The 576,716-nt window shown below is 41.5% G+C and overlaps 24 protein-coding genes, 2 long non-coding RNA genes and 1 other non-coding gene across 40 annotated transcripts; 12 read left to right on the top strand and 15 right to left on the bottom strand.

Annotated features, from left to right (window-relative positions):
* Nucleotides 1-1,038: 1,038 nt before the first annotated feature.
* Nucleotides 1,039-5,285, bottom strand: LOC124997117 (zinc finger protein 703-like). The gene is made up of 2 exons (XM_047570706.1): nucleotides 4,489-5,285; nucleotides 1,039-3,800 (listed from the first exon to the last, which is right to left on the bottom strand). Exons 1-2 carry the CDS (start codon nucleotides 4,729-4,731, stop codon nucleotides 2,235-2,237), a joined length of 1,809 nt encoding a protein of 602 aa, XP_047426662.1. The 5' UTR covers nucleotides 4,732-5,285; the 3' UTR covers nucleotides 1,039-2,234.
* Nucleotides 5,286-115,533: 110,248 nt separating this feature from the next.
* c19h2orf42 (chromosome 19 C2orf42 homolog) lies at nucleotides 115,534-122,330 on the bottom strand. 4 transcript variants are annotated; one of them, XM_047569064.1, is made up of 9 exons: nucleotides 122,227-122,330; nucleotides 120,838-121,941; nucleotides 119,440-119,568; nucleotides 119,196-119,282; nucleotides 118,930-119,034; nucleotides 117,869-117,976; nucleotides 116,777-116,877; nucleotides 116,205-116,367; nucleotides 115,534-116,110 (listed from the first exon to the last, which is right to left on the bottom strand). In XM_047569064.1, exons 2-9 carry the CDS (start codon nucleotides 121,901-121,903, stop codon nucleotides 115,872-115,874), a joined length of 1,998 nt encoding a protein of 665 aa, XP_047425020.1. In that variant the 5' UTR covers nucleotides 121,904-121,941; nucleotides 122,227-122,330; the 3' UTR covers nucleotides 115,534-115,871. The 4 variants fall into 4 exon arrangements, with proteins under 4 accessions (XP_047425020.1, XP_047425019.1, XP_047425021.1 ...); XM_047569063.1 differs by having other exon boundaries at nucleotides 120,838-121,914; nucleotides 122,224-122,320; XM_047569065.1 differs by lacking the exon at nucleotides 119,196-119,282 and having other exon boundaries at nucleotides 120,838-121,914; nucleotides 122,224-122,320.
* A 1,014-nt stretch (nucleotides 122,331-123,344) lies between these two features.
* On the bottom strand, nucleotides 123,345-134,485 carry LOC124997011 (cytotoxic granule associated RNA binding protein TIA1-like). 2 transcript variants are annotated; one of them, XM_047570472.1, is made up of 12 exons: nucleotides 134,282-134,485; nucleotides 132,770-132,866; nucleotides 132,377-132,475; nucleotides 130,453-130,507; nucleotides 130,276-130,363; nucleotides 129,206-129,281; nucleotides 128,971-129,076; nucleotides 128,720-128,818; nucleotides 128,551-128,635; nucleotides 128,309-128,450; nucleotides 127,889-128,037; nucleotides 123,345-125,557 (listed from the first exon to the last, which is right to left on the bottom strand). In XM_047570472.1, the coding sequence occupies exons 1-12, from the start codon at nucleotides 134,305-134,307 to the stop codon at nucleotides 125,419-125,421; spliced, it is 1,161 nt and encodes a 386-aa protein (XP_047426428.1). In that variant the 5' UTR covers nucleotides 134,308-134,485; the 3' UTR covers nucleotides 123,345-125,418. The 2 variants fall into 2 exon arrangements, with proteins under 2 accessions (XP_047426428.1, XP_047426429.1); XM_047570473.1 differs by having other exon boundaries at nucleotides 127,889-128,034.
* Nucleotides 134,486-135,576: 1,091 nt separating this feature from the next.
* Nucleotides 135,577-141,022, bottom strand: dtwd2 (DTW domain containing 2). 2 transcript variants are annotated; one of them, XM_047569402.1, is made up of 7 exons: nucleotides 140,693-141,022; nucleotides 140,182-140,395; nucleotides 138,813-138,903; nucleotides 138,561-138,655; nucleotides 138,260-138,458; nucleotides 136,800-136,928; nucleotides 135,577-136,277 (listed from the first exon to the last, which is right to left on the bottom strand). In XM_047569402.1, exons 2-7 carry the CDS (start codon nucleotides 140,340-140,342, stop codon nucleotides 136,101-136,103), a joined length of 852 nt encoding a protein of 283 aa, XP_047425358.1. In that variant the 5' UTR covers nucleotides 140,343-140,395; nucleotides 140,693-141,022; the 3' UTR covers nucleotides 135,577-136,100. The 2 variants fall into 2 exon arrangements, with proteins under 2 accessions (XP_047425358.1, XP_047425359.1); XM_047569403.1 differs by lacking the exon at nucleotides 140,693-141,022 and having other exon boundaries at nucleotides 140,182-140,567.
* A 145-nt stretch (nucleotides 141,023-141,167) lies between these two features.
* si:ch1073-398f15.1 (cardiomyopathy-associated protein 5) lies at nucleotides 141,168-144,633 on the bottom strand. Its single transcript, XM_047569400.1, has 2 exons — nucleotides 144,068-144,633; nucleotides 141,168-143,835 (listed from the first exon to the last, which is right to left on the bottom strand). Exons 1-2 carry the CDS (start codon nucleotides 144,193-144,195, stop codon nucleotides 141,654-141,656), a joined length of 2,310 nt encoding a protein of 769 aa, XP_047425356.1. The 5' UTR covers nucleotides 144,196-144,633; the 3' UTR covers nucleotides 141,168-141,653.
* Nucleotides 144,634-145,790: 1,157 nt separating this feature from the next.
* Nucleotides 145,791-164,977, top strand: LOC124996410 (homer protein homolog 1-like). The gene is made up of 9 exons (XM_047569401.1): nucleotides 145,791-146,863; nucleotides 155,485-155,641; nucleotides 157,216-157,347; nucleotides 157,431-157,523; nucleotides 159,131-159,273; nucleotides 160,045-160,252; nucleotides 160,365-160,475; nucleotides 160,558-160,638; nucleotides 161,340-164,977. The coding sequence occupies exons 1-9, from the start codon at nucleotides 146,859-146,861 to the stop codon at nucleotides 161,526-161,528; spliced, it is 1,119 nt and encodes a 372-aa protein (XP_047425357.1). The 5' UTR covers nucleotides 145,791-146,858; the 3' UTR covers nucleotides 161,529-164,977.
* A 1,882-nt stretch (nucleotides 164,978-166,859) lies between these two features.
* Nucleotides 166,860-185,218, bottom strand: jmy (junction mediating and regulatory protein, p53 cofactor). Its single transcript, XM_047570763.1, has 10 exons — nucleotides 182,956-185,218; nucleotides 176,400-176,573; nucleotides 170,206-170,356; nucleotides 169,803-169,972; nucleotides 169,047-169,212; nucleotides 168,779-168,972; nucleotides 168,617-168,691; nucleotides 168,076-168,168; nucleotides 167,299-167,872; nucleotides 166,860-167,203 (listed from the first exon to the last, which is right to left on the bottom strand). Exons 1-10 carry the CDS (start codon nucleotides 183,832-183,834, stop codon nucleotides 166,893-166,895), a joined length of 2,787 nt encoding a protein of 928 aa, XP_047426719.1. The 5' UTR covers nucleotides 183,835-185,218; the 3' UTR covers nucleotides 166,860-166,892.
* trnal-aag lies at nucleotides 181,213-181,294 on the bottom strand. The gene has a single exon. It is a non-coding gene; the product is annotated as a tRNA-Leu (tRNA).
* A 1,939-nt stretch (nucleotides 185,219-187,157) lies between the features above and the next one.
* On the bottom strand, nucleotides 187,158-191,788 carry bhmt (betaine-homocysteine methyltransferase). Its single transcript, XM_047570382.1, has 8 exons — nucleotides 191,623-191,788; nucleotides 191,381-191,513; nucleotides 191,179-191,291; nucleotides 190,833-191,024; nucleotides 189,727-189,874; nucleotides 188,030-188,212; nucleotides 187,704-187,932; nucleotides 187,158-187,617 (listed from the first exon to the last, which is right to left on the bottom strand). The coding sequence occupies exons 1-8, from the start codon at nucleotides 191,641-191,643 to the stop codon at nucleotides 187,437-187,439; spliced, it is 1,200 nt and encodes a 399-aa protein (XP_047426338.1). The 5' UTR covers nucleotides 191,644-191,788; the 3' UTR covers nucleotides 187,158-187,436.
* Nucleotides 191,789-195,362: 3,574 nt separating this feature from the next.
* Nucleotides 195,363-211,030, top strand: dmgdh (dimethylglycine dehydrogenase). Its single transcript, XM_047570601.1, has 16 exons — nucleotides 195,363-195,673; nucleotides 195,922-196,090; nucleotides 197,339-197,437; nucleotides 197,508-197,672; nucleotides 198,526-198,730; nucleotides 203,015-203,263; nucleotides 203,355-203,553; nucleotides 203,991-204,160; nucleotides 204,280-204,433; nucleotides 205,866-206,031; nucleotides 206,133-206,263; nucleotides 207,300-207,517; nucleotides 208,789-208,946; nucleotides 209,512-209,571; nucleotides 209,659-209,793; nucleotides 209,894-211,030. The coding sequence occupies exons 1-16, from the start codon at nucleotides 195,552-195,554 to the stop codon at nucleotides 210,104-210,106; spliced, it is 2,613 nt and encodes an 870-aa protein (XP_047426557.1). The 5' UTR covers nucleotides 195,363-195,551; the 3' UTR covers nucleotides 210,107-211,030.
* A 475-nt stretch (nucleotides 211,031-211,505) lies between these two features.
* On the top strand, nucleotides 211,506-230,340 carry arsb (arylsulfatase B). The gene is made up of 8 exons (XM_047568984.1): nucleotides 211,506-212,048; nucleotides 212,937-213,123; nucleotides 214,137-214,330; nucleotides 214,425-214,632; nucleotides 218,383-218,665; nucleotides 220,206-220,276; nucleotides 226,553-226,687; nucleotides 228,309-230,340. Exons 1-8 carry the CDS (start codon nucleotides 211,770-211,772, stop codon nucleotides 228,572-228,574), a joined length of 1,623 nt encoding a protein of 540 aa, XP_047424940.1. The 5' UTR covers nucleotides 211,506-211,769; the 3' UTR covers nucleotides 228,575-230,340.
* A 6,266-nt stretch (nucleotides 230,341-236,606) lies between these two features.
* Nucleotides 236,607-281,729, top strand: lhfpl2a (LHFPL tetraspan subfamily member 2a). Of its 2 annotated transcripts, XM_047570347.1 has the most exons (4): nucleotides 236,607-236,811; nucleotides 256,595-256,684; nucleotides 273,506-274,299; nucleotides 280,454-281,729. In XM_047570347.1, the coding sequence occupies exons 3-4, from the start codon at nucleotides 273,879-273,881 to the stop codon at nucleotides 280,708-280,710; spliced, it is 678 nt and encodes a 225-aa protein (XP_047426303.1). In that variant the 5' UTR covers nucleotides 236,607-236,811; nucleotides 256,595-256,684; nucleotides 273,506-273,878; the 3' UTR covers nucleotides 280,711-281,729. The 2 variants fall into 2 exon arrangements, with proteins under 2 accessions (XP_047426303.1, XP_047426304.1); XM_047570348.1 differs by lacking the exons at nucleotides 236,607-236,811; nucleotides 256,595-256,684 and adding an exon at nucleotides 268,043-268,134.
* Nucleotides 281,730-289,102: 7,373 nt separating this feature from the next.
* Nucleotides 289,103-300,857, bottom strand: LOC124996817 (secretory carrier-associated membrane protein 1-like). 2 transcript variants are annotated; one of them, XM_047570145.1, is made up of 9 exons: nucleotides 300,499-300,857; nucleotides 297,747-297,824; nucleotides 296,966-297,073; nucleotides 296,411-296,522; nucleotides 295,246-295,374; nucleotides 293,426-293,585; nucleotides 292,569-292,670; nucleotides 291,918-292,035; nucleotides 289,103-291,817 (listed from the first exon to the last, which is right to left on the bottom strand). In XM_047570145.1, exons 1-9 carry the CDS (start codon nucleotides 300,553-300,555, stop codon nucleotides 291,668-291,670), a joined length of 1,014 nt encoding a protein of 337 aa, XP_047426101.1. In that variant the 5' UTR covers nucleotides 300,556-300,857; the 3' UTR covers nucleotides 289,103-291,667. The 2 variants fall into 2 exon arrangements, with proteins under 2 accessions (XP_047426101.1, XP_047426103.1); XM_047570147.1 differs by lacking the exon at nucleotides 300,499-300,857 and adding an exon at nucleotides 298,341-298,710.
* A 1,489-nt stretch (nucleotides 300,858-302,346) lies between these two features.
* On the top strand, nucleotides 302,347-364,122 carry ap3b1a (adaptor related protein complex 3 subunit beta 1a). Of its 2 annotated transcripts, none has more exons than XM_047570149.1 (27): nucleotides 302,347-302,669; nucleotides 311,889-311,964; nucleotides 312,060-312,134; nucleotides 314,906-315,001; nucleotides 315,086-315,246; nucleotides 317,278-317,344; nucleotides 323,044-323,226; nucleotides 324,417-324,575; nucleotides 325,207-325,304; nucleotides 325,390-325,444; nucleotides 325,524-325,595; nucleotides 326,124-326,186; nucleotides 326,278-326,410; nucleotides 326,786-326,895; nucleotides 326,979-327,155; nucleotides 329,368-329,554; nucleotides 330,168-330,298; nucleotides 331,601-331,769; nucleotides 332,788-332,989; nucleotides 335,656-335,812; nucleotides 339,710-339,758; nucleotides 340,598-340,701; nucleotides 348,841-349,069; nucleotides 352,371-352,455; nucleotides 352,871-352,968; nucleotides 355,265-355,403; nucleotides 363,340-364,122. In XM_047570149.1, exons 1-27 carry the CDS (start codon nucleotides 302,539-302,541, stop codon nucleotides 363,491-363,493), a joined length of 3,360 nt encoding a protein of 1,119 aa, XP_047426105.1. In that variant the 5' UTR covers nucleotides 302,347-302,538; the 3' UTR covers nucleotides 363,494-364,122. The 2 variants fall into 2 exon arrangements, with proteins under 2 accessions (XP_047426105.1, XP_047426104.1); XM_047570148.1 differs by lacking the exon at nucleotides 302,347-302,669 and adding an exon at nucleotides 309,655-309,885.
* A 43,654-nt stretch (nucleotides 364,123-407,776) lies between these two features.
* tbca (tubulin cofactor a) lies at nucleotides 407,777-419,188 on the top strand. The gene is made up of 4 exons (XM_047570355.1): nucleotides 407,777-407,932; nucleotides 413,983-414,088; nucleotides 416,894-416,980; nucleotides 418,672-419,188. Exons 1-4 carry the CDS (start codon nucleotides 407,880-407,882, stop codon nucleotides 418,750-418,752), a joined length of 327 nt encoding a protein of 108 aa, XP_047426311.1. The 5' UTR covers nucleotides 407,777-407,879; the 3' UTR covers nucleotides 418,753-419,188.
* On the bottom strand, nucleotides 419,029-424,678 carry LOC124996931. Its single transcript, XR_007110904.1, has 2 exons — nucleotides 424,540-424,678; nucleotides 419,029-421,488 (listed from the first exon to the last, which is right to left on the bottom strand). It is a non-coding gene; the product is annotated as an uncharacterized LOC124996931 (long non-coding RNA).
* otpa (orthopedia homeobox a) lies at nucleotides 423,805-428,178 on the top strand. Of its 3 annotated transcripts, none has more exons than XM_047570352.1 (3): nucleotides 423,805-424,036; nucleotides 424,561-424,997; nucleotides 427,111-428,178. In XM_047570352.1, the coding sequence occupies exons 1-3, from the start codon at nucleotides 423,961-423,963 to the stop codon at nucleotides 427,630-427,632; spliced, it is 1,035 nt and encodes a 344-aa protein (XP_047426308.1). In that variant the 5' UTR covers nucleotides 423,805-423,960; the 3' UTR covers nucleotides 427,633-428,178. The 3 variants fall into 3 exon arrangements, with proteins under 3 accessions (XP_047426308.1, XP_047426309.1, XP_047426310.1); XM_047570353.1 differs by having other exon boundaries at nucleotides 423,832-423,997; XM_047570354.1 differs by lacking the exon at nucleotides 423,805-424,036 and adding an exon at nucleotides 424,189-424,423.
* Nucleotides 428,179-430,952: 2,774 nt separating this feature from the next.
* LOC124996984 lies at nucleotides 430,953-450,574 on the top strand. The gene is made up of 3 exons (XR_007110909.1): nucleotides 430,953-430,963; nucleotides 432,738-432,740; nucleotides 449,790-450,574. It is a non-coding gene; the product is annotated as an uncharacterized LOC124996984 (long non-coding RNA).
* Nucleotides 438,124-449,057, top strand: wdr41 (WD repeat domain 41). Of its 2 annotated transcripts, none has more exons than XM_047570440.1 (14): nucleotides 438,124-438,269; nucleotides 438,408-438,474; nucleotides 440,461-440,576; nucleotides 441,389-441,437; nucleotides 441,798-441,926; nucleotides 442,008-442,070; nucleotides 443,012-443,123; nucleotides 443,268-443,330; nucleotides 443,422-443,526; nucleotides 444,464-444,648; nucleotides 444,747-444,868; nucleotides 445,808-445,893; nucleotides 447,825-447,958; nucleotides 448,049-449,057. In XM_047570440.1, exons 2-14 carry the CDS (start codon nucleotides 438,427-438,429, stop codon nucleotides 448,187-448,189), a joined length of 1,353 nt encoding a protein of 450 aa, XP_047426396.1. In that variant the 5' UTR covers nucleotides 438,124-438,269; nucleotides 438,408-438,426; the 3' UTR covers nucleotides 448,190-449,057. The 2 variants fall into 2 exon arrangements, with proteins under 2 accessions (XP_047426396.1, XP_047426395.1); XM_047570439.1 differs by having other exon boundaries at nucleotides 438,131-438,290.
* Nucleotides 450,575-452,292: 1,718 nt separating the features above from the next.
* pde8b (phosphodiesterase 8B) lies at nucleotides 452,293-506,751 on the bottom strand. 3 transcript variants are annotated; one of them, XM_047570776.1, is made up of 22 exons: nucleotides 506,532-506,751; nucleotides 484,687-484,743; nucleotides 477,028-477,218; nucleotides 474,924-474,983; nucleotides 473,800-473,857; nucleotides 473,440-473,528; nucleotides 473,261-473,339; nucleotides 471,425-471,565; nucleotides 471,256-471,344; nucleotides 471,119-471,173; nucleotides 466,770-466,821; nucleotides 465,696-465,773; nucleotides 463,739-463,815; nucleotides 461,855-462,019; nucleotides 459,678-459,723; nucleotides 458,745-458,874; nucleotides 458,340-458,538; nucleotides 456,996-457,213; nucleotides 456,762-456,900; nucleotides 455,603-455,770; nucleotides 455,354-455,483; nucleotides 452,293-452,727 (listed from the first exon to the last, which is right to left on the bottom strand). In XM_047570776.1, exons 1-22 carry the CDS (start codon nucleotides 506,577-506,579, stop codon nucleotides 452,618-452,620), a joined length of 2,379 nt encoding a protein of 792 aa, XP_047426732.1. In that variant the 5' UTR covers nucleotides 506,580-506,751; the 3' UTR covers nucleotides 452,293-452,617. The 3 variants fall into 3 exon arrangements, with proteins under 3 accessions (XP_047426732.1, XP_047426731.1, XP_047426733.1); XM_047570775.1 differs by lacking the exon at nucleotides 506,532-506,751 and adding an exon at nucleotides 502,196-504,158; XM_047570777.1 differs by lacking the exon at nucleotides 506,532-506,751 and adding an exon at nucleotides 484,830-486,317.
* Nucleotides 506,752-520,499: 13,748 nt separating this feature from the next.
* On the top strand, nucleotides 520,500-525,305 carry LOC124996715 (corticotropin releasing hormone binding protein). Its single transcript, XM_047569991.1, has 7 exons — nucleotides 520,500-520,668; nucleotides 520,765-520,858; nucleotides 521,090-521,247; nucleotides 521,462-521,672; nucleotides 522,125-522,270; nucleotides 524,422-524,539; nucleotides 524,640-525,305. The coding sequence occupies exons 1-7, from the start codon at nucleotides 520,579-520,581 to the stop codon at nucleotides 524,792-524,794; spliced, it is 972 nt and encodes a 323-aa protein (XP_047425947.1). The 5' UTR covers nucleotides 520,500-520,578; the 3' UTR covers nucleotides 524,795-525,305.
* Nucleotides 525,306-533,464: 8,159 nt separating this feature from the next.
* On the bottom strand, nucleotides 533,465-536,596 carry s100z (S100 calcium binding protein Z). The gene is made up of 3 exons (XM_047570008.1): nucleotides 536,240-536,596; nucleotides 535,990-536,134; nucleotides 533,465-534,704 (listed from the first exon to the last, which is right to left on the bottom strand). The coding sequence occupies exons 2-3, from the start codon at nucleotides 536,128-536,130 to the stop codon at nucleotides 534,549-534,551; spliced, it is 297 nt and encodes a 98-aa protein (XP_047425964.1). The 5' UTR covers nucleotides 536,131-536,134; nucleotides 536,240-536,596; the 3' UTR covers nucleotides 533,465-534,548.
* Nucleotides 536,597-543,961: 7,365 nt separating this feature from the next.
* ch25hl2 (cholesterol 25-hydroxylase like 2) lies at nucleotides 543,962-546,049 on the top strand. Its single transcript, XM_047570021.1, has one exon. It carries the CDS (start codon nucleotides 544,740-544,742, stop codon nucleotides 545,637-545,639), a length of 900 nt encoding a protein of 299 aa, XP_047425977.1. The 5' UTR covers nucleotides 543,962-544,739; the 3' UTR covers nucleotides 545,640-546,049.
* A 3,827-nt stretch (nucleotides 546,050-549,876) lies between these two features.
* On the bottom strand, nucleotides 549,877-552,625 carry f2rl1.2 (coagulation factor II (thrombin) receptor-like 1, tandem duplicate 2). The gene is made up of 2 exons (XM_047569329.1): nucleotides 552,383-552,625; nucleotides 549,877-551,817 (listed from the first exon to the last, which is right to left on the bottom strand). The coding sequence occupies exons 1-2, from the start codon at nucleotides 552,453-552,455 to the stop codon at nucleotides 550,739-550,741; spliced, it is 1,152 nt and encodes a 383-aa protein (XP_047425285.1). The 5' UTR covers nucleotides 552,456-552,625; the 3' UTR covers nucleotides 549,877-550,738.
* Nucleotides 552,626-554,420: 1,795 nt separating this feature from the next.
* On the bottom strand, nucleotides 554,421-557,704 carry LOC124996386 (proteinase-activated receptor 2-like). Its single transcript, XM_047569330.1, has 2 exons — nucleotides 556,584-557,704; nucleotides 554,421-556,230 (listed from the first exon to the last, which is right to left on the bottom strand). The coding sequence occupies exons 1-2, from the start codon at nucleotides 556,654-556,656 to the stop codon at nucleotides 555,164-555,166; spliced, it is 1,140 nt and encodes a 379-aa protein (XP_047425286.1). The 5' UTR covers nucleotides 556,657-557,704; the 3' UTR covers nucleotides 554,421-555,163.
* A 2,326-nt stretch (nucleotides 557,705-560,030) lies between these two features.
* On the bottom strand, nucleotides 560,031-562,887 carry LOC124996384 (proteinase-activated receptor 1-like). The gene is made up of 2 exons (XM_047569328.1): nucleotides 562,640-562,887; nucleotides 560,031-561,883 (listed from the first exon to the last, which is right to left on the bottom strand). Exons 1-2 carry the CDS (start codon nucleotides 562,728-562,730, stop codon nucleotides 560,628-560,630), a joined length of 1,347 nt encoding a protein of 448 aa, XP_047425284.1. The 5' UTR covers nucleotides 562,731-562,887; the 3' UTR covers nucleotides 560,031-560,627.
* A 10,104-nt stretch (nucleotides 562,888-572,991) lies between these two features.
* LOC124996157 (proteinase-activated receptor 3) lies at nucleotides 572,992-575,867 on the top strand. Its single transcript, XM_047568920.1, has 2 exons — nucleotides 572,992-573,408; nucleotides 574,550-575,867. Exons 1-2 carry the CDS (start codon nucleotides 573,342-573,344, stop codon nucleotides 575,581-575,583), a joined length of 1,101 nt encoding a protein of 366 aa, XP_047424876.1. The 5' UTR covers nucleotides 572,992-573,341; the 3' UTR covers nucleotides 575,584-575,867.
* The last annotated feature ends 849 nt before the right edge of the window (nucleotides 575,868-576,716 follow it).

The following is a 576,716-nucleotide window of genomic DNA, read 5'->3' as shown; positions in this document are numbered from 1 at the left end:
TAAAACTAATAATTTATCTTCATTTCACAAGGGAATGATTTAATAAAACTGTAATCTGGGACCATTCATCCCTGCCTCAGTAATTTTCACGCTACCTCAAGCGTCGCTTTATTATTTTAATAATTAGCAGGAAAAACACATAATTATTTTAATGGGTTTGGACAGGTTCACGTCAGCAAAAACCTTGAGGAGGTGTCACCAGTCGCCAATAGGTGGCATCACACTCCAGCTTTACGACGCCTCTGACTGGAATCACCTGAGCAGGAGAAGCTCATTGAAATCCAATAAAACCACTTCAGCTCCAGAGTCTGACAGTGACAGAGAGGAGGGGGCCGACACTCGGCGGTGTGATTTTTTTTAATAAACTAAGTGTTTCCTCCTCCTGGAAACATCTCGAAACCCCTGAAACGGGAGCGCTCACTCCGGTTACAGGCGGCCGTGACCCCTGTGGGTCCCCTGTCAGAGTTGTGAGTGACCACCGTGGGACATCTACACCCCCCGTCCAGGGTGTCACAGTGTCATGTTGCTAGGAAATGGGGTATTACGGCTGCCAATCACGCGGCTGCCGTGGTAACGTGATCGGCCGTGGGGGCAGGAAGCAGCTTTCGATGCTTATCAGGATCATACAGTACGTATACGTTACACCCTCGTTGCTGCTCTCGATTGAGCGCACAAACCTGGGAGCATGAAATCTTTGTGCTGTCGGCGGTAAACCACACCCAGTCTCATCAATCATCCGCTAAAAGCAGGCGCATCCGGATCACGCACGCCGACAAAAAAGTTTACATCTTTCCTTTCACCTGTTTTCCCTTTCAGAAGAGCTGTAAACTGGCAGAACCGGACGGGAGAATATGTATCCCACGTTTTCTTTTTGCTCTTCTGAGAGGAATCGGAGAAGAAACGTCTGCCGTAAATCAAGACCTGTCACTTTTCAGAGTTATTGGATCATTTCCAACCAAATATAACACCTGAAACTCTCTGATGGATCTGACGTTAGAGCCGCGTCACTGAAGTCGCATCAGAAATGAAGACAACCGCTTACACATCTTCAGTGTGATTTATTTACCAAAATATGACCTCCCCTGTGACCGGACGGCGCCACGTTGGGGTGCTCCAGTTTTTACAAAAAAATATCACATTATCTCAAGATTTATTGATTTGCTGTTGAAAATTAAAAAAAAAGAAAAACAAAAAGGAACAATCAGAGGAAGTTCAGAGAAGATTTGAAACATTCGAGAAGTAAAAGGTTAAGACACCTGTCAGCTGCTGTGTCCGCTCAGACGGCCGCAAAAAACGAGAAAGAGTCTGATGTGGTGAACATTAAAGCAAGTTTCCCCGTGTAAAATAAATACTCAGTAGGAATAAAACGAAATTAAAACGTAAGCAACCAAAACATATCATTACACACCATGGAGCAGTTAGTGGTGTAACGCTGTGAATTTACATGCATCTCTAGGAGGAGGAGGAGGAGGAGGAGGGCGATTTGCAGACTTGCATCAGAGGCGAAGCTGCAGCTCGCTGACATTTCTCTGCACTAAATCATCGTCATTTAGCAGCGAGAGGCCCCGAAACATCCAAAGAGCTTTTTTATGCAGCGTCCAACCGTCAATTTGCAAACAAAAAAAAAACAAAAAAAGAAAAAGTCAGCTCAGCTCAAGGCGGTCGAGTATCCGAGCAGAGCGCAGACATGCAAGGACGAGCCACGTGTCCTCTGACGTTTGATTGGAAACACACCGTTTATAAAATAAAGAGTGAAGATGCTCTCAAGTGAAAACCCAGGACTCCAGCGCCGCTCTCACTTCTCCGCTCAGCAACTCGCCGCGATTAACGTAACGGCTTAACTTTCTGGATGAGGAAAGACACCGCTCTCAATGTCTGCCCGCTAAATATGCAGCTACAGCTAGTAGCCTGTTAGCCTAGCTTAGCATAGAGGCTGAAAACAAAAAAAAAACAGGGCTAGCTTGACTTGTTTACAGGTAACAAACACGCTTTAGAAGTTAGTTAACTAGCACCTTGTGAAATTAATTTTTGTACTCATACTGAAATTGATTTTAGGGTTTTTATCGTCACATGGCGCCAGGCTGCCTGTATGCTAAGCTAACTGTCTGTAGCTTTACATTTAACAGACGTGACATGAGAGAAGGTGTCAATCTGCCAGAAAAAAAAAAGCAAAAAAAGGGCTAATTTCCCAAAATATCTCAATGTTCTTTTAGTACATTTAAGTGGGCGCTGCATTACTGGTATCCAAGAGCGGACGCAGATCCAAGTCTTTGACTGTAGAGAGCGTAATGGGGGTAGTACGGCCCCGTGGTGGGCAGAGAGTGCAGGGAGATGGAGGACGGCCCGGAGGGGAGGTGGACCTTGCTGTAGGGGTGATAGCGAGCTAAGCCCAGGCTTGGCGGGGCCCTGAGAGAGAGGGAGCCCGGCATGGAGCCCGGGCTGCTCTGGTGCGGGAGGTGGAGGTGGCAGGAGGCCGGTCCGGAGGAGGACACGGAGAGCAGCTTACTGTCCATCCCCACGGGCAGAGCCGTGTGCGTGCGGAGGTGCGCCAGGAGCTCGTCCGACGTGGTGAAGCGCTTGTCGCACGGCCCCGCGGCCGAGACCCAGTTGCAGGCGTGGGGCAGGGGGTCGTTGGGGAGCATGAATCCGTACGTGTAGAGCGGGTGGGACAGGGACGGGGACACGCTGGAGGACAGGGAGTTCTGGTGGAGGGAGTGGAGCGGGTGGGAGGGGTACACCAGGGGGAAGCTGGACTTGAGGCTGGAGGAGGGGTCGTGGATGCAGGAGTTGCAGTTGCTTCCGCCGAGGTGGGACACGCTCGGGTAGCTTAGGCAGTAGGGGTCCCTGCACAAACCCTGCATGAAGGAGGGAGGGGAGGCGCCCGTGAGGGGGCTGGAGCTCGGGTGCTTCCCCGGGACCCCCATGCTCCCCACGCCGAGGCTCGACTTGGTCGGGTCCAGCCCGGGGACGAACTGGGACGGGTAGCCAGCGTAGCCGCCCACCACGGACCCGTGGTAGCCCATGTTAGAAGAGGGCAGGGGGAAGAGCGGCTGGCTGGTCTTGTAGGGGGAGATGGGCGTGATGTGTCCCGGGCCGAGGCTGGGCGGGGCCGACTCTGCTTTGCCCCCATCGTGGTTGGAGCCGCCGTCGGAGCTGTCGTTGCTGCAGTTCGTGCTGGCTCGTACGTGGCTGGAGTTCGCGTGGTGCGGACTGTCCGAGCTGGCCTTGGTCACGTCAGCGTCCTTTTTGGGATTGTTATTATTGTTATTGTTGTTGTTATTATTATTGCTGCTCGTGCTCGTGGGGCTGCCGTGCTCGTGCGCAGGTTCACCGTTGGGGGTCTGGGGGTGCGACGTGGTCTGTCCGCCGGGGGACAGGCCCTGTTTGTGGCCCGGCGGGGGGCTGCTGTTGGCTCTGGAGCCGGGCGACGCGGCGTGAGGCGGGTAAGGCTGCTGGCCGCCGCTCGAGCTCCCGTTCGCGGCGACGTTATTGCTGCCGGGCACCCTGAACCCGACTTTGTCGCCACCGGAGCTGCTGCTGCTGCTGCTGCTGCTGCTGCTCGTGACACCGTCTCTGCGGCAGTCCCCGCTGCTCTTGTTGTAAGGCTTGAAGCTGGATTTGTCGTCCAGGGAGGGGCGGTGCTCCCCCAGCTTCAGGCTGGAGGAGGACGAGCGAACGCTGCTCTCCTTGTCCCCCTGGCTGCAGGAGGATCCCAGCTTGGAGGAGGACGGAGGGTCTGGTTTACCAATCTGGGAGCATGTCTGAGCCAGCAGGGCCAGGGGACTCTTCTTGGCGTCCAGCTACAACAACAAAACACTCAGGTCATTTTTATTTGAATTATTCGAGCTGTCATGTTAAAAAGAAAAAAAAAAAGTAGTGTAAACTAAACTAACCAACAACAGTCCTCTGTTGACATGCACATTATTGTTCTGTCATAACTGGGGAAAATCCCTAACCCTAACTTCTCATAAGCCAAGACGACATTTTTGAGCTTTAGAGGAAAGAAAATTCATCTGAATTTCACAGAAAACTGTTAATTTTATAAAATATTCTTTGCCTTTGTTTGCCATTGTGGATTTTGTTCAATATTTTTGACGTCTTGGCCTTAGTTTGAGCAAAAGCAGACATCACCCTTTAATGCTCCAACCTCTAAAGCTAATCTTGCAGACAAAAAAAAAATCTGGTAATTATATAATAAACTTTAGCTTTAATTTGAGGCCTGGGTTAAGACCAGTAGTATGTTGTGCAATTTGCATGAAAACAAGGCACTGAAGCAAAGAATATGACATTAACCACAGCTGAAGGTTTATTATTTCACTGTCCGTCTGACTACTGTGGGGTTTCTCTCCGGTGTCATAACAGATTTTATAATTTCACCTCACTGTTGCGAAATCCGGAAAACAGCAGCGCGAATGACCTCTACAGAATAAGATAAGCTTTTAAATTGTGTTTAAAAAAAAAAAGAAGAAAAAAAAAGTCAATAAATACCTCGATGCTCACTGGCGCGGACGTTAGAGGCTGTAAATATTCCGGGTGCAGCAAGTGTCCGGTGTGCGCGGTCAACATCTTGAGGACGCGGATGGGAAGCCGCTTCGCCTGCCGAAGTGGGTCCAGAGGGGTGAGCAAAGAGACCACGGCACCGGGACGAGAGTTTTTAAAGTCGGGGGTCTCACTGAGCGCGATCAGCTTACTAACTCGATCCGTGGCTGATCCTGGGGGGAGATATTTCATTTGAGAGAGGGCGCAGCGGATTAAATTGCGCGTTAGTCTGGTCCAAAACAAACAATATGACGCGTAAATGTAATCCAAGCGGGCGTCCTTAAATGTCCCGAAGGACGGTGAAGCCTTTTAGACCCAGCGCGCTACTTGGTTTTAAAGCATCCTCATCTCTGTAAAAACTCCCGATTTCAAAATCCCCCAAAAAGGAAATTAAAAAAAAGAAAAAGAAAAAAAGAAAAGTCCAGGAAAAACGGCACACGGTGTTCCTTCCCGTCGATGCGTAAAAAGAGCGGAGACGGCTTTATAGAGTCCGAGTGTTTGGAGGAAACGTCCCACTGCGTGTCTTCTCTCCGGACTTCAGCAGCTCACTGATCACAACAGGCGGACTTCAAAGTGCAGCAGCCGCTGTCTGTCCGCTGGGTGGCCGCATGGGTAATGAGCGGGGCGGGCAGGACGTGCGTAAAAGGCGGAGCGACGTCAGCCCGCGACTGACAGTCCTCACTCCTTTGATTCATTTACTGTGGTTATCCGGTTACAGATTCACACAAGTACAATTCTGAAGTGCACTTACTCGAGTATATCTTTTTTTTTTTTTTTTTTAATGTCAAGTGTTTTGATTTTGTTTTGGATTTTGACGAAAATGGTTCAACCCCTGGGGACCAACAATGACTGTAGAATGTTTGTGCCAATTCTTTGAATAGACATTGAGAGATAGTCACAGGATAATAACAACAATGAATCCTCTGGAGACCATGAATGTATGTCCAAATGCCTGTGCCAGCTCTTCAAACAGATGTTTTCTCTGGCTAATCTTCAACTGTCTGTCCACTAGTGCCGTTAGGTCACACATTCCTTAAGAGTTATCCTCTGGGGAACATAAACAAATGTTTGAGTCCATTCTTTGAATAGATATTGAGATGTGCCACTAGATAATCAACAAATTTTAATCTACTTGTCCAGCTACATGATACATTCCTTAGGATGTATCCACTGGAGACCATGAAGGTTTATACAAATGTTTGTGCCAATTCTTTGAATGGATGCTGAGATATGGCTGTTTAATTCGAGTTTATACAAAAGAGAAAAGAATTACAAATAAATCATGCATTTATTTTGATGGCGAATTAATAATTGGGACCGTTTTCCGTGTTTGTAAACTGGAAAATGATACGTTCCGAAATTCTGAACAGATGTTACCCTTATATCGATAGTCAGGGACACACGGGCTAAAATTGTCGGGCATTAGTTCCAATGGTTGTCAGCTGAGATTAAGACAAAAGGTCTGACTTCATGTGAGGTTCCAGAGAAACAAGCAACAAGAAAAAAATAAATAAATCCGTGGAAATCACAAGCGATGGTCATGAGGTTGCGTGTATCAAATACTTGACATATGACCGCGCCGCCTTTTGAATAAAACCGCACAATCACAAATGAGTTTGGAAAAACTAAACTTTGCTCAAGTGTCATTTGGAGTCGTATAATTTCCAGCTCATGAAACACAGATCAAAGGGAAAAGAGCAGAAACTTTCACCAAGAAAGAGGAGTCTGCTGACAACTTCACAGAGAGCCGTTCTATGAGAGTGCAGGGACATAAACCCCTTATTAAAACTAAAAATGCTCTTTTTGTGAGGGTAATGGTGCGGAGAACAAAGTGAGCAGTGGAAATAAGTCACATGAGTCATCATTCACTTTGTTGTCAACAAGCAGATGAGAGCATGAAGGGCAAACACCAGAAGAGGTTTACGAGTCCAGCTGCTTGTTTTTCAGAGCGAAGGGTCACGGTAGCTCTGCCGCGGCTTAAGATGTCGTTCTAGGAAAAAGAGGAAAAGAAAAAAGAAGGTCTGTGATCAGAAAACCACAATTTGCGTCAAAATCCTTCTCGTCATGGTCGTAACTCAATCGAATCTGGACTCGATGCAGCTTGGTTTCCCGAACATATCGTAATCTGTAAGAAGATCTTCATCAAAGATTAATTATCCGCAAAATCCACTGAGGAAGAAGACGCTTTTTGTTGCAAACGGGAACTGATAACAGCTGATTCTGCCGACAGTTAAAGACAATCCATTAATATTATGTTGGACGTAGTCTAATGCGTGTTAGCATGCTAACATTTGCTATGCAGCACTAAACTGAAACCAAAACACTGAACACGATTGGACTTGATGATGGAGTGAACAGTTGAGGGATCACCAACATATTTAGTTCATCCCGATGGGAAAAGGAACCAAATTTACCAGATTTGACCGATGTTTTTCGCGCTACGACCTCTGGAGAACCGATACTTTGCTTTGTGCCAAATTTGGCTGAAACGTTTCACTTTGAAGTTGACATTTTTAAACCTGTTCATGGCACCACATGAAAAGTCAAAATGAAAATGATTCATCGTCTGGAAACCATGAACGTCCGTGTAAACGTTTGTGCCAATTCTTTGAAAACTTTATTGGAAAATCAAAAAATTATATTGATGGCAAAAGCCTTAGGATTAATCTTCTAGGGACCATGAATGTGCAAATGAATGTTTGCACCATTTAACAGATTTAAACAGTTTCAGTCCTGGTCAAAGCCGGGACTTAAGCATTAGCCGCTAGCAAAGCTAAAGACTCCAGCTGACCGTATTTTTACGATATACATCTGTAGAAAATTAGATCAGACGTTGAGATAATACGCTATAAGTAAAATGGCATGACCTACTTCTTTTTTCTTCATCTAATTGCCTTATTGCGTGCATACAGTAAACAGTAGATAATGTTCTTTTTCCACTTAACGTTTACATAAAGGCAGGTTACAGATGACATGTTTCCTACATTATCATCGCTGAACCATCTGAAGTTCACAGTGAGACATTCATTATTACATTAAGGATTAAAAATACATCTATTCATCTTCACTCTGCGTCTGCTCGTCAACCTTTTCACTCCCAGGTACGATTTTTATTTGTGACATGTGTGCAAAGGGGCTTCATCCGTCTTCTGCTCCGGGCCCGAAAAAATAAATCAATAAAGTATACGGAACATGTCACAGTCGGGTCTAATTTCTTTTTATTAATTTATGCCATTTTTACCAGTGAAGAAAAATGTGATAAAGACAGATCACCTCTGCATTAATGGTTCTATAAATCTGGAATGTTAATAACTTTATTGCATTACCGCCTGCTGACTGACTTTGCAATGAGCTAATTTTGTTAACCTAATTATACAATGAATTGGTTAAAGTACTTAAAAATTACGGCTGACAAGAACTATTAACAGCAGCCCAAAATAGTCTCGGTCTGAGGGGCTTTGATTCTCTGAATCCTCTGCAGCCTCAATTGAGTGCGAAATCATTCCTAATCCTTCATAACCTGTGGGCAAAAAGCTGCATAATGTGAATTAGCTGACGGGTATTTGTATGTATCTCGCAGGGTCCTCCTTAATCTTCAAGAGCAATGGTTTCCGTGCAGATATAAAGAGACGGCGATGATGAATTAATACTCGTGTAAAAGCAGAATTCCTTCAAAACGCGCTGTTTGCGTTTGACGCCCCTTTAAAGCCTTTTGTTAATGATACGAAATCAGCGTCGGGGTTTGAAAATAAAATAACATTTGGTTAACTGGTCGCCTTGACCTCGTGAACTGAACGGTGGAGCAGCTACTCGCGGCCATCCATCAACGTCGCATCTGCTGTGATAAGAAGCAGAGAGTGGGAGCAGCCGTCTCATCAGGAAACAAGGTCACAGTCTGCACCAGCGTAGAGGAGACGGGAAAGAGCAGCAGCAGCCGTTTCATGTGTTCGCTGTTGGAACAGGACGGTCCAGTGTCACGTTATGGATTAAAAGTCTTTAAAATTTAAGTAAACGCACAAACCTAATCGATTGCATCAGACTCGAGTCTTTCTCTGCAAATGAAACAAGGTCGAATAGACTTGTAGTAGGTTTCTTGAAGACGTTTCACCAAATATCGACTGTGGACGGGTTGGATCACAGCAATGGTGGCTCATCTCAGACAGTAGTGTTATGAGTTTTTTTTTTTAAAACAAAAAAGCTTAAATTACTCTTATTTACCCAGCAGGTTTCATTAAACTCACTTGCCACTTTATTAAGTTCACCTGTTCATTCGCTACCAATCACATGGCTGCAGTTTAATTACAGGTGGACAACACACATAATCAGTGCGTTTACATGCAGAGCTTAATCGAGCTATGCTCAAAATTCGACTTTCTCACTAGAGTCCTTGTCCCAGTTTACATGCAGCGCAAGAAAATCGAATAACTGTTCTCCTCCTCCACACTAGGTGGCGATACATGTCTTTTCAGCAGGTTAATACCACGTTAATACGGGACCTATTACGTGATATGATAAACAAGAGTCGTTCATGTTCACGCGGCAGACCAGCATTTCAAACAACAACCAGACAGATGATAGTATATTTTTTAATCTCGTACGTAACATCCGCGCTACTTCTGGCGCAGGTAAGATTCGCACTATCCCTCAGACGGTTCTTCTAGCGGCTCCGTTTCTCCTCTTCTTCTACGATCGGTTTTCTTGGACGTTTTTGTTCCGGGGTCACATGGCAGCGCAGCGGTGGTGGAGCATGCGCACACGCATTATCCGATTTAATCGATGATAGTATTATCGTGGTTCAATCGATGACGCACATATAATTCTCCTGTTATAGTCCGATTACGGCAATAATTCGTTTTTTTTTTCACGTGCATGTAAACGCACTGATAGATGGTCCTGTCTTTTAAAACCGGAGACATATTTTCCTTGCAGATCTGCACGTGGGCGTCTTTGTGCGAAACCAATTAAAGCATCAAGCGATGTTAAGTATTAAGCTTAAACACTAAACCCAACACTCATAAACACACTCATAGGTAACAATATGTACACACAAGGCCGGTGTAAAGACCAGTAAAGAGACGTTGTTATGTATAATATTGGTCAATAATTCACACTTCAACAACGAATTGGTGACATTCCAAATGCGTGTCTTAGTAATATACAGTACAGACTGTGTGTGGCTCTGTTAGACCTCACTAATAAAGGGAAAACTCATCTGAAACAAAATAAAGTTGCTTAAATGCTTCAAAACCCATCAGCCCAGTTGGCGCCGCATTGAACAATACTGGGAAAAATGAAAAAGGTCAGGATTAAGAGGAACGACTGCGTCTCAGTGGGTACAAATTATTAGTGGTGATGGCCATTACTAATTGATTTGTCAACCTCTTGAGGTCAAAGTAACTAGATACGACATACACATGTTATCCTGTTCATGTTTTTACACTTTCAACAGTTTTTATAGTCAAAGTCCACTTGCATAACCTGAAATGAAAAGCACATTTTTGGATTGTGGCAGGAAACCGGAGAGAAAGGTCCCATTGACTGTATCTACTATGGACAAACCCATCATGACAATTCTGAACCTCGAAAATGAAGCATAAAGTGGGCGCCATTTTCAGCTTTTTCACTAAAAATAATGAGCCAAGGCAGTAAAATATCCTGAAAGCCAAAAAAACCAGCTGAAAGATGCTAAAATGCAATTGAATCCACCAAAATGATATATACAGTGACATATATACTGCTTTCTTTATACCTATAATCCTATTTTATATTAATCTGTTGGCGTATACAAAAAGTGACCTCAATGTCATCGACTTCCTGGGAGATTTGAAGCTCAATATGTTGCCTCCGGCCGCCGCCATCTTTGTATTGCCTGACTCCACTTAATTAAAAAATGGTTTCCCCCCCCAGTTATCTGTGAATGTACCCACCAGCCACTCAAAGCAGTCACAGCTTAGATCAGGCCTGACTTTAGGCTTTTAAGTGTGAGTTATATAAAAGTCCACACCTGTACAGTTCATGAATGGAGAAATTAGGTCTAGCCTTTATTCTGGGCTATAAACATGTTTTATTTGTGCTATAAAGTTTAGCATTTTGATACGGAGACACGTCGGGATCAAGGAACTGCGGTCTTTCGGATTTCGGTGTTGACCTTATTTATGACTTTATAGTTATTATCAAGGAAATTGCTGATAAACACGATAAATCTAAAAAGGCCAGTGGTGCAACCACTCTTCAGATCTACCACAATGACACTTTACAATCCTGATAAAATGATCTTGGTTTATTTCCAGCTTGTTTATTGCTACAGCTTCATGCTAACTTTGCACTCTCCACCTCCGTCGTCGACACCTGGGAGAAACAAATAATTACATCGTCCATCCTTCATGACATAGTTGACCGGTGCTGAATAGGGTTAGATACCGTGATTCATTTACACAGGTTTTTCCTACTTTCCAGGATGAGGATTATTAGCAGGAGAAATGTTTATAAAGACAGAGGAAAGACAAAAAGAAGGATAGCACAGGAGAAGCCAAATAAGGTCAACCACTACGAAAGAGGCTATAATAAACAATAGAGCTCTTCTCTTTAATTCCTCATGACTTGCCTTGAAGTTGGCCATTAACAAGCAGTGTCACAGTCTCTGTGAGTGATTACAGTTTCCTGTTGTTGGTTAATTTGAGACGGGTTTCCTCTTGTTCCCTTATCTTAAAAACATAATCAAAGCGGCTACACATGGCAAAACAATGGAACCAGATTCAAAAGACGGACTGAGGTCGGCCTTAAAGGCTCCCACTGCGACACTATCATAAACGGTGTTTGTACTGCACTAAAAGGCAAAGAGTGATTGATAGTGCATTCAGTTTTCCCCTTTGATGTGGTATTTAATAAATCTATAGAGCCCTAAAGAGCAGATGTGTCCGCACTGTTTTGATCTTTGGTTCTAAAATTGGACGAAATGTGTGAGGTTGTTAAGCTTTTGCCAGAAACACTACTAAAAGTCAGTTGACTTCAACCGCACAGAGCAAGATTTATTCTCAAACTATAAAGCAATTTTTTAAACTGTTTGATGACAGACAGAAATAGCAGGCTTCTCAAACCTAGACAACCACGTTTTTGTTAGTCAGGATGACAACTGGTGGCAGCAGCTATCGACTGATAAAATTAGAAATAGTTTTAACTAGAAAGCTACTGATTCAACCTGCAACACTCATGGCCACTTAGCTATTAGCAAATTTGCAATTTGACAGTCACAACTCGTCAGCTACTTATCAAACCTGCTAGAGCAATTGTAGCTACTAAGCTACTGGTACTTAGCTATTAATATAACTTGCAAGCCACTAGTAGGCTATTGATAAAACCTGCTAGCAACAGTCGTATATTCTTAGCTACTAATACAACAGATGCAGCTAACTAGCTACTGAATAAACTTCCTGGCAACAGTTAGCTGTGTAGCTACTGAATAAATTTGCAATGGTCACATTGGTAGACAGTTAGCTACAAAGCCTGACAAAACCTGATAAAACTTGCAGTTGTAGTTAGTTACTGATAAAACCTGCTAGCAATGGTCGTAGCTTCTTAGCTGCTAATACAACCCACTAAGAACAGATGCGGCTAACTAGCTACTGAATAAAATTGCAATGGTCGCCGCTATTTAAGATAAAACATGCAACCAACAGTGGTAGACAGCTACCTACAAAGCCTGACAAAGCCTGATAAAACTAGCTAATTGGCTACAGACAAAACTTGCTTGCAACAGTTGTAGTTTGTTATTGATAAAAACTGCTAGTGCAATTGTAGCTACTTAGCTACAAAAACCTAGCTATTAATATAACTCGCAAGCAACAGTCTTGTCTCATAGGCTACTAAAACCTGCTAGCAAGGGACGTAGCTTCTTAGATAATAATACAACCCACTAACAACAGAAGTAGCTAGTTAGCTACTGAATGAATTTGCTAGTAATGGTTTCAGCCACTTAAGATAAAACGTGCTACCAACAGTGGTAGACAGCTAGCTACAGAGCCTGTCAAAGCCTGATAAAACCTGCTAACAACAGCTAATTAGCTACAGACGTTCTTTAATGCTTGGATTATGCACATGCCTGAGGACTAATGGGGGGGTTGTCCCACCATAATGTTATCTGAAATAATGGATGACAACTTGAAGGGAGTTTCTCTCGGTAGTTGTAGTTCTGTACACAGTATCTACAAGCTAGCACACAAAAAAAGGTGAATCTCAGATATTTTGCAAGATAAAATGTGTTTATAGTGGTGAGGGAAAAAAACGTCTAATCTAAATATACCACACACACACACCGCCTCACAAAGATGACAAGTGCAGTTCAGCTTTCAAAATAAATGCTAATTTATTTGAATACTCCTCAACTTCAAGTTAACAATTTGTTTAATGGCCAACCCTGTTCACCTGCCCCGATCACTTTACCCTCAGACATTAAAATCAAAGCAGCTCGTTTGTACAGGCGCATGCAGACATGAAAATAGACGCGCACACTTTCTCAGTAGCACAGATGCATTTTGCATGTCCTGTGGGTGGAACGATCCGGAGAGATCAGCCTGCCAGAGGACGCCAGCCTGCAATCAGATTGTACTCTGCTGTTCAGTGAAATTTCATCTGACATCAAAGATGTTTTTTCACACCCTTCTAGATTTGGCTTTTCTTGTAGATGGATGTTATTCCAAAAACTTAAAACTGCCTGCTGGCTACTGTACACTAAAATAAAAAAAGGCTGGAGCACCACAGAAGGATTCAGGTTTTAATGCAGCTCGTTTGATTTGAATAAAATTATATGTCAACCCACGTAATATTGCAAGGGTAGCACGACTCATGTGCCATGACGGGGTTTAGGACGATTTATCTCTTTTTTAAAATAAGCATTTCTAAAAATCAAAACAGAGGAAGAGGAAAGTTTATGGTATGGATAATGTACAGCTAATAACTAAGGAATAACAAGTAATATAACTATTGCATGGTCGGATAGACAGTCAGAAAGACGGTTTGCATTCAAGCTCTCTTACTTTCCATTTGAAGTTGATGTGGTAAAACCTCTCTGATGGCCTACTTTTTTTTTTTTTCTTCTCTGCTTTCCTATTTTATTTGGCCAGGAAGCCATTCTGAACTGGACACGTGGAGCCAACATGCAGCTATATCACAGTTCAGAGGAATGTTAGCATGTGCTGCATATTGGATTTCAGGAAATTTATGTGCAGCCAAACTAGATGCCATTGAAAGTGTTACATTTTCTAAACAAATTACAAGCAATCAAGCACATATAACCTGATATAACAGTGATAAAAACCGACTATTAGATAAAATGAATGAGCCTGTCACTTCTCATGATTAACGATATCCATTTTTATCAATTAAATCCAAAGCTAATGTTAGCTAACGCCTGACTCTATTATAGCCAATAGTGTGAACACAGACCTCACAGGCAAAAATGCAACGAGCTACAAATCATTTTGCCAGGAAGGAAACTGAATATGTATAGCTACTTGTCACAATGTTACAAAGTAAAGTTGAGCTTCATACAGTACGTTTCTCAGTTATAAAAGGTAAATAAAAAAGTTTTATATGAGATTTGTGATTAAATAGGTGGTTTAGGCTTCTGTGTCAATTTGACGTTGTAACTATGGCGACTAGCCCAGGCTCTAACGTCATAGTTAATGGTCATCTGATGTTAGTCTTAGCTGTATTTATATTATTTAAATTAATGTTCTCGTTTTAAGACAAAGTTTGTATGTTTTTTTATTCTTTAACATTGGTTTGGGAACCGTTTAAGCACCGACACCGACACAGTCAATACTTGCAAATGATTGTCTCACTCCAATTCTTTCTTTTAATTGTCAAAGCCGAACCAAAGTTGTCTACGACTGTCAGCGGCTGGTACGTGATAAAACTTATCTGATGTTGGCACCAATATCAGATAAAACCTTAACGATGACCATCCTTAGGTAATAACTGAGGAGGTTCGATGATACAAACATTTGTATGACTCGTCTTGGGCAAAATTTCAGCGAAAGTTTCAGTCGCCATCGTTGAAAGTGAAGCAGGAAGTAGAAACAAAACTTAACCCGACTGGCAAAAAAAGATACAGCACCAACTAGTGTTTGGGAGGGTTTTTTTACAGAGCGAGCCAGACTGACAAACACACAAGTATAAATGGATCGCAGTAGCGTAGGCTATGTGCGCAAGTTACGCCATCTATGTCCATGTACATTGTTACTTGGCGCCTACTTTCAAAGTGAGAGAGTCACTTCACAGCTTGTTCCAAAATGTGGATCATCTCCACACGTCATGACCAGGCGGCAACTTCCAGGTCTGAGCGATGAAGCTCATGCGGAAATTCAAAAAGCTGCAGTTCATCGAGTGGCCACTTGAGGCTGTCAAACTGTAATTAAGGGCGTTTCCTGCTTTGGGTGACAGGTGTTAGCCTGAGCTAACAGGTAGAGGAGAGATGGGTGGGCGGGTCTCAACGTCCAGGCGGCATTAGGCTCCGCCCCAACACGAATGGAGTAAAACTCAACCAACATGGCGACGACAGGCTCCACCCACTTTAGGGTTCATTTTCGAGGTTCAGAATCCAATGGGTGACGTCACATTGGGTTTGTCCATAGTAGATGGAGTCAATAGTCATGATGCACACACAACATACAGCTGTTCCAGGTTCTGATACAACAGTAGCGACCTATATGCAATACAATAATATGCTCCCATATAATGTTGTCAATGTTTATTTGCATGCAAAGAGCAAAAGAGATTGGATGTAGAGTAGCAGAGTGGTGCCTGGGGCGCATTTTAATGCCAGGTGTGCACAGACGTACTTAAATATGTCCACCTGCAATAGGATTCCCAAGGACGGATATTAACACAACAGTATGTGAACGGCTCCTTTGTAAACTACATAAAAACAACCTGGCATTTGGATTCTATACTTTCCAGAACTCAACTGTTTTTGACACAACTCCAAAAACAATGTGTGTAACTAAGCTGACTCCAGCGCTTAACTTACACAGATCTGTCGTCCACACTTTAAAAATCGCTTTTTGACTTTCTCTCTTCGGGGTATTTTAGCGGTGCGGTGGACCTTCTCCTGACGATTGCAGGGAAATTGATTGTGACGGCGCAGCCCTGGAGGTGCTAAACAAACCTTTCCACTGCTCCCTGCAGCCCTCGCTAAGTAATCATTCACCATCGACGTCCCCTCCGTTCGAAACAGATGCAAAGTGGAGGTCAGGGCTTATCACATCTGTCAGGGCTTACGCCGCAGATTTATCTTAGGCCGACGTCCATCTTCTGGGAGAATCACACGAACGGGTTTATGATAATGCTGCCAGAGGTACGAATAAGAAAAATAAATAGGCTAAATTGAAGTTAAATATTATAAACAGTGGTAAATGGTTCACCACTTTGAAGTTTTATGAAGGAAATAGACCTCTTCAGAAGTATTCTGAGGGGCGACCCTACACTCTCAGTCACTGGATGGACAATTTGACCAAAGGGCACAGAGGGGACGAAGTCTGGTCTGTCTTTATCAAGTGAAGCCTCTCCAACAAAGATATTACAAGAAGTAAGTGGAACCACTGTGGAGGGTAACGCAGTAAATGCAACTTCTGCTTGGACACCCCTGATACATACAACTAATGTTGAGTTAGCTAGCGGTTAGCATTAGCATTAATGTGTAAAAAGAATCCCTCAACTTAACGTAATTTCAGTCACAATTTATTCTAACCCATAACGTTTTCCAGGCTGAAACTGATGAGGCATTACATATTAATCTTATCTGATATGAAGTGTGCGCATTGTTGATTGTTTCTTGTCTTAATCGACAAAGCCAAACCAACGTTATCTACGACTGGCAGTAGATGGTATGTGATAAAACTTTCAAGTAAGTGTTTTTGATATTTCGTGTTTTGTATCCAAAAAAATACAGCATGACGACGTTTCCATGTTTGTAAGCGACAGTGTTCGCCTCAAGCTTCCCTCTGTTTTGCCTCCAGCTAACATTGTGACATCACAGTGACGCTCTAATTATCTTTTAGATGCTTAATAAAAGGAGAAGATGTTAAAAACAAAAAAATTACTACTGTATTCAGTTCTTAGTCAAATTAAACCAGTGCAGAGAATAATTAGGGTAAATATCTTGATATTAAGACGAGGCAAGGTGTATTTAAGTAATTTCAGAGGCAACAAACTATAAAGCATATGACCTGTGAAGCACATATAAAGACCTAGACACATAAAACTAGCATCAAAGAAATATGGATATCGATGGCTGATTGTGGCCCTTAAACACAACACAAAGACTGTAACCATAAGGGTACAATATTCTGCTCCTGCATGAAAGGAAATAAGGATTCATCAATCAAAATGGGAAAGCGCTAAGCTAAGACGCTAGGAAGAGCTACCAACTGTTGTTACTTATCGTCACTTCTTCTGGTTCTCTGGTTCTCTAAGCTGAAGAGCCAATCAGAGGAACTTTTCTCTCCGACTTGTTTCTCGGCCAATTCAACAAATGCTGAATCAGATTAAAAACCCCCAGACAGGCCAAAGCTAAGACTGGAGACGGGTTATTTACGACCCGTCGTCCTTCAGCTGCAAGTTTACCTCTGCAACACCACACAGTCTGTGAAATTAAATTCTACTGAGTGTGAAATGTGTCCTCTTGGAGCCATTTTGTGATTACTAACGATTCCTTGTACTAATAATGGGAGAGAGGGCAACGCAGGAGTCAATTGCTCTCATACTGGATCCCCATTAATCCTCGAGCTGTCTATAAAATCAAAGAAGAAGCAGTTAGCTGTAACAGAGCACTGGACCATGATCTATGTCACGCATTGATCTTCCCCCTGTTCGATAAGTTACTTTGATAGGAAACCCTGTGGGTTGTTTAAACAGAAAGAGGAAAATGAGAATGAGAGGAAGCAGCGGAGGCGACTCTCTGCCCCTCGCCTGCTCCCAGCTTTGATGGCTTTATTTACTTAACCCTCGGCTCAACCCTCATTCATAAATGTCAGGAACGAATCCACGCACCATTTAGAAACCCAAATGCGAGCTACACCAAACATAGGCCGTGTTCCTGCGTGCATACGGCTGCATAATCACCGGTCAGAGGCAAACATTTCAAACCCAAAACGCACTATTACAGAGCGAGAGGCGCATTTCAGCGTTCGTCCCACATCTGTCATCGCTCGGCACACACCACACGCCTCCTCTGCTCTCCCCCGAGACATGCCAGCAACGCAGACAAAGTCTGTCATAACACTTGACTTGTGGTTTAACACACTATGGCAACACTGGAAGGTGGTAAATGAGATTGCTTTCTTTATTTGTATTTCTGTCCCTGCAAATAAATCAAACCGCCGGCGTGCACGTTGCCTCGGTTCGCCTGATGCAGAGACGAATGGAAGGAAATAAAATAAAACCGCGGTTACTCAGTAAATGGATTAATCTGAACTTGTGCTGGTCGCACAGTTTCGTCCCTCAGGGGGGGAAAAGGTGTCCACTTTCAAGCTGGGTGACAGTTGGAGGAAGGTGAGCTGCGATGAGGGCGACCATATTGTCCCTGTCAGTCGCAGGAGGAGGAGGAGGTGGAGGAGGAGGAGGAGGAGGAGGAGAGGGGGTGCTGTTGTCAAGCCGCTTGTCAGGCTTTGATGTAACAAAGGACGGAAGAGCTCAATTAAAAGGCCATTATTGTAAAGTAAATCAACGCCTAGCAGCCTCGCCACTTCCAAACAAACGATCCTCACCCGGCTACAATTTATTTTTCTGCACGAAGTTTTGACTCCGGAGCTCGAGATAAAGGACGCGGCTGCAAAGTTGCATCGGGATGAAGAATTATTTCAAATTAAAGCCCGTGTTTTGTCTTCCTGTTGTCTCCTGTGATTATTTACAATATATTCTACATGTTAAAAAAAAAAAAATAATAAAAGGAAATCGTGAATTATTTTGCTGATCGCCCAACAAACCCCCGCCCTTTAGTTAGTGATGACAAAGTGCTCTATTTAGGAAGTTAGATTGAAACGTCTGGGGTCTAATTTATCTCTCAGGGATGAATACATGAATGTGAAGCAGCGCTATATTTCACACACAGCCGCACCACTGCATGGAATATTATTACCGCTGCCCCAGAAAGTTGAGGAGGGAACCGTTTTTCACCTGAACAAGCATTACGGTGTCATGTTGGACATTATTCACTGGCGTGCAGAGCGGCTCCGACGCGCCGTGAAATATTTTCTGCGCTGACCTCAGATTTCTGCTGAAGTAGGACGGTTTCCCCTGCAGCTCCGAACGTCCGACCAACTCCAGAGAGCGAGAGACAGAGAGATGATGTCGTGATTTTCCACAGCATCATAAATACAGATTACTCCTGATATCTCTGAAATACGGATCGCTCCTCTTTCCTTTCCCTCCACGTTTCACCTCCCGCTATTTCACTCCCACTTGCTTTCTGTTAGTCATATCCATGCAGGATGTTGACTCAGTTATTTTCCTCCTCGGTGTCACTCAGCTCGTTGGCAGAGGCACCGATAACTTCTGCTCGCAGACACATCTGGTAAAGAGATCACACGTTAGAGGTGTTGTTTAGCGGGTAAATAACACCTAGCAGTTTAAAAAAAAGAATTAATAATCAAACATTGACGCTAAGTTATGGGTTATTTAAATACGAGAGAGTTTACAAGGTGTGGTAAAGTTTACGTGGTCATTGAAAAATGTGTTTAAAGTGTTTTTTTGAGAATCAGTGCGATTGATTGCACCAGTTTCTGGTTTCCTACAGAAACATGTCCAGCAGGTTTTTGATGGGTTTTACCCGCAGAGTTTTTCCTATTTAAACCTCAAACTTCCCATCAGTCTCTTAAAGCTGAATAACCTACTTGGATGAAAACGTCTAGAAAAAAAAGTTGCCTTTTTTTTTTTAAAAGCAGATAATGGATAAAAATGTGGAAAGTGCACACGGCTCTGCTTGTTTTCCACTGTGCTGCATCTTGAAGGGCTCTAATGTTGGTTATGAAACAAAGTGGGTGATTTACATAGATGTATTTTTTGTCTTCTAGTCACATGCTGTGTTTCCATTGCCCCTAGAAATAAGCTAAATCTAAATATCACAATAAAAACTGGTAATGGAAACGCCCACATTTTGGAATAAACCTCTCAAATATCTAAAGCTAAAACACTCTAAACTCTCATCAGGTGGTTTTTCAGACGTATCGGTATAAAAGTGCATCGCAAAAGTGCAACGGAAACACTTTTTTTTTCTCATTTCCCCGTCAGCGGCGTCACTGGAGATGTGACCAGTTCATCTGAAGTCCATCTTCCTCAAAGTGACGAGAATTTAAGAGAATTATGGGATATCGCAAGAAAAGACTTTACTAGAGTTACAGCTCATTCCCAAAACACCTTTCAATTAGAAACACGTACAAAGCACTTAATCGAAATTTCAGAAATATCGCTTTTATTGAACGAAAAACTGTCATGGACATGCAGCTACGTTCAGGGTGAAATGAGTAATGACTAAAGCAAAAACAAAATAAAACAATGAAACGTTGTGATAAAGATAAAATCTTTGTTTTAGATGTATTATGACCTGAATGACTAGGAATCTTCATGCAGCTCTAAGGAAACAAGTGTCCAGGATAAGGTTTATCAGTAAGAGAGCAAACATTTTGCCAACCATCTGTTTGTTGCCTTCGGTGTTGGTAAGAAGGATTCAAAAGTTTGCATGTTCTCGATGTTCCTGAGTGGGGTTTCTCAGGGTTTTTCTGGTTTTACTGCCACACTTCAACCATTTATCATTATTTTGTGGAGTTTCTGCTCCAACATCCAAGAATGTCACTTGAATGCACCACAATGGCTACCGTCAATGGTCAGTTGGTGGATAACGTTTTACGTTTACAAATTCTCATCTTGTGTGGAAACAAACTGAATGATATGGTCTGAAGTTGGGAGGATACTGTTCAGTGTTGTTCCTAAGTGAATTTTCTCTGGGTGTTTTGGCTTAAGCTTGGTTTATACTACCTGCAACCAGTCTACACGAACCAGTCATTCATAGGGGAGGTTTAGGTGGGTGAAAACGTTTCTACCTGTGCGTTTGTGCGTCATTTAATCTCAATAAATCTAGATCAACAGTTACATTTGATGAAATCTCTGCAGCACAAGACGTAGAGGAGACGTCTGAGTCGATGGTGTGAATTTATGAGATTGTCCCGGCGCTAAGATTTTGAACAGGGAAATGCATTTTGGACCAGTCGTAGACGTTTACATCTTTGCTGCAGAGATGCATAGTTATATTTCTAGCATAACATCAGGCTATGGAATAAAAGTGACGTGCAAATGTAAATTTAGCTTTACTCCCATGCAGGCCAGATGATTGCTTAGGCCTACAAGTCTAAACACAACATCAAAGAACTAGAAAAGGGCAAAAACAAGTTGCACTTGAACATACCACAGAGACTACCGCCAAATTCTAGCTTGAACATATGTTTTGTGCCTGTATGAAAGGAAATAACTCCTTATACCAGCAGGTGGCAGCAGTCGGTATTAGTCACTCAAAAAGGGGAAACAGGAAGAGCTACAATTAGCTGCTTGGCTAAGAAGCTAGCAAGACGTGACGTCCCCTGAATTAACCAATCAGCTGGTTTACATTTATGGTGCGTTCCGTTTGTACTCAGAAGTCAGAATTTCCGAGTTCTGCGTTGGAATTGTCACTGCCCGTGAGTTGAGTTTCCAAGATGGCCGCCCCGTGTGTAAACAGTAATTAAAAGCTCCCGTAATATTCCGTTTATTATCACTTCTGATTAGTTTTTGTTGCATTAAATCGGTCGTACAGACAGTGTTTTTTCACATACATATGTTGAAATGCTGTTACATTGTAATTTAATTTTTTTTGTGTGTGTTATATGGGAACTACAAGCCCACGTTGCGCTAAAAATAGCTAAACACCAAGTTATATTCGAACCAGGCAAGTATTTTCATGGACACATCTAGTTTTCTGACTTCTGTAACTGGAACGCCGGTAACTCAGGCGTGACGTCATTCCCAGTGCCAAATTCTGCCCTCCGAGGTAAATTGAACGCACCATTAATTCATTTTAGCACCAACGGCCAATAGCCCTTAGCTCTATGACACCCTGGCTGCACCCCACCACTGTCCAGCTGGTATGAGCCACCATGACTCTCTACCAGATAAAAAGTTATAAATGATGGATAAAACATAAGTTTGGGAATCACTTTATGTACTGAAGACCATTTTAGTGTCAATAAGGCTAATGCTAATTAGCTCAAATTTGGTGTTTGTCTTTAATCCAGACAGAAAAATCTACTGTCAATATTCGTGTTAATTGAAAGTATCAGAAATCAAAACTTCGTCATCAACCGGCTCCATTAGCTTGAACCCCACAGCAGTAAAAACTTAGCAGCAACAGATTTGTCTGAACCTGACAAAAAGAAAATTCGCTGACACAAAACGATGAGTCGTACGACACGTGTGGTAAAAAAGACTTGCACTTAAAGGTGTTATTCTGTCTTCGCCTCACTTCCTGCCACATGCTGCTGTAAATTACTCACAGCCGGCTCCCACCGCGTTTGGGTTTGCAGCTCCTCGCGTATCCATGTACGTTTTGTGTATACATGTGGGTGGTGCTGGCGAGAGGTTGCAGCGGATTGTCACAAGGATAACACAACTAGCACTTTTCTCCCCTCCACTGTCAGCCGTGATAAATGGCTTTCAGAACAAGACTGAGCGTATATTATATCACCTGTAAGGTGCACACACTGCCGGGGCCATAACTCTCCTTCTTTACCGGAAAAAAAACTGAAGTATGGCATTGTATATTTCCCCGCTCGACATATTTACGAGGCCTCCCTGTTGTATAAACTCAGTGATTGGTATTTCAAAGCACCTTGTCAGGCTGAGTGCTGAGCCCTGCCAGCCGCCTCAGCTACCTCGGCAAACAGTGGGAGCATTTCTTTTCGGAGGGAAAGTAAGACCCGGAGAGTTATTGCCTTTCCAAAGTTGAGTGCCTATTAAAAAAACTCTCTCTAGTGACTGTAAATTTATAGTGTTTGTGCTCGCTGCTGTTAAAATCAAAAACTGCGGCCTGGCCAGAGTCGCTCATTCCACTGAACCAGTTGGGAAAAAATGTGCGCATTATTACAGGAAAGCCCTTAAAACAGCGGTCCAACAAGGGGAAAAAAAGCTACGATGTTTTCTCAGATAAAGAGCCTTTTTTGTATTAACATGGACAGATGACATTAATCCTAAAGTCAGAATGTCATAACTGAGGCTCTGAGAGGATTTTTGGCCTCATATTTTTCTGGCTCTTTCCTCTTCCTCTTCATGTCATCGTGCGCTGTACTGTAAAGGTCCGTCGCAGACTATCTGGACTCTTACTTAGGGTTTATTGAGCCGAGGAGAATTATTGTTGTGTAAAAACTCTGACAGTTCACATGTGCAAAGCAACACTATCTGCACCGTGTGAAGGAGACGGAGGAACAATTTAGACTTTATAAGATCTCATCTGTTATTTATGGGAGCCCATATCTGCCAAAAGGGGAAAAGTGGGGGGGGAAATAGCCTCAAAGGTATGCAAGAAAAGAAAGATGTGACTTCTATAGTCAATCAAAGAGCGATTTTACAATTTAAGATGTACAAAGGCGACAGCCAAGACTGTGACACACATGGAAAAAAAAAAGGAGTAATGCAAATTTTCTTTTATTTATAGGGTTTAATTTTGGCATTCTTATACTTTCATATATATATATACATATACACACACACACACATATATATTACATAATTCTTCTGTTTTCGCGCTCATTAAAATATCCTTCAACAAAATATAAACTTATTCACTTTCTTTATTGGTTATATTTTTAATTTAGTTTATTTTTTTATTTTTCAATTAAAAACATTCAAAATTAATAACACATGTGGTCCTCCATAGGAGTGTGAATATGGCTGACTTTTGACTCAGCAATATAAATTTAACTCTATAACTATAAAATTTAAAAATCACAAAATTTCAAAAAAAAAAAAAAATTTAAATAATAAAAAAGTCTTAACCGACTTGTACTATTTTCCATTTTTAAATCATTACAGACTAAATGTATTATGATACTGCTGATCCTCCATACATAAGGCACTAGTTTGAGCCTTTTTTATTTTATTTGATTTTTTGACCTAGTAAATTAGTTTCATTTTGCCAGAGTTTTATATTTTTCTCATATTTTTATTTATTTATTCACTTAAACTTTTTGGCAGGAATGTGCTTCCATAGTTATCCAATGACTCCAAACGCTGCAGAATATTAACTGCATCTACTTTTATATTCGTCAATATGACCATCAAACAAACAATTTATGTCGCATCTACTGTTTTCTATTCATTCATATTTAGAGTTGTTGATTTTTTAAAAAAAATTACAATCATTGTGAATATTTATTTGGACCCTCCTGGTCCTCCATAGAGAAGCGCTAGTGTGATGGTGACATTTATTTTGGACTAGAAAATAAAATTACAAAGTTTTGGTCATTTATAATCAGCTTTTTTCCCCACCACATTTTTTTTATTTATTTATTTACTTATTAATTTTATTATTTTGGCAGCAATGGGCTTCCGTAGTTATGTAATGACGCCTATACTCTTACATTTGCCTACACACCTGTTATATAGTATAAAGTATGATACGGCTTTTGTTATAATCACTATTTATTAAATATTATTAAATAGTATCAGATATTAAAATTATCTTCCCTCTATATTTTTTCTATTTTGTTTCTATATTTTTTGGATTTTCTCAAACATTATTTCGTGCAGAATATCGTTTATGTCTGTCTAACTTTAACTAACTTTTAAGTTTGCTCCCATACTCAGAATATGAGACAATCCAGACATTACATTCATCCTGAAACATCATGTAAATGGCTACAGTCGTCAAATGAAGTTTTTAAATTAGGCTGCCACCCAGAGCACACAGAGGAATATGATTTTGACATTTCGTCACCCTCCGGGGGGAAATGGACCTTTTTGATGTGCAATCCGCCAGGGCTTGCATCGGCTGGCAGATTTTATCAGCAAACAAGACAGGCAAGCAGAGCACAGACTAAATAAAAAGGGGGGTGGGGGGGGCTGAATGATAAAAATGTCAAGGATTATCTTCACTTTGCGGGGTGCTGTGATGTCGTATCAAAACGGATTTGGTGGAAATGATTTGGCAGGAGGAGAAGAGATGATGGGAGGGGGGGATAGGCCAGATACAACAGGAGAGCGTTGTGCTGTCTGTTTTCCTCGAATATTTTTCTGTCCCGACAATAATCTCATTATTGAAAAATTACATTCACGGCAGCATAAAGCGGCAACACACGAACGTCTCTTCTACTTTTTATTCCGGCTTCACACTGTGGAGGAAAAAAAAAAAAAGAGACAAAAGGTCTATTGTGGACGAGCAGGAAACTTACATTCCACTTCACAAGCTGAAACTATCAACCACGTATCCTTGTTTTGACCTCTGCACATGTGAATTTAAATTCTGCCAAACTCATGAGCTGTGGATAAATCAAAGCCATTTTTCTGCTCATCCCTCAAACACAGGCGGCGTTTGTTCCAGACTGCTCCATCCAGGGATCCAGCCTTCTTTTATATCCCCAGCAGCACCAGCTCTGCAGCCATCTTTCTGACAGAGTGACAAATGAGGGTGTTGCCTCTGGCACAACGACCCATGTGGAGAGTACACAAGGTATTAGGGGAGCTGTGACTCCCAGCACTGGTACTTCGCTGGAATCGTTAAAGGTTTTATCATTCCCAGTTGGCTGCCGGTTCCAGGAAATGACTTGCAGGCGGGTGAGGACAGCGGTCCGCAGAAAATAATTGAGGAATTTTGAGGTGAAAATTGAAGCCGATGTCTGTCAGCGAGGAAAATAAAATGGGTGAAAGCCATGTGAAACTTTGACTGTATAAGTTTAAGTATATATCAGTATGAGTTTGAGTATAAAAGTATGATGCTAGGATACATGTTTGACTTGTTAAACCAAAGTACAGACTTCAGGTTTTTAAAGTCTTGATTAGAATTATAAGATTAAATTTAAAATCCTGATTTTAAAAGTCACAATTATGACACATTTTGGAATGTAAATAACAACTAAAGAATATGAGATGTGAGACATTTACAGAGTTGCCACTGTGTGCCACACTGAGGGCGATGGAATTACCACTGCATGCCACACTGTGCACCACTGCGTACCATTGAGGTGCCACTGTGTGCCACACCGAGTACTGTGGAGGCACTACTGTGTACCACACCAAATGCCCTAGAGGCGCCACTGTGTGCCACACTGAGGGCGATGGAATTACCACTGCGTGCCACACTGGGTGCCGCACTGAGTGCCATGGAGGCACCACTGCATGCCACACTGCGCGCCACTGTGTGCCCCAACGAGTACTGTGGAGGCACCACTGTGTACCACACCAAATGCCCTAGAGGTGCCAGTGTGTGCCACACCGAGTACCGTGGAGGTGCCACTGGGTGCCACACTGAATTCCACCAAGTTGACGTTAGTCCAGCTTAGTACTCATCCACTTCTTGTCCATTAATTTAATATTCACAAGTTAAGCTCTTGAGATACTCATCTCTTCTCATCTTTAGAGTCACCAATCAGCCTAAAGAGCATGTCTTTGGAGGTGGGAGGAACCCGGAGAACATGGAGAAAAACCCACGCAGACACAGGGAGAACATGCAAACTCCACCCAGAAAGGCCCGAACTGGACTCGAACCTGGACCTTCTCGCTGGGAGGCATCACTGCTGACGAGCCGCTGTGTCTAAATTTTGTTTGACTGAAACGAAAATCTGAGATCATCCCCACCAAGTCACTACCAAGAGGTACTAATTCAAAACTTTGAATTTATGTTTTGTAATCATAACTCAGAATAGATTTGTGGGTGTGAATGTCTTTAGAGATGGTTCTTAGAGGTTCTTAGAGGTTCCCTTTGCACCTCACTGATATATTTGTTTGATTAGCTTCTTTTTATTTACACTTTTAGGATTCTGATGTTTAGTAAGTTAATTTTGTTATTAGCTATATATTTTTTTATGCAATGTCAATAGAAACAGCTATTTTGTTTGTTCTGTGTCATAAGAGAGAGTGTGAAGTGTTGAAGGGATTGCGTGATTATTGTTTTGCTGCGGTTGCCTCAGGACTGTCATTTTGCTGTCACCCTGCCACTTAACATTGAATACCCGCCCCCCCTCTCTGCCCCCCATGTCCATCATGTTGTCACAAATTTTCTAACAGAGGGGATTTGAGCCGTACACCAAGAGGCTTTATGTGCATTTCTTTGCAACAGAAGTGAGACGTTGTAGTCGTCACCCATGACCCACATACTTATTTTTTTCTTTAAAGAAACTTCCAGTACGCAGCCCAGAGGCGAATGACTTTCAGGTAATGTGTTTTTGTCAGTGTGTCACTCCGGTCTTGTCATCTATGGTCGGCTGAATCCAGACTGCCTGTGGATTATCACTGTCATCACCTGAGAGGAATGCAACTCACTCTGTCATGTCGGCCGTTTTGATCTTTGCAGAGTGGCAGGAACACACACGGCAGCGCTGGCAAACTGGTTGAAGGCTCAATTTTTCGAGGGGGTGGTGGAGTTGTAATGGGAAGTGGAATGCGTCTGACTCTTGCTTAACCATCCAACCCGAGGCGAAAAAGAAAGCCGTGGAGCAAGCCCAGACAAAAGAAGAAGGGTTAGGAAGAGGAGCTGCTGACACACACCGAGCGAAGGTATTGCTCAAAACTGGAAATCCCGTTATTTGGCTTTTTGAAGTGAATGAGAGGATGCATGTTAAGTCACACCTTTCACTCAAAGCACACACTTTGGTGCTGTTTACACTCGTGGAGGAGCCATCTGGAAAAGACGTCTCCGAGCTCTCTTTGGTCTTTTCAGGCCAGAAGAAAACATTTTCTGTTTCGCTGGAGATCGTTTCCAAATATTTACCTGGAACTCTCTCTGGTCTTTCAGCATCAACGGCGTGATGAAAAGAGGTCGTGACAGACTTGAGTTTAGATAACGTCGGAAGACTGAATTAGTGGGGAGGCAACAGCAACAGAAAACAAGATGTGACAATGACATTGGCTTAAACTTGCTATCAGTTACAAAGCTACATTATCATTCATTTGGAATTTTGTTTTTGGCCACATACCAACAATGAGTCCAATGTTTACCCCTTTTCTAGCTCTAGCTAGGTTTTTGGTCTCCACCACCCTCAAGGGATAAACGTTTGGCTCTTAAGCTTTTAAAAGTTAAACCATATTCGAAAGCTAATCGCTAGCCGTCATTAAGTAGCGAGCAAGTGAAATAAACACTGGCATAAATGATTATGTTATTACAGCTTAAACATGCTAACAAACTGTAGCTCATTTACACATCTAATAATTACAAAGACACGTTATCATTCATTTGGAGGCGCGTTTGTGGTCACGTAGCAACAATAAGTCAATGTTTGCTCCTTTCAGCTCCATTTTTGGTCTCCACCACCCTCAAAGGAAAACATCTGGATTATTAGCAGCTAAAACAACCACCTCTAACTTTGCTTTTCATTTAGCGTTTTTAGAGCTTTCCCAGCTTGATTAAGAAACAATGCTACAAATGCTATCGTTCATTTGGAGGCGGGTTTGTGGTTGTCACAGGAAGTCCAATGTTTACTTCATTTAGCTCCATTTTTGGTCTTTACCACCATCAAGGGTAAAACGTCTGGGTCTTAAGCTTCTAAAAACTCAACTATATTTAAAATTGCTTTGTCTTTCATTTAGCACTGACCAAGTGGTGTACAGTTTTTTGAGCTTACCCAGCTGGATCAAGAATCTACAAGAGCGAAGACCGAACCGAAAGTCATTTTTTGCACCATTTGATGCAGAAGAAACTAAATGTGGACATTGATATACATGTTTACATTAATAAAGCCTAAACATGCTAGCAAACTGTAGCTTATTTACACATCTAGTAGTTACAATGCTACATTATCATTAATTTAGAGGCGTGTTGGTTGCCTGCCATGAACAATACGTCCAGTTCCACTCCCTTTTAGCTCTGTTTTTGGTCTCCACCACCACCAAGTTCTGTGTTTTTGCACAACTGAGCAAAGTGAGTCCATGTGTGTGCACACATACTTGGCTAATAAGGCTGATTCGGATTATGGGGGAAATGTCTGGATCTTTAGCTGCTAAAAGCTTTGTTTTGTTAAACATCTTGTTGCTGCCACTTAGCAATGAGCAGGTAACGTAGAGCTTTTAGGGGTTTTTCCTGCTGAATCAAGAAAACTGTTTTATTAGCTAAATGATGAATGGTTTTAAACTTAACCTAGCTTTTGTTGGAGAATGACATGAAGTGATACGGTGTACACTTGTTGTTACAATCATATTCAATTTCCTGTTAGCTCTGTTTTTGGTCTCCACCACCGAAAGAGAACGAACCAAAGTGGCCAAACAATGAACTAGAAAGCTCCGGAAAGCTGAGGGGAAGTGCAGATTCACTACAGATGCATTGTGGCATTGTTTTGTCAGAGTGTTTTCTTAAAAGTATTAATTATAGGAAAGTTATATGAGATGGGAAGTCTGCCTAATGTTTCCTTCTTGTTGTTTCTTACCTTCCTAATCCCCGTCCTCTGACTCTATTTTGACTCTATCCCCTTGTTACACTGCCCTGCTGTCCAGGCAGCACTTCAATAAACAAAGCCCGGGCAGCAACAAGCTTTTGAATGGATGCATCCTGCTGGCAGGATCTGAGCAGGCTGTTTATAGAGGGGCTTGTCAGCTGTTACCACTGGGATGTTGCAGCATGTGGAAACAGTGGGGAGAATCGGCCTTTGATGCCTCCCCCACTTGGTTCTCCTTTCTCCGCTCCTCTGTTCTCCCGTTTTCTCTTTGATGGAGCTCTGTGAAGTGTTTGTCGGCGACGGGAGGCCCGACGTATCGACACCCACACAGGAGAGTGGAACAGTGTCAAACAGGGGAGCACCTGCACAACTCAAACTGTTCTGTTTTTGCTACAGAGATCATCCTTGTTCAACTGCTTCAAAATGACAGATGCATTTAAAATGAATCAATCATGCGATGGCAGATGATTTGCTACATTCTTAAGTTTGATTTATAGTCCTGCAACCAGCCTGTCTGTAGCCTACACCATAGGGAGCTACGGCGGTGAAAGCATTTATACCTGAGCACTGGTGTGTTGGCAAATTTATTTCACTCGAAGGCAAGTGTGGAGGAAGCTAAACAAAGCAAAATTTTCTAAACTGAGGAAACGCAGCACGGACCAGTCGCAGCTAAGATGGATAGACACAGCAAAGGCTACGGCGTAAGATCCAGAGATATGGTGTAGAAGTGACACGCCACTATAAATTAAGCTTTAGGGACTGCTAAGCTAATATAAGAATCTGGTGATTGCTAACTTTTTAGCCCAGCCACATAATGCAACAATAAGGCTAAACATCCAAAATCAATGTGGGCCAAAAAGTTTGTAAGGCCTCAAAAAACTACAGCCAACATTCAGCTGTGAGACGAAATAACTCTTCCTACCAGCAGGTGGCAGTAGTCTTTATTCCTCCTTCAAAATTGGAAACAGGAAGAGCAACTATTAACTGGGAGGCTAGGAAGCTAGGAACGATGTTGCAGGACACACTGCAAAAACTCAAAACACAGACGCTCATAGATACGACATAAGGTTCAGCGATATGGCGTAGAAGTGACACTATAAATTAAGTTTTAGGGATTGCTAAGCTAATGAAGGATTCTGGTGATAGCTAACTTTTTGGCTCAGTCACATAATGCAACAATAAGGCTAAATTCAGCAAGATGCATTTATACCATAATGTCCGAAACTTGGCAAAGCTGAGTTAAATAAGTGAATGGTGCAATACAGCCAATAGACTAATAATTTCTAGTCCGTCTCTAAGCTAGCTAGCTATCTTAAGCTATACGGACTCCAAAAAAATACTGGTGATGAAGGCTGACAGTGACGTATTCAAAAAGTTTGCAGCGCTGCATAAAAACTATAGCCAACGTTCAGCTGTGACACAAAATAACTCCTCCTACCAGCAGGTGGCAGTAGTCTTTATTCCTTCTTCAAAATTGGAAATCAGGAAGAGCAACTATTAGCTGGGAGGCTAGGAAGCTAGGATGTTGACACAGACACTCATAGATATGGCCAACCATCAGCTTAAGAGTGTCCAGGGAACTTTCTGATATTTGAAGTTTGGCTTTGAATTCTAAAATAAAATAAATAAATACATAAATATATATATATTTTTCATTTATAAAAACCAAAACCAAAAAATGCTAATCAAGTAAATTTTTGTCCACTGTTTCTGTAAATTTGTTTATAATGATAATTCTGTACGTGTTTTGCTTAAACCATTTTCTATTTAATTTTACAAGATAATATTCATATTTTATATTTATTTAATTTAATTTTATTTCATCTTTCTTTTTCTGATGGTTTTTAAGAGTGAATTTTATGTGCAACTAAGCTACTGTGACCAAGCAATTTTTCTTTGTGGATCATTTAAGTCTAACACAAATAGAACTAAAGGAGAAAACAGGCATTTTTTGATTCAGATAAAAACCAGAACTCTGGGACAATATTCAGATGTAATTTTAGACTTTGTGACACAAGTTTTGTCATCTGAATTCATTTTTTTTTGTTGTGAAGCTGGAGAAGCACCAGGTTTATTTGGTGCTGAGTATAAAGATCAATGCCTGAGAAAGCACTGAAAATTCCACATCTGGGCCACTTCCTGTTTGGGATAGTACTTTTATTTTTGTAAATCGTGTAGCAGAAATAAGATTAAATTTTAATACTGTTTTTGCTTTAGACTACAGAATTTAAACTTTAAGACACCTCGGCACCGAGAAGAAAATAGCACCGTTCATGCATGCAAGAAAAATTCAAATTCGGTGCAATTACAAGCTTATGTTGATGACATTAAGCGCCAGAGAAAACAATCTGCCATGTGAGCTGAGTGACTTCTCGTAAATGTCAGATTAAAGAGAAAGAATAAACGGAGAGATGTCACATGAAGCAGCGAAGTGGGACAATTTATGAAGTGGCAGGAGAGGAGAGCGCAAAGAGAGGTCAAAGCTGTCCTGTCAACAGCACTGTTGGCTTAATTTTACATATTAACACGAGGTGCTGATGCCAACAGCTCGGGTCAAACACGGAGCAGCTCAACATGCTGCCATATGTTCTCAGTTTTCTGAGTTCATAACTTCAGCTCAGCTCATAAAACATTTAACTGGATCAACGCTGAGTCTGTTTATGAAGCGAAGCTCCGTCCAGTGTTTTTCATCTGCTGCTTGTAAAGAGAGAGAGAGCTCATGCGACTTAAGACATGGCTTCATGTGTGTTGCTTTGTGGATGTTTCTTCTGTATGAATTAATTTCTGCAAAAAAATATTTATTTTAATATTAATATAAATATAATGTCAGAACGACACTCATGTTAGCTTACACATGCTAACAAACTGTAGCTCATTTATACATCTAGTAGCTACAAAGACAATGTTTAATCCTTTTAGCTCCATTTTTGGTCTCCACCACCCTCAAGGGAAAAACGTCCTGATTATTAGCTTCTAAACACTCAACTATATTCAAAAGCTAATTGCTAACTTTGTCTTTCGTTAAGCAGTGAGCAAGTAGTGCACAGTTTTTTAGAGTTTTCCCAGCTGGATTAAGAAACAATACTACAAAAGCAGAGAACAAACTAATGCATTTTGTTTTAACTATTTAGTCTAGCAAAGATAAAATGTCAGAACACTGACGTTAGCTTAAACATGCTAACAAACTGTAGCTCGTTTACACATCAAGTAGTTACAATGTTATTGTTAATTTGGAGGTGTGTTTGTGGCCTTTTTAACTCAATTTTTGGTCTCCACCATCCTCAAGGGAAAAAATGTCTGGTTCTTTAGCTTCCAAAAACTCAACTATATTCAAAAGCTAATTGCTAATGTTATCTTTCATTTAGCACTGACCAAATGGTGTAAAGTTTTAAGAGCTTTCCCAGCTGGATCAAGAATCTACAACAGCGAAGTGATGAGCAAACCGAAGTTTTTTGAACCATTTGTTGCAGCAAAAACTAAATGTGGACATTCACATACATGTTTACTTTAATAAATATCAAATACCAGTAAAATAAACTAATGCATTAACATGCAGGCAGCATTTGAGGGCTGTAACTAAACGAGGTGACGCTTAACACCCAATATTTGTATCCTCCAGGCTCAGCAGGCCGTCAAAAGTCAAACGTGTTCAGGTTTAAGCAGTTTCAGACGTCGGTTGCTTAATGCAAACCATGAGCTCGCTTTGTGCTCGTCTTCCAGATGGGACCAACCTCTGACGGTGAGCAGCTGAGCCGAGCTTCTCTCCGGGTGAAAAGTTCATTTTCAAAGTGTCATAAATCCACGTGAGAAAGCGGAGCGTCACCTGAACTTCACGCAGGAGGTTTCGTCAGCGTTTCTTAGCATCAGATGACTGAAACTCATCCAGCGACTGTGCTGCGAAACATGAAATATGTTGCTGTGTTGTCGGGATTTGTCAGGTCTTTGAATCTCTTTGTTTGTCTGTCATAAACCCACGAGAGACGTTACTGAACCAGCAAGTCTGCTCACCTGCATACAGTATTAGTTTGTAGAGGACCTGGCATAACATTATGACCACCTTCCAAATATTGTGTTTTGTGCCTCCAAAACAGTTGAGACTCATCAGACTTGTGCTGTTCTTCACATTTTCTCGTGTTGTTCCTAAAACGTTTTTGTGTTTCAGGCTGCTGCCATCAAGGAGTGTCATTGCTACGGGGTGGGGGGGTGTCTAGTCTGGTATAAGTGGGTGCTACATGTCGAAGTAACGTCCACATGAATGAATTCCAGATAAAAAGTTTCCCCACAGAACAATGACTTGTCACAAGGTGGTCGATGTTATTTACTTCTCCTGTCATTGGTCATAATGTTGTGGCTGATTGGTGCTTGAGGTCGTTTTCACACCTGACCAAGAGGACTCGTTCGACTGGGGACCTTTGTTATTTATTTATTTGTTTTTTCATTTTCTGAGCGACGTCACATGGCTGAAAGAGGCGCTCGTTGATTGGTTGATGTAGGAAGGGGAAGGAGGTTAGCCATTAGCAAGCCGTGTTGTAGCATTTGAAGTTAGCTGTTTTAAGGGATTGTGTTTCTTTTCTTTATTTGTCAAATTCACATCGGGCCGTAGTAACGTTAGGTTAGAACATGACAGGGTCCGACAAGTTACATGGGTGCTTCACAAAATACAAGTGGAGGCTTTTCTAGAGTGGAGGTTAGCCATTAGCAAGCTTCAATAGCTAGCTTCAATACAATGGCTGTCAATAAAACGCCACACAACACAAATCGGACTACCCGTTTAAAGCGGACCAAACAGCTCTGGTGTGAAAGCCACCTTAGTTTATAGAGGGTATGCATTGACGTCGCTGCTGCCTGAGGCCACGCCCCCTGAGTGGCAAAAACATGGTGAAATGTATCAGTAAATACAGAGAAACCAGGAAAAATGAGAATTATCAGATAAAATTAAGGACAAATGTACTCAACAATGATCCATATGAACTAGTATGTGGATTAGCCTCAGTTTAAGTTAGTTTTAGTTATATTTCAGTTATGATAAACGTAGCTAAATAAAAGATGCTAACGCTAAGAGCTTTACTGAGAAACGTAGCTACGATAGCCACCAAGAACTCCACAATGTTCCCCAGCTTAAGTCTTTTAGCATGGATTAGCATCCACATTGTTCTCATGTGCATCCATTTACTTCTCTTTTCTTTGGCAGATATCTGTAAAAATACATTAATTATAAAATTTAGATGCCATTAAAGTCTATGATTCAAACTAATGCTGCTAATTTCCATGTTCACCTGTCACTTTTTTGCTGCTCAGTGGCCGTAACCATGGAGACCTCACCGGCTGTGACGTCACTATTTATACTCCAATAAAAGTGGAAGCTGCCATGTGAGGCGCTAACTTCCATCCATCCCATCCAGTTTGGCCAAGGACTGATAAACCACCAACGCTTTATTTTATAAAGTGCGCTAATTTTAATTTTAAGGGTCAATTGTGTTTCGCAGCTTCAGATTAAGTTCATTCAGTGGGAGAGGCAACAGGATTTTTACATCAATAATAACTGTGAGCAGTTTTCCCAACAACTGAGAAACGTTTACCTCCAGGAAAAACCGACCAACCAACGCCGGCCGCTGAATAGGAAGATGATGTTCCAGGAAGAGACCTGACTAAATCACCGGGACAGCGCTGTAATGGACGAACCCTTGAAGTATTGTGTGACGAGAGCAGAGCTCGACACCTGACAGAGACGGGGGGGGGGGGGCGGATGATTCACTCCAGATTAAAGAACAACACTCGCATTGTTCTCTCATCTTTCCGCCTCTCTCCTGTCACCCCCGTTTATCCCCCTCAGCGAATCATTGATGCCATTCATTCATTCATGCCCCTGAAATGCTACGCCGTTGTGATTTTCCTCTCCTTCTCCTTTCTCCTTTGTTTCTGCCTCTTCTTTTTTTTTCTTTTTTCTTTCCCCCTCTCCCTCCCAACCCCAAGCCTTCCCGGGGCACTCGGAGGCTCTCCTCTTTAAGTTTTTCTTTCCGCTCAGATTAAGTGTGACAGATTGGCGAGAAGGAGCACATGACAGGAGTTCAGATGGCAGACAAGAATAAGATCAGACATGTGATGCGATATTAAGAGGTCACAAGAGTTGGCGCACACACACACACACACAAACCCTTTCCATGCGCACACTGATATGATCAGAGGACATAGGTGCAACCATTCAGATCGTATCTTGGTTTTATCGCAACAACAAAAACAAAAAAATAAATAAATGAAAAAGGGAGCAGGAGAAAATCTAAAGTGAAAGTTTGACGTTGGCTATAACGGCCGTAATTTGATTAGACTTGGGTGACATTCTTCCGCACAACTGCGAAGAGGGACGACATCTGCTACTGCCAAACGCATTAACTCCTGTGAACTCGGGAGACAGGAAGAGTGAAGCATTGTTTGAGTCCGCTCTCTCTTTCCATTTGGTCAAACAACAGGCATTTTAATGCTTTCAAGACACTCGTGACAGCTCCGCGGCGAGATTTATAACGCTTAAGAATTGCGAACACATGTAGCCGAGGAGGGTTAGATAATATTACCCGGAGGAGATAGATGGGTAACGAGAAACTTTAATAGTAAATATGCAGCGGGACTTTTTTTTTTTAGCATGCTGGGTTCTTTGGCTTTGGTTTATTATAGATACAGAAACGGTGAAGGGCTGGAAGGGAGAAAAAATAAATAATAAAATAACAAAAAAAAAAAAAAGGTACCGGCGGCGGCGGCGGCAGCAGCAGCGTCCAGCAGGAAATTCAATAAAAACTCTTCAAAAGGCCCGGCCTTGACATTGAAAAATAGTGAAATTATAAAATACAGCAGGGGCAAGCGAAAGAGAGGAGTTATTGTATTTGGCACAGGATGGGGACGAGGGAGCCCAGGGCCGCCACGTCAAATGAGCCGTCACTGACGGAGGAGGGAGCCGGGCCTTGTGGTGATTAAATATAGGCCTCGAAAACCTGCTGACTGCGAGGCGGGCGGACGTGTTTGTGCACAGGCGGCGAAACGAGCAGAAAAACAAAGAGCGGGAGACGGCGGCGGCGGCGATATCGAAGCGGAGGCAGAGGGAAACCACACAGCTGTGCGGGAAAGTGAAGGGCTAATGTTCACTGATGAAGAGAAGATGAACTTAGAGCACAGGTCTAATACAGGGGGTCGCAAAATCTTTGGTTGATAGGACATGTTTTATATATTTTTTTTTAATTTTCACGCACATTAATAGTTTATTTAATTATAAAACAACCTGTTGAATCAGTGCATAAAAAAAATCAAAGTTCAACATTCACCAGTCTGAAGTGTCCACTAACTCTAAGACAAAAAAACTACCACTACCTTTAAAATTATCAGCAGCTGCATTCCCACTACAGTTTTTTAGCAGTTTTGATAAAGTATAATAGGACGTGTTTCCATTTAAAAGTGTCTGTGACTCTCAAATTCTCGTCACTTTGAGGAAGATTGACTTCAGATGAACTGGTCACATGACCCCATGATCATCATCTCCAGTGACAGGAAAAGTGTTAAACTTTCATATGTCTGAAAAACCACCTCATGAGAGTGTAGACATGTTTGTTAGAAATGCAGGTGTTTCCATTACCAGTTTTTTTATTGCGATATTTGGGTTTTGCACATTTCTAGGAGGAATAGAAATACAGCGAATATTTTGTTTCCATATATTTTCAGGAAGGGGGGGATTATGGGAAATGGAGTTTGTTAAAAGAGCGTTAACGAATTAAAACAGTTATTAAATTAAAAAAACAAAGTAAAAGTGGTCGTTTCATTAAAAGTGGTTGGAGCCAAAAGTTTAATTAACTTTGAGATTCAAAATTCAAAGCTCAAGTTTTGATCTCGTAATTAAACATAATATATGATTTAATAAACTTTCCCTACACGTACATTAAGTTTAAGTACTTTGAGATCAAATATATATATATATGTAAATAAAGTTTATAATTTGAAATTTCTTGAATTTCGACTAAAGAGAGTCTGGAAACAAAGGTGAAAGTTTATTCCTCGATGTTTTGTGTCTGTGTTTCATCTACTGATTCCACATGATTCGGTTTCTCGTCGTCCCACCTGGGCCTCGTTAGCCTCAGTGTGAATGTGTCGTCCCGGCTTTTCCCTTTTTCTCTGTCTTTTGGTTCAGTTCCAGTGTTTCTTTTTGGACTTTTCGGTTGGATTAACCTGCCACATTTTTGTGGCAGCACCTTTTGTTTCCTTCATAAAAATAATAAAGCCATTAAAATAAATTATTGTTTAACTATTAAAAAAAAATGCCTCGTATTCTGTGTTGTGGTTTAACCTGAGGTGTTTCACAAAGTTTGTTGTGTTGCTACAACTTAATAGTTTAGTTACTTTTCACTGTGTTCATCACTACATTACCTCCAATGACTGAAGTGTCGATATTTTGATTTGAGAATCAATTTCAGAGCATAAAGATCTGGTATCGGAAGTATCGGTATTTCAGAATTGATCATCACTGATAAAAAGATGGACAGTGTCATAAAACGCAAAGCACAGCGAGACAATGCAAGTTAACCATCCAGTCTTTGGGTTTGTGTCCTAGCTCAAAGCTGCACTCGTCACAGTTGAAGGTTGAAGGTTGAAGGAGGCTCATTCACACAGAAATGAACCAAACACAATTTCAAAACTATTCTAATAAACGCTGACACGCCTCGAAGGTTCGCATGATTAAACAATTCCCCTTTCAACACCCAACAAAAAATAAAAAAATAAATAAAAAAACATTTTCAGGTGCATTAATTGATGATTTAAAATGAGGCAATCACAGAGATAACGACCCACAACCTGTTTTTTTTTTGTGTGTGTTGCTAAAACACATTTTAAAACATCTGGCCTCATTAGCAGCAGCCGGTCACAGGAGACAACAGCAGCTCCAGATTGACACCATCAATCCCCTCTCCTCCTCTTTCAACTCGTCTCTCCTACTACTTTTCTTTTTTTTTTTTTCTGTGGCTCGCCCTGACGAGGGGTTACTGGATACTGTGTCAGAGTCTCCAAACTCCACCTGACAGGGTGTCGCTCCAAGCAACACGGCTAATGTTACAGCTCTGCTCAGGAGTCAGGAACGAGGGGCGGCGGCGGGGGGGGGGCAAAACAAAATAATAATCAAGGCTCACATTCGGAGTTTGACATTAAAGACGACATCTTACTTCTTTCCTTTCCTTCTATCACTTCTCACATCTCTGGATATTAAAAAAAAAAATAATAAATTTTTTTGGCACGGTATCTGTTGCTGCTGGAGTCTGGCCTGAACGCATCGTCTCCAGGAAAAAGGCAACAGAAAGAGACAAGCATGCGGCGTCGTACATGAAATCTGCCACGACACCAGCTTGGGTTCACACAGCTCAGAGCTAAAGTATGACAGCGGCGGCGTGAGTGTTTGGAGACGGCTTTTTTTTTTTTTTAAGGGCTCTGAAAGCTCCTGTCGTGGCAAACGTCTCTCGTCAAAGCTCTTCAGATCTGCCTCATCCTCCTCTGATTCCTGGGAGTTTTTGATTGATGAGCTGTGAAGAGGAGCTCCGCGGCGAGGACAACAAGGAGGAACAGATTCCCCGCAGCGTAATTAATTCAGAAGATAAAGACGGATAACGTTGTCAGCGTCTTTCTCTCTGTGGCGTGTCTGGGCCGACTCGTCTACCCGTCTGTCTGAGGGCGCTGAACCGTGATTGCTCTGCTGATTTGAGCTGGATGATCCCCGTTGTCACACCCTGAACTGAATCCTCACATGAACGAGGCCTGGGGGGGCTGGAGGGGGCAATTTAAAGACTGTGGCCTGTCTCTCAACCTCCGGATGACGATGATGGGAGAGGAAAATGTCAGAGAGGAACAATCCGACGCCAGTATGTGCCAACGGAGAGCTGTAGAGTTTATTCTAGTGCTGGTAGTAGTAGTAAAACACCTGCAGTCTGTTTGCTACTCATTCATTGCCCCTCTGACTTTTTGTTTAGGTCAGTTTTTGGTTGGACTTCCAAACAAAATTCAAGATTTCAGCCACAAATTGGCTTAATTACAAAATACCGTATTTCCTCTAATAGTGGCCGGTACTAGGTGGTTTACAGGAACAAATAGAGGTCAGGTGTGTTAGATGTAGTAACACACAGGTGCCACAGATGGCAGTAGTTACATTTGAAGTGCCAAAAACAACAGAGACCTTCAGCAGCGTGGTGCAAAGAAGAAGAATTTGAAATATGCGAAGTAAAATACCGAAGAGGAAGCGACGAAATACTTTAATATTGACCCATGAAGAATAAGTTGTTCTGACACTAGGACGGTTAGCCTCTGCTACGCTATGGCCATTTAAGTTGTGGCAAATTTTTCATGTGTCTATGGTACCGTTTTTTAAAAAAAAAAATAAATAACTTGTCAAATTGCCCAATAAATGGACCCCGTTTATTTTTCAAGGTTCAAACTGAAATGTATTTGTTCATCCATTCTGACCACTCATGCTTAAATGGTGGGAAAACCTTGAGTAAATATACCAGTATGAAAGAAAGGGAATTAGAAATAAAGGCCTTCCTCTTATATAAGATGGGCGGCCACTATTAAAGGAAATACCTGCAAAACTAATGACATTCATATGAGCCTCTGCTAGACTTTGTTTTTAGCACTAATTAGCAAATATTAGCATGCTAGCACATGTAAACCCATTATCTTTGTAGCCGACAGCTGGTTGCCAGTGGACGTTGCAGGTCCTGGAGCATCGCTCCACACTCCGGTCCTGATATTAGCGTGGTGGACATGATGCTAGCAAGTGAAGACGTTTGACCCGTTGGTCGTCGTCTCAAAGTTTCGATCACTTCAACTTGACAAGTTTGCGTAAGATGTTTTTAATCTCTTGTTTCTACATCGCTGATCATCTCTACCTGCGTGAGCATTGTCGTTTTGAGGAGATTAGCATGCTAACCTTAGCGTTCAGCACAACACACACACACAACAATTTAAGATGGGGTTTCGTGATTGGTAATGGGGCTGATCCAAGTATGTTAAAAGGATCAGATTGAGCTTCAGCCAGGACGCCATCTTTAGTAGTTATTTATTTTAGATCTAGCATAGACAAAACCACGTCCCTGTAGCGTCAAAGCTGCCAAAACTAAAAGAAGAACAACGACGTCTGCAGTGTGGAAGAACTTTACTCAGTTGGACCTGGTGAGGTAGTAGTAGGAGATCGTGATTCTGTGCTACCAACTGAATCCAAACAACAACATCAAACACTGACAGGAGACAAAAGTTTCCTGGAAACAGCGTCAAGGAGAAAAATATTCCAGAGAGGGGTAGAAGATGTCTGGAGTAGAGAACCCAGGTTATCTGAAGCCAGACTTTAGGAATATACAAGGGAGGAACTTAAGATCGGATCGGCCGATACTCAATATTAAAAGGTTTGGATTGGATCAAGGGGCAAAACAACTTGATCAGAAGATCCCTGAATTTAAGTCAAATGACATCACCCCAAGTAAGCAGATGTACTCCACAGGTAGAGAGTCATGGTTCATCCATCAGAGTTATGTACCTCTGTGATTTTTTCTTTTCTGAACATTTTGGACTCTTTTGTTTTATTTGTGGAATATCTCCTACACCTAGCAGCCCAGCATGCAAAGCAAATCTAGTTACATGAGCCACTTAACTCAAATATGCAAAGTATAGCTTGTGTTTAGGTCAAACCTCGGTCAGAATACCTTCCCACCAGATACAAACCACTCCTGAATTTGTTAGGGAACCAAAGTAGAAAACAAACCCTGGGTCCGATTCAACCTTATAAGCCATGCTGAAAACGTCTTTTGTTTTGTTTTCTTTAACTCAGTTAAATGAAACCTTGACAGCGGCCGCCTGTGAGGACGTGTTCAAAGGCGTAAGAAGTATCACGTTAAATAATGTCTGAATAATTGCATTTTCAAAAATTCAGTTGGCGTTCTCCATTTGGCATCAAAATCAAAAAAACCGAGCCTTGATCTGGCCCGAGCTGCAGAGCCATTGTTCTCCGCTCTGCTTTAATCAGCTTATGCTTTTCAGGGGCCGATCGCGATAAATTACAGTTTATAAAAAGCCGTGCGTTGGTTGTAAATCACTCGCTACTGCATGGGACTCTTTGACAAAAGGAGTGGTTAACACAGTTTATCACGGTTCTTTGAGCCGGTCAAAGGTGGGACCAAATCCAAGAGACCTCACAGCCAGCCGGCAGGTGTTGAGTCAGTCCGAGCGAAGCAGATGTTGGACCTTAATTTTTCACATTAAAACAGATCTAGGACTCGCTTCTGCTCGGATTAAGTGTGTCTCAGAGAAACTTTCCTGGCAGGACGAGATCTTTAAAAAGTTGTTGCACCTTTAAAAATAAAGCTTTGTCCCTGAATATCTCGACAATGACCTCTCGGCGCTCCCAGCAGAGTAAGTTTCGGTGTCTTCGCGTCCCTCTCAGGTAATTTATGGCTTTCCACCCATCAGAGGTTACCCGTGAACTCTGCAGGAATTCAGGCGCACACACAAACAAGGAGGTTGTTTAAAAGGAGAGTCGAGCAAATGCCGAAATCTTTTGGACACACGCTCCAAGAAATTTCCTCACTAACCAGAAGTAATTACGGAGACAAATGCAAACTTGTGGACTTTGCGCTGGAGATGACAGACACATTGAAACCATGTGTTTCCACTCTTTGCCGTGACCTGAGGAAGTCTCGCAAAATCCCCGGCAGAAGCCCCGAGCGCCTGCCACCAAGCATAGAGTCAGCGGCCTGCTCAACGCCTCGCTTCAAACCAGATTTTCTACTCCCCGTGCCAAGCTGCTGCCATATCCCATTTCTCATCAGACCTTCAAGGACCTAATGTTGGAATCCATTATCACACCCGTTCCCTTTTGCGGTTTCCCTCCGATCTCTCTCCGGCCTCGTTGACTGTCATGGATCTATGCCTCCGGGGGCCCCCCAGCACCCTGTCTAGTCTGAGCTGGCCCAGCCCTGGGTCATCCTCCGCTTTAGTCCTGTTCACCCTTGTCAAAAGACATTCACACAGTGTCAGCACACAGAATAAGAGACAGTAGGTTCAATGTAATGGGCCGGGCTCTAAATAAAAGATGTTTTGTTGGGTAGCCACACTTGGTTTTTGAAGATTTTGAATAGATGCGCTTGTGCTACAGTTGCTTGACCTTTCCGTGCCCAAGAGTGCGAACAAACGCTCCAGTGTTTTGCAAATTGTCAAACTCTCAGATGCTTCCTCTTACTATCGTTACAGAGTTTTACCACTATACATAAATGCGGCCCGTATACAGTAAATCTAAACTGCGGCAGTATGTTTCTAGCCTTTGTGTGTCTTCAACACACACGGCGTCTGTTTCTCTCCGTGAACTATTCACCCCCGCTGCCTCCAGAAGGCTGTCATGCTCAATTATACCTATGTTGGTTTTTTGCAGCCCCTCCCTTCAATTGACAGGCGGGCGGAAAGTTCACAGATACAGATTAACTGGCTGTTTGTGCCCTGAAAGTTTTTCCCTTCAGTCAGATTACAGACGATGGACAGAAACCTCCTCATCGTTTAGTTTAGCGGAAGCTGGCAAGACTCAAAGTACAGCACTGCCTCCATCATCTGGAAAGTGGTTAATCCTCTTGCGACTCCCGCTACTGTTCCGTTCTCAACTTAAAAGGCTTTTAATTGAGTTTTGATTGTCATCAAGGCTTCCTCTGATGTTGAAAAGTTGCAGGTTCTTTGTGCCTCGAGCTCGTAAGAGTATTTTCAGGAAGTAAATTACCACAAAGACGCAGCATTCCCTCGACAACATAAGCAGCTTCAGGAAACTCCCCGACATAATATCTGGGTACGTCCAAATGGCAAACTCCAGTTCAGCCACAGAATTCAGGAGGACTCGCATCTTTGGATTTTCTGGCCAGTTTCTTTTCAGCACAAAGTTCCTTTCTCTTTTGCAATTAATCTGAACCCAAAACCACAATGTTTTTTTTCGAAGCTTTCTCCTGCTTTGCCAAACCAAACCTTAGCCACAGCGTCGTCGTATCATAAAACAGGTTTCTGGAAGACGCCGCTGTGAAGAATCAGTTACTAATTTCACTTCAATTAAAGTAGAGTCGATTGGCAAATAATGGCAGGTTTCAGGGATTTACGTATATTTAACAGAGTGGAAGAATAAAGTAGATTAAAATTATAATATCTACTCTAGAAAACGCACCACAAGCTTATCTTGGCAGTTCCAGTGAAATGTCCACTGATTTGTACTTGCTATGTTGCTACACAATTTGGTGCAGAGATTCATGGTTACCACATGATGTACCCTACCATCTTTGGTAAGATTCTGACTCTTCCTCTGGTGCCACCACAAAGTTAACAAACTTGCTTAAAAGTAAACAATCTTGACAACTGCTGAATGAACAACTATTGTGAACTTCATGGTCCTCTACCATCTAATGCCAACGATCCACTCTTCCAGTGGTGCCACCATGCCAAATTAATGTTTACAAGTGAAATACTGTATTGGATGGACTGTCATATGACCAAAGGGTGAATTCTACCGACTTTGAGATCCTCTGACACAACCGGTGCCACCAGGAAGTCAAATATTTAGATTTTACAGTGAAATATCAACTGTGGTACAAAGTGGTGTAATTAATCTTAACCCAACTCACAAGGTTTTTCTAAAAGTCTGTTTCCCAAACGAAACTTAAATAAAAGTAAATCTAATTAAGAACCAAAATTAACTTGAGATAATATAGTTGAATAGCTTGAACTAAAGCAAACTAACCTGGAAGTATGATGCATCTTTAAACTGACACACCCGTTGCCCTACAATCAGATTTGGTGTTCCTAAATATAACTCCTGCACTTGCAGTTCTGAGAAGTATTTCCACGCATTTACTGTCACATGAGCGCGCGCACACAGTGGAAAACGAGATCCAGGTGGAAGCAGCAGTTTTCATTATCTCTCTGGCTCTCTCACTCTGTCTCGCAGCATGGTGTTTGCAGAGTTCAAGAGGTGAAAACGAGACTCTCACCACACAAGACACACACACCTTTCGAGACAAGGGTGAAGAAAGAGCCGACCTTTGACTGTGTTTGTTGGTCTAGGCCCAGGCGTGAACTTCAAGCCCCCAGGGCATGCTGGGAGTTAAAGCAGAGGACAGGGGTCAGCGAGGCGGTCAGCACAGCAGCAGCAGCAGCGAGGTGACAGAAGGGTTAAAGAGGGGTAAATGAGAAGCACAGCTCTTTTATTTTCCCCCATGACACGGTTATAGTTCTCTTTATAACCCATTATAAGTCACTGCTAGTCTTTTTCTACAGTCGCTCTGTAAATTATTTGGTGCAGACTTTCGTGGTCCCCAGAGACCAACTTTCTTTGTGATCCTCTCACTTTCCAGCTAATGCCACAGCAGGTAAAAGCTAAATTTCCAGTGAAATATCTGAACATGTGCTCAGTGACTCGCTACGGAACTTGGTGAAGAAATTCACGGTTCCCATAGGATGCACCCTGCCATGTATTCACGATTCCAGGAGCAACGGTTTAAAAAGATGCAAGTGAAATGTCTTAACAACAGCTTCTGGATGGTCTCCCATTGAATTTATTTCCGACATTCGTGGTCCCCAGAGGAAGACGCCAACTGTTTTTGTGATTTTCTGTCAATCGGTGACATCAGCAGATCAGAGTTTTCCAAATTTCCAGTCGAATATCTGAACAAATACTTGATGCATTGCGATGAAACTTGGTACAGAAATTCATGGTTCCTATATGATGCACCCTACCATCTTTTAATATAGTGCCACCATGATACAAAATGGTTATAAGCGAGACACATTACATGGACTGCTGTAGATTTTGGGTCAGACATTCATGGTTCCCTGAGGAAGAATCCCTCTGACTTTCCAAACGATGCCACCAGCAGGTCACCATTATCAAATTTAAACGAATATATGCATCAATCTTTGCGATAAATTGGCACAAAAGTCAAACGAGAGACTCATGGTTCACAGATGATGTACCATCTTTGGCTTTTTTTTACTTACTTTTCTCCTGGTGCCACCAGGACATGAACGTACATAAATGAATACAAGAGAAATATCTTGACAACAACTACAGGATGACCTGCCATTGAATTCACTTCAGACATTCATAGTTCCTAGAGGAGGACGCAAAGTGTTTCTGTGGTTTTCTGACTAGTTAATCAGTGACACCAGCAGATCAAAGCTCTACAACTTCCAGTTGCATTTCATGGTTCCCATAACGGGTTATAAGTGAATTGTCCTGGGACTTATTGGATGGACTGCCACAGAGTTTGGGTCAGACATTCATTATTGCCAGAGGAATATTGCTACTGACGTTGTGATCTTCCAACTTTTCAACTAGTGCCACCAGGAGGCCGAAGATTTCAGCTTTGCTGCAAAATATCTAAACATTAACTGTGATACAATGTGGTGCGAATTTGGTGCAAGGTTCCCACATGATGTAGCCTTCTATCTTTTGACGATCCCTTGACTCGTCCTGTGGCGCCACCGTGACACAACGTGGATTATATTGAAACTGAACTGACTTTATGATCCAGGCAGTAGCATCAAAGAGTTTTTGTTTAACTGCAAAATAGCTAAACACAACAACTGTGATACAAAGTGATTGATTCATGGTTCCCGGATGATGGTGTCACACCATATTTTGATGATCCCTTCCTTTATTTTTCTCCGACGCTAACATAATATTAAGCAGTTTAAACTGAACTACTGACAATAGATTGTCATAAAACGTGACACGTGAATTTATGTTCCCCTCAGGAAAAAGACAGTGAAGCATGTGAGTAAAGCCCTTAATTTGTGTTCCAAGCGCCATCAATCCGAGTTTTAAATTCCACCTTTATGGTGCATAGTGTAAATTAACTGCTAACACCAACATTTCATTTTCATCTATTGGTTTACTTTGTCGAGACAGTGGATATTAACCTCCTGAGACCGTGTGTCCTCATATTTAGACATTAAGTTTTAGATTTATGGCAAACTTTGATCTTCTTAATTAGATATTAGTTGGTGTATGAAGATGATAGCGGGCATTTCAGCAGACTCAAGTGGACAAGGTACAAAACCTCATCAGATTTTACAATTTAAACTTATTTATGGTTATTTTCTTTTCTAGTTTAATATTACGCACAATTTTTTATCAATATTAACGGACTATGACTTTGCTAATTATCAAGTACTCGATTGAGGACGTTGGGACTTTGTTATTTGCAATCCTGCTTTTGCACAACCATTTTCCTGTTCAAAGATGATGCTTAGTTTTTATCGTTCTTAGGTCCTATTAATACCAAAATGAAAAGAAACGGAGAAATTTAAAATGCATACTAAACGGAAGTTCAGGTCTTAGGAGGTTAATGGAGTTAGCATAGCATGCTAAATTTCATGCACAGTCCCCAAACAACATATATATGTACATAAAAGTTAAACACAGTATAAAACAATGTACAATATAAGATGTAACATGCTTGCTACAATCGCTACCGTGCAATTTACTGCCTTATTCCAAAGCTAACACGGCTGCAGTTTAATTATTAAATCCTGTGTCGGCGTAGACCGGCTAGCTGCAGGCCTCGTGGACTCCGTTTGCATGAGATGAGTCAATACCCGGTCTGAACAAGGTCCTCACATCACACACCCATAAATCCTCTTTATGACAGATTAGAGAGAGCAATGGCTTTTCCACTCGTTTACCCATAAATACAGCAACACGCTCGGCTGGTTTATGCCTCTCCTCTTCAGATGATGGAATGGCTGAGCTGATGTTTATAGCTGTCATGGACCAGCAGTGAATATGTCTCTTACTGGCTTCGGTCCAGCTGAACTTCAAAGCAATAAGAAAAACAGCGCAGAGCTGCTCTGTAATGGAAAAGCAAAACAGCTGTGTGCGATATGATTTAGCTTTGTTCCTCGCAGAGTGCGTTTTGTTGTGAGAAAGTACAAACAAGAAAATGTGGAGAAAATGTCCCGCTGCACGTCAGACCGATAATATTTCCCACGCCAGTTTTTTAAAAGTTCACGTCTCGCATATTTTGGATTTAGAGGAAGCGAGTGGAAAAAAAAAGAAAAGGGAAAAGGGTTTTGTGAGACAGAGAGCAGGTTAGGGAAGGAGCCAGGCGAGCCGTCAGATCTGATGTAGGCGTTTTTTCCTGACAGCTGTAATTCTCCAGCCTACAGAATTTCATCAACAGCAGTTGCATTTAAGCTTTGCCGCGGGGCAGCGGCCCTTTCAAGTCTCCTTCCTCTGACAGGTAGATTTATTAGTCCTGAAATTTGTACAGATCACACGTCACTCATGGCAAGCTGTCAGCATGTCAGATGGGCCTCCTGGCTTTTTTTTTTCTCCTCTTCTTTTTCTTTTTTTTTTTTAAGGTGAATCTGCCAGGAAGAAGTTTAACACCCACCACCTCCTTTCCTCTCTCCTCCCCTCTGACTCACTCACTTCATACCTTCTTTAAAAAAAGAAGCTAACAAAAAAGGAGGAACTTAAAACTGTCATTTGTCTTTTTCCAAGTGAAGATCAATGCCAGAGATCAGTGCCGCTGTCGGTGTGATTGATGAGAGAGAAAAATGAATGATGTGTGAATAGCACTTAAAGGAGAATTTCCCCCTTTTTTTTGACATGCTAGCGGCGTAGCTCTTAAGACGGTGTCGGCTAGTTGCTTCATGTCAAAGCGAAATATCTCAATAAATAATAAGCCGTATTTAGGACATGCTAGTATGCTAATGCAATAAAATAAATGGTTGGAGGTTAGCATTTAGCTTAGGACAATCTTATGCTACGTAACACATTTAAATAAAAACTAATTATGCATTTGATAATGTTTCTTTTTACTTTTGTTTTATGTGCATGTGTGCTGCTGTGTCACTGTTTTGAATTGCTCCTGCAATTTCCTTGTATTACTCATACAATGACAATAAAGGCAAATTTCAAATTCATAATAACAACAACTTTTTCTCTTGTGCAACCACAACTTAAACTAACATCAAGGCTTTGTTTCAGACATTCATGGTCCCCAGTGGAAAAATCATAAACGCTTTAATCTAGTTATAATATTAGTCTTTACATTTTTTAAACTATTTACGGGCCGATATTGGTGGTTGCTGTGGAACTATTAGCTAAAAACTGCGCTAACACTGGCTAGCTTGTAAAAATACTACTTTTTAAGAGGAGAGAAAACTTCAGACTGTGGCTCCATTAATTAATTTGACATCTACGTATGCTAACAGTAATACTACATATTATGTGAAACTGTAAAGTAGTAGCTGCTAGCTAAATGCTAAGATCGCGAAGCTAATGTTAATGTTTAGCAGGTGTTTAACCACGCTCACTCACTGTATTAGCATGTCAGCATGTTAATATTTAACAAGAATGCACAAAACTTGCGTTCAGTGGCACAATGACATGCTATATCGTGTTAGCTAGGTGATCTTAGCGTTTAGCCAGGAGCTAACATGTAAATATTTAGCAGGTGTTTAACCACACTCATTATATTAGCATGTCAACAGGCTAATTTTTGACAAGAATGCACAAAGCTGGCATATATTGGCACAATGAAATGCTATACCGTGTTAGCTAGGTGATATTAGCATTTAGCCAGAAGCTAACATGTAAATATTTAGCAGTTGTTTAACCGTGCTCATTATATTAGCATGTCAGCAGGTTCATTTTTGACAAGAATGCACAAAACTGGCGTGCACTGACACAATGAAATGCTACATCGTGTTAGCTAGGTGATCTTAGTGTTTAGCTGACAGCTAACATTTAAATATATAGCGGGTTGTGTTTCTAGCCAGGGTTATTACTCATTTAAGGTCATTTAGCATATTAGCATGCTAGCATTCAATAACAGCTCTATATAAATGCTACTTAACAATCCCTGTGTTAGCCAAATGAGTTAGCATTAAGCACTGCTAGCCAAAATACAGTCTCACAGAGCTACTGAGATGAAATTATATAAAAATTAAATAAAAACATGAAAAGTTGAGGAAACAGGGACAAAAATTATTATTAATTGCAGTGACATTTCTATAAAGGTTGTTCTGCGTCAGTTTACTGAGACACCAACTCCTAAGTTAACGCATTTCTTCAATGTTTAAGTAATTATGAAACTGTGATTCAGTCAAATGAAAAGGTTAAAGTTGCTCCAAAAAGAGTCTGGGTAATAATTGTGTCTGTTTGCGCCGTTGACCACAAAATTTATTGCTGTGGTTCAACTGGGATTTAATTTCAAACCCGTGTGATCAGTTAGTTGTAAATCAGCGTGGAACAAACCCAGAAAGAAAAAAAAGTTCCTTCCAGGCAAACACATTTATTTGAGCTGCCTTCAAAATCAAAAACTATCAACTGTGTCAATTTGCTATTTCAGTCAGTACAACATTTACATTCCCCTTAAACACGCTGTCATATTATCGGCAGAAATTATAGACGAGTGTTGAGACGGGGCAAAAATAAAAAAAAAAAACGACGAAGAAAAATCACAAGCAACAGTTGGAAAAAATAAAAAAAAACTAAAAAAAAATAGCACGACGGAGCGGGAGAGAAAGCACTCTGGGGTCCGTCTTTCAGTTCCACATCTGGCCCTGATATTTCAGAGTTAATTAGTCATGCAGGGGTTGTGTGTAGATAAATCTATCATCCCGCGGTGCACAAACCATTTGAGAAATGAAAGGAAGTGAGGAGATATACACAGTCCAGGCTCCTCCATAAATCACTGGCCCAGATTAAAAACAGACACTGCGGTGATGAGAGGGAGGGATCTGGACGAGGCCCGGCCCTGGACTCTTTCGCACAAAGGAACACTTCCATGCACGCACAAGCAGGATGTACTGTGAAACGCACTTTACTGCAGCGGGATCAGTGTGTGAGGAGAAGGCAACGAGCGGGAGAGCGTCGTAAAATACTAATAATTTCCTAATAACTCCTTATTTATGAGCGACTTTTAACGGACGGGGGGTTCGCAGATACTTGCCAGTTCATTAGGTACAGTAGTGAAATCATTCTAATAAAAGGAGCCCTGCACTAAATCTAAGCTTCATAAAGGTTCTGGTGTTCAGAATCAGAATAACTTTATTAATCCTGAGGGGGAAATTACTTTTCTACTCAAAGCGTGCTTAAGTGTTCAGAACAAAGAGCTATGTAGGTGATAAGAATATGTAAGAATAATTAAAAATTATAATAAGAATACATGCATCAGTATAAAAGAAAATATTTAAATATGTACAAGTATAAGTGAGCGACTATGTGGGTATTTACTGCACATGATGAGTCCAGAGTCTAATAAATATATAAAGAAACAAGTATATGAAAATAAAGTGAACATGTTGCAAAATATCAGCATAAATATGGATTATTGATTCGGCATTAGAGAAAGCAAAGAAAGAGAAATGCTGCTGCTAAAGATATATAATTTAAATTTGTCAAATCATTAGGAAAAACTACTGGAAACAATGTAACACAACAAGTACAAACAAGCTTCATGAAGGTTCTGCTTTTCAACGTGACTTTAATTTCTTAGTAGTGTTGAATTGTCCTGTATCTTGTTTAATTACCACCTTTCTGGCTCAGTTTCACCGTTAAAACGAACGTTATAAAAGATTCAATGCATAAGAATTAAGTTAGAACGCGTTTGTTTTTTACCTAATAAACTGGCAACTTGTGTTTATTTATTAGTTCAATCCGTTTTGGTAACGACTGGGTCAATTAATGTCACATATTCTCGAGCTCAAAACGAATTTGCGTCATGGAAATATCTCCCAAAGGTCCTGAAATAAGTGCATCACTCACAGATACGTAACACTGGCTCGCTTTCCTGAATAAACAACCACTACCCGTCTTATCAGAGCAGTCAGCTCCATTTAATCCATTAAAAAAACAATTATTCCAAAAAGGAAAAGGGTGATAAATTTATCTTGGATAAAGCTGCACTTTTTTTTATTTTCTTTCACTGATTAAGTTGTACTGTGTTTATTTTAACGATTAATCAATTGACTGTTAATGTGTCCGAGCGTCGGTTAGGAAAATATATTAAAATGTGCCGCTTCCCCCTAAAAACAGAATCCAAAACTTCAACCTCCCCAGATTTTCAGAAATCCTCTTCCTCTCGCATATTCCCCTCTTTCCTCCACTTCGTTCTCATGTCCTTGTCTTGTCGTCCCTCCTCTCCTCCCACTCCTTCCTCTGCTGAGTGAGGCACCGTGGGGACGGTCGCCATACATTCACCAGGCCTCTGGCCTCCACCGTGGACACGTCCAGCGGCTCCTTACAACTAATGACGCTATCGGACCAGAAGAAACACCACAGAAGAAGAAGAAGAAGTGGTGCTAATTTACAGTAGAAAACTAGTAGTGATAAATTAAATAGTAAAGATAAAGCACATATACCTGGTTAAAAATCATTGGTGGTATAATCCAACCCAGGGATTCATTAATACACCTTTATATGATCCCGGTGCTGTTAAAAAGCAAATTTAACAAAGAATGAATAACTTATTTGAAGATTCCATATGAAACATCTTAAACTTTTCTCTTATTTTTCATTGTTTTAGTATTTTAGAACTTTAAGGAGAAGTTTTATTGTCACTGAAATGCAGATTTGCAGCTTCAACAGCAACACAAACTACTGCGCAACATATACAAGAAAGAGCACACGAGAATATAATTAATATATCACAGTCATCAATTTAAATGGCAGCGATAGAGGATTTAGACAAATAAACAGGTTGCTGCTGTCAAATATTTCAAATTTAATCCAGAAATGTAGTTACTCATTAAATATTTTTAACAAACTGTAAGAAATAAATGAACTGGTTGTAATAATAATAAAAAAATAATAAAACCGGTACCAAAACGTAAAAAAAGCATAATTTATTTCTCTTTTTATTAACGATCTCTGAGTTGCAGTCTTTTAATTGGAGTTCACTTAAACACAAGAAATGACTTCATATCCAAACAATTAATACAAAATGAATAATATAGACCTCCATAATAAGCCGTATATCTTCTTATATAGTCCAAACTTGATAAAATTTACCAGTTATTCGCCTCTAAACTAGTATTTCAGATATTGAATGAGAAGAAAATTGAATATTTTCCCCAAAAACCAAGTCCAGTTTCATCTCTGCATCTTATTCCTTTGGGTTGAGGCGATATCTGAAATATTGTTTTTGAAGTTTAGTCCAGACATTAGAGCAGCGTCCTTTGAACAATTAATAAATCAAAGTGTCTGTTCAGAAATTGGAGAGAGTAAATTTACTTAAAAATAGAACAATGACGATGCAAATAAAAGTGTAAACTATTGTTACTACTAACCAGGGTCGTTTTATTATTATTTCTGCTGCTACCTCAGTAAAGATGAGTTATTAAGATTATTTAAACTGCAGGTGATGAAAACATTTTTTTAAATAACATTTCATTTCTCCGTGTCTTGGCCGACAGCCGCAGAAGTCCGACTGCTCCAGGAAACGATCCCTCGGCAGCTGTACAGATGTTACTGTCAACTCGTTCGCGTCTTAATCTGGACCTTGTTTTTGCTGTCAACGCGCTCAAAAAGCAACAAGCAGCATTTAACGGACGTCTGATCGACTCCAAACTCTAAATCACCCCTGTGTTTAATTTAAGGCTGGTTTTAGGATTCACAGGTTTAGAGAGAATCAGGGTGGGGTTTGGGTTAATGTGAGGGGCGAAGGTTAGGAAAGGGACGAGGTCAGAGGTTAAGGCAGGGAAAGTGCTGAGTGTTAACAGGAACATATGTGTCGGAGAGAGGTGACAACGTGCAATAAAAAGTTGGTCAAAGGATTAAAAATGTTAGAAAAACATTGTGCCAGACGCCATTAGAAACTCTGACTCTGGAGGCTTTTAAAATCCATCTTTTGTTTCTATTTATTTCTATATCATGGCTTTTTATTTGATCTGTGTTTTACATGTTTTATGTTGAATGTGAAGCACTTTGGTGCAAATGCCCTTTGCTTTTAATCTCCTGAGACCAAACGTCCTCATATGGGGACGTTAAGTTTTAGGTTTGTGGTAGCTTCTTCTTCTGCTTCACCGGCCACTTTATTAGGTACACCTTGCTAGTAAAAGGTTAGACCCCTTTTACCTTCAGATTCTTGGTGGCATACGTTCAACCAGGTGTTTAAAGAGGTTTTGGTCCATGATAACATCAGTTGCTGCAGATTTGTCGGCTCCACATCTATGGTGAGAATCTCCCGTTCCACCACATCCCAAAGGTTCCTCTATTAGAATTGAGATGTGGTGACTGTGGAGGCCGTTGGAGTATAGTGAACTCATTGTCATGTTCCAGAAACCAGTTTGAGATGATATGAGCTTTGTGACATGGTGCATTGTCCTGCTGGAAGTAGCCGTCAGAAGATGGTCCACTATGGTCATAAAGGGATGGACATGGTCAGCAACAATCCTCAGGTAGACTGTGGCATTTAAAACATGCTCAGTTTTTACTAAGAACAACACCAGCACCAGCCTGAACCGTTGATACAAGGCAGGATGGATCCATGTTTACATTTAAAGTCACTTAAAACCCCTTTCTTCCCCATCCTGATGCTCCGTTTTAACCTCAGCTAGTTGTCTTGATCACCTCTACCTGCCTAAACGCATTGAACTGCAGCAACGTGACGTGATTGGCTGATTAGCTATTTGTGTTAACAAGCAATTGAACAGGTGTACCTAATAAAGTGGCGAGTGAGTGTAGATGCCAGTAGCAAAAATATGCAAAGACCTCATCAGATTTTACAGTTGGAACTCGGACACACAAAGGTAACAATTCTATCAATAGTAACGAGCTATAACACCACTAATTAGCTAATACTCGTTTGAGGACGTTGGGAATTCATTATTTGCACAGCCATGTTCAGTTTTACGTTTTTGTTACATATTGGTGACTTTATTATAATATACAATGAAATAATCCCTGTGTCCAAATATGAGGACACATATTTTTCTCAAAATCTACTTCCTGTTCAAAGATGATGCTTAGTTTTTATACTTCTTATGTCCTACTAATGCTAAATATCAGGTTTCATGAGGTTAAGTTGCTACATAAATGAAATAAACTTAAAAGAGGAGTAAATTTGAAGTAGAAATCTCAGACTTCCCTTTATTATCTGTCTGAAACTCGGATACACAAAGCCCCGGACTCTGCCGCTCTTTTTTCCAGTCGGTGTCCTACAAAAGCCAGAGAGGACATGTAGAGCCATCTGACCGGGAAACACTAAATCACAGATGAAACAGCGGGCAGGAAGCTGTAAATCACACGTTACAAAGAGCCCGGTGAAAGCGCAGGAACATTGCTCCGCCATGAGATCGTCCCTCAAACTCTGCCTTCAAAGCTTTCGCAGGCAGGAAGCAGTCATTCCCATTTCCTGTCTCCCGCCCCTCGGGGGGGGCGGGGGGGACGAGTGCACCACTGAGGTGTGAAGGAAAGTCACATTTCTTTTTATTATTTTATTTTTTTGTTTGTCATGGCTGGCTATATTCTTCCTCCCAAGGACGTCCCAAAGAATCTATTGTGATTGTGCTCACGACTTTTTTTTTTTTTCTCTACCCGAGCTGATGAAAAGGGATTACAATAGTACAGGAATCACATTTGTATGAATGTGAACTCTGGCCGTGATAGAGCTGTTGTCGTGGAAACACTGATGATGGGTTTGTGGTGTCAGGGTTGGCCCGGCTGAAAGTTAAACAAAAGAAGACAAAGGTCTTTTCCAAACTATAAACAGCCCCTCATTTCATACGGTTTCATACAGTGTGTGCACTTATTAATAAATGTGGCGCCGCTTGGAGGTATTTCAAAATTTTCTACATTTTTGCATAAAAATGACTCAAAAACATCAAAAGATTTTCACACAAGTCATGAACGTGGATAAAGACAACCCAATCGAATAAAATGAAAATGAATTATTGCTTTAATCTGACATTAACTGAGCAGCTTAAGTGCATGTAAATATGTTACTCCGACTAAAATCAGAGTTTTCCTTATCTGATTAATTTTCTACAGCATGTTTACACTTAATTGGACTTTAACTGGACAACACGTGCGCTGGCATATGACCCCGAAACAAAAACATCCAAGAAAGCCGGTCGTAGAAGAAGAAGTAGAAGAACAGAGCCGGAAGAAGAACCACCTGAGGGATAGCGCCACCTTATCTGAACCATAAGTAGCACATTACGTACAAGATTAAAAAAGCTGAACTAGTATCCATCTGGTTGTTGTTTGAAATGCTGGTCTGACACGTGAACGACTCCAGTTATTTATTATATGATGCAATAGGTCAACCGGAAAGTGGGCCGTATTAACCCGCTGACGAGACACATATCGCCACCTAGTGTGGAGGAGGAGGACATGTTATTCAGTTATTTGATTTTCTCCATTGCTTGTAAACTGTGACAATGACTGCATTCAAAAAGTTGATTTTGAGATTAATTCTTAGGTTTATAAACAAACCAGAGCTGTGAAAATGAACGTGTTAACGCAGATTAATCCATCATCATGGTTAATCTTATTAAAAGTTTTAACGTAATTAACCCATCTACAGTGCAGAATGACTGAGCGTCTCTGGCAATGCTTATTCAAGCAGTTTGTCCTGTAACTGTCACGCATGCTAATTTCTAAGTTCTGGTAGTGACAGGCAGCAGAACCAAGCAATAAAGATGGAAGATGCTAAACAGCACGTTGGCGCCCTCTATGGCGGAACAGTGGACCGACATGAAGTGTTATGAAAACTCTGCAGAAAGGGATTTGTTTCCACCAAAGTGCTTCCATCTTAAATTACGACATTAACGCGAAGAATACGTTAGTCTGGGGTTCTGTTAGCACTTCGGCTAACAATGCCCAACTTGAGGTAAACCAAGACAAAGACAAGCTGGCAATGCTAGTTTGCAAATATCTGTCCACTCCTGTAACCACTAGGGGTTTTGTATCAAGTAAATACAGGACTGGAATCACCAATACTGATACTTTTATACTTTAAATGTCATGTTCATAATAATAATTGCATAATTTTGCCTTAAGTTAGATGTTTGTGGTTATCTACAATATCTGGTACAACCGAGCTGCTCCGAGCAAACTGTTCATGCATATAAAACGGCTTCTGTTGGAGAGTACTAATCTACCAGTTGCCATTAGCACTTGGAGCTAATTGAACATTGTCGCTAATGGTTTGAACGGCCATTAGTTCTAAGTTTTGTTGGGGTATGTCGTTTAAAAATGTGCATTGAGAGTCTGAGCTGATGCTGCCATGACGATCCAGCTGACACATCCTGACACGACGACGTGACACTGTCGACGGCGTGCTAACAAGTTCACATCACCCAACGCTCCTGGTGATTTATTTCCCAACATGTCTTCCATAGCATTGAATAAAAAACAAAACAAACACAGTTACCTTTATTTAGTAACAGTGATCCATCTTCATCCTACTCAGAATTACTGTAAGCAAACACGATGATGATGATGATGATAATAATGCTCATTTGGGTGCGTTTGATTTGTCACATTGCCGGGACGCAGTTGGCGAATGTGAACCCCCATTAGCCGCCAGGATCACCAGACTTGTTAGCAGCGACACCTTCCTGCAATAATTTACAACCCCTTCATCCGGACGGAACGCGTTTCTTGTAGGGTGTAATGGAAGTAATCCATTCTCCCTGTCAGCACCGGACAGCACTTTGTTTTTTCAGGGCAAATTGTGTGTTTGGGCGGAGGATGCTCGTTGGGGTGAAGACGGCAGGAGGAATTTGCCTCGTGCAGTTTTGAGGGCAGGAATGTTTCCATTTATGTGCAGCACCAGCATGTCTGGTCTGTGTTATGAACTTTATAGTCATTTTAAAGGTCATTTTATATACTATTATACATGCAAACGCTACTTACATACTTGACAAAACAATACTATAACAAATACTGATACAAATTCTGCATAATGCATTGCTTTGCTGTGTATTTTCTGAAAATAAAGGCATTTGTACATCACTTTTTAAAGTTTAATGTTGTTGGCAGACTTCATTTGGAGTTCTGCTTTGGTCTCTACTACTAAAAACGTACAATATCTAGGTTTTTAGTATCTTTTTAATCTGCTGATATGTCGGTTGCCACCTGAATAGATAAAATATATTGCACTGTTTGTTTATTTAGTTTTGAGGGCAGGAATGTTTCCATTTATGTTCACAGAGAATGTACTATGTGTTGTACAGAACTAGCATGTATGGTCTATATGATGAACCTAAGCTTTTCTTTTATATACTATTATACATTCAAATGCTTATTATATACTTGACCAAACAATAATACGAGAAATAGAGATATAAATTATGCATATTGCATTGTTTTGCTGTAGATTTTCTGAAAATAAAAGCATTTCTACATCACTTTCAAGTTCTGCTTTGGTCTTTACTGCTAAAAAAGTACAATATCTGTCTTTTTAGCTTCTTAATATTGGTTGCTCCCTGAATGGATAAAATATATCGCATTGTTTTATTTATTTATTTAGTTATTTATTAATTTTACTTCTTTACTGGCCACATTAGAGCATCGAGCCTACACATTTACAAGGAATTATAAATCACCTTTGGAAAATATTAGATTTCAGCTTTGATTCATAATTCACTGGATTCCCTGACTTTTATTTAAGGCCATTTCTGCTTACTTTTATTTTTATCCAAAACTTTCATACCAAAGCGAAACCCCCAAAAAACAAGAATCCATCCCTCATCCTCTCCAGTATATCTGCTCCCTCCTCCTCCTCCTCCTCCTTCCTCATGTCTACCCTCTCTCTCCCTACTTCTGTATCTCCCCCAGCCTCCTCCATAAATCCTGGGACAGCGGCGCTTTAATGGATAATTAATTGATGCCGCTGCAGCACTGTAATAAGACAATAAATTACGACACAGGCTGGTGTGCTGTGTCAGTGTGTGTTGCTAATGGCCCTTCAGGGCTGGGGCAGGAGGCTAATAAATTAGACAGGTATTAACTGTTGTGCACTAAGTAGCCCTCCAGCACTGACTGCTGTGAAAGAAGAGGAGGAAGGAGGAAGATGGAGTGGAATAAAGAGAGAGGGTGTGACGATTACGCTGTTGTGTTAAGTTTGTGAAATATGCTGCCTTTTTTTCTGCGGTGGAAAATTGGATGGAAAGATTGACAGAGTTGCAGGGCCTGCTACACATGCAGAGTGTCTGCAGCAAACCTGGTAGATAGAAGTGTCAGCACAAGAGGACAAGTGCCGCTAATCACCTTGAGGTTTCAAGTGTTGCGAATTGAATTTGTAAATATTGAACTCGCCCCCCATCATTACCTTCCCGTCCACACTCCCCTTTATCAACACAGCTGTGGAGGTGTGCAACCTCTATGTGTTACACACACAGACTGCATATAAAGATGGATGCTATGACAAGCAAATCATGCAGAGCTCCCCCTGGTGGCTGGCTGCAGTATAGAGGGAATGCATGTGGCATCGCGGCCAGCTAAGTCTCCATGGTTACGGCCACTGAGTTGTAAAAAGTGACAGTTGAACATGGAGATTAGCTGCATTAGTCTGAATTTTAGGCTTTAATAGCCTCTAAACTGTAAAATTAATCAAGAAAATGGGGAAGTGCTGTTGTGCGATTGACCGTGTCAACAGATTTGAAAAGCAGTCAGAGATATATTTTTACAGAAATCTCCGACTGCAAGAAAAGAGAAGTAAATGTGTCGCTGCATTAGAAGAAACAGAAACCTGGTGTTGTGTGGTTCACATTTAGTGTCAGGTAATATTAATTAATGCTGTATTTTTTGATGAAGTCAGACCTTAAGTTACTTCTTAAGTTACATTCTGGAGGGCTGTCAGATAAGTTTGTGGATGTTGTTGTTTTTGTGTAGTTATGGCCGATACAACAATAAATAACAATAAACTGAATATTTGTGATCACTTCTTGTCGTCCTTTTAACGCTACAGTATTATATGGCTAACGTTACTTCTCAGTAAAGCTCTTAGCGTTAGCATCTTTTATTTAGCTACATTTATCATAACTGAAATGACCTAAAACTAACTGAAACTGAGGCTAATCCACTTTTCCAAATCCATGCTAGTTTATATGGATCATTGTCGAGTCCAATTGTCCTTAATTTGATCTGATAATCCACATTTTCATTGGTCTCGCTGTATTTACTGCTATGTTTTTGCCCTCGATGGGTCATAAGCTCCGCCCCTTTTTCTGAGAGGTCTTGTTTTCGTTAGTAACTTGATGCTATCAAAACAGACAGATGCCATTGACAACCGCCCTGTGAAGCATAAAGTAGGAACACGGTAGTTGGGAAGAAAAATAATGCAAAATCCCAAACAAATGGTTTGGGATCAACAGTCATCTCAGCGTCATGGAGTTTAATTTGTGTTACCAGCTTCATATTCTGATAAGAACTAAGCAGGAAAATGCTTTGAAAATGGGAAAAACATGCAACAATCCTCCTGTACCTTAGAGAATATTCCCTTTCCGTGGGGAGAAATCCAACTACAGAATCATTATGTTAATAATCCAACGCTTAAGGTGAGTTTAGTATAATACGCCGCTTCAGTATTTTATGCTTTTAGTGTGGCACCAGATTTAGACACACTGCATCCTCATATCCAGCCTCAATGGTCTGAATCCCTCGGCTCTGCTGAGTCTAAGGGATTGTGTCGCTTCCCAAAGAGGAAGATCACAGCTTAGTAAACAAGGACAACATCTCCTGCTTGGAAATGTGGAATTTCAGCAGATCAGTGTCTAATCCCATTTTAATGGTTGTCTGATTACGAGGTGAGAAGGATTAGTGTGGAAGTGTGCATGTGTCGTGTTTTTTTTTTTTTTTCCACACGCACAATCCTTCGACTGCAACGCAACATGTACTACTAAGAAAACAGCTTGCAGGAAGAAAAAAAAGAATGATAAAAGAGGCGAAACAAAGAGATTAGAAGGGAGCGGAGAAAGAGAAATGGCCGCTCAGTCACGCCGTTCCAATTAAAAATGCTGCAAATCTCTCATCTCCTACTGTTAGCGCTAACGAGCGGAGCTTAGTGGCAGTTATGTAGATAAAAAACTCTTTCTGATTGATTCCAATGGCCCATTGAAATTTGTTTCACTCCACCTTATTGATCACACCCAGCTAATTAATAATGATAATAAAAGTGTCACAGCTCATTAAAATCAACCACACAAGGCTGAACCCCGGCCCCTTTTATCTTCTTCATTGCTTTCCATTAATCTTTGTCCCATAAGGCTTCATGTCTTAAATTTTAAAACGTCCAGCTTTAACGTCAGTTATGTTTTCCAGCCAAAACATCCATAACGTCACATTAAACCTTGTGTCCTGGGGTTACTTTTTCCTCTTTTTCCTCTGTATAGCAGCAAATTTAGTGATTTTCGGTGAGGAACCTTAATTTTTACATATATTTTGAAGTCAGCAGGTCAATAATACACTGTGGGCAAATGTACTAAATATATCAAATACAGAAACTTTTCATACAACAGGTCAATGTAATGGACAAATGGCGCAATTTGGTAAAAACTGCCAAATTTGAGTCGTTCTCCTTACATGTCTGGATTTATTTATCACCGACGTGGTGGCTTTGGACTTTATCTCTCTCTTTGGCACTTACTGTATATCTCACATTTTAGCATCTAGCTAGCATCGGGGGAAAAAAACATAATTATTAGGCGAACTCCTGCAACATCCTGAAACAAAATGTACTGCAGTCATTCAAGTCACTTGTATTACTTTGTGTGTTTTGAAGTGACAACAAAATGATTTGGCTTTTGGTAAAAAACACAGTAGTTTAGTGGCTTTAACCAATAACTGTATATAAAAAAGTATAAACCCTCCATGTTGCCCCCTTTAGGTTTTGAAGCTCAGTGTCGTGACCCTGGTAATCGCCATCTTGGATCCTACAGACTAACTTCCTGCTTGTGGTTGTTGCTTATTTTTCTGATATACTTTGGGTCGATTAGCAATTGGGTTGATGCGATAAAACATGAATTTAGATTTTGTTCATTTTAGGCTGTAAAAATTACATGGTTAGGTTTTGGAAAACACTGTGGTTTAGTGGTTTTGAGGCTCAAAGTGGGGACTCCGATGGTCGCCATCTTGCTAACTCAGAAACGGGTGTTATGTGAATGGGTTTGAGGTTTGTGGGTGATACGCAGACACACAACTAACCTGAGAGGTGCTATGCCCTTAATTTCAGTAATAATTCAAGCCTTGATATAAAAAAACATGTCAGATATATAACAATGCAGTTGTCATTAATGGGGAAATTAGCTACTTAGGAGTCAGACTCTAGTGGCCCTTTGAGGAACTGCAGTTTTTAGCTTTATTTTTCTGGTTTCGAGATTGCCGTGTGTTTTTGTAGTTACGCCATTTAAAATCTCACATGTTAAAGTCTGATGTTTTGTTGATCCAATCATCCACCCCAGTCGTAAGGTGACTTCCTTTTTTGTTTTGTTTCTGTCGCTTTGTGAGCGATCCTGTATCCATGTTTTGGTACGAGTATTGAGGTATGACTCCTGGGGGGAGGGAAACCTTTCTCCTGCAGTTTCTTTGTTCTCAAAAAGTATCCCGGTAAGGGTGAAGAGGGGTGAGGGGTAGCAGGGACTGTAGATGGTGATAAAGCTGTTTGACTTTGTCATAAGCAGCCTCTGCTACTACCCCACTCTGCAGAGAAGTGGAGCGCTTAATATATTATCAGTGGACACGACTGACACCACCAAAGACAGAGTGCCCAGTGCTGAGCTCTCGCAGCCCGCGACCTGAAACATTCCCCCATATTTTTCGCCGGCTGTCAGGTCGTCTAATAAAGCGGGGCAGAACGGAGGGACGGTGCAGGAGCTGAGGGTGGATGAAGTATCTAGCACTGATGTAATATGGCTTATAAATCTAATTTAATTACCCTGTGTGGGGACAGGCTGTAGAAGCCATGACTGGATTTATTGTGTCTTAACTTGGCATCTTAACGACTTTGTGCTTTTAATATCATTACCCTGTAATTTATTCTATATTCGTGCGCGCACCATCACACTGTATCACCACAGACGCCCAACACCCACAGTGCAGTCATAATCTTTTTAAGCAGGCAGCTTTACAGATCATAGGAGTCCTGAGCTGTGACAGCTATTGATCCATAAACTCCCACTTTGACTCATCCCGTGCCGTCGTTACAGTATGTCATCAAGGTGATACCAGCAATACTGGCTTCATTAAGGAGCTGCAGTTACATGTCATCACTGTAATGTCAGTGAGCTCAAAAGGCAGAGGGCAGCTTTAACAGCTGCTTTGACATCCTGTTTCACATGTTACTAATCACGCTGCATAAAAAAAAAAAAAATGTTGTAGATGTTCATCTATGCTGATAGAAGGTGAGTTAAAGTTTTAAAGCACGTGGAGACTAAAAGATTGTTTAAAGAAATCCCCAAACTGGCATCAAAGGACAATTGTGAAGTTGTCTACGTACTATGTGTAACACAATGCTCTTTAAGGCACCCAAAGACTACAGCAACAAGCTAGCAGAGAGGAATTAACTCTTCATACTGCTGGCAGCTGGGAGGTTAGGAAGCTAGGAAGAGTTACCATTAGCTCTGAGGCTAAGAAACTAGCAAGAGCTGCTACTGATAGCTAGGAAGAGCTACTATTAGCTGGGAGGCTAGGAAGAGCTACTATTAGTTAGGAGGCTAAGAAACTAAGAAGAGCTACTATTAGCTGGGAGGCAAGGAAGCTAGGAAGAGTTACCATTAGCTCTGAGGCTAAGAAACTAGCAAGAGCTACTGATAGCTAGGAGGCTAGGAAGAGCTACTATTAGCTGGGAGGCTAGGAAGAGCTACTATTAGTTAGGAGGCTAAGAAACTAAGAAGAGCTACTATTAACTGGGAGGCTAGGAAGCTAGGAAGAGTTACAATTATCTCTGAGGCTAAGAAACTAGCAAGAGCTACTGATAGCTAGGAGGCTAGGAAGAGCTACTATTAGCTGGGAGGCTAGAAAGAGCTACTATTAGTTAGGAGGCTAAGAAACTAAGAAGAGCTACTATTAACTGGGAGGCTAGGAAGCTAGGAAGAGTTACAATTATCTCTGAGGCTAAGAAACTAGCAAGAGCTACTGATAGCTAGGAGGCTAGGAAGAGCTACTATTAGCTCGGAGGCTAGGAAGAGCTACTATTAGTTAGGAGGCTAAGAAACTAAGAAGAGCTACTATTAGCTGGGAGGCAAGAAAGCTAGGGAGAGCTACAATTAGCTAGAAGGTAGGAAGTTAGGGAAATCTATAATAGCTGGAACACTAAGAAGGCATGAAGAACTACTATTAGCTAGGAGACTGGGAAGCTAAGAAGAGCTATGCTGGTAGAACCTGTTCCCTTCAGAGGTTATTCCTCCTGATGAGTTTAAGTTTTTAAAAGACTTGGAAACTAATAATTTGTTTACCAAAATCACCAAATTGGCATCTAAGGACAATTGTGAAGTTGTCTACGTACTATGTGTCTGATCCAACACAATGCTCTTTAATACACCCCAAAGACTACAGCAACAAGCTAGCGGGAGAGGAATTAACTCTCCATACTGCTGGTAGCTGGGAGGTTAGGAAGCTAGGAAGAGTTACCATTAGCTCTGAGGCTAAGAAACTAGCAAAAGCTGCTACTGATTGCTAGGAGGCTAGAAAGAGCTACTAGTAGTTGGGAGGCTAGAAGAGTTACTATTAGTTAGGAGGCTAAGAAACTAGGAAGAGCTACTATTAGCTGGGTGGCAAGGAAGCTAGGGAAAGCTACAATTAGCTAGAAGGTAGGAAGTTAGGGAGATCTATATTAGCTGGAACACTAAGAAGGCCTGAAGAACTACTATTAGCTAGGAGACTGGGAAGCTGGGAACATTTTGGCAGTGCAGGAAGCTAAGAAGAGCTTATTCCTCCTGGTGAGTTTAAGTTTTAAAAGAGGTGGAAACTAATAATTTGTTTACCGAAATCACCAAAGTATAAGGACAATTGTGAAATTGTCTACGTACCATGTGTCTGGTCCAACACGATGCTCTTTAATGCACCCCAAAGAATACAGCAACCAGCTAGCAGGAGAGGAAATAACTCTGCACACTGAAATTAGCTGGGAGGTTAGAAGGCTAAGTAGAGATAGTATTAGTTGGGACGCTCGGAAACTAGGAAGAGCTACAGTTAGCTGGAAGGCTGGGAGGCTAGGAAGCATTACTGTTAACTGTTAGCTAGGTGATTTTATTTATCCAACAAATCCAAAAACAATAATTAATCTACAAATACAAGTAGTGAACTGGGCAAACTGACCAAAGACCAATGAGTGCCTTTGTGTGTGTGAAATAAATGCAACATCACAGTATGCAAACATGTGGCATGATATTTCATTTATTTCATATATATTTCATAAGACACTGGGTTCAGGGAGGCGGAGTTGTGTAGAATCCTTCTTTCCATAAAGCCAAATGCGCAGGACAACAAGATAACAGCGACCTACACTTCATCTCCAGAAACACGAACACTGATTCACTAAAGTGACTCATTTTTCACTCAAGAGTGTCCTTTGTTTTCTCCTCCACAAGCTTTTCTTCTGTCCTTTGTTTTGCAGTTTGTCTTTATCTCATTTCGTCTGTCTTGTCCCTTCACCCACCGTTCTCTCGTCCTCTCTCCCCCCACCGGCCATCCCACGCCCTTCAGTTCAGCCTGTCGGCTTAAATAAAAAAAAAAAAAGACAAAAGACAAAAGGTGGAAAAATAGAATTAAAGAAGAGATAGAGAACGAGGGACGGGAGAATGAGGGCAGCTTCTACTCCTCCGTCCTCTCACCCTCCGCCTCCCACCGCGTTGAGCAAATAGTTTCCAGAGGCCCTGTTCCACATTAGCTTAGCTTGCTATTCAGCCGAGCCATCGACTTAATGCAATCTCCTAAATGCCTGCTGTATGGCCTCACTGACAGTGACATATTTGTTTTGCAGCCTCCTGCAATCTGATGTCTGCCACCGTACGAAGAATTTGATTAATGTCTCTCCTTTTGGGGCCTGTAATTGGCTGCGACTGTGCTGGCAAATAATCACAATAGTCTTTCCTGCCTGCCATTGGTTGGCAAGGTGTTGGGGAAACTAATGAACCAAAGGCTTTAATCCCGCTCTACTCACCGGAGGCGACGTTTGACAACAAACAAAACAATCAGTCAAAGACCATTTGTTGAACATTTAATTGACTGATCTGGTTTTGTCCAGGAGGCTGTAGCATGAGAATGACGCCGGTCGTCTTTCTAAAGAGTACGGAGAAGAGGTGTATATTTTATTTACATCACAAGAGCTTCAGTTAAACAGGGGGGTGCCAAACACATGGCCCGGGGGCCAAAAACCGTCCCCGTCAAAGGGGTCCGATCTGGAACCAAGATAAATTTGCAACAATCGCCATTTTTTTTAAATAAATGTGACTGCTATTCCTAATGTGTCCACTAGGAGATCACACTGTTTTGTTAAGAGCAGAGCTGAATATTAGAGAGAGTCTGACCGACTCAAATCATGGCGCCATGATTCTACAGTGTAACCCTATGGGGCAGCTGAGCTATGTTGAAATAAATGTCTTATTTTCACCATTAACGAGCCCGTTAATGTCATTTTCAACGTCTGTCAATATGTAAAAGACCCCTCACTTATATATACACATATAAATATACTTATATATAAAGCAGGGACAGAGGAAAGGGAGTGAAAGTAATTTCTTTGGGTATATCCTAAAGATAAGGGAGGTGCAAAAGTATATCTTTATTTTTTACATAATTTAAGAAACATTTTAGATGTAAAGTCACTAAACTTTACATCTGTAGTGTCATATCTCAGGTGTATCTATAAGAAGGCTGGAGAAGAAATGGAGGATAGGTCAAGAAACAAATCACTGACCCACATTAAAGACAGGAGGAACAAATAAGAAGTCAAAGAAGAAGCCGGGAATTGAAATTCTTGACGTTCCCCGTGACGCCTGGTTGTAAATTATTCCATTTGTCCTCATTTTAAGGCTTTTAATACACAAGATATAGTGCACATATTTCCTCTTTCGCATTTTAAAAATACTCATGCGTGGCTTAAGAGCGAAGATCGATCACGCGGGACTCGATTTATGAGGCTCCGCTGTATCTAAAGACCCCCACGTTTCTAATGGGATTCATATGTTTTGCACAATTATGTTGTTTGTGCTTTGGTCCCTTGAGATGCTGTTTGTTTATTTAATTATCGAGAAATATATCTTCGTTTCGCAACTTTTCTGTTTTTTGTTTTTTTTAGTTTATCACACACACTAGTGCACACGTGAACTGACTTTACCATAAATGATACAATGTCGTCTACTGTCTGAGGGTCACATACGTTGGGTCGACCTCAGGATTTACTGCATTTTCTGTGGTCGCTGTAAACACACGGTTATATTTACCACCGTGAAAACACCAGCTGTTACAGTGGTGCTGTTATTACAGATAATAGGAATATTTACGGTGCACACAGCATAGACACATATGAGACACATAGGAGACACTTGTTCAGACCTGGTTCATCCTGAGGGATCTGCTCACAAGTGATCAGATACTGAAATATCGATACCACATCTTTATTCTCTAAATCAGGGCTCTTTTTTCAAGCCAAGGACCCAAACTGATGGAGAGATTAAGTAGGGACCCTTTCCTCCTATATGTGTTCTATATTAAACTAGTGCTATTTATAAATATACATTATTATCATTATTTTGCATTCAGTATTAAGCTGTCCCTTATCTCTTCACTAAAATATGTTGGATTCATGTTAATGTGTATTTAAAAAAAATTAAATTTGTGGGGGAAAATTAAAATATATATATATAAAAAAGGCTAATCAACCAAAGATTCTTTTTTTGGTTTTCTGTTGTTGTATTTGCTCGGCTATATAGTAAATGAGGCCACTACCTCAATATACTTCCAAATAAATAAAATAAATAAATGACTCTGATGTTTTGTATTTTTTATGGAGCTGATTTGAAATACACTTTTTTTAGATGTGCTAGAAACATTAGATTGCATTTTCACAAAGTATCAGTATTTGATCGGTATCGACGATACCAGCCTGAATTTAACTCCGTATCAGATTGGAAAGGAAATCGTTGGTATCAATCTTTAAATACGGATGTGACAACACCCAAGATCCATGGTGGACACAGTTGAGATAAAATGGGTTTGCTAATTAAACTAATACATACATCTAAATAAAGGTTAACGAAACAAACACGCATATGAAAATAAATGGGCCGTGTCTATGCAAAGAAGCCACGTATGTTTCTATATTTAAATTTATATATTTTTCTTTCCCCACTGCAAACAGCTCATGTCCCGACACTTTCTTTTAGAAATTATACCAGTTATATGTTATTTTCTGTGCTGTAGAACATAGTAATCATGTGGTGGGGGAGCAGATGTTTATGTTTTTGATTCAAGATACGTATAAAAATATGAAAAAACGTCACAAACGTTAGGATGTTTTCCTAAAGGATGTGTGTGACTTCACAAACCCACTAAAAAAGTTTGTAGAGTGTTGTAGAGGGTTTAATCGTCCTAATCAGTCACATGTGAGGTGGTAGGAATAGCTCACCATGTCTTTCCAGTCACTTTTTTTGCCTTTTTCTTTTTAAATTAAATAAGCCACCTATTTTGTTAAGTGTCCTCTTTATTTCCCTGGAGCCAGGTCATAACAATAAGAGCATAAAAACGCCCATACAGTGCTCAGAACCTAAATAATTCAAGGTAAAAAAAAAATCCTCACCCTGCTAATTATCTGTAAAACAATAAAATCACGAGTGTGGCCGCTGCACCGTGGTCAGCGCGCTGCCTGCTGTCAAAACACGGCGGCATGCATGTCTGTGCAGAGGTCAGGGCTGGAGTGAAGAGGAACTGGCACTCCTCACCCTCGCTGGGTGGGAAGGAAAGCGGGAGGTTTTTTATTTTTTGTGAGTGACAGAACCCACAGAGAGAGTCGACCCGATCGGTCACGATGGAGCAGCCGGCCTTGGCCGAGGAGAGACGGCCGTGTTACTGGACGGCGAGCGGAAATCTAGAAAGGTTACAGGAATATTTACTGCTTGTTTTTTTTATTATGGCAGAAATAGAGTTAGCAGACGTAGGATTCTTTACGCAAATAAAACTACCAATAAAACAGCAAGTATAAAGCTATAAGGCATGAAAAAAGAGTGTAGCCTGAGTAAAACGTGCAATTTAAAGTATAGTTTTGTAACTTTTAATTCCATTATGGTAATTCCATTTTCAATACGTAGCTAGCAGCTGGTTAGCTTAGCTTCACTGTCATGTAATCCAGACTCGTTGTCAAATATTTTTTGTCATTTTGGGTAGTTAAAATAACGTTGAAGTGTCATTTGTTTTAGTTTTGTTTTAGTTGGTTATTTGACGCTAAAGAAACAGGATGTGATATAATGGCGACCAACAAAATGGCGAACAACGTGGGACAAAGTGAGAGTTAAAAGAAGAAAGAATTTAAAATTAGTACATTTCCCGGGAAAGTAGAGTCAGTTTGGCCAATGCAAGGAAGTCGTGTCCATATTTACACAGTCTATGGTTTTCAGTCTTAATGCTAAGCTAGGCTAATGTTTTCTATGCAAACATTAGCGATGCAGAAAAAGCATGAAATATAAACACGGTGACAGTAAAGATTTAAAATGTGGAGCACAGGAAACATTTAAATCTACAAATAAATTAACTTAATAAAACAATTAGGTGAATTTTGAGTATCCAGACATTTTATGTGGTTTATTTATGTGAGGCAAATAAATTAAATTCCTCCATCAAAGAATGCATTTGAAAGATTTGTTGCATTTACAGCGCGTTTCAAATTTTAAAGCTTATATATGACTTTCATTTATTATTTTATATTAGCCCAAGCCCCGCCCACTAACATGGAGGGGCCGGAGCTTATGACCTATAGAGAAAATTTAGTTTGAGTCTAAATTGTAAAACTAAATTACAAAAAAAAAATGGGAAAGAGTTGTTGTGCGATTGACCGAACAAACAGATTTGAAATAAACGTTCCTAGTTCACACGGATCATTGTCGAGTCCAATTATCCTTAATTTGATCTGATAATCCACATTTTTCCTGGTCTCTCTGTATTTACTGATACATTTCACCATGTTTTTGCCCCTCAGGGGGCGTGGCCTCAAGTGGAAGTGACGTCAATGCATGACCTCTATACCGCAGCCAGTCACCAGGGGGAGCTCTACTTGCTTTGGCTTCACTTTAGAGGAGCTTTTTCTATCGTCCATATTTATACAGTCTATGCTGAAAACTAGATTCATTTAGGAAAAGTTACCTCCTTGTTATTGGTCAATTAATGTCCTGACACTGTTTTTGTTTTATTGGTTTACAGAGAAATATAAACTGAAACAGTCTGCAGCCTTGGAAGAAAAAAAAAAAAAAAAACAGCTTTAATAAGGTTCCTCAAAGGTGTGTTAAAAATACTGAGTTACTTTCCACTGCAGAAGTACTAGAGAAAGAAAGACAGACACCCAGATGGTCGTAGAGGAAAAAAATAATAAAAAAAGAAGAGAGAGAGAGGCAGACCTGGCTGGAATAAGCTGTAGGAGATGTGTGTTTTTCTGTTCACATGTGGATTTGTGTGTGGCCACGAATGTGTTGCAGTGTGTGTGTGTGTGTGTGTGAATATGTGTGTGTGTGTGCCGCCGTCGAGTGATTTATGGGGGCTGTCTTCCTCTGCCAGCAGTTTGTCTCTTCTAGCATGGAGGATGAATGGCCCACTGTCGGGCCTGCCTCAACCTCTTCCACTGCTCTCTCTCAAATTACCTTTCTTCTTCTTCTTCTTCTTTCCTCTTTATCTTATCTCCCCACATGCTCTTCCTCCCCGTGCACCTTGTCGTCCCCACTTCCCTTTTTTACCCGTCCTCTCCTCTGATCACTTAGTTGATTTGATGACCCCCCCCCCCATCCCTTCGCCTCGTGACCCCGGCCTTTCTGCCAACTCTCCTCTTCATCAGTCACGAGCAAACCGCCTCGTCTCCTCCGACAAAATCCTGACCTCCGACGTGACCTCGGGTTTCAGCGACACTTCATTCTGATGTTCCTGTCCTGAGATGTCGAGATGTTGATGCAGAACAGTTATTGACTTTGTATTATCAAATATTATTTGTAATATTAGGTGAGAGAAAAAGAGAGACGAGGAAAAACTCGGGCTGCAACAAACTATAATTTCTTCAATTAACAATCGACTATTTCCTGACTTGTCAATTAGAAATATAACAGGAAACAACACACTCGTCACCCTTTATATTCATTATACCACCCCCCACTTAAGACTGTAATGCTGATTTCTATTTAGGATAAACCCAAAGAAACTGAATACTGTTCATGAACATCTTGGAGCTCATTCATAGTCTTGGTCTCTTTTGAAAGACAAGACTCTGACGTTTCTTTCACAAAAGTCAGAATAACTCGAAGTGGTTTTGTTCTTGAGTAATCAAAGTTGGCACACAGTAAGAAGTTGTTGGGTTCACCTGTTTTGTTTTTGTTGTTTAATGCAGAGGTCTTTGAACCCCAAACTGATGGAGAGATTAAGTAGTGACCCCCTACCTACTATATATGTTCTATATTAAACTCGGCCTAATGCTATTTATAAACATACATTAATATTATCATTTTGCATTCAGTATTAATCTATTCAAATATTATTTTGTTTATTTCAAACATGTGCAACAGTAGGGTACTTGTGGGGGGAAATTAAAATATATATATATGAAAAATGTCCAATCAACCAAAGATTTTCTGACCCCCTGTTGAAGACCTACATTATAATGGCTTCCATTAATGAAATGAGCATTTACTCAAGCACAACACGTGTACAAAGCTCCGATTGGCTCAAAAAGCTACTGCTGTCCCATATACGACCCAGCGGAAAGTTAAATTTTCATGCAAGCAACTAGCATCATGGTTAGCATCTGCACTCGAGTCTCCCATTTCCTCAAATACAACTGAAATGGACACAACTCCGTGACCACTAACCACCTATCACGACTAAATTCTCTGAAATAGTCCAAATATTCAGTGGCTAAGCTTCAGGGGTTGGGAGGAGTTTCAACTTTAGCACCAACCAATCAGGGGCTCTGTTGAATGAATTTCCTCACTTGTGATATTTGGATTCTTTCTTTCTCCACATATTCTCTTCAAATCGACATATTTATGTCAATAGACAGAGATCTGATTACAAATAAAAGATTTCGTCTGTATTCTGTGTTTTATTGGACCAGTTTTAACTGAGAGTTTTGGTCTCAGTTTAAAAGCTACCTAGGCTAACAATACAGGAAGCTAACGACCAGTTGATTTAATGCAGCAAATACAAATGTGCTCCGTAAAGATGAGGCAGTTGGGAATGTTAACACTTTAATGTGTGAGAATATGCTTTACACTGAGGTGTATGGGAGGAGGTCAGGGTTGTAGATGGGCATGTTGAACAACCAGCATTTGGAAACTGGCTTCTGTTTCCCCTCATGGACTGTTTTTATTTACTATAACACCAATGTTTTCTAGGGTTGTAGCTGCCAAATGCTTGACTTTACATTCACCATATTATGCTGGTTGACAAAACTAAGTTATTCACTGTTGGAAGTGGAGAATACCACTGCTAGCAACTGTTGGTGTATAGACGTTATCTAGGCTAACAATTAAGCAAGGTAACGACAGAGTAATTTAATGCAGGATATAAAATGAAAAGATGAAGAAGAAAGAAATTAGATGTTAGGAGGAAAAAACTTTACAAGTAAATTGCAAGAAAATAACTTAACGTCCGTTTCTAAACACATCAGTGTAAATGTACTTTACGCTGAGTTATAGTGCAGGTATGTGAAATGTTTGGACAGGTGTATGGGAGGAGTTTAGGGTTCCGTCATAATCCAAGTAATCATATGTAATTTAGGTGTTATAGTGTTTTAGGAGCCAACCTCCATTAACCACAGTTGACATAACCACAATTTCCTTTAATAACATTAACTGACACTGTAGAAAGCTAGAAATTTGCTCTCTCGGGAGTTGAAGTCCAGCCAAAGTTCTTCACTGGTGAGTTATTTACAAATGTACAACGAAAAGATGAGGCCATTGGGAATATCAACAATTTCCTCAGATATATTATTAAATACTATAAAAGCTTTCCAACTAAATTACGATATGTTCTACCACCAACTCTGAAAACCTCAGAAAACACTCGGACCTTTAATTTTTTTGGGGGAAAATTCATGTTGTGAATATCGCAAGAAGGCGTCACATCAACACAACACCACTTGAAGGGAACATAAGATGCGGAATACATTCTAACATACAAGGCCACTTGTGCGTAAACAAAGACCTTGTAGTGGTTTTTGGTCTGAGTATAAACCGTGTGGTCGTAGATGTCATCTCTCAATTCCAACTCTCAAGTCTGTAAGCGATGACTCTTGTCAAGTATCAACTACCAACAACTAAATCCCCCAAAACATTGGTCTCGGAGGCTAAACCATCAGACATTAGCGTAGAAAACATCATACTTTTTGTTGCTTCATCACCTGCATAAAAACTGGAGCAAACACTCAAAAATTGAAACAGCATGAAGTACGTCTCCACCGCCTCCACCAGCAGCTGGGATGTGCCAAAAGGTTGAAGAACAATGCCTCCCACCGTCATTAATTGCGCTGTCATTATCATAATTTAACATCCTGCTCTGCCCTCTCCATCTTTATCACTGCCTCTTCTGTACGGCCATTAATCAGACGCAGAGGGGAGGGAGGCGACCAGGCAGACAAATGAAATCAAAAAAATGACCTCTCTATCAATCCCACTTCCAACACATTAGACAGGAAGCACTTTTTCTTCCACTCCTCTTCCTCCCTTTAGCGCATCCTCAGCCTTCTCGTGCTAATGGGAGATATACAGTGACATGGTAATGATCTGGCCACGGCTGCAGAGCACAGGCAGTATTGATCGGCGGCTGATTTATTGCAGGTTACGGCTGATTATTGGGCCATTAATCAGTCTGGGATTACCCTATCAATAAAACTGCTTACGTTTGTTTGCAAAGTGCTTGGCAGGGTGCAGGGGGAGGGCGGCGTGCGTCCAGGCTCCAGTGACACTACTATTTCAACTCAAACATGAGCTATTTCAGGAGACATATTCATCTGAATGCTAGCGCCGGCTATAAATAAGATTAAAGAGGTTAATGCGCCAACGGACACGTCTCGCTGACACTTGTAAATATGTCAAAGTGCACAAGATATTAGCTTAGCCTTCCAAAAGTACTTAAACTCCCAATAAAAAAAAAAAACACTCTCTTTGAGATTTTTTCAGTGGCTTGCCATTTGGTTAATGTTTTGTTCAGTTTAGCCACAGAAAGAGTTTATTAAAGCTGCACTAAGTCACTGTTTTGGCCTCTTTGGGGCAGTTAAATGAGACTCGCTTGACCACAATTTGTACCACTTGGAGACAGCACTTCTACAGGAAACAGGGTGGAAATATTCTCATCTATAAATGGGAGGCGTTGCAAAAAGACTCGGTGGTGACCCTTTGAGACAACTATATATAAAACACAACAACTCTGTCAGCATTGCCAGCAACATCGACAGGGTTGTGTGGAACAGGTGAAGCAACCAACTTCCCTATTAGTCCTTTCACATTGAAAATACAGGGTTGACACAGGATTTTCAGAACCTGGTCGATCTGCCTTTGGTGTGTTTTCACATTTCCGCTGTGAGAGCTGTTTTTTGAGTGTTTTTTCCTCCCTCTCATATGTCATTGTGTCGACAACGTCATCATTACACATTGAAGTGCACCAAATCTCCTCTTCTCCACGGATGCAGAGCAGCTCGCGTATCTCACGGTCTTGCCAGTGCACTGGCATGATCGATAAAAAAAGTGTGCGATATCGCTATACAATCTCTATATAAAGGCAGCCACGAATGCGCAGTTCACGTCAAGACACAGTCAGAGTGCGACAGGCAGGTACATCAATGTCATTGTGTAAATTAGTGGGTCGACGTGGCATTTCTGTTCACAGTGAAGCCGAGTCGGTAAAATCCGGGTCGATTGCTGGGTCGACCCTTTCACATTGCATGTTCTTGCAGGTTTTTTCCACTTAAAGTTTTATTTAGCTTGTTGGGAGGTACCAATCAAGTTTTGTTTGCCCCCTGATCTTTTAAACCCAGCGTTCAGTGTTTGTTGATGTTGTTTGGGTGCAGCCTTTGTCAAAAGTAATTTTTTTTGTAGGTACTACCACCTTCCAAAACATCCACACTGTCTGACTGACCTTATTTTCCAGAGTGAAGTATTTCCAAACAGCAGACTTGTTTAGTCAAGTGATTTTGGGTCTTCTTCTTCTTCTTTGTGAATTTTTGGCAGCTTTGACGCCAGCAAACCGCCCCTAAAACAGAAGAAGAAGTAGTCGTCTTCTCCTTGTTCTTGGCAACACGCACCAGCATTCATAGTTTGCAGTAGTCAAAAGTTTCCATTAACCACTGTGTCACTGAGTTATGGTCAAGTAGCAACCTCCAGGTGCGCGATGAAGCCCAAACTGCAGTTCATCAAGTGGCCACTTGAGGCTCCAAAAAGGAGCAAATCCCCATAGACCCCCATGTTGAAAAGCCCAAATTTACAGAAGTATTAAACATATTTACAGCCTGGTACTGGTTAATTAAGGTTTAAAATTCTGCATAATTAAGGCACGATCACGAGTGACATGCAGGAGTGGAGAGTTGAGTGGGTGGGTCTCAGCATCCAACACGACCCCGCCCCCATGTCCATATTTGGAGTATCCGCGTGTGGGTGGAGTAAAGCTCATCCAACATGGCGACTGTGGGCTTCGCCCACTTCGAATTAATTTTCGAGGTTCAGAATCCAATGGGTGACGTCATGATGGGTTTGTCCATAGTATATACAGTCAATGGTTACGGTGCAGGTAAGTAGTATGCTGTATATCTAGATACATGTATGGGAGGACGTCGTGGTTCTGGAGGGGCATTAAAGCCAACATTATAAACAAAACTGCTGGCATACTGTATTCATGAGTACTCCCCGTCACTGCATTGTAAGGTCATGCTACTTCTGAATTTGTACAAGTAAAATATAATTATATATTATATAATATATAATTATTGCTAATAAAAGATTATAAATTTAACCCTCTTCCTTTAGTCAAGTAGAACAGAAATGAGTCAGAGATGCTTAATAGACCTACATTTCAGGTTGCACGAGGTCCATTTTTAATGGAACCTTTTAATTAGGTGAAATCATACCATTAAAATGTTGTATATTGTTCAATTTTACAAGCTGGTACGACAAAAACAGTTTTTATTGATGTTGGATTTATAATATGGTAGTAAATGCTTAAGTATCTATGAATAAAGTCAAATGTAGAACAAATCTGGAACCAATAGAACAAAAACAAACAAACAAACATATGTTTGAGTACATTAAATCAATTATGAACGGTGATTTAACTTCACGTATTAGAGAGAAACAGCAGGAATAAAACATCGTAGAGACCTTCTTTATGCGGCACATGCCTCACACCAAACCTCTTTGTCACCGACAACAACAACAACCACCAGAAGAAAAAAAAAAAAGCCAAAGCCATGAATGTAATTCACAACCTTAATCCCCTTCCTTAAATTAGCAGCCGGATAAAAAGATACTGCCGCTGTCGGCCTGCCAGCAGCTTTACGGCGTGCCATAAAACCGGAGTGAGGGGGATGTTGTGGTGTTGCTTAAGCCCCCACCAGAACCCACAACCACTACCTGGGACACACTTTTACAACGGCCAGCAAATTGAGAATAGTGATTTTCCTATAAAAGCCCTGAAGAACAGGGGAGCCGGGATCCGGGGAGTTTAATGAGAAGGTTTGATGGCTACCCCCTGTCAAACAGGCCGACGTCCCTGCCAAACACTGCGCTCTCGTTTTTATTTGTGAGTGTGTTCGAGTAACTGATTAAACATCCCAGGACCTCTAGAAGGACTGGCTGCCAGCGGTCGGCTGTAAAACCCGACTTGACAGCGGCCTCGTAAAGCAGACATAATGCCATCATAAACATGTCCAGCACCTGTCATAAACATTAATGACTGTTTATGAATGACGATGATGAATTGGAGCGCGCTGGCTGTTTCTGGAAGACGTTCAGCGGGTTACGGCTGGAGAAACACAAAGCTGAGCCCGTGATCCCAACTTTTTTGGCAGGACACGCAAAACAAAGGAAGCAGTCCAGGGGAGAAGTCAAAGCAAAGTCGTCAAGTTCAGAAGCGAGAGGCCTTTTTTTCACGTCCACATTTAAATCTATAATTAACAATAACAATAATAATTCGCTCTTGTCGCCCAAATAAACCGACACGCTCGTCATCTTTTTTTTTTTTTTTTTTTTGAGAAAGCCAGCTGTTTTCCTAACACCTTTGCATAACAAAGCGTCAGCCAGCATGCGAGAGAGCGTCTGATGGAAACATGTAGCTGCAAAAAAAAAAAAAAAAAAAAATCACAAGCTTGGCTCTCAGCACGCCGCTGAGGAACAGATAGCTGTAATCCCATTTTCCCACCAGGCGGTCCAGCATGCCTGTCTGTGGTACTTAGAGATAAACATCACTGTGCACTCTGCGTGACCCAGCACACACCTGCTCGTCACACACAAACACGCATGCAGGTGCAAAAGATAGCAAAGGCTGCTTTATGCGCTCTGTCAAAGTATGAATTATGGCACATGGCGTGACAGTTTGTATTTAAGTGATGTCAGCAGATCCAATGAGGCTATGTGGAACAGATGTATGTGAGCTTTATATACTTTGTGTGTAGCTGCGCTGTCAGACATCCCTAAGGGGACAGTCTAAGACAAATGTGTTGGTAATTTACAAGTGTGCTTAAATACCCATTATTCTTTCCTCGGCGAGCTCTCTCAGGATCCGCCGAGCTCATTTATCATCGGCCACACGGAGACGCGCAGAAACAAAAAAAACAAAAAAAAAAAAAATGGAAGGGCTGCCGGGGTTGCATCAGAGCGGAAGCTTTAAAGGATCGCTTCAAATTTACTGCGGCCTCCTCTTGTTGTTCTTAGCCGTCGTTGCAGAAACGCCGGGATGAGCGGATGAAAGCGAAAAGTTAAGAGCTGGCAACGATCCGTCATTCTGCTGGAAAACTGGAGGTATGCGTGCATAATTGGAAGGGCAAACATGTCATGGATGCGGCACTCAGATAGTAATGTTATACACAAATCTTGCAAAGATTTAGCAAGCTATTAAGTACGGTTAATGGGGGAACTAGAAACTGTTTTCAACAGAATGCAGGACTGAAGTAGCCCGGAGGCCAGAACCATGTCTCTGCCTATGACTGTTTTGCACTGGAAAGCTGATCTGAAGACTTTGGAAACGGCAAAGATCTGCCAGTAGTCACACATGTCCTCTGGGTACTGTACCGTTCAGCCACAACATTAAAACCCACTGACAGGAGGAGTAAATAACATTTAAAACCATCTTGTGACAATTCAATGTTCTGTTGGGAAACTTTCGGACCTGATTCATGTGGATGTTAGTTACACATGTAGCACCCACCTAGACCAGACCAGGCCTCCAAATTCACCAGACCCCAAACTTATCCAAGTATCTGTGGGATGATCCACCATAGAGGACCCTCCCCTCAACCCATAGGACCCCCACCAAACACCAAAGGACACCCTCCCCATGTCCATTCACAGGGGAGTCCTACACAATATTTGTAATTTTATTCCTGATTGGTGTGTGTCTATTAACACAGCCATGAACCATGATGAGTCCTTCTGTGTGGAGTTTGCATGTTCTCCCTTGCATGTGCAATGGGTTTCCTCCCACCTCCAAAGACATGCTCGTTGGGCTGATTGGTGAAACTAAATTGACCCTAGGTGTGAGTGAGAATGGTTGTGTTATAAACTGTGATAGACTCCATCATGTCCAGGGTGTTGTTTGCCGATGACAGCTGGGATAGGCTCCAGTAACCCCTGTGACCCTAGTGAGGATAAGCGGTAGTAGAAGATGAGATGAACACGACTGTTCATTATGAGCATCATGGTGCAGATAAGTTTGACATCAAGTTTGAACTGGGAAACTGATCTTGATGTATCTGAGCAATCATTCTGGCTCAAAAATGTCCATCACCTGCTTGATCAAACTCTGAAACCCCAAGTCCACACATCCCTCTTCAGTATTTTTGGTCCTTTTGCTTCATCCATTCATTGGTGAAGGGAGGTGCCCACTTGAAAACCCAGATGATGTGCGGCAAAGCGCCTGCTGCCATGGCTAGGCTAGTTAGCTGGTGTCTTCTTGTTGATTGCTAGCTGGTAGCTGGCTGTTAGCCTGCTGGTCAGTTTTGAAGTTGGACCAGGCTCAAAGAGATTGTAACATGTTATCGTGTGCAGTAATGAATGGTTGTTTCGACCTTAAAACCTCTTCCCGCCGCACACCGAACACGTGCCCCGTGTCGCTCACTGCTGTTGTTATTGCGCAGAAGGCAAAATGAAATGTCTGATGGCGTGACAACACAAAACACTCGCTGGCACATCAATCACAGAGTCATGGCGGCGTTTACAAGCGAGGGCTACAGTAAATCACGCGGCGGCCGTTTAATCCCGAGGAGAGTTTTACAGGAAGAGTGGGAATTCAATTTTCCCAGCAGAGGTATGCAAATACAACACAGGCGGGGGATGCTCGGCCGAGAGGCTGCACAGACGCGGGGGTTTCACACCTTTTCACTCCGCTCAGTGGGATTACATTTAAAAAAAAAAAAATAAAAAAAATATTCCACTGACAAGACAGACAGGATAATCAATCACGGGGAGTTCAAAACACACACATGGACATTTCAAGATGTCTGCTGGCTGTGTGTGTTTGCAGGAGTCATAAATCAACGCTGCGTTGTCAGAGAGTCTAACGCGAGCTGGAAAGAGAAAGAGCAGCGGTGGAGTCTCCACCTCCCGCGCTCGGCTGCACTCTCTCCTCGGCGCTGTCCGGACGCCAAGCCAAGCGGCGGAGGACAGATAACGCTAGGTGATCTACCGGGGCCCGTGTCCTTGTAAGCTGGCCACTGTGGAAAAGACAGCAACCTCATTAACGTAACACAGCGGAGTTGGCTCGTAGACGACCTCATTATTCCTCCACAACACCACACAATCTCGCAGATAACACAAAAAAAAAAAAAAGAAAAAAGAAAAACAGTCGTGAGGCGTTTGCGTCCTACTATTCAAGTGTGTCATATTTTCACAGTCATGAATCAGCGCTTCGAAGCAGGCGTCACACTGTTTTGATAGCAGCTCTCCCGTTTAGCTCAGTAATTATAACACCCAGGCTCATATTGCTCCAGTAAATCTCTTAGGACAGTTCCAGTGAATGAGCGTCACAGCTCCAGGGAAACACAGGTAAACACAGAGTAGCAGGGGGGAGGATGATTTAGGAGAACATGAGGATTATCACTTTGGAAGGAGGAAAAAAAAAAAACAGAATCACTTCTTAATGCTGATGTTATCGAGCATGGAGATAATTTGACTCTGGTGCTTAATCTTCTGTGCCTGGCATCAAAGGTGTCAAAAATCAAAGCAGCAAAAATCCTGAGACTAGTCAAGTCAGACCGCACTTTGTGAATTGTGCAACGTGCATGTCAATGCTACAACCTTGATTCAAAGCCGTAATAATAAATAAAATAAATAAATCACAAAACAGAATCCATGGAGTCCACTTAGAGAGAGGCTACACCCAAAATAACAAAAACAAACACTGGACGTTTAAAGGAAGAGTTTCCAGGAAACTGCGTCAAGGAGAAGGTTAGGGAGTAAATGGAGTTGGATCTATTAATACAGTTATGAACCATGATGGGTTCATGATTGGTTGGCAACTCCTGGTAACTTTGATGTTCTGCATGCCCCTCCACAACCCCGACCTCCTCCCATAGCTCTGTCTAAATATACTCCTTACCTGCACTATAACCCAGTGGTACAGTGGTTGATGGAAACTTTCGGTTTCTTCCTGTTTAAAGGAAGTTTTACCCCTTTCAGGTCGTTTTTTGTAAAGCGTCTCGAGACAATTTGAATTGTTATTGACGCTATATAATTAAAACTGAATTGGATTGGATTGAGTTGAACCCGAAATGAGCAGTAGGCGATGCAGACGAGTTTGACATTGAACCGGGGAAACTGGCTTTGATGCATCTGAGTAATCATTTTGGCTCAAAATGTCCGCCACAGCATGTCCACACATCCGTCTTCGGTGTTTTCAGGCCTTTTGCTTCGTCCAGACGTTTTTAGTTTTTAGTGCTAGGAGGACATCATTCAATACTGCAAACTTGATTCAAAGCCTGCAGAAAAAATAAATAAATCGCAAAACAGAATCCACGGAGTCCACTCAGACAGGGGCGACACCCAGAATAACAAAAACAAACACCAGAAGTTTGAAAGAAGAGAAAGGTTTCCTGGAAACTGCGTCAAGGAGAGGGTTAGGGAGTAAATGGAGCTGGAGGACGAGAACATTTCTGGAGCGGAGGACACAAGGTACGAGCTACCTTCTCCACACTACATTAACTTAGACAGAAATATTTACTGGACTGAATCCAGTCGACTCTACAACTAATCACAGCAACGAATTATATGACATTATGCAGTTACAGTTTTCTTGGGTATTACGCTGCCAATATCTTTTACAATAGAAGCGATAGTGGACTCTGAATGAGCTCGCCACTCCTACGTCAGCCATTTTGTTGTAAGCTAATTCAAATTTCATATTTTTCAGATGTTGTGTAAGAATACGTCACATAAGCCCCGCCCCAAATGATCCAACTGGTCCAGCTGATCTTTGCAGGAGCATAATCATCTCCCAACAGAGACTCTACACCATCATTCAACCATAATAAGTCAGGGAAGCTCTTCCTGTTCCCCTTTTGAATGATGAATACAAGCTACCGCCACCTGCTGGTGTGGAGAGTTATTTCGTCTCATGCAGGTGCAAAACATATGCACCAACTGGACAGTGGCTCTGGTGTTTGTGGTGTGTTCAAGTGCAACTTGTTAGTCACCGGTAGACCCTTTGATGTCAATTTGGTGTGTCTGGGCCTTTAAGCTAATGCTAGCTAGCTTAAACAGGACATTGGGACAGACACCAATGTAGCATATGTGTGCATATTTTAAACATAATGCTGAAATGATCAAAAAAAACAGCCGTTTTGAAGAAAATCTGCTTTTTTAAATGCATTTCTGATGCGTTTTGGTGCATATACTCTCCGCAATTTATTATTTTTTGCGTCCATATGTCATCGGACGTGTTAGCTGGTTTGGTCACTATCAGAGAAGATGCAGTTTAGGAGAAAATATGTCAGAGGACGAGGCAGAAGGGGAGATTTTTTACAAGAGAGAGGATTGATAGACCCATTTTTGCAGGTCTTTTGACATCTCAATTAGATCATAGCTCAAAGCCTAAAAAAAAACCTAAACAAAATGATCAGAAGACAGTCCACCATTCAACCTCAGCTGATGAATGAACAGCTTGTTTCTGTTCAATTCTTATTTGCTCAGAATATTTGGCCTCTTGCTTCCATTTCTTCTTTTTACATTTTAAAGCTCCACTTAGAACCTTCTTAAGATCCAACACATTCTTCCTTTTGAGTGTCGCTAGCCAACGGTGGACAACAGGTGGTGGTGTCAGTGGTAAATGATGGAAAAGAACAGGTTTCTCCTCCCATTGTTTAACTTTATAAAACTCATGTGAACAATCAGGAGTAATGCCTTTTACTGGTTTTGTAATCTGCTCCTCTTTCCCCGTTATTTTCAATGTCTAGCTTGACAAGTTGAGCCGACCGCTCCAAAGACGTCACGTCCAGAGACACAACAGCAACGGAGCCGCCCTGCGTTTTAATTCCTTTTGCCATCAGTGTCAAAACTTAATCTTTTTAAACTACAACATTTAGTGTTTCATGTGCTCTTTAAGCTAATGTGGCAGCAGCATCGGAAACCAAGCTGAAAGTTGGGTTGCAGCTCCTCAAATGGCCACTTGAGGCTGTGTCGAAAAAGTGAGTCAATCCCTGTAAGATCACTGTGTTAAAATGTGCAACTTTCCAGCAGAAATCAACAAGTTTACAAAAAAAGTGTGATTTCTTCACACGTACCAGACATACAGAGGAATCGAAAAAACTTTCTCACTGTCCCACAGTGATGAAGGGACAACAGATAAGGACAGACATTATCCTAACACTAAAGTCAAAGTTTATTTCTAAAGCACTTTTAAAAACAACCTCTGTTTAATCATAGTGCTGTGAAGAGGTAAAAATGATGATGCATACACTAAATAAAACGGTAACAGAATAACAATTTTAAAAGCAAAAATTAAATCAATAAGAGTCAAAGAGAAGAATAAATAACAGATAAAGAATAAAAAGTTCACAGTAGAGATCGATCGATATGGATTTTTTTTATACATTAGTCGATGGTCGATACGTGTTGCAGATTTTTCTGAGTTGATATTTGGAGCCGATTTACATGATACAATGATAAAAAATCAAGTTAAAAGTCCCAATTTAACCAAAAACAAACATTTATAGAACAAATCCAAGGATATTTAACGCTCTTCATGCATCCAAATGAAAAAATAAACAGGTAAAAAGAGCTCTCTACTTCACAGTGTACATGTAGACATAGCAGGTTTTTCTGTACGAGGTGGAGTTTGTTAATATAGAGTTTTTCCATTTAACGTCTACTGTTTTTACTCCGAAGCAGAAATCTGCGTGGCTGTGTTGCCCCGAACTTAAGTCCAAACTTTTTTTTTTTTTTTTTGTAATTTGGGGCGAGCACGTCTTTCAAGAGGATACAGTAAAACAGCCAAATGATTCTTTAATGCGAAACAGTCAAGTGCCGTGCTCTCTCCGAGTAAAGTACATGTTTGTGCTGTCAGGGCTGCGATGTGGACAGCTGAGAGCTGTTGTAAGGAGATCTGCTGCTGATGACGGTGATGATAGTGCGGCTTATTGGCCTGTAACTCCGCTGTCTGCTGTAATAGCGGCGCTGACAGATACAGACCACCCACTTTCCTCTGGCCAGAACACATTCATCATACTCTTAACTTCTTTTTCTTTTTTCTCCCTTTTCTCCCTTTTTTCCTCCAAACCGCAACATCTCAGCCCGAGGCAAGAAAAATATATACACAGAACATGCAATCCGCACACGTTCCACTTTTGAAGCGAAAGGGGATGTTATAGATTTACAGGACGGCCAGAATAATAAAGTATCATGATTTCGAGTATCTGGTTTGTATTGAAGAGGCGACCGCAGCGTAGCAGGGCCAGAGTCGCGGTATGAAATGTGGGCAAGAGAAATGAGTTACCATCACGCTCATTCCATCACAGCTTTCCCTCTCCACCCCGGCTGCTTTTTTTTTTTCCTTTATAATTTCAACTGAAATTAAATTGCAGGGTTTTTTTTTTGTTTTTTTTTTTCCCCCCAACTGCCACGGCACATAAATCACTTGTCCCGAGTTTACTTTGAGAAGAAAACGGAAACCAGAATGGAAAAATTGCTATTTTGTTTTAACAGTTTTGTGCTACTGACGTAACGCATCGTGGAGTATGAATAGCCTCGAGTGGAGACGGCCAATCAAGTCGTCTCTTTCTAAGCCACATTTGAGCCTTGAATCGTGGAGCGAGGCTAAACTTACCTGGCTGAATGAGGCTAGATTGCTAATTAGCATGCGAGGAACATGAAACAGTGTGAGTCTGCGCTTGTGTGGTCTTTGAGTTCGGCCTTCTGCCATCTGCCGTCAACCAAAACACAGACGAGCCCATTCAAGTGTAATATGTTTGAATTAAAATGATTGATTGTTGCTTTCAGCATGAATTAACGCACCCGAGGATATAACACGGTTTTATGTGCCGCAGCACATTCAAATGCTACTTATAACCCAGGGCAGAAGTCACACAGACGGCAACTGAATGTTTTTGTTTTAGCTTTTATTTGGTCTCCACCAACTTCTGAAGAGGAAAATATCTGTATTTTTAGCCTCTTAATCCACGCATCAACTAAACTAAACCTAACAAAAGAAAATAGAGCACAGGAAAAACTAAGGGATCTTTGACTGTATGGGCGTCTTGGTTCGGTCCGTTTGTAATCGGAAGTCGGAACTTCTGAATTGTCGGTGTGCAAGACGTAAACTTGGTAAAGTAAGTAACTCGTGAAGCTAGAGTTTCTGATGAATCCAAGACTGTTGAGGGAAGTTTTGCACGTTTTTTCTTATTTGAATAATCAGACAAACGGGTTTACAGGTGTTTTTAAATGTCCCCAGGGTTTACAAAATGTCCCCACAGCAAGAAGAGTTAAAAGTTAAGTTCTTTATTTATTTAGTTCATGTTTTAAAAGTTAATCTGTTGCACAAAAATGCGTTAATTCTTAATAAAGCATTTTTAGGTTATAAGTATTTACTAAAAACACCTGCAGAAAATAAATCATACCACTGCAGCAGGACATCCCATATTTTCATTTCTGATTGTGGTAGTGGTTAGCTGGTAACCGTGGCTACATTGACATGGACAGTTTCATCATTTCATCAGCTAAGCTGCAATTACCATAACTGTTGATATGAACGCTAAATACAATTTACATGCCCCCAAAGAAGAAATAGGTTTTACGCCAACGTTATTGACAGAGGTTTGCATCACTACCATCGATCTGACTTTAACCAGTCTCTTATAATTTAGGCTTTTTAATTCTGATTATTATATGATATATGGTAGTATATTTTATAACCCTCAAACATGTAACTCTGCAGGAAAAGAAAAGAAAATCACCACTGAAAGCTACTACACGTCAAATTACAGTATTTTGTGGTGGAACTGAAGTGTCATAGTAGATGTTATTTGAATAAATCAGTTTGTGTTACTAAACAGTTTTGACAGTGTTCACTGACTGACAACCAGTAAAAAATACACCACAATACACCAGAAGGATTCAAAGAATGCACAGACAGCTGCTCCTGGTGCTACTCTGCTAAGCTAGGCTAGCTAGCTTTTACCAGGGCTGTTTACCTGCTGTTTGCTTTACTACCTTAATTAGCTATTGAGTTTAAGTAAATTAAGAAAACAGGGATTAGCTTTACTGTGGCTCAAGCTAACAGCTAATCCTAACTAGGCGCTGTAGTTTAGCACTTATTTCTTGCTCTTGTGTTTTTGTTTTTTTGATTCGGTTTTCCCCCCATACACACACACCCCCAAAAGAAAAACATTTTTATGGCAAAACGTCAAGAAGTCAGATCCTCGTCGTAACTCAGTTTGGGCCAAACATGTAGCCACTGCTTTTTTGGCTTTGAAGGGCAGCGTGCATGTCAGCGTTGGGTTTGATAATAAGCTCTCCTTCCCCAGCGGACTCTGAATATTTTCATGATCCATAACTCGGCTGTCTCGGCGAGGCGTTCGGGGACCCTGGGAGCCGCCGGACTGGCAGTAATTCAATGCACGATCCATATGCTTTTGTCGGTCGGAGCGTGACGCGTCCACTTCCTGCTTCGCTGAGCAGGATGTGATGTCACAGCCTCGTATCAACAACAAAGAGAAAAAGGGGGCTGAATGGGGCCGATTCATCCCGCACTCTGGAGAGAGGGATTCCTGCCATGTCTGCCGCGCTCCAGCTCTCACGTCTTTCATCCGCCATCTCTCTCCGTCATGACAGTGATTAATGACCCTCAGCTGCCGTGTGCTTCCTCGCTGACACTCCCATCTTTCTTTCCCCCCTCTCGTCGTCTCACAAGAAGAACGATTAAAGCGGGGGAAAGAGAGAGAGAGTCGGGCCAAAAAAATGTAATAAAAAGTAAAGAATTAATGCCACATGTTTCGCAGAGAGGGGAATAAAAATAGGGAGAGAAGAAAAAAAAAAAAAAAACCCTGATATTGGTCAACGAGAAGAAAGAAATCAAACATAAATATCTGCGGGCGTGCAGGAATGTCCCTGGGCTGTGTCAAGACTTTGTGAGGATCAACAGGTCGGTCACTGATACTGTGTGACAAACAGTATCAGGAGTCACTGATGGGGTGCAATGATCCATCAATCACTCGGGCTGTCAAAACGGTTTAAAAACAAGAAACCCGCACGTCATTCGTATTTATGGAGAGGCAGATGGGTTGGCCAACACTAACCAATGCTACAGAGTTCCAGATTAGATTTCATGTGTTCACTGACTGCAAAACAATGATAGCATTGCTTTTAATACTGTATGCTGGAGGTGTAAGTAGGTAACTGTAAGCTAACATTTAAGCTAGCTGGTTGTTTGAAATCCAGACCATTGATATTGATTCTACCACCGTTGATGTCACCAATGGTTTTCCTGAAGAGGAGCTTTGAAGCTCAGCGTGGCGGCCATCACCGTCGCCATCTTGGTAGTACATGACTCTAGCTAACTGTCAGTTAATTCAGAAATGGGTAGAGCATAAATTGAGCTAATGCAAACAGCTAGCGACCTGAGAAGGCACCTAGTTATGCATGACTTTAAGCCTTGATACTCGGGTTGGGTATTGCTACTGATTTCCCAATTTAATAGTCTGTGTACGTCAACTGCAAAACAATGCTATTTCAGAAATGGGTCGAGCATGCTAACGCACACAGCTAGCAACCTGAGAAGCCACCTAGTTATGAATGACTTTAAGCCATAGGTCTTCAACAGGGGGTCCGTGACCCCTAGGGGCTCTGCATAGGTACTGCAGGAGGGTCACAAAATCTTTGGTTGATTAGACATTTTATTTTATATTTTTTAATTTTCCCCCACAAAGTTAACTTTCTTTAAAATACACATAAACATGAATCCAACATATTTTAGTAAGGGAATAAGGGATAACTTAATATTGAATGCAAAATGATAACAGATATTTATAAATAGCACTGGTAGCACTTTAATATAGAACACATATAGTAGGTAGGGGGTCCCTACTGGTTTGATTTCCTGTGTACGTTGACTACACATCAATGCTAATATTGCTTCATAAACTATGCACTTGACGTATAAATAGGTGGCTGTAAGCTAACATTTTGGCTAGCTTTTCTGTCTCAGTGTTGTGGCCATGGCTGCTGCCATCTTGGTTGTACCTGACTCTGCACAACCGAATTTGGTTCAACTTTTATTTATTGGTCTTTACATTTTGAAACAATTTCACTAATGAAACATGTTCATTAAACTGTTTCTGTCGCCGAGATTTGTGGTATTTGCACAATATTTGTGGTATTTGCACAATATTTTCCGTCTAGTTTCACATCTTTCCAACGTCTTTGCTTTTGTCCAGCTCTTCTCTGTCGTCATGCTTTTTGAATCCAAGCTTCCGTCATATTTTGGATCTCCAAAAGAAATGTCTCCAAACAAACAAACAAAAAAAATCAATTCCAGAATTTTATGAATCCATATCAGATCTTTAAAATGGAAACTGATTTTTTTTGAAAAACCCAGTCCTGCTCTTTTATGGCTCCCATTTACAATGTGTTTTGCCATTATACTCCTCAAAATAAGAGCTGGCATCTGGACTTACAGAAACACTGATGCTATCTGATGCTGCTCAAATGGATCATAAACTAATTTAGTCCATATAAAACGGAATATGAGCACCACCAGAAACATCGTTAACTCTCCCTAATTACTAAACAAGTCATAAATAATTAGAAAATCTGATTATCTGTTGCTCACATTTATTCTCTCACATCTTTCTAATTAAGAAGAAATGATTTCAAGAAGAAATTAGTATTGATTAATTTATTAGTCGATAAAAAAAAAGCAAATAAATCATTAATCAAAAGTTAATTTACTCAAAAAGTAGTGAAAACACATCTGATACCAGCTTCTCAGTAGATAACGTTGCTCAAGTAAAGAGAATATTTTTACATTTTGGACATTCGCAGGGTGTGAACTGTGATTTTCCTGCTGTTTAATGGACTAAATGAGTATTTGATTGAGGGGATTAATCAATCAAGAAAGTGGCAATTATTAGCAACATTAAACCCATTACACAGACGCCGCCAGTCGCCTCAATTAACCAGTTACTTTCTGGAAAAGAGCTTCATGTGATGTAATTTATTAACATTAAAATGTGGGTGTGGTAGTTTGGTTGATAGGAGAAGTCTCAGTATTAATTCAGTAAAAAAAAATATATATATATTCCATTACAGGTTAAATATTGAAAACGTGACTTACTTATAGTGAGTTATTACTGATGAATTAAGTAGTTTTACTGGTGTAAATGGTCACGGTGGAGATTAATTTGAATTATTTCATATCAAATTGTGACTAATCTTTCACAAGTTCCAAATTATTGATTATAAATTAAAACTACTGAAAAATAAAGAAAGAAAAAGGAAGTTTAATAAAGCTGTCAGTAAAAAAAAAAAAAAAAAAAACATTAATTCCTTTTGAAATGTAGTAATGTAGTGTAATAAAATACTTTTGCGTCCTCCGTGTCACTTCCTGTTTCACTGTCACTCCACTTCTTTATTTATCTCCCTCCACCTGATCCCCAGGTGTCAGACAGGAGCGTCGCTCTTCACTCAGCGTCCTGACAGCCGACAGACAGCGGAGGCCAAGGGCAGCCGGGATACTGACACAGCTGATGCATCTCTCTGTTTATCTCCATCCTTCCATTCACTCCTTCTTCCTTTTCCTTTCTTTTGAAGAGGGAGTCAAACTCTGCCAGAACACGCTTTCTGTCTCTAACATTCAATAACTTCTCTCACTAACATCACAGCAAAAGAAGTAAATGGTTTAATTTGAATTTTATAATAGCCCTCAGGTTTGATTCCAGCCTCTCATCTTTAAAATATAGTGAAATAAAGTTGATAAAATCATTTTTCAGGCCACAAACTGATGGAGAGATTAAGTAAGGACTACTATATGTGTTCTATATTAAACTCGACTTCATGCAATATATATATAAATATACATTATTATTATTTTACATTCAATATTAAGCTCATCAATTATCTCTTTACTAAAATACGCTGGATTCACGTTCATGTGTGTTTAAAGACATTTAAATTTGTGGGGGAAAATAAAAAAAATATATAACAAATGTCTGATCAACCAATGATTTTGCAACTCCACCTGCAGTACCTCTGCGTTCCCCCTAGGGGGCGCGGACCTATGATTTAAACGAAAATATAGCATAATGTTGATGAATTGTAATTTTTGTTTCTTTAAATTTAACATTTCCTGGTTTATTGGAGGCCAATGTTCAAAAGACCAGTCCATTAAAGGTCCATTAACCTTTTGAGACCCTGTGTCCTCACATGGGGACGTTAAGTTTTATGTTTGTGGTAGCTTCTTATTCTGCTTCATTTAAACTTGTATCCTCATAACTAGATGCTGGTTGGGGAACAAAACCTCAATTTTACAGTTTATACTTGTTTATGTACGATTATTAACTTCTCTAGTTTAATAAGGCACACAAATTATATCAATAGTAACAAGCTATAACTTTGCTAATTAGCAAAGTACTCGATTGAGGACATTGGGACTTCATTATTATCAATAATATTGTCTAAAATAATCATATTTTTTTTGCTAAAAACTACTTCCTGTTTCTGTTCTGTTAAAAATGCATACGAAACAAAAGCTGAGGTCTCAGGAGGTTAAACATAAATAAAAGAAAAACTACTGCGTCACACAAATAAGACCAGAGGACCAGAGCAGAGGAAACCGCACCTGCCCGTTGTTTTCCGACACTCGGGGACAAATCCTGAATAAATTACCGAGACGACCAGAAGAGATAAGACGGCTGAAACAGACACAAGGGTGTGACCTCGGGATTATTTCACTTCAAAAAGCTCCCAATCAGTGTGAAAGAGCAGTTATCTGAGGACACACACAAAAAAAAAAAAAAAAAAGAGGTGGGGGGTCCTGAAGAGATTAACCCCAGGTCACACCGATACGTCTGCAGAGATAGAAACCACAAAGGTTTGGAAAACTTTCCCAGAATGGATCATAATTTCCTGTATGAAAACAAGCCCCTTTTATTTCAGTCTCTCTAGTCCTTCACGTTCTCTCAGCTGTTCAAACACAGCTCTTCTATTTATACGCGTTAGCCAGAGAATATATTTACTCAGGTCTATTGGAGCGGTCTGGTGAGAAAGAGCATCAGTTTAGCTTGTCAAATTACCCTGCAGCCTGGGCCGAGCCGCCTGCTAATGACAGATAATTGAGCGGCTGGAAGGTTCACCTGCTCGGTTTAATGCGGAGATCGGAGCCCTCTGTTGTGACTCTGGGGTCGGGACAGTTTACGCGGCTTTGTTAGCAAGTGTTAGCAAGACGCAGCTAGCTCTGGGAGCTTCAAGTTATACAGCTGATTGCTGGCTTCTCGTTTGCTTATATCAGTTTCTAAAAAGCTATTTATCACTCACATATTTCGTTGAGGATTGTTAAAATAGCATTGCAGGGATCGCCAAGTAATTATTTATTCACTTATTTATTTATTTACACTCATCGGCCACTTTATTAGGTACACCTTGCTAGTAAATGGTTGGACCCCTTTTAGCTTCAAAACTGCATTAATTCTTCGTGGCACATGAGATTTTGGTCCATATTGACATGATAGCATCAGTTGCTGCAGATTTGTCGGCTGCACATCTATGATGAGAATCTCCTGTTCCACCACATCCCAAAGGTGCTTTGTTGGACTGAGATGTGGTGACTGTGGAGGCCATTGGAGTACAGTGAACTCATCGTCATGTTCCAGAAACCAGTTTGAGATGATCTGAGCTTTGTGACATGGTGCATTATCCTGCTGGAAGTAGCCGTCAGAAGATGGTCCACTGTGGTCATAAAGGGATGGACATGGTCAGCAACAATACTCAGGTAGGTTGTGGCATTTAAACCATGCTCAGTTTGTACTAAAGGGCCCAATGTGAGCCAAGAAAATATCCCCCACACCATTAAACCACCACCACCAGCCTGAACCGTTGATTCGAAGCAGGATGGATCCATGCTTTCATGTTGTTTGCACCAAATTCTGACCCTGCCATCTGAATGTTGAAGCTTAAATCGAGACTCGTCAGACCAGGCAACGTTTTTCCAGTCTTCTATTGTCCAGTGTTGGTCTGTGTGAACTAGTCTCAGTTTCCTGTTCTTAGCTGACAGGAGTGTGGTCTTCTGCTGTTGTAGCCCATCTTCTTCAAGGTTGGACGTGTCGTGCGCTCAGAGATGGTGTTCTGCATTCCTTGGTTGTAACATGGAATTATATCATTATTTCATTTGTATTTTACTCTTTTATCATCTTGCAAATTGAAGCAGCTGCAGCGAAGCCACTTCCTTGAAGGATCAATAAAGTTTTCTGATTCTGACTGATTCTGATCGCTTACAGAAGTCCTGGTGAGTCCAATTCAATACACGAGAGGTATAAGCCAAGGTGAAGCCTCGCGTTTTCTCTGCCATTTACATTCGCTGTGCAGCTGCAGCCAGTTAACCGGGGTATTCTCAGCTTTCCACCTACACCAGCGAGGGCAGCAGAGTTCAATTTATGGTTAGTTTGCTCAATACATCCAGTGTAATTTAATCCATCGCCAGCAAACCTGTGAAAAAGTCTAATGGCGGTGTAGAACGAAAAGAATTAGCGATACCAAAGGAGATTAGAAAGGCATTAGGATGTGGGAGGCCCGGCCGCGGTGCTTAACGACTCCTCTGTCCCGAACAAATCAGTTTTACTAAGCAAAGCTGCTCTCAGCAGAATTATAGCCACTGTTAGCCTCTTATTGCCTGCCCCCATTAACTGGGTCCTACCTGAAGAGGGATTGGTGGAATAACACCATCAATTCAGGCCGCTGCTTAACAAGTTGGTCCCTGAAATAAAAAAAAATAAATAAAAAAAAGTTCTGCTGCAGTAAAATAATCGCTCTTCTTGTAAGGGAAGAGGGAACTCTAGTGGTTTTCTATGTTTGGTAGCATTGGTTTGTTTGGTCCAGACTGAAAAATCTCAATAATTATTGGATGGATTGTCAAGAAATTGTTTATGGACATTCATACTCCTCACATGTTGAATCCCACCAATTCTGACGACTCTTCGGCCTTTTTCTACGGCACCACCATGACGCTAACATTTATACCAGGATGCTAGCAGCCTGGAAGCCAGACCAACTTCTCTTCTTCTGTTTGGAGAAAGGTGGTTTGGATTCTGTGTGTGGATGAAATGGTTTAACGAAATGTCCGCTGTAGGAGTAACAAGCTGTTTAGATGTGAAACAACTTAAAAGGACACAGATTAAATCATTTATTCAGAATGTCACATTGCTCTGATTGTTTGTAGGAATCTCCAATTGTGTGCAGAGCTTCCCCTTTCAACCTGAGATGCAAACAACACAAGACAGAGCTGAAGAAGCTACTCGGATGAACACCTTTTGGTTTACTTTCTGACTAACTTCATTTTCCAGAGTGAAGTTCTTCCAGTCACGTGATTTCGGGTTGTCTTCCTCAATTGTTCGGCAGCTTTGACGCTAGACAACCACCGTTAAGGTGTTCAGACGCTACAGGGTTACATTGGTTTTGGTTTATGGCAGACCTAAAACAAAAAACTACAAAAGATAAGGCTTGGCTGAAGCCCAATATTGATCCAATTCGATCGCTTTGAAAAGCGCCTGGATCGGGGCCCCCGATACCGATCAGGACGTCCCGTCTTTAAAGCAAGATTAATGGGTCGGCGTCAGATCAACGACAGCTTAGTAGTCATTTTCATAAGAGGCTAACTGGCTACTAGCGTTTTAGCAGTATATTTAGAAACCAATGCTGTAGCCGGCGTAGCCTGAAGATCTGTTGCAGGGATATAAACCAAGCTTAAGTACACTAATCATAATAAACAATATGACATACAACATATCACTCTGGTCTTCTCCCACGTTCCCGGTGTCTTAAAGAGCTGACAGATTAGGTTTTCTCATAAAAACTGCAGAGAGTCGGACGTGAAGGAAATACAGTGTCTAGTAAAGGAGGAGGAAGAGGGGGAGGAGAAAGGGGGAGAGAGGGGAGGGGAGGGAAGGGCTGGTATTGATCATCCGCCAGGTGTGATGGATAGCGCAATAAGTGGCAGCGGCCAGCGGAGGAGAGGAGAGAGTGATTTCTGCTTTTCAAAGTCCTGATGAATGAGAGCGTCAGACGGAGGCCGGCGTCCAGAGCCCGGCAAATGATGGACTGCTGTGTCAGGCGGAGAGAAATTGAAGGAGAGGTGGGTGGGGGGGGGAGGATAGAAGACAAGAGGAAGAGGGGGCGAAATGGGAGGATGAGAGGGGGAGATAAAGGAAAATGTAAAGGACAGGGAAGGGAGTAGGTGAGATCGGGAGGAGGGGGAGGATTTTAAGAAGGGAGGGGGGGTCAATAAAGAGAAAGAAGAGATAGAAGGAGGGAGATGAGAGCAGGAGGCGACAGCAGAGTGAGTTCATCTTTATTAATGGCCAAAGAGCAGAGAGGGAGTTATTAAAAAGGAAAAAGATGAATGAAAGAATGAGTGAGAACGAGAGGGGGGGGGGGTGAAGATGGAAGACGTGATATATGCCCCCTCCCGGCTTTCTGAAATCCAATAATAACACTGACCAATGGGCCAGCTGGTGGAGCTGAGGGGAGGAGGACGGAGGAAAGGAGGGAAGGAACGTTTTATAGGAAGCAGCCGGCGACGAGAACCAGGAAGGGGAAAGACTCACGGCTACTGAGAAATAATAACGGCAAAGTGAAATAAAAGGATTTAAGTTGTGATGTTATGCTGGTTTTTGAGGTACTTAGATAATCCTCCATGCACGTCCAACAGAGGAACCCGAATGTTTATTAGGAATTTACAGGCGGATATTCAAACTTCTTCAACTGTAATCAAGTTTAATCCTGTAGCATCAGAATAAATCCTGCGATATTTGACATCTAACAGATATTTAAGACGACAATCCTTAAAAATATCCCAAATAAGTCTCTGAATCTGAATCTACGTTTACAATAAATCAGATTTTTGGGTAAACCCAAGTCTGTCACATTTAGGTCGACCCGTCATGATGGATCCGGATTTTTCGGTGACTTGAACCGTTTTGAATCCAGGTCTCAGGGTGAAAAAGACAAATAAGGAACAGTTTCTTTTTTGTCATTGGTGTGGATGCCTGATACGAACCCCACCCTTCAACCTTCTCAACAACAACAACAACATCAGTGGTGAACTACAGGCTTGGGACGGTGCTGCATTAGATATTGACTCTTGTTAGGTCCAATATAAAGTATTACTTCGCCACTATGACGAACTAAAAAGGATAACGACTATGACTGTAACACCGATTGTATTTTTGAATGTGGTGCACATTGTTGATGCACATCAGAGTTGCAAGATGGGAAATGACAAATTGTCGTATCAGAAGCGAAAAGTTAGCATATTTTGAGGGAAATTAACGTACATACCCGATTTGACGTTACCTATAAAGTATGGCTTATAATGCAGTTTTACTTAAACTATCAACTATAACTGTTTGTGTTTGCTAACAGCCATGTAAGAGGTCATCTTATCGTACATTATTGGATTTTTGGAAATATTGATCGTACAGATGGTGACATTATCGTACAAATACGATAATTATCGTACGTCTGGCAACGCTGATGGGCATGCAGTGCCTCTTCTTCTTCTTTTTCTGTAGCAGAAATTGCACCATGCATAAGTCGGGGATATGCACCATAGCCTTTTCTACAACTAGAGACGGTTTTGCAAAGGATCCATCTTTATGGAGAAGTTCTCAAAAAAACGCCAAGGAAAACGATCGTCTTGGACTGTGTGAACGTGGCCTAAAAACTTGGAAAAACTTCTGGTGGAAATGCAGCTCAAGACTTTATGTACAAGATCTTTCTAACAGCTGTGGATTAATAAATTACTAAAAGTGCGCAAATTCCAACATCAAGGTGTCGCCAGTAGATAAAGAAGAGACAATTTGGATCAAGCAGAAAAATTAGGCAACTCAATAAATACAAATCTAATCTGGCCCTTTGAATCAGAATCAATTGGAAAAGGAAATTATTAAGATGGCGACTGCCTCAAAGCTGCTCTTCAAGAAAGCTATTGGTGACACCAGCAGTGGTTGAGTCAATTGTAAACCCTCTTTGTCTGATGATGCTACAGGTAGTAGTAGGTTTCAGTTTTAGTTCAGGATTTGGACCAGTATTGGGATTTCCAGTATATCGCTCATGGAGGCCAGGAGGGATCATCAACATTGAATTGACTTTTTGAATATGTATTGTTAGTCATCAGCAAGAACAACATGACAACAATACAATGGTATTATTAAATGGACAAGAAAAAAAAATGTGTGCAAAATAAAATGTGACTTTCTTTGTTGTGTTTTTTTTTTGACTTTGTTACTGAGCTCAGAATTTTTATTTCGTTAGGGCCCTTTAATTTGTGTGCGTTTGTGTCCTACCACACTGCAGGTGTTTCTCAAGCAGATGTCCTCTGAAGTCGACCCCCGGTGCAATGATGTCCACTCTCAACATCAACCATCACCAAATCAACCCAACCTATGGAACAGGCCACATTCAATTGATTCAATAATATAAAATTGTTACAGGCCATGAATTTGTAGTAAAAACAAACAATTCAAAACAAATGTAAATTCAAAATAATCTTACAAATAAAATATATCTTTCTATTCTTTCTTTGCAGGTCTCACTTTACCAGAGTAATACAACTGAAAATTCTCAAAAGTAACTTAAATTAGGTTTTTAACCATCAAATATTGGGATAAAAGATGAAATAAGGTACGTTTTCTCCCATTTTCTCCACAAACACACGCAATAGTTTAGCATTTTGTCCGCATTATCCCACAATGTTACCCATTAGCTCAGCTGTTAGCTCAAGTCAATACGAATTCACAGTTACTCTGGCACCTAACACACAGGAGGCACTAAATTAGCATTTAGCGGCTAACATTAGCTCCGCGGCTAACCCGCTTTTACTCGACGCTCTTTTTCTCAAAACACACAATAAACTCACCTCCGAGAGGTAAACACCAACTGAAAAACTCTGCGGATTCAGCCGACGATGAATTTTAACAGTTTCACTCGGTTTTAAACAGTTTATGGAGTTTTTCGCGCAGAGCCGTCCTCACACACCCCTCTCTGTTCTGTGACTATATCCCAGAATGCTTTGCGCAACTGCAGCGCGGTTGACCGTGACATCATGGCGCAATGCTACGTCTACTCGGGGACGTGCAGTTGACCCTATAAATGCCAACTATCACTCATACACATTCATTCAGAAAAACTGACTTCTGCTTCTCTTTTGGATTGATAGCATATTTGCCATAGTTCTTCAACAGGGGGTTTGTGACCCCTAGGTGGTCCGCAGAGGTACTGCAGGGGGGTCGCAACGTCTTTGGTTGATTGGACATTTTTTTATACTTTTTTAAATTTTTCCCCCACAAATTTAAATTTCGTTGAAAATACATTAACAAAAGGCCAACATATTTTAGTATGTTAGTATTAAGCTGTGTTTAAAGTCAGAACTGTCAAGAAAATAATTATATGTATATAAAATTGGCAGATAAAGAAAACAATTGACAGTTTTAACTTTAAACATAGCTACAGTAAATGTTTTGTCATTAGGGGAAACTGACAAGAGTTGTGGCGTTGTGATTGGTACAGTAGCAGTAGGGGGCGGAGCCTACTGTGTACAGGAGGCTTAGATTGAAATAAAAAATAATAATAATAATATCTGAACCTGTGCATTATTTGAATAGCTGACTATTGAATGCAAAATGATAATAATAATATATTCATAAATAGCACTAGGTTAATATAGATCTCTCCATCAGTTTGGGGGTTCTTGACCTAAAAACGATCCTTGATATATATAATATATATGTTCTGGAGAGAATAACATCCAAACAAAGGAACAAAACTTACATTTTCGTAGGGAACTGGTCAAAATGGCTCAGCTTTGTGTCACGAAGGTCTACCCTTTAATAAGTAATGTTTTTCCCTCTTATTTTTAAGCAGTATTTTTATATCCTTATGCATAATGTGTTTATGTTGACTTAATGAACCAATCGCCCTCCTCTCATGTAATGTTATGTTGTATGTTTTGTGCCCACTTGGCACATGCGTGTACTTGTTGAAAGAAAACGAATAAAAAAATTGCTGCCTACGAAATCTGAAAACAACAACTGAGAAGAAAAATATTTCTGAACGTCGGTGTCTTGAAAAGACATCTGCGAACGGTAATACATACCTGCCAACCCACTGGAGGAAAGCTTATCACGAAACCAAAACTTAACTGTAGCAAAACAATTTATGAGCGCATGCAGCAATAACATAATCCCCGCGATGAAAGATGGCCCCTATCTTATGGAAGAATCAGTGAAAGATGACAGCTTGTCCTCGCGTTGCCAAGTACCGACAGACAGTCCTGAATCACCTCCAATGCAACGTGACCCACACTGGCAACAAAAGAGCGGCGAGTTTGGCAAAAGGAAGGTTTTTACTGGCGATTCATTAAAAGAGAGACGAAGCAGTGCGTTGGGCAGGCGATGACAGCCACGCAGCTTTAAGGAAATATGAGGAGAATAAAGTTCTTCCCTGAATATACACTTTTACTGCCCCCTAACTGTCTGAAGAAATGAGGTGTAATGTATGTATAAAAGTTAGGATTACAGTCTCCCTCTCAAATGGCCAGACTCCTGTATAATCAGCGGAGTATCGGTGCAAACTCCAGAGAGACGTCTTAGCTGTTTGGCTGATAGATGTATCTGGAAGCTGAAAAATATTCTGAAATCTCAGACCTCATCATGTCATTTGATGGCATTAGTGCGATAAATACGCCAATAAATAACAAAATGGCTCCAGGAAAACAACTTAAATCACCAATAGTTTTTCTAAAAAAAAAAAAAAAAAACGCATTTTAAGCAGTGTCTCAGGGATAAATGTTTCCCTTAAGTCTCACTCCTCTGCAGCGAGTGGATCTGGCATCCTGTTCTGCCGGTCTTTATGTCTCCGTATCCACAGGACATCGTCCATTACGGCTTGCGGTTCCCATAATGTCTCATACATCACTCATCCTGGGCTGAGATGACAGCAGAACATAAATACAACATGCTGCGTCTACCCAGCACAGTTCTAAAAGCGCTCGACGTGGAAAATCTTGTGTTAGTTTGACTTTCCTCCCAACTTTCCATGAAGAACAATGAAGTACTGCACTGTTGAGGGGGTTAATTAGGGCTTCATATTGTGATGTGCTATGTAGCGACACGGCTAGTCGTTAGCATCCCTTTTCTTTACATGGCTTCAGAAAACAAAGGTAAGTAGTCGTCATTCAAAAGGGGGAAGAGCTAGGACTAGCTAGGAAGTCTCTCACCACTTAGCTAGTCTTCATCGTCTCTATTCCAGATGTGTTGGTGTTATGCGTTCGCTCTCTTGGCTTCATCGATTGCCAACTTTCGTCACATCCAGTTTCTCTTATCGTGTACTGGGTCCAGCCAATCTGCCACAGAGTCAGTTTCCCAAATCGTTACCAATGTACCACCAGTACTAAAGCTGCAGGACACGCCAAAACTAGCATCTAAACAGGGACGCTCAACGACAGTCCAACACTGGCCAATGTCTGGGTTTTTGTTGCAGGTGGAAGAGGAACACAATCCACTACGTCGTCTTGCGTCCACTAACGTAAGACAACGCACTGTTACGTACTGGAAGGAATGAATATATAGAAGGGTAAAAATGTTTTTAAAATGAACGGGTGAATGGATGTTGATGGGAGCGAGCTGCTAATATTGCAAATATATATAAAAAATGTCTAATCAACCAAAGATTTTGCAACGTACCTCTGTGGACCATCTGTTGAAGACCTATGGTTTACAGCCTATTTTTATATAGTGTCCTGTAAATAAAACTTTGGTTAGTGGTATTATTGGTAGTTTAATTGTTGTTGATTATTTATTTCTTATAGCATAGAATAGAATAGAATAGAAAGCTTTTATTGTCATTGTACAACAGACGTACTGTAGCACAATGAAAGGGGCTTCAACGAGGCGCAGGTCCCAACATAGGCAACAGTATAAAACCACAATATAAATACAAAATAAATTATTACTTTTGTTTGTTTTTTTTTTGTGTGTATTTTATTTATTTATTTATTTTGTGCATTGCAATGGTGACTTGTGCGGACCCCAGGAAGAGCGGTTGTTACCTTTGGTAGTGAATAATGGCACCAATCTAAATAAATGAATAAATAAATAATCCAACAACAAGATTGCCAACAACTAGCGGACGGAGATAAACTCTGCACTGGCAGCAGACCAGATGAGCTAATGTCGCACTGACAGGCTCGATTTCTGTCCATGGACTAAAACTATGAAGTGTGTCTCTCACAGCGAATATAATTCAACATAATTCAAGATATTAAACTAAAGCTGTGTGACAGTATACTTGCAGTATAGTAATGTACAGAAAAAACATGCAATTCATGCAACCAGAGACATTTTGTTGTAAACACATTCAACTCCACTGCTCTCAGGTGAAGATTGCGAGCACTAAACTCTTCGACTGGTTGGGCAGAGACTCTGCACCAAACAAACAAAATAAAAAAATGCGGATGGGGAAAGTCAGGCCGGCGACCATAAATCAGCAAACCCACGTGTACACCTGTGCAGAGCCACACCAGCTGATGAGGTGTTATGTTCGGGATCCCGGGGCCCCATGCATCAACTCTAGTGCGACATGTAAGGTGACTCCTACAGCTCGACAAGAAGTGGCACCACATACATCTCCTTACAGAGTAACATACAAGCTGGTACAAGGTACATTCATTTGGTCTCCTTAAGACACATTAGCTGCTTAGGCGCCATGGCAACCACTCCTTTAAGATCATTACCTCCAACCCCACAGCACCATGAGGATCATCCAGGACTGATAATCCAATACACTTAACAGATTAATACTTTCAGATTAAATTCATGTGAGATTTTACATGAATTCTTCCCTAAAATGCTATAATAATTTGATGAATCGGTTGCAACTGTCGCGAAATGTGAGAAATTTCAGTGAAATGTCGACTTGAAGAGTTGAATGCCGTAAATTTAATTTGGACTTTGCAAATCTACTTTCAGTTTAATCAAAGTCGTCTGCAAGTGTCTCGTCTTGTTTGTTTGATTCAAATTGGTTAATTACTCCCGAATTAGCTCCTCATTTAACACGAAGCTTTGGCTGCTCCCGCTGCGCCAGCACAAACACAACATCTTAAACTGTCCCTGATGACTTCAGATTAAATTAAATACTAACCTTCATCAAATTATCATCATTATATATATATATATATAAAAGACGGCCGGAGTTTAATTTATCCTTCTATCAAGTGTTTTTTTCAAATTAAGATATCTAGATATCTTTGACGTAAAACTGGATTATTATCACCTTTAGTTGATTCAACTACATGTCGAGCTTTGCTAAAGACGAGTCTATCATCTCTACTGACATTTATTTATATAAATTTACCCCAAAGTTATCAAATTTTAAAACCCATGACCCAAAAAGTTTAAATATATTAGTGGCATTTTTTTAAATCAGAAGTTATAAAGGTTTCTTTAAAGTCGTGTTTTCTTAAAATGCAGATTATTTTCTCCAATAAAATCTCATATGATGTTTTGAAATGGGTTAAAAGCATAGTAGCTAGTATTTTAAGCTAGTAATCATGGCTTGTCTGGTAACCTGACTCGTCTAAAGATCTGCTCTTCAACCTGTCAATCCGCCCTAACTGATACCAAACATGTTTAAAATCTTTAAAAGCACACGGCAGCAGATGGTTAGCTCACTAGGCTAACTCTAGCTAGCATACCAACGTTTAAGATATTGAATCGGCGTCGCCTCCAATTTCACATCCACACTCGTTTAGCCAACCACCTTCTTCTAGTTTGTTCTTCTTCATTTGGTTTAATCTGCAGCTTTTATACAGGCTTGCAGGTGCATTACTGCCCTCTACTGGACTGGAGTTGTTGCACCACTTTCCCCATTTTGTTTACATCCCGTTTTACCATGAGATTATGTGGGATGGTGCATTCAGTGTTCCCCAATCCGCCACAAGCTTAATCGTATTAATCGTGTAGTGTGTAAGTCTGAGACTAGAGAGAAAAATATCTACAAAGTTTTTCATGCAACCTGGTTTCTGAATTGGGAACAACGCTGGCAGTGTTGTGACATTTTTGTGACTAAATTGCATATTGATGCTAATACGGCTGCATCTTGCAGGATTTTTTTTAAATTCAACTTGGAGTGGTGCAACTTGTGGTGCTGTGCCGCTCCCTCCACCGACCATCACCTCCTCCCACTACAGAGCACAGTCCGTGCATCATTACCTAAATAGAGAGGAAGTCAGAGGTGGCTGACAGCGCGACAAGTGGGAAGAGAAGTGGTTCTACATGCAGCCGAACCCAGTTAAAAGATTGAAATAGTCAGCTGAGCAACGGATGAGAGGCGAGGAGGAAAAAAGGGAGAATGAAAAAGGAGGAGGAGCTGAAGCCAGACAAGCTCATTAAAGGGAGGGCAGCGGTGTGACAAATGATGCATGGCGCTGGCAGCATTGATCTCCCCACTCACAACGAGGGTGTCTGGGCCGAGGAGATGCATGGACAAGAGAGTGTGTGTGCAGCACTGAGAAATACTCAGGTGCCACGGCTCTAATGGAGAGGCCAGAGCCGGCAGCCTGTTGACAGATGACTTGTCGGTGGAGAGGAGGAAGAGAAAGAGGAGAGCTAGTGATTAGATAGTCGTGCTAATGCTTGACCTCCTCTACCTCGGCGCCTGTCCTTCATCAAGGAGGAGAATTGATTTTTTTCTTCTTTTTTTTTTTAGGCAGGACGGAGGATAACCGACTTTCTTACATCAGCACAATGTTCAGCTGCAGTCTGCACAATGGTGACCTCCAGGCGAAGCTTGCTGCCAAAAACTGCAGTTCCTCAAACGTCCACTCGACGCTTACCCCCCCAAAAAAAACAACTCCCATAGACTTCCATGTTAAAATCGGGTTAAAATGTCCAACTTTACAGCAGAAATAGACACGTTTACGGCTGATTTAAAGGCTTAAAATTAAAGTGACAGATAGGTGCATTTAGCTTCAGAACCACTATGAGTTACATCACAGGGTTTATCCACCTTTATACACATAGTCAGTGGGTTGAATTCATGCTATCCTCCCAGAAATACTTAAAACTATAAACTAAAAAATACTGGGATAAATTCTTTCAAAAGAAAGAATTGGCTTATTCACCACTTTTGGTTTGGTTTTTATTAGACTGTGAGAGGGGATAAGGACGGGAAGGGAGGGAAGACACAGAGTTGTGTTCTTTTTGGTTTGTTTGTATGTATAATGTGTGTTTGTTACATTTTTTGATTCAAATTAGTGTTTGTTAACTCGTCCACGTCGTGTCGTGTGTCTGCACACTGACCAAGCCGTGCAACTTCTTGCCTGCATTTGTCTTTATGTTGAGCTGTTTTTTTGTTTTTTTAATTATTCCTTCATTTTAATACACTGTAAATAAAATCTGCACGCAAATATATGAATTAAACTCCGTATACGTTGAGTTATATTGCTCTGGGTGTCATTATATGTTTAAACTACAGCCTAAGAAATGTGTGAAGAGATGTACCAGGCACGCTGCCACCGGGATTGTGGTTGGCAGCACAAACAGGCAGCTGCTGGAAGTAACATCCAATTTCTGTAGATCTAAATGTTGTCAAAAATCTGATTAAAGGCCCTTTTTAAGCATTTTATGAAATAACTGGAGACTAAAGAACAGAAGGGAACATAATTCCTCTATATAACGGTGGTAAACATATAAGTACTCATATTCTGATTAGTTCATGCTACTTTAAGCAGGGGCCCGTATATATAAATATATTTAACTGTCTTTGCTTTAAAAGTGAGACGCTATTGCAGCCTTTGTTTCTGTTGCATCATTTGGATCCATCTCTCAGCTCAGCACATGCACACTTAAAGAACTACCTACACAAAGTTGTACTTGAACGCACCGCAAACATCGGAGGCAACAGTGTGAAAGGAAAATCTGTGTGAAACGAAATAAAGCTTCACAGCAGTGGGTGGTAGTAATCTGAATTCATCACCAACGATTGGAAAAGGAAAGAGCTACTATTAGCTAGGAAGCCAAGGACAAGACGGAGCCGTATATTAGAGGGAGTCTGGTCAACTCATATCATGGGCGCCATGTTTTCTACATCAGAGGGAAGATTCTACAGTGTAACCCTATGGGGTGGATGAGCTATGTTGAAATAAAAGTCTTATTTTCACCATTAACGGGCCTATAAATGTTATTGCGAACATCAGTCAATATGTAAAAGGCCCTCACTTAAATATCCCAGCATCTACTTCCTTTAAATATCTTAAATGAGTCTGTAAAATGCTTTGTAGCCCAATCGCCTCATCAGTCATGGAGCTGTGTTTACCTTCTCCTCAGTCTCCGTATTCATCCATCACTGTTAAAAGGTTGAAATTACTCAGAAATAGTGAAAATGAAACTAGTATTATCATTATAGCATTAGCACGTTAGCCATAATAACTTAGTAGTAACTGAGGTAAAGTTACGTGTCAATTAAATGTGTCTATCTACATACATAACATACATAAATTACATGAACACATGGTTTCACAGTATATATGACGCTAGCTGCTAATTTTCTATGCGTTTAGTCTAGATAACTAGCTAGCATAAGGTTAGCATAAGGCTAACTTCAAACTTCATTCATTTGTAAAGTAGCGTTTGTTTTTGAGATCAAGGTTCACATTAATGATAGTATGACTTTATTTTTCTATATAAAATCTTCTCAAAAAGAGACTTGACATTTACCTCATCACATAATAGGGAGAAATCCTGATCCTGTGGCATATTTTAACTTTTAATCCAACTTTATTCTCTGTTATTTCCACTTCTCTATGGACGAACATTGGTTAGATGTATCCAACATGGCGCCCATGAAACACATGACCAGCTCAGAACCAATCAGCATAGAGGGACAGCTTTAACTCAACGCTGGAGAGTCCGACGCTAATCTTAGCCGCAGAACTGCTTCAGCAACTTCTGCAGAGGTTTTTAATGTGGCCCAGGACTCATTTTGTGCTCACACTGTAAAAAAAAAAAGGAATGAGGTCAAATGCAACAACACACAACCTCCACATGTGGTCTGATCTCACAGATGTTGTCCTGGGTGCGTTCACATCCGTCTGTACTTGAAGCTGGACATCTTGGACCAGACTCCCAGGACGGATGTCGGTGCAAGGTCTTGGCAAAGATTATTTACATAGACTGTGCACATTTATAGGACGGCCCTTAACTTCATCATAGTCTGTCATTTCAAGATGAAATAATTAAAATAACAAAAAAAAAAAGTAAGTTTGACATTTTCTTACAAATAACTTGTCAAACTATTGTGTGTTTTTAAAAGTCAAAAATGTGTAACTGTAAAAACCACTAACGCTCCAGTTTTTACGTAAATTCACTGACAACTTGCCACTTACTAAAACGTGACTGTTCTGAAGGCTTTGGCAATTTCATTATAGGTTACAGCGAAAGGCATTCGCCAAGAGGACAGTTTTACAAATTCGCCCACTTTATTGAGAGATGGGCCGAGACAATTGCAAAGTAAAAAGAAAACAGTTTGCAAAGGAAAGGCAATCATGAAAGAGGAAGGAAGGAGGGAGGGAGGGAAGAGGGAGGAAAAAAATGAGTGGGTTTGTTGCGATTCAGGCAGCCACACCGGGACTATCATTACCATACATCAGGACAATGAATGAGGCTTTCAGCAAGCGGTAATAAGAATTTGATAAATCATGAGCCGAGAATTAACTAGACGTCACAACAATGAGAGCACCCTGATGGATGAAGAGAGGATGATGGCGTAGATTAGTCAGAGGCGAGGAGCAAAAGGGAAGGAGGAGAAGAAGAAGAAAGTCCAAACGGGGTCAGGGAAGGTCTGAGACGGGGTCGACGTTGAAGACAAGTGTGGACAAAAAGGTAATCGGAGAAAGGGAAGCGGTGAAGGTTGAATTTAACGACGGAGACGAGGATCTGTTTAGAGGATCTGTCACGGAGTCCACCTGAATAAACTTTCCTAGGTTTTACACTCTAGATGACAGAGATGATCAGAGTAAAAACACTGGTTGCTAGATTTCAACAATTCGGAGGCTTCAGATCATCATGTGGCTGCTGGGGGATTAAAAACAATGAATCATGTGTGGTAAAACTATAGTTATAACATCAACACAAGGAGCTGCTATTAGCTGGGAGGCGAGGAAGCTAGGAAGAGCTATTATTAGCTTGCAGGCTAGGAAACTAGGAAGAGCTACTATTAACTGTGAAGTTAGGAAGAGTTACTATTAACTGTGAAGTTAGGAAGTTAGGAAGAGCAACTACGAATTGGGAAGCTAGGAAGCTAGGAAGAGGTACTATTAGCTGGGAGGCTAGGACACAAGGAAGCATTGCTATTAGCTGGGAGGCTAGGAAGATAGGAGGGCTACTATTAGCTGGAGCAGAAGCATAGGAATACTAGGAGAGCTACTCTATTAGCTGGCAGAAGGCTAGAGAGCGCTGAGGAGGAATCTAGACTACTATTAAACTGTAGGGGTTAGGAAAAGACTAAATAGGTAGAAGGGCTGCTATTAGCTGGGAGGCTAGGAAGTTAGGAAGAGCTACTATTAATTGTGAGGTTATGAGGTTATAAGTTTGAAAGAGCTACAAGTTGGGAGGCTTGGAAGGGCTACTATTAGCTGGGAAGCTAGAAAACAAGGAAGCATTGCTATTAGCTGGAAGGATAGGAATGCTAGGAGGAACTACTATTAGCTGGTAGGCTAGGAAGCCAGGAAGAGCTACCCTTAGATGTGAGGCTAGGGAGCTATGAGGGCTGCTAATAGCTGGGAGGCTAGGAAGTTAGGAAGAGCTACTATTAGCTTGCAGGCTAGGCATCTAGGAAGAGCTACTATTAACTGTGAGGTTATGAGGTTACGGAGTTAGAAAGAGCTACTACAAATTGGGAGGCTAGGAAGGGCTGTTATTAGCTGGGAGGCTAGGAACCTAGAGGAGCTACTATTAGCTGGGAGGCTAGGAAACTCAGAAGAGCTTCTTTTAGCTGGGAGGATAGGAAGCTAGGAAGAGCTACTATTAGCTGGGAGGCTAGGACACAAGGAAGCGTTGCTATTAGCTGGGAGGCTAGTAAGCTAGGAGGGGCTTCTATTAGCTGGGAAGCTAGGAAACAAGGAAGCACTGCTATAAGCTGGAAGGCTAGGATGCTAGGAGGAACTACTATTAGCTGGGAGGCTAGGAAGCCAGGAAGAGCTACCATTAGCTGTGAGGCTGGGGAGCTATGAGGGCTGCTATTAGCTGGGGGGCTAGGAAGTTAGGAAGAGCTATTAATAGCTTGCAGGCTAGGAATCTAGGAAGAGCTACTATTAACTGTGAGGTTATGAGGTTATGAAGATAGAAGGAGCTACTACAAGTTGGGAGGCTAGGAGGAGCTAATATTAGCTGGGAGGCTAGGAACCTAGGATGAGCTACTATTAGCTGGGAGGCTAGGAAACTCAGAAGAGCTTCTTTTAGCAGAAAGGATAAGAAGCTAGGAAGAGCTATTATTAGTTGGGAGGCTAGGAAACAAGGAAGCACTGCTATTAGTTGGGAGGCTAGGAAGCTGGGAGGCTAGGAAGCTAGTAAGAGCTACTATTAGCTGGGAGGCTAGGAAACAAGGAAGCACTACTATTAGTCGGGAGGCTAGGAAGCTGGGAGGTTAGGAAGCTAGTAAGAGTTACTATTAGCTGGGAGGCTAGGAAGGGCTGCTATTAGCTGGGAGGCTAGGAACCTAGGAGGAGCTACTATTAGCTGGGAGGCTAGGAAACTCAGAAGAGCTTCTTTTGGCTGGGAGGATAGGAAGCTAGGAAGAGCTACTATTAGCTGGGCAGCTAGGAATTGTTACTACATTTTCCATAATGAAATGAGCTAAAACTAACTGAAACTTACTGAAAACTGGGGCTGATCCACTTTTCCAAATCCATGCTAGTTCGTATGGATCATTTTTAGATTTTTACTCAGGGGGCGTGGCCCCGGGCAGCAGTAACGTCAATACCCTCTATACTGCAGCCAGTCACCAGGGGGCGCTCCACATGCTTTGGCTTCACCTTCAGAGGATCAGTCAGTGTGTAAACTTGTTTTACCTTCTCTGGTTGAAGCACATGATGAAATCCAGATAGTGTGTAACTAGACTCATATTCTGACAAGAACCGAGAACTGCTACGTCATGATATACGGCCAAATCCATTAAACCCGATTAAAGTGGTGGACGCAGATGGCGTCTTGCTAACGCAGCTAAAAAAACCTAGCGTGATAAGCTCCTCCGCAGAAAACGCCAAGTCACATTTTTACAACCGATGCGACTTTGATTGACAAGTTTTTTTTTTATTAACACTCAACTTTATTGTCCCGTCTCCCATCGTGCATCGTACTTCCCACCTACACCACCACCTCCACCACCTCCTCCTCCCGCCTCGGCTGCTCCTCCACTCTCGGGGAGTGAGCGATGTGACAGGAGGATGTTTATTTAATGAGAGCAGTCTGGAGGGGGTAATGAAATCTACCCTAACACCATTAACAACCGGGCTTATCAGCTCCCGGGACACACGTCAGCACGTCGCAGCCTTTTGTTCTCTCCGGCTGGTAGGCCTCCGCCGGGCCCGGCGTCCCCGGAGGACTCGATTAAGTATTCTCAGAAAGACACCTCTGATGAGAAATTAAAAACTGACCGCCCAGTCTGCGAATCCCGTGAAGTGACTCTTATCATTTTTCAGGCCGCCCCGGAATAAGTGGTAAGACAGGTGTTTGACAGGCGCGTGTAATGCATCTGTAGTGGCTGTTTTGTTACCTGACCGCGCAGACACAATCAATCCCCGCTCGCACGTCGCCGTAATTGATGCTGACGGATTGACTTCTCTTTGTCCGACACACGGCGCATTACAGGAAGTTAGGCCCGTGTGTGTGTGTGTGTGCAACATTTAAATTTAAAGGGATCATTTAGACCCTCTTGTTTCCCGTCCGTAGCCGGCTGAAGTGGCGCCCCGGCGCTTGTTTTTTTTTTTTTTCCATCCTCGAATCGTACAATATTCTCTGAAAGCCTCATTTGCCGAGCATTACATTAGAGCGAAGCCGCTGATGGCCACACAAAAGCCATGTAAATGAGCTGTGAGAGAGGCCCATCAGTCATCGTGCCAGATGCGCTCTCCCATTATTATTTATGGCCATTATTGGCCCCCGTGTTTCCTCAGGCAATGACTGCGCACTGATGGATCCGATGATGACTCCGCTCGGCTCAGCCCGGGCGATCAGGAAGCCGTCTGAAGGGAAGGGTTGGGAAAGACGGAGGAGAGACACATTCGCATGTATCACGGGAGAAAGAAAAGGGGGCCGTGTTAAATGATGCAGAGTGGCTGTTGAGTTGCACAGAAAACGAGCTGCTTTTTTCCAGACGCCGATGGAAATTACAAACGAATCGCTTTGTTTCTTTTTAGCGAGCGAGTTTGAAGATTCGAGGGCGAGTTTTCAGCCTAAACTTTGGCCAAAAACTCGGTCGCGGTGTTTGTTGATTCGCTGCAGAAAAAGAGGAGGAGGAAGAAGAGCGATTTAAATTATGGAAAACGTTCATTCAGTTTGTTTCTAGTGTTTCTAGTGTTTCATTGTAGCTTGATTAGCTCAAATGATTCTTGTGCATTTTTCCATTGCACTTCAAAAAGTTAAATCTTTGCGGATGAGGAAATGTAAGGAAACTGGATAGTAAACATTAAACAAAAACACAATATTATGACGGAGACGACGTCAGACTGGATGGTTTTTAAAGCTTCAGTTGAGCCCAAACACATCGACTAATGTCATTGTGTGTTACATGCGGCTGCCGTTAATTCACTGCAGAAGAAAAGAAATCAAACTAAATTGTGGAAAACACAATCTGGTTTTTGTGTTTGTTTCGTCTTTTCATTTGAACTCTTGCTCTCGCGACTATTATTCTGCATCTTCTTCTATTTGTTATGTCGGTTTCTGTTGTAATTCTTAAGTGTCGTTGTGGAAACTGGGAAACATGAGGCACCAAAACACAATATTAAGAAAGAGAAGACAACAAACTTTTACTAAATCTGTAGAAAACTGTCTTCTAATGTTGTGTGAATGGGGCAAGTTGTTGGTTTATTCACTGCAGAAGAACTTTAAATTGTGGAAAAACATAATGTGGCATCGGTTCGAGCGCTTCTTGTACATCTTTAACCTTTGGTGCCGTTTGCTATTGAACTTCTCTGAAATCATCAGGATTATAAAATGCACTGTTATTTAGTGGAATGTCTGTGCTTTTAAAAAAATGTAGTTATAATGGGAGTCAATGGGGCAAAAACAGTATGAGAGGAGGTTTTAATGAAAATCTGATGCTGCACAAAAACTAGATACATAAAAGTCAGAGATGTTACTAATCTTTTTTCAAGATTGTGAAAATGTTTCCAATATATTTTTTTTTTTACATTGATAATATGTCATTTTGTGTTTATTTTTCTGCATATCTGTGCCTTTTTTTAAAAAGGCATTTAAAGGGTAAAATTTTTTTAATTTTTTTATTTTTTTAAAAAAAAAAAATATTCAGTAGTTTTGGTACCGAGGTTGCTATTTGGAGGCTAGGAAGGGTTACTATTAGCTGGGAATTATTTGAATTGTTTAAATTAATCTAAATATCTTTTTGCTTTTTCAAACTTTTTGCCAAAAAAAAACAAAAAAAAGAGATATTTTCTGCAGATTCAAAAAAATAAGTTTGGATGATTTTTATTTAATTTGATGACGGATTACACATGACCGCAAATTACGTCAATTTGAACCCGTTCGCGGTAGATAATTAATAATTATTATTTATTAATAAATAAATAAATAATAGCACATGTGTAACATACTTGAGCAACGCTTGGGCCGAGGAAATTTATTCTCAGACGAATCACAAATCTTAAGTTTAGCAGACAAAATATTTTTCTGTTCATTTACTAATAAATATATCAAATAATTGCTTCAGTCGTGAAATATGTAGTGCAACATTTCAGAAGTGCTTTTGAAAACCAGTTTAAATCCATCAAATGAAACATGATAAATATGAATCTAAATCAAGTGTCCAGGTGAATGTATTTAATTAGACGTCTAAAGGTTTTCATGCTCGGCTGTGGACTCGATCGACTCCCTCCCCCGCGTTCATCCATCATTCAGGGCTGATTTAACTCTCCTAATATGAGTCAATACCAGTTGCTGTGAAGTCGGGAGAACCAGCGGAGAGCTATTGAGATGTTTCTGGATTTAGTCGGTCGACTCGAGGATTGACAGACGGGGCCTTCTGGGGTCCTGTAATGACTTTCCGTGAATCGAGGGTCGGGGGGGAAATTGTTGCGTGTTGCGGTTTAGTCGTCAGCCCGACTCGGACGTGTTGACAATTCCCGTCAGTCGGCCTCAACCTCTTCCAGTTGGCAGGTTAACTTCTCCGCTGGCAGCTCCGCTTCCCCCCTCGTTTGATCATGTGTTGCTGGCGCAGGTGCACAGAGTATGTCGGGGTTTCTTTTTTTTTTTTTCCTTGTTCATTTGGCCCAGAAAACGCTGACCTCTGGAACTGACGATCAGCGTTTCCTTGAGCTTTTTCCCTTTTTTAATGCATTCTTTCCCTCCCTCTTGCCTCGGATATAAAGACATAAAACACGCTCTGTTTAGCTGTTGCGTGCGGACGGCGGCGACCTCCGCGACCTCCTCGTCCCGCGGAGTCACGTGATGAGGATGCAGCAACAACAAGGAGCCGAAGTGAGGACGGATTTACATTTACAAGTGCAACAACACATGAAGCCATATCTCACTAAACGCTACTAAAATCATATTATTTTGTTGAATGAGTGAACACTTATTTATTGCCACCAATTAATGATCTTTAACTGTGGAAACGGATGTTGTGCATAAGAACTTATGTTGAGTATTACTCAAAGAAAAAACAAAAAAACAAAACAGAAAACTGGCGTTCACAGCTCAATGAATCAAAATCCAGGAAGTCTACGACTGGAAAAAGAGTTCAGAAGATAAACTAGTCCCAAAAGGAGGCGGATAAATCTGGCTGGACGATGTGGAAGATGATGAGTCCTGCTTCTCCAACCGCAGCCACCAGAGGGCGACAAAATCTTGACTAGGAAAAAAAAAGGAATTTAACTTTTATCTCGCAGCTAAATAGAAATCAGATTATGTTTTTCACTGACTCTCTACTGTTTTCTGCACACTTATTGCACATTGTATGTCACTCTCCATTTTTAATTTGTTGCATTTGCGCTATTTGCGTAATTTAAACTCCGCCCACATACAAAAACGACTCAGTCGCCTTCTGGCTTGTTTAAGAAAATACAGTCAGTGCTGCTGCTCCATCTGGGTCTTAGACTTCTACCAGAAAGTTGGATTTGATGGTAGGAACCAAAGTCGCCACTGGTGCTAACTTGAAAATGTTTGCGTCACGTGTCAAAAATATTGGATTATTCACTCCCGTCGGTCAACGTCTCAAAGCTGAGGTCGGTTCAACTCAACCTTAATGAACTCTTGACTATTTTCTGCACGTGGATGAAGAACTGAGCAAGAATTTTGAACCTCACTTTTGCCATTATTCCGATTTCTGTTCCAGAAATGTGAGCAAATAAGCACATATGTTGTACGTAGATAACTCCTCATTTGCATATTTAAATAAAAATGTGTAATCCAAAAACATACTGTTTTTATGTAAGTAATCAACTGGAGAAGCTTCATAGTGATATCTATTAGTTCTCTATTCACCTGTAGTGTCTCACCTTAAGTTGACGCTAAAGCTACTAGCGTAACAGCTGTGATTGGTCCATGAGGAAGCAGCGTGTTTCCGCTTTAGCATTTTCGGCTTCTTCTCCATCTCTGCAGTTTTGATTGTTTTGGATCAATAAAGAATCAATAAGGTTAACTGAGGAGGTTTGGAGATACAGACATTTGTACAACTCGTCTTCAGCAAAATTTCGGCGAAAGTTTCAGCACAAATTAGTGTTTGGGTGGAGTTTTTATAGAACCAGACTGATGAGCGCCAAGTTTAAATGGCGTTGGCTACGTATTCACTTGGCAGCAATCTGCAGCTTCACCACTAGGTGGCACCAAATCAAACACACTGGTCCTTTAAAGCTGAATTCAGAATTGGTGCAATTTTGTAATCAAAAGTAAATTTGCCACATTTGAACTTCTCTGAACAGGGGAAAACATCAAGATTGTAAAATGCATTGTTATTTAGTGGCAGGTCTGTCGGAGACACACCGAAGAGAGGAGTATTCACCTGACTGCAATCTGCAACTTCACCACTAGGTGGCACTGAATCAAATACACTGGTCCTTTAAAGCTGAATTTAGTTTGTTTTAGCAGCCAGTTACTTTTTTTTTAAAAAGAATTATGTTTTACATTAAATGTTTTTGTGCAAATTACATTTATAGTCGTGTTGAAACGACGTCTTTAAATACGGACAGGAGTAGTGACATACCACGTGTAGCCTCGATATCTGCACAAATATTTAGCCCGGTTTTAATTTTCACTCCACTACTTTAGCGCAGCTAACTTTCCTGGCTTCGAACTTCATATTTCCTCCTCATCCTCTCAGGCCTTTTGCCATCTCCGCCTGTAACACATCTCCCTCCTTCACCTCCACAGTGTGTTTGCTATTTTCCTCTTCCAGGATGGAGGATGGATGCGTCTCAACCCTCCCTGTGACTGACAGACTACATAAACAGCTAAATGCGAAGCTCGGGAGATGTCTGGCAGCCGGGACCCCCCCCCCTTCCTCCTCCCAACCACCACCACCACCACCACCACCACCACCTCCCTGTGTGCAGGCATAGACTGTACCCACACTGATGTCCTGGGGGCCTGCGAGGGAAGACGAGGCCGGGGGGGGGGGTTGGCACTGTTCTTAAACGCCTACACCCCCCCCTCCCTCCCTCCTCCTCCCCCCTCAAACCTCTAATGCAGATAGACAGCGTTCAAGCTGCTATTCTGAGCGGGTTGCATGTAATCTAGCGTTATGTTTCTCACGGTATTAACTTGTAATCTTAATTAATTCATGAGCGTTTGGACGCGTTTTTTTTTTGGAGGCATGTGTGATGTTTCCAGCGATATATATCACACAGCGATTTGTGATGCCCAGAAGGCAGGAAAAAAAAAAACAAAAAACAGATCGAGCCAAATCATGAAACGCAGTTATACACCTAATTTAGTTTGTTCTATATTAGCTCGCTTCCAAATGTAGGAACAGAGTGAAATGATGATGCGCCGTTTACACCGATTTATGATCATATTTTACACTTTCTCAGTTTGTTTGAGCGGAGTCTCAGTCACTTTAAAGAAAGGTGGCTCTACATGACTGGAGGTTCCCCTCTTTTGAGCATTAACGTGTTTATGGGGAAGCATTAGACGTGGGAAAAGAAGAAGTTAAATCTGAAAAACAGACGAGTGTCGGCCGGTTAATAGAACCTCAGGGACGAGAGTTTCTGGTGTAAAAAGTAAAACCAAAACTCTCCCACCTGTCGTTTAGAATTAAACAAGCCACTTGTATAAAAAGGGTCTTCGAGAAAAACTGGATCAAGTGCCAGGAAGGAAGTCGGTTTGTGTCGGTGAGGGTGAGCGCTCGGCCGCTGAAGAAGAAGAAGGCGTTTGCCTCCACCTGCAGGTTAAAATGTGTACGTTACTCTTCTTCCTGCAAAGAGTGAACCTCAAGAGACGGCCAAATATAATTTATTTATTAGAATTTGATGGGACTTAATGCAATTTCCCCACTTGCAGGTGAAGAGAGCACATTCTCCAAATACAAACTACTTCTGTTGACTTCTGCTGTCGTATCCGGCCCCGAGATATTATCAGCAGATCCTTTAAGTTGAAGCTTTATGCTGAGAGGTGGAGGCCTCTGTGGTTCAGAATCAGAATCAGAAAAAACTTTTATTTATCTTTATTTAGGGGGAATTAGGAGAGCAGAGAACAGTACATAAAATTAAAGAGCGAGAGAAGAAATAAAGAAAAGTGTCCTTGTGCCAGTAACAGAAAGAGTGGAGATGAATCATGGTTAAGTATGAAATAAATGTAAAATAAACAAAATAAAAGATCCTCATCGGGACTTAAACGCCAACATCCTGTGTGTTAGCCACTAACCACCGTACTATCCATCCGTATTTGGCTCAACCCAACCGGATTAGATCGAGATCTGCACATTCCTGAACTACTTTTGCTTTGTGGCAGGAAGCGTGATCCCAGTAGGTGGTTTAGCTACAGCGACAACACCGACGCCAACGCTGTAGTTTGACGTGCAGCTCCTTTAGAAAGAAATTGGTTCACTTAGTAGTAGAGCATGTTTCAGTCAATTTTCAGATTGATTGTTTGGGATCAATTAAGAAGGAACACATCAAGCAAAGGTTAACTAAGGAGGTTCGGAGATGCCAACATCAGGTTTCAGACGCCATTGTTGAAAGTGAAGCAGGAAAAGCAGGAAAAATTAACCCGACTGGCACAAAAAGACAAAGCACCAGCTCGTGTTGTTACAGAATGAGCCAGGTCACGGTGTCAATGTCCCTCAGAACCTTAAATGAGCCTCAATGTCGTCATAAAACACTGTTTAACCCTTCAGAACCGAACGTATCATCAGCAAAACATTAAAACTCCCGGGGTTTTTGAATTACCGTAACTCACAGTGTATAGGGGCATTGACAAAATTCAAAGTGTTGCTGAACACTGGGAAACAACTCTTTCTTCCTGGGTCGCCCCGGTCTTGCGTCATCATTACCGTAATGGCAGCTTTTTTTCCAGAAAGTGCAACTTTCCAGGGTTCAGCTTTGAACTTTGTCCATTGGTGAATTACGGTATTTCAAATACTGCAAGCTGTACTCACTCTGCAGCGATTAGTTTATAAAGGAGACCGGATGAATGAAACCACAACTCTGAAAAGAGCCTTTCACATTTTTAAATTGAAGTTACAGCCATCCCAGGTTCTTTTACATAAAAAGGGACGTTTTTTCCGTCGGTTGTAATCTACAACTCTACCACTAGATGGCCCCAAATACAAAGCACTGGTCCTTTAACGTTTAATTCTCTTTAATAATGACGTATGTTTTACAGAAGAGACAATGAGATAAAACTCAAACCATTTAATTTATATTATATTTATTTTTAGTTCATTGTGACCTCACTGAGACAAAGATGTTTTAAGGGCAAATTGGGACGAATGGAAGAGACAGATTTTGCTTGAATAATTAAAAAAAAAGAAATGAATCCAAAACTTTAAGGTTTATTTTTTATTTCCTCCACTGAATGTGTTTTATCTTCCTCTGGTTTACAAAGCAAAACAAACAGGACAATAATACTTAGTGAACTTGTTCTATTTTGCTCGATTACATGTTTGTTTGTTCTTTTTTTTAATTTAAACACTCACACGATTAATATCTGCTCGTAAAAATAGAATCTGTTTCAAAAATATAAGAGTGTGAATATTTAGCTTTAAGGAGAAGATTTTAACTTGCATAATAATAATAATAATAATAATAATAATAATAATACTTAACACTGAGTTGATTATTGCAGATGTCACACGACAACTGTGGGACCGTTAGACGACGACCTGCAGGATTTCGAGGCCCTTTGTGAGTTTGGTCTGGCCGCAGTCCGTCTTGTTGCGACCTCCTTTCTCCGCGGCGCTGGTTTTTTCGTGGGGCTCCGCGTGGCCGCTCTGCTGGTGGCCGAACTCGAAGCCGATCCTGAGCTCGCCCATCTGACAGCGAGGCAGGACGCCGGGGATCCACTCGATCACGAACGGGCTGACGTCCTTCTGGTCGGCCGAGCTCGGCCCTGGAAGAGACGGGGAGACGGAAACGATGTCAACGTGGACGTGACTTAACCGGGCGCTAGTTCGGTTTTAAAACAACACGGAGGAGACACCCACCGACTTTGAGGAAGGTGCGGAGGTCCATGGGTCGGATGGCGTGGGGACGATCCGTCCTGTGTCCCTCCGTTAGTCCGGACTCCGGCGGCGGCTCAGGGCAACGGAAACGCGAGTAAGAACCGTCCACGTTTTTCACAAAACTCTGAGTGACCTCCAGCGGCAACTAAGAGAATATAAAGGTATTAATGATAATAATTATAAATAAATGTTTTGTTTAATCCTGTGTTGTGTTGCAGAATTGACAGTAAAGTCGATTCGACTCATTAGTTTTTACATTATTTCTACTTTTACGTAAACGTTCTTGTTTTATTTTAACTCCAGAGTCTTAGTCCAGTTGTTTTTTTTATCTTCCATGTATTTTATTTGTGTTGTTGTGCGCGTTGCTGTTTGTTCCTAATTGTTCCCAGGTTGTTGTTTTCCCTCATTGTATCTGAACATGATCAGTCTCGTTAAATGAAGGTTAATATGATAGAAATTTGATTTGTAAATTAGACCAAACAAACAAAACTAATTTTTAAAGCATCTTTCTTCCTCTTAAATCAGAATGTTTCCCTCTGTGTGTCAGGATTTACCTCCGGTGTGTCGAAGATGCGTTTGACCTGCGTCAGGCTGGTGATGTGCCAGGTGAACTTGGAGAGGGAGCCGAGAGGAAGTCCGTCATTCCTCACAAACGCTGACAGCAACAAAGAGACAAGACGTTTATTCACACGCTGAGACAGAGGAACTCACTTAACATCACTTACATTTAAATGAAAAAAAAAAGAAAAAAGTAAAGCTTCTTATTCTGCTTCATTTAAACCTTTATCCTCATAAGTAGATGCTAGTTTCAGTGGATTCATTCTACAGTCGATCATTTAACAAAAGTGGACAAAAAACACTATTTTACAGTTTAAAATAATTTATTTACGCTTATATGACACAAATTCTATCAGTAGCATCGAGCTATAAATTCACTAATTAACATGTACTTGATTGAGGACACTGGGAATTTATTATTAACAATTATGCTTTTGCACAGACATGTTCAGACATGAAAATTTCAATTTATATGTATTTATATTTTATGAAATAATCCTGTGTCCACGATTATGACGACATAATTCCAAAAACTACTTCCTGTTCAAAGTTGTTATAGTTCTCAGGTCCTAATAATCCCAAATAAAGAGATATGGAGAAATTAAAAATGCAAATAAAAGCTCCGGTCTCAGGAGGTTAACTTTGCATTTATTTATTTATTTTTTTTAAACATTAAAATAGTTTGATTGAAAATTTCTATTCTATTTCTATGTGCATCAATCATGTTATAATATTTTTTTTTTGGGTATAATAACTTGTAAACTGTAAAAGCATCTCCTTTAAAAACGCAGGGAAGCAAAAGTGTGAAGCTGCAGAAAAGAACATTTCTACTTAAAAACAAAACCTGACTGTGTTTAGCTCAGGTATCAGCGTCTCATATAACTTCTATGTCTAATTCTGGCTTCATTTAGTTCATCACCAGCCTGGCAGACATAGTTTAGTGGAGTAAAGTTAGTTTGTAGTTATACACATCGTCTAAAGTGGCGTCATATTGTCAGTTTATTGCCAATAAAACGTCTCTGATTGGTTCTAGGACGTATATTTAGTGACCAGAGTCTTATTCTGTTCGAGTCTAGTAAAATCCTCACCTGATGTGAAGTTGGGAAGCCTCTTCTTCTTGGAGCCGAGCGACAGGCGCTGCTGCAGGGCGTTGAAGAAGTCCTGAGGAATGTGGTAAACCAGAGGCTGCGGCTTCCCTGACGAATGTGGGCGATAATCAAGCATCTTTAATTCATGGTTATTCGTTTATTCCCCCCGACAATTAAAGACAATTAAAACCATCGTCAGGAGCAGAATAGTGACAGTTGTTGCTCTGGAGCTGCAGCAGTTTGTTTGCACCGCCCCCTGGTGGCAGATTAAATATTAACAATAATACATCAAGTGTTTAGCTGAGACTCTTTTCCTTTTTCAGAATGAGTCAAATGTTGATTATTTATAATAATGGCAGCAGGTTTATAACAAACTAGCTGCTGTGCCTCTTGGTTTAATCATCTTAATCTCACACACCTGAGAAAATATAAATTAAGAACATGAACTAACCTCGACAGTAACGTCAGCTCTAACTTTAAAAGTCGCTCAGTGTCGGAGATATTTGTTATTCTTTTGTAATCTTGTTTAAATATGAGTTATTTATTTTTATTTGTTTAAACAAGTAGGTTTATAAACACATTAGTATTTATGTTTATTTGGATTATTTGTTAGTGCTTTTATTTTGAAGGTCAGTCTAAATAAACTGCACCAAATGTCATTTTTTTTTTGCCTGGACTTTTTTCCTCTAAATCCCTGAGTGGCCGTTTAGTTTGTTTATGTTTGTTGTTAGTTTGAGACAAATAGCCACTAAAACTCCGTTTTCCTGAGAAATTAAAAACTTCTGACAAGATGTTTTTCCACTTCATCTGAACCTGATACCGGGAGAAAACCCACGCAGACACCAGGGAGAACACGTCATTATGCTAAGCTAAGCTAAGCTAAGCGACCTGCATCGCACAGATCTGAGTCTAAATCAAGAAGGACATTTTGCGAAGGTTTGATGAATAAGTTTGCAAACGTTTAACAGTGGTCTGAGTTCATTCTGTGTGTGTGAGACAATAATAAAACCAAACAAAAGATGGAAACTTATATAAATAACGTTTAGTGGGTGAAACTTTACCGTCGTGCTGGTAGTTCATGGTGTGGTGGATCCTCTCCGTGACGCTCGCCAGCCACTGGTGGAAGCTCATGGCCACCGCTCGCTCGTCCACGGCCTGAGCGCTTCCTGACGAACACATCACAAGTTTAGTCCGTCAGCTTTAATTAAAACTTAAAATATGCTTTTCAACAGGGTTAGTGGAGCAGAGTTAGACAGAGGGACGGTAGAGATACAGAGACAGATGTCTAAGGACATGGACGGAGGGAGGGGGGGGGGGGACTCAGCACCTGGAGCCTTCATCCCACCAGCACCAGGGCTTTTCCTCTGCCCGGCTTTCCTCAGGCCGGGGTCTGTCCCCGCCCCAGAGGACGGGGCTTCGCAGAGACAGCGAGTTAAAGACGAGGTGGAGACACAAAGAAGACAAGAAGGAGAAGGAAGGACAGCGGGAAAGATTTAGACACAACGCCCACGAGGAGGGATATAAAAAAAAAAAAAATAAAAATGCTTCGACATGAATCAAGATGGAGCCACCGGAGACGGGGTCGTCCAGGCGGAGCTTCTTGGGTTTGTGGTGGACGGAGGGGACGAGTTCGAGCGGCGGCTGCTGAAGAGGCTTCTCACCGGGATTTATCAGTCGGCTGGAGGACGTCTGCTGCAGAGCTGGAAGGAAAAAAAAAGTGAAAGGATAAACGTTAGAAAAGGTAGTAGCTTATCTTAGCATAAAGGCTGCAAACAGGAGGATTATTATTATCATTATTTAATGGATTAGTTGTTTAATTTTTTAATTTATTACATATTAATGTTATTTTTATGGAATTTTATTTTTATATTTATTCTAATTATTTATTTTGCCACTAAATCATTTTAAACCTATTGATCTAATTATAATATAGAGAGTATCCAAGTGAGGTCTCCATGGTTACGGCCACTGAGAGGCAAATAGTGACAGTTGAACTTGGAGATTAGCAGCATTAACTTGAATCAGAAACTTTAATAGAGTATAAATTGTAAACTTAATTTAAAAAGCTGAAGAGCTGTTGTGTGATTGACTGAACCAACAGATGTGAGAAGCAGTCAGAGATATATTTTATATTTTTACAGGTATCTGCCAAAGAAAAGAGAAGTAAATGAATCACTGCATTAGAAGAAACAACTGGAATCCAGACACAGAAACCTGGTGGTGTGGTTCACATTTAGTGTCAGGTTATTATTAATTTATGCTGTATTTTTTGATGAAGTCAAACCTTAAGTTACTTCTTAAGTTATGTTCAGATAAGTTTGTGGATGTTGTTGTTTTGTCGTAGTTACATCCGACAGTAACTATTTCAGTTCCAACAATAAATAACAATAAACTGAATATTTGTGATCACTCCTCGTCGTCCTTTTAACGCTACAGTATTTTATGGCTAACGTTACTTCTTATTAAAGCTCTTAGCGTTAGCATCTTTTATTTAGCTAAAACTAACTAAAACTGAGGCTAATCCACTTTTCCAAATCCATACTAGTTCATATGGATCATTGTCGAGTCCATTTGTGCTTAATTTGATCTGATAATCCACATTTTTCCTGGTTTCTCTGTATTTACTGCTGACGTCAATGTTTATACACAGTATATACTTACATTTAGGACATTTATTTAATATAAGATACTGTTTTATTTTTTTTTAGCTAAAAAAATAAAACTTAATGTAGTTGAAGAGATGTTGCATGACTTTATAATTTTTTTTTAAATATTTTATACTATTTTTTTATACTACATATTCCACTTGTTTAATGTTTCCTGACAAAGAAAATAAAAAAATAATTTAAATTAATTGTTTAAAGCACCTAAAAGTCAAACAATCCCTCCATAAAGTTGTTAAGTGTGGGTGTATTTTTATGTGTTATCTGTCTGGGTCCTTTAGGAGGAACCAGGTTCAGCCTCCGTACCGCTGGAGGTGTAGCCGATAAAACCCGCGAACTCCGACGCCAGCTTCTCGTCGCTGGCGAAGGCGCTGACGCAGGCGTAGAAGTGAAGGCAGGGGGATCCGGGGGGAGGCTGAGAGCCGGACGCCGCCCCCTCGGCGCCGCCCCCTTTGTGTCTTTTAGCGTTAACCTGGCAGGCGCAGGTGAAGACGCTCCTGTCGCCCCTCGAGGCGTCCGACGCGCCCCCTGCAGCCACGGTGAGGTGCAGCAGCCCCAGAGGATGCTGGGAGTCGGCGTGGCACTTCACCACCAGCGTGTCCTTGGAAACCCGCTGCACCAGGGGCCCCGGCGACTCCGTGGCCAGCCGCCACAGCTCCTCCCTGGCCTGAACGGAGGCCTGCAGGCCCTCCAGGGTGGAGCTCTTCAGGGTGAGCGGCGTGGCGCGACTCTGGCACTCTATGGCCTGCTTGATGTGCGCGCAGAGGCTGTCGGGGGACGGCTTGGCGGCCGCCACCTCGGCGTCGCCCGGGTTCGACCTCTGCCTGCAGGAGGGCAGGAAGCAGCGGCCCAGGTTGATGCGGGTGAGCAGGGTGGCCCCGTCCCCGGTGGCTATCGCCGTGTCCGTGGGGACGAGCTGCACGAAGCCCCACTGCGTGGCCGTGGGCCCTCTCCCCCTGTGGCACACCGAGAACACCTGCACGCCGCCGCCGCCGCCGCCCGAGTCGCCGCCGCCGCCGCCCAGCAGGACGCCGTCCCCCTCCTGCTCGGGCTCCTTCCCGCCGCGCTCCTCGCTGTCGATTATCACCTTCACCGCCTCCACCGCGCACCTCTTGGCGCCCCGGGCGGACGCCGAGGCCGCGGCGTTCCTGAGGGACACCCCGCAGGCCTTGTTCTTGCAGCTGAGCCCCCGGGTGCCGTTGTAGACGCCGCACTGGGGGCACCTGCGAATGCCCCTCAGCGTGGCCCTGCCCAGGTTGGAGAGGAAGGCGGGCGTCGTGGACTTCCGGCCGTCTCGCTTCGCCGGGTTGGGCTGAGCGGGGGACGAGGAGGGGACGATGCTGGAGGAGGTGGACACTTCGGTCTCCATCATCTCACTCAGTTTTACTTGCACATGAAGGGGATACGATCCTTACACAAGAAATACAAAAAGAGGAAATAAAACACCACCTTATATCTCATGTTGTCACTTAAACAGCCAAATCTGTTAAGTTATTAATTATAATTAAACTTTAATTACACTGCATATTTTTGCTAATATTTCTTACTACACTGTAAATGTTTTAAAAACTGCTTCAAAACGAAACATGCATCTGTTTAAATGCTGACGCTGCAGAGAAGCTCTCGTCTCTCAATATTTCTGTGTGGGTCCATGTTTTTTTTGGGGTTTTTTTTTGGAGTAAATGTTCAAACTACCTGTAATTCGCTTCTGTTTGGTCAATCCTGCTCCGCTCTGGCCTCCAAAACCGCCTCGACCGTCGCCATTCCTCCTTACATCCCGACAACCGCATTGCGCCTGTAACGACACTCCCCATTGGTCGGAGGCGATCACGTGGTAGAGGAAAAAAAGCGGGCGGCCTCTCTGGACGCGTTGCATTCTGGGTGATGGAGTTCGTCTGAGTCGATACGACTGTAAGTGCGTTTTCCATTTAATGTTGGGCTTTTTTATGGAATATAACACTTTTTCTTCTTTTCTTTTTACAACAGGAGTCAATATATTAATTATCTAATAAAGCAATCAACTATATTTAATCAGTTTTAAATAATATTTATCAGAAGTGACGGTTATGTGACGGTTACTTTTACCCATAATCCTCAGCTGTACTGGCTTGTATTTGCTAATTGGCAAATATTAGCAGGGCCGCTAACTTTTAAAAGTTAGAACTATATTTTGTTTAATAACAGGGCTACAACATACAAAAATCAACTATATATATATATATTTTTAATACATTAATTATAATTTAGCCTAAAAAGCGAGAGTACAACGTGAAAACTTGTTGAATTCTTTATGCTAGAATGCTAACTGATAGAGAAAGGGATACTTGTAGATTATTAATTTACGTTCAGTACTTTAATTTCAAGTATCAAAAGGATTAGCTTGATTTTTTTAAGTGTTTCCATCATTTTGAGTAAATTTGAATATGAAAATACACTAATGGACTAGATTTAACACATAAAACAAACCCCTAAAGGTCAAGTTCAGCTAATGTGTCGTCTTTTACGCAACGGATAAAAAGGATAAATTTGCCACAAACCATTTAATCACAACTGACCAGCTTCTATGGGAGAAGCACAAAATAAATAAGATTCTTTCATGGTCGTTTTGCAGATATTTGCCCATTTTTGCATTTGTTTTGGTTTAATTTATAGGACATTGAAGCCATTTTGAAGAGCTAACACTGGACTCTTGGTTTGTGCTCTACAAACTTATTCAATAACCCTTCAAACGTCCTATTTGGGCATTAAAGAAGTTAATATCATCATCCCGTCTGTTCTCTGCAACACAAACTATAATGCAGTTTAAAAGTGACTTTTTTTTTTAAGCAATCAGCATTTTAATGGGACAAAGCAAAAAAAAAAAAACAAAAGAATAAACATAGACCATGGTACTGAAGCATCAACAGAACTTCCCTTGCCTTTAACACAGGCTGAAAACATTCCCAGGCACTGCCTTCTCTCAGATGATTTTTGGTTAAATTAAAAAATAAAGGATAAAAGGTAATTCACTGATAATAAGGCAACATGATGAATTTCTCAATGATTACTTAGTGGAGGCCGCAGTGCAAAAAAAAAAAAAAAAAAAAAAAAAATCGGATCCTTGCGAGGCCGTTTCTTAATCTATAAAAACGACTGTTAAGTAGGTCTAAAACTGAATAAATTAGGAAGTACTCTTCAGTCAATCTAAAGGCGTTCGCCAAGGATCTGAAACAAAATGCTGCACTGTCTCTACGGTATCTAGACCCCCCCCCGTCCCAAACCCAAACCCAAACCCCAACCCCAACCCCACCACAAACCCAACCAGGAGCAAGCACGCTTCCTTAATTAACATGTCGTCTTTATACAGATTCACTACAATTGAACAGACCGTCTGTGACTTGGTTATTTACATGAAACAGACTTTCCAAATGAAATCACAAACTGGAATGCAAAAAACATTAAAACAAAAAAAAAAAGAAAACAAAGAGACCCCTAGTTATTTGTGCAACATTTGTCTGCCTGTAAGTACAATAAGAGTGGCAGTAATCCCTGCAATTGGTTTTTATTTGAGATATTTTAATTTAAAAAATAAAGTTGACAGTTGACAGCCACTTTTTCTTTTTTTTTTTTATGAACATAAAATGTCTCACATGATTTCATTGTGTGTCTTCTCAACACTTCTTTATGAAAACAGTCCCGAAATTAAACACAAAAAAAAAAAAAAAGGCAAAAGCTCTTTATACAATGTCGGCATTTTAAAGATGCTCAGAAAAAACAAAAAAAAAAAAAAAAAAAAAAGAAAGGACACTATTATATTTGTTATATTTGTTGCAAAAAAAAAAAAAAAAAAGGAAATAAACATGGCATAGTCCTTTGTGTTTCAGGGGAAGATGACCTGGACACTGTCTTGTGTGTAAAAGCATCAGTCCATGCACACACGTAAGCAAACACACATATTTCTTTATCCACAGACGGGATTCACGTCCGTTCAGTCCGATCCTGGAGATGAGGTGAAGGAGAGCTGAAATTTTTACTTATTATTATTATTATTATGTATTTATTTTTTATTGGATCCACTTTCCCCTCAAAACTGCCGACTTCTTCTTCTACTACTCAGTGTTTTCCTACGTTTCACAGAATGACTCAACAACACCCTGAGAGCTCGCCCGGCCTCGCGTTTATTATTATTATTATTTTATTTTTTTTCCCGCTTTTCGGCTTCCGACTGAGACAAAAATAAAAACCTCCGTTGACCCGATACACGTCTTCGTGGCTGCGCTGCAATACTGTGGACTATTGAGTGCTTTTATTTTATTTTTTTATATTTTTATGTGGCCAGAGTTCGTAGCCTCTTCTCCCTGCGTCATGATCCTTAAATAACCGGTATAAAAAAAAAAAAAAAAAAAAAAAAAAAACGTCGGCCCTTGCTCTTTGGCTCTGAGGAGCTAAAAAAAACAAAAAGATGATATTTTAATACGCTTTTAAATTCATCGGACTTTGAAACAAAACTGTGGCTGTGTTGGAAGTATTTTTGACACTTTTTTTATTTTTTTTTACCGAATGCAAAGTGCCTCAGCGTTTAACAGTGTGTTTTAAAGTGTGGATGGTTTGTCTTTACACTTGCGAATCTGGGCAGTGGGTGAGGAGTTTTGTTTTGTTTTGTTTTTTGGGGGGGAGGAGGATGGGGGAGGGAGGGGGCTGGTAGGGTTGATAAAATGGCGTACCAGCTACACTAATCTTTGTGGAGGTGACAGACAGAGCGCGTCTAACGCACTCTCTTCCCCGGTGGAGCATCATCCTTGTGGCCTCGGAGGCTCAGAGATAGATAGATAGAGATAGATAGATAGATAAAGAGAGAGAGGGGGAGGGAGGGAGGGAGGGCTACTGGTGACCGGTGACCGGGGGGGATCAGTGGGTGTGGTAGCCGGCGGTGCTCATGCCGGCCTGGTTGGTTAGCACCGTCCCGTTGACTCCCTGCCCGGGCTCCACCATCCCGCCGTTACTCACGGCGCCGACGCCCGTCCATCCAGCTCCAGCGTGTAACTGACTGCAGGACAAGCAGAGGACAGGAATTAATTAATTAATCAATTAATTAATTAACCATTTAACATCCTGATGGGTCGTACAGGAATATGTTTTCAATCAAGTACCGTATTTTCCGGACTATAAGTCGCGTTTTTTTTCATAGTTTGGCCGGGGACTTATACTCTGGAGCGACTTATGTGTGAAATTATTAACACATTATTATATCATTTCACATGTTATTTTCACACTAAACCGCAGGAGGGCGCTCTAGGCCTGTGTTGATAATTTCAACATTGGCGGTAACTTTTAAAAACAACTGAGAAGGGCTTAACAAAAATGGCACCGAAACGAAAATCATATTCTGCAGATTACAAGCTGCAAGTAGTAAAATATGCAGCCGATAATCGAGCAGCAGTTTGGAGTTAGCGAGAAACTTGTAAGGGAACTGGAGAAAAGCGGAGGTTACTCTTACTGAAATGAAGAAAACAAAAAAAGCCAATCGCGGGCTAAAAGCTAGGTGGCCACAGCTAGAGGAACGAGTTCGCACACGCGTTTGGGTGTTTGAACATCGTGCGCGACGTAGAAGAGGAAGCGCCGCATCTTCTACCTCCGGAGTTAGCGGAGTTGTTTAAAAGTGACACCGAGGATGAAGATTTCATTGGATTTTAGTTATTTGGGGTGACACGGATGGTTTGGTAAACTTCTTAGCATGTTATTTATGCTATACTTATCTGAATAACTCTTCATATGTTATGTTAACATACCAGGCACGTTCTCAGTTGTGTCATGTAACGTAAGAACAATTATTCAGCCTGTTGTCGCCTCTATTCTATTTTTATTTTAAATTGCCTTTCAAGATGACATGTCTGTTCTTGGTGTTGGATTTTATGAAATAAATTTCCCCCAAAAATGGGACTTATATATGTTTTTTCCTTCTTTATTATGCATTTTATGGCTGTTGCGACTTGTACTCCGGAGCGACTTATAGTCCGGAAAATACAGTACTAGTGACAAATCTGGCTCCCTGATACCTGACAAACACTAATCTTCTCAAATGCTCCGTTATAAACATATCTCATTCACAATTAACTTTTAAGACTCATATAATTGCAGTAAAATTTACCAATCTATTGTACCATTAGAGCTATTATCGTATGTTTGCATAATTATAATGCTAATATATTATGAAATTATGCACATATATATATACATATACATATATATACATATATATACATATACATATATATATATATATATATATATATATATACACACACACACACACACACACACAAACACCGCGTGTGTGCACGTGTAGACTTAGACTTTAATGATGCAGATTAACTGGTCATAATTTGTAGCTTAGTTGTTACAAAAAGAAGTTTAGTGTAAAAGTTCTGTAGTAGCTCCTCTGTCCCTCTAGTGTTTGGTTTAGTGGATGGGATGGATTGTCCATAATATGAAAGCAGTTTGTCCAGTGTCCTCCTGTCCCTCCCTGCCAATCACACGTCCAGGCTTTCAGATCAATTTGTTGATCCGATCGGGCGATTGTTGTTGTTGTTGTTGTAGATATGTGAGAAATGTATGAATGTTTGACTGTCTGTATGCTTCAATGTTTTCATTTACGTTATATTTTATGTCCTTTGTGGACCCCAGGAAGATTAGTGGTTGCCAAGGCGACAACTAATGAGGATCCAAACAATAAACAATAAACAATACGGGAGAACAGCAGGTTTTTGGACCAATCAGAGTGTTTGAGTAAATGCTGCAATATGTAATTTTCTTCTGATTTTGTTGATAAAAGTCATTAAAGGATTAAACCAACAAATTTTATTCAAAAAAAAAAGAAATAAATTCAGGCGAACCCAACAATTTCTTATTTTTTAGTAGGACCTAAGAAGTATAAAAACCAAGCGTCATCTTTGGACAGGAAGTAGTTTTTGGAGAAAAAAAAAATGATGTCCTCATATGTGGACACGGGGATTATTTCACTGTATATTATAATAAAGTCACCAATATGTAACAAAAACATAAAACTTAACGTGGCTGTGTAAATAAATAATGAATCCCAATGTCCTCAAACGAGTATTTGTTAAATAGCGAAGTTATAGCTCGTTACGTTTCTGTGTCATATTAAACTAAAACAGTTAATAAACATAAATAAACAAGTTTCAACTGTAAAACTTGATGAAGTTTTGCACATTTTAGACCACCTAGTATCTAGTTATGCAGACGAAGCTGCCACAAACCTAAAACTTAACGTCCCCACATGAGGACGCCGGGTCTCAGGAGATTAAACGAAGCAAACCTTTCACACAGACACAAAACTTTAAAAGGTTAAAGTTCTCACTTGTAGCCCTGCTGATCCCAGGTTTGTCCGTAGACGCCGTAGCTCGGCACCTGCCACCCGTTGGGAACGTACTGGCCGATCTGCTGCGTGTTGCTGTACCACTGCCCCCACTGGTTGTAGGGCTGCGCCGCGAAGCTCACCGTGTTCTGCTGCCGTACAGAATACATCAGGTTACACTTAGCTGGTAGCTTAGCTTAGCTTAGCTTAGCTTAGCCCTGGTTCACGCAGGGTTTCTGCACGTGTGAACAAGTGGAATTTAAGGCTTTTTTAAGACCATTATGGGTTAAATTTAAGATCTGCACCAAGCTAGACCTGGAATTACTTTGAAAATAACTAAATTTATTGTCATTCAACTATCAAATCAGGACATCATGCTCATATTTAAGACTGTTAAAGGTGTTAAAGCCTCCCCGTTCATACCTGTGCCATCTGTACTTGCTGTATGGGGCCCTGGACCATGTCCGTCGTCTCTTTGCCCCAGTAGCACTTGACGACGTAGCCCTCGATGGCCGTGCCGTTGACCGAAACGATGGCGTGAGCCGCTGCCTCGTGGGAGTTGAACCTGCGCACAGGAGGGAGGGAGGGAGGTGAGCTAATTATAACTCATCCGACGACAATCGCCCCGAAATTAAATCATCGCACAATCGGAGGCGTCGGTTTACCTCACGAACGAGTAGCCTTTCTCCGGGAAAACACGGATTTCCATGATTTGGCCGAAAGGCGAGAAGGTCTGTCTCATAATTTGCTCTGTGAACAAGGAAAGAATGCATTTTTTTTTTCTTTCTATCTTCCATTTGCTGCACTGCTGATGTTATTGTTGTGTTGACTCACCAGTGAGGCCCGTCGTGACTCCTCCACAGTAGACGGTGCAGTTGCTGGGACTGGACTGGTTCACCACCTCGTCAAACGATAGCTGTTTGGTACTAGGCGCTAAAAAAAAAACAAAAAAAAAACAGAAATGAATGGGTGGTTACAATAATTATTTAGATATTTCACTCTAAAACCCAACAATGGATCGACTAACGCGCAAAGAGGAGAGGCAGCGGTGAAAATAAATGTTGTTATAGAGTCGAATAACTCACTTTCGTTTGTGGTTTTAGGCGCCGGCTTCCTGGTGGCCCAGTTGGTCCTGATCTGCCGTCCCCCCAACCACTGACCCCCCATCTGCTGAATGGCGTTTTCTGCATCCTGGTCACGGGAAGAAAACATTGGTAAAATACACCAAACACTTGATGTAAATCCTGGCTTTTAAGCAAAGCTACACCCAAAGTTTTCTGTGTCCTCTTAACTCAACGGTCTAACCACTGGAAAACTTACCCATTTGTTGAAGAAGGAGACAAAGCCATAGCCTTTAGATTTACCTGTGGCCATGTCTTTCACCACTCGACAATCCCTGCACACAAACACAGTTAGATTAAGTTCCCACTCTTATCAGCTAATTCAACACTAAATAAAATCTAAATATTCTGGCACACATCATCCATATTTGACTTTGTTTGAGATGCTACACACTGACGTCTCAACTTTGCACCCAAATATCAGTCCTAACTTTGATTTATAACAAATTCTTTATAATTCTTGAATGAAAATAGGCAAAAAAAGGCAGCAAATCAAACAAAAAAACACTAATATATTAAAATATAAAAGACGCGGCTGGTTTATAAGGAGGATTAAGAGCACAGGCGACTTCCACAATTAATACAGATTAGCAGAGGTGCCCTTAAGGTGACTTAAGCTGAACACGCTGAACTGTCTGAAAAGCTCCCAGCAGGGGTCCAAGACGTTACCGAAAACAGACACCAGACGTTCATCGACGGCCTTAAGACTCGTGAGGACTTGTGTATTTTAATTCTGTAGCTTAAACTGTAGCTTATTTTGACACGAAAACTAAAAATAATCAACATTTACTACAGTGTTTGCTAAAAATGTACAGCATAGGTCGCAAAATCTTTGGTTGACAGACATTTTTTATATATATTTTTTATAATTTTCCCCCACAAATTTAAATTTCTTTAAATACACATTAACATGAATCCAACGTATTTTAGTAAAGGCATAAATTGAGTCAGAAGACATCATCTTTCAGTCACCACTTCACTCATTCAGAGATACAGGAGCAGTTTCAGAGCTCCACACTAGACCTGTCAATCTAAGCTTCTGTACACATAAGGCCCCGCCCCCATCACCCTTGAGCCAATCACAAGGCTGCATAGTACACGCCTATTTAGCCCCCAGGTGAAATCCCAGACAAACACTGCAATGTTAGCAGCTAAGTCCACAATATAAACAGCTATGTTTAGCTTTATGCTAGCTGCTTGATAGCTACTCTGTAACTATTTGAACCTGTGTATTATCTAAACAGCTTAAGACGATAAGAAAACACTCACGATATTTTCCCAAACGGAGCAAACGCTGCCTTTATGTCGTCTGTGGTGATTTCAGGACTTAGGTCTCCGACAAAGACGTGGAAGTGACCTTAGAAGAAGAAGAAGAAGAAGAAGATGATTCATTCACACTTTAATCCACAGAAACCAGGTTCGATCTGGTCGCAATCGTCCACTCACTGCTTGTGTCTTTCTTTTGGCTGGTTGGCGTCGTGGCCCAGTTGACCTTTACCTCCTGAGAGAGAGACAGATGCAGAAAGCGAGGGAAGAGGAAGAAGATGAGATATCACCGCACCCTTTGCAGAAAAGAGGAAGCTTCTGTTTTTTCTTTGATTAGAGATTCTGTCACACACACACACACCACTGTTACTTATTCGGTGATTGAGAACTTTTCTTTTATTTATTTATTTATTTATTTAATAAGATGGTCATCTGGGTTCTTATACAAATTTATAAACCTTTGCATTAATTAGCACACAGTAAAACACAGTGGAGCATATAAAAGGGACATATCACCTTCATAATTTAGGAACATTTTTTACTCTGTCAAGTCAATAATTTGGAGCAAAACTGTAGGAAGTAAGGTCCAAATAACAAGGGACTTACAAACAAGTGATTTTTACGAACTTGTTATACTCCTCAAATGGTCCTTCAATACCTGTTGAGGATAAAATATTTTTTTTAACTGGAGCGTATTTTTCTCGAGGTTGCTCTTAATGTGGAGTCTTTATGTCGTAATAAAAAAGAACACACAGCAGTAGGAGATGTGGAAAAAAGGGGGGAGGAGGAGGTGGGGGCAGAGGAGCATCGATTAAAGTAGATCAGAGAACATGATTAGACAGCAGGGCCTCGAGATGGAAACTCATCAGACAACATGAAGAATGACGTGAAAAAGAAAAGAAAAATCCAAACAGCACCGTATTCATAGCTTTAAAAAAAAAATAAAAAAAAACATTTTCTTACTGTCATTTAACGTGTTTTAACCCATTTTTAAAGCTTAAGATACGGAGAAGTGTTAAAAGTGTGTGTCCTTGTTTATTAAAATAGATGAAAATGTGTGAAACATGTTTACCGACTATCGGGAGGGCGAATTCGGGCATTAACTCGATTATAACTCCTTTCGTCGGAGCCCATAGACTGTACAAAAAGTGGATGCCATGACATCTAAAAGTGAAACCAAACAACGCAGAGTCCCGCCTCTTCCGTGTTAGTGGATGGGCCAAACTAAAACCTGAACTGGTTTCCGTCATTTTAGGTATTTAATATAATGATTTGTAAAAGTTTGTTTTACTTTTGATGCCACAAAAACAGGATGTGACATCATGATGATTGACAGTTGCCACTGACTCCGTCACCCATATTCCAGGAATTCTAGTTTCAGTTTGAGCAACGGGGGGGGAAGTGAAGACATGTGGTCCATTTTTTATACAGTCTATGCGTGAGCCCGACTTAAGTCTGTTAAACTGAACGCCAAACCTTTTGCGTACATGACTTTCCAGGTTGTAATCACAAGGTCCATTTTTGAAGGCAGCAATAGTCGTACTTTCTTTCAAGTGGTAGTGGAGTTTGAAACCTAAACCTGCAGAGTCCTACAACCAATCAAGAGCAACAAGGCGCCACATTCAGCAGTTAAGTCTTTTAAATGTTTGTCCTTTAAAGTAGCTGTCGGACTCTAAACGACTCGCTTCTCCGATGCCAACCATTTTGTTTTAAATACGTACGACTACGTTATCGTTTCACTTCTGTCCATCACCACACGATGGACAGATAAAGATATTTGCTGGACTATAAACAATCCCCAACAAAGAGACTCCGGACCAAAATATCCACCACAAAGAGGTTGATTTAGCTTCTAGGCTACGTTACCACACTACACCCATCAAATATGTTTATTGATTATTGTTGTTTAAACAGTAACAAGCTCACAATGAGAATCAAAAACACAATGTTTTTAAGATCCGTGTGTGACATTTCCATCCCGGTCATTTTTAGACCAAAAAAATAAATAAACATATTCAATAAAAGTGTCTCCGGTCGCTTCATGTCAAACTCTGCCCACCCAGCCTTCCCTCAGGCGACTCACCCAGGAGATATGATAGCTTACCTTACCCAGTATTTTCCGACCGTTCATGGCTGCTATTGTGGCAGTGGCATGTCTATGTTCATAGAACTCCACAAAGCAGTACGGATCATGTCCTGCTGTCTGGAGTGGACAGGAAAAACACAGATGTTAAGTCACTGTTGATTTAATTTAGCATAAAAAACAGAGATGTTACTACTGCACACTGGAAAAAAGAGCTGTGGATGAGGAGGATGAACACGAGAGGAGTCAAGACAAGTGCCTAAATCAGATAACGAGGATGGCAAACAAAAGCAGGAATTCTACGAAAGGAACAGTTGAGATTATACCACCACCACCACCACAAGCATGCGCTGGTTTGAGGATTATCTCATGATACGGGGGAAAAGAAATAAACGAATCTAAGAATAAACTTACATCTACTATCATTTTACAGCTTTTGCAGGGTCCGATCTGGCCAAACAGCTCCAGGATGAGAGCCTCCGTCACGTCTCGGGACAGATTTCCCACATACCTGGAAACAAAAACACAGACAAGAGTTAGAAACTACGAACCAACAAAGGCTGCACAATTTGGGAAAATACAATTTCTGGAACGTCGAGCATTAGAAGACAAGCTTTAATTGTCATTGCACACAAATTATAACATGTTAAATTAAAGAAATTCACTAATAAAAATAGTAAATGACACAATAACAATAAGAAAATCATTGGATCTTTCTGTAAAACCACCTGACAATGAAACTAATTATAGTTAATTTACTTATCATAAGTATTGCAGTTAGACAATTAATTAGAAAATTCATCAAATTAAAATTTTAGGTATTTTACTTTGGAAAAATGTGAAAAATATCTACAGTAGCTGCTCCTCCAGAGTGAGTATTTGCATTTTTGACCATTTATCCCTCGGGATAAATTAAGTATTTATCTAATCTAAGTGCTTACTGGAATAAAATGTGCTTCAGGCTACTGAATAATGTAAATATGACCTGGAATACTCCCATGTTTACACAGCCTTTAAGACCTTTCAGGTTGCTTTTCTTCCTTGTAACACAATAAGTTTACAATGTCCTGTTAACATCGACTAGAACAAGAATGAGAATCAAACAATACACCAATTAAATGTGCTCACAATGTGTGAAAAGGAGCATATTATGCACGCTCACCATGTGATGCCTCAAGAAAATGAAACCTTTAGGTTGTTAATACCAAATAATTCTGTATTTGTAATATTTAAGAATAAGTCAAGCACATAATGTAGCTACAGTGAAGAACCACTGTTAAAAATGCAGCTACTGACCTTGTTTTGCTTGACTGGAAGCTTTAAATAAAAACATCTCATCCAGGTAATATAAATATACACTTTAACAACATCGACCTTTGTAATATTCATCAAGGCTACTGATGGAAAGAACGTATATCCTTAAAAATAGCTTCCTAGGCCTGTGCAATGATGACTCCACTAACCAAGTAACGTTATGGAGACAGCACGCGAAACTCCATTTAAAGACTGGCACTTTAATGTTCTTCTGCACATCTCAAGGTTTCTCTACGGTGTAGAGCTGCCTCCCAACGCCTTATAGAATAATTGACATACACATTTTTATTCGGCATAAATAAAACCTATGAAGCAGGGTTTGTTTTTATTGAGAATTGAACTTTTGTGTCAGGTTTTCCTTAGCGAGCACCGGGAACGTACGCGTTAATTTGAGATTCTTCTGGAATTAGCTAGCCAGCCAGGTAGCATTGCCATATACTGAAGCACAACTACGGGTTTAATTGTTACTTGAGATGCAACAAAAACTAATTTAGCAGTTAAATGCCTTGATGATTTCGAGGCCCGGTCAAAAAAAGAAATGGGCTCTGGGATAACCAGCCGCTGCTGGACGTTACGTGACGAACAGAAGCTAGCGGTAACGCAGACACTTACAGGGTTTTGGGCTGGTCATCGTCCATTTTGCTCCACTCGCTGGCCGAAAACAAGACGCAACCCTGAGAGCAAATCCACGACTGTTCGCGGGCAAGCTACCGGCGACACCGTCGAGATAGTTTAATGCAAAGTGTGAACTGGTTTTTTAGCGCCGCTGTTAGCTCCTGAATGAACAATGGAGGCAGCCGACAAAGATGGCGGAGCGACCGGGGCCGACTCATAACGCGCATGCGCGACAGTTCAGCCAAAGGCAATTTCTGGGCAGATTACAAAACCGTGCAACCTGGAAAACACAACAAATAACACATTACATTTAAAAAAAAAATACAGATATTTTCTGCCTTCCTTACTGGATGACACCAAAACTTGGAGCTTATGCAATCTTGCACGAATCAAACTATTAAAAAGTGCTGATTGTATTGTTTTTACAGACATTTAAAACCTGTACTCACTGTTTGTTTATGTATTTACGCTGCAGGGAAGTAACTAAGTAGAGCTTTTAGATACTTTAGTACTTCTCTTATTTATGCAACTTAATATTTCTACACTTTTGTACATTTCAAGCAGATATTGTCCTTTATTTTTCATTGTTTTATTTCCATAAGTCTAATTTATGCTGTTCAGTTTTATTTGTTATGCTTTTATTTATTTTTTTTTGCACTTATTTAAGTTCTATGTTTTTGTCCAGGTGAGCAAAGTGACCAGAGTCAGATTCCTTGTATGTGCACACATACCTGACTAATAAAGCTGATTCTAAATCTGATACTCGTCAGGTTAAAGGCACCTAAAGTGATCAACAATTGAATTCTGATGTTTTATTATAGATTTATAAGTTAAGTTGAGACTTAAAAGGAACAGCTGTAAAATAACAGTGACATATGATCTGATCTTTAAACATGTTAGTGTGTTTTCCATAATTAATATTTATTTCCATACGTAATTAGAAGTGCTAATATATGTTATATATATATATATATATGCTATTATCTAATCAATTCTGCAAATATATGGAAGAAACAAATGATTTTAACATTATTTACTTGAAATGTTTGTTCAAAGTTGAACCACAGCTTTAACTGTGTTCGTTTACAGGAAGTAAATTGTGAACACATTTAATCTAATTTGATTCATAAATATTTTTTACAGTTTAAAAAATTGCTCTAATCATCTACATATAAACATATTTTATATTTATTTAACAAACAATATTTTCTTAAGATATAAATGATTTAATTCATTTTTATTTTTAAAACTTATTTGAGCCTTAAAATGAAATGAAATAAATGATCCTTGTGTATTTTTACTGAGTTTTATTTATGGCATAAAAAACCCTTCAAACGCTTTACGTGATGGTGAATAAAAGCTCCACATATGCCCGCAGATAGAATTATGACAAACATTTACAAAAACATCAGAACTTCACATACAAGTATAATACAAGTGTCACCATTTTTCGCGGCCGTGTTGTGTGTCTTTGGTAGTTTTGTGCGTCGTTTTCACTCCTCATTCTCTCAGCCCTTCCAGATGTGATCAGCGGTAGAAACACAAAGTCACTCATAACAGAATCACCCAAGAGTTTTTTTTTTAGAAAAGGTGGAATCATGTAAACTGTTTTTAAATAATCCAAGTATCAAACCTGATTCACATGGTGCTTCAAGTACAACTCAAACATGTCACCAATTTATTTTAAATTAATGACAAACAATAATAATAATAACAATAATAATAATAATAATAAAAAACGGAAATCACATTTAAATAAATCCCTTAGAGTCCAGCGGTTTCCCGGACGACGCAGCGTCGGGAGTCTCTTCCTTCCTCATCTGGGACAGACGCTGTCGGTGAGCAGCTTCTCCATCCTCTTTATCTTGCGCTTGTTCTTGGGCATGGGTTTGTCGTACATGCCGTTCTTCAGTAGATGCTCTTTGCTGTGGTGAATCTGGGCGCCGTGCTCCAGCTGGAAGGAGCACAGGGCTTTCAGAGGCCTCAGCAGAACCTGCAGAAAAACAAGGCAGCGCAATAAATTCATTTATTTACCACTGAATCCTCTCTTTGAAATGAAACACGACGCAATAACATCTCAGTAAGGAGGAGGATTCACAAACTACATATGTGTTAATGGGTCTGAAAGCTGTGCAGCAACATCCTGAATGTGTATCCAAACTTTGATTTAATTTGATTTGATTTAATAATGACCAACACAACATTTGTAGTTCTCGTAGTGCAGAAAATATGCAACAAAACAAAACTAAAAGTTTTGTTTGTCTAACTGGAAGTACGTTAGCAATGGTAAAAAATCAGGACAACAAATGAAAACATAGAGAAGGTGAGATGTTACTAGCAGCTCTCAACCTCCTGAGTTTTTATTCTGATGCAAACCTGCATAAAACTAAAGCAGAAACATCTCATTTTAACGTAGTATTCGTTACGGAAGCAGCTGGAGGAGACCAAAAATGGAGCAACAGCTAAATTCTCGTGTAGCCAAATAAATAAATAAATAAAATAAACTGCATTTCACCTCTTGGATGTCGTCGTTCTGCTCCAGGACCGACAGGGCGACGGCAGCACATTCCAGCGTAGACAGACAGATGTTGGAGGGTTGTGTGCGGATCACGTACTGACTGGAGAGAGTCCTGTTCAGCTGCACCTGGTCGATAAACGCAGAGGGAATCACTTCAAGTTGTGATTTTGATCAAATCTTTTTTTTCTTTTTTTGCCGGGGTTGCAGTCATTTAATGTGTTAACGCTGAAGGATTATATCTCTATGTACACGTTTATCTGTTCATTTGTTTATTTGGGTTCACCTGACACCAGACATACGTGTAAATAATTATTCGCTTATTCAATAATAATTTAGTGAATAATATGAACCAGTTCATTAGGTAAACTAGTGACAACACCCTAATAGAGGTCAGATAATTGATTGTTGGGTTTTAATAATAAATTACGGAAGAGGATTAGGGCTACTGGAAAAAAATTATATATTTTTTCACAATTCTGAGAGCTAAGTCAAAATTTTGAGAAAAAAGTCAGAATTCTGTGATTCAAATAAGAATTCTGAAAAAAATGTCAGAATTCTGACAGTAAAGTAAAATTCTGAGATTAGATTAAGAATTCTCAGAAAAAAGTAAAAATTGTGAGATTAAAGTAAAAATTGTGAGATTAAAGTCAGAATTCTGAGAAAAAAGTCAAATTTCTGTGATTAAAATCAGAAATCTGAGAAAAAAGCCAGAATTCTGACAGTAAAGTAAAATTCTGAGATTAGATTAAGAATTCTCAGAAAAAAAGTAAAAATTGTGAGAGAAAAGTCAGAATTCTGACAGTTAAGTAAAATTCTGAGATTAGAGTAAAAATTGTGAGATTAAAGTAAAAATTGTGAGATTAAACCCAGAATTCTCAGAAAAAAAAGTCAAAATTCTGAGATTAGAGTCAGAATTCTCAGAAAAAAAGTAACAATTGAGAGATTAAAGTAAAAATTGTGAGATTAAAATCAGAATTCTGAGAAAAAAGTCAAATTTCTGTGATTAAAATCAGAATTCTGAGAAAAAGTCAGAATCCTGACAGTAAAGTAAAATTCTGAGATTAGAGTCAGAATTCTCAGATTAAAGTAAAAATTGTGAGATTAAAGTAAAAATTGAGAGATTAAAGTCAGAAATCAAAAACAAAAATTAATTTGCTCTAACTACAATTTTTTTTTTCCAGTGGCCCTAAACCTCTTTCGTAGATTAGTTAATTAAATCATTAAATAAACAGTTAAAATAATCTGCACATCTTTGCACATTTGCAAATGAAATGTATATTAAGGATTTGATTGTTAAAAACAGCACAAAAGTGAAGCGCTGGAGCCAGAGCTGCACCGACTGGCTGCAGATAAATAATAAATCAGGTTTTACAGCCGGTTATAAACTAATTGAAGCAGCAGTTTCAGTGGCAGAAAAACCACAATTGTTTCCGTGTCCTTCATGCGAGCGCACACACCTGTTTGGGCAGGTGGAACAGGCTGTTCTTCAGGAACATGTTCTTGGCCTGGCTCCAGGTGCCGTCGATGATGATCACGTTACGTCTGACGCCGCCCGTCTCCTGGTTCTGCACCAGCTCCTCCAGGTTCTGGGAATTAGGACCCGGGTACAGGATGAGAGTCCTGGTGTCCCGACACACCGCAGCCAGCTCCGGGTGTCTGAGAGGAAAAACAAAAACAAAAACAACAGAGCCACAACATTAAAACCACCAACCTGATGAAAAACAATAAAGATATATTCTATTCTACTGCGTCACTTACTTCTCCTCATTAAACCTCCGTCCAACTATAACGTTGCACTTTCCTTGTGGCAGACAGGCTGCGAGTAGAGGGACGGTGCGAAGTACTCGGCTCTCCTGAAAGGACAAAAAAGCCTCAGGTGAGCTCCAAGAAAACCAACGAAGAAGAAGAAGAAGAAGAAGAAGAAATGATGTTTGTGCAGAGCGAGAAACAATAAACTAAGCAGTTTTTTTAAAAAGGACACTTACTCTCGTTTAACATTTGGTGGCTCACCTCTGCAGGATGCTGCACCACGTAGAGACACGTGGACACGTCCAGGGGTTGAGGTGGAAGGAAAGGACAGAGACAAACCTTCTGAGGACGACTGCATGGGAGGACGGACGGATGGAAGACATGAGATATTAAAAATGTTCCCATGTTTCATGTGTCGGGTACTTTATGTACATAGCAACACCCCCAGAAGAAGACAGGAGGAGGAGGAGGAGACGAGGAAGGAGGAGACGAGGAAGGAGAAGGAGGAGGAGGAGAAGGGGAAGAAGATGAGAGAGGAGGAGAGGAGGGAGAGGAAGGAGAAGGAGAGGAAGAGAGAAGATGGAGGAGAGGAGGAGGAGGAGAGAGGAGAGGAAGAGGAAGGGAAGGAGAGAGAGGAGAAGGGGAGAGAGAGAATGGAGGAAGGGGAGGGGAGGAGGAGAGAGAAGAGAGGAGAGAGGAAGGAGGAGAGAGAAGGGAGAAGGAGGAGGAGGAGAAGGGGAAGAAGATGGAGGGGGAGGAGGAGGAGGAGAAGGGGAAGAAGATGGAGGGGGAGGAGGAGGAGGAGACGAGGAAGGAGAAGGATGAGGAGGAGAAGGACAAGAAAAATGAGGAGGATTAGAAGAAGCAGAAGAGAGAGGAGGAGAGGAGAAGGAGAGAGAAAGAGAGGGGGAGGAGGGGGAGGAGGAGGGAAGGAGGAGAAGAAGGAAGAAAGGAAGGAAGGAGGAGGAGGAGAAGAGGAGGAAGAGAGGAGGAGAGAGAGAGAGAAGGAGGAGAAATGGAGGAGGAAGGAGAAGAAGGAGGGAAGAGAGGAGGGAAGGAAGGAAGGAAGGGAAGGGAGGAGAGGAGAGAGGAGGATGTAGAGAGAAGGGAGGAGAGAGGAGAGGAGAGAAGAGGAAGGAGAAGGAGAGGAGAAGATGAGGGGAGAAGAGAGAGGGAGAGAGAGGAGGAAAGAGGAAAGGAGAAGGATGAGGAGGAGAAGGGGGAATGAGAAGGAGGAGAAGGATGAGAAGAATGAGGAGGATTAGAAGAAGCAGGAGGAGGAGGAGGAGGAGACGAGGAAGGAGAAGGATGAGGAGGAGAAGGGGGAATGAGAAGGAGGGGAAAAAGATGGAGGAGGAGAAGAATGAGGAGAATTAGAAGAAGCAGAAGAAGGTGGAGAAGAAGGAGGAGGAGTTGGAGGACAAGGAGAAGAAGAATGATAAGAAGAAGAAAGTGGAGGAGGAGGAGGAGGAGAAGAAGGGGGAGGAGGAGAAGGTGGAGGAGTAGTAGAAGAAGAAGAAGGTCGAGAAGCAGAAGGAGAAGAAGAGAAGAAGAAGGATGCTGATGGTAAGAAGAAGAAGGGTCCCTGTTAGCTTTAGCATTAGCCTAGCTCCGCTCTCATTCATCTCACCGGCACCGTAAACACGTCGGCCTCCGCTCCTCGAGCTCCACCGGGAGAGCGGCCAGGTCTCCGAAGGCGTCCACCAGCCCGTCGTCCACCGGGGACCCGTCGCATGTCTCCGGGGAGGTTTTCTCCGAGATTTTCGCCTCCGCGGAGCTCAGACGGTCCATCTCGGAGTTAGCATTGATGCTAACTTTAGCCGAGAGACCAGCGAGAGGCGCGTCTGGTGTAGAAGTAGATCCAATAGAGAGGCTGATTTTTTTTTAGTTATTATTTCTAATTTCCGCTTTACCTCATGATTTTGTGTTATTTTAGTTTCCCATACTTCCTGTGTATATACTACTTATGTTTATAATATATATTCTTCCGCCTCTAGTTCTTGTACATTTGTTCTTTCTGTATATAATTTTGTTTACTATTTTATTTCATTAGATATTATTTATTTATTTTTCATTTTATTTTAATTGTATCGTTTTATATAATTAAAACCTTAAAACTGACAAATAAAATCTTACCTTACCTTGTGTCTACCTGCATGTCCGCTCTATCTGCACCACTTCTATGCCTGAGACACTTGTTTTGGTTGTTGTTGTTAATCCATCGACTCTTTGCTGCCACCTGCTGATGCGGAGGAATAACAACCAAACCCATTTCAAACGTGATTCTTATATCCTTAAAAGTAGCTGTCACTTTAGCCCCAACTACACATTTATATGCTGCACATTTACATTCGATCACGTTTGATTTTTGAGAAAAAAAAAATAAGTCTGAGTGTATTTCTCGGTCTTCTCTCCTCAAGGTCAACAGGAACAGGATCACTGCTGAGCTCCAGATGGCATCTTTTGGATCCAAATGTGCAAACCTGGACACGGACCTGTGCAGAATAATGTGTGTGCATGAGCTTGTTGTGCTCCAGTAACACATATGAGCTAGAATTTGGTTGTTTTAGTGAAACAGGAGACATACTTTGAATGATTTAAGGTACTTTTGTTGTCATGGTAACTATTTTATTTATGGAAAAACCACATCTGACACAAGCTATTTAAATTTTCTGTGTCGAAACACTTTTTTTTGCAGGAACAGGTGCACATAAATAAACAGAGAATGAATAGAGAGTTAAGTAATCTGTCAAAAAAAATAAAACATAAATCGAAATGTTTGTTTCGGTGCAAGCGGGAGCTCAGAGTCCTACTTGAGACATGGAAGTGTCAGGTTAAACGGGTTTATTTTTAGCCGAAGATGCACCCTAACAGTCAGGAAAGCACCGACACATGCACTCTCACCCCTTTTTTCCTCCGCTCATGACGCAAACCTCTCCTCTCAAACACATTTCATGCACTAGAACCTTTTTGATCAGTGTGCTAGCAACTGGAATTGACAAAAAAGTAGAGACGTATGTGTGTGCTCATTTGACTCTGATTTCATGTCCATATTAGGTCGTATCTATTGCAGCACGTTATATCAAATTTACTTAAAATAGACTAAAGTATTATACACTGTCCTTTGTTCTTTGCTGGTTCGGCTGATGAGGAAGCGTCTCCTTGTTTCTCAGGATTATCTGATTCTAGCGACTTAACGTCTTTCTCCTCTGGATCAGTTTGTTTCAGTTCAGTCTCGTTTCCTTGCTCTTCCGTTTTGGGGTCTTCCTCTACAGCTGGTTTCGCGACACTTGCACTTATTACGTTTGTATCTTCTCTACTGTCAGTTTCCGGTGATTCAGGTTTCTCGGGTGGAGCCGCTTCAGTGGAGGCCTCCGTCGTTTGGTCTCCGTCTCCATCGCCCTCGTCAGCGGTCTCCGCCGGCGACGCCGTCTCCTTCTCCTCCTCTCGTTGCTCCTTTCCTCCGGCCTCCTCTTCCTCCAGCGCAACTGGAGTCAGAGGCGTTAGATCCAGACACATCTTAGGAGAGGAGGCTGCCTTTCTCCTCGGAGGTGCGACAGGTGTATTTATTTCTGGAGCCTGTCCCCGGTCTGTACGCACATGTCTATCATCATCCAGGACCGTAGGATGATCATCTGTAGTTAACCAGTCTAGTTCCTCCGAGGGGAAGTCAAAGCTTGAGAGGCTGAGTGGATCTACTGGGGTTTCTGGAACTTTTGCCACCACTATGGAGACACTTTTCTCCGGCTTGGCTTTAGTTTTTTTAGTCGTCGGTTTTGTGTCTTCTTCTTCTACCGATCGAGGGAACGGGTCTATATCACAAGGAGACGAGTTGTCACTGGACCTGAGGAAGTCCGTTAATTCTTCCTCCGACTGCGGCATCGCACTTTGTTCACCCTTTGACTGAAAGTTTCCCAAATCGTACACATCCTGGGTCAACACCCGTGGTCCTTCCTCGGGACGTTTTTCTTTGCATGACGGTTCCGCCTCCACCACGGGAGTCTCGTCGATGAGGACGTATTTCTCTAAATATCCCCTGGCCTCTCGATCCGAGTGCCTGCTGTGGAAGGACTTCTCCGACGTCATGCTTTCTGTGTCCTCCTCTTTTTTCCGGCTGCCTATCGCCTCCTCGTACAGGTCGGTGTAAAGAAAGGCCATGGCTTTGGGCTCTTCCAGCAAAATGGGGTCGATGATTTTCGGGGGACCGTCCGGTAGAAAGATTGGAGTCAGGACGTCCTCTTGGCTTCCAAACAGATTTGAACCACTCGGTTTTGACGGAAGTCTCGTGGGTGCACCATCGGCGACGACTTCTGTCTCCAGACTTTTCATTGGGTAGTTATCTGTGCCACCGTAGAAGACTTCATCTAGAAGCTCACTGGTGAGCTCCTCTAGACTGACGGCGTCTGACTTGTCGTTGTCCACACCGGTGATGGTGCTGGCGAGAAACTGCGGTGGATTCTCGGCGTCCTTTCTCTCAGCCTCAAGCTCCGCTTCCACCTGTCCTCCCACGATTACTGCAGGACTTCCTGGAGCCTGAGCATCAACCAGGGCAAACGCCTCGAAGTAGTCCACGTTTCCAGGAGGTCTTCTCCCTGGAGGTCTGGCCACGGGAGCTCCCGGTGGATCCATTGCACGTGGAGGTGAGGGTCTAACGTGGTCGGCCACCGGTGCGCCCACTGAGATCAGGAACTCGTTGTCCTGAGTGTTCTCACTAGCTTTAGGAAGGGGGCTCTCCTCCAGATAAGACAGATTGTCCACCATTTCTTTGCTCTCCTCTTCATCCACAGTGAGTTCAAGTTCAGAAGGAACAATAATGTTGAGGATTTCAGAGCCTTCAGAAACCAATCCAAACAGCTGATCAGTCGGTTCCTCTTGGTCGTCTTCTCCCTCGGTTTTCACATTTGGTTGAGAGACTTCCACCAACTCTGGCCGCCCCGAGACGTTCTCAGAACTTTCTACCAGGACCTCACGTCTGCTTTTTTGACCGTTGCCCCTCTCTTTAGTCTTCTTCCGTCTGGTAATCAGCTCCTCGTCCATGACGAATATAATCTTTCCCGCCGGATGAGACCCGTGGGGCGTCGCCGGTCGTGCCGCGGCCTGAGAGCCGAGATCCACGGAGAGGCTTCCGGCCTCAGACGCCCACGGCGTGGTGCAACGACTCGGGGTCGTCTCCCACGCGATCCCGCTGTCCTCGCCTTGCACCGTCACCATGGAGAAGGAGGAGTCCATCATCAGGCACTGCATCTTAGGTCGGACATTGTCATCGTGGACGGCCTCGCGCAAACTGAAGGCACAGTAACACAAACAGTGAGAGGAAACTACACAAACCTGAGGGTGTCAAACTGCCTTGACTACACAGGAATCCTTCATCAATGCCAGTTTAATTCAGCAGGACTTTAGCTTTGTCACTTGTAACATGAACACACATTTTACGAACCAATGCATGGACTTATCCAACAAGTCATTGCCCCTGAGCTACTTAAAGTTTGAGCTGCAGAACATCCACCCATGAATACCTGTTTCTGAGGTTCTCCACTTCATCGCTGCCATCGAGGTTTTGTCCCGTGATATCTTCAGGCGTCAGCACCGTCATCTCGGCATCGACATCTGACCGTGCGAGATCCTCTCTGACTCTGGAATCCATTGTTTGAATCCTCGGTGAATTTGCTTTCGGCCTCTCGGCTCAGCTCAGCTCAGCTCAGCTTCTCTGCTCTGTTGATCACGTTCTAAGCAAGCACGCCCGACTTCGAGTTTTCCTGCTCAGCGTAATCTTGAAATAGAAAACTAGCCTTCCACTGTTTCATGTGAAGCATTTGCAACATGGAGGGAAGGTTCTCATCTCTGCTCTCTGCTCTCACACTGGATTGGAACCTCACATTTGGTTCTAGTAACAGATTTGATCCTGGGTTAAAGTGTTGTAGCCTGTGAGCGGTTTGAACTTTAAAAATACGATTAAAAAAAAATGCAGCAACCTTAAGTAAATGCCTCCGGGTTATTTTTCTTGCCAGGGCTATATATAAATTTGTGCTGGTAGCCTGTATCCAGTGTCATGAGCCGCCTATAACTCTGTCAGAGGTAAGAATGTAAAAAGTTTTGTTTTTATTTGTGCAGAGAAGTCACAAAAGTGTGATAAAAAGAAACCCTGCTCCTCGTCTTCTACCTTTATAACAAGTATTTAGGAGTTAGAGTATTACATAATACATAATAATTACTAAAAATCCAGTATTTTTGTATTTAAAAACGTTTTAACCACTTCAGCTTTGATGAAAATGTCAGTTTCACACCTGTTCGTGTCCGTCATGCAGTGTGACGGGGATACTGCGTGGGAAATGAAACGCTAGAGGAGTTGGCGAGGTTTTAGTCAACATGTTGCATCTGGGCCAATGTTCTCGTGTGTGTAAACAAGTCTGACAAACCTTCTGTAAATCATAAGCTTCCCCACCGCACATGAAAAACACGGGCTAATAAATGTACACTTTGTAATAAATAAAGTTATCCATAACATTTAGTTGAACCAAACTGTTTTATTCCAGTACAGAGTTATGACACCAAGTCACATTTTTGATTTTGTGCAGTAGCTAAAAGTAAAATACACACAAATAAGTCACAGTTGGCCCTGAGAATAATATCCCAAAGTTCTTAATTAACACTTTCTGCATTGAATTCTAAGAAATGTACTTATTGTACATGTCAGTCATTTTCTTCTTCCTCACATTCATCTTCTTATCTCCTTCAATAACAGTGTTATATTGATAGACAGGTAGCTAGGTACTGTTTATAACAATCAACAATGGTTTGATAATAACATATTTAGTAACATGACACTAGTGAGTTTACATTTGTTCTCCACTCAAGCACCATTCTGAATACAGTATTAATTGCAGTAAAAACTATTTATAATACAACTTTACTAAAGCAGATGATCTGAACATCACTGGCTGTATTAGCAACTGTCCAGAAGATGGCAATCAGATGCACACAAAGAATCACACACTATTATTAATGTTTAATTCTGCACATTAAACAAAAACAATTAAACAACTGGACTTTGATTAAAAATATAGTGTATTATTAATATTATTACTACATTTAGTTTTGCACAATATATATATGCAAAACCTTTGTGCAGTTCTTTAATTTTATTGTTAATACACATTTTGAACGGTAACAGTCAAGCCTTCTAACAAACAATACCTACAAATATGTTGTTCCAAAAAAGCTATTCTTCTAGGAGTTACTCTTTATTTGGGTTGCTTCCACAACCGGATGTGACGACACAAACAGGCTTTACGTCAAAAAATCTCGGACGTTAACGTAACGTAACGTGATGACGTCGCCGACTTTAGCGCTGGTCCCGGAGCTCTGAGCCGGAGACTGAGAGAGGGGGAAAGGAGGCAGACGGGGCGCAGAGAGGCTGATGAGGAGAGAGGATGAACCGGCCGAGGGAGCGGCAGCATCAGGACCGCATCCTCGTATCGACCGAATCCCGGCGGTTTGAGCCAAACGACCACAAACGAGATTTCTGTCACCACCGAGCGGCTTTAAAACTGACTAACGGACTTTAACGGCTCGGCGGACTCCAACGGCCGAAGAGCTAACGTCTGAAAACTAAAACTGAGATTTATTCCGAGTTGTTTTTACACGGGAAGTGGATGTTAATGTATATATTTGTTTAATTATTTTTTTATTTTTATTATCTTGAATTAAAGTTCACACCAGCCAGCCAACGGAATATTCAAGTAGGCTAACATCAAACATTAAAAGCTTATTTAGAGACTATTTTAACGTTTTTTTTTCTTTTTCTTTTTTTGACGTTACTTTTATCTCGACGATACGTTGGATTTAAAACCAAAACTTCCAAACCACCGGGTTCATTTGGATATAAATCAAGCTCCCTCTCTGGCTCTCTCTCTCCGAGTTTAACCCTCCGTAATCCTGCATCACCGCGGAGTTTCATTGAGCTAGCGGCGCCCGCTGCTGCTAGCGCTATGCTAAGCTAGCGGTGTGTTCCCTGTTATCATGCATGCACAGACACGTTTGCTCGGATGAAACCAACACCCTGCCCGAAAAAGGAAAAAAGAAAAGATGCACCCGGCGAAGGGCATGACACCAGCCCCGACAGTAACAACAGCAACAACAACAACAACAACAACAACACAGCGAGACATGTCGGACTGAACTCACCGACGACGAGCAGCGGAGCGTCTTTATTTAGAGGGAGAGCGGATCAGAAAAGCTCGGAGCTTCACGCCGCCCTCAGGAGACCGGGATCACTTTCGACTCGCTGCAGCAGAGGATCCAGCTAAAATGGGGTATGTAAAGTGAAACCCACGGCTCAGTCTCGACGCGTCGGGGGGAAAATGCTCGTTTTTCTGCAGGATCGTGGAGATAGATCGATGTTTTTAATTTGTCCTTCACAGCAGCGCCGAGGATACAACATTTCACCAAACTAACACATGCAGCATATGCCGTTTACCCTCCCGAAACATCAAGGCAACAAATTCCAGCACCATATGCAAACCGCCACACATGTCCCACTAACACATTACAGTCTCCGGTTAACCCTCCTGTTACCTTAAGGCATTTATGTCCAATTGGGGTCAGTAAACCTCACAAGTTTATGTTTATTTGTTGACTACCTAAATAGCTCCTTAAATGAAACAACCCATCCCACCCAGAATCATATCCATGCAGAATACCTGTTACACAACTATGGAGAAATACGCAGATCACCACAGATTTTATGGCATAAAATCCACCTGATTGATGTTAAATTAGAAAGAGATGTGTTTAGGTGACTTTATATCATTTCTATGTACAAACTCATATTATCTGTAACATCTGGTGTGAAAAACTAGTCATCAAAACTATTATCATGATTAATAATATATATATTATGTCTGGGCCAGTGTCTGTGTTTATGTCCCCATTACGTTAGGAGAAGTAATTAAATATGAAGCAAAAAAAAACTATGTTAATCATATAGTTAGAGACGATAATCAGTGGGATAAACACCACTAAACGCTGCACCTACTCCCAAATGTGACTGTCCGTCATTATACCGCCTCCATACTCTGACGTTTTAGATTACAGAACACACAAGATTAGGCTACAGGCTGTGAACTCTACAAAGCACGATATTATTATTTTATTTATAAGAGGTAAATGTTTTTTGTTTTTAAATTTTAAATCACCATCACTTCTGCTCATCTAACGCACGCAGCCCTGAACCTGCGGATGTACAGTGGGGGAAATAAGTATTTGATCCCCTGCTGAATTTGTAAGTTTGCCCACTTCCATAGAAATGATCAGACTCTGGTTTTTATGGTTGTTTACTGGTTATGGGTATAGACAGAATATCAGTCGAAAATGCATGAAAAACACACAATCTAAAAGTTATAAATTGTTATGTATTTTATTAAGGGAAATAAGTATTTGATCCCCAAGCACAACACAAGTCAGTACTTTGTAGAGAAACCTTTGTTGGCAAGCACAGCGATGAGACGTTTCTTGTAGTTGGTCACCAGGTTTGCACACAGCGCAGGAGGGATTTTGGCCCATTCATCTTTACAGACAGTCTCTAAATCCTTCAAGTTTCTTGGCTGCCTCTTGGAAACTCGGAGCTTCAGCTCCCTCCACAGGTTTTCGATCGGGTTAAGGTCTGGAGACTGACTAGGCCACTCCATGACCTTAATATGCTTCTTCTTGAGCCACTCCTTTGTTGTCCTGGCAGTATGTTTTGGGTCATTGTCATGTTGGAAAACCCACCCACGAGGCATCTTCAGTGTTCTTGCTGAGGAAAGAAGGTTTTTGTCCAAGATGTTACAGTACATGGCTGCATTCATTGGCCCCATAATGCGGTGAAGTTGCCCTGTACCCTTTGCTGAAAAACAGCCCCAAAACATGATGTTTCCACCTCCATGCTTAACCGTGGGTATGGTGTTCTTTGGGTCATACTCACGTTTTTTCATCCTCCAAACACGGCGGGTCGAGTTAATGCCAAATAGCTCAACTTTGGTTTCGTCAGACCACAGCACTTTCTCCCAAGCCTTCTCTGAGTCATTTAGATGTTCACTGGCAAACTTAAGGCGGGCCTGTACATGTGCCTTCTTGAGCAGGGGGACCTTGCGGGCACTGCAAGAGTTCAATCCATAACGGCGCAGTGTGTTGCCAACTGTTTTCTTGGTGACGGAGGTCCCAACTGCTTCCAGATCATTAACAAGCTCTTGCCATGTTGTTTTAGGCTGCTCCCTCACCTTTCTCATCATCATCCTCACTCCATGAGGCGAGATTTTGCGGGGAGCTCCAGACCGAGGACAGTTGATGGTCCTTTTATGGGTCTTCCACTTGCGAATAATGGCACCAATAGTTGTCACCTTCTCACCAAGCCTTTTGCTGATGGTTTTGTAACCTATACCAGCCTTGTGCAGGTCTACAATCTTGTCCCTGACATCTTTTGACAGCTCTTTGGTCTTGCCCATGGTGCTGTAGAAGTTGGAATGTAAGAAACTGATTCTTAGAGCAGGTGTGCTTTATATACATGACGAGTTAAGATCAGGAGTATTGGTAATTAGTTGACTGAGCACAGCTGTGTGCCACATGCGCACCAGCCAATCTGTAGGAGCCTGAATTCTAAGTGAATTGTTGGGGATCAAATACTTATTTCCCTTAATAAAATACATAACAATTTATAACTTTTAGATTGTGTGTTTTTTATGCATTTTCGACTGATATTCTGTCTATACCCATAACCAGTAAACAACCATAAAAACCAGAGTCTGATCATTTCTATGGAAGTGGGCAAACTTACAAATTCAGCAGGGGATCAAATACTTATTTCCCCCACTGTATATGTGTGGTGAGTCTCCTGATGAAGAGCCGACCTAGTTCTTACTCCAGATGATGTAGCACGTGATTGGTTTGTTGTCATGTTGTGGTTGGAGGAGGAGGAGGAGGAGGAGGAGGAGGAGAAGGAGGCACATTCTCAGTAATTCTCAAGGCCAATGGTCATAATCCGGTCAACAATCAGTTCCTCAGACGCACAGAGAGAGAGAGAGGGAACATGCTTTATATGTGTTCCTCATCCTTCACTTACCTTCTTCAGACTGTAATAAATGATGGTGGGAAATTGTTGAATTAAACAGGGAATTATCTCCCGGTTTAGGCCAGAGGTCAACTCGTGTTAGCTGCTTTTTGACAGTAAAAAAACAACAAAAAACAAAAAAACAGATTTAAAGTTGCAGTAGTGTATGTGTAGGAGATAATAGCAAGATCATGCATTTGAAAAGACTTACACATGTGTTATAAGTGGCTAAATCTACTGCTACTTTCCACGAGCATTCAATGTGCAACTACTGGCGACTTTCATTAGTGTCATTATCAAAATCTAAGTGGTGGCTGCTAGAATAAACTCTTTAAAATCAGTGTAAAGACTAAATCTAAGTAATAAATGTAAAGAAAAGGTCCAAAAGCATTATAGATGTATAAAAAAGTAAACCATTACCATAAATAACATTAGTGTAGTTAGTGTTGTGTAGTTTAATGCATTCTTTAAATTTTTTTTATTCTCATAATTTTGCTTGAATGCTCATCTGTTTACTTCGAGGAGCAAATAGAGTCACTGTAATGGTTTGATTTGATAGAAAATGATAATTTTTTTGTAGTTGATTCTATTTTTACAACTATTACGATGATGGACTAATGTTATCAGCTGGTTCAGCTTCTCAAATATGAACATTTATCATCTGATAATAATGATCATAAACATTTAAAGTTGAGGAAGAGGAATAAATTAGAGACATTTGATGAACTGAAGATGTAGATGTCCCATATTATTATAAGGTGGCACTGATGGGCTCAGGCTGATTAATAGAGACAAACAGTTTAAAAGTGTCGTCTCATCTATCAGCTGTGTGAAGCAGTGAGGTCTGTGAGCGGCATATGGGCGTTTCAGCCCCGTCCAGCCCCCCGCCGCCTCCCTCTGTGAGCGGGTCAGCCCACAGGGACGCTGGCATCAGAGCCGGAGGATGCTTCACAGCTCATGTCCAGCCCGTGAGTCACATGGGCCGTCACCATGACGACGCAGCAGCAAAAGTTAGTGATGCAGGGTTGTTGTTCCTGCACATAGTGCAGGATGCAGAGTTTTGTCTCGCTGTGCTCAGATTCTTCTCCTTCTGATACCGTGATACAAGAGAGGAGGGATTAATGTTTGGTCATGACTCATGAATGGATTTCATGTATTAATATGAGAATAAAAAAGGAGGAAATAGGTTTAGAGAAGTCATTCAGAAGAAAAAGTAGAAACTTAAAAGAACTGTGTTTCTCAGCTGTTTATCATGTAGCTTACTTCACATATGGAAAGTTGTCTAATATTTCTGCTTTTTATTGTAAACTATTTATTGTCCAAGATTAATTCATCACCAAAAATATAATGTGTTGTAATTTGCATAACAAAGACATAAGCGAGTAGAAGAAATTCCAACAAGTTGTGCATAATGTATATAGAATATATACTTTACAGTTCTTTAATCATTGTAGCCCTATCTAAAAAATAGGACTAGTATCTGGTAGTTCATTATGTTAGTATGTAATTTTTTTGTTTCTTTCTATGTTTTATATCAATATAAATTACGTTTGTTTGATTTACAGACAATACATAATATTTGAACTCTGGGCCATTTTTTCCTGAACTCATTAAGATTAATTAGAATAATCAACCATAAAAATGTTCATTAGGAGCAGCCCTGGATAAAATGAATCTCCACCTATAGTATAATAAATAACCTTGTTAATGAAAGACTCAGGATGTGGCATAAGTTTAAGACAGATTATTTAAACCTACTACTGAGACTAGTGAGTGTTGGTGGCAGTAACGTGTCCTCGTAACACGCTCCATGTCACTGGGAGCCAATCTGAATATTATCAGTTGTTTCACGAACAGAGGACGTCTTTGTTTGCCACCATGAAAGCGCCAGCGTCAGTGTGTGTCTGCTGCGGTGGGTGAATGTACGTGGAGATCTGCTGATCTGATATAATCTGTGGTCAGATTCCTGTCATTGAGACGTGAACGCAAACAATACGTTTCATTGTGAGGAGGGATTAAAGGCTAACAATGGCCGCACACTCTCACGCAGACACGTCGCTGGGCCAGATTCTGATCTGGGCCACGCTATCACACCAATGACAATCGGGTCTATGCTTTACTGATCCATATTTACATAACTCATTTATTATATTAACAGTATTAAATAATAGCTCAAGACACTTTAAGAGGCAGGTTCAGTCTAAAAAAATATGATTTTTTTACCCTACAAAATTATAAGTTAAGAGTTTTATAACAGAAGATGAGCGGAAACTTTTTATTTTTAAATCCTGTTGGGACGCTCTGATGTCATAAAAACATAATTGTTGACTTGAATTGAATCCTACAGAAAAGTCTTTGCATGTTGTTCTGCTTCCAGTGAATTTTCAGATACACACTCAAAAAACAGCTGGACTTTTTATCGCTGATTGCACAAAAATCAGAACATATTTGGGAAGATATTTAGCAGTTTAATGCTCTATGATGGAATCTGTTTCATGAAAGACAGCTGGATACGTCTGAACTGGTTTCTTATGGATTGATTCTGCAATGAGAAAACAAGCTACCCTACAATCTTCTAGCCTTAAAGGAAACTTTCACTTCAACAAACTTGTCACTGTTAGCTTAACTAGCGAGTTAAACAAAACATCGGTTTACAGCAGTTCATTTTGCCGCCAAAAATAAGTAAGAAATGAGGACTTTTGCTTCTGTTTAAGGACTCTTTGTTTAAAAGTTAGGAATAAACTGGCAAATTAAGAGCATGTTTGATCCCGTCCACCCATCCTGTGTTAAACCCGTTCTTGTTTTACATAGTAGCTCATCCTGAACATGAACAGGTAGATATCAGGGAAGAGGTGCTGTACCCAAATCAGAGGAAGTAAAACACTTCACTGCTTTTGCTCTCAGCTTCACCTTTAGCGTTGTATTTTTATACTCTCTACTTTCCTGTTAGCTAGTACGTCCATGTTACACCAGCCTGGTGTGAATCCTGTGAACTCACCCACAAATTACCACCGTCTCTCTGTGATTAACCTCGTCTGTCTTTAAATAACATCTGCAGAGCCTGAACCTAATTAACACACTGAGCTGAGAAGAGAGTTTCCCAGAGACGGGGACAATAGCTGGGTCTCAGAAGAGCCATGGGACACTCTCAGCTCATATCTGCTTCCTCTGAAAGTGGGACAGATAGACGTTTTAGAACCAAATCTGTGTTAAAGGAGCCCTGTGTCCAGATAAAGAGCAGGCTGTACCAGCCATAATTAAATCTGTTGGAGCAGCTTACTGACGAACTGTACCATGACCATAGCTGGCACTCCTCGCAGGATTGTTATTTCTGTCTGGTAGGACATAGGACTGTGAAAGAGGATCTCAGTGATCCTTGAGTCAGACTGGAGGTGATATCAAATTTGCATGTGGACATGTGTCAGATATGGGTAACCAAAGCATTTACAGACATCTCGGTCGCCTTCCTTTTAGCTGTGCTACTGCAGCGTAGCAAGAAGATTAGATTTACAATGGCCACATCAATTGCAGGGCTTAAAGTAAAAAAAAAAATTCCTGAGCCTGAACTTTTTTCCGCGGGGGGGTTTGACAAATCACAGCTCATGTTTTCGTAAGTTGTCTTGAATTCAATCGACTGCTTGAATCTGACAATATCCCACATCAGCAAGTTTTCTTTCCCCTAAATGTTGATTTTTTTTTTTTTTTTTTTAAATTACAATCAAACACCACACGCTGCAGATCCAGCACGGTACTGGAATACTTTAAGCCCTGCTACTGAAATAACGCGAGGCTTAAGTAAAAGGACTTTTCCTTTAATACCATATGTAAAGATGCTACTGATCGGTTTCCTGATAGGGTTTTGAAGCTCGGTGTGGTCCCTGCGGCCGTCGCCATCTTGGCAGGACTTGACTCCGCCCAACTTCTCAGTAATAGAAAAATGGGCTGAGGTTGAGTTTATTTCTGCTGTTTATACATTTGGAAAATTTCTTTTATGTAATTGTTAACTGTTGCAGTACATTAAAAAAATATTCTGCCTTTTAAGCTGGAGTTCAGATCAGAAAGATGCATCAATTCGTTCTATCTTTCGATGGAGCTAAGGGAAGACAGCTTGTTCAAGCGTCGGCCCTGCGTCGGTGGAAAAAAAAAGAAAAATGAGAAAAATTGGGACATTTCCAAACAAAGCAAAACTCTGCTCTTAGTTTCTTGTGGATTTCCATCAGCGATGTTACCAGTAGGAACCGCAAACAAGCAATGCTTGGAAGTCCTCCAGTTCCTGCTGTGGCAGCACATGTTGCTCCCGGGTCACGTTTGCCACGGCCACCTCGACTGGCCGCACACACACTGTCCCATACAAGGCAGAAAAATCTAACACCCGGACACTTTTTCAGCCAAAAACCATCGGGTCGTGTCAGGTGGAGCTGCCTCAGTGGTTAAAATCAAAGCCAAATGCCGGGAAGTGGCTCCGTAGCTCCACCTGACAAGTAAATATGGAATCAGATCTCTCAATATCTGAACCCACACGACCCTGTTCTCACCAGTCTCTCTTTTTAAATGAGTTTTATCTCTTCAGTGTACAACTTTGCCGTGTATTGTCCTCTGCTTTTCATGTTGCTCTGCTGCACCGTTCACCTCTTGCCATTTTAAATGTGGACGCAAATAAGCATATCTGGCTTCGCTGTTGCTGCTCCTAAAAACTGCATAATTCCTGCCTGATTTTATCTGCACCGCCCACACAGGAGGCAGGAGGTTTCAAGACAGTTGGCCCCATCTGCATCTCGCATTTTCTCCGTCCTCTGCCTCTCCTGCATCCACGTTACAGTCGACCGTTCTTTCCCTTCGCTTCTCGTGTCCATCGTTATCATAAATGCCTATAGAGTCACTGAGGAAACGGTATAAAAATCCTCGTATTTAAAGTGTTTTGAACTGTGGAAACAGTTAGTTATGCCTGAAACTATCATTCTGCAAAAGCCTGCAGGCAAATCAACACCACAGTCTGGATCCCTGCAATCTGAGCTACAAAATCGAGTCTGCAATTACCACTTATGGCCATAGGTGTCGCCACAATGAACAAAACAGAGCTCTTTAAATTTTTTATATTTTACTTTTTTAATCAGATCTTTTTCAGATTCAGAGTCAAATAGACCAGAATGAGGTCTCAATTATGGATTAATTGTTTATACATTTCATTTATGAAGTATATTAAAATAAATAAATAAAGCAAACACAATGCACACTATTTTCCAAACACCAAGGTAACATCTTCAAATGACTCATTTCATTCAGAAGATCTTCAAGTTACAAATGATTCAATATTTAACCTAAAAAACATAGCCAGAAGTGAACCATTATAACTTGAGATCTGCTCTGGTTCTCCTGTTTCTATCCTACTTTTTCATCCACTATGATATTTCATCTCCTGTGATGAGGCACAAACCAGAACAATAAACTGTGGAGGGAGCAGCGTGAGAACAAAAGACGTCTCCACAGTCGAGACCAGACACAAATCCGATGTCGCAGTCTGTCCTCGAGGCTAAAAACTATTTAGAACTCAAAGAGAAGAAATTTCCACTTTTGTTTATTACAGAAGAATTACAAAATTAGTGTTGGTTTAAAATTCTCATCTGCCAGTTTATTAGGTGCAGTTAGCTCACACATAAGCAGTTTAAATCAATGATGAAAATGTGGAAAAGTGTTGTTCTACTAAAAAAAAGTTGTTCTTCTTCATCTTCTGCATCTTCTGACAATACATCCCGGAAAAAAAAAGTTCCAAACGAGAAAACTTTCATACAGACTGGTGTTCAATGTCAGCCTTTGATTGATCCTCGTCTGCTTCCTCCCCCGTCTGTGTAGAGAGCAGCCGATCTTCAGCACCCGGGCCCACGTCTTCCAGATCGACCCAAACACCAAGAAGAACTGGGTTCCCACGAGCAAACACGCCGTCACCGTCTCCTACTTCTTCGACAGTACCAGGAATGTCTATCGAATCATCAGCCTGGACGGATCCAAGGTGTGTGCAGCGACGCTTCACAGATACAAACGTCTAATATTAATGATTACTTTCAAAAACCCCAAGGATGCTCAAAAGCATTAAATACTACAAGTATAAAATAAGCTAAAAAGATAAAGGATTTGGTTAAAAGGATAGAAAATCCAGACAGAATGACAGTCAGGGCGGGTTGACTTGTAGGAACGACAACTAATAGTTGGATCAGTAAAGTTTAATCTTATTGTGAAAACGATCAGGAAGATTTGGAGCTTTGTGTTTTGGAGCTTCGACTCTTACGCCTCGGCTCGGCCTCTGTTTGCCGGAGCAGCGAAGGGGCGGTCGGACCCGTCATATCTGTGGTGGCAGTTATTATTTAAGCCTTCGCACAGAGGTGCAGAGGTGGAGTTAGCATGGTTATGTAAGAGCCTGTCTCTGGGTGACGAACCAGCAGTTCGCTGAGCTCTGCTGGAAATAGCAGCGTTGTGGTGGGCTGGTGCTGGAGGACGTTGTCATCCCGACAACAATAACTCGTCTCAGCACAGACAGATGCCACAGAATGACGAACTGTGATTGTGCTTCTCTGCAAATTACAGAGTCAGGAAACTTTTCAAATGTTTTTCAAAGGGAAAATGACTCAGAAACCAACGAGATGCAGCTATAATTTACATTTAAAATAACAGTGTGGGAAATGACAGTTCTACCCGACTTTTTTTTAGATGACTTTCAGCTCATTCTTCTGCTGCAACTTTACTGTTTTTGTTTTATTCCAGACTTCTTGTTTTCAGCATCAGATTCTCAGTCGTCCAGGTTATTATACGTCTAAAAAGTTTCTGGAAAATGTTTCTTCAAGTAGCTTCTTGGTTCTAAATACCTGCTGTGGTTTTATCAGAAACATCTGTGTGTGGAAAACTCTTCTAACTCCGGTAACTCGGGTAGATACTGGCCTGTAATTGGAGGATGTTCAGATTTACATTTAGCTGCTTAAACACGCTCCAAACTATTGAGAATATTTTTCCCTCTCTGCTGCCGAGTGTTTAAATGAGCAGCTGTTCGCTAAAGAGTTTCAAAGAATCAATTAAAAATAAGATTTTAAGTCAGTTTCACTTGTTTCTGCTGCCCCCATGTGGTCTGAAAAAGTTTTACAACTACTTCCATGTGAAGAATAAGTTTTTCCTTTAAAGTAATAAAGTATTGTTTTCCTTCGTGTTAGTTTTCATCTGCTTGTTTTTTTATCTCTATGTCATGAACCATTTTACCAGTTTTCAGTCGACTCGCTGTTAATTCTTCTTTATCTTTACATCTGTTTATTCAGACTTTAAACATACATTTCATAAATATCAGCTATTTCCCCAGAGAGGTTTATATTCTACATTTTCTGTATTTTTACATTAAAAAGCAGAGATTTTATTGCAAACAAAAAGGACGACAAAAACAAGTTTCAGCTGCTGTTTCCTCAAAATAATTCTGTCAAATTCAGCCGTCAACAGAAAAGATGTGTTGCTGCTTCCACTGACATCTTTACTGTGACTGTTAAATCGACTGTTCCTCCACGTTTACCTTGTACGACCCTGTCACGTGTTCCCTGTCCCTCACAGGCCATTATCAACAGCACCATCACCCCCAACATGACGTTCACCAAGACATCGCAGAAGTTTGGCCAGTGGGCCGACAGCCGGGCCAACACGGTGTACGGCCTGGGCTTCTCCTCAGAGAGTCACCTGGTGAAGGTGAGACCATGTGACCGTCCTCTCCAAACAAACAAACAAACATCCAAACCGCGCTGCAGCATCAGTTAATCGTCTTATTTCAGTTTGCAGATAAGTTTGCGGAGTTCAAGGAGGCGGCGCGTCTCGCCAAGGAGAAGTCTCAGGAGAAGGTGGAGCTCACTAGCACCCCCTCTCAGGTGACAAACATACTGTTATACACGCTTTGTGTCAGGATCCGTCCTCTGTAGAACCAGAACCAGAACCAGAACAGCTAAAGTGGCCCCGCAAGGATTTAGGTAAAGCTAAATTATAGGAAACAGGATTCATGTGAAGTTTATCCGAGATGGTTCATCAGTTCCTCAAGTGAAGAAACCTCAAACTAGTCCAGAGGCTTTTGTTTCAGCTTATTTATGGGATTTAAGCTGCTTTTTGGTGAAGATCAGCTGAGTGAGATGTTTCTTTCTCCGGATATTTAAAAAGTTTCCTATTTTTGCAAATGTTCCACATTTCTCACTGGTTAAAGTAAAGATGTTTAACATTTAACTTACACGTTCATTTTGACTCGACTGAATCTCTGCTCGTTAATGAGTGATACGTCCTCGGGCATTTTTGTATGTTTTTTTTTCATTAATTGATTATTTTGTCTGTGTTACAGCTTGTGGCTTAATTTCTGACATAAAATCCTTATACGTCGGTATTTTTTTTCAAATTTTTATGAATCACTTAAATAGTTTCAGACCTGCTCAAAACTACCAGTTCAGTAGTTTTCAGGATTTAAATTCCAGTTTGAAAATGTGAAGTATTTAACAAATGTGAAGTTTATTTATGAAAGAAACTGAATTCTTTTCCATAAAATAAACAGTAGGTAGATGGGACTTTGGTGGTGATTGGACTTGGATGTGTCAAAGATTAACAATGAAACTGATTTGGTTGCATTAGTATTTTTTATGTAGTGTCTCACTCAAAAAGGCCCCATTGACCATTATAACTACATTTATTTAATCATCCCAGGATAAACTTTGCATTCTGTGGTGTTAGCATTTCATTTAGAAGAAATTTTTGCTGATCAGATTCAACCATTTTCTCATTGTCGGTCGATGCATGAAATTCTTGTAAATTTTCCGTTTATTAAAATGGAGCCATGTGACCAGAGTGTGTGCATGTGTGATTAGCCGCTAAGCTAACACTCTGTGGCCACTTTACCTCCTTTTCCTAACAATTCCTCCTCAGGGTGGCGCTGTAAACAGGAACACGTTATCAGTCAACAGACCCGTTAAAAAGAAGGTAAAAAGGAAAGAGCAGCGTTTCCCCCTCAGGCTTTTCCTCCTGTTCTCAGACTCTCACACATGGATCCTCACGTCTTGTTGCGTCTTGTTGAGGACGAACCTTCATCTAACGTCACATTCACCTCCAGACAAACCCCGTCTCTGTTTCCCAGACAAACTTCCCACCGACTTCCTTTTGTTCTGTTCTCTCAAAAACTGACAGTGGCAGCTGAAAATCACAACTCAAAATATTTAAAAACTTTCAGCATTTGAGTGAATTGAAAAGACGAGAGATAAAGAAATAAAAATTGAAGAAATTCAGCAGATTTCAGCAGAAAACCCTGTTAATTTTTGAGAGCACGAACATGATTATTGAGAAGAAATAACTTGACGCTGTGGAAAATGAAAACATTGTGTTTGTAAGTGTTTACTGGCTGCAGGTGTGACGGGTGGAAATAACTCTCAGCCTAAATCAACTTTTCTAAAAATATGTCTGTTTTTTTTCTCTTACTCTTTTAACCACGTGTTAAAAAAATCAGGAGTCGGCTCCAGGAGACCTCCTGTCTCCTCTGACGTCAGAGAGCATCAACGGTACCGACGATGAGCGAGTCATCCCCGTCCCCCCCCAGCACATGGAGGCCAGAGCAGAGCCTTCCCAGAATGCACTGCCCTTCCCACACAGGTGAACCAGAGCAACAACAACACCAAGCCTCAAACAGCAAACATTCAAATCCTTCAAATGTTTAGTGTCTCACATTAATTATTAATCTATTATAATCACAAAACACACGTTTTCTTGATTATAAATGTAACACACTTCGCTCCTTGTGTTTAAATTCAATCAAAACATGAAATGGTTGTAGATCGATCTTGTTAAATGAAAAACGCATCATGACCTGAGCTTTAATTCACACTCAGCCTCCGTTGGTCTAAAAGTAGCAGCGTCTCTCATTAGACGTCTGATCTGAGAGTGAAAGGGCTTATGGGTAATGGACAGATGTGACATCTGAGCCTCATGCTCCGAACGTCTGGAACATTTTAACCTGATCACGTTCCAGCTCCACACGTCCACTCGTCACTAGGACTGGATTTGTCTCGAGGCTCATGAGCATGAAGGTGAATTAACGAACATCCAGTTAGAAACTAAACCACTGCAGACACTAAAATAAACATGGAAAGTGATTTAAGTCCATTACTCCGTCCATCAGATGTTTATGTTTTACTAAATGTTGTTAAAAGATACGAAAGCATGACACGTTCAAGTTTAAAACATCCAGTTTTGTGACTAATAATCAGATAAATTCATTCATAAAATGACAATCTGTCAATCAGACATTAAACAGTTAAAGTGTAAAGTTTTAATAAATTCATTCAGATGCTTTTTAAACCTAATCTGTCAATAAATTCTGAATATTCTTCTGTATTTCCTAACTCTTTACTCCCTGACAAACAGAGACACCACGGAGCAGATTGACCCGTGTCCTCCTCGGCCCGTCTCCGCCTCCTCCAGCATCAACAAGCACTGGGAGGCGGAGCTAGCGGCGCTGAAGGGGAACAACGCCAAACTGACGGCGGCTCTGCTCGAGTCCACGGCCAACGTCAAGCAGTGGAAGCAGCAGCTGGCGGCGTATCAGGAGGAGGCGGAGAGGCTGCACAAGAGGGTATCTCACACACACACACACACACACACACACTTAGACGCACACACACACACAGACACGAATACCTGGTTTTACGCCGTCTGGAATTAAACGCGTTGGTTTTACGCTGCAGGTGACGGAGCTGGAGTGTGTGAGCGGACAAACGACGGCCATCAAATCCCAGAAGACAGAGCTCAACCAAACGATAGAGGAGCTGGAGGCGGCTTTAAAGGCCAAAGAGCAGGTGAGAGGGCGGAGCTAAGTCTTACCTCTGATTTATCTCGTCAGACGGTAAAATAAAATTTGATCTTCGTCTTTTCTCTCAGGAGCTGGAGAGACTCAAAGCGGAGGTGGAAAGCGCCACAGAGTTTAAAACGCAGAAAGACTCACTCGCACAGAAACTACAGGTGAGTAACAGAGGAAAGACTTTTATTATTTAACCTCAAGAGTCCAGTTAAGGTCAAAACGTGAACCAAAGCCACTGTTTCTATGATTTAAAATGAAATATCTACATCCATGTGCTCGGTAGATATTTCAGAATGAGCCAAAACAGACTTTACATCTAAACTACACGCACTTTATTTCCTGTAGGCGATTTAAAGGAAGCAGAATCTAAAGAATCATTTTACCCTGCAGGGGGCAGCACTGCTCCTTTTTCATCAAACCTGACAAACAATACTCAAAGAAAAATGGAAAACCAGTAACTTTCTATTCAAAACGTCAAAATATCCATTCACGCTGCATTTAAAATAGATTTTAGATTCATGTCTGTTGACACGGTGAGTTTCATGTAAACACCACCCACAGACGATTAAACACACGCTGTGTCCCACCGCATCCTCTGGCTAACAGCCACTAGTTGTGCGATATTGTGCAACGAGATTAGTCCACGTGTAAGAAAGTGAGAGTTGAAGGTGACTGAATGGAGATTAGAGCAAAGCTGCACGAAAGACGTGCAACTAGAGGTAAAAAAAAGCAGAGGAACAGTTCAAACTGAACAATTCCTCCTCATTTTCTTACACGAAACCATGAACGACGACTTTCTCCAAACCCAAACTCCACATTAGGAATCAGTGAACAGACTGTTTTCGTCCCTGTGTTGCGTCAGGACACGGAGTCGAGGAACCAGGAGCTGGAGGCTCAGCTGAGCGACCTGGAGCAGCGGCTGGAGAGCAGCCAGCTGGAGAGGGAGACTTTCCGCAAGAGCCTGCGCTCTCTGCTGGAGCTGCTGGACGGGAAGATCTTCGAGCTGACGGAGCTGAGGGACACGCTGGCCAAACTCATCGAGGGAAGTTAGACGCTCTGAACATCTCCACTTGAATTCTTTCTTCTTCTTCTTCTTCTTCTTTTTTCTCTCCACATGTTCACGTGTAAAAGTTTACACACGACTTTATGCATCAGCGGTTTCACACACTCTCTCTCTCGCTACGTCCGTGCACTCAGATCGTTTACAGCCAAGTGAAGCCTTCCCTCCGCTCCACTCTGGAACATCTACTCATCCACTTTCACCACCACCGAGTCTTCTTCTACTCTTTCACTAATTTATTTATAAAATACCAAATTAACTAACTCCCTCCACTTTGTTGGGGTTTTTTTTTTTTTTTTTTTTGTGAACTCTTGGGATGTTAATCCATTGGAGGGACTTGCCAAACGAGGCCGGGAGGACGTCGCCACATCTTTTTATTCTTACGACACTTAAACGAGCAATACAAGTAAAGAAAACACTAAAAAAAAAAAAACAAAGGGAGCATCAGAGGGTTAACGAACACTTTCCACTCTCACTTTCAGGTAATTTTACTCGTCTCTCGGACACGTTTCAAACCACAAGCGAGGCGGGATTTTATCTTTCTTTGGACTTTTTATTTTTTAAACGGATTCATAGTGCACTTGTAATAATGGAGTCAGTGTGTATGTGCGTGCGTGAAGCAGATACTTTTCTTTCCCACTCTCGTCGAAGTGCAATCCTTTTATTATTATCGTTATTGTTATTTTTGTTTATTTATTACTAAAGTTACAGACGGTTAATGGATTAATTGCAGCCATTTCTTTACATCTGGTTTCGAACCTTTTTTTACGGTGCGTTCGCGTTGGGAGGACGATGGTTCATGAGGAAATAAAATGGCAATATATTTTTAAATATTTATGAGAGGAAAAGGAAAAAATCAAATAGTTTTCTTTTGCCAAATAATGTTTTCCTGTACAGATTAGATTTCACTTGTTTTTTGTTGCTCATGTTGCCTTTGGTACAGAGATGCATCAATGGTAGCGAACATAACGGTACTTTTTTATTTTTCTTTGTGGGACTTTAAACTGTTGCCAAAAAATGAGAGGATCGTGGTTTAGTTTGGACACATGAAGAAAACTAATTTAAGGGCTTGTTGTTGTCGTTGTTGTTGTTGTTGGGAGATTTTTGGATGATTTTTCTTTTTTCTCTTTTTTTTTTTTTGCGGTGACTGAAAATTTAACATATTACAGCCAGAAAAGGGGGTAAAAAAAAATTAAAAATAGAAAAAACTTTGAATAAGAAACTCTTTTAATTGTTGATTATATCACATGCTTAAAAAAAACAACAACAATCACAAATTGTAATTTTCAGTTTATAGTAAAAGAAAAACAAAATGAAACGTGTGTGATTGTGTCTTTATTTGCCCCAAATTCATTATTAACACTTCCCGTTTGCTATTTATTATTACAGGTACGAAAAAATATCATTTCATCTTTTTAATACTTATATTTTTACAAAATGTCACAATTCTTGGGCAAGTTCTGGTTTGTGTTTGATTTTTAAGCAGATTCACAGACATGTTTGCTGACATTTTAGAAACTAAAGTGCGCTGAATTTGCTGGTATGAGCCCCTGGTGGTTAACTGGACACGGATGTTTCTGACAACCCTGAATTAAATTAACTTTAATCATGAATAAACTGGAAAACTGACATTTTTTCTTAGGCGAGTTCAGAACATGTCCAGTGATTTCTACACGAGTTTAGAGACGTTTATTTGTGTTTTTGTTTATGTTTTGGAAAATCAACTACGCCGAATTCACTATTAGGAGTTATTACTTACTGTTTACTAGGCGACATACTGACAAAGGTCAATTTATTATTGTCGCAAATAAAAATAAAAAAATGTGACGATTCTCAAGCAAATTCAGGGGGCGTCTTTTTTTTCAGCACATTTGGCGCGATTTTCCACGTTTATCTGTAAATACCTGTTAACATTCTTGTAAAAATACTTTGCCGAAATCACGACTAGCAGTTTCTGAACGACATATTTACGTGTCTTTTCTGATAACGGAAGTTTAATAACTTTAATATTAAAGAAAACCTAAAAACCCGACAAATCTCAACGAAGTTCTGGGGCTTCTCTCTCGGATTTCTAAGCGAGCGTCTTTTTTCTCTGACTTCTAAACAGGTTTGTGGATGTTTACTTCAATGGAGACCAGAAATAGCGGTATCCTCGAATAGACCGAGTCACCCTGAATCTATAAATATGTGTATAATACCCGTGTGTCAAGATTTTAATCGGTTACGAGTGTTTTATTTAAACGTAAAACAGCTGAAACTCACCACTGTTGATTCTTGGTCGTTTGTGCGCAGGCGCAGTGAGGCGGTTTAAAAATGGCTGCGTTCCTTTTAGAAAATCCAGCTTCAAGATCTTAAACATGTTAAAAAAAATGGATCGAGACATTTTGGTGCTTCATTTTATTTTAAAAGGGGGGAAATAATGTATATGTATATTTATATATAATTGGGATATAGAAAGCAGGAAGGAATGTCATGATAGGAAACAAAAAGAGAAAAAAAAACATATAAAGTACATTTACATTTGTTTTAAAAATTCTTTAAAATGTGAAGTTTCAATAAATACTTCAATACATTTAGGCATGCGGATATATTTTTTTTTCTTTCTCATGATTTACATTTCATTACAGTATAATTCAATAAAACCACTGTTTTCCATCTTCATTATTGCACTTACGTTGTGATGGGTTTGTCCTCAAACGTGCGTAAGGTCTGAAACGGTCAAAGGTGACGATGACGAAGGGAAAATCGATGCGTTAGAGGTTAAAAAGTTTCACTCGACTCTCATCTAAACTAAGGCTGTAAAATAAAAGTGACCCTGCTGTTAGCTTAGCTTAGCATAAAGTGTTAAATCAGAAGGGAAACAGCTTAAGAAATGGCTTGAAACTAGAAAATCAACTAAATTCCTCAAATTTTTCAAAAGCCAGATTAGAAATTATTAAATCCTCATCACTGATAACTAACAATTAATTACTTTGATAAGGAGGTGAACATTAAAATGTTATTTCTATGACATATCTAGGAAGGTTTTCCTACAATACCCATAAGCCCCAGTGGTATCAGAGCAGCATGTTTGTAGGCTAAAGCGTGCGGCGGCCATCTTTGTTTCTTTCAGCTACACAGGCACAAGTTTGTGAATGAAAATCTCTGTGTTATCACTCAGTAAACGATAGTTTTTTCCCCAAAAACGTCTAATATTTTTTTTTTTTGAGGGGAGTTTGTAAAAAAAACACAAGTTAATTTTACTTTATGGGAAACTGATGGTTTGGCACAAACTGGGCGGAGCAGAAAGGCAGATGTTGTTGCTGTTTAACCCCTTCCCGGTCTTTATGCTAAGCTAATATAAGCTAATGGAAAATAAAACCAAACTATTGAACCATTCTTTTAAATTAAGCCGTTAAAAAACAAGTCTGACAACAGATATATCTATATAATAATAATAATAATAAAAAAAAAAAAGAAAATCACACACAAACTCAAACAACGTCAGTCGATTAGTAAGAAAACACAGGGATGAAAAAAAAAAAACAAGGCAGTGTAGATTTGTGACGGAAAAACAAATAACAACAACAAACTAGATCTGCAAAATAAATATGAACATCAGAAGGTTGAATGTGTTTGAAGCTTTTGGTTGTTTTAGTCGTAATCGTTGTGTTATTTCTTGGTTGATCCGTGGAGCTTTAATCAGACGACGACAGTGATCAGATTAAATATTACAGTAAATCAGTTTATCTGTAGGAGTGACAGTAAAAAATCATCCGATCACAACAAAACGACCGAAGTTAGATTCAAGTAATTATTGATCCTTCAAAATAAAATAAAAAAAAAAACAAAAAAAGGAGCTGAAGTATAAATGTTGTGTACAGACGATATATATATATTTTGGTTAGTTTCGTTTAAATACTGCCTCAGCGTCGTTAGTAGAAGAGCTGATGTTTGTGTCCAGTGTTGACGATGGAAACGCAGCAGGAAAAAAAGTTCCTCTCAGGACGTAAACATCTGGGAAACGAGCTTCCTGTCGTCTGAGCCGCAGATTAAAACTATTTATGGATCATTTTCTCTCATTTTATAAACATCTTTTACTCCCAGCGGAAGGAGGTCAAAGGTCACGATCAGAACGGATGCGTTTGTATTTAGATCAGCCACAACATTATGACCACTGACATGGATGTATGAGGCAGCAGGTGAACGTTTTGTCCTCAGAGACGATGTTAGAATCAGGAGGATGGGGAGGAAGTGGAGGATGGAGATGAGGCGATGGAGGTGGAAATGAGGAAAGAGGAGGGAAACCGTAGGAAGGAGGAGAGAGGAGAAGAGAGGAACGAAAAGAAGGAGGAGGAGGAGGAAGAGGAGGAGGAGGAAGAGGAGGAGGAGGGCAAATATGGTCCAAAGAAGGAGATGAACCAGAGATGCGTTCATGGACTGAGGAGCATTAAGGAGGAATAAGTGGCATAAGAAAAAGGAGAGAAAAGGAGGTGGAGGAAGAAGAGTAGAAGAGAAGAGGAGAGGAACGGGGTAGGAGAGAAGAGGAAGAGAACAGATAGAACGGAGTAAGAACGGAGGAGGAGGAGTAAGAGGAGGAGGAGGAGGTGGAGGAAGAAGAGGAGGAAGAGGAGGAGGAGGAGGAACAGGAGGTGGAGGAAGAAGAGTAGGTAGAGGAAGAGGAGGAGTAGAGTGAAGATGATGAGGGCTGTTCTTGTGGTGGTCATAATGTAACGGCTGATCCATCTGTCTGTTTAGAAAAAGATCTTTTACCTGAAAACGACTTTAACGTTTCTGTAAAGTGTCTTGATACAAGTTTATATTATTATTGACGCTGTTTAAATAAAACTGAATGAATTTGTTGGTGGAATCTGTTAAATCCTCGTCTGTTGGACGTGAAGCTGAAGCTGAAGCTGAAGCAGCAGCAGCGATGGGACATTATTTTAAAAAAATAAACCGATGATGAACGTTTGCAGTGTGCGCGGTAAAAAAATGTAAAAACGTTTAGCGTCTCCCTAACACTCACCTCCTGAAACAAACCCATCACAGGCAGCTACAGTACGACATAATGAGAGGTTAGAGGTTGTTTCCTCGACGACGGCGGCGCCGCAGCAACGATGTAAAAAAAAAAAAAAAAAAAAAAACTATCAGTGGTCTGTCTTTACAAACAGCACGAGTATGAAAAAGAAACATCTGATATAAAAAGAAAAAGTTGTTGTTTGTTTTTGTTCAAATTGCACCAAGGTTTCTCCAGGTGACGTGTCCCCAGGTGACGTCGTCTTCTCGTCTCTCTCTCTCTCTTGGTTTTGGCTCTTCATCGTGTGATAAGTTTTACAAAAAAAAAAAAAAAAAAAAAAATAATAATTATATTCCAGATCAGTTTTCCCAGTCGGCGCAGGGCAGGCCCTCGTCCTCGGACTCGGACTCCGGGGACGCCTCCTTGATCCTCCTCAGGGCCTCGTGGATGCTGCGTGTCAGGGCGTCCGCCGAGTGGCTGAAGCTCTTCGGGGGGCGCTGCTGCTCCGGCCGGGTCCGGACCTTCCTCAGCCGGACGCCCTGCCGGATCTGGGCCAGGATGTTCTCCCCGTCGTCGTCCGGGTCGGGCCCCAGGACCCTCAGCTCCGCCTTCCTCAGGTGGAAGCTGCCGCGCTTCAGGGAGGCCAGCACCTCGTCCATGGGGGAGCTCGCTGAGGACGCAGAGAGAGACGGGGACGGTTAAAGTCTCACGTTAAAAAAATCAAAAGAAATTTGAGATTTGAGAGCGTTCACTCCTCCTCCTCACCTCTCCTCCACTGCGTCGAGTCCAGAGACGCCGTCTTCCTCAGCTTCTTCCTCGCCGTCAGGAGTTGGCTGCTGTCAAAGAAGCGGGGGGAGAACGGGGCCAGCGGGAGGGAGGAGGGGGAGTCGGACTCGCATTTATGGAGGCGCGTCGGGCTGTTTGAGGAGGGATCCTTCTCCCCCTCATCAACCTGCTGCTGGTCCTCCACAGGTGGAGGTGGAGGAGGAGGGGGAGGAGGAGGTGGGGGAGGAGGTGGAGGAGGAGGGGGAGCACCACCGAATGAGAGAATAGACGGGGGAGTCGAGAGGGGAGGCAGCGAGAGGAACGGAGGCGGCGAAGAGTGGAGAGTCTGCAGATCCGCGGGCGGCAGAGAGACGCTGTCGCAGCCGAAGGCGTCGGGAGGAGGAGGAGGAGGAGGAGGAGGAGCAGAGAGTTCTGGGAGGTCGGAGACGAGGACGACGACCTCGGTCTGGACTCCGGCTGCCTGGGTGCTGGGGGGGTGAGCCGCTCGTCTCCGCCCGGGAGGCTGACTCAGACGCAGACGGCTGGACTTCAGAGTCACCTGACCCGGATAACGCTGAGACGAGACGAGAGACACACAAACCATTAACGCAGGTGTGCGTCCACATGTGGACACGTTTGACCTCATTCCTTCCCGGTCACATTAAAGACCCAACAGATCCAGTCCGGACAGAACCATAACATTCACATGAAGTCATGACGTCCGGCTGGAGACACATTTTAAATACCAGGTGTGTCCTCAAGGAGACGAACTCTCACCTGTCTCATGCTGCGCAGTCTGTCCAGCGTCCTCTGTCTCTCCTGACTCACTCTGGCGTTCTGCTTGGCTTCGTCGTCTTCGTCGTCTTCTCCCTTTTTAAAAGCAACAAGTGGAATCGGACGGGATCGATTCCAGGTTCGTTCATTATTCAGAAGCTTTTTATTTAAACAGTGAGCGTCGATCTTTATTTTTTTGAAGTACGTAAATATAAAATACAGATGTGTTACAGCTGTCGGGGTGAAATCATTGAGTGAGTTTATCAAAAAAAAAGTGTAATGAAAAGTATAAAATGACTGAAGATTATAATGAAAGGAAATAGAGTTTGAAAGGACATAAATGAGACAATGTAGCAACTGATTTAGTTTTTTTTCTATATTTCTATAGTTAATTTGACTTTTCTCCTGTAGATATTCAGTTGGATTGAATCATAAGTTAATTTAAAGACATAAACTATCAGCCTCGTGCTTCTGCCTGAATGACAGACGTGTTTTTCTGTGTATTGAATCGTAGAAAACGAAGCGGCTCAATGATGAATCTCACCAGTTGTAGCAGCAGAGATGTGCCGTCTCCTTGGCGTTGTTGGATCTTCTGGTTGTGATTGACGATACAGATTTCCTGCCCAAGAGAAAATAAACACGATGATGAATCTGATCTGATCTGATCTGATCTGATCCGATCCGGCTGCAGGTACGAAGGTCTCACCTTCTTGTTTTTGAGGTAGACTTTCTTGGCAGTGATGCGTCCCCGTCGCGCCTCCAGCTGCCGCGTCCTCTGCTGCAGGACGCTGAGCTCTTCGTCTCTGAGCGGCGACGGCGGCGGCGTGGCCGGGTCCTCTAGGCCCTTCATGGCGTCGGGGCTCTCGAAGGCGTCGTAGTACACCACCTCATCCTGACGCTCTGCAAGAGGAGAACGTTCGGTTTCAAATAGCTGAACTTCTTTGCACATTTCTGCTCAGCGACAGTGAACTCACCCGTCATCTGCCGGCGTAAACTCTGCAGCTGAGCGTTCAGCAGCAGCTCCTCGCAGCGCAGCACCTCCGCCTGGATGTCGTACAGCTGCAGCTGCAGCTCGTAGTACAGCGCCTCCAGCTGGTCCAGGCGCAGCATGGCGTCCTCTCCGCCCTGCAGACTCTGCATCTACGAGACACCAGCCGGGCAGCGGCGTTACTCTTCCACGGGCCGTAAAGCACAGCGTTAATTATCACACAGCTCTGCCTGACGCTGAGTCAGGGTTCACGATCTCGCTGAGAAGGTGCAGAAAACATTCGGACCTGCGAGTCTCTCCCAGTGACTCACTTCCACTGTTTAAGAGCAGGATGTTATTCTCTCCATTACAGGATGCCGCAGCCATGAGCTCACTTTCCCAGCTCGGCCCTTATCTCAGATTTTTGTTCCCTTCTTCCAACTTTTAACGAGGGATGTCCAGATAATGTCATTTTTTTTTTTTTTCCCCACCAATCTCAATCATTTAAAATCGAGTATCTAGCTGATCCGATCTTAAATAAACAAAACTTTCTCGTCTTCCTTGTTTTTCTCTTAGAGTCGACCGGACTCTGTGATAAATAAATCTGTCTGTCTCAGTTAATGTGGTGTGGAGACGGGAGCTTGTATATTTCTCTTAAACAAGAAGAAGTTTTGACCTAAAACAAACTAAATGCCTGGATCGAGACAATCCCTACTTTAAACCAACACCTGATAGAAGCCTGACTCAGTGGTTCTGGTTCTACCTCCTCCTTCAGGCCGTGCTTCCTCTGCTCCAGGCAGATTTCCTTGGCTCTCATCAGCTGCAGCGTTTCTTTGGAGACGCCGTACTGCAGCCGCTCCATGCGCTCCACCGCCGCCGTCCACGCGGACTTCCCAAACTTCTTCTGGTCCGCGCGCATCCGCTCGTACAACGCTGCAACACACACACACACGGTGATAATGACGGACTCAAAGTCGGTCTTTTTTTAGAGACAGAAATGTTAAAAACCTGCCTCAGACCTCACTTTAAAAGTCTGAAGTCTATTATTTGAGTAAATGATTAACAGATTCGTCTGTTAGAAGCATAGCTGAGATGTTTTGAGGATTAAAACGCACCTTCAGAGCAAAAGATCAAAGATCCTGCGGAGAGGAAATAACCTGGTTTACCTTTCTGAGCTCGAGTCGTGGTTTCAAAGAACTTGACGGTCAGGTCTTGGATGGAGAGGACGGCGGTGTGAGCCTTCTTCTGCCAGTCCTCGTCCTCTTTCCTCAGGCCGTCCACGCGACGCGGCCCCAGACGCTCCGTCTCCAGAGAAATCTGACGGGAGGCGGCGAAAAAACAGGCATCAGGCGCCACCGACCAGGAGTTTGACACGTCAGAGAAACACATCTATGTTTGGTGGTGTGTCGTCTTCGCTTTTGTATTTACGCTGCTCGATTTTAAACAAGTGTAGGAGGGAGAATCTTCTGAGCTACCGACACGTGGACAAGGAAATACATTTTGAACCAGGTATCAAGCTAATGCTGCGTTCACACCAGAACTGAAAGAGCAACAATTAATTTGTTTGTTTACATTTAGTTTTTGTTCTTGTGTGCAGTGGATTCATGGTGTGTATGAACAAATATATATTTTCATAGAGAGGAAACTCATCCCTGTGCTACGTCAGTGAAGATCAGTCGTCATTGACGTCATGGTTTCACTAAAATACAACAACAGAGACAACTGGACGCCCTCCACCAGTCACTCAGAACCGAAGGAGCCACTTAGACCAAACTCAAACAAATCAAGTTCCCTTTGTTTTGTTTTTTGTTGGTTGTGAAATGTGAAGCTGTGGTTAAAGGAGGTGTGGACACAGAGTATTGGATCATCATCCGAGATGATGATATTCTCAGAAAAGTGACGGGAAGCGTCACGCCGAGCCTAAAAATAACCGAAACCTCTTGTGTATTTAGACTAAAACGGGTGGAAAGAGAGCAGTAAAAAAGCCGCCTCTTTGTCCACACTCAGCACTACCAGCGAAATACAGCAGATGGTGGTAACGCTGAGAAGCGGCGTTTATATGTGTGTGTGTGTGTGCACGTTCGCAGTGACACTAACCCAGTGTCCTACTAAAGCTGCTGGAACAATAAATAAAAAATTAAAAGGAAATCTAAACACACTTGAGGAAAGGAGGGGGAAGGAGAAGGAGGAGGAGGAGGAGGAGGGTTAAACTCCAGGTCATTTTTCCACCGGCTCGTGTCCAGGCCATGTGAATGAGGGGAGGGGAGAGCGCTGCCACGTGGTGTCCTGTCCTGGTGTTGACTCAGAAACACAACCCCTCACAAGAAGCAGAGGAACAAAATGTACACGGACTATACGCTTAAAAAAACTCCCGACGCCGGCCCCGGTGCAGCGGTTTATTCACGTTCCTGATGCTAAACAGATGTGTGTAGGTGCTCAGAGAGAAACAAACTTCAGACGCTCTGACTTACAGTATGTTATGTGCTGTGTATGTTGTTAAGTGAGTCTGCACGTGAGCGACGAGAACAGGGAGTGTGTGTTTTTTTTTTTTTCCTCTCTTCTTTCTCGGGGTGAAACTGAGAGCGAGTGGGGGAGGAGAGATTACATCAGAAAACCAGAAAGAGGAGAATGAGAGGAAGGAGAAAATATTGGAAAAATGAACCGTGATCTTATGGTTTAGGCATCTTTTAACGAGAAAACACGCCAACGCATCTGAAAACAGGAGTGAGGGAGAGCGACCTTTGACACTTCAGAGCAACAAATGGCTGGAAAAACTGGAGTCGGATCAGACGGACGTCTGCGAGCATCTGCTGTTTCGCCTCTTTGCATATTTTTGGGGGGTTGGGGGGTTAACAGATTCAGTGACAGTCTGCTGAACTGGTTTTTATGCAAAGCAGGAAAACGTCTCGTGCACAATTGGCAAAAATGTTCCTTTCTCTTTTCTAGTAAAGTTGACTGAGACCTGCTTTCACTGTTCCACAATTAAACACTTAAAGTTTGCTAAAGTGTTAAAGTTTTACCTTAAACTGTATAAATTCAGGATGAAATATGTGAAACACTAGGATTTATTTTATTTTATTTATTTAGTCTTGATTTAAGCAGGTTAGTCCCAAAGGAGATCTGACCCACAGTTATTAAAAGATAGAAACAAACCACAAATAAATCAGTTACATAAGAACATACTTAATTGAGACACTTGCATACAGAAAGTATCAGAACAGGTATAAAGTTTCATAGATGGAGTTCGGATTAAAGCTTATTCCAAACATCCAAAAACCTAAAAACTTTCTTTCCCAATTTGTTTTATGTTTGGAAAAACCAAAAGCAAAATGTCCATTAAGCGGAGATTTAACCTCCTTGTTTCCACATGAGAAGGAATTTTACCTAGAACATACATACCAACGACTACATTACCCATAATCCAAGTTGCCTAGTGACCGTTCTATCAGAAATTCATATATGCCACTAACAGAACCTACAATAACTTTGAAACCAATGTTCAAAGTCTGTAAATACCTGCAAAATAAAAGAAAACTACAAGTCTGAGAGTATGTTTCCACAAATCAGCAAATCTTTTCAACCACGCCTCCTGAATCCAAAGTTAAAGATTCAGGGAGGGGGAGTCATGTGTCTGTTTTCTTAACACCTCTGGCCAACAGCTGTGAAGAGACAAAGCACAGAGGCGTCAGTCTGAAAATAGAGGTGACATCAGTTCCCGCGGTGAAGAGCTGGGATTACAGCATGGACGCGGTCACGGTGGAACTTTATCTCATCGGGTTAAAACAGGAATTAAAAGGAAAGACACAAGGTTTTTATCAGAGGAAACACAATCCTACAAGGAGGAGACGACGGCAACTAAACATTAAAACATTTAACACAATTCAGTTACTTGTTGAAAGATGCAGAATTCTTTGATCTCATGATTTATACGTGTAGATGTATATTAAAAAAAAAAAAAAAAAAGACGTTTCCTCTGTGTGTTTATGTAAATAAAGTAATTCAGGAGGATCGTTTACTTTCAATCCAAGTCACAGAATCACCTCATTTGCATTTTATCCTAATGTGCTATTCCCACATTTGTATAAAAAAATTTGCCTGACAGGTGTATCACAGAGCGCCGTGACGACCGTTGCCAGGTAACCGACGCCACCGGCGACGACGACGATGTGAAACAACCGGTAACCGGAGATTCGAGCATCTCAGAGACGTTACAGCGAAACCACATGTTTAATTCACGGCTGACCTTTGACCTCCCACACAACAGGACACCCCCCCCAATCACCCACCCCCCCCACCCACACAGCGCCGTCCCACAATGCACCATTCACCAAACTACCTGCTCTTTCATTCACTGATTTGCTAAAGCACAGATCTATACGCAATAACAATAATCAAAGCTAAATAATCTCATAGAAGATGGATATTTGATTCAGGATCCAAACAATCGCTGCATCCAAACGAAGCTTAACCCTTAATTGTAGCTCGTTACAACCCTCCAGGTGAGCTAGCTCGGGGTAACACCCCCCCCCCCCCCCCCCCCCCCCCAGCACCAAGGAGGATGCAAACTGTATGGAAATAACCGTCTCCTACATTGCTGCTAATTCACACCGCTCCCCCTCTGTCCCTCCACACAATGAAGAAAGTATGGAATCCCCCACTGAATCACCGCTCCCTCATTTCCTTCTTTTTTTTTTTTTTTTTTTTTTGACAGGAACCAACTCCACCTGCTTTGTTTTTCAGCCGTTGCGTCGCCCTGAGGGGCTGCAGGTGGTGGAGCTGGGAAACGCCGGCTTCCTAGAGAGTTCAGACTCTCAGAGCGATATATCAGATCTATAAAACATGTCGGGAAGAAGCAGAATTGAAAAAGTCTTCGGGCTAAAGCTCGTCTTCGCCAAATAAAACTAACCTTTTCACTTTTTTATGCCAAAAAAATAAAGTACGGAGGTGGACATACACAGCTAAAGATATTAGTATGTAATGCATAAAGAAGCTTGCGGTGTGTAGTTTATATTTGACTCTCTTATAAGCCTCCTTTACCTGTTTTTAAGCCCCACATTTCTATACTTTTATCAGTGCAGTCGTCTACACAAACTTGGAAAGGTTTCCCACATTTTATTTAACAACTACAGATTCCTCCTTCGGAAAAAAACGACTTCGCTCAGGAGATGAGGCTGGTGATGCAGCTTAAAGGATTAGCTCATCTGCATTAATGGTTTACAACTATTTTCTGAGCAAAAACACACCAAACAGTCGCAGTTTAATCCCAGTCGAACGTTTTCAATTTGACCGAGATTTAAATGTGTCGACTGTGGCAAGTTGAATACGCTTCATCCAATTTCTGACAATTCACAGCAAAAATGATTAAATGGTCAAATAATCTGCAAATATATCAGTTTATCTACATTTTTGTTATTGTCAAAATAAATAAAACAGAAAGACCTAAATGTTTTCCAACTATTCAACAGGTTACGAATAAATAGCTAATTAAACATTATGTTCATTTCATATGTTTTGCATATAATTTGTTCTCTTGTGTCGACGTAACACAACCAGACTTTGAGAAAGTGCGACATACATCGTAGCGATTCCAGTGAAAGTCCTTAATTTAGATCAGCACCCGCCCTAGAACCCAAATACCATCATAACGCAAGACTCATAAACACGCTCATAAACACGGCCGCAGTCATTCGCGTCGGTTAGCGCCACACAACGCGTGAGGATGAGCACGATGTGGACGACACAGACCGAGTCTGACTGAGACGGGGGGACGACAAAAAAACTGTTTACATGATGAAAGTTGAGCCAGATCCAAAACATGACCGAGCGTCGTCCGGACCGAAAAAAAAAAAAAAGTGTGACGACAGAGAGGAGCTGCACAAAATCAAAGCCATGTGAAATGTATATATAGGGGAAAAACAAACTTCTTTGTACACTTCTTTCTGCTAAAGCTATTTATTTCATAGCTGTACCTGTCAGTAATCTTAGTTTAGTAAAACGCAGCTGAGGTTTAAACTCTGGCAGGTGTGAATAAAGGCACATAAAGGTTCAGTAACACAGCAGTAAACTATAGACACAGTCTATAAACTGTTCAGCTGAAACTCTTATCAACAAGTCATAACTCAAATCTGAACAGACACGACACGATAATAATGTGACTTATTTACTTTGTCTGGAGCTTTGTAGGTTTCAACCAACTATAGAATAAAAAAAAAAAAAAAAAAAGAGGAGAGGCTTCAAAGAGTAAAAGCTATTTAAATGGACAATGTCTCTTCAGTCCTTTTTTTTTTTTTTTTTTTAAACGTGAACAACATTGCTCTGTCTCCTGTGTTGAGTTTCATTTGTTGGAAATTCTCTGTTCATAAGAAAAAGATGAGGTTTCGAAGGTTTCTGTCCACGTGGACTTATTTTCACTTGTTTGAACAACTGCTTGTTTTTCTGGAAACTCCTCACCTGATTTTTACCCCACGCGGGGCAAACATGCTCAGAAACAGTGGATTTATTCCAACCAGATCATGCGTTTACGTGGTTATCGTGAGCTAATGTTTTCCTACTGAACGGATCAGTAAAGGTTTGCATTTTTTATTACTTGTGTTCTTGCAAAAATGTCCAGAACTTTATGGTTTCAGGTTTTCAGAAACACCTACAATAACAAAAAAAAACACCTATAGGACCCAACCTAAAGCCAAAGTACGCGTCTTACTCTATACGGGCTGTTGAACAAGTGCACAAGATGCAAGTAGGACTCTGACCTATCGACTGAACCGGGCAATGTGTCAACACTGAGTGTGAGAGACAGGAGACAGTAGAGATTAGCCGGCGGAATTACTTCCCTTTTCAAGCCTCTAATGAAGAAAAAGCAACAAAGATGGAGAGCGGAGAAAAAAAAAAAAAATGGTGGAGTGTGGAAAACAGAAGAGTGTGTGCTGAAGCTGCAGAATTACTGAGTGGTTTAGTGGTTGCTGTAATAATACTTATGCTGGTTGTTAAGCTGCTCTGGGCAGGATGGGGGGGGGGGAGCCTCTCTGGCTGATCCTCTGCCCCCAGATGTAAAGCTGAAGCATAGAACAGACCGGCTACTACACCACCACCACCCTTACTACTACCACCACCACTGCTACACACGGCCTAAGCTAATGCTAATGGGCTTAGGAGGCTCAGTGGAGGACATTTACGATTGCACTGCATTTCCAAAAGCACAAACACGATGTAACTATAGTAGACAGGCGTCCTGGCACACCTTTAAAATAATGTGCTCCAGGACAGAGCTACGTCGAGGTCTAAACCTGCTTAAATCAAGCCCCTAAAAAAAAAAAAACCAGATGGTATTTGTATCTGTGTGTGTGTGTCTCGTGTGCGTTACCTTAATCTGCTGCCGCCGCAACATAGCCAGCTCCCTCATGTCCCTGAAGGGCTGCAGCAGGTAGTGGTAGAGCTGGGTGGTGGCCTCCAGCAGGTCCCCGTACGCCTCGTCCTCCTCCGGGTACACCTGCAGCAGCTCCACCATGCTGTCCATGGCTCTGTGCTTGTCCAACACCTGGGACAAACAAACAAATAAATAAATAAATAAATAAATATGAGGCTGGAGACTGGAGACAAAAACCTCCAGAAATACTTCCTGGTTTCCAGTTTCAATCGTCTGAACTTTAAAGGAAGTTCCTCAAACATTTTACCTCAAGGAAAACATCATCCATGACCAAGTTCCTGGTACCTGGAGCGTTAACAGTATTTTCCTTTTCAAATATGACCAGAGCTACTTCCGTGCATAAATTAAAAATATCATTCACGTTCTGCTTGTTTAAACATTTGCGTTGGGATTACTTGCGTAACCGAGTCTGGGAAATCCATTAATAACCAACTATTAACGCTACAGTTTCACCCAAATCTTTAAAAATGCATAACAAATGTTTATGTTTTATGTATTTGTTAACTGGCTTTTTTGTTGTGTTTTAGATTAAACAATTAATTGATAATCAGATAAAGTTTAATCAGCAATGAAACTATGGGAGGGTTCAATGTGCAGACATTTAGCTTTTTAATTAACTAACTAATTAACGTAACTCATTCATTTTAGTGTTTCCTTGAGACCACTAGGAATCATTTTCAGGTTAGTTTGTGGTCTTTTAAAAAACTCAAACAAGGAAATGAAATGCAGCACACAGAGTGTGCATGTTTAACTTTGTGGTGAGGAATGATACCATAAAATACATTGTGTGTATGTACATTGTGAGTGTCGTACAAGCAGAATAAATAGGCCCCAACTGTTGCTGATTCGTACCATATGTCCAACCATCCACAACAGAACTGCTCATTGTTGCCGAGATAAAAGGCCATTAAAAAACAGCCATTGTTCAAAGAAAACACACACAATTCATCAGAAACCAGCAGCCTCCGATTCACACGGCAACAATACTTCTCCTCTTCACGTCTGGCCCTCAGATAATGTCGAAAATGAACGACGCCACCCAAACCGAAGACGTGAATAAAGTGCTCTTCTCTCTCCGAGCGCTGCCACAGATATGAATAGAGACTCTTATATTAACTCGGGCGCTGCTTTTTTCCCCGACTCGTATGAAGACACTACACGATTCAGCCCCAACACTGCTCCTACTGTTTACCTTGGCTCTGTGTCGCCCTGGTAACCACTGCCCCCCCCCCCCCCCCCCCCCCAACCCCTTAGCTCCAGTCGCTACCCGGGCACGAGCTAGGCACTTAAGATTTAAACTGTCTAGACGGGAGAATATCAGAGCACTGACACCATCACAATGTTTTTTTACTTTTATTTTAAGGACGTGAACAAGCTTTGTTTGCAATGTTTTATTATTATTTTACTTCATCAAATCTGTGTTGTCGGGCGCAAGAAAACAAGAGAAAAGTGCAGCATTTGCACTTCACGGTCAAGAGGATTACTTGTCTTAATTAGAGCTGAAACAATTAGTTGATTAGTCAATCTGCAAAATTGTGTGTGCAGCTACTCTGATAATTGTCTTTAAGGTGATTTAGAAGTAAAACATGTCAAATGTTTCCAAGTGTCTGAAGAATCTGACGCTTGTCGTTGTCGCAGCTGATGATTAACTTCATATTAATTATTCTTCTTATTTTTAAATCGAGGATTAATCGGTTGGAAAAAGTCGTTACTTGCGGCAATTATTATTTAAAAACATCCTCATATTTATCCTACTGAGTTACTGTTCATTATATTACATACAGAAAATCTGGGAAAAGATTAGCATGTTCCTCGTGCTATTTAGAGTATGTTATATATAAATAAATAAATAAATTACAGACATGTATGCATGATTTAACCTTGCTGAAAATCAAAAAGATAATGAAAAAGTACATTTCCTCCTGTGCTTAGTTTGTAATTACAGGACCTCCCTGGTGATGATATGAGCCGAAGTGTATCTTCTTCAGCTCTGTCATCAGGACTAATGCTTCTTTGTGCTCAAGTAGTTTCCCTCTGTGCCTTTTAATTGAGATATCACACACAAGAGGAACACGCCTCGACTGTGAATACAATTCAGGAGTCATAAAATGCTAAATGAGTGCACCGCCTACGAGTATGAATCAACAGACCTGCTAAAAAAAAAAAAAAAGAAATCCTTTAGTGCTCGTTTCATTCACAGGCTTAGAGAGATTATTTTAATAATTTAAAGTCATTTAAACCTTTTTTTATTTCAAACAAGTAAACAGCTGTAATAATATCTGCTGTTTTTCAGTCTCAAAGGAGAGAAAACTGAATATTTAGACAGACAAAGGACTCATCTTTGGTGGAGTCCAAACTTAAGATTAATTGGCTTATTTGTGACTAATAGTTTGGAAAGTAAACAAAGCGATAAACTGCTTCGGTTCAAACATGCCACAATTAAATTTGACTATGTCATGTTTCGTGTCCACATTAACTTGAGTGCAACCTGATGTGAGTGAGTGACACAACATAATAAATACCCACATGGGAACTGTGCGATGTAAACAAACAGTCACGCGACCGTAAAGCAGATTAATACCACAGCTGCATTTGTGGTGAATATGAACTATGATGCACACACAACATAGAGAAGTCAACACAACATCGTCATGTGAAGTCACTCAGTGAGGAACTCAAAAATCATTTTACACATTGGTTCAAATAACCAACCATCCATGGCTGAAGTGCCCTTGAGCAAATCACCTAAGCCCCAAAACTTCTCCCTAATATACATGTCAATGCATGTGTTATGTGTAAACAACTGATTTCCCCACTGTGAGATCAAATGTTGTCTGGTTGTCAAACAAAGACGAAAAGGGTTGAACCCAACGAATCAACATCAAACAATACTGGCAACAAAGGCAAAGACTGTGTTGTCTCCTGTGTCTGGACAAAAACACACCACAAAGACTAGAACCAACAACCAGTTAGTGCACTTTGCTTCCTGCTTAACCATTTTCTGAGGAACCAAGTCCAGGACACGACAAACTAACGTCCAAGAACTGTCAGCAGACGAGGGAGTTGCACTTGAAAATGTCGCTAAGACGCATACGTACGTTCTGAGTAACAGGAAGTAACTCTTCATACCAGCAGGTGGCAGTGTTCATTATTTAAAATTAGAAATATTAGAGGCTACTGTTAGCTGGGAGGCTATGTAGCTAGTAAGAGCTACTGTTAGCTGAGAGACCAAGAAGAGCTACTATTAACTGGGAAGTTAGGGAGAGCTACTGTTAGCTGAGAGGCTATGTAGCTAGGAAGAGCTACAATTAGCTGGGAGACCAAAAAGAGCTACTGTTAGCTGGGAGACCAACAAGAGCTACTATTAGCTGGGAGGCCAGGAAGAGCTACTGTTAGCTGGGAGGCTATGTAGCTAGGAAGAGCTACAATTAGCTGGGAAGCTAGGTAGCTAGGAAGAGCTACTATTAGCTGGGAGGCTAGGAAGAGCGACTGTTAACTGGGAAGTTAGGAAGAACTACTGTTAGCTGAGAGGCTATGTAGCTAGGAAGAGCTACTATTTGCTGGGAAGCTATGAAGAGCCGCCGTTAGCTAGGGGGGCTAGAAAGAGCCACTGTTAGCTAGGGGGCTAGAAAGAGCCACTGTTAGCTAGGGGGGCTAGAAAGAGGTCCTCTTGGCTGGGAGGGTATGAAGCTAGGATGAGCTACTATTAGTTAGTCTCTGGTTCAATGACCATATCGTGGTAAAAATGTCTGTGTATGTGCAACGATGAAGATAGAAACAGGAAGTGCCTCTTTAAACTTTGATCTTATGTTTACTTTCATCTCTTCCTTTTCTCTTCTCTTGATGTGGTTCTCTGATCTGAACAATCAACTTCCAGATTCAATGGTTCAGTGTTCAAATCCTGGATTATCGTGGTTACAGATACGTGCACTCGCCCACTTTATTTCATATTTGCTTCCTCTAATTTCACGCCAAACTCTGTAACTTTATCCTCTGCATTACAATCCAAGATAATGTTTCATCACTTCTTACAAGCATTACATTATCCCCCACCCAGAGAACGACAAACAAAAATCCCAGATAAGCCATTCAAATTTAACTATTATCTCACAACGTGTCAGGTTGACTTTAGACAAGCCGTTAGCGCGATGAAGCTCAACAACCAACAGATGAGGGGGAAAAAAAAGGGAAAAGAGTGTTTGGTCAATGATCGACCGGCTGCACGGGCGCTATTTTTACCACAAGTCAAGCCTCCAGCATATGTGGGCTCGTTATCTTCAAGAACGAGGGTCTTTAGGTTGAGATGGTATCTTTGCTTTCAAAGACGTGATAAAGACACGTTTGCACAGACCAAACAAACCCGTACGAGCTGGTAACTGTCGATGAAATTCATCAACTTGATAAGCGACACTTTGAAATATTCAGTTAATCGTTATATATATATTAACAGGGTGATTTTTCGCATCTTTTTTTTTTTTTTTTTAGCATTATCTGACATTTTATAGACGAAACTGGAAACAGATTAAAGGCTAAGATTAGAAGATGGTGAAAATAGCTGTTCAATTATCTGTGGTGTGGTTTGTGACAGGAAGAGTCGCACATAAATAGGAGAGGTTGTGCAAAGCCCTTAGTGAGTTATTTGTGCTTGAATGAATAAGGAAATATTGAGGTAATCGTTATATATTAACAGGGAGAGTAAGAGATTGTTGGTGATTTTGTAGCAGCCACTCATTTAAACACAAAAACAGCCTGGCAGCGGTGGGATTCGAACCCACGCCCCCGAAGAGACTGGAGCCTTAATCCAGCGCCTTAGACCGCTCGGCCACGCTACCACATACCCGCATCTTATTTTACTACATTCCTCGTGACCCTGTGTTGATTATACTTCTTAGGGTAAAAGGTTTATTATGAATGAACTTCAATCCACTGAGACGAGGAAAACGGACAAAAATCCCATAAAACTGAGTAAATATTACCTCTGTTGTTGTTGTTGACACTATCTCAGCGTGGTGCTGCAACCTTTGACGACTGAGCTTGGATGTAAAGGCTGCACTAACTCAAACTAGTTATACTAAGAAGTGGACAGGGAGGTAAACACTGATGCATCATCTCTTTAAATGAGGAAGGAAATAATTCGATCATCTTGTCACAGTCTTGGACCTCAAGGTCACACACACCACATGCCTGTTTGTTGATCAGGAACAATGAATGTAAACAAAACTTTTTCTTGAGACGTGATGCACTAAGCCAACGCTCAGTTTTAGCCTCAACACACAGTTTGATGTTCCTGCGTTAAGTTTACGAAGGGGCTACGGCGCTAACACGGATACCAACGCTTTGAAATTGATTGTTTTGCATCAGTAAAGAAAGTTGGATCAATGAAGTTTCAGCCTCCATTGTTGAAAGAGAAACAGGAAATAGAAACAGAAATTAAACCGACACAGCGCCGACTAGTGTTTTGGAGGCGTAGTTACAGAGCGAGTCAGACTGATGAGGCACAAGTATAAATGACTCCTGCGCAGGCTACATATTTAAGCTACAGCGTCTAGTCCTGCAACACTATAATTAGTGAACACCTGTAAATGATTCACCTGAAACTCTTCTGATAAACTGAACAGTCATTTCAGTCATTCGCTTCAAAAAACAAAACAAATCTGGTTTGGAAGTCAGGAAATCATCTTTTTTTAGCATTATCTGACATTTTATAGACAAAATCATGAACAGATTAAATGCTAAGATGTTAAATTATCTGCGGTGTGTGTAGGTTTGTCCCGGAAGAGTTACACATAAACAGGAGATATTCAGCCACTGAACAAGGTGTTCGCGGTTGTGCAAAAGCCCTTAGCAAGTTATTCATGCTTGAATGAGCTGAACAAAACAAGAGACGAGGTGAAATATTCGGCCCGAGGCATCGTCTCCTCCTATATTTAGCCCCGAACAACTCGTATCTACTCCAACAACAAAAGGTAACAAAACATGTGGAACTGCAGACCCTTTCGTTTCGGGGCTAAATATACACCCTCAGCTGCCTTTGGATAAAAAGCACGAAACAACCTCAACAGCTGTAGTGACACATCATTTGCGCTAACTCCACCTCCATTTGTTCTCCCCCCCCCCACCCCTGTTTCGTGCAACTCCCTTTTTCTTTTCGAATGTCGCTCAGCCAACTGGAGTGAGGTGTCTGGCCAGAGCAGATCATGTTACTGGCCTGTGAACGTGAAGCAACAGATGGTAGATCACAGAGGAGGAGGGTGGAGGGGGTAGGTGGGGGTGGACAAAGGAAGAGGAGGAGGAGAATAAGCAGAGAGCATGGGGCACAATTATGTTCCAAAAAAAAAAAAAAGAGAACATGCACCATGTCTGCGGTTGTCCTGCTAAAAAAAAAAAAAAACAGCATTCCTGTGAAATTGTAAGGGGTGAGATTAAAGAGAAAGCCACAACATCAGCAATTAAAAAACTTCATATAATAATAATAATAAAGTGTTTATTTCACCTCTTGCATGCGTCTTTTGGCCCTCTCCAGAGCATCCTCGTAGCCTTTCTGCCTCAGCTCCCCCAGGCTCTCGTAATACTCCTCCGCGTCGTCGCTCTCGGAGAAGAGCACCTGTGACAGGATCTTCCAGCCGCAGGTGTCCAGGGCGTGACCCAGGTACACCTGCAGCTGGTAGCACAGGGCGTCCGTGTCCCGCTGCGGCTGCGACTGCGACTGCGGCGACACCCCGAAAAGCACCGTCCACACGCCGGCCTGGTCCTCCGGGAAGGGGGGCAAGCACGGCTCCAGGTCGGAGTTGACGGCGCACAGCTGGAGGTGCGCGGCCCGCAGGTCCTGGAAGGAGAACAGCCCGGCCCAGCTGAAGTCTTCGCGGGGTCCGGGGCTGCCGTCTCCGTCCGCGTCATCCGGAGGAGACAGGGGGGCGTCCAGGGGGTCCAGGATCTCGATGTCCAACACCTTAGCTGTCAGGATGTCCCAGGAGCCCGATGCGGGACTCGCGAACGTCTTACCCACTTTCGAACCCGTGCAGTCTCCAGCGGTGGTAGTAGTAGTAGTATTATTATTATTTGTTGTGTTTTTGCCTTTGGGGTCCGAGTGAGGTTTTACTTTCTTCTTCGACGTGACGGGACTTTTTGAGGGTTGTTTTTTAGCCGCCGCCGCCGGGGCAGGAAGTGCAGCGTCGCGGGGGGGGCTCCAGTCGAGGTCCAGCGCGGCGCTCCGTCTCTGCACGGTTCTGTTGTGGCAGGTTATGGCGAACTTTCCCTCGACGTCGTTCCAGGCCACGATGAAGACGAATTTGTGTCGCTCCTTCTCGTCGAAGACTTTGGGCCGGACGGACACCCACCCGGACTCCAAGTTATCCTCCATGGTGAATGACATCTCATCCAGCCAGTAAACACGTAGATTAACCACGAACAAAATAAAATAAAAAAATAAAATAAAATAAATAAATATAGAAAAATAAAAAAACGTCTTCTGGTGTCGAAGCTAAAATGCTACAGCTAGTTAACGGCTAATTTAGCTAAATATCGACGGGAACTCGCTGGAAATTAGAGGCTGAAACAAAGACTGCGTCGTCCCGAGACACGGTTTCGGGTTTCGGGATCCGGGACATGAAGAGGTTCCGGTGGCCGGAGGTTGCTCGGACATCACGGTGTAACCGGACTCGCTGCGGACCGGACAACGTCCGTTGTTGCCATGACACCTGGCCGCTCACCTGCTCGCGCTCCGTGGCGATGCGTCGCGTTCTTTTGTCCGTTTTTTTTTCTTAGACAATGCGATCGGTCGCGCGGCTCCGGGTGTCACGTGTGAGTGTGAGCCTCTTGTGTTTACAAGCACAAGGTGCGTGCGCGTGTGTCAAATCCGGGGAGGGATTTAACTCGCGCGACCCCAGACCCCCCTTTTTTTCTCTGGTGCTGCATTCACGCTCCATGATGAAAATAGGAAATAAGAGACTAAGTGATTTAAACACATTTCTGATTCTTTCGTTAAGTACATTGTTTGTTTTTTTAGCTTTAGCAGAATTAAATTTAAGACTATTTCAAACTTTTTAATAGCAGAACAAGTATGAAATACATATAAATGAAAACAAGACGTATAATCAGACGCACGAATTTACAGAATAAATCACTGTAGTATCTGCAACTTTCAGTTAATTAAATGTAAGACCAGCACAAGTGGATTTATCTTGTTCTGGTGTCTAAAAAACGCCACAAAGTCTGGTTTTGGAGAACCTTCAACCAATTTACCAGTTTACAGACGTGTACCATCTATTTTTCGTATCCGCTACTTTTGTTTTAACCAATCTTTTAGTAAGTCAGCTTTTATTTGCTTTTGAGTTATGAGAAAATGATTAAAACAACGACTTCTCTTTGGAATTTTTGACGTCCTTTCATCCACGCAGCAACTTTTAGACGTAGACAGTTTTTTGTCCTATGAACCCTGAAAGCACCATAACGATCCCTTTCCTTTAAGATCTTATTAAGCCTAAAAAAACCGCACAGAGACAAGAAACAGATCCACGTAAATTGGGGTTCTGTTTCTAAATGTTTGTATATAACTAATTTAAACATGTGTTTGTGAGTCTGCTTCGTTTTCTTTCTCTCTGTCTCTTTCTCTCTGTTCCTGTCGTGCACGAGGAGCGTAAACATCTGCACGTGGGTACATCCATGACGCAAGCACGTAGAACGTGCTGAGGCCCGGTTGGTGTATGGAGGACCGAGTGGGACGAAATATATTTTATAAAAAACAAAACACCAGATGACGTTAATCCTATTTTATTTGTATTTGTTTTAATTTGAATAAATAAATAAATAATAATGAAATAAAATACTAATTACAAATATGTTTAGCATTTTTATTTCGTCGCCATTTAATAAAAAAATTTAAGATTTAAAAAAAAATTAATTTATGTTTTTGTTTATGTCGTTTTTATTCACTGCTGTATCAAGGCGTTTATTTGTTGTTGTTTAAAAATTCATATTTAAAAAGATGCAAACTAAGAAAAATATGCTTAAGTCGGCTTTAACAATTAAAAAAAAAAAAACTGTAAATGTAAAAAACAATAGAGCCTAAATTCACAAATTAAATTTAAATGCAACTTCATAGAAGGTAGGAAGTGTCTGTTAATGGTTTTCAGTAAAAAGGTTTAATAAAAGTGCCAAAAGTTAATTTACAGTTTTATTGGAACTGTCGACATTTAAACTAGAAATAAATATAATAAAACCAGTGATATATCTAGATGTATTTATGCTTTTCTCCCATATTTTTATATTTCAACAAATATCTTGATCAAATATATTAATTATTCTTATATTCTTAAACTTTTCTCTGTGGTAAAACTAAAAAATAAATAAATAAATAAAAAAAGATTAACAAAAATGTGTTTCCTGCCTTTGGTTTGGGCCTCTGGTTTAATGAAAGCCTGTTGAAGACAGATTTAAATACCATTCAGTGGGTGAAGGTCGTGCATTATTTGAAAACTGTGCCAGTAGTAAGTCCTAGTATTTCCATGCCACTGTGTATTTCAGCTGAATAAACACAGGAAATCAAAACTCCCCTCGGACCTACAGGATTTAAAAAACACACACAAATACGTCATGGTTTCACTGATTGTTTTCACTGATGATATGGAAATTACTGCACTCACCATGTCTCAGGATAATCTGTGAAACTGACATTTTTTAAGCCCAGTCTACTAGACTTTAACCAGACATAAATTATGCTGCTCTTGTAAAATTAAGAGAAACACCATTAATGGCTTAAACTAAGGAAGACAGTCCTACTTTAAAATTTATAATAAAAAAACAGCATAGATCATTTTCTTTGGCTTTTTCTTGAAGCTGTGGGATAAATTAAAGCATTATGTTATGTGTATGAAAGTTAGAACTTATATAAAAGATTTTATAAGGACAGATGTTGCATTTAGTTGCAATAAAAACAGAAGTAAGAAAATACTCGCATTACAAAACAGTAACCTCTACAAATGTCTGATTGCAGATATTTATAGCTGGTACGTTTAGTATGACACAGTCTATAGCTGAGGATAACCAACTCGTTTACATGTTAAACTGTAGATGCTGACATTAACATACAATATAGACTGTAAAGATGTACAGCTCCTCTACAGTGAAGCCACGGGAACTAGAGCTCCCCTGGTGGCTGGCTGAAGTATAACTCTTAAGGCAGGACTTTGGCCAAACTAAATAAAGGATGTTTTCTGTAATTTTAGGTATTAAACATAATGTCAATGTTGAAATGTCAGTTCTTTGGATTTGTTTTAGTTATTTGACAATATATAACAGGATGTGGCATAATGGCACTACCAGTTACCATGACAACCACTCCATAAAGTGAGACAAGTTTGCAAGATGGCGCCACCCATATCCGCATGAAAATAGCATCAGTTTGGCTAATGCTGAAAAAACTGGGGACATGTTGTCCATACTTGTAAGTTGGAGCTGCAGTTTGGGGCTGATAAACCTTTATGTACAAGCACTAATCAATAAAACTGACTGCAAGAAGGATTTCAACTGTCCACTAGATGGAGCCATGTTTGTATTCAGAACTACAAACCTGCTTTTATTTAATTTAAATTAACCAGTCATCACAGAGGCTGAAATATCAAGTGAATTCTGCAAACTGAAGCTCCATTCAGTCATGTTTTAAACTTAAAGTGAACAAAAACTACTCATACATGCTGGTTTCATTCAATTGCGGGTTTATTATTTATTTTCACACATGACATCAAACACTTCTGGAGTGTCGAGGCATTTTTCTTGGGTGCACACAGCTGCTCGTTGGAGCTTCGTTATCACAGTATTAGTCCACACAGTAAAAATGGTCCTAAAAAGACAAAAAGCTTCAGCATTTGGATGTTTGGGTGGGGGGGTTTTGTTTTGGTTATGGGAATGTGAGTATGGCTGCTCACACACTACTCCTGGATTATCCTCTTTCAATGGAGGAGTCAAGAGGGGGGGAGCTTAGTGGCCTTGGCCTGCCTTGTTGAAGAGAGCCTTCATCTGCTCCTTAGAGGTGGCCTCCTTCTGCTGCATCAGGTCAGCGTGGCCCTTGGTGACGCCCCAACTGTCAGGTCTTGACATTGAAGGGCAGAAGGGACGTCCGGACGCTGGCTTCAGCTTCTCCCAGTAGTCACGACGGGCCCTGCACATGCAGAGGAACATGCTTAAAAAAACCTTCAAAACGTCAACAAAAAAGGGTTAAGATGAAGTGAAAAGACGTATATCTACCTTGCCCTGACCCACGGCTTGGTGTGCATCTCCAAGCCACTTCCCCAGCTGCCGTGCTTCTCAGAGCCAGCGGGCAGGAAGCCCCTCTCGGGTGCCAGCTCCTCGGACACGGCACGGATGTGGTACGGCTCGAATCCACAGCATCCACCGATGTAACGGATGCCGGCCTTGTACGCGTCCCTGGCATATTTCTGCATGTCCCATCTGGTCAGCAGCCTTGGCTCCAGACCTGTGGGATGACAGATTTAAAAAAAAAATAAAAAAATGTGACCTCTCCAGGGTGAAACGTCTGGCTTTATAAAGAGGCGTTGAGTGAGTGTACGCACCGAAAGGAAACTCGGGCAGGTCGATGAATCCCTGGCGGTTGCAGTCGGGGGTGTGGTAGGCCAGCGGTTGGCACATGTAGTGAGCCTTCAGCCCGGCCCTCTCCACGCCGGCCTTCATCATCTTCACGGTCTTCACACAAGTCTCCGGGTCAAAGTGACAGTTGACGCCCACGATTTCAGCGCCTACAAAAGCAGGAAAAAAGATGGATCTTAGTTCAGATGCAATATATTCCACCTCCACCTGCTCTAGAGGGATGTAGAGAAACAATTTGTCTGAAGGTTTAAGTCACCAGTTCTAAAATACATGTTTTAGAACTGGATGAAACATCTTCAAGAAACTCTACAAAGTCCAGTTTCCCTTATTTCAGCTTGACTTTTGGATAAAGTTACAATATTCCAAGTCAAACCTAAAACAAAAACATCATTATTCTTCAAGTCCAACTGGTGGAGAGTGTAGTTTTGTTTTGTTTTGTTTTTTTTTTAAATTAGGAACATCTACGGGTCCATTTAAAAGTTTCCTAAATGAGAAATTTTACAACTAACAATTTTAGTTGTGCAGATTCTTTCTACCACTAGATGGCACCAAACATCTCAAATAGGAGCTTTAAAATAAGACCTGGATTATTTCTGAACTGTGTTAAATTGTGGGAAATCACAAACAATTGGTAAAAAATGTTAAAGGCTACTGGTGCTTTGCATAATCTCAATAACCAACATGTAGCTCTAATTAAAAGTATGCATTAGCAATATATTTGACCTAGATTTACATAATGGAACACATCATGACATCTTTTTTAGGCAGAATGTGACCTCCATAGACAAAGTTGGCACAAAACAGGGACTGTCCAGTTTCTTCAGATGTGTCCCAGGAGCAGCAGAAGTGTTGCTTGTTTTCGGCTACTTGCTGAATAAAACCCTTTATCCCATATCCGTTTCCAGAATCTTTTACTGGCAGACTTTGTGAACTGGGAGAAGATTAACTACCAGGGCTGTGGTGGAGTTCGAGCTCACTACTGGTCCTCAACTGAGCAAATTCTCCGATATGAATCAATATGTACAATCTGGTGTTTAAAACGTTCAAGTATTTTGGATTCACAAACTGATTGCAAAGCTAGATTTGAGGCATTTAACGTCCATCTATACTTTTGTGCAGTTAGTTAGGAGCTGTTACTTGTCTGTTATGGTTTAATCTGACCACAAGATGGTGCTACAAAGTGTGAATGAAAGAGTGATGGAAACCCAGGTGATAGAGTAAATGGTAAATAATGTAAAAGTTTTCTAAAACCAGTCTGGGCTGAACTATGGGACCTGTATCTGAATGTATGAACATCCAGGTTAGAGGTTCAAGATGCCATTTAATTGCAACTCTGCATTCGTCTCATTTTACAGATATTTTAGCTCATCACAGTAGAAAAGTCACAGATTTATCGCTGCTGTGGCTGAATGTCAAAATCGTTTGCACCTGTGTTCTTCCAGCAAAGATGCATTCAAATGTTTGCAGAGACAAATGTATTCAGTTGCACAATTGCGTGCATTTCATTTATTTTTACTCCCTTCAGTGACACATTGTATGAAATGAGCTATATTAAAATTTGCAAGGGCATCTTCGCAACATTTAAACTGAGGTCAGAACACAATGGGAACCCCAACCAGGTCAACCTGAGAGTTTATCTGTTCGCTCGAGTGTGTCGTCCTACCAGCTTTGACGAGTTTGACAGCACAGTCTGCAGGGCTGACTCCGTTCAGGTCTCCTTCAGGTCCGATGCACAGAGTTGCAGCCACAGGTTTGCCGGTGGTCTTCAGAACCTGGACTGCCCACTCGGCCTCTTCCACATGCTCAAAGTACTGGAAACAAAAGGACAGACAGACAACTGAAGTACTGAACTTTAAAGCTGCAGCGTAAACTTTCCCAAGAAACAATTCGGTCGTACTTCACTTGTGTATTATTTGAATAGCTTAATATGGAATGCTAATAATGCATATTTATAAATAGGTTAAATTTACTATACAACAAATAGCAGGTACGGGGTCACTACTTGATCTCTAAATCAGTTTTGGATCCTTGGCCTGAAAAACGTTGGAGACCCTCACTCTACTACATTGATTTCATGGGACAGCTTAGTGTTACGTTCACTGCCGCTCGTTTATGCTGCCCTCGAGTGGCCAAAACACAGAGTTGCAGCAAATATCACCAGGTGCCTTCAATCAGTGTTGACTAGTGTTTGTTCAGCCTCCAAAACCATGGATGCAGAGACCCAACATGCTGCTCAGATACACTCATTAGATGTTTGTGAGAGAAATTCAATCAGCTGCCACTTTGAGTTAAATTAGATTTGCATTAATGCCTCATTGACTTTAAATTGCACATATTTTGGAAGAACAGGAAGGTGAAGATTTGCACATAGAGTGTGTCTTAAAGGAATAAGACACTGCACAAAAGTCTAAAGCTCAACTCCAGACTGCAAAGTGATGCTTTAATAAGTTTCTGGAAGATGCACAGCTACAGCTTCACTACACTTCACCCAAGAACCAAAATTGCAGCTCCACTGCATTTGTTGCATCGATATTGACAGGTCCTTTTCAAAATTGTCTCGTCCCAGCTGCACAAAGTTTTAAGTAAATGTAAAACCATGCAAGGACATTTTAAGGGTAGAAGGGTAAAATGAGTACAGTGAACTAGAAGAGTTTAAACACATTTAAATCCACGAATATTGACTCCAAAAGAAGTACCGCACAGAAATGTGTATTGCACTTGAGACGAGGCCAGAATTAAAATGATAAAAATGCCGTAAAAATATTTTACCTCTGCAATCAAGAAGTCCACATTTTTCTTCACGAAGACATCAAGTTGTCTCTTGAAGATGGCTTTGACCTCGTCCTGGCTCTTGCAACTGAGGTAAGAAGGAGTCTGACAGACTCCTCCAGCCACCAGAGCATCACCCTCATTGGCCACCTCTCTGGCCAGGTCACAGGCCGCCTCGTTGATCTGCTGGCCCTGCGCATCAGTAGAGAGGAAATATATAAATATAAGTGGGTTCGACTTTCACCTCGTGGGAGCACGGTTTCAGCCTCCACGCTTTGCCAAGCCCTTCCTTCGCCATGCGTCAAGATGAGGCTTCAGAACAGCTGCGGCCACGCAGATTACTCACACTGAACCTCTGAGTGTTGCCCCTGTTCTCCAGTTTGTCATCACTGGCGTAGAAGGTGAACGTCTGCATGACATTGGCTCCAGCTCTCAGGAACTCCCTGTGCAGCTGGCGCACTGCAACGACAGGAAGAGTCAGCGACAGTCCCCCAGAAAACAACAACAACAAGAAGAACAACAACAGGTTAGGAGAGGAAAAGTGATACCGGCTTCAGGGTGCTCAGCCGCAGCCTCGGGTGTCCATGGTCCCGCTTTGACGTAGCCTCTCTTCTCCAGGGCGAAGACGAAGCCTCCGTCCCCGACAATGACATCTCCTGCGTTCAGGCGCTCCAAGATACCCTGCGCACAATCAGAGCGTGAAGTTTTCTTGCAAGAAAGTGCGCAATTTTTAATCTTCAGAACCCGAATCGTGCAACCAAAATAACAACAACAAAAAAAAATACCTTACCTTCTTTCCAACTGGTGCCATGATGAGTGATGATCGCAGCAGTGACAGGCCCACACTTCTTAACTACAGCGTTCTTGTGAGTTTGGAAAGGGATTTGTACATGCGTCCGAGCAGCATTTATAATCCGAGAAGGGCGTGGGATCTCTGATGTCACTGGCCAAGAACCGCCTGCCTCTTAATAGGTCTCATTTTTCGTCTCCCTCCTCTCCTGCCGCCGCAAGTTTGCGCAAGAAGCAGCCGATTGTTCGAATATCGGAGACGTACGCTGCTCCATTGATTGAAATGTTTTGAGGTTTTGCTGATGGAATAAATCAATAGGATGGTTGTGGATCAGGCAAAGAGTCGCGCCCCACTCCTGCAGTCCAGTGATAAGAGTCTTAATGTGAAGCCTGCAAGCCTGAATTTTCTAGATTTCATAAAGCGGTGTTATAAAATGACTATTATTCCGTATAATCTGACAGGTTTGACATCATTTAGGAAAAGTGTACATGTTCTCCTGCGGTCAGGGGATAATTTAGTAAGAAAACATAATGGGGATCACGAGAAAACAAGAAAGAAGCTGCAAGAAAATTAAAGAAAAATGGGGAAAACCTGACAGCCAATACGAACATAAGGAGTTTATTCTTTTAATTTATTAATAAAATAATGTTATTTTTATTATTTGAGCTTCTCTGTGCAAAAGTACGCATGCACTGGTGCATGGAAACAAGTCACTACTAAAATGTGACTGCAACAATCCTCCAGGAAGATGCAAAAGTGGACGTGTGTTTTCCCATTTTCTGGATTTTCTTTCCAGAAAAAGAACAAAGAGTAAATGCAAAGTTAAGTCTTCAAGATTAATAAAGTGTCCAGTTTGATTTTTGATACAAAAAATGTGTGAACAAGTAAAATCCACATCCCAAAAACATCAATTCAGTGCCACACAACACAATGAAATACAACAAACTGAGAAGCTGAAAAGATACACAAACTCATAATGTCACCGCTGAACTAAGAATTCCTGCTCTTCTATAACATGTAGAACAGTTATATAAGGTGCTGATGGAGCTTTGTTTGTACAGTATGCATTCGTGCTGAGCATTTGTTTATCTAAAACAAGAACAATAGGAGGAGGAGATGATCTGTCAACATGTAAGTGTCAATACAAAAAGATAAAGAGCAGGACGGGTGACGCCTTAAAGCTGGACCAGGAATGTGCAAACCAAAGGGCTGTTAAAGCAAATAGCAATTTAAAATATGTGTAGGAGGCTTAACCAACCCAGTGGTAGGACATGAAATGCATTAAATATGATGCACGTAAGAGGAAGTCAGAGAATGCGACATAACACTTTATTAAGATGAATCAAAAGACAATAAATGAACATGCACATAGGTCAAAGGTCGGCAAGAGCTTTAATCCCAAACCAGAAGTGAACTTATTTTGTAACTGTAACACTGACAAAGCTGCATTATCTGGAAGCTCTTCCACCCTTGTCATTCCTCAACTGTCCACCAGTTTGCGTTTCATCTGAAACTCTTGTCTCCCTGCACACCTGTCCCTCATTGCCCCATTATTTAAAATATACCGAACCCCCGACAATAACACCAAGACTCTGAAACCTTCATGCACAAAAAGAGCTGCCCTCTCTCCACTATGTTTATTTATCTTGAACAGAGTGCTGGATTAGTCACAAATGTTGGCAAAAAAACATCCTTTCATAGTGATTTCTTTTGACACTTTGACCCAGTTTTAGCATGTTTACACAACCAAATATGTAGAATGCAAGAAAGCGTGAAAACCGATGTTAGTAACCAACAAACACTCATGGAAAAGCAGAGAAACCGTAGTTGACATTTCCATGGTGATGTCCTCCTCCACTGAACAGGCTGAATCCAGGCAACCGCCAGTGGTATGTAGAATAAAGGGGCCAGGGAAGGTTTTGCCTTAATTAATTGAGGACAAACCAAAACACAGAGCTGGGTCATGAAACGTGGGAACACAAACGCACATTTATGTGATTCTTATGGGGAGACGCGCTGTTTGATCTGTTAAATTTGGGAGCATCGTGACTTTAAAGTGTATTATAAAATCAAATGCAGTAAGTGAAATTGAGTTAAGTGTGCAATTGAAATGTAATCTATACATGGACAAATGTGTAGATACATTTTTAACTACCAAATTAAATAAAACTCCAAAATTTAGACTTGGTACTTTATGTACTTTGCATTCCAGTGTGTTAAAAAAAAATAAAATAAATAATCCAAATGTAGTTAAAAGACAGCAAACTAAGCAGCAAACTAGTCACCGGGCAAATCAAGCTAAAGCTATTTATGTAAAATCAACCTTAAAATATACATATACATATTTTAACTATGAAATAAATTAATTTGAAGAAAATGTAAAGTGTTGCACTCACTCATATATTAACAAATAATATTGTTCAGATGCTAACATTAGCATGCTAACATCACACACGTTTGGATGTTTCACTGCTTATTGTAGCCTACATATTTTTGCTTTCATTTTTTTGGCTGTTCATAGGGCAAGAAGCTAACAATAGCATGCTAATATAAAACGTTTTTGGACGTTTTACTGCTTACTTCACATATTTTTTGCTTAATCATAGGGCAGGATGCTAACATTAGCGTGCTAACATCACACACTTTTGGATGTTTTACTGCTTACTGCACATATTTTTTGCTTATTCATAGGGCAGGATGCTAACGTTAGCATGCTAACATCACACACTTTTGGATGTTTCACTGCTTACTGTACATCTTGTTTTTGCCTGTTCATAGGGCAGGATGCTAACATTAGCATGCTAACATCACACACTTTTGGATGTTTTACTGCCTACTGTACGTCTTTTTTCTTTCTTTTTTTATTTTTTTTGCTTGTTCACAGGGCAAGATGCTAACATTTCATACCACTTCATGCAATAGTGACGATGAATGCCTTGGTAGAACCAAAAGTAACAATATGGAGAAGTGATCACCAAAACCAGCCTGCTTCATCCTCTGGAGAACATGAATGTGTCAAAATGTGGTGATAAAACATCTGGTAGATGTTGAGATACTTCAATAAAAGCAAAAATATTAATCTCGACATTTGAGAACAAGAGGTTACTGAAGTCAGTGAGCTTTACAGATTACAAATCTGAATATCACACCACTTTGTGCAATAGTTGTTGAGATAATACAACCTGCAAGTAGAACATGAAACTTTACAAAACATTACAGTACAAATAACATGTTTTAAATGACACAGAATTTCATGTTGCTGTGCAAATTCAGTGACTTATTTCCAGTCTGCAAAGTTAGCTAATGCACTTGTTGACTTACCTCTATGTAAAGCCTCTGTTTATTCCCTGTACACGCATCTAAAATTAAATAAATTCACATAACGACAATTTTAGTTATTGTTCTTTATGTGCTAATTATTTGCTCAATATAATTGGTAATGGGAAAAAAATAAAGATAAGTCTTTATTATCACATTCACAGCGCAAAATGAGTTCAGAGATGTGTCCCTGCTGCATCTCAGTGTTTATACAAACCAGACACCAGGATAAACGTCCAGTTCAAACCTGCTGCAGCCGTTCCAGTTGGGTTAAAGTCTGTGTTGCAGCGACAGGCTCAAGGACCGCTCACAGATAAATGTGTCCCTGTAGATTGCTCAGAAACCGTTAACAAACATTTTTTTTTCTCTCTCTGCAACCACCGTGTGACCTACATCCGGACTCTCGGCGCATAAAGCGTTAACTTGGCTCGAGGGCTTGGGTAAAGTTTCGCGCACACTTTGGTTCTCGGACGGACCTGTGGGCGTGCCAAAGCGCGTGTCAGCGCAAAAGTGGGGATATTTGTGACTTCTCTCGGCAGTACGGGGGTCCACGCAGAGGGGGGCTGGTTATGCTTTGCGTTGCTTTTGCTGTTTTATTTTAAACATTAGTCATGTCTCGGTTACTAAACCTCGTCAGCGGCCAGTTGCGGAGAGATTTATCCGCGCGTCGTGGAGTTGCTCGGCTTCCTCTGAGGACCATCTGCAGCACTTCATGGAAACAAGCAGAACAGAGGTGAGATCTGTTCGACTCAGATGAGTTTTAATAAGCCTCGGGATTAAATTTGGTTGGCACAGCTGATTCATTTATGCGTCAAAGCTTTAAATGACAAGCAGGCGTCATGCACAGTCACGTCCAGTAACCAATCCTTACGTGCAGGTATGAAAAATAGTTCACTGCACACCTGTGCATGCGGCACGGACGTGCACGTCAATGAAAACCCGCGACTAATAACTTTCCCAAACTGTTCCTGTCTTTTTCAGCGATGCAAACACTGTTTTGGGAAAGCGGTGGAAGGACACTGCAGACACCGTCATCATCGGTGGCGGCTGTGTGGGCGTCAGCTTGGCCTATCACCTGGCCAAAGGGGGCATGAAGGATGTGGTGCTGCTGGAGAAGTCTGAGCTGACGGCTGGGTCCACCTGGCACGCTGTACGTCTGCGAAAGTTGAAATTAGTGTAGGAACTCAGCCGGTCGGATGGTCCCCAGGTTAAATGGAGGTGAAGGTGGCCTTGAGACACCAGGTGGCCTGTGTCCCATGGTATCTTCACGGCCGTTTTAACCGTATTCAGCACATGAATATTTCTGTTCTACATGATGATTTTCATTGTCCAAAAGTACAAAGTGAGCACCTGTTCCAAAAATCCACACATCACATAAGACAAAAGCTGCAACTGACAACTAATATTAACATGTGTTCCTTTTAATTGACTATTTTCTTAATCATTTGGTTCATAAAATGTAAAAACAAACACACACACAAAAAGACACTCATACCCACATGGATCATTATAAGTATTATTTTTTGATCAATTTTGCTTCAAACATTTAAACTTTCTCTCATTTCCAAAATAGTCTCAATGCTGATTTATATTCAGTTTTCATAATAATAAAGGAAAGTAGCAAATACTCACAATTCAAACCCTGGAAATAAGGAATAGTCTCAAAATTACATCCGCCACTCATTGAACTAAGTTATTTCAATTAAACTTTTCCCCCAGTCATGTTTGTTATATATTTAATTAATAAATTAATAAAAATCAAACTGTTTATTAATAATTTTAAAAAATCTTATTAAAGCTTATCGCCAAGGGTTTTAGTTCTTCCTCGACAGTCTCATTTAGTCGAGGTGTTAACAGCTGTTTCTTGTTCGCCTCGTCCGAAGATTCCACCGAGTGCAGCTGCCACGTTATCGGTTTTCACGGCATTTGAGGTCTTGACCCACTTGTGCCCCTACGAGATCTACACGCTCGTGCTATTAATACACGTTTGACTCGTCAGAGTGAAGTAAACCGGTGTCTGGAACCTCTCCCATCATGCACCAAGGAAGACATGTGCAACTTAGTTACTCTTTTTTCCCCCACAATATTTTAGCAGAAAATGATATTCGCTAGGTAGCTCTTTTTTTTTTCCAGGGCTACCTAACCAGCACTAAACAGCATGCAGTTAGCTACAAGCTAAGTGGTTGAGCTAAAACAGCTAAAAGGGAGTTAAATATATATTGATTAGGTGTCCAAAAACATGATTTGTATATCTACATAGCAAACGCTTAAGAAGTTATTATTATGATTCCTTTCTGCTGCCCCCTAGTGGCCGACAATAATTTAATGCAGCTTTAAGTTAAATTCTCTGTTAATTAATGTTTTTTTCCCCCTTTCATCCATCATGACTGTGTTTCAGGCTGGTTTGACGACATATTACCATCCAGGCATCAACCTCAAGAAAGTCCACTACGACAGCATCAAATTATACGAGAGCCTGGAGGCCGAGACTGGACAGGTGAGGTGCATCGGCGCTTGTACATTTTAAGCGTGTAGGTGCATTTCATAACGTCTTTCTCTTTGTGCAGGCGGTGGGCTTTCACCAGCCCGGCAGCGTCCGCATCGCTTCAACGGCAGCTCGAGTGGACGAGATGAGGTACCAGATGACCCGCACGCACTGGCACGTGACGGAACAGTACTTCATCGGACCGGAAAAGGTCCACGAGCTCTTCCCTCTGCTTAATATTGACAAGGTCTGTATGAAACACTGAGGCTTTATGTGATTAAATAAGACACTGATTGGTGGAAAATTTCTTTATATGGACAAAAAACTGGACAAAGTCTCCGTGGCATCACCCATGGGATAAGTGAAGAGTGGTTCTGAAGCTCAGTGCGGTGACTGTGGCCGCCGCCATCTTGGCGCTGAAGGATGTGGAGCTGATGTCACTTAAAGCAGCAGTGACTGGGTTTTATTTTATTAGTTTGGTGTTATTTTGTACCAAACTTTAAACTAGGTCTAGTTCTGCTGTAGATATTTTACCCTGGATGTTTTTGCACCGAGCCTTTAGTGGCCATTTATTAAATTGCAAGTGCTTTGTTTTCATTATTTTCAGCCCCAGAGTTTGTCACTTGGATGCAACTTGCTGTTGTTTTACAAAAAATTTTTCTTAAATAGTGCCTATGGAGCCAAATAACTGTTGTTTATTTAATCTATTAAGTGGTGTGGAGACAGTAAATATGCTACATTTCTTCTTCATCTGCAAAATATCCTCTTTTAGGTATATTTTTCTTTTTTAAATGATAGTTTTTGTCCATTTGTTTTTTCTGTCTAGTGCATACAAATACATCCACGTATGTGTTTTTTCAGCATTTTAGCCTTTTAGATCTCATTTATAGTTCAACGGGATTTTGAGCAAATTAACTGGAGCAGCAGTTGTTGTGCAAATTTTAATGAAGTTTGTATCAGAATGCACAACTTTCAAGAGAGGAACTACCTTTTGGGTGGAAGAACCCGGTCCATTTTGTGTCACACACTGGTTATAATGTAAAAATTTGACAAGAATAATACTAGTATGAGTGTAAGTAGTATCATTTGTGTGCTTTCAGGTGTTGGCTGGTCTTTACACCCCAGGAGACGGTCACATTGACCCTTACTCCCTGACGATGGCTCTGGCTGCTGGAGCTCGCATGTACGGGGCCCAGATCTACAACCCAGCTCCAGTCACCGCCCTCAACCCGACATCCGATGGCAAGTGGGACGTCCAGACTCCTCACGGCACGATTCGGGCGAATCGCATCGTCAACACGGCAGGTTCGTGCTGTTGAGCCTTCGTATTCTGCATCCACGTTCACTCTGAAACCGAAGATTAAAAAGAACATCAATCCAGTTTAGGCATGAATTCATGAAAGTATGTTTGTTTTTTATCTTGCACTAACAGCAGAATGCTGTTCAGTTGATATTTGGACTCTGCAGCAACGTTTACAGCTCGAAAATAGTTAACAAATTGAGCTCGGGTGCAGTTTTTCTCATCATTTCAGTGACTTTTGTTGCATCAGGCATCAAATAAGAACAACACCTACTGTATTTGTTTTTGTTTCATTGGTTTTGGATACTCTAAGTCAAATTTACCAAGCTAGGTACATGACTCATTTGAGCAAGATGCATGAAGGAGAAACCACAAAGCCTGTCATTCCTCTTTTTTCTATGTAGAAAAAGGTTAATTATATATATATGAAAATTGGTATTGATGTGACTGTTTTGGAGGAAAATTGGTGGATTCCACCAAATATCTGATTCGTTAGTGGTGCAAGATTAATGCAGACAATAAAATATCTTATCTAAGTCGGGAGACCTTTGCCCGCACAGACCACTGCTTACAGCGTTCAGGGAAGTGAGTGTTTGGCTTGAACTGGGTCATACCAGTTCTGGGGAGATTTAGTTGGCAATGACTCCTTTCATTCCTGTGTCCTCACTCTTGCTTTTGCTTGTTTTTCTGGCAGCCGTTCAGGAATTTGCTCTAGTGCATTATAGTTTATAGTATATAGGCTAGAGTAGGGACAAAACACAAGAAACTATTCATGAGTCATCATTTTCTGCAGAACCTGTGCAGCTTAAATGGACAAAAACACCTAAATTGAATTAAATATTAACTGCACTTCAAACTTGCAGACTTCTTTGCAATGCACGATTTAAATTTGTGCATGTATTTGTGCATTTCTCCCTTGAAATGTTGCACAGACACAAGCATTAAGCTGTAAATGGTATAGAAGAACAAAACTGTGCAGCAGAACAAATGTTCTCCAGCTGCATACACATCTTCTTCCTAAATTTGCACATTCTGTACTCTGGTTAAAGCCAGCCGTGTTGTGGCCCTCCTGACCTTTTGCCGTCACTGTGTTGGACAGCCAATCCAAACGAGCCAGTAGTTCAGATTTCATCCAATCTAGTAGCAGCAGCACATACACTCCTCCTGTTAGAAGGGACTTTTTGTTTTGCTTATTGCTGCTGCAACTGCTGTGCTGATCTTCTGTGTGCATGCAAGAATTTGCAGTTTACCTGGATTGCTGTTCTGATCTCTAGTGGATGCATCACATGGGTGTGTTTGTTTACACTCATTCCTGAGACGCAATTATCACACATGCAGATTTCCGTTCTTGACGTTTTGAGGACGAATGTAGGCTTTTGCAACCACAAACACGCTGCAGAAAATAACCCAGTGGGAAAGAAGCAGCTAGTTTAAAAATTCGTCCTTAAATATCCACACACCATGAAGCCTCAGCTTTTTCTTTATTCACTGTGCTCACGTTAGTGAGTGGTTCAGAACCCACACAATAACCAGTTTTCTTGAGATTACATAACACTTTTTATGTCAATTTTCACATAGCTACACCTCCTCGGGGCCTCACCCGAGAAGAATATCCTCTTCTTCTGTGCAGCCATTCCCTCCCCCACATCTAGTTTTTGTAAAAGTTAGTTCACTGTTGTAAACCCTGAAATCTGTGGAGTTAATGAGAGTGTAAATCAAAGCCAGAGGTCCTGTTCTCTAGTATGTGACCCCAAAGGATGGACTTTCAGAAATAAGCCAGGGAGGGGCAATGTTTTGACTATATTTTTCATACCTACAAGTCTGCAAATGCATATGTTTAGCAGTAATGTTCTTTGCCAAGCTTCATCTGCAGCTTCTTTTTGTGTGACTAACCGCTGTTTAACTGCGGTTAATCATTATGAAAAGATAAACTTTTAAAGCAGATTTGTCCATACATGTTAGCTCATACATGTTTGCTTAAGTTTGCATTTGTTATGCAGCTTGGATTAGTAGAGGCTTGATGTTTCAACCTATTTATCCATTTAATACACAACTGTTCATCAATGCTAATTTTTTGAAATCTTTAGCCAATTTAATTTATGAGTCATAACTGTTTGACCATTTTAATTTATTATTTTTATTTAGCTTTTTCAATCATTTATCCATAACTTGGCTAACAAACAAACTAACTGTTTATCCATCACTTCGAGCAAACATTTGAGTAATTTTGCTTACATTTATGTTAACAGTTCAGTCATTTATTTATTTTTGCGTACAATTACAGCTGTTTGTCCATTACTCAAAGCCAACAACAGTGGAGCCATTTTAACTCAGAAATGTATCCATTATTTGTAGCTATTTTAGCAGTTTAGCAATTTTAGCTCACCAATTCAGCCCCAATAAATTTAGCTTATCATTTACCCCTGGCTAACACAGGTTTATTTTTAGCTAGCTTTTTGAAACATTTCCTTTTTTAACCTAAATTGCGTCATTGACAGATTACCACCCTTTGTTAGCTATTTTCACTTTTTTTTTTTTAGCTAACTTTAATCGGTTTAGCCTAATTCTAGCTAGCTACAATATATACAATAGGCTGTTTATATGTGTAGCTAATTATTTGAACTGGGCTAACTATTAAACTACTTATCCATTACTTTAAGTGAACTATTCAGACATTTTATTTTGGCTAGCTAACATTTGAACTGTTTATCTCAGCTGTTTACTTTTAACTCACACAGGTTGCATTGACCTGCCCACCACAAGTTTGGACTCGAGAATAGGGAAACTGATGGTGTGGATGGAGTGATGATGATGATGATGATGATGTGGAAATACCAAGGCTTGTCTCAAAAGTTGCTTTATTTATGATGTGCTGCATTTATCGTCTTTCTCCTTTGGTAACACTGAATCGGTCCTGTGCACAGTTAACCATGCTTCTGCAGCCCTGCACTTAGCATAAGCAGCCTGGGATTTTGTGTGCATATAGAATATTTGAAAAAGGTAAAGCACTGTTTGTAAGACTCACCGTGTCAACACATTGCTGAAGATAGCAACAGAGATCAATACTTGAGTTTACTTATTGATCTTTGTTCACATTTCCCACCAACAGACCCAAAACATGGCTTATTTGTTTTGAGGCTGTCAATCTATAAAGCAAACTTTGTTGTACTTCAGGTGGATCCAAAGTTTTATTGTGAAGTTTATTTATCAGATAACTGATTCAAGAAGAGATTATACATCTGTCATTTAATGTATTTTACAGAGCTGGAGCAACACAAACTGCTGCTGTTCCATGATCTATATGATTGTAAATCCTGAGGCTAACTGTACTCTCATGTCAGGTGTCTTTAGGAAATAACAATGTGGCTCAGTTTTCAACTCTTTGATCTCTCCGGGTTTATAGACTGTAAAATCCACCGCACATTTGGTTGCAATTCATCTTGACTTTTCCAGGTCCAGTGTTCTTGTTCAGCTTGTAAATGCTCCCATGTTTATACATCAGACACTTGTGGTGTGCCTCGTAAATTACTTCCTCGTGGCTGACATTAAAATCGCTGCTATTTTCTCAATATAATGTGTGTTTCAAAGTGTGGGGCTTGTTGCTCGGTTTTTGCCGTGTGTCTATTTTTGCTACTGGCTGTTTGGATGTATCTGTGTTTACATGCGCTATGGAAAATTACATGTCACCCTTTAAAATCAGCTGGCTAAATCTTGTTTTCTCATTCGCTTCTGATTTTATTTAGGTAATCATAAAAAAAGGGGCGGGGGCCTGTTTCAGGTGGTGGAGCTTCTAACATACAAACATATCCATTCACCTAAGATTTGTGCGTCCACCAGGAGACATAAACCCCACATTATATGCTCCAATAAAACATGGAGGCTTATTTAGAACGTTCTGTTACCAATTTTCCAATTGTTTTTTGCGTAGAAACGCATAATGGAAAAAAAGATGACCTTAAATTAATAATTTGTAATTTTTGGAATTTCCTATTGGACGTTAGACGAAAAGAAAGCAGCTTTGTGTCTAAATGTTAAATATGAAGTCTCACTTAAGCGAAAGACTGGAAACAGACGGAAATGCCAAGTCTTGCTCTTTTCAAGTAGAGCAAGACTTGAAGTATAACTTCTGTTTTCACACTTTGGTGTTTGATTAAATAAGTTTCTTCTGTTTACAGTTGCTAAGCTAAGCTAAGCTAAGCTAAGCTAATCCTAGCCATATAATAACCCAAAAAGAAAAAAAAGGAAGGGACCAGCCTTTTTTCAGCTAATTTGCTTGATGGCTTTTTTAGGTTTCTGGGCCAGAGAGTTGGGCCAGATGATTGGTTTCGACCACCCCACCATCCCAGTGCATCACCAGTACGTCGTCACGGCAACCGTCCCAGAGGTGAAGGCTCTGAAGAAGGAGCTGGCCGTCATCAGGGACCTGGAGGGCTCTTACTACCTACGCCAGGAAAGAGACGGCCTGCTGTTTGGCCCGTACGAGAAGATGGAGAAGATGGTGCTACAGGACTCCTGGGTCAGAGATGGAGTCCCTCCAGGTCTGTTTGCCATGGATGAAGACTTGTGAATTATTTCTTTTATTTCTACTTATTACCATATGTCCATCTCGTCCCCATCTGGTCTCCTCAGGTTTCGGTAAGGAGCTGTTTGAGTCGGATCTCGACAGGATCATGGAGCACGTTGAGATGGCCATGGAGATGGTCCCGGTGCTGAAGAAAGCCGACATCATCAATATTGTGTCTGGACCGATCACGTACACCCCCGACCTGCTGCCCATGGTCGGACCTTTTCAGGGAGTTCGCAACTACTGGACTGCCATCGGCTTTGGGTGTGTGGGTCGCATCAGGGTTTTTAAAACTGTGGTGAAAGGAATGCGTGCAGATAGTTGTATAGTGAAAACGAGAGGTTAGATATTGTCCAAACCTAAAATTAACCCCATTGACCCATGTTGGGCGGCAGTAGCTTGGAGGTAGAGGTTTGTTTCCGCCCTATCTCTAGTCTGTCCATTGTGTCTTTAAGCAAGACACTTTACCCACCTTGCTTCTTGGTGTATGATTGTGGTGGTGATTGAAGAGGCCATAGGCGCGAATTGGCAGCGACTACTACTGAGGTAGTTTACCACCATCAGGGTGTGACTGTGTGAGCGAATGAATAATGCCAACAATCTAAAAATGGTATAAAACCAATGCACTATCATTTATTTTATGCTCTCAGTTTTGCTGAACGCTCACCCTGATGGTTTTGCTAACCTCTCTCTGTGTTCAGGTATGGCGTTATCCATGCCGGCGGTATCGGTAAGTTCCTGAGCGACTGGATTAGGAACGGAGAGCCTCCCTACGACCTGATCGAATGCGACCCCAATCGCTACGGGAAGTGGACGGACGTTCCCTTCATGTGCGCTAAAGCTCGCGAATCCTATGGCTTCAACAATGTGGGTAAGAAGAAGATAAATATGCCGACCCCAGCGGAAATTCTTCAAAACCTTCTCATGTTTTTTTCACTTTAAAAAAAAAAAAAAACGCTATGTCCTCCTTATTGTGCTGGTGTTTTTCAGTCGGTTACCCCAAGGAGGAGCGTTTTGCTGGTCGGCCAACCAGCCGGACAAGCGGTGTTTATGAGCTGCTGAAGGACAAAGCGTCCATGGGTTTCCATGCAGGCTGGGAACAACCTCATTGGTTCTACAAGCCTGGAGATGAAACTGGATATAAGTAAGACTTGTAAATCTTCTCTGACAGCCAAAATCCCTACCGCAACTGTTAGGCTAGAACAATAGCGGTTGTTTCCAGAGTTAGACGTTTGAACAAAATGCTCTTTAGCTTTTGGTTTTTATAAAACCTCTCCTAATTAACAAGCAATTGCACCATTCCTTCACCACATCCACTCTCTCTGTTTTCTTTTTACAATAGCCTGTCATCACTGTGGTTAAACAGGGAGAATATAGTAACAGTGCATGAGTACAACTTAGCACATCAGTAACACAAATCTTTCTCTTACATGTTAGAGTAAAAATTCCTTTCAGTTAGCGCAGAGACAAGCTCAGCACATATTATCTAACAGTGCCGCTAACTCAAAGCAGCAGCAGCGTAAGGGAACCAGTTAGATGCACTGGAAAAACAGCTGCTAACATTCAGCAACACATGCAGCTGTACACGTAGGATCTCAAGAACCACACAGACACTGATTCCTTGAGATGATCCACTGAGCATTTGGACTTGTGACAAACCCTGAGTGTGCAATCCAGTTGTCTCTTTCAGTTGCTGCGTACTTGGCTTATATGTGTCATGGACACGGATATTGCTGTAGTCAGTAGGTCAGCTTTAGTTCTCTAAAAGCAGGAATGGTTATAACTTTGTGATTCTGTCCGTAGCAACAACATCTAGGCCAAATTTCTACTTTTTTGTCTTCCTTAAATGCACTTTGTGTACTAATTAGCTTATGTTAGCATGCTAAGAAGCTAAATTAATATGGTGAACATGGTAACTATGATAGCTACATGCTAAACATCAGCATGTTAGTGTCCCTGGGAGCGTCTTAGCATGCAAATTTTAGCATTTGGCGCATTTTGAGCGTTTTAAAATATCATAAATGATAGTTTTTCATTGTAAGCACGTTAGCATGATGATGTTAGCGGTTAGCACACGGTCACTCTTTCAAAATATCACTCAATGAACGTCAGTGTGTTCATTGTGACTGTTAGCATTTAGCTAACGCTCGCCATTTTAAGACGTCGGATGTTAGTATTGGGTAATTTGGAGCATTTTTAGCATGATAATGTTAGCATTCAGCTTAAATTTACCATTATAAACCATGAGACATACATTATAATATTAATATTGTGTCATTGTGAGCTTTCCTAATAGGCTAATCTTAACATTTAGCTCATGTTCACCATTTTAAGGTGGTTTATGTCGGTACTGTGTCCTTGTAAGTGTGTTAACAAGCTAAAATTAGTAATTAAATCATACTTAAGTTGCCTGTAGTTGACAGTTGTGGCTTAAATCCTTGTGAATATGCTACTTTATTCCTCCCAGCCTTATATAAGTCTGTTTGAACAAGTAACATTTATTACGCCCAATAAAATTTGCCAATACAAAATGTTCTGCTTGTAAAAACAATTGACCCATTGATTTTTGCGCTCAGTCCCAGTTTCCGACGCACCAACTGGTTCGGACCAGTCGGCCGAGAGTGCAGGCTGGTGATGGAGAAGGTGGGCGTGATCGACCTGACGCCTTTTGGCAAGTTCATGGTGAAAGGGAAGGACTCGCATAAGCTGCTGGATCGACTGTTTGCTAACACCATGCCGAAGGTAGAGCACATGTGTTGAACTGTTGTTCACTGCAGCTGCCACAGACTGAGTGTACACATTTAAAACGGTTGTTTCTGACTTTTTGTCCCATGTGTTTTCAGGTTGGCCTCACCAATATCAGCCACATGTTGACCCCCGAGGGGAGAGTCTACGCCGAGGTCACCATCACACAGGTGGCACCAGGAGAGTTCCTGCTCATCACAGGGTCGGGCTCAGAGCTGCACGACCTCAGGTAAAAATCATCAATCCGTTCACACTTGAGCTTATTTCCTAGATGCAGTTAACTTTGCAGTAAAATCTCAAAATGTTTGTAGTAGCTTGGGGTAATGGATAGCTCCTAAAAACACAATGATTTCATTCGCGGTGCATTTTGAAAGCTCTGATTGGACGATTGTAGCAACGTTTTTAGACAGCTGCGACTCTCGCCAAGGTTTTCCAGCATGTCTATGGTGACTCCTTCAAAAATAATAATAATAATAATAATAACAGTGAGCTAACAAGACCATGCCACATTGCATTGAACAATTGGGTTTTCAATGTTTAACTCAGGTTGTGATACCACCAGTCACCACTAGACGGCTGCTGTTTATCACTTATTAATTTTAGTTGAAACATGTGCATTTAATTCAAACATTTACAATCTAACCTTTGTACTTAAAGGCGAGACACTACGGGTGAATAGGGTAAAATTTTTAACTGATGGATATCACCATGAAACAGTTTTCTGTGAATTTATACTTAAATATGCAGATGAGGAGTTATCTACTTAAACATGCGCTAATTTGCATACATTTCCAGAACAGAAATCTGAATAATGGGTAAAGTGAGGTTCAAAAGTCTTGATGCATTAGATTTCCAGGTATTTACAGAGGGAAATTTTCATCATTTTCATGCATATTTGCAGAAATTAATCCGTGCACGCTCACACATGCAAATGTTTTTATTATTCTGGTCGTAATATTAACCAAGAGGCAAAACGTCAGCGAACCAATATGGGCCAGAGTTGAGTCTCAAGCTGCGCTGGATAAAACTCTCTCGAAGTCTGTTTTATATCTCAGAAACTTAACCCCTTTCAGCAGCTGTTACCACGACACCCCTCCATCTGCTCCAATAGGACGACTGAATGTGCGACCACTTCACTGATCTCTGCTTCTACACAAGTCTCAATTACAGCCTGAAAAAAAAATGAGGGAGTCTGCGACCTCTAGTGGTCACAAACAAGCAACTGCACCGATCCTGATAACTTCAATATGTGAATTTGACCTCAGGTGGATAGAAAAAGAAGTTGCTGAGGGAGGATACGACGTCAACATCAGCAACGTAACGGACGACATCGGCGTGCTGGGCATCGCGGGACCGAACGCCCGCAAAGTTCTGCAGAAACTGACGGACGAGGATTTGAGTGACGCCGGATTCAAATTTCTCCACTGCAAGCCTATCCAGCTGGCCGGCATTCCTGTCCGGGCCATCAGGATCTCCTACACGGGTAACGCTCGCTGTGTTTGCTTTGACAGTTTCTTTCAGACAAACTACGACCAAACTGGAAACTAGACAGAATGAAGGAAACGGATAAACAAGTGAAATGATCTAAGTCTGTGGACGTGCAAAGCTGAAAAAGAAGTAAAGAAAACATAAAATATTAAGCAAGGTACAGAGAAGTACTCACCATGAGTTAAGTAGGAGCTACTTGACTTCAGCAAAGAGATGCTTAGACATTATTCTGACTTATTTAGACTTAAATATGAGATTGTAACTCAACATTATGAGATACTGGTCGTATATGAGGCTCTAAGTTAATGTTATGACTATCTCAGACATGTTATATACAAGTCATTAATGATGAGTTACTCTGGAAAAAATAAAAGATTCTACATGAAAAATAGGATTTAATGAGACAAAATTATGACCGGCTTTTAAAAAATATTAAATATTATGTCAATATTATGGATTGCATGTACGAACTTGTACGAACTCTATTAACTAAATGTTAAGTTTTTCTCAGACTTGATTATGAGATGCTGGTTTAAAATTATTAGGTATTAACTTAAAGACTGCGACTGATGCCAAAATATGAGATATTAAGTCAAATCTTTAAGTTTCTGATGCTAAAATGTGAGACATCAACTCAAAATTATACAACAAAATATAAAATGTCAAGACAATGTTTGAGTTACTGATGGAAAATATGAGATCAAGTCAAAATGATGATATATTTATACGAACATATGAGATATTGACTCAAAATATTGAGTTAATAGACAAAAGTTGGCAAAAATATGAAAAGAAAACGAGTTGTTGAGTTAAAATGACGAAATGTTGAGTCAAAATTGTGAGAGACAAAGATGGAAAACTATAAGAACAAGTCAAAACGGTGATATAATAACACAAAAATATAAATAGTTTGAGTTACTGGTAGAAAACTATGTGATCAAGTCAAACTTTGGAGGCGCTGATGCACAAATATGAGATATTAAAATCCAAGTTAACAGGCAAAGATTAGACAAAAATTAGTTGTCAAGGTAAAATAATGACAGATGAATATGAGAACAAGTCAAAAATGATGAGATACTGATCAAAATAAATGGGATGTGAAGCAATTATTGTGAGTTGTTGTGACAATTTGTTCCCTTAAGGAGAGATTTTGAGAATTAGTTTTTCTCTATAAGTTAATATTTTCCTTGCTTGACGCACTCGGTTCTGGGTGTATCTCAGCATCCTTTAACATCTTGTATTATGTGTGTGTTTGTGTTTGTGTAGGTGAGCTCGGCTGGGAGCTGTACCTTGACCAGAAGAACATGGCCGCCGTGTACCAGGCCATGATGGAGGCGGGAAAAGACGAGGGCATCGACAATTTCGGCACCTACGCCATGTCCTCGCTCAGGCTGGAGAAGGGCTTCAGAGGCTGGGGCGCTGAGGTGCAAATAAATATTTATAGGAACAGTTTAAGAGGGAAATGCATCAGTTCACTTCCTTAGTGTGAGTTAGAGGATCTGTTTGCTAACGGTGAAGCATCTGCGGTGCTAGCTTCCTAGCCTTCCAGCTAATAGTGGCTCTTCCTGTTTCTCCCCTTTGAATGATGAATACAGACTAGCGCCACCAGCTGGTTTGTAGAGTTATTACTTCTCTCATGCAGGCTCAGAACATACACCGATCCGCCACAACATTATGACCACTGACAGTAGAAGTTAATAACATTTAAACCATCTTATGACAATTCATTGTTCTGCAAGGACACTTTTGGACCTGGTATTCATTCGTGTGGATGTTACTTAGACATGTAGCACCCACTTAGACCAGACCAGGCCCCCCCCAACTCAACCCACAGAAACCTAAAGCCCCCTCCTCCCACTAACAACATTACAGGAGCCTTCATTGCCGGTGGTTCTTTGATGTTGGTTTGACGTGTCCATATCTTGCTGCCACACAGTCTAAAGGAGCCTTTAGTACATAAAATTACAACTTGTCAATCGATCTTCACAGATGAACTGCGATACCAATCCTCTGGAAGCTGGGCTGGATTATTTCATTAAACTGAACAAGGTGAGAGTGCTCTTCACTTTCCAGACTTTCTTTCTTTCGTAGCTGGGAATAGGATCAGAAGATGTTTGTGTTTGTGTGTTTGTCCAGCCTGCAGACTTTATTGGCAAAGCAGCCCTCCAGGAGATCAAGGCCAAGGGCCTGAAGAGGAAGCTGTCCTACCTCAGCTTAGACACGGATGACATCGACCCTGAAGGCAACGAGACGGTCTGGCACAATGGAAAGGTTTGCAACAAGTCATAAAATCACTTCACAGATTTGGTGTATTACGGGATTACTCTCGCTCAGCTGGAGCCCCTCGTTTTTTTTTTTTTTTCCTCTTCAGGTGGTCGGCAACACGACATCCGGAGCCTATAGCTACAGCTCCCAGCAGAGCCTGGCCTTCGCCTACCTGCCCCTGGACCTCTGCTCTGTGGGCCAGAAGGTGGAGGTGGAGCTGCTGGGGAGGAAATACGCCGCCATGGTCATCCAGGAGCCCTTAGTCCTCACCGAGCCCACGCGGACCCGGCTGCAGAAGAAGGCGAAGGGCAAAGCATAAACGCAGCTAAACCGCTAACTCAGCAGCTAATGAAGAACGACCCTACTGTGAATTAAAAATGAAAAGGTCCACGTGCTGGACTGTTTGTGTCTGCAGATCAGCTGAAGGAAAAGAAACGTGAAGGTGAAGTCATGTAATATTCAGAAACAGAAACTTGTTGTGTGAATTTACATCTTCTGAATGTGTTTCTGAGCCGCAACAACGGTTAATGCGTCGCCCTCGCACCACAGTGTCTTAAAGTGTTTGAAGAGTGATTGATTTTTTTTTTTTTTTTTAATTCCACAAATGGATGGTAAAAGTTTACGGGTCTAGTGAAGAATAATTGATTTTCAGTTAGAAAGGCGGCAAATTAAACCTTAAGTAGGATCTCATGAACGATGCTGTAAAAGGACATTGAGACTGTGCCAAACAAACTATATGAACATTATAACCAAAAAGAATCCTGTACAAAGACTTTTGTAAATGTCTTTTTTTTTTTTTTTACTAATGTGTACATTAATACATTGATAATTAAAGCATTGCACTCTTTGTTGTTCATTCTTGCTGCATTGTTGTAGTATATACAGCAAACTGTGTTAAATGTATACAAGAAAATATCATGACAACGATATTAGAAGGCAATAAATAAAGACAGAAATAGGAACATGTTATGCTGTTGATGTCACTATTTCACCATTACAACCAAATTAGCAATTAACTGACTGTGACTATAATTTAAAGTTTTCTGTGCTCTCGTTTTGGCATCTTTTATCTTTTATATATTGTTTTCTACATTTATCAGTCATGTGGTTATTGGGATTATCATTACTGGAAAACAAAACCATCCTGGCAATGTATCTAACCAATTAAACCAATTAACAATTTATAAAAGCAGGTGTCATGGAGATACTGATAATATTAAAGTTTTGAATTATTTAATATGAATCATGTTTTTATTTATTTGATTACTTTTATTCATTTTTTATTAGATTTATGATGGTTTCCAATAGCTCCCATGTGTCACATCACGTAATTTAGTCATTAGTATTCTTATTATTGCTTTTTTATTTATATTACATTATTATTAAATATTTTACGCATCTAGTATTTCATATATTATATAATTATAAGCATCATTTGTTATTATTCTCGTTATTATTGTTTGGGCAGCTACACGTGTATATTTCTTTGTAATTTGACGTCACGTCACGTGATTTACCGTCTTCGATCTGATTGGTTGCAGCGACCGTTTTAATTTAGTAATTTTGCTATCATTAAATACAATGTTATATTTTTAGTATTTTATATGTTGTATTATAATTAATTAATATTGATCAATATTGTCGTTAATTATATTTTATTTTATTTTTGTAAAAAAAAATAATAACAGTTTCCGTTTGGGCTATCAGCTGCCCCACGTCACATCACGTGATTCGCTGTCTTCCATCTGATTGGCTGCTGCGGTCCCGGCTGTGTTTTCAATCTGCAGAACAAGGAAGTGACCGCAGAGAGTGCTCAAACTTCAAAACTCCTTCATTTTTTTCAATCACAACTAAAAAAAACACTTGTTAGGACAAGTAATTCACAGCTGGAGCTTCCAGGAGTTTCTCCTCCACCGTTGAACGCAGCCGGACGCACTTCCTTATTGACTTAAAGCAGCCTCGCTCACGTGGTAAATAAGAAAATGGGGCTGGATGGTAAAGTTAAACTCCAGGCGGTTTACTGGACCGTCACAGCGGCGTTCATCGCTAACTTTCTCGCGGTTGTAGCCGCTAAGCCGCCGCCGCATATCGTGTTCATCCTGGCCGATGACTTCGGCTGGAACGACGTGGGCTACCACGGCTCCGAGATCCGGACGCCACATCTGGACAAGCTGTCGGCCAAGGGGGTCCGTCTGGAGAACTACTACGTCCAGCCTCTGTGCACTCCCTCCAGGAACCAGCTCATGACCGGGAGGTACCAGGTGAGATCCGCATCCTGTTTCAGGTGTGTCAGGTGTCCCAGACATCAGGTGCTTCAAAAAGCAGCAACAGCATGGGAAATATGTTGTTACTGTTCCCCTAGTTCCCCCAACTTTACATGCAATCGTGTTGTAATCTTATAATTAATAATTGTTATTTGATTGGGAGATTATTATATGTCAGGTATTAATTCATTAAAGTTGCCCACAGGTCATTGAAGAGGCTGGTTTCTTAGTTTTTACTTGAGATTTCACTGACATCACACATAGAAAACAGACAAATGGTGCAGAAAACGAAATATAACGTGTCAATAATAGTAATAATAATAATAATAATAATAATACTGAGCTTTGACACAACTGTGGATAAACTGTGGTGGATAATGACAATTTTCTAACTCAGAAAAAGTTCTCAAACTTCTTCAGATATGTTCAGTTTACAACAAAAGCCACTTTATGGAAGTGCTTTTTCAAACTAAAACCTAAAAAAAGGAATTTTTTATTCACACAAGACAAAGAAAATGAACATTAGAAGCGCGGTAGACCTGTTCAACCACCTGAAGTAAAATCATGCAGTGGAATGGGAGCAATGTGCCCCCCTTTTTCCAGTGCCACCCCATAAAACAAGTCAGACCGCTTATGAAAACATGAGGGAAATAGTTTTTTTACTGCATAAGAACACACACTGCAAACCTGTTTAATAAAGGAAGCCACTCAAGTGTAGACAGACAACATGACAGGAAAAAAACTGTCTAACTTGGCTGCTGGTGGAAAGAAGAACAAGACTTTTTGCATCATTGTCGCCACCGTTGGTTTCCTCTAAGTTTGTTCCATTTCAGCACAAAGCCGCCTCGTTTCCTAACAGCCCGTCCTCGTTTCTTTAACCCTCAGATCCACACGGGCATGCAGCACCAGATCATCTGGCCCTGTCAGCCCTACTGCGTGCCCCTGGATGAGAAGCTGCTGCCTCAGTTCATGAAGGAGGCCGGCTACGCCACACACATGGTGGGCAAGTGGCACCTGGGCATGTACAAGAAGGAATGTCTGCCCACACGCCGAGGCTTCGACTCCTACTTCGGTTTGTATAATGACGAATAAACACCGCTTTCTATTAATACACCGTCTTTGATCGACCATCTGGTCCAGAGTCTTCTTAAGAGGAAAGCTGTCAGTTATATTTCTCCGAAAAGCTGTAAAGAATCTGCAGGACTTTTCTGTCCCTGAATCATGTCTGCAGCCTTTCTGACGATCTGAGTGCAGCACGGAAAAACTTAAACAGGGAGGCAGGTAGAAAGAGAGGTGAGAAGAAAGGCAGAAAACAATCTGAAACCTTTAATAAAGGGTATGTGGCCTGAGAGGCAAAAAGTAGGGCAGAGAGCGGTCTTAAAACCAGGTTTAAATTAGGTTAGAGGCAAAGTCCAAGGCAGAAGAAAACGTTCTGATAACCTCTTGTAAAAATGAAACTGAAATCCAGGATAGAAAAACAATTATTAAACCACTCGTCAATCAGACAGTTTGTAAACTATTTGTAAATGTTATGCTGCCTGTGACGCAAAATCCAGGACAGAAAAATGGGCAGAAATAACACGTAAAAATCATGTGTTTCTCACAAGGCAAAATAAAGGGCACAAAGACTTACTGAAAAAATATCTCGTGCGCTGCCTGTAAGGCCCAATGTTGGGCAGAAGAATAATTAGATTTATGTAAATGTTATGGTGCCTGACAGGCAAAATCCAGGGATGATAAATGAATTTTTTTATTTTTTGTTCTAGAAACATTACTCTACCATTAAGTCACCAGACACACACAATTTGTAGACTCTGTTCATTAATAATAACAAAAAAAAAACTATGTTAAATTTCCAAATAAACGATTTTTAAACCATTTATAAAACGTATGTTACCTGTAAGGTGAAATTCAGGGCTCAGAATCGTTCTGAAAACCCATTTTTCAATCGTATGTTGCCTGAGAGGCAAAATCCAGGGCAGGAAAACTGTTAAAACCACGTAGAAACTTTCAGTTTTTGTGTTTTTAAATCCTGTTTAATAATTTTCTAGTGCACATAAATTGTGATTGATTGTTTATCTCCAGGTTACCTGACGGGAGGGGAGGATTACTACACTCACATCCGCTGTAATGCCATCGCCGCCCTGAACCAGACTCGCTGCGCGTTGGACCTGAGGGACGGGGAGGAGGTCGCCACCGCGTACAAGGGGGTTTACTCCACCGAGCTGTTCAGCCAAAGAGCCATCACCGTCATCGAGAAACACTCCAACTCCAGCGAGGTGAACGCACACTCTCAGATTGTTGCTTTTAGTCCAGAGAGAGAAACATCAAAGCGTCTAATTTCCGGTTCGTCTCTGTTCTGTCCCGGTGCAGCCTCTCTTCCTGTACGTGGCGCTGCAGGCCGTCCACTCGCCCATGCAGGTGCCGGATCGCTACACGGAGCCCTACGGCTTCATCAAGGACCACGACCGCAGGACGTACGCCGGCATGGTGTCGGCCATGGACGAGGCCGTGGGCAACATCACCCTGGCCCTGCAGCAGAGAGGACTCTGGGACAACACGGTGCTCGTCTTCTCCACCGGTACGTTCCTACGTTCAGTCCCATGCTTTAGTTTAATTCAGGTTTGACTGAAGCTTTAACATTTTCTTTTATCAGTTCAGTTTAATTCAATTTAAAACGCTTTATTTTGATTTAATAAACAGCGCAACATCTTAATCAGTGACCAGAAGGCTGAGGCTCATAGTATAAACCTACTTTATATAATCAATCTGACTGAATATCTACAGAAAAATACTAAACTTAAAATATTCAAATAAAAAACAAACAAAATCAATCAATTCCTCTTCTTACAATCTTTTTACATTTCTTAATTTTTATTCCTCGCTCGAAAATTTATTTCTAATATTTTTAATCGAACTGTATCCAAGTATTTTAATGTGCCGCGTTTTTGTAGTCTTTAAAAGTAGCTAAAAATAGACACAAAAACAGCTGATTGTCTTCACACAATGTGGAGTTTCCATAAAAAAATATAAATAATTAAATAATTTGTCTACATAGAAGTGGAGAAAGGTGTTAAAGGCAAATATTAGCTCCTAATAAACCATGTAAACTCCTGATCTGATCAGTTTGGATTAAATTTAGTGTCATTAATGAGTTTTTGGGAGGAAACCAGAGAAAACCGCTACTAATTTAGTTTTATTTGGATTGTATTATTAATTATACATATGAATATTATGATAACAGTGATGGTAGGTGAATAATCCAGGCAATTTGTTTTAAGTCTGCCATAAAAAAATAAAATAAAACCAAGTCTCTGTAGCATCAAAACGTTCGCTTGTGTCAACGCTGCCAAAACTAATATTAGTAGCGGCTGTAGAAGAAGAAGAAGAAGCAGAGTCATGCGACTTAACGTGTGCTCTACGTGAACTTTACTCTGAAAAATGAAGTCAGTCAGAGAGAAATGAGTTAATTATGGAGTGTGGTAGTAAGAGATCAAGATTCAATACACGATCCGTGGAGTCCACTCTCAGGTTAAGGCTGCACTTAATTAAACAACAACAACAACAAAACGTTAAAAAAGAAGAAGAGAGAAAAATGTCTCCCGGAGACAAATTTTCCAGAGAGGGTTAGGGAGTTTGTGGAGCTGGACAGAGGAGAGAACACAAGGTACGAACTCCCGTCTCCACACTACATTAACTCTGACAGAAATATTCACTGGCCTGAATCCAGTCGAGCCGAGGAGAAGACGAGGAAGGACTTTATGAGTCCACGGGAGGAGGATGTTTAGTTTATTTAAGATCAGTGAAAAGTGAGGCATCCCTAATAAGGACCAAAAAAGCTGGAATCTGAATGATTTCAATTGATTTCAGATAAAAAAAATGGTCGCGTTCATGTTGCCAAACTTTTGTCATACTCTAGTTTGTCCACAAGAGGGCGCTGTTACGCTTCAATTAGATGCTTATAGATATTTTATTTATCCACATCTGTACAGGCACTCAGCACCACTACCAAACATAATCTATTACTAAAGAATAATCTACATACGCCCTATTTACAATAATAATTAAGTTATTTAATATTAAAATGGAACGAAATGAAGTATAAGACGAGGAGCTGCACAGACTCATCTCGTGCTTCGTATATAAACACGCGGCCGCTCGCAGGTTTCCACATGTGGAACGGTTTCAAGGAGGTAGGTGACTCCTTTGAAGGGCTATTTTTAGGGACTTTAAAGGGCAATTAGAAGACAGGAACAACAATGCTGTGAAAGTTAAATGCCAGTGTTTTCATGCCTGCGGTAGGTGGCCTGTTCTTCATTGTTCTTCCACACATTTGGCTGGATTTTAGGTGGTGGGGGGGGGTGTAGAGGCAGCCATATGTTGGACAGACTTTGCTCATGTGGAGCTGAGGGGGGGAAGAAAACTCACAATACTTCCTGCTTCCGTGTGAATACGATGCAGAGGTGATGTAATCCGCGAACCCACCTCCCAGCGCCCATAAATTGTTCTATCTGCTCGCAGCTTTTAATTTGAAATTCGTCACGGTCGAGTCTGCTTTCAGCAGACTCGGGGCCCCGGCGGGAGAGCAACGAGAGCCCTGAACTTGTTGCACCTCCCGAGTTTTCCTTTCACGATGAAAGCTCCTGCGAACTGGACGGCCGGACGGCCGGCGGCCTCCTCGCTGCTGGGACTCTACTGTAAGCGAAAGGGGAGGCGGTAGGTGGAAAGTTTGGGCCTGCAAAGAGCCAAGGCAGCTTGAAAAGACATTAAGGAGCAGACGGTCCTTTCCAGAACGGTTTCTGGAAGCCGGAGCAGGACTACTTCCTGGACTTGCATGACAGTGAAAGGGGAGCCCTGGTGGTTGGATGCGATTGGTCAAAGTGTGTTTACACTGGACGGACGTGTTGGGATGATGACAGCGGGTCTGTGTGTGTGTGTGTGTGTGTGTGTGCGGTTGTGTAATGGTTGGATTTAATGCAGACAGATGGATGAGCGGCGTTTTTTTAAGCCAAGCTGGGGACTCACTCGGGGGGGGGGGGGGGGGGGGGGGGGGGGGGGGGGGACGGTGTCAGCCGGTCACTTCTCGTCCAGACTGAAATATCTCGGCCGTGTTTCCCAGAGGACGAATCCTGACCGACAGTGACGACCTTTTCCTCCCTCAGTCACCGTGAAGTTCACATGTGTGATTTTAAGTGAAATTTATTCCCAGTTATTGGACGTGAAATTTTGCACAGACGTTCGTGTTTTCCCCCCCGGTGGAACGTTAATGATCCTCAGAAACAACAGTTTAGATCAGGGACACATGAAGTCATTAATTTGGAAGCCTCCCTTATTAACAACACACAATAAATAAATAAATATAAAAAGCTACAAGAAGAAGAAGAACTAGAAGAAGGGGAGGAATAAGAACGAGGAAAAGAATTAGAAGAACTACTGGTAGTCTCAGTAAAAGAACAAGAACAAACACGGAGAACAGGAAGAAGAACTTGAAGAATGATTAGTAGAAGAAAAATAGGAAGATGGAGGCGAATAAGAATGAGAAAAAGAACTAGGAGGCAAACTAGAAGAAGAATAAAATGAAAATAAAAGGAGAAGAAGAACTAGAAGAAGAGAAACTTGATGAATTAGTAGTAGAAGAAGAATAGGAAGAAGAATTAGTCGTAGAAGAAGAAGAACTAGTAGAAAAAGAGGAAGATTGAGATGGAGAGGGATGAGAATGAGATAAAGAATTAGAAGAACTAGAAGGAAAGAAACTAGATGAATTAGTAGCAGTAGAAGAAGAAATAGAAGAAGAACTAGAAGAAAAAGAGGAAGATTTAGATGGAGAGGAATAAGAATGAGAAAAATAATTATAAGAACTGGATGACAAACTTTGTAGTAGAAGAAGAAGAAAGATCTAGAAGGAAAAGAGGAGGAAAGAAATTAGAAGAAGGAGAATGAGAGAAACTATTGAAAAACTAGATGAATTAGTTGAAGAGGAGGAAGAAGATAAACTTGTGCAAGATGAACTAGAGGAGAAAAAGTATTAGAACTAGAACAGAAAAACTACATGAAGAACTAGTAGAAGAAGAAGAATGCAAAGTAGCAGAAGAAGAAGGAGAGAGGAAAGCATTATTAGAAGAAGAATAAATAAATAAATAGTGTCATAACGCTCCCTCATCAAACAGACGTTGTGTTACACTTTGTGTCCTCAGACGTGTCTTCATGGTTCTGCTCAGACTGAAGCAGAACACGGTGGAAAACCAACGTTTAGACACAAACGAATCGATTAGTTCATCTGTCTCGTCTCTGCCTCCTGACCACGTCGTCTTCCTCGTTCGTGTGTCGACAGATAACGGAGGCCAGACGCTGTGCGGCGGCAGCAACTGGCCCCTGAGGGGGAGGAAGTGGTCCCTGTGGGAGGGGGGCGTCCGGGGGGTCGGGTTCGTCTCCGGCCCGCTGCTGAGCCGACCCGGAACCGTCAGCCGCGAGCTCGTCCACATCTCCGACTGGCTGCCCACGTTGGTCGGCCTGGCCGGGGGGAGGAGCAGCGCGGCCCCCACCACCTCCAACACCACCACCACCACCACCACCTCCAGGCCTCTGGACGGCTTCAACGTGTGGAACACCATCAGGTGAGTCCTGGACCAGAGTTAATGTGGCCTGAGCACCGAGCCAGACCAGCTCCGGAGGTTTTGACAGCCTGCCCTCTCTTTGTGCCTTTTTTCCGATCCCCTCCTCCCCCCCCAACTTCACCACCACCACCACCACCACCACCTTCCTCAACTCACTCCAGCCTGTTTCTTGCAGGAGCCCCCCGCTCCTTCAATAAGCCCTTTGTTAATGTGGCGATGGGAGCTCAAAGAGAAGGAAATTCCATCAGTCATTCTCACACAAATCTGCTACTCCTTCCATCCCTTCTGTTTGTTTTCTCCGTGCTAAGATAGCCTGCGCTCAGATCCGCTAATTAGCTTAGCCACGAGTCCTTTAATGTGCAGATTATTATAAAAATAATATGTTAGAATTCGTTTTTTTTTTTTTATTCAACTTCTTGTACACGAGCTTTAATCTTAAACGGAATAAACTCCATTTAAGACTCTTGGTAATGACACTTTCTTGAGTTGAGAACTGAAAAGAGACCGATCAGCCACAACATTATGACCACTGGCAGGAACCCCTGTTTATTCTCTGATTATTCAGTTGTTTTGGAGGCACAATATTAGCAAGGTGGTCATAATGTTATGCCTGATCGGCGTGTGACACAATTTCTTTGCATCCACTTCTTCAGTAATGACACATTCCTGACTTGAGAACTTAAAAGATACCGATCAGCCACAACATTATGACCACTGACAGAAACCCCTGTTTATTCTCTGATTATTCAGTTGTTTTGGAGGCACAATATTAGCAAGGTGGTCATAATGTTATGCCTGATCAGCATGTGAATTTCTTGCATCCACTTCTTCACATCTGGACGACTTCAGCTTCACTAGAATCTAACATTACCTCCATATAACGACATTATAATCGCAGCTAAAATAACCAGCTCATGCATAAAAAAATAAAAATAAAATAGAGTAAATAAATACTCTAAACTCATCCCTACATTGTTTTTTAACCGTAAACCGATATGTGACATAATAACATGTGTGTCCGGGTCGTCGGGCAGCTGTCACCGAGCCCCCGGGGCTGACTGACACTTTAGATTTGTAAACTAAATGCGGACACAGTGAAAGGAGGTGAAATTGAGGGCTGCAGCAGAAAATCGAGGCTTAACCGGTGACCGCAAACTACCGCTCACGGCCTCCACTTGACGCGATTGGCTGACGCACGTCAGCTGACCGCCGGGGCTCTTGGGTTTTCTGCACTCTCAACTCGGAGCGCTGTTTGTTTTTGCAGCTTTTACAGTTTGATTTGGTTGTAACGGTCTCGCCTGTTACAGTGAGCGTCAGCTTCGGGCCGGGGCCTGGTTATTTTAGTTGTGTTATCAGACGCTGTGGTCAGTGAGAGCGGTGCGGTCAGAGACTGTGACTACCAGCTGCTTCACATTTACAGACCCCGCTGGATTTCACTGTGCATGAGTCAGACTCGTGGTGGTGGTGCTGGTGGTGGTGGTGGTGATGGTGATGGTTGTGTGTCCATGACTTTATAAGTAACACTGCTTTTATCTTACAGCAAAGGGTACGCCTCGCCCAGAGTGGAGCTGCTGCACAACATCGACCCTCTCTACTATGACATCGCTCCATGTGAGTTCACATTCAATTGTTTTGTGTAAAAAATCCCCAAAAGATGCTTCTTTTTACCAACGAAACATCTCTCAACCTTGACATAAAACACAGATAATTACAAACTTTAAATAGAAAATTTGCCTCTTTTCTGGAAAATATATTGACTTAAATGATTAAAAGATGTGTTTTGAAATCTGAGCTTTGCGCTCCGGCAAATGAAACTGAACAAGGACAAATCCTTTGCTAATTTTGTCACTTAAATAAAGAAAACACAAATTTTAAGACTTAAATTAACATCACTGAAGGATTGTGAGAGTTTATGAAGGAGAACAGATATAATACAAACAGTTTTTCATACTTAATAGTTACATTAGTTCAAAAACTTTAAAATGTAGTTGAAGGCGTCCAGTATTTATGGGTGTCAAACATAGGGCCCGGGGGCCGAAAACTGGCCTAGCAGAGGGTCCAGTCTGGTCCGCCGAATGAAGTTGCACAAAAGTAGAATACATTCACAATTTTTCAATAACATTTAACACACTTGTCATTGAGAGGGTTGTTGGGGTTGATGAGGGGGTAGACCTTGGACAGGACCAGCTGTTTTAGCTTTAGCCATCAAAGTAGCTGCTATAGCTAATATTTCTACAAGCAGTTGTACTGTTTTAGTAAGAGTTGCAACAAAACAGGCCCAGAACTAAAATGTTGAAATTCCACTTATTGGTGCTGGAAGTCGATAATGAGCCGATAAGGATGGATATAAGAAAGTTTTTTAAGAAAGTAAGTGTTCGTCACTGCTGGCAGTAACGCTTAGCTAGCTCCAGCTAACAGCTAACAGCAGAAAGTCCCATGTAATTAATGAATTAATTAGGCGTGAAACAGGAGCTGAGCTCTTTGACATGACGTGCGAATAAATATAATTATTTAAATAAATTTTCACTCTTTGTTAGCTGTTTGTGACATTTTATTCTCATGTGCTATGTTCGCTTACATCTTGTGCATCTCCTTGGGGGCTAAGCCTCCCCGTGTCTTTAAAACCTAGTGACACCCCTGGTTACAGATTAATGTTTCCGATATAAAACAAACAAACAAAGCAACCAAATAAATAATTGCAAATACACCTTAATTTACCAGCTTATGCACAGATAATAAAACATTTTTCTTTCTCAGATTCAGTGCAGATATATGAGAAAGAATAAAGGTTAAACTGATCCTGATATTGTTTTGCACTTGCATACCTCTCTGCTCCTCCAGTGCAGAGTTGCACTTGGTGGGAGTATGAAGCCATCGTGTTGGACTCTCAAAGTCGTAATTCATCGACAGTTTTCTCTCTCGTTTCCACGAGTGCGTCTGACCCAAGTAAAAACAGACCCGAGAGCCCGAGAATCATCCGTTATGTAACATTTGACCAAACCTTTTTATTGAAACTTGAGCAACGTGTGTTTTTAAATTACCTCGATTGGGCTGCGATTGTGGATGATCTCAGGTTTGCCGGCTTGTATCGGTGGACGTCCAGTTTCGTTTCATTTAATCTAGACAAATTTTACTTCCTACTCCTATTTTCCAGCGGTGTCAGCGGTGTTGAAAGCTGAGATAGCTGGGAGTGCAGGGTGGGTGTGCGTCCTTTAACCTCTCTGTGATTCTAGGGAGGATTCCAGGAAACATGTCATGTGACTTTTTTTTTTTTTTTTCGTCTAAACCACTTAATATTTGGCGAACCAAACCGCTTCCATCTCTGAGGAGCTAGTGGGGCTCTGGTCTGACTATTTTCTGACTCTTGGGGAGGACCCCTTCACCTTGGTCAGAAATAGCATAGGAGGAGCTGCTGTTTTCTTTTTTGTTTCCAAAATGTTTCACAGATGTGCCACAGTGGGCATCGTGATGAGAGCAGATGAAATCCATCGTGGAGGTGTACTGGTACAACATCTGTAGGAGTTTTTTTTAAAAGAATAATCACAAAGTGCAGCAAAAATAAAAATAAAACATGTGTCTTGTTTTTTTTTTTTATTATTATTATTTTAGTCTCCACCAACTCACAGTGAAAAAATGTGGCTCTTTTGTTTCCAGATGTTCCAGCTAGCTGCTAATCCTTTTATGCTGCATTAAAACGTTCCCAAAACCAAAACATGAAGCTAAAAGACACTAAAATCATCTCAATAGGTCGTGCTGGTTTAGGAAGGTTTAGGTCAAAAATAGGAGCATCTCAGTTAGTGGATCGGCTCTATATTGAGTTTATAGTGGTAGTGAATGGATGTTCTTAATGGAGAACTAAAACAGCTCATAGGTCTTGGAGCTCTCATGTCCTAGGACAGAGGTCTTGAACATTTAAGTAGGGACCCCCGACCTACTTTTTGTGTTCTATATTTACTTGGCCTAGTGCTATTTATAAATATACATTATTATTAGCATTTTGTATTCAGTATTAAGCTATTCAAACAATACACAGGTTCAAATATTTAGTTTTTATTTCAAATGTGCAACATGTCGTGGCATAAACATGAAATAAACATACCTAATGGATATATATGTGTATATATATATACATAGCTAAATGTAGTAGGGTCAATGAATCACCTGGCTTGGCTGATGGAAGCGAGCTGCACTGTTAGCTTCTCCTCTGCTAACTGAATAAGTTCTCAACCAATTGCGGGGACCCTGACAGAGTCGCCGTGTAATATGCAGCCTTGCGATTGGCTCAGTGAAGTGATGGCTGAAAGGTAACGTCTTCTGCCTCCATTTATGTCTTTACAAGTCATTATTACACAAGATGAGACGTTTCAATCTCTTGTGCCAAGATGAAAGGCAAAACGCAAACCGAACAGCAGGTTAGCAGTCGGCTACCAGCTAGCAACCAACAAGAAGACACCAGCTAACTAGCCTAGCCAACAGCAGTAGGTAAGAAGTGATGGGATATGTAACTACATGTCAACCAACACATCTCCCCACTGCAAAACACAATTAGAAACCCAGTTGTCAGCTACCACTAGCAACAAACAAGAAGACACCAGCTAACTAGCCTAGCCAACAGCAGTAGGCAGTATGCAGCACATCATTAGGGTTTTCAAGTGGGCACCTCCCTTCACCGATGTTTTGTTAGTTAGACCCACGACACCTCAAGAACGATTAACAGTGCGTTCCAGCATCCTGGTGGATCACCCCTCCATTGACATGTGTGACTTTCAAAAGACATTTAAATTTGTGGGGGGAAATTGAAAAAAAATATATATAAAAATGTTTTATCAATCAAACATGTTGCTGCAGTACCTCTGTGGACCCTCTAGGGGTCACGGACCCCCTGTTGAAGACCCATGTAATAAGGTCAGATAAAAAAAAAAAATCTCTCTCCTCTGCAAACAAAAACAGTTTTGAAGGAATTTAGCCTCAGTGCTGCTTCAGTCATCCTCAAAGTTTACTGATTTCCATCTAAATAGTCGGGACAATAAGTGGACCCGGTGAAGGACGACACCGCCGCTCTCTTTACAAGCTCTTTTCCTCCCCTCATGCCCTCATGGTTTATGTCTGAATCTTTATTGCCGGCCACCGCGGTGACAGCCACCCTCCTTTGGCGCATTCCAGGCTGAGATTCTCCTCTTTGAAACCTCGCTCTCCCCCCTTTTTTTTTTTTTTGTTTTTACTCTCAGGCTCTCCTCATGCGTCCTTGGGTTTCTCTGTTTAGCTCATGAAAAGACTTTTCTTTCCTTTCATGTCGCTTTCCCCCGTCGCCGTGTGAGAAGAAGGACTAAACGGGTCACAGAGGGGTCCCTGAACTTCTCAGAGAAAGAGAGAAACACTGGACTCGGCCCCAGGCTTTAAATCACTCCCCCCCCTTCCATACTCCTCCTTCGAGCAATTTCTCTTCTTCCATCTCTTCCTCCCTTTTTTTTTCTTAAGCCCAATAGTGGCTCATCCTGCTGTGGGTCCAGATGAGCTGCAGCCTGCTTTGAGGCTCAGGCAAAAGAATGAATGCTAAGAAATGTGCACACAGAGAGCTCCTGTCGGGGGGTTTGAGGCCCAGCAACATTAAAAGAATCCCGTTCACACCTGATTCTGAAAAGCCCCACCCCCCGACTCGTACCCAACGAACCCTGTTGTTTACACGAAGCAGGGAGCAGCTTATTGCGAGCGACAACAATTAACACGGCCACATTTCATTTGCAATCACCAAATAATTAAATGTCAGAGCTTTTATTGTGCGGTGGCTAAAAGGCTGAGATCGGAAATGTTTCACTCCTTCAGTCATGTCCCTTGTGGTCGAATCGTCTCATATTAAAACCGCTCCTATGGGAACGTCTTTATGCAAAGGATGCAAAGAAATGGGTGTTTTCTACAGCTTTAGGAGGACGATTATAAAGATAAATTAGCCACAAATCTGCCTAATCACAGTGATTCAGATTTGGAGACATTTGTTAAATGGATTCATGTTCTCTATACAAACCACAGAGATTCTGACCAATAGCTTTGTCTCAAAACTTCATTCAGCTTCAACAGCGTTCAGCCCAACAAGGCTGTCATCTACCACCGATGCTATTCACTTTAGACATTGAACCTGTTGCTGTGGCTCTCAGAGCCCACGAGGGCATTCAAGTAGGCAAACAAGAACACAGGATATCTTTGTATGCCGATGATGTCATCCTTTTTCTTACCGGGCTTAAAGATAGTATAAGTATATAGAAAGATAGTATATAGAAAGTAAAATCTAATTGCATTAAGCCTCTGGAGCTGACCAACACGTAGGTGCGTCCAGATCACATGACCAATTTGAGACGACGTAGCAACAAGGCGCAGTGTCACTGAGTCTCCATTTCAACTTTTGTAGAAAGTGCTAACTTCAACCTATATATGAGTGTTAAATAGTGTGGATAGGCCAAGTAAAACTACACTTATTATACATATTATACATATACATATTGTTGTTATACTTACTATATATATAACTTGCGCCACTTTTTCCTGAATATTGCCGTTGTGTTGGTGCACATCTGATGAACGGGAGAAATGGTGAAGCAAGCAGAGATCGCTAGCCAGCTTCAAATGAGGGCTGGATACCAAGGCCAGTATCGGTATTGGATCGATACTAACGTTCTGAGATCGATACTTTTGTTATAGTTTTTCTTCTATACGTCCAGTAAATGACTCGTCACAGAGTTCATGCAGATTCTCTCTCAGTTTGTTGTTTTTGACTGACTTTGTTACGGATTTTATTTTCCACTGTTATTTACATTGTTGTATTTATATTTTTGTTACATTGTTCCTTTGTCTTATTTTGCACTAATGACTTTTTTCTAAAACAATTGTGTGTAGTAAAAGGTGAATTATTTAATTGTTATACTGTTAAATTGCTTAATATCAGTTTAGTTATATTTTATATTAGTTAATTAGTCAATGGAAACAGGTTTATTAGACTAAAATATTTGTCTTGTATTTTATCATAATCATAATCAACTAACTAAAGGCAGAATTGCAAACTAAGCTAGCCCTGTATTTACTTGGTATCGGATCGATACCAAAATTCCCAGTATCGCCCAACTCTCTGCAAATGCTGAAAGCAAAAAAACAAAACAAAAACAAACACACAACAACAAGAACATAGGATATCTTTCTATGCTGACGATGTCATCTTTTTCTGGCCAGGTTTAAAGATAGTATGCAAATCAAAATTTGGAGAGTTCTCTGGATATAAAATAAACTTCTCTAAGTCATCACTATTATTTCTAAATAAAAATGAACATCTGACGCCAACTGTAAAGATTACAAAGTAAAACAATTGTTTGTCACCTGAAATCAAAACTATCTTTAAATTATGACTCGCTAACAGAAAACTAATTACCATTTGTTTTTTGTAGACATGTGCTTTCACTTCTTGCAGATATTTTCCTTAAGTGCAGAAATAGCTCGTAGAAACTATACGTATTGTTATTGATTAGCGCAGTGTTCCTATCGTTCATAGCATATTCGTGGAGGCTGGTGTCGAGTCGACCACATTTCCACCATGTTTTGTTCCGTGAAATAATTTCTGTTCTACTCGATTCCCGCTGATTTTTACGGGCACAATAAGAAGTCTATCTTCTGTTTATTTTTGCACCTTCACTTGATACTGAGGGCGATTTCCAGGTATGCACCAAAAATCTGGTGCCAGTCTTCCTTACCCGTATGGTTTACACCGACGTCCACAGAGGACGCTTTGTGTCCACTAGTAGACTAATAACATCTTAATCTGCCATTTTTTAAATTCTTTTCTTTTTCTTCTCTTTTTGAGGTGGATGACCTCCATGATCAGCTCTGTCCTCTGTGTCTCTGCAGGTCCTGGCAGGGATCCTCGGTTAACTTTGGCTCAGGCGGTCAGCGGCGGACCCTCCTGGGCCAACTCCACGTTCAATGTGTCCATTCACGCTGCCATTCGATCCTCAAACTGGAAGCTGCTGACTGGGTACCCAGGTCAGGAACTCGTATCACCTCTAACGACATGTTTAGTCTAAGCGGGAAGTGGAGAGTCGAGTGTAATGTGCACACAGACACATAATAATAAGAAGAAGAATAATAAAGGCTTGGATTTACGTAGCGGCTCTTGAGGTACCCAAGGTTGCTTCAACTCTTATCGCTGCTGTGGTGGAATGACAGCAATGTTGACCTATCAGGCATAACATTATGACCACCTTCCTAATATAGTGTAGTTCTCTCTGCAGTTCATCAGGCAGGAACCCACAGCTTGACAGGGTGGTATCAGCAAAGCAGCAAAACCTGCTGAGGTGTTCAGGCACTTGACTTTAGCCAGGTTCTGTGGTCCTAGGTGTGCAGTTAGCTAAAAACATGAGCCTGTTGTGCTAGGCTAACGTTAGCCATCCAGACCAGAATGTTATAAAATCTTAGGATCCAAGCGAGTGATGAATGAAAAGCTTTAGATTAAGAGATGATCTTAATGGTGCATGGCTAAGGAAGTGACTAAAACGCATTAAAAAAGTGGATAGATGTCTCTTTGTGCCAGGGATGTTTGTCAAGGTAGAGTTTCTGTTGTGTTTCCATCCATTTAGATTAGATTAGATTAGATTTAACTTCATTGTACTTCACAGGTACATGTACAGAGCAACAAAAAGCAGTTTAGCATCTAACCAGAAGAGCAGTGTAGTGGTATATAAACACACAATGATTGACTGAGGTATTATGGACATAATATATAGATGGATTTGTGCGTTAAATTAAGGATAGGAACTATAACATAACTTTAGAGGAAGTGGGAAGATGATAAATTAAATTAATTGGGGGGATCAGTTTTGGATCTAGTGAATCTGGAGGCCGGGTCAACACCTTGTGCTGTTCTTCATGTTTTTTTTGTTTTTTTTTGAGTGTTTTTGTGTGTGTGCTATTAAGGAATGTCATTGCTATGGGGTGGGGGGCAGTGGTCTTCTGACAATGGTCATAATGTTGTGGCTAATCGGTGTATAATGCACACAAGGGGTTAATGAGACGCAGGTAAAACTAATTAGAAGGAAAAACCAATTAACCAATCAAATTGGAGAAAACACAGGAAGTGACACAAGAAACAAAACACCAGGAAGAAACCGAATCAGAAATAATAAAACACAACATCATAACAAAATACTGGTCTTATTGTAGGTGTAGCAGCATTGGATGTTTTTACTGTTGCATTAACATGCTCCGCTCTAATAATACGTCCACGAGCCACCTACGGAAAACCACAGAAGAAGAAACTGAAAATAATCTTTCTGCCTGTTTCCACTTCCTGCAATTTAAACAGTTTTTAAAAGACGTTGTTTGTCGCAAAAAGATAATAACAATGTCAGTTTTGAATTGCGGTTTTGTCTCAGAAGAGTTTCCTTTGAGTCTGTAGGAGCATTGTTGCTATTTTTTTTTCTTTCTCTTCTTCAGTTCCAGAAAACTAAAAAATAAAACGCAGAGCTACCGTCAGCTGTCACTGGTTTGCTCTCAGTCGAGTTGTTTCCAAGTTATGGGTCTAATTTAATCATTTTTATCCACTTTCAGCCTCATTCGTTTCCTTCCCTTCTCTGCTGCTAATGCTCTTCATCTGCGTTCCCTCCAGGTTGTGACGTTTGGTTCCCTCGTCCCGGCTTCAACACCTCAGACTTGGACCCCTCCAGGACCGACCCGCTGAAGCCCGTGATGCTGTTTGACGTAGAAAACGATCCGGAGGAGAGGAACGAGGTGTCGGCTCAGTTCCCCACGGTGGTCGAGTATCTCCTCACTCGACTCCAGCGCCTCCAGAAAGGCGCCCTGCCCATAACCTTCCCCGACGACGACCCCAGATGTGACCCGGGCCCCACCGGAGCCTGGGGGCCCTGGGCTTAGACGACATCTCCGCTGTCATCGACAGACGTTGGGAAGGTTGTTTTTTTTTTTACTGTGAATTATAAAATCAGGGAGTTGTCTTCTGTGGAGAAATATGAAGTTTTACAAATCTTTTATTCTGTCGTGATTCCAGTTTAACACATATCCCGTCACACAGTTTGGATCAGGAAGATTTGTACTAGGAGATGTAAAAAATGTGCAGGACGTGTTATTCATTCATTCATTCGTCGTTACTGATCACAGCTCAGTTAATAGCTTTTCGTTACACATGCTGCTGATTTGTAAGAACTACTGGTGCGTTTCATTTGGACTCGGGAGTCGGAATTTCCGAGTTCCGAGTTGGAATTTCCAACTGGAACGTCCCCAAACTGGGATTTTCTCCTCGGAAAGTCACAGAATCCTCACTACCCTCGATATTCAGGTTCCAAGATGGCCGCCCCCGTGTGTAAACAGTGATTAGAAGATCCTGTAATATTCTGTTTATTGTCACTTGTGATTAGTTTTTGTTGCATTAAATCATTCGTACAGACAGGATTTTTCCACGTACATATGTTGAAATGCTGTTATAGTGTAATTTTATGTGTTATATGGGAACTACAAGCCCATGTCATGCTAACAACGGCTAAAAACAACAGCCTGGTAAAACCAAAACAGAGTGATTAATAGTGTATATTTTTCTACATTTAAACAAAACGTTTTAACATTTTTATAAATTTCTGCCTCATGTGGTGTTGTAGATTAATAATTCTGGTTAAAAAAACTCATGAGTTGGTTCAAGTTATCTGTTCCACAATTTGTGCAACTTAAATAGCCTAATTTTAGTTTAACATTATAGCAATAATATCAAGGACAAGTCGAGAGCTTTCACTGCCAACTTGTTTTCCGACTTCTGTAACTGGAACGTCGATAACTCAGGTGTGACGCCGTTCCCAGCTCCGAATTCCACCCTCCGACTTTAAATGTAAATGGAACGCACCATTAGCTTCCTCCCGATTCAGGCATTTGCACTTTGTTGAGGAGAAACAAGAGGCTGCATATAAGAGAGAGAGAGAGAGATGAAATAATGTCAAATGACTGAGTGCACTAATGAACGTGGAATAAAGTGAGTAAATCCTCGTCTGACTGGATTTTAGGGTCTTTGAGCTTCTTGTTTCGGTTTGTCAGCACTTTATATGTAAAGCTTTTCGTCCACCTCTTTGCAGTTTAGAACTAGCTGCCAGTATGGGTTCGCTGGCTGTTTTTTTTTTTCTGTGTGCAAACAAATCTAGTCTTTTTTTCAATCAAATTGCCAACGTCCAGCTCGTCTCATTCTGCTGCACCTGTTTATTCCTCAATTTAAAATTAATATATTGTCCAAAGCTAGTTTATAAAGATGGATGACATCCCCCCTGAGGTGCCATGAGGTAAAGCCAGAATATTACAGTTGCCCCCTAGTGGTGGGTTGCCATGTTGGTCAAACCCAATCCAATCTGTTTGTTTTAAGGTTTATGTAGCTCAGGAGCTAGCTAACCAAGATGAGGTTCACACATCTCATGGTTGCAAATGCCCGTTGTCTGCAATATTTTGGCTTCACCCTTTTTTTTTTTTTTTTCTCCAATTGAGGAGGTTTTTACCTGTGTATAAAATCTATGCTTTCTACTTTTGATATCTATCTCTTCTGTGGATATTTAAAAATGAAGTGCTTTAAATGAATCATGCACAGTCACTGGTCAAAACTTTGCCACTTGAATGTATTTGATAAAAAGAACAATAAAGAAACTAAAATAGAAAGTCGTTTAGTTGCTTGTTTTTCCTTCGCGACGTCTCCAAGTTACAGACTGGTTGCTAAAAATACCAGCAGTCGGTTTCTACTTAGGTTGAAAATGTGAGGAATTTCATGTACACTTCAGGTATTCTTGATATTATGGCTTCGACAATGGCTCCCACATGCCGTGTGTCCGTGAACGCGTCGTTCCCACAGAGTTAGCCACGACTGCTGCTATAGCAAATCAGTTTGAGTACAAAACTAAAATGTATTAATCAGATGCTTCCAAATAGAAGCATTAGCATATTTAGAATCAGGAGCAGGAGAAACTAATTTCCTTAATAGAAACAGGCTCTCTGACCTTTTGGCCCTCGGTGTTTGACCTCCCACTGGCAGCAGTGTGCTGACTACCACAGGAAACGCTCCCTGCAGAGAGCGGGCGGCCCCGTCCTAATGTGGACCCTGACCCTTAACCTTCCACGTGTATTGACTGGGGTAAACAACAATGCTGCTGCTGCTGCTGCTGGAATAAGAACAGTGACGCTGTTTAGCGGTAGCAGATTAGCCCTGTCACTGCAGAACATATAGAGACGCATAAAGGTTGTGTCACGGCAGTGGAAGTGATTGGAAACGACAGCGACTCAGACACGACGTGTGCAGAGGTCGCCGACTTTCTGAAGAGTCAGTGGCTGCAGATCTCCAAGCTTCATGTGGCCTTCAGCTCAATGGGTTTCCATCTAAGCCAAACATCACTGACTGCAATGCAAAGCATTGGATGCAGAAATGTAAAGCCCACCGCTGATGAATCACTCTTCTCCATCTGGCAATCTGGTGGACCAATCTGGGTTTGGTGGTTACCAGGAGAACGGTACTTGTCTGACTCCTCTAAAATGTGAATTTTAGTTAAGAGGAGTGGGGGGTAATGGTGTGGGTTGTTTTTGAGAAGCTGGACTCTTAGTTCCAGTTAAAGGACCTTCGAATGCTTCAGCATATCAAGAGATTTTGGACAATTCCATGCTCCAAACTTTGTTGGACCTACTTGGGGACGAATCCCTTCCTGTTCCAACATGACTGTCCCCCAGTGCACAAAGCAAGGTCCATAAAGACATGGATGAGGGAGTTTAGTGTGGAAGAACTTGTCTGGCCTGCACAGAGTCCTGACCTCCTGATAGAACACCTTAGGGATAAATTAGAGCAAAGACTGTGACTTTCTCACCCAACGTCAGCGTCTGACTGGTCACAAATTCCCATAAACACACTCCTAAAGCTCGTGGAAAGCTTTCCCAGAAGAGGTGCAGCTGGTATAACTGCAATGGTTGGTCTAACGTCAAATTAAACTCTATGGATCAAGAATGCAATGTCATTTAAGTTCATACTTTGGCAATTTAATGTAGTGTGGACCAGTCGGCCATTGGCTTTTAGGTCACATTTCTCTGAATAATTTACTCAGTAACAAGCCGCCCATGTGTCCTGCCTACGGCATACTTCTGATGCCAGTCTCTTGCTTAAATTTTTAAAATTTACTCCACTTTTTCATGTTTGTACATTTTTTATGCTTTTTAAGAATATGTGGTTTATAATTTTGTCAACGTGTGCATGTGCTCAGGAAAAAGAAGACAGTTTTCCACCAAAGCGGTTGTTAAATAGAATTTATACTGGGATTTCTGGTAACGCCGAATAGCAGAACACCACAGGATTATTTTATGTTTCTGAGAAAGCGTCTCTCTACATCTCTGAGGATATAAATTTATTGCTCGTCTCTTCTGTTAGTTTACTCTGCAATCAAAACTCTGCATTTCAGGATGATGGGATGGCTGGTTTAATTAGACGTTTGCCAGTGTTTGCCATTCATGTAAAACCAGAGCCTGTGAGTTTCTCAGCTCTGCCTTCAGACCACTTTTGCACTTCTCATAGCCCGTCTGTGGTGAACTGTCCCTCCATCTTCCACCCCCCTCTTGTCATTAAGAGCCGTCGGCCTCGGTGGTGTCTCCTCCTCTAGCTTTTCAAAGTGGTTTCTGGTGTGGCTTTCACACTTAATCCTGTGAGCGACAAACACACTCTGACGTTGCCTCTGCTGAATCAACGCCACGATTCACCGGCTCTGACGTTTTTTGTTTTTCCAGCTGTGACAAAAGCCATGTGTTTCTCCACAGCGATGCCCCTCGAAGATATGACGGTATGTGAAGATATGACAGTATGTGAAGGTATGTCGGGCTCGGGGTGAAGCTCGGCCAGTGTTTTCCAGGGTGAGCACATGCGGGACTCTCCAACGGCTGCCACCCTCGATTCTCCTCTGGCATTTTCACAAGGAGCGACTGAAGGTCTCTCCACTCACAGTGAAGTGGGACTGGAATTCCAAACAAGATTGTGTCTGTCTGTGCCGCCTGGCTGTGAAAACAGATTAAAAACGTACTGACCGATGCAGCCAGGAATGCGTTGAACCTTGAGCCTGGAAGGGGGGGAAATCCAACAGCTCATCACGCCTAATAATAAGAATAATAATAATAAAAAAAAGAGACGGCCCTTCACACAGTATGAAAACCACCACAGAGAAGATGTGGTAACAAGTACACGAAATATTCTGAGACTCTTGAACTGTTAATATAACAGAAAATCTCTTTAAAACACTTATTAGGGCAAGGAACCATATTTGGTAACTTAGAAGCATGTGGTTTTCATTGAGCCAATCAGAGAAGATCAGGGAAACATTCTCAGGTCTAATCAGGGTGTAATGTCATCTACAAGGTCCACCTCAGCATGAACTCTGAGCTTAACTCATTTATTAGGTACCATGAAGAAGAAGAAGAAGTGTCCTATTGTTGTCTAATGTGATAATGTTGATTGAAAGTGTCTGAATCAGTTCTCATGTTCTAATGCTCTAAATACATGTTTACATTTGTTGACCACTTAATGACAAGGAATTTTTCACAAAGGTAACAAAGTCTTTTCATGACCTACAATAACACTCTAGGACTGATATTTATAATTCCAAAGTATTTCGATTAGTGTCCTATAAAAGGTTAAATACTGTCAGCAGTCTTCGTTTATCCTTCAAAAACCTTGAGTTCAGTTAGCTTAAAGCTAGCAAATGGCAGCGTGAGTATAATAAACCAATCACATGTACTGTCTTCAAATGTGGATTACTTATGTCTGTTATATTCAGAAATTACACAGGTGATTTATTGTGATTTAGTTTTCTTATAGGTTTCGTCTTTTTCATTATGTCTTACCTGGTTATTAGCTTGCTAACTGTTAGCTTCAGGATCTTATGGATGCCACAGTCCTAGGGTGACCAGATGTCCTCTTTTCCCCGGACATGTCCTTTTTTTGAGACCTAAAAATGTGTCAAACTCAAACTTTTCCTGTGCTCAGAAGTTTTATCAGAACTTAAATTGCATGATGTTCAAGTGGTGACATCCAACAAAATATGTTGTGAGAAAACAACTCCTAGCAACATGTTAGGGGCCATTGAGGCTAATGGTTTAGCATGCTAGCAACAGGCTAACTTACCACACACTTCTGAAATATCTGAAAACATTAGAAAACTTGTTGGTTTGTCTTAGCTTAGGTTTGCTTTGATCTAATCCAATACAAAGCAAAACAAAGCTAATGTTAGCTTACGGATTGATAGCATAATACTTATTTCCTGTCATCAAATGGAACTCGTGAGCTTGTGGTTACGACGTGGAAAGTCATGTGCACAAAACGTTTGGCGTTCAAAAGGAAACATAAGTTTGTAAGACCACTGATTGGCAACTGCTAACAGCTAAGCAAACTAACACACACCAAACTTGTGAAGTTTTTCCAGTTACGAGGTGAATACCACAAGTTGTAAACACGGATTCATGAGTTCTGTTTTAAGGCAGAATTTATTCAGAGGTAAAACGAGGTGTTTTGTTAGGATTTAGAAATAAATACTTTGTAAAGCTAACTTTCAATCATGTGTCAATTATTTAAGCTACACTATCTACATTTACTGACCACTGTGACCTAGTAAAAAAACAAGATGGCTGCTTAGAAATACTGTAGGCCTTAAGCTTAATGCTAAACGTTGCTAATTATTTAATTCGTGTGACTTATGCAAAGCCAAAATCAAACTTCCTCTTTGAGTTTAGTGTCACAGTCCAGTGATTATACCTTGGGCATGTTATCATATACGTAAAACAGTTGCTACACTCGTTTAGTGAAGCTATTCACACAGTATTACATGAACATTTGAGGCTACGTGTCACATTCGCTCTAAATCCGAGTGTCAACCTTCAACGGGAGGCCAACAGCTGAGCCGAAGACCCGAAGATTGTTCACATACTGAGGGTTCAGTCTATTCAGGTCCAGGATGTCCGTGTGAATGTGGCACAGCAAGAAAAGCCATATTTAGCATTAGATTTAGATGTGTATCTTTACGTGCACCATCTCCCAGCCTCCAGTCTTCTATTGTTGCTGAATAAAAGTATTCGGCGCCCTTACACTTTCGTAAGGGAAAACTTCAAGGCCCATTTGAAGGAACAGGAACGGTTCGAAACAACAACTTTTGTATTTTCATGTACACAGTGATCGAGCATGAATGGACTATTTTGAGAGTGTTGTGACTGTGAGGGAAACAACTGGTGCCGGGCCCTCGATGCCCACTGGTTTGTGCTTCTTGGTCAAACAAATGAGACTTGAATAGAGTGGAAACACAAGGGAAGTCTCATGACTTGCTCGGGGGAGTTTTTTTTTTTTTTTTGGCTAAACAACTGCAGTTACTGTCAATAATGACGGCCCTGATGTTATCAATCCTGTTCCTGGAATCATTGTTAGTGTGACTGACCTTTGGTTTGGACTGTCAAACTGAAAGCACAATAGTCTGCCGCAAAAAAAAAAAAAAAAAAAAGTGCCAATTTCCTATAATGGATGACCAATTGGTCCAGTAAATGTAGTTTAAGTTTCAAAGTGTAGCTCAAACGTCTTGGATCTGAGGTCGTCTCCTTATCAGGGAAGTCACAGGGCCATGTTTCATTTGGAGCAGCATGACTTTCTTGATTGTTGTCAGTATTAAGAGATTAACTGAAATAAAATGAATAAAAAAATGATAACGTAAAATAAAATACGACTTTAAATAGATTTAATTATGTCATAGAGTAATGTTAGAGTTATTAATCTGATATATACAAAGCTAGCTACACAACATAATCTCATCAACAAGGCTATGCTAGGTACAGTTTTACCTAGCGCTAACATTGTAACATATTCAGTGATCACAACTCTTCAAACTACACTGAATGAGAGTTATGCTATTTGTAATAGCAATGACTTTTTTTGCCCTTTAATTTATTGCACTGCCCTCTAGTGGCCTAAATAATCAGTTAATGTAGCTTTAATGATTAGTTACTAAAGAGAACTAGACAAATACTAAAGCCTTTGTGTCAAAGTGCCAAGTTAACAATTTATTTTTTTCGCAAAAATGATTATTTACTGCATATTTATTCTTAAATTTACGTATTTTTCTGTTGGGTAATAAAGACGGAAGACGGAAGAAAGACGGAAAGGAAGATATCATGCAGTCCTTTTTATTTGAACATTATTCCATTTCTACTAAACTGATTAATGATGAGTGTGAAAAAGTAGAATGCGTAGTATTTTCTTTGACTTTTTGTCCATGTATTGATTTACTTAGTATTGTACTGTTAATGTATGTAGCCAACAGTGTACCCAAATTACACTGAAATGTATGGTGGCCCCGAAGGTCAAAACACAGTTCAGAAACACAACAACATTGCAAAAAACAACAAAAATACAGAAAACACAACGATATAACAGAAAATACAAAAGTTTTTTGTAATGTTGTTGTGTTTTTTTTCAATGTTGTTGTGTATTGGCCTTCAGGGCCACCATACATTTCAGTTTAATTTGGGTACACTGAAGGCTGTAATTGTTGCGTTTTCTAAAATGACCCTTCAGGGTCACCGTAGAAATGACTGGATGTCATTCATTTTTCTTCTTTATTTTCTTCTTGTTTAAATTTAATATAAGCGTTCTATTTAATATAAATTGATGAATTGTATGTTTTGACATGTAATGTGGTGTAATATATTGTGTAAAGTAAAGTGTGGACCCCAAGAAGACGAAGCATTCAGCTAAATGAGATCCTTAAAACAAAGAAAACAGATAAAACGTAAGTGACTGAACGCATACTTTACACATTTACCGTTCAGTAAATAATTGATTGTCATGAGTCTGGGCTGCAGAGAGGCAGGGGCTGGTGGATGTGGGCGGGCACTAACGGAGCAGTCACTCCCATCCCCAGCAGCAGTCTGTCTGGGCTGAGGGGACGGGACGCAGCCATTCATTCTTCTGTGGAGAAAACGTGGAGGGAGGATGAAGAGACTCTGAAAGAGGAGGAAAAAAAATCAGAAAGCAGGATCGAGCCCGACTATTAAACTCCACAAACTTCAGAGGAGAAGATTCTTCGGGACTGCAGAGCGTCAAATACGCGCAGCCAGCAAGTTTACGCGTAAGTATCTGCGCCTTAAGCTTTTACTTTTCTCTGCACCAACAATGGAGACGTTATTTCTCCGTGAAACAAGTCTTCCTTTGCAGAATCTGAGCCGCAGATGTTGTGACTTTAACTCGAGTGTCTTTACTTTTATAACTGTGGGATTTTCTCTCAGAGATTTGAGGGGAAACTCGTGGGTTGGAAGAGACCAGCAGACTGATGCTGTGCCAGGCAATGGAGCACATAAGGACTCTAATAAGTTGCGACACTCATCAGTTAGATTTCATTGATTTGTGTGTGTGTGTGTTTTCCACTTTCTAATTAAAAGTTGCAGAACTTATTTTCTAAATGTGATTTTATGTCATCAAAAGTTGATTTTATTCGAATTAGACCCGATAAAAATAACAAAATGCTAAATTTATTGTAATGTTAATAAGTGAAAAGCCCATTTGAGTTATTTTTCTTAAAGATAACAATTGAAAAATAATCTTTACTTGTGCTCAAAGTCCAATTTAAAACCGAATGTGCTGTTATTCTTTAAGTGAATCCTCTGTAAGTTGATAAACTGTCAGAAAATTAGAGAAATGTCTTGTTTCTAGAAGCCTAAAACCCGAATATGTTCAATTTAATGTCAAATATAACAAAGAAAAAGCAACAAATCCCACTTTGAGAAGCTTGATTAACCCAATAATTGAGTTTTATCTCCCGTACAAACGTCCCCCAAAACACCTGATCCTTGCGCTGGTTTTCCTGAGTGTCCGTGGACACATCCGAGGTCTTATGTTGCCCTGCTGTTGTAACTTCAAGAGAAAGTCTGTCAGCCGTGGTGACAAAGTACGACACAGATTCCTGTCTTGTTTTGTCGTGTTGTGTTTCAACAGTAAACCTGAGAACCGGTTCCCACCTGTAAAGCAGTGTTTGTGTGTGAAAGAGAAAGGACTCCTGGGGGGCTGAAGCCTTTTTTTTTATATATGACCACTATGTAACCAGAGTATGGATTTTTTTTTTTTTCCATAAGGAGAGAACTCACTTTCATGTTTTTACTTCAGGAGAGATATTGTATTGTTGTCACTTTTACAGCTGTGAGGTTGCAGCGGCGCAGCAGCTGTGTGGTCTCTGGTTTATAATCTCTAATTAGAGATATAAACCTGCGTAATTTCTCCTTTTTTTTTTTTTTTTTTTTTTTTTAAAGGCACGCAACTGGGCTTCAGATGTTTAATGATGCTTATGTCATCACTAAGTAAGTGACTAGCATTAAAGATGGCGGTCGCTGGTTGTCCGGTGGTTTGGGGATCGCTGCCAGTGCACGTGGTCCCTCAGGGCTCCGTGTTTGGCCCATTAAAAAAGCCTGAACTTCATTCGTTACAACCCCTCTCCTTTCCCTTTCCTTTAAGGCCACAAGTACAAATACATGGGTTTATTCCTCTCCCTTGGCAGCCTTTCTTGTGCAGATGCTTTGGAAAAGTTCTTTAATGTTTTTTTTTTTTTTTCTCCTCCTCCTCTCTTTTGCTAAACAGAATGGTAAACTTTCAAAGCATGGAAAAAAATATTACCAGCCTACTTTTTTTTTTTTTTTTTTTTTTAATTCTGCCCTGGTGCAGATGATGCAGTTGCTTTTAATGCCCGTTACAGAAACATAAAACAAAAGTTTTAACTGCTGACCCATTCTTGCAGACCACATCATCTGCCTTTTCATGCCTCTCGGAGCTTTGATGGCAGTGCTTTTGTCATTAGTCCAGGATCCTGGGTGCAGTTTATGGGACTGGTCAGTATATTTCTCCAGGAATTGACTATTTTTTTTTAGTCTTTAGTGAGTTTTTCGTGTGTCTGGATCCTAAATAAACTCTTCTATATAGCCGAGTGGTCTCCTGGTGGAAATCAGACCTGAGCACTATCAGTGTGTGTCTGAAACCAAAGCCAGGCCCATAGCTTAACCATGACAAAAGTGTGAAATCTACTAATTGAACGGCTGCCCGTGTGTCAGAGGTTAAACCAGATGACTCCAGCCGGCTGGGACCAACATCTGGAATAAAGTTTGTTACAGTAAAGCCCCGCTGTGGACATCCTCCAGCGTAGATGGTCCAGATAACAAGGCTAGTTTATTTGCGCCGGACTTCCTCCAACTACTGTAACTTTTGCACTTGTACGTGGAGTCGGGGCCGTTCGCTTTCACATCTGGTTTTCACAATCAGCGTTTTTTTTTTAAATTTTTCTCAGCCAGCGCGGTCATTAAAACTTTCAACAGGAGCATCCAGGAAGTGATCTGATGCAACCAACACATCCCAGAATGTATTTAATGCCCGTCTTATTGCCCCTGCAGATTGTTTATTTGGCTATAAAATTGACGTAATGCTGTAAGTCAGACAGATCCAAACTGGGTCACATTGCTTTGTAAGGTTTTCCGTTCCAACCTCCTAAAAGGAGTATTTTTCAGTAAATCAAAAACAGCCGTGTGTCCGAGTACGTTTCTTTCTTTTTTTTTTTATTGGCTGTTTGACCGGTTCTGGAAAAGTCTGTCTCACAAGTCTGGATAGCACAGAGAAAGAGGACAGGCTTGTTCTTGTCAGCTGTTTTCTGCCTGAGGGAAATGATTCAGTTATTTTTGATTAATTCCACGACATTATGAAATGAGACGTTATCTCACAGACTTCAGACTAGCCACCGTGCACGGATGAATATTATTAGGACATTGGGTGAGTTTTCCGGTCTGGAGATCCCAAACGTAGTTAACAAAAAATGGCTTCTTTTTTTGAATTTACTCAGTTAGATACATCAAACCAACATCAAAGAACCACTGGCAGCGAAGGTTGACCGTGTCTTGTTTTACATGCATGGCTTAATCGATCTGTGCTCGAAGTTTGACTTTCTGAATGCCGTCCTTGTCCCAGTTTACATGCAACAGAGAATATTGAATAACTAACGAGAACATGTGCTCCTCCTCCACACTAGGTGGCGATATGTGTCAAATAATTAACAACTGGAGTCGTTCACTGCATTTCAAACCACAACCAGATGGATAATAGTTAAATTTTTTAATCTCGTATGTGATATACGCGCTACTTACGGTGCAGATAAGATGGCGCTATTCCTCAGGTGGTTCTTTTACTGACCCAGTTTACCTTCTTCTTCTGCTGCGACCGACTTTCTTGGATGTTTTTGGTCCAGGGTCATATGTCAGCGCAGCGGTTGTGGAGCATGTGCACACACATGCTAGTTAAAGTCTAGTTAAAGTCTGATTAGGGTGTTTACATGCTGGAGAAAGTCGATTTCTAAACGCACTGTCATATATTAGTCACTTAAATTGTCCAGTTAAAGCTGGACTAAGGCAATAATTGTTTTTTTCATGCATGTTAAGTGTTAACTGATGGGTAAAGAGGTGCTATTAGCATGGAGGTTAGGAAGAGCTGGCCTCTTCTAAATCACGCTAATCAGTTTCTTTTTGTTGAGATGAAGATGAGAATTAACAACATGTTCTTCTGAGGCCTGATTAGTGCCAACAGAAAAAAAATAGTGCCACAGATCTTCATCGACGTCAACTTGTTTTGTCACGGACTTTTCTCTAGAAATTCTGCAGGAAGTTTGTAATTTCTGCGCGACTCCTCTTTTTTCCCGATTCTCCTCCTCAGTTGCAAAATGAACATGACTCACACAGACACAGTTGCTGGATGAACAGAAAACGGCTGAAAGCTGAAGTAAACCAGACTTCTCCTTTCCCTGTGATGACCTTTTCCGTGTGGCCTCCTGTTTCTGTTCTGACTCAGACGCAGGCCAGTCAGACCTCTCTGTCATGTTTCTGATACCAGACTGAACTTTCTTTTCTCTATACGTGCCCCCCCCCTCCACCCCTCTCTATGCTGCACTGTAGGGCAGCCATGCACACTGATTAGATTAGGCAGAGCTGGAGCTAATCACTCCTCTCTTTCTATTCTTTTTCTAACTTTCTAACGTCCACTGAACTCCTCCTGCCCCTCCCTGCTGTGGCTCCTGGAGATGAGCCTCTCCTGGGGGTACATCTGCCCTCCGCTACCTCTTACTGGTAAAACCCCATGGAGGGGTCCTCCCAGCAACAAAGCCCCGGCCCTGCTTCTTGTCTGGAAAGAAAGAGACATCCAAATAAGCGAATGACTTGTGGAGGGTGGAGGGTGGGGTGAGGGGAGTAGGACCCTCCTGTCGGGTGAAATGAGGAGAAGGAATCTGCAGCGGGGTTTTTTGTTCCTTTGTGGCGATGGGGGTCAGTCTCAGGGGAGCGGACGGCAGACAGACGGAGGGTTTTGCAGCTGCACGGCCTCCAGCACTTTATCTAGTCCCTGAGCAACTGCGTGCTCATTAAAAACTGCACCGGTCGTGTTCAGCATTCACTTCACAGTTTGTGTCCTCTGTTATTTCCTCCCTGCCCTCCGTCCTTTACCGGCAGACGTCGCGTCGGGTCGGGCATGATTTTAATATTGATTGAGTCGGGACTGGAGCTCGCGTACAGGCTCACAGCTGTATGCTAATGATGAAAGGTTCACGGCCTGCAACAATAAGCAGCCTGTGTGTTTGTGTTTGTGTGTGTGTGTGTGTGTTAACTTGTGATAAGACAGGATCATATGTTCCTCTTGGCCCAGGTCGTGGAAAAGGCTTTAAGCTGTATGAGTAAGATTACACCAGATTGTGCATTGTGTTTGTGTCACGGCTGAAAATCGTAATTTGCTTTCAAGTTTCAGTCGGAACAACAAGGGAGACGACAATAGCTACAAAGAGATCCATGAATTATTAACTCTGCAAATAAATTATCTATTCTTTTTTATTTTCTTGGCATACACGTACAGTTGGCAAGTAAGAACTTGTTTGACAGAAATGTGACAGTGACAAATAATGCACACATATGCTCACACTGGAAACGGCTCTTAATGCTAAACTATAGAGCTCCGAGCGTCACGTGACTTTTTTCACGTTGACGCCGCCATATTTGCTGGAAAATTCTGAAGAAAAAGGAACAGTGCAAGTGCTGATTCAGATTTGGAAAACTTTACTAATCACACCAGGGGCAATAGGTTTGTTACACAATACACATATGATTTGAACAGTTTACTGCACTTTAAACAGATACAAAGTGACCAGCACGAGTCAAAACTCAACAGATTATATATCACAGACTATTATCAGGCCTCAGGTTGTGCTTTGTTTGAGCATTAAAATGTTCCTGACCTGTGGTATCTGTAAAATTACCTCATTAACTTTCCTTCGTCCTACTCCGAAGTCATTGAAAGTATATAAGAGTAAGGCTTCCTGATGTTTGTCGGCTAAAAACAGGGTCTCTTTGTCGTAATGGCAGCATAATGTAACGAGCTAATCACTGAGCTAAATAGTCTCTGGTATATGACGTTAAGTTTAAATGCACCACAACATACACTAAATTATTCTTTTATTTTTTTAGTGCATTGTACTGTGTACAGTATCATAAGTAACTGTTTAATCCTGAATTTCTTTCTTATTGTGAGTAGTTTTAGTGCTGAATGAGCAACATCCCCTTGTAATCCTCGTTATAAACATTGGCCTAACTCGCCTTTATGAAAAGAAATCTGTCAGACATCGTATTAAAAACATGTCCCTGATATAAAGTGATCGCTACAGAACAGAAATCTCATCTCGTTTTCTCGTTTTATTGCATTAATCTGCCGTCTTGCGGGATCTTTGGGAATCCTATAAAACAATTTCCACTTTGTTTGTCACCGACTATTATGGCATCATGGGACACAGGTTAATTAGTTAGTTGCTCGAAGTTGTCAGAAGAATAGTCTTTAGAAAAGAGCCGGCGTTGTGATTAACGGGCGCAGAGTGACGTCAGCTCCCGGAGCTCTATTCTATGGTAACTACATCCTGGCTTTAACTTCATATTTAGTCTTCTAAACGTTGTTAGTGCAGCTGTTAAACACATTTCTGTGCTAAGAAATATATCTATCACTAATAAAAAGTCTCATGAACTCATGCTTAGAGATACTTTTGCTCAAAAAGCAGCCGGAAACTAAATGTTTAATGTTTTAAAATGGAAAAGAAATGCAAATTCTCACATCTTTAAAAACAGAAGCATTTCAAATGATGCATTGATTAAATTTACACGACATAATCTTAGTTATTCTAACCTTTGGTACCGTAGCTTCTCGGAAAATGTTCAACTGCTTATTCAGTGTTTTTTTTTTGCAGCTTTAAACAATGCGTTGATTAATCATTGAACTGTTACAGCAACTGGTCCAAAAGTAGATCATGAAATTAGCAGGAAGCTGTAATCTTTGTCACGCTGATTTATCACTTATTTTCCCTCTCGGTCTTGCGGTAACAGATGTCTCAATATGTTTACGTTTCCTCCTTCCTATCTAAAATGAGTCAGCTGGCCGACTCCTCCCTAATTCCGTGGGGATTTTGAATCACGCCACTGTTTGAGTCCTGAGTCCATCCACCTGTTTCAGTGTTACTCAGAGTTTCCCCCTCCTGACGGTGTCCTTTCAGTTTCATTTACTGTTTATTCTAAGCACAGGAGTTCAGGAATCCTCCAGCCTGCGCCCACGTAGCTCGCAGCCGCAGATCGGATTTTCTCTGTTTGAGTTTCCGGGTTTTTGCGTCACCATGGAGACCCCTATTTTGGTTTGTACTGGCAGGCTAACACCGGCCATTATCACCACTGTGCCCTAGCGCAGCAGGTCCAACGGCCGTAACGCTTCTAAGTCTGCATCATACCTTGGCAGACCCAGTTTTAATAGAGGTGACTCATGCTAAATAGACGGCAGGTCACCGGTTTAGACCTAATAGTGTTAACATTACTGACTGAAGTCACAGTAAATGACTGTTTTCCCCCCTTTGTTACTGTTGCTACGCATGTCAAGCTTTCCCCTTTTACCACTTGAATTTCCTTTTCTCTTTTTTAAAACAATGGCTCTCTGGTTTCAGACAGACGTGGCTAAAAGCTGGCTTCCCATTTCCTAGCTGGTGACTGTATATTTCCAGCAGCTGGAACAAAAACAGTCACTGACAGTTTTCACTAGCTGCGGCTAATTAAGCCACACGTTGTTTAAAATCGTGTCTCCCGTTGACGTTTTAATGCTTCCAGCTGAATTTTGTAAAAGAGGTTCACTTGAGGGACACACGTGATGTATTGCTAAAAGCATGAGGCTAAAGCTAACATTTCAGTTTGTGGTCCGCCGGTCTTCAAGAGCTAGGAAGTCCGACTATTGTGAGACTGTCAATTTGTCAACACGTTTGCTTAATTATCAATTAGATGTGTTGTTTCTTTAATTTTTTTAAATGCTGGCTTCGTTTTACTTTAGTGTTTATGTCTCCAAACCCGAAGCGACATGGGAAGTCACGTACACAAAATGATTGCCGTTCTGGTGGTAATATCAAACGGAAGTTGTATGAGTGCAGCTGCTTAGGAAACTGTTAGCGTCTCCTAGCTGTCGAGGCTAACGGTTTAGGAAGCAAAACTTACTTAGAAAGTTGTGAATACCATAATAAGGCACTATAAGGCCATTTGAAAACAGCATGAATCCAAATTCCAAATGCAAATCAGGACAAAGCTGCTAACATTAGCATACAACCTAGTAGCATCGTACTCATGTCCTACTTTCAGATGGAACATGCAACATGGGAAGTCTTGTACACAAAATGATTACCGTTCTGGTGGTAATAAAGTGATCTTGAATCTTGAATCAAGTATAAGTTGTGTGAGTGCAGCTGCTTAGGGAACTGTTAGCGCCTCCTAGCCATCAAGGCTAACAGTTTAGGACGCTAACGACCAATGCTAACAACTTAATGTATGATAATGTAAAGGCATACTAGAGAATAAGGCTGTTGGGAATGTCAACATGTTCCCCAGACAATTTATAAAACTATGAAAACAACTTCTAAAAGGCTAAATAACAATATATGAACTTACTTTCCATTTCAGCCATTTCTGGAAACGTTAGCAAGCGTGTCACGTCTCGAGAACTCAAACCAAACCTTACAAAGATGTAGGGCAGTATTTATATGTACTTTTCTTAAGAAGCCACTTGAAAACAGCACAAATCCAAATGCAAATCAGGACAAAGCTGCTAACATTAGCCTACAAACTAGTAGCATCATGTCAAATATCAAATAGATCTTGCAACGTGTGGAGTCTTGCAACACAAAATGCTTGGTGTTCAAGTGGTAACATCAGCTTTAAAGTCATGAGAAGACCAGTGCTAGCAACTGTTAGCATCTGGAAGCCACCAAGGCTAACAGCTTAGCAAGCTAGCAAATGGACAGCTTAATTTAGGGCATGCAAAGAGGCCAATGCGGTTAATTTTTCAAAACAAACCTATATTTTAAGGCAGCAAACAAATGAGGCATTTTTAAAAAATGGCCAGGCTAGTGCAGATAATCCAGTATATCTGTGCTAGTAAGGCTAACAGTTGCAGCTAACTGCAAGTTTTTTTTTGTTGGCATTGGATAAGTTTCAAACTGTTCAAGGGTGGAGTTTTAAAAGGAGAAATTGTGCAAAAGCCTCAAAACTTGCCTGCATGTCTTCATTAATCTTGGCTGTGTAACTGAGAGGCCCTGGTCACCGAGCAGAGGTCTGCCTAATGGCCTGTGCAGCTGTGAATTGATTTGTAGAGCGAGGACTCTCCAGGTGAGGGTGACTGCTCAGATAGACTGTCCCGGGGTAATGTTACAGCACCTGTGGGACCACACAAGACACATGCTTCGGTAGAAAAACCGGCCCGTTGGACGATTTCTTTTCACAGTGATTTGTGGGTAAATTAAGAGATTTTGCAGCGCTCACAAGTCAAGGCTTTGACTCGAAACAAGATTCGACGGTACGCCCTAAATCTCTTTTGTCTCTCCGTTACAACCGAGCCGATGTAAACAGGCTTAACTGAATTTAAACAGAATTTGTCAGGCAAGTTTTTCCATCTGCATTCGGCTGCCGCACGCATTCATCACCTCTCCACTAACTTTAATTAATGTTTACCAGAGGTTTACGAAAAAAACATCTTTCCAAACATTAGTTTACTGCGAGTTTCAAGCGTGCAATCATTTCTCCCTCTCAAAGCGGTCCCCGTTTTAATTGACCTTTTTGAAACATGCATGCTTGCTTTGGAGAAAACAAAAAGAATGCAGGGAATGAGGCATTTCTTTGTTTGCTGTTGACATTTGAGGCGGTCCTCCACAGCTAAGTGGTATTTGCCAATGTGAAGACGGCAGGGGTTACGCCGTCCCTCGCTGCACGGGCCCGAGTCTGAGAAAAGTGAGTCACAGAGGGCTTTAATTATAGCGGCGGGAGGCAGAGACGAGGGATAAAGGATAAAGGATAAAGGAAAACAAGCTTCTGAGGGCAATGGGGAAAATGAGACATTAAACAAAACGCAGAAAATAGGGCACAAAGGAAGAAAGGAAAGTTACAGGTCGTGTTTCATGGGTAAACTGGAACAGTCGGACATCTGTGATCCATCTCTTATGGTTGTATGTCCTTCTGATAAACCCAGGGCTGTGTCTGACCTCCATCCATTCTCCTATCCATCTGTCAACTTATTTAAAAATGCACGTTGAAGAGTTAAGGTTGTATTTATCTCTTGTAAATATTCCCTCCAGAATAAATACATTTGAATCTTTACTGTGTTATTGATGTCCGTGCTACATGCTGCAGACGTTAAAGCAGACGGACTGGAATCACAAAAGATTCACAAGACACCAGATTATACAGGAGTAAATTAAATTAAAGTTATGGTGCAACACAACATTTGGAGACAATTGTCGCCTTGAAATGGAATTAGGGAGGTTGTGGGTACATCATGGGACAAAATGTCTGGCGTTTCAAGTCCCCAGGAACACAGCACTGCTAGCATTTAGGAAGCTAACGAGCGGTAAACCATATCATAAAATCACAAATGAAAATTAGATGAAACTGACTAAATTCCAAACTTTCTGAAAACACCAGGAAACGCGTCGCAACTTGTAAACATCGGACGTCTACGAGGATTTCCATTCACCAGGTTGCGGATGCCACAAGGGGGCGGTATTCATGTGCACCGTAGACATAATAGTCTAAAAGAGGATTTAACAGGGTCTACTTTACACTGAAGATAAGTTCCTTTAAGTTAAGGTTTCCATGTGGAATATTTGAATTATTTAATTATTTAGATGGTTGAAAAATTGAAATAAAAAGTCAATCCAAGTCGAATTTAAACAACAAAGAACAAGGAAATTGTTTTTTAAGAAGCTGACATCTTCTCCTTTTTATTATTATTGTAGTTTCATTTACATATTTACAGATATGTCTTAGGTAAAGGTGAGGACCCAAGTGCAAGGACTATTGATGAGGTTTCAAACAAAAAGGGTATTTATTAATTAACAAAAGGCGCTACACAAGGCAGGAAAATTAAAAACAAATCATCAACATGGACCGAGACGTGAAGACTTAAAATGACACGACAAGGAACAAAGGGAAAGGCAACGCTACATATACACAAGACACAGGTGAAGCACATGATGACAATCAACACAAGTGAAACCAATGAACAATCAAGGGACAAACAAGGAACACAGACAGGAACATCAGAACCTAACAAAATAAAACAGGAAACACAACATGACACAGACAGACATGACAAAACCACAGGGAAACATGACTGACAGGAAACTAAGAAACTTGGCAAAATAAAACAGGAAACACAAAACATGATTCACAAAATAAAAGACGGACAAATCATGACATCTTCAACAGGGGGTCCCCCTAGGGGATCCGCTCAGGTACTGCAGGGGCGTCGCTAAACCTTTGGTTGATTGGACATTTTTTATGCAGTTCTGTTTAGTTTTCTCCCACACACATTTAAATTTAACCTGGATCCAGCATGTTTTAGTAAAAGGATAAAGGAATATCGTCGTTTTGCAATAATATTGAATGAAAAATGATAATAATAATGATGTATATGTGTAAATAGGACTAGGCCGCGTTTAATATAGAACACATATAGTAGGTAGGTAGGAGGTATAGCAGGTGAGAACTCCTTAGAAAAGACCTAGTAATGCTCCATTAAGAAAATCCATTGACTTCCACTATAAGTTTAATCAATATAGAGTCAATCCACTAACTGAGTTGCTCCTATTTTGATCTAAACTTTTCTAAACCTAAGCTTTTAAAAACCATCTGAGAATACGTCAACTTCAATCTTTCGACACCTTATCAGCCCTTTGAGTGAATCTGCCTTTAGTGTCGACGCGCTGTAACTCAAGCAAGTTTAAAGGCCAGACGTGCACTTAACCAGATCATGTAAACACTTAAAAACAGTCTTATCCTCCTCTCAGGGTGGTGAGGCTCATTTAAAGAACCCGTCACAGACTTTATAGTGACCGCAGAGCCGTGAGATTCCCGGTGGCCGACGGCCTGTGACGCCCGGGTGGGAATCTCTATTGGGCGCATAGTTCACGGGTTCGGAGAAAGGGGACGGGGGGGAGATGATGCCATTTTGTCCGTCAGACGCGGTAACGCAATTTGGACGAAGCAGACGTTGAGATGGAGGAGAATGGATGCGTGCGCCCATTATGTCTGTCATCGTGTCTGGGATAAAAACCTGGCGGACGTCCAGGCCAGAGACATTACCCTCCTGTCCGCATTAAGGAGATCACTTAATACACCTGTCTTTTATCACCGGGGCCCTCGGTGATGACTTCACCACAGTCGACGAAGGCAACAAACACACACGAGAACGAGAAGCCAATTAAAAGCCGTAATTTTAAATCTCCTCCTCTTCCTCTTTGATATGTTTTTCTGTAATATCAAGGACAAACCCTCCTGAGCTGAGTGATGCCGCTCGCCTTGTGTTCGGACTAATCACTGTAAGATGACGTCACCTCTGTGTGCTGTGTGCGGTCTTTGGGTTTTTACGGGGCAGGACGCACACGTACGCACACATGCATGCATGCACTCACGCACTCAAGCACAAGGAAATTGGATAGAGTGTGGATAATCTTTGCTTTAGTGCAGAGTGTGCAATCAGCGTGTGCCCAAGGGGGAAGAAACACACCTTGTGTTTTCACTTTGCAGACGCTGTGGTAATGTTTCAGCTTGTGCTGCAGTGTTAAGTGTTTATTGTGGAAGTGGAAGGCCGTGTATGTGTGTGTGTCGGGGGAATTAGCGAGAATCCGTTTCCATGTTCTGAAAAATTAATTAACAATAAATCTTTTATCTTTCTTTTTGTTTATTGAAACCATTCTTTCCTCTTGTTTCTAAATTGACGTTGAGGCCATGAAATGACCGTGAACGTAGTCACAGTTAGCATACCTGGCTAACTAACTTTTACCTGCACTAGCGTTAGCCTAGCATTAACATTAGCTTGTTCATGACTAACCCATGAGTTGTTTTATCTCTCCCACAGCCAGATCTGCATGCTAGTAGAGCTTAAGCTAATGTTAGCTAATGATATTTATGGGATGATACACAGAGGCCCCTCTCCTCAAAGGCCCCCCCACTAACAGCATTGTGTTACCAGACCCTCATCATATGTCTTTGAAAGATTTAATTTAGTGTATGAGTACAGTAATTCGTGCACATCTGGCAAAACTGAGTAGAAAAGAGTTGCTAATGTTAGCTTCAACTCTGTTAGCATCCTGTTCTGTCTGACAATAGAGACATTTAGCCATTCAGCAGCTTTTCTCTGCTCAGTGTTGCCAGATGTATAAGAATTGTCACGCTTGCACAGTAAATTTTCCCTTTGATTTAAAAAAAAAAATGCATGATTTCTCAAAGAAACTGCAATGGTTTATAGCCAAATCACCCTTAAAGTGTTTCAGTTTATTCCAGAAATGCTGCATGTGAGCATTTTATTTTAGCATTTTATCTCTGAGATACATTTTACAAGAATCCCCTTTTAAAATTTAACATTACTTGGAATATTAAACGTCATCCTGTCAACTTGACTTCCAATCAAATGTTAATTAGCTCGTGAGTCCAGCTGATTGAGTGAGAGTCTTTCTAACTTGCAAAAATTGAAGACATATTTAGGATTTAGGTGATTCTGGCTCAGTTTTCACCCTTAGCTCCATATTTGTAGGTCAAAGCATGAGGTCCTCAGTAAATCATCTGCTGGACATGATTTTATGAGTCGCGGGCAGGGCTTGCACCTAAACTCAGAACGGAAGCTGCACAGGAACCAGAAACCCGACAGTTTTTCCTCTTCGCTTTGATGAGCTCCTGGCAAAGCGTTCAAAGGCATCTCAACACGAGCTCCTTAAATAATGTGCGGTAAATGTAACGCAGCTGCCCAGCTGAGCAGGAACAGGCAACAATTCATTGTTCTGGATGACAACAATAGCTTTGATTTTTTTTTTTTCCTTTTCATTGTGCGTTCCATGCATTTCTCGTGTGTGTTGTTTTATCAGTGGCTACTCGCATGTGATTCCACAGTAGTGAAAAATATTAGCGCTCTTGTTCCACATGCATGATACCGAATCCACTGAGCTGCCACTGAGCGGTTTCTGTGGTGCTGATGCAGCAACAGTTTGCTCGTTGTGCAAAAATGTTCCAGTGACACACACAAACGCACACACTGAGCTGCTGAGCACGGTGATGAGGTCATTGTTGGTCAAGTCTGTTTTGCATTGTGTGAATAGACAGCAGCTGTAATGCCCATTCACTTCCAGTCTTAAGTCAGGGGGCTTATATAACCCGGTTTACCCCTGACAATATGTATTGTGTTCCACTCAACTCCAGAAACAGATGTTCTCACTTGGTTAACAATTGCAAATACACTTTTTACTTAATGCATAAACATGTCACGTTTGACCTTTTTAAGTCAGACAGGTGAGCTGCAGCTCGAAAAACTTCTCCGGAGCTTGTTAAATATTTGCCCAAACACCCGTTTGCTCCTAATTGTTCTGCAGAAGCAGTGCATTACGGTGATTAGTGTTAAGAGAGTGTCTTGCCGGCCGCTTCCTGACACCTGTGCTGTGTATGTTTCGCCGGAGGGACGCGGCTCCCGAGCTGGTTATTTTAATGAGAACGCTCTCCACTCTCGCCTCACATGCCTCTCATTACAGCCCACAGACCTGGGGAGTGGAGAGGAGAAGAGAGGATGGGAGGAATAAATATGAAACAGACGCAGGCACCGGTAGAAGACACATCTTCTTCTCTTCTGTCGCTGGTAGTAGTCGATAAAAAAGTAATACGCGATCGAGATGAAGCAGCTTAGATTCGGCTTGTGTGTGTGTGAAACACTTTGCAGGAATGTAGGTTAGTTTCCTTCAAAGATTTAGCCGATAGGATTAGGGCTGGGCGGTTCACCGGTTCATATTTTTTTCCGTTATGATATGAATATTTAATATTTCGACATACCGCTGTAGCCGTGAGTCACAGTTTCAGACCGTTTTCAGTGCAGCGCTGCTAAACACACATGGTGCGACTGAGTCACTGTGAGGTGTGGTGAGGATGGAAAGGTCCGATAAATGACGCAGCAGAACGAGAAGACTGTGTCAGTTTTTTGGGTTTGTTTGTTTTTTAGGGTGAGCAGATGTCCCCAATTTCTGGGGACGGTGCCCGTTTTGGATGACCTGTCTACGGGTTAAAGCTGTCCCTGAAAATTTTAGCTTTTTAGAAAAAAAAAAACGTTGCACGCAGACTACAGTTATTACGGTAGCTGGTCAAGCTGCTACTGAAGTTACAGACATTAAATATGTTTAAATATGTAAAAATAAGCCATAATTGTCTCTGTTTCTTCATTTCATTTTGATAACTTTATTATTATTTTATCTCTGAACTGTAAATGTCCTCAGATTTCTACAATATTTACTCATCATCCCAGAAAAGTAGTCCATTCTTAGTCAGTCTACTGCATTAATTCCTCTCTCAACCAGTAGAAAATGTTGTGAACACATGATTATGCATGGAAAAAAAAACAAAAAACATACCGTGATATACGTTTTTGGTCACACCACTTAACATAACATCTGGAAACAAGGGGTACAGCTAACATTGACTCTAGCTAATAAATATTTCCTGTATCCATTAATCTACTAAACTGTCATCGATTGGTTTGTAAAACGTCCTGAATCATTAAAAAAAAAAGTCTGTCAAAATGTCCTAGATCTCCAGATGCCGTCATTAAACCAACAATCAAAAACGTTAAATCTGATTGATGTAAGTCACAGAAAATCTGCAAATCCTCACATTTTCAATGTCCCAGAACTTAAATTGTGTTTAAATTAACATTTAAGACCATGAAATCTGTGTCATTTCTTTTTTATTGGCCAACTGATTAATGCAGCTCTGGACCAAAGATTGTTTTTCCAATTAAAGGAACCAATGAGCTATTTCCAGTCTTGATGCTAAGCTAAGCTACCAGCTCTCACTTTATATTTAACATAAATGATTTCTCGTCTTACACTTTGCAGTTAAGTAAATCAGTTCCTAAAGCTGTTCCAGTGAGTGATGGTAACCCCTTCCATCCAGCTTTCCTGTTCCCAAAGCCTGTAAATACTCTAAGAAAGACCCTTTTGTGGTGGGCCTGGCTGCAGCGAACATGCCTGGAGCTCCATCGTAATAGCCTGCCCCCAGCTGTGGACGGGTTCAACAGCTGAGAGGGTATTCCCATGTTTTAATGCGCCTCGGGGCATTTTTTGGCAGTCGCTTTAGAGGGCAAACATGGTAGCTGGATATTTAACGCTGGGAGAAAATCCCTTCAGCTGTGGCAATTTGGAAAATGCCCAACAGGAATTTGTACTCCAGAGGTTCCCCCGAGGATAAAACTAAGAGCATCAATCAGCTGGTGGTGAACATGGAGTACTGTTGTACCCCTGTCGGAGTTATTACCAATTTCACGGCACTTTATCCGCATAGTGGAGCTTCCTGTTTTCATCCGGGATACCTTGATTCCGAATTCACAAACAAACCAAGTCACAGCCGGTCATCAGCGCCTCGACAATGTGGTTTATTAGTGCAGTCGAAGGTGCACTGATCCCCCCGAAGCTGCAGTGTTATTTCGAGCTTATTCCAGGATTTTGTGGCAGAGCACCGCTTGTTTTTCCTGCTGTTCACAAAGTCGATGCTGGCGTCAATTAGATCTTATTTGATTGTGTTACATTTCCTTATCAGAGCCGAGGGTTTGACAAATCTCAAGTTGTTTTTTTTTGCTCATATCCACTGTTCGAATCTACTTAATTGACATTTTTCGGGTGGAGATCTTTTCATTTCACTCTGTCTCGTATCTAAACCTGGGATTTCAGTCGGCTGAAAAAATGTAGAACTTTCACCAAATACTTTATGTAGTCACTTTTTGTGTTTTCTTTTGCAGGAAATGCAAATGTGTATCTTGAGTGCTGCAGAAAAACAACACAATTGCACCTAATCAGGAGATATCATAGACAGTATAAAGACGGACGGTGGAACTGCTCCTCAATAGTGAAGCCAAAGTAACTAGAGCTCCCCCTGGTGGCTTGAGGCTGCAGTATAGTACATAAGCTCCACCCCCTCCATGTTAGTGGGCGGGGGGCCAAACTAAAACACTAAAATACATTTTAGATGGTTTCAGTCATTTTAGGTAGTAACATAATGTGTTTTTGACGCTATAGAAACAGGATGTGACATCATGATGACTACAAGTTGCCATGCCAGTCCTGTAGGACTGTGAGAGTTTAATAAATAAATAAATAAATATGTGTAATCCAACATATAATAATCATGATAATAATAGTAATCATAATGCATTTTATTTATAGGCACCTTTTAGGACTCTTCGCCTTACAATAAAACAATTAAAAATACATAGTAAAACAATAAAACAAGCATGAAGCAATAATACAGCAAGATCTTGAAGTCAATGCGGAGGCGGACCGGAAGCCAGTGAAGCTATTTAAGGATAGGAGTGATGTGCTGCGTGGATGAGATTCTGAAAATGACACATGCAGCTGAATTTTGGACTACTTGCAGTTTATTGGGGGATTTCAGTGGCAGACCATAAAGAAGTGCATTACAGTAATCAAGACAGGATGTGACAAGGGCATTGACCTATATGGAAGTGCTATTAGGTAAGAGGGATGGGCGAAGGCGGTTGGTATTGCGGAGGGGAAAGTATGCAGACCGGGTGATGTTATTGATATGGGCAGTTAAGGAGAGGGTGTTATCCAGAATTACGCCTAGACTCTTGACCTGAGGGGAGGGATATAGATATTGTAGATTTAGTGTCAACTAAAAAGAGTTCTGTTTTATTTCCATTGAGTTTAAGAAAGTTGTGAGAAAACCAGGTCCACATCTTGCATTGTGCAGGAGAAATAAAGCTCAGTGTCGTCTGCATAGCAATGAAAGTTGAGTCCGTGATTCCTGAAGATATTGCCGAGAGGGAGTAGGTAGATAATGAAGAGGAGGGGGCCGAGGACAGAGCCCTGTGGCACACCACAAGTGACTGGGGAAGGTTGGGATTGGTGGTTCTTCAGCTGTACAAGTTGTGTGTGCAACCAGAGAGGTAGGAGGTTAACCAGGAGAGAGCGGTGAGAGTTAAACCAATAGAGATTAGGCGGTTGAGGAGGATGCTATGGGAGATGGTGTCGAAAGTTGCGGTGAGATCAAGGAGGATGAGTGTGGTGAGATGTCCAGAATCCGCTGCCATGAAAAGGTCGTTGGTGATTTTGGCCAGAGCTGTTTCAGTGATGTGATGAGGACGGAAACCAGATTGAAACTGGTCATAGAAGGTATTGTGAGTGAGACCACTTTCTCCAGGATTTTTGACAGAAAGGGAAGGTTTGATATTGGTCGGACGTTATTGAGGTCATTGGGGTCCGGTTTAGGTTTTTTGAGTATAGGAGTGATAATTGCTGTTTTAAGGGGGGCTGGAATGGAGCCACAGGAGAGGAAGGAGTGTACGATGTCAATGATCAGTGGGAAAAGAGATGGGAGACAGTGTTTAACCAGATACTGCAGGTGGATTTCTGTATGAAGGTGGATATTTCTGTGATGGTTGGATCAAAGTTAAAGAATGAGGATGTGAGAGGTGCAGTCAGTGGTTTTGCATGGAGGAGGTAATTAATCATGAAGGCTACATATTTTGCCACTGAAAAAGTCCATGAACTTATTGCAGAGGGTAACAGAGTACAGCAGAGTGTCCAGGGGGGCAGCCGGTGGAGGTAGAGTAGAGCGTAGTATTAATCAAAGGAAAACACCAGTGAGCCTGGAGGAAGTGTGGTCCGGTCATCAATATCCTGCGTCAGTTTGGCCAATGCAAGGAAATGGAGACACGTTGTCCATATTTATATACAGTCTATGGGAGAGATCAGCAACATAATGTTATCATTGCATCCTCTTGTTCCCTGTTTTTTATGCTAAGATTTCGTTGCATGCACCATGCACTTAATATTAACCCTTTCCACTGTGCAAGTTGTCACATAGGGACCTGGTTAAATGTGTTATTACATCCCAACCCATCCCTATTTTTAGTGCTTAATTTCCGTCTCATCAGAATTGCATTTGATAACTTTTTACAACAGGTTCAATAACGTCTTCTTTTATCAGCTCCACCAGTTACAGCCCTTCTTGCACTTATCTCCACAAAAACCCATTAGCTTCCCTTTGAGATACACCAGTCTATGTTTGGTGACGGGCTTTCATCGTCTAATCCAATCCCGTGTTAGCGTTTGTTCTGTGCAATCCTGTTAAGTCAGACTATTGACGTGATCATTGACCGAACTGAGTGCTGCACAATATCCATTAAAAGGCCTCGACAGAGCCGAAGGAAAAAGGGGGGAAGAGAGTCAGACGTTAGTTAATTATCTGCAGCCTGACGTATGTGAGCCATTAGTTTTATGAGTGGCCAAGTAACCCGAACCGGCCGCTGATAGCAGGGACATGTTTGGTGCGATTCAACTTTTAATTTGTTGGCTCAACAGTCAAATGATCTCTAATGTATCTATGTAATTGCTAGTTTTTATTACTAACTTTGTTTTCTGACCATTTGGGGACGCATTATAAACGTTAATATAATCAAGTTTGTTTCTGGCCACCTACTAAATAATGCTAAACTAGCTTTAGCTTAGCACCTTTCTTACTTACTTCTTCTATGTTTTAGCACTGCCAGGTGAAAAGACACCACGTGGAACCTGAAAACCAGTTATGCTGGTTTGTTGACGCAAGTTGGAGGTTTTCAGGTGGTGCAGTGTTTTGCCACTAATTGGCAACACTACATTACAGTGCCAATGCTAAGCTAAAGTAAACTAGGCCTGGACCCATTTAAAAACACATTTTCTCACTTATCCAACTCTGGGGAATACAGCGAGTGGCTATATTTCACCTTTAAAAATGCTAAAATACTTCTATTTTGAAATGGGAACTGCAGAGTAGAGTGACGGTTGTCTGCAGACTTCTGTCAGTATAAAGATATTGATTAGTGCAGCTAATGTTTGACATTGTTTGCACATAGTTAAACATCAGTCACCAGGGTCTGTTTAGAGTTTAAATCAGATCGTGGGAATCTGGGATGTTGCATTGTAGTCAGTGCACACAGAGCTTAGGACTTATCCCACTTACAATGTGTTCTGTTGTGCTCAACATTATGCAACATGGAACCCAAATGAAGGACGCAGACATCAGCGTCTCTCCTCTTTTTCCCCCTTTTTTTTTGTTTTTTATGGACATGTGAAAGAGTTTAAAAGTTTCTCCAGGTGCAGCTGCTCCTCAGTCTCCTCAGGTTTACATGGAAAATACCAGTGAGCAATGAGAAAGAGATGCTCGTTACAGTTTGGGAGCCGGCAGTGACTGAACTGTTGCCCTCTGGAGATGGTATGTTTTAGCGATTTGGACTCATTGTTCCCGCTGTCTTTACAGGCCGTGAAGAGTTGAGAGGGAGCTCTTACATCATCTGGATTTAACTGGAGAAAGTTGTCCCTGCGTCCTGCGCCAGATTCCACACAGGAGGTTGGTGTTTGTCCTATAACTTTAAACTACTTTCTTCACCTTCATGTGACTCTGGTGTGAAGTCTTTTTCAAAACAAACACATTTTCATGCTTTTATTGTGATTATATTATTGGCTGTACCCGTGGCTCCATTTTTCCAGACGGCTATTACATAACATCACACCATTTAAAGACGCTGTTATCCTAAATCAACCTCTTAGTATTAGCAGCAGGACCCTGGAATAACACAAACTAATGTGAAGTGGGAACACAGTATTTAATTATGGGTTCTTTAAAAGACTCTAAAACAACCCCCTTTCTGTTTTGAAACCTTAAAACAGAGTAACTTCAGTGAGGATTTCTTTAGACTGGTTCTGAAGCTCAATGCGGTGGCGGCGGTTGCCGCCATCTTGGCTCTGCACGACTCCAGGAGAGATCAAAGTGGCCACACCCTTAATTATCTATAACTTAATTCCTTAATATCATTCCAACTGGTGAGTTATATAAAAATTACTTTCCATATAGTTGTCATGAGTGGAAACATTAGCTCTACAGACCCAAGTGGCCATTCGAGGAACTGCAGTTTTGACACTTAAAGGCAGTTTAGGGTTCAGCGTAGCTATGGCAGCAGCCCAAACCATACAGAGGCATGTAATCCATCCATCCATCCATCCATCCATCCATCCATCCATCCATCCATCCATCCATCCATCCATCCATTTCTGCAATTTTCAAATTTATTGTTTTGGACCGATAAAGATGAAACACATCGAGGAAAGATGAAACTCCTTGTGAAACTTCAGCGAAAGTCGCCATTGTTGAAAGTGAAGCAAGAAGTAGAAACAAAAACAAAGAAAAAAAAGAAGAAAAGAGAGAGAAAATTAACAGCAAATTTGATCGTTTAGCTGGCTAGCATAGCTTAGCTTGGCATAATAACTTGGAACAGTCGTTAGAACAGATTAGCTTTTTAAATACATAGTTTTGATTCAAATGTCGCTTAACCCTTATTGGTCCGTTGAACTATGACACACAGTTTTTCCTGATAGGCTCCGCCCACTTTGAATCAGAGCTCACAGAAAACCGAAAAACGTTCTGTATAAAAAGTTATGTTATGTACAGTATCTAACTATCTAATAGACTTTTAAAACCCCTTTAAATAACATAATATATTAAACATATTCTATTAATATATTTAATAAATTTTACCAAATATTTATACAATAATTTCATGCACAAATAATGAAATTAAAGTTTTTTTATCTACAATTTAACTGACATGGAGACAATGAATGGCACAGAGTAGAGTTCACCCTTGACCCTTGAGATTTATCATTCGTATTATTTCATCCTCAGCAGCTTCAAGTTCACTGCGTTTTCACCCCGTGTCACGCTGACTCTCCGAAATCTGTCTGTTTGGATGAAGTAGGAAGTCCGGCTGGGGAGGTGGGGGGGGGGACATGAGAGGGGACATGTTTTTCCAAAATGGAGGAAAACAATGGCGTGGGGAGATATTGAGCAGAGACCACCTGTGAAGGTCATTTCAAAGTGGAAAGCCCCCGCTATCATAATAAACAGAATAATCGTTTGTCATTTAGATCCTGAAATAGTCGGCGGACGGCTTCCTGTTATCTCACACACGTGTTTAGGCTGCTCCGTGTTTACGCTCTAAATTAAAATACATAAATAGGCTTTGAGTTGTATTATCCTCTCACTCTAATCAGGACAGAAATGTCCTTTTGTGTGTGTGACGGACGGATGGATATAACCTGACATGGGCGGGTTTTTGTGAGGCGAAGAGGAGAAAAGTGCGACTCTTCAACCCTCTTTGTCTGCAAGTGAAAGCTCCTACACGTCTCACTTTACTCCCCCCCCCACCTCTACAATAACAGGAGACACGCTCCTTCATCTCTCGGCTTCCCACCTCTTCTTTCTTCTGTCCACAGCATCTCACTTTCTTTCACTCCCCTCATTTGTCTCCGTCTCCTGCGTGTTGTGCCAAGAGCCCGAGAGCGAGCGAGGATGATATCACTTGATACTTTTATTATCCAAAAACTCAAGCGGGAGAGCCCGGTTTGCCTGCGCTCCTTCGGGCTTCGTGCTTACTTTTGATTTGGAGCAGAGTATCAGGTTGAGCCCAGAGTGCCCACAGTCGTCGTCCTCCTCCTCCTCCTCCTCCTCCTGGGGCGTTTGGATAAAGCAGCCGGCGAGGTCTCGGTTTGCAGGGGAGTTGGTGGTGTTTTGTGCTATAGTGGGAAAACTTGGCAGGTCAGCGCCACAGGGAAGTTAGGATTAAACTGCACTCATCCCGAGCACAAAACACAGCGAAGAACAATGCTTCTGACCCTCCAGGGGGAAGGAGAATAAGAAGAAGGAGAAGACGTGCCAAATACCTTCCACCCGGCTCAGGAGTGGAGTGGCTGGTTTCCTGAGTCTGGCCTAGAAAAATTGGATTTAAAGTGGAAGGACCCCCAGCGTTTACGGACCCCCGGGGCTGTTTGCGGGGCTAAGGTGGGGCTGGAAATGGTTAAGTATAATGGAGACAGTGTTAGGCCCGAGGGCCTGCAGATCTCAAACAGTGGGAAACAGAGTAGAAGTGATGGGGGCTCCTCGGGGCTCGCTGGTCCATCAGCAGCCAGAGGAAATAGGTGTGAAGAATGTGGCCCCCTTTAATTTGACTCAAAGTGAAAACTCAGATTGTGGAATATTCACTTTATTGGTTTTAAGTCGGCGTCCAAGTCTTTATGTTCCATCTTTAATTTGTCTGAATCAATCATCTTAGCATGTGAATGTAGCTTCATGCTGGCACTATGCATGTGACGTCACAGCTAGCGAGATTAGCTGCATTAGTTTGAATCACAGGCTTTAATAGAGTCTAAATTGTAAAATGCATTTAAAAAGAAAAGGTGAAGAGCTGTTGTGAGATCGACTGAACCAACAGATTTGAAAAGCAGTCAGAGATATATTTTTACAGATTTCTGCCAAAGAAAAAAGAAGTAAATGTATCGCTGCATTAGAAGAAACAACTGGAATCCAGACACAGAAACCTGGTGCAGATAAGTTTGTTTATGCTGTTGTTTTGTCATAGTTACGTCCGACAGTAACTATTTCAGTTTCAACAATAAATAACATAATATTTGTGATCACTCCTCTTCGTCCTTTTAACGCTACAGTATTTTATGGCTAACGTTACTTCTCAGTAAAGCTCTTAGCTTTAGCATTTTTAGTAAGCTACATTTATCATAACTGAAATGACCTAAAACTAACTGAAACTGAGGCTAATCCACGTTTCCAGATCCATACTAGTTCAATTGTCTTTAATTTGATCTGATAATCCACATTTTTCCTGGTCTCTCTGTATTAACTGATACATTTCACCGTGTTTTTGCCGCTCAGGGGGCGGTGGCCTCAATGCAAAGTTAAATAACAAAAAAAAATATTGGAAATATACATAAATTATAAAACATATTTTCTAGCAGCAGCAGTGAAAGTGCAAACATATGTTGCACAAGGTTAAAGAGGATCATCACATCACATAAATATGCATAATTATAAACAATGTGGTTAAATGTGCATTTGAATAAAAGCAGAAATGTTCCACTTGAGTTAAAAATCCCTGGGGGTTTTTTGCGGTCCATGGGGTCATGCAGCAACTGGTTTTTCTGTTTTGGTTTCCACACAACAAACAGTAGGCGTTGTTGCTCCGCTGCTATCGCTCCTTCCCGTGATGGATGTTATCTGCGTATTGTTGTTGCCTCTCAGCCTCTTCGCTCTCCGGGCAGAAGTTGATACTTAACTGCTGGGAGACACCGCACGGATGGAGTCTTTTGTGGCGAGCAGCCTCAGAAACATGTCATCGCTGGATGGCTTTTCCAAGTGAAACCCTCCCCCCCCCACCCCGTCTGACTCAGCCTGGACCGGCCACCCACCTCGAGGCCAGGCTGCGATATGTCAGATGCTCTTTGTTTTCCAGCACCCTCTTAACCCTGATGGGACTCGGGGGCTTCGCCGTGAGACGGGTGGTTACGGTCAGCACGAGAAGGAGCTGAGGGATTGTTGACCTCCAGCTGAAAAATGACCCCCGACGAGGGCGGCTGCTGCTCTCGAACCAGACTGACACGCCGTCACTCAGATTGTGCAAACAGATGTGTCCGGGGGGGACGGTGGGACGGTGACCAGCTCACATGGAGATCAGACAGAGGTGTGCGTGTTTTGCGTGCCCAGACCCACATGTGATCATGTGTTTCGCTGCTACGCCGTGTTTTTATTACGTTCTGTGCATGTATCAGGGCTAAAAAAAAAAAAAAAAGCCTCCCGGGATTCACCAGAGTGTTTTTCTTTTAACCCTCGTGCTGCTCGTTTCACCACCGAACTCCGAGGTGTTATACGTCCTCGGTGCCTCTGCGGCCGTCGCGTTAGCTCCACACATCACGCAGGTGTACTCCCTGTGGCTCTGTTCAGCGCTCAGCTCTCCACAACTATTATTCCTTTTCCCTCCTTTCTTTCTTTCTTTCTTTCTTTCTTTCTTTCTTTCTTTCTTTCTTTCTTTCTTTCCCACGCTCCCCTCTGACTCCCCCCCCGTCCCCTCCACCGGAGCTCAGTGTTGGGATTTCCTCACCTTCTACACATCCGTCTGTTTACGCTCCAGCGGTGCTCCCCACAAAGTTAATAAATTCACAGAAATGCCACAGAGATAACGCTCCCACGCTAACGGACGCAGACTGAGAGCGGCGTGGATTGAACTGATGAGGCGCGACCCTCGACGGGGAGGATCCGTCTGTCACTTGACCTCAAGCGTCGTATTAAACGAATGGATCGTGTGTCAGACGCATGAGGAAGATGCTGAAGTTGTGACTGAAGACGTGTGAGAGAAGAGCTGATCCTAAGATGAAGAATCACTTAAGATGAAGGACCCTTCAGTAGGGACCTCCTACATACTATATGTGTTCTATATTAACCCTCTGGAGCATCATTTTTTTCATTTTGACAAACCGTATTAACACATTGGACCTAAAACCACAATAAAATCATCAAATCCGAGACGGAAAAAGTTTGATTTTTTCACTGTGAGAACCACAAACGTCTTTAATGAATAATTTTTGTAACTTTGAATGTAAATCTAAAGTGTAAATTTCAAAAGCTTATGAACAAATTTAAAAAAACAACAAAGGTATTTATAACTATTTCCATTAAAATGAATATGATGTACAACTATTTCCAAACCCTTAACAAAACTATCAGGTGTAACAATATGTAAAAGTATCTAAAAGTCTCTTTTCTTGTTTTTGTTTTTTGCTTTCGAGCATTTTAAGCTAGCTAGCGATCTCCGCTCGTTAGCGGTTTGCATTTCAGCGTGCAGATATGCACCAGACGTGCACCAAAATGACGGCAATATTCAGGAACAACGTGTGCGGTAAATAATTTCTAATAAGTCTAGTTTTGCTTTGACTATCAACACAATTTATAAACCGTCACGCACTTTAAGTTAGCACAAAAGTTGAAACGTAGATTCAGTGATGCTACGTCGTCTTTTATAAATATATATTATTATTGTCATTTTGCATTCAATATTAAGCTATCCTGTTACCAAAATATGTTGGATTCATGTTAATGTGTATTTAAAGAAAATTAAAAAAAATATATATAAAAAAAAATGTCTAATCAACCGAAGATTTTGGCAGCACCTCCGCGGACCCTCTAGGGGTTGAAGTCTGACTCACTGTTGATGACTTACACCTTCTGCATTTATGTGCATGTGCGGTGGAGACTTGAACCTCAAATCTATTTAGATCTAAATCGAGCATTGAGTATTGAAAAGTGGCAAGAAGGATTGGCTAGCACTTTACTTTTTGGTCAGATTGAAGCTTTTCTTGGCTTATTTTTGGATCTAAACTCAAACAGTCTTATTAAATAAAGCCCCGGTGCAGCTGCTCGAGAACTTATGTCAGATAAGAAAAACAAGTTAAAATAGATAATAGTGCTTTGGTTTTTTGCTCTAACCAGACCGTGATTTTGTGCAGCCCCCCCCCCCTCCTGTGTGTGCATGTTAAACATCTGTCTCCATGTGCCTGCTGATGGGCCCTGCCGAGCTGTGGCCTTGAAGTGGCCAGATGGTCGTAGCTGCTGCCTCTGCGGGATTCAGGCTCAGCTCAAACGTCTCTGATTGCACAGAGGAGCAAATGTATAGCAGCGAGGACTCCGAACAAACATTCATCACTCAAGCTCAGCTTCTCTTGGGAGTCGCTTTAAGGGGGGGGGGAGAAAAAAAAAATTGAAGAGTAAACTGTTTACGTCCATTTACCGCCGTCAGGTGTCAGACGCTCTCTCCCAGACATTTGTTTTGCACTCTGGAGAGTTTACGCAGTAATTTGCGTCAGATTTCACCACGCAGAGAGTTGTTATTTTCCTCAACTGGAAACTCCATAAGCTCTCGACGGAGCCAAGTGTTCCATCTGTCCATCGGTTGTTTCCATCTCTTTCCATATGTCCCTCCTCCGCTGCCATCTCTTTCCACAGCAGCTCTTAAAAAGCCCGAACCATGCAGACTCTTCGGGGCGGCTGAACGCTGCAGTGACGTAACGTGTGCACAGCTCCGATTGAAAACACGTGGAGATAAAAAAAAAAAAAAAAAAAAAAAAACCTCCAACGAGATATCTGAGGCATGTCCGGGACTTGAGTGTCGACGTGGGCCAAAATAAAGCGTTTCTCGTATCGTATCAGTTCCTTCCTGACAAAAGCCTCGACTGTTTTATCAATTTTTTGGCGCTCGTGCGTATTCAGGTCAGCAGGTGTGTAGATACCGAGACATAACTTTGTTTTACATGATCAGGATCAACGCTTAAACTCACAAACGAGCTCCAGATACGGCCTGAATACACTTCTTTCAAGATGACATAAAATGTTGTAAATGCTTTCTGGCGTAAAAAGTCGTAAAAGGGCACCTGGAAACTTTTCTTTTCATTTATTTGTAGTATTTATTTGATGTTTTGATGGACAGATATAAAGTAAGTCGAGTGTTCTTTGTCTTTTAGCTCTGTTTTTGGTCTCCACCAACCCCTAAAGGAGCACTCTAGCTGCTAAATGCTCTGCTAGCAAGTCGCTAACGGAATCAGCTCAGGTTAAAGTGTCAAAGGCATTAAAATTATAAACCAAAACCATGAGCTGAAAGGAGCTAAAATGCTTTGTAGATTGGAACAGCAAAATAAGAGAGAACCAGCCAGTCATCAATGCTATCAAGGCTTAAGCTAACATATGTTTGAGAAACCACAACTAGCATCTCTAAATTAAGCTTTTATGAACATTAATTCATTCTTATCCAATAAATTTCATCTCCTGATTTTAAAAGTAAACGAGTACAATACGTAGGTTTGGAGTCCTTTCGTTTTAGGCTCTGGAACAAACAAAACATATGAAGAAATTTCTATACTAAATGTTCAGTAATTACGTTAAGAACGAGGATTTTCAATAAAAGTTTGAGAAGAGCTTTTAAACTGTACGTTGAACAGATTTTTTGTGTTTAGGTCCCTCCATAAATTACCTCCATGTATATTTTAGTTAAACTGTCGGATGGATTTCTTTCGTCCAATCTGTTATCGGACTGTTATCAGTTGTCGCCCTGCTTTGCTTCACAGTCCTCCTCTTTCTTCAGATCTACGTGATACCGCTGACCGAAGTCTGACAAGGAAAGATGAATGACCATCAGCTTGCGGGGAGACTGTATGGAGTTCTCTGTTGAAACTGTATGAATGATGCTGTAGCCTGGCATGCGTTCGGTGCATGAACATGTGGATCTTTACTCCCTTCTGATCCTCCAGGTCTTTGATGTGAGGGCCTGTGCTGTGTCTGAGCTACCCGAGGCTGCCAGGGGAAATCTCTTGGAGCATCTTTTTGCTCCAGCTTTTGGCAGCGCCGCTAGCTTTGTTTTAGTCTGTAAGATGATATGCAGTAAGTCTCTGGCTGATCTGTGTTTCTATCTCCAAATCACGAACATGATATGTGAGAACTGGGCCCACTCGCGGTCAGGTTGACTTCTCATAGGACTGAGAATATAAACAGAGTGTAGGTGGCTATTAAATTTAACCCTGACATTTCCATACAGCTACTGTCTTGTCAAAAGTGTTGCTTTTCCTTTCACATGAAAACCAAAACCTTAAACACAAGCACATAAATCATTGCTGTCAATGCTAATTTGAGCTGCAAACGTTAGCATGCCCAGCTACAGTAGTAATCGACCAGTTAGCTAGTTAACTAGCCAGACTCGAATTCTTAGTACCTCTTCATTCAGTGGAATAGTCCTAAAAACTAATTAGAGCCATTTTGTTTCTCAAACAAATCTTTTTTGGGGGGATGGGTTATATGGGGCCAGAGATTAGGCTACCACGTAACCAAGAAATTGCAGATTACAAAAAACAAAACAACAGAAAAAGCAGAACATTAACAACTAGCGTGTCCTTTAAGGTGTATTCCTTAGAGAAGGTGTAAGCTAACACATGTTTACGCTTGAGAAACCACAGCTAGCATTACTCAATAAAGCTTTTACAAACATTGTTTAGTCCTTATCCAGTAAGTTTTGCCTCCTAATTTTAAAAGTAAACAAATGGTCTCTTTTAAAGTACAATACGTAGGTTTATGCTAGCGCAAGAAGCTATTTCATCATCAACAGCTGTCGTCTTTTAGCACAACTTGATGGATGTAGCCTTAATGCAGATTCTTGTTACCTTAAAGCATTAAAAAGTCAGGAGAAGGTGATTTTAAACCCAAATGAAAGAGCTAACGTTAGTTCTATTAGCTCTCTGGCTATATTTAAGGCTAATGCCATTTCAGATGACACATTAAGCTCTTGTTGGCCAACATGTGGAAATTGTTAGCTTGTGGTTTTAAACTAAGAAGTTGGATATAAAAAAAAAAAATGCTTGACATTTAAGTCGTAACATTAGTCGCAAGGTTTGACAACTGCCACGAGGCAACTGTTGATACCTAGAAGCCAGCGAGGCTAACAGTTTAGCATGCTTACGACCAGGTAACATAATGTATAAAAGGCAAAGGCGTCATAAAAGAATGAGGCTGATAAATTACAAAGAAACATGTCTAAATTATCATAAATTGATTTGACAGATATGTCACAACTCCACTTAAAAGATAAACTATATAAACACAACCCTCTCTGTAGACAGCACACGTCTCTCTTTGTTGAGAAAAATGATTTCTGCGATGCTCTAGACATTTAAAGGAGACTTTTTGTGGCTTTAAAATGGCCCATTAACCTTTTTTCCCCCCACGCAATTCACAACCATAGGATGAGTCACCGGGGTTTATTACACATGGGTCAGAGGAGAAGTTTTATTAGGTTTAGCATATTGTCTTTTTCTGTTTAAGCTGTTCTGGTCTCATTTCCATTCAAGCTGATAAGAAAAGAAAAAAAAAACCTCTTCCTCCGACATTTTTAACGGTGCCTTCACGTGCCACCGGCTGCTCTTCCTGTTTGAGTCGCGCCCCCTTTTTTTCCGTCTTCTTCATATGGAACTCATTTGTGAGCGAAACACAAAAGTCAGACAAACACTGTGGCTGACTGCAGTGTTGGCTGAACGCGCACACACTTTGCTGCTCTAAGCAATCCTGAGACACTTTGCTCCCATCGGCCCGAAAAGGTAATCCATCAGTCAGTCACCGAACCATCTGCTCAATCAGTCGGCTAATCCGCGACGCTATCAGATGTTTGGTGTTGATTGGAGGCGGATGTAACAGGATCTGTGTCTGTGTGTTGTGGTCCATGTATTGGTTATTAATGACAGTAACCAGATTAACATTCTCCGTGTTTTATGTACAAACTACGTAATAAAACAGACTCGTAGACGTCTTGTGAAGTCAGACTCCTCAGTAGAATTAAGCTGGAGCTGCATTAAACACATGAAATGCAAATAACCCCTTAACATTTAGATTTTTTACTTTAATTCAGGTCACTTTAATGTATATAGCAAACATAATATATCATATAATAGTGTCAGAATCGGTGGAGAAATCAGGTTTGGCCCAGATTATCTGGTAGTTTGCTGTGTTTACAGATCTTCTCTTACAGACTGCTCCCATCTTCATCAACATCCTCAAACATGTTTCATATATAAAATTAAAAATCTGCACGGCTACGTCGGTACTTTCGCTAGAAGCGTGCAGCCCTCCATGCTAACGTTAGCTTGCACGCTAGAGGCGATGGATAAAATGTCGCCTAGTGTTTACTGAGTGTCATCCACGCTCTTTCGATCAAATCAAATCAAGCTTTATTGTCATTTTAACGTGAATACAACTGCAGTGCAGATGCAGTCTCTCAGATCTGTGCACATTTGACAAAACAGAAAAAGAGATGACAAGTTGAAACACTTTAAAGTTTAAAAAAATGAGCCGTCTTCTCTGCAAAGCCTCGAAGTTGACAAACCAGCTTGCAGGGGCTTTACCGCCCACTCCTGGACTGGAGTCGGGATCAGCAGATTTATAGGAAGTTGTTTTCATCACTCTGTGAGATTCAATGTTCCCTGATCTGGCCAGATAAACTAAATAATATCCTGTAGTGTTATTGAGGTTTCACATTTGTGATTAGACATCACATTATGTGTGATGCAACCTGATTTCAAAACTCTCGCAAAAGCTCTGAGGTGACTTTAATTAGACTCGTAGAGCAAAATGCACCATTTAGTTTGGTAGAACACTTTGAAATTGTATAAAAGGTGACCAATTTAGTATTATTTATAGGTCTCATAGGATCTTAGATTGAAAGATCGGATCATGATTCATACATTTTTAAAATGCCTCCCGTTAATAAGCTCTCTGCCGTCTTTCCACACTGATTTTTTGCAACAAGTTTAGCGAGACTTTGCAACAAAGTGCGTGAGGGAGGTTTAAAATATTGGGAATATAAAGGATACAAGATGTAAAACTAGAGAAACTAATAATTAATTAATTAATAAACTAATAATTATAGGTAAACTACTTCACTTAGAAGATTAGCAATATTTCATCCAGCAGTGTAACCACAGAAATAAACTTAAATGGGGTATATTCTCGGTTTACTGATCTTAAATATATATTTCCCATTAGAGGTGACAGTACGATGTTGGCCTTGGCTGATTGAAAGGGAGCTGAGAGCAACGAAAACACAGCGAGAAGGTGAGAGAAACTGAGACGGTGGATAGAGACGGGGGAGAGAGAAACCCTCTCTGCGAGCTCGCTCCAGCTCTTGTTATTTTAACCCAGATTCGGCACTGAAATATGGCCACCATGTGGACCCTCTCAAGAAGTGTGGCTCCGCTGTCGGCCCAGCCAATCAGAGGGGGGCGTGCTGGCCCAGGGGGAGGGACGTGGGGAGGGTCCCGGGGAGTCAGAGTATGAGAGGGGCATTAAAGTGTGAGCAGAGGAGGAGGCGAGCCAAGAAGAGAAGTCACATCTCCAGGAGAGCTGGACTATGCACAGACCAATGGAGACAGGTTGGGGCTCTTTTCTCATTTTGGTTAATTGGTTAAATGAATTGTCCTCTGGGTGACCTCGCAGTCCTCCACGCTGTCTGTCTGGATGTTGTACTGGGACGTAAATTCGTTATGTTTTTGATCTGAATCGCAGCCTGTTTGTAGCGGGGATGCTGAGCAGATGTGCACAAGTGTTGGGAAAGATTTGCTCGTTTTCTGTTGGAAAACCTGACCCAGCACTCCTTTGTTATTTTGTGCTATTATAACAGCTAGAGTCTGCAGTTTTTCCTTAAATCGCGACGAGGCCAAGGTTCTTTTTTTCCATCGTCTAGCACCTACAAATAACGGTGGATGTGACTGTGAAGCGACTGAAGACTCGTTGACTTTCCTCCACGTGGTTTATTTATCTGAAATGCAGCCGTTAATAGTTATTTGAGGTCTTTGAGGTCCTCCGTGACCAATCACGTCCTGCATTCCCTTTCAGTAGCTGCAGGGGCTTCTCATTCAGACACAGATTATAAGCACTCTCTTTGTTTTAAACTGTGCTGTGTGAGGGACACAGGGAAAAGAGAGGTGTGGGCTGGGGTTTGTTTGGAGAAGTTTATCTGATGTCGTAGCTCTCTTTCTTGATGAATGAACCCTTTAAACTTTGGCCGGGCTCTAAACAAACGCTCTCCATGGTGACGCGCGACTCCAGTCATGACAAGTCCATAGATATGTAAATTGCTTCCCGTCAGTGGCAGCGTGGACAGGCGTTTCCTGCCGGCTCGTCGCTGTGATAAGAGAATAAAAAGCTGAGTGGACACTCTGGACTGGAGTTAGCCGCACAAGCAGCTCGGCTCTTTGGTTCAAACTGAAACGCCTCAACAAATATGTTTATGTTCCCCCAGAGGATGGTGATCATCTGACATCTGCAGTGTTCATTGAATTATCTCCAGAAAATTATGTTCTTTACTGGATTATTTTGATTTATTCTCAAATATCTGCAAAGCTAATGACATTAATGAGGAAATGGTTGCATGCTAACCTGCAGAAGTGAGATGGTAGACATGGGTAACATACATGTGTAGCATTATTATCACAGAATTGAGCTTACAGCTCAATGTGCTCATGCTAATAAGCAAATGTTAGCATGCCAACGTGCAGAACTAGTCCACATTATGCACCACCAGTGAAAAGTTTAGACACACCTTCTCACTGAATTGAATGAGAAGGTGTTATCAAGTTAGCATTATCATTATTATTATCGTTTTAGGCAAAAGCAAATGTTAGCATGTCCACCTGCAGAATGAGTCAACATTATATCGTTGTACACTACCAGTGAAAAGTTTAGACACACCTTCCCATTGAATTGGTTTAAATAAGAAGGTGTTAGCAAGTTAGCATTATTGTTAGTGGGAATAGCAAGATAGCATTAGTTTACAAATCATGTGGTCATCAGCCGAAAGAATGACACCCGTGGTTGGTGCTAATTAGCAAATGTTAGCATGCCAATGTGCATTATATTGTTGTACACTACCAGTGAAAAGTTTAGACACACCTTCTCATCTCTAGCAAGTTAGCATTATCGTTAGGAAGAATGATTGATAGCAAGCTACCATTAGTTTATAGGTCATGGGACAAAGATGGTGGACAACCTTACACCTGCACGGTAGCATTATCCTTTGAAGCTTGTTAGCATGCTAATGGTACTTTACAGCTTCTTTGCAGGAATATTGATACCTGTATTTAATGCTAATACGCAAATGTTAGCATGCTAACTTGGTCAACTTTATACCTGATGGTATTATCATTTCAACATTAGCTTGTAGCTCATCTGCAGACATAATGACACCAGGGATTAGTGCTAATTACCAAATACTAGCATGCTAACAGGCAGGACTGAGATGGTGGACACGGTCAATGCTATACCTGTATGTTAGCTAGCACACGCTGCTGTACCAACCCCCCAGCGCTGCTCCTGTGACTGTAAACTGTTTGTTCTGTGTGTAAATAAGTGCAACTGTTAATGGCGTTCGTTTGCGAGACGTTTGTAACTATGCAGCTTTAATCCTGAGTTTGATCTTTGTAACAGTTGCAGGAAACCCGAGGTCTCGCTTCGGGGAAGTCCCTTTCTTTTCAGGCATTTGGCTACTAGCTCACACTCTGGGGGAGTGTATGTCAGATGGCAGGGAGTTTGTGCTTGAATAAGGATTAGTGTTGGGGGTCAGTGAGGTGGCGGGTGCAGTCTGAGGGCTGTAAACTCTTCTGTGTATGTAAACCGAGCCTCAAATAATCCTCCGTCTCCCTCCGGGTTACTCAGAGAGCATAAAAGACATCATAAATCCACCCCGGGCTTTGCATAAACCGACTACCATGCTTCGACCTATCTTGGGAAAGTCTGTCTGTCTGTCTGTCTGTCGGGTCTGGGAAGAGTGAGCAGACGTCTGGGCGTATGATGTGACAAATACCAGGTTCATTAATAGAACTGGACTTGCCCAGACTTGTTTTGGATCTAATAACCCAGATTCAAGACAAATTTTCGGAGAATTTAATATGGATTAGTTGGCGCCGTCCAAGCAAACAAGAGCATGATGTAAACACACTGCAGCCAACCAAAGTCAGAGGTTAAGTGTCCAGGCCTTCAAAGCTTCGCAACCCCCACCCCCCCTCAGCTGGTTCCGATTCTTTCTGCTCTTATGTGTTTTCCTACAATATTCCTGTCAGTGACGAATTAGTTTTCCCAACTGGCCGGCAAATGTTTGACCTAAAAACATCAGCCCGTCCGTCCGTCTGAAATCCTAAACGTCAAACATCGCTCTCATCAAAACACCTCCGGGGCGGCCTGTGCGCAAGAGGGCAGGAGGAGTCTTATTTTTCATATATATATATATATATATATATATATTTAAAAAGTGCAATTTGTGAGTCTGCATGTGTTCCCGCATCTGTTCGTGGTGAGGCAATGAGAACGCCTGTGATTCATAAAATTAACTCTGGGCAAAATCCACAGAGGCGGCTGTCGGCGACTGTTCTTATGATCTCATCTGTTTTACACAGTCCATGCTTACTCCACAAACACACACACACACACACACACACACACACACACACACACATACAGCCTGCAGCCGACCACAGATCTGGGTCAAGCTGGAGAAAAATTAAAAGGGTATAAAAAAGTGATGCACACACACCGAGTCTTGGTCTCTAGGATGCGACCGCAAGGGGGACGACTGAGCCTCCCGTCCTTCGCTTTAAGGGCAAACCGCGGTGGTGGAAACCTTTGCAGTGCGGGTGGCACATGTGTCAACACTGGCCCCCGGCTCCCTGTGTTGCCCCACCAAACACTGGTTGGAGAATCACTAACAGATTCCCAGAAAAAAAGGAAAACACTCAAAGAAAAGAACCAACCCTCAGCTTTGGCTGTGAGCTGTATTTATGACATGTCCTGTGGCACGCCAGCTTCTGTTTTAATGTACGTTATATTTATTAATGTACGTCCAGAGATAAAATCTTTCTGGGGGTTTTTTATGTAGTCTAGTCTCCAGAGAGCTTCCGGGGTTTCCTCTGAGGGCCTCAGATGATGAAAAGGGTCAATATCCTCCCACTGTTTACTGGAATAACAACAAAAAAAATCTATATTACAGTGTAAATATGCAACTTAAGTTACTGTATGTGAGGAAATCTTAATGAAAAGTGTTAAGTTGATGCACATAATTCTGAGGACATGTCAATTTTTTGTTAAAGTTGAGGTTTTCATGCAAATTTTAAGGAAATTTGAAGAAAACCTGCAAAGTAAAAAGCTTACGTTAACGTTTAGCTAACGGAGATGCTAACACTCTTTAGCCCCGTCCACGTTCTTTTAAAGCCACGTCCTCGTCCTCCAGGTCTTTGAAGAAGAAGTGTCTTTGTCTCTGGTTGCCTAGCTAACCCTCTCATCTCTCCTAATCAACTTTCTGAATTACATTCAAATGTCTTGTTGCCACGTCACTGCTAGCTTCGTCTTATATAAGGAACTCACCTTTTACACTTTTATAACACAGCTGTATAACTCTGGAGTCAGGAAGTGGAGAAGGGCAAAGTACAGATATGTATCAGTGTATAATTAACTTATACACTTATACACTAGACTTTTGAAGTCCATGAGATATACCTAAAGTAAAAAAAAAAAATGTTTTTATGTTCATTACGATCGTGTCTTTACAAAATCTGAAATAATCTATATGGAAACAATCACTTATTAATAAAAAATTACTAGATATCACTAAAATATAAGAATTTTATAACAACCACCTTCTAATTAGCTTAAAATCAACTTGTTCAAAATTTGTTAAGATAGATATCACTTTTAGCTAAGTTTAAGTTTATTCATTGTTTAATATAAAGTAGTGTTTGAGTGAAGTGTGGATTTATCACATGTCAGCAGTGTTACTATAATATATTCATAAATACCTTTCAATTTCAATTTACTCAGTTGTATATACAATATATAGAAGAATCTTTGTGTAAAAATGCCATGTGGTGTTTGGTTATTGGCGGCCATGTTGAATTTAGGCCTGAAAACAGATAAAATATGATCAACTATGATAAACTCAAAAAATCCCGCAATTATATACTGACCCGGTTAATAAAACATCAGAAGAAGAATTCAGTTCAAGTGTCAAGTAAGAGTCTAACTTCTGTCGGGTCGTGTATCTAGAAAGATTTATGACATACGCAAAAGAATCCACACAGAAAGTGCTTTAGTTTTACTTTGGTTTCCTTCCCTCTTGTGTGTTCGTGGACCGATGCTACCTGCCTGCTTCCTGTTTGTAGTGGGGTTGGTGTCACTCGGAGAAGGGAGGAGGGTCAGGGGGGGTTATCAGCTGTCACGGGTGCAGCCGCGGCGGCCGTTGCGTTATCGACCGCTGACCCCGGGGGTCAGCTGTGTGGGCAGCTTGATGAGAGGCCTCTGGTTTGTTTTTCTCTCCGCCTGCATCCGCTGCTCATTCCGCTTCTTTCCACGTCTATTTTAACACCCTCTCCGCAAGCGCACACACACACACACACTTAAAACACACACACACTTAAAACACACACACACACACACTTAAAACAAAGGCAGACGTGTAGCGTTTTGCTATTTTTATTTCCTATCTTTACAACCTCGGCCGTGAAGATCCCTTGAACATAAGCACAGAGAAGCTTCAAACGAACTCCACAACTCATTAGAGCCCGTCTTAAAGATCAGGAGCCTCCCTTCCTCCTCCTGCACACTTTCCTCAACCTGCACTCTTCTGCCTTTTCCAAAAGCGATTGGAGGCGTAACTCAGGGCTGCACTTCCTCCAGCACGGCAGGAATGACTGATCATCTTACAGCCTCTTTTATACATGCAATTAAACCCTCTGGCTTTGTGTTTTAATCTCCTAGGTGTGTCTGATGTGACGCCAGCGGGCTGGCTCGGCGAGCGCAGCTTCAATACGATGTAGACACCGAACACACAAGAGTCAGAGACTGAAGACCGAGCCGACAGAAGGAGGGAGAGCACGAGGAGGAGGAGGAGGAGGAGCAGCAGCTGTGCAGCAGAAACGACACCGGGCGAGAAGATAAGAAGAAGTGGAGAGAAGGAGCGGGCTGTGAATCATTAAACCCTTTCTCTTTACAGCGGCTCGACTCCCTCAGGTCCCTCACGCCGGAGAAAAAGGACCCTGAACCTCGGCTCTCTTAGTCTTATTTGAGGGGCCTCCTACCCACAATCCACCTGTTCGCCCGTCAGCTGTGTTGACAACCCAGAGCGTCAAGCATGTGCCATGTCATTGTCACCTGCCGCTCCATGCTGTGGACTCTGCTCAGTATCGTGGCCGCGTTCGGGGAGCTCATCGCCTTCATGAGCACCGACTGGCTGGTGGGGTTCCCCCGCACGCCCGACGCCGTCTTCGGCCCCCATGGGGCCACCGCCGCCGGGGAGGCTTACCGGCCCACCTTGGGCATCTACGGCCGCTGCATAAAACTGCCCCACCTGCAGCGGGGGGTGCTGTGCGGGCCGTACGCCGTGAACTTTGGGGAGATCGCCAGCGGGTTCTGGCAGGCCACGTCCATCTTCCTGGCGGCGGGGATCCTGCTGCTGTGCGCCGTGGCGTTCATCTCGGTGTTCACCATGTGCTTCCAGAGCATCATGAAGAAGAGCATCTTCAATGTGTGCGGACTGCTGCAAGGGATCGCAGGTGAGACGCAAATACTGTGGCGACGAGTTCCAAATTAGCTCTTGTTCGGATACCGAGATACTTCTTTCTGAAACTAGACATCCAAACATTCATGCAGGGATTAGCCACCTATGGAGGGGTTTTGTGCTCTTTTTTACTCTTTCTATAACTTTTTATGTCATGCACATGTACCGCCATCCACATGTTTAGGTTTAGTTTAGCTAAAATGTTTGGTTTGACAACAAAACCCAAGATCAATTCTCGCCTGCAAGCCTTTGAAGTTCGCAAAAAGACGACGCGACCGAGAGGTTTGTGCTCTGATCTGAAGCTAACTAGCTCCTCTTCTGAGCCTCATTCTTTCTGTTCATTCCTGCGGCGTCCGCCGTCCGCTAAAGGTAAATGAAACGTTGCGCTCTCTCAGGTAAACACACTCATTACCCAGCGCCACAACTCCCACGGCTGGAATGATGTGTTTGATTCTCGTGGAGCCGTTTGTGAACTTTTTACCCAGTCGCTTTGCTGCCGTCGCGTCGGACTCGGGAGTGACTTCCACCTAAATATTTACTCTCTGCTTCGTCAGCTGGAGCTTTTTTCTGACCCCGGGAAGAAGCGGCCGATTGCGCATGCGTATCTGCGCGTGGAGGGTGTGTGTGTGTGTGTGTGTGTGTGTGTTTTCAGTCTGTGGTTGTGCGTCCGAGGCCAGATCTCGGCGTGGTGAATTATGGGGAAGGGAGGAGGCCGAACCTCCTCTTTCCTCCACAGACTGGGAGCTCTGGGCTCTCCGGTGATTATGGCCGTCCTCCCCCGCACGCTTGTTTATTTGGTGCAGACCCAAACTGAAAAAGGTGGGCGTGTGGTGAAGGACAAGCCAGAGCTGTAAACCCCGTGTCTGTGCAGGCCAGCTGAAATCCATTCAACCAGTGAATGATGAATGGCTATTTTGAAGCTGCCTCTACACAACAACCTTTGAAACGCTTCATGTGGGTGTGCAACCTAGGGCTTTGTGCTTATTATTGTCTGTCTTTTTGTGACGTTTTCTTCACCTGCACGATTGCAGTTGCATAAGTTAGATGCCTTTAATATGTCCGTCACATTTTGGACAATGTTGTTCCGCCTCCGATCCGATACCGACAATTTAATATCGAGGTCGACGTGATCTTAAGTGTCCTGAAGTTGTTCCCCCGTAGATTCCTAAAGTCTTTTCTTGTCTTCACCTAGAATCGACTGGATTCCAACCAATAAATATTTCTGTCAAACGTAACGTAGAGAGGGTAGCTCGTGCCTTGGCTCGTACCCCTCTGGAATATTTTTCTTCTTGTTGTTGCTGTCTCCAGGAAACTTTTCTCAAGTGGATCAAGTTCTTCCACATGGTTTAGTCCCATGGTCTCGATTTGGTTTCCGGTATTTTTGGCAGCTTCGATGCTAAACGCCACTAAAACAGAAGAAGAAGACATTTTGACACTGATAACCTGGGTGTTCTACCACAAAAATGTTCTGGTCATCCAACGCCATGAACTCCCTAACCTTCTCTCAAAATGTTCAGGGATTGTTGTAGTTTTTGTGGACTTTTCGTGATGTTTTCTCTGTTTGTAGTTGCATGCAGTTACATTTTGGGCAATGTTGTCCCTCTTTAGCTTTAGCTTCGATGCTAAACGCCACTAAAACAGTAGAAATAGAAGACATTTTGACACAGATAACCTGGGTTCTCTAGTTGTTGTTTTCGTGGACCCTGTGTGAATCAAGGAGGTAGTATTGAATGACGATCACCTGACGAGTAAAGTTCTTCCACGTGGCCGACATGTTGATTTAGTCATGTAGCTTTGACGCTAAACGCCACTGAAACAGAAGAAGAAGAAGATATTTTGACATAGATAACCATGAGCTCCCTGGTTCCTCTGGAATATTTTTTTCTTGTTGCTGTCTCCAGGAAACTTTTCTCAAGTAAATCAAGGTGGTACAACTGACTGACGATCAACTACTACCACCTCTACAAACATCCACGTTGCTTAAATTTACCACTTATTGTCTGAGTGACTTCATTTTCCAGAGTAAAGTTCTTCCACGTGGCGGATATGTTGGTTTAGTCTTTGTTCTCTACTCCAAAAATATTCTGGTCATCCAACGCCATAAACTCCCCAACCCTTCCTGGTATATTGTTCTTCTTGACACTGTCTCCAGGAAACTTTTCTCTTTTTTTAAATGTTTTTGTTGTACCTCAATGAGGTAGTATTGACTGACAGTCATCTACTACCACCTCTCAAAGCATCCACGTCGCTTAAATTTACCAATTATTGTCTGACTGACTTCCACTTCCACTTTTCCAGAGTAAAGTTCTTCTATGTCACAGACATGTTGGGTTAGTCGTGCCATTTTTGTGTCTTCTTCTTCGGTTTTTGGCAGCTTTGACACAAGACGCCACTAAAACAAAAGAAGACGAAGACATTCTGACACTGATAACTTTGGTTCTCTGCTCCAGAAATGTTCTGGTCAACCAACGCCTTGAACTCCCTAACCCCCTCTGGAATATTCCCCGCCTTGACGCTGCCTCCATGTTGGTTTAGTCACATGGTTTTGATTTGGTTTCATGTGTTTTTGGCAGCTTTGACGCTAAACACCACTAAAACAGAAGAAGAAGAAGAAGACGTTTTGACACTACAGGGACGTGGCTTTGGTTCATGGCAGATCTAAGATCAGGTTCGACTGAAGCCCAATCTTGATCCGATGTTATTAAAATACCAACGGGGATATACCCAACAGAAAAACATCCTCTCCAGCTTTTATAAAGAGTGAGATGTGGCTGAGGCTGAAAGTGAGGAAATGCACCTCATTGTGGAGAGGATGAGGATGTGGAAGAGGAAGGGGAAGAGGAAAGGGGGCGAACTCAAACAAACCGAGGAGGTGGGAGGTTTCCTACAGAGATCTGAAGCCAGAGTCCCGACAATTACCATAAGAAAGAAACAAGAGCCCGTCCACCACCTGTCGGACGTCCACCGGTCGCAGTCTTCCGGTTCGTCCTCCATCTTTCCATGAGGCCGATGAATGATATCACGTCTCTCGCATCTCGACATCCGCTTGCCGGCTTTCTCTACTGATCATTATTTCCACAGAGCGTGCCGACCCCCCCACTTCTCTTCGCCGTTAATGAGAAAACTGGAGCCAGGCGGCAGATGTTTCAGAGAAAGCGATTGACCTCAGATGGGAAGATTGCGACGCCGCTGCCAGAGATGGTCGCGTCATTGGGACCGGAGTTTCTCCCCAGCTCCATTAACCTCATCTTCACACAGGCTGATGTCACTGCCGCCGCCGTCTCAGTTTAAGATTTCAGCTAAAGTTGAGTTCATACTCTCGTTTTTGTGAATGGCTAAAACAGACGGGTTCATCCGGGCGAATCTCGCATCCTGCAGGTTTTACTGACCTTGTGCTGAGACGGCAAACAAACCGTGGCCGTAAAAACTTTCCCTCGTTCCCGTTTGTTTCGGCGTTGAAGGCTTTATTGCCCCATTCAGCCGTGAGTCACGGACCTCATTTACAGGTTAACCTATGACTAAAAGCCCCAGACTGGAACCGAAACGCTGTCCGTCCAGGAAACAGAGCTGCGATATTGAGCGACGATAACGTCCTGACAGCTGATTTCATAATTTCATCTCGCTGGATGGAAAGTTTTTTAAAGGGCCTCCGTTAAAACATTCTCATCCCCCCTTGTCTGGATCTTTTTCCCTTCATGCCCTCTCTTCCTTTGACCTGTTTTTGATTTATGTTTTTCCTGGAAAGGCTAAAAAGCTGCCAGGTTTCTTGGAGCGGCTCCGGCCTCGCTGTGCCGTCACTGGGCGGAGGCCGGGGTTATTTGAAAAACCCAGGGAGGTTGGCTATCGAGAGACGGATTGGTGGTGGTGGTGGTGGTGGTGGTGGTGGTGGGGAATTGACAGTTTGGAAGTTAATGGAGACGAGAGCCAGGGCAGAGGGAGTAGCGAGGCTGAGGTCCAGCTTTAAGGTGGAGGGGAATGTTTGAATGTGGAGGTGGAGGAGGAGGAGGAGGAGGAGGAGGAGGGGGGAGGCTCTTTGCAGGGGTGGGGTTTGGGAATTAAAACCATGCCTTCAATCCATCACCGGAGCCGGCCTGGACGTCGGGGCAATGCGGCAACATATGGAAAGAATTTATGACCTAGTTTTCATTTCCTTGTTTAATATGATAGCGGGTGCTTTAGGAGCAAGAGAATGGGAGGAGAAAGAAAGAAAGACAGAAAGAAAGAAAGGAAGAAAGGAAGTGGGAAAGGAAAAGGAGACATTAGGGGAGAAAGAAAAGGCAGTTTCACTTCTCGTCTCGGAGCAGAGCAGACCCGTCTGTCTGCTTCATTTATTGCTCGTAATTTGATTACGTTTCCTCCCGAGCTTCGACTCGTCCGCCCGTGAGAACAGATTGGAAGCGTCGTGACGTTAAATTAGGCAGAGAGCTTGTTTTTTTTCGCATGTGTAAGACGGGGGGGGCGGCTTGTTTCACGGAGGTGGCGGGACGGCAGAAGTGGGTCACGGTACCACAGGAAGTGACCCCATCCTTCCCACCGAGGCCGAGCAGGAGACTGAGGCTGGGAGGGAAAAGCCCACGGCTACCTTTTCCTGTTGTTCTCTCCTCTCGGCGTTTCGGGATCGGGTGTCGAGATCCGAGCTCCTTCCTGTCAACGCCGAGACTCTCTCTGTGATTATCTTCAGTCAGATCAGGAAGCCATTTTTTTTTTTTTTTTTTCTGCTCGGTCTTCTTCTTTTTGTGTCCTGTCATGGCACTTTTGCAGGAAATGTTTTCGACTTTCACTATAACGTGTTTTTCGGTCGTCTTCATAGTTTAGAACTCAAGATATTTTTTCTTCTCAAGATATATTTTTTTATGTTTCTTTCATTGATTAAAACAAAACAAATGTGAATGAAAGGCAGCAGAAAGAAGAAGAATCTGATATAATCATCCCCTTTACCCAGAGAATTAATTTACAAAGAACTTAAATTAAAAAACAACAACACAATAGCAAAATAATGATTACAGTAAAATAAAATGAAATAAAATAGTTAACACTGTTTAATTGTTCTTTTAAATATTAATTCTGATTTGGATTCTTTGGTTTCTTTGTTCCATTAACTGATTCCTTTCACAGAAACACAATGTGCATTTTTTATGAGTTTTAAAAATGGAAAGATCCAAAAACAGAACTAGAAGACTTGTACCAAAAAAAGGTGCTGTGTCTTTTTTTATTTTAGGGTGACCAGACGTTCCTGATTTCTGGGGACAGTCCCCGTTTTGGACGACCTGTCCCCCGACTAAAGCTGTCCCCGAAAGTGTCCCCGATTTTAGCTTTTTGTGAATGAGGAAAAACATGTGGCACGCACACTACAGTTATTACGGCAGCTGGTCACACTGCTATTGGCGTTACAGACACAGTAGTTTAAATATGAATAAGCATAATATATAATATAATAAATGAAACCACAATTGTTCCTGTTTCTTCTTAATAACATTTAAACGTCCCCAGATTTCCACATCAGCATTCAGTGTTAACACGGGGCCATGAAAACCTGTTTTACTACTAGTGTGGGTTTATTCTACAATATTTACTCATCATCACAGTAAAATAGTCCATCCTTAGTCAATCTACTGCATTAATTCCTCTCTCAACCAGTAGAAAATATTGATTGATATGATTGTGCATGAAAAAAACAAATAGAAAACAAATCAGAATTTTAAAAATCAGAATCAGCTTTACTGGCCACGTATGTGAACACACAAGGAATTTGACTCCGGCCACTTTGCTTAATGGTACAAGGAAATAAAAAACAACACTTGAATAAGCATAAAAATGAAAATGGACGAAGTAGAAAAACTGTACAACATAAATAAGACTTTCAGAATAAAACAGTATATACATTCATACATCTGTATATAGTATATAAAAATATTGTGATGTATGTTTTTGGTCTTAGCACCTTAGCCGTAGCCTGTATCCTTATTCCCCAGGAGTAAAGATACAGGAGTTGTAGAAGTTTGTTTTTGGTGCATTTCTTAAGATGTTACTGTTTTCACTACGGTTACATGAGGTGTCACTGCTGCATTGGTTTGTAAATGTATGATTTCCAGTTAAACTCAGTTTATGGCTTCACTAACCGCCTCCGTTTCCCCCTCTCCTCCCCCCAGGCCTGTTCCTGATCCTGGGTCTGATGCTTTACCCCGCTGGCTGGGGTTCGGACAAGGTCCAGCTGTACTGCGGCCCGGACGCCGCCCCGTACCGGGCCGGCCTCTGCTCCATGGGCTGGGCGTTCTACACGGCCATGGGCGGCACCGTGCTCACCTTCGTCTGCGCCGTCTTCTCCGCTCAGGCCGAGATCGCCACCTCCAGCGACAAGGTCCAGGAGGAGATCGAGGAGGGCAAGAGCCTGATCTGCCTCCTCTGAGGCCCCGGGTCACGTTGGTCCTTTGGGCGGGAAAGGAGGAGAGAGGAGGACGAGGACGGGGGCGACCGGCCCCCTGCTCCTCTGGTCGTCTCCGGTGAGGCCGGCCTGTGAAACGGCCGCCCCACCACGTTGTTTACCACTAAAACTGACTTGTCTGTTTCGTGTTTTTCGTGTGGGAGAAATCTACAAGTGCCAAGTTTTTTTTTTCCTCAGTGTGCGTCTTTGTCTTTCTGCAACTAGAGGTGCTGTGTCTCTCATCGTATTCGTGCCATGTGGACGCCGCGGGGATGTCTTTGTCGCCACATGCTCTGTAAATACGTGTGATTTTATATATATTTTGTACATAGCTACGATGGAGGAATGATGGATCCAGGCTGGACTGATGATGATGATGATAATAATGATGATAATGATGATGATGATGACGTCGATCTTGCCATAAAAAATGAAAAAGAAAGAAACAAACACTGGTGTTATTTGCCGCCAGACCACGACCAGCGAACCTGGATCTGAGCTTTTAGCATTTAGCTCGGAAAGGGAACCACTACTCAGCCAGAAATGAACTGCTTTCGGATGAAACGGCCTTCAGCTCGGAGCGGACGTCCTTTTGGAGCTCACAGAATGTACTAGTCGAGTGATTAACGTGTTTGTAGACCCTTGAAATGTATCGGTGAAGGCGGTTCTTCTTTTTCACTTTCTGCACGAGAACAAGCGAAGGGAGGCTCCGCGGTGCATTTTTATTATTATTATTATTTTTATTTTTATTTTTTTTGTCAAACACGAAGCGAGCTTAATCCTTTGGCCTTCGGCCCCCGTGAAGGAAGGGTCTGGTCCTCCTGTAGTCTGTGCACATGGACTGAATGATGGGGACACGGAGATGAATGAATAAATAAATAATTAATAAATAAATAAATGAAGTATTGCTGTTGTTAGTGGCGTCTGGTTTCAGGGAGTGTGTCGAGTCATAGATGGTGTCCTGTCTATTCTGCCAAACAAATAAAGAGAAGGGAAAAAGATAATCAAGATTTGGTGTTTTTTTTTTGTTTTTGGTGCTGAGACCTCGGTTTGGCCCTTGAGGTGGGGGTGTGTGCGTTTTCCAGCCAGCGGGTGATCAGTTTTTCCACTGATGCAGAACTGAACTCTGCATGTGCGTCTCTGTGTGTCTGACTCAGATTCACTGGTGGAATTCAACCGAGTTCATTTACGACACTTTATACCTCCGACAGCTGCACTGTAGTTAGAAAACGAAGAAAAAAAAAACAATTTGTTGCTTAATTGGAACGTGTTGTTACATCTCAAATATCTATAGAGTAAAATAATTGAATAGAAAATCAAAAATAGGGAACATTGCCAGGAAATTACATAACTTTCAGGTTGTAGATAACTAAAACTTTTTTTTTTTTTTTAAAATGCTTAAAGAAAAAAGTAAGCAAACAAACAAAAACTAATACAGATGTTCTTATTTCCTAAATTTACCATGTGTTACTCTCATTTGTAACCTAAATATTCTGACTCTTTCGGCTGAAAACCCATGAAACATACGATAAGTGTACATTAAAGAATTAAACCTGTTATTTGAGATACCTTCATGATAAAATACTTAAATACAGTCAAGTTTTCCATCTTGTTTCTCTCATTTTTTTTAACCTACATCTTGTGACCATTTGCAGGGAACTGGATCTTAAGTTTGAAAAAAACAATCAAACATAAACATAAATCAGAAATTTTGATTAAAAAATACAAATTTTGTTTAGCAGAATTCTTATTTTTTCTTATTTTCATCCCAATTTGCCATTTCATCGCTTTAAAGGTCACATATTATACATTTTTTTCAACATTTTCATGTAGGTGTTAGAGGTCTGCGCCTGTACCTTTAAATGCTAATAAGCTGTGTCTAGCCACGCCTACTCCACGCCCCTTTCAGGAAGAGGATGCGGCTTTTGCTGGCGTTACCAATGGTCACCATGCGCTAATGTTTATGGTGGATTTATGACTATGGCTGGTAGAGATGATGATCTCAAGTGGGCCAGATACAGAACAGAATAATAAACTGTAAGTAAAGACAACTCCAATTTTTTATTTTTTTCATTTGTTTAAGTATAAAGAAGAACAAGTAAATAAGGAAAATGTTCACATCTAGTTACCTATCCTATAAAACAACAATATATATACCGTAAGTGCAGTTTGGGCACATTTCTGTCTGCTGTTAAGTCGGGGGACCTCTCTCTAAAACAGTGGACGAATTAAGTTTAACAGTTATCTTCGTTGACAAATTGCAGCCTTCAGTGTAATTGTATTTCGTAAATCTCGTAAACCAGTTTGAGCCAGAGTCTGACCCAGACGGAGAGGTTACTGAAGAAGTTCACAAATATTCTCAAACACAGGCGATGAGGACACATGTTACTGTCAGGAAACCTTTATAAAGTGAATTTAGTCCAATATGGGACCTTTAAACCTCTTCGAGGGACACAGCCCTCAAACTGAAAACCATTGAAGCTTGTGTCTAGACGGTAAATACGCAGCAGAACTCTAATTTTCTTATTTACTTCCCAAGTTGTTGCTCAGCTCTTTGAACTGAGATCTTGTGATCCTCTGGAGGGTCCTAACCCTTAGCTTGGAAACCACTTAGCTACACGTTGCTAATATTTACTCATTTTGAATTAGATGCCTGGAGCACGTTCTGATGAAGTTGGCACATGGAAACAAAAAAGACCACAAGTGGAAACAGGTGAGTGTCTTGACTGGTTATAAAAGCAAACAGTCCAAAAATTTGGACTATTACTACCAAAAGTACTACGAGTGATGTTCGATACCACCCATTTCCTTTCTGATCCGATACTGAGTAAAATTCAGGCTGATATCGGCGATATCGCGATACCGATACGATACTTCGTGTAAATACGCCCTAATGTGTCTAGTAAACCTAAAATTAAGTAGTGTATTTCAAATCATAGCTTCATAAAGGATACAAGACATTAGAGCCATTTATTTATTTATTGTAAAGTAGGAAGTATATTGAAGTAGTGGCCTCATTTACTATATAACCGAGATAATACAACAACAGAAACGCACAATCATACAAAATATGTGAAAATGCTGTTTCAAACATTAAAAAAAACATTAAAAATTGGTTTTGGAGCAACAAATGCTGCCATCCAACCAACGTCCTGCTCATTTCAGCAAGACAATGCACATTGTGCATGAACTCATAGTAAAAAAAAAAGAGTGCAGCTAATAAACTACGCTGCTGTCCAGACCTGTCACCCAGTGAGAATGTGCGGTGCATCATTCATCCTCTCATTTTCTATAACCACTTGTCTTCCGGAGGGTCGACAGGTCTCCAGTTTATTGCAGGACTATCACAGAGAGACAAGACAACCATTCACACTGACACCTACGTCCAATTCAGAATCACTAATGAACCTAACGAGCTTGTCTTTGGACAGAAAGGCCCCAGTCAGCCCAATGGAACATTTTTGCTGTGAGGCATCAGTACTAACCAACACTGTGGAGCGTTATGAAACACCAAAAAAAACAACAAAAGAGACTCTGGACTGTTGAGAAACTGAAGTCGTACATCAAGCAAGATAAGGAAAGAATTCCGCCCAGCTCCAATTTAAGCAGCTAGAACAGTAAAATACTAGAGCATTAACATGTCAACACTGACGATCCAATGACGTCTATAAAGCATTTCATTTTTCATACAATAACAATGTTCTTTTACTAAGTAAAGGCTCCGAGTACTTCTTCACAGCTGCTTAGGTTTTAAATCGCTATGCTAGTTACTGTGCTAGTTAGCAATTTCCTCTGAATAAATTTAAAGTGACATTAGCAAACTTGGTTTGTTCCTTTTTAAGCTGACTCCAGGGTTAGCTCAGTATAGCTAGTTGTTCAGCTCAGTTTTTGGTGTTTATTTTTGGATGCTAAATGCTAATTAGCTATATAGCTGCTAAATAGTGAGTCAGTATGTAAAAACATCAAACCATGTGCTATTTGCTAGCTAACATTACCTTTGGGAATACAGATTTTTTTTTTTTGTGCAAACATTTGTTTTTGCCTTTTAGGTTTTATCTACGCTATGCTAGTTACTGTGCTAGTTAGCAATTTCCTCTAAATAAATTTAAAGTGACATTAACAAACCCGGTTAACCCCAATTTTAAGCTGACTCTAGGGTTAGCTCAGTATAGCTAGCTAGTTTTTTGCTCAGTTTTAGGTGTCTAAATGAATGCTAACTGCTAATTTGCTATATATAGCTGCTAAATAGTGAGTTAGTGTGTAAAAGCATTAAAGCACGTGCTATTTGCTAGCCAACTTGCCTTTATCCCCGGGAATACTGTTTTTGTTTTTTGCAAACATTTGTTTTTTAAAATGCGTTTTAAGTTTTATTTACACTTATAATGTCATATTTCTACATTTTTCTTTTACTAAGTAAAGGCTCTGGGTATTTGACAGCCACACATTTCCCACCTTTAGCCTCTGTCTGCGTCTCTTTCCACCCCCGTCCCAGCTACTAAATGTCAATACTTTCACACCACCTGAGTGAAAGTGATTTTGCGATCACGTAAAAGTCCCTCTGCATATGTTCCTCCTTCCATGTGGACGGCAGAGAAGCCTCTGGCACAACCCTGTGGCTCCCTTCCTCCACCTCAAACTGAGCTCAAACCAAACACAGCGCTTGATGGCTTCCAGATTAGGCACATGACAAACTGTGCAATCTGAAGAGCGCAGCAGAAATTCAGGCCAGATTTCAGGCCATTTTATTTATTTATTTATTTTTTTTTATTTGTCTTGCGTCAGAAGGGACCAGGAAGAAAGGAGACTGAGCCCAATAATGGATGAAATCACTATGTGCGTCGCTGAAGCCTGCTCCTTCCCTCAGCTTTATGAAGCAGTTTAGCGACTTTCAGCAACTTGTTTTGGATTTACCAACCAGAGTGTTGCTGTTTTTGGTGTTTATACACCATTTCCAGACAAAAGGAGAAGTTTACAACAAGAAAGAAAGCTTTGATAAACCCACTGAGAACCACTTCATTAGCAAAAACACCACATTGGTTTAAAAGCTAGCTAGTTAGCCAGCATTTAAGATCCGAAAAACAGCTGGTAGAGACCAAAACCAGAGCTAAAACAGAGGACTCTAACCCTTCCCAGTTTGCTGACAACAACAAAAACACAAACAAACGAAAAGGACTTCCAGATGTGTGTCCACAGTCCAAGGAATGTCAGACTCCTGTCCACTTTGAATTAGCTGTTAACAATATCAGTATTATCACAGATAATACACAAACTATTAGTGATGTAATACTCCTTATTCAGATCAGAGTAAAAATATTTATGTAAACTATTAATTGCTTTCATGTATGTTTCGGGAATATAACACTCTTCATAAGTGTTTATCTGTTTAGACTGGTTTAGCTCAGGTTTTTGTATGCTAATTGCTAGTTAGCTATGTAGCAGTAGACCATTGAAATATTCCCTACGAACAAAAACTAGACATGTGTGTCATAGTTTTGAGTTCTGAATGTTTTCCGATTTTTCTTGTGTTTCTCTTATTTGTCCTACACTCGCACTTTATCGTGTCCCTGAGTTATCGTCTTGGTTTTAGTTCTTGCCTGTTTTTGGAGTTAAGTATTTGTATAGCCCTGTAGTAATTTTGTTTCCCTGTTCTGCCTCCCTTTGTGTTATGAGTTAATACCTTAGCTAAAAATAGCTACAAGTTGACCAAAATGTCTATTGGTTAGCTGCTACCCTCAAGTACAACATATTTTTTGCTAATTTCCTTTTGGTTAAATGCTGTGATTAAATGAATGTTTTGGAGGTAAATCACTGCAGATGTTTGGTGAAACACTATAGTTATACTGACTCTGCCAGTTAGCAGTTTGCTCTATTTAAAGTGGAATTAGCAAGATCAGTTAACCTATTTTTTAAGCTAACTAGGGTTAGCTTGGAGTAACTAGCTACTTTTGTAGCTTCGTTTTTGGTGTTTATTCTTCGATGCTAAATGCTAGTTAGCTATATATAGCTGCTAAATAGTGAGTCAGTAGTTTGATTAGTGTATGTAAAAGCATCAAACCACATGCTATTTGCTTGCTAACTTGCTTTTACTTGGTTTTGTTTGTTGTTTTTGCAAACATTTGTTTTTTTTTTAAAATGCTTTTTGGATTTATCCACACTGAGATGTGCATTTTTTTTACAAGTTTGCCTGTGGAACAGATTCCCCCATACGAGTTTACAGAAATAATTTGCATCAAACACTTTGTAGTGTGTAAACTGAACTCATCCAGTGTCAATTTGGCTGAGAGCAGCTGACATCCAGATGACGAACATGTGACAGACAGCTAACAGGACGCTGAAGGCCACTGCCCCCCCCCCCTCAAAAAAAAAAAAAAATCTGAAATGCATTAAAGTAGAGAAGCCCTTGAGTCTGAGAGATTGTTATTCCTCCTCTGTGCCCCTTCCTGTTGGCCATGAATCTGCTCTGCTACCAGTTTCCTCTATTGTGAGGGTGCCGCTGTGCTTTCTTTCACACAGCTTCGTCGTGCAGAGCATTAACACTTGTCCTAGAGTGTGTTTATTAAATACAACTTCTTCAACAGGTCCATTAGCTCTGCTTCAAATAGCAGCGCAACAAGAGACGGTTGAATGGAGCTCTAGTTTATACAATACATAACTTATTTGGGATGAAGAAAATGTAAACGAGTGTCCAATATTACTCCTATAATAAAGGCAGTAGAGAGAGATAGGCCGATCAGGCATATCATTATGACCACCTCCTTAATGCTGTGTACCTCGTGCCTCCAAAACAGTTGTGAGTCATCAAAGAATGGACATCCAGCTTCTGAGTGTGTCTGGCTACAGGATGCCTTCGACACCGTTGACCATCTCATTTGGCGACAAAGATAATCTAATATTACTATTTCTGATCAGGCTTTGCGTTTGAAGTCGCAGTGTGTTGAATATGATGGACTCTGAATGGTTAAACATTCGTAAAGGTGTACCCCAGGGTTCTGTGTTAGATCCGTTGTTATTCTCAATTTACATTAATAATTTGGGAGCTAATTTTCATTTTTATGCAGATGATACTGTGGTGTACTGTGCTGCTCCCCCTTTACCACATTGCAGATTGTTTTTAACACCATCCAGACTCAGCTTTTTTCACCTAAAACTGCTTTTAAATCCTGACAAAACGAAGCTAATGTTGTTTTCTAATAGGTCAAAACCTGACAACACCTTAGATATTATTCTAACAACTCAAGGAAGGAAACTAGAGATTGTTCCCTGCTATAAATATTTAGGCATGTGGATAGACGACTGCCTGCCTTTTTTTTATTGAGCTTTGAGGCCAAACAGAAATTAATTTCTGCAACCTTTTAACCTTTTATTGGGATATTTTATATATAAACGCTCCAGCCCATTATTTGTTTTGAAGATAATGGACACCGTGTATCACAGTGCTCTAAGATTTGTCACAAATGCATTCCCATGATTGGCTGGTCCTCACTGACTGTGCAAAGGCTCAGTCATTGATACCTGTTCATCTATAAAGCCACGCTAGACAAGTTCCCTTCTTATATTTGCTCTTTGACTGCTCATAAAGCTGGTGGTAGCTGTAGCTTCCAGAGATGGCAAGATGTTATACTATTGTCTGTACCAAGTGTAAGGACTGAATTGGGAGCCTTTGGGCCCTATGGGTTGAGGGGAGGGTGCCACGGATACTTGATCAGTTTGGATTCTAGTGAATTTGAAATCCAGATCTGATCTGGTCTAGGTGGGTGCTACATGTCTAAGTAACATGTACATGAATGAACACCAGGTCCAAAACTTTCCAACAGATAGTTTAAATGTTATTCACGCTTCTGTCCGTGGTCATAATGTTATGCTTGATCAGTGTATTGTCCTACATGTGAAACAAAACTAAAACAAAGGTGATTCCCACAAACTGGAAAGTTTCTGGTCTTCAGCGGGTCACACAGATTCATCTGAACCTCTAGTTACGGGAGAGTATGGGGTTTGTTAACGAATCCTGGTCATGTCAGCTCCCTGCCTGTCATTTAAAACTAAAGAAGACACTTTATAGAAACTCAAACAAGTCCAGCTGCCTTTTCTTGTAGTTGTACTTTCAGATACAGGAAGCGTTTCCTAACAGCTTTTAAATGTGATGGAGCGGTTCCTGCCACATCAACAGACACTAAACCTTCCATGTGTTTCTGTCACTTCCTGTTTTTAATCAAGAAAACTCTCCTACAATAGTCTTCCAGTGATTCTCTTTTTTTTTTTTTTTTTTTTTATAAAGAAGAGCTGAACTACGTCCTGTGTGGCGATTCAGCTGCTGTAGATAAATACTGACCCCTTCTGGTCGTAGCTGGTACAGCAAGCGGACTCAGCACAAAAGTCATGAAGCACATACAGAATAATTTTATTCAGTGTTAATACAATAAATATACAAAACTCAAAACTATTCATCATGCGACAGAGTGCATCTTAAAATTACACCAGAGCAAACAGCCACCCATCTGCAAATCGTACAAAATATACAAACATCCCTTCGTTTATTTGTCTCAATGATCTTTTTTTTTTTCGTTTTTTAAAACAAAATGATGTTACCAGAGATGCGTCTGAACTTTATTTTCAGTGCGTTTCTACCACGTGTTGATTACAAAGCGCAGCTCCAACTGTACGCCACACCATTCACATTGCATTGCAGTCTAACGCCGTTCTCGTGCTTTTATTTTGAAACAAAACAGCAAAAAAAAAAATAAAATAAAAATAAAATAAAAAGGAAAGCCCCGAAACCGTTCTCCAGGAGTAATCTCATGTTGCTTTGTACATTAGATATATACACATGCACTCATTCAAATAAAACCAGTGTGAAAAAAATAAGAGTGAAAGAAGGATCCTAGAGCTACAGCCAGACTTCCCCCCATTTACACCCAAACACTTACACCCAAACTGGCTTTAGCACGAGACTCGACCGACAGAGTGATCGGACACATTCAAATAGACGAAAGCCGCTGTAGAAAAAGACACATTCAAAGCAGGAGAAATGCAAAGGAAACCTTTAAACGATGTTAAGTCTGATCATCTAAACCGATCTGATTGCATTTACTGGCCGCTACTTATGCAGATTTACAATGCAGGTTGTCTTTTTTTTTTTTCTTTTTTTTTAAATCAGGGCCCAGTTGAATTTTCCCACAATCTCATGTTAGTTCAAACCTCGTCATGCATGTGAAGAGTAATCCTGAGTAAAAAGCTGAGGTAAATCTCCAAGAGAAAGAGCTGGAGAGGAGTCAGAAGAGCTGAATGAACGTGCAGCTCTACGTGCAGAGAACGGTTAGCGTCGGGGTTCTCTCGCTTTCTTTTTTTTTGTTGTTTTTGTTTTTGAGGACAGGTTTAGGCTTCATGTGAAAACTGAGAGCACGTAGAAAAGATATGAGCATGAAGGCGAGAGGACTGAAACGTGACGACCGCATTTAAAGTGCAACTTTTTCTCATGATGGATATGTAGATCAGCCGAGGCAAATGATTTATAGGAGATTTTTTTTTTTTTTAGTAGCAAACGCTGGAAGGGAGGAGATGATGCTTTGAGTTTTTTTTTTACACTGAAATTCAATCATTGCTCACTATGCTGCAAAACAGGGGCTAAAGGCTGATTGATTCGTCAATCGACAGGAGATTCATTAGAAAATATCTCAACAATTGATAAAGCACTTATTTATTTTTAACAACTAAGTTAAATTCTAATAACAGTGCTAACATGCTAATGATTAGCAGGCCCGTTTGCATGCTAGCATGTTAATGTGCTACATGTAAAGGTTAAACCGATAACACTTAATCCTGATCAATGTTTGCACCAAATTTCATGGCAATCTGCCCAATAGTTGTTGAGACATTTCACCACAACATGCATATATATATATGTGTGTTTTTGTAAAACCAGGGGTTGATTTAATTTTCTACAATCTTGCGTTAGTTCAAACCTCATCGTTTACGTTAACGGTATCACGAGTAAAAGCTGAATTAAATATCAGCTTTACCCAAACTCAGCAGGATGTATCATGAACATCTGTACAGATTCACAAAAGCTGTCGAGGTGTTTCACCAAATAAATACTTTGTAGATTCAATATTTAGTTATTCTGAATTGAAATTATTAGGAGCGATTCAACCTCCAATCGTTTTGATACATGAACAAGTATCTATTTTGTGTGAAGCATCTCTTTTCAAAAGGGGTTAAGACTTCACTTTTTTTTTTTTAAATCCAACTGTGCAGGAAGCAAAGCAGAAACAGAAGAAGGCAAAGCAGCGAACTGGAATGCACGGCATTCATCGACAGCGATACAACATCCCTCCACCAGGGGTCAGCAGTGTCAACTCTATGAAGCTACGTGAGCTTTAACTGTTGGGATTATTTCCATATGGTCAAAAATAAATATAATACTACTAATAATAATAAAAGGAAGGAAGTAGTGATGAAAGGAAGGCTCGAACTCACAGGAGGAGACAGTGTTGCTGCACATTTTTTTTTTTTTGTTTTTGGAGAGAAATGCCCAAGAGAAGTTTAGAGGGAAGAAGCTTCAGCTACATTATCTGTCTGCAGAGGACAGACGGAGGATTTAAAAAAAAAAAAAAAAGGCACACAAACATTCATGTACATGGCCACACATGCACACAAACCCACACAGAGGCGGAAAAACGAAGTAGAACAACAGCTGGTTGAGTTGTAAAGAGTGCAGCGTAGGAGGAGAGAGTCCCAGAGAGTGTTAACGTTGCTGGGGCAGGTAGAGAAAGAAGAACGTTTCCCCGTCTGGTCCACTAAAGAGCTCCCGCCAGAATCATCTCAGTATTGTCAGAAGGCTGGAGAACCGACCGACCGTCCGTCCGTGTGTTCAAACGGGGGGTAAAGTGGAAGCTGGATGCAGACGAAGGGGGGGGGAAGCGGCCGGACGGAGAGAGGAGACGCCTCAGATCTGCTCCTTGAAGCTTTCCTGTGCGGCCCTGGTGGCGGCGGTGGCGGCGGCCGTCTGCACCGTCTTGTTGGTCATGACGCCCGTGGCGAACTCCTGCTGGGCCTTCTCGAAGCTGGCGTCCGTGGTGCGGTACATGGCGTGGACCTGAGGGGACGAAGAAGGTCGGGTTAGGACCGAAGAACGAGCTGCAGCTACATGAGTGTGTTGGGTTTTGAAGGTTTTGGGGGCTTGATGTGGACTGCACCTTTTTGAACATGATGAGGGACATGGCCGCCAGAGAGGTGAAGAGAGCAGCGATGAGGATCATCATGATGCCCACAGGGATGCTCCTGTTCAGACCGGTCAAAGCCGAGATCCACCCGCTGAGGACGAGAGCGTCGTTAGTTCACTCACATGTTTATTAATCCACACAGAAAAATAACAAACGCTGTCTTTTTATTTTTGTTTGGGGCATTTTTCCTCCAAAAACTATCTATATACCCACTATATCATAGGTTTTCAATAGGTTTTCCCCAAAATTTGAATGTTTAAATGTTTATTAGCATAAATCTAACATATTTTAGTAAAGGGACAAATGGAAGTGATACAGGAACTGTCTCAACAGTGCACCGTTTCACACAGAGCGCCACTTTAGCCAAGAACTGTCAATCTAAGCCTCCTGTACACAATAGGCCCCGCCCCTATCGCTGCTGAGCCAATCACAAGGCTGCATATAAACACCCTGACTCCGTCACAATCCCCTCAATTGACCGAGAGCCTGTTCAGTCCCCAGGTGAAATCCCAGAGGCTGCAATGTTAGCAGAAGAGAAGCTAACAGTGCAAGCGTGTGTGATACCCTTTCTTCTTAATTCTTGATATAATAAATAACGCGTTCCCCGACATGTTTGTCTCCTACCTGGCGCCCCAACCACTGATGCCGATGCACTGGAGGACGTAGATGCCGAACTGACAGATGTACACGAAGAAGAAGACGAAGAATCGGAACGAGCTGTCGCTTCTGCAGAAAGACAAACATATAGAAAATATATGAGGACGTGAACGTTTATTTACCATATTCTCTTAAGCAACGCAGCTTAAAATACGTTGGACAAACACAAAGATTTACAGCTTTTTAAAGCATTTGTTAACATTTTGCATTTAATGTTGCTACATATGATGAATTTTTGCACATTCATTTTCTATTTTAATCTTTTTCTTCCTGATTTTGCACACGATACACTTTGATTTATATTCATTTAATTTAAATTTGTAGGAAAGGTTTTATGCCTCTATATTTTTTCCCTTTTGTGTTATTTGTAGTTTCATTTTATTCTTTATTTGTAGATACATTTTGCTTTACATAGGGACAAGTCTTTCTTGGTTTCCACCTCTCCTGCAAAACAATTAACCATTTTTTATACCATTTTCTATCCTCAATGTGCAAATAACCAAAAACAAACAGTGAAACTGTGACGTTTATTTTGTGCAATAACAGACGTCAAACTACATAGATGCTGCTATTGTGTCTATTCTCTCCTTTCTAAACACCTTGTGCAATACATGTTCACACTTTTACCAAAAAAAACAATATAGATTTTAGATTTTTTTGGATATTTTCAGTATTTTTTTAGTGTCAGTATTTTAAGTTAAGCTTGTAAATCTCTGTAAATGATACCTTCTTTGCACTATTTTGTATAAACTTGTGTTTTTTTGCACTGAAAAGAAGAAGTTGTCCACTGTGTAATGACTTCTCTTCCGTGTGTCGTGTTTTACCTGAACGCCCCGTAAAGAGGCCTGTACCAACAGACGAAGGAACACGGCGTGAAGAGGATGAACCAGATGATGGACAGGCCGAAGTCGACCCCGCGCGACCCGTCCACGATGAACCAGGACAGGCAGCCGATCACGTTGGCCAGCAGCGTCCCCGTGTGGACTTGAAGGGGAAATAAAAAACGAACAAACGGTGAGAACCAGGGCGAAGCTTTTAGTTAGTCAGGAGAAAAAAAAAAAAAAGGAGGGCGCGTAATGGCTGCTGGAGGAAACTTAATATTTCAGGACCGAGAACAGAACACAGGCCAGAGTTTAATAATTCAACGGGACCATTTGTTCGCGGGGTCCTGACGGGGGCTGGAGGTGTCTGCACAGTCTGTTTGACTGGAAGGATTTTTACACCCGGGTGTGAAATATGACATCAGTCTGTTGGTTAACAAACCAGAAAGCAGCAGGAGAGAGTGTGTGATTACAATCGTTCTTACTAGAAAAAGATGCATCACTTTTATCAAACCATCTACGAGAGCAGAGTCTGTGTCTGGAGCGGCCGTTAAGAAAAGAAAGTCATCTGACCGAGTCACTTTCTTTAGGACACATGACTGCACCACATGTGTTTGTCATGTGGCTGCTGAACTCCACTGGAATCCATTCATTACCCAAAACAACACACACACACACACACAACCAGATAATAATCTTTTACCAGCGTTAGGGCCGAGCTGTGAGGTCGGGATGAAACGACTCAAAGTTTCTGATGAGTTTTTTAGTTCGTTAGTTTGTGATTTTCTACCGGGAAAGAATCTTATGTTACTGGTTTAAAGAAGGACATTTATTGCATTAAATTAAATTAAATTAAATTAAATTAAAGTGTCACGACTCGTCGTTTACTTCCTTCATAGTGTGAATGTTTGCAGATTTTTACGAAGAGGCTGATCAGCCACAACATTATGACCACTGATAGGAGAAGTTAATAGCATTTAAATCGTCTTGTGACAGTTTAATGTTCTGCTGAGAAAGATTTGGACCTGACATCCATTCATGTGGATGTAGCCATGACATGTAGACATGTAGCCCCCACCTAGACCAGACCAGACCCCCCCACCCCATAGCAACGACACTCTCATCTCAACTTAACCTATATAGCACTTTAAACAACGGCTACAGCTGAGACAAAGTGAAGATATAAAACTATTAAAAGCAATAAAAGATTAAAACAATCATAAATAATATTATTAGAAAGCACTAAAAGCAGCAAACATGGGCAGACCCTCGTGCTGGATTGAACGCCAAGAAATAAAAATGGGTTTTAAGCCGAGTTTGAAACATGGACACACACACAAAAACTAAAACTAAAAAATCCCAAACTGATCAAATGGGTTGATCCACAGATGGTGCGTTACATTTGTACTCAGAAGTCGGAATTTCAAACTGTAACGCCCCTGAAGTCGGATTTTCTACTCAGAAAGTCGTAGAATCGTCACTACCCCCCGAGTGGAGTTTCCAAGATGGCCGCCCCGTGTGTAAACAATAATAAGAAGCTCCTGTAATATTCTGTTTATTAGCTCTTCTGATTAGTTTTTGTTTCATTAAATCGGTCGTACGGACAGGATTTTTCCACATACATATGTTGAAATACTAAACCACAGGACACCCATGTCCATTCTCCCATATTAGGGAGGTGGTCATAATGTTATGCCTGATCGGTTAAAGTACATCATTATAAGAAAAAGTGGAAGAGGAAGGATTGAAGTCATCTTCAGAACAATTACAGCCTTAATTTGATGTTGTTTACTTTCACATAAGACATATTATAAAATACTCACACATCCAGAGGTAGTACATGATTTTAACCGTCTTCTGAAACTCCACAGGAATATCCACAGTGATGTCGTGGTAGAAACATGGACCCACGGGGAACTTCTCTGGGAGGGGGGGCCAGTTGTTTTTCCTGCCTGCAACAGGGAAAAAAAAAAAAAACTGTGAGTATATATTTAACTTCATATCATTAACAGTCAACAGAGCGTGAGTGTGGTTAGAAACGAGATAAGATGAACTCTGATCTCCTGCTGACTTTGTGTCTGTGTGTCTAAGCTAAGCTAACCTAAGCTAAGATAAGCTAAGCTAAGCGAAGCATATTTAGATTTAGAGCATTTAGACAAGATCCAGAAACACATTCGGTCCAGTTTTCCCAGCTGGAAACAAACCTACAGCTGCAGATACAGACAGTCGACACTCACTGAGGTGTTTAACCGAGCACATTTATAAACGACACAGCGCAGAATGAGTTCACTACATTAAAAAAAAGAATTGTGGCTCTTTACTGAGGGTCCATTTTTATTGTTTATTTTATTTATTTAGGATGTTTAAAACTTTTCCAATTACAACGTTACTCTTTAGAAATAAAAGTTTAGTGCTTTTGAACGGGTTTACTTGTGTTATCATGACATATTATCATCACATTAGTGGAAAAAAATGGTCTGAAAATAATGTTGCTGATAAATACGGCTCTCAAGTTTTAAATTTAGCCTGAGGGGAGATTTTTTAGTAATAGAAAAGTAAAAAAATAATAACTTATTATTGTTAAGTGATGAAGTGATCACCAGATAACAGACTTCCACTTCTTCTATGACATGTGCACATTTTCGAGCATTTGTGGACGGCTATTTCACCCGGCAACAACAGATACTATGTTCTGATTGGCTGACTGGTCGCCAACTGAAGCGGAGCAGCCGGCCTCCGCCTCATCTAGTCACAGATTACTATACTCTTTTTAAAGTCTATGTGCAGCGAGCTGTATCATTTTTCAACCTGAGAAATGTCACGTGTGACGTGAGAGGGCAATAATGTGTGCGACAATGTAAAATTTTGGCCTGGCAAGTGGTTCTAATGTTATGTCTGACTGGTGAGGTCACTGAAGCTTGGCAGGAATAAAAAAAAAAGACGAAACGTAAAAGCTGCTGTCGCAGTTTTAAAGCAGCTGAGTCCGACCTCCTGAGGCACTGATGGACTGCATCTCCCTCTCCCTGCGGTCCAGCTCGGCCGCCTTCCTCTCCAGCTCCTCCTGCCTCTTCAGCAGCTCGGCGGCCGCCCTCGACTGCTCCTGCGCACAACAACAACAACAACAACAATGTCAACACTCTTGTAAAACGCCGGCTCGCTACAAACGTCCTCCTTCTGCTTCTCTGCGGGTGGGGGGACGGACAGAAAATCATAACAACGTGTTTCCCCGGACACTTTCCTCAGATGCACCGACACAAAGTTATTTCCCCGCAATTTTCTCTTCTACCTCAGCGAGAAACCGGTTTCTAGGACATAAAACAACCTCCTGCAGAGCTGCTTCTCTGTCCTCAAACGCAGCACGAAACCAGCTGTCGTCGTGTTAATACGTTTTCTGCTTTTGCTCCGCTGTTAGAATCTTTTTTATAACATGTAACATCAGAGCGGTGACACGTAAAAGACTGAACACAAACGGAGCATTTCTGCATATTTGTCTCCATCCAGACGTGGAAAAGCTGTAGTTTTTAAGGCTGTTGTCGGTGATACCTGCGCCTGAAGCTGAGAGTAGGAGGGAGGCTCCTCCGTGGGCTTCATGATGGCCGGTTGCGTGCCGACGGTCGGGCCTGCAGCCTTGGGCGCCATCGCCGCTGGCGTCTACGGGGAAAAGCAGAACCATGCATTTACAACCAAAGCCCTGTTCACACGCGATTAGTTTTACCTGAGGACGTCCTGCGATTCAGATATTAGCCCCTACATCTGTGTTTCATGTGGTTCATTCACACGGGATAAAAAAAAAACTCTGTGTTTTACTCAAATTTATGTTCGACTATTATGGCTAAACATATATTTTTGATACTATTTTTGATTGGTCAGATGTTTGAGCGCAAAGTTGAGACGTCGCTGAACTATTCACCGGTTTAGACTAAGGATGAAACCATTAAATCAATCGTTTAATGCGTTCATCTGCTAAGGTGGAGCGTTGGTAATCTCTTCCCCTGCACAAAGTGTATCAAAATATATTTTTATCATCCATTATCATTTGCAAAGTAATTAAAAGCGTCTCTGACGGGCAGTGGAGTGAGGTGGGAAGTAGCAGAGCCACAACAATGGATTGTAAATGTGAGTAAAGCACAGTTTGTTTATCCCGTGTGAACGCGCCACATGAAACACAGATGTAGGAGGTAATATTTAAAATAACAGGACGTCCTCAGGTTAAAATGAATCCTGTGTGTATAAGGAACCGTTCCTCTTATTTAGTCAGTGGTGCAGGACACGGTTTCAACATAAAATAAACATGATAACAGTCGCGAAGGTTGATTGTACTCACTTGTTTGCCATCTGTGAAGGGATTGTACTCCTCTAACCCGGGAGCAACAGTCTGCCTCACTTGAGTCACTGATGGATCCTGAAGAAAAAAAAAAAAAAAAAAAAATGCATTTAAAAAGGCCTCACGTGAGAAATGTTATAACCAGAAAGGCTCAAAGCAAAAGGTTACACAGCGGCAGAAATCTCTGCAGAGAGAGCGTAAAAACCCTTCATTAATCTGCCACACGGCTCCTTTTATTCCAAACACAACAGGCCTGTAATTCAATAGTGGCAAAGACGGGATGATTCCAATAATTTTCGCAGGGAGGTCGGCTATAAATAGGCGAAATCAGCGAGTTTCAAGAGGAGGGGGGCGAATGCTTTTTGGCAGCTAATAAGAAGAGAAGCTGTATTTTCCACAGAGCGCTCTCCTGTAAGACATTTTATTACACAAATTAGCAAAAACATGCACATTATTTAAGCCTGGAATGCACCACAAGCTTATATTTAACTACAGCCACATCAATCTACTACATTCTGCCTCTATTTGCATGCAAAACGCCTGCACTTACGCTACATTTTCATACGTTTTCTTTTTTTTCCTTTTAGGTCTCACCATCAGCTGCCGTCAGTCTCGCACCGGTTTCATTCAAATGATCATCCAATCTGCGTATTCCCTGACACGGGTCTCGCTGCCGTCCTCTCGCTCGTCTCCCTGACTCTTAAATTTCTAGGAGCGTCTCTTCCTTTTCGCTGCCACACGACTTGTCACCAGACCGGGGTCATTAATATTTCAGAGTTTTGCACGGTTTAAATTTTAATGGCGGCCCCCGGCGCTCGGGCCAAACAAAAAAATATACACCAAAGTTTCTTGAAATCTGCAGCGACCGAGGAAAAACAAAACAAAACAACATAAAATAGAAATGTATCATCAGCAGATGATACTTGAAACTAGCTGAAATCCATGATCCAAACGTTTCCCATTTGACTAAGCTGCTAACAAATGTAATATCTGCGCTACATAACAGTTTTTTTATTTAACACGGAAGCCTGTTATATGTAATTAGCCCACATCCAAAGAAATAGGACAAAAGCAGAGCCAATAATCTGATGCACGGCAGGAAACCGAGCCAGCGGGTTTTTCCTAGCGCCACATGTCTCCATGACGGCACCATATGATTTCATGAACTATTGAAGCTTTAGCTCAGAGAAGGGAACAAAGCGCCATCCGTCCTCCGGCGAAACAGTGAGAGAGCCAAAGAAATGATGGAAAAAAAAAAAAAGTGGCAGGACAGCAGAGGTTCACCAGTCATGTCAGTATGTTAATGAACGCCATGAATAATTCACTTCTCCTGCGTCTAGTGCGGTTTGAACTGTGTCGTCAGCATCTCATCGCTGTCACACGCCGAGAGTTTCTGCTATAAATTAACACGGGAGGAACTTTCCTTTTTTTTTTAAATTTTGCGTCATGCACAAAATGAATCATTTTTAAGTATTTAATGGCTAAAAAAAAAAAAAGCCAGATATGCTGCAACAATCTAGTTGATTAAACCGTCCAGGGAGAATTAATCAAGCAAAAAAAATGTGAAAGAAATGTGAAATATTCTGCGGTTTCTGCTTCTTAAATGTGACAAATGTCTAGTTTTCTTCGTCATATTAGACCATGAATTAAAAATGTTGGCTTTTTGAGAAAAAAATGACATTTTTTACACATTCTTAAAGTCAGAAGATAATCTGCAGATTAATAATTATACTTATTAGACTTTACTCAATCTCTACTGAGCTATTTTGATGGTTGCACAGACTATATTAACAATTTTAACAAATTCTTGTTGCTTAACGTGATGAATGTATTGGTGCATAATGATAATTTAAGATAATTTTCTCAATAATTTGCAGGCCTAACAGTGTTATAGGCTTAATAAATGAAGAAAAAGAGCCGATATTCATATCTCAGCGCCTGCAGACAAGGATTTCCTCGCATAGATTTTAAAAGATGATTAAATTACAACAATTCATGATGCCAATCAGCTGCTGCCACTTGTCGGCCATGTGTCGCACACCTGATACCATGAGATAGAAGCAGGAACTGAGGAGCATATGATCCAATGTATGTTTTCACAATGACAAAACAATGTAAACACACACACACACACAGTCACACCCCTACAATAAAGTCACGACAAAAGGGCATGACACTGACAAAATAGGCACAACCACGAGATGTTCTGCTCATTTCCTTCCCCTGTTTTTTTTGAGTGACAAGTCCCTAAAAACGTGCCCAAGATAACAAACATACTGGTAAAAAGAAGTCAGTCACTGTATCTGTTACAGCACAAAAAATCAGTCAGATAACTTGACTGTGAAAGGAACAAGGTGGCAGGCAGGTAGTGAGATAACTTAAAGTGTATCCTGAGGCAAAAAAATCATAAAAAAAAAAAAGTCCTGGATTTAAACAAAAACCAGCTCAACTTGCTGAATCAAAGCCAACACTTTCCGTACCAGGAGGAGGAGGACTAACGTCACCGCAGCTTTGCTAACTCAAACATTTTGATATCAAATATCACTCCCGTAAAGGCAAAGACTGACAACAAGTGACAGCTAAAGCTCATAAAACAACTGAATTAACCCCTTACGTTCACATACTTACCGCAGCGGGTTAACAGAAATCAACCAGGGACAGACTTTAGTGGCTGAGTAACCACAAAACTGTCACCGACGTTAAATAATAACGCAGAAAGCTAATGCTAACGTGGCTAACCGAGCTAGCATACCTGGAACGGGTTACTGAAGTCCGGGTCCGCGAACGGGTTGCTGTCGAATTCGGACATTCTACCCAAAGAGAAGCGACTCACGTCGATGCCGTTTAGATGTGTCTACCCAGAGCCGAAGTTACGAGGCAGAGACTGGGGGAAAAGAGCGGCTCGCTTTTCGGGGGGAAGAGGTTACACGGTCGGAGGTGAAGTCAAGACTAGTGGTGACCGTGTCCAGAGATGCTATTCAGCCGCGGGATTGGTCGGCAGCAGATGATCAAATGTGACATAACGAACCCGGAAGTGAACGCACGTCAGCTCGGCCAGCCAGCTCCTGCATTAATCGGAAATAAATAAATAAATAAATAAATAAATAAATAAATAAAAAAAAATAAAAATAAAATAAAATAAAATAAATGAAACACGATGTCAGACTTTTTAATTAACGCAAAATTAAAAACCACGTGACATAATAATAATTATAAAAATGTATAAAGCATTATAATACATAATGATAGAATAAAATATAGCAGAATATGAAATACAAGAGGCAGCAGTGACTGTTTATTCCTTTAAACATATGTCTACTATTTTATATTATCATGTAAGGTGGCTTTCCCCTTATCTATCTATCTATCTATCTATCTATCTATCTATCTATCTATCTATCTATCTATCTATCTATCTATCTATCTATCTATCTATCTATCTATCTATCTATCTATCTATCTATCTATCTATCTATCCCCTTAATCTTATTCTTTAATTTTATTCTATATATTTTTTTATTATATATGGTTCTATTTGTATTACAGTATTCCAGACATTTTTTAAATGAACTTTTTAAATAAACTAATCTTGATCATTGAGTGAAACCACTCAGCTAATGCAAATGTGACACCTGACAACCTTTAATAAAGTCTAAATAAATGTCAACTCTGTGGCATCTGGTCATACCAATGTGATTTTATTTGATTAAGGAACTTAGCATATTATACATAGCCGAATAGCATATATTTACATTAATTTCAACTGAATGATACTAAAAGCTCTTGTACTTGTCTCTTATTAAGCTCATTTCGGGTTCAACTCTTCTAAATTTGATCTTATTTTGCTTATATTGTAGCCTAAACTTTCATGTTATGCCACTAAAAGTGGTATTAAAAGTATTCCTCGTGTATCTCACGTCTCAGCAGAAACACAATTGATTCCTTACTGCCTTTGGCTTTCAAGTTATTTTTCTACAGGTCACACGATGAGTAGTACGACAGTTTATGCTCATTTTCTTCATGCATGAGAACGTTGCTGACGTTGTTACCGTAGCAACGCAGACAGTCCACGGCTTTTCGGCCATAGATATAAAAATACTAAACGTGACCGAAAGGAATTTATTATTTAAATTATACGTTTTTATATTATTTTATTTTAAAAATGGTTAAAATTAAATTGGTGCTAAATTATTTAACAGTGGTGTATGATTTTAAAATTTAATTAGGAGGCTGAAGTCCAATTTATTAGATTGTTTTGGTTTTTCAATTCATAATCTGACGTTTACGCCTGATATCTTTAATTTTTAATTTTGTTTTACAAACGTACGACATAGCAAGTTGAAATACAAGCTTTTATTTCAGCAATTCGACTTTTAAGAACTTATTTGAAATTATATCTATTTTAATATTAATTTAAGCTACCAAATTTGACTTTCGTATTATATATTCTTTAAAAAAAAGCCGTTTACCATTAAATTTCTAAAGTTAAATTGAAAAACAACGCGATAAAAGTTAGAAAAGTTCCCGTCGAGTCTTTTCTAGATGTCGCGGATCTATGCGCGCTCTGCAGCCGAAGCTCTGTCATGTGACACCAACTTGTCCAACTCACACTTCCGCTACTGCGTGTTAAAAAAAAAAGAGAAAAAAGAAAAGAAAAGTTCCCTGAAATCTGGGAGAAGTTTGTCTTTGCAGTAACTCAAACACGCCACGTTTTGGTGACACAGTTAGTCAAATTTACGAAGCTCGGAAGACACAAACAGGGTAGGTTCGCGTTATATTTAAAAACCGAAACATGTCGATGGGAGCCTCGTACAACGACCAAGGAGGAGCGGAGGCAGCGGTGGAAGCGGGGCAGGAGACCACCCCGACCTCCTCCGGCACCGGGGGAGCTGCCTTCGGGCTTTTCAGCGCCGACTTTAAAAAGTAAGTCGTCTTATCGTATATGTGTGTGGCTCGTTTGCAGTGAACTCAAACGGACCGGTTACGTTGAAGCTCCGCGTTGCTTTACGTCCACTTGTGGTTGACCTGACCAGAGGCCAGCATCAGCACTTCTCCTGTAAATATGTGTTTAAAGACCATGAATGTTACTTTTTATTCACTTCTTACTGGATTTGACTTATCAGAATGGACTAATTTAGATTTAGAGCCACTCGGATTAGGAGGATGTGGGGCCCCTGGGGTTAAACACGTGAAATATCTCGCATCCCTTCTGCTGCAGAGCAAACCTAGATGCAGCATGACATGAATGGGGGTTTTTTGCATCTGTGTGGTTATTTTATATCTTCTTCAGTTGGTTTTTGCATCTCTCTGTGGTTATTTTATATCTTCTAACGTTGGTTTTTGCATCTCACATCTGCCCATTTGTGTCTCTTTCCAGTAGTTTCTCACACGTCTCTGGTTGTTTTTCTGGTCTTCTGGTCATTTTGTGTGGAGCTGTGTGCAATTTGCATCACATTCTGGTCTTTCTGCATCGGTCTTAATATGTAAATGCATGTATTACTTGGCTTTGTGATCATCTTGTGCGTAGCTGAGTTGTGTTTGCATTTATTGGTCCATTGGTTCCCTCATTTTGCGGCGTCTCTTTCTGGCTATTTAGCAGTTTTGCATCCTGTACTTGATCCTTTCTCTCTCTTTGTATCTTTTATTTCTTGCATTTTGTGTAGTAAATTTGAGTCTCATCTGAAAATGATATGTCCTGTTGCATCTACTTCTGATTATTTATATTTATCGGTTATTTCTGGTTATTATTCTTTGCAGTTATTTTCTGTCTCGCGTTTATTTCTTTCTTCTTCGTAGTAAACTTGAGTCTCATCTGAAAACCACATGTGATTGGATTTGTTTAGTCTCTTTGGAGTCAGTTTGTCACTTTTTTACGTTGCTCAGTTGCGTTTTGTGCCTCACAGATGTGACCAGATGTTCCTCTCTGCAGTCATTTAGCATCTTTCTGGTAGTTTTCTGCCTCTTGAACCTTTTTGAACCTGATATCCTTTTGCATGTGATTGTTCAGTCTCTTTTGAGTCTTTTTTAGCACTTTTTAGGGTCATTTTATACTTTGCTCAGTTGGATTTGTGCATCGCTTTTACCCCTTTGCTTCCTTCACAGTCATTTTGCATCTGTCTCCGACCTTTCATGTGGCTTTGTGGTCGGTTTATAGGTGGCTGTGCTCAATTCCCATCACTTTCTGGTGTCTTTGTGGCTGTTTTGCATATTGTAGTTGATCTTCTGTCTCTGTTTACAGTTGTTTACAGTGTATTTCTGTAGTTTATCTTTCTTCTTTCTGTCTGCATCTCTTGTTTTGTGATTATTTTGCGTCCGCTTTCAAACATTTTATCCATCTTTGGTTCTGTTGTTGTCGTTGCAAACATTATGTATCTGTTCCTGCTCATTTTTGTTCTCTTTGCGGTAATTTTGAGTCTTGTAACGGCCCCCTGGTCTCATTTTACAGTTGCTTTGTGCATTGATGCAGTGTGATCCATTTGTTGGGTCCTGTGTGTCCTTTTCAAGTACTTTTGTTCATGGTTCTACGTTGTGGTGTTTGTTTTACACCTTTTTTTTAAACTATTGGGACCTGTTGCACTAGGTTTCCTGGTCCTCTTAGGTCCTCAAAAGTTTCCTTGCATGTTTGCAGTGAGAGGCAGCAGCATATGCATTTAAAGACTTACACACAAAAGTTATTTATTTGGACGTCAAAGATGGTTCGAGGCTTTTTTTGCAGGTTTAAACTTTGAGTCCCTCAACCTGCTGTTTTAGTCTAAAATTTGTTTCTAAAACCAGGGGGATTCATTAATGAGTCCGTGCATCAGTTTTCTGCTGCAGCAACAGTAAAAACCTGACGCATTCGTGCATCCATGTCATTTGCAGCAGTAGCAAACTTTACAAACTCTATTTGAAGAATGTTTTATTTCACTGATCCTCAGGTTTATCATCGGTCTTAAGCCGTTTAATAAAGCTCCAGTCGTTGCCTCATAAAGAGTTTAGTGATTTTCTTCATCACATGTTTATTCAGCTCTGCATAAAGTGACCTTATTATAGAGAGGATTCTGAGGCAAACACCATCTGCACTCTGTTATTAATAATTACAAGTCTGATGTTTGTAACACACCATCGTATATTCGGCCAAGAGTTAAACACCACTCAGCCTCTGGTACGAGCTGCTACTGCTCATCAGACGTCCTGGTGTCCAGATGTTATTCAAAGACTTGGGAAGAAGATGAGTTTGCTTCTCATGTGCATCCTTTAGCCACATTTAAAGCTGAGAACCCACTTTACCTTCGAGTTCCAGTTCTGTAACCGTGATTCTCACACATGGCAAAGACTTGGAGTGTGCGTGGAGAGTTTGAACTTAATGTCAAAGAAAAGAATTTCAACATTTGATCAAAACATATCAAATTATTTTCTCATATCAGATGTAAACGTTTTTAGGTAAATGCTGAATTGTGACACCAGTAGTGTCCCTAAAATAAAAATAAATAGGATATTCAAATAATATTATACTTACAATTAATAGCAGAAGAAGAGTGTTTTAGGGAAATATACTTTTGCAGAAGATTAAATAAATTTCAGTTCTTCTGTATAGATGAAAAGTTTTATTTGAGACATTTCCTTGTGATTACTTTTTCTAGCAGCTACTTCCAGCAGATAAGTATTTAAATATTTAAATTAAGATATTAAAATTTGTTTATTTTTGTCCCAATTATCGTTACTAATTTTGTGTTGAACTTGCTTGTTTTTGTCGTTTGTAGTTCTGCCACTAGAGGGCAGCAAAACACCACAGTGTGTCCTTCCAGCTTCCATTTTTCTTTTTCTTTTTTGTGCAGAAATCAGTGATTCCTCATCTTAGCTGCTTTTTGTTTTAGAGCTGTTACCGTAGATCTGACCACGAATGAAGTTCAGATCTAAGCTGCTCACTCACAGTTTCCCAGCTGGTTTATCTAAGGAATGCACCCAGAAATGGGTTTGAAATTCTCTGCAGCAGCGTTTCTCCTGCCTCCTACCTATTTGCTTACTCCGCTAAAACACTGAGCAGTGTCACATGAACACATGAACACCTACCCCCGGTTAGTGAAGGCTGGGGTCATATGTTCGGCTGCGTCCGGGCCAAGCTGAGAGAATGAAGTGTTTGACGTGAATGATGCTTCTGTTCGTCCGTCTGGAGCAACTCACAATGCACAGGCCTGTTTTTACATACCTGCTTCTCACATTAGCGCTGCATGCAAACCATCTCCTCCTCAGCGTGTGTCTGCGTATATGTTTGCATGTGAAGTTGAAGCTGCAGCTGAAGACGTTTTTTTTTAAGTAAAATTAAATCATTGGAAACATTCCTGTCATACTTGGCAGACTTAAAGGACTCTTCTGTGGGATCTGGGCTCAAACCTCGACCAGGAACCACGTGACTAATCCACTATCCGTGACCAAAGAGATGTTTCTCTGTGGCTGAGTCGTTTGGTTGCATGGGTTTATTTTTAGAAGTGTTATTTTTTTAACTTGTTTAACCGAAGTATAAACCTAAAACACGTCCCTGTAGCGTCTACTTTCCCTCAGTTGTCGAGCCTCAAAGCCGCAAAAAATAAAAGAAGCGAAGAAGAAGCAGAAGAAGCAAAATCCTGTCTGCTTTGTGGAAGAACTTTACCCTGGAAAATGATGTCAGTCAAATGGAAATAAATAAATTATGCAACGTGGATGTCGTTATTTAATAAAACCAATCTGATTCTCAACTCGGGGAAAAGGCTGCAGCCAAACTACGAGAACAAACACACGTTTATGAGGAGAGAAAAGTTTCCTGGAGGAAGCGTCACGGAGACAAATCTTCCTGAGAGGGTTAGGGAGTTTATGGCGGCGGCGTTGGATGACCAGAACATTTCTGGAGTAGAGAACACAAGGTACGAGCTCCGCTCTCTCCACTCTACATTAACTTTGACAGAAAGATTTATTGGAGTGAATCCGGTCGACTCCAGGAGAAGACGAGGAAAGACTTGAGGAATCGACAAGGAAGGAACTTTTAAGATCGGATCGATCGGGACTAAATATTAAAAAGAGGAAGATTATTTGTGACTGGTTGTGAAAACCACGTTTATAAGAAATGTGTGTTATATTCCACAGCTTGACCCGATTAACCGGAGCTCATCTAGTGCTCAACCGGCCACAAGGAGGCGCTAATCTCTACAGTCATTTAGAGCCGTATATTAGAGAGAGTCTGTCCAACCTGAGTTATCCCTCTATGCTGATTGGCTCTGAGCTGGTCACGTGTTTCATCGGCGCCATGTTGGATACATCTAACCAATATTCACCCACAGAGAAGTGGAAATAACAGAGAATAAAGTTTGATTAAAAGTTAAAATATGCCACAGTGATCGGGAAAACATGGAGGAAACTCCACCGTTTCCCCAATGAACAAAAACGGAGAAAGTGAAATGAATGAAGTTTGAAGTTAGCCTAGCCTTATGCTAGCCTTATGCTAGCCTTATGCTAGCTAGTTATCTAGACTAAATGCTTAGAAAAATAGCAGCTAGCGTCATATATACTGTGAAACCCATGTGTTAATGTAATTTATGTCCATGTACATAGACACATTTAACTGATATGTAACTTTACCTCAGTTACTACTAAGTGTTTATGGCTAGCGTGCTAATGCTATAATGATAATACTAATGCTAATACTAAATAACAGTAAGACTAGTTTAATTTTTGTAATAATTTATTTCTGATTAATTTCAACCTTTTAACGGTAATGGATGAACAGGGAGACTGAGGAGAAGGTAAACACAGCTCCATGACTGATGAGGCGATTGGGCTACAAAGCTTTTTACAGACTCATTTAAGATATTTAAAGGAAGTAGACGCTGGGATATTTAAGTGAGGGTCTTTTACATATGGACTGACGTTGGTAATAACATTTATAGACCTGTTAATGGTGGAAATAAGACATTTATTTAAACATAGCACATCCTCCCATAGAGTTAAACTGTAGAATCTAACCTCTGATGTAGCAAACATGGCGCCTATGATATGAGTTGGACAGACTCTCTCTAATATACGACTCTACACTCGATTCTTCTTCCAGCCGCACTAAAGGAAACTAAAGAACAAATTTGCAATAAATTAAATTACTTCTAAGTTGCAAACTGACCGTAACACACCGCATATTGTAGCAATAATAGGTTGTTTTCATAACCACGAGAGCCGAAATAATGAGAAACCAAATCATGAAATGTGTTTTTTATTTTTATTATTATTATTGTTGTTGTTTCACCACAGAGTTAAATAAGATGGATACTCACGTGGCCCATTTGTGATAAATATTCATTAGGAAGCTGCCATGGGTATATTACATTACAATCAATCTGAGACGTGATGGAAAAAGAAATATTTGAAAGAGCTCGGCCAGATGGGAAGCGGATATTTGATTGTTTGTTTTGTTTGTTTGTTTTTTAGATGTGTTAAGCATAAAATATTAAAAGTTAATAAAGAATCTATAGCACAATTATTAAAAGATGCTCAAATTAACTTTTAACCTCCTGAGACCCAAACATTTATTTGGAAAGATTAAGATCTTTAGGTATTTGGGATTAGTAGGAGTTAAGTAGTATAAAAAAATAAGCATCACCTTTCCGAACAAATACTTGGATTTCAGGAGGTTAAAACAAAAGCAGAACTGGAAATGATGAAAATCCCAACGCCCTCAAACGTGCACTTGCGAATTTCTTAAATTTCCCCATATGAGGACAGCAGGTCTAAATGAAGCAGAATGAGCTGTAACAAACCTAAAACGTAACGTCCCCGTATGAGGACGCCAGGTCTCCGGTCTCATGACAAAAAATACCTATTTTTTTTTTTTTATCTGTTTATGCATCGTCTTCCTTGGCGGCAAATACTTTAATTTAGAAAGAAAAGCTGCTTTATAAATACCTAATAACAATAACAACAAGTGCATTTAACTTCCTGCGTCCTCATATGGGGACGTTAGGTTTTAGGTTTTTGGCAGCTTCTTGCTTCTGCTCCATTTAAACCCGGTGTCCTCATAAGTGGACGCCTTTATCTGCCATTTAGTGGTAGCAAAGAGTCAATAGAAAAAAAAAATGCTAGTGTGATAGCAGAAATCTTTGTTTTTTCTTTTTCTTTTTATGGTTGAAACTTGCCTATTTGTGCTTATTAACTTCTCTAGCAAGCTACAGCGTCACTAATTAGCAAGGACGTTGGTATTAAACGTCCTGCTCAAAGGTAAATGCTTCGCTTTTACAATTCTTAGCTCCTTGGAGAAATTAACAACACGTAGCAAATAAAAGCTCAGGTCTCATGAGGCCAAGTTGAAGCCTGTTTTAAGTTTTTTTTTTCCTGCACTAACCCACATCTCGTTGCGCGTTTCCCGTCATTCAACTCGACCCTGTTATCTCCCACGTCGGGCCTGTCCTGTTGGCCTCGGGTGTGCGCTCCCAGCTGGAGTGGAGGTGATGAAAAGCAGCTCGGTGTTTACCCACCACAGTGCAGATAAGGCCTCCTCCTTTTTCCCCTGGAGGGAAGCGACCAAACGGAGTCGCACAACAGGAGTCGGTCGGTCGCAGTCTTGGTTTGGTCTGGGGAGGCAGGTGAAATAGACCTAAAAGGAGGAACCACATGCACATGAGAGGAGTCCGAGTAGAGAAGGACTCACCCCAGGCCTCAGGAGTAAGGATGACTTGCCATTAGCGAGCTGACGGGGCATCTTGTGACTTTTTTTTTTTTTTTTTTTTTTGGTGCCTGACAGAAGAGGGAAGGGAACTGTTGTGAGCTTGTGCTGCCTCTCCAACAAGCTTTTGACAGTTATGAACAAGACAAGCAAAGAGAGCAGGACACACAGCCCGGAGGGAAGATAATTCACCCCCAGCTCTCGAGAATTAAACTCTCTTTCTCGAGAGAGAGGAGGAGGAGGAGGAGGAGAAGGAGGAGGAGGAGGATTTCCTGACGGCCTCGGGGAGGACGTCGGCCGGCCGGCCGGGGCCATGGACGTGGCGTTCACTTGCCTGCGCTCGGACGCGGTGGGAGCCATGAGGATGGCGCTGGTGTCCGCCGAGAACTTGCAGCTCACCCTGAAGACGGAGCTCAGTCAGGAAGAACAGGCCCTGACGCAGAGCAGCACTAAACCCAAGGAGACGCACAAAGCCTGGTACTGTAGGAGGAGCAGCCAGAGCTCCGGAGTCTTAACTCCTGACATATGCTGCAAAAAGGCTTTTATTTGACCAAGGCTGCAGTTCAGGTTTTTTGTTGTCTCATTATCTACGCCGGCAGTGTCAGTTAAAATTATATAACGAACAGTAAAACGTGTGTATTTTTTGTAAAGGTTTAGCCTGAGACACGGGAATGCGTTATTATTCCTGTTTCTCGTAGAATTAAATCAGCTTTTATAGTTTTTATGATGAAATAATGTTTTTATAATGAGACTACCGTGGTTGAGGGAGAAAAACATGAAGTTATATTGGGATTATTATTAGTTTTTATGCCTAATTAAAGAGAAATATAGCAAATATCTTATAAATATAAACCAAACTATACAACGATACTAAAATACTAAAAGTAGTACATACTTTAAGTGATAATTTTTAAAAAATCCAATATGTTTGCTACTTAAACCGATTGCCCACGGTCTCATTGTTAGGGCTGTGAAAAAAATATTGATATGGCAATATATCGCGATACTTTATCTTCCGATACATTACCGATTTTAAAAGAGAAATAAAAAGTGCAATAAATTGGAAATGGATCATTTGGATTAATATTGATTTTTGACTCAATTTGTCCAGTGAATTATCACTGATATCATCTGATCTACATATATACAACTTGTGGAATGTGGAATATTGCAATATTTCATAGTATAATAATTAGGAGTGGGTATTATCAATAATTTCACGATACGATACGTATCATGATACGATACATTATTGCGATATTCTACATGGTTCACTGAGAAATTATAAATGTAGCTTAAAATATAAGTTGTATATATGTAGATCAGATGATATCAGTGATAATTCACTGGAAAAATTGAGTCAAAAATCAATATTAATCCAAATGATCCATTTCAGATTTTAAAATCGTTGTACGACTTATAAATTGATATTGTATCGGAAAAACAATAACATGATATATTGCCATATCGATATTTATCGCGATACGTATCGTGAAGTCCTTGCCGATACCCACCCTACTCATGGTGCGACGTCTCTCTGCAAGACTGATTATCATCTTACAGACTAATGTCCTATGCTACGCTATGCTGTGCTACACTATGCTGCTTGAGCTAAATGCTAACCCCATTGGGTTGCTAACCAATTAAACTTCACTGGTGGAAAGAATCAGATTAGAGGTGTTTGTACGGTGCTTGAATATTTCCAATTTATGATGCATTAGGATTTATTTTAAGGTCACACTTCATTTATAATTACATTCTTTAGAATATGAAACCAATAAAGAATCTAAAAAGTTATTACGCTTTGACATTTAAATGTCAGGTGATTGTTGTAAATCTATAACAAACATTTTGTGGTTCCAAAGGCTCAAATTGAAAAAAATGTTCTGTTCTACTTTCACTTTAACTTAACTCTTGAATTGCTACTGTTTTAAACATTATTCAGGAATTTAAACCATAATAAACGGCAGCTTTATTTGAAACAGAAAGCACAACTTAAATATAAGTTTATAAAAATAATAATATAAACTGTAGTTGCGAATGTTTTTTTCACATTGAGTACTTTAGTTAAGCAACATTTTTGTAGATATTGTACAAATAATAAACAAAAGACCTGATAAAGGCTCTGGATTGAAGGTCGGACTCAGGGGAACGTGAACATCTGAGCAAAGCCAACACCATATCTGTTTAAAATGTAAAACATCCAGTGGTTGTTGATAGACAGACGGTCGGTCGGTCGGTCTCTCTGTGAAACAAACAACCTGCATTGTGTGTTAGCATTAGCCGAGGAATGAGCGGTGTCGTCATGTGATATTGGCAGAAATTGCCGTGATGCTGCCATTTTTTTTTTGTTTCCACATCGTCTGCTTTTAGTTAGACTCTGTAATCAGTTGGCACAGATGTTGTCGTTCACAGCACCTCCGAGTCCTCGGCTCCTTCTTTCCTCCTGTAGTGACCGAGAGTATTTTCTATATCTTCAGGAATGAAGACCTTAAAGAGATGCTGGAGAGCAACAAGGAGTCGCTCAAACTGGAGGCCATGAAGAGGGTCGTGGGGGTGAGTGCATCATGGGAATATGCCTCTCCTCTTTTATTTCGATTTAAATATTAGTGATAAAATAGTTTGTTTGCATTTCTTTCTTTGTCTTTCAGCTCATCGCCAAAGGGAAGAACGCCTCCGAGCTGTTTCCTGCCGTCGTGAAGAACGTGGCCAACAAGAACATCGAGGTATGACGTCACTGAGACACGGATCACGCCGGTGATTCATTTAACTCTCAACTGACAGAGCACGTGGCTTCGCTGAGTTAGATGTTTGAGGAGGGAACTTCCTCACACGCAACAATGGTTAAATCAGGAAATCAGGTTTATTTGATCATCTCGATTCTGTGTCCCAACAGTGGGAGACGTTCAGGGTTTGTGGTGTAGGTGCATCGGTTTTGTTTTATTCTTTATTTATGATCCTTCCCTGATCAAAAAATAAATAAAACTGCTGGTATACACCAATCAGCCATAACATTATGACCATCATGACATTAAGTCCTAATATTGAGTGAGTGTAGGTCTCCGTTGTGTCTAGGGATGGGGACCGATACTCAGTATCATAATGGCGCCGGTGCTGACTCTAACGGTAGTAAACAGACCGAAAAGCAGTGCAGATTTCGCTGCTTCATTTTGGTGTTTTTAATTTTAACCTTCATGCCTAAAGTTTGGCTGTACTTCACCTCAAATCTGAACTAAGGGAGGTTAACACGTGGAATTAGACTAAACATCAGATGACGTATAGCGTTTATTTAAAAGCAGAGACATGTACCCTCTTTGATAACCTGCCAGACCCCACACCGCTGGTTTTATTACGATGATTATGACTTACTTATTTATTACTTAGCCTTAGATGTGTTTATATTATTTAAATTAATATTCTGTTCAACATGCACGTCACAAAACGCCTTAATGTTGGATGAGCTTTACTCCGCCCACATGCAGATATTCTCCCACCCAACTCTCTGCTACCTGTTAGCTCAGGATTTTAAACCTTAATAAAAAATAATTGAATGGGTTAGAAAACATTCACCTCCCGTACAGTCGTCATGAATAGTGAAATAAACTATTGAGACCAAAACTATTTTTTGTACCAGGCTGTAAACATGTTTAATAACGCTGTAGAGTTGGGCTTTTTAACATGGGCGTCTATGGGGATTTACTCCCTTCTGGAGCCTCTAGTGGCCACTAGACAAACTGCAGTTTTTTGCACTTCATGGCCCAGACCTGGAGGTCACCGCTTGGTTTTCCATTCTTTAAGCACCGGTACTGTTTCAAAAGTACGGGTTTGGCACCAGTATTGGATAAAGTAAAAACGTTACCCAATCGCTACCTGTGGTATCTGGCAACAGGATGATGTTAGTGGAGGGTCCTTTAGGTCCTATGAGTTGAGGGGAGGGGCCTCTGTGGATCATCCCACGGATACTTGATCAGTTTGGGGTCTAGTAAATTTGGAGGCCAGGTCATCTAGGTGAGTGGTTTTAATGTTGTGGCTGATCAGTGTGTAGTGGCAACATCTAGCCTTTGTGAAGGAGAATTACTGCCACTATTCGCAAACAAAAACTGTTAAGTTATCCAGACCCAAACACATAAAATACAACTAACTTTATAACTGAAAACCAGCAGCTGCATGAATATACTGCCCTAAACCCTGTAATGTGTGAGTCATGATGCACTCATCCCCGGCTTATTCCAAACGAACGACCAAACACTGCGGAGAAGCTCTGGAGGGGCTCCCATGGCCAGAGCCTGTGAATATTGATTAGCAGCAGCAGCAGAATAATGGGGTAGGGTTAGGGGCAGCATGTGAGCGGGGGGCCCGAGGCCACGGATCGTGTGCGAGGCATGCAGCCGAAGCCGCTCATGGCAGGGTAGGGGAGCAGGTGGGTGGATGTAATTGGTAGAAGCGAGCCCACAGTCACATCTTCCCCTCTCCTACCTCATACACACCAGCTGCTAAGGTGGTGTGAGTTCTCCGTCCGTGTTTTCTTTCTTTTGTCGCTCACCTGCATCTACAGTACAGCTAAAAATGGCCGCCAGTTTTCCCTCTTCTCCCCCCTCGTCCTTTAATCCCCTCTAATGCGTGCTGCTTATTGACGGCGTCGCATGATTCGACACCACGCGCTTTACGCGACCGTTGTGTGCTTTTATTTAAAGAAACGTAAAAATCCCATCATATGCTGGGCAAGTTTCTCCTGTAGTGGCCTTAATCGGCTGCTTAGCGGTTCAAAATGAAGTCCAGCGTGCGCCGTGCGGTCATAGAAACCAGATCCTTGAGGGCAGATGGGTTGTGTCTCCGTTTTTATAAGGAGTAATGCCATTAATTCCAGCCGTAATGACCAGAACGATGATGGAGAGCTGTGGTGCCTCTGCTGCAGGTCAATACTGGCTGCATTAGAAAGCATGGCGCTGATTACCGGTTAAAGCTCCTTGTGATCGCCCCCCCCTTCCCTCTAAGCTTTAACCTCAGCCATGACCTCGAGCTTGAATCAAGTTTATAAATGAAATTATAAACAGTCGCTCAAGTAAATCATCATTTGTCTCTCTACCTGTTTCGTTATCCGCCTCACGTCCACGCCTTTTTTAGTTTGGTTGGTTTCCTCTGATGTGAATCGGCCTTTGGCCTCCGGTTAAACGCGTCAGGAAGGAGAACAAATATTTCCTTTCGAGAGGAGAATGGGCGTGGGAGTGTCAAATAATTCAACAGCGATTTCTGAAAGGAACGAAAATAAAATGCATAATCTGTCTCCGTGTGCCTGAAACAACACTGGATGGAGTCGGCAGCTCGACAGGAAAACTTTGCAGCTTTTCATCCCCCTCCCCGACCACTTAAAATAATAAACCCAAAGCTTAAAAAGCCTCCTCCATCTCCTGTGAGTTCAAATTTTTTTTGTTTTGTTTTACTGGAGGCTTGTGCATCCACACGTGCTGCAGTAATTTGTGTTCTTTGTTCTTTACAGCTTAAGAAGCTGGTGTACGTGTACCTGGTGAGGTACGCAGAGGAGCAGCAGGACCTGGCTTTGCTCTCGATCAGCACCTTCCAACGGGCCCTGAAGGTAACATCATGGATCTGTCTTTTTATTGTGGTGTATAAAAACTAATTTCCCTAACCCCTATGTCACTTTAAATCTCCGTGGCAGGACCCGAACCAGTTCATCCGAGCTAGTGCGCTGAGGGTTTTGTCCAGCATCCGCGTCCCCATCATCGTCCCCATCATGATGTTGGCCATCAAGGAGGCGGCGGCCGACCTGTCCCCGTACGTCAGGAAGACGTCCGCCCATGCCATCCAGAAGCTCTACAGGTACTATAAGCTACAGCCTCATTCCTGAACACTTGACAGGAGCGGTGAGCGTTGGGTAATGTTGATATAAGGGGCTTTGCCCTGCAGCTATCTCGCTCTTATCAACGCGGCCTCGGATCAAAGAATAAACAAGTGCTCAAAGTGGAAAGTAGTAGAGGCTGCAAATTTGATGTGGGTGATAACACGTGACAGCTCTTTACAAGATTTACAAGAGCTTCTGACTTCTGAGAAGGAACTTTACTGCAATAAAACCTTCCCACAAGAGAACAAAAAGCATGATATTTGTTGTAAAAGCTGCATTGATTGACCTTCAGATTAATTTCTCGATTTTATTGTTTTGTCTGGGAAATGTCAGAACAAAGAAAAAAGTTGCAGGATCTCTGAAACGGAAAGATGATTGAAATTACTTGTTTATTCATTTGAACGTAAAAAATCCAAAAAATATTCAGTTTTGAAGTAGATTGACAACAAATAAAATATTCCTAGATTCTGTTTCTGATCACCAGTGATATATTTCACTCATAGAACTTTGGTTACATTCATAACTTCTTTAATACCCGTTAGCTTCTGTTGAAGCTTCGGTGGAAACGAATACAACACGTTGTTTGTTGTACGGCTGCATCTTATCAATATTTTCCAAGCTGATTAAACTGCAGATAAAATCTTTGTATGATTTATCAATTTGTCTGTCAAATTTAAAGACAAAATTAGCAAAAAGCAAAAGAAATTGCTTGTTTATTCAACTGAGCATCCAAAAATCTCAAAGATATTCAGTTTGTAGGCAGATGACAACAAATAAAATATTCCTAGATTCTATTTAATGCCTTCTGATCACCAGTGATATAATTCACTCATAGAACCTTGGTTACTACATATGTAACTCACTCATAGAACCTTAGTTACATTCATAACTTCTATAACGCCATAATCCCGTTAGCTTCTGTTGGAGCTTCAGTGGAAGAAAAATAATAGAGGAAGTTGCCGAATTGACGAAACCGAAAGATGATTGAAATTGCTTCTTTATTTGACTAAACATCCAAAATTCAAAAGTTGTCCATCTGCAAACTGAACAAGCAGAAGATTTAAACCAAATGTGGAAATTTTAAGTTTTCATGGGCCCTTCCTAGATTCTGTGTAAAGCTCTCTGATCTCCAGTGATATAACTCACTCATAGAACCATGGTTACATTCATAACCTATTTAACACCATATTCCCAGTAGCTTCAGTTACCAACGTTACTATTACCTTCGTTTTCAGCTTCATCGAACAATCATTACGGGTGAATAAACAGACAAATATTACATCGGTAGAACAAAAAATAACTTTGTAGTACAGCTGCATGTTATCAGTTGATTAAACTGCAGATTAATTTTATGATTAATCATTTTGTCTGTGAAATGTGCAGAATGAATGGTTTATTTGGTCAGACATCTAAAACTCAAAGTTTTCAGTCAGATTTAACAAATAAAAGCAAAAGAAACAAAAATTATAAGCTTTATTGAGCAAATATTTGGATTATTCAGCTAATTGTTGACCCGTTGGTTCATTGCATATATACTTCTGTCTGGTAGTAGCCTAGAAGCCAGACAAATTCACTCTGTTGGGAACTGGTTATGCTCTGGAAAAGATCCGCCAATCGAATTGAATTTGTTTAGTTGTATGTGATTATTACCAAATGGCTCTGATGTGTGCGGAGGTATTTTTTTTTTTCTTTGTCTGTACCGTTTGCTAGCGCACTACCAGACTCACACTCTGGTAGGAAGTGAGTCTGGCAACGATTTAAAGACGATACAAACGTCTGAAAACCCAATTTACTGATCACTTTACTGCATCCGTTACAGCGATTGATCTCCTGCCTCGACTAAAAAGTAAAACATAGATCTGAGCCGCCGCTTGCTCACAGGCATCTCCGTATTCAGAGCACACAGAAGGGACATGATTTAATTTGTTGGTCCATGTGTGAATAATTGCTGTTCAGTAGTTGACAATTTGTTCCTCTGTCTTTTTTTTTTTTTTTTTTTAACTCCTCAGCCTGGATCCAGACCAGAAGGAGCAGCTGATCGAAGTGATCGAGAAACTACTGAAAGACAAAAGCACAGTAAGTGCACACAGTGAGCAGCTTCAGAGTTAAAGGAAGCGTGCAAGACCGGCCACTGGAGGGCGCCCCAGTCAAGCGCTTCCACTCTTAGCCGTCCATCCCTCAGCTCATTCGGCAATGCCATGGTTTGTTAACACCCACTTAAACCCGCACATCTTCAGATGCTCCTTGTTAAGTGTCCATTTGGAAGGAATTTTCGCACTGATGCTAGTGTCAGCTTAATTTTCTCAAAGGCCAACTTCTTCTCTCTTTTTTTTTTATCTTTCCAAAATGGGCCCATAAATGAGTCGGATTCTCAGATTCTGCGTTTAGAACCGGTCACAGACCCAATGCAGACAGCCCATTAGAAGTCAGTAGGCGGCGCGTTAATTTGAGGAGGTCACAGTGAATACTAAGGGGTGTTTAAATGCCAATTTCAAATATGTAGACTATGCAGGCTAGAGAATGCGGCGCGTTGTGTTTGCACGTGCAAGTCATGCACAGTTTGTCGCAATTATGTATTCATGGAGTATACCTAACATTATACAAACAAAACAAAGCAGCCCAGGCCAAGGGGGGGGGTGGGTGGAGAGCCCGGTACCAGATGCATAGCATATTTAGCCCCAGACGCTAACGAAGACAGATGACTTCTCCCCGTTAGAGCCCACATTGCGAGGCAGGGGACAGAGAGAGAGGGCACCATCATCACACAGACACACAAGCACATCAGTCGGTGATGAATGGTGAAAAAAGGACTAAACATAGCGGATACAGAAAAGCTGCCAAGTGATGCATTTTTTATGATGCTGTGTTGTATTTAGAATTCCCACAATGATTAAGCTGAGAGTAGTGCTATGTAAGGATGTGCTGGAGTTGAATCTGTGTCGTTTCGAGGCTCTTGGTTTGTTGCTAAGGATGAAAAATGTTTTAAAATGGCTTCTACAGCTCTGTGTGAGATAATGTGTTAATGCATTATGGGGGTTTTGGAGCGTGATGGACCTGCTTTGGTTTTCTTTTTCAACGATTCGCGACTATTCCCATAATAATAATAGTAATAATAATAATAATAATAGTTGCTTGGGGGATGGAGGTTGAGTGAATGACTCATCTAAACACATATTCTTTACTAAACTAAGTAAAACCATTTTACACGAACTAATATTAAAGCAGCACCGTGAAATGGTTTTCTCCCCCTTCTGGTGAAGAGAGTAATTACACCAAAATGTTTGACGTGCATATGGTTTACGTGGGTCTCAATACTCTCTAATGAGTAATGAGCAGAGAAAGCCAATGCTAATGCTAATATTTGTAATTATTCCCACTGTGGAATGAATAAAAGATAATTTTTTTAGGACTTTGATCTTTATTTTTCCCATTTTGATGGACGCTTCCTAGATGCTGGTTCATGTTTTCTGAACACCAGAGATGGTGAATTCATAGAACCCATGGTTACGTTCATAACCCCTCCTCAAACCACTGATGCCGTTAAAAACCAGAGGCAGAAAACAAACAAACAGAACCACTCAAAGAGCAGCTTGGCTTGGTATGTGGTTTTGATTTGTTTTTTTGTTTTAGCTTTGTTTTTGGGGATATATGAAAACCCTTCGGCTCAGAGGACGTAGAGGGTAGAACTGGGCGGTACAACCAAAAATGTATATCACAGTATTTTATAATCACTTGTTCACGACATTGTCTTCTGGTTGAGAAAAGAATTAATGCAGTAGATTGACTAATAATGGACTATTTTACTGAGATGACGAGTAAATATTGTAGAATAATCCCACACTAGTAGTAAAACAGGTTTTCTATTTAAACTACTATGTCTGTGATGTCAATAGCAGCGCGACCAGCTACCGTAATAACTGTAGTCTGCGCGCAAATTTTTTTTTCCTCATTCATAGAAAGCTAAAATTGGGCGGACAGCTTTAGACGGGGGACAGGTCGTCCCCAGAAATCAGGGATGTCGTTGACCTTTCCATCTTCACCTCACAGTGACACAGGTGTGTTTAGAAGCGCGACACTAAAAAGGGTCCGGTCTGAAACAGCGTCCCGTGGCTTAATGTTCTTAAAGCTGTATCAATGCACTGATATGTTGAATATTAAAAATTCATATTATAACAAAAAAAAAAAAAAACAATGAACCGGTGAACCTTCCACTCCTGGTTGAGGGTTTGATACCTGCCGCACTGAGCTGCTCTAAGGCCTGAGACATCTCAGCATTTTTCAAAAAAAAGTAACTGCACAGCTTATTAAGTGCCAATAGAAAACCAATAAATGCCACTGAGAAGAGCAGCCATAAATGTGGAACTAACTTCGTCCATTACGTATCTAGTAAGTATCAGTGAGACCACATACAGGCTCCTCTGGACTCTGGACTGGGTCACTTCAGTGAAATTACCCTTAGCTTAGAAGCAGCTTGTTTAAAAATTTCAGATTAATCGCAGGTAAGTGGCTAAACGGCGTCGTCGCCGGTGGAAGGAGGGAAGCGTTCGCTTATCCCTCTCGCCTCTTGCGTTGTCCTCCTGACGTTCGCCTCCTCCTCAGACGTGCCTGTTTGGTTAAACGGCTGTGACACGTGGGAGGAGGTTGCTTTACAGGGGAGGAGGACGGTTTAAGGAGAAAATGGGAGGAAGGCCTGATGACAGAGACAACACAGGAGTTTGTGCAGCTGTTTTACCGTGATGGATCTATTATCCAGCCATTACAAGATAAATGATCGATCTCTCCCGTCCTCCCTCCTTCCCTCCCTAGCTTCCATCGCCCTGCACCTTCTGCAAAATTGAAATGAGAACAGAGAGGAGGAGCAGGTTGTTATGGGGAGGAGGAGGAGGAAGGAGGAGGGGGGTATGATTAGGGGCTAGGTGAGATGGCCATTAATTTAAGAGGGAGGGGGGGGAGAAAAAAAAAAGGAGTGAAGGGAAGATAGGCCGACCCCACACCGGGCCATCAATCAAAAAAGCCGTACGTTGTCTCTGACGTGATGACCCAGCACTCTCTGCCTCCTCTGGCACCCTAATTAGAATTCATAGCAAAATAGATGCAAGGAAACTGTTTGGGCCCTTCATAATTTTATAGGAAATTTATTGTTATTAGAAGAACCATTTGCTTAGTGTGATTTTTCCATTACCGGCTTGTCACGCAGGCTAGATAATATGGTGGAGGGGAGGGAGGGCGGGCGGTGTATGAACGCCGTAGATTGGGGTGTCAGTTTTGTTGATGGTGCATGTAGTTTACCTTGGAGCCGCGTCTAATGGGGGGGGAAGTTGGTGGAGAATGCACAAAGCCTCGCGGGCCAGGATCTACGACGTGTTCGGGAGCAGCGCTGCTCGTAATAGGCCAGAGACGGCGGAGGCCGGCGAGAATGACGGCCGTGCAAAAAAACATACAAAAAACAAAAAAAACTGCACATAATAAAAGACTGATCTGACTGATCTGAGCAGATACAGTGGAATATATTTGGTAGCAACGAAAAACTGAAAGTTACTGTGAAATTACTCGGTTTTATTCACACAGGACAGTGCTTCTCATTGTTGTTATGGTTATTTATTTATTATTATTATTATTATTATTATTATTATTGGAACAACTTTCTATATAGTGTATTATGTTCCCTAATTAACCCTTAGTGGATCATCTAGTGGAACGTTAATAATGAGAATAAAAATGCCTCATGGATTCTTTTTGGTTGGAATAATTCCCTTCTCTCTGAGTAAGTTTCCAGGACGTGTAGAAACACGGAGGTAGAAAAAAAAACAAGAAGTTTAAACAGGAAGTGTTTGCGAAGAAGAACGAGACCGAAATTCATGCGCGGCAACGTTGAAAAACCTGGAAATAGCTCCATCATCTGAATGAATGAATGAATTAAGCCTCATTCCTGCAGAAAAATGCTTTTTTGTATATAAAAAAAGTTCTTTCCTCGTTGATTTTTGTTTTTAAACACACATGCACACCGATCAGCCACAACATTAAAACCACTGACTGACAGGAGAAGTAAATAACATTTAAACCATCATGTGCTGGGAAACCTGGTATTTATTCATTCATTCATGTGGATGTTACTTAGACATGTAGCCAGACCAGACCCCCCCACCCCATAGCAATGACACAACTTGATGGCAGCAAAACAACAAAAGTAACAAAAACGCTTTAGGAGCAACTCAAAAACACATGAAGAACAGAACAAGGTGTTGACCTGATCTCCAAATTCACTAGATCCCAAACTGATCAAACAGATCTACCCATAGCAGCCAGAGACCACAACTGTTTTGGAGGCACAAGGACAATAATTTGCATTCAGTATTAAGCTGTTCAAATAATACACATGTCCAACTATCCATTTTTATATTTCAAACATGTGCACCAGTTGAGCAGCCATGCCTGACGATTTTAGGGGAAAATATAGAAAAAAAGTACAAAAAATGTCTAATTGACTAAAGATTTTGTGACCCCACTTCAGTACCTGCACGGACCCTGTTGGTGTTGCGGACCCCCTGTTGAAGACCTATGATTTAAATTATGCTGAAGGTCCGAGTGCAGCAAATTCAATTTTTAAATTCAATATGTACCTCTGTAAAATTCAATGCAGCCACCAGGAAAACCACCAAAAGTTGTTTAAAGAGTAATTGTGTCCTTTTATTTCTTACCTGTGTAGTTTATTATTCTCTTTCCATTCATGTATATATTCTGCAGACAATAAATCATAAAAAGTGTCCACTCAAGTCAACCGAAGCACAAAAATAAGCATTTTTAATAGATTTATCATCTATTCACTCTATTTAAATCTCTTAGTCTTAATAAATATAACTACACACATGATCTGTCAGACTTCCATGTATCTGCGTTGGTGGTAAAACATTTTGAAGGAGCAGATATCTGGCAGACTTGGTGGTGGTGGGGGCCTCATACCCGCTCACAATCAATGCAGGCTCATGACGGTGCTGATGGGTAAACGCACCGAGCTCCCACAGGGCCACCAGAGGCCAGAACGCTTTAATTGGGAAGACCAGATTCTGCTCCCTCTCTCCTCCTCCTCCTCCTCCTCCTCCTCCTCGTTCGCCTGCCTGCGATAATACTGTTTGCATATTAATACGCCGCCGTGTCACTCACTCAGTCCCACCGTCGGGCAGCAGCCAGTTGGACGGCGGCGGCGGCGGCGGCGGCGGCGGCGGCGGTGGTGGTGGTGGTGGTGGAGGTGGAGGAGAGGGGGGGGGGGGTGGCACGCATGCAACAGCCAAATGAGTTTTTTCCCTCCGCCAATGAAACCTAGTTGATTATCGGCTTCCTCCTTGTCTTTCTTTCCCCGCGAATTGAACATTTATACTTGAGAAAAACACTCTTACTGATGGATTTCTTTCACATACGGCCGCGTTCTCCTCTTCTAATTTTCAACTAACTGCTCAGAGGCTGAACTGTGTGTGTGTCGTAATCAAAGTTGTAAATTGGCGTTGCGCGTTTCACTTATTTATTTATTTTCCCTCCTAAGTGCAATTACAAAGCGCCGAAGACGGGGTCACGTCTTTTAACTGCTGCCTTATTTCTCTGGAGTTTCTACATTACGGCTCGTTTGAGAGATAAAGTATTTGTTCAATTTGTCTTAACGAAAACTCCATTAACTCGCGTGTTAATAGCGGGAGGGAGGCGTAAATAAAACGTTTTCCCCCCTTCAGAAAGCGTCTCTCTTTCGTTCTTCACCTCCTCCCTCTTTAAATCTTTTCCCGTAGCTGGTGGCCGGCAGCGTGGTGATGGCCTTCGAGGAGGTTTGCCCCGACCGCATCGATCTGATCCACAAGAACTACAGGAAGCTGTGCAACCTGCTGGTGGACGTGGAGGAGTGGGGCCAGGTGGTCATCATCTCCATGCTGACGCGCTACGCCAGGACGCAGTTCACCAGCCCCTGGAAGGAGGTGAGGCCACCGAACAAATGGAGCAACGATTTTCAGGCCAAGGACTAGATACGTGTTCTAGATTAAACTCGGCCTGTTTATAAATATACATTATTATCATCATTTTGCATTCAATATTAAGCTATTTAAATAATACACAGGTTCAGATTTCATAAACATACCCTTTACCTTCTTGGGAATCATTGTCTGTGATTGGTTCAGCAGCGATAGGGGCGTGGCCTACTCTCTACAGGAGTACAGGTGCGCTCCACTTACCTCAGAGGGACACGATGGGATCAAAGCTCTTGACTTGTCCGAATAGAACTTGGTGGAAACTTGTTGTGTTCAATATTTATTTATTTTTTTTTTTAAAGTGCAGAGTGAAATTTAAAAAAATTCTTGATATTAACTATATTGTTGCAATGATGTTGAACTGAGTCACGCAAATTGTAAATAGAAGAGATAACGTGAACAAACAAAATAATAACAAAATAACCTCAAAACGTGCAATAAAAACAAAAAATGCACTTTGCTGCTATGTGGCTATCGTCACTCCTACTCCGTGCTACTTTGTTAGCACCTTAGCCACAGGCTACAGTCCTTGTCCCAGTTTAAATGCAGCAGAGAAAATCAAATAACTGATGGAAACATGTCCTCCTCCTCCTCTACACTAGGGGGCGATATGTGTCTTTTCACCGGATTAATACCATGTTAATACGCTTTCCAGTTGACCTCTTACATCATATAATAAACAAGAGTCGTTCATGTGGCAGACCAGCGTTTCAAACAGTACATTTTTAAAAATCTTGTATGTAATGTTCGCGCTAATTCTGGTGCAGATAAGATGGCGCTATCTTCTTCTACCAGCTCTGTTTACCTTCTTCTTCTTCTTCTGCGTCCGGCTTTCTTAGATGTTTTTGTTCCGGGGTCACACGCCAGCACAGGAGAAAACCAAAGTCCAATCACATTATATGTGTGACTTAATCGGATAAAGAAAACTCTGATTTTAGTCGGAGTAACGTGTTTACATGCACTTAAGTTGTCCAGTTAAAGTCAGATTAAGCCAATAATTAGTTTTTTTTTCCATGTGCATGTAACTGTGTTAGCACCACAGGACACCTCAACTGTTTTAAAGGCACAAGGGGAGACACACACTATTAGATAGGCGGTCATAATGTTACTCCTGATGTAATTTCGTGTTTTGTTTTCAGGGGGCCATGTTGGACGAGAACAACGAGACGGCGTTCTACGACTCCGACTCGGAGGAGAAGCGAGGGGACCAGGCGGAGGCGAAGCCCTACGTCATGGACCCAGATCACAGGCTGCTGCTGAGAAACACCAAACCCCTGCTCCAGAGCAGGAACACTGCTGTGAGTGGATTGACAACTATCTCCGAGGCCGTTTAGAGGAGTAATAAACACGAGCGCGGCCGGTCGGCCACGTATAGACGTAAACACATTTCCCTCCAATAATGCACATAATTCTGTATAGGTTTTCTTTACTTGAATACAACACGCACACCAGGACACAAACCATGTAGACGCAGCAACTTGTGCAACAGTGCGTCCTCCCAAGATTGAAGGAGAAAAAAAAAAAAAAGAGAAACCATGAGTGCAGATTTCCATCATCCAGGAGCCTCAAGGTCTCCGTCTCCGCGTAGCAGCGGGTGGAAAAATGCTCCCAAATGAAAGTGTTGATTAAAATGTGACACGCTGCGTCTTCAGCGGCGACAACGCGGTGACATCCTCCATCTTCATAGACGCCTTTCATTCTGCCCGCGACAACGGACACACGTCCTCCTGCTATTTAAAGCGCCGCTGAAAAATTACCTCCGCGGGGTCGTGTCACGGGAGCCGCACGTGATCCGGCGGAGTTTTTATTTAGCCACGAAGTCAAGTCCGTGCACTTTAAAAGTTGCAGGTTAAGAGACGGGAAGAGCAAAAATTAAAAATACGACAGGATGCAGCACGGTGGTTGATGTTGTTGTTGTTGTGTCTTTAGGTCGTGATGTCTGTCGCTCAGCTTTACTGGCATCTGGCCCCCAAACACGAAGTCAGCATCGTCACCAAATCACTTGTTCGGCTACTGAGAAGCCACAGGTAACAAAAACACAAAATAAAAATAGTCCTCCTCTACACTCTGCTAACATCTCTGTATTTACGTTTATTTATTTACTTTCTGCAGAGAGGTGCAGTACGTTGTGCTCCAGAACATCGCCACCATGTCCATTCAGAGGAAGGTGAGACTTCTCCTGGAAATCAGAGAAAATAACTTTGTGTTTACGCTGCTTCTCTGTAACGCGATGTCTCTCCAAACAGGGGATGTTTGAGCCCTTCATGAAGAGTTTCTACGTGAGATCCACAGACGCTACACATATCAAAACACTGAAGGTAGCCTCCACTTTAAGGACATGTTCTGTGATATATGCTCAGATACAAGGTTATAATATTATATTATATTATAACCAGTGTTGTCAAACAAAAATTAGAAATGAGAAGAAACTGGATTAAATTTTTTTGTATTTTTCCATGTCTTTTATTTTACTTTACACAATCTTCTGTCACATATTTACACAGGATAATATCAAATAATATTTCTGAAAATTATTTCCCAAAAGGCTGTTGCTTCGGCTTAGACTATTAAAAGTTAGTTAAAATAAATCAAATGTAATAATATAATAATAAAAATGATGTATAACTTATTGCTTAAGCTTGGACCAATAAAAAGAACAAATAGGTGTAAAATAGTTAAAATAAATAAATAAAATTTGTATGTACAAATGTTCAGGAAATAGAAATGGAAGTAAATATATATGTCCTATATATAGGAAGGATAAATGATGAGGTGAAGTAATAATAATAATAATTATTATTATTGTTTTCATACCACAATGAACTTTTTTGTTGTGATTATTACAGTTGGAGATTCTGACCAATCTTGCCAATGAAGCCAACATCTCCACCATTCTGAGGGAGTTTCAGGTTTGTTCCTTTATAATTAACGCTTATATTATATTGACATCAATCAATATGAGATCTTGTCCTTATTTAATTTTAATTTATTTATTTTCAGACCTATGTGAAGAGTCAGGACAAGGCGTTTGCAGCAGCCACCATTCAGGCCATCGGCAGATGTGCCACCAACATCTCAGAAGTTACAGACACCTGCCTCAATGGACTGGTGCTGCTGCTTTCCAACAGAGACGGTGAGAAGCCTCAACTAACACAATACAATACAATACAATACAGTAGAATACAATGCTCTTTATTGTTGTGACGACACTGGAGTGTATACAAAATAGTGCAAAAGCTGCTATTTACAGAGAATTGGACATTATATATATAAAGTTTTACCAGTATTGCACATTTTTCTGCATATTGCACATAAAAATATGTTAAAATGGAATAAACAGAATATCAGCATCAGTTTCATGCAAAGTCTACACTGCACATTAAAGGTGCTTATATGGGTTTAGGGTTAGGCAGGTTAATACCAGGTCTGAAAAGGCCTGTGTGCAGGTACCTGATGTGTTTGCAGTTGTGCAGCTTTGTAAATGCTTGTTGTTGTTCCGTTTGTGCAGAGACCGTCGTGGCCGAGAGCGTTGTCGTCATCAAGAAGCTGCTTCAGACTCAGCCCACCCAGCACAGCGAGATCATCAAACACATGGCCAAGCTCTTCGACAACATCACCGTACGATTAATTCGTCTCTGTCGTGGACCCTCTTGTTTTTATTCAGCATGAAAGAAAGTTTTTAATGCTTTAAAACGTGGCAGGTTCCCATGGCCCGCGCCAGCATCCTGTGGCTGATGGGCGAGTACTGCGAGAGGGTGCCAAAGATCGCACCTGATGTCCTCCGTAAGATGGCGAAGACTTTCACCGCCGAGGAGGACATCGTGAAGCTGCAGATCGTCAACCTGGCGGCCAAGCTCTACCTGACCAACTCTAAACAGGTACAAACTAAAAACCAGCAGCTCCACCGCCACTAATCATCCCCGAATCATTCGGCCTTTTGTCTTGGAGTAACTCAACACTTCTGGCCTGTTTAAATAAAGAGCCGTGAATGAGGCCGTTGTAACGTAATGGTGCATCTCTTTGGCTGTGTAGTGGGTGTCCACAGGCACATTCAGGGAGATGGGGGTGATATTGGCCTCGGAGGCTGAGTTTTATGAGCCCAGACGCTGCCTCCTCAAACGAGCACATTACTGCACCTCCTGCTAATGTCTTGGAAAGGGGAAGGGGAAGGGAAGGAGGGAGGAAGAGGCGAAGACGACGCAGTTAAGGATTAGGGTGATAATGGTGCCTTCATGGTCGCTGCGGCTTGTGTTTTATTTTCTCCTCGTGAGGCAGGAGGAAATGAGAACGAGGACCAAGTCTGCAGGAGAAGGAGGAGAATGAGCTGTCTGGAGATAAGGGGCATTCATTACGGCGATCACATTTGCTCCATGCTCAGCTGCGCACGGAGTTTATGCATATAAATTACAGGTTTTATCACGTATAAAGGTGTAGTTTGACGTTTTGGAAAACAAACAAATTTAGCGCGGATCACCTCAGCTTTGCAGAGAGACCGGACTGCAGCAGTTAGCACCTTTAAAGATGCTGTAACTCTTACTTAAAAGAGTTAAATAGGCTTAGACAGACTTCTAGACACAACATGCAATCCTTTTTTTTCCATTTTATTTTTTATTATTTTTATTTTGCACAATCTCAAATCTAAAACAAAACAGATCAAAAGCACATATTGGTGAACCACCAAGACTGAAAAGGAGCAGGAAGGAGAAAATCTCTCTTAAACACACAACATACAAAAAAAGTCATCTTTAAGACATCGTCATTTACAATCTACATAACAACCACCATTCATTGAGTTCATATAGTCTAAATATTCTATTTTTCATCTTTTTGTAAAATGAGTAATATTTACTCACATCTTCAACTCTTTCTGTAATGTTCGTAGTCACATGTCAACAATGTTGCGTGCAAGAATCTTCATCACACTGTTTATCATTTTGGCCCCAAGTTTTATTTTCCTTCTCCTTAACAGAGCAATTTTTAAACAAAACACTTGAACATCAATGTTAATAATACAAGAAAACAAATAATGGAATAAAAAAGAGTTAAACAAAAGAAGGATATACAGTGTCTTCAAATCTGGATTGTTGAAGTCTTGCTCAGTGCGTTTACATGCACAGATTAATCGATTTATGCTCGAAATTCTACTTCCTGGATGTGGTTCTTGTCCCAGTTTACATGCAACGGAGAAAATCAAATAACTAACAGGAACACGTCCTCCTCCTCCACACTAGGTGGCGATATGCGTCTTTTTAGCAGGTTAATACGGCTCCTTTTTGGTTGAGCTATTACATCATATAATAAACAGTATAAACATATAAGATTAAGGCAATAATTCGTTTTTTTTTTTTTTCATGTGCATGTAAACGTACCGAATGAGAAAGTTATTCTTTCCCTCACAAATAGATGATATCATAGTATTCACCTACACTTAGCATAGCAGGTGTCATTTCTTTTGTAATTGCTTTTCTAAACTAAACATTTAGTTTTGGGCTGGGTACTGGCACGGACGATACGATACATTATCGCGATATTGTGATATATTGCAATATGCACCTTAAAACACAAGTTGTATTTATGTACATCAGATCATATATAATTAATTCGACAAATTAAGTAAAAAAAAAAAGAACAGTATTAGTTTCCAGTTTTTTGCTCTGCCACTGTCTGAACACTCCACTGAACAGATAAAATAAAATGCTCATGCATACGTATTCCCTAAGTATCGTGTTGTCCGGTGTAGTTCGCTTCGGATCAACGGGCTGCGCTAATACCTCACGGTGTCTCATTAGATGAGTTCACGAGTCGGTCGCGTTCCCTGAATATCTAAGAGGAGCGAAGCACAGTTTGCAAAGTCAATGCTCTTTTGTCCAGCTTATTAGTTCCTGCCTCCAAATGTCCACTTTGAATTTTGACTGCCTCGCTTCTCGGCACTGCAGGGAAGGCCGTGCAGCGAGGTGGCGCTACAGCGACACCTTGTGGAGCGGAGGTGCAGGAGTCGCTCACAATCGGCCCATGCATTGCCATACAGAAACTTTAGATAATAAGTTTCCCCTCAATGTAATTCTCTTCTGAACTCTCCCCATCTTCCAGACCAAGCTGCTGACCCAGTACATCCTGAACCTCGGTAAATACGACCAGAGCTACGACATCAGAGACCGGACGCGCTTCATCAGGCAGCTGATCGTTCCCAACGAGAAGAGCGGCGCCCTCAACAAGTACGCTCGCCGCATCCTACTGGCCCCTAAGCCGGCGCCGGTGCTCGAATCCACCTTCAAAGGTACTTCACACACTTCACCAACGTCTTAATTGTTCTTTTGAATATATGTATATATATATAAAAATCCTCTAAACGGCTTTAAAATTCAGAATTAATATCGGTCCGTCTCCCGTGTCTGTTTTGTAAATTGTCTAAGAGAACGCCTGAATACATATTAGCTCCAGATATATTGGCTCCATTTCCAGTCGTATGCAGAGTTGATTTAGTGTGTGGTTTTTATTATTCTGCTGTGTCTGTCTCGCTGAAGGGCAGTCAGGTCAGAGGCCTTTACCTTGGACTAATGAGATGGGTAAATTATTGAGTTAACGCTAACCTTTGTCAGACAACGAGAGGAGAAAAATCTCCCTCATCTGGCCGTCTTTTTCTTTCCCTCTCCATCCTCCACGTTAGGGACATTATTAAAATTCACAAGCGGTGTGCACCTACTGGATGTTTATGGAAAGCGTTAACCGCCCCTGTCATTCTTAATATTCACATTCTTTCTTTCTTTTAGCAAAGCACCGAGTATCTTCTTATATTGAACACAGAGGAGAAAGAAAAAGTGAATGTGTCCATCGATCTTTTTAGTTTTTTGCCTCCTTTCCGACACTTTTTTTGTTTTATTTTCCTGCAGATCGAGACCGTTTCCAGCTGGGAACTCTGTCCCACAGTCTCAACATTAAAGCCACGGGGTACCTGGAGCTCTCAGACTGGCCGGATGTAGCTCCCGACCAGTCTGTGAGGAACGTGGAGGTGATTGAACCGGTGAGGGATCAACTTTTCCCGCGTGTTCTTTGTTAGAGTTTGTTACGCTGTAGTTATCAGATCGGCTCGGGTGAGTATCCGTCAGCTATAGACCACATCAACTATAGACCACGTCGCTGTGATGTCACGACGTTTAGCTGGAGGCAAAACAGAGGCAAACTGTCACTGTCAACCGGGAAAATTTTGTCTTTCTGTATTTTTGGCGCCAAAACTGAAACTATGGGGAAGGATTTGAGTTAGACAGTCAACAACAACATGCACACTTCATATCAGATAAGATGAATATGTCTAGGATTAGACTAAATTGTGACTGAGATTACATTTCAAGTTAATCATTATTTGGGGGATTCTTGTTACACATTAATGCTAATGCTAACCGCTAGCTACCTCAAGATTAGTTGTATGTTTCAGGGCTGTCCAAGCAGAAGTTGCATTTACTACATTACCCTCCACAGTGGTTCCACTTATTTCTTGTAATATTTTTGTTGGAGAGGCTTCACTTGATAAAGACAAACCAGACTTTGTCCCCTCTGTGTCCTCCTTTGGTCAAATCGTCCATTCAGAGAGTGTCCCATCAGTCAGAGTCAACTTTTTAAAATAACACGGTCTCGGGGAGTGAGTGTATTAGTATATTCTCTAAAATATGCGTCTTTCTCATTCCTCGTTTTGACAAAACAGTCTGTAGAAATACGCTAACATGTGTTTACAGGCTATAGTGTTTGAGATGTTTTGCCTCCAGCTAAGCCCCGCCCCCTCAAAAAGCATCACAGTGTTTACAAGCTGTCAAGGATTTATAAGATTGGTTCATGGTTAGACAACACGAGTTTAATTTATTTTTCACAGCATGTTTGGAAGAGAGAGCTCAATAAAGGTTTTTATTTATGATTTTTAACTTAATTTTTGAAGCTTGTATTCCTTCCTTCAGGTCTGAGTTGGGTAAATCAACACGCATGCCCCTGTTCCAGTCAGCTGAATTCTTAAACATTCTGTTTTTCATGGAGGGAAACTATCGACTCTGCAGCTCAAGCTACTCAGTGGCAGCTCCTAATAAAACGATAAAGAACAATAAAGCCGTCGCGTTAAGAAACTTTACTCCCAGTTTTGAGCGTGAGGCAGGTTTAACTGAAAATAAGTAAAATAAATAGCAGCCAAACCTTATTTATCTAGTGGTGGTTAATTGATTATTTTGGGGGCTCACTGTGTAGGTGTTTACTTTGCAGTGCAGTTACAAAAATTATCAGGTTTTCTTTTCACTTGAATGTTGGAATTGAATCAGATTCATCATCTGCTGCGTGTGTCCAGGTGAAGGAGTGGGCACCGTCAGTCGGGAAGAGCAAACAGTCCAAGTCCAAGTCTGACAAGTTCTACTCAGATGATGAAGATGAGAAAGAGGAGGAGGAGGAGGAGGAGGAAGCGTCTGACAGCGGAGGAAGTGAAGACAGCAGCAGCAGCAGCAGCAGCGGAAGTGAAGGTTTGTTTACGTCCATGAGCTTTAAGTTTCTGAAATCAGCAAATCACCAGCAAAGCTTCATCCACTCACCTCTTCTGTGTCTCACAAAGACCACGGCGTCTATGCTTCTTCTTCTTTCTCTTATTGTTCCACCTCTTCTTCCTCTTCTTATTCTTCTTCTTGTTCGCATTCTTGCTCATCCTCCTCTTCTATTTCTTCCTCATCTTCTTCATCCTCTTGTTCCTCCCCCTCTTCCTCTTCTTGTTTCTCATCTTCTTCTTAAAATTCGTCCTCTGCTTCTTCTTCTTCTATTCTTCCCCTTCTTGTTCTTTCTTCTTCTTCACATTCTTGTTTGGCCTCTTATTCTTATTCTTTTCTCATTTCTCCTCTTCTCCTTATTATTATTCTTGGTCATCCTCCTTTCTTCTTCTTATTCTCCTTCTTTTCATCTACTTCTTCCTCATCTTCTTCATCCTCTTGTTCCTCTTCTCTCTCTTCCTCTTCTTGTTTCTCCTATTCCTCCTTCTTATAATTCTTCCTCTTCTTCCTGTTCTTCCTACACCTCCTCTCCTTCTTCTTCTGGTTCTTCTCTCTCTTCCTCTTTTTCTTTCTCCTATTCTCCTTTATGCAATTCTCCCTCTTCTTCTTCTTTCCGTTCTTCCTCTTCTTCTTCATTTTCTTGCTCCTACTCCTTTTTCTTCTTCTGCTTCTTCTTCTTCATCCTCTTGTTCCTCTTCTCTCTCTTCCTCTTCTTGTTTCTCCTATTCCTTGTTCTTATAATTCTTCCTCTTCTTCTTACACCTCCTCTCCTTCTTCTGATTCTTCTCTCTCTTCCTCTTCTTCTTCTTCCCGTTCTTCCTCTTCTTCTTCATTTTCTTGCTCCTACTCCTTTTTCTTCTTCTGATTCTTCTTCTTCTTCATCTTCTTCTTCTTCTTCTTCTTCTTCTATGACTTCTTTGCAGCATCTTTAATCCACGTTTGATTAGCGTTAAATCAAACCGCTCACGTTTTTTGAACTTGTCCGTCTTCCTCGGTTCAGAGTCGGGCAGCGACAGCGAGGAGGGAAGCAGCGAAGAGTCGGAGAAGACCTCCAGCGATTCTGGGAAGAGTTCCAGCGGATCCGAGAAGAGCTCCAGTGAGTCCGAACGAGAACGAAAGCAGAAACAGAAGAAGAAGAAGAAGACGACGACGACGACCAAGAAGGCGCCGCCGATGAAAATCAAGCCGGCTGCTGCTGACAGGTACGGTGAAATCCCTCACGTCTGGAAGCGTCGTTCGTCCTCCCCGTGAGCGTGTCCAGATGTTACCTGCTTCCTTTTCCCTCTAATTAAACAGGTGTGCGTCTGTGAATGTGACTGCGACTCTGCTGCATCAATAATCTCAGCCTCCATCTGTCGGAAGCTGCAGTCATTCTGATTACGCACTGACAACAAGCTGATATTTCCTTCTGTTCGGTTTTTAGCTTTTCTTCCCTTATTACCTCAAATGGACTCGATTCATCTTCTGCCTCCGCCAAGAAAAGTCTGAAACTGTAGAGAAAATGCTTGATTCTTACATATTGGCTGCGGCTGCCTGACTGAACAAGGCGGCGGTTGCTTAATCGTGTGCAGGACCTTGAAAAAGACACAGAAAATAAGACGCGGGTCATCAGAAAATCTTATTAAGTGATCTCGGTTGGAAAAAGGTTTCGAGTTATTCCAACATGACCTGGATGCTTTTCGCTTTGTTAAATCTGCAGCCGTTTGGATTTAAGCTCCTGGATCTGAGGGGTTTTAGTTTTTGATTTGATGTTTGGGATGTGGCAGTGAACGCACCGCTCTCCCTTGCACTGATCAGCCACATCATTATGACTAGTGACAGGAGACGTAAATAACATTTAAATCATCTTGTGACAGTTCAGTGTTTCTGCTGGGAAACGTTTGGATTTGGTATTTATTCATGTGGATGTTACTTAGACATGAACCATCCGCCTTAATCGAATCAAATCAAACTTTATTTATATAGCACATTTCATACATAAAACAATGCAACTGTTTTTGTAACTAGGCCAAGGATCCCCCAGCTGATGCAGAGATTAAGTAGGGTGTTCTATATTAAAATATTTATAAATATACATTATTCTTATCATTTTGTATCCGATATTAAGCAAATATTCATTTTTATTATTTCAAACATGTGCAACAGTAGGGTTGCCATGCAACTGCTGTAAACATAAACATAGCTACATCATGCGCTGTTAGCTTCTCTTTTGCTGACGTTGCAGCCTCTGGGATTTAACCTGTGGACTGAACGAGGCTCTCAGCCAATTGTAGTGTAATATGCATCCTTGTGATTGGCTCAGCAGCAATAGGGGCGTGGCCTACTGCGTACAGGAAGCTTATATTGACCATGTGTAGGCGAGTGCTGCAGAGACAGCTCCTGTACCCTTACTGAAATAATGCTGGATTCATGTTAATGTGTATTTAAAGAAACTTAAATATGTGTGGGAAAATTGCACATAAAAATTAAAAATATATATAAAAGATTTTGCGACCCCCTCTGGTAAAGAACTACACCACAGCCATAAAGCCCTGGAGCAGGCCCCCCAGCCCCCCAGGCCAGGACAACCCCCCCAGGACGACCCCCTAACATGCAAAAAACACTTTAAATGAAGAACAAGACAAGGTGTTGACCTGGCCTCCAAATTCACTAGATCCCAAACTGATCAAGTATCTGTGGGATGATCCACCATAGAAGCCCCTCCCGTCAACTTATAGCTTTCATAACCCCCCCCCCACCCACTAACAACACTGTGTTTCACCCACAGAAGACCCATGTCCATTATCTAATGAGTCACAGGTGGTTTTGAAGCCACAAGGGGGAGACCTGCACAATATTAGCACATAGTGGTCATAATGTTATGGCTGTATTTAAACCACCACCCCCTCCCACACACACACACGCACACACACACTGTCTGAGGCTGGCAGGGCTGCTAGAATATCGTTAGTGTGAGTCCCATTAACAAGCTAATCAAGGAGAATTCTCCTCCAGTAGCGTAACCCACATTTACATGGCTAATGGATAATGACTTCTGATTGGTCATTTAGCCGCCTGGTGTTACCAATGAATGAGATTTGAGTCATTACTACTGAATATGCTCACGCACACCCTCCAACACACTGGCAAATTTACTTTCTTATGCACTCTACTCCATTTGCTCACGGACACACACAGAAATCGTACCTGATGGCGGCTGTGTGACAGGCCGCCGGCTGACCCTGTTCTCTCCATTAGAGAGAATAATTAGAGCAACTCACCCCCGGTGCTCAAACACACACAAACACGCACACACGCGCGTACACACAGTAATTAGAGCAGCTCACCCCAGTGCTTCCACAACAAACACAGCATAATGCCCTCATTATGGCCCAGTCATTCCAGGCAGGGCCTAATCAGGCCCACAGTGATTTATATCACTTTTTCCTGTTCGCAGCAAATGAAATCTGTAGGCCAAATTAATACTGGCTTTTCATCATCGCCCAAGTTAAAAAGCCAGTTACCGTCACAATTCCCCCTCATTAATTTAACGGCTGAAAATCCCAGGCAGGCGGAGTAAACACTCATTATCGGGACAAATTGAAGAGGGACGGAGCGAGAGTGAAAGAGAAGAGAAGGGAGAAAGATGGAGAAAATCTTTTTTGAGTGAACGCGGCATTGAATTAACTGCACAAACACAAACAGATTGATCTCCGCCGCTCCGGCCCGGACGGCTCCCGGTTCTGGACGCAAACTTTTTTTCTTTTGCCCGTTGGCTCCTCGATGCTTATTTGTGTTTATATATTATTTTATTTTAATGAGGTAAATAAATGCATATTCTATTACTGCTGCTGATCTTGTTTTGTTTTGTTTTGTCTTTCTGTTCCAGTGACTCGGATGAAAACGGTAACGGGCCCGTGGAGGCGGCCAGCAGCTCGTCGCCGGAAACCTCCTCCGGTTCAGAGTCGGACTCCGAGGACGACTCGGAGTCGGACCCCCCCACGCCGCCACCAACGAAGAAGACGGCTGCAAAGCCCAAAACCAAGGTGACGTCATTCATTCATCATTTACGTGACTAACTTCATAAACACTAAATACACAACATTTTAGACATAAAAAGCATTTATGTGTCTGCAGAGCTGACGTTCGACATATTTTTCACAACTTTCTCTTGGACGCCTACGCACTTTGACTTCACTATGTGTATTTAAATTTACGTTTCATACCTTAATAGGTTTAAAGAGCAACTAAGAAAGATGAGCACGAGGGTTAAAACACAGGGCTGGGCGGTATTTTTTCACAACGTTTTCTACTGGTTTTATAGAGGAATTAATGCAGTGGATTGACTAAGGATGAACTATTTCACTGTGATGATGAGTAAATATTGTAGAATAATCCCACACTAGTAGAAAAACAGGTTTGCATGACCCCGTGTTAACACTGTTAGCACTGTCTGTTGTGTACATTTATAGCCTGGATATATATATATATATATATATATATATATATATATATAGATATATATATAGATATATAGATATATATAGATATATATATAGATATATAGATATATATATAGATATATATATATAGATACAGTGGGGGAAATAAGTATTTGATCCCCTGCTGAATTTGTAAGTTTGCCCACTTCCATAGAAATGATCAGACTCTGGTTTTTATGGTTGTTTACTGGTTATGGGTATAGACAGAATATCAATCGAAAATGCATAAAAAACACACAATCTAAAAGTTATAAATTGTTATGTATTTTATTAAGGGAAATAAGTATTTGATCCCCAACAATTCACTTAGAATTCAGGCTCCTACAGATTGGCTGGTGCGCATGTGGCACACAGCTGTGCTCAGTCAACTAATTACCAATACTCCTGATCTTAACTCGTCATGTATATAAAGCACACCTGCTCTAAGAATCAGTTTCTTACATTCCAACTTCTACAGCACCATGGGCAAGACCAAAGAGCTGTCAAAAGATGTCAGGGACAAGATTGTAGACCTGCACAAGGCTGGTATAGGTTACAAAACCATCAGCAAAAGGCTTGGTGAGAAGGTGACAACTATTGGTGCCATTATTCGCAAGTGGAAGACCCATAAAAGGACCATCAACTGTCCTCGGTCTGGAGCTCCCGCAAAAATCTCGCCTCATGGAGTGAGGATGATGATGAGAAAGGTGAGGGAGCAGCCTAAAACAACACGGCAGGAGCTTGTTAATGATCTGGAAGCAGTTGGGACCTCCGTCACCAAGAAAACAGTTGGCAACACACTGCGCCGTTATGGATTGAACTCTTGCAGTGCCCGCAAGGTCCCCCTGCTCAAGAAGGCACATGTACAGGCCCGCCTTAAGTTTGCCAGTGAACATCTAAATGACTCAGAGAAGGCTTGGGAGAAAGTGCTGTGGTCTGACGAAACCAAAGTTGAGCTATTTGGCATTAACTCGACCCGCCGTGTTTGGAGGATGAAAAAACGTGAGTATGACCCAAAGAACACCATACCCACGGTTAAGCATGGAGGTGGAAACATCATGTTTTGGGGCTGTTTTTCAGCAAAGGGTACAGGGAAACTTCACCGCATTATGGGGCCAATGAATGCAGCCATGTACTGTAACATCTTGGACAAAAACCTTCTTTCCTCAGCAAGAACACTGAAGATGCCTCGTGGGTGGGTTTTCCAACATGACAATGACCCAAAAAATACTGCCAGGACAACAAAGGAGTGGCTCAAGAAGAAGCATATTAAGGTCATGGAGTGGCCTGGTCAGTCTCCAGACCTTAACCCGATCGAAAACCTGTGGAGGGAGCTGAAGCTCCGAGTTTCCAAGAGGCAGCCAAGAAACTTGAAGGATTTAGAGACTGTCTGTAAAGATGAATGGGCCAAAATCCCTCCTGCGCTGTGTGCAAACCTGGTGACCAACTACAAGAAACGTTCTCATCGCTGTGCTTGCCAACAAAGGTTTCTCTACAAAGTACTGACTTGTGTTGTGCTTGGGGATCAAATACTTATTTCCCTTAATAAAATACATAACAATTTATAACTTTTAGATTGTGTGTTTTTTATGCATTTTCGACTGATATTCTGTCTATACCCATAACCAGTAAACAACCATAAAAACCAGAGTCTGATCATTTCTGTGGAAGTGGGCAAACTTACAAATTCAGCAGGGGATCAAATACTTATTTCCCCCACTGTATATAGATATATTAAAAAAGAGAATGAAATGTTATGAAGTTGATACTTATTTTGACATATTTAAACATATTTAAACTACTATGTCTGTGATGTTCGTAGCAGCGTGACCGGCTACCGTAATAACTGTAGTGTGCACGCAACATTTTTTCTCTCATTCATAAAAAGCTTGAATTGGGGGACACTTTCCAAAATGGGGACTGTCCCCAGAAGTCAGGGACGTCTGTCACCCTGTCAACCTGCTGTGTAATCAAATACTGGTGTGTTGGTTTATTAAAAATTCATATCATAACATAAAAAAAATACCTGTATTCGGTATGAACCTACTAAAACATCATGTTATAATCATAAATATTAGAAGACATGAGGGTTTCTGCTTTACCAGTTGATCTACGTTACCACCCTTAGCTATGAGCTTTAACTTTGATGGATGGAAATATTAGGAAACATGCACTGGATTGTGACCAGAGTAACATTAACTCATCGTTTTATTCCTCTTCCTGGTTTGTTTATTGTGTTTTAACGTGTCTAAGGCTTATTAAAATACTTAAGAAACATAAATATATATATGTATAATTCTTCTCCGTTATGGGCTTGAGTCAGTGTTTCTGTAGAGCGACTTAAAACAGAAAAGCATCAGGCTACGGGAAGACAGCGGTTTATATAGATCCTTGTAGCCGTGGCAACGCACTGCATGCAACTCCGTCTTATTATGTGGTGCTAAATATATAAGATGTTGATTTGGAGCTATTATCGAACATGTAATTTAACTTGCGTAAAAAAAAATGCAGCTCCACAACCTGTCATGCTTTAAGATTCACAATATGTCATTTGTGAAGTAGTTTGTACTTTACACTCGCTCCCCGTGCGTATTAACCCACAGATGCTTTGAGAAAAGCTGCACAATCCCCGATTTAGACTCCGAGATGTAATTTGGCTCCACGGTGCCTCCTCCTCTATTCGTCCTCTTTCTCAGCCCTCGCAGCCTTTTTTCTTACCTGTTATGCTCATCACATTATTTCTCGCCCTCCCTCCGTCCCTCTGCGCTGTGAAATTCTCATTTCATACACTTTGTCATTTCAACCTTATGAATTATGCATCTTTCTAACTCTTTTCCATACACGCGTCTTTTCATAACGAGGTTTTCGTCTCTATTACCACCAAACCTGATAAGATGCAGCCTCTGACTTTATGCTTTGTTTTTCTCTCTCTCTCTCTCTCTCTCGGTTACTTCTTTCTGTCCTGTTGTGTTTTTTTTTTTTTTTTTGTCTTCTCAGCCCTGTTGTGTGCAGAGTGGAATTTTATGGTTCTTTATGTGATGTGAATGGAGCCAGGTTGGTTAGGAGGCTTATGGAGAGAGGATGATAAAAGCTCTCGTATGTTTAAAAGCGTTTTTTTTTTTTATTATTTATTTATTTTTTATTGCGAAAGGCCCCTTGTTGTAATTCCCACAAGTCGACACCTGACAAGCCCCCGGCTCAGTCGCACATGTAGCCGCTTTGACACAACACCGTGCATGACTGATCACTGAAAATCCCAGACATGTTACATATAAATGCAGAGCGCCTGCTTTTTTTTTTTTTTTTTTTTCGCGTCTTCTGAGACTCTGTCGGTGAAATTGAAACGTTTCACCCTCTGAATAGCTTCCTCGCACGGTTCCTTCTCCTTCCTCTTCTTCTTCTTCTTCTTGTTTTGCCCTCTGGGTCGCTCACTGTCACGTTCCTGTTGTGTTTCCCTTTCAGGTGGCGGTGAACTCCAAGAAGGAAGTGTCTTTATTGGATTTGGACGACTGTGAGTTTCTCTGCACGTTCTGTTTCTGCACAAACCAAGTCAACGACAGCAGGAGACTGCAAAAGACTTATAAAAAAATATATATATATGTATGCATCATATCTCCATGGCTGTAAATTCATTGTAAAGAGCAGCAAATACTTATTCTTTTGAGCTAAAAATTGTTAAAAAGCAGGAATTTGGGCTCATATAAATGCAGATATATAATATTTTATTGTATAGGGGAAAAATGCATCTTCACCTGGATATTAATCCAACCAATCAGAGCCGTTTAGTTGCTTTAACTTGACCCAAACAATTTGATTGGCTTGAATGGCAATCAGTTCCCGATGGTGAGCGACTCCAGACCAGCTGTGTCTTCCAGGCAAACTTCATGTTTAAATGGCTAAATAATGATATTCAGAACCGTCTGCAGACTCTTTATTTAGAATTTGCATTAAAACACGTCAAAACAATTTGAATGCAATCATAATTTGATTTCGTGCTACCATCTGACCGTTAGCTAACAGTAGCACTTCCTGTTTCCCCTTTTGAACAATGACTATAAACTACTGCCCCCTGCTGGTACGAACAGTTATTTCCTTCCATGCAAACACAACTGAGAGATCAAGATCATGTTTCCTTCTCTGTGGGTGAATATCGGTTAGATGTATCCAACATGGCGCCCGTGAAACATGTGACCAGCTCAGAACCAATCAGCTCAGACGCTCCATTCCCTAGTTGACTCTCTCCAATATACGACTCCGTATAAAACTGAATCTTAGCGCCCCCTTGTGGCGGTGTTGCCACATTAGATGATGCATGTATGGCAGCTTTAAAGAGTGTTTTTTTTTTTTCAGTTTCTCCCGCACCCACAAACGCACCAAAGCCCTCGGTCTACTCTCCCAGCCTCTTGTCCGACCTCGAAGGCCTCTCTCTGTCCGGCGTCTCGTCCGCCATGCAGGTGAGTCCACTCCGACATGTGTGTGTGTGTGTGGTTATAGAGACACGCAGGGCGACACTTCCTTCCATCAGCGCGCGCTGAGAGTCGATTGTTCCTTTCTGTCTCGAGGCCGAGCGGCGTATGAGATGCTGAAATGAGCCTCCTCTCCCTGGTGGAACATTTCTGCTCCAGACGCCGACTATTGACCTTTTCTGCCTTGTTATATTTATAGCCAGTCGGGGACGGCGCAGCGTCTCTCTGCCCTGTTTCCTGTATCTCTTATAGTCTGTCTTTCTCCCCCCTCGCTGTCTTTTGGCTCTTCCACACCCTTGAACTCTATTTCTGCGTCTCATCTATGAGTCCACCCGCTCCCTCCCTCCCTCTCTCCCCCTCTCACCTGCTCTCTCCTCCTCTGTGTCACCTTCCATCTCTCTCTGTCAGATGTTGTGTCCCTCGTGTCTCCCGTGTTGTGTATATCTGATGGTTGACCTTTCCTAGTGTGACGGCTCCTTTCTCTCCTCTGCACGTCTTCTGTGTGTTTTGTATCTTGTCTCTCTCTCCCCTCTCCACCCTCCACCCTCCATCCTCCCCCCAAGGGAGGGAAATGTCCAGACCGTTCTTTCTGCTCTCGCTGTGTCTTATTTTGTGTCACACAGTCTCCGCTGTTTGGAAGTCGGACGCTTGACAAGTGCTTTAGGTGCGACTGTAACAAGCTGCAAGGAAGGATTATTATTGTGTATATATAGCGATCAGGCATAACATTATGACCACCTTCCTATTATTGTGTAGGGCTGCAAAACAGTTGTGACTCATCAGATACTTGATCAACTTGGGATCTAGTGAATCTACAGGTCAGGTCAACTGACTATCTGGGGTCCCGAAAGATAGATTTAAAAAAAATAAAATAAATTTGCGAAAGTAATTAAGCAATTGTCATAAAATGGCGTTTTGTAATATAATAATAGAATATAGTAGTAAAATAAGTCGTCTTTTTTGGCAGGAAAAGTTAAATATCCGCTAATCGAAAGTTAACCACCCCCGTGATTCTGCATGAAATGGTTAGCGCGTCGCTTTCTCAGGCGGCTGTTCTTAGTTGCTGGATCCATAGATCTATAGATCCATAGATAGACAGAATAAATTATTACTAAAGTCAGTCACAATGCTGCCTAGTAGCAAAGACAAATCGGATTTATCGATGTCGGTATGGGAGCCAGTGTAGTCTGTGAGTGGTGGAAATGAACCCGTTCATAGTGCAATAAGCTAGCTAGCTACAGGCTAGAGTTAGGACACCGTTCATTCATTAGAATTTCAATTCAGAACGGAAAATAAATAAAATGGACTGTTAATTGTTAATTCATTATTAGTTTTTCAGTGTCATGGCTGCTGCCATCAAGGAGTGTCATTGCTATGGGGTGGGGGGGTCTGGTCTGGTCTGGTGTAGGTGGGGGCTACACGTCTAAGTAACATCCACATGAATGAATACCAGGTCCAGAAGTTTCCAGCAGAATTATAAACATTGAATTGTCACAAGATGACTTAAATGTTGTTCACGTCTCCTGTCAGTGGTCATAATGTTGTGGCTGATCGGTGTATATGTCCATTTGAATGAAAATCTTTGCCACTTAACTGTAAGAATAATTACCAGACTCGTAGAAGATAAGTGGCCGCTCGGTCTCAGAGGTTCCTCTGCAGTTGAAGATATTTACGACGAGATCATTTTATTTATTCTGTGCAAATCACAAACTTGTCTCAGAAGGTTTCTTTCTTATTTTTCTTTTTTTTTTTTTTTAAATTTCCTTTGTAACTGCAATAATAAGTGGAGAAACCTCTCAGGGAAAAAGTGATGCACCTGCAGAGTGAAGCAGGAGTAAGATTAGCTTAGCTTAGCTTAGCGTCCGATCGTAAGTTTCACGTTGAATTCGTTTGCGGACGTTTGTAAAATAACTTCATCTGCGTCTTAACTTTCGGCCTAAACAGTTTATCTGCATGCGTGGACGTCCTCGCGCCGCGTCCCGGCTCGGCCTCGTCTGTATTCCGAGTCCGCCCGCCCGTCACTCAGCGTGATTGACAGCTGCTCTCGGGGCCGAGCGTTTATGCAGCACGAGTCTTGTTAGCGGGTCTCTCCTCCTCCTCCTCCTCCTCCTCAGGTGAAGGCCGGGGAGTAATAGAGAATAGAAATGCAGATGAGAACAGGGAACTTTTTGCACATCAACACCTGATTTAGAGTCAATTCTATGCATAAATACATGATGGGCAACGGGATTCATAGACAAGGGTAAATAACCTCACCTTTATTCACGCGCACACCCTCCCTGTGCATGCAACTCTAACACACACACACACACACGCACACACACACACACAGACACACACTGGCCCCGGTGTCATTTCTATTTCTCAGCAATCTGCCCACAGAGGCAGCGAGTCTGTCTCAGCTGAGCGCTCGGGCCCTTTTAGAGAATTACTGCATGGTTATCAAAGGCATTTAGATTAACCCTGGTCACTGTCTTTGACCCACCTCCTCCTCCTCTGTCTCCTCCTCCTCCTCCTCCTCTCCCCGGCTTCTGCATGCTACCGCTCCCTCTAATAACATTTTGACATTAGGATCTCTCACAAACGCCTCTTAAATCCCTCCCCTCCCTCCTCCCCCCTCCGAACCTCTTCCGACCGCTGTCCGTGTGTGTGCGGCGGGTCGGCTCGGGGGCTGATAACTTTTCATTCATAATTAGCGGCCGGCGAATGGGGCTGCGTTGGGGGGAAATTGAACTGTCAGCGGCGGGGCGCGGGGCGTTTGACCCCATCACGCCCAGAGGGGGCCATCATAATTTGTTCATTTGGTGTCCATCAGGCGGGCGCCAGCTCGGCCCCTCCTCCTCCATCGCCTCCCTCCTCACCCCTCTGACCTCCCCCCTTCGCGCTCTGGGTTCAAGTCTAATTATGAATCAGCAGAAGGACCTGCAGCGCCACGAATATAGCAGCTCCTGGCCTCCGAAACCTCCCGCTGCCACTCAAACGGCAGAGATTGCTTCTTAAATAGGAATAAATGCCCACGCGGAAATAGGCAGAGCAGAGCAGAGGCCTAAGCAGCCGGTTTTGGGGGAAATGGTTGCACTTAAATAAGAAAAGAAAGAACTGAATTTACCATTTTAATAACTATATAAGCACTTTTTTTGTTTATATATTTTCCTTTTATTTGCATTTTGTCGCGTTACGGCTCCGTTTCCTCAAAGTTCTCCCGATCACGTGTGTGTGTGTGTGTTTTCATTGACACCGACAACAAACAATTTAATTACTACGATTTAATTACCGCAGCCTCTTAGATTAGGGTCTCAACCCTTTATTTTGAGATTTCTAAACATAATTAGGAGCTCTTTTCTGGGCCTTCGTACATACGTTTGCAGCTTGTTTTGTAAAAAACTCGCTTGTTTCAGTGCCATGTTGCAAATACGAATACCGCATTTAAAGTTTTTAACGCGCTTTAATCGGGTTCTAGTTAAAGTTGAACATGTTATATGGATAAAAACACACGTGTCCTTACAGTTATCTGCAAAAAATGCACATGTTTGGATTGTTTTTGAATCTTTTAATCCCTGTATTCGGTCTTTATTAGAGCAGAAGTGGTAAAAAATGTTTCAATATACAGTTGATAATTATATAATATTCCTTAATTTTTTAACGAGACGGCTCCTGTGTCCCTTTACTAAAATATGTTGGAGACCTATATAATAATAGGAGGGTTAATGTTAATCTGTATTTAAAGAAATTAAAATTGGAGGAAAATTAAAAAAAAAAAAATACAAAAAAAAAGTCTAATCAACCAAAGATTTTTTGACCCACAATAATAATATTCCACAATTTTCCTGCTTTCAAATGTGCTTCTACAATATGAGTTTTTAGGGACTATCTACCTGAGGAAAATTCTGATTGTCTTTCATCTTCTGACATTTTTTAGCTACTAATTAATGTATTTAATGAATTAATAAACGTCGGGAGTAAGTTTCCTAAAAGTGAAAGAGTTTATTAACAAACTACACGAAGGACGTTGGCGTTCCCTCTATTATTGCTAATGCTCCTTAATGGAAAATTTCAAAAATTAATTATTGTAGAACAGCTAATTTAACCAACAAATTGGCGTAAATGGAGTAACCTCTGTGTGTGTCTGCGCCGGTGGAGACTTCTAGTTACGTTTTTAAAGTAGTTCTAGGTGCCTGTAGTAACATTTATTTAATTCAATTTGCCGTCAAGGTCTTTGTGACGCCCCCCCCCCCCTCAATTAATTGTCATCTTCTGACTGAAGGGAACAATTAGGGCCTAAAAGTCAAACACATGTCCCTTACCTTAATACCCGCTGCTCTTGTAGAGCAGTAATGAAACCTTGTCCCTGGTATTTGAAGCCGTCGCTGTCTGGAAAAATAGATAAATAAATAAATAAATAAATAATAAAAAAGCAGAAATGGATTTTCAATATATGCCCATACATCTCCACACACCTCTTTCTTTCTAAATTGGCCTTCTTATGAGCGAGGCTGCCCCCCCCCTCCACCCCTACACCACCCTCCGCCCGACTCTCCGGGTTTAAGCCCTTTTTTGAATATGTCAGCGGGATTTTCAGGTCATTTGCCAGAGAGGATGCTGGGAACGCGGCGTCCGGGGGGGTGGGGGGGGGGTGGGGGGGTTGTAGGGGGGGCTCTGAAGGTGACTGGTGTCTGTGTCATCCATCACACCAGCTTCCTTTAAGTTGATGCATAATAGAGCCTCTCAATCAACTTCCCTCCTTCCTGTCTGCGGCGGAGACGCCGAGCCAAAGGAGACAAAAAAAAAAAGAGAAAGAGAAAGAGGGAGCGCTGACAGAGGAGTCAAGGTTACATCCCTCTTCTTCTCTTATTTACACTTGAGGTGTTATGAGCTTGCTCTGCAGAACAGGACGGCGATGGATTGAAGGGTGAAGGGGCTCGCGTGGGCACTCGTGTCAGGCTTTAACTGTCCACTGTGTCAAATTGGTGATAATAAGCAGTTTGAAGCCCCCCCTCGTCCCCCGTCCTCCCGCCCGTCCCCGTGAGTTTCGAGGCGACACGCAGGACCTTGAAGCAGGATGTGTCTGTCAGGGAGGTAAATCTCTGTTGTGATGGGGTGGCAAACATTACGGCGAGCTTTATCGACACCGACTGCTCTGACACTTCCAAAAGTGGCCCGATAAATTTGCCGGGGGCCGGCGGTGGTGGCGGTGGTGGTGGCGGTGGTGGCGGTGGCGTGACGGGCGCCTGTGAGGGCAGAGCGGCGGTAACGGAGCGGCGGCAAATGTTTGTTTGACCTCCTCCCTTTTTTTTTTTCTACAGGCGCCCGGTGGGTCTGGGAGACGGTGATGTTTAATCTGTAATAGTGGTGTTAGCTTTAGGAAAACGTGGCTCAGATAAGACACAAGTATATTCAGCATCTTTAGATTTGACACCAGAAATTGATAAAATAATCTTGTAATGTTGGTAAGGTGTAAACTAAGGACCCCCAAACTGATGGAGAGATTACGTAGGGACCTTTACCCTATTAATATTATGTGTTTTATATTAAACTCAGTAGAAAAAAACTTTATTTTGCAGTTTGCAGCAGCTACATAGAGGCAGAAAAGTAACAAGAATAAAGAGTCGACTGTGTTAAAGATGAATAATGAGATAAAAAGAAAAATGTACGTAAGGTTATACACAGTACAAGTAGTGAACATATTAGTAATAGTAATATTATGAGTGTTTATTGTGGAAAACGTGACCTCATGCTATTTATAAATGTACATTATTATTATCATTTTACATTCGTTATTAAGTCATTCAAATAATACACAGGTTCAAATATTCAACATGTGTAACAGTAGTGTGGTCGGTAACGTCTTCTGCCTCCATTTATCCCTTTATTAAAATAAGTTGGATTCATGTTAATGTGGAAAAATTAAACAAAAAACTAAAAAGGTATAAAAAATGTATAATCAACCAAAGATTTTACGACCCCCCCAATGGGTCACGGACCCCCTGTTGAGGACCTATGGTGTATGCAAATGACTCCATTGATTTGGATCCCTCCTTTTTTTTTAAAATCCTCCTCACATACACCGATCAGGCAAAACATTATGACCACCTTCCTAATATTATCCCTTGTGCCTCCAAAACAGTTGTGACTCATCAGAGAACAGACAGACATGGGCCTTCAGAGGGGTCCTGTGGTGTCTGGAAACAGGATGTTGTTCATGCGTGGGGGGGTCTTTGAGGGGAGGGGCCTCTATGGTGGATCATCCCACAGATACTTTATCAGTTTGGGATCTAGTGAATTTGGAGGTCGGGTCAACACCTTGTGCTGTTTTTCTTCTTTCTTTTTTTTTTTTTGAGTTGCTCCTAAAGCGTTTATGTGCTGGGGATTTTCTGGGATGGGGGGCGTCTGGTCTGGTCTGGTCTGGTCTGGGTGGGGGCTACATGTCTAAGTAACATCCACATGAGTGAATATCGGGTGTAAAAGTTTCCCAGCAGAACATTAACTTGTCACAAGATGGTTTAAATGTTATTTACTTCTCCTATCAGTGGTCATAATATTGTGGCTGATCGGTGTCTGTAACCTTTGCGGTGTGTTCAAGTGCAACTTGTTGCACCAGAGACATTTTTGAGCTGACAGGTTGATTGTCTCCGACTAAACGAACGTCTAATATCACATATATTATATTAAATCTGTAATTAAGTAAATGAGCTGGAAGACGAGTTTAACCCGGATCAGACTCTTCTGTGACTTTCTCACCGTCTCGATTAATTCTCTCTCCTCCGTCGTGATCACATTGTCAAACTTCTCCAGCGCCGTTGTTTGATTTGCGTCTCCTCCGTCTCGGCAGCCGTTGACGTGCGTCAAACCGATTCTCCATCGTCGTGGACGTCGTTGACGAGCCGGAGGACGCCTTTTTTTTTTTTTTTTTTTTTTAACATCCCTCGCCCGAGTCAGAACACGCTGCTGGACGCATTCATCTTCCAGTAAAACAATGTGACACTGACAGGACGGCGAGCTGGACCGTCATCGTAGCCGCCGCCGCCACCGCCGCCGCGTTTCCACCGCGTTTCATCGCATCATATTCTTAGTCATAGCCAATTAGCTTAATTAGTTCACACACCTCGTTGTATCATCCAGGGTTTTTTTTTTTTTTCTACCGGTGGTTTTATTAAACGCTTCATGATATTTCTTCCTCTTCATGTCACGTTGTTATTTGGATGTTTTCAGATTTATTTTAACTAATTAGTGCCGTCACTCAAGACAACTAAAGAAACTACTCTCGGCTGTCATACTTTTTTTTGTGATGCGAAGGCAGCAGAGGTCGTGCCTGACGTTACGTTACGGTAATTTTTTATTTTCCAGACCGAGCCGCTTGTGTTCGGCGTGTTGCATCGTGTGGGCCCACCCACCTCGTCCTTCTAATCAGAGCTGACAGTCGCCAGCTTCAAGTGCAAATGCGTCCAAGTGTGAACCCGCGTTCGTCAAAGTAACAAGATGCTAATTTTTAGGATGGGAATGAAGGAGGAGGAGGAAAAAAAAAATCAAATAAAATAAAATCAACCATCTCCGCCTGCTTCGCCTTCGCCCTGCCTCTCAGAGGTAATGCAATTTCCTGCCTCTGAAAAGGTAAAAGCCCCCCAGGTTCGGCCCCATCCAGGCACTCTTGCTTCTATTCATTAGAGCTTGTTTTTATATTCAGCCTGGTTTGACTGAGCCCATCCGGCCCCATTTCCACCTAACTGGGCTGATTGAGGATGTTTTTTTTTTTTAAATGTGCTCCTCTTTATCCTACAGAGTTAATGAAGGGAGCATGGGTGGGTGGGTGTATGTATGGGTGGGGGGGGGGGCTCCACGACAACACTTCACTAAGAAGCGGTGCATTGTTGCAGCTGATTGGACAGATTGAAGTGAATGTAGGTGATGGGGCGACCGGAGATTCTTCCATTAATAATCTGGGCTCTTGTGTGGATGCATTTGTGCCGTAATGCACAAAAGCGTCCCCGGATATTTTTTTGATGTGGAAAAAGCTCGGAGCGTTTGTGCAGTGTTCTTGTTTTTCCTCTCTCTTCAGCCCTGCACTTTATCCCTCTCATAATCAAAAGCTAATAATTTATACATCTTTTTTTTTCATGTTTGCCCTCTCAGGTTACGACTCCGGCGTTCGGGCCGGTGAAAACCTACGAGCTGCTGCACCACATGACGGGGAAAGGCCTCTCGGCTAAGTACCACTTCCCCAGGCAGCCGTGCTTGTACCGGCCCAGCATGGTGGCGGTTCAGGTCATGCTGGCCAACGGCTCGGACCACGGCCTGGAGGAGATCCACGTGGGGGACCGGAACCCGGCGGGCCTCGACATCCACTGCTTCAACACCATCGGTGAGTACGAGTCCTGGAAGTAAGTCAAATAAAATGTGTGTTTACACATTTATAGTTAAACCTTAAGCGGTATTTAAATTTTGAAGCTTGTTTTCCTTGTAGGTGAGAGCTGGTTGCTAGGTAACCTAGCAACCAGTGTGGGGGGGGGGCTCCTATGGGTTGAGGGGGTGGGGCCTCTATGGGTTGAGGGGCGGGGCCTCTATGGTGGATCATCCCACAGATACTTGGATCGGTTTGGGATCTGGTGAATTTGGAGGCCAGGTCAATGCCCCAAACCAATTTTGTGTGTGTTCATGTCTGACTGCATCCTGCTGCCATCAAGGAGTGTCATTGCTGTAAGGTGGGGGGGGGGTCTGGTCTGGTCTAGATGGGGGCTACATGTCGAAGTAACATCCACACGAATGGGTACCAGGTCTAAACGTATCCCAGCAGAACATTAAATTGTCACAAGATGGTACCTGTTGTATATTAAACTAGTTCTATTTATAAATACACATCATTATTATTATCATTTTGCATTCAGTATTAAACTATCTCTTATCCCTTTACTAAAATATGTTGAATTCATGTTTAAAGAAATATAAATTTGTGGGTGGGAAATGAAAAAAATATATAACAAATGACTAATCAACCAAAGAGTTTGGTCATAATGGTCATAATGTTGTGGCTGATCCTATAATTCTTCTGTCTTCTTCATAAAGTTACAGGGACGAGGTCTTCAACTGTATTTATACAGAGAGAAAAAATATCTTGAAAGTCAAAATAATCGTTAATCGCAAAACACAAATACTGCGTCACCCTGTTACAGAGACCTGGTGATATTTCTTATCGAATCCAAACTCGTGTGTCGTCTCTCGCCTAACACACACACACACACCAGCGCTACACAAAGCTTTGTCTGTATTCATCCTCTGCAACTTATCCAAACTAAGTCCAGCTGCCCGCTCACACTAGCCGAGCTCGATAGATCCAAATTACCCACTGTTTGGCTGCTTGAGTTCCTTCAATGCCCAATCAATCCCCTGCAATTGACAATTTTCACATGCTCCACAGCACACGAGCACAGTGTGTGTGTGTGTGTGTGTGTGTGTGTGTGTGTGTGTGTGTGTGTGTGTGTGTGTGTGTGTGTGTGTGTGTGTGTGTGTGTTAGTGCACACATTAAAAAGGAAAATGTGGACGCTCTCTTATATCACACTGACTGCCGCCGTCATAGAAAGAAGAAATATGGATAATGGCGCATGTTTGCTCCGTCTGGTCGATGCTAATGGACGAGGATTAGCTCAAGTAATATTGGCTGTTTTCAGGTTTGGGGGGAGTGAGGTGAGGTGGGGGGGGGGGGGGGGGGGGGGGGGGGGGGGGGACTATTTGCTGAAGTGATGGCAAACAGGTTTAGATTGTTTCTATAACGTGATGATTGTTTATTATGTGAGAAAACAAGCTCATGGATGAAGGAGTTTTTCAGGACGGATTCGTGAAGACGCCAGAGTCGCCTTAAATATCAGGAGTGGAATTAAAACGGGTGCTCAAGTGTCAGAGGGAAGGAAATAATATATCTGAGAGAGAAACTAACTCGATATACTGTGACGTTTTATGTGTTTTAATTACATAGAGATGGAATAAATAAATAAATAAAAATATAATGTCACGGCTGGAATATTTAAACTTTTCTATCCTCCAGGTTTATAAATGGAGAGCAGAGACAGCGTTAGCTCATATGCTAACGAGGTTTTTTATTATGCTTGGTTCACTGGTCAGCCACAACATTATGACCACCGGCAGGAGTGAGTAAATAAACCATCTTGTGACAATTCAGAGTTCTGTTGGGGAAACTTTTGGACCTTTGTACATGTAGCGCCCACCCAGACCAGACCAGACCAGACCCCCCCACCCCGTAGCAATGACACCCCAGCAGCCATTAATGTATTAGGATCAAATACGGCAGAGTTTGCGAGAAGTAATATCCGATTCCCAAAACATGTAAGACATTTGGTAAAACTTGATACACGATAGGATACAAACAAAAAGATGAATATTTGGTTAAAATACTGCTATGGTGAGTAAAAAAGTAAAAGTATTGTGGTATTAAGTAGAAACACTGACATGAATTAAGACGAAAGGACAAAGAGGATGTTTATTTATAAACCTTAAATCCATTTCATGGGCTTCTTTTGATATTTTCTTATGAATATATGTTATATATGAGAACTCATTTCTCCATTGATGAAGGACAATTTTATTTATGCATCATATGGCCTCTGTATTTATAGGGTCAGAGGTCGTGGAAAAAATGTTTGAGACTTAAAAGTGGGCCCCGAAGTTGGAAAAGGTCGGGAACCTCTGCACTAGATCCCAAACTGAACCACCCTCCCCTCAAATAACATTTAAAAAAACACACACAAAATATTTCAAACCAAAAGTTCTTGTCAAGTTTTCTAATTTGCGCCACCCTTCAAATGTGTCTACTGCCCCCTGTGGTACCTGTGTGTTACTACATCTATAATTGGTTGGCACCTGGCCTGTAAACCACGCTCCCCTGACCATTATTATTATTAAGCTATTAATTGAATACCGGCCTCTATTAGAGGAAATACGGTAGTTTATAAAGCGTAAGTAGCTTCAAACGGCCGCTTTTATTGACACGGATGAGGATGATTTAAGCCCAGAGAGGAGCTGAGAGGAGCTGTGAAGGCTGGTGGATTGGAAGTGAGTCCATGATGGCTCTGTTTTCAGAGGCTTCCCTCCCGAGTCTCCTCTCTTTCTCCTTCTGTCTGTGGAAAGAGTTATTCAGTAAAATAGCCTCCGGTCCGCCGAGAGGGAAACAGGCCGAGCGGGAAGCCGTGGAGGATGTTTCTGTCTGTCTGCGTTCTCCTCATCGTTAACCTCCTCTTTCTCAGCTGTCCACACTCTCTCTTCAGCATTTTTATTTATTTATTTATTTATTTTTTTGTCTTTGCTTTAAAGCTCTGTCTGCATCCTTCACCCCATCCCTCTTGATGCTGATGCTCTCTTTGACAAGCCTGTTGTTTTGGAAATATGCTAGTCCTTCATGTTTTTTTATTTTTTTATTTTTTTTTTGGGGAGATGTGGGGAATGAGATTGAAGGATAGATTTCTCACACACACGGGCGGTGGCCTTGCTTTGTGAAGTAGAAAACACAAGTGGTGTGTGGATGCCTGTCTGTTCCACTCCACCACCGCCACTCACCCTTTCCTCCCTCCCTCCCTCCCTCCCTCCCTCCCCCCACTCTGCCCTTGTCACTCATCCTTTCTCCTCTTTCTCTTCTTCGTCTTCCCGCGCTCAGAGCGCTTGGATCCGGGGGCCTCGGTGACGGTTTCCATGGGCATCGACTTCAGCGACTCGACACAAGCAGCCAACTTCCAGCTGTGGTAAGACGACGATATCATCACGCCTCTTTTCTTCCTCCCTCCTTCTTCTCTAATTCTTCTTTTCCTACCTGCTCTGTGCCGACGCTCCCAGGTGAGACATCAGCCGCCATTGATCCCCGGGTTCACTGGGATAACAATTATTTCTCCAGCAATCAGCCCCAAATCAACTTGCTGGATGCCATTGGCACCGCTGCTCCGCCGCTCGATAACCTTATCAGAAAATCTGTTTGAGATGAGGGCGGGGGGAATCAATCCGGACCCAAAATGCCATTCAGAGAGCGTGCTTTTATTTTATTTATTTATTTATTGCAGGGCATTCAGAAGCGTTTCATACCCAGACAAAGCAAACAGCGCCTTTGTTTGTTCGTCTTTCTGTGTAAAATATAAACCTGTTTAAAAACTGTTGTTTCCTCAGCACCAAAGAAGACCAGTTCAGTGTCTCCATCCAGCCGGCTGTAGGGGAACTGTTAATGCCCAGCACCATGACGGAGCCCGACTTCTGCCAGGAGCAGAGTGAGTTCAACGCTTCGTCTGCAAAATGAAAATAAAAAACTCACTGAAAGACAATTTTTTATAGGGCACTGATGGAGAGATCAAGTAGGAGCCCCCAGCCTAATATACAGGGCTTCAGTTTATAAATATACACTATTATCATCATTTTGCATCCAGTATTAGGCTATTCAAATAATACACAGGACCATTAGCAATTCAGCCATTTAACTAATTTTCAATTTATACAAAAACAACTGCAGATCATGTTCTAACGCTCATTTACGTCCTTATTTTTTACTATGTTTAAGTGTTTTGTTTGTAGTTAGGACACGTTCTCCTAGCTTCATAAATTTTCTCCATCTTTCCGACAACAGTGACTTAAATGAAAAAAATGTCGGCTTAGATGATGCCTTCACGAAAACTCGGAAATTCTATATTCCAACTCAGAAATTTCAGATTCCTGATGTCATGGCGTTGATGTTACTGGTTAACTCAGAGGAGAAAAAATAAGTTTGATATATTGTCACCGTTTGCTTAATAATAAAATATGTGCAGCAGCTATTTACTTTTATTTTGACATCTCAGAGTTCGGTTTTTCCCAAGTTGCCTTGAATGCAGCATCAGCTGGATCTCAACCAAGTTTAGTGATGTTAGTTTGGAGGGAAAGATGCGTTACCCTCATTACATTGGTAGGTGATCCACGATTTAGGAGACGTCTCTGATATCAGGCAATAAACACATCAGTAGTTTGTTTTATTATCAACATACGTGGCTTTTTGCTAGCGAGGTAATATATTTCCTTATTCTCCTCTCATAAAGGTATGTTTGCTGAAATCTTTTCCCCAAAGAGAACAGCGTTTAGTTCGTCTCTTCCATTTATTGGATACAAACCGTTGTGGTTTTGAAGCCAAAAGGAGATAGGGATGTTTTTTTAGCCATCTAGTGGTTACTGGTGGTATTGCTACCCAAAAAAAAAAACAAACAAACAAAAAAAAACAATGTTTACCTCACTTACCTTTAAATTACTCATTAAATCGGTAACCGTGGCAACCATTACAACCGTCAGAGAGACTCCCTGACAGATTTAACAGGATGTCGCCCCAGTTTTGAAGCTCAGTTTGCGCGAATTCTTCGTCCGTCTTGTCGTTGCCTGGATCCACTTAGGGTACAGCTAATTAAATAATGACCAAAGAAGCACAAAACCACGCCCCTTAATTATGCATAATTTACACCATGTCAAACTGTTTTCGGTACCAACTTGTAAACATTTTAACATAGAGGTCTATGGGATTGACTCACTTCTAGTGGAGCCTCTAGTGGAGATTCAAGGAACTGCAGCTTTTGACTATATTACAGTATTTTAGCTTCAAGCTTTTTACATACAAATCAGCTGCTGCACTCACTCCTATTGTTATTTAAAATGCTTATTAAATATACAGTTTAATTACTTTTAATGTGATTTAAATAATCAGCTAGACATTAGAGTATTTAGCAAATCTTATGAAAAGAGGAGTAGAAATTTAATTTCTTGGGGACTTTTAATTAATTATAGGTACAATAACAAGTGTATTATATTATATATTATTATATAAATTGTTTGTGGGACAAACTGGAAGCACTGACACACATTGTAGTGAATATTTGGGCTTCACAGCTCAGAGAAATGAGATAAATACGGTTGAACATTGGATTTGTTGATGGTGAGAAAAAAAACATTAAATGTGCAGCCTTGTTCTTTGAAGGCGATTGAATACATTTACAGTTCCATCACATGTTTTACTTTTTAAATTTGAATATTAAAATGAGGCTGCCTCTGATAATCATTTCCTCACCTTGGTCATTAAGGTGAAATGGTTTCCTCTCAGTTGTATGTAAGATAGAAAACACACACACACACACACCTGTTGAGGCGCACACACACAAACACAGCGGCAGCGAGTGAGAGCTGAAAACCATCAGTGTTCTCTTAAGTGCCTCTTAAACGCTGCTTCTGAATTAATTAATCTTCATTTGCACTCAGACAAAATAAAAAGGAGTTCAGGACGTGGAAACAGCTCGACGCGGAGGACCATTTTATCTCTAGCCAACTCATTTCAGCTTTTTTTTTGAGGATTGAGTGAGGATAATGAATTCTTTTTAACAGGCTTTTATTATATTTGTCTTTTATTTCTACCTAACTTGCAGCACATGAACTTTTTTATTGGTCTCTATTTTACGTTATTGCTCCTTCCAGATTAATGTTAATGTTTAATCTGTGCAGCCATCATTGGACTAACACACTGAATTTATTTATTTTTTGCATCTTGCATCTCCTCAGAAAAGCTCCAGGGTATGAACGAGACCTCGGCAACCGTCACCGTGGCAACGGCCAACGCCTCCAGCCAGGCCATCAGGAAGCAGGTCCTGTCCGTGGCCAACGTCGGCGTGGTGACGTCCAGCCAGAACAGCGTCAACAGGTGATTTATTAAATGTCTCGCAGAGAATTTAATTTAACAGTTTCTAATTAACACAAAGGCTGTTGTTTCAGAGATTAATTTAAGTGTTTTTCTTCTTTTTTTTCTGGTGTAATTATAGCAGAGAACGTTCACATGTTTTTTGTTGTGAAGTAGACGTAGATTTTTTTTTTAAAGACGGAGCCTGTTCAAACTCCGCGTCAATGTTTTATGCTAATGTGGGATTGGAATAGGTAATTATGTGGAGAGACGGAAAAACAGAGGGACTCGATAGTCAATGAGTCGGTTAAAAAAACAAATTAATTTATGTTGCAGCAAATATGTTTAGAGGTTTGTTTTTGAGACTGATGCGAGGTTTTCAGGGCCGATGGCAAAACAAGCCAACGTGGATTCACGCTGCTGGAGTTTATTACTTATTACTCCCTGAATTTTCCCACTGGAGATCAACAAAGTATCATCTTATACTTGAATAATACCTGTGAATAAATACTTATTATTAAAAAAAGGACACAGGCCATTACTTTAGGAAGGTGACGATTTATATTTAGGTAGTAAAACCAACATTTTTTAAATTTCAATTTACATCTGTGACATTTTCAACAAATCAAACCGTTTGGAAATGGATCCAAACTCGAATAATTCTACTTTAAAGTTGCGGCGCACCTCTTTTTTCTTCGTTGGTTTCAAATGCACCGCTGCCTCTGCTGGCACCGAACCAAGATGGCGGCGCTTTAGCTTTAGCATGACGGCAACTGCTACGACTATCAGACGATGAGATGATCAGACCTCCACCTTTCTTCGATCACGCGTCTGTAAAACGGCCGTTAACGATTAAAAGTAGAGGTTCGTGCAGACGTCAGATCAGAATAGACGCATGTAAACAGCTGAAACCTTTAATCTGGATCAGAACAGAGTCTCTGTGTAAACCTGTGACTGTGACTCTGTGTGTGTTAGATTTAAAGGCGACGGACGTTATAAACCACGTGGAGTGTGTTTAAATGTTGTGTACGCCGGCCTCGTGTGTGTGTGTTTAAGTGTGTGTGTGTTTAAGTGTGTGTGTGTGTGTGCGTCGCCACCAGCCTCCACACACACAGACATGCCAGGGGAATGCCCTGAGAAGCCTGGCTGTGTAATTGGTGTACACAGAGTGTGCTAATGAGCTTCCTCCTCTGTCACGCACACCCGAACACCTGATAGATAATTACACCTCCCTCTCTCCCTCTGTTTCCTGCTCTGTCTCTCTTTCAGTTCATGTCTACACCCCTCCCTCCCCCATCTGTCTCACCTTCACTTCCTCTTTGTCTTTCACTCCATCCCTCTGCACCATCCTCCCTCCTCCTCCTCCTCACGTCTCCGTCTCCTCGTCTTCAGGTGATCCCACATAATTTCTTTATAGATTTGCACAGGCTGGAAAAAAGAGGAGGACAGTGAGGAAATCTGAGCGAAACAATAAGAGGAGAGACAAGGACACACACACACACACACAGAGAGACAGTGAGTGGAAATCAATGCGAGGCAGTGCACCCAATAAGCCCATACTTCATTCAGAATAACCAATAGCTCAAATGACTCCGCGCCATCAATCTCTCTCTATTCTTTTGACGGCTAAAGAGGAAGACGCCGTCCCCACCGTTGTCCTGTAAGTCTCACGCTAATGAAGACGCTCTTTCTCTTTCTCTGCTGCTGTCCTCACCGTGTCCTCTGTCCTCTGGAGGTTTCGTTTACTGGAGATGACTGAGTTCCTCCTCGCGGCTTAAAAACTTTACCGACGGCTTTGACAGGCTCGTCTTTGAGGTGTGGGGGGGGGAACTGATGCTCTGTCTGCGTTTATTTTTTTATTGTTCTCAGTTTTCACCTTGTGCAGATATACACCGATCAGCCATAACATTATGACCTAGAGTTCCTCTAGTTCCTAGAGTTGTGTGCGTCCAGAAAAGTTTTTCTGAGTCATCAGAGAATGGACATGGGCCTGAGGGGGGAGTCCTGTGAGGGGAGGGGGGGCCTCTATGGTGGATCATCCCACAGATACTTGATCAGTTTGGGATCTAGTGGATTTAGAGGCCTGGTCAACACCTTGTGCCTCTCGTTCTTCATGTTGTTCCCTAAAACCGTGGACAAAATCTTTGGTTGATCAGACATTTTGTATTTTTACATCTACACTAGAGGCCAAACGTTTGGAAGCAACTTCCTTTCTTAAAAACCAGCATGAGTTCTATATATTCTGGGATGTATTTACTCCATGATCAGACTTTAATGTTGCCAGACTATTGGTGAGTAAATGTCAGCAACAGAAAAGAAGAAGGGCTTCGTTTTAGGGTTGAGAAGGTTTGTAAGAGTCACAACTTCAATGCAAAAGTAAAAATAAATTAAAAAAAATCACAGTTTACGTTATTCACTTTGACTCTTTGGCTTTTGAGATTCTGCATGTAAATATCCCTCGTATATATCGTATATATTGCTGAAAGCAAAACTCAAATACCTGATGATAATAGTACAACTGTCTTCTGATAAGTTTCTCTTTATATAATAATCATGTTAATTTTGCTGCAGAGTAAACCAGTGAAACTATGATATTTCATGTACAAATCTGCTTCCAAACGTTTGTAGAGTAAAATTTCCCCCATGAATTAAAATTTCTTTAAATACAGATTAACATGAATCTAGATTAACTTTTTACCATGCTGTGCATGTGCATTTCATATGAAAAGTGCTATAATAAAATAAAGGTTGATTTGATTTAAGTAACATCCACATGAACAAACGAATGAATGAACGAACGAATGAATGAATGAATGTCAGGTCCACAAGTTTCCCAGCAGAATGTCATTCACTCCTGTCGGTGGTCATAATGTTTTGGCTGATGGGCGTATGCGCGGCTAACGGTGAATTGATAAATGTCTTGTTTGTCAAACTTTCTCTTTCTTAAGTTAATCTGTAACAGTTTTGATATAAAGTAGTTTCATAAAATAAGTAATCAAAGTAATTTTAAGATGAAAAACTAAAATCTTTGTGTCACATTAAACTTCATCTTTAAGATTTAGACCTAACGACGTGAAAAAGTGACGTTCTGGTTCATTAGATTTGTGCATCAAACAATAAAACAATAATAATAATAAAAAAAAAACAGAATTCTAGTCAATTTCCATATTGAATATTGAATATTTTTACAATTAATGTAAAAAATAAATGTGAAAGCGTCTAAATCTGTAGATGATTTAATTTCAGTCTGAGATAAAAGCAACAAATCTGGGATCATGTTTAGTGACGGTAGTAGAGCGGATCTTTGAGTTCTTGTCGTACTTATGTTTTTCTCTATTGCTGCTACTTTGAATAACACACACACACACACACACACACACACACACACACACACACACACACACACACACACTGGTGCTCGGCCGAGTGATCGATCAGATCGGATACACCCACTGAGAGCTTATTGTAGAGGTCGCTCCGCATTAAACGTGATGTGTGAGGTGACCTCCATCCAGGGCCTCCACTCTCCTCTCTCTTTTTATTTTTTTATTTGTCTTCTCTCATCATCTCCCCAGAGAAAAAAGCTTCTCTAACGGGGGCCGAGATCACACGAGAGCCTGACGTTCAAAATAAATAAATAAATAAATAAATAACGTGATGCAGGTCACAACACGTAGGCTGGATGGCCTCCTCCCGTCCTGGCTTCCTGCACTCCTCTCGTTTATCAGCAGGGTGCAGCACTGCTTTTCCCCAAACAGGCGTCAAGGAAGGAAGGAAGGAAGGAAGGGGAGGAGGGGAGGAGGGGGTGATGCCACTGAAACACTGAAATTGATTGCTGGAAAGGAGGATGGCAATAAATCAAGCAGGAAAGCAAATGTAGAAAACGCTGTTCTTGTTTATGTCTAAACAGGCGGAATAGAATAAATGTGCTCTATTTTTCAGTCCGTTTGAAAGCAAATTTGATCGAATTTTGCATGCATTGCCAATCCCTCTGGTTAGAGCCTAATTTACAAAAAAAAAAAAAGAAGAAGAAGAAGAAAAAAAACCCCAGCAGAGCCCCTTGATTTATAAGCTGCTCCTTCTCTTTACTTGACACTTTGATATAATTAAACTGTGCTGAATTTTCCTCTTTTCTGTGGAGCTGAATTCTTGTCCCTGTTTGTAATTTAATTGACTCTTATTTATAATTAATTAATCCCCGCTTCACGTGACACAAAGAGCACAGTGTGGTGGGGTTTTTTTTTCTTCTTCTTCCTCTTCTTGTTTGTCCTCTCCTGCCTCGGTGCCCTCTGCGGTTCGTCCGTATGGCTCGGTTCTGGAGATACGTGGAGGGGTTCCTGCTCCTAATTGGGGCTAATAGCTTTGGCCATCTGCCCGGTCTGAGTCCGGTCTGGCCTCGCTGACCACTCAGCTGAAGGACACTCGCTCCACTTGTCCACCTGGCCGAGGACCAGCGCGGCGCCGCCCTCCAGCTGGAGCTCGGTTTGAGTTTGTGGATCATTTTTCAAACCTGGGTTTTTTTTCGGGGTCCCGCGTCCTCGTGGCCTCCTTCGCCCTTTCCTCTTTTCCTTTTTCCGCGAGAGGCTCGAACGGTAAAGGTGGAGCCCGCTTTGTGTTTTGCAGCGGCGGGCGGGGGGAGGAGGTAGAGGGGGAGGAAAGGGGGGAGGCAGATGGCACACACTCACGGGCTCTCTGCACTGAGGAGAATCGCGGATAATTGGAGAGTGATGCTTAGCCGCAGCCCTGCCGATCGATGCCAATCCACCTGCTCTAAGTCCAGGGGTTATGCTTTGCTTTTTCTTTCCATACACCGCAATTAATCCAGTGTTTAGCCCCGTGTGTGCAGAGTGCAGGAGAATACCAATGACCCGTTTAAGGCCCGCTTGACCTTAATCTTTCCCTCCGCGTCCTTAAAAATGTGCTGATGTTGTTTTATATGTGTTTTTTTTTTGTGTTCACCTGAATGTGACGCCACACAACCGCAAATATTCAGAGACTCAACGAACAAAAGCTCCACGGCGGCGTCTCCTGAGAGGGAAATGGAAGCAGCCGCCTCGGGGCCGGTGTTAACTGGCTGAGTAAATGATAGATTTATATCCTAAATCCATTAGCAAAGCCGCGGGGACCACGGGGACCGCGTAGACGCCCCAGGGCTGCTAACAGAGGGGTTTAACCTCCCGAGACCCGGCGTCCTCATGCGGGGACGTTAAGTTTTAGGGTTTGTGGCGGCTTCTTATTCTGCTTCTTTAACACTTTTATCGTCTTAACTTGATACTAGGTTCGTTCTACAGCCGATCACGTAACAAAACCTTTTGAAACTTAATATGACAAACAAATTCTGTCACTAGAGGGCGTCACTGACATCACTGCTGCTTGAGGCCACGCCCCCTGAGTGTCAAAAACATGGTGGAATGTGTCACTAAATACAGAGAGACCAGGAAAAATGTGGATTATCAGATCAAATTAAAGACAAATGGACTCAACAATGATGCATATGAACTAGTATGGATTTGGAAAAGTGGATTAGCCTCAGTTTAAGTTAGTTTTAGATCGTTTCAATTCTGGTAAATGTAGCTAAAGATGCTAATGCTAAGAGCTTTACTGAGAAGTAACAAACTTAAGGTTTGACTTCATCATAAAATACAATATAAATTAATATTACCTGACACTAAATGTGAACCTGGATTCCAGTTGTTTCTTCTAATGCAGTGATACATTTACTTCTCTTTTCTTTGGTAGATACCTGTAAAAATATAAAATATATCTCTGACTGCTTTTCAAAAATCTGTTGGTTCAGTCAATCACACAACAGCTCTTCACCTTTTTTTTTTAATTAATTTTGCATTTTAGACTTTATTAAAGTCTATGATTCAAACTAACGCTGCTAATCTCCATGTTCAACTGTCACTTTTTGCCTCTCAGTGGCCGTAACCATGGAGACCTCACTGGCTGTGACATCACATACATACTGTATATCGTACTATAGTAACGAGCTATAACTTCGCTAATTATCGAGTACATTATTGAGGATGTTGGGATTTCATTATTTGTAATTCTGCTTTTGCGCGGCCGTGTCCAGGCTTGAACATTAACACTTTTATATTTTGTTAACTTTTATTATAATATTGAGTGAAATAATCTCCGTGTCCACGCATGAGGACGTTTTTTTTTTTTTTTTCCAAAAGCTACTTCTTGTTCAAAGTTAGTTTTTATAGTTCTTATGTCGTACTAACCCCAAATAAAGAGAAATGAAATGTGCGAACCAAACTAAAGCTCAGGTCTCAGGAGGTTAAAGAACACAAGAATGTGTGTTTACATGTGTTTTATGAACCCGGTCGGGACAGATTTACTACCTCTGAATTATTTAAGGAAGCCACAAGCGAAAGCAGAGATGTTGGTATTTCCGAGAGAGAAATTCATCTTGCTCTTGAATGGCTTGTGTTTCCTGCTGAAGTGGCTAATATTTTAATTAAGCCTGAGGAGGACTCTCTGTCTCCTCCCCGAGAGCTCCCCGATAAACTCCCTCTTCTCTGTTGATGGTAATTTAGCGGCTCCCCAGAGACACACCCAGACACACTGACCCCCCCTCCCTCCATCCCTCCCTCCGTCACCATCTTAAACGTGTGCGTGCTAATTGGTGGACGTGCTCGTCTCTGTCGCCTGCGCAGCACGGCCTCCCGTGACAGCGCCCCGTCCACCGGCCGTCCTGCGGGGGGGGGGGGCTCTTCACGGGCTTTAGTCGGGGCCTAAGTGGGGCTCTTTGTGGGCTGTTTGTCAGGCCTAAGCGAGCTGCCACGGGGGGTCTTTGTTGGTGGGGATGTAGTGCTAAATGGAGGCAGATGGCTGGGAGTTAGCCTCAGCTCAGCTCAGCTCCATCACCCTCAAAGGGGGGGGGGGGGTCACACTGGGTCATAGCCCCTGTCTGCCTCTTGTTAGCGCTCTCAATGGGGACCATGTGCGCCCAGATTTGCACCCCAGTCTGGAGGGATGGTATCCAAGGAAACGGGGGGAGGTGGGGACGGAGAATTTCTCCCGGCGACCCAGAGGGAGCTGGTGGGATGGGGATGGGGATTGGGGGGGGGGGCACCACCACCGTCCCCTCATTGTGGTCCTCAAGGCTCCCACACAGTCCATAAAAAAACGGGCTGAGTTGAGTTTGACGGGCTCGGGGGGGCGTGCCGCGTCCCTTAATGGCTCTTTAGTCAGCTGGGATAATAGACTGTCTGTGGTCCCGCTCTCTATATTTCCTGTCACATCGTTTTTTTCCCCCCTCTTTGTCTCATCCCCTAATTTAGGGTAATTACAAGGTGTGAGGTGTTAGAGGCATTTCTAACCCGAGGATTTATGGCTTTAGTTGAAGCGATGAGAGTAAATGTGAGTGGCTGTCGCGCAGTTAGACATGTTGGACATTATTATTAATATAATAATAGAGTTAATGGTGTTTTAAGACATAAGAAAATGTGTATTTATCCCACATATGGGAAATGACGTTGTCACAGTAGCACAGAATTAGGAATATATACAAAAAACATTAAAAGACAGTGTTAAATTTGAAAGAATGTACAAAATATACAAGAATATACAGCACCCTGACGAAATATAATGGAAATATAATGTAATTGCTGGGATCAGTGATTGATGTAATGAGTGCAATTAGTTCAAAAGAATCTGTAAAAAATACTGTTGCTAACTTCTGCTAACTGCTAGCTGTCGTGTTTCTGCTTCGTTAGACATCATTACGTCTCCAGTAACGGTCAGAGAACATTTATTTAATTTTATTTTAAGTTTATTTTTGTAGCTATTAAAAAAAAAGTAATTAGCCTTTTTATAGGAGCTACTTTCTTGTCATGTGACCCCAGTTTCAAGTCTCTCTTAAAGGTCGTGCTGTCCTACTCCTTGTCGGTGAGTTTTGTTCACTTGTCTTCTTCTTCTTCTTCTTCTTCTTCTTCTTCTTCTGCAGGTTTGCAGGGCGGACGGTCAGCAGCGGGGCCCTGGTCCTGGTGTCTCTGGAGCTGAAGGAGTCCTGCACCGCGCTGCTCACCATCAACACAGAGAAGACCGTCATGGCGTCCATGTTGCTCCGAGACCTCAAACAAGCCCTCGGCCAGGCGTAGACCCCCCCACCACCTCCACACACACACACACACACACACACACACACACTCCTCCATCCCTATTCTCAATTTCCCTGTAGTCAAACATAAAACAACACTCAAAAATGAAGATTTCTTGCTTTTTTTTTTGTTTTGTTTTGTTTTTATTTCTGTGGTTTGGGACATTTCTGGCAGTACTTGCGCACACGTGGCACTTTGATCCACAAACCAGAAGCTGTGGCTCGAGAATTAAACTGGAAACTATTTTTTTTGTCTTTTTTTTTGTTTTGAAAGGACTGTCCTGAACCATGGGAGTAACCTTGTGGAGTAATTTCCAATTTAAGACGCATATCAGAAGTTTAAATATTTCAAAAGAAAAAAAAAAGTAAAAGACTACCTGCTCCTTTAACTGGGCAGTAGTTATTTATAATAAATGAAATGATAACGAACCAAGAAGTGGATGTTCATTTTGGGAGAACGCGCACATCGCTACAGTGTCGTCCTCTTCCTCCTCAATAAACTTTTCTACACCAACCCGACATTTACACTTCAGTCAGTTTAAGTGCCTTCTACAGAAAAACCGACCGGATCAACAAGGAGTTTTTATCTGTATCTGTTTCTGACCAATAAAAAAAGAAGAAAAAAAAAAACCAAAAAACGTGACTTTATTCATACAAAGCTTCTTTTTTTGTGTGTTTTTGTTGCCACTAACAACGCTCTCCAGCTCCTCTTAGGTTTGGGAGGGGGGTTTATCTGACGTCTACATGTTGTGACTCGTGGTCGTTTAACAGAACGTGGCTGAAGCGCAGAAGCGTTAATGGTGAGCCCTGGTAATTGGCGGGCTGAGGCGCGCACCATGTACTCATGGCGTACTCATGGCATCATGATTTTGATGAATCTGTCACTCCACCGGCTGACAGATGTTCTTCATCCGCCCTCGGCTCGGTTCGGTCCTGGAGTAGGTAAGCATCAGCTCGTGGTCGAGTCAGGGCCAAAATATGTATCAAATAAATCCACTTTGTGAATGAAAGTATTTCTAAAATGACTTTTACTCAGTAAATATATATATGTGTGTGTGTGTGTGTTTATGAAGGAAGCTGCTCTGTATCCTGTGTAGATAATCAGTTACATCTCTCGCGGTAGCACAGATTTGCATATTTGAGTCGTTTCTGCCAGATGAGCAGCTGTAGCCGAGCTGCTTTATTCCTCTTTATTCACTGCACAGCCGAGGAAGAGATCTGCAGCAATCTCTGTTAAAGGGAGCGAACAGAGCTTTTAAATGTGTGTTTTTAAATCCCTACAACTCCTTGTAACCATCTGCTTGAAAAACATTTCGATTTAATCCGTTGTTTCTCTTTTTAAATGTCGTCCAAAGCCTGACATTAAGTTTATTTCATTTATGTAGCACCTTAAAAGCAGAGAGCATTTGCATCCAAAGTGCTTCACATGTCGTATCAAACATGTAAATTACAGATCAACATCCATGTATCAACAAATTAAAAGCTATTAACACCCAGGGTGACGGGATGAAAAAATAAAAGAGCTCCTAATATCTTCTGGCTGGATGTCCCAGAGTTAAGGGGCTGCAACAGAAAAGGCCTTTTCCCCGAAGGCAACATGCTAATTTTAATCTGAGGATTAAAATTAGCATGTTTTTGCACAATTTACACATTGTAAACCTGCACTTTTTTTTATTTTAAACTTCACAGTATATTTGTTGTTTATCATTTTCTTCAGTTATGAAAACAATGTTTTTGAATGCAGGTCTCAGAGGACGCTGGAAACGCCTTCAGAGCAACGTTGAGCTTCTTTACCAGGTAAACACTCACTGGCCACTTTATTAGGGACACCTGTGCAATTAAAAACCTACTGTGGCCCTGAAAGACCAAACACGAGGACTTTTCACCAAGTACATTATAGAAAACGCGACGTCATTTCAGAAAACACAATGAAATTTCTAAAAATACAACTACGTTACAGAAAACGTTTTCTGAAAACACAACAATATTACAGAAAAGACAACATTTCAGAGAACACAATATTACAGAAAACACGACATCACAGAAAACACATGATTTCAGAAAACACAATGCCATTTCAGAAAACACGACAATACAGAAAACACAACGACATTATAGAAATGGTTTTCTGAAAACACAACAATATTACAGAAAACACAACATTCCAGAAAACACAATGACATTTCAGAAAATACGACATTTCAGAAAACAACGGCATTTCAGAAAACAACGGCATTTCAGAAAACACGACAATACAGAAAACGCAACGACATTACACAAAACACAATGACATTTCACAAAAAACGACATTTCAGAAAACACGACATTATAGAAATGGTTTTCTGAAAACACAACAATATTACAGAAAACACAACATTCCAGAAAACGCAATGACATTTCAGAAAATACAACATTTCAGAAAACAACGGCATTTCAGAAAACACATTGATATTTCAGAAAACAACATTAAAGAAAACACAACGGCAGTGTTTTGTGTGACAGATGGAGGATGATGGAAGGTGATTAATACCTTTTTAAGGCCTGTGCTATTAGTGACGATCTCTTACATCAGACTGAAAGTAGGATTGTGTCTCTGCTACAAACCGAAGAGGCAAAGTTAAGGTATAAATCTGTAAAGAATTATGACTACATGCTAAGATAAAAAGCTCCATCTCGGAGTAAAGATGCCGCCCACCTCTTCACTAAACACGGCTCTGCTCGTGCTGCTCGGGTAAAGTTGTGCAGACGTACGTGATGTGTTTTAGCATCGAGGAGGCCGCGGTGCGCTTTGCGTCTGGCTGTCTTTTCCGGCTCATAAATAGCGTCTCTCTGAGGGCTGTGGTGAACACCTGTTAGCTCATCTGTCACAGGAGCTCCACTCGCATCCATCACCTCTCCCTCTGTACTCATTCCCTCAGCCAGCTGTTCCCATTACACACACACACAAAAACACACACATGAGCTGTGTCAGGCCTGCCAGATATATACACACACACACACACATCGCTTCTTTCAACATCAGACAGATCCACGCAGCCACAGAGAGGGTTTTCAAACACATCTGCACATTTTACAAGTTACTTCACAGACTCTATCCTGCACCGGTTTGTTGGTGCCACCACTGGGATTTTATACATGTGGCTGCTTTAGCTACTGGTAGGCCAGAAAAATGAGACACCCACTCAACAAGCTTGGCTATTTATTTTGCAAGTGATATTCAGCCAGTGAGTAGCATCCCAAATGTAGAGAGTAGCATCCCTAGGCTCACATTCTAAAGTTGAAACTAGCATTCATTGGCTAACGATGAGTAGCATTACTAAGGAACATTTTATATACGTTTAAAGGTTCACTGTGTAGGATTTAGTGGCCTCTAGAGGTTAAGTGGCGCATTGCAAACAATCTGAATCAAAACTATAACCTTAGAAACCAGCACAGACATAACGTCCTCTGGCCTCTCGTCCGATGTTTAATGGTGTTTTTTATTAAATTGCCGTCTCCCCTCCGTCATATTTATTTACCTTTTTCACTCGCAGCCAAAAACAAGCAAACCTAGCAAGCTGTTCCTCCTTCAGCTTCAGTTTATTTTTGATCACCCAAGGAGTCGGTGCAAGCCTTACAGGCTGAATAAAATAAAAATAAAAAATATGAGGAAAAAGTTCAACTCACTGTTCAAAAATGTCGGAACAAGTGTATGAATCAAAGGTTCACTAAAGCATAGAGAGGAAAAAACTGATGCATCATACACTGCAGGATCTTAAACAACCGGCTGATCTTAGCAGTTTAAATCTGAAAACCCCAAACAGCGTCCAGGATTCTCATAAATTTAATTAATCACGAGCACAAATGGATGAAAAGAGCAGCGAGTGGTGGACTCGTCTGAATAAACAGAAACACACTTGTGCGTTTTGTCGACGGGGACTGAGCAGTTATGGCTTAACAGGTCTTTATTAATTTGTTTTATTGTCGTCTCGAGCCGCGGAAACAACTCATTGAACGAGTTAGAGGCAAATAGATATTTAATAACTTGCATCTGATCAAATAATAGCTCTCTTATTTTCTGTTTACAGCTGCAAGCAGGATCACTTTGGCAACCTCAGCATGCAAACAATTCAAAACAAACGACTACTGCCTTGTAGTAGAGCGCTTCACAGATGGATTTTTCTACAGTTTTTAGCCTGAATAGGCAAAAGTCTGCTTCTGTGAGTTGTAATTAGTTGTATGTGAACACAATTTTTAAGGAACATGATCCATCTAATTTGTCAAATCCCTCGGCTGGATAGTAATGTCCCCTAACTGGAGGCTCGCGCTCCAAGGCTAGTAGTCCGTAGTTAGAATGTAGCATTCCCAGACTTGTAAGTTTCATTTCAAGGGTTGAAACTAACATCTCCAGCTCAAATCTAGCTTCACTATGCTGCATGGTAATGTCTCCAGCCTAGTCTGGTGACTAGCACTCCGAGTCTTGAAGTCTGCAGCAAGAATGTAGCATCCCCAACCTAACACTTCTAGCCTAGAAACTAACATCTCCAGTCCAGAGACTAGCATCCCAAGGCTAGCCATTGCAACTCTGGTGACTAGTATTCCTTGGCTAGTAGTCCGCAGGTAGGACGTAGCATTACCAGGCTAGTAACTAGCATCTCTAGCATGTGTGGCTAGAATGCAACATACCAGGTACAACCTTGCAACCAGTGTTCTGCAGTGACAATAAATGCTATGCTATGCTATTTTTCTTTAGGTCTCCGAACGTGTGTGTGTGTGTATGTGCGCATCAATTACTCATTTATCTATTTATACAGTCACAAACTTCAGGTCCTCATCCAGCTTTCAGATCGATGACGTGGTTTAAGGTTAGTGCAAGTTTCCAGAAAATGTAAGTCAGTGTAATGTCCTCCGAAGTGACGGAAACACAACTGTGTGTGTGTGATCCATCTCCCAGCGTTGGCACCTGCTATAATGGGCTCTGGGGAGGGAATGAGAGAACAGGGGGCTGCCTCCCCTCCCCTCCCCTTCACCTCTCCCTCAGCATCGCTGTGCAGTGACAGCTTGATTTGGTTCCTTCTCTGGGCTGCAGCACAGTGACATGATGGGCCCGTTCGGCCGGTCTCATCACGGCCTGTGTTTGAAGAGTCAGTGGAACGAGGTGGTGGAGGTGGCGCGTCGAGGGGGTGATAGAGTAGAGGATCCCAGCTGAGGAAACGCCTGTCTGACCTTAACACAGAGAGCAACTTCTCATTAGCCGGCATGCGTCTGATCAGGCTCTCGTTCATCTGACAGGGAGCCAGAGGCAAAGATACAACACAAGCTTCAAAACTAATCACTGTTATCAGCAATTGTCACACGATAGTTCTAACAATTCTTATAATCTATCCATAGTAGATAGGCATACATTTGTGTCCACCACCAATATTCTATTATGATTTTCTAATTCCTTATGGCCACATCAGATATCCCTATTATGACCACCTTCCTAATATTCCTATTATGACTGTCTTCCTAATATTCCTATTATGGCCACCTTCCTAATATTCCTATTATGACCACCTTCCTAATATTCTTATTATGACCACCTTCCTAATATTCCTATTATGACCGTCTTCCTGATATTCCTTTTGTGACCACCTCCCTGATATTCCTATTATGACCATCTTCCTGATATTCCTATTATGACCACCTTCCTAAAACACAAACCCTCCCTCTGTCTCTGGAACTGAGCCTCCGTTCAAATGTGCATGTTAATGTTCATTCCATGCTTTATCATGTCTGTAAAAATCTGGATAAATTAGGATGGGGGTCATAATGTTGTGGCTGATCGGTAAATGAAAGGACACCCAGTTTAATTTTGGCGTGTTACACACATATTTATTATAGTCCTCTGAGTTTGCTAGAAACAACATCAAGATTCAAAGACTTTCAGTCGTGGAGCTGCATAGAGGAGATAGAAGGAGGAGGAAACTTGCGGATAATTGTCATTTAGTTGTGCTGACCCTTTTCATTAAACGCGCAGGCTTGCGTGCACACTGTGATTTGTATCTAAGACTGATTGCTAAAGGCTTCAGAACATAAACAGATTACCTATTGTTGCAGCTGATCATTTCACATGTCGTTAGCGCTGTTAATCCTCCTCCGACACAAGCGTCTAAAAAAAATTAAAAATAAATAAAATGAAGAAGAAAAAAAAAACGAGATCTGTGCAGTGGTTGGTAGATGCATGACATCTGAGGAAAAGGTGTCATATCCACACAAATACAATTTCTCCCCTAAAACAATCAGTGTGGAGCCGCTGCAGACCCGTGGGAACAGTAATTGTGGTGATTATGCTTAAATTGATGCTTCGCAGCTATTCCTGTGTCTCCTGTATTGTAATTACGTTTTTTTTTTTTTTTTTTTTTTTAGCTCCTCTGAAGTTTCTTTTTAAATGCTTCTTTGGAGCATGGAGACTAATGACTACATGTTTCCCCACTGAAATGTTCAATCAAGGCCTCATTAGGGGGACAGACACACTTGGTGCCGCTGATTTGATTTTTCACTTTTCTTTTTCGGTGTCCCGCATTTATCAATCTACAGTCCAGAGGAGACGAGGAGCTTTCCGACGGGCTGAAACGTGCCTGTGTTTCATCTGCTAATCGTACGACAGACACACCGATCAGGCGTAACATTATGACCACCTTCCTAGTATTGTGTAGGCCTTCTTTGTGAATCCAAAACAGTCGTGGCTCATCAGAGAAGAATGGACATGGACCTTCTGAGGGTGTCCTGTTGTGTCTGGATACAGAATGTCGTGAGTGGGGGGGCCCTTGGGTCCTTTGGCTTGAGGGGAGGGGCCTCTGTGCATCGTACCCCACTGCAAATTAGGTTTATTGTCAAAATGTACAAACTTGCAGCTGTTTGCAACCAATCAAACAAGAACAATTTAACTTATATTCCAAGTGGTTTCTCTGAATGCAACACAGAAAGCCACTTGGAATGATCATTACAGTCTCAAACTGATTCAAGTCTGTGAACAGAATTCCTCATAATAGCACACTTTTGCAAATCAGGTGTTGTCTCAAGCACCAATCGAGGGTTTTATTGAGAATCAAAAACCCTGCGACTGACTGCAAAAGACCTGCAGCAAGGACCTGAGGCTTCTGAACACAATGTGCTCAAAGCTACAAAAATAAGCCAAAGAAGTTTTGTGATTATGTTCTGTGTGTGTCTATGTCAGGCTGTGCAACAAGGAGTGTGATTGCTATGGGGTCGGGGTTTCTGGTCTGGTCTTGGTGGGTTCTACATTTCCAAAGACTCATTTAAAGTAACATATGAACGCTGCCTGCACTGGTGAGAGTCTTTATACTTGCGCCTCATTAGCCTGCTAGTTGAGGCTTTGTCTTTTTTTTGCCAGTTGGGTTAATTGTACAAATGTTTCTGTCTCAGATCCTCCTCAGTTAACATTTCCTCTATGTGTTTCATCTTTATTGATCCAAAACAGTAAATTCTAAAATAGGTGGAGGTGGAGAAGCAGCCGGAAATACCATCGCGACGTCACTGAGTGGATTCTGAGCCTCGTAAATGAAGCCCGAAGTGGGCGGAGCCTGCGGACGCCATGTTGGATGAGCTTTACTCCGCCCGCACTCAGGTACAACAAATATTAACATGGGGGTTGCGTCGATCGTTGACATCCGCCAACACAACTCTCGCTAATCTGTTAGCTCAGGCTACCACCTGTCACTCAAAGCGGGAATTAATTAATTATGCAGAATTTTAAACGAGTTAGAAAAAATTTAACCCCCTGTACCGTTGTCATGAATGGTGAAATAAGCTATTGAGACCAAACTCGTTTTTTGTACCAGGCTGTAAACATGTTTAATTTCGCTGTAAATTTTGGCTTTTAAACATGGGGGTCTATGGGGATTTTGGAGCCTCAAGTGGCCACTTGATGAACTGCAATTTGTTTGCACTTCCGCATCAGTCTGCGTAGGGTCTGCGTAGTCTAAACCACCTCTTAGTAACATCCGCATGAATGAATACCAGGTCCAAAAGTTTAAAAGTTATTATTATTATTATTATTATTATTATTATTATTATTATTATTATTACAGCAGTAATCGGACATTTTAAAGCTTTAAAATGAAACATTACATGATATAGTTTAATATGAATCCGCAGCTTCTCGGTCTGGTTCACGCTGCCTCTCAACAAGGAGCCAAGAGAAGCTGCTTTTTTACGTCTCATTGTTTCCTCCTTCCACTTGTTGTTGGGACCTTTTTTTTTTTGTAAAGAAGCACCGAGGGGCCTCTTGCAGGTGCATTTAACAATTGACTCATGCTTGTGTTTTCCCCTGCACAAAAGAAAAACACGGAGAAAGAGCATTTATGGTGAACCCTTAAAACCAAAAATAAGAGAGAGAGAGAGAGAGAGAGCCCCACTAGCCTTTCATTAGCATTTGATTGCACTTTAAAAACCACTCAAGTGCATTAAAAAGTGATCACACAGACAAAAATGGAGATTGGCTTCATTAATAGTGGAGGTGGAAAGCTCCTGTAAACACGCGCTCTCTCTCCTGCAGCCGCCACCCGCCGTGATTTATTTGTGATCCACGCGCGGCGGCTGTTGACAGGTTAAAACGAGTTAATGTAAGTTAATAAGTTAAAAGGGGTGAGGAGAAGGTGAGTGCTGTTAAAGTGCTCCGCTGTCCTATTCGCCACCAATTTGCCCCCATAAAGGCTCGCACTAAAAACTAGACTCCATCTGACATAGTGGCGTATTAGTGGCGCAAAAGACACATAAACCACGGTGATTCACGCAACACAAAAGCCTCTCGCCGAGCCTCCGGGTGCTTCCTAATGAAGACCTGTATGTGACAGCGGCGAGCGCACAATAAAGCGCAGAGAGCAGAGTGTTTGCAGCCGGGCCCCTCCGCCTGCAAACACTCTGCATCTGCATCCCTACCTCTCAATGATGATAAAAGCCGGAGCGGAGTCCAGAAATCAGAGGAGAAGTGCTCCGTGTGTGTCTCTCTCTGTGTGCGTGTCTCTGTGTGTGCGTGTGTTTGTGTTTCCAGTCAATGGATTGTGCATTCAAGGAATTTAGCTGCATTTAGAAAATTGAATCCGCGTTTTTCTTCCTCCTTTTCTTCGTGATTTGCTTACTCTCTGCTGATTGTGTGCTTGTTGAACGGAGCTTTTATTTCTCCTCGGGAACGTGTTGCATTCAGGGAACTATTAAAAGCGGAGTCAATAGGAAACACTGAGGATTTGTTTTTATTTTTCCTCGGGATAATATACCACAAGTGTCTGGATTATCCATTAGTATATATTTTTAAAATATTTTTATTATTATTATGTAGTATATTATAAGTGATAAAAAATACATGTAAGATAGTTAAAAATAAAATAAAAATATAAATAATATAAGAAAATACAAGTACAAGCAAAAATACACAGGTTTGCGTATGTACAAATCTACAAAAAATATAAATATAACTAAATATACGTTATATAATCTGTTACAGGAAGGTAAATTGCTGCTGGATTGATCATTTGTTTTTGTCTACACAATTAACTGATTAATGTTAATTAAGGAATAATTAACAGATTAATACTTGGAAATTAAAATGACTTTCTATTTTGAATTTTTTATTTTCTAAGTGGGTATAAAGAAGATAAAGCTGCAGCCGTTAGTCGGCTTATCCACAGAAAATGATGAATCTTTTATCTTTTGTCGGCCCAAAGGACAGAATGAGAACTTCTCGTGTGAAATTATTAGTTTCCTCAGTTTTATGTGAAAGTAAACTGACTATTTCTTAACCTTAATTGTGAGATGAAGCCCCGGTAATCGACCACCAACGAGCAGTTTTAGTCAAATTATGTTGAACATATTTGATGTTATAGCTTTTTTTTGGATGCAAACTAAGTTAAGATAAGTGGTTTTAAACGTGATAAGTTTTGGGATGTTTGACAGGAGAAGGAAAGTGAATATTTACCAGGAGTCAACTATTAAACATAGGGGGGGGGGGGGGGGGGGGGGGGGGGGGGAATCTGAGACAGCCTTCACAGAAAAACAATAACTTTTGATCATCCTCACTTAAATAATTTACTAAATTAAAAGAATATACAGTGTTATGACAGTTCCAGTGTCTCTCTGCTTTTCCTCTGTTTTCTGTGAACATACTTTATAATCATTAAGTCTCTGTTTGCCAAAAACATTCATTTAACTCTGAACCCAGTTCTTGTTGTGGGTGTTTTTCTGCTTCGTTGTGAATCTAAGTACTTAAAATCATAGTACTGTTATAAAAATGTATCCATACAAGAATAAAAGTAGACTTTTTCTGTCGGATCCCTCTGAGACTTTTACTGTTGCAGCTGAACTGAAGCCAAGTCCAGTGTTACCGTAGGGAGAATTAAAAGACTAAAGGACTGATACACAAATTCAAATGTGCTTTTAGGTTTTTTCCCTGTGAATAATATCAAGTAAACACATTGTTGATGTTTATTGGAGCTGCTTTTTAAACGGGAGCCAAAGCTGAAACATTTAGGAACCAGGTCTTTAATCTCAAACTGACTTTTTATTAACTTTATTATCACGTGTTACAGGCTGGGTGGTATATATAAATATAAAATATATATCACGATATCTTTCAAAATTCTGGCAGTATTACAATATATTACGTGTTTGTTTGTTTCTTTGTTTTTGTGCACAATCACGTGTTCACAACTTTTTCTATTGGCTGAGAGAGGAGTTAATGCAGTAGATTGACTAAGGATGGACTATTTTACTGTGACGATGAGTAAATATTGTAGAATAAACCCACACTAAAAATCTACCGTAAAAATTGTAGTCTGTGCGCAGCATTTTTTTCTTAATTAACAAAAGGATAAAAAAAAATAAGTCGGCTAGTTCTGCACTTAATTTTTCTGACCTTTCCATCTTCACCACGCCTCACAGTGACGCAGTGGCACCATGATGTTTAGAAGCGATATATTGAAAATGGTCCGGTCAGAACCGGTATTGCGGTGCAATGTTCAGAACCCGGTGTAATGAAATATACCGGTATATTAAAAATTCATATCATAACGGGAAATATACCTGTATAAGGTATGAACCGGCCCTAGATCCAAGTATTGCAAACCAACTTAGATCTTAACGATCTAAGAGTGGGTTTAAAAAACAGTTTTTCTCTGGTTTGTTTCTATGGATGCTGGACCTTTTTTTTTTTTTTTTTTTTGGTGAGTGAGGCTCCTCTTTTGTCTCCATGTGCAGACTGTGTCAGTAGAAGTCATCTGCATCTTTCCCCTGGACGCAAACTCATCTTTACCTCCAACTCTGTCCTGCTCTGCAGCGCCCAGCTCTCATCTGAATGCTAATTTCCCATTTAACAATCCTCCCTCTTCCATGGGTTAGTGGTGGTGGTGGTGGGGGACTGGATGCATTTGCTAGAAGTCGCAGATGTATAGAGCATCAAACCTGGCCTCTCTTCTTCTTCCTCCTCCTCCTCCTTCTCCTCCTCATTCTTCTCTCGCAGCTCTCAGGGCCGCTTAATTAACCTCAAACACACCACACTGGCCGGCGGGGCGGGCGTACAGGCGGCGCAGGCCTCCTGGCAGCGCACGGCCACAGGCGGTGGACGCGGCCCTCCAATTTTAAATGTGCATCTCATTTCCACGGTGCTGCACACGCACAGGCTGGCCCCCTCTTGAGCGCAAAAAAAAAAGTAATGGAGAGGAGGGAGGGAGGGAGTGCTGCAACCCAAATTCTCCTCCCAAATCCAGCATCTAATCCCCCGAGATGGCCTTTGAGGGGGCGGGCCTCTTTCAGAGTCACTTTTGGGGAGTTAAATGCTTTGGAAAGATCCTTTTGTTTGCGCCACGCACACCGCGCGGATCTTTTGACGCGGCTTAAATAGAAAGTGACCGGCCTTTAATTGGAGCAGTTGTCATATGGAAATATTTGAATAGAGATCGTGTGCAGCACTTCACCCAAAACCCACTGGCCGGGTTTGGAGGGTTTGAGGGCGGCGGGGGGAAACTGAGGGATTAGATAAATGGACTCAATCGGGCCAATTAACACTTTAGCCGGCTTCAGGAACATGCTGGTTAACATTTGAAAGGAGCAGAGGGTCGGACCCACTTGTGCGGCCACCTTTTGTCACATTTGCTAACAACAGACGTGTCATAATACTCGGGGATTACACGAGAGGAGGCTGTAATCTTGTTAGGTTTAAGATTACAGCTGTGATCCGGGTGCCTCGGGGAGCGCGGATTGCTCCGTGGAGTGGATGTTTGGGAGAGGTGTCACTTGTTCCATTTTGCTGCATTTCTCATTGGGGATGATTTGATATCAGCTCGCCGGCTGACAAGGTTACACGCTGCATTTGTTTGAGTTTGGCATCCCTAATCATGGCGTTTCCAATTGTGTGATTTATGTCCGCCGTCCAAACGCGGGGCTGTGATTACGGGGCCTGGCGGTGAGCGCGCCTTTTGGATGCGTGGGGTAGAAGGAACGGTGGGAGTAAATGGGCGTTTTATTTATCACCGGTGCCACGGCCCCCCGGAGCGGAAGAGCGCCCTCCCAAATTGAAATATAGCGGAGTTTACTCTCCTGATTAGGGCCCTCTCCGCCGCGCTCAGCCCAGGGCTATCATCAGACTGAGAACAGGCAAGCTCCTGACACCTAATTGCGTCTGGATTAATGTGGCTGCGACTGACAGCCAAGCTCCCACTAAACCAGCATCATAGCCCCTTTATAGGAATCCCAGAAAACTACTCAATTTATGGACTTCTAAAGGAAATCCATCACAAATGAATAATTAGATTCTGCATGTGGCCTCAGTATTTAAGATCTGGGTTTTATCTTCTGCCATTAAAGAAAAAACATTAAAACAGAAGCCATGTGTGACTCACTTTTCAAGATGATAATAATAGCACTTTTAAAATTACAAAGTGCTTAACAAGGTCATAAACATGTGTAGGAGACGTATGAAGACCCACATGGAAAAACATAATAAAGACAATTAATGAAATACCTGCATTTAAAAACTAATTTGAAACTCAGTTAAAACCAGGACTCTGATAAAAGAGTTGAAAGATGCTTTTATTGGAAAGAAAGGAGAGATTTAAAATAGATGACAGTGTGGTCAGGTTTTGATTGTCACTGTGATTCTTGTTGTATTCGCTCTAGTAATCTCCAAAGTCCTGTTGTCTCCTTGAAGCTGCAGCTCGGTCAAATGCGTGGTGTGATAGCATCTGGCTAATATCAGGTTTATGAACGGCATGTAAACAAACAGACACTGATGCCTGAAGGTTCCATCGGTCGATTCGGGGCCTTTTCTGGGTGGAGTTTGCAAGTTCTCACTCAGTGCATTTACATGCACAGTTGAATGGAGCTATGCTCAAAATTCAATGACTTTCTGAATGAGGTTCTTGTCCCAGTTTACATGCAACAGAGAAAATCGAATAACTGACGTGAACATGTCCTCCTCCTCCTCCATACTAGGTGGCATTAGCTGTCTTGTCAGTGGGTTAACACGGCCCCCTTTCCAGTTGACTACTAGTTGGCTACTTCTGGTGCAGATAAGATGGTGCTATCCCTCAGGTGGTTCTTCTGCCGGCTCTGTTTACCTTTTTATCCTTCTGCGACCAGTTTTCTTGGATGTTTTTGTTTCAGGGTCATACACCAACACAGCAGTTGTGGAGCATCTTCACATATGCATTGTCTAGTTAAAGTCTGATTGAGGTGTACACATGCCGGAGAAACCAATTTCCAGTCTCATTGTGTTTTAATCGGATAACGAGAACTCAGATTTTAGTCAGAGTAACACGTTTACATGCACTTAAGTTGTCCAGTTAAAGTTTTTTTTTTTTTTTTTTTTTACATGTGCATGTAAACGTTATGATTGCTATGGTAGTACTAGTCTAGTCTGGTTCTACGTACCATCCACTTGAATGAATTGGGTTGTGATGGCGACTATGGCTCAGTAGGTAGAGCGGGTTGTCCATGAACCGAAGGGTTCGAGCCCCCGAGTGTCCTTGAGCAAGACACCGAACCCCTAGTTGCTCCCAGTGCAACTGGCACTGGTGTGTGAATGTGTGTGTGCTTGTGTGAGCGAACGGGTGGATGTGTCTCTGACTGTAAAAGCCCTTTGAGTAGGTAGAAAAGCGCTATATATTTACCATTCCTCCAGTAGCCAGGACAAGCCGGGAGCTACTAGTAATAAGGTATCCCCCCTAGCTATCTCGTGTCTCTCCATTGTGTCCTTGGGCAAGACATTTAACCCACCTGTATGATTGTGAGTGGTGTTTAGTGGTGGTCGTAGGTGCAGATTGGCACCACATTTCCATCAGTCTGTGACTACTGAGGTAGTTTACCACCACTAGAGGGCGACTGTGTGAGCAAATGATTTGAGCATCTAAAATGGAAAAGCACAATATGAAACCACTGCGTCGTTTGAGTCGTTATTGTTGAAAGTGAAGCAGGAAGTACAAAAAAGAATTAACCCGACTGGCAAAAAAAAACGAGACAGCGCCGACTAGTGTTTGGGTGGAGTTCTTACAGAGCGAGCCAGACTATAAAAAAGCCTTAAGGTTGAGCCCTTTGAAGGAACCTCATTTCTGTCGCTTGAAACCACGATGCCATCCTTTCTGTCTCGATTCTTTGGTTTTAATGTTGTGGTTGATCGGTGCAACCGAACGCCCCTGGGAAATGAAGTCCCCATTATATGTAAACACAAGAGGTAAAGTTGTGTGACCCTCACCTCCACCTTGTGTCCTTGGACAAGACATTTAACTCACCTATATGCTCCCTGGTGTATGATTGTGAGTGGAGTTTAGTGGTGGTCGTAGGTGCAGATTGGCACCACGTTTCCGTCAGTCTGTGACTACTGAGGTAGTTTACCACCACTAGAGGACGACTGTGTGAGTGAATGATTTGAGCATCTAAAATGGAAAAGCACAATATGAAACCACTGCATCTTCATTATCATTATTATCATTAGTAGTTGTAGTATCCTGGCTGGCTGTGCCCAGGAGGCACCTGAACAAGATGCCAAGCAGTTCTACAACCAAGCGAAGTTTCTAAAAGGTGGTTTAGACTTCTGTGTTGAGTTGACGCAGAAACTATGGTGACAACATAGACCCTACACGGACACCTACACCGTAATTGACCTGCATCTCCCCAGAAATGTACCTACCACACGTGATTGGTCCGCTTTCTCGTCGCCACATCTCCACAGTTTTAGAATCGATTGTTTTGGCTCAATAAAGATCGAGGTTTAGGGATACAAACATTTGTACGATTCAGCGAAAGTTTGAGTCATTATTGTTGAAAGTGAAGCAGGAAGTAGAAAAGAGAATTAACCCGACTGGCAAAAAAAAAAAAAAAAGACACAGACTAGTGTTTGGGTGGAGTTTTTACAGAGCGAGCCAGACTATAAATAATCCTTGAGGTTGAGCCCTTTGAAGGAACCTAATTTCTGTCGCTTGAAACCGCGATGTCATCATTTCTGTCTCGATTCTTTGGTTTTAACGTTGTGGTTGATCGGTGCAGCCAAACGCCCCTGGGAAATGAAGTCCCATTATATGTAAACACAAGAGGTAAAGTTGTGTGACCCTCACCTCCACCTGTCTCCCCTGGGGATGCAGGAAGCCTTTAACCTTAACGAACAACGTGTACGTGCGCGCGTGTGTGTGAAGGCGGTGCCCGGTCGGCCCTGGAGGAACTCACCTGAGCGTTACCGTGCAAAGCCTCCATAAAGCGGCAGCAGGCTGTGACCTTTACCATAATTCATCACACGGCGCGGTGACAGAGGGGCCCTTCACAGGCCGATAATTTGATTACTATAACATCTGTAACATCAATAATGTCCGATGAGATTGTTTTGCGCAACCAAACATGCAGAGGCCATAAAGGATTGTTGTGGATGGAAGGGAGGGAGGGGGGGATGTCGTGACATTTAACCGCGCGCAGTCAGCGTCAAGAGCGGAGGATGATGCTCATGGTGATGATGATGATGATGATGATGATTTATAGTTTTTGGGTCACCTTTACGCACAGGTTTAAATGGCGGAGGGAGGACGTAGGCCGGGAGACAATATTTATCTATGGAGGAAATATTTGAATCAGGAAAAGCAAATGACTGGCTCCGCGGGGGCCTTTTACGCACGAGATGTGATGTAACAGAGAGAGAGAGAGAGAGAGAGCTGGGATATAAATGTTTCGCTTAACCAGAGGAAACACTGCGCCCGCTAACCGATCGTCGAATCCATTAAGCTAATTTATTAAATGCAATTTGCCGTGTGTCATTGAGCTGAGTAATGCTGGGGAGAGTTGAAAACGGGGCGACAAAGGGCCACTGGGCGGGACAGCGGGGATACGCGGGCCTGACACGCGGAATTAGAGGCGAATTAAGAGACTCGCGGAGGAGGTGGTTCCGGGATAAACATCACAGACAGAGAGAGGGAAGGAAAGAAAGAGCGAAATAACGAAAAAAGAAAGAAAGAAAGAAAGAACCCAGCGGCCCTCCTTTTCAAGGTGCTCTGATTATTGAATTTCCATGTTCAATAAAGCCTATATTTAGCCGTGCAGCACAGCCCAGGTCCTGACTCGCAGGCGGTTCCCACTGGCGACCATGCATGATTAGCACCTCTCCCTGGAAGCTAATATGCTTGAGGTTGTTTTCCCCACGCAGCCCGCATTAAATCATCTTCCAGTGTGTTTTGCAATCCTCTCTGTTCTGCTCTGCGGGTTCCTTCACTCTGCAGGTGCCGCCGCGAGGCGTTTAAAGGTAACAGCTCTGCCTCGAACTGCAAGCTTGACACTTTTTTTTCTCGTATTCTCGCTCCCCCTCTCATTGTTCTTTAATTTAACTCCACGGCAGCTTTCTCCTCTCACCGGCCCTCAGATGTTACTGGATTGATGTTTCATCATTTCGACCATTTCTTCTCTAGTTCATGGTAACGATAATAATAATAATAATAACAACGATAATACGATAAACGATAATACGATAAACGATAATAATAAATAATCGTGCGCTGTGGTTATTATTCGGTTTATTCTGTGTGTGTAGAAAAACAAGAGGAGCAGAAAAAAAATGAATACATAGGCTTTCTTTTCCATTACCAAACATTACAACCTTATTTCCATCACTGCACCGCTCTGTAATTTGCTGAAGGAGGAAGAGGAGAGGAGGAGGAGGGGGGAGGTGGAGGGAGGGAGGGGGGGCAACAGAGTCTGGCGGCATTCTCGCTGCGTGTGTTTAAACCCATTACTTTGCCTTTTAATCAAACGGCGCACTGGTGTCAAAACGCACTATTTTCTCCATGCATCTCCCCTCCCTGGTTCCAGTTCACCGGGTGACCTTGAAAATGTTTGCTCTCCTAAACGTCCCCCCCTTGCGCGCAGCCTCCACCCCCCCTTCCTCCCAGCCATTCCGGCTTAAAGACAATCATGCAGATTTTTTTGCTTTGTTTTCTTATTTATTTATTTATTTATTTATTTTTTGATGGCGACGATGAGGATGAGCGTAAAAGCAACAAAAAGACTGATTTGATGGATCGCATTAATTTAAGTCATTTAGATTTATATTAGATTTTTATTTTTATTTAACTTTTTTTTAAAGGTTCAATTTCTCCTCATCCATGTTAATGTGAGAGCCGCGCACTTCACCTGCGCCGGCGATGCCTTCACTGCCACGAATATAAAAGAAAAAAAAACTAAATGATCTAAAGTAAATCTGGATTCGAATTAGATCTAAATTAATATTAAGGGAGTAATTGTTTTAGTGTCACGGCTCCAGATAATGGACTATTGCTTCAATTATACCCCTGATCGGTTGATTTAACCCGCAGGTGCAAAGGTGAGAGGAGCGCGCGGGCAACACGTGACAGTGTAAACATACCTGGGTGAGTGTGGGAGAGGGAGGAGGAGGGAGGGATAGAGGGGGGAGGAATAGGGAGAGGGAGAGGGAGGGCATCTGAGTGTGAATGTAACAACATTGGGGCAGCTATGATTTATCGCGACGGGGACCGCGGCTCCAGTTTTTTGGTGCCTGGCCTGTCCCTGCGCATTTCGCCGCAGCCATCAGCCATGATTAAACACCTGCTTTCGCGGGGGGAACAAAGCGCACTAATCCAATATGTATTTCTGACATCTTAAATATCACCCAATCCCCTGACATCGCGGGCCCGCCTTTTCCGCGGGATGGAATTCTAAAACATATTTTTCTAATTTATGGACGGACTATAAATCAAAATTAAGGCGGCGGACAACGAAATATACATCAGTGCAAAGCCAGAAAAGAAAAAAAAAAAAAACAGTGACATGGAGCTCACAGCAACACAAGACTGAAGGAGCCCTTGTACACTCCCTCCTTCTCTCCCTCTCTCTCCTTTATTCACCGTGGATAGATTCCTTTATGTGTCACACGCTTGATCACTGGAAAATCTTTTTGTTTTTTTTAAATAATCTATTTATTTCTGCTCATTTGAAACACAACAGATATAAACCTGCCTCCCCCTCTGTGCCGTGTTAACCTCCTGAGAGCCGAGCATTTGTTTGGAATCCATCTTAATTTCTTTATGATAAGATTAAGATGTTTAGGTATTTGGAATTACCTAAAAAGTATTTTAAAAAATAAGCATCATCTTTTAACTGTAAGAAGGGATTATTTCACTGTGTATTACAATTTAAGTCACCAATGTGTTAACAAAATATAAAACAGTTTATTTTAATGCAAAAGCAGAATTTGAAACAATGAAATCCCAACGTCCTCAAACGTGTACTTGTGAATTTGTTAAATTTTCATGTCACATCAAATTAGAAAAGTTAGTAGAATAAATAAACAAGCGTATTGACTCTTCGCTACCAGTACATGGAAGGTAAAAGTGTCTCTTTATGAGGACAACAGGTCTAAATGAAGCGGAATAAGCTGCAACAAACCTAAAACCTAATGTCCCCATATGAGGACACAGGGTCTCAGGAGGTTAAACCCTACAAATCATTTAGCAAACTGTTAGTGGAGAGACTGGAAATGACCTAAGGCATCATTTTTTTGCTTTATGAACTTTCTTTATCCAAATAAATCCATTATATTTTAGCTAATCTGATCATTTCAAACCGAGGAAACGTAAAGTTCTGAGATCTCGTGTCATTTTAAATGTTCAAATGTTAACGACTAACTGTTATTATCATTTCCTCTGTTAATTCTTTAACTAATCAGGTCTGAAATTCAAAGACGTGTCAAGATATTTCACATTTTATAGCGTCCAGAGTTCAAAGTCACCAAAAATATTCGAATAATTTTCTTATAGTTGAGCAAAAAGCTGCAAATGTTAAACTTGAGAAGAAGCAGGAAGTGACTTTATACACTTTTCATATGCATATGAATCCATTTTATGTTAATTAATCCGATCATTTGAAAGAAAACCAGCTTCTTTCTCTCTCTCTCTGCTCCATCTTAAACCCTCATGTCTTCATTTAACCAACTGTTATTGTTATAATTGTCTCTGGTAATTATTTAATTATCAGGTCTGAAATGTAAAGAATATATTTTATAGCGTCCGCAGTCTGAAAGCACCAAAACATTTTAATGATTTTCATGTAGTATCAGCAAAAAGCATAAAGAATAGAATAGAATAGAATAGAATAGAATAGAATAGAATAGAATAGAATAGAAAACCTTTATTTGTCAGTGGGGAAATTGCAGTTTGCAGCAGCAAAGAGGCAGAAAAATAACAAGAATGAAGAGTGGACTGTGTAAAAGACAAATAATAAGATAAAAATAAAAAGTAGAATAGAATAAACAATATACAATAAGTGTTGTACAGTAATGAATTGTAACAACTTCTTATTTGTAGTTAGTTCTTTCATGTCTTTATATTCTGTGATAGTTACTCGTGTAGAGACGCAGGAAGTGACCTCAGTCATCATGATGATTTTTTTTACTAAAAAACAGATTCTTTTATCCAAATGAATCCATGTTCCTTTAGTTAATTCTCCTCCTCCTCCTCCTCCTCTTTCTCTCTCTGTGCCATTTGAAACCCTCAAATGTTCATTTAGCTCCACAAATCGAATCAGGACCAGTGATAAGTCACTCGTTCGCTGCTTTTATACGTGATCTCAGTTGATTAGACACAATTTAAAAGCTGAACCGGACGGGGACCCGCGGGCTTCTTCCTTAATTAGTCCTAGATTTACATCCCGTTCTGTAGCCTGTGCAGCGCTATGCACCGCGGGGACCTGGCATCGATGCCACCGCAGACACATCTCACAGCCTCCGTATCTGTTCCTGCACCTTTTTTTTTGTGCAGTTTTGAGGAACTTGTGATTTGTCTTTTCTTGGCGCGGATGGAAGTTTGTTCACACAGCAAACAAAGAGTTTAGAAAATACAGGGCAGGTATTAAACGTGTTGCTGCTCACAAATCGATGCAGCGCTAATAATAATCCAATAACAGGAGAAATTAGATGAGAGGACGCTGAGGGAACACGTGTGACTGCACAGTTTTGACTTTAATGGAGGATTATTAATACTTTTACTCAATAATCTGAATACGTCCATCATTTCTATTCAAGTAGCCACGGCCACACAAATGCTCATGAATCCTATAAGAACAGAGGAATACTTCAAATAACTGTTATCATTTCTTCTGTTATTATCATTAAGTCCTAAATGTCAATATATTTTCTTCTTTCTTGTCTCTAAATTGCTTTTTCCTCCAATTTACCATGAAATGTGGTTATGCAGAGAAAAGTTTGGGATATTTAAAATGACACAAGTAATCGCTTTTGGGTTCCTCCCGTTTTGTTTTGTGATAGTTACTAGTGCAGACAGACAGGAAGTAACGCGGCTACACTGGAGAATTTACCCATTTCTGCTGCTTCATTCAGACGTGAAGCCAAATCATCTGATCAGTTTATACTTTAGGACGGAAATTTAAAGATGTGTCAAGATATTTCATAAATCGTCCAAAATCACAGAAAAAAAAAAGCTACAAATCTGAAAACCTTGAGAAGCAGGAAGTGAAGGGTTCCTATAGGGAGCAAAGATGTGACCTGGGGCACTGAAAATGTAAATATCCAAATGACTACAGATGTGTCGTTGAATTAGTTTTGAGCATTTTGCAGCTTCTCAATACGAGAACTCATCTGAACATGAAAACAGGGACGCAGGCCAGTGTTGTTATCATCATGTCTGTTAATTCTTTCATTTTCAGGCCTGAAATGTTAACGTGTGTCAAGATATTTCACAGTGAGTTCTCTGCAATGGTTTTTATTTTGTTTATTTAAACTGAAAAATTAGAGAAACGCTATTTTTTTTCATTTTATGGCTAGAAAAAGCAGCTCATTGATCATTAATTAAGGAAGTAATCTGAGTACTTCCACTCCTCCTCTAGGAGTAACTATGAGAAGATGCTGCTGCAAACTGAAATGTCTAGATACTGATGATCTTTTCAGTCCAAAATCACAAAAATATTCAACTTATTATCTTATATTTGAGCTATTTGAGAAGCAGGAAGTGAATATATTGATGATTTATTTATGAAAACATACATTTAGACTGTTAATCTGTTAATCTGTGAATCATTCTTTGCTCGGAGCTGGATTCCTACAAGACGGCGTCTGTTTCTCTGATTCCTCCAAAGTTGCTGCAGTGTTTTAAGAGCTGCTGAATGTGCCCCCTCCATCTCCCCCCAGACCCCCTCCACCCTATGGCCACTGCCCCCCTCCCTCCCATTCCTCCCTCCCCTCCCTCCCCTCCCCCCCGAGGTGACGCTCATTGTATGTGACTCCTCAATTTCGCTGCTTCCCTGCATTTACAGCACATTTCTGCCGCTGTATTACGCCGCTATGAACTATCCCGACAACCTGTGTTTGCAGCAGGTAATGGATTGTTTTTTTTTTTTTTTTTATCCTCTGGAACCCCCTCTGCTGATGTGCTGAGGAGCCACTTCTAGCACCTCTGCAGCCCCCACCCCCAAAAAACAAAAACATAAAAAGCACAAACATTATTCTATTTGTTCATTTTCACGCCGCAGGAATTTACGGCCTCTGTCCTGAACGTCCGCGCTGCAGGAATTAGTCTCAGCGTGGAGTTGATTCTGTCACAACAATGACCCATTACAGGATAACTGAAAAACTAACCCAGATAATTGTTTATAGTGGCCTTAATTAATGCACTAATGACTGCATTTCATGCCTCCTAATGAAAATAAAGTATATTTTCAAGCATATAAAGTTTGTGGCCAATAGGGCGGGTAATTGTCATAATGTCTTCTTATTGATATTTATGTAAATAAGCAACTTTCTTTAATCAGAGCGTTCGCATCAGGTGAAAATGTTTGAATTCATTACAACACGCGGAGAACCGGTGCAGCTTTCATGCTCTGCGCCGTGCGCGCTTAAAGCCGAGGACGTATCGGCCAATTTGCATCTAAAACGACTCTGTCAGACATGTTTTGGTAATGCGTTTATGACTGTTATTCAAGCATTAGCGCCGTGGATAAAGAGTCGCATAAGGTGGATTATTCTCCCGCTCACAACACACGGCGCCGTTAAATAGTCTGGACTGGAAGAAACGCCGTTAAGTGGCCTGAAACCGTTGAACTATAACGCTGACAAACTGGAGAAAATCACCACTTGGCACAAAAAAAACAGCAAAGAGCCTTTAACGTTGTAGTTCTGATGGATCTTCCAGGCCTTGCAGAACGCAGCAGGCGATCAGTTTCCTCGTCCTGAAATCGCTCTGAGAGGTTTTCTGAGGGGAAACAGGTGGCGTTAATTAAGAGAACAATGAAAAATGCAGACGTTCTCATCCATTCAGCGACTTTTATGTCAGGCAGCACAATTTTAATGGCCGACGTCAGTGTCCGGGAAACGAATGCTCGCTCTAACTTTTCATCTCCCTGACAAATTGGTCGCTCTCGTTCCAGCGCGCCTTCCTCCGCGCGCCACGGACGCCTCGCGGGAAGAAGCTGTTCTCCATTTTTCACCGTCCTCATCCGGCTCCCGGTGCTGAATCCCTGGAAGTTCGCTTCCTCGTCTCGCTCTACATTCGCTGGACGAGGCCTCGTGTTTGTGCTGGGAAAAGCACTTTAATTTGAGGTATTTTTATACAATTCCTCCGCACTCGTTTGATTGCTAATTGCGTATAAATGTCCCTCAAGAGGCACTTCGAGGCAAACAACAACAGAAGAAAAGTGGCGCACCTCAAAGTATTAAGTTTACTTACTGCATATGTTTCCGAGGTAAATCAGTTTTAGCACAAGCAGCGACTTCGTGTACGAACAACTGTAGTTCCTCAAATGGCCACTAGATGCTGGCTCCAACTTTACAGTAGAAGCCAACACGTTTACATAAACCTCGCTTCATGAAAGCCCAAACAAACAGCAGAGTCTGGCCAATAACTGACCGACAACATCTGCACACACTACAAAAAGCTCGTGTGCATGAATTTATGAGTTTGCACACAACAAGCTAACCGACAATATATTGTCGCACAAACCGCTGCCGTCTTCCAAAGCTTCTTAGTGTGTAACTTCGATTTTATCACATAAAATGTTTGGATTTAATGGATTTTACATAAAATAATTGCATTTGCACGAATACTGCATTTATTTACATTTGAAGCACAGTTTTATACTTTATACTTTATATACATAGATCAGGCATAACATTATGACCACCTGTGCGTTTACATGCACAGCTTAATCGAGCTATGTTCAAAATTAGGCTTTCTGAGTTGTCCCAGTTTACATGCAACGGAGAAAATCGAACAACTGGCGGGAACATGTCCTCCTCCTCCACACTAGGTGGCGATATGTGTGTTTTCAGGGGGTTAATATGGCCCCCTTTCCATATCCGGTTGACCTATTATGTCATAAAATAAACAACTGGAGTCGGAATGGCATTTCAAACAACAACAAGATGGATAATAGTACAACTTTTTTAAATCTTGCACGTAATGTGCGCGCTACTTCAGGTGCGGATAAAATGGCGCTATCCCTCAGGTGGTTCTTCTACCGGCTCTGTTTACCTTCTTCTTCTTCTGCGACCGGCTTTCTTGGATGTTTTTGTTCTGGGGGGAATACGCCAGTGCAGCGGGTGTGGAGCATCTGCACACACGCGTTGTCTAGTTAAAGTCTGATTAAGGTGTACACACGCCAGAGAAAATCGATTTCCAGTTGCATTATCTGGGTGTCTTAGTTGGATAAGTAGAACTTTGATTTTAGTCGGAGTAACAAGTTTACATGCACTAAAGTTGTCCAGTTAAAGTCGGATTAAGGCAATAATTCATGTGCATGTAAACGTACTGAAAACGTACTGTGGATCATCCAACAGATCAGTTTGGGATCTAGTGAATATGGAGGCCAGGTCAACACCTTGTGCTGTTTGTTTTTTTTTTTTTTTTTGAGTTGGATGGCTGCTGCCATCAAGGAGTGTCATTGCTATGGGGTGGAGGGGTCTGGTCTGGTCTGGTCTGGGTGGAGGCTACATGTCTAAGTAACATCCACATGCATGAATACCAGGTCCAAGACTGAACACTGCGTTGTCAGAAGATGGTTTAAATGTTCTTCTCCTGTCAGCGGTCATAATGTTATGGCTGGTCGTGTATAATAAACATTACAAATAAAACTGTGTAGATTTCTTGTATTTCTATGCCAGTGCTTGTGATGCAGTTTTCCTCTCAGTGGTGCAGCACTGTGTCGATTTAAACCTGGTTTTGTATGAATTCATTATTAATTCCCACATTCTCTCCATATTTCCGTCCGTGCGCGACAACAAACATCACACGCCGTGTTCACCGCTCAGTGTTGTTGCTGCCGCGTTCCGACGCGCACACGCGAGCCTGAGTGCAAGAGAAATGAGAAGTGCGCAGGGAGATGATTTTTCATTTCGTGTTTCGCTTCAGCTCTGCCCCCTTCTACCGAGGATCCAATCAATCTGCCAGCTATTAAGTTTGTTAATTGATAATGCATACTAATTAGGCTGTGCGCAGTTACTTTGGAGACTCTGAGGAGGTAATTGTAGGCACGGGTCCAAATGGAGTTTAAAACAGTCTGTGCCAGGTAAAAATTCATTAGGCGGATAGATTGGAGAGGACGAGGGGGGAAGGGGGGGTGCTGGGAGAGAACAGGTGGAGGGGGGAGGTGGGGAGGGAGGGAGGTGGGGAGGATGGGGGTCAATGCTAATGCCAGTCTATGGAGAAATTTCTCACTGTGATCCAATCATTGTTTCTTTAGCGCGCGGCTCGCCACTTATGGAAAGAGTTAGTTGTTGTTCTGTAAACTTCTCTGCTGGGCCGCGAGGTCAGGAGGCGAAACTCTGCTCGAGTGAAACTTATTTCAAACGCTGCAAATTGTGCAACTCGTACAAACTCGCCGCTCCGCGTCTCGCCTCGCCGTGGGGAGGATGATTGACGTGCATTTAACGTAATGAGACCGAGCTGCAGGATCCAAGCATGACAGCGGCGAATCAAAGGCTCCCGGGCTGCTAATTGAGACGGTTGTGGTGTGTTTACTGTCCCCTCTCGGTGTCAGCCCGGTGACCCCCTGAACCGACTTGTCAGTCTCCTGCGCGAACGAACGCGTCCCTCGGCGTGAGAGGCATGTCTGGGGATCATGTCAGAAGCATGTTTTACAGCTCGTCTCGGTGTCTTTGTCACTGAGACGGAGTGACAGAGATATACTGCGGCGGAGTGGAAATAGATTTGGCTTGGAAGTGTCTGCAAATCCCTGCAGGAGTTCAGGAGATGGGAATCGTGTTGCAGTGGAGGAGGAGGAGGAGGCGCACGGTTTTGTTGCTGAACTAATTCAAACACATAAAAAATAAAGAAAAAAAAAACAAGAAGACGGGACTTTCTTCTGTCACACGGTTGTCTTTGTCTTTTCTATTTCACAGTTTTTTTCTGTAGCTGACAAAGTGAATTAGCTATTCCGCTGATGTAATATGAGAAAGCAGGACAATCTCTGGCATCCGCGACTCCGCGAACAGAGACTGTAAACTCTACAAATTGCTCCGATGTTCCGCCGTTGTCACATTATTTATCCTCCGTTTTAAATATGGCCTTTTTGTCGGATTAATAATAATTTATAGTGAGAGATTTCACTTGGAACGTGAGCCCATCCTTCACTCTTTCTTTTTTTTTTTCCTCCTCCCCTCGTGGTCACTTGTTAAATAATCTCGCTCCGTCTTATTCTCCGTCTCTCAGTTTTGTTTGTTTCCCGCTGGCCTCGCGGGACAGCCAGAGACAGACAGCCTTGCCAGATTCATTTTCTGATCAAAGCTGTTTGATTTGGTCAATTTTGCCACATTGGAGACGTTCTCTATTACTGAGATAAATAGCCTTGGGCTAACTGTCAACGAAAACTTGTAAGCTAATAAATTATTCCAATTTCTTCCAGCTGGATTTCTCTTGGGAGCCAGCCTCTTGGAAATACACTTTTTGATTAGTAAATTTCTGGCCTTGTGTGTGTGTGTGTGTGTGTGTGTGTGTGTGTGTTTTTGGGCGTGCATGTGTGTGTGTGTGTGTGTGTATGTCCGGACATTGGGATGTGTCGTTTTTGATTAGCGGGCAGGCTCGTGGAGTGGAAGGCGGCAGAGGGGGCTGTCAGTAGAAGGAGGCCTCTAATGCATTATGCATTGACAAGGCTTTGGATCCTGCCACCTTCGCTGGCACGCCGGGGAGCGGGAGGCTGGGGCGGTGCTCACCTGAGGGGCCTCTGCTCTGCTCGCCGGCCCCCCCCTCCCCTCCCTCCCCGAACCATCCCCTCGTGCCCCTGGGAGAGGAAACTTTGACAGAAGCCAGCTCCCCCTTCGTCCGTCTCCGACAACCCCCAGGTGTGTGCTCTTTCTCCATCTCTGACTGATGCGCACAAACATGTACGTTCAAGGCAAACACACACACACATATACGTTCAAGGCAAACACACACACACTTTCTCTTCTTGCTCTTGGCCTGGAAATGGGCCGATGGGCAGAGAAAGTGTGTCATCAGCAGAAACGGACAGACTGAGAGGACATGACTGATAGGCTGGAGGGGAAAATTGATCGGCTCCACGTCTCCCAGCCAGGCAGTCTGTCCTCTTTCCATCGCTCCATCCTCCTCCTCCTCCATCCTCCTCCTCCTCCTCCTCCTCCTCCCTTGGCCTGTCTCCCCACTCAGCTAGCCCTGGTGACTCAATAAGGCTCAGCATGCTCCACATCTCTAGCCCTGCTCGGCTGGGTTTAGGCCGGAGCAGATAAATAGGTGTATAGTGTGTGTACGAGCACCAAAGCCACACACGCCATTCATCAACCTACCAAAACTGTCCCTAGATGATTACCTCTTCCAAGCTCCCCCCCAAAACCAGGGGGAGGGAGATGGAAGGGGGGGGGAGATGGTAAATGAAACTTTTGAGGGGTCAGTGGTTTTGTACTTTGGCTATTCATCTTCTCTCTCACCTCGCAGGGCTCTGAGAACGGCAGGAGTGCTGCTGGGTAATTACCTCTCAGCGTGCCGCACTGCTTCATTATGTCCTGCAACTCCAATCCACTGAAACATTTGTAATTTAGTCTGGGAAGCTCCGCGCAGGCCATGCTGAGAGCGAGATGGCTGTGCGTAGACGCCCGTGAACGTTGTGTGTGTCGGTGCGACCCGGGGCGTCCGGGGGTAATATGTGCACGCATATCATTGGTGGGGATCGTTTCTATCTCTGCCCGGGCCCCGTTTAGGAAATGAATCGAAATTTAATTCATCAGCTGCAAGAGATTGCCCATTATTTTCAATGAGCATTGTTTTTCAAATCTGGGATTGGGTTTGCATTTACGGGGGCCCCGGCTGAATGCAGAACAAGAAAACGAAAGTACACATTCAGCTGAATATTGTGTTATTTTGACATCCTCTGCAGCCACTGCTTAAAGAAACCGACCAAGTCTCGACAGCCGTTCTTCATGCTTGACTTCAGCAGGACACCAAAGAGTCTGGAAATTGACTAGGACTGTCCAGGTTCCACGTCTTTGCCGCGGCGACCTCCAGCTAATCGTCCTACGCACCATCCCACTGGTCAGTCGGTAGGTTGAACCCACAATGAGCTCCTTAGCATGCACACAGACTCACACATTCCCATGTTGTCCGGGCTGATGTGGACTCTGAGATGAGAGGACGGATGGATGAACAGGCCTTTGTTTTGACAGAGCCGGCGGGACTGGGGTTACAGTCCCTGGCGCCAGATGTGTTTTCTGATCTTCTAAAGGCTCTGACGAAAAAGCACAGAGCTGTCACTCAAGTGGCTTTGACTGTGACGCGTGTTTTACCACTCACTTAACGCTAACTTACAAGAAACAGGTGAAGCGCTTTAACCTCCTGAGACCCTGCGTCCTCATATGGGGACATTAACTTATTTTTAAGCTTATTCTGCTTCATTTAGACCTGTTGTCCTCACAAGTGGACGCTTTAGTCTGCCACCTAGAGGTAGCAAAGGGTCAACACACTAGTCTATTTATTTATGATTAATAACTTTTCCAGTTTGATATCACTCACAAATTTAACAAATTCAATCAATAGTAACGAGCTACGACATCACTAATTAGCAAGTAGTCGTTTGAGGACGTTGGGATTTCATTATTTGTAATTGTGTCTTTTTGTACGATGAATAGTTTTGTATTTACACAGGGTGACTGAACAGCAAAATAATCACTGTGTCCACATATGAGGACATCGTTCTTTTCAAAATACTACTCCTGTTAAAAAGATGCTTCGTTGTTTTACTTCTAAGGTCCTACTAATCCTAGTTACCTTTGAGAAATTAAAAATGCATACCAAACAAAAACTCAGGTCTGGGCAGGTTAAAGAATAACACTTTTAAAGGCTGGAAAGTGCTAATTATTGAGCTAATGCTAAGATAAATGCCCTAAGCTGCAGTTCCTCTAATGGCCACTAGAGACTGACTCCAAAATTGAATCAATGTAAATATTCATATTTAAAACGTCCAACTTTACAGCAGAAATAAACTATGTTTCTTTATTTATGATGGCTCCATACACAATTAATGTACCTGTCTACCTCAGCACTGAGATTTAGAACCATTCTTCATGTTTTCAACGCCAATTAGGGTTGGTCCATAATTATCGTTAAATCCAAGCCCATTTTCTAAGAGAACGTTTCTCAAACTTGACTAGACATCATATTTGTTTGGGACTATTTTCACTGGTGTACATAATAAGACATGTGATGCTCAGTTATCCAGAGAATGTTCCAGCCACAACTGATTTTTGTTGTCAGCAAATCAATGAAAATATGACAACTGGTCCGTCTCTCACAACTTTTTTGTCACATGTATAGTTTTAGCTACAGGGAGTTATTTTTTTTACCCCCCAAAATAGCTTGGCACTGGTGCTAAAAATGGCCAAAGTGGGAGGCTGTGGCTCAGGTGGTGGAGCGGATACTCCAGTAATTGCAGGGTTGGCGTTTCAGTCCCTGGTCAGACTGAAGACTGAAGTGTCCTTGGGCAAGACGCTGAGCCTAAAGTTGTCCACGGTTGCCGGTGAGCACCTCAGCAGCTTCTGGCAACGGAGTGTGAAAGGGTGAAACGCTGCGAAGGCATTACAAGCACTGCTACGGTAGACATGATCTGTGTAAGCACAAATCATTTACCAGTTACTTATGTGGGAATAAGAAGCGCATTTGTTTGGAACTACTTTTCTCAGCGGAATGATACGCATGTGAAGCGTTAGCTGGTGTTTCTTGGAGCAGGATGATGGGATTGAAATTGAAATAAACTACAGTTGAAGGTGTGCGTGGCCTGATTTATCCCCAGCCTCAGATTTAACTTGTTGCTTGCTGTGTTCACCGATCAGCCATAACATTATGACCACCTTCCAAGTCTCGCTTAGAGAGTTGTGATTCATCAGAGAATGGACATGGGCCTTCTGAGGGTGTCCTGTGGTGTCTGGCAACAGGATATTGTTGGTGGTGGGGGGTTATTTGGGTCCAGATACTGAAGTGTTACTGCAGCCATCAATAAATACGTTTACATACACATGAAAAAAATGAATTATTGCCTTAATCCAACTTTAACTGGACAACTTAAGTGCATGTAAACACATTACGTCGACTAAAATCAGACTTCTTCTTATCCGATTAAGACGGGCTGATATTGGAAATAGTTTTTCTCTGGCATGTATACAGTTAAATAGACTTTTAACTAGACAATGCACAGTGCACATGCACACAAGAAAGCCGGTCGCAGAAGAAGAAGAAGCTAAACGGAGCTGGTAGAAGAATCACCTGAGGGATAGCGCCGTCTTATCTGCACCATAAGTAGATATTAAAGAGCTGCACTAGTATCCATGTTGTTGTTGATTGAAATGAACGACTCTTGTTTATTATATAACGTAAAAAGGGGGCCGTATTAACCCGCTGAAAAGAAATATATCGCCACCTAGTGTGGAGGGGGAGGAGGACACGTTCCTGTCAGTTATTCCATTTTCTTCCATTATCTCTGCTGCATGTAAATTGGGACAAGGACCATGAATGCTCCTGAATTTGCAGCGTAGGTTCATTAAGCTGTGCATGTAAACGCACTGAAGGAGTATAATTGCTATGGGGTGGGGGTGTCTGGTCTGGTCTAGGTGGGGGCTACATGTCTAATAAGTCCAGGTCCAAAAGTTTCCCAGCAGAACACTGGATTTTAATCCTCCTGTCAGTGGTTTTAATGTTGTGGCTGACCGTGCTTAAAGGGACATACTTTTCTTTTTTTTTTTTTAAAGCCCAGTTTAAATTTTTTCATTGTTGCACCAACTCACACACACACTCACACTCCATTGTCATCTGAGAGTTCCTCTAACTAAGCAGCTCCCAGACAACTCCCTATTAGAGACTGTTGGCCTCTAATCTGCTAATCAGAAAACTCATTTTTCCTCTATCCGTGAACTCCCAGCAGACCACAACACACACACACACACACACATTCATGTTTACACACACACACACACACACACAAACACACTGATGTGTTGCTCCTGTAAGAGGCGGGGCCTTACAGTATGAAGAAGAAGAAGATCTCCCCTCCCTATCTCCCCCACGTCTCCCCCACCTCAGTGGAGAGGAGAGAGTGTAGGGAGGGCAGGAGCAGCCAGCTGGGTTGTAGGAGTAATAAAGAAGGAGAATCAATAGGGCATGCAATGGAGCCAAGGTGCTGCCATTCATCACGCCGCCTCCCTGACTCCCATCATTCATCATGCTCAATGAGGCAGCAAATAGGAAAATGACTATTTGTATCAAACACATCTGCACTCATCCACCAAGGTATTTTATTCCCATTAACTCTCAGAGTAAAATACGCACAGGGTTGTTGTTTTTTACCCCCCACCCCCCCCCCCACTCCTCCTCATCCTCCCATCCTCCTCCTTCCTCTGATTGTGTGTGTCTGCCTCGTCTTTGTGTTGTGTCTCTCTGTTTGTAAAGAGTAGCGGCGGCGGCGGCGGCGGCGGCGGTGGTGGAGGAGGATTTCTCGTGTTTGATTTCTCTCCCTCTCCTGCTCTCTCTCTCTTTCTCTCTCTCTTTTCTTTCCCCGCAAATATTTCTACGGCTCAACAACCACACCCACATCCCCACCCACCTCAACCCCTCCCCTCCCAGGTCCCGCACCCGCCTCCCCATCATCTTTTATGTGCTGTCATTGGCGGCGTTTTCATGGATGTCTTTATTCTCAAAAACACCGACACACACACACCAAACACACTCACACATGCAGCAAGGCCGATGCTATTTGCCTTTTGGAGTTTACGCTGCTGTAATAAATCTCGGCGCTTGACTCTAAGTGCAGGCTGTATTATTCCAGAGTGGCTTATCCGTGCCTTTGCTCTATAAATTACCCGTGCCAGGTAAGATGGAGGTGCAGCCCGGGCAGCTAAAGGCTGGATGGGATGCAAATGTCGGGGACTATCATCATTATAGTGTAATACCCCGTGAAATGGTGGGATCATTACAGTCTATGGCGGGATCATTATTGTCTATGAGCTTTATGAGGTTCTGTGGTGGGTGGGGGGGGGGGATGCAGAGAAGTGGGATGCTCGGTGTGGGGGGGGGGGGGCGGGAGAATGGACTCATCCCTCCTCTCCCTGGTTCTCTCTCTGATCCAGACCCCTCAACCTTTTTTTTACATTAAACCGCCGCTGTTTGTTTTCGAGGCTGCTCCCCCGGTGGCGACCCCCCGTCACGTCACCGCGGCCCCGCGGTTCTAATTGGATCTGTCAAATTCTAATTGATGTGGATGATCCTCAAAACACCAAAACATAAACACGCAGACTCTCATTAAGATGAAAACGATGCGGTTTGCAGGGGGCTGCAGAAAGCGATTTGCAGAAACACCTTATTTCATCATAACATCTAAACACATGAACATTATAACGGCTTATAATGTGCAGATTTTATTCATGCACGTGTTCAAAACTGAAACTCCTCCTTTGGGCGTCCCAGAAAACTAAAACTAATCCCTTTGTGTCTGCTTAAAACTGCAGGATAGTGCGTTTTTAATATGTTTATATGGAAAATTACACAGAACTTAATTGTTTGTTCATTTATTTTTGGCATAACTGTAGCATAAATAATCACACTACATGAATAAACCTGTAAAAAATATTAATAAAATAGCATTTAAATTGGCGGCTCAGATGAAAACCACACTTGTTTGATTTGATTGATTACTCAGGGGCCCGTTCTGTGGGAAGGAGCATCTGTGCAGAGATGCTAACGCGTTAAATAAAAGTGTCTGACTAGCCATTTTAAAAGTTCTCATCTCATTTTCTTCTCCCATATTAACCTTCGTAATAGAGGCTGCAGAGCATTTCTGTGATGAGATGAAGCCAAGTAGCTTAAATCGTCTGGTGAAGGTGCAGAAATATCCTGTACTTTAGACTCTAAACGAGCTCCAAATATGATGGTTTTGGTGATGCATTTAAATCAGCTGTGATGTAACTTTACTTTAAATCAGGGGTTCGGTTTAAGCGGCTAAAACTGAAATAATCGAAATAAATACTAAGATAAGAGAGAGAAACTGAATGAATATTCAGAATGTTACATGTTACACAACCGTAGTCACATCAAGAAACACGTGAATTGTAAAAACTTTATTTAATTTGCACATAATTGATTTTCCGAGTGGTATCACTGCATTATAGCCCTTTCTGAGAGAAGCTAATATGAACTGCTGGTGTAGTTCACTACTAAAGAGACTGTATTTCATTCAATCAAGATTAAAATGTGTGGTTTTAAATAGACGACCAGGGCTGTTTCCGGACCCTGTGGGGGCCCCAGGGCAAGAGGCACCTTGCACATTTTCCTTTTAAAACTGATGGTGGGTCATGAGACAATAAATACTTTTAATGTAACACACATTCATACTTACCACTATCTTGTTTTTATTTCCATCCTCCTCTTGTTTTTTTTATGTGTTTTCTGAGAAGTAGTTTCACTTACTTTTGTCCTATCATGTCAGCTAGTAGGGAGACTCCCCCCAGTGTGTCGTCGCTGCAGTGTCTGTAGGGGTTCCATCACTGTCAGTCAGTGTGTTTACATGCACAGCTTGATCGATCTACGCTCGAAATTCGACTTTCTAAATGTGGTCCTTGTCCCAGTTTACATGCAGCAGAGAAAATCGGGTAACTGACGGGAACATGTCCTCCTTCCTCCTCCACACTAGGTGGCGATATGTGTCTTTTCAGCGGGTTAATACCATGTTAATATGGCCCCCTTTTATCTGGTTGACCTATTGCATTCATGCAGCAGACCGACATTTCAAGCATGCACACATCGTTGTCCAGTTAAAGTCCGACTAAGTTGTATACGTATCGGAGAAAATGGATTTCCAATCACAGTATGTGAATGTCTTAGTTGGATAAGGAGAGCTCTCATTTTAGTCAGAGTAACGTGTTTACATGCACTTGAGTTGTCCAGTTAAAGTTGGATTAAGGCAGTAATTTGCTTTTTGTTTTTGTTTTTGCACGTGCACATAAACGTACCGACTGATATGGACTGATATCGGTTAACTCGGGTCCCTAGACCATTGCCTAGTTTACCTGGCCACTTGCAGCGACCCTGTAGACGACTAACCACTGAGTCCAGTTTAGCTGTTTTAGCCTGGTTTTAGTTTACGTTTTTTTGTTTTGTTTTGTTTTTTTGTCAATAAATCAACCACGAAAACACAAAAACTTGTCGCTCCGATACGGATCGGTGCTAAAATGTAAGTCACAAAATCTGGAAAGTTTTATTATTGAGAGAGAACCTCCTGCAACAGTACATTGAACTTGTGATTTAAGTCAAAAGTATTTGGACGCCGCTGCAGCTTCCTTTTGTGCCTCAAAACAACAAGTCACACACTCAGTATCTTAGCGTTTAGTCGAATGCGCTCGTTGTTAGTGTTTTTTTTCCTCGACACTAGTAACTATCTGCTTCTCATCAAGAAAGAATTAAGATCCAAATTATCCAAGTGAAGTGCGCTTAACTCCTCTAAAAGCCACAAATATCTGCACTTAGTTCGCTAATTGAAAAGATGCCCCGAGGTCGTGTGGTTGATCTTTCCTCACATGCATTACGAGAATTAAAAAGGTGTGAAATCATTTTTTTTTTTAATGTATATATAATTAGAGGAAAGTCTAAGTTTGTGTTTGTACTTAGTCCACTTGTGGACTAATTACATAATATTATATATATATATATATTTTTTTATGTATGGAGCTTAACTGAACTCGCCATCAGTTCTTTACCTGAGCATCTTTCAATATGAACAACTTTTCTTGTTACAGCTCAGATTCTCACTGCAGGCATAAGTTATGTAAAACCTTTTTTCTTTTTTCTCTCTTTCTCTTTTAAATCACCTCCATTTGGTCTGCAGCCTGCACCCCACTTCCACTTCCACCCCTCCCCTCCCCTCCTCTCCTCAGGGAGCAGCCAGCAAAGTCACAGACTGCAGGAACAGACCTTTCAAATTCATAAAATTCATAGGATTTTTCACAAATGAATGAACACAATTTTCTACCAATTTCCTCATTATGCAAATATGCAAAATATCGCATTTAGGCCAATTAGGGCTCCACACAGTTCCAAATTTGACCGTTTAAGCCGTAATTGCAGAAACTATCAAATAATTACCGCCGCTAATTGTGAATATTTGTGACAGATACAACAAATTCTCGCGCAAATTACATTTTATTCAAGGAGCCGCCGAATGCCACAGCAACTTTTTTTTATTTATTTATTTATTTTAATTTTTTTTCTTTTTCTCATCTCACTCGCACAGTCTAATTTAACTTACATAATAAAGCGGATTGAGTGCTTGTTATCGAATTTGAACAATTCATAAGGCCGTAATGTGGAATGATGAAAGTAAATTGGTCCAGTATTTTACCCGTCCTTCCTTCGCTGGCCTTTTTCTATTTGTGGGAAAAAGTGTCTCCCGTTATTACTGGAGGTGTCACAGAATCTTTCAGACGGAGACGGGAGCTGATAAATGGTGATGGGCTCTCATCACCAGGCATCGCTCCTCCTTGTGCAGGGAGGGATGCTTTCACAAATATATATATATATATTTATATTTGTTTTATTTTTTTATGTGTTAGCACTAACAATATAATAAAGCATTTTGTGACAAAACCCTTTCTTTCTTTCTTTTGCCTGTGCTATAATAAACTGCAGGGAGCAGCGGGTGCTACATTCAGGGAAGGTCATCCTTGGACACGGACATCTATTCTACCCCTCCCGCCCCCCCTCAGTACTAGACACAGGCATTTATAACTGTCTTGCTGGTGACCCGTTAGCGGATTATGGATGTCCCCCTCGGGCAGTGATTTGTTTAATCCGTGGAAATGGTCCTGGTGCTATGTAAACAAGCCAAGTGCAGAATGAAGGTGGCCGCCCAAGCATGGCGGTGGAGGCCCCTATTTGTCAGGGACCCTTCATAAAATACGAGGTTGGTGTTGGAGATGTGATGTCTTCATTTTACGCAGAGGGCAAAAAGACTAAAAGGCAATTCCAGAGCAAATTTTTAGCTCATTGTAGCTACTTCCACTAGTGCTGCTGCTGCTGCAAAAAACAAAGAATAATGATAATAAATAAAAATAAAAGGATGGAATTAAACGCACTTTTAAGTTTAAGTTTTATATTGTATCCGTCATGTCAATTAATTAACAATCAGAGAAGAAACTGAATGATTTATTTATTTTTTTGCTTTTTCTAAATAAGAAATTAGTTTATTTATCTTTATAATTTTTGTGCTCTCTTTTTTTTTGACATTTTCAGGTATGTTGCTGTCCTGCAGAGAGTTGTATGAGACATGTCCACTAGGAATGAGGCAAGTGTCTGCTGGTGGTTAGCTTAGCTTAGCTTAGCTTAGCTTAGCTTAGCTTAGCTTAGCTTAGCACAATGAGTCCGGATGAAGTTAACAAATCTTATCTTAGTTTAATTTAGCTTAGCACACTGAGTCCAGATGAAGCTAACAAATGTTAACTTAGCTTAACTTAGCTTAGCACAATGAATCGAAATGAAGTTAAAAAATATTAACTTACCTTAACTTAGCTTAATTTAGCTTAGCTCAATGAGTCTGAATGAAGTTAATAAATGTTAACTTACCTTAACTTAGCTTAACTTAGCTTAGCACAATGAATCCAGATGAAGTCAACAAATGTTTCTTTCAAATGTTTTTATTGTGTCACATGAGCGACGCCCTCTTGTGGTATTCACAGTGGTAACTTAACATAATTTAATTCCTTCAGGTTTTTTAATTTGATCACATGACTGACAGCCTCATCCTTTTATTGGGCTTTTAGAATTCCTATATTAGCTTATCCAGACGCTAGCTTGCTAACACCAAAATTTTCCAAGCAGTGGGCCTCCTCACCAACGCCGCCACCTCTTGAAATTACCCATGAGTTTAGTGTGAAGAACTTCCAATAAATATCCTGAGCATTTCCTGAACCAAGAACATGAGTCACTCACCACCACAGTCATTATGCTAAGAAAAGCTAAGCTAATATTCTCTTCCTTTAAATCCAGCTTTAAAATTCTGCAGACAGCTGTTCAAGTTAATTAGTTTCCATTTTTGTTTTCACATGACTTTTAATTGCACCATTTAAACGACGATATGCGCAAAAAAATAAAAACACTAAAGCCTCAGTGCATTAAAATCCATTTTAGATTTCGTGTCATTAAGTTACATGTAAACTGATGAACTCTGGATGAGTCCTGTGTTTTATAACCTCCTGCAGAAACACACACGGCTGCAGCACCGGACCCTCACGGAGAATGATTCTGGGAGTGAATGGAGATGAAGGAGGGGATATTAAGTCACTCTATATAACATCCAGGACACAATGCTGCAGTGATTGATGGGGACAAAGTGGGAACAGCAGGACTGGTGAAAGAGAGGAGGGGGGGGGGGGGGGGGGGGGGTCCTTGGAGACAGCGAGGGGGTGGTGAGTAAATATGGGAGAAGGGAAGGAGAGAAAAAGGGAGAAGAGAGGAGGTGAACAGAGAGAAAACACATTTCAGGAGAGACCAGGTAGAGTTTGGAGTCTATTTGTATGAGTAATCAGCCGCCCGTCTCCCGGCTAACACACACCCGGCGCTCTCCCTCTCTGTCAGCCGTGTTTACTCACTGATTTTCTCAACAAGACAGCCATTGACACTGGATGGATGGGGCTAATCCGACACAGAGAGGAACAGCTCTGCCGGGGTTACAGGTCTTGAGATGGAGCAGCCCCAGACACGCTCCCCCCTCGCCTAATCTTCCGGCAAATATTTATCACTATCAATTTGGCCTGACTCCGTGACATTAAAATACCGCGTATAGATAACCTCTCGCTCGGAGAATCGATCGCGGGGATCCCGCCCGCTGCCTCGTCCAGGCCCCCGTCTCCCTGGTGCACATCACACCTGATACCGAGCAGGTCGTCTGTGCTGCTGGTGCTGATGATGATGATGATGATGCTGACCAGGGAGGCCTCATATGCATTTTAATAGACAGGGGTGCATCCCCCAAAAACAGACGTCCAGGGGCCTAAAGGGGAACTGATACATTTTACTACAGAAAGAGACTTTTGTTTCTGTTTTCTTTAACCCTCATGCATCAAACTAACACACTCAACTCAATAAAACAGCCTGCGAAGCTCAATAACACAAACACGAATCAAAAAACAATAACATTTTATGCTATAATGGGGAAATTATACAATTTTGACTGTTTTTTTCTTTTCTCAAAAAGTAAACTATATTATTGCAAACTTAGAGATTATGTTGTTTATAATTATGGCTATGAGATTTAAAAAATAATAATAATAAATAAAAATGTGGTTATAATGGGAGTCAATGGAACATTTTTGTCAAGAGGGTAAACAAATTTAAATCTGATGTTACACAAAAACTAATAATGCTGCATCCAAGTCAGTATTTTTAAATAATCTCGGTCATATACAAAACTGATTTTGAAAAAAATGCCCTAATTTATATAAAAATAATAAAAATAAGTAATGTTTTTTGACTTTAAGTAAACTTTAAATGCCCAAAATGATTGAATTTTTGGTAGTTTTGAAAAGTGCTGAAGTGGTTTATGCAGATTTTTCTTTTTTTTTTTTTAATTTAAAAATGCATATTAATTAGTGAGTTTGTTTTATTAGATATTACCATGTAATTGCTCAAGAGGGCAGTAAATTAAACTGATGCCTTAATAATAAACATTCAACTCTTCTTAGTTTTTGAATCACAAAATCTACTTCAAGGAAAAGGAACCAAAAATATAAAGTGTCTATAAAGCTTCACTGATAATGACCTGAAATATTATCAAGATGTAATTTGTATTTTCACTATTTATACATCAACAGCTGATATGAGAAATAAAACTATAGTTCAGTTTATTTATGTCAAGCAGTTTTAACTCAACGTACACACATCATCATTATTAATATTATAAAGTCTGCATATACACTTTATCTGTTAGTCATTATTAAACATTATGCAGAAAGACACAAATGAGGCATTTAGTAATAATGTGATAATAATTTGCATAAAGTTATGAAATTCTGCTTTAAGATATGGTCACATATAATATAATTTCCTCTTATGTATCTTTAATTTCTACGTTTGCTCTCCACTTACAGCTAATACAGTGTTTTATCATCTTTTTAAATGATCCCTAACTTGTTCTCTGCTGCTTTCATTTGTTTTTCCCAGTATTTTAAAGAACCTAAGTACATTTACTGAGGTTGTGGACGGGTTTAAAGTACTAGTACTTGGGTCTAGTTTGAATATAAATAGACTGTTGCCCATAAAGTTGGGATAATTTTGCTCCTTCCTTTTTTTTATTCCTATTTTAACACATCAGTTATATGTTTGAGATCAGTCGATAAAGTTTCGAGAAGATAAACACCTTAACTATCAAGAATAAATGTTCACAATCATTTCACAAGAAGAGGTAAAAAAAAATCTTTGATTCCAACTTAATGTGCAACAGTGGATTAAAAGTATTGGATGTTGTCTGTGATAATAATGAATTCTTCTATTACAGTGATGCACAGAAAGATGCTGCGCTCACATTTTGCTGATGACACATATTTCTAATTAACTCAGATTTTCACAGCTTGATTATTTTTCGCGCTGCCGCTGGTTTAGAAGTATTTCAGTAAATGATGTGAGCGTTGCAGATGAATAAACAGAACAAACCGAACCAACAAGCTGTGACATGTGGATTTGTTAAAAAATCAGACTCCAAACCGTGGCCAAAAAAAAAAAAAAAAAAAAAAACTGGAGCTATAAATGATGAATAACAGTCTTTCTCTGTCTCTTTGTCATTTAGATTTACATTAAAATGAATTTTCGGTGCAGTGGCTCAGAGCACAGCAGGAATACTGACAAACAAACAAACAAAAATATAGAATAAATACACATGTAAAAACTAATTACAGGGCAATTACAGGGTAATATCTGATAAAACAAACAAACTGAATAAAAATGAATGCCACTGATGTAAAGTGTAGTAAAATAAAACACCTTTAATGTGTCACTGTCACCGTGAGAGATGTTATTTCCCCAACTTTATTAGAATTCATGTGGAAATCACAGAAATATTCCAACAGAAGGCTGCGGGGTGGAGGTGCGGGGTTATGCGTGTGTTTGTGCGTGTGTGTGTGTGTGTGTCCTCCCTCTCTCTCTCTCTCCAGACAAACTGTGCCCCTGTGTGAGAGAGAGGGGAGAGAGGGGGGAGAGAGGGAGGGTACCAGCTGATTCTCTCGCCCCTGCCTCCTCTTCCTCTCGCTCCTCGCTAATTGACCGGCAGCGTTCATGCGCACATTTCCCACTAATTTCACATTTGCTATTCCAGCAGCGGCCGAGGCACGTCTCGAGGAATACATCTCCCCCCTTTCACACTATATGCTGCAGAGTCCATCAACTGATGCCCCCCCCCCCCCCCCACCCCCCATACCCCTCCTCCCCCCTCATCCTCCAGTTATAAATTACCTGTTTTGTTTCATAATCAAATCTCTTCGATTCCGCCTTGTTCTCTCACACGCGAGCTGGTTCTGATAAATAAAATAAATGAATTGACATGCGATTTGTGTGATATATAGATGTATAAATATATAGATATATGGATATAGATATATAAATGTATAGATATGGATGTGCCCAAGCGCGCACGCTCACAAAAGACGCACGTGGACGCGCGCGCACGGCCAGGCGCCGCGTCAGAAAACTCCAAAGTCATTCAGTTTGCTCCAATCATTACAATTAGCCGTGAATTATCACCGGACTCTGACAGACGTTCCTTGTAACTCTCTTTTATTTCCACCCCGCGCTAATCAGCGGCTCTCATTACAAACGCTGATTAAACTGCAAATTACCCAGCAGCGGCCCGTCCGCGCCTACCAGCGCCTCGCTCAATATCAATTAGGTCCAGCAGCCCCGTCTGTGGTCTCCGCGGCGCTTCCAAATGCTTGATAGTGCCACTTATTAGTTTGGAAAACTCGGAAAATACCAATAATCAACGGCCATGAAGCTGCGGGGAGAGAGCCCGGGGTTTTCCCCCCTCAACGCTCACATGCAATCACACGAGCTTTGCCTGGTGTAGGATTTCTCTGCTGATCTGCACACAGGCCTGAGAGCAGGAACCTCCATGACTATATACACACACACATATATTGCATTGGAGTAATAAACCTACACTAATGCATAGCAAATCTCCAATTAGCCAGATCACAGGGAGGATAAACGGATTCCTGCCTCCTTGTGTTAACCTGTGTTAGTATAATACAACTAATATTATAAATGCTTTTTGCATTAGAAGCGAGTAAATAAATAAATAAATGAATAAATGCCTTCAACCCAGAGTTCAAAGACAGAGGACTGGTGGATAGAAGCTAATGAAACGTGAACATGATACAAAGTTAAATTTATCACAGAGAAACCTTTTCCACCCTTTTCCTACTTGTATAGGTCATTTTTTTTGTTCATGCATTAACGCCGCATCCTTCTATTGTCTTTTTTTTAAAATCCACAACAGCTCCTCGCATTTTTTAATAGATTTAAGTGTTAATCACGTAAACGAGTGCAGCTGTCCAATGAATAGTAATAATATTTGTCTTCTCAAATGCATGGATGTGTTTTACACGTGGAACATAATGTCACTTAAACGCACGATGAGCACAACAGATAAATTACTTTTTTCATGTTGGTATTTAATTTACTTTTACTGTGGTGAACTTAAGTTTATTTTTAAAGTTCTTTTTTTTTTATTGTTGGACTGATTACGCACACATACAGTATGTTCTCCGACACTAAACAAACTGATTTAATGAATTATTTTCAGCGTTTGGGGGCTTTTCTGAGCTGAAATCAAAGGTTCAGGAGGTGGCATCACAAAAAAAGTCACATGACAAACAGTCCCTTGTTTGTCTTATTGCAGCATGTGCCAGATATGTGCAGTATGTATGTAGAGTGGCATTATAATTGAGGGAAATAAGCCAAAATGATGCAAAACCAGTTATCAGTGCAGGAGAAAAACAGCACAAACGTCTGCTTCATGGTGCATTTTGTCAAATTTGATTTCAAATGTGCCCATGTTAACCTCCATCACTGACACTATAACATTCAATTATTTTTTTAAGGCATAAAAGCCACGAACACTAAAGATGTGATTAACACAATTAATGGAAAGACTGGAGAATATAGAAGCTATTCTATGTTTCACGGCCTCGAACACGGTGTAAATTTCCTCCCTCTGTCACGCAGCAGATGCTGCTTCTTCCCTCCACCGCCGACTTCGCCGCTAATCACTCGTAGGTTTGCTTGTTGTGATCAGCTGTGACGAGCAATTAGGACGTTTAAAGTCGAGTTTTAAACCTTCTGCGCGTAATTAGTGATCTGCCGCGTTAAAGCCGCCGATGTGCAGGAATGTCGTAAACTTTTAATGGGGCTGGCAGAAGTCTGGATTCTAATAATAAATCTATATTTTTTTTTTTGACACAAGCAGCCTCCTCAGAAATACTATGAAATTGATTCTTTTTTCATAGATCACACGAATCAATATCAGATGCACAAAGATTCAAATGATATTGAGTGCGCTGTCTCCGTACCACGGCTCTAGAAGGCATGTCAATTGTTTAGCTTAAGTGATATACTGTGTAAATAAAGCGATTGGCTCATTGTGAGACTTATAAACCTGAACTCACACAGAGTGTCAAAGGTTTCTGTATATAGAGTTTAATTCTTGCAGAAACTAAATGTGAAAGCTGCACAGAGAGCAGTGGAATCCAAACAAATCTTTTTTTTAACTTTTAGATGTAGAACAATGAACGAGACGAGCTGGAGAGCGCATAAAGTTCTCCTTTGGGGGAACGGACACGATACTAATGTTTGAAATGTGCAGTTGTTTGCATGGAAAAGATAAAATGTAGTTAAATAAACGGCTAGACCTTAACAGCACCTGACAGCCACAACATTATGACCACTGACAGGAGAAGTAAATAACATGGACCATCTCTGACAGCTCAGTGTTCTGCTGGGAAACTTTTGGACCTGACATTCATTCATGTGGATCTTACTTAGACTTGTAGCACCCACCTAGACCAGACCAGACCCCCACCCCTCCTTGATGGCAGCAGTCGTCCCCAGCAGGATGCAGCCCAACATGTGCTTTAGGACCAACTCAAAAAACATGAAGAACATCACAATGTGTTGCCTGGTCTCCAAATTCACTAGATACCAAACTGATCCAGTATCTGCAGGATGATCCACAGAGGTCCCTCCCCTCAGCTCATACACAAAGGCACTTAGTTTGTAAAATTGTCTCAATATGACGCCATGCCCAAGTTACCAGGAGATAACTAAGAGTTTATAAAAATAATCTCAACAGTCTCATAATCAGGTGATTGGATGTAGTCGCTGATTGTTTAGAAGCTACCGCACTCATGAGTCAGTTTCTTTGACACCTCTTCTGGCAACAGACACATCAGGACCAGGGTGAGCAACATAGCAAGAAGTTCAGACACTATGACTGAACATTCACATGTTATTTTTTGGCTCGGTAAAGATTTAAATACGAAATTTAGTAAGCGGAGAAACAATCTGCATGCATCCTACCGCTGTGGGGTTCTCAGTAGTGGTGGGATCAATCTATAGTATAAGTTAATATATTAAAAAAAAGATCAAAAGATAAAATCAGGAAAGAAAGGTTATGTCCAATAAGACAAAAACAAACAAACAAACAAAAAAACACCAACACAATATGCAGTTAATGTACATGCATGTGCAATTACTGGGGTATTTGTATGCAAAATACACACAACTATGCACAATGCTCATTAGCACTCGATAAATAATGTTACAAACATTTATTGACAGTGTCATCTGCACAGACCAGGGTGCATGTGACCACTGACAAGGCATTAGATTATTATATTTTATGGTATGTTGTCTTATTTAGTGTCGCGTTAGAGTTGATGAGGATCAAAAGTTTAGGTGCAGCAGTTTCAAGATGTTGCCCAAATGCACGTCAGACAGTTTATTATTATTATTATTATTATTATTATTATTGGTATTATTATTATTATTATTTGATTCATTATGTTATTATGGTCTTTTTTGATACAGCAAGTCAAACCTATATACTGTTTATACTATTGTCCTCAGCACAAGGTAATATTTTTACAGACCTTGTAGATCCTACTGTTAAATTATATTCTCTGTGGTTTATTACATTGCATTACATTATAATTTAAGAATAAATCCAGTCTAGAGTAGTTTCAAAGGTCAATATTTACTGCACTGCTCATTCAAACCGGAAGACTCGATAATCTACTTCCAACATCGATTTATCCGCGAGCAGCTTATCCTCCTTGACGTCCAAGTTAACCAACGAGTCACGCTACTACCGGCTACTTCACAGCATCTTTCGCCATGGCAGATCCAAGAATAAGGCAAATTAAGATCAAAACTGGCATCGTTAAACGGTAAGACTGCCTCTTTGTTTCTGTTTTTGTGTTTACATATACATGCCCGCCCGGTGAGCCTCTTGCATCAGTTATCATCGGGCTAATGCTAATGCGCTAACTAGGTTAGCCTGGCTGACAGGCGGGTTCGAGAAAATTCTAAACCGCGCCGGGGGAACGTTCCCCGGACACGGTTTAAATTTACTCCGGTGCTGGAGTGCGGCCTGTGGTTCATGACTAGACTGGTGCGCAGTTTCCATTTATTTGCAGCGGCTGCTTTTCACTCTCGTTTGACGGCAGTGAGTCAACGCTTCTACCGTGACAGTAACATCTCATCGTGCCCTCACAGATAGCGTTGTGTATAATACTAATAAAAGATGCTTTTAGTCTTTTAAGCTGATTTGATTTAGTGATGCTAGCTGCGAGGCTAGCGCATGACAAAGAAAAGCTGCATTTTGTTGATGGAATTCTTTCTGCGTTTTCACTCAAACCGGTTTGTATTCGCTTGGAAATACTCTAATAAGTTTGGAGGCATTTTGTACTTTATTTTTATTTATTTTATTTATATAGCACATTTCATACACAAGTCAGCTCAATGTGCATTACATTAAAAAAAGAGGGGATACATACATTTTAAAAAAGATCAAACTGAAAAACAAACATGGGTTATAATCAGTAAGTTATACCAGGAACAATAAAAAGGCATAGAGGGGATAAAGTCTAGACTAAAGTAGGGCATCAAATAAGAGTGCACATTTTAGCACAGGGATGCTCACAGTGACACATGCTTTAAGCTAAACTTATCTAACTCTGCTCCATTTAGCATCAAAGCTCTAACAGTTTGTTTTTTTTTATTCCTCCACCCAGTCTGACCTGACTGTGCACTTTTTAGGGAGTCTCCACCATGTTGTTTTTGTGTGTGTGTGATGTCATAGGTGCCAGGTCATCGTCTCATTACATTTCTCCTACATTCCTACACAGGTGTGAGGATTTCAGTATTAGAACAATTTGAAAAGTGTTTTAATGAAAATCCACCACTTGCAGCGAGAACCAGCTGCTGATTGCGTGAACTGAACTGAACTGAACTGAAATGCAATGCAGCCTAACAAAGTGTTATACTTTTTGCACTCCATGAGAAACAAAACTTGCGTCTCCTGTTTGAATAAAGAGTTCAAAAGAACAAAGATTATGCCAAAGCATGAACCAAAGCACAGACACATTTAAGTATGAATAAAATAAAACAGCATCCTGTTTCTTACTAGAGCCAGGTTTTGTGAAAGTGTATGTTTGCATATAATAACTGAGAATAGTGCAACTTTATTTTATATTGTTTGTTTACATTAGAATATAACTTCAGTTTAAGATTTCTCTCCAAGATCTTAACTCATATTTTACTTTAATCGGTTTCTCCGCTTGTGCTTTATATGTGTGTATATATATATGTGTGTGTGTATATATGTGTGTGTATATATGTGTGTATCAGACCACAGGTCATTGTTGAACTGTCTTTCTTTTTGAATTAGATAAATCTGCAGTGTCAGTGAGGAAAAGTTGCAAACCGTGTTGCGACACCTCCAGGAAGCTTGCAAAAACGTTTATTACTTCTGAGAAACAATCAGACATGTTCAGTACAGTATAAATGTAATATAACGGAGTCGTTGTCCTCCAGCTCCTGTTTAACTAAGACGTACAGTAGACTCTGCTGTGATAATCTGAATTCATCGTAAGTCCACCGGTGTTTGTTTTTGGTGCAGCAAAAGAAACGAAAATGCACAAAGCCATGTTTTGTTATGTAGTTGGAAAAATTCAGCTGTTGCTGATTTGCACAAACGTAAAGGCGAGCTTCACCCAGCATGCACGGTGCACAGCAGATAGATTTCAGGTGGATTTCAATGTTGTACAATTTGGTTTCGATAGCGAGAGTAGGTTCATTTACCTGAATGAAAAGCCAAATGTTCTGTACGTGACAACACCCAAAAGCCTAAACTAAGTAGCCTTCCAGCTGCTCCACTTAATCCATACGTTGACCACCTCTGAATAAAAGCAGCACATAATATTCTCCAGGCTTTTACTGTGCAAAGGCAAAAGCATTGAATGAAACAAAAGTTTCAGTAAGAGCATGTTACCGCTTGAAAATGGCCTGAACTGAGGTTTTCCTTGAACTTGACCTTTTAGTCGCTTCATCCGAACGTTTAAGTTTTAATTCCATCTAGACGTGATCTAAGATTTTATCAGTGTCAGGAGTTTTAAATGTTTATGTGTTGTTTGGATCTGTGTTATAGAAGTTGATTTAACACTATTTTGAAAACTATTCATTGCAGAACCGTGGTATTAGGTTGTTGGTTTTTAGCATTTGCCACATACTAAACTGACAACTCTGTGCATACTCGCAATTTTATGTCCAATCCCATGCACTTTGTTTCTCTGCCGCGCAGTTTTTCCAGAGCTGATGGTGAATATTTTCCATCTCAGGTCTTTTGTTTGTTGCAACACAAACAAATAACACCCAATCATAATTTCTACTCCCGTACGTTACGAATAGACGGATCTGTTATGGGACTAAAAGTAGACGTTTTGATGCAGGACCTGTCTGTGAAACTCATCAAGCAGGTTAAGCCAGCAGAGTTGGCCAAATTTACCATGCTAGGATTAGAAAATATTGTAGATATTACGAGGTGTGGTGAGATAATGGGCCTCGGTGTAGCGCCCCTGAGTGTGTCTCTTATCGATCAGGCCGACGTCTAATTCCCTCCTGTCGATGGCGTTTGTGTAATGTGCTATCGATTGTGTTTTGATGAGGGTCAGATTACCAACAGGCTCCCGGAGCTGGTGATGATGGAGGCTGGGTTTTCCCACCGAGGATAATGTCACACGAGTGGTCAGTGTGGGAAGAACAGCGCTTACAGTACTCAGGTTTTTGAGGTTAAGTCTAATATTCGGCTTTAATCAAGCTGTTAGGTTCAAACATAACATAACCTGTTCAGTCTCTTTGTCCCTTGTCTGTCTTCTTGTTGTCTCCTCTTTCCTTCCCCCCTCGCCTCCTCCCTTTTTATATATATATATTGGAGTTTAGAGGAAACCTGCCTGCTCTTTTAGCCGGGCCTATTTCCAGTGGCTCTTGCACATTCCAGTCAGTGCCTTTTCTGCCCTAGCGAGGCGGATGCCCTTAATAAAATGACAACAGTAATTTGCCTTTGTCATTCCCGGGTCCCAGCGCAGACTTTTACACCGCGGCTCAAAAATACAGTGCCGGAGAAGGGCGGCCGAATGTGTGTGTGCGTCGACTGGCTCTAATTCCCTTTTTTTTTTTTTTTTTTCTATTTTCCAGAGAGCTGCCTTTTCCATTAAGCCTGAGGTGGCAGGTCTATTTAAAACCAGCCACGACCCCACCCCTCATTCACACCGCGCTCCAAGTCTGGGAGAAATAAGAAATTAACATCAGGAATTGGAAGAGGAGGAATGGACATTTTGTTATTAGACTGTCCTTCAGTTTTATTCAAATTATTCCAAACCCTCCTTTCCTCCCATCTTTGCCACCTTTTCGTCGAGTCTAAAACAGGTGACATCGCTCATTCTGCATCAAGCGGGAAAGAAGACGGGAGCCGCCGCCGCTGCTGCATATGGTGCATGTTTAAAAACCTCCTTGATGGAACCGTGTTAGAATGAGTGGTAATTGAAGTAAAATATGACAGAGTGCCGCCGGCTTCCTTGGCTAAGCAAGGAGGAGGGACGGGGGTCTCCAGTAATGTGACTGACTAATGAAGGATTACTCACTTACACACACACAGCTGATTTTATGAAAAATTGAAATTTGTGTTGTCACTCCAACAAGCGGGCGCAGCCGGAAAAAGACTATTAGCGGGGAAATCATTATCAATAGCGGTATTTTCAAACTCCATTATGCCAATCAGGGTTCGGAATTTAGTTTAATAGATTTAGTTCCATTTGGGCCGTAATTGATAAATAATCAAAATTTATCAATGTACTCGAGCCGCCGTTTTCACTAACAATCAGGGAAAAAGGAGGCCCATTTACCACCTGACTTGGTCCAAATTAGGGATTGAATTGACGATCAATTAATCTCTAAAAAGGACGAGTGGTGGGCGGGCGGGCGTCGGAGGCAGTAAGGCTGAATAAAGGAGTCGGATAATCATGTTGATAAGGTGCGAGCTGGAAGGCATGATCCGGTTAACAAGGACAGACAAAGGTTTTTATTTGTGTCTGGCTGCATGGAAAATACACAGACACACAACCATGATTTATGAAGTAAATAAAAATGATCTTTGCTTTAGGAATGATGGAGAAATTTAAAATAAAAACTCATAAAATGTGTTTCAGTCCAAAAATGCAAACTAAACAAAAATCTGATTCAAACTGAGCTTTATTTGAAAGATCCAGATCTTTGTGTGTGTAACTGTGCAGCTACATTACTTCCTGTTTGCTCTTGGAGTCATGTGTTTTGGATCTCGATCAGAGTCACGTCTGAGAGCAGATTGGAAATAAAACGTACGAATTCAGAGAAGCGCTGCACAGAAACTAAGTCATATGCAAGATTTATCAGCTAGAGGGAAAATATTGGACAACTACTCAAATCAGTTAAGTCGGAATGACATTTATTATTATTATTATTGTAACACAAAGTTGAAAAAATACAACAGACTCTCATCCAACAAATGTTCATGCATCCATGTTGCGTTGTCCAATTTGTGCACATTGCTTTTTACATTGTCTGTGGATTAGGGATTTGGGTATTGGCAAGGAGGACGATATGTATCGCGATACGATACGTTATTGCGATATTATGATATTACGATATATTGCAATATTCTACATAGTTCACTGAGAAATTTTAAGTGCAGCCTAGATGACATCAGTGATGATTCATTGGACAAATTGAGTCAAAAATCAATATTAATCCAAATGATCCATTTCCAATTTATTGCACTTGTACAGATAAAGGTGGTGGAGATGCGGAACGTGACTTTACCTTTTTCTTTCTTGCGATATTTTCCCTTATCGGTATTTTTTCCCACCCCTAATGTGGATGTTTCATATAACGATGTCTTATTTAATCTGAGAGGAAAAAAAGAGTGAAATATATAATATATATCTGCATAGAAGGCAGCTATGTATATATATATATTAATGCTGTCGATAGATTAAAATGTTTAATTACAATAAATGTCGTAGTTATTCAAATTCATGGCAGTTTTTCTTTTTAATATCTTTCTTATCAACATCTCGACTCCCCTGAAAGCTCCCTGCTTAGTTCATAACTCGGTTCACATCAGCTGTAAATATAAATAACTTTTCTTGTCAAGAAAACAATCTGAAAGGACTTTTTAAGCTGAACTTACTTCAAAAATAATTTTATTTTTTATTTTTTTTAATATCTTCTTGCTTTGCTCTTCTTCTTAAAGGATCTTTGACAGTTTTGACACCTCGTGGCTCATTACTGCCCCCCGTAGGGTAAAGGTATCTACTGCAGTCGCACTTCAGATTCTGCTTGCTTTCCACAGAATGTGCCTGCACAGAAGTTTCATTTTCTTAATGTAAATACTGAAAAAATAAACTAAAAACACTATTGGCTGGATTCAATATACCAGTATACCACCCAGTCCTAGGTCTTAGACATATTTATAGTCTTTAGGGTGATATTTGTCATCATACTTTTATAAAACCAAAAAAACTCAACCCCTGAAAAGCATTAGGATAAAGTTTCCTCCAGATGTGTCCTATCGTGGTATAAACGTTGATTGTCAAAGCATAATTTTAGGCTGATCTCCCCTTGGCAGCGGTGAGGAGGAGTGATGTGTTCGCTGGTTGTTATTGAGGTGTGTATCTTGCCTTTTCCTGTGGGAGATGATCTGGACGTGTCCTCTCAGTCAGAGGAGCGTTGGGCGAGGATGAGGATAGATGGGCCCCCTCTGTAGAAAGTGACCATCACCGCCGGCTTTTTCACGGCACAGCTTATAATATCTGTCTGGGAGGCTGTGCACTCGTGTTTGATGGAACAACAACCACTACCACTGTCTTTTTAACTGTGTCTTTATGCTGTCGTTCCTCCGCAGGCTGGCGAAGGAGGAGATTTCGTACGTGAACGAGGCGAAGCAGCAGGAGGAGAAGGTCGAGCGCATGAAAGCGGAGGCGGGAGATGAATATGTCATCAAGAAACAGGTACGTTTTGGCGTCTTTGTTGCTGCGGACGAGGAGAGAAGTTTTTGTTTTTGTCACCACCTGTGGACGTCGGCCTGTGAGCGAAGAAGAGGCTTCGCTCTCCTGTAGCGATGATTTTTTGAGTGGCCCCCTCGTCCGTCTAATGAGGTCAGCCCACGGCGATAATGAAGAATTAGGTTTTGAGAGAAGAACCATTAGTGATTTAGTAATTTGCTTGATGCAGACGTAATTATATCATGTTACTTTATAGGAGTTTGATAATTACTGACACATGCTGGTAATTTAGTGTCTCCCCAACAGATCACTGGCCCATATCCTCCTCTCTATTCTCACTACGCCTGCATCCCTCCATCATTTGGGCCGTTTGTAGAGTCTCCTTAACAGCCCGATAGGCTTTTCTTTTCCATATTCATAACAGATAAACTGAAAAATAAGAATCTAATTAATGCATAAAGATACAAAGAATCTACATTGGTTTATTGTTGATTGTTCAATCCATTGGTCACCAACCATTTCCCTGACGTGGGTCTAGTACTGAAACATTGCAAAAATGTGCAGGAGTAGTTATAAGATTTTGATTTAAATATGCAAATTATTGGTTCCTCCAAAGCTTTGCAGCATCGGATAACTTTTTACCAATTAGTACTATTTAAAATCTAAACTGTGCAAATATTAGATTCCAACAAACTGTTGTGGGTTTAAAGTGACACATATTTGCTTCTTGTAGCAGACAGTTGGTCTCTAGTGGATAATATTACAGAAGCCCAAACGTCTCAGACTGAAACAAAGGAAAAACCATGGACTGTATATAAATATGGACGATGCATCCCCACTTCCTCGCATCGGCCAAATTGACACTAATTTCCCAGGAATACAGGCAGCAGCATCAGTACGGTCTATATGGATTGTACACTTAAAATATGTATTTATTTTTTCCAGCGCTCACAGTTCCACGCTTTATGGAGTGGTTGTCATGGCAACTGGTAGTCGCATTCATTATGTCACATCCTGTTTCTGTAGCGTCAAATAACGAACTAGAACGAAACTTATCCAGAAAAAAAGTTGACACTTGAACATGCATCAACATTATATTAACCACCTAAAATGACAAAATATGGGGCCGTTATTGTAGCAAGAATATTTGAAAATGTGTAACTGGATCCGGTTACGCATTTGCAAATTTATTTTACACATTCGTGGATCGAAATACACATTTGCAAATCCTTTTTGTTACCATAACAGAAACAATCCTTGAAAATCAGCAGAAAAAATATATTATTGTAGTTTTTTTAGTTTGGCCCAAGTCCCGCCCACTAACATGGAAGAGGCGGAGCTTATAACCTATACTGCAGCCAGACACAAGGGGGAGCTCTACTTTCACTTTTGTCTTCTTGTATATATTATAACGATTATAACAAATAAGGATTCAAGTTGATATGTTGCTGTCAAATAATAACTAAGGTAGTGAAATGAAAAAGGAAAATAAGGGGAAAAATAAACTAATAACATCAAATAAGTAATTTAAAAGAGGCGGTGGGGGATTTCTAAATCGGGTTGTCACTGTATTAATAACAGTCAGATGCCATCCATCTATATATATAAACATATATATGTATACTACAGTATTGTTAGCGTATGGACGTAGCTAACTCTTGCTGCTGATGCTCCAAGCCTGTTATCAACACGGCGAACGTGGCGATAGAAAGTCCTGGAACGGCCGCGCCAGCACATTTCATTTCATTATATTTCCTGCCGACATTAAAATTCCGTGTGCGCTTTGTTTTGTTTTGCTCATTCGCGGAGCGGCGGCGGCTCCGGGAGCTGAGCAGCCCGGCTTGGCTGGAGTTAAACGGGGAGATTGGGAGGCCAGATGGATTATGGTTGGAGATGAGAGGTCTGAGGCAGGATGGATTAGAGGTTTTTATTTTAATGGAATCAATACGCCGTAAGTGTCATCTTTATCCAGCGCTGATGGGATCATTCCACCGCACCGAGAGGGCACCGTGACTTTTCTCCGTTTCGGCGCTCGGCTCGCTTAGTCTAGCTCACCTTGTCACATCTCGACGGCGACCGGCTCCACTGGTTGTCTTCTCGGCGTGTCAGTTTAGGCTCAGATGAACTCGTACACAGCGTCGGCGGCTAGTGCGCACAGCCGTGTAATGTACACGTGTGTGTGTGCGTAAACGCGTCCGTGTTGTGACGGAGGGACCAGGTGAGGAAGCATCTGTCATGAGTGAGTGTGTCTGACAGCGTTAGCCAGCTCCTCTCTGCTCTTTAGGGTGCCAGCTGGGGGAATTCCACATTAGCCGCGCCCGTGAAAGTTCCCCCCCCCCCACAGGCGTAGTAATACCTCTTTACGCCTGATCTCGGCGTCCTCAGTTTTGAGCGTTCATCCAGGTGTGCAGCCGGATCGAGGCCGGGTTCCTCCCCGGCTCCCGGCTCCGATCGATAACTCAATAACATTTTTCATACCGCCGGCTTGTTGGGAGGTGTTAACCACAGCGGAGTGGGACGTGGGACGCCCCGCGCGCCGCGGCCCGAGGAACAAAGGCCACAGGCAAACGCACGGGATGAATATTCCTGCGTCTGGCTGTTAAAATTAACCTCCTAAACTTGGAGAACGCACGTTCAATAAAAGCGTTGATTCTTGTGCAGGCAGGTAATGAAAAATAATAATAACGGCAGCAGAGGCGGCGGCGGCGGTGGCGGTGGTGGTGGTGGGTGGGGGGGTGGTGGTGGTGGTGTTGTTATTGATGAATAAATATCGCGGCGGCTCTGATGTGGTGTTTGCTGTGTTGGTTTCAGATGGAGGTGTTGAACGAGTCCAAGATGATGATTCCAGACTGTCGCCGGCGTCTGGTCACGGCTCACGCAGATCTGCTCCAGTTACTAGTAAGAAACACGCGACCACAACACGTAAACGCACAAAATCTCTTTGCATCATTGGCATTAATGTCCTGTTATTTAATTTTATGAGAAATAAAACACATCTGAGCTCGTGTTTCACTTTTAAATTTCATCACACGTGTAGAAAAATGTCTTTTCATCTCGTCATGTTTTCATAAAGTTTGATTTTGAAATTTTGCTAAAGTTTAAATATTTTTTTGGTCATTTATGAGCCAGAGGAAACATTAGCTAATGAACATCTTATCATTACTTGAGTCCAGCCTTTAGATTTAGGACTTTTATTCTGGTTTATCTAAACATTTTCAATAGGAACAATTCTATTTGTCTTTTGGAGACATAAGCCTACATGGCAACAGGAAAATATTCAACCGCCAAATAAAAAAAAATGTGATTTATGTCACTCAAAAGATAGAAAATGCTAATAAAAGTGGGTTTAATCCAGATCAGAATATCTCAGAAGTATTCGTTGGATTCAGGGTCTTCGGTGCCATCATCACTTATCTGCTTTCATTAGAAAACAGCAAAACTATTAGATGTACAGACGTGGAATTTGGTGCAAACATTCGTATCCTCCTCAAGCTTTGTGCCCCTTTGAACCAATAACAACTTAATTACTTTAAATCTGTTACTTTAAATGTTCATTGAATATGTGCCTGATCTAAAGGCTCTTTTAAGGTTCGGGAACGCCCTTAATTATGCAGAATTTTAATAAAAAAGAAACAAATGAGTAAGAAAAAATAATTTGCTAGCGTACAGTTGTCGTGAATAGTGAAATAAACCACTGAAAGCAAAATATCTTTCTGAACCAGGCTGTAAACATGTTTAATATCGCTGTAAAGTTGGACTTTTTAACATGTGAATCTGCTCCTTTTTGGAGCCTCAAGTGGCCACTTGATGAACTGCAGCTTTTTGCACTTAAACATGGGCTTCATCGACGCCTGATATCTCCAAACCTCCTCAGATACCGATCAGTCTTTATTCATCCAAATCAATCTATTCAAAATAATAGTATATAATGGAAATACTAGTGGAAAGCGAACCAATCACAGCTGCACGTAGTTATTTTTCTTTGGACGTGGACGTCAGCTAAAGCGCTAGGCTCTCCGTCAACTTGATGCAGGAGCTTAAACCACCTTTTTTTAAAATTTTTATCTGAATTCTCTCCGTTGGGACCTGATTATGATCCTGCAAAGACCTGCTGGGTTAAACCAGATGTCGGGTTACCAGACTCCAGGTCTCCACAGCTCAGCTTTGACATGTATCTCATCACGAGGCGTCAGGTGTTCTCTTTAATCTCCATTGAATTCCAGTGAGTGTGTGAGTGCAGCATTAGCACAGAGCTGCTAGCACCAATCTAAACCTAAACTGTCGCTCTGCTTCCTCCAAAAAATATGTGAGCGAGATCAGTGTCATTTCCGCGAAACTGAACCTTTTTGAATGAGCTCTGAGCCGAACGCGTCAGGACCTGAAGCTCATGTGGTGAGAAGCAAACGTGAGCGTGGAAGTCTCGGGGTCGTCTCAATTAAATCAGAGCGTCAGCCGAGTCTGGTGGCGGAGAGAGACGTGAGACGCACAGAGAGACGACCTGGAGCTGTTTGATCTGAGAAGTTCACATTTTAATTCCTAGTCTGAAATAAAACCAAACCCTCTCCCTTTCTCTGTTTGTGTGTTTTCAGGAAACAGAAGAGGACTTGGCTGAATTAGAGGAGTACAAAGAGGCCAGAAACGTCCTGGACTCGGTGAAGCTCGAAGGATGATTTCTGATGTGTCTCTGTTTTCTCACTGTGAGAATGCGCCACTCGCTTAAACGTCCATTCCTTTTTGTTGGGGCCTTGTCTGGATCCACTCAGGGTCTCTGATCGTGGTGTAATTATTTCTACTGTTTACCGCTAACGTGCCACCGCTCCCCCCACATCGATGTACAACACGCCCCCTCCTCCAAATCTCATCCTCCACAAGGAGAACAACATAAACACTCGGTTTATTCCAGTAGAAAGGTGCACGAGTTTTTCCTTTCATCGGTATTATTGTTGTTTTTTTTTTTTTTTTTATTCTTTTATTTGGCTTGATTGAATATTTATCGGCTGCCTTCTCTACACCGAGGACGACGTGCTTCAATGTTGGACTGTAGCAGCAGAAATAATCCGTTTGATGGTGTAATAAACCAGCTGGGATCAGCACACTGACACAGAATCTCTGACATAATTCTCAGAAATGACTTTTTTTTTTTGTCCTCCCCCCCTCCCTCCCTCCTCACCCTCCTCACCCCTCCCTCTCTGATTGACTAATCTCCGGATCATTTCAACACTAACTGACAGATTTAATTGCAGTGTATTCACCTGCTGCTGTTCCTGTTAACAGCACGGGGAGACGGATCGTGTCTTGATGCCTACAATAAAGACAAGAGCACTTTGGGCAACGCTGTCAGTCAAGTGACAAATGTTGGTTATGGCCGTGAATGACAAAACAGGCCCGTGAACGCGCCACCTATTATCCTCAAATAACGACACCAGCCCGCATTAAGCCGGAGAGAGTCCTTCCTAAATAGTCATACTAATAAATGAACTCAATTGCCAGACAAATTAAGGTTACATTTGACTTGATCCTTATTTTACAGATTTCGATAATTATCGGGATCACCCCAAAGTCTCATTAGCGCCCTAATGAGGCGCTGCTACTTGCGTGACATCTACCCCGCTCCATCTCGTTAAGGAAATCGCTCTTCAATGCTGATTATTTTATTTGGAGGTATAATTATATTTCTTTCGGATAAATCACGGCCTAATCGAGTCCGTGCAGAGGGCAGCGGCGCTAATTGAGGCATGAGATGCGGCGGCGGGGCGCTACACCTGGGTGTATGTGACCGGAGGACCCGCGCACGGAAGCTGGAGGCTGGAAGGCGAGTATCCACCTCCTCCTGTAGAGCAGCAACAGTGCGTGGAAATACTGCTAATAAAAGGAGCATTTACATTTAAGAATAGAAAAGTAAATCATTTTTTATTATTATTTCTGATAAAAAAAATTCTAATGGTTTTAAATTGTTAATTGGTTCCATTTTTATATTAAGATATGCTTTGAAATAGTGAGAAAATAATAATGAGCACAGATTTTCCCACAGAAATCTAGATTAAAGTTGCGTAAACTATAAATAAAATCAAATAAAAGTAGAGAATGAGAATGAAAGAAGCTTCGTTCTCGCTTCATCCTGAACATCTGCGCGCTTTGGAGCGATCCTGTACTTTCATTTCATTTCTGTCCTCCTTAAAAAAAATCACATGACTTATCAGCTGTGGATGATCAGCAAAACCAACGAGGCCTCCCTCACAAAAAAAAAAAAAAAAACATTAGACCCAAATGAACGGATCGTCCCCTGTGTAACCTCTGTCTAACCTCAGCGGCCATTTAATTCCTGGTAATGAGAGCGGATAATGAGATTTGATTCAGTGGCCAAGTCTGAGACATTTTACTACAGTATTTTTTTTGGTAAAACAATTAATAATTTGTATTATTGTAGCTGATAACTAAACGACCAAATGTCATGGAAATGCGTAAACGCTGCGTAAAGTTCATTTTGTCTGATAACATCTTGAAGTAAAGTGGTTTTGGGTGATTCTTAAACTCTCGTTCATTATTTTCATTCCAAGTTGACGCTAACATCAAAATGTTTGCTGAGGAAACGGAGCCATCGTGGCTGAAGCTGTAACTACATGTCGCCACCATGAAGGATGCGCAGCTTTGCCAATTTTCTGCCTCTGAAGTTTGTCCGTGTCAAACTTTTGCGGCTGGTTCCTGGACGCGCAGGAGACCGATGCGGCTGCAGCAGCAGCAGCAGCAGCAGCATCAGCGCCAGCTGCTCCTCCACCTCCACCACCACCTCCTCTTCACCACAGCAACTTATTACTCCTAATCCCCCAGACTGTCACCAAATCAGCTGCATGAAACAAGAATCTCATTTGTTAAACTGGGAGCTTGTGCAGATGGAAGATCGATTGTTTTTCTCCTCAGAAATCTCTAATTGAGTGAATACAGGCTGCAAAGGCGGATCAGAGGGAGAGAGAGAGAGAGAGAGAGAGAGAGAGAAGGGGGGAGGAGAGGGAAGACGGAAGAAGGAAGGGACGTCGCCCGGGCCGAGGGTCTCCGCTGTAACCACGAGGTCACGAGTTCAAGTCCCGCCAGTCACCCAACGCGTCCAGCGCGCATGGATGAGACGCATGAACCAGAGTTGGCCTCTGAGCCGGATACGCGGCTGCGGCAGCAGCAGCAGCGCGCGTCTCGCGTGTCTCACGTTGGTTTTTGCTGTTTTATTAAAAGTCACTCCTCATCTCCACAACGCGTGAAAACGTCTACTTTCCACTCAGATGCGCCGCATTAACTTGCAGAGGGCGGATTTGTTTGTTTGTCTATTTTTATTTATATCAGAGGTAAGATTGATGTGAGCGTGTTAGTGGAGTCTGCACGGGGGAGATGTGGAGCTATGACTGCTTATACAGGTCCTAAAAAAAAAAGAAGAAAAAAAAAAGCAAACTATAATTACAGGCTCGATCTCACACAGAATCAATTGACACTATTAAGTGGAAGGATGTCTTTAAATTAAACCGTGGCATCTAACAGGAAAACAACTTGAGGCAAGTTGTCAAACAGCAATAATGCACAAAAACAATACAAATATAATAATTACATTTTCATAATAAACTGCATCAAAATGTCATGTAGACTAATAAACAACAACAGCAGCGTGTTTCTTTTTTTTTTTTTTTAAAAAAAGAAAATACTAAAGGAATTTAATCCAATTTTATCTTTTAAATTTAAAGTAAATGAATTAAAATGATATTATTTTTGTTCATATTTCTTTTAAAGGCCCTCCCTTGGCACGAACGTCTCCTGCTCCCTGACACGATCATGATCTGCTCGCTCCTTGTTTGGGTTAAATATGACCTGGTGCTGCTGAAGCTGCTGCTGCTGCTGCTGCGACGAGAGGAGTCATTCACTCGTGTTTGTGCAGCTATAAAAGCATGAAGCTATTGAAAAGTCGTAAAACGAAGCGCGCCATCCATCATCCTGCGATGTGATGATTTTAACTTATCCTTACAGCTCTGAGCGCGCCAGGAAAAAAAAGGCAAGTAAAGATATACGTTCTATAAAATATTACAATAAAAAATACTACGTGGAAATAAAATATACGATTTTCTATGTAATTATGAACATTTAACCCTTGAATAAATTATCCCAAATCTCATTTTAATTCTATAAAATAAACGAACCTGAGCTCGAAGCAAAAACCCAAAGGATATATTTTTTAAAAATAAATAACCTCTTGTCTTAAATCTCCTAAAATCTACCTTAAATCCAGCTTCTAAAGAAATCAGAGCCTTGATGAATGAGAGGATAAAAAAAAATAATAATATCTCCCGATAAGTGCGCGTCTTGCTCCTCTTCTTCTTTTCCTCCCGGAGACGCGCGCACGTCAGCGCAAACACGACTCCGCTCCGCATCCCGACGACGCGTTACCAGGCAGACTCCCGCACGCGACTCCTCTCCGTCCATCCCTCCCAGTCTGTCGTCGTGCCACCAGATTGCAGAACAAATAAAAAGACGAGCGGAGGCGAACCGGAGCCCGGGCGCACTGAATGAAAGAAACCCAGCGCGAGCCCCCGGGTTCACGCTCGGACGCCTCCTTTGTGCCAAAAAAAATTTCCAGCACATAATAAATAAACCTCCTCTCTGGAAACGTCCCGACATCTGCCTATAAAGCATGTCTGATTTCTTTTTTTTTTTTCGGTCATTATAATGTAGCAGACTGACGCGCGCGTGTGTGGCAGAAAAAATCTGCTAATTGAGTCTAATGGTTTTTTATTTGGTGACAAAGAGAAACACGCTCTAGCTGATTTTTAAAAACTTTTTTTTTTCTAATTTCCTAAAAATAAATCATAAAATCTAGAAGTAGCAAAGAAACAGGCCTCCTCCTCCTCCTCCTCCTCCTCCTCCAGGAGTCCCGCGCACGATTGTGTGTTTGTGCGCATCCATTCAGGAGTCACAATATAGTAATCATTTCTAAACGGTGTCCTTTCATTAAAAGCAAACTCCCTCAGCTGTTTGCTGGAATCATTTGCTCCTCGCACATCATTTAGTCCCTCCCTTCTTGACAGTTGGAAGTATATACTCGTAAATTACCCCTTAATTTGTTCTGCTTTTAGTCTTATATTTGCGATGGAAGCCTATAGATTAGTCGCTAATTACATAAACGCGTAATGGCCTTGGAAATTAGCCCGGCAAGAATTTAAGTTTGTTGTTCGCCTGACGGGGAAATCCAGCCCTCACGTTGTCTCCAAGAGGCTTTTAAAGACGATGTGCTACTGAAGGTGTCATAAAAGAAGAAGGAGTGATAATATAATAGACTCTCGGTGTGTTACACGTGCATCATATTAGCCCGCAGCCCTGTGGCTCCTCTTCCTGTGAATAACCACAGTCCTCGCCTCGCTATAAAAACAGGAGCAGAGCGGCATGCACAATTAAACAAATATTGTGGTGATCCAACATTTCTTGAACGGGTCGAAGCTTTCGCTCAGATATTAAATCAGGTTATTTTATTGGGTGTAATTTGGAGGAGAAATCAAAGCCAATTACAGGAATGAGGAGGAATGAACTTGTGGATGTGAGAGGATGGAGGAGGAGGTGGAGGAGGAGGTGATGGTGGAGGAGGAGTGGGGGATGCAGGGGTCTCGGGCTAAAGCTGACATACCTCAGGCTTCAGCTCTGATTGGTCCTCGTTTGGAGAAGCTCATGGGTTCATTCCGCTGTTAAGCGCCTCCCCATTTCTCTAAACTACATTATAATGCAACGAACCTCCCTTTTAACCACAAACCGAATTTGCTTTCATTTAGGCTATATATATTTCTTAAATAGGTTAAAGTCATAGAGATTTTTTTTTTTTTTTGGAATAGCATTTCGCCCTGGAGCGGTGCGCAATGCTATCTCATGCCGACCTCCTGGATGCTCGCCTCGGTGAGTTAACATCACCAAACTCCGGTCTTCAACTCTACTGTAAGCTGGAGCAACTTCTAATCTTAAATCAAGCTCAGAAAATTGTCAATTTGCTTCTTATATTGTCTTAATGCGCCTGAAGTGAACCAAACTCGCCTAATTCATTGGAAAAGTAATTATTATTATTATATTACTGCATAATTTGATTTAACAAATTTCTAAGATATCGGCGAGATCGAATTGAATGAAGAGTATTTAAGGAGCAGATTGTAACGTGCATGCTGTGCTTGTCGCTGGAAAAGAGCCACAGTCGTGGCTTTTTTCCAGCGTCTGTGTTTTTGTGTTTAACGCATGCATCACAACCCGCTTTTGTCTCACCGTTTCCCGCTGCAGCAAAAAAATAATATTAACAATGCTTCAACGATTCACGATTCTCCGTTTTCTCCTGTAAAGTATTTATTTATTTATTATTTTTTCTGCTTGTGTGCACTTTGAAACCTTGCTGTGTTTGCCTAACCCTTTCCCTCCCGCAGAGAAGCTGCTCACATGTACACAAGTCTCACCTGCTGCGGTTGTCTGTGCAGGGATGAAGGATGCCGCGGCGGAGCTCCTGGGCCACAGGGAGGCTCTGAAGTGCAGGCTCGGCGGCGGCGGGGGACCTGACCCGGGACACTCCGGGGAGCTCGGCCCGGGCCCGGACGGAGTGGAAGGGGCCACGATGCTCCCCGGCGAAGACATCAGCAGCGGCGGAGGATCCAACGCGGTGCAGGTCGGCGGCAAAGAGCAGGAGAAGCAGCAGCAGCAGCAGCAGCAGCAACAGCAGCAGCAGAACAACAACAACAACAACAACCCGAACCAGTCCGGAGGGCAGCAGAGCCAGAAGCAGAAGCGGCACCGGACCCGCTTCACGCCGGCGCAGCTCAACGAGCTGGAGAGGAGCTTCGCCAAAACGCACTACCCGGACATCTTCATGCGGGAGGAGCTGGCTCTGAGGATCGGCCTGACGGAGTCCAGAGTGCAGGTGGGGCGACTGGAGGAGAAGCTTTACACCGACAGTGGTCCAGAAATAATGATCTGTTAGAACACGAATGTGTCCGCAGAGAGGAGACAAACGGAGACACAAAATATCAGCACGTTAGAAATATCTGGAGCAGTTTGTTTAAAGGAGAAAATGCACAAACCTAGAAAAATTAAATTAAATTAAAAATACACTCATACACAACGTGATGCTACAAAACAATCAGAAACACATGAAAGATAAGATTTAATATTTTAATTTAAACTAAACATTCGTCGTATTTTGTTCTTAAATGATTCAAATTATTTTAAAGGCTCCAGTTTAAAAAATAATATTAAATAAAAAAAAATGCTTCTCTAATTCCTTCTTAATTAAATTACTGAAACCAGACTGAATTTATTCTTATTTCATGTTGTAGTTTCTGATTTAACGAGACGTCGTTAAAATTACAGAATATTTAATATTAATGTAAATAAATAAAACTATTTATTGTGTTTATTTAGCTTCCAGTTGCACTGAAGTAATAATGTATTAGGAAACATTTATTTTATTTTATTTTATTCCAGACTTTTCTAACAATTCATTATTATTTTTTCAGTCAACACCAGAAACAAATCTTTTCTTTTAATTGAACGTCATATTATTTTAAATAGTTCAACACATGTTTCTGCTCCGGTGTGTCTGTGTGTATCTAATTTATTTTCTACTTGGGATAAAATTGTAAAATCGTTTTTATTTTTATCTTTTATCAAATCACATCTTTCCTCCTGTGGTCTCACTTATTTAGGAGATTTTAGATGGAGGGAAAGAAAAGATAATATTTTAGACAATTGAATTTAATTTAACCCCGTGTTTATATTTCAGGATTTAGTTTTAAATCAAATGAATGACTCACATTTCGTGCCAACGCGTAATTAACGCACAAGGAGCCAAACAGCGCAGCTTCTCATGAAACTGAAATCGACCTTTTCAGATCGTTGGACCAGTGATGGTGGAAGAAAGTCTGCTGCTCTGAGCTCTTCCTTCTTTTATTTAATTCATCTTTACACAGTTATCTTATCTCCCCTGGACTAAACGACTCTGTGGTCGCTCACATGTGAAAGATAATCCTCATTATTAATATTATTATTATGATTATTATTATTATTATGATGATTGCGCGGCTCCATCCAGTCTGTGCACCATCTACATAAAATCACAATTAGTGAAATGAAGCTCGTCTGCTGTTATGACTGAGGAGGAGCTGGAGCTGGAGCTTTGGCCTCCCCTCTCCTCCTCCTCTCTCCTCCTCTCCTCTCCTCTCCTCTGTCAGCCGCTCCTCTACGTCTTAATGCCGGACGCGCTGAGGGCGCACTCTGTCTTTGTGAGGCGGATGAGGAATTGCATTTTCTTTCCTCTGAAGTGTAATGCATTTCAGGCCGGATTTCACGGCTGGCTACGCCGCGGGAAGGAAGAAGGGAGCGAGATTGTCCTCCTCCTCCTCACCCTCCTCCTCACCCCCCCTCCCTCATATCACCCCCCCTCCTCCTCCTCGTTCTTATTACTGCGTCCCACTTTCTCAACCAAATCTTCACATTAATCATAGACGCCTGCTTACAGCCAAAGCTACACAAGCTCAAGGACTCCGAGAATGAAGAGAGAACTATTGATCTCAGCAGGAACATTATCTTTATTATCTCAATGGCTCCTTCCAAAGCGCAGTAATTGTTTAGGGGCGAATTATCCCATAGAAATATTTTACACGAGTCAAAATAAATCAAATATCGAGCAGGATGCGTATAATTCACTTCTGACAAAATGTTACAAAAAAAAATCTATTTTATAATTTTTAAAATTTTAAAATACCCAAAACAAAATGTTATTAAAGCAGGAAACTAGACCCAGTTGAATTTATTTTTTTTTATAATCTGAAATGTTTAATGTAAACGTGGTGTTATAAATAAATCTGGCGCGTTTGTTTCGCGCTGACGGGATCTTGTTCCTCCTCGGCTGATTTATCGCCGCCATCACGGCGCTGATCACAGACTGATGTCACAGCCGTGTTTATGTGCGCGCTGCCCACGCGGCCTGTAAACACACGGGGCCCACGCTCACTCACCGCGTCTCTGCCCCGCAGGTCTGGTTCCAGAACCGACGCGCCAAGTGGAAGAAGCGCAAGAAGACCACCAACGTGTTCCGCGCTCCGGGGACTCTGCTGCCGACGCACCACGGGCTGCCGCAGTTCCCGTCGGCCGCGGCGGCGGCGGCGGCCATGGGCGACAGCCTCTGCTCCTTCCACGCCAACGACACCCGCTGGGCCACGGCGGGGATGCCCGGCGTGTCTCAGCTGCAGCTCCCGCCCGCCCTGGGCCGCCAGCAGGCCATGGCGCAGTCGCTGTCTCAGTGCAGCCTGGGCGCGGGCCCGCCGCCCAACTCCATGGGTCTATCCAACATGTCGTCGAACGGCTCCGGGCTGCAGTCGCACCTCTACCAGCCCACTTTCCCCGGAATGGTACCGGCGTCCCTGTCCGGCCCCACCAACGTGACGGGCTCGCCTCAGCTGTGTAGCTCCCCGGACAGTGACGTCTGGAGAGGGACAAGCATCGCGTCGCTGCGCCGCAAAGCGCTGGAGCACACAGTATCCATGAGTTTCACTTAGTGACGGTGGAGCCAGCGCGAAGAGCTTTTCTTTCACCCACACAGAGATCTTCTGCTTTCAGTTCTGATCCACCCAAACCACGAGAAAGGCGCACCGGGAAACATACAACCAGGATTTTGTTCCGCTCCCACATCGCTGCTGGCGATTTTCTCCAGACCCGCAAACAAGAGGGAGAAGCGAAGCCTTTATCCACCACGGGACTGTTCCTGTTTTGAGCTATAATTTATGATTTCGCATGTATGTCGACTATTTATTTGTCTATTTAAATGAACTTATCGGTTTGTTCGGTATTTCTTTCTTTCTTTTGCACACGCAGCCCCTCCCAGTCCTTTACTGTTGCAGGGCTCTCAGAAACATTTGAAGACAAATGCTGGGGATACTTTGAAATACAGATCCTCTGCTGCACAGCATGTAACTCTAAAGGGCCAAAGGGATGCACAGAAACAAACAAACCAACAAACAAAAAGAATGAGAACATGACAGGAACCAGGACACCACGAGGAAGAACTTGACTGCATGTGCTGTCCAAAGCAAAAAAATGAAAAAGAAAAGTAAAAAAAAGAAAAGAGAATGGGGGGAAGTACTATCAATTAAGACATAAAAACTGACTTAACTATAATCTGTTATATAGGATGTTTTGTGTAGGAAGCACTCTTGTTCCCATTTGGTCAGTTTGTGATAACTTATGTTTCCAGAATTCTGTCTGTGCTTATTCTCAAATCTCAAAAAAAAAAGAAAAGAAAAGAAAAAAAAGAGACTCCTTTCTTAAATGTTTGAACCATTTTGTTTCATGGACATGTTTATATCAATTAAATGTAAATGATCAAATAAAAATCATTTTCAATTATGTCACATCACGAATCAAGCCCTCGTTTCTTGGGAGCAGGTTTAAAGGGCTCAGAAAAAAAAAAAGAGTCGTCGCCACAGCTCATGGATCAGACTCACTCTCGATATCATCTGTGAATAAAAAACAAAAACAAAAAAACAGTGAATATGTCCCTCAGAAAAAAGTTCATTTACTCAAATACAGGTTCGTCCTTTTTAATAGATTTAAGCATTTTTATAAAGCTGATAATAAGAAAAACTTAAATCTTTTATAATCTACAACAACCTGAAATTATTTATTTTATTTTTATAAATCTAGAAAAATTTATTGTATTTCTGTACTCGTGAAGAAGTCATTTTATTTATCTTTTCCGTGAAGAAATGGAACCAGCTGCGTAATATGATGTAGAATTAAACCTAAAAATAAATAAATAAAAAGGGGTATTTGTGCACAATAGACTAAGTTACAGCTAATTTTCTAATTAAACAATATATTTTTTAAGTGGACAAAAGTCTTTTCCCAGTAGCTGGACAGCAGCCACAAAATAATAATAATAATAATAATAATGAAAACACTGTATACGTAACATCCTCAAGGAGCGAGCCTCCAGACTAAAAGCTCAAATCCAAATGAGCAATTTAGGCGAGATCAGAGATGTCAAACTCAATCTCAGCGAAGACCAAACTGACGAATTAGCCGAGGGCCAGAGGTGTGTTTCTTCATTTCATTATTATTTTTCAGGAGAAAATATGAAATGATGACCTGCTTAATGAACTGCAACACCCCCCCCCCCCCCAACAAAAACAAGACGAGGAGTCACCACAGCCCAGAAACAAACACGGCCTGTTCGTGATCATCTACTAGACATTAAACACATCATTTATAGAACAATAAAACCCTCTGAGTGTCCTCGCTCTGCGTGAAATAATAACGCTGATACAACATCTGGGGATTTTTAACCCTTAAAGCTCCCTTAAAGCTCCTAAATCTGTCCTGGTTAAGCTTCAGGTGTTTTAATAATCATGTGAAAAAGTGTCAGACCTATTAGTGATATTAACATCAGCTCCAACTCGACTGGTTTTATGACTGAACGTGTGAAGGATTTATGTCAGGAAGCCAAAATAAGACGAATCAGTGTTTCTTGCAAGAAGTTTTTCAGCTATAAAGTTTTAATTTTGTTTTGGAAGAATCAAAAAAAGTAATTTTAGATGAATTTGTGACAAACTTTGATGCTTAAGTTGTGAAATTTGTGAAATCAGTTTATTTGTTCTGCTCTGCGTTCGTCATTATTCAAATGAACAGTCTGGGCATCGATCAAGGAGAACCTCAGCGATGCAACGTTTTTCTCTTGCACATTTCCAATATCCAGCAGCAAAAGAGCAGAAGAAGAAGAAGAAAGAGAAGAAACGCTGTAAGAAATCAAAAGTTCCCACCATGGAACACAGATTACTGTCGAGTAGACGTTTGTGCATCATTGTTAAGCTTTAAGTAGAAGGGTTTTGGGTCAGCTCTGAGGAAACCGTAGGACACAGTTTCTAACCTCCTGAGACCCTGCGTCCTCATACGGGGACAATAAGTTTTAATATGGCAGCTTATTCTGCTTCATTTAAACTTTCATCCTCATTACTAGACTCATTCTGCAGCCGATCACGTAGCAAAACAGCAAAACTGCACAAAACCTCATCAAAATTTTTCAGTTGAAACTTGTTTATTTATATTTATGAACTTTTCTAGTTTAATGTGACACAAACGTAACAAACAGCTATAACTTCACTAATTAGCAAATACTCGTTTGAGGACATTGGGAATTCATTATTTGAACAGCCATGTTCAGTTTTATATTTTAGTTACATAATGGTGACTTTATTATAATATACAGTGAAATAATCCTCATGTCCACGTATAAGGACATAATTTTTTTTTTCTTCCAAAAAACTACTTCCTGTTGAAAGATGATGCTAAGTTTTTATACTTCTTAGGTTCTACTGATCCCAAATACCTTGGAGAAATTAAAAATGCAGACCTGTGTGGATGCCATTCTGCAGAAAAATCACACTATTGTTGATTGAGTGATACCTAAACTAAAGACAAAGCCTCTCTGACGAGTTCAGAGATATGGCTGGATCGGTGCAAGAGAGGCCGCATGATTCTCCGCGATATGGACGCATGGGAAACAATATATATCCACAAACAGATCCCGTGGGTCAACAGTGGCTCATCTGAGGGTCTAATCCAGCCTGCAGCACGAATGCAATGGAAATAACACAAAATAATCCTTAATTTGTCCACAGTTTTAGCAACAGAAGTGGACAAAACACAACACTGAGACCCAGGACTAAACAGTAGACAACAACGTGCCCAAATTGCACATATTGTACAAATAGTGTATTAAATATTCATCATACATTCTCCTAATTTACTTATTCGTCTTTGCACACACTAAAAAAGACAAAATCTAAAATTGTCTGGTCCACTTTAAATCAAACTGGGCTGTATGAGCAAAAAGTTTATTTTATTTCTGGGGAATCATCTTCTACTCTAGAAGTTCTTATAAATGGAACAGTCGTGATGCTGGATATATAACGCCAACCACGCAACCCTTTCCCTCCTCCACATGTGTCCAGCCGACGCTAAACACGTATCTAACTGTATAAAACATGTGCAGCCATCGTATGCGGTATTAACAGCTTTTTTTTTTTTTTTTAGCTTGATAACTAATCTCCCTGCAGCCTCGACTCCAGCAGGTGTTGACAAGTTGTTCGCAACTCACTGTCTCGGTTTGGCGAGAGGCATCGTCCTCTGCAAACGTTTTAAAATAGCTGCGTGTTTATAGGTTCCTATGACACTGAGCGGAGTCAGAATCTGCATGTTAAAAAAAAAAAAAACTGCTAATAACACCTACATGCACCACTGGTTGTGATTTATTTACCACATTCAAAGAATATTTTCCTTTTCTTGCTCGTCACTCATCTTGTGACCTCTGAGATGAATCTTGAGACCCCGCCAGGGCCTAGGTCTTCATGTTGGGAACCGGCACTTGTTAGCAAACAAAGAAAACGAAATGAATTCCAGCAGTATACGCTCCATATGTTCTAGCTGCGACAGTGTGGGGCTCCCATGACGTCTGGATGTGTTTTTCCAAACCCCCAGAAGAAGCAGTGGGAGGGCGGGGAGACGCCGGATAGAGATTTTTGCAGTCTGGCGACAGATGTGAAATAATATTACATAAATGTAATAATTTGTTTCACTATCACCCAGGTTAATTAGTTTGTGGAAATGGGTAACCTATTTCTCATTGGGTAATTTGTCACACGCTGACGAGGTAGCCAATCAGTGACCCTGCTGTTGGTGGGATCATTTCTCCCAGAATGCTGTGCAGCGAGTGTGTCGCAGAAAATGTGAGCGCAAGCCAATGTTTACCTCCAATTTATTCCACACAAATAAATGAAATCAGTCAATAAACCATCCAAGGGTGAATATGGCTCTCTCTAGCCTGGATTATGAATGAGAGCTCATTAATTTTCCTGTGTGTGCGTTTGTGTTGTGTGTGTGTGGGAGAGAGAGGGAAATACAGTTTGTAGCCATGTTTAGGTGTGAACATGTTCTTATTGTGTTATAGGTTTAGAAGGGGAAGAATGAAATGATGTGTATTTATATTTATGAACATGAATTACTCACAAGAAATCCAAATAATTACATGTAAAGGTCCATATCTTTAAAATGATCTTCACTAATTAACAGTAATAGTTTGACATTTTGGGAAATATCTGGTTTTGCTTTGATGCAGAGATTTAAATGAGAAGATCAATAAAACTCGTATACCTGGCAGATTAACAGTGACGTCGGTTATGGTATGAGATGAGATGATATATATGAGATTAGGTGACATAAAATGGAAATGAGATGAGGTCATATGAGATGAGACTAGGTTTAAGATGAAATGAGATGGGATAGAGATGGTATAAAGGGATATTATATAAATTAGATGAGATGAGAAAATAAAGAATAAATGAGATGATGGGAGATGAGACGAGATTATATGATGATTTAAAATGGGATGAGATGAGGTAACATGAGGTAAAATGAGATGAGGTAGTATGAAATGGAATGACATGAGATAAGGTAAAATGAGTAGTAAGTAAGGAAGTAAACAAGGGAGTGAAAAAGGAAATAAACCCAGAAGTAAACAGGCAAGTAAAGGATGAGGTAAACAAGGGAGTAAACCCGGAAGCAATGAACTAAACCCGGAAGTAGTGAAATCAACCCGGAAGTAAACAAGAAAGTAAAATAGGAAGTAAAGCCGGAAATAAGGACATAAACATATGACAAGGTGAGATGGTATGAGACGAGATAGTATAAAATGGGATGAGATGAGGTAAAATTAGGTATTGTACGACAAGATGAGGTGGTATGAGATGAGATAGTATAATATGAGGTATATGAGGTATACTGGGTAAAATGAGGTAATGTATGATGAGATGAGATCATCACAAACATCAAAAATACTAAAAGAGTATCTTTCCTTTGTCTTGTCTTAAATCAGCCACAGAGAGAAATGTATCTTTGAAGTGAGTTCAGTTCATCTTATTATTACCGCTATAAAAAATAAAAAAAAATGTCATGCTTTGTGTTTTAAAGGGAAGAAGCAGGATGGTGGCTTCACATCTCCGTTATGAATCCAAATTCATGGAAAGTTTAATTTTATTTGACAGGCAGAGTCCAGCAGTGTCTTGGTGATTGTTATTCCAGATGGCGGCGAGAAAATCCCATTTGAAGGTTTTATTAATTTTCGTTAAAACGAAGAGCCTCGCCGCCGCTGCCTCTGGCTTCCCAGTGACGCCGCTGACTGACACCTCGCTGCTCCCTCCATTTGTCATTGTTTGAAAAGGTCTTAATTGTATTACATGCAAATGAAGAGATTTGATTTTTGCCCATTATCTATTCATAAGAGAAAATGAACAGAACATTAGTGGGTCACCAAATGAGGGAGGGGAGGGGAGGGGAGGGGAGGGAGGCGGGGGAGGGAGGGAGGGAGGGAGGGGTGAGAGACAGAGACAGTGATAATCAGTGCGACAGAGGAGGAGATAAGGCAGAGTGAAAGAGAACTGGCAGCTTTAACACTGTGGCGTAATGTCTCTTAAGTTTTGCCGTTTAAAAATAATCCGCCCCGCGGTTCAAACTGCGCCTGTATGTGCGGATGTAATCCTGTAGGTCAGGGCTGATAATTAACCTATGATGACTGAAACACACCAATTACAGTCATGCTCATGCGACAAATCAAAGTGACAGAAGCTCAGATACACTCCTCCCTCCTGGTCAGCTTCAGATCATCAGCACACGTATACCTCGCACTCCTCTCGTATGTGCACGAAATAAATAAATACAGACACGGGTTCAACTAATGCTAAGCTAACTCTTTGGGATTCAGTTTGTAGTGTAGAATACACATACATGTCCCATAATCTACAAATAAAACGGCTAAGGTTCACTAGATAAGAAGGTGAGACCATAACATTGGTCATTTGTGTGACATGATTCATGTTTTCTGGATAAGTTTGAGGAGGCTTCAAACACAAAACGTGTCAGAATAAATAAAATTAATAAATGAATAAAAGTAATACCAGGAAGAAGGATGTGTCTTAAAATGCTCCAACTTTCTCTCGTAAACTCATATAAATCAGTCGTTTCCTCAAACAGCCACGAGTGAGATATTTGGTACAAACAGGTTAAACCTAGTCACAACTGTTTTAGAGGCCTACACGATATTAGGAAGGTGGTCATAATGTTATGCCGTTATGATCTATAAAATGCCCCTATAAATGCATCGTTTTCTCCACTGAATACAGCTGTCCTGGACTTTCTTTAAACTATTATAAAAGCTAAGCTTGCTGGAGGATGTAAAATACTTTCTCGTACTGAGTGGACCTGCGTCTCGGTGCTTCAGACGTAAATAAACAGACGTATTCTGCGCGTCGAGGCTCGTAAAGACTCGCGCTGAGGCCCGAGCGGAGGCAGAGGCCACAGCAGGTAAAGCAGGACACAGTGGAAGGCTGATGAAGAGGGACAGTGAAGTGTGTTGGTCAGGAATGAGCCTCCCTCCGCTACAAGAAGCCATGGCACAGCGACGCGGGGAGGCCTCTTATTGAATACTGTTGTTGGCCCCGTTGTTAAATTACAACTTAATTCCTTTTCCATCATCATAGCCATTTGTTTTCCCCCCTCGCCGGGAGACGGAGACGCGGGGACGAGATCGGGGCGTCGCGGAGGGAGGACTTTTATTCTGCTGGTCTTTAGAGCTGTGAGTGTTTCGGCGGCCATCGCATCATGACTTCACCTCTTAGCTGATTCCTGCCATTGGTCATATCTGACACCTCGACTACACCGCACCAAGGTCACTGCACTCAGAGCCCTCAGCTTTCGCCTCTTATTTCCTCTCTTTCCACTCCTGACTCTCTTCTTTACCTTCATCTTTCTATCTACTGCCTTTTCTGGAGATTTCTGCTTTGCTTGTTTTTTTTGTTTTTGTTTTTTTTACAGTGCTGGTACTGTTACTACAGGTAAATGTTTGGCTTATCAGTCCACCTGAAATTAATCAACTAATACTGGAGTTTAGTTCAGATGTTCACTGTCCCTTTTAGATTGTAATTTAACAAGTGGTTCAAACTTTTCATTTATTTTTAAAAGATCTAAAAGTCTTTGCACAGACGTTTATGATTCCTATGCAACGACCCTCTAACGTTACAGTTACACCAACAAAACAATGACTAAACTGAGAAGATCAACGCAACTCTCACACCTGCACATTAACAATGAAGCTAGCCAGGGTGTTAGCTTAGCTTAGCCTAAAGGCTCTGTTTAAGTACTGCGGGATCCATTTATACCTGGATCGCTCTGTAACAACTCCACCCAAACGCTAGTTGGCGCTGTGTCAAAAACTTCCTCAGTTAACCTTTCCTCGTTATGTTCCATCCTTATTGACCCAAAACAAACGATTTAAAAAGAAGAAGAAACAAGCTACTACCGAGCAAACCAATCACAGCTCCTGTACCGTCTGCGCGTGGTTACATTTCTATGCAGGTGCAAGTTAAAACTGTCCCTGTAGCTACAGCGTCAAATTGACGCAGAAGTTAAATCACCTATTAAACCTGAGTGACGCAACTAATTCCCACCAGCCTCCACTTTACTTTACTAGCAAATATTCGTATGATACGTGCGAACATGCTGACATTAGCATTTAGCTCAAAACACAGCACATACTCACGGCGTCTTGGCTCTTTGGTCGTGACGCGCGGATTGATACCGAAATATCGATGCTTCCGAAACCAGGTCTTTATGCTCTAAAAATCGATTCTCAAATCAAAAATATCGATACTTTCGATACTTGGAGGTAATGTAGGAACACAGTGGTGAGTTGTGGCAACACAACAAACCTTGTGAAACACCTCAGGTTAAACCACAACACACACAGAATATGAGGCATTTATGATGAGGAGGACAGAAGAGAATTAAGATAATAACTCTTAATCGTTAAACAATAATTTATTTTAACAGTCTTATTATGTGTCTTTTCTTTTTTTAATGTTTGAAACATAATTTTCCAATAAATTAATTACTATGATGTCTTGTATTCTTTATGATTCTACTACTTTTTTTTTAGGTTTACCAGACATGTTTGGGCGTATTTGCCGATATCAGCCTGAATTTTTCTCAGTATCGGATCGGAAAGGAAGTCGGTGGTATCGAACCTCAGCCCTTTTCGGGTCTTTGGCCGCTTGGATCACATGTTTTTGTGTTAATTACCTTCAGACCACCAGGCGACTCCTGAGGAATCTGCGCATGTGACCCATCCATTCAGGGACCTGACAGATAGTGTAGTCCAACAAACAGAGCCGGGCCCGTTCTCTCATCTAAAACCCATTCACTCCACCTCCAACCAATCCCTCTCCCTAAGCCTCCTCCTCTCTCCAGCTGCCCTTGAGCTTTTCTATTACCGCATGGAAAGCACCTCGCAGCCCCTGACAAGCGCGGCGGATCGACACTAAATCAGAAATCAGCGCCAGCCGCAGATCTGAGCCACCATGAAGGTCACAGGCCCTACACCGCGTGTCGTCTCAATCGGGGGAGCAGCAGCAGACACAGTTCGACTGATGTGTGACTGTGTGTGTGTGTGTGTGTTAGTGTGTTAGTGTGTTAACATGGGATGCACTGAAAGCAGTGAAGTAGAGGAGGGAGAAGGTTTGGATGGAGAGCAGGTCAAGTCCGGAGGAGGAAGAGGAAAGACAACAGAAAAAATATTAAACTGATTAAATGATTTTTTTTTCTCTCTCTCAAGAGTTTGCTCAGGATGCAGGATATAAAATAAATACAAGAGGAATGTAAATATGAGTTTGTTCTCCCTGTTCAGCAGAGGCTTGAATCTACCCCCTGATCTCGTGGGATTGGGACACACTGCCATCTAGCTGTGAGAAGGTGAATGACACGCAGCGCCCAAGCGAGATCCTCACCTGGTTCTGCAGCAACTTCTGCAGCATGAGGCGTGTGCAGGTCTGCTCTTATGCTTAAAGGGTAAGTTGTTTTTCATTTCTGATTACTTGCCGTTATAAGTAAAATATATATTTGCACACTGTGCTACAAGATTTCAGGAAGGTTTCAGGAAGACAGATTTCTGAGGCTACTTCCCAATTAGAGAAATAAAAAAGTTGGTTATACTGACCTATATCTGTGGCATCTTAATAGCAAACCAGAGGTAGATGGTGCACTATGTGAGTTAAACTGATTTGCTTCAACATACAATGACCCACAGTTAGTTTTAAGATGGTAACCTTATCAGAAAAGTCCTGCCTGAAACCTGGAGTTTGCAGAATCAACTTTGGGTAAACCAGTGAAAATGAATGTGTTCTAGTCCAACAGTCCTGCTCCAAATGTCTGCTTCAAGAAGAAAGGATGATGATTAATTCAACTTAATCAACTTAATCAATCCAGTTTTTGTGGTGCAGTTAAACTGGATTGAATTAAGTAAGTAAATAAAGATCAGCTGTAGCTACAAACCACAGGCTTCAAAATGAAAACACAGGATTAGGGTTAATGTGTAATGTGTTTTCATGTTTATTTGAGATATTGTTTTCCTTCAGTTTTGCGTCTGCTGGAACATTATTTTTTATTGTTGACTTTAAGTCTTATATTCAAAATGTTCTTCTTGTTTTATTATAGTCAGTTAAGGGTTTACTGTAACACACACAAAACAAACATATCAGCCTGTAATAATAGTGTTTTGGGAAATAATCTTGAGAAAGTTGAGGATAAAACTACTTCACTACTTCATAACAGTTGGCTTTGTTGCTAAATCTAGAAAATAGACATAGTTTAATAAAATCTACATAAATATACACTTCCCAGTTCATTACATACACCTGCTTACAGTCATGTGCACAGTAAAAATAGCAGTTTACATCATACAATGAAATCCTTTCTCTTTTGCGTTTTGCTCTTAATAACCTCACTAGATACGCAAAAGAAATATAAAAGCTATTTCCACAAGTGTGCCTAATGTTTTGGCAGGTGAGTTGCGCCTCTTTCGGTTTTGCAAAACAAACAAAAACAGAAATGACAGTTCCTCAAATGTGAGTCGACCTCAGCAGAATATTGTCCCTGAAAAGCTTCCGTAGTTAGCCTGAGTCACATGAGTGGTTTGTTTTGGTCGTGACAGATCATCTTTCTCAACATGCAGCTTCACCATTGCGGATTAAACATTATAATTTCCAGCTTCGGTGAAGTTATGTGAACGGTTCCGGGCCGGAAGCAGAAGAAAAACGTGAGGAATCGTTCTGTCTCGGTCCGTGTTCGTGCACCTGTGGCGTTAGCCTGCTAGCCTTGCTAATGCTAACCTCAGATTCTGGGTAGTATCCGGAGAAACCTCGAGCTTAAAGTGTGTTTTATTCTTTTTCTTAAGGTTATTAAAGGACGAAGCCATGCTGCGGTGGATTCTTGGTGGTCGGGAAGCTCAGGGCTCAGTGGAGGTAAGATGCTAGGCTAAGCTAACTGAGCTAAACCAGCTCATTAAATGCAGATTCTACATCCTCCTAATTATACGATTTATTCCTTTATGAACTAAAAAAACAAAACAAAAAAATAAATAAAAATCTGTAGCATTCAATCAAATATAATGTTGTAAAAATTAAACATTTCTTTCATGGTTTTCAATTAGATCTTAATTGTATTCCTCTTTTTTTGTTTAATTAATGTTCCTTTTATATGTTTATTCACTGCTGAACCTTTTTAAGTTATTGTTTTTTGTTGAAGTGTAAATTTTCCTCTCACATACTTTTATTTTTATTTTCTGGTTTTATGCAGGTGTGTATGTGTACAAAGAAAACACCTCAATATAAACCATATAAAAAACATAACAATTAGCTGCTGAAACTATTTCATTTAAAATTCAAATGAAGTAAATAGTTTAGTGTTTTGTTAGAGGTTTTACTGTAAATAGCATCAATTTTTTCAAGATGTTTTAGTTTTTTCTTAGTTTTATTTTTTTTATTTCATTCATTGATTAAAACAAAACAATTAAAAAAAACCCACAAACCTTCCTAAATCTAAATGAATCAATTTACAAAGAACTTAAATGAAGAAAACAACATAATAAGCAGCAAAATACTGATAATAAAATAAAATGAAATGAAATAAATATCAGCCAACACTGAGTGTGACGATCACACAAACAAAACAAATAAATAAATAAATGAAATGTTTGCAGACCTTTCATGACACAGTGGGTATAACAAACAAACTAACACGTTTTGTTATATTTCCTTAACATACTGACTTTAATTGTTCTTTTAAATGTAAAATTAGTTTGTTCCATAAACTGATTCCTGTCACAGAAACACAATGTTCCATAAGTTTACTCCTGAATCTTGTTTTTTTAAAGATCTCTGTTCCTTTTAAATTATACTTACTTCCTCTTTTTCTCAAATCTTTTCTGAATGTTGATTGGTAACATTTTTCACGAGCTTTAAACATAATTTGCAGAATGTTATCTACTAAGAGAGAAGAGAGGGACGAAATAAACATACATCTGTTCTAATAGTAATACAAACACAAGATAAAACTGATGCATGTAGCTGTTAGTGCAGCACTAGTCCTGTTACTGGTGAGCGAGCTGAGAATGATACATTCAGAAAGGAGTGTGTAACTGCAGGAGGCCACGAAGACCGACGTGTTTTACTGTCACTGATGGAGTTTCATGTCTCTGTGTTGTTTATTCTTATGAAAGTAAATTCATTGTCTTCACTAAGCTGCTGGTTCAGTCTCTCATGCATCTTCCACCACCAGGCATCAGTGTCATGTCCTCTTGATTGTATCACGTTTACATTCTGACACATTTATGCAGTTATGAGCTTCTTCTTTTCTCCTCTCGGTTTCCCTCTTTTTTTCTGTCTCTCTAACAAACCTCAAGCAGATGGAGTTGCCTTAGTTGCAGGTCCTGGGTTCTGTAAAGCGTCTTAAGACGATTAGGATTGTTACTGGCACTATATAAATAACATTAAAGTTAACAGTAATCTAAAAACATGCATATCTTGCATATTAACAGATAAAAGTTTTAAAAACCAAAGAAATGGATATAGATCTGTATTTGTGACAGAACTGTTGAAGACAGTGAAGTACGGTAAAAGTAAAATTCTGGGGCATTAATTCAATTTTTCCCACTTTTAACCTTTTTTTTGGGAGTTGCACACATTTGCACAGTGTTTAAATGTCACGCGTTGCTGTCAAACTAATAGACGTCAGAAATATGTAAAGATTAAAACCTCCTGTTTGTAAGTTCAGTACGATATAAATGTGTAAAGTTAGCAGAAAAATAGTAAAAAGAATACATGAACATGAAGCTGAGTTACTTTCCACTACTTTCTAGTCTCTCCAGCCTTTTCTCCCACCCCCCCTCACCCCCCCCTCCCTCCCCCTCCTCCACGTTTGTCTCACCACTCTCCCCCTCGTGTCTGCAGAAAAGCCCTGTGTTGTGCATCGGAGAGGAACAGCCCAAAAACTGCTTCACTGAGCTGCAGGTGCTGAAAGGACATTTTGACATTGTTCGATTTCTGGTGCAGATTGATGACTTCAGGTAAGCCGACCACGACCCCCCCCCCCCCCCCCCCTCCTCCCCCCTCCTCCACTCCCCTCTTCTCTCTAACCTCTCTCCTCTCTACCCTTGGCTGGCCTCTATCCCCCTGTGATTGACAGGAGATCCTCACCTACAGCAAACTTACAGAGCATGACAAGAGCCCAATCATCACCGCTGTGTGATTGTGTGCGTGCGGTACAGTATCACCCCTCGAACGCCGTCCATACACACATTATAAAGGCTTTGCACCTGCTCTCTCCTCTTTTTGTGGAAGCTCACTACACCCCGGCACGGTAGAGTGGGTCTGCATAAGTGGTCAGATTGGGATTTATAACAGAGCTAAGTGTGTGTATGGGAGTGTGTGTCGGGAGGTGGGGGGCTGCTTTACGCCTGGTTTCCTCCAGTAATAACCCCCCCCTCCTCTGGGTCTCGTCCTCTCCGCACACAGGTCCACGGTCGGGGGGCAAAGGCCAGAAAATTCTCTCCAGATTGCTTTTGAAGTCCGAAAATGTATCCTCAACAGTTCCTCTCTTCTCATTTTTTTACCGCTCTGTTTTATCCGCTCGCGCCGTCTGTTGATTTTGGGGGGACGGGCGGCGCGGACGGTTCGGGGTCAGAGGCCGAGTTAAGGTGATAAGCTCCGGGACAGGTGGAGGAGATGGAGCTACGGGAACAGATTCCCCCCCCTCACATAAATAGAGATTGTCACCGTGTGTTTGACTGGTCTGCCGAGCTGAAGATGACGCCGGGGAACAGCTGGTGTCGCGTACGTGTCAACGTTCTTACCTTCCTGCTTTCGTTCGTTCTTGCAGATGTGCCTCCGCCGGGGACGATGGCCTGGTCCTGGTGTGGAATGTGGAGGTAATACACGACAGGTTGATTCACAGCCATAACATTATGACCAGTAGAAGGAAGTTTTAGCATCTTGTTCTGCTGGGGAAATATTTGGACCTGGTATTCATTCATATGGATATTATTTTACACATGTAGCTCCCACCTAGACCAGACACCTCCACCCCATAGTAATGACACTCATTGATAACAGCAGGATGCACAAAAATGGTTTAGAAACAGTTCCTGGCTGTAGCTGACAGAGCCACAACTGTTTTGGAGACTGACCCAATATTAGGAAGGTGGTCATAATGTTATGCCTGACTGGTGTATTTGTATTGTCTGCACAGTTGGGACTAATCTTTTTATTTTTCTTTGTCTCACTTGCAGACTGGCGAGAAGCTGCAGGACCTGAGGGGCCACTCGCAGCAGATAACGGCCTTAACCACCTTCACTGAGAACAACGAGCTCACGTCTCACACTTCGCTCATCACCGCCTCCTCGGACCGAACGCTCAGCGTATCCTCGTTGTGTATTTTGTGTGTAGTCACCGTGTTCGTGGTGTAAGTTCCTCGATTGTCCTTAATCTTATCTTGTCAGCTGTGGGACCCCGACACGGGCAACAGGGTTCAGACCATCTCTGATCTCCAGTCTTCTGTGAAGGTAACTGCTTCATCTCTTCTCTGAATAAACTTATGGAGGGAAATGTTTGCAGGGTGACGCTGAAATAAAGTTAATATGGAAGTTTATCAGTATGAAAACTGCAGTTCCTCAAATTGCCACTAGAGGGAATTGACTCCAAACTTGAATCAGTCCACACAGACCTGATATCATATAATTGATACCAGGCAACATGGAGGTCTATAACTGGTGTATTAAATGATATTGAATCTTAAAGTTACGTATAGTCGAGGATTTGCATGAATGGATTTCATTTTGTGGGTCAAAGGTCACAGAATATCATCATAAATAATCAAATTATGCTCAGATTAAGTCCAAATTTGGAAGATTGACTTCTCCACTGCGTTATAATTCTCCGCAAAAAACACGTAATCATTTTCTTCAACATTTTCCCTACATATGCCGATCAGCCACAACATAAAAACCAGTAAAAAAGGCCCACGTCCATTCTCTGATCAGTTACAACTGCTATAGGAGGCACAAAGGGAGACCTACACAGTATAAGGTCATAATGTTATGGCGGATATGTGTATAATATGTGAATCTCCAAATACAGATTTTAACTGCAGCTTAACTATTCATGCACTCGACTCAGTAATTTCCAACTAGAAGAAGAAGAACAAGGAGCTCGGCGGGAGAACGTGTATTTCCAGTAACCTCGTCATGTTCGCGTTAGGTTTTAATAAAGCAGACAGGCAGTAAGTCCTGATCTTTTACTTTACATTTCCTTTTGCATTCCAGCTGCAATTAAGTGAGTGCTGGAGGCCTGCGGCACTAATTAAAACGTGTGACAGTAAAGGTTGCTGTGCCAGTTATGATTTAATATAGAAAACGATAACTGGCTCATTATAGCCGCAGATTGAAGTTAATTGTAGCATCTATAGGCTAATTATATTTATTTCGTTTGTGTGTGTGTGTCTCAGTGTCTGCTGGTGCTGGAGCGTCTGGGTGTGTTCATCTCCGGAGGTGAAGAACTGTGCGTGTGGAACAAAGACTTCCAGCTCCAGTGTCACAGACAGAACCACAGCGACACAGGTGAGGAGGAGGAGGAGGAGGAGGAGGAGGAGGAGGAGGAGGAGGAGGAGATGCCGTAACACAGCCGTGTGTCGCTGTTGTTGCAACAACCGAGTTCACCTCTCTGCTCCTGTTTGCACATAAACTCTTACCGTGTTTTTGCAGGAATAACCGCTTTGATAGAGCTGCCCAAGAACTGTGTGGCGGCTGCTATGGATAAAGAAATAGGTAACAAAAAAAAAAAAAAAATGTTTTGATTCATCCAATAAAGAGGAAAACTGCATCTCTTAAAGGAAACTTCACGTCCTCCTGTTTGCAGTGATTTACAGACTGACCGTCTCCACCGACTCGTCTGTGTCCATGGCTGAGATCCGATGTCTGTCCGACCACCAGGACCGGATTCGAGCTCTTATTAACGTCAACGGTCAGTCGGTTTTTAGAGAAAATCATAGTATAGAAGCAATATGTTCAGCTTGATATGGTTTCTTAGTGGGGGTGGATGCACTGATGTCACTATGAGGGGCAAAAACAAAGTGAAATGTAGCAACAAATACAGAGAAACCAGGAAAAATGAGGATTATCAGATCAAATTAAGGACAACTGGACTCAACAATGATTCATATGAACTAGTACGGATGTAGAAAAGTGGATTAGCCTCAGTTTTAGTTTTAGGTCGTTTCAGTTCTGATAAATGTAGCTAAATAAAAGATGCTAACGCTAAGAGCTTTACTGAGAAGTAACGTTAGCCATAAAATACTGTAGCGTTAAAAGGACGACGAGGACTGATCACAAATATTCAGTTTATTGTTATTTATTGTTGGAACCAAAACAACAAAACCCACAAACTTGTCTGAACGTAACTTAAGAAGTTACTTAAGGTTTGACTTCATCAATAAATACAGCATAAATTAATATTACCTGACACTAAATGTGAACCACAACACCAGGTTCCTGTGTCTGGATTCCAGCTGTTTCTTCTAATGCAGTGATTCATTTACTTCTCTTTTCTTTGGTAGAGAAATAAAATATATCTCCGACTGCTTCTCAAATCTGTTGGTTCAGTCGATCACACAACAGCTCTTCTCTTCTTTTTAATTAATGTCACAATGTAGACGCTCCATGTTCATCTGTCACTTTTTGCCACTCAGTGGCCGTAACCATGGAGACCTCAGTAGCTGTGATGTCACGTTCATACGCGATATATTGCAATATTCTACATACTTCACTGAGAAATTTTAAATGCAGCTTAAAATACACGTGTACATCAGATGACAGTGATAATTCATTGGACAAAAAAAAAGAAGATATCTATTTTTTTCCCCACTCCTGTTTCTTACTATAATTTGTCTCTGCGTCCACAGACGGGCTCTTCGCCAGCGGCTCCCACGCGGGCGAGCTGATCTTATGGGACGCCATCGAGTGGAACATCTTGGCCTACGAGCACATCCTGTGGGAGGAGTCGCAGTCCTGCGCCCAGGCTGAGATACGAATGGCTGCCCCCAAACCCAGCGAGATGTCCATCCAGCACCTGACCACCAACGGGAAGGTGAAGACGGATCGTCACAGGACGGGTGGTGGTGGTGGTGGTGGTGGTGATATAACTGTACGTGGTTTCATTGTGTTGTTGTTGTTGTTGTCTTGCAGCTCATCCTTGCAGCCGTGGGCAGTGGCCTCTACGTCTACAGCGTCCTGACTAAAACAGTGGTGGCCTACAAGAAGGTGGCTCATGACTCTAATGTGTTACACACCATGCTGCTGTCTGACAGGTAGGACCAATGTGTACTTGACAATGCATGAGATGTACACCAATCAGCCATAACATTATGACCACCTTCCTAATATAGTGTAGGTTTCCATTGTGTCCTATGGTGTCTGGAAACGCAATGTGTCAGGCTGCATCCTGCTGGGGATGAATGGATGGATGGATGGATGGATGGATGGATGGATGGATGGATGGATGGATGGATGGGTGGGGTGGGGGGGGCCTGGTCTGGTCCGGTCCAGAAGTTTTCCAGCAGAACCCTGAATTGTCACACAATGGTTTAAATGTTATTTGCTTGTCTCCAGTCTCCTGTGGTCATAATGTTGTGGCTGATGGTTTCTGTTAGGGGTCCTGGTTTAGGAGCGTGCACTTCATTCCTCGTCCACATGAGTGCGCCACCGTCCTCTTTTTAACACAAGAAATAAAACCCAAACCAGACAATATCAGCTTCTTGTTTTTGTTTGCAGAATAAAAACCTTTCATCTCTTTTAAGTCAAAAACTTTAGATAATCCTACGTCAAAGTATGAATTGAGTTTTAAAAAAGTAAATAAGATTAAAAGAGTCCTACAAAACATCAGCCAAATAGTTTGTGGTTTTAGTTATGAAGATAGAAACAGCAGCCAAGAACATCCCGTGTCAGGTCATAATGTACATTTTTCCTCAAAGTGTAAAATAAGAACGTTTCATAAGAGTCAGTTTATGTAACAGGGCTGCGTTATATGAACGATGCACTGTTCTCTCATCCACTTACTTTCTATATTTTCTTTGTAGCCTCCAGTCATTCAGACCATAAAAAATATTAATCAGGATTCTTTTTGTTGATTTAAAAATGGTTCATTATGTCACAAACAATGAAGTAAAACATGTGTCTGATACTGTGAAGATAATATGTATCAAGTGCATTAAACATGAATGAGTGTGTGACCCTGTTTCTATTCTCAGTGAGCTCATGTCCTGCTCTGAAGACGGCAGCGTGAGGATGTGGGAGATCCAGGACTTACCTTTACCTGCCGAACCGGCGTCTGCAGGTGACGCACAAAAAACATTCTCGCTGTTGTGACGTGAAGTCGTTCATATTTTGTGCATCGAGAAGAAGTCGTCCGGTTTCCTACACATGAGTCTGAATCAGAGAGTTCAAAGGCTCAGAGGAGGACGACCGCCTGCACTCAGCCTGTGCTTTTTATTTTTACGTGTGGATGTGCGCTAATGCAGCACAGATGTGGTTCAGTGGTGTCATATCAAAGGAAAGTGGAGCGTGCAGCACTCAGGTTGTGTTTTCTCCTCGAGTGTCTGAAGTTGAGTGTGTGTGTGTGTGTGTGTGTGTGTGTGTGTTGGATGGGAGAACACACTCCAGGCAGCAGATGTTGCGACTCATCACCTAAAGCAAAGGATCTGTTTATTTTTGGGTTTGGTGTTTGGAAGCAGGAGTCGGTCACGCTGCGCCTCCTCGGGTCATTAAAGGGGGGAACGTCTGTTTGTTTCATCCGGTAAACGTGTAACCGAACACCAAGGCAACGTAATGTGATACGGTTCCTGATGAGGAACAACTATTGCAGCTCTGCTGCATGTTTACAGGTTCTGTTCACAGGGCAGCGTCTAGAATGGACATGGACCTTCTGAGGGTGGAAACACAACGTTATTAGTGGGGGACAAATAGTTCTTTGAAGAACCAAGAGGAAAAGGGTTCCTTGAAGAACTTTAAAAGACTTTGGGGAACTAAATTTCAAAAAGGTTAAGAACTGAACAGCAGCATAACAAATAGTTCTTTGAAGAACCAAGAGGCAAATGGTTTATCACAAAACTTTAAAAGGTTCCCCTGTGACGTCATTGTGAAGAACCACTTTTAGTTCTTTAAAGAACTGGATAATGATGGTTATTTAAAGAACCAATAGGCAAAAGGTTCCTTTATGGCATCAGTGTGAACAACCAATGTTAGTTCTTTAAAGAACCAATAGGAAAAAGGTTCCCCTATGACATCAATGCGGAGAACCACTTTTAGTTCTTTACAAAAACGGTAGGAAAAAAGTTCCTTGAAGAACTTTAAAAGGTTCCCCTACACAAAAATAGGTTCTTCACAGGTGCTCTGGAGAACCTTTTGATGTCTAGGAACCTTTCCCTGCTGTATAAGGTTCTTTGGGGAACTGAATTTCAAAAAGGTTCCATTAAGAACTGAATAGCAGTATAACAAATAGTTCTTTGAAGAACCAAGAGGCAAGTGGTTTATCGCAGAACTTTAAAAGGTTCCCCTATGTCGTCAATGTGAAGAACCACTGGATAATCAGGGTTATTTAAAGAAACAGTAGGCAAAGGGTTCCTTGAAGAACTTTAAAAGGTTCCCCTATGGCGTCAATCTAAAGAACCAATAAGCAAAGTGTTCCTTGCAAAACTTTAAAAAGGTTCCTCTAAGGCATCAATGTGAAGAACCATTTTTAGTTCTTTAAAAAAACAGTAGGCAAAAGATTCCTTGAAGAACTTTAAAAGGTTCCACTATGGCATCAGTATGGACAACCACTTTTAGTTCTTTAAAGAACCAATGGGCAAAGGGTTCCTTGCAGAACTTTAAATGGGTCCCTTATGGCGTCAATGTGAAGAACCACTGTTAATTCTTTAAATAACTAATAGGCAGAAGGTTCCTTAAAGAACTTTAAAAGGTTCTCCTATGGCATGAGTGTGAAGAACCATTTTAGTTCTTTAAAAAACAGTTGGCAAAAGGTTCCTTGAAGAACTTTAAATAGTTCCCCTATGGCATCAATGTGTAGAACCCCCTTTAGTTCTTTGAAGAACCAATAGGCAGAAGGTTCCTTGAAGAACTTGAAAAGGTTCCCCTTTGGCATCCAGTTTTTTTGTCAATCCTTCCTAGACTTTTGTCTCCATCTGAACATTCAGGAACGTGTCTCCAGCTGTAATATATTTCTAACGGTGAAGTCTTTCTCACTGACCCTCTGTCCGTTCTGACCAGGGTTCTTCGGGATGTGGACTTTCGGCCGTTCTAACAAACAGTGCGGTCCTCCGCCTAAGAAGGTCATCGATGTTCCAAACATCCGGATGCTGGAGCTGACAGGAGATCTGATCGGACACTCGGGGGCCGTCCAGGTGAGATACAACAACCTTTAAACTTAAAACGACATCTTTAGAACCAGTGTTTCTGATGAATGTTTTTTTTTTTGTTTTCCATCCTTTCAGATGTTTGTGAGCTTCAAGGAGAACGGTTTGGTCACATGCTCCACGGACCACCTCCTGATTCTGTGGAAGAACGGGGAACGACAGTCACGCCTGCGCAGCCTGGCGCTTTTCCAGAAGCTGGAGGAGAAGGGAGGACTCTGACCTTTGACCCTGAAGTCACCGCCTTTACAGAAGAGGAGGAGGATGTTTGATGTTACTCAGAAATAATTTAATTATTTACATTTACCACTAATGACTGAAAACTAGTTTCAACTAGAAATATAAAAACTGTGTAAATACCTGTGAAGTTTGCCAGAATATTGTTTTTTTGTTTGTTTTTTAACCAAGCGTTTCCTGTCATGAGGCCGTGCAGACGTCCATGTTGGTGCCTCTTTATGTTTCCGTCTGCTTTAAGATGTATTTTTTGTTGTTTGCGATTCTTTTCCTCCAGTTGTGCTGTGAGGAGAACGTTGCAGCTGCTCTTGCATGTATGAATTTTGCACTAGTGTATTTTGTTTTTTTGCTTTTTTGCAGAAAGTTTGATGAGAACAATGATCCCACTCTCAGATCTGTGTGTTAAATGCAGCTGCTTAGCCTAGCTTAGCTAGCTTAGCCTAGCTTAGCTTAGCTAAACATTTAACATTTTCTGATGCTAACATTTTTTTTTTTAAACATATCTACGAATCAAGAAACGTAATCTTTGCTGATACTATTCATCACTAATAGTAATTAGGAAAGAACCTGTTTACTATGTTCTGATGCTAATAATTAGCGAACATCCTGTTCGGTGTGTGAGCAGAAACAAATGTGCCACAAAGCCATTAGCATCAACAACAAACCAAAAATCCGATGCTCATGCCTTTTCATTTTTACATATCGTCGTATTTATCGGGTCTCTTTTAAGCTCAGATATTTTTTTGAAGTCGCCATAATTGTTAATGATTGTTGTTAATCACTGCAGAACTTTCTTCTACCCGCAGCCTTAGTCCATTTTTCATCCAACACAAATAAAAAGCAAAGTGAACTGTTAGCGTGAGCGCGTCTGTGCCATTCATGTAACGACTCCTTATTGAAAGAATGTTTAATTGTCTCACAATACATCTGAGTGTGTTTGACAGAAAAAAACATCAAAATAAGACGTAAAACAGAGAAAATACATTAAAACTTTTCAAACAAACGGGAGGTTTCAGGCTTCGACTCTAAATTAAAGCTTTTTGTTACGATGAAGCTTGAGGCAGTAAAGTCTTTTCAGAACACGCATCATGTCACAGGCAAAGATGATTTCCTTTTTTTTGAAAAATACTTTCTGTACCGTGTATAATGTCACCAATTATTACTGTTCCATTTATAAATGATACAAAACGCACAGTTGGCACGTTCCTCGCTGTCACGGCCATCGGTGTCGCGGATGAAAGAGGAAAAAGATGAAGACGAAGATGAAGGCCGATCGTTACACAACACAGTTACACAATCTGGTTCTGCCTCATTAGACTCCGGGCCGCCTCCTGATGGAGTCGGCAGCATCGTGTTCCAGTCAGCGCCGCTCACGGGAAAAGGCGTTGTCATTATTACATGTTTTGATGAGTAGAAATCTCTATTATTATTATTATTATTATTATTTTTATTATATACTAGCAAAAATATCTTCTCATGATCAGTGATAGCAGCTGTGAAACATTCAAGAGGTGGAGCCGCGTTTCAAGTCACTGTAAAAAAAAAAAAAAAAAAGCATTTGGAAACGATTTAACAAAAGTTACATGAGCAAAAAAAAAACAGTAAAAAGCAAAAAGGAGAAATGATATAGGCTGAGTATTTACAAGGACAGCAGGTACGTTAGGTAGTTTTACAGTGTATTGCAACCATGGACCTAAACAGCGAGGACAGGACGGGGTTAAGGCCTCGATTGTCCATGAAACGACTACATCAGGGATGTTTTAAAGTGAAGGAGAAAAGACATTTGATCCAACTGCACCTGAATCGTTCTGCAAAAACTTTAACAAAAAAAAAACAAAAACGCAGGATTTAAAAAAAAAAAAAAAAAGGTCACTACCATCGACACCGACGCACCAACTCAAAACTGGAGCACAGACCATGAAGGAACACACCATATTTGTTAAAAATGTTTAAAACACTTATGGCTTTCCTTATTTATTCATATACATATATATATATATATATGTATATATATATATATTCTATAGAGGAGAGGAGAAACTGTTTCTAGTAAAATACGTTCTGTAAAGACGACCATAGGGTTAAGGCACCTGTAAAGCGCTCTCTGTGCCTTTGGTTAATACTGTGGTGTGCGTCCTCTGGGTTTAGTGCACACACATAGTGCACACACAGAGCTACACATCCTCCTTTTCAGACTTTCAGACTTTCGGATTCTCGTGAGATTCGCGTCTCGCTTCGGGCTCCACGCTACGTCCCTGCAGCTAAACCGCGGAGGCCAGGACCAATCAGCACCTTTCTCTAGGAACTACTGGCAGCTTTGGGCATTTTTTTTTTTTTTTTTTAAGTTTCATTATCGTTGTGAGAGAAAATGTTCTCAAAAAGAAAGTGAGTCATGTCTAACAACGTAGTTTGTAGATTCCATGGATGGTTCTGCGTCATCGTCAGTTTATCCAACGTTTCTGCAAAGATTTAACCACTAGAATTAAAGTCAGACTTGGGACAAGAACTTTTAACTTGTGGCTAGTTTCTCGTGGGATCCTAAAATCAGATAAAGTTATGTCCCTGCAGCTAAACCATTTTCTAGGACCTACTGGCAGCTTTGGGTGCGTTTTTTTAGGTTTTAATGCACCAACGTGCACTAGCAGCTGATAGATACTTGGTTTGTTTTTGGAAGGTTCCTGCTCTATTCCAAATAGCTTCCAAAGACGACTTTTCGGATGGTTCTCTTTCTGCAAATCTGTAAATTTAACCACTACTGGTCCCAATTAAAGACTTGGGACAAGAACCTTTATCTTGCATCCTAATGTCCAGAAAGTCCATCCTGCTTGGAGCCTCGTCCCTGCAGCTAAACCACGGACCAATCGACGCCTTGTTCTAGGAACCACTGTTGTGGGTTGATGATGTTTGTAAGAGATTATTTTCTTGCAATGAAGGCAAAACATGTCCACCACCATGCTAAGCTCACAGCACAGATGCTCTGTAGATTTACTGACACCTGTGGATTTAACCTTTAACCCCCATTAAACATCTAATCAAACTGTTTTATATTAGGAAGATCAAACATTCTGCTGTTTAACGTGACCCGGATCTTTCGCTTTGGATCTGATTTGATCAAGGACTCAACGTTACACATACACCAGTTGTGCGTGGCCACTAGAGGGCAGACACTGCATCCTGAAAAAGGTCCCGTGCATGAGAACTGTAACTGCAGAGTGAGCTGCTTGTTGTTGCAGGATTTGAGATGCAGTGAAGTTTCTTTAACAAAAAATCCAAAGTGTGAGAGCGGGAGCTGATAGAAGCCGGCTCTCAAACACAAGCACTAAAAGATCTGGAACCCTGGAAATCTAGATTGTTCAGACACTCGCAAGTAGGAATAGTTTCTTCTTTTGTTTTTGTTTGTTTTTTTTGGGTGCAAACGTCTACAGTTAGTGTCACAAAGCTCTGCATGTAACAGCTCTGCAGCAGATCTGTTCCTATGTTGTGTTTTTTGTTTTGTTTCTTTAGTTTTTTTTTATAAATACCTCCATGGTCCTCTCTAGCTGCTTTCACAGTGCACAAAGGACGGTGTCACCAACCAATCTGGAGCTGTATTAAAAACACAAACACAGCCCTTCTTCAGTGTCGCCTGTATAAATCAGCTTTTTTTTGTTGTTTTTTTTGTTTTTCTTTCTCAGGGATTGTTAAGAATTTGGTCCGAGTGCCTCTCCCAGCTAATAAGACTCGATGATTCAACAGTAGCACCTTCACGGCTCGGCCATTTAAAAAAGGAAGTTCAGCGCCGTTCGCTCGCGTCCACAGAGAGAAGCACGGACGGATCCCTCTCTCTGCTCATCCTCTTCCTTCCTTATTTTTCCTTTTTACAGCGAATGTACAGGTAGAGAATGAAAAGGTTTGTTTTCCAAGAACTAAAGCAGGTTATTATTAAAACGTGAGAAGCAAAACTAAGTCAAACCAAAACGTCTGGATTCGCTAAAGTGCAGGTTTCTCGTGTGTCACACTGTGTGGTACAGAGTGTCAGGTGAGTTGTGAGGGCCACGGAGTTTCGTAGAGTGTGTTGGGGGGGGGGGGGGGGGGGGGGGGGGGGGGGGGGGGGTTATAGTCGACAGGGGGCGTGGCCCTCAAACGACAACCTGTCCTCACCACGTCCAACGAGAACCACGACAGAAAAGAGGCTGTGATTTGAGATGGAACCGGCACCTCAGTGTTCACCAGGGGGGCGATGTCCGCTCTCGGGCCGAGTCCGGGGGGGTTGGTGGTGGTGGGGGGGGGTAACGGGGTACAGAGCTCCGTCAGATCACAGCTGAAAAGAGTTTTAATTGTTCCACGGCGGGGGCTGCGTTCAGTTTCTCAGCCCGATCGGAGAGAGACGGACGGACGACAGGATGGAGGAGAGAGGGAGGAGGGAGGGGGGGTCGGTCAAGAAGGAGGGGGGGGGCGCAGGCTCTTGCACTTCATCTCGTCCAAGTTCTTCCAGTACTTGTAGTTCTCCGACAGGTGTTCCATCAGACCGGGTAGGCTGGCAAAGGCTGGGAAAGGAAAGAACACGAATAACGAACTGAATAAAGGCAAAACTGTTGGTTGATTAGACATTTTTCATATATATATATTTAATTTTCTCCCATAAATTTGAATTTCTTTAAATGCACATAAACGTGAATCCAACGTATTTTAGTAAAGGGATCACTCAGTGATACAGGACCTGTCTCTACAGCCCAGACATGTCAATCTAAGCCTCCTGTACACAGCAGGCCCCGCCCCCATCACTGCTGAGCCAATCACGAGGCAGCATATTACACTCAGACTCAGGAGCTAGCAGCTAGCAGAAGAGACGCTAAGTTGCACGGCCACGCTACTGTTGCACATGTTTGAAATAAGAAAATGCATTTTTGAACCTGTGGATTAGCTTCATATTGAATGTAATATCCACCTTTAAATAATATTAAACAGTAAATTAAGAACGGCTTCGTTTGTAAGATAAATTATAATTAAAGTTGAAGTATTTTTTTTTGCACAGAAAGAAGATTGATGCCTCCTTACACTCACGTTAAATCATCTTGAAGAGGACTATGACTAGAGACGATAACTTATAAAAAAATAAAAGTAAAAGTTCTGCAGGACCCTGAAGATAAACACAAACTCCTGGAGTCAAATGTAAAGCGACTGCACACCTGCCACCAATCACTTCCTGTTCTCCTTCCACATGATCTGCTAGGACAGGACAGGACAGGGGGAGGGGAGGGTGGTGCTTAGCTCATGTACAGAGGCTAATGTGAAGTGCACGCTCTGCGATGTCGCTCCCACATTAAAAGTCTGCCGGGGTCGAAAGGTCCTCGTTCCTTTTCTTTCTCTCACACTCGTCCAGCCTCCAGCCTGCAGAGCGTGTTCCCAGCGTACGACCTGCATCGGCCCGCGTTGTTTACATCCTCGCTTCCTGCTTCCCGATGATCTCTGGAAGTGACGGCGCCCCCCCCCCCACCCACCCAGCCTCCGCCACGACCCGGCCCCGACCCCAACGAATCCAGAGCGGCTGTGGTTTGTGTCTAAGTGAAGTTTCTGCTCGACCGCTCGTCCCTCCCAAAAAATGGAGTGATCGTTTCCTCCTCCTCCTCCTCCTCCTCCTCCTCCTCGCTACTATTTTCCCAACTCCCACCCCCCCCTCCTCCCCTGACGCCCTCGCAATTTCTCCTCCGTCCCACTGGCATTTGGAATCTTTCCGTGACATCAGAGCAGTGTTGACAGTAAACAAGTTCCCTCTCGGGGAGACGGCGCTAATAGGGGGGGAATTCAGTGGGAATGGGGAAAAGAAGAAGAAGAAGAAGGAGAAGAAGAAGAAGAAGCGTGCTATCCACTTTCCCTGATTCCTCCTCTTCATCCCCGTTTTCCTGTAATTTCCTATCTGCCAAGAAAAACGAGATGAAATCACGGTAGAAACGCAGATGCTACTGTACGAGTTCTCCTCTCGGTTCCTGTTTGTTTCACAGCTCGCTCTGCTGTTGAACAGGCGTCGTTCCAAAGGTCAGACCGGTTCACTTTCTACTTAATTGGAAACACACAAAGGTTCCCTCTTGGTTCCCGTCCCCACACAAAGTTCATTAGTGCCCTCAGACTAAATATGGCTCTTGTTGTTAGTGGCCCACGCGGAGCTTTGGCCCAAACTGAAATAACTGGATATAAATATATATATATATGTACGTTGGAGACGTTCAGGGTCTTCAAGACCTTCCAGTTTCCTCTGGTACAGTTGGTTCATCCTACAGCGAGATAATGACCCGAAACTTTAGTCCAAGCTAAACCAGAACTACCTCAGGATGAAAACTAGATGGGAAGCTTGAAAACATGGAGCGGACACTGGTTCTGTCTCTAGACTTTAACCCTGAAAGCAAAGCTCCAGCTACAAGAGACACACATTTCTGGGACGTTCTGCAACAAACTTGGGAATAAAAATACTTGATTTTATAAAGAAAGAAAGTCACAACCATCTCACCAGAGATGGTGACTTTGTCAGAGTAAAATGAGACATTAAAATGCACATACTTCAATAAAAAAAAGAAAGAAATACACCTGTTCATACTGAATACCAGTGTTTTTTTGGTGTATTTAATTACACAGCGTTCTGAACGTTGCGCCGTGAGACACGGTTTCAGACAGGACCATTTTAAATGTAGCGCATCTAAACACACATGATGTCAGTGTGAGACGTGGTCCGTTTGATTGACATGTCCCCCCGACTAAAGATGTCCCTCATTTTAGGATTTTATGAATGAGAAAAAAAAAATGTTGCGCGCAGACTATAGTTATTACGGTAGCCTGTCGTGCTGCTGTTGATGTTACAGTTTAAATATGTTTAAATATGAATAAATACGTCAAAATAAATGAAAACTGAATTGTCCCTGTTTCTTCATTTCATCTTGATAACGTTTTTTTGCTGTGCTAACACATGGGGCCGTGCAAACCTGTTTTACTACTAGTGTGGGATTATTCTACAATATTTATATCATCCTTGTTGTGAACACGTGATCATGCGTGAAGCAAAATAAATAAATACTGTGACATCGTCAGAATCTTGAAAAACACCGTGATACACGGTCAGTGTCGTTCACTTCTCCTGTGAGTGGTCGTAATGTTGTGGCTGATCGGTGTGATTGCTCTCACCATCCCAGGCGTCGAACATGTCGGTGATGAAGTAGTCTATGAAGGAGATCTGAGACTTGGGAACGCTGCACGTGTTCCTGTCGAACACCGGCATCACCACCGGCAGCCCCTGCCTCTTCTCCTCGTCCGTCTGCAGGGAAACACAACAACGGCAAGTTCGACACATAATTACTCCGGGTAGAAGGAGAGAGGCCGTAAATAAATGCAATAAATCACGCGGAGGGAAAAGCGAGTGTAACGTCGTTGCACCTGCGCGAAGTATTCCTCGGAGATGCGTCCGGCCCACTCGATGCACAGCTCCAGCGGCCTGCAGGGGTTTGCCACATCTGCACACTTGATCAGCATCCTCTTTATGAGCAGCCGGTTCTCCGGGGAGTTCCTGATGTTGGCCTGGCCCTCGCAGTCGCTGTTCACGCTCTGGTGGAAGAGACGCGTGAGCATCCGGACGCACAGGAGTAAAAATAAAACGCTCACTCTTCCCTTTTTGGTGACATTTGATGAAGCTCAGTAAAGAAGATCTGATCTTTGTGTGCACGTGTTTTCCCATGTTGTGTTTTTAATTTTAGTTTTACTATCGTTCTCCAATGATCTCTTGTCCTTCCTCATCATGGTTGTGCATGTTTCCTTCGTCTCAAAAACAACTAAACAGGGATTCATGTGTGATATAATAAGAAACACCTCTGGTTAATTTATTAATAATAATAATAATAATAATAATAATAATAATAATAATAATAATAATAATTATGATGAGTTCTTTGATTCCACTCAGGTCTTATGTTGGAGTGACTGTGAGCAAAGTGGTTCACTTTCCAAATTCATTAATATCTACTTGGTTACACTGATCAGCCATAACATTATGACCGCCTTCCTAATATTGCATATCGTGATCATTAATGATCAGAGAATGGACGTGGACCTTCTGTGGGTCCTGTGGGTTGAGGGGAGGGTCCTCTGTGTCCACAGACACTTGATGAGTTTGGGATCTAGTGAATTTGGAGGCCGGGTCAACACCTTGTCCTGTTCTTCATGTCTTTTTGAGCTGTTCCTAAAGCGTTTTTGTTACTTTTGTTGTTTTGCTGCCATTAAGGAGTGTCATTGTTATGGGGTGGGGGGGGTGGGGGGTCTGGTCTGGTCTGGTCTGGTCTAGGTGGGTGCTACATGTCAAAGTAACATTTTATGAATGAATGTCAGGTCCAAAAGTTGCCCAGCAGAACATTAAATTGTCACAAGGTTTAAATATAATTTACTTCTCCAATAAGTGGTCATAATGTTGTGGCGGATCTGTTTATATATTCAGGAGTTTTCTAATTAACTAAATTAAACCAGAAGCCTCTGAGCTCTATGCATTCATGCAGTTTGGGAGCTTTTAAGCAGCTTTTCGTTAAATAAAGTTCTTTAAACTCACACTCATGCTGGTCTCCTCGATGGCGGCCATCGGTTTGTTGATGCTGTTGACGAACTTGCTGACGTGCTCAAAGTGTCTGGTCATCTCCGTGGCCAGCACCATGTCGATGATGGCCTGGCGCAGCGTTCGGAACTGATTCCTGCCGGCAGCAGAACAACATGAGTGAGTTTACACACAGTCAGCGCCCTACCCTCCCACGGATGCACCGCCGCCGTCACCGCCGCCGCCGCTGACCTGTCGATGTTCTTGAAGATGTTGCTCTTGGTGTCGCGCACGGTGAGCTGGAAGGCGAGGGCGGCGTGGTGGCTCTCCAGCACGGCCGTGTCGTTGTAGAGGATGGCCAGCTCGCTGCCCGCGTTGCACAGGAAGGAGTTGGTCCGGCCGGGGTGGTCCACGTCGTGAACGGTCGCCGCTATCAGCGCCGCCACCTCGTCCAGCTGGTCCAGACTGCTCTGAAGGAGGCAGCGGAGACAAGGGGGGGGGGGCGTCAGTACTGCAGGGCCGTGCAAAGCAGCCAGTACTGGTATTTATATTCTTTAATTATCCATTATAATAATTATGGATGTATATGTAGTATTGGTTGAGGTAAATCGTCAAAATTGTTGGTTGATTAGACACTTTTCATATATATTTGTTTTAATTGTCTCCCATAAATTTGAATTTATTTAAATACACATTAACATGAATGCAACATATTTTAGTAAAGGGATAAATGGAGGCAGAGGATGTTAGCGCCAAAACCTACTGTTGCACATGTTTGAAATAAAATATAAATATTTGTACCAGTGTATTACTTGAATAGCTTAATACTGGATGCAAAATGATGATAATAATAATGTACAAATTTTCTGTGAATAAATATTTAAATATGCAAATGAGTTATCGTCTTTGCATACATTTCCATAACAGAAATAAATCTGAATAATGACTAAAGTGAGGTTCAAAATTGTTGTTTCACTTTGTTAACGTATTAGATTTCCAGGTACTTACAGAGAGGATATCACTCCATAAATCACAAAATATCCATCAATGTCCAAAAAAACTACTTTTAAAATCAGTTTTTAGAAGTAAAATGTTATAGAAATCAGGCTCTGAATGATACATGAAATGTGCCGTCTGTAAATACCTGTATAATGTAGTGAGGAATAAATCTGGTGATGTTTGAAATAAAAAATGAATATTTGTACCTGTGTAATATTTAAATAGCTTAATACTGGACGCAAAATGATGATAATAATGTAAATCTATAAACAGCACTAGCGCTATATAACACATATAGAAGGTAACATGAGGGAAGCTCCCTTTATATTATTATTTAATTATATTAAACATGCCTTGGTGTGATTCTCTGTTCAGTTTAAATCCATATAAGAGTTAGTACATGAGCATCACTGCATTCTGCAAACCAGGTTTAACTCTTAGTTAGAAAAGTAACAATAAGATGAATTAGCTGAATTATTTTTGGTGCATTAGTGTCAATTATTCAGAATATAACGTGTGTTTTATTGCATTTACGTTGACCTGACTTTACACGCTGTTCTGTAAAACGCGTCGCCCGCCCGTCTTTCCTCGACTGACCTTGACCCTCTCCTTGCGCAGGAAGTAGGCGGTGGCGTGCAGCACGTCGGCCGCGTGCGTGGAGTTGTGGTAGGAGTTGGACGAGTGGTAGCTGGCCTCCATCAGCTGCAGCCAGGAGCGCAGCGTGGCCTCCGAGCAGCTCAGGAACTCGCACACGCCGAAGCTCGTGAAGATCTTCAGGCCGAGGTAAGTCAGCGGTCTGCGGGCGTAAAAAAAAACAGCGCGTAGCGGCTCAGGGTTAAATAACTGAGGTCTTGCCGTCTCTGTTGCCTAGCAACCTCTGTGTTATGCTTGTTATTTAATGGCCGCCTCTGCAAGAAAGCAAAATAAGCATATTTCCAAAAACTGCTAGTAACTTTTGGATTGGAGCGCAGTGCTTTTTTTCTGAAGCCACGTTCCACGTACCTCTTGTGCGTAGCCGCCTCCAGCTCCAGGATGTTGAACTCCCAGCACTCCTCATCATTCAGCATCTCGGCGATGGATGGGGGTACGTCGTTCAGAGTGACCGGGATGGCCAGCTGGCTCTGGCTCATATCTAGCAGGCGGACAGAGGCACGGGGCAAGGTGATTTTTTGACCATAAAGGGGCAAACTGAGCGCTCTCTGCGTGAGGTTCAGACGGATAAATAATGACCCTCCCGTACCAATCTTGGCTGCGTAACCTTCTCTGCACACGTGCGAACGCGCTGGCTGGCTCCGTAAATCAGCCCCTTTGAGATGCCGTGCGATGGGATTGTTTAAAGAAATCGAACGAGCGCTGATGGAGCCGCAGCTCTGAGGCACAAATACAGTTTCGAACGGAGACAATTTCTCAGAAAAACAGGCCCTGGATTTAGATGTTCTCCGCGTTAAGTGCTCTTGCGACTTAAATCAGTATAATGGGGTGCCATAATCAACGCAGATAGAAGAATTTACACTTATGAAAGCCGAAAGAACACTGTGAAGGCTTTTTTATCACCTTAAACCTAATATTTATTCATGAGATTTAATCAAGCCTTGATTAATCCAGACAGGTCTGGAGTTCTGTAATCTCTAGGAGGAAGGACACGGGCTCAAAAGCCTCACCTGTTCTAACCTCCAAGTCACATTTGTTTTCTTTGTGTTCTTTGAGATGTGAAGACATGTTAGAAAGCTGCTCATCCATCCATCTTTCACATGGTTATCAGGAGCCAAAATTATCTTACTGAACGGATTCTCAAAGGTTTACACCACCTGTCTCAATCTGATTGAAAATCTAATCAGATTACTCTGTTCTGTTCTGATTGAGATGGCTGAAACATTTTTTATTCTGATTATTAGGGAAATACTTCAATTAAACAAGGCCATGGATGTGACTTACTTTTGCAGAAAACATATTCATTCCCAGAGAGTCTCCGGAGTCCATCCTGTAGAAAACAAAAACAGCTATTTAATTTATTTATTTAGTTTTCTGGGACAGACTTCCTTAAAAGGAAACTTTCCTTTAAAGATCTGGACATGTATATTATATATATATATTATTCTACGTCCATTCGTATGAGATTATTTTACCTGAGAACCTCTTGTAATTTGTAATAATTGCACATAATTCTGTGGTTTGTCAATTAAATAATAAGAATTTTGTTTGTTTTTCTGCCTCTTGCCACAAGAACTGTGTGTTATAAATCAAAGTTTGGACAGATGTTAGTGTGAAAACTGACACATTCACCCATTTAAAATCATAAAGTCAGGCATTACAGGGATCGATGCAGTGTCATTACATTGTTTAAAAATATAAATATATATTTTAGTATTAATACAAATTTGCAAAGTAAGTAGAGCTGTAAAAGAGGTGTAGAGGTATTTTAACATGATTAAGCCTCTGGTAATAATAAAAAACAATGTTTGTCATGACATGAACGTATTATGTTTTAAATCCATCTACATTTGTTCAAAATACGAGTAATTTTGATCTTTTTCATTAACAATCTATATGTAAGTGGCTCAACAACACGACACCACACAATTTGCTCGTTGTATTTACTCTGCTCCATCTGTGGCCTGATGTAATGAACTCTGGATAAATCCCACCAACTAACCAGCTCCACAAAAGAAAAAACTGGAAAAAGTGTGAGACTGGATTTTAAGGTAAGAATTAAGTTAATGTTAGTTGGTTAATCACTGCAGTGTTTTGGTTTTATATTGTTGTAGAAATGAGTTAGTAAAACACCTGGAGACTATTTTTGCAAGTGACTTCAAAAGACTTGTAACTAATGTAAGCAAGTTGTTTTAAAATACTTGATTCAAATTTAATTTCAAGATAACGTTTGCAAATTACTCTAATTTCAAGTAAGCACAGATGTTTTTTCCTCTACGTAACGTTAGCCTACGGAGCTAACGCCGGTTAGCCGTTAGATAACACCAGTTAGCCGTTAACCATAGATACATAGCCGTTAACTAACACCGGTTAGCCGTTAGCTAACACCATTTAGCCGTTAACCATAGATACATAGCCGTTAACTAACGCCGGTTAGCCGTTAGCTAATACCGTTAGTAACGTCGTTTAGCTGTAAGTCGGCCATGCACTCATAAAAATACGATGATTCAACTACTTAAATAAAATAAGGCAACTTTTTGCATCATTTTATCCCGTAGTAGCTCAAAGAAGAGTAGTCTTTGTTGGTACATCATTAAGGTCCGGATCATGGACTATTCAACGCGAGCGACGCATGTAATACAACCCGTCACCGTGGGAGGCGCTAACGCATGTAATGAACATATTAACCACTTTGTTATACAACAGAAGAAGACTGTTGACTATGAACTTGGCTAATTCTGTAAGTAAAGTCAACTTACTTTTACAAGTTGACTTTACTTGTGAGCAAAGTCAACTTGTAAAAGTAAGCTGACATCATCAGCAAGCGTAAATTGAAATTGTCTGAACTGACTTGTACCAACAAAGACTACTCTTGTTTGATCAACGGGATAAAATGATGCAAAAAGCAGATGGAGCACTGTATTTTTATTGGTGTATAAAATGTCGTAGCAGAGACATTATAACCATGGGTAGTAGATTAGAGTTTATTTACAGATGTACTGTAGGTAATTTCCAAATCACATGACGTCCTCAGGTAAAACCAGTCCTGGGGCTACGACCATGGGGCTGCATTTATTTATTTATAACACTTCCCACTAGTTCCCACTGAAGACGTACGTGAAACAGCCAGACACGGACGTTTTTCTGTGGGAATTCAGATGTGGATTTATGCGCGTTTGATGCTCTGATAAGCATTTAAAGTGTTTCAGGAAACATGAGTCAAGCGTATTTAGTAATTTTGGGCAACACTGTGGATTTACAGCGCGGAGATTTCTATCTGACAGCTTTGTTCGTTTTGGAATTAATCCGCGGGCGTAAGCACGTTACCTCTGCAATGTGAAAACCTGCTTTCTGGATAGACACATCTGTGTGCAGTGTGTCAATCGCTGGGCTTATTCAACAAATTAAAAGGAGGTATAACGAGTATAAAGCAGGTAGTAAGTGTGCTGACTGCCTCTTACATTCATGAGCCCCCCAACCAGGTCGTTGGTGTGGGGGTCATCTTCTTTGGAGGCGAGCTGAGGGGAGTAGAGCTCAGTGGTCCTCAGGATCTCCAGCACACGGTCCAAAGCCTCGGCCACCGTCACCGGACTGCTCTCCTGGGCCGCGTTGATGATGTTTATCACCTGGGGACGAGGAAAAATTAAAAGTCCCTGAAGAACTGGCTGCAGAACACACAGAACAAACGCACAAAGAGCCCTCTGCAGCGTACGCCGCACAACACAGCCACGCTTTGTTCGCGGATGTGTCATGGAGATGCGCATGTGATGCTGTGGAAATCTCGTCTGGGGGCAGAACAGCCAAATAAAGCTACTTTTCCGAACGCATAAGAGCATCACAGGACCTGCAGCAGGAGGCAGCGCGGGACAATGCGACATAGTGTGCGCTGTATACGACCGGGCCGCAGGTTCAGGCCCGGGTTAGGGCTGCAGCCGGGACCTTCCCATCATCAGAGCGGGGTCTCAGCTTGGAACAATTAATCATTTAAAAGCGGAATGCGTGAATATAAACAGTAAAAATTCCCCCTCATAACGACAACGTCAGCCGTGAATAGTGAAACCAAACAATGACTTCAAATGCGCGTCCGTTTACAGCGACGTAATCGCTGCCGCTAACAACCACAATCGCTGCCTCGTGGTTCTTTTTCCCCAAACCGAGGAGCCAAGTCTCAGTTTGCATGCGTCTCTGCCTGAACTCTGAAATTTAATCTTCGGTATTCTGAACGTAAAACGTCAAAATTTAACTCTATTAGATATTTGTGTAATTTGTGTGAATTAATTCTTCACTTAACACCAAAACAGAGTGAGGTTGTTGAGAGTTTTTGTGACAATTTACTGAAATTTACAATCTTGATTTGTTTTTTTACACCTTTTGTAGATCTTGACTGTAACAACTGCTCAAAGTGCATCATAGTGTCTTTATATACATTATATACATGGTTCCTATGCAAGAAAATTAGATTTTTATACATTTCCAGGTCTGGAAAAGTATGGAAAATGCAAACTAGTGTATGGAAAAATATTTATGTTTCCACAACTGTTACCGCTGTTCAATATTCTAAAACATAAAATTATGAATGTCTGAAAGAATAAATGGATTGATCTGTTTTTTAAGGCGCTTGGCAGCACAGCTAAAATGTTTCTGTGAAACACAGTAGATCAGATGGATGGTCAACTACAATAAAAAACACTGAATTTATCTGGGTTTGGGTTGAACTTGAGCTACATTACCTAGCTTTAGTTTTCTGGAAATTATTTTGTGAAATAATGGCATATACACTCAGATTAATGAAAACTAATGATTAATTCCATAATTTATTTACATGATACCATCAACTTTATTTATCTATTTCTTTACTGAGAAGTCTGGGCCTTGAAAAAGGCTCTGATCACTGAGGATGGTGGAGAACTTTCACCCCTAGAGGATGTGGCCCCACATTCAAATGTATAGGAGAAAAAAGTATTTATAGAAACTCGTATTTAATTAATTAGTCGCTTCTACCGAAAAATAGGACTTCACTCGGAGAATCGTGTTGTTAACAAATCCTAGGTTCAGGTGAGCAACAATGCCTACGGATGTTCCAGATTTTGGACTAAACATCTTGAAGAAAACTTACAAAAATCCAGTTTTGTCTTAGCTTTTCTTTCTAGATGCACCTTGACCTGTATGACTGAGAATCTCCCCAGACTTACAGGACCACTTATTACGGTCTTTCACTGCAAATGGACAAATGGACTGTTCGTAATGGTTCACGAAACCCAGCGTCCCGCTTGTTAATTGAGCCCAAAGGGGTGAAGACTGAGTGTAAGTTGGCTAAAGTTGGCTACGCGCTGAAAGCGGCGTACCTTGGTGATGGGAGCCTCGATGGTCATGGAGTGGATCCTGGCTACGGACGAATATCTTCGGTTCTGTAAACTGGGAGCTGTAGTTAAGGGGAACAGAGAGGGAGAGATCGGATGATAAACCATGACTTTAACGGACATTACAACCTTCGTAGCTGTTAGAATCAATCAAACTTTATCAAGATAGATAAGATAAATCAATATGATACATACAATGGTCCAGAACAGTTCAAAAACTTTATTTATACACATATGGATTTGAACACCAGTGGTTCCACAGTCTGGACGAGAACCTGGCGGCTCTGCAGGGTTCTCCAGTGTCGCTATAAGGCACTGACTCGACTTGACTCACACTTTCCCATCATGAAACCTTCAGTAAAAGCCTCACACCATGTTTGTGCGTCATACATCATACGTTAATGTCTGCAATGTCCCTATGATCAGATAAGTCGTGTGCAGTGATGCTGGTAGTGTATTAATTACACTTCTAACAGTAACTGATTAAAGTTTATTAAGTAATATGTTATACAGTTTTTTTTAATATTATTTGCTTCGTCTTTGGTGAGTGAATATAAAAGAACATGAGGAGGGGAGAGATGCCTGTTTTCTAGCTGGAAATACCGCCACTATTTTGAGTTTGTGTTCGCTAAAGACAACAACATCAAGGTCTGAGACTTCTCTCTCATTCTGGATGAAGGTTTCAGGTCACATGTTTGTGTGTAAGGTGATCTGATGTTTACATGTACGTCTGCTTTTAATCGGAACGGCCGTCTAATCAGCAGCACTTGCTTTTGGTTTTACAGGTTAATTATTAAAGCAATGGCTTCATTTGGAAAGTCTGTGGGGTCGTAGCCTCTTCTGCTATTGTGTTAGTTTTATAGTAGCTGGTCCTCAAGGTTTAACAGTGGTTCTGAATTCAGTCTATCCCGACTTCTAATTCTTCTGCCGTCTAAGCGTGTGATAACGTCCACTTCTTTCACAGTTGTTATTAAAAACAAACTCTCAGGAAACGTCATTCAAACGTCACTGCGTGTTCACGTCAAGACGGAGCCTGACTTCATTCAGATCCATTCGGTTTGGGCCTGTTTATTCCCACTGAGATGTTCCTGTGGAGCATTTTCATTGGGTTTGGGCTTCTGAACCAAATGTAATCAGAATATTTGGTTCCATGTAAACCCGGCTATTGAATTTAAAGAAACGTATGGAGTCGTAGCGCGGCACAGTGAAGCTAACAGAGCAAGTTCCACCAGGTGGAAGCTGGACTTTGGTGCAAAACCAAAAAAAAAGTTGGAGTTGGGGAGTTGTTGTAGAGGAAACGCTGTTTTTTTTGTCAGGAAATAATTTTAAGGTAAAGCTGTTAAAATGCAATGAGTATTGGTAATATAATGTCATCATATTTATGGACCGTGCATCATTGTCCTCTCTACTTCTATCATAATGTTACTTTTCTTTGAATTATATTTAATGTCAAAGTCTGAGTCACACCGACAGCATGTCCTTAATAAATGTTGAAGTCCGGCTCATGTGGAGACACCAGGTGACTGATTATCAATCAAAGGGAAAGAAAATATGAATCAAAAGAAGGAAAAACAGATGAGATGCTGGATGTCAGAAAACGGTTTGACACTAGAAGAGAGAAGGAGGCAAACAGGAGGAGGAGCCGCCTCGGTGGAGGCACCTGAAAATAGCAGCAGCTGCGTCAAAGTCAGTCGAGGAGGAGGAGGAGGAGGAGGAGGAGGTTCGCATGTCATCAGCGTCTCTCTTTAGGATCTCTTTAGTTCAAGTACCTCACTCTGACTCACCCTCTGATTCCAATCACCCTCCTCATCACCTCCATCCCATTATTCCTCCTTTGTGTTTCTGCATTTACTTTGTTCTTCTTGCATCTATCTACCTCCCTATTGTTTTCTACACACTCTGCATTTAGTAAAAAGGAATAATGCATTTTGAAGAGTCTTACCGTCACTGCTGCGGGAGCTGACTGATCTGGCATCGACTGAATCTTTCCTTCTGTCCCGGTGACGTAGAGAATGACACTCTGTGGAGGAAGGAGGGAAGCGATGGAGGTTAAATACACCGCAGGCGCCTTTTTCTTTTTACAATCATCTCAATTATATCTGAAACCCACAAAAAACATTTTTTAAAAAGTGTTATTTTTTTTAATTCTGGTAATAGTTAGTTTTCTTCCTTTTCAAAAATCAGTGCATTATGTAGATGGTTTTGTTTTTGCAAAATAAATAAATAAATAAGTAGATGCTTCACATTGAGCCTAGAAATATACGTTTTATAGAAATGGAACAAAATACACCGATAGAAAAATACATGGAGGATGGAAGAGGATTAGAGCCAAAAAAAAAATAGAGGTAGATTTTTTTTCATCATGCACTTTGAGAAAAAAGTTGAAATTTCAAGAAACAAGTTGAAAGTAGAAAGCAGTACCGTATGGTGCCGCTGGTACTCCGCAGAAGAGTATTGGTGCTTAATTAATAATTAATATTAAGAATTTAAAAGTGTATTGTGATTATTTTTTCAGTTATATCACTATATATTACTGTTGCTATTTATATTGCTTTATCAGCATTATTATTATTTCATTATTAATTAAGCTCCAATACTCTTCTGCAGAGTATCAGCAGAACCATATCCATGTATACATGTGTACGGTACTGCCGGTTTAAACGTGTACTTTCAAATTAATTCTTGAAATTTCAGGAAAAAAAAAATTCTTAAAGTGCACGATGAAAAAAAATAATCTACCTTCTCTAATTTTTTTTTCTCATCTGTGGCCCTAATACTCTTTGATAGTTGAGGAACTAAAATGAAGAGTAAAAATAAATATACAGTATATTTTGATGTTTTTATAACATAGAACATCTAATTATATCTTATTATATTAAAGAGATATTTGTTGGGGGGGATTTTTCCTTCTAACCTTTTAAATCCCCCTTGAGACAAATTTCTGATCTCATTCTGGCTCATACACAAGGATAAACACTCATATTTTTTGTCATATATTTTAATATTGAATTGTTACCTGACTGAGAATGTTCCCCGCTGCATCTGTCCTCCTTGTTGAACTTGTGGACCTGACACACAGAGACCAGGACATGGTTAACGGCGTAATCAGCCTAGTTTCCTGCTCATTGAAGGCGACACGCTGGCAGGATTACCTCCGTTCATTAAAGACTTTCATATTCTTTGTTATATTCGGAAAAAAAGGAGCCGTTGAACTCTTTTCTTTTTCCATAACCTGCACAAGTCTCCAGCTACGCATGGAAGTATTTAAAGACTCTGAAAACAAGCTGTCACCAAACCGCCAAAAATATCAGACCGATATTTTGTTCAGTACTTTAACCACGTAGAAACCACAACGTGTACCCACATCTGGCTATTACAAAGCCATTAGATGACAACGTGTAGAGAGAACTTCCTACGCTCAGGAGAGCGGCACAAGTTCAGTGTTCATGAATGAGCCTAAACCAGGCTAGATTATGTTCACTCCACATCTATTATATCTGAAAAAACAAATTTAATTTTCACCTCTTAATGAAATCTGACAATATGATTGGGATTGTGGCACCGGTGAGTAGTTTACTGGAAGGTTTCACACTCTAAATTTCTCTTTTTCAACAAACTTCCTTGATTTTAATTTATTTTTAATTTAATTTAAACTATTTTACACCCATTTATTTATTTATTTTATTAGGTTTATGAACAATGTGCCCATAAACAGTGTCAAAGTCATGAATAAGATGGCGTGCATCATATTTATCAGCTAATTTCCATCTGTAGTTCGAAAATAAAAACACAAAACAACATCCAACACAAACCCACAGGAAGTACAGAGATGCCTACGACACCACGCTACAAACATTGCACAAAAACACACAAGCACTATACACAAAATACAATTGTTTCTCATATTAGTGAAATTAATCCAAATTTTTGTGGTTATATTTCCTTTAAATCACATATTAAAAATAGAATTTAATTTAATTTATGCATTAATTATGAATATATACATATGTATGTATGTACAGCAAGTTTATATCCATTGTTAAATGGACAAATAAAATGAAGGAATATACTTTAAAACAGCTGCACAAACTCCTAATGATTAAATATCTGCATTCATTAGTGCCACTAAAGAGTCTAAACTACAGTTTGCATAGGCCGACATACTTTTGCATCTCGAAAAGTCAAATAAATCACTTTTATTACTTTTTTTAGTTTGTTTCAAATGAGCAACATTTACAAAAAAACAATAATAATAAAAAGGTTGATTATGAGCATTTTCCTAGAGGTGACAGTTTGTACAGTACATCCTGTTTGTCACACTGAGGATATGTAGAGCCGCTAATCTGGTTTACAGGAGATTTTCCTCACCCAGTGACTCACTGCACCTTTTTACTTCCTGCTGACAGTGCAGCGTACGTGTTTACGTAACGATCGGCGCGTACGTCTGAACACACTAATTCACTTTGTGTACACAACGTTAGGACGGGGTCATTCTGAGACGGATAAATCACATTAATCCCTTAAATATAAATTCCTGTCACTCTCGTGTAATTGCTCATATTTAATTTTTTTTTTTTTTTTTTACAGGCTCCCTTTAAACCTCCTAGACGCTTGCTCTCCGGCCCCTGCTGCGTCCCGTACAGAGTAAATAGGATTAAGACAGCGTAAACACTTCTAATGACATACAAGGTTGCCAGATTTAGCTGGCTGCATCATAATGGACTTCTTGGGCTGCAGAGCACAAACACACATCTAAAACAACTCGGCCGAAAGCTGGGAAATGGCTGAGATTATGATGGCCCTTAATTCGAGAGGGAAAGACAAACAGAGAGGACCCTAAACCTGCTGTAAGTCGGGAGTGCTTAGACAAATACGGCTAACTAAACAACACAATGAAATGGAAACCGTGGTCTACGGCCAAGCGTCCAAGTGGGAAAAGACGAGGAGTAATGTGTGGTTTGAAGTGCTCAGGGGAAAATGTCCTCAGCGAGGATACAGTATCAGATCTGTGGTATCCTGAAAGGACCTCTCTGTGGGTTGTCAGATGGATGATGGTATCTCAGGGAAGATGCAGCACACGATCGGTTTCCATTTCCATCTAGTACTAAACTTCGGTTCCTACTCTCCATCGGCTCTGGTTCTTTAATCTCGAGACGCCCCCGGTGATGCCGTTCGGTTTGACACTGCACAATTCAGGCCGTGAGGGATGTCTCCCGCGATTTTTGAGAAACAGGATCAGTCCCCGTGTCTAAGGATTCCCAATCCCAACAGGCATGAACGCCACTTGGCTCTGGTGTAGAGAGATGCCGATGGCTGACTCACCTTATGCACACACAATGAAACCGAGCAGCGAGCTACAGCTAGTCCCCCCGGTGCAGCTTTTGCCCGGGGTATAAATAGCCCTGGCGCCTGGCTGCTAGCCTTCCCCGGGCCTTAGCAGGGGATCCTGGTAGCTTAGCCGTAGCTTAGCATAGTATGACGTTATTGGCCTGGAACCCAGCTGAGCGCAGCGACACACCTGCTTCAGAGGAACCGTGCATTCATGCTCAACGGCGCTGGAGGCCCGCGAAGCTGCACGGCTCCTTGGGAGCATTTAAAATCTGACACTTTAGCCTTCAAGTATTTATGTGCGAGTTTGCAAGCAGCGCCTAAGACCAGCTTGGATCCAGTTTTTTCGTTTGCTCACCGGGTCTGATTGGGCCAAGGCTGTGTGCATTAGAACTGCTGATAGACGGACATTTGTTTAAGCTCCACGACAGAATGGAGAACTCATAATTGAATAACATTAGCGGGCTTGTAAGCTAAGGATTTATCGTCCGAGCCTGAAAAATCAGTGAAAGTGGTTTAATTGTGCGTTCAATTTGGAAAAATAAGTTCCCAACTGGAAAATGTATACAACCCGCCAAGCTGTTGATGTTACATGTGCAGAAACCAAAGGCTTATAACGGCAACACTTAGTGTTGGACATGCACATGCTCGAAGTGAATCATCTGTAATGGCTGCCCTCATTTGTTTTGTCACGCACCTCTGGAAATAACGTAAACGCTTTGAGCAAAATAAAACACTACAGGTTTGTGGACTCCACAGAAAAATCAACCTGTGACGACCATTTAAGAGGCACAATCATTCTTAAAGATATGAAGTGCTGTTAATGTAATGTAAACTGATCAGGCATAACATTATGACCACTTTCCTAATATTGTGTATGTCTCTGTTGAGCCTCCAAAACAGTTGTGACTCATCAGATGAAAGGACATGGGCCTTCTGAGCGTGTGCTGTGGCGTCTGGTAACTGAAAGATGTTAGTGAGGGACCTTTGGGTCCTTTGGGCTGAGTGGAGGGAGCCTCTGATCAAGTATCCCACAAATACTTGATCAGTTTGGGCTGAAGAGAATTTTTGATTGCATCGTCACAAAATGGTCAATGTTATTCACTTCTCCTGCCAGTGGTCATAATGTTTTGGCTGACTGGCGAAGGCGCATTACAGCGCAAGCAAATAAAACGTGAATTTTTAACTTATGTACCTAACTAATTCAGTTAATAATATGATATATGTGTAGAGCTTCTTCCACGTGGTGCAGCCATAGACTGTATATAAATATGTACAATGTATCCTCACTTCCTCTCATTGGCCAAACTGATGCTACGCTCTACCTCCACCTGTTACATGACATGTTGGATTATACACTGAACTTGTTTTTACATTTTTGTAACACTTTACGCACTTTACGGAGCAGTTGGCATGACAATTGTTAGTCTCCATTATGTGAAATCCTGTTTCTGTAGCGTCAAATAACGAACTAAAATGAAACAAAGTAGAAGTAACTTACTTCAACCTACTTAAATTGTGACTGAAATTATGCTAAATTAATCACTATTTGGAGGAATCTTGTTACATGTTAATGCTAATGCTAACCGCTAGCTAACTCAACATAGTTGCGTGTTTTAAGGGGTGTCCAAGCAGAAGTTGTATTTGCTACATTACCCTCCACAGTGGTTCCATCTAACGATTTGGATGCTTTCCATTTTTCTTTCATGCAGAGGCTCGGTTTCTCAGTTAGGTTCATGTGAGAGTGTAGTCAGAGTCAGAGTCAACTTTTTAAAATAACACTCACGGTCTTGAGGAGTGAGTGTATTGGTTTATTCTCTAAAATATGCGTTTTTCCCGTCCATTCTTGCCAGAACAATTGAAATATGTTAACCGGCGTTTATAAGCTAGCATGTTTGAGATGTTTTGCCTCCAGCTAAACCCCGCCCCTCAAAATACATCACACAGTTTTACAAAAGTTGCTGCAGTACTACTACTGTATTAGTTCCGACTGAAATCCAGCAGAGTGTTTGAAAAGACAGAAAAATGTTGACTCACCAGATTGTTGTTGTCAATGTGAGGTCTCTTGATGGCCACAAAGTGTCGGATCTTCCTGTTTGGGCATGAGAGAGGAATCAGTCGGGGATTTCTGATTTCCTAGAAACACAGTCTGAGCTCTTCAGCTTGTGGCTTACCCTCCCTGGCCGACGACGGGCGTTATCTTCACATGCTGCTGAATGCTGTCGCCCGACTTCTTTCTGGCATAGTAAATGCCCTGCCATTCCTTCAGAGACAAAAGTCACGGTGTGAGACGGCGTCTTATTTCACGGACGGATGTGAGGACGGACGGACGGACAGACTGACCTTTCCTTTCTTGATGCAGTTGTTGATGGTGTCCAGCAGGTCGGCTCTGTTCTTGTCGCTCTTGGGGAGTTCGGTCAGTTCCTTCCCGATCAACTCCCCCTTGTGGTAGCCCATCATCCGTTCAAATGCTGGGTTCACATACTGGGACAGACGGAAAAACGCCTTAAAGGTTTTACTCTGTGTCCACATGCGGTATCATCACAAGTGTTTCTCATTTCAAAAGAACACGGTCACTGTCATTTCTTTTAAACCAGCTGCTGTAAATCCTCATCTCTGCATTTGGTAAAAAAAAAACTACTGTGTCCAAATATTTTAGTTTTATTAAATGGGAAACATTTGCTGCCTGTTTTTGATGCCTGCTATTTTAGAAAGACGTCTGTATTCAGTAGGAACCTCGGGGCTTGAGGCCGAGCACAACAAACACAAAGAGGCAGAGCTGAGACATGCACAAGTTGTTGGTTTTAGTTTTTTTTACTTGAGGGTTTGTTTACAAAAGAATAACAAAAAGCTCATTCTTAAAAGTCAAATCTTCACGTTTTGCTTCTGTCTGCAAAACACATATATATATATATATATATTAGAGCTTAGTGATTCACTCATATGTCACTGAGTCACTGTGTTTACATTCTTCCATGATCATGGAAACATGCTTGAAAATGACACACAAAAAAGACCAAAGAAAAAAAAATAAAACGTGTGGGAACAGAGACCCACAAGATGCACGCTTTGTGAAAATGCACAAGCATCTCTACCCACTGACTTTCTGACCTCAACAAAAAAAAAAAAAAAAGAAGAAGAAGAAGAAGCAGCAGCATCCAGTATTTAGACTGTGACAGAGAGTTTTGTCTGATCTTTGGTTGATGTTCAGGACCTGGGAGTTGTGAGACTTTGTGTCCTCAACAATGACTCTGTAGAGCCGATGCTAATGGTTAGCATGGGAGCTCTGCTTCCCAGTGCATTTGTAAGTCGTTTTTTTTGCACATATTGATCTACAAACCTAAACAACAGGAGGCCAGGTCAACATCTTGTGCCGCTCTTCATGTCTTTTTGAGTTGTTCCTAAACCATTTTTGTGTCTGCGTCCTGGAGAGTCATTGCTAAGGGGTCGGGTGGGTCAGGTCTGGTCTATGTCGAGGTCGGCGCTTCTCAAAGGGTGGGGCGCCACCCTCCACCATCATCTGCTGGAAATATCCAATTTAATGCGCCTTCTTCCTCGACAGTAAACCCAGATCCGCTGTGTTTTCCAGCGATGGACTTCCTGCCTGAACGATTTGATCTGCTCGTACTGAAGTGGGTTCTATGCATTAAGCCGTAAAAACAGAACAGCCTTAGGACCAAAATACGTCTGAGCCCGACTTCGCGACTCTATGGGCGGACGCACTCCGCTGGACAACACGATGGATGTCACTGTCGCTATGCAACTGGCCAAACAACCTTCTTGGACACTGTTTTTCCAACTGCTTTTGTACATTTTTTTGTACATCATAATGCTAATTCCGTACATTTTCTGGTTACCCTGCTTGCAACAGCTGTTTGTTGTGCAACAAAGCTATGGTGACCAAGTCATTTCTCCGGCGGATCGTTAAAGTCTGTCCACGTCTAAGTCTAAATATTAAGCAGCGCGGTTCAGCGTGTCTGGGACACTACTGACTTGAATTGCCGCGATCTACTGCAGAGCATCTGGTGGAGATTCAGGGCTACTGCAGCGGAGCGCGACCAAAAAAAAGTTTGACAAGCACTGGTCTCACGTCCAAAAGTTTCCCAGCAGAACAGTGTTTGCAAAAGCAGTTGTTGCAGCCCTCATGTGTGCATGTATGCGGGCGTGTGACAGCCCTACCTGTATTATGTGGTCCTCACTGGTGATCTCCACGGCCTCCTGGCAGTGCTCCAGGGCAGTGAAGACGGAGTTACAAGCCCTGTGCACGAGTAAAGAGGCTGTAACTCAGGTTTAAGAACTCTGTGATGACGTTTTATGTACATATGTGCATATATATGTGGTATTCTGTGTGTCTTTACCTGAGTTTAAACTGGCAGCGCACCTCTCCGTGCTCGATCTGCACGAGCTCGTTGTAGCAGGCGGACACGCTGTTGTTCTCCGCAAACCTCTGGAGGCCAAACAAGGTTAAAGTGGAGAGAGGGAGAAAGGAAAATGAGTCAGGATTCAGTCAGGAGCGGCTCGTTCCCAAAGCTCATGCGTCATTTTATTTTATTTTTTTTTCTTTACTTTCTTTCTTTCTTTCATGCCGTTAAAACACACGCTGACAATAAGTGCCTACTCTTTCAAAACTGGCAACGTGCCGCTACTTTATCTCGCCGCGCGTCTCGGGGCCTAAACTTGTTAGAAACACAGAGCACGGTGAAGTGGTTGGAACGTACTCTGCTGAATCCAGCGCAGAGGAGAGGAAGAACAGATGGCTCTTCCTGGTCCGGCGGCCTATAAAATGACAGAAAAAGAGTTATTATTACCATCTGAAACTACAATCATCATCATCATCATCATCCTGGAACTGAATTAGCCTTCTATACTTTATAGCCTGATATAACAGCTCAACGTGGCAAACTTTACTCGGACACTTTTTTTACGATGTTAAAGCTTTTTCTTACTTAAAACTTTTACTGTAAACTTTTCCAGATTTTTTTTATTTTTATTTTTCTAATTAAAAGTCTACAGTCAAACATGTGGACTGGTAGTGTATATAAAAAACTGTGCATATTAGCCTTAAAATAATTAAATAGTTCAAGGAAAACATCAATTGGATTCAAAAACTTTTATTTTAGAGTGAAAATAAGTCATTATAATAACTATTGACTGACTTTGAGCTTTAAAATATTTTATTAACCCTTTGGAGTCCAGAGTATAATTAAAAAAAAATCAAAAAGTTAGATTTTTCACTGTGAAAACCACAAACATGTTTAATGAACCATTTTTATAACTCAAAAATTTGTAAATTTCCAAAGCTTATTAACAAATTTAGCAAACAACAAAGTTATTTGCAACTATTTACATTAAAAATGCAGGAAATGCATCACGCATTTTTTGTACAAAGATTTACAACCATCATTTCCTGATTGGTTGATGTATTTTTCCACCAATGGGAAAGAAACTGTCATTTTTTGTTTTTAGCTTTAGCTTTTTTTTGCTTTCGAGAATTTGAATCTAGCTAGCAACTTCCACTTGCTAGCGTTTTGCTTTTCACCGTTTCTCCCGTACACCAGACGTGCACCAACATGACGGCAATATTCAGGAAAAAGTAAAATTATTTATAATAAGTTGAGTTTTACTTGGCCAAAAAAGGTCTATACTTTAAAGTTTGCACTTAGCGTCTTGCCGCTATGTTTTCTTAAGTCGGTCACGTGATTCCACACGACTCCAGAGGGTTAATCTTGTCTTGCTCGTGCTAATAGTAACAGACACTTTCTTGAATTTGAATCTGAAGTTTCCATTAATACGTCTATAATGTAAGACTGTAATAAATTCACAAAAGGGAGAAGGAACGTACTTCTGCGGCACCACAGCCAGAATAACTGTGTTTTCGGAGGGCTTCGTGGCGCGGATCATCCTGGAAATAAAACACATTATTCAGATTAAAAAACCCCTCGGCGGGCGTGTCAACAGGAGTTCACTTCGTCCGCACTCTGAGCTCAGGACCCGGGGCGGCTTTGGACTCAGGTACAGGACAAACAATGTGGGCAAGGCTGGGGGTTGATGTCATCGCCACAAAAGACGGGGCGAGAACATTTCAGCGCTTGACACCGAAACACCAAACACAACATGTGCTTCAGAGGTTCGGCCACAAAGCCACACCGCTGGCAGGCGGTCGAGCACGGGAAAGCGGCCCGGAGGTGGGCGAGGAAAAAAAATAAAAAAAGGGAACAGATGATGGCAGGGATCCTCACGGGGGAGCGGAGGGGCAGATGACAAGCGCCGAGGAGCTGCCAAAGTGTGGTAATCAGGAGACAGGAGAGACGAATGGATCTGTTCCTTCGCTTGGGAGGGGGGGGGGGGAATAATGAAGCACTTACGATAAATCACTCTGCAAAATATATGGTGGTGGTTTTCTCGGCGTGGAGCTTTGGACGGCTCGTATCTAACAATAACTGCTAACGTCTGGGGGAGAAGCGAGCTAAATCAAACGCGCGGCGAGCAGTCACTTGTCTCGGCTAAAAATAATGAGGAGTTAGTCGTCTTTTAAATGCACGCCGGAAAGCAGAGGGGACATCCAGTTTGTATTAGCTCTCTGCATCAATCAGAAACCTTCAAAGTCACGATCTGACAGCATCAAAACGAGCTGGAAAAGGCTGGAAAACCAAGCGAGATATTCTCGAGGATCTCGGCAGGAAGTCGTAGAAATTTGTGCAAAACGTGAGACTAAAAATACTTGCTAAGTAAATGTTGAAATGCTTGCGCAGGCCACAAAGTAATAGCGGGACGGACCAGTACAACCAGTATAAACTTAACAGCTGGCAGGGAGTGAATGGGGTCATTCAACTATCAAAAAATGTTTCTCAAGAAGCTTTGCTGCTGTAAAAAAAAAAAAAAAGAGAGACCAACTGTAAACCAGCAAACAATATGTAGCTCAGGCTAACTCCAGCGCCGCTCTGTCTTCTTTTTTTAGAGCAACCTGTAGCTCTCCTGCTCACTCACATGTCTGCAGGTTGCAGATGTTACAGTGAACACCAGATGGCACCAACGAGCACTTCTTAACCCCCGAAGCTTTCTCTTCCAAATTCCTCCCATTAATGTATAATATATGACTGCTTTCAGATTTTAAAAAAAAAACAATAATTTCAGCATTAATTATCTATAATTGAGGTGAATTAGGTGGTTTTGATCAAGCTCCCGACCATCAAACACCGCGTTTGACAGCTGATCTGAAAACAGGCAACGGAGGAGAAACCTTATCGTTGTCCCGGCGCAGCTGCTCATTTGCTTCCCTGCCAAGAGTAAGCTGAGAAGATTGATACCACTCGCATGTTTCTTGGGGTAAATATGAAGCCTTTCCCCCCGCGGTTTAGTTTATCTTAGCATAAAGACTTGGAAACGGGAGGAAACAGGAGGAAGCAGTTAGCCTCGCTCTGCCCAAACATTAGAAAATGAAACTACGTTGGGCCCGGACGCATTAAAGCGACATGAAAAAAATACCTTCAACCAAGGACAACTGAGTCTGGACTAGAACTTGAACGCACCACAGAGTCTACAGGCTGTGGCCAGCTGCCATATACTGAACGTCCCCGCCTGTGGGAAAGGAAGAGCTGCTATTAGCTGCGAGGCTACGAAGAGTCACCATGAGCTGCACAGAGCTGGTCCCTCCTGAATCAGCTGGTCTACGCTTTATTAATAATAGATGATCATGTTGTTGTGGATTTGAAAGTTCTGATTAGTTAAAGACATTTCTTTTTCCTCTTCTAGGAAACACCAGACCTGCAGACGTCATCGATAACCAGAAACTGACCCTTGACCCCCAGTATAAAACAGCACCAAGGTGAGAAACTGTGTCCCAGACAATTTCCTTTTCTGGTTTAGTTATCGCGTAAATCAATGTTCTCGTGTGATGTCAAACAATAAAAAACAAAGGTTTTGTGGAATACGTGAGCCCGTCGTACCGGCAGACGGCTTCGGGCTCAAAGTAGCGCGAGTTGCGTCCATCGATGACGACGATCTCGTGGTGCTTGTCGAGGAAACACTCGACGGCCGACTCGGGCGTCCGCGCGATGTTGCACCTGAAGCCGGCGCGGTCGCAGGCCCACCAGAAGGCGTCGCTCTGGCTGTCCTCCTTGGCGAACACCAGCAGGACCTGAGAGGGGACGGAAAAAAAGATGCGAAGACGCCCGGGTTATGATGGAGTATACACCGATCAGCCACAACATTATGACCACCGACAGGAGAAGTGAATAACTTGGGACTATTCAGTTTTCTCCTGACATTCATTCATGTGGATGTTACTTAGACATGTAGCACCCACCTAGACCAGACCAATCAATCAATCAATCAATCAATCAATCAAACTTTATTTATACTTATCATACAAAAGATGCAGCCCAAAGTGCTTTACATAAAAACAACAACAAGAGATACTCCCTTCTCCCACACACATATGTAAACAGACAAACACTAATGAGATAAAATAACTGTATAAATTATAATTTAGTAGTTAACCAAAATAATAAAAAAATAAAAAAAAAAATAATAATTAAAAATAAAATTCAATTAAAAGCCAGACTAAAAAGGTAAAATTAATAAAATAATTTAAATTTAGATAAAAATTCAGTTAATAACCACAATAAAAAGATAAAAATAAGTAAAATTCAGTTAATAACCACAATAAAAAGATAAAAATAAGTAAAAATTCAGTTAATAACCACAATAAAAAGATTAAAAAAAAGTAAAATTCAGTTAAAAGTCAGACTAGAAAATATATAAATATATAAAATCGAAAATGTTCAAATAAATAAAATTCGATAAATAACCAGACTAATAATAATAACTACTAATAATTGCCCAAACTTTCAGAAGTTTTTAAGACATTCCTTCCAACATTTGAATGTTTGACCTTTGCAGTAATCCTCAATATGACATTTCTATCTATTTATGCCAAACAACGACTGTGACTTTAACTTTAACAGGATGGATCTGTTAAACTTGTTGTTGATTTGAGTCCGTGGGGGGACACTAGGTAGGTCTTGATCTCCGGTCTCAGCCCTGCTGCTCTTTCTATGTGAACTCTTCACTCTGGCTATATGTGGATTTCCTCCTTCAGTCCCAGGATACACACAGAGCTCAGGAGAATTGGAAATTATGAACTGCGCATAATTGTGAGTGTCGGTCCGCCTGCTTTTCCCCCACGATAAGTTCAACTCATGCATCTTTTTTGTTTTGTTTTGTTTTTGTGAAAGCGTGACCAGGTAGTATCAGATACATATGTTAGAGAGATTCTGTACAGCTAATGAACGGACACTCTATGCTGATTGGTTCTGAGCTGGTCACATGTTTCATGGGTGCCATGTTTGAAACATCTAATCTACATCATCTACATCAATATTCACCCATAGAGAAGTGGCAATAACGGAGAATAAAGTTGTATTAAAAGTTAAAACACGGAGGAAACTCCACCGTTTCCCTAGTGAACAAAAACAGAGAAAGTTATGGAGCAGAAGATTAAAAGGAAGAACTGGATGTCAACTTATTTCTCCCTATTATGTGATGAGGTAAATGTCAATGTCTCTGTTTGACGTTTGTTAAGATTTTATATAGAAAAATAAAGTGACACCATCATTAATGTGAACCTTGATCTCAAAAACAGCGCTTTACACATGAATGAAGTTTGAAATTAGCCTTATGCTAACCTTATGCTAGCTAGTTATCTAGACTAAAGGCTTAGAAAAATAGCAGCTAGCGTCATATATACTGTGAAACCCATGTGTCCATGTAATTTATGTCCATGTAGATAGACACATTTAACTGACACGTAACTTTACATCAGTTACTACTAAGTTATTATCGCTAGCATGCTAATGCTATGATGATAATACTAATAATACTGCTAAATAACAGTTTAATTTTCACTATTTCTGAGTATTTGTAATTATTATGAGTGATTTCAACCTTTTAATGGTGATGGATGAACACGGAGACTGAGGAGAAGGTAAACACAGCTCCATGACTGATGAGGTGATTGGGCTACAAAGTATTTTACAGGCTCATTTAAGATATTTAAAGGAAGTAGACGCTGAGATATTTAAGTGAGGACCTTTTACTATATTAATAACATTTATAGACCCGTTAATGGTGGAAATAACACATTTACTTCAAAATCAGACACTGTAGAATCTTCCCTCTGATGTAGCAAACATGGCGCCCATGATTTGAGTTGACCAGACTCTCTCTAATATACGACTGGATAATCACAAATAACTTCTTTCTTTCACAGCAAAAGAGACAGAGCGTGCACGCACTCGTGTTTTTGATCCCACGCTGTGTTTTGTTTGTTTTTTTAAATTTTTTTTGACCGCGAACACACCAGCCACCTTTGGTGGAGTGGTGAGGAAACACTGCGCCGTTAGAGACACGCATGGCCCTCGCGCACACACAACTGGGCCACGGCCAGAACCAACAACGCTCGGCTCTGACTCGCAGCAGCATCACCTCTAAGGACAACAAAGGATAGAGTGACGGAGGGAGTCATGGAGGTGCAGCACACGGGGAGAAGAAGAAGAAGAAGAAGACGAAGGAGAAGGAGGCGGGTGAGAAGATAATGAGCGAGTGGGTGAAATATAGTAGGAGGGAACTGAAGTCATCCGCGCTTCCCGTGCAGCTTAATTCAGAGTGTGATATATGAAGCTTTTGTCGTCTCGGAAAGAGGGAAAGAGCAGGTGAGAATAAGATGCAAAAAAAGAGAGGACGGAGGCAGAGGGCGGGCTCGTCCTGGTGGGTGCCTGTGAAAGGTCCACAGTCTTTGATCCTGTCCTGGCTTGTGTAACCATGGCACTGCTTTGTGTAACCATGGTGCTAGCATGTGAAATTCCACACGCACATTACCCCGCGGACCCCGAGACGACGACGCAGACCGCACACGTCTCTGACCTGCCACCCAAACATGTCACCGGCGGCGGGGGCCTGCTAGGAGGCGCCGTTGGTCTTAATACCCCACGTCTGATGTACAGCACAGTCAAACACAAACACACACACACATATATATATATATATGTATAGCTCGGCGTTAATGGCGCAGAAACGTTTCACACGTCTCTAATTTGAAATGGATTGAGCTGCACGGCGCTCGTCACGGCGCGTTGGCGCTCGGTTGGCGCGCAGGCTTATCCTCAGGCAGCCGACTCACATTTTCAGGGTTCAGAGGTTAATCCGCCATGTTTGCACACGCGAGCCAGACGCCATCCAACGTCAGGAGATTCCCAAACACACGCACACACACACACACAGAGTCAGTGAGCTAACTAGCTCTGAGCTTTATCTGCAGAGATAACGCTGCATGTTTAACCTCCTGAGCTTTTTTATTTGTCATGTGTTGTTCATTTCTCCGAGCGTCTAAGAAGTATAAAAACCAAGCATCATCTTTGAGCAGTTTAGTTTAGCTTAGCCCTCAAGCGTTTACTTGGTAGTTAGCGACGCTGTAGCTTGTTACTACTGATTAAATTTGTGTCATATCAAACTAGAGAAGTTAATAAGCATAAACAGGCAAGTTTCAACCATAAAAATAAGATTAGAATAAAGATTTCATGCTCTCATGCTATCATTATTACCACTTAAACCTAATGTCCACATATGAGGATGCAGGGTCTCAGTAGGTTAAAGATCATTTGTGTCTTTCTTATTATAAAAAGTAGTAAAAAGCTTTTAAGAAAAGCAGAGACTGCACTTTTTTTTTAGCAGCTTCCTAAGTTCTAAGGGTCCGGTTGGAAGTTGAGGTTTAAATAGAAACATCTGTGAGTGTACCACGTTAGAAAGTCCACTCTCTACGACTTTGTCCCGGTCCTCTTTTCCTAATAAGAAAGACGCTTCTAATTAACTGACCCATTATTAGTCTCCAGTCTAAAAGGCTGAACGGGGGTTAATACTGCAGATCTAACATGGACGTCTTCTTTTCCCTCCTCTATCTTCTCTGGCTAAGAGTTTGGACGACGTTGTCATCTTCAAAGGAGCGTCCTTTGTCCTCCGGGCGTAGGTGGACCACTCAGCCGTCTCCTGATGAGCTGGCTCACTTGAGTCGTCCACTCTGAATGATATGATGTTCTTTTCCAGAACGGAGCTCGATTAGTCAATGTACTGATGATTTACATAATTTTACCATGTCACAGACGGAGAAGGAAATAATGAAATTAATCCGTGGGACACTTGAATAGATCAGAGCCTTTAGCTACCTACTATATGTGTTCTATATTAAACAGCCTAGTGCTATTTATAAATATGCAGTATAATTAACATTTTGCATTCAATATTAAGCTATTCAAATAATACAAATTCAAATTTTTTATTTCAAACATGGACTGAACAGGCTCTCGGCCAATCAGAGGGAACCTCATAGAGTCAGGGTGTAATATGCAGCCTTGTGATTGGCTCAGCAACGTTTGGGGCGGGGGCCTACTGCATGTGGGAGGCTTTGATTGACAGGTCTGAACGAGCTGCCTCCGTTTATCCCTTTATTAAAACATGTTGACTTCATGTTTATTTAAAGAAATTTTAATTTGTGGGAGAAAATTTTAAAATATATATGAAAAATGTATAAGCAACCAACGATTTTGCACTACCTCCGCGGACCCTCTAGGGGTCTTGAACCCCCTGTTGAAGACCTTTGGTTTAAGGTTTAGTAAACGGATAAATCGATTGACTTTAGCGTAGTTTTGTCGAGGTCAGATTATATCCACACACGACTGAACTGTTTCTGCTGGAGACGTTTCATCCAGGAAGCAGGGCTCCGCTTTTATTCCTTTTATTAGGAACATACTATTTTCCCACCCAGTACCGGGGGGGTTAACAGGCCTTAGTCCTCGGAGTTTCAGGTGGGCACCACCCACAGATGTTCCTAATAAAATCCTAAACTCCCCCACCAGTTTATTTTAGATCTGAAGAAGAGACGTCTTCACGAAAACCAGAAGTTTGATCAGAGATTCGATGCACAAATGATCAATATCATCAATAGATGTTACACCAAGGCCACGTCTGGCTGTAAAGCACAAAGCCTTGTAGATTTAAGTGAAGCCATCAGATAATTTGCGCCGTTTGATGAGGAAAAATGTAAAAGAGAGTAAAGATAATGAGAGAAGAGGAGACGGAAAGAAGAAGAAATCAAGAGAGATCAAAGCAAAGAAAAAAGAAGAGGACTAAGGAGAGAGGAGGGGAAATGAAATGAAAGCTAAGGTAAAGAAAGAAGAGCAGAAGGTAGAAACACTTAAATTAAGACAATAAATTTTAATCTTTGACATAAATTTGGACAAAACGTCTCAGATTCTTTTACTAGGAAATGAAATGAGAGAAAAAACGGAGAATAGAGGAAAGGAAATGAAATTCTTTTTGGTTAGAGAACCTAACGTAAAACCTTTTTGTTTTGGACGTAACGTTGATAAGGAACCTTTTACTCCGTTGGTCTGCTTGGAAATAACAACAAGAAGAAATAGTGAGAATTATATTTATCGGTATTTTTTTAGTCCAGATTTGGAGTTTTAGAAAAACTTATTTAGTTTTCTGTCTAAAAAAATAAATTTTTTAAACTGCACATGCTACATTTCTATCACTTAGCTTAAAAAACGGTCGTCTAATGGACTAATGGAGCATAAGTCTTCAACATGGAGGTGGTGCAGGAGATTAAAATACACATTAACATGTATCCAACATGTTTCAGTAAAGGTATAAATGGAGGCAGAACTTCATTCATTCAGCGATACAGGAGCTGTCTGTACAGCACTAGGCTCCGCCCCTATCACTGCTGAGCCAATCACGAGGCAGCAGTTGGCAGCGAGCCTATTCAGTCCCCAGATGAAACCCATTAGCAATATTAGCAGAGGGAAGCTAACAGTGCAGTATGTTTACGTTTATGTCGCTCGGTCGCTCTGCTGTTGCACATGTTTCACAAAAAATGAACATTTGAACCTGTGGATTATTTGAACGACTTAATGTTAAATGCAAAATGACGCCAAACACAACCATTCACACTCACACCTACGGCCAATTTAGAGTCACCAGTGAACCTAATGACACAGAGACGCCACAACATGCAACAAATGTTCCAGTGCAGCTAAAAAAAAAATTTTTTAGATCTGTCAAGTCTCTATAAAAACACAAAGTACACGCATAAAAACTCGAACAACGTAGGAGCTGCTTTCCGCTCACTTATCTGTGAAACGAGCGGAGCACAGGACTCGATAAATAAGACGAGGGGGGGGGGGGGTTTAACGCGGAGAAGTTGAAACTCTCCAGCTCTCCGAGGCCGTAACAGTAAATGTCAAGGCAGACTCCCGATATATGGCCGTCTCCCGCCGAGCACTTTATCTCCCTTTTCATCTCTGTGCTCGTGAGTGAAGGAGCGAGGGCGGGTCGGGTCACGGAAACCTGCGCGGGTGCTGGAGGTGCCGGGGGTTTGGGGAGAGCAGTTTAAGGGTTTTATGGGGCATCAGACGAGGTCTTACAAGGCCTTTTTAATAAAGCCCCTCGGTCCCTCCACCTGCCCGCTCGCTGCCAGAGATTCCTGCTACAATGCGTTTTGGCTCGGGGGGCGAAGCGATGGAGCGGGATACTGTAGCTCAGCGGGAACGCGAGCGAGCGGCATGCCAGGCCTCTCACATCACCAGAGAGCCGAGCTGAACTCAGAAACCCCTGGAGATCGGTCAGAACCGGCTCGGCTCAAAAAAAACCCCAAAAAAAACGAAGCAAATTAAATCAAAGCAATAAATGAGCACCTAATAAAGTAGCTGATTCTCCCGACGAAAGAGCTGCCAGCGCGGAGGAATGCTTACACATCCCAACCAGCTGGTAACCTTCTGGAGCTCTTACTTTTCTTTGTTACGCAAGGATAAATCTTACCAGCGCCCGACCTAATCCCCCACCAGAGGATGAGGACAGACAATCCCTGAGTCAACCCGAGCTATCCGCGCAATATTCCCAAGTTGTTGACTGGGAGGAGGAGGAGGAGGAAGGAGGAGGGGGGTCGAGGTGAAACCCGAGCCGGGCTGAGGACAGATGAGGTGTCGGAGGGACAGTGGGACAGTGAATCCGTCCCAACTATAGTAAATTAATTAATTAAAAACAAAACAATAGGTCATAAAGGATCAGTTGCAGCTACCGTGCACAACAAATGTAGGATTTAATTTTGTCTCCTCACTGCAAAATAGAAATATAAGCAGTTCATGACATTACTTTTAAAATATTCTCAATTGTTCAGCGAATTAATCCTTAAAAAGGCAAAAGCATGTTGAGTTTTCCACTACAGACAGTTGATTGAATTGGTCATATTTGCAGGAAAACTCAACATGACCTGAACCTGGTGCAAGAATCCAAGCAACCGATGATTGTTTCTTAATTTAAACGGAATCATGGAGAAAAATAAGTGTTGAATAGTAGAGTTTGACTGATACACACATAAATATATTCATTTTTATCCAGGCGGGTTTGAAAGACATGATGCTCATCCCCTGAACTCAAGTGCTCACAAAAGTACATTTCTGCAAAAACCTTAATCTATTAATAAGAGTGCACCCAAAATAAATAAATAAAATAAAATACAGATGCATTCTCCTGTTTTTAACGTCTCTTACCTGGATGGGCTCTTGGGTCAGTCTCATTGGTCCCACACATTCCTCAGTAGCTGAAACCTGCAGGAGAAAGATCAGATGTGAGAATCGCTCACAGACTGGCCACATAAATAAATAAAAAAAAAAACCACATCAGCACTTCTTACCATTTTACCATTGATGTCCAGGAGCATACTGGCATATTGCTTGTCCGCGCTCACCCTGTCTGTCCCTGCTTTAATCTCCTCTGTCCCTGCCTACTTTCAGCTGCTTTAAACCCGCACAGCGACCGCGCGGGTCACCTCCTCCGACCAGCTCGACGTTCGCAGTGAAACGGGACCGCGATGGCTTTCTCTAAAACAACAAATATCTGCCCATCATCAGATGTTGTGATGACATCCCCTAACGCTGCGAGCGTGGACGTTTTTTTTTTTTTTTTTTTACCTGCAGACTAAGCCGCCCGGGTACGGAGCCGAGCCCTGCAAACGTCTTTAGAAGGTATTAGCCACCAGCCACTGATTGAACTCACAGGTTTACCTGCATAATCCTCCTGCAGAGGCCTCACACTCTGTGCTGTGCATATGTATATATATATGTGTGTGTGTGTGTGTGTGTGTGTGTGTGTGTTTGCAGCTCGTCTGGGAAGATTCAGCCGGCTGCTTAACCACATGCGTCACTCTGGTGTGAATAAGCAACTGGGCTGCATGTGCATCCTTTGAGCATACGAACAGTGAATCAGCTGTTTAACGCTATATCACAATCAGCACATGTGGCTCAGGTACGAACCAGCGCGCGCCCACTTAGTTCTGACCCAACTCTCCAACCGGCGAGTCTTTTCTTTGTCTCCGTTTTTTTTTTTCTCTCTCTCTCTCTCTTTGCTGCTAATGTTCATAAACAGAGTCATAACCTCCGGGGGAATGTTCCACATTAAGGTTCCTCTGAAGAGAAACATCTATTCTCCCGGCGCAAAAACAGAGAGGAGAGATAAAGAAAAAGAGGGGGAGGAGGATTTCGGCTAATTCCACCAGAGGCACAAGCCCCGCGATAATGCATGCTAGCACAAACACACTGCATGACTAAAGCCGTGAGTTAGACAGGAGTGGATGACTCCGACACCCATCATTACAGTATTATTTGTCAGCGGTGATTAGGCTTAAAGTTGGACATATTTATACCCACAACTAATCTCTCCTAATTCCAAACCGAACGTCACCAAAAAAAAACTCTTTCGGCGCTACACTTTTAGGAAACAGCGGAATTTTGTTGACACGGATCTTCGTTGCGCAAACACGGGGGCCGGTGCCAGTATTTTCTTTTACATGCGCCGTAGCGCCTATCACTTGTCTACGAGCGTTTGTCGAGGCATAAAACACGAGCTAAACATACAGGAGGCGAGCCAAGGATGCACGAAAACACACAATGGCCCGACAGAGGAATATTGTCCCATTGTTGTCTTACGAAACGCAGCCAGGTTTTAAAGAGCGGGGCCATCTCCGAGGTCAAAGTTCACAGACGGATTAAAGGTTCAAAAAACTTCATGTCAGCGTTGGAATGGACAGATTTGCATTAAAAAGAAAACATAAAAAACTTCGTATACGTTCAGATTTAAATGTCGCAAGGATACAGAAAACACACGAATGCAGAAACCAAAATTGCGCTAACTTTACAACATGGCATAATGTACCAGCGCACAGATCTGTGTTTTTCCTGCAAATGCAAACCAGGTGTGTGACGTTGTCTGTGATTATTTTCTGCAAAAACAAGTAAAATGCTTCCAGGAACCGCTTCACAGTCGAAAGATAACAACTGATTATTTCTTCAAGAGAGGACCTTATTATAGGTAAGCTAGGGTTCTTTCTGGGTCTCTCTTTATTTGACCGGCGTCCCAAGAAAATAAATAGTTTTATTGAGATCTTTAAAACTCATCTGTCTTGACAAATGATCGGACTTTGTTCGGGGGGGCCTCATGTACAGAACAGAACAGACTGAACTGATCAAATCTCTAAAGTGTGAGATCTGTTTAAGGGGGAAAATATCAGCTTCTAATAACCATGTAAACTGTTGATGTGCTGGTTTCTCTCCGGCTGGAATAAATCCGCTCCGTCTGAGCATGTTTGCTCCACGTGGGGTAAACATCAGGTGAGGAGTTTCCAGGAGGGACGGAAACATGGAGGTAGAAAAAAAAAAAACAGTTGTTGTGACAAGAAGTGTTTGAAAAGACGACGACGAGGTGGAAACATTTTCTCATCTGGGGAAAAACAACTTCCCTTCCGTCTTCTCGTTCCATTATGTTTCTGGCAGATTTAATGCTCCTCAGCAGCGGAACAAAAAAAAAAAGCTGTTTTCTTATTCATGTTACGGGGCATGTAAACGCATACGGCTATCAGCCACAACATTATGACCACTGATGGTAAATAACATCAACCAACTTGTGACAACTAATTAAATGTTCTGTTGGAAAATGTTTGCACCAGACACCCCCACCCCAAAGGACAGACACCACAGGACACCCTCAGAAGACGATGTCCTTTCACTGGTGACTCACAACGGATTTGCACAAGGTTAAACTAATATGCTTCAACGCATATTAGGCCACGACTACACAAATACTATTTTTTGAATCCTTTGTTTAGATCTTGCACGTTTAAGCCAACCATCATGATGGACCCTCGCTCGCCTCTCTAGCCCCCGACGTCTTGTAACAACAACAGCATCAACAGTGGTGGACTACAGGCTTGTGACGGTGCTGCATCAGATATTGACCCTTGTTGGTTGGTTAGGTTAATATATACTGTTGCTTTGCCACTTCCTTTTGTTGTTGTTTCTTCTTCTTCAACTGTAGGTTTGCATATGGTGTGCAGGGTTGACACCAGGTGGCAATGAAGCAATGACGCCCATGTGGAAGTGCAAAAAACTTGCAGTTCATCAAGTGGCCACTAGTAGTAGCAAATCCCCATAGACCCCCATGTTAAAAAACCCAACTTTACAGCATTATTAAACATGTTTACAGCCTGGTACATAAAATGATTTTGGTCTCAATAGTTTATTTAACTATTCATGACGACTTTACGAGTTAGTTTATCTTTTATTAAGGTTTAAAATTCTGCATAATTAAGGGCGTTCCCGCTTTGAGTGACAGGTGGTAGTCTAAGCTAACTGACAATGGAGGTCGTGGGCGTGTCTCAACCTTCAGTCTGCTTTAGCTCCGCCCAAATACGACCCCATGACCATATTTGGAGTGTCCGAGTGTGGGCGGAGTAAAGCTCATCCAACATGGCGACCGCCCGCTTTGTTTTCGAGGTTCAGAATCCAGTGGATGACGTCACGATGGGTTTGTCCATAGTATATACAGTCAGCTCAGCATGCTCAGCCTCTTCTTCTTCTATTTTTGTGTTCTGTAGCAGGAACAGCGCCACACACAGGCCTGAGATATTTACTACAGCGTTTCTACAACTAGACCCGGTTTTGCAATGGATCCATCGTTTGAAATTCTCGAAACGACGCCAAGGAAAAAACCGGAGAACAAAAAGACCGTGACCTAAGGTTGTAGAGTGTGTCCTTAAACTGCAGAGGCTGTTTGTTACTGAAAACTGTTCAAGAAGTCAAATGATATATGTCTCCTGAAGGCGGTTTGTTGACAATAGCAGGGGCGTGTTGTCACTGACATGTGGCCTTCACATCGCACTTGTTTGTTTCTGAGCACAAAGGCATTCTTGGAAAGCTGAGCAGGAATCACCGTCTCACGGTATAGTTCTCAGACTGAGTTCAGCCAAAGCTAAGAGCCGACTCACAGGAGTCACTAAGAAAGATCAACAAAAAGGCAGCAGGCCGTGGGGACTGAATCCTCGTCGGCTGTTCAGTGACAACAACCAGCGCAGACTCCGAATATATCAGTGTGGTCGAGGGTCGGCTTTCACGGGAAAATGAGTGATTTTGTTTTACTTGAGGACGACGCGGCCAGATGTGAAACAGAGCAGGAAGGAAGGCAGCAGCAACGGGGGCCGGTTCAGTAATCACCGCTGAGTTAGAGAGAGCAATCTGGAGAGGGATCAGTCAGAGGAATTAGGAGGTGATGGAGGAAGAGAAGGAGGAGGCTGTCAGCGGACGTCGTCTCTCCGAGGTGACAAAATCCTTACGGAAAGACAGACGGGAGGAAAGCCAGGGAAGTGACGCAGACGAGAGCTTCTCGAGTGCGAACGACGAGTGATGGGAGCGAGATGGACGGAGACGCAGAAGAATGAGAAAACGCTTGATTCATAGAGATTCATGAGGAGAGACGAGATAGAAATTAGATGGAACTGCAGTAAATCATGTTATAAATACAGTATGAGCCACAAAAAGTAAAAACACCTACAAAGGTATAACTATAAAATGCATGTAATAAAATTGTAAACCAGATGCATAACTAAAATAAAGTGTTCATATACTGTTTTTTTCTTTTCTTACATGATAGCCAGGGCTCTAAATTAACTTTTTTTGATCATCAGCCAATCAGAATTTCCACTAGCCACTTTTTTTCCACGTGAAGATAAGAGAGATTCACAACCCGTCAGCAATTTAGCATGAACTAAATGCTCTGTCGATATTCTTGTTCCCTGCACTTCTTCCTCTTCTCGCCTGCAGACGTCTGTTCCAACCACCGACACATTTAGTTTAACTTTACTTCTCACTTTTCTGAGTGTTTTTTGCAGGTTTTAATGGTTTCATGGTTTCTCGCGCTGGTTGCACTGCAGACTGTAGCGTGCCTGCACGCAGCCAATGAGCGCCTGATACGTCATTACGTATCATTATAGCAGTGCTCATGGGAAATATGGGAAGTACTGCCAGGGAGACAAATGACCATGAACAGTAAAGCAGCATGCATCACCGGTCAAACTGACTAGTAAGTTTTTATTAACACAGAAAGGAATTTTAACTCCAATTTGGTGGATTGACAAGTGTTAATTATAGAATATTTTAGATTTAACTTTCAGGCCACTGTGCAATTCAACCTTATTGTCATTACACCTGTTTAAGTACAAAGCAATGAAATGTGTTTAGCATCTAACTAAAAGTCCTGGTTAACAGGGCAATTACAGCAGGACATGTACAAACTATGGTTAACGAATATGTGAGTGGTAGTAAAGTGTCAGTAGGAGGATAGAACGTCTGTAGCGGTTCTGCAGCACAGTTAGGGTCAGAGCAGGGTAGACTTCAGTATCTAGAAAAGGCTGTTCCGGTTCCATGGTTTTTGAACAGAAACCACCTGTAGCGTCTACCTGAGAACATGGGGGCCAACAGTTCATGTTTTGGGTGGGAAGCATTTTGCTGTGGATGTTTCTAATGGCAGGAAGTGGAAATCTGATTATATGTTGGGCAGTTTTCACCACTCTCTGCTGTTGTTTTCATGCTCCGAGGCTGAACAGCTCCCAGACCGGACTGCGATACAGCCGGTTAGGATTCTCCAAGAGACGTCTTATATAAGGCTGGAAATACTTGTTCTCCAAGTAGAGCATGCAGAGTGTAGTCTGCGACTCAATAAACTACTATGTAAACTCCAAAAAGTATGACTCAAGTGTGCATCCGATCCAACATTTGTACATTTTTATTTCCAAGAAAATGTAGTTAGTTATTTTTTTATATAGTTTTTCAATCCAACTGAAACCGTACATGGACGCCTCATCTGATTAGATAAATGAAAAATAAAGGTTCAAATTGGAACCAAAAGTGGTTTTCACATTAATGCCATAGGGAAAACCTTTTAAAGTTCTTTTAGAACCTTTGCCTCTTGGTTCCTCAAAGAACTACTTGTTATCCTGTCTTTCAGAGAAACTAATTCAGTTCTTTATGGAAATTTTTTGAAATTCAATCCCCCAAAGAACCTTATACAGCACAAAAGAAAAGGTTCTTACACATCAAAAGGATCTCCAGAGCATTTGTGAAGAACCTATTTGTCTTAGGTTGCTTTCACACCAGAGCTGTTTGGTCCACGTCCACGTTGAAGCTACAACACTGCTTGCTAATGGCTAACCTCCACTCTAGAAAGTTTTTCTGGGTTGAGAGGGATCATCAACCAATCACCGAGCGCCCCATTCAACCACGTGACATTGCCCAGAAAGTTCAGTGCACTATATGTGTTTACATGTCCCCAGTCATCAATGACAATGAAGCATCAAACCTGCCAGAAATACAGAAGTTATTAAAGTAAGAAATGATTTCCTCAACATTAACTGTCTCCACCAACTCCAGCTTCGTCCATCTGGTGATGATGTTTTGCCCCATGGTATTCTCAGACCGGTTTGCTCTGACTCAGGTGCTTTCTTGAGACATTTTATCCTGATTATTTGTTGGGATGTGAAGGCAGCTCCTGCAGCTCATTCTCTTCCTTCTGCATGTAAACTGTTGCTGTGAGTGATTTAATTTATTGCAATCCTTTCAGATTCGGTCAGAAACTAAGGATTCAGAATGTGAACCAAAGATAAAAAAAAAAAGCTCAAAAACACTGGATACTACGTTACCCATAATGCAACTAGAGTGTCCTTCCTGGTTAAGTTTTCAGTCTGAATTTCTGAGGACATCCATGGGCTTTAATGTACAAGGACACTGGAGATAAAATCTGCAGGAAATCACGCTGGAGCTAAAAATGTTCACCTAACCACTGCTGCCTTTTCACCAGTGCTGGAGAGTGGGCCAGACTACACCCCCCCCTCTAAACCCCCCCCACAGTACATTAATAAAACCTGCCTCTGACGCAGATCTGCAGCTAATTGCAAACTTTTTTTTTTTTTTACTGATTCTTTGTTTTTGTGAAGCGCTTTGTAACGCTGGCGTTCGCGGGGTGCTGTGTAAATAAAGCGCGCTGCGCCCCAGGTATATCATGTCACTGCGTACGGTGTATACACGTTGTTATAATACACGTCAAACACTGCTTTCATCGTGACGCACGTTTAACAGAGAGGTTTATTCATCCCCAATGCAGCAGCTCAACAGAGTTATCGTGTGTTTAATGGGACCTTTTTTCGATGGTGTTTTAACTGCTGGATTACGACGTTGGTTTACATTATGGTTAGAGAACGGAAAAGCCGTGTATACGCCTAAAGGCCAACGTCTAATTATTTTTGAGTAGGCGACAAAGAGCGGTGTCTTTCTCCTCTACACTCGACCTAGTGAGTGATGCGGCATGACGTAACTGCGTCCTAAATCTTCTGATCCTATGCATCATGTCAGCGTTTTGCTCGTATAAATGCAGAGCTTCTCCGTCAACGCCAGGCCTTGGCGTTCGCGTGGATCCCAGTCCTTGCAACGAGGCCCTGGCGTTATCAGCCGTGCAGGGCGGCCTTCTGCAGCGGCCCCGAAGGAACTTGAGGTCGGCCTCAGTCTGCACACGGCTGCGATTATCTTTCCTTATCTAGATGAGACTCCTGTCGGCTGCATGAAGCCGACGATAAGCTCACACCGATCATCTGATCGACTCGGGTCATGTGAGCTTGTTGCCTGCAGCCTTCAGGCTGTGACACACGTGCTTACGGGCTCATGCATGAGGCCAACAATGCAACGATTAATGCTTGGGTGCAGCAACTTGCCACTAAATTATAACCGTACACCAATCAGCCACAACATTATGACCACTGACAGGGGACGGTAATGACAGGGAGACTTTTAGGCCTATTCATTCATGTGGATGTTACTGAGACCTAGCAAGTTTAAAAATACACATAAAATAAAATCAAGGAGAGGCAAAAACAAACAAACAAAAAAAACACAGTGAGCTTATTTGAAGACTCCACCACATAATATTATTCTAATATATTAATGTTACAATGTTGTGTTGTTATAAAACACATAACATCTGAAAATGTGACTACATAAAAATTAATGGTGATTAACAACAATAATAATGTAGGAATAAAAGCAGATAAATAGATGACAAACATTACAAAACAGCAGTTAAACGATGTTTTAAACATCTTTTAAAACGTTTCACAGAGGAACATTTTTTTTGCTAAGTGGGAAAAACCATTCGATCACTTATCATCTCTAAATCTGACTGAAACTGACCAAAGACCACTCACAGTTCTGGAATATTTCCTTCATTTGAAAGAATTTTGTAAAGAGAATTGTGAAAAATGTTGATGTCATAAATAGTTTATGAAATAAAGGGGCTGATGATCATGTAGAAATCCTAATAAAGCGTTTCTGGAGGATCAACGTTTTGTGGAGAGTAGTAGGAAATGTACTTGAACCGAACTATATTAATATTAATATGAAAGATAAGGATAAATTAAACTATAATAAAGAGTAACGAGACAGTTTGTAGTGATAAAATGACCAATCAGTGACATACACACACAAACATGAAGAACAGCACAAGGTGTTGAGCCTCCAGCTTCACTAGATCCAAACCGATCAAGTATCTGTGGGATGATTCACTCAACCCGTAACAACATTGTGTTACCAGACGCCCTCATGAGGCCCATGTCCATTCTCTGATGAGTCACAACTGTTCTGGATGCACAAGGGAGACCTACACAATTAGGAAGGCGGTCATAATGTTATGAGTGATCGGTGTTACCAGTAATATTCCTACTGTCGAGGCCATAATGTTACACAGTGGATCAAATCCAAGATTCACAGGATTTTAAACAAACATTTTTGATAAACTAAACAGGGTCAACTTCATACCTCCTACGAGCGACTCTGATCATGTGACAATAACAACATGGCCGCCTCCTACAAGACAGGAGATTAAAGATGAAGCCCATGCTACAGTGACAGGCCAGTCCTGAAATAGAATAAAAGTACTACTGCAATGCACCTGAGAAGGCATCCGATAACGCTGAGTGTTAATAACTGTGACAGTGCTAGCATGTTGTCAGTCAGGTCAAAGAACAAGAGCTGCAGCACAAAAACTCCATTTAAAGCACAGCTAGCAGAAGACGTTTTTATGTAAACTCTAAAATCAAGATTTGGCAGAAATTCTGTATTTGTTTTGGGTTCCGTCCAGAATCAAGTTTTATCCGAAACCGAAAGAATCCAGTTTGGCCAAATTTGTGAATCTCAACGAATGGCTGCAGTTACATGGAGACGCGACAGTTCATGATCTGATAAGAAACGAGTGTGTTTACATGGACCAAACTATGAATCAGGACGTCGATAGAAGACGATCGAGATGAAGCCACGTTTTCAACGTAGCTGCCCGCATGGACTCATGTCACAAGTTTTCACTGGTGGAGCGTACATTTGTTTGTACCCAAAACACCAATCAGAGCAAAATCGTATTGTTTTGACGTCGCAATTTACAGATCTTCAGTCCATCCTGGAAACTCGTCGCATGAAGCAAACATGCACAGAAAGATCAAGTGTTTACATGGTTATTAGGAGCTATGATTTTTCAACCCAATCTTTAATCCGTGTCACCTCCTCAAATTTACTGCCCTATGGACACGTTTGTAGCAAAACGAATAAAGAAACTGCCATAAAATCCTCATACATCAATAGTTTTTCTACTGTTTTCCATAAATCTCTTTAGATAAATCTCTTAAACAACTTCTGACACACACTCAGAGTCCCTGGTAGTCACATGACTCCATTATATATATATAAATGGGAAATTTAAAAGAAATTTATGCATTGGCCTGCAACAGGAAAATGTCTGAATCTGATCAAATACAGTAAAATATATCAAATATCACTAGTTTTCTTCTAAAGTAAATGTTAACGTCACAGAATGCATGACTTTATACGGGAATGAGAGTCACATTAAAAAATTTAGTTTTAATGGAAGTCAATGGGGAAGTCATTTTTGGTCACGAAGGTCCAGAGGGAGTGTCTGACAATACATAAAAAATATTAATGCAGTAAAATCAATGTTATTGCTAATCTTTGACATATCCAAGACTCCATTGACCACTAAAGTCCCATTCACCTACTGTTTATTTTATGGAAAATAACTCTGTTTTTGTCAGAAAAAAACGAACAAACAAACAAAAAATTTAAATATTCGTATTTTTACACTGCCATTTAAAAGGTTAAATCCTGAAAAATATTGAAATGTTTGTAGTTTTGAGCAGGTCTGAAGATGTTTAAGTAATTCATGAAAAAAAAGTAGAAAAAAATATTGATGTATGAGGATTTTATGGCTGTTTTTTGATGCACATTTTTGCCAGGAAGGCGTCCAGAGGCTGCAAAATGCATCACAAGACTATAAATGACATGTGAGAGTGAAAGACACTGGATTTCAAACATTTGACTAAAAAGATGAGTTCCTGCAGAAATTTAAGCCACAAACTGTGACACAAACAAATTGATCAACAAATAAAAAAACAAAAATAGTTGAAAAAAATTTACAAAAATGCCCAAGGAGGAAATAAGGGTTACCTACTGTATACGGGGTAGACTTTAGAGAAATACCTGGCTACACTATCCCATCTAACAACACACTGTGGAGTAGTATTAAAAGCTACTGATGGTGCTGAGCTGCAGCATGTTTTATACAGACTATACATATTCAGTATATACGTATACACAAGTTATTTACATGTGTTTACATGGTTATTAAGAGCTAAGTTTTTCCAGTTTTCCTTCTTATTCCTTCTTCTTATTCAGAAGCTGAAGCTGCAATGACCTGACGCTCGTTTTTCCTTTTTTTTTTTTTTTTTGTGGTTTAGAATTCCACGGAAATCCTGCAGCATCCAAACTGGGCCTGGAGTACGGCGAGAGTCCAATAAGGCTCCTCAGGCACCTCATGTGCAGTAAATTGTAAACTATTAAACTCTTTCAGATTTCCACTTAATGTCGAGACATGAAAGTCGCACTTAAGTGCCACCAGCCCTGGCACCGCTCACGTGTAGGATCGACTGGCATCGGAGAAATTCAGGCTACGCTTCGGTGAGATAACATGCATGTAAACACACACCTACAGGATCTTATTTTGCGTGTAAACAGACATCCCGGTCCAACACTCCAACTATTTTCCACTTCACAGCCCGGAAGACATTCTTCCTCTTGCAAGCCAAGCTCAGAGAACATTCACACCGAGTAATCCCAAGTCAAACATCTGCCAATTCTTAGTAAATAACGAGTGTTTTAATTTAGGTTTTGCTTTTGCAAAGGTAGTTTTTTTTTTTCCATCAACGAGATTTCTATCTCTTGCAGCTTTTGGGGTTTTCTGAAGAACCAGTTTGAAGATTCAATAATAGATGCAAACTATCGTCCTCAAGCGACATTATGTGTTGGCACAATGCAAATGAAAAACAGACGTGGTTGCAAGGAGGCTCTTATCATCAGGTGTCATCTATGATGAACTCGGACCAAGAAACCATTGTGGTGGCCAACAGGAAGAGAGCGTGAACAAACAGGAACGTTGGGTGTGGCCAAGGCCGAGGCCTCTTATCAGCTCAGGTGTGTCTTCTCTGGTTGAACTTGGACCCAGACCAACTGTGACTGGACATTTAAAGGGATAGTTTATTTGGATTGTGCATGTACGAGGCACTATGAGGAGTACGGGCACCAAAGTATCAGCTGAATTTATTTTAGCCCCTAAAATAAAAATCTATATCAGTTTAAGGGTACGCTGTATTATCCCTAACCTTTTCTAACAATGAACTTCCAAGGCACCAGACTCCATTGCCAAAAACAGCAATTTTACATCACAGCCCACAGGAGTTTCTGCTCCACATTTGTGCGACGTGAGTGTTACAAGAGATGAACACAGATCTAAAGTAATATTTTTAACACAAAAAAATCTGAAAAAATAACCTAAACAAACTAACAGAATGAAGCAGCAGTAGACCGGAAACTCCATGTGTTCAGGGGTTAAATCATCGTTTTTGTCAATGGAGTCTGGTAGAAGCAAAACTCTGCATATTACAGGTTCAATTCCCAGTAGGAAAGTAGTGATAATAATCTAAATACATAAGTTAGGTTTAAACAGATTCAGATTTCATTAGGTTTGCCCTCTTTTAGGTGGATAAAATAAATATTAGGGTTACAACCAACAACAGTCCACAAGAATATACAACACTAGCCATTCTCTCCTCTCTGTGCATGGGAACAACTTCAAATCTGTTAAACCTCAGGAGGTAAAGTTAGAAAAAGACGGTTCCCTCAACCAGCACCGTGGAACAGCTCCGTCAGGCCTTACTCTGTGTTGCACAAGGCACCACTAATGTGCGAAAACAATCAATAATCGGAGTAATTACGTGAGGGGAAAGTGGTTCATGCAAACACACGGGCTGCTCTAATAATAATAATAATAATAATAATGATGATAGTAATAGAGAACGCTCCGGCCTTGTTTTTGAGACATCATGAAGGATGAGGGCGCTACGTGCATTAGCTTGTTTTATATACAGTTACATAACGTAAGTACAACCTGCACTTCATGCGCTCCCATGTTCTTGTTGCTCGTCGTTGTTACAGCGGCTCCTCGACCACGTGTCAGAGCTGCAGACGGGATCACGTCTCTCCAGCTACACAGGAAAGATCTTAAATCGAGGCTAAATGTGCTTTTTATCTACCAAGGTAACTCTTCTTCTAGGCCGTTCCTCGTGCATCTTTACGAATGAACTCGATTTAAGTGTAGCTAAGATATGCTAACTAACATATGACCTCATGTAAAGATGGCGGCGCTAGCGTATGCTGAATTTAAGCACGTTTTCCTACATTATTAGATAAAAGTTCTTAAATATTTCCTTTGTATCAGTGCTACTAGTTTAGAGATGTCTGTGCATGCTTCTTTTAGGGCCACATATATTTATTTGTTACTAGAACTACTGGCGAGTCACATTGTCTTGTTCTATTTGCAGATAATTTTTGCCTATTTTAATTGTTATACCCCTGATTTGAATCAGATTCCTGATTTTCTGCGGCTACTTGTTGCTAAATTGCAACTTCGTGCCTCATCTTTAGCGTTTGCAAGAGCCTTTCTACAAAGCATATGTGCTAACATATACTTAATTTCCCTACATTATAAGGTGATAACCTCAGGAAATAAATATTCCCCTTGTATCAGTGCAGATCTAGCAGCCTAAACCACTAGGCTAGTTAGTCACATTTGCTTTTTCTACTTGCAAATAATTTTGCTTATCGTAAATACTATATTCCTTTCTACAGCTACTTGTTGCTAGTTTACAACGTCTGGTCTCATCTCTAGTGTTGCAATGTGAAGCAAAGCCTTTAAAAACAATCTACAAAGCATATGTTGAATTTAAAGACATCTTCCTACATTATAAGATGATAGTTCTTAAATATTTCTCTTTTATCATTATAGATCTACTTGTTTTTAGTCTAAAAGTCTGGAGAGATCTGTGCATGGTTCTTTGAGGTGAGATATATTTACTTGTTTCAAGAAGCCTGTCAAGTTTCTTGTTGTATTTGTAGATAATTTTGCTTATTCCAAGTAATATCTCCCTGATTTTAATACATTTTAAGTTGGGTTTTTGCCGTGTGATCTTTTCTACGGCTACTTGTTGCTAACTTAGAACATAGAGCCTTTAAAAACAATCTACAAAGCATATACAGAAATTAGGCCCATTTTCCTACATTATAAGATGATATTTGTTAAATATTTCCTTTGTACCAACACAGATCTACTTGTTTATAGTCTAAAAACACTAGTTGACAGATATTTGTGCAGGTGAGATGTATCATTCATCGTTACACAGGATAAGATGCTACAGTCTGTGTGACACAATCCCACACAAAACACTTTTAAAACACCTGCAGGCAAGCAGACGGCTAGCAGCTAGCAACCAACAAGGAGACACCAGCTAACTAGCCTAGCCAGCAGCAGGATGCAGCACAACATAAAGCAAAGAATTTAAAGACAATCTACAAAGCACATTTTCCTACGTTATAAGATGATAGTTCTTAAATATTTCTGTTGTATCAATAGAGATATACTTGTTTTTAGTCTAAAAGTCAGGAGATAGTTTCAGAATTTCTTAGTACGCCAGTATTTCTTTCTTGTTTATTCTTTTTTATTGAAATCTCTGCAGTTTAATGCCTCATTTTACTCTGAAATGAAAGCACAGACCAAATAAACAACTAAACTTCAAAGGAAAACTAAATAAATAAATCATGGAGTCAATATATTCTAAACTTTGGACTCATCACAGTAACCATCTTTGTCATTTTCTAAAATGGAAATCAAATATTTTTCTTCCCACTCTTTGCTCCGTGGGGTTAAAGTCTAGAGACTGAACCATGGTCCACTCAAGCTTCAAGCTTTTCTAGTTTTTATCCTGAGGTAGTTCTGGTGTAGCTTGGATTCTGGGTCATTATCTTGCTGTAGGATGAAGCTCTGACCAATGATACCAGAGTAAACTGATGCTGTTCTAAAGCTTTTGACCGGTAGTGTGTCTGTACACGGTTCTATTTACTCGTTTTAAGAAACCTTTTGAGTTTCTTCTTCTATTTGTAGATAATTTTGCTCATTCCCAGCAACATCTCCCTGAGTGATCCTTTCTACGGCTACTTGTTGCTAACTCACCACGTCACGCCTCGTCTCTGGCGTTAAAGGCCCTTTTTCTGCAAAGCAAAGGCCTCATTTCTCCACGGGCTCGAGCGAAAACTTGCTAATTCACGCTCTCCTACGTGTTCTTATGAGGCAGCGGCTCTACGCCGAGACCTGCAGGGCGTCCGTACGGGCCACCAGCATCAGCTCCTTCACATGTGACTGTTCACACCCAGGCCGTCCTGACCAGAGGGGTAAACAAACGACTAGTGCATATAAACACACACACACACACACACACACACATGGGAGCGCGATCAACACCATGGCAGATTATCAAGATCCTGCAGGGTACGGCAGATGGTTTCAATAACAAACGGTATCATTGATCCTCTCGGCCTGGTCCCCGCTGATGGAGGGAGAGCAAAGGAACAGCTGACTGAGACACACACACGCTGAACTCATGACACAAATCTATTAAAAGTGTTCGGCGGCTGCACGTAAATATTATCTGCGAATTCAGCTGCCGGTGAGAAGAGTCATAAATGTTTTCATTCATTTAAACACCGTCCACGTCGGGGCCCAGACGAGAGGGCGGCCGATTAAAGAGCACTCAGTCACCGACTACAGCGTCAAATAAAGCAGCTCGTTTGTGTTTCAACAAAAACCTCCTTCCAATCTTTTATCCGACTCTTCTCCCGGGCCTGAACGGGTTAAAGAGAGTTCTGAGAGTCTGACGACGGGATCATCTGCTGCACCACTTCTTAACAAAACACAGCTATATCCTCTGGGGTTCGATCATAAATACGGAGAAGTATCTGTTCACATGCTTCCTCATGAGAGGGAAACGTTAAGAAACACGCAAAGTCTGCGACAGGGTGCTGGGAAAAGAGGAGACGGTTTTATGAATCGGAACTTTAATGGTTCATGAAATCAGAATCAAACCGGGGAGTAAAAGTCGTCGTTTAACTCTGAAAACAGAGATTTAACACTTGAGGTTTTGGATGTAGTTCACTCTCGTCTGCAGAGGAAGGAGGGAAGGCGTTTGAAAGTGTACTATATAAATGATATGAAATAATAAATAAGATAATATTAAGATCTTTAGGGACAAGTGAGACCTGAGAACTACAGAAAAAATAAGCATCATCTTTGAACAGGAAGTAGTTTTTCAAAAACAACAAAAAAAAATCCCAACGTCCTCAAACGAGTACATGCGAATTTCAACAAATTTGCATATCAAACTAGTAATAAGATTAAATAAACCAGTGTATTTACCCTTTGCCACAGGTACGTGACGGACACAAGAGTCTCATTATGAGGACAAACGGTCTAAATGAAGCAGAATAAGCTGCAACAAACCTAAAACACAATGTCCCCATGCGAGGACGCCGGGTCTCAGGAGGTTAAGGAGAAACACATTTTTAAAAAATTCTGTTGAATTGGATGAATCATTCAGCTTCAGATCAAACCCTCAGAGACACGGCAACACGTTGTCTCAGAGCCGGACAAATGGACAGAAGACCACACATGAGTTCTGAGTAATTTCTCTTTTTACCGAAGAAGAAGAAGGAGGAGGAGGAATTAACCTAAACCAAACAACGAGGTGGGGAGTCAGGGTGTCTGGCTCAGGCCAAAAGAAAGTGTTAATAATCCTTGTTTGATTTTTCGGGTGTTGGGGGGGAGGACAGTGCTGTGTCATAAACTCATCTGAAGCTGCCAAACCGCCGGCTAATCCTTTGACTTTTAGGACTTTGATGTTCACTCTTTGCTTTGTTGTTTGGAAATGAAGCGATTAGATTTGTGCGTTTGACAGGAGCTTCCAGGGGACGCGTGTGTAACGGTTTATAATCCAACAGAATCCAACATCTGTTCACAGATAGAAGCTTTATTCATGATCTAACTCCTGTGGGCACAATGTCATTCAAGGGGGGGGGGGCTCATTAAGAAGCAGCCTTCACCTGCTCACATCTGCATCCAACATTTATGAATGGTGCTTATCAGTACACACTGATCAGGCATAACATTATGACCGCCTGCCTAATAATGTGTAGGTCCTGTGGTGTCTGATGTTGTTAGTGGGGGCCTTTGAGAGGAGGGGACTTAGTTAATATGTATATATATATATATTAAAAAATGTCTAGTCAACCAAATATTTTGCGACCCCGATCCAGTACCTCCGCTGACCCCCTGTTGCTTTGATTAATTATTAGGCCTAATAATCTCACTTTTGTTCCCCATGGACTTGAAGATAAGTTAAAATATATAACCTACTTTGTTTGGAATAAGAAAGTGATATAAGTGAATAAAATAAGAGCCGCTGTCTAACTGTTGATCCTGCAGAACAGAACAGAACAGAACAGAACAGAATAATAACCTATAAGTAATGACTTTTCCTATTTATTGTAGCACAGAGAAGAGCAAGTCTCTTAATCAACTATACTTAAGTGTCTGTCATTGCTATGGGGTGGAGGAGGGGGAGCTGGTGTGGTCCAGGTGGGTGCTACATGTCTAATGACTCCAGGACCAAAAGTTTCCCAGCAGAAAAACACTGAACTGTCACGAGACGCTTTAAGCGTCATTCGCTTCTCCCGTCGGTGGTCATAATGTTGTGGCTGATCGGTGCGTGTCAGCTGCATCCTCATTAATAAATCACTGACTCTGATTTACCTGCGAATGCTTCAAACGCACGCGTCTCGGGGAGAGGGATGCACGCGCACATGTGTGTGTGTGTGTGTGTGTGCCCCAGGTGACGCATTCACTGACCGTCGTTATCGCTCACGGCTGACCGCTGATTGATAACGGCGGTGAATGAGAGGAGGCTGGACGGACTTTTAATGACAGACACTCAGGCTCAGGGCCTCCTCTCTCCTCTTGCAACCAACACAAACCAAACCAAAAAAAAAAAAAAAAAATTAAGGCCCTTCTCGCTTCTCATTCACGACCCGGTCACGGTTAGTGTGCCTGGCCCAACGCACCGTGTTGTTTTCTGGTTTGTTTTGGGTTTTTTTTTTTTTTTTGGTTCGTTTAACGAGCCCCCCCTCTCCTCCTCCCCTCCTCCTCCTCCCCCCTGCTGCTGCTCCTGCTGCTGCTGCACCGTACCTTGACGCTGGTGTGGCTGGTCTGCGTCTCGGCCTCGATGCGGATGTGCCCCCCGCTGTTCTCCTTGCGATCCCGGTACGAGTTGTTGCGCGAGTGGCGGCTCTGGTAGGTGATGACGGAAGGGATGGTCTCGGCCGCATCGGTCTTGATGAAGAGCCCGTGCAGCGTGGCCGCGGTGCCTTGGGAGATGGTGGTGGTCTGGTGGGGGGAGTTGGACTCGTCTGAGTCTCGGCAGTAGATCACCCCGCTCTGAGAGACGTGGATACTGGGAGCGCAGCCCATGCCTCAGCGACGCGCCTCCGGAGCCGGATCCCAGATAATAAAGAGCGACGCTCGGGTCGGGTACCACCTTCCTGTCGTCTTCAGCCGCCTGCACACGGGCTGCTGCTGCTTTCTCCGGGGCATCGGCTTCGGGCTGGAATCGCGCTCTCCTCCGCACGCCTCCGTTTGAGAACATGAAGGGTAGGGAGGCTGGTGAGGTGCGGATCGGGTCTTTTTAATCCGCGCGTCCCATGAATCCGCTTCCTCCTCCTCAGCAGCAGCAGCAGCAGCAGCCTAGTGCAGGATCTTTGACTCTGATGACATGCCGAGGGAGGACAGAACGCGCTTCGGGCTTATGCATGAAGAACATGAACACACGGACTAAACCACCTGACTGATCTTCACCTTCTCCTGCTTCACATCCGGCTTCGTCCTCTGTGACATGCTCCTCGCGTTTTCGGCCCGTGGACGCTCGCCGGCTTTATGAACATCTCCTCCGCGTCTCTACTTTAGTTATTTTGCTCGCAGATCATTGGCCACGGTCCATCTCTCTCTCTCTCTCTCTTTTTTTTCCTGCCCTCCCTCCCTTCCTCCCTCCCTTCCTCCCTATGTATCTCTCTCTCTCTGCCTCACACCAACATTATATCGCTTCCATCTCTGCAGTGTGACCCTCTAACCTCCCAGGAGGCCGCGCTCTGACTCCAGGGGTCATTTAAAGCATCACTGAACTGAATTAGTCTCAGTGCTTTCAAAGTAATGGAGGGAAAACACACACACACACACACACACACACACACACACACAATCGGTTTTTCCTTGCTTAGAATTAGTCCTCGAATCTCACATGTCTTCACTTTAGTGCCTCAAAAAATGATTTGGGTTGACCTCTGACATCCGACCTTTGACCTCAACCAGCAGCAAAGATGTGAACTAATAGCAGCAACACAGCGGAAGATGATTTATTTATTTATTTATTTTTTAACAGTGATCATTATTTTCTAGAGTTAATCAATAATTATTTGGCCTGTAATTATCAAAATAGACTAAATACTGGTGGGAGTTGTTGCTTATTATGAAATCGTCTCATCAGTTTCATATCTGGAGGTAAATATGTTGGACTCATGTTAATGTGTATTTAAATAAATTTAAATTTGTGGGGGAAAATTAATATATACATATATAAAATGTCTAATCAACCAAAGATTTTGCAACCCCCTCCCTGCAGTACCTCCACAGACCCCTAGGGCAGAGGTATCAAACCCATTTTAGTTCAGGGGCCACACTCAAGGGGGCCGGACCTGTAACACAACGGCTTATTAACTTGTAAATAATGATAACTCCAAATGTTTGACTTTAGGGTAAAAAGGTACAAGTACATGTAATGAACAACCATAAAAATTTTAAAAAGTGAAATTTCTTATTTTGTTGAATATTTTCAGCTGATATCTTCAGTGTAATTTTTGCAAATTCATCCCGTGGGCCAGATTGGACCCTCTGACGGGCCGGTTTTGGCCCCTGGGCCGTACGTTTGACCCCCCCTGCCCTAGGAGGTGTTGAAGACCTATGAAGATGTAACTTTTGTGAAGATAAATTAACCTAATATCGCTTATTTTGTTTGGAAATGCAATCAAAGGAAAATGATAGAAGTGAATGGTATAAAATAAAATAAGAGCTGCTGTTTAACTGTTGGGTGGGGGTGGGCTCTTTGAGGGAGGCCAGACCAGGAACTTAACAGAATAATAACCTATAAATACATCTTTTTCCATTTATTTTAGTGCAAAGAAGAACAAGTAACTTAGGTGAATAGTCTTTTAACAAACTATTTGTTTTAAAAAATAACTACATTCTTTAGAAAAATACGTGTTGTGTCTCTGTGTTGTATTCTGTCCACTTCTCTGACTAAAATAATAATGGACGTATTAGAAACAGCAGCTATTTTATTGACATATTGAAGTGTTCTATGTATTTTTTAACACTTTGCACAAATTCATTCCACGGGTCAGATCAGACCGTTTTCGGCCACTTTTGGTCCACGGGCCCTATGTTTGACACCTGTGCTGTAGGGTCAGTCCTGATCACCACCGTGACCAAGTATCGTTGAAAGCTGCAAGGGGGCAGGGGGGCGCAAAGACATTTTTTAGCACATATTTTAATAAAGGGATAAGGGAAAACTTAGGTAGCACTAGGTTGAGTTTAATATAGAACACATATAGTAGGAATATGTTTGTATATGCAAATATAAGATGACTCCAATTAAGGCGCCCACTAACAATTCATTTCATTATCCAATAACCTGCTCACTGATTTTAAATTTAGCTGCTAACTTGTTATGAAGATGCAAAAGTGGAACTTCTTTACTGTATTAGTAAATGTTCTAACTGATTATTATTTCACTGCTTCAACCTCTTAAAAATGACAATATTCAACACAGACGCCACAACTTTCCATCAGGAACAAAACCCGTCTACAGATAATAAAAATAACGTCCAGGCATGAAGCTGCTGTGACTCTGTTCTTCTTTCATTCATTCAAATGTTGTTTTTTATTAAATGATCAATAGTATCCGTGGGTTTCCCTTCATGTGATCACAGCCACTATCTTATAAACACCTGTAATCAATATTATGATGCTTCGTTTTAGAGCCTCTCAGCTCTTTGTTTTGGTTTTCCTTCCCACTCCGCTCTCCTGCAACAGGAAACTAAAACACACGGATGAAAACCGTGCACCCGGTCGACCACATCTGCTGCCTGCGTTACGTAAATACACAAATAAATATAAAAGTGTCCCCCCCCTCCTCACTCACTCATGCAAGTGTTTGTTGCATGATTTGAACGTATCTCCAGCCAAAAGGACGATACGCAGCAACGAGAAGCGTTACGCCGCGTCAAAAGTGAAGCGTTAACGCGTTAAGTTATTAAGCTGAAACCCTAAAGTGATTCCTGAGGATCTGATGTTGAACTTTTTACAGTTCACGTTGTCAGATAATGAAAACAGGACTTCGAGCTTTCATCAGGCGGCGTCTCCAGCCGCTGAAAGGAGCCAAAGCGAAGCTCTTCAGCTCTGCGTGGAGGAGCGGGGTCTGGCCAGTGTCTGCGCTGGCTTTTTGGAAAAGTGTATAATTTTCCCTGAGTGACACTAAAAAGAACCGTCAGCGTCACTTCATCCAGTTTAGACACATGTGCCAAGTGACTACACAAAGAGTCTGATGTGATTTATGGACCCTCCTGAGGATCAGATATCTCAGAGAGGAAGAGGAGAAGGACTAATGTGAATAATGGAGAGTCCACATTAAGATGTGAACATCACACCCAGTAATGTTTTCACTCTCTATTTTACTCCACTGCATCTATTTTAATGCTACATCTACTTTAGGAATGAAGATTTCACATGCAGTAAATGTCACAGCCGTCGTGTGATTTGCTCATAAAACTAATTTCCATCAAACCGCTGCTGCAACATTCAAAGCTGCGTTCACACAACATACATCATGGTTTAAGTTTTACGTGCACGCAGACCTTCCTCTACTCTCTCTAGTGTTATTACTGAGAGGAGTCTTGTTGAGGCAGCCCTCTGCTGGTCGGCCTCAAACATGTTCAACCGGTGGCAACAGATCAACATCCAAACATCAAACCAGCAAAAGTCAGGAGGGAATAAACTGCTCAGATATTCACACACTGTCTCCTTTAAACTACGCATCCGCTTCTTCTACTTTATTTATTCATCTATTTACTGGTTCTAGTCTGGAAAACTGTACAACAAAAAACCTGATAATCACTTTAGTAATTTACCTTTTGCATGCTGTTAAGAGTTTTACTTTGTACATTTATCACGACTGACACCTCTGGTTAGTTTTTTATTTTCTAACCCTTGAAATTAAACTGTAAAAACAAACATTTTTCATGCCACATTCTCCACAAAGCTTCTAACATCTTCTTTAAATCCCCCCTCACTTTCCCAAACTCTTCTTCGTATTATTTGTAGTTTTGTGGGAATATTTTTCATGATCTTTCTCGTAATTTGAGGAATTATTTAGATATTTGCATAAAACAGACAGAACTTTATTTTCTGCTCCTACCTTTCTTGGTCCATTGGGGTAAAAAGTCTCTGCAGTGAGTCCACTCATGTCTTAAAGCCCCGGGGTTTGTCCTAAACAGTGGAGGATGAAAGCGTGCACCTTTTCCCCCTCTGTTACTTGTATCTGATGGCTTCGTGTCACGCAGACTTCCACAGGTATCGAGAGCTGGCCCGTTAGTAGTTACTTGTCGGCCTCTGAACTTAGTAACCTTCTTGGCTCAGGACGCAGCGCTCCGCGGGCTCGGTGTCCGTGCGGCCCTAGTGTCCTCAGCGCGCACCGACAGCGACTGGAGCTGGTGCGCATGTGAAAACAACGACTCACAGGCAAAAGCACTGGACGGAGGAGGATTGGGGCAACTTTTTTTTAGCTGTTTTAATCTCAGGATTCAGAGAAAAAAAAGTCAGAATTCTGAGATTAGAAAAAAAAGAAAAGAAAAAAAAACATCTCATTATTCTGACTTTAATCTAAGAGTCAGTCAGAATTCTGAAATTAACCAACAATGACTGGAGCTGGTGTGCATGTAAAGACAAGGATTTAAGGAGGTAAAAGCACTGGATGGAAGAAATAAACATATATGAAAGAAAGATGAAAGAAAAATATATATATATATAGTTAGAGCAGAGCAGGGCAAGTGAAAAAAAAAATATACATATATAGTTTGAGCAGAGCAAATGTTTTGAAGTCAGAATAATCTCATAATTCTGACTTTAATCTAAGAATTCTAATAAGAAAAGTCAGAATTCTGAGAAAAAGACAGAATTCTGAGAAAAAAATCTGAATTTTGATGGAAAAAAGTCGAAATTCTGAGATTAAAATCAGAGCTAAAAAAATCTCATAACTGTGACTTTAATCTAAGAATTCTGAAAAAAGTCAGAATTGTGAGGAAAAAATGTCAGAATTATGAGGGAAAAAAGTCACAATTCTGAAATTTAAGTCTGAATTCTGACATGAATCCCAGAATTCTGAGAAAAAAAAGTCTTATTTCTGAGAAAAAGTCAGAATTCTGAGAAAAAAAAAGTCAGAATTTTGAGAAAGAGTCAGAATTCTGCAAAAAAAGTCAGAATTCTGTGGAGAAAAGAGTCCGAATTCTGACGTTACTCTCAGAATTTTGAGGAAAAGTCAAAATTCTGTGAAAAAAGTCTGAATTCTGAGAGTAAAGTCAGAAAAAATATCATTTGCTCTAATAATGTGTTTTACATTGGCCCTGATCCTCTTCAACTGACTCTAAGGTTCTTTGAGTGTTTTTGCTGCAACTTATATACAAGTACGGTTAAAATAGGGTGTACAAAACAGACCTAGTAGTTTTAAGTTAATAAGCTAATATCCATGAAACCCAGTTAAAGAAAAGGGAGAAATTTGCATTCAGCAGAGCTGTTTTACTAGTAAGTACATATGTAACTTTCACCAAAAATGCGTTATGTCACACGTGCATCACTTCCACATCTGTTTCCATTATTTCTTCTTACTGATTCAAATCATGTGGATGCTGCAGCAGCTCAAATTGGAGATGATTTATTTTTTTTAAGAAAATGTAATTTGAATATTGTTTTAAGGTGAAATATGACTTTATTTATCTCTGTCCAATGTGGGTCTTGAACTCACGACCCAGAGATTCAGAGTCTCATGGCTACAGTCTGAGGTTTTTATGAGATTATTGCCCATACACGCTCATTCAATCACATGGCTTGTTTTTTTAATTTTTAAGATTTTATATTTATTGACTTTTTTTTATTATTATTATCTCAGATTTTTATGTTTCTAGCTTAACTTCTTAGAGCGTCAATCCTGCCATATGTGCAGTAGGTGCTGCACTAGCAGAAGTGACAGTAAAGCTGACGTCCATATCTGCAAGTACTAGTACAACTTTGAGGTACAACAACGATAATCAATTTACAGTTTGTACATTTAGGATTTTGCAAGAAAAACAAATGGACTTTTAAAAATATGAACATTTAATAATTATTAAGTAAATATTTAATGCTAACCTGACCATTCTGGCTACTTTTAGCTTTCATACTTTCAATGCAGACTTGACTGCTTTCAATTCTTTCTTAAAAAGGTTGGTTAATCATGCTAGAGTGTGGTTTGCCTACCTGATAATGTGATGCATACTTATTTGGAGCTGATGCGATACAATGCAGTGATGAGTAAAATAAATGCATGTGCAGTGTAATGAGAAGCTGCTTTCAGGCTTTTACTGACAGACAAAGAGGAAGTTTTCATCATACAGGAAAAGAAGCTTTTATTCTGAAGGAAGACATTTACATGACGCATGATGTTTCACAGCAAAACAATGAACCCTTGCCCACATCAGTTTCCTGGAAGATTGGTTCAAAGAAATGTAGACGAGGCATGAAAGTGTAAAGACTGGCTTTCATTTTTTTTATCCTCACTGTCAACACAGAGCGGCCGGGCCGAGCTGTCGTCTGCATGTGTAATCAAACTGTCTCTTAACCTTTCAGTGTCCTGGCACAGCATCAGCTCCGTGTCTCTCATGTGGAAAAAGAAAATATTTATGGCACTACTTGTTCACTGTCCACCACTGATACTGCTTGTACTTTGTTTAATAGTTTACGCCTGCAGATCTAAACTACAACTGTGATTAGTGCTGATTAGCATTAAGTGCTAGGATGGTGACCAAAGTAAATAGAGTAAAGGACGGTATGATTACAGGTCACTGTTAAAGTTATTATCATTTAGATCTTTTAATTCATCTCATTTACGCTGATGCACAATATATTTAGTGTTTGAAGGGGAAATGTTACTGTTGCAGTCACACCTGGAAATGCACGGCCTCCCAAGACTGTTGACAACAACACATCGACCACGTGGTGAGGGTTTTCCTGTGGTGTGTGCACCAGGACATGGATGACTGAAGTAGTTTTTGTGCTATTGGACATGTCTGGTAGGAAGTAGTGACGTGCGGAGCGATACTGAACATCGATACTTCCGATACAGGTCTTTAAGCCATAAAATCGATTCTCAGATCAGATCAAAATATCGATACTTTTGATACTTGAGTCATTGGCGGTAATGTAGGAACGCAGTGCAAAGTAACTAAACTATTGAGTTGTGGCAACACAACAAACTCAGGTTAAACCACAACACAGAATATGAGACATTTATGATGAGGACAGACGAGGAGGGAACAGAGTCACAATTAAGATGAAAGTTTTCATTTAATAGTAAAACAATAATTTATTTTAATGGTCTTATTAATTTTCTTATTTCTTTTTTTTAGTCTTTGAAGTCTCTTTGGTTTTTCTTTACCTCAATAAAATAAATAAATAAATTACTCTGATGTTGTGTATTCTTTATGGAGCTATAGCATGAAATACTACTTTTACTACTACATTTTTAGTTTTACCACATTAACGTGTATTTACACAAAGTATCAGTATCGGATCGGTATCGCCGATACCAGCCTGTATCGGATCAGGAAGGATATCGGTCACTATTAGGGAGGGTCGTAGCTGTATGGGGTAAAGGTGCCAATAAACAGGATTAAACACCAATAGATTTAGACCCCAATTTACAATAACCTCTTAATCTAATTTAATTTAATGTACAGACATGTCCATCTGATGTTAGTCTTGTTTATAAGAGAAAGTTGTGGTTTTATTAATATTATTATCATTTAACGAGCTTAATTGTATTTGTTTCACTGGTTTAATCAGCACATTTAATTATTTTCAGGTTTCATCAGGCGGCCAGCAGAGGGCAGAAGAAGCACAGCAGGTGAGAGCAGCCTGAGCAATGAGCTGTTGTTTTTTGCAGCTTCACTGTATTTCTCTGCAATATATGATCAGAAACTGAAAAAAGGGAGATGTCCAAGTGATGTAGGAAGGAGAACACACACAAAAATAAATAAATAAATAATGAGACCACTGATTGAACGTCTGATGACGTCGAAACATTCGTTTTCAGATCACAACAAAACAGCTGAAGAAAAATGTGAGATGTTTAGTTTTAAAAGATGATTGTCAGCAATGAACTATAATGAAGTCACAGATAGATTCTCACAGGAAACAACAAAGTGACCCTTTCAACCTAAAGCTGAAGAGCCAGGCAGGAAGTATTTTATGTTAAGAGCATAAATGAGCATAAAAAATTGAGGTTTGATGTGAGACACAGAAAAAGCTAAAAAAGCTAAAGATGCTGAATGCATGAGCTCTCATCCTGTTTACAGGAAGCTGGATTTCAGCCTCTTCTGCTCAACCTGCAAGAATGTGTAGCTTACGCCGTCATGACATAAGCAGGCCTTTGTTTCTTCTAAATCTGAATTATGCATGGATGAACTGAATCCGTCTCCCACTAACATACACACAGACACACAAACACAGAGCACGGGCTTATGCTACACTTTGATGCTTGAAGGAGGCTTTCACACTCGGTGAGTGCTAGCGTGCGTCCAAACTTTTGACCGGTAGCGTGCAGACGCTGGAGAGGTCTGAGATCGTTGTCGATTGTCTCAGGCCTCTCACTTTCATCATCATCGGTTTTGTGAGGACAGCTGGATGTTAGATTATTAGAAAATGGGTCATTCTCTCTGAACGATGATAGTAGAGGAAGCCACAGACTGAGACTCAGGGTTAGGCCACATCTTAGTACAGCAGAGCCTGGCACATATGGCCCAAATAATGAATTTGATGAATTATCCTTTTACAAAACTTTTCATGAACAACCTGAAATTTTACACGGAAAAAAGAAGTGTAATTTTAGCTACAGAGCGCAAGACCTGCTACAAAGATTAGAGAGATAATTTATTAAAGAACATAGTTGTAAAAGATGGCAGTTAATGCATGAGTCTTCATTTGATATAAAATTTATTGTCTTTATATTTCAATAAAGACAATAAATTGACTTTTGACCTGTATGGGCCGTATGTTTGACATCTCTGGTCTAGAACAATGCAAGAGTCATGTTGCCCGTTCCCATGAGGTGAGAAGCAAAACTATAGTGTTTAATTTACAAGACTCACTGGACTCGGATCAATTAAATCCACTTTGACCCGGGACATAAACGATCTTCATCCTCACATCTTCCAAAGCCAAACATTTAGACAGATATTTGAAACCAAAGTTTAGATTTAAATATGGTTTATGATTTCATTCTATTTACGTGCTTCAAAGGTCAAACAATTCTGAATTGGACACGTTGGACACATGTCAGTAGAAAAGAGGATGCTCCCATTACACGTGGGAGACGTGTTGTAGCCCAGTTTGGCCCAGGGGTTATTTCTGACCCGACCCAGTTCATACCCTGTTGAATCTCACTTCAGTCTCTTCACTTCGAGTCGTTGGAGAAACAGATGTCTGCCTCCAAGCTGTTCTATTGACAGCTGTGAGTTTTAGAAGATGTTTCAGCCTCTACTTTTTCTTCTACTTTCATCTCTGCTCTCCATGAATTTCTCATATAGATGGTCGTGAGTTTCTTGTGGACCAACAAGAACAAGGACAGAACATTGATCCTGATCAAGACGGTCAATCTCCTGCCACGGTCATAATGTTGTGGCTGATTGGTGTGGTCGTTGGTCTTATACTGTTGGTATAACTTGATCCCTTAGGCCTTTGGTCTCATGCATCTGGATTGTACGACTTTAATGGTGTGAAGCTGATGTAGCTCATCCACACTCTGCGCTGTCTGAAACTGAAGCCATGTTGCTGCTACTTTCTGCAGAGGTTTGACATTCAAATCTCTGTGCATGTAAACACAAATGCACAACACGTGTCATCACTGCTTCACTTCGCTCATCTGTTTCCTATGTTTTGCAGATCCGGTGAAAAAGGTCACCTCTATTCATCCTGAAAACGTGCCTTAAGGTGTTGTCATAAAAGAAAAAAAAAAAGCAAGAGTTGATGCTGATGTGTAGCCTGTGACAGATCCACTGATGATACTAAAGAAATGCAAATAATCTCTTTAAAATCATTTCACTAACAATACCTCACCTTAGTAAATTTACAGATGTTTATTTCAACCAGGTTATGGGAGAGAAAGTGGATGGATGAAGGTCGAGGGGATGGATGAAGGTGAGGTATGTGAGATGGATGAAGGGTTGAGGGGATGGGATGAAGGGGCGAGGAGATGGGATGAGAGGAGTTGAGGGGGATGGGATGGAAGGGTGTGAGGGATGGGGAGAGGGTTGAGGGATGGATGAAGGGTTGAGGGGATGGGATGAAGGGGGAGGGATGGATGAGAGGAGTTGAGGGGTGGGATAGAAGGGTGAGGGGTGGGATGAACGGGTTGAGGGATGGGATGAAAGGGGTAGGGATGGAATGAGAGGGAGTTGAGGGATGGGATGAAGGTTGAGGGACGGGATGAAGGGGCGAGGAGATGGGATGAGGAGTTGAGGGGGTGGGATGAAGGGGTGAGGAGATGGGATGAAGGGTTGAGGGGATGGGGTGAAGGGGCGAGGAGATGGGATGAAGAGTTGAGGGGATGGAATGAAGTAGGGAGTGGGATTGTAAGGGCAGAGATGGGATGAGAGGAGTTGAGGGGGTGGGAAGAAGGGGTGAGGAGGTGGGATGACGGGTTGAGGGGATGGGGTGAAGGGGTAAGGGGATGGGATGAGAGGAGTTGAGGGAGTGGGATGAAGGGTTGAGGGGACGGGATGAAGGGGCGAGGCGATGGGATAAAGGGGTGAGGAGATGGAATGAGATGATTTGAGGTGATGGGATGAAGGATTGAGGGCATGGGATGAAGGGGTGAGGAGATGGAATGAGAGGAGTTGAGGGGACGGGATGAAGGGTTAAGGGGATTAGATGAAGGAGTGAGGAGATGGGATGAAGGGGTGAGGAGATGGGATGAAGAGTTGAGGGGATGAATCAGAGGAGCTGAGGTACTGACTTCAATTTATGTCCTTTGTAAAGTTACGAGCTCCTTTATTCTTTACTCTTTTTTCCACTGCCTTATTACATCATTGTTTCCTACTGAAACCCATCCAATATAAGTAATGATCAGTCATCATGGCAACCACTGCTTCCCTTTGGTTCACACAGGATTTTCACCAATCAGCCACAACATTACGACCACTAACAAGAGAAGTAATTAACGCTGACAATCTTGTGCCAATTCACTGTTTTACTGGGGGGCGTTGATTTCACCAGTGACTTCTGTGTCGTCATCTGTTGGAAACCTGAATGTGTAAAGCTGACATGTTTCAGATGAATGTTTGAAGCAGAAACTCATGAAGCAGATAACAGCGCCACGTACGTCAATACAACCCCCGAACATGCAAGTGTCCCCCCGACACTGATAAACAACCCTGAAATTACGTCTTAATGAAAAGTTCACCACATTTTCATTAATGCAAAAATTGCATTTCTTATCGGATCACACGCTGTCACTCTGTATTGATCGGCTCCTGTAGATACATTTTAATATCTAGGGTGGAGGAGGTAAGAGAAAGGGTCCAGGTCTGATCATATCGCTTTGAGCTTTACTGTTAAGCTGCAGTGTCACACTGGGAAGCCCTTGTCTTAGTATCCTGGATATTGGTTATTTGTTCTGGAAAAAAAAAAAAAACCTCTCTGACCTTTTTATTTCATGCATCACGTGTCACATACATTAGGGTTGGCTATCGAAACAACACAGTACCAAGTAGTATCGAAACTGCACCTGTCAAAGACAAACAATGACTGTTTCTATGGTTTTGCTAGCAGCCAATCACTCCACTGATTGGTCCACCACCTCAACAACAGTAGTAGTAATTTGAACCCCTTTCAAAATGTATTTGTGCAAAAATCCTTTGAATGGGGACTGATTGACAACTGATTGCTTTCTATTCACATGATTAATACTGAATTAAGTAAAAAAAAAAAAAAAAAAAAAAAAAAAGTATCGAATGAAGTTTTCAATTAGTATCAGGATCGTTTTAAGGGTACTGGTATCGGTACTGGTATCGGTACTAGTATTAGCCCTAGGATACATGCAGTAAAACCTACAGGGTTAAAGAATCTGTCGGAGTGATGCTAATACACCTATCAGGCATAACATTATGACCACCAACAGTGGTCTCTATGGTGGATCATCCCACAGATACTTGATCAGTTTGGGATCTAGTGAATTTGGAGGCCAGGTCAACACCTTGTGCTGTTCTTCATGTGTCATTGCTATGGGGTGGGGGTGTCCCGTCTGGTCTGGTCTGGATGGGTGCTACACATCTAAGTAACATCCACATGAATGAATACCAGGTCCAAAAGTTTCCCAGCAGAAAACTGAATCGTCACAAGATGGTTTAAATATTATTTACTTCTCCTGTCAGTGGGTTTTAATAATTTAACACATCTAGACACCGGAGGTGGTGGTCCCTGGATGTAACGACCTTAACTAGGAGAGTTAAATAGGATCAGAGCAATGTCAAACTGAAAGGACAGCTCACAGCAGCAGAGGTCAACGAATTTAAGCAGCACTCACGTAATCGGCTTGATTGAGATTGTGGCAAATTCTGAATGGTCAACTGATTTGAGAAGTGGGAGAAGAGAGAGGATAAAGAAGTCGTTTAGTCTGATTTTTACATGTGAGCATCCACAAAGCATTTCATTAAAGTGGGACTTAAACTAATTTGAGGCAAAAGTTGTCAGCTAGTGCAAGAGGCCCTGATGCCTTTTATGCCCAAAGAGCTGTAGCACACAGATCACATCCTTCCTCCAGTAGTGAGCGAAGTATATCTGAGGGCTGTCATTTGCTAAAATGGACGTAATGTACATAAGTTGCAGAAAGGACACGGTGGGATGCATCTGATTTGATGGAGCCTAATGAATCCTCATCACCAGCACTTAATGGCTCCTGGTATTCATCCAGAGCTCTCAGGGTCAAATGAAAAGCCACAGAGTCCTTCAAGTGGCCGGCGTCGTCACAAATTCATCCATTTCTGCAAATAAAACTCCCCGTGCACGTCGCTACAAAGAGGCAGAAAACAGCTTCCTTCGCATTGGAAATGCCAGCACGCAAATTGCTACTCAGATTAGTGCAGTAATGCTAAGTGTGTTTGTGATTGGAAATGTATGTTCCTGGTCTTTTTACTTTAATGTAGAGCTCCTACTTTGCAGCAGCTGCAGTTTATAATGGAAGACACGTTGTCCTTGTGGGCAAGAAGGTCGCAGCAACTGGACTCATACAGCGGGCTAGAAATAAATAAACTACTAAACCCGTGATTCTCCAAACTTTGACAGTGGTATAGTTTTTGATATGCACATTAAACCTGGCTGCATTTTAGAATACGGTTTCCTTTAAATCTGGAGTGAAACAGCACCTACAACAAATGACTGCAGTAAACGACGTAATGAAGTCGTCATTTATTATCACAGACTGCAACATGCAAACATCCGTAGGCATTTAACACAACCTACCTGGTTATTTTAGCATCCAAGACTCAGAATAAGACTTTTTGACCCTATAAATGCTCTAAAAACATTAAATAACATGATGGATCAAGTCTAAATGTGACTTTTATTGTGTTATCATGGCGATACAGAAGAAAATGGGCATTAGTTCTATATTTTTAATATAACTATTACTATTCTACTTTTGCAAAAATAGTGGTTTTCCAGCTGAGTTTGTATCTTACTGTCAGCTTAAAAATTCATTCAGAAACCTTGAGATAAAAGGAAAATATCCAAAAGGTCTCTTGAAATGTTTTTTACTAGGGCTGGGAGTCGATTAAAATACTTTGTCATTAATTAATCTCGATTAATCGCATTTTAATCGCATAACAATATTTACTCCAAAAAGCAACATTTTTTTTTTATTTAAATGGATTTTAATTGTCAACTGAATCAAACAACATAACAACATAAAGCGGATTAAATCTGAATGTTGTAAACTCAAGATCTTTAAATGTCTAATTGAAAAATGCATTTAATGACATTTCAATTCAAAACAGTTGAAAAAAAATTGAAAATATCCTTGGCCACAATCAAACAGACCTAAGGTTAAAGTGCCATTTTAAGTACGTTTTCTGAACAGTATTGACTTTAAATGGTTAAAAACAAAAACAATTAAACATAAAAATTTCTACTTAGTTCTTTCTTCTTCTGGTAAAACAACCTGAAATAACAACGCACTTTCACCCGATTCCGATTTGAAAGTGCTCGTTTGAGGACGCTGGGACTTCATTGTTCATAATTCTGTCTTTGCTCAGCCATGTTCAGGTATTGAAATAAACAGTTTTATATTTTGTCACACATTAGGTGATTTTATTAAAATATAAATAATAAGATAATCCCAGTGTCCACATATGAGGACATGTTGTTGTTGTTTTTTAAAAAAAGCAAACAAACAAAACTACTACTTCTTGATTAAAGATGATGCTTAGTTTTTATGCATCTTAGGGTCCTACTGATTCCAAATACTTTGGAGAAATTAAAACTACAGGCCAAATAAAAGCTCGGGTCTCAGGAGGATAAGTCTTGAGAACCGTTCGTTGTCGCCTAGAAGTAACCGATGCTAACAGGTAGCATGCTAACCAGCAAGGGAATGCAAAGACAGGTTCTCCAACTAGTACAACTCAAAACCGGGGTTAATTATTTTCCAGGTTTCTGAAATTAAGACATGACACTCACGTGAAAAAATCTCCAAAAACATCAAAAGAAATGCTACTGGTCTCGCAGAATTTCCTTTCTTTAATGTTTCTGGAAATACCATGAGAATCTTCACAGACTTGCAAATCCACGTAAACACATCTGTCGTTGAGTTCCAAACAATTGGTTTCCGCCTTGTCCGCCTATTAGTTTGATTGGTTAGTTCCTCAGAAGTGACCTTCAGTTAATGCACAACAGGGTTATTATGGATTGAAGGATGCAGAATGATGCAGACCAGTTTTATAAAAGGCTGCAGAGGAGCAGATCTCAACATGGTATCATGCAAACCTACATGTCTACCACAATGATTCACTACACGCACGTATAAAAGAAAGATCAGTATATTTGATTGACAGTAGATACGTGTTTAAGGTTTTTATGAGGAACTAAGAGGCACGAAAAAATGCTTTATGTATCATTGTTAAATAAAGGCACAATTAAATTTATAATCAGCACACAAAACATATGCGATTCTATTTGCCTCCGAGGTGGAATGAAATTATTGACCGGACTGTCCGTTTTCTGATATGTCAGTTTTAAAAATAGCCGGGGACACACGGCTTATCTTGCAGAAACAAACAGGCTGTTTTGAGTGTGGGTTACACACACACACACACACACGAGGCCCAATCTCTGCATTTGAATGCCTTGACCTTTCCATCAGCCCGAGGCACCTGCAGACCTCAGGGGCCGCGTTCAGGCAGGTGGAAGGACGAGCACTCGCCGTCCTTGACTTTCAATAAAGTCCGCGATTTGCAACTTGAAACTTTTTTGCAAGCGCGCGTCATGCATCGTCCTCCTCCCTCCCTCTCGCATAGATTCGCCCGTTAATTAGTTTTTCCCAGTCCGGAAAAACTGGCAAATTGTCTTTTACACGCGCTGCAATGTCGCCGTGAAAAGATGTGTGACAGAAACACAATCATGAAAATGTGGAGAGAAATTAGTCTCGCGTTGTGCTCTTGTAAGTTGTCCAACTGATAATCAACAGCTGATTGTGTGCGCGGTTTGGCATGGTTCAGTGTTATTGTGGATTATCTGGACTTTGTTTACAGTTTATCATTCACGTTTTGTTTTAACTAACTAACTCCTGGACTGGAAAGCGTGCGGCGATGTTTCAGAGTTTTCTCATTGTCAGAAAACGAGCCAGACTACAGCGCTGCAGGCCTGAGGGGGGGTTTGGGGGGGTTGTTGTTATGACCACATCACACGAGGCGGGCGTGAAGGCAGCTTAGTGAATGTACTGTGGGTGTGAAGTGAATGTTGTATAAATCACAGCAGGTTGTTACGCGAGTGAGACGTCGCAGTCGTGCGAATATAAACTTTCCATCGTTCGTTTTTATTATCAGACTATTAAATACATGCAAGACAGCTCCTCTCCCTCCTCTCTCTCCCCCCCCCCCCTTCTCTCCTCTCTGTATTCATGTATGTATGTTCTGCCGCTGCTCCAGTTTCAGCCATGAATTGCAAACTTCATTCGATCCATTTGTTGTTGCCGTTTTTGTGTGAGCTCTGTCCGTCCGTCCGGCTTCTCCTTTGTGTCCGTTAATTGCAACAAATCACTGACAAAATGCAATTATCACAGAAATAGAATGAATGAATGAGAGGATTTGTGTCGCTTAAGGAAGATGAAATTCGATTTCACGGGCAGTGATGTAGCCTATTTTCTAATTTTATTTGTCCTCACACGCCGTCATCGATGCTGCGCCTTCGCACACAGGTCAGTCTGAAGCGTTTTACAGGTGGGAACTTAATAAGACTCGTCTCTAATGTGCAGAATAAAGCTTCTGATTTAGACGACGTCAAACATGTTTTCATTTGTCTTTCTTATAAACAGAGTTGCCACAGTTACCTTGAAAAAAGTAATCTGATTACTACGCATTACTGATTACTCCTTTAAAAAGTAAGTAATCCCCAAGTAAGTAAGTAGTTACAAGAGAACAGGGTCAGAATTAAGATGTAAGTTTTAATTTTATAGTAGTTCTCAATAGTTAACAATCACTAATTTCGTGGGGATGGAAAAAGACGAGATAAAGAGATTTAATGAAACCTTCATAGGTACGTACGGGAAATACAACAGTACAGGGCCTGGTCTAGTTCCTGGAATTAAGTTATAATAACTTCATTACAGACAAAATTATATAGAGGGCATCTATGTGACGTCACAGCCGGCGAAGTCTCCATGGTAACAGACACTGAGTGACAGAAAGTGACAGTTGAACATGGAGATTAGCAGCATTAGCTTAAATCATCTGCCAAAGAACAGAGAAGTAAATGAATCAGATGAAATGAAATGAATTTATGCTGTATTTTTTGATGAAGTCAGACCTTAAGTTACTTCTTAACTTACGTTCTGGAGGGCTGTCAGATAAGTTTGTGGATGTTGTTGTTTTTGTGTAGCTACATCTGACAGTAACTATTTCAGTTCCAACAATAAATAACAATAAAACAATAAACTGAATATTTGTGATTGTATGGTTGTTACTTCTCAGTAAAGCTCTTAGCATTAGCATCTTTTATTTAGTTACATTTACACTGAAATGACCTAAAACTAACTGAAACTGAGGATAATCCACTTTTCTACATCCATACTAGTTCATATGGATCATTGTTGAGTCCAATTGTCCTTAATTTGATCTGATAATCCACATTTTTCCTGGTTTCTCTGTATTTACTGACACATTTCACCATGTTTTTGCCCCTCAGGGGGCGTGGCCTCAGGTGAAAGTGACGTCAGTACAAACCCTCTATACAGTTTATTCTATTCTAAGAATTGTGAACTGGTTGTAAAAACTACAGCTTTTAGTGATGGAGGCCCTTAGTGTTAAGTTACTTCTTTCATCCTTCCATCCTCTTAAAATATGAATCAAGTTTCTTTCTTGGCTCGAGAATCCGATATTTGCACAATAAACAAATCTGATTTTAAAGGCTGTTCTGGTGTGTTATGGATTTGCCTCATGTAACTGTAGACGTTGCATATGAAACAGTTTTAATCCTCATCATAGATTTTGTCAGTAGCTGTTTTTGCTGTTTAAAGACTCTAAATAAAATGATTCATCAAATAAACCTTAAATAATAGAAACAAAACAAAAAAAATCAGTTAAAAAATAAAAACTTTAAAATCAGATGTGTGTGCTGACATTAAATTAAGTTTATTTATGGATCAGTCGTTTGCAGCGGAGAGTTCGGGGGGGAAGATGACGTTTGATTTGTGTGTCGTTAGGAATCATCTGTCCATCTCTGCCTCTCCCTCAACTCCCATCCGTGCTCTCGTCACAACCACGCAATTGGCTGAGGAGGGGGGAGGAGGGGGAAGGAGGAGGGAGGGGAGGGGAGGGGAGGGCGACCACGCTGGGTGACAGCGACCATGTCACCGTGGTCGTTCCGAGACTTTGGTGAAGCTATAAAAAGACGCGGCGGCCGCGGAGCAGCTCACACTTTCTCCGCTCAGGTGCGCCTTGCAGACAGAGATGCGCGTCATGGAGCGCACCTTCCGAGAGCAGCTCTTCTTCCTGGTCCTGTGTCTGTCCGTCCTCAAGGGAGACTCCAGGTATATAGAGGTAAGTAAACTTTGTTGCTATTCTTTTTTTTAAATAATAATAATAATAATAATAATAATTAACTTTAAACTTTGCACCTTTTTTTTTCTTTTGCAGAACAACGAAATCTCTAAAGATGATTTATACTCATTTTTCAACTCGGAACTCAAGAGAGAAATACCGGAGGAGTTAATGTATCGCAGGCCTTTACGTAAGTCATTTACGCATTGATATATATATATAGTTTGTGCATCTTTGAATCAAAAAACTAATTTCAAGTTAATCATCTCTTGTAAAGATGAGACATTTCTATTTAATTTGGGCTTAAAATGGATTTATTTGCAAAACATCTGCAATTAATTGAGTTAAAATGAGCAGTAAAATAAGAAATTACAAAAAAAAAATGCATAAAATCCCAGGTCATGTGCATGTTGTGTCCCAGGCTGTCTGGACATGGTCTCGGTGGAGGGTCAGTTCACCTTCACGGCCGAGCGTCCTCAGCCCAGCTGTGCCGCTTTCTTCATGGCGGAGCCCGACGAGGTGATCACTGTGGAGTACGACAATGTTGACATCGACTGCAGGGGGGGAGACCTCATCACAGTGAGTTAAAAAAAGGAATAAAACGCACACCATTGTAATAAAACTCCACAGAATCAGCTTCTCCTCAGGTCTGAGGTGCTTGTTTTCACACCAGTTGCTTCATTGAGCTTAGAAACACCTCCAGATCAGACATAAAGCCATCACGTTTAACCATCTTACAGGCGACCTTTGCTGTTTAACAAGGAAACCGTCTTCCATCCATCCCCCCTCACAGGTGTTTGACGGCTGGGTGATGAAAGGGGAGAAGTTCCCCAGCTCCCAGGATCACCCGCTGCCCATGTACGAGCGCTACGTGGATTACTGCGACTCCGGGTCCCTGAGGAGAAGCGTGCGCTCCTCTCAGAACGTGGCCATGGTTTTCTTCCGCATCCACAGCCCCGGCAGCACCTTCACGCTGACCGTGAGGAAGCACGTCAACCCCTTCCGTGAGTAGACCAGTCTGTGCGCGAATTTATCGTGTGATTCTGGGGCGATGAAAACGAGCCCGGCGGGGGGGGGTTTAGTCATCAGTGGCACCAACAGGGTCACGCCACAAGTGCTGTCCTCGAGTGATGGGTACGGGAAGGACAAATCTGAAACCCTTTCATGTTTTTCCACTTAAAATCAAAGCAAAAAAAAGTTGCATTTGCGTCAGAAAACCAGAAAGATAGAAATGAAACGGAACAGAAACAAATAATAAATTCACCTTTTGACCTTTTAAAGCCACAAAGTAAAGAGCTGCTTCCTCTGTTACACGTTCTTTGCCACTGATTTGGATGTAAATCATTCATGTGCATGCATCCACCCTGCAGCTGCACACACACACACATATATGTATATATATGTTCCTATTTGTCCATTTTTTGAATCCACCCCCTCCTCGTCTCTCTCCTTGCAGCCTGTAATGTCATCTCCCAGTCACCAGAGGGCAGTTACACAATGGTGATCCCGCAGCAGCACAGAAACTGCAGCTTCTCCATCATTTACCCGGTGGCCATCGACATCTCAGAGTTCAGCCTGGGACACTACAACAACTTCCCCAAGGTGAGCGACCGGCGTCATTAACCCTTTGACTTCCACACTAAGAAACATGATTCATTAAATCTCACTTATTTTTAATCTGTGTTAATGGCGTGCACTCAGTATTTTGACGTTTCATTATTAAAATAATTCTACAGATTCATGTATGATGTATATTTTCGAGCTATGGTCATCTGTGTTTTGTATATATAATGTGGGCAAATTTGTGTATGTTACAAATTGACTATCAATGGTTAGAAAATGGGTACAAAATTAAAAATTAAGTATTTTGTTGTCTACTACTACTACTAGTAGAAACAAATATTAACATGCACTATTTTTATGGCGTGTTAACAATGAGGGCTAAACAACACTCTTTAATCTAACATCTGACACTACAAAAAGATAAAAACTCTTGTTGCTCATATCCATATCCAAGTCTGTAATAATAAACAAGAAAAATTCATTCAGAATTTTGCCAAAATTCTGATGCCATCAAAAACAATAAATTATAAATATTTATGATTATGAATGAAGTTGATTAAAAGATATACTTCAAAAAATCCACTTTGCTTTAGAATCTAAAATATATATATATTTTTATTTTGTTTTATCAGAAAAAAATTGTGATGCCATCACAAATACTGGCTTATAAAGAGTTAGAATTCTGAAATAAATATTTATTATTTATTATTAGGACTGAAGTTGGTTTATGGAAAAAAAAAAAGTTGAAACAAATATTAATATATATTTTTATGGTGTTGTTGGAGAAGATATGTTTGTCCATTACCATTTTTTTTTGTCCATTACCAAAAAAAAAAAAAAAATCCATCAAAATCATGTTATTGCTGATCATTGACATATCTAAAACTGTAATAGTACCCCCAAGAAAAATGTCATAATATTGAAAATATTTTAAAGAAAAATGTGATGCCATCAAAAACACTGGCTTATAAAGGGTTAAAATTGTGAATTTAATGATATATTTGTAATTTATGTAAGATTTATGTATAACAAAAGTAGAAAATATTAACAAGCACTATTTTTATTGCTTTTTTGAAGAGGATACTGTTGAGCTATTTTATCAGAGGGTCTGAAGGTTAAACACACTTTAATCAGTGCTCTCGATGCTTAACCATTTGTTTCAAGTTGTAATATGTTACTATCACCACAGTGAAAGCAGAAAATTTATAAAACTCAACTCTCTTGTTTTTATAGAAACGGTTTCCTTCAACAGACAAAATAAAAACCTGTCATCATGTGTACAAGCTCCTAATTTAACCGGTTTGTTAGGACTTGGTTAAAGCTGCATCTTTTTCTATTAATGATGGATCATAAATTTAATACCTGAGACCTTGTTGTTGTCATCGTTCAGCCATGGATATGAGCTGTTTTCAGAAATAAAGCTTTGAAAAGCTACAGAGCCTGATAGTCCCAAAACAGAATATAAAAGACGAGTAAATACAAATGAACTGTTGGCTGCGTAAATACAAAGTTCTGAGTTGTTATTTGATTTTGCGATTCCCCTGTAAGAACACAGCAAAGCAGGTTGCCTCCCTTCCAAAAAGCCTTTTCTGTTTGCTCCTATTGGTCATATATCTAACAATTTGGTCAGGCTCCGCCCACACAAGGGGAGGGAGGGAGGAGTAAAGATAACAACTAGTACACGCCCTTGAGTGCAGGATGAGTCATCAGCATTTTTCAGTAGTTTCTAGGAATCTCTAAAAGACCTTAAATACGTAGAGACGGGTGATCTAATCTAATTTCATGGAGAATCTAGAAAAAACTGCCAACATAACAAAGGTTAAAGCTCATTTCTGATTAAAAATTGCTGATGAAGGATTTTGAAATGATACACTTTGTACACACGACAATGCCGCTGCTCTGAAGCTTTCCATTACTCATCTTGAGCTCTTAAAACAAATGACATTAGAGACCCCTGTTCCAAAGCAGACATTTAGACACATCACAGCTGCACAACGTCCACGTAGAGGGGAACCAGCTGGGTGAAGGCACTTCAACCAGGACCTGAACCATTGTTAAGTTAATTAGTTTCACTTGTGTGTTTTCGGTCTGTTTGATAGAGGACAAGGACGTGTCATCTGCATATTGTTTTTCCGGTTCTAAACCCTGCTGATAGATGGTATTTAACGTGTCATATCTCGCTCTCCTCAGAGGTCCATGTCTGGATGTGCAGAATCAGGGGATTTTGTGCAGCTGCTTGGAGGAAGCGGCATCGACACGTCTAAGCTGCTTCCCATCACGGACCTCTGCATCACCTTCACCGGACCCAGTGAGTATCTCTATCCCATCTCCCGCCTCCTTCCACCTCCACCTCCGCATCAAACGATCCTTCTGCTTCAGCTGAAACGTTTCTTTATCCTCCCCTGCAGCCCACATGAAGATCGGCTGCGATAACACCGTGGTGAGGATGGTGTCCAGCGGGAAGTTCGTCAACCGAGTGTCTTTCAGCTACAGGCTACTGGACAGCCAGGAGCTCCAGACAATCAAACTCAACAACGTGGAAGATTTCTGTTTCAGCAAATGATCCCGACCGGGTCCTAATGTGACAAATGTATCATTTGATTTTTTAAAATGATTTAAAGCGAGCAGTCACGGTCCATCCGATTAGAGAAAACATCTCAAATCCAAAGATTTAAAAGTGTATGAAAAACGAAGCTGTGACATCACAGACTTTACTGGCCTTTCATTTAGTTTCCATCTTTCTTTGACGTGTTCATGTCGTTGCTGAATAAATCTTAATTAAGTGGGTTTTTTTGTGGAACTGCTCTTTGTTTTGTGCATTTGTCCGGATGAGACTCGTCGCGTTGTTTGATTCTGAGTTTGTGGTGAACATTCTTGAAGAGGAACGGTGCTAAAAACGAATGTGACCTTCTGTTTATTTCGCTGAGCGTAGTTCTGAGTCACTTCCCGCCGCGTACGACACGGACAAGGGCGAAGGTTGAGGGACGGGGATGATGAATGCGGAACTCAGTGCCATTAAGCAGTTAGATTTGATAAGATGTTTTTGTAATAAAATTATTCTGCATGACAAAGCACTCAACTTGTGGGCTCCATCTTATTTAATTAAGGCTGCAAACACACAGTGCATCATCCAGATGAACACAAAAGGAGTTTACACAGGATACTCTGTTGTGCATATTGCAAAAACGTAGAGAGTGAATAAAACATAACGTCCGGTTCTAAAAGTACACAGTTACCTTGAGATATTACTTCACGAAAGTTTAATTTTCTTGTGTTTGAGCTCAGATTTCATCAGATTGGAAAGGTTCTGTGAAATGTCTTGTTCTCTGTTGTATTGTGTGTATTTTTGTGGTGACTTTGTGTGCTTTTTTTTCCTCCGCGTTGTCTAGCCGTTCTCCGTACCTTCTCGGTCTCTGCGCTCAGGGGAAAATCCTGCAACTATTTCTGTCCCTTTCCTCTGTGCACTGCTCCATTAAATTACTTTCAATTCATTAGTTTCAGTGGGGGGGAGACATATGGGAGGTATTTATTGCTCCACCTTCACCAGGCAGCTCTGCTTCTGGTGTAGCAGCCTTCGTCTGACGTAGCTCTACACAGAAATCCTGGCGTTGAAGTGGTGCTGCAGTGGTTTGCAACCAAGACGGTTTATTAATCGAGAAACACCCTAAGGAAACACTTGGAAAGATGTGATGGTGCAGGTGGAGAACTCAGTGAACAAAGAGACACAGAGAATAGAATATTTGCACAGGTACATTGGATTTTTTTGTGTGTTTCCCTGAATCAAGTTGGAAAGTTCACTTATAGGCACAGAGTAACACTATATAATATATATAATTGAGACAAAACCTGTCTAATATTTGTTTTTGAGAGAAATTCCTCCTGTTTGTCTCTGTTCATGATATTCATAAATGTTATTATGTGTATTTAGCCTCCTACCACTTCAATAACTACCAACTGTAGTTATTAGTATTAGCCGTGGTTGGTTAGCTTCTTTAAACCTGAATTCTTTCATAAAATTTTCCTTTTTTATATAGTTTCTCTTGTCTTGACCTTATTCCATTTTTTGTATTTTGCACTGTTGCTCCCGTCCAAGTGCTAACTTGAATGAAGAGAGGATTTAGACGCAGCCTCAAGACAAGAAAATCTTTAATAATATTCCTCAATAAACATGAACATCTTCTCGTCTTGCTTGTAGCCACAATAATGTTCTAACGTTTTTTTAATTTGAATGTCTCCACAGTTCATGACGTTCCCTTCAGCCTCAGCTAGAACATGTTGTTATTCACTGATAGGCCACATACTGCCTACTGCAGTTGGCTAAGCTAGTTAGCTGGTGTCTTCTTCTTAGCTGCTAGCTGCTAGCTGACTGCTAGTCTGCTGGTCGGTTTTTTGGTTGGACTGGACTTCTAATGAGTTTTCTTATCCTGTGTATTAATGATTCCTGCATAATTCTCCCTGAAAACACTGAAACAAAGTGAAGCTTTAAGGAGCCACTAGCATGAATGTTGACTGTTTTAATGCAAACAGTACCAATTAACAGCTCAGTTTATACTTATCACAGTTTTTATTTCTGAACTCCTTCAATGTAGCTACAGTCCCAGGTTGTGTTTTTCTGTCCTGATATTACAACACAAAAGAAATTATTTCTCAACATCTCAACTTTTCGAAAATTTAATCTGATTTTTGATATTATATATGTTGATGTGTTTTGAAGGATTTGAGTAGATTTGGTTTTGGTTCATAGTTGTTTCCAATAAAAATATATGTGATTTTACAGTGTAAAACTTTAAAGGCCGTTTTCTTAAATTGATTTTTTCTGCTACTCTGAACCAGAAACAAGCCAAACTTTCCACATTTATTCCTAACTACATTCTGCAGGTATTTACAGAGGGGATTTTTCATATATCATTCACAGCCTGATTTATGGAACATTTTACTCCTAAAAACATGGCAAAAAAACTGACTGTTGACAGTATTTTGTGATTGTGATACAAAATTCCCTCTGTAAACACTCATAAATCTAATATGTTAACAAAATGAAACAACATGTTCTGGAAATATATGCAAAGTGGTGCATATTTTAGTATATAACTCCTCCTCTGTTGCATATTTAAATATAAATTTACAGGAAACTTGTGATACAAAACATTATTGTATTTATGTAAGTATTCAGCTGGGGAAGTTTCATGTTGATATCTATTAGTTAGAAATTTGACCCTATTCACCTGTAGTGTCTCAACTTAACATCATCTCCATTTGCTGCTCTGCTCTTCTAGGTACAACTCTTGTGGTTATCCTGGTATATAAAACCGGGCCTCATAAAGTCATAACTCTGAGAATAACGGCTTGAATGCCACAAAGCAATGGGGCGACTGCTGATTGAAGACCTGCAGGTGTATTATCGTTGAGAGGCACCTGCAGCCGCGGCGTCTGACAGACGACCACCAGCGTCTTTACAGCAGAAGATAGCGCGTGTGCATTGTGTTAATAAGAACCTCTAGTGGTGTTTCACTAATCGAATTTGAATATATGGGGGGGAAAGGTGTGGATGTAAAGCAGCTGCATGGCTGTCTAAATGCTAATGTGAGATCAATTTACACTTACTGTTGAACCAACTTCTAATATTTGCATTTTATTTTATTTTATTCTCTTGGTTTTCTCAGCCCGGAGCATTTTATTCTGCTAAAAATGCAGATACCTACAAACGAAATAATTAGTTTTATTTTTAACAATGAGGCAAAAATAATGCAAAAAGAAAATGCTTCATGTGTCGGAAGATATTTTAAGCTGGACTATTTCCATCATCACGTAAACATGGACTCGACTCAAAATAAACCACATCACTAGACAATAACGGACAACAACGCAGTCTCTTTTATTTTTGTTCTATATTTGAACCGTTATGTTCCACTTAATGAATATTTCTCCTACAGTCATGTCTGAAAATGTCTCCTACTGTACCGTGTTACTATCCCTGGTGGCTTCCTGTGTTTTCCCTCTGTGCTCAGTGATGTGATTAATGAACAAACCTGATGACGCATTCTGCTCCATGACGGACTGATAATCTAAGACAACACGGTCTGCTGATTATTTCTTATGGACTATTAGGGTCATACATCTTTTCTATAGACTCCGTTGAAGCTGTGTGATGATTTTGCTGAAGGGATTGTGTCTTGGAGCGGCGACTCGTCTTCCCTGATGGTAGTTACACTGAACTCAACTCTGCAGAGTGAGGAAATTAAGCTTGACATTTGGACGGAGCCTTTCTGAGACGAGCATTATCAATAATTTGTCAATCACTCAGCGGGGAGCGTAGAGCAGATGGAGACAATCAATACTCTGAGAGCAGCGCGTCTCAAAATATCACAGCTGCATATTCATGAAGTCGTTTCTATCGGAATTTGTTGTTTTAGCACGACGATGCATCGTATGTCAAAGTAAAAGTATGCATTTATTTATTAAAAGTTAATCAGTTGCACAATGGCAGAGCAGGAGCCGTAGCAAAATCATTGGTTGATTGGACATTTTTTATACATTTTTTTCATTTTTCCCACACAAATTTAAATTTCTCTTCAATACACATTAACGTGAATCCAACATATTTTAGTAAAGGGATGAATGAAGGCAGCACTTCACTGTCAATCTAAGCCTCCTGTACACTGTAGGCCACGCCCCTATCCCTACTAAGCCAATCACAAGGCCGCATACTACATGCTGACTCTGTCAGGTTCCCTGCAATTGGCCGAGAACCTTTTTTCAAATCAGTGTTGGATATGACCAAGATTATCTAAAACATTTGATGCATTATTAGTTTTCATGTAGCGCCACCTTTAAAAGTTGTTATCCTCGAGTCATTAATAATAAAAATGTCCAAACTTTTTTTTCTGCATGCATCTCTTAAACCGCTTCAGCACTTTACAAAACTACCACACATTCAATCATCTTGAGGATTTTAACAGTTTGAATCCAAGTTTGATTATTTAAAGTCAAAAAACATGTGATTTTCCTTCACGTCCTGAGACCTGAGCTGTAGTTTGCAGTGCATTTTTAATTTCTCTAAGACATGGGATTAGTTGGACCTAATATAAAAACCAAACATTATCTTTGAACAAAGTCCTCATGTGGACACAGGGATTATTTCATGTATATTAGAATAAAGTGGCCAATGTGTAACAAAATAAAACTACATATTTTAATACCTGAATATTTCTGTGCAAAAACAGGATTGCAAACAATAAGTACTTGCTAATTAGTGACGTTGTAGCTCGTTACTACTGATAAATTAGTTAAATCTCTGTGTCATGTCAAACTAGAGAAGTTAGCAATCATAAATAAATGAGTTACAACCTTGTACCTTGTAGCCTGTTGTTTTTACTGGCATTTCACAGTTTGTCCTGAAGTGTGAAATAAAAGTGGGATCAGTAGCATGAGGACCAAACAAAGCAGAAACACAAACTGCCCTTCCCCACTCCTTTAAATCCACACGGCGCCAATTATATTAGATAATTTCCCTCATCCTCATGATTGTGGGCACACACACCGACACGAACTCAGATCCGTCCTAACGAGGAGCCCTGACACCAACGGTGACGCACAAAGTGACGAAACAGAGGAAGGAGGTGGGGGGGACGGACGGACGGACGGACGGACGGACGGACGGACGGACAGCATGTGGGAGATAAGGGCTGGAGGCGTTTTTTAAAGACATTCGTCACAGGTAGCGCAGGCTGTGGGGACGGGGGTGACACTGGAAGGGAGGAGAAACTGTCCTGGGAGGAAACCTTAAAATGCAACGAAGGGAACTTGTAGAAAATCTTGATTTATTGTGCAGAAGTCCTTGGTCCTACCTTCCTCACAGTCTCCTTATTGGGACGATGCGTCTTCAGGATATTATCAAGAACTATACACCGATCAGGCACAACATTATGACCACCTTCCCGATAGGTCTCCTTGGTGGTGACTCATCGGAGAATGGACATGAGCTGTTTGTGGGGGGGTCTTTGGGTTCTATGGGTTATGGGGAGGGTTCTCTGTAGATCATCCCACAAATAGTCGTAGCAACAACACCAAAAAGTCTGAAGAAAAACAAAGAATATCTCTAAATGGGCTGTTTTTTTACAGCATGTCCAACATTTAACATCCATATGAACACTGAATTGTCACGTTGTTGTTATGGTTTAAATGTTATTTACTTCTCCTGTCTGTGGTCGTAATGTTTTGGCTGATTGGTGTATGTGTCATTTGAGGTATTTTGCTTTTGTGGTAGGACACAGTTTAATAATGATTTCCTCTGACTTCTTTTTTTTTTTGTGTTACCATCCTCTTTCTCTCTGATGTTCCAGTTTCTCACATTTTCCTTCTCATTCAGCTCATTTCTCTCTCGCGAATCCATTTCAGATTTTGCTTTAATCTCGTCTGAAAATCATCACCTTTGATCTGACTGTTTTCTGGAATCTAAAGACCTCAGGTGCAGGCATCCTGGTCTTAATGGAGTCGCATAATTTGGGGGATTTTTTTACCCTCCACCTAATTGTACAGACGCAGGAAACGAGGAGCCGGTCACGACTTCTGACTCAAACTTTTGATTTGTAGGAAGAAAAATAAAAAAAAAGAAGTTCTCCTCTGCTCTGCTGCTGCTGAAAGCCACTTCCTGAACATGACGCTCGCAGGAAATAAAGAGACAACTGTGTGTGGAAGTGGAAGCCAAGTATAGGAGTGAGAATATAAATATCCACATTTAAAAATGATCAAATGACACTCGGGATTGATTGCAACCTTTTTAAATTTTTATAATTAGCGCTTGGCATCTTCCCATAGGAGGCAGGCTGATTATCCCGCTCCATTACAGCCAATCACGCACAAATTGCATTGTAACGGCGAGGGTTTGTGCGAGCACCATCTGCGCGCATAAAAGAATCAGGCTAATTTTCCTCCGCGTCACAGCAGCTCGGGGTCTGGTTTGGTGAAACGGAGGAAAACCCTTTCAGAAACGCTTTTCGTCTTTCGACGGTTTCTGCTGGAGGGGAAGACGGTCGGCGCCGGGCGGCTGACGCTGCCAGACCCAGGTGGTCCATGAGGCGCTGGGATCGCCATGCGTCATCGCGGCACGGATGAGGAGGTCGCATCCAGAAAAGCACAGCGGCTCTGAATAATAATATGGACTTGGAACATATTCACACACTCGTAGATGAGGAAAGTAACATGAGTATTTCTATTTATAGCTGCTTCATTCTATTTTTTTACTGCTCTCCATCAGTGATCAAGATCCAAATAGGTAAAATGATCCAATACCTGAATTGTCCTTGACCTCCGGACCATAAAACTGATTTGCATTTTGAATGTATTGAACTGGTGTTATACACCGATCAGCCACAACATTAAAACCACTCACAGGAGAAGTAAATAACATTTAAACCATCTTGTGGCAACTCAGTGTTCTGCTGGGAAACTTTTGGACCAGGAATTCATTCATGTGGATGTTATTTATTCATGTAGCCCCCACCTAGACCAGACTACACACCCCCAACCCACCACTCCTCGATGGCAGCAGTCATCCCTAGCAAGACGCAACCTGACACGGACACATACGCACAAACGGTTTAGCGGACATGTATAAAGTACTAGAGACACAGATGTGAGTAAAAGTACAAGTACTCTATCATAAAAGTGACTTGAGTAGAAGTTGAAGTGTTCTTTAAGCACCACACTTAAGTAGAAGTATTCAAGTATTCATCCTTGTTGGTACTTAAGTATTGCGCTTAGAATTAGAATTAGAAAAACCTTCGTTTGTCCCACAATGGGGAAATTACAGTTCGCAACAGTAAACATAGGAGTATAAAAATAACAAGTAAAATTATAAAAATAACGAGTAAAAATATAAAAACAGAATAGAATAAACAATATACAAGTACTGGCATATATACAAGAAGTACTGAATTGCAACAAAAAGTGTTGAATTGCTAACAGATAACGATAATGGAAGTTATTTATTTTAATATTTGCTCCTCAAGTACTGAAAGTAAAACTACAGGTTTTCTGTTACGTAGTTATTAAAGAAAGTGGTCAGGAGTTTCAATATCATTATTTATATTATTAAATGTTAAGTCTAAAGGACGCTCACAATTCCTTTGGCTGTAGCAGCAGCACAAGGACAGGAATGTACAAGACAGAGAACATGTACATGTACAGTCACTAGCCTCAGGTAGTACGATGTCCATCCATTCACAAAATGTACATGAAAGACGAAAACAAAGGAAGTTTAAACTGCCTGTTGGGACGCTGTGTTCAACCTTGATGTAAACTAATATTAGAGACAGTTCCCAGCATTGAGACCCAACACAGAAGCTAACATTTTTATAATATATATAATGCTGGCCTCGGTGGCAGGTCTCATAGTGTCTAATTAAAATGTTATTAGAATGACAACCTTTAATATGCGATAGGAAAATGAAATTAAAACACAAATAAATAAATAGTTTAAAGGGATTGTCTGGTACCTTTAAGTGGGCCACTCCACTTGGTTTGGCGGGCCGGGTCTGGCCCCGGGGCCGTAGTTTTGGGATCCCTGAGCTAAAGTTAGCTACCTGACGTGAACTCACCAGCTAGCTAGCTTACACTAGGCATTAGGCACTAATATAACTAATATTCACCAACAGTAACCATAACGTCGATATACAGTTTTTGTTTAAATGAGCGTCTTGCTAGCTCGACGTTAGCTAGCTAGCTAGCTAGCTATCACTGTGGCTTTAGCCCACGCTAGCCTTACCTCGGAGCAGACTACGTGTGCTTGTTGACATTTAACTGTGAGTGGGTCCTTCCACACTGTTTCATCCACTTAAGGCTCCTCTTGTGTTTTTCGGCTTCGGGAAGAACACGACTCCCCCCCCAACACGACAACTCTTTGGGTACCTGGTGTCCGACCACACCGGTTCAGCATTTACTTGTCAGGTCTTGTTTCCATAGTTACCGTTACTAGGACGTACGTACGTACGTTGTTACGTAGTGAAGTAAAAAGTGGAAAAGAATCCGTAGAAGGAAAAGAACTTTTATTTTGAAGTTCCTGAACTTTACCTGCCTTTTTATGCGGCTTTATGCTACAAATGTTCTATTCCTTACCCGCTCTATCTATATAAGTTGTTTTTAATAAATAAAACTGAATATTCAAAGGGATTCAATTTGTTTTAAATCTTTAATGAGTCATTAAACACACATTCATAGCTATGGAGAATACGCATAAGTGACTAGAAGGCTGTTTTTCTTTGTTATATTATAATGTATGGTTTTTATATTTTTATAATATATAAATATTATAGTATAGAATCCAATATCTTTGAAAAACTTGCGTAAATTAATCCAAAAATATCCACAATTGTTCAGTCAAACAATAAAAGTAGCTCCATTTCGACCAGCCAATAGTAAAATACCACTGATGTTGCAGGTATGAACTTACTATAATAAAGAGTATAACAATGCATCCTTCACAGAGACATTTATTCTGCAGAATCACATTCACTCCAAGTGGGTTAAAGTGTTAAACTTTTATTTAAGCATGGTTTTTTAAGGATTTTTTCTTGAACCGGTGCTTCCACTTGGTAAATAACAATCAATAAGGAGTCCCAGGCCGTTGTTTGCAGAGGATACTTTGCTGTTCATTTAGTCTTAATCTCAACGCTGCTCAGAGTCTGTCTCAGGTTGAATCACTTTGTCATAACAAAAGTCAATAAAATACATTTTATTGCACAAGAGATGTTTACAAGCCTTAAAGGTTACAGACGGTGTTTAGTAAAAACCATCATCACTGACAGAACAGAACAGAACAGAACAGAACAGAACAGGTGACCGTATTTTTTTTCCATGGCTCTAATTTTGGTCGGGTGGAAAAAGTATTTCTCCTCGGGGGAACGGAGGCCGACACCAAACCTGACAAGGGACAAAAATGTTTCCCACTTAATGCGGCATCAGGAAAAACACACAAAAAAGCTGACATTTGACGAGAGGGAGCGCCTCAGCTGGGACGGGGGCACGGTTTCAGATGACGGAGGAGTCTTTTTAAAAGGGGGGGAAATGCCAGTGAATTAATTAATGAGCAGTAGAAAACAAAGTGGAAAGAAAATGCACAAAAAAAAGTGACGATAGCATCAACATTGACGTGTTTTAAAAAGGATCAGACATTCCACAGCTCTAGGCTGCAGACGACAACTTTTTTCTTTCTTTTTTTTTAATCTTCATTAGTAGATACTACATACACGACCCTACTCTGTGGGGAAACTCTGCTACAGACTGGTGGGACGTTGTTACAGCTGGAATCCTAAAGGCCTCTACTTGGCTTTCTTCTTCTGCTCCTGGAAGAAGTCGTTGCAGGCGACCGTGAGGGCGGCCACCAGCACGACGAACTCGTTGAAGTCCACCTCGTTGTCTTTGTTAGAGTCCAGGTCGTTCATGATTTTCTCCACCAGCATCGGGTCTTTCTGAGACTGAAAACAAAACGGGAAAGATTGAAAACAAGTAATCATGCTAATAATGAAGCAGTCTGGTGGGGTTTTACTCGGTGCTATTGAGCCGTCTGATCCCTGTTCGCTCAATTAAAACCAATCAACGCACCCTGAGTGTAGGTCATAATATCGGGAATATCCACGCAGCCGCGCTGTATTTGATTGTTATTCCAGCTTAATATCGACTCAGTCAGTGTCCAGTGGAGATGTTAAATGACACATGAGCTGCAGCTGATCACGTTTATTGTGTTTTGCTCATTTCCTCCGGACGCAAGGCTCGACTCATCCCTTTCCTTTCCCTCCACTCATCCGCCCTCTAACCTCGGAGGCAGCGCTGATCTTTACGTCTCATTAAAGTCAGCACCTCAGCAAAGGTTAAAATTAAAATCCATGCCACAACTGAAGGAAATATCCCCTCAGCTGTGCGCTTTTTTAAAAAAAATATAGTTTTAATTGTCTGGAAGCAACATTAGAAGTTAGTTTGAGTAAAGTTCTGTTAAGCAGGATGCACAGACACCATCAAGATGCAGCCAATCTTTTTTACATATATATATATATATGTGCACTATAATGAATTTATATATATATTTATCTATCTATAGTAATCTATCAAGCCTCGGTTCTCAATTGCTGAAGTTTCAGTAGGAGGAAAGTGTCTCGCTGCGGCTGTGTCTATTCTCAGAGGTGAATGTAGCCCACAGGGATGCGATGACATCACGGGGGTGTCTATATTTGGAGGTGATATGGGCCACTGATGATGATGATGATGATGATGATGTGCGAACACCTGAGGCTTCCCACCGCGCATGAGGGAGGGCGAGCAGCGAAAAAGGAAAAGCCATCTGAAGGCATCAGAGGGCTCAGGCTGCGGTCAATCATGCGAAATCACGCGGACCCTCGGCCCGAGACTCGTCTTAAATGGCCGCATCTATCTCCTTCTCCGCATCCCTTTTTGTTTTCCCATAGTGCTGGGAAGTGAGAACAATCTGACAGCCAGCAGGAAACCGATCGATGGAAAAACTATTTCCTCCAGCAAGGACGAAACGCTCATTTTCAGTCATTTCAGAGCAGCATTATCTAATTTTAGGCAAAGTGGCAAATATCCTGAAGCCAATTACCACGATTACCGCTGGTCTTTAATTAGGGATCAATAAAGGAAGTGTGAAGGGTCACACTAACCCCAATAATTAGGATGATGTTTGCAGCAGATTTGAAATCAGTTTAAAGGAACAACAACAACAACAAAAAATTGAAACGTGCACTTTACCGTGAGGAAGTCGGTGAGCTCGCTGTTCAGGAGTTCCTTCAGCTCGCCCTTGTTCAGCTTGAATTTATCTCCATCATTTCCGGAGTAGTTGTAGAAAACTGTTATCAGTGCGTCCATGGCTCCTTCAAGTTGGCTCGGCATTCTGCTGCAAGGATAAAAACCAAAAACCTTCTGAAAAGGAAACGTGTTGCAGGGTTTTTCAACTAAAGCTGAGATAGAAGTAAGTGCAGAAAGAGAGAGATGTTCCTACCTGGTTAGAGTCGCACGTAAATGTGATGGCAGATGCTACGGCGCAGCTTGTTTATTGGGAAGTGTGCCGAGGCTACGCGGGCCGTCCTCTATCTTTGCGCCGATAATTAATTCCACAGGTGAGACGCCCATGGTAACTGTCTTCCACATTTTAATCAGTGTAGCTAAGTGAAAAACAAAACATGTACCTGTGTAACCCTGGAGGCCCCGCGGGTGTTCATCAAGAGGCTGAGCCACGTGTGAAGGGCCTTCCTTCACACATGTGTCTGCATCACTTAATACCTCCCTGAAGTCCTGGCAATACTTCACCTAACACGGAGGATGAGTTAACACCTGTCCGCCTGCTCTCGTGGATTAAACTTTTTTTTTTTTTTTTTTTCCACTATTCATGTTCCAGGACGAGAGCAAATGTTAATGGAAAATTCTGTGTTCTTATGTGTGGAAAGTATAATTAAATAAAATGTAATATTTGTTAAAATGTGTGGACAAAGGTACGTGATGACACACGCTCATGAATACTAGAAGAAGAAGGAAATTAAGAAAAAATAGAATAGAATTAAAGTAAGGATATAAAAAAAAACAATTAAGCATATAAGAATATAACTTCTTAAAATAAAAGTAAGACTAGTCAGGCTATAAATAAGAATAAGAATGGAAATAAGAATAGTAAGTGTATAAATAACAATGAATGCAAGTTGAGTAAGAATATTAAAATAGTAAGAATAGTAAGTGAATGAATAAGAATAAAAGTAATACTAATAAGAATAAGGTTTAATTTACAAGGAACCATTCAAACTACATTTCACTTTTAAATATTATAGTTTTTACTCCAGTGCATTCGTCGAACACTATAACAACAACTACAAGTTCTTGCACGTGACCAACTGAACTGCTGCTGTCATGCTAATGATAAACCACCATCCAGTAATGAAATGAAATAATGAAATGATGCAGCCCTCATTCAGCCCCTTTTTACCTCGGCAGCCAGTACTTTTACTGGAACACTTACTTACTGGTGCTAGTAGCACCTGTGTGCCTCCACATTTTGCACTAAGGACTTTGAGTTAGTACTTCTTCCACCTCTGATTATCTTGATTCAGCACATCACGCCGCGTTGTAGCTCCTCTCCATCATTTAATATGCTGTTAATTTAACCGAATGCTGCATACAGGACGGACACGATCACTGCTATAATCTAAAATGCTGGTGTCGTCTTCACCAGTATCAGTTTGGCCACAGTGTTTTATAAAACACTACCCCAGCTGACCCCAGCTAAGTTTACAACAACAACAACAACAACAACAAAAACAATGAACATTAGACACTCACTCATTTTACACGCACGGATTAATCGATCTATGCTAAAAAATTAGACTTTCTGAATGAGGTCCTGGTCCCAGTTTACGTGCAACGGAGGAAATCTAATAACTGACGTGAACATGTCCTCCTCCTCCACACTAGGTGGCGATATGTGTCTTTTCAGCGGGTTAATACAGCCCCCTTTCTGGATGACCCATTATGTCGTATAATAAACAACTGGAGTCGTTCATGTAACAGACCAGCATTTCAAACTACAACCAGATGGATAATAGTTCAGCTTTTTAAATCTCGTATGTAATGTGTGCGCTACTTCTGGTGCAGGTAAGATGGCGCTATACCACAGGTTCTTCTACCAGCTCTGTTTCCCTTCTTCTTCTGCAACTGGCTTTCTTGGATGTTTTTGCGCAGCGGTTGTGGAGCATGCACAAACAGGTTGTCTAGTTAAAGTCCATTTAAGGCGTGTACATGCCGGAGAAAATCAGTTTCCAGTCGTATTATCTGGGGGTCTTAACCAGATAAGGAGAACTCTGATTTTAGTTTTTTAGTTTAATGTGTTTACATGCGCAGTTGTCCAGTTAAAGTCGGATTGAGGCAATAATTTGTTTCATGCGAATGTAAAAGTAATGAGCGTAAAGACTCTTCATGACATTAAATGTGAATTTCACACATACAAAGAGCTTCTCAGCCCCTTAATAAGACATAACTTTGATAAAGGTGTAATGATATTATATTGTCTTAATACATTTTATTTGCAACTATTTGAAGAGCAATTTTTATTCTCGTTTATTGTGTTTTATTTGGTACTAGCTTGTAATTTACATAACATATGGTTTTATTCTTTACATTCTATTTGTCCATGTGTCATTATAACCTATGTTTTAAAGCCTCTATACAAATAAATATTATTTGATTTAAATTTATATTTCTCCATAATTAGACGTCTCATTCTGAGAATACAGTATCACCATGTTTCTCCTCCAAGGGCCAATCTCATTTATCTTGTTCAAAGGAAGTCTAGTGTTGAATGCCTTTGCTGCTTTGTGCGTTGCTGTTCTCTCACTTTCACCTTGTGAATCAAAACTGTCATGTTCCCATTGCCGGGGTTTATTTTTAGCCGCTGTAGCTTTCATCCTTTGTCATTTTTTTTATTTTTTTATTTGCGTCCGACGGCCCCTTTCAAACGCTGATCGCCCCCTCCTCTGTCACCGTGTCACAACTGACAGAGGACAATAACGCTCCATTCAGCCCCTCAGCCCCCAAAGACAACACCCGGGGGACGTTAGTTGTCAGGTGCGGCTGCAACTTTTCTTCCACCGCCACAAAGAAAATAACTTTCCATCTGTTAGGGTGACGAAAGAGTTTCCTTCGCTGCTGCTGATTGTAAACGTCGTGGAGGAAGTGACCTGTGAAACTCATCACTGCATCAAATGATGAAACGCTTTGAAACTGGCAATGAATTCTGACATCTGACATCAGAAAAACTACATAATCAACCGTGCAATCAATTTACTTTAACACTGCACACGTCTCATTAACACTTCTCATCAGTCTCAAGTCTCTAAGTAAACAGTTGCACCATCCAGATCTCAGCAGCGATGCTTTACGTGGATGAATGCATTCAGACGAAGTTACATGACAACTCATCAAAAATGAGTTTGAACAAAGGGGTTAAAGCTCTGCCTGTGGTCGTCCAGGAGATAAGAGGTTTGTCTCCTACCTGTCTGACAGGTGATGTTTCATTTTAAGTCCACTCCTGCAGCCTCAGGTCGTCTGCATCATCTTTAAGGTCACTGCAAAGACAACGGAGAGGATGTTTCCGTCCTGTTTGTTCACCCGCTCAGAAGGAACAATTTTATTCACAGAACTCATTTCGTGGTATGGTTTCACATCTTACCGTATCGTACCATATCTTTTTGTGTCTAGTATCGTATCTCATTGCATCTTCTTATATTATATCGTAATGTTTCACATCTTCACAGATCATATCGTATCACATCTCATCTTATTTTATCTTATCTTCAATTTTATCATATCACATCATATCATCTTATACTGTTTTGCATCTCATCTCCTTCACATCTTATCGCATAGTGTCGTATCATAACACATCGCATCATCTCATATTATAATGTAATGTTTCACATCTTCACATATCATATCGTGTCACATTTTATCTGGTTTTATCTAAATTTTTCTTGTATTTTCATCATCATCTCATAACCTTTGTTCCACCATTTCACATCTTATCCTGTAGTATTGTATAATAATGTATCTCACCTCATGGGCTCGTGTCATAGCGCATTGCATCTTGTTGAAGATGGTTCACATCTTCACACATCTTATTGTATCGTATCTCACCTTCTCTGATCTTCTCGTATCTCATATTGTAATGTTTCACATCTTCATACATCTTATCACATCGTATCATATTGCATCATGTTGTATAATCTTATGTTTTCGTGTCATATTTTATCACAAGTGATTTTATCTTCATTTTTCTTGTATCATATCTTACCGGAGCTATTGCATCGTATCGTATCGTATCGTATCGTATCGTATCGTATCGTATCGTATCGTATCGTATCGTATCTCATCTGATTTTATCTTATCCTCTTCTTTCTTGTATTTTTTTGTATCATATCTTTTCTCATCTATTCTTCTCATATTGTATCTTTTCACATCTTATCACATAGTATTGTATCTCATCTAGTATTCTCTCCTTGTATCGTTTTGGTCTTAACTATTTAACAGGCTACTGTTAACTCTAGTATACATACAGTATTCATGATACATAGGATTCATTTAGTGGTGTCATCATTTCAAGATTTCAAATGATCCAATACTTTGGTTTATAATTGAATACCTGCACATTTAATTATATCCTCTGTGTCCTTGTGTCTGATAAACTACATTAGCATTGTCCCTGTGAGCGTGCAGCATTGGCTCACTGTGTCCAAGTCCATTTTCCCAGATATCGCATCATCTCTGTAAACATGCTTTTCTTTCTCCCCGCTGACGTTTGGCCTTGACCTGTGAATAAAGCTGCTGACATGTCTCACACTGACTCTGTTCTTACAGGTTTGTCTGCTCCTTTGTTCGGCACCGGGCCGACTGGACGCTCCGTCTTCCACTTTTGTTGCTGACGCTGATGTAAACGTGACGTGATGCTGTTTCAGAAGGTGTATTTCTTTCATGTCTTATATACGGACACATAACACATACTGTCACACAGCCTCCAGCGGCCTTTACACAGTCTGTCCTTGCAGTCTGCCTCAGCCTTTATCTCAGATATTGTCATTGTATTTGTTGTTGAAATAAAAGACATCGGTTTTAAGATCTCAAAGCATTTTACATTTTCTCTATATCTGTATAAAGTTGAATAAATTTAGCTTTTTCAAACTGCAGTGGAGGATTTAAAACTGAAATGAGTGTCTGTTACATTCAAGCACTTGTCAAGAACTTATCTTTGACAATTAAATCTTCTTTGTATTTTGCACTATACCACAGTTTTATGTCTGTTTCCTATGGTTGCATTCTGGTGTAGTGCAACTATTTACAACCATTTACGAAACTATAACAATAAGTAATAATATCTAAAAGTCCCAAATCTCTTCTTTCTCTTTGGTTGCAGTTGCTCCATAGACTGAATATAGCGTCACTCCCACAATTTTTCCCTCTTCCTTAGCAACCATTGACACATCATTTCCTGATTGGTTGATGGGATGCTTTTTTCCACCAATATGAAAGAGGGTGTCCTGTTTTTGCTTTCTTTGTGTTTCACTTTTGAGCATTTGAAGCTAGTTAGCGATGTGCGCTTGCTAGTCGTTTGCTTTACTCAGGAAAAAGTAAATTATTTATAATAAGTCTAGTTTTACTTGGATTATCAACACAATTTAAAGACTGGTCTATAAATTGAAGTTACCACTTTCTACAAAAGTTTTAAATAAATAAAAACAGAAACATAAAAAAGACTTGATGAACCAGATAAACCATTTTGGTTGCTCTTTTTTGGATAAAGAACTGTACTGTAGGTGTTTGTGTAATTACTCTTAATGCCAGAAGGGGGAGACAAACATTCTGTGCTGCAGCTTTAATGATGTTTTTGACTTCTGTTTCCAAAATTAAGAATTCATTTTTCATAGATTTTTTTTAATTTTTTTATTTAAAACTACACTATAAAATAGGTTTCGTCAAATTAAAGTTAAATTCTTGATCCACTATTGCTGTAGCTCTCAGTCTATGTGAGTATAAATCACAAACAGCAACAATACCATATGTTTATGTTGTGCAGTGCTCTCTGGAGGAGGGTTGGGACAGTGTTTCTTGGATGAGGAGCTAAGAGTATCATCTCCCTGTGTGAAGTGAATGGGAACAGTCTCACACCTTGTCATCATGTCCTCAGACACCTAGCGCTGCACATTAGTTATGTGCTAGTTCCACTTTTCACTTATTTTACCCACACCTCTGTGGCAAGTCACAACCCGGATCCAAAAAAGGTTTCTGATGTCTGTATCCAGTCAAACTTGGTTGATCGTTGTGACACTGAAGGAACTACTTATCACGCGTGACAACGTGCCAACAGCTCCACTATCTACCTCGAAAGAGTTAACACTTTTGGGCCTGATTAGTTTGTCAGCTTGTGGCCAGATCTCCTGCCTTAAGCTATTTGTGGACTTTACTGGCTTGCATTTAGGTTTGACTTGACATCGAGGGCCCACGGGAAACATTAAGTCTGAGGATGTTGTCATAAGAGAGTCTCCAGACAGCATGCAGCACATCCTCGTTGTGTGCTATCGATGAATCATCGAGCTCTGGGACTACACAGGCTTTTTTTTTTTTTTTTAAAAAAAGACATTTTAATGAATAATCTAACCTCGCTGCCTTTACCAGAACAGATACAAACAGCACATATCATAGTGTTCTTGGATCTGATGCATGTGCTTATCTAATTTATGTGAGATTTCTCCCTTCATTCACCTTCTTCTGTTCCTGTGTCTGGGGTGAAGACTTGATTTTTGCTGCCCTCTACTGGCTGATATCAGAAAGTGTGCTGCTCCGTCAGTGGATAATAAGATGTATGGTTTTGTTAATGCTCTCAATTATGATGTATCCTGCATCATATCACTCAGTAGCAAAACGTAAAATAAAATACTGTCATAAAGGCCAAGAAGGTATTTTGAACCATCCCCACTGTGGGATGAATGAAGACATATCTTATCTTATCTTTTTTTTTTGTTTTAGTTTAATGTTATTGCTATAATATTAAACTAAATTTACGCTATTTTAATTAGACAAATTGTAAATGGAACAGATAACTTGAACCAACTCATGAGTGTTTTTACTAGTGATGAAGTCTACAAGACCACATGAGGCAGAAATTTATAAAAAATATTTAAAAGTTTTAATTGTTTAATGTAAATGCAGAAAAAAATACACTATTAATCACATTTTGCCACGTTTTGGTTTTACCAGGCTATTGTTTTTATCCGTTGTTAGCGCGACATGGACTTGTAGTTCCCATATAACACATGAAATACTTAAATTACACTAGAACAGCATTTCAACACATGTATGTGGAAAAATACTGTCTGCAACAAAATGCAGCAAAAATTAATCAGAAGAGCCAATAACTGGAATATTACAGGAGTTTCTAACTACTGTTTACACACATGGGGCGGCCATCTTGGAAACTCAACTCTGCGGTAGTGAGGATTCTACGACTTCCTGAGCAGAAAATCCGATTTCAAATTCCAACTCAGAACTCAGAAATTCCGACTTTTGAATACAACTGGAACGCACAAGCATTTATGACACGGAGTACCCCATGGCTTAGTTCTTGGCCCCATGCTTTTTTCTCTTTTTTCTTTTTTTGTTTTGTAACTGTCTCCTGTTGTTAATGACATGAACAAATATAATGACTGCAACTCCCATTTATCATATTAAACTAGAAAATTTAATAAACATAAATTATAAGTTTCAACTGTAAAATCTGATGATTTGCTCTTTTGTTACGTGATTGGCTGCAGAATGAATCCACTGAACTGACCTCTATCGTGTTTTTACACCAATTAGCATCTAGTTCTGAGGATAAAGGTTCAAATGAGACAGAATAAGCTGCCACATAAAATGTAACGTCCCCGTATGAGGACGCAGGGTCTCTGTAGGATAAATCAAGTTTATTTGGTTTGACCTAACGTGAACAGTTATTATTTATAATTTAACTCACGCACCTCCAACACGATAAAATATTTGAGATAAAAGACAAAGAATTAAAGGAAATCATTGATAACTTTTGACCTTTCTAAGCTCCTTCAGTAGCAATCTGCATGAATGCAACTCAAGAAGGAAATGTCGCATTTTGGATTTCTGTATTTAGAGTGGACAAAATCCCTGCACAGCACATGGCATCACATGATATTTATTAAGAAATAGCCGCTGTCAGAATTACTGTGTCACACCATAGAAACAAGAGCAGAGGCTGCTTTGGTTCAGTTTTCATACAATGACATCTTTTTTTTTCCTGTCAATAAAGTCAAACTGAGCCAACCAGCATCCATCCAGACTCAGACAGGAAGTGCTTTTGAAAACATGTCTCATTTGACAGGTTTTCAGTGATTAATTACTCTGTCGGACTCAGTGTGTGTTTGTGTGTCTAAAGATCTAAGACAGAGAGAAACTGAGACATAAACAGAATGATTATTATTAACACGCAGCAATGAAAATGTAACACGCTGCATTATAATCACAGTTTATATTTATTTTTCATTGTCAACGCTAACGGCTGAAAGACACAGTCCCTTGTTTTTCGGTGTTAAAGTCAGATTCACCAGTAAGCGGAAGCTCCCGCTTCATGATTTGGGTCAAAAATGAGAGCCGCTGTGGCCCGGGCTCCTGAGTCCTGGCTCCGGTCCTTGTGCCTCATGAAAAAGGGCCTTCACAGAGTGCCTTCTTTTAAATGCAGGGGGTGGGTGGGCGGCGGAGGTGGGGCTTGAACATACATAAGAGGCTAAGACAGTCGACCAGTCCAATTTGGCACGACATCACCAGACAATTTGCTGTTGCTTAAACTATACGAGGACGCTGATTGGATCTTTTTCATTCATTTAGAGCCTCTTTATCCGTGGCTTGTTAGGGAGTAATCCTCTTGGGCTGCCTTCTTTGAACGAATCGCCACGTTAGGGATGAGCAAAGGCGGGTTACTCAGAACTGAGGCTTTGTCCTGGATGTCGCATGTAGACAACGTGACCGGGGGCCAGTCCCACGACTTGGTCCTGCAGCCTGTTTGGGACTACCTCCACCAGAACCACCACGACTTCCTGAGGAGCCCCCTCTTCCCCGTCGTCCTCTCCGTCACCACCTACTTCTTCCTGGTCGGTCTCTACACCGTGCTTGACCTGCTCGCGCCCACCTGGCCCTGCATCAACCGCTACCGGCTGCACCCCGACAGAACCGTCACCTGGCCCAACATCTGGACCACGCTGAGCGTCACCGTCTACAACCACCTGCTTTACATCTTCCCCGCCGCCGTCGCCCAGTGGCTGTGGAGGCCGCCGACCCCTCTGCCCCGGGAGGCGCCCACTCTCTGGAGCTTCGTTCTGGGCATCCTGGGCTGCATGGTGGTCTTCGACTTCCAGTACTACCTGTGGCACCTGCTCCACCACCGGGTTCCCTGGCTGTACCGCACCTTCCACGCCGTGCACCACCAGTACAACCAGCCTTTCAGCCTGGTCACCCAGTACCTGTCCGGCTGGGAGCTGTTCAGCGTGGGGTTCTGGGCCACGGTGGACCCCATCCTGCTGCAGTGCCACTGCCTCACGACGTGGGGCTTCATGGTCTTCAACGTGTACGTGTCCACCGAGGACCACTGCGGCTACGACTTCCCCTGGGCCGTGCACAACCTGGTGCCCTTCGGCCTCTGGGGCGGCGCACCCAAGCACGACGCTCACCACCAGCGACCCGGCACTAACTTTGCCCCTTTCTTCTCCCACTGGGACTGGCTGGGGGGCACGCACACCGTGCCAAATCCGTCCAGCCACGCTGTCGCCGGCGAGCCAGAGGAGATGAAAGGGAGAAAAGACTAAAGAGCTCGAATTCATCCATTATTGACTCCGTCGCTTTTACTCAAATTGCCTCTTTTGTACCAGCACTCTTGTTTCTCCTCTCTGCTCTTCTTCTCTCTTTTCCATCTCCTTTCTCTGTGATATTGTGCCTTAGACTCACCCTGTTGTGGTATCTCTAACATTAATATCTTTGCAGTTTAGGATCTAATGAGTCTAACCAGTTCCTCACTGTCTGGTACGTTCAGTGATAGCGTAGATTCTCCTGTACTCTTATATTATGCATATTTATCTCTTATTCAAAGAGATTTTTTTTCCATTTAATGTATTGCTGCATTGCTGTTGGTCTCCGTGGCATCCTCAGGTCAGGTGTAGCATGTTTTGAGCCACCTTGGACAAAAATAAATTAATAAAATGTCTAAAAACCAAACCAATCACTCGACATTTGTTCTGTTTTCTCCAAAAAAAAAAAAGACTCTTTCTGAGCCTCCGCTGACGGTGGATGGTGTGATCTGTCAGGACGATTACACACACGTTAGCACGTACATGCTCCCTCTCTGGCTCCTCAGCACCCCCCCCCCCCCCCTCCCGCTCACACGCATGAATGGCGTCTTTTAGCTGCGTCCCAGTATGATGCGTGGGCGCAATACTAATCTTATCGGCCCCCTCTCTGAGACACAAACGGTGTCGGCCGGAGGAGTTCTTAATTAAAAATCCCTCCCCCCCCAAAATAAGAATGCAAAATCTTTTAACCGTAACAAACACACATTTGGTGTTTTTGGGGACGTTTCTGCGTTCGGTTTTATTTTCTCAAATAACTGATCAGTCATTGTTTTACCACGAAAACAAAATCATGTGGGCCGCTTTATTTCTGCAGAATCCTTTTTTAAACAGCAGTGCTTAGAAATGCAGATTTAAGACATAAGGTCACTGGTTTGAACCCTTTACCTCCTTGATTGAGGTGTGTGCTAGATTTCTATAAACGTGGCCCATAAATGTCGTCAGAAATGAACCAGCACATGTAATTTCTCCCACAAAGACAAAAAAAAAAAGAAGAAGTTGGCCTTTAAATAAAGGAACAGATTTAACACACGCACACACACATTATCTTCATGATAAGGAAAGTTGATAGTTGTAAAGCTGCAGAAGTCTTGCAACTTACACGTGCACAAGAAGAAACCGTGAATGTTGCCGTCAGAAACACGCAATATATGTAATATTTACACATTATAAGTTTTTAACTGTCAAAACTCAAAAGCATTATTTGGAAAAGTTTTATTTTCTGCAAAATATATTGCTACTAATTTTACTTTTTATAACAATTAAAGCCGTGAGCAAACACCTAAACCTAAAAAGTCAGATTCCTTGCACCTAAAGGAAGATAAAACTGATTTACATTATTTTTACACACATAATGTTAATTAAACTTCAGCAGATCGAACAAATGAACCAGTGTGTGTCATTCTTCCACCGAACACACACAAAAGAAGAGCAGGTAGCATTAAAAAATAACTGCATGAATTAAAGTTAAGTTGTAGAGTAGATTGTTGTAAGGCTGCAGAAGTGAAGAGCATGTGTCATCTGCGTTCGCCGCAGAAGTCTTGCAACTTGCATGTGCACAAGAAGAAAGCCTCAACGTTGCATGACGGAAACATGCAACGGAAACATGCAACACAACCCTCCACAACCCTCCAAAGCAGAAGTTTCAACTTTTTTCTCAAAGTGCATGATGAAAAACCTGCGGTATTTTTTTATTTTTTTGTCATGGGTGACCCTTGTACCCTTTTGTAAATTTGTAGCACATGTGGAGTGTTGCGCTACATGTTTCCGTCATGCAACGCAACTAGTGGTTTCTTCTTTAACACGTGCAAGTTGCAAGACTTCCAGGGCGAACGAATTGAACCCACATGGAAGTTGACTTCCAAACCTTACAAATGCAGATTATTAGACACTAGCTGTACACTTCTTTTTGTTCTTTCTATAACAATTATAAAATCACGAGAGTCAGAATCTTAAACTCAGTTCTGTTGCACCGACCACTTTATTTTTGCAGGATGATGTTAAATAAACTTCAATGAATCAACCAGCAGGTGTCCCTATACTCCCCCTAAACCACACACCGAATAAAGTAAATCCAGTAAGCCCTGGAAATGAAACACAAACTGAAGTTTCCTGGAAAAAAACACACGCACCTTTCCCAGTGCGACACACAGAACTGCCAACGAACAACAGACCAAAGAGCACTTTGTGACTCCTGTGTTTGTTGCTGTTCACCCGACATGTCGCAGTCAGAACCGGTTTAGCATGTTTGTGGTTAACAGGGAAACCGGCTGCTGTGACAGGTCCTACTTATTTGAGAAGCTGCCTTCGGGCCCTTCTAACTGTGCGCAGGTCTTTGTTGAGACAAATCTGAATAATGGAGCATTAAGTCGACTTTATTCTCGTGTGTGGTGAGTGTGTGTTGTCTGATGTGCACTGGGCGGCCTCACCACACAACTCTTTTAACTCTACCGTTGTGCAGGAGGAAGGACCATGCGTGGCCCTTTTGTGGTCGCCCCCAGAGGTCTTACAGCTTACAAGTGCACAAGAACACAAATACAGAAACACATATGCAACACAAACCGCCATGTTTGCACAACAGCACACACAGCCTGCAGGAACTTTTATTTAAACTCCATTTAGAAGTGTGCACCTTCTGGCTGAGAGCATGATGGATATAAAGCGTATCTCACATGTGTCCGTGGCCTCGTTTTCCACGGAGCCAATAAACAGTAAATGAGGCCATTACCTCAATATACTTCTGAGCTTAAAATAAATAAATAAATAGACGACTCTGACGTCTTGTATTTTTTATGACGCTGTGATAAACTTTGACCAATCGCTAGTTAAAATATTATTCACTACTTCAGTGCATAAATAAAACTGAACTGAACCCACATTTATCTAATTATTTCATCAGTTTACGATCATCATTACGTTTGAAGGTAAAGTTGGAGGGTTTGGGGGAGTTTCCTAATGTTGATTCCAGCTCCTTTTCATGTGGTTTACTTTCTGTGAGGTTTTTCATGGAAACAAATGCTTTTTAGAGTGTATTTGCACCAAGTATCACATAAGTATCGTTGATACCAGTTGGAATTTGACTGAGGAAATCACTACAGCACAATACCAGGAAGGTGGTCATAATGTTGTGACGGATCAGTATGCACATACAGCACATTGTTCTCTTCTGGTTGGAGCCAAACGGCGTGTGGTTTCTGTGGGACGTGCACAAACTCGTTTCTAATACGACTCTCACCTCTAAATAAAGAGTCACCAGTCAGCTGATCTCTCTCTCTCTCTCTCTACGAATCTGACAACAAGCGATCACTAATTACATTTAATTTGTTTTAAAGAAGAAAAGCATTAAGCGGCTCATTAATGACCGTCCTTCTTTAAACTGTCCCTCCCACTAATACCATTAAATAACTGGCCGCAAGTTATACTCTGCACCCTGGGAAAATTAAAAAAACAAGAAGCTCGTCCTTGGCTGTTGTTTCTTTTGTTCCATTCATACCCAGCGAAGACTGAGAGGAGTTGTGTTGATGTAACACAGCCTGGGAGTGGCTCTGGGGCCGGGACAAAAGGTAAGGTGACACTCCACGGCAGCGCAGCAATGATTTACCTCCTAAAACCCGCCCAGCGCTCAACTACGACCCACAGACACACAGGATGTGTGTGTGTGTGTGTGTGTGGGGGGGGGGGGGGGGGGGGGGGGGTTATTATTGCTCCACACAAAGCAACTCACCTACTTCTTTTCCAGCCTTTCAGGTGACTACATGTTAGAGAGAACACGGCCTCTGCCGAAGGTCTGAAAAAGAAACCGGGCTGTGAAAGGAAAAGAGGAAGCATCACCTCTGTAGAAGCTGAAGCTCACAAAAAACATGCCTCATCCCGTCTGCGACCTCCTCCTCCTCCTCCTCCTCCTCCTCCTCCTCCTCCTCCTCCTCGTCTCTGTCTCCGTCCGTCTACATTCCTCGTCCCAGTTTTCTCCTCCATAAAACACGATGACTGAGCCACAGAGTCAAACATTAACACCTGTGTTTACAATAAACAAATAAAACACAAATTAAAAAAAAAAAAAAAAAAACTGGCTCGTTCACTGTGAGACTCCGGATTTCATCACGGCACATTCCAGGAATTCCTAACCCAGATCCTTCACAGCGTTTCACTCGTCAAACGGGGTTGCGCAACGCCCCCGTAAAGAAGTTTCACAGATACGTAATCCTATTGTTTTATCATTTATTTAGGAAACTATGTAACAACGTCCACTCCTCTTTTCCTCCTCTATTCTTTACAAAACAAAAACAGAACAAAAACAACACACGCTTTGGCACGAGAGGTTGAAACATACCAGATAAAAATTAAAATTAAAATAAAATTAAAAAAAGACAAATATTAAAACACACATTAAAAGCGAGCTCATGATATATAATAGTGGCTTTAAAGTCAGTCACAATCTTGGAGAAAAAGCTATTTTTTTTTTCTCTGCATTCACACACAAACACACATTTTATATATATTTATATCTCAGGCCAAAAGTTTGGAAGCAGGTTCTAGTTTCTGTGCACAGGGATGTTTTCCGTGCTCAGACTTTGCTTTTATTGACATGAACCATGAGCCGTTTACCTCCGGGTGTTAATGTTGCTGCTGCCAGAACATTGGTAAATAATTGTCAACAAAAGAAAAGAAGAGGACGGGCTTTGGTTTTAGGGTGGAGACGATTGATAAGAGTTACAGCTTCACTGCAAAAGGGAAAATGCATTATCCACTCGCATGTAAATGCCCCTCGTATGAGCCGCGCTGTTGTTGAAGTAGTTTGAAAATGTCCTCTGATAAGTTACTCTTTATGGAACGATCCCGTTTACTGTGATGAAACTGTGACCTTTTTGCTTATGTGCAGATATTACGTCATATTATCAGGTTTCACATCTTGTTCAAACTGAAGCCATGTACACGTCCGCTCTCGTCTTCACATTTTAAGTTCCTGAGTCTGACTAATGAAGTCCGTTAGGAAACCCCCGGCTGCGTCACAGTTCCACTACGACATCGCGTCACGTACGCGTCTCTTTCCTCTTTCCGGCGCATCAACAGGTGCTGCTCTGCGTGTTGCCGGACTCCGACAGGTACGTCTTGCTCTTCTTGGAGTACTTCATGGAGCTGAAGGAGACCCGCATCCTCTCCACCGTCCGGCTGCTCCTGCACAGGAACGTGTTCTTCACGTGGTCCCTGAAGTCCTCGGACACGAAGTAGTAGATGAAGGGGTCCAGGCAGCTGTTGAGGCTGGCCAGACACAGCGTGGACGTGTAGAAGGCGTAGCCGTTGTTCTCCACGCCGTCCTTGAGCAGCGAGTAGTGCAGCAGCAGCATGATGTTGCTGGGGATGAAGCAGACGAGGAACGTCACCAGGACGGTGACGATGAGCACCACGGCCTTCCGCCGGTTCTTGGACGCCGTGCTGTCCTCCATGGAGTTCCCCAGAGCCCGGAGCAACAGGACGTAGGCCACGACGATCATCACGCAAGGGATGAAGAACGCGATGGCGCCCATGAAGGTGAAGTAGTAGAACGGGAGCCGGACCGAGGCGAGCGGATTGCGCAGGTCGCGTATGATGTTGACGTCGTGGCAGGTGGTGATGTCGGGCTTTGTCAGCTTCACCGTGTGGTCGTACAGGTACAGGGGAGTGGTGCTGAACCAGATGAAAGCCCAGATGGCTACGCAGACGCCGATGGCCACCTTGTTGTTCTTCCTCTGGTGGGACAGGGGGTGGGCCACCACCCAGTACCTCTGCACGCTGAGGCAGGTGATGAACAGGATGGAGCAGTACATGTTCCCGTAGAAGAAGCTGACGAGGACCTTGCAGAGCGGCTCGCCGTACGTCCAGTTGTTCCCGTGCACGTGGTAGGCGATCTTCAGCGGCAGCCAGATGACGAAGAGCAGGTCGGCCAGGGCCAGGTTGGCCATGTAGATGGACGACGGGTGCTTCTTCTTGGTCCGGAACAGGAACACCCAGATGGCCATGCCGTTGGCGGGGAGCCCCACGGCGAACACCACGATGTACACGAAGGGGAAAAAGATGGTGGTGAGGCTGCTCTCCAGAGCCTTTTTCGTGGCCTCACTCACATTGGTCTCGTTCTGAGCGTTCACCGTCGCAATAAACCCACGGCCTTTACAAAATAATAACAAAGAAACAAACACAGATTAGGGCTGAGGTCGAACGGAGGAGGATGTTAAACTAGTCAGTTGTTTATTCCACCTCAAAGAGTGACAGTTTGTTTTATTACTATTATTTTAATTTATTTTATTTTATTTCATTTCAATATATTTTATTCGACTGGAGATTAGTATGTTTTTAACCTTTCACATTAAATATAAATCATTAAAATGTTATTTTTTAATTAAACTAATTCAGCTTTAAAAAAAAAATAAAACCCTTAACACGCTAATGTAACGCGGTGGAAAAAGATCTAATATATATTTAAACGCTGTAAAGCTACATAATCCTACATTCTCCGACATTAAAATAATTTGCCTGCGGGCTATTAAAGAACCTTGAATTCCCGTAGTGATGGAAACTGAACACAACACCAGCTCTGAAGCATTAAACTCTACTCTTAAGAACCCTAAACCCTTTAAAACAGCTTAAACTACTTTAACTTTAACAACAAGTGTAGTAGTAACGCATAATCTAGATGTTAAAATTCAACCAAAGAAAAAAGCTTCGTGTCTCACTTGACTTTTGGGCTGTGGCACAAACGCAGCAGATACTCAGCAGAAAAAGCGTCAGTGTCCTCGATGAATCCATTTCTTAGTCGTTCCGTCTTCTTCGCTTTATTCCTCCTTTATTCCTCCTTCGCTTTACTTCTCCTTCGCTGCGTCCTCTCGCCGCGGCTTCTTGAAACGTCTGATGACACGACGCCCTCCTCATTCCATAGACGAGGAAGTAAGGGAGGAAGGAAGGAAGGACACACCCCGAGACTACCTGGCCTCCTGCGCGTCATGGGTCACGCGGGCCACGCCCACCTGTCTGCTCTCAGGCAGGTAGGGTTTATTTCTTTCAGGGGTTTCCATGGAGACAGACCTTTAATAATACACATATTATTAATAATGTTTCAGATTTTGTTCAATGCGTCACTGGAGTTCTGTGGTTGAAACGTATTGATAACAAACTGGTTTATTCATACAATAAGTCATCTGGTGCACACACAAATATTATAGTTTTCACTTGTGACGTCATATATGTCACGTGGTGCTGAGGTCTGGGGGAATGTGTATAAAACAAATATTAGATCCAATCATCAGCATTTAGAATAAACAAGCTTCCAATCTATTATTCATGGGGACATGGATCCTAAAATAATTCTCAGATATTATGGAAATAATTTACAGAATTAGGAACAACAGTCTTCTGGGGGAGGTGGACAAAAACTAGGAACTTATCTCTCACCAGCAAAGAGAGAAGTGTTAAACATGGACGTGTTTCTGTTCTGGGCTCAGACTATGGGATGGACTCGATGGCGACTTTTTTGAATACCAGGTCCAAAAGTTTCTACTTCCTCGTGCTTTCTTTAATCTTTCTTCGTATCGGGAGTAAAAATATTCTGAAAAACTAATCTTCCATCTCCATTTAATTCTAAAAGACTGGTCTCCAGAATCAGTGATTGTATAACCTCTTCTAAAGAAATCAGAGCAGACTGGGTGGACGAGTCGGGGGAGGACTTGGAAGAGGACACTTGAGAGAGCGCTCTACTTGGAATAAACAACAGTGCTTCCTCTTCCTGTGTCAAGCTAAGATTTACACAATTCAAGATCCTACATCGCATCGACTCCTTCAAAGCGAGACTGGCTAAAATATATCCTAACACTCCTGCTGATTTAACACATGTGTTTTTGGTCATGTCCAGCCCTGGCAACCTATCTGTCCACCATCTTTAAAACGTTGTCAGAAGCATTGAATATTAATCTTCAACCCAACGCAGCTATGGCCATATTTGGTACCAGAGATAGAAGACATACAACATTGAGGAAAAGCTATAAAAACATAATTGCTTTTACGACTCTGCTTGCACGTAGAAGAATATTAAAAAAAATCCACCCAAAGTGTCTTTGTGGTTTAGCGACCTGACACAATTCATACAATTAGAGAAAATAAAATAAACTCTCAGGGCGTCCAGGGACAAAATTCTTCTCTGTCTGGGATCCGATGCTGATGCGTTTAGGTAAACTTAAAACTGTGCCCACTTAATTATCTCATAGCAGCCATCTTGCATTTGTATTTTTATGTTTGTATGTATATGCGTGTGTATGTGTGTGCGTATATAGGTACATGTGTGTGTATATATATATATGGATGTATCATTTCTTATTGTTCTTATTTATTTTTGCATTACTTTCAATTATCTATTCTTACTGGATCGGTGTCCAACATGTTCTTGGGATTGAGGGGTTAAAATAAAAAAATATGAGCGTTGTGTCTCCTGTATCTGAAACGATGTAATGTATTACTGTTGCTCAATAAAAAGAAAGAAAAACTAATCCTCCATTTTTTTATGTCGATGTGTTGAAATAACGTCTCTCTGTTTGAATATCTTTCCAATCTCACCGCTTTCTCTCTGCATTTGTTATGGTTATATAACTTAACCTCCCACCTCACGTTACAAGTACCTCAAATTAAAACCCAATCCTGCACATTCAAACAGTTTCTGCTTTGAAAAATCCACCAAAAAATTTTAAAAAATTAAAAAAAAAACATTATTTGCCAAACCTTTTGTCACTTTCAGGTCATTTTTAATAATAAAAACATATGTGAGTATTTACACGTGGACATGAGGTCAGTTCAAGTCGGTCAAAGTTGGCACAGGACAGACCAGCACAACACTGATCAGACGATAAAAAAGTAAATGTGCTTGTTGCTGTGGAAATAAGGAAGAGTTTAGCTTGACCTTTCCAGCTGCACAACGCAGCTGTGGAAAGAGACACACACAAAAAAACAACACATCTGTACCAACCAAGGTGACGTACGAGTTATTATTTCTTATTTAGTTACTCTAATAATACATTTCTAAGATGGCCGACCCACTTAAACTCTTGCTGTACCGTGACTAATAGTGAGGTGCATTTGCTCTGGGCTTGTGATGTTGACTGTAGCCTCACAAGAAAAAGAAAAAACTAAAACGAAACAAAAAAAAAAAACTGGTTGAACAGCTTCCTCTGAACTTTTGTTCTATGGAAACGCTGCCTAGAGCCGGTGACAGGGAGGCTTTCTCAGAAACAGGAGCATTTTTAAAAAACACAAATGAATATGAAAATCTCCCCCCTTCATTCGTGGGTCACATTAAAAAGCTGCCAGACTAAAATGACGGCGTGAGGGGAAAAAAAAGGGGATAAAAACAGAACTTAACGTTTAAATAAAGAGTTAAAACAAAGTGTATGTACAGTACTTACAAAAACAGAAAACACAACTAAATGTCTTCAAGTGTATGCCGAAAAAAAAGCCTAAAAACTGGGGATGCGCTAACAATCGGTGCTCTGCGTGTTGCCGGACTCGGACTTATACGAGTTGCTCTTCTTGGAGAACTTGAGGGCGCTGAAGGAGACCCTCATCCTCTCCACCGTCCTCTCGCTCCGGCACAGGAACGTGTTCTTCACCTGCTCCCTGAAGTCCTCGGAGATGAAGTAGTAAACGAACGGGTCGATGCAGCTGTTGAGGCTGGCCAAGCACAGCGTGGTGATGTAGAACCCGTACAGGTTGTCCTCGGCGCCGGCCAACAGGAGGCTGTAGTGCACCAGCAGCATGATGTTGCTGGGGGTGAAGCACAGCAGGAACATGACGAGGACGGTGATGACCAGGACCACGGCCTTCCGCCGCTTCTGGGCGATGCTGGTGTCGCCCATGTTGTTCCGGAGGGTCCTCAGCATGAGGACGTAGGACACGACGCACACGACGGTGGGGACGACGAACCCCAGCAGGCCCATGGTGAGGAAGTAGCCCGCGGCTACGCCCTTCTGGCTGGTCCTGGTGACGTCGTGGCAGGTGTGGACGTCGAGGTTCAAGACGTACACGTCTTGGTCGTACAGGTAAAGAGGGATGGTGAGGAGCCAGACCAGCACCCAGATCGCGACGCAGACGGATGTGGCCGCGCAGCTGTCCTTCTGCGCCTGGGACAGCGGGTGCACCACGGCCCAGTACCGCTGGAAGCTTATGCACGCGACAAACGCCGCGGAGCAGTACATGTTGGCGTAGAAGAAGGCCACGAGGACTTTGCACAGTGCGTCTCCGTAGATCCAGTTGTTGCCGTTGAAGTGGTACGCTATCTTCAGGGGCACCCAGATGACAAACAGCAGGTCGGCCATGGCCAGGTTGGCCATGTAGATGGAGGACGGGTGCCTTTTCTTGGATCTGAAGAGGAACACCCAGATGGCCAGAGCGTTGGCGGGAAGACCCACCGCGAACACGAAGATATAGACGATGGGCAGGAAGACGGTGGTGAGGCGGCTGCTCAGGACCTCTTTGGCCGGGGGGTAGACCCACACTCCCTTGGTGGATTCTTCACCGGTGTAGCCTCTATTATAATCGGGATCTATGTTTATATAGATGGGAAGCAGAAGTAGAAAGGTTTATATATAATATGTAACAAACAACCTGCCAGGCACTTCCCGTCAGGTGTGAGCACCCGTTTGGCCCATTTGTAGATGAGTCATGTTTTTTTTTTTGTTTTTTTTTTTTTTGTTGTTTTACATAATGACCATTTTTTGTTAAAATACATTTTGTTTGTAATTCTGATTCGCGTAAACAAACACAATTTATAAAATTCAAACCAACAGAGCAGATTCGGTGCGTAACTATTATTATCGTTATTATTTAAGTTTTAATGTTTAGTTAATCAAGGCAACAAATGGCTGAAACAAGAAAACAAGAAGGTGGTTACGTTACCATTCTGCGCCAGGGACGCCAGCACGCAGCACAAACTCAAACACAGCTGAAACCACCGTGTCGACGGAGTCATGATGGCAAAACGAGGTTAAAAAGTAAGATGAGAAAAGATAATATGTCCGCGGTGCGGGCGTTGTCCCGCGAGCGTCTCGGTCTCAACTGCCGTTCCCACCTACGGGCTGCTGTCTTTCATACCTGCGTGATGTCACAGAGTCAGGTGACACCGCCCGTTCTACCGAGCCTCAATAGATCTTGTGTTGGCAGAGATGAGGGGGTGAGCGCACAGTCCGACCGATAGGGTTGGGCGATACTGGGAAGTTTGGTATCGATCCGATACCTTTCTTGAAACTTCATGATCGCTGAATAATTTCGTAATTTTGCTTTTAATTAGTTGATTATGATAAAATACAAGACACATATTTTTTTTATTATTATTATTCTTAACAAATTACAGTATTAAACAGTTTAACAGTTCAAAATTTACACAATTCAACAATAACAATAATCTCCCTCTTATTACATACAGTTGTTGAAGCCGTCAGTTGAGACAGTCAGTGCGTTTACATGCACGTGAAAAAAAAACGAATTATTGCCTTTATCGGACTATAACAGGAGAACTTAAGTGCATGTAAACACGTTACTCCGATTAATTACTCTGGAGTTGTCATTATCCGATTGAGACGCACAGATAATGCCATTGAATGGAGTTTTCCTCGGATAATGCGTGTGCACATGCTCCACGACCGCTGCGCTGGCATGTAAACGCACTGATTATGTCTGTAGCCCAGCACGAAGGGCAAAATAGACAGGCTGATATCGTGTGTGTCTGAATTACCTGAACTTACGAGTATTCATGAGCACCTTGTTCTGATCCTTTTTAGCTCTTCAGAACCGCGTTGATCTCAGCGACCTGTTAAAGTTTTCTCTCTGCAGTTTTTGAATTACCATAACTCACAATGGTTTGCATTGTTGACAAAGTCGCACCGGTTTGTTTTAGAAGAACAGTAATTAGTGCAAAATAACAAAAAGAAAGAATGTAACAAAAGTATAAATATAACAATGTCAATCACAGAACAGCAATGGAAAATAAATTCAGTAGCAGCACTCAGTTGAGCAAATAAGTAAACAAAAGCAACAATGTGATAATAAACACAAAAACTGCACAGAGAGGGAAGTGTTGGCTCATTCATTTTCCACCACAGAAGTGAGTCTGTATCCCGTGTAGTTGTCTTCTCTTCCGAATACCGACGCATTTCAATAACAGCATCACTGTCAGCTGTGCGATACTGCTGTGATGCTAGGATTTGAGTATCAAACTCTGTCCATATGCACCTTTCGCTACAGGTGAGGATGGAGAAGCTCCTGTCGCGAACTCCTGCCGGAGAGAAGCTGCGCTCACATGAACTCCGTCACCAGCAATTTGCTGGACCTATGGACGACAAACTGTAGCAAAAGTATCGATCTCAGCACGCTGGTATCGATGCCTGCCTTGGCATCGATACTATCGATATCGGCGGAGGCGAGGAGAAAGATCGAACATGAGCTTACTCACATAATGTGTGGTAATGTCCATGCCATCAGATGATTAGAACGATGCACACCACTTCCTAAAGTTTAAATTTATCACAGTTTAGTGTTGATCGACCATCTCCGGATACTAATTGTGTCGAAACGGTGTGGCCTTTTTCTTTCTTTCTTTCTTTCTTTCTTTCTTTCTTTTTAAATAAAATATCTATTTTTCTTATTTTTTGAGGTCAGGGGAACAACAGAAGTACCACACGTGTGAGAATGATGAGTGTTATTTATTTCAGTGGGCATACTTTTTAGTTTCCGTGTGTTTTTACCATGATAGCCGAGTGAAGGCCTACACATACGGTCCATGCTGCTGCCAGTACAAGAGCAGAAATTGCAACTCAAATAAAGACCAGCTGCTTTGTCAGGATATTACCTGTTATTGGTTGTCTTCTCAAAAACCATGTCTGTGTGTTGCTTCCGTGCAAAGAAATAAAATTGGAGCCACGGAAACACCACTGTCTGGCAAAATAACCCACGGATGTTGCACCAAATAAGACGAGATTCCGTGCAACATAGTTAAAGAAGCATTTCTGTCTTTTTATCTTATGTATCTTAATTTTCAGTGGTACAACCTACACAATGACTCATCACAACGACAAAATGTAAAAAAAAAAAAAAAAACTTGTGGTCACCTTTTTATAGCTGAGTGTCAGTCTCATTTATGTTGAGCCTCACGCAGTTACTTGACTTGCTAACTCTTTCTATAGTTGCATGTTATTGCAAGTTGAAAAGATACATTAGGATGCAACACAGTAAAGACAATCAGCAACAGCCTGAAAACACAAAACCTGCTGTTTTAACTGGAATGGGGAGAATTTTAGTTCCATTATCTGTTCACATCTGTTATATAAGAGCTGAAGGTCTGTGTCCTGCAGCCTGGACAGTGAAGTCTGTTTTAAATAAACTGAGTGCAGAATAACCTCAATGCAGAACTGTGCACTTTTTATGTCTGGGTGTGTGTTCAGAAAGTAGACGAGCCGCTTACTAAACAGCCCTGGGACATGACTGTCGAACGGCGAGATGACGCCTACAATCATTCACTGAGATAAGTGAACTCATCGTTATCTTCCACCTCCTATTTTAAAACAATTTCATGTAAACTCATGCCGGCGTGATGATACATGCTGCTTTTTTCCACTGTCTACATCATTGGAATTACACGGTGACTCACTAAGAGCTTGTGCTGACCTGACCACAACCAGCCGATCAACCAGAATCAAAAGTCTCTCAGAAAAAAATAGAACCGACAGCTGTCGGACTATTTTTAATCGTGAACTTGTCAGACATGCGGCAGTCTGTTGTGTTTCTCAGACAAATAAAACCACCAACCTCTGGACTATTTTCATATTTTCACACACGCAGCAGGTGGGCATGGACAGACCTTTTCTTGTTTTAGCTTTGTACGCGAGCAACACGTCCTCTTCTTTACAGTATTCTCATCAACATCTGGTTCTTATGTGCGATTAATAAGCTCACTAACAGTAGCTCAACTCAACTTTATTTATATAGCAATTTTTACAAAAACAAAACAGCTGCAGTGGAGACAAAGTATAAAATAAAGGGTGCTTATGTTCTCTCTTTTAATATATATGTTATGTTCCTATTAAGAGATAATCTGCTGCATTCTGGACCGATCTGAGACATGCGAGGGAGGACTGGTTGACCCATTAAATAAATAAAGTGTGCATGAAAACCCTGCATGAAAACCTGCAGCAGCAACTAAAGATCTTTGTTTAGTTTCATGTTGGTTGTACAAAAGAGACACAGGAAATGGTAACAAAGACAAGAGGAAGGTGGTGTGTACTTTTTCTTCACAGTAATGCAGCGCCACCTGCTGGGGAGAAATAAACAACAACAACAAGACACCTGGGCTGTGGTGGAACAGACAGCTTTAATAGAGTAATGCACACTTCCCACCAGCAGGGAGCAGCATGGGACAAACCACGGGGGGGGGACTTTTTACATTTTTTTTTTCATGTTTAGCTTTAAAAAAATAATAATAATAACTACGGTGAAAGTCAAAGGCAAAAAGCAGCAATAAAAAAACGTTTTTTTAAAAAGTAATACATTAAAAAAAAACTCGATAAACAGCTTTACACAGGTGATACAGAAATATCAGCAAATATATGTACATTTGAAATAAAATACAGAAAAAGTGAGCAGTTTCCTTCATTTAAATGCAATATCTGCTACACATAGAAGCATTTCAATGGAAGCACATTCTTATCCATATCCTTCCTTCCTTTCGTTTGGGTTTACGTCACTCATGGCACGTCTGTCACTGTACATTCATCACTGTGAAACCAAGATGTGTTTCCGTTCACATAATGGGTTCACTTCACCCTCCATTTACAACCCTCTATCTCTACAGCTGTTAGCCAAGTGCTCTGTGTTTGCATTTACTTGAACCCCATGACATATTTTATATAGTTTCATAGCTTTTAAAAATCACAGATTCATGCGGGTTCATCAGACCAGTAGCTTCTTGTACTGGCTGCTGAGGCTTTCCTGGTAAGAGTCCATTTTTGCGACCGAGCTGTTTAGGTTGGAGGCGTCCGTGCGGCAGGATTTCAGAATAGTCCTGGAGCTGGATCTGCATGAGTCGGAGGACGAGCTGGTGATGCTGCCCCTCTCTGTGATCTTCCTGCATGTCAGCATGTTGGACAGCTGTCTCTGGCACTGGGACGACCCGAAGTAGTAGAGGAGCGGGTCCAGGAGGCAGTTGAGGCTCCCCACGCACAGAAACACCAGGTAGAGTGCGTAGGAGCCGTCGGGGTCCTCCTGGCTCTTCTCCGCGGCCTTGTTAAACTGCAGGTAGTGGGCTAGCAGGACGCAGTTCGTGGGCATGAAACACAGCACGAATATCACCAGCACGGTGAAAGTCATCACCATCGCCCTCGTTCTGCGGCGCGAGCTTTTCGGGACTCCCTTGGGGACGCTGCTCAGAGTCCAGATGACCCGGGAGTACGAGACCACTGTGATGACCAGAGGCAGGAAGAAGAGGACGCAGCACAGGGTGACGAAGTACGCCTTGAGCCAGGCCAAGTTTTGCGAGCTCTGAACGTCGTGGCAGGTGGTGATGTTCAACTCTTTGAGATAGAAAGTCTGGTTGGAGATGACCAGGGGCACGGAGCCGGCGAAAGACAGGACCCACATGGCCACGCAGACTATGACGGCGTTCCTCGGCGTCCTCCAGCCCAGGGAGTCGATGGGGTAAACCACGGCGAGAAGCCGGTCCAGGCTGATGGAGGCTATGAGGAGGACGGAGCAGTACATGTTCCAGTAGAAGGCGCCGGTGACCACGTTGCACATGAGCTCCCCGAACCTCCAGTCGTTGCCTTCGAAGTGGTAGGAGATCTTGAACGGGAGCAGCACGGCGAAGAGGAGGTCGGCAAAGGCCAGGTTCAGCATGTAGATCGCCGCCGCCTTCTTGGGCCGGATCCCCCGAGTGAAGGCCAGCACCGCGCAGATGTTAATGGGCACGCTGATGCAGCACACGAGCGTGTAGAAGGACGGTATGAGGATGGTGGACACGGGGCCGGTTAGGAACAGCAGCGCCTCCTCGGACAGTCCTTTACGGACATGTGTGACGTTACGTGGTCTGGCATTTATAGATCTGTTGATTCCATCTTCTCCTGAATCCAGGCCAATGATTGAATCCGGGTCAAACGGTTCATCGGTGGCTAAAGGATCATGATAGATAAAGGTTTTTGGATCTAATGTTCCTGGAAGGCGGAAATAAATGTGTAAGGATTACAAAAGATACAGGTATGAGGAATATCTATTATGTTATGATCCCGAAGTAGAAATAAATCATTTACAGGTTCTAAAGGTCAATATGTGCAGTTTTCCGTGTTATTATCTTTGGGATGTGACAAAATATGACGTACAACCATTGAAAGGTGTCAAAGCTCAGCCTCACCTCGTGGATGTAAAAATGCCTCCCACCGATTTTATGCTTTCATGACATTTGGCAGAACCATAACGAGGTCTAATCACTACGTTTTTGTGTGACTGTTTCTGTGTGAACAAATTCCTAAGATATCCACGAAAAACTAAATGAATGTTAAAATACTAATTCTCTTTCACAGTTTATTTCTCTTCTGTTTTGTATTTAACACTCAACATTTTTGGAGTTTGGACGCCAAGCAGAGAAAAGCAGACACTTGATGACATCATCTTGTTGTAATGGGTAATTTTCCATTATTTGAATACACTTGTCTATAAATAAATGGAACATACTTAATAAGAGATATAACAGTGAATTAATAATATTCTTGTATATTTACTAAGAGACAATAATCATCATATTTAAGAAAAACCAAAGAGAAGTTGGCAAAAAAGCTTAAAATGTCTCAACTAATGTGAAAACTGATGTGTTTTCTCTTACATATCAACACTGTGCAGTGACATCCATTAAATAAAAAGATCATTATTATATAAAGACACAAACCACTGAGTTCAGTAGAAAGTTTTCTTACCATTCTTTGCTGGAGCCGAGGCAGAACACGCTCCGAGCAGAACCACCAGAAGAACTAGAGGAGACATTCTCCTGACGAAATCTGACCTCATAAAACAAACACAAATAAACTTTTAACCGCGGTTAATCCTCGAGGAAGTTCTCCGTGCTCGGCGCTCCTTTCCCAGACTCCGTCTGCTTCTGCCTCTGCTGCTGCTGCTGCTGAATATCATCATCATGGATGTATGCGGGCGGCTTTGTCTCCTCCCTGAAGTCCGGCCCCCGTCCACCAATCGGCTGCAGCCTGCAGAGCGCACAGAGGAATTCCTAACGTCTGATGTCAGCTTTCCCGTCACACTAATGTAACCAGGGGTCGGGGGCCCGGGCCACTGCGCCGAATGAACCAAAACAACCATTACTGCTATAAAAAGAGACACGATTAAGATAATTATATTTCATAGTTTCTCTCTCCAGTGACTGCCGACAGACAGACAGACAGATAGTTTTCTCTTCCCTTTTTGTGGGTGTGTGTCTTGTCTTGTTTTTCTGAGTTAACTACTTGCCTGCTCACCTTCACAGCATCAGCCATCTCCAATCAAGACACCTGCCAACAATCAGCCACTCCCACTCTCCCCTGGATATAAGCCCGGTTCAGTTCACCACTAAACATTGTCAGCTTACCTCTGTGGTAGTATTATATTCATTGGCACTGTGTTGTCATTGTGCTACTCTTACGTAAGTCCAGCTCAGCAAATCCACAGACAATATATTGTGCAACTATTTCTTGGGTCATGTTACCTGCATTGTAGGTCCGGCTAGACAGATACTTCATTTATCCTGCGGGATATGTGGTGTCCAGTAGTTTCATCACATATAGAGTGGAGGAATTACAGACAAAGACATAGATAAATATGATGTTAAATGACTGTAGCTTCCTGAGGAAACCCAGACGGCTCTGACCTTTTTTTGTGTCCAGTTTGTGAACCGCCTCTTCCCACTCCCTGTGGATGGTTACAGGCAGCAGACCTCCTGGGCCTCAAAAAATCCACCACCTTATCTTTGGTTTTAAATGCATTGATGAGAAGACGGGTTTTTTTTGTTTGTTTGTTTTTTTGCACCAGGAGACAACTTTCTTGTCCATCCCTGATACACCCAACAATTGCAACAAGAACTTCTGCATATGACATGGCTCTGTGCTGTAGAGGAAGTTGTATAGGTTCATTTTTTTGTTTCTTTCTCTCCTCAGTGGATGCAACAACTAAAAAGAAATCAAACGCTATGTGTTAATGAGAGGAGGTTCAGTAGCGATCCTGAGTTTTTGGGTGATATGTCATAGTGTGGAGTACTGTCGATGTACTGTAGGCTCTTCATGGGTTTAAGGAGGTTGTTTTTTACCATTAGGCCCCAAACAGTCACTACGTTTGACTGTCCTGATGATTCTCCCTTGACTTAACTTTGTTCAACGAAGCTGGATAATCAGTAATTTCTTGTTGTCAAAGTTAATAAATAGCGTCACGACTACATGGGTGTCATCGCAACGACACAATTCTACTTTCATTTCTAGTTTCATGTTTCCGATGTCCCACTACTGTTCCCACAGCCAATCAAAACTAGCCGGAGAGAAAAAAAACTAGACAGTGTCATTTTTTTATTGGTTTGTTTATTTTTGAGCTCAGGTTAAACTTGTGCCGTTATTGGTTGCCTTAAAACAAACTTTATTGTAAATATTATGAACGGTGCAGGGATGACGTAACGCGCATGCGCAGAACCACAAAGTAGCACTTTACGATGGGTAGCAGAAAATGACGGAATACCTGTTATTTAACCAGTTCGCGAGAAATGACGGATGAGCCACTGTCACAGAACTGTACCAGCGACCTTTTAAAACACCTGTTCTATGTATCCACCTCCGATTTTGAACATTTCTGTGCTATTCATAGCTAAAAACCGGCGTTTACCGCGATGCTGACAGTTCCTGAAACCATGAAAACGCGGCGGAAAAAAACGGCTTTCGCTATGAATCATGGGTAACATTCAGAATTCAGGAAACACGTTGGTACGAACAAAAAAAACTAAATAAAAGTATATTTTAGTAGATAAAACAGCAACGTATTAAAAAGAAATGAGGGAAATTATAATGACGTTACCACTCATGTATTTTTTCAGTGTTTGTAGTTAAATATAACTACAAATACAAATAAAATTTCAGGTCATGGGAACATCTTGATTATACTGGTTAGCCAAACATTTAAGTGTATTTTTTTTCTGTGTTTGTAGCGAAATATTCCAAAGTTTGTAGTTTAAGGATTTGTTTTAAAGGCATGTCATGGGAACATCCTGATTATACTGGTTAGCCAAACATTTTAAGCACTTTGAGCGACGGCGTGGAGCCCTCGGCCACCGTGACCCTGTCACCCGTCGTCCGTTCACATTTGTCCTGCTTCTTCCATCAACTTTGAGGACAAAATGTCCACTTCCTGACAAATCAAACCCCACCTCTTGCCCAGTGACAACGGGGATAGGCTCCAGGTCCTCTAGAGGGAACGCATCACTAAATGAATGAATATTAAGTAGAAACCAAAGCGACTCAACTCAAAGCCCCCCACAAACAACAAACATCCTGTTTGGATGTCCATTCTCACAGCTGTCACAGCTGTTTTGGAAGCACAAGAGAGACCCACACAATATTATGAAGGTGGTCATAATGTTACACCTGATTGGTGTAAATAGACCCTGTCATATTTTGTAAACAGTGTGACGTTTTTTTAAGGGGCGGGGCTTAGCTGGAGGCAAAACATCTCAAACACTCTAGGTTGTAAATGCCGGTTAGCATATTTCAACGGACGCATATTTTAGAGAATACAGAAATACACTCACTCTCCAAGACCGTGAGTGTTATTTATAGTTGACTCTGTCTGAGCTATATTCACTGACCCCTGCACTCTGACTCACTGGATGGATGATTTGACCAAAGGAGGACACAGAGGGGACAAAGTCTGGTCTGTCTTTATCAAGTGAAGCCTCTCCAACAAGTTACAAGTAAGTGGAACCACTGTGCAGGGTAACATAGTAAATGCAACTACTACTTGGACGCCCCTGAAACACACAACTAATGATGTATTAGCTGTTAGCTGTTAGCATTAGCATTTACATAACAAGAATTCCCTGTAATGGTGAATGAAGCAATGATTAACTTAACATAACTTCAGTCACAATTTATTCTAAGCCAGGCTGAAACCGCATCAGATATTAATCTTATGTGAGTGTGCGCATTGATGATTGTCTCACTTCATTCCTTTATTTTAATCTTTTCGGTTTTGGCCCCAAAAACACAACAAGACAACACTTAATGGCTGAAAGTGACAGTGTTTGTCCTCAAACTTTCCTGTTTTGCCTCCAGCTAACGTTGTGCTGTCACAGTGAGGTCACAGTGAAGGGGTCTATAGGGAAGTGTGTCTTTATTAAATTTAGAGTGTTTTACACTTGTTTCCATTTTTTTTTTTTGTGATAATTTGAGCTAAGTTCAGCAAAAATGTGTTTTTCAAAACATCACATTTTTCATTTAAAGTTTGGATTTCATGATTCTACATTGCTATGTGCGAGTGGTCTAAAGAGAAACACATCACAAAGACAAATATTTCTGTGAGGAAATGGGTTTAGTCTGGCTGTCTGTGAGCTCTGATACTGAGTCCCACTGGATATAAAGCTCCGGATGAGTGAGTCAGTGCTCCCTCCCCCTTCATGTGCCTCCCTCTGTGTCACTTTTGGTCACACAAAAACCGAAAGCAAGCATCACGTCTCTCTGTCTATGTGTGACAAACACTTGTTTCTCTGACCCCGTGTTATTAATTTACGTATTTATTTATTATTATTATTTCGACCTCACAGAAGCAGACACATCAAGGTTAAAATCTTCCATGACGTCAGGCGGTGGGAACTGGACAGGGAGGCGATTCCAATCTGAACGGCTGGTATATACAAACAAGTGAAAACAAACTCTCACAACATCGAACGACTCCCAGCGGGTCGAACTAAACGAGCCTTTTACATTTATTGAAAAACTGCTCATCTAGTTGGATTTTCTGGAACGGACCCTCCTCCCGTTTTATCTAATGGGATGTTTCCTCCTTTGCAAACGGTGCATCTCTGGGGACGGAGGGTGATACGCGTCAAGTAGATAAAAGTCGTATTTATTTAAGGCTGCGACCTCCTGTGTTCAATAAAAACACGCTTCTGGGGGAAGTTTTTGTTACATAATGTTTCATGCTCCACAGAATGAGAGAAAGAAAGAACATGGCCTTTATGGCTTTGTCAGAAAAGCAGTCTGAGAAAAAACACACAGTGTTTAGCATCCAACCATAATAAAAGAATGCAGAACGAAGTGTAGAGTAGAGGTCACGCCAGATGTTTTGTTCGCTATATCTCTGTCATCTCTGCAGCCAGTGTAGAGTAACGCAATATCCTCTTCCTTTTATTGTGCAGCTCTCCCTCGGGCCTTCTAAACAGTTGTGACTCAGCAGAGAATGGACAGAGACTCTGTTCCTGAAGAGTGTTAATGTGTGTGTCTGTGTCATTTTGCATCCTGCTGCTATTAAGGAGTGTCATTGCTCTGGGGGTGGTGGGATTGTTTGGTCCGGTCTGGTCTAAGTAACATCCACATGAATGAATATCAGGTCCAAAAGTTTCCCAGCAGGACAGTCTTATCACAGGATTTAGATGTTATTTACTTTGTTTAATTATCTTAGAATGAAAGTCTAACATCCCTTTTAATTCCGCTCTGGTTTCCAGCAATTACCCGTCTCTTTCGTCGCTAAATTGCTTGTCCCTCCACGTAGCCCCTCCCTCCCTCCCTCCCTTTGCCATCCTTCTTTGTGTCACCGGACAGGAAGTGCACGGCGGAAAACAAGAGCTGCGAGAGCAGAACAATGAGCAGAAAAGTTGCCTCAAAGCTCCGACGGCGACGATGCTCTGGAGGCTTTAAGCCACCGGCGGCTCCGTGAACCAGCAGCTAATTTAAGTTGTTCTCGTGAGAAGGAGTGCAGCTGGACACAGTCAGCTCGGCAGAGGTCACATCGCTCCTTGATCTGGGTGTTCCTAAAGCAACACCAGAGCATTCCTGCCTAAAGGAGGAGGCAGGATACAGTCTGTGGGAGATTAGCTCCAGAGAGAAGCCGCTGGCTCAGCTCCAGGGTCTGAGCTGCAATAATTTCATTCTAGTTGCTTTTGCTTCGAGACAGCGGGGCGTTAAACTGATGCTAAAACACAAATGTGAACATTTCACAGAAGTGAGCATTTGCCTCGGCTGCTCCACAGGGAAGAGCCACATACATCGTGATTGGTGTAGAGCCCCCGATTAGTTGCAAAGGTGGGATGTAACTGACTCACTTAAGTCCTCTTCATATTTGAATAGCTGTCAAATTGAATACGCTTCAGTTACTTTTTTAGAAATATATATATATTTATGTTTCCACTAAGTGCAAAAACATGTGTCTCCAAATTCTGTGTTTTCTGAATGTTTGTGATGAAATGAAGGAGAGAAAATACATCACCGCTAAAATGTAAACAGGTACGATTCTCTTGAGCTTAAGATGCAGTGAAACCAAACACAATAAATCAAACGTCTCACTTGGAAAATATGAAGCAAAGAATGTAACATATGCACACGGATGCACTTTAATATTTAGTCAAAGATGTCATATACAAAGATAAAACACCAAGCGAGAGGAACAACTTTACTGCACGGTAGTGATAAAATGTATAATTTGCCTGAGATATTTATCCTTAAGTAAAAGTTTTGACAGAGAGTAGTGGAATCTAGGTGTTTAAAATATGCACACACAGACAGAATAACACATTTTATCACCTGTGACTCTAAAAGCCAAAGGCAGACGTTGGATACAGACTGAAACGTTACCAAAAGGGGAACTTCATTTATGTTTGCTCGGTCATGAGGTGAAGAAACCTCCTGTGTTTCTGCTTCCTGTGAGAAAACATCCGTGAGTAAAAGGAAAATAGAACCAGATATTTAAGTGTGCGGTCGCAGAGGTTAAATACATGAGGACGACCTGCGACCGACATGTTAAACCAAGAGTTAATGATTTATTTAGTGTGTGTGTGTGTGTCTACCTCGTTGTTTGTGTTGATTAAAGGTTGCTGGTAGCGTTTTAGGGACAGAATAAAAGGTGCTTTCGCTGCTTGGCACAAACCTCCGGGATCCATGGCTGCACAGATCATGACAGAGATCCAGAGAACAAAACATCTGGCGTGATCTTAACGGAGCTGTCGGAGGCGCACACATCGAGACAAAGTCATCGCTTTGCAAGACAAAAATAAATCTCTAACACTGGCTCCTGCCGTCACAACTCGTAGCTAATGAAGACGTTGCTCAGCAGCAGTTTGATGAAAAAAAAACAAAACAAAAAAAAAAAACTGTGGTTAGTTCAGACTCAGACTAGATAGTGACTCTGTTTCTGGGATTGTATTTGATTGCTTATATTCGTTCTCTTATTATCTTATCACATGTAATATAGTATTAGTTAGGTACAAAGTGTTGCAACATGTTATTTTATTTTATAACTGTGTTCGCCTATTTTTCTTTTTGTATTTTTTATTATTTTTGTGTGTGCAAATAAGTTACTGTAACCAAGCCTTTTACCATGTGGATCCATTAAGTGGTTTAGACTTCTGTCAATGTCCAATGAGTAAATTTCAGGCTGGTATCGCCGATATCGATCCAATATCGATACTTAGTGTAAATACAAAATTTTAAAAAATAGCGTGTTTCAAAACATAGCTTCACAAAGAAGATAAAACATCAGAGTAATTTATTTATTTTTTTTATTTTAAGCTCATTTGTAGAGACAGGCGTGGTAACAGACAGCTACCTTTTCCTGCTGGATGTGGTTTTGGTTATTTCCACCTGTCATTGGTCTTTCCCCTTCCTGCTAAGTTGCCCGGTGTGGTCATCATGATCATCAGTGATGACAGTAAATGTTTTTCTCAGTTTCTCTTAAATGTCACAGTAGTGTAGACTGACATACAATGGAAATACTGCACAACTAATGTGAAGGAGATGTTTTTGTGCCAGTACAGACAAGATCAAACAACACTTATCATCTGGGGGTTCATCTGTTTTGTGTTAAGGTTGTGGTGACGATGATTCATTTTCTCAGCTTGTTGCTTATCATGAACATGTGCTGCAGCTGCTGCTGCTGCTGCGGTGGTGTGTTTCATGGCACAACAAAATTAGAAGGAAAGCTGATCAGGAAATGGTAAAAAAAGAAAAAGAATTAGCTTAAATTAGCTATTCAACTGTTGTTAGCATGCTAACCAGCTAGCACCATACTTGTCTCTTCATCCCAATTTGAGCCACATGATGGGCCAGTGGGTCAGCACAGACCTTATAAAGATCAACAGCGGAACAGCTCCTCAAAAGTGAAGCCTAAGCGAGCAGAGCTCTCCCTGGTGGCTGGGGGCTGCAGTACGGGTCAAAAAAAAGTATAAGTGCAGCGTATAATCCAACATTTCTGGTGGAGGTAGAGCGGAGCGTAGTATTAATTAAACTAAAACGTGAGTGAGTCTGGAGGAAGTGTGGTCGGGTCATCGATATCTCAAATTTGCAATATGGCACCGCCTTTATTTTCTAAGCTCTCACTCTAACTTTGGGAAAGAAAGGGACAATGCACATTAACAAACAGCACAGTGTACATGTAAATATGCCAAATTATAGCCTGAAGAGCAGTTTCCATCTGCGTGTTGGATGTAACAGCGAGTGGACGAGCAGGATGATGATAAAAGGAGCGAAAGAGAGAATTTAATAGTGATATAGAAGGTACATGTGTGTGCACCCTGTGCTATTACACATGATCACATATCTTGAAACGTCACCTCACCAAAGCTACCAGTAATGCAGAGGCCTGAAAGCTTAGTCGCTGGAGCAGGCTGAGGTTGTGTCGCTTAATCACCAGCTCTACGTGCATGTTATTTAATGGATCATGTTGGGAAACGAACCACAATTCTGTGCGTCATCACTACACCATCAGTTTCACGTCCTTGCTCTGCAGTTAGTAGTTAGTTACTAGTTATATTATACCTTTCTGTGCTTGCACACAACTTCACCTTTTGACTTGTTATTCCAATACGAATATATTTCCAAAACAGCGTTACCCGAGCCTTCTGGAAAAGTCGCCAAAAAAGGTTAAAAAAACAAGATTGAGGTGAAGTATTTGTGAGTAAATCTTTCAAAAATGTTTGTGAATCACCACAAGTCGCTTATATAACTGAGGCAGGAAGCGATGAAAGAGCATCAAGAGGAGGAGTAAATCATCCTAATTGTCCACTTATCTGAGGCATCAGCATCCGGCAATAACCGTTAGATACGTGTCTCGAGGGGGTGAAGAGATGCTCTGATAATTTCTTTCCTTCATCAAGTAAATTCCTGGAAACCTTCCATAATGAGGATCTTATGAGGCGTGAAGCAACTACAGAAATCCTAAAATGGAAAAAGTAGAAATGCCGCCCTCTTGTGGAGAAATGTTTAGTTTTTAGTATTAGTTGTTACAAAGTTATTAAACTGATGAAAGTTTAATAATCTACAGCAAATAACCTGAAACAGTTAGTAGATTTATTTTAATCATTATTAATCAATAATAATAACATCAATAATAATACAGTGGCTGACTCTGTTTAAGGTTGTTCAATGGACACATTCAGCAACAACAAGGCCAGAAAGTCTGGAAGGAATCATCATTTATTGTCCTTATGTGTAATGTAAAGCTAAAAGTTTGAATGGTAGCTCCGGGCTTAAGTAGTGCAAATATTTAAACAGTAGAAACCAGTAAAACCTCCTGAGACCCGACGTCCTCACATGGGGACATTATGTTTCAGGTTGGTTGCAGCTTATTTTGCTTCATTTACACCTGTTGTCCTCATAATTAGACACTTTTATCTGCCATCTACTGGTAGCGAAGGGTCAATACACTTGTTTATTTATGATTATTAGCTTTTCTAGTTTGATATGACGTGAAAATTTAACAAATTTAAAAGTACTCGTTTGAGGACGTTGGGATTTCATCATTTCCCATTCTGCTTTTGCCTTAAAATAAACTGTTTTATAATTTTTGGTTCACATCAGTGACTTAAATTGTAATATACAGTAAAACAACCCCCATATCCACATAATTTATTTCATAAACTACTTCCAGTTCCAGTTACTATGTTATTATTATGGGGTTATTTCCATATTACTGTGGCATTATTCACTCTAAATTTAGTATGATTTATTATTATTATTATTTTTATAAAACAGGTACTTTTCCAGTTTAAGATCTTGTTTTAAATTTCCCTGGAAGCCTCTTAAACTGTGTCTCTTTTCAGATGTTCGTTTCCACAGGTTAAAAGGTCAGTCATCCAGAATCTGCTCGATGCAGTGAAACCCCCGCAGTGACACATCCACCACCGGATGATGATGATGACTGGATTGCTCTAACTTTCTTTACTTCCCTTTATTTTGGTTTAAATTAGTTTTTCCCATCCAGCAAACAATTCTCTGTTAAACATAACGTATGTGTTCATTTTAAACTTCTTCTTCTTCTTCTTGGAGGATTCTATGGTAGAGACATGGAGTCGCTCTTACAGGAAACAGATGTTTGCTGCAGATGTAATGATCTCGTCAGAGCAGAGGAAGGAGGTGCATCGTGTGTTTTTCTGCAAACTTGAAGGTATAAACTTGATCAGAGCAGGGAGTCAATCGCAGAGGATCTGTAACAACAATCACAAAGCAGCGCGTCGCTGTTGATTCAGACGGCCACGGCTGCGTCTTTGTTCTCAGTTTGACTCCTGCGCGGTGTGTTTGTGGTGGGACGCCGCAGGAGAGAAGTGCGTAACTGGATGTCAGCCTTCGTGCTGCGTTTTGAGACCGAGCAGATGCTCATGAGGACAAAAAACCTAAACAAAAACCCACGTCCTCCAGATATCTGTCTGAGCAGATCAGATAAAAACAAGGACGTGTGGGTGATGATCTTATAACTTGCAGTAATTTAAGACTAATACAGTTTCCTGTGGGTGTAAAACATTTAAAAAAAAAAAAAAAAATTAATTAAAACACATGTTAGTCATCAAAACGGCTGAAATATCCACTTCCTTAGTACTTTATGGACTTTAATAAAAGCATCTCTGTGTTAAAGTTCAGATAAGAAAACAGGGGAAGTAAAGACTAAACAAAACTTACACATACTCTGACTCTCTTATCATCCTCACACAGGCATTTCCTACTTCAACCATGAGACCATTTTTTGTTTTTTTTCTGAGTATTACCTCACATCAAACATCATTTCCCACTGGGGGCGACATGTAATAAGTCAGTGTGGGTGGGGGTTCTGTCAGACAACTTATTTAAATAAAATATCTTTTCAGGCTTCACATACATAAACGTTGGACAGAGATTTTAGTGTGAAGCCTGAACGCTGCATGCTTAAACAGAAACCACCGCGACACCACATTCCTGTTTAGCTGAGCAGATGTCATGGTTTCTTTTTTTTTTTTTTTTTTTTTTTTTTTTGGGGTGGAGGGGGGTTGTGTTTCCAGTGAAGTGACACCCAGAAGCAGCAACAGACAGACAGACAGAGAGATAGACTGTGACACCACACAGTAGTGACATGTGAAGCTGAATAGACAGAATAAAACAGATTTAACAGAGACATTTGAGAAGAGACGTTTAAGAAGAAATGGGGAAAGTTCTTCTCCTCGTTGTCGTTCTGGTTCTACTGACGGGCGCGACGCTTCAAGATGATGGTAAGAGGCTGTTTCATGTTCGTTCATGTTACTTTGACGCTCTTGCGAAACACTTGTGGGGATTTACAGTCCATGGGAAAATTTTGTAGTAGACAAAAATACTTTGTAGGCGTTGGTTTATATTCTTCTGTTATGGCTTTTGGTTTTAATTTAACAGATGAGACTTGATTTTTAAGATAGGACTTTACAGGTTTTAGTAGATTTACAGAACAATAGTTAACATCAGTTCTTATGAAGTACAAAGTTATTCAAAAGTTGGCTTTTTGTCCACATACAGTAATTAAATTATTAAATTATTTCTGTGTTACTTTTGTTATACTATGTTTTATTTCATGTTTGGTTTGGGGACTGTTGGTTATAAAATAAAATAAGAACGTTAAATGGACTTGGACAGATCTTATCAGTCACAGTAGCTCAGTTTCACATAAAAAGATAAATTAATAAAGATTAAATTAAGTAAATAAATGTAATTAAATGAGGATTAAAATGAAATGAAACTTTTGGACTTAGACTTATATATATATATATATATATATGTAAATGAAATGAAATGAAATTAAATCTGATAAAATTAAATATAATATAATAAATATAAATATAATAAAATTTGACTAAGATCAACTGGACTTGTAGAATTTGCTTAAAGACGTGTGGTTTAAATGGAAAAACGCTGTGGGTGAAACCCACCGACTAAGATACTGGTAGCTGCCATCCATAGGATGCACAGTCCCCTCCCTCTTAATGACAGTTAAGTGCTCAGCCATTATGGAGATAGTGGCCCCTACTTCTGGTCCGTTTTACGTACAGCGTTTTCGCATTTAAACCTCAACTTCCCACTTCTCTCTCAGGGATGAGAAGCGAAATATCAACGTCTTTAGGGCTTTGACTGAGAACCAGACACACAGGAGAAATTGCTCGGTCTCAGTAGCTCAGTTGCACTTAAAACGATAAATATATATATGTGGTAAAAATAAATAAATAAAAAATAAAGATTAAATTAAATTTGAAATAAAACAGAATAAAACTTTCGGACCTAGATCCCAAACTGAGAAGATGATTGTAATGTTATGCCTGATTGGTGTATTTTGAATCAAATTAACACAAATTTTTGTATTTTCTTGTTTGTTCATTTGTTTTTTAGGCCACAGTAAGAAAGCAAGGCCCAGAACATTTTTTGGGGACCTAGTCACTGTGGCTAAACCCGACCTCAATGGGACCCAGGCTCCCTTTTCCAGTTCTCACCCTCCAGCCCTGGAGCTGCAGCACAACAGCACCGCGGCGTACCTCCAGGGCGCCCTGAGCACCCGGGTCATCCCCATTATTTACATACTGATTGTTACTTTCGGGATCCCCGCCAACGTTGGCATCCTGTGCCTGCTGGCCACCAAAATACGAAAGGTGTCCTCGGCCATCCTCTACTGCAGCCTGGCCGTCTCCGACCTCCTCCTCCTCCTCTCCCTGCTATTCAAGACTCACTACCATCTCCTTGGCAACAACTGGGTCCTCGGCGAGGCCGCCTGCAGGGTGGTCACGGCCTGTTTCTATGGCAACCTCTACTGCTCGGCCCTGACGCTGGCCTGCATCAGCATCAAGCGCTACCTCGCCGTCGTGTACCCGTTCACGTACAAGAGCTTCCCCAAGAGGACGTGCACCACCTGGGTCAGCCTGGCCGTGTGGGCGTTGTTTGTGGCCGCCATCATCCCCGAGCTCGTCACCCAGCAGACCTACTTGCTCCCCCAGCTCAACCGAACCACCTGCCACGACGTCCTGGCCCTGAAGAGGGACACCTACCAATACCTGCTCTCCTACAACGTGGTCCTCGGCGTCCTCGGGCTCCTGATGCCGCTGGTGGTCGCGACCGTGTGCTTCTCCCGGATCATCTGCGAGCTCAGCCGATCCCACCGCGACTGGACCATGTACATCCGGACCAGCTCCCTGGTGTTCGGCATCTTCCTGGTGTGCTTCATCCCCGCCGGGGTCCTGCACTTGGTCCACTACGCGCAGCTGTTTGCGGACGGAACGCAAAGCGTGTACATATACTTTAACGTGGCCGTGTGCTTGTGCTGCCTCCACGCCTGTCTGGACCCCTTCCTCTTCGTCTTCATGTCCAGGTCTTCAGGCAACAGGCTTCACCTCACCACATCCAAGGGCAAGAGCCTGAGCGTTTCCATCTGAAAAGGACCCAGCTGTTACCCAAACCCTGGTTCTCGGTCTGATTTTTGTAGCTGACGAGGAAGGAAAGTTGTTTTTTTTTTTAAATTTGGAGCTGGAATCCAAACCTTTGCTGCATTGGCTTTGTGTATAGTTACAGTTTCTAATATAGCATTTATTTTGTATATTTGTAAATCATATGCTTTAGTCTTTTCAGAAACAATTATACAGCAAGTAATAATAATAATAATATAAATATGAGCCAGTATACTTGATAATAAATAATGTGAAGTGTTTGTGTATATAGAGCTGCGCATCGCTGCCTGTTTTATTCTCACTGTATGAAGTACACTGTCATGAGGTTGGCATTTCCTGAAACCTGTCCTGTGAGATCATAGAGAGTGACACCCACCACACCGCAGCATGACACCAAACCAGAAAAAGAAAAAAAGGAAGCGCCTTATTAGTTCAGCAGTTTGTCGAGAAATTATTTAAAGACATACCTTAAAGGCTAAATATGTGTCAAAGGGAAGTGCATTGAAGGAAATGATGCCGCTGTTTGAAAAATAAAATATGTGTACATGCAGGAGGTGTCACTTCCTCTCACATGTTAAGAGCTAAACGAGGGTACAACAGAACACCCAGCAATGTTAACCTTTCTTCAGTTTACTACACACACTTGGTTTGTTTGTTACAGCTAGTCGGGCTCTTAGCTGATGCTAGCGCTAGTGGACGTATTATTTTATCCCACAGCTGCTACTTGTTGCCGCCGCAGTTCAGTCAAAGCAACTTGGCACAAACGCTGGTTTTCCAGAAGTTAAATGATGAAATCAGTACTTGAGAGAAAGTGGAACGCCGGACTTGATGCATTTGTGCTTGACGTTGTCGTCGTGCTCCGTTTTTCCAAGAGGTGATTCAGTCTCTTCCAGTAATAATTTCATCCCCCCGTTGGATTTCATCACTCTTGTGAAAGGTGGTGAACTTGTCTTTTTCCCGTTTCCGAGTTGAGTAAGATCAACGTATGTGCCTGCAGGCATGTTCTGTTACACACGACATGCAACAGTATCACTCAGTTCACCCTCAAAAACATGAAGGTTCAAATTGGAACAAAAACTGATTCTTTGCATTGATGCCATAAGGGGAACCTTTTAAAGTTC

This window comes from Mugil cephalus, chromosome 19, assembly GCF_022458985.1.
Source record: "Mugil cephalus isolate CIBA_MC_2020 chromosome 19, CIBA_Mcephalus_1.1, whole genome shotgun sequence".
Classification (NCBI taxonomy): Eukaryota; Metazoa; Chordata; class Actinopteri; order Mugiliformes; family Mugilidae; genus Mugil; species Mugil cephalus.
This window is presented reverse-complemented; position numbering and strand designations above follow the sequence as displayed.

Bases quoted from the DNA above. Each gene is read 5' to 3' on its own strand.
- LOC124996157 (XM_047568920.1), top strand. From the start codon at position 573,342: ATGGGGAAAGTTCTTCTCCTCGTTGTCGTTCTGGTTCTACTGACGGGC. The intron at 573,409-574,549 runs GTAAGAGGCTGT...TTTGTTTTTTAG, and splicing joins CGCGACGCTTCAAGATGATG to GCCACAGTAAGAAAGCAAGG.
- arsb (XM_047568984.1), top strand. From the start codon at position 211,770: ATGGGGCTGGATGGTAAAGTTAAACTCCAGGCGGTTTACTGGACCGTC. The intron at 213,124-214,136 runs GTTTGTATAATG...GTTTATCTCCAG, and splicing joins AGGCTTCGACTCCTACTTCG to GTTACCTGACGGGAGGGGAG. The intron at 214,633-218,382 runs GTACGTTCCTAC...GTGTGTCGACAG, and splicing joins GGTGCTCGTCTTCTCCACCG to ATAACGGAGGCCAGACGCTG.
- LOC124996817 (XM_047570145.1), bottom strand. From the start codon at position 300,555: ATGTCCGAATTCGACAGCAACCCGTTCGCGGACCCGGACTTCAGTAAC. The intron at 292,671-293,425 runs GTAAAACACGAC...GTCTTTCTGCAG, and splicing joins CCTCTTTACGGGGCGTTCAG to AAGCGACAGCTCGTTCCGAT. The intron at 291,818-291,917 runs GTGCAGTCCACA...TCGTCCCCTCAG, and splicing joins CCCTCATCATGTTCAAAAAG to GTCCACGCCATGTACCGCAC.
- lhfpl2a (XM_047570347.1), top strand. From the start codon at position 273,879: ATGTGCCATGTCATTGTCACCTGCCGCTCCATGCTGTGGACTCTGCTC. The intron at 274,300-280,453 runs GTGAGACGCAAA...TCCTCCCCCCAG, and splicing joins ACTGCTGCAAGGGATCGCAG to GCCTGTTCCTGATCCTGGGT.
- pde8b (XM_047570775.1), bottom strand. From the start codon at position 502,477: ATGGGCTGCGCTCCCAGTATCCACGTCTCTCAGAGCGGGGTGATCTAC. The intron at 471,566-473,260 runs GTAGGGCTGTCA...CGTCTGTCCCAG, and splicing joins GTGAGGACCACATAATACAG to TATGTGAACCCAGCATTTGA. The intron at 471,174-471,255 runs GTAAGCCACAAG...ATGCCCAAACAG, and splicing joins CCCGTCGTCGGCCAGGGAGG to GAAGATCCGACACTTTGTGG.
- f2rl1.2 (XM_047569329.1), bottom strand. From the start codon at position 552,455: ATGGATTCATCGAGGACACTGACGCTTTTTCTGCTGAGTATCTGCTGC. The intron at 551,818-552,382 runs GTGAGACACGAA...TATTTTGTAAAG, and splicing joins TGCCACAGCCCAAAAGTCAA to GCCGTGGGTTTATTGCGACG.
- jmy (XM_047570763.1), bottom strand. From the start codon at position 183,834: ATGTCATTCACCATGGAGGATAACTTGGAGTCCGGGTGGGTGTCCGTC. The intron at 176,574-182,955 runs GTGAAATAAACA...TGTTTGTCCCAG, and splicing joins CCAAAAGACGCATGCAAGAG to GTGTTGGACAAGCACAGAGC. The intron at 167,204-167,298 runs GTGAGGAGGAGG...CTGCGTCCTCAG, and splicing joins CTCGACGCAGTGGAGGAGAG to CGAGCTCCCCCATGGACGAG.
- ap3b1a (XM_047570148.1), top strand. From the start codon at position 309,722: ATGGACGTGGCGTTCACTTGCCTGCGCTCGGACGCGGTGGGAGCCATG. The intron at 326,896-326,978 runs GTACGATTAATT...AAAACGTGGCAG, and splicing joins AGCTCTTCGACAACATCACC to GTTCCCATGGCCCGCGCCAG. The intron at 352,969-355,264 runs GTGAGTTCAACG...GCATCTCCTCAG, and splicing joins CGACTTCTGCCAGGAGCAGA to AAAAGCTCCAGGGTATGAAC.
- c19h2orf42 (XM_047569064.1), bottom strand. From the start codon at position 121,903: ATGATGGAGACCGAAGTGTCCACCTCCTCCAGCATCGTCCCCTCCTCG. The intron at 119,283-119,439 runs GTGGCTCCATCT...GTCTCTGCGAAG, and splicing joins CCTGGACGACCCCGTCTCCG to CCCCGTCCTCTGGGGCGGGG. The intron at 116,368-116,776 runs GTAAATCCTGAC...ATATTCTCTTAG, and splicing joins GCATCTTCGACACACCGGAG to TTGCCGCTGGAGGTCACTCA.
- wdr41 (XM_047570440.1), top strand. From the start codon at position 438,427: ATGCTGCGGTGGATTCTTGGTGGTCGGGAAGCTCAGGGCTCAGTGGAG. The intron at 440,577-441,388 runs GTAAGCCGACCA...TCGTTCTTGCAG, and splicing joins GTGCAGATTGATGACTTCAG to ATGTGCCTCCGCCGGGGACG. The intron at 445,894-447,824 runs GTGACGCACAAA...CGTTCTGACCAG, and splicing joins TGCCGAACCGGCGTCTGCAG to GGTTCTTCGGGATGTGGACT.
- LOC124996386 (XM_047569330.1), bottom strand. From the start codon at position 556,656: ATGACTCCGTCGACACGGTGGTTTCAGCTGTGTTTGAGTTTGTGCTGC. The intron at 556,231-556,583 runs GTAACGTAACCA...ATATAAACATAG, and splicing joins GGCGTCCCTGGCGCAGAATG to ATCCCGATTATAATAGAGGC.
- otpa (XM_047570352.1), top strand. From the start codon at position 423,961: ATGCTATCTCATGCCGACCTCCTGGATGCTCGCCTCGGTGAGTTAACA. The intron at 424,037-424,560 runs GTAAGCTGGAGC...TTGTCTGTGCAG, and splicing joins CTCCGGTCTTCAACTCTACT to GGATGAAGGATGCCGCGGCG. The intron at 424,998-427,110 runs GTGGGGCGACTG...TCTGCCCCGCAG, and splicing joins TGACGGAGTCCAGAGTGCAG to GTCTGGTTCCAGAACCGACG.
- LOC124996715 (XM_047569991.1), top strand. From the start codon at position 520,579: ATGCGCGTCATGGAGCGCACCTTCCGAGAGCAGCTCTTCTTCCTGGTC. The intron at 521,673-522,124 runs GTGAGTAGACCA...CTCTCCTTGCAG, and splicing joins GAAGCACGTCAACCCCTTCC to CCTGTAATGTCATCTCCCAG. The intron at 524,540-524,639 runs GTGAGTATCTCT...CCTCCCCTGCAG, and splicing joins CATCACCTTCACCGGACCCA to CCCACATGAAGATCGGCTGC.
- LOC124996410 (XM_047569401.1), top strand. The intron at 160,253-160,364 runs GTATCTCACACA...TTTACGCTGCAG, and splicing joins CGGAGAGGCTGCACAAGAGG to GTGACGGAGCTGGAGTGTGT. The intron at 160,639-161,339 runs GTGAGTAACAGA...GTGTTGCGTCAG, and splicing joins CACTCGCACAGAAACTACAG to GACACGGAGTCGAGGAACCA.
- LOC124997117 (XM_047570706.1), bottom strand. From the start codon at position 4,731: ATGAAATATCTCCCCCCAGGATCAGCCACGGATCGAGTTAGTAAGCTG. The intron at 3,801-4,488 runs GTATTTATTGAC...TTGTTGTTGTAG, and splicing joins CCGCGCCAGTGAGCATCGAG to CTGGACGCCAAGAAGAGTCC.
- si:ch1073-398f15.1 (XM_047569400.1), bottom strand. From the start codon at position 144,195: ATGGATTCCAGAGTCAGAGAGGATCTCGCACGGTCAGATGTCGATGCC. The intron at 143,836-144,067 runs GTATTCATGGGT...CTGTGCCTTCAG, and splicing joins GTGGAGAACCTCAGAAACAG to TTTGCGCGAGGCCGTCCACG.
- LOC124996384 (XM_047569328.1), bottom strand. From the start codon at position 562,730: ATGAGGTCAGATTTCGTCAGGAGAATGTCTCCTCTAGTTCTTCTGGTG. The intron at 561,884-562,639 runs GTAAGAAAACTT...TCCGCCTTCCAG, and splicing joins CTCGGCTCCAGCAAAGAATG to GAACATTAGATCCAAAAACC.
- dmgdh (XM_047570601.1), top strand. From the start codon at position 195,552: ATGTCTCGGTTACTAAACCTCGTCAGCGGCCAGTTGCGGAGAGATTTA. The intron at 195,674-195,921 runs GTGAGATCTGTT...TGTCTTTTTCAG, and splicing joins TGGAAACAAGCAGAACAGAG to CGATGCAAACACTGTTTTGG. The intron at 197,438-197,507 runs GTGAGGTGCATC...CTCTTTGTGCAG, and splicing joins TGGAGGCCGAGACTGGACAG to GCGGTGGGCTTTCACCAGCC.
- tbca (XM_047570355.1), top strand. From the start codon at position 407,880: ATGGCAGATCCAAGAATAAGGCAAATTAAGATCAAAACTGGCATCGTT. The intron at 414,089-416,893 runs GTACGTTTTGGC...TGTTGGTTTCAG, and splicing joins AATATGTCATCAAGAAACAG to ATGGAGGTGTTGAACGAGTC. The intron at 416,981-418,671 runs GTAAGAAACACG...GTGTGTTTTCAG, and splicing joins CAGATCTGCTCCAGTTACTA to GAAACAGAAGAGGACTTGGC.
- ch25hl2 (XM_047570021.1), top strand. From the start codon at position 544,740: ATGAGCAAAGGCGGGTTACTCAGAACTGAGGCTTTGTCCTGGATGTCG.
- s100z (XM_047570008.1), bottom strand. From the start codon at position 536,130: ATGCCGAGCCAACTTGAAGGAGCCATGGACGCACTGATAACAGTTTTC. The intron at 534,705-535,989 runs GTAAAGTGCACG...TTTTGTTTTCAG, and splicing joins AGCTCACCGACTTCCTCACG to TCTCAGAAAGACCCGATGCT.
- dtwd2 (XM_047569402.1), bottom strand. From the start codon at position 140,342: ATGGACCGTCTGAGCTCCGCGGAGGCGAAAATCTCGGAGAAAACCTCC. The intron at 138,904-140,181 runs GTGAGATGAATG...CCTCCCATGCAG, and splicing joins CCGACGTGTTTACGGTGCCG to TCGTCCTCAGAAGGTTTGTC. The intron at 138,656-138,812 runs GTGAGCCACCAA...TTGTCCTTTCAG, and splicing joins TGGTGCAGCATCCTGCAGAG to GAGAGCCGAGTACTTCGCAC.
- bhmt (XM_047570382.1), bottom strand. From the start codon at position 191,643: ATGGCACCAGTTGGAAAGAAG. The intron at 189,875-190,832 runs GTAAAATATTTT...TTTTGTTTCCAG, and splicing joins TGGACTTCTTGATTGCAGAG to TACTTTGAGCATGTGGAAGA. The intron at 187,933-188,029 runs GTGCGTACACTC...GTCATCCCACAG, and splicing joins CCTGCCCGAGTTTCCTTTCG to GTCTGGAGCCAAGGCTGCTG.
- LOC124997011 (XM_047570472.1), bottom strand. From the start codon at position 134,307: ATGGACGATGACCAGCCCAAAACCCT. The intron at 129,282-130,275 runs GTGAGTGTTTTC...GTTTGTGTGCAG, and splicing joins GCTCCGTTTGGGAAAATATC to GGATTGTCGAGTGGTGAAAG. The intron at 128,636-128,719 runs GTGAGTCAACAC...CCTTGTTCACAG, and splicing joins AGTCACGACGGGCCTCACTG to AGCAAATTATGAGACAGACC.